Consider the following 470,973-nt stretch of genomic DNA (forward strand, 5'->3'; position numbering starts at 1 on the left):
ATAAAATAGCATAATAGTCTCTATTTTTGAGGGCTCAAAATGTGCTAACCCCTTCCCAAGTATCATTACCATAATCCTCATAAACCCTCACAAGTGGAAAGGAGCTGCCACATTTTGGATGAGAAAAGTAATACTTAGGGGTGCCTGAGCATCTGCCTTTGGCTCAGGGTGTGATCCCAGGGTCCTGGGATCGAGTCCCACATCGGGATCTCTGCCTATGTCTCTGCTTCTCTCTGTGTCTCTCATGAATAATTAAATAAAATCTTGAAAGAAGAAAGAAAGAAAGAAAGAAAGAAAGAAAGAAAGAAAGAAAGAAAGAAAGGAAAGAAAGAAAGAAAGAAAGAAAGAAAGAAAGAAAGAAAGAAAGAAAGAAAGAAAGAAAGAAAGAAAGAAAGAAAACTAATTCTCAGAGAGAGCAAGTGACTTGCTCAGCCCCCACGGTGGGGCCAGGGTTTGCGCCCAGGTGGGCCTGGCTCCAGGGTACAGGTGCCTCGGTGGGGGTCCGCCCGGGCCTGGGAGAGGAGCGGCCTGGTGGGGAGGCGGCCAAGGGCGCCAGAGCCACAGTGGAGGAAGGAACCCGCAGTAGGGATGGAAGGAAACAGCAGATGTGAGCAGGGCTGACTGTCGTCTGGTGGGAAGCAGGGTCTTCTGAGAGCCCTGCCCAGGTGGCTCTGAATCCACTTCTGGAGTGTAAAGTCCTGACACTATGGCAGGCGCATGTTGAGGTGACCCCCCAGCCAGCCAGGCACCCCTCCCCTGCCCTCCCCCGGCTCAGCGAGCAGCGGTGCTGTGCCATCCTTCTGTTCGGTGAAATGTCAGTGTGGGAGCAAAGCGAGAGCAAACGTCTTTCATTTGCCAATTAGTCATGTCCCACTTGTAACTGTTCTTGTGTGGTGTGTGTGTGTGTGTGTGTGTGTGTGTGTGTGTGTGTGTGCTGCACATTATTTAACTTTTCCTTTATCACAGTGGGTGTCCCCACTCAAGTTTTATTAAGTTCCACGTGGGCCAGGACTATCATATATTTAATCAGTTTCTCCAGAGCACAAGGGAGACATACTGAGGATTTAATAAGTAACTGTCCTAGAGAGAGAGAGAGAGAGAGAGAGAGCAGCCCAGCCCCTCCCAGGTCCTTGGAGACCGCAGGTGGCAAGGTTGGGGGGTGGCCAGGCCCGATTACTAGGTGGGCTGGCCCCCATGGGGGCCCTCACAGCCCCTTCCTCATGCAGTCGTGCCTCCCCATCCAGGGCCGAGGGAATCCCTGCCATGCCTCACCCTCTCCCTCTGCCTTCGTGAGAAATGGCAGCCCCACCACACGTGGGCGTGCAGTGTGAAGCCACTAGGTGACATTCGCATCTGGGCAACTGTTTTGCTGTTCTGTTTTCCTGCCCCTTCCTGGGGAGATAAGATCTGGACGGGCTTGTGGTTCTCTCCCCACCGACCCTCAAAAGCAACACCCAAGCCAAGTTCCCATTTCTCAGACGCCTCCCCCAAAATCACACCCCATTTCCATATCTGTCATGAGATCGGGGTCACTTGAAAGCAGCAGCAAAGAAAAACACAGAGCAAGATCAATGCTTCTGAGCTTCCCTTTCTTCTGAGAAGGTCTCCAGGCAAAAGTGATTTGCATGGGCTGCAGCTCAGTATCTCACAGAGGGACACTCATGCTGGAGGTTGCTAGAGGAGCCGCTTACCCCAGCCCTAAGGGGTGGGGTGAAGTGAAGGCTTAAAAGAGCTAGGTGCTAAGTGTGCAAGTCTTCCGGGGGCCTGGGGAGAGGGAGCAGGACAAGGGAAAGTCACACATCCCCAAAGAAATAGCTAAAAAGCATACACGGCTGTGCACACGAACCCGTGTGCCAGCTAGCTCCAAAATGCGATTCCGGTTGCAGGGTCCCCTAAGATAGGAACCAACTCTTCTCAAACTCCTCTGGAAGCAGAGGGAGTGACTACCTGCGTTTCCCAGAGCACAACACAGAACTAGCCCCACTCGGTAAAACCCTGTGGCTTGTTTGCTGACTACCAGCACGTTCCACCAGCCCGAGTGGAGAGAAGCCCCATCCTGATCACTCCTTCCCTCAAGGCTTCTCCTTTACCCTCATTCCTCTTCAGACTTCCTTTACTTTGTAAGCTGGCAGCTGGAAATACCAGTCCTCGGGCTGCTAAAGTTTGCTGCGAATTCAGAGAAAGTGAGCATAAAAGATAGCACTGCACCGACAGCTTGAAAGGACAGGGGTAAGAGGAATCAGAAATTTCTCCTTCATTTTAAGAAGAATCATACCCTTCTGACTTTAGGTCCCAGAGATCAGCCCAACAGGGGACAGAGAGATGAGGGGTGGAGGGAGGAAGAGAGAGCAAGAGAGAGGGAGGTCGTCAGGATTCTTCTGTATTTCCTGGTGTTCAAAATAGCAGGTGTTCAAAAAGGAGGCGAGTATGGCTTGAGGTCCCATGTGATTTAGAAATGGCCTCTCTGAGTGGCCAGCCCAACAGCCTCCCAAGACAGATCCACATTCAACAAGGAAGAAAATTGACCTCCAGGATGAAGTCCTCCTGGTCTCAGAGCTGGAAGGGGTGGATATGGCAGCCTTGGGGGTTGAGGGTAGGGGTCAGGGAGGAGGACATCAGGGGAGCCAGAGGCCAAAAGGTTAAAAATACAGTGGAATGTGTCAGCTCCTTTACTGTTAAGTTTCAGGATATTTTTCATTCTGGGCAACCTAGGACGTCCAGCTGTTAATAGAGACAGGCTTAGTGGGCATGGGGATGGATAGCTGGGCATTACTGATCGTGTAGCCTGACTGCAGGAATGGGGTTATAGAGTCTGAGTCTGCAGAGCCTTCATCAGTTCCTTTCCTGGATCCTCAATGTAAAGACCTGTGACCTCTTCTTGGCTATATTATCACATTTAATAACATGTGCCCCTCACTTGGGATCCCCATACACACATACCCCAGACCTCAGAGGACTCTGGCTCCCTGAGGTCGGGTCAGAAGAACAGATCTGAGAAGCCATCCACCATGTCAATGGGATGGAATAATTTGGGGTCCTTCATGTCCTCAGATAAATCCAGAGCATGCCATGGTTCTAATCCAATATTCATGCCTCTTTCCAAGTACTGGAATCCCCAGGCTGTACTTGGAGAGCATGGAAGATATTTGCCCAGGGCAGGTCAGGATGACCTCTAAGAGCACGGGCTTTGGGGTCAGAGCTCCTGGATTTGTATTCTGGTTCCACTGTGCACTTTGGGACCTTGAGAAAGCTGTTTGACTTCTCTGGGTCTCCTTTTTCTCAAATGTAGAAAGGAATTAATAATGATCCTTGACAGGACTACCTGAGACATTGTCTATGCCTAGCACAACATCTATTTGAGCAGATAAAATGCTCGATAAATAGAAGTCATCCTTATTATTTTTATTATCGTTACGATTGTTTTTCTGCAGATTAGTAGCCTCACTCGGCCTGCAGGTGAATTCCCTCAGGGTAGGCTTTGGGGGAAGCCAGTGCCCCAGCCCTTCCCAAGTTCCGGTGAGCTCTTGAGGGGGTCAAAGTGCACACAGTTTGCCATGTGTTAGTTTAATCTTGAGGGGACTCGGGCCCAGTGCAGCTCAAGGCTTGGGCCTACCTTTTGGACAGAGTTAGGTGACTCCAACACTTCTGCCTTATGTCCCTGGGTGTGAACCAGGTGTTTGTTTTTTTTTTTTTTTTTTTACATACTGACTGATTAACTACAAGGACTTGCCCTTGTCAGAGTTTTACCGACTCTGATTGAGGCTTAAAAATGATGTTAACCAGCCGTTCTGACTCGGTTTCTGCCAGTCACTGCTTCGCATGGCTGCCTCTGCTTCTCTTCCTCTTCCTCTTCCTGTCCTCTCTTTGCTGATCTGGACTCAGCTTGGTATTCTTGTCACAAGGTCATCTCCCAGGTGAGCTCAGCTCTGCGTGAAACAAAACAGCTCATCTGAAGGCACCACACTGTCTGCACAGGGAGGGGGACAGCTCTCCACACTCTCCTGTCCTCTGACCAGTGGGCTCTTTCGGTTCCATATTGCAAGGCAAGGCAGGAAGGGTTTTAATCTAAGCTCTTGGAACCCTCGGACAGGGAGCAGGAGCTGCCCCTCATTTGGGTGCCCGGTGGTCTGCACCGTCTAGGGGTCAACCACTCAGCTTTAAACGATGTCTGGGCACAATTTGTTTTCAAAAGGCGTGTATGTTTGTTATTTTCTAAACTTCGGTTTTAGATCCGTTTGGGTGTTCTCCGAAGGAGAGCCACGCTGATTTGGCACCCACCCGCTCCCTCTCCCACACTCTCCTGCACCCAAGCATCTTGAATCCCTGTTGCGCCAGCTGCCGCGCCATGCGTCTGAGGCATTTTAGTGTTCTTGGACCACGGCACGTATTTTATAAACACACTGTCAGTTTACACTGCCTGGGAACTTAGGGGCTTTCCTGTCTCCAGGAAACAGCTGTGAGGAGCTTGACCAACCTTTGCTTTGTGGAGAGTGAGACGTCAACTCTGATGATGCACGTGGGGCAGGTGCGCTGGCTGTGTTCCTGCTGCTACGCCTAAGGATGCGCCCAGAAACGCTAAGGAGGGAGGCTCATTATGCTCTCCTTCCCCCACTTCCAGTTTAATTGTTCATAAATTACTTTGCATACTGCAAAACCCCACGTCGGCTCATCTTCGTGCTGTCTGCTGGTAGCACCTTCCACTATCTGACGACCATGGGCTTCTGTGGTCACAGGATCATGGAATCATAAAGCCGGAAGGGACTTTGAGAGTGTCCTTCACCCAACAGATTAGATGAGCACTTACCACATGCAAAGCACTGTGCTGGATTCCATGAGTGAAGGAAGGTGAGCAAGACCAAGTCTCTGTCTTCCTAGACTTTCTGCTCTGCCATCACCTCCAGGAAGCCTTCTGCAACCTCCCAAGGCAACGTCAGGTTGTATTTCTTTGTGGTCCCATATCCCTCTGCTGACTACTATCATGGCACCTGCCACACTGCAGTTAAATTTCTTCCCCCCTAGAATGTGAGCTTCCAGAGGGCAGGACCAGCCATGCTGGGTGGCACTCAGATTCTGCAGTTTGCATTACAAGGAGAAATAACAGAAGAGAAATGCTTTATGTATTAGCCACCAATGATGGTAGTTATTTGGCTAACCACCAAAACAAGATGGGGTTGTTGGCTGCCTGAAGAAGAAAGAACTGGAGAAGACAGAGGGATACCAGCAATCTTGAGAGCCCAAGAAAAAAAGTGGTCAGAATGTGATCATCTAAACTTCTGTTCCCTTGGCCCTTCTGCAAACCAAGAAAAAATGGTCAGAATGTGACCATCTAATCTACTGCTCCCTTGGCCCTGCAGCAAACCTTCTGTTATTGCTGGAGGAGGTTGTATTAGTTTGCTAGGGCTGCTATAACAAAGTACCACAGGCTGGACGGTTTAAACAGAAGTTTATTTTCCCACAATACTAGAGGCTAGGAATCTAAGATCAGGATGTTGGTAAGGCTGGCTTCTTCTCAGAGCTTCCTTGGCTTGCAGATGACCACCTTCTCCTCTTTGTCCTCACGTGGTCTTTTCTCCATGCCTGTCTCTGTCCTAATCTCCTCTTCTTATTAGGACACCAGTCATAATGGATTAGGGCTCACCTATACGACCTCATTTTACCTTAATTACCTTTTTTTTTAAATTTTATTTATTTGTGATAGTCACAGAGAGAGAGAGAGAGGCAGAGACATAGGCAGAGGGAGAAGCAGGCTCCATGCACCAGGAGCCCGATGTGGGATTCGATCCTGGGTCTTCAGGATCGCGCCCTGGGCCAAAGGCAGGCGTCAAACTGCTGCGCCACCCAGGGATCCCCTTAATTACCTTTTTAAAGATAATTTCCAAATACAGGCATATTCTGAGGTACTGGAGATTAGGGCTTTACCATATGAATTTGTTGGGTGGTGGCGGGGGGCGGGAGGGAGGACAATTTAGCCCATAACAGACATCAACACCAGTGCTCACAGATGTGCCAGAGAGTTCCTGACAAAAGCCACAGCCAATTAGTACAGGGGCCAAGAAATAGGCTTGTGACTACTTCCCTCCTTGGAGGACTTACAACCCTGGACATTCAAGGCTTTGTCTGTCACTGAAGACCAAGCATAAAGCTCTTTTATATGTGCCCCCTCATCCCTTCCCCTTCCATGGGTGCAACCCAAGGTTTTTGTATTTGAGCCAAGGGCAAGAGTGGTGTCAACGTGGAGGAAATAAAGAGACAGATTCCCCTTGGGACTAGGATGGAAAATGACATCGACAGAGACAATTTGTAAGGAAACTTACTGGCTCACTTCCTGAGCTCATAAGCAGACCTAGAAAAAAGGTCCAAATGCCCTGGCTAGATGGAGGAGAGCCAAGCCACCAACAAACACCAGCAGTGGATTGCTGACCACCAGCCAGAGCCATGTGCTGCTAGACAGGAACCAAGATGGAGGAGAAAGTAAGTTCTGGCAAGAGGATGACCTTCCCTTCAACATGGCCCTTGCCGTTGGCTTGTGCAAGGTCCCAAGTCCTCAGCCACCTTGGTTCCCAGGGATGTTCTTTACTATCGGGTGCCAATTGGCCAAATGTCACATTGGAAGAGAGTACAGGATACAAGCCTCCAGATGAACCAACTCATTGTAACCAGACTTGGCTTAGCTGGGCTGCACAATGCCAAGATAGCGGTGGGAGGAGGGGGGTGTTGCTGATTCATCACAGGCAGGTGAGAGAGTGGCTGGGGGTGGAGCAGGCCCACTACACACAGCTAGAGTGGCCTCGAGGTTCTCAGAGCTCAGCTAGCAAGCTACAGTCCAGCTCTCTAGACAAAGGAAAGTACACAGGCAGGCTTCACAGCCCCCCAGAGCCAGGTCTCCAGAGTTCTGGAGGACTGGCAAAAACCAGATGTGGACTTTTTTCAGGAGGAATTAAAGCTTCTTCCAAAACCATCCCATTGGCCCAGATGACCTGCTCCTCAATCTCATCCTGAAATTGCATCTAGGGCAGGATATGCCAAGCTAAGAAGCTCTAGCTCTGGAGCTCTATCAGGAGAGAACAGCCAACAACCTTCTCATTTTTTCATGCAAAGACCAGAAGCTCAGAATCAGGAGAAAGATGGCAGTGGGCATGGTAGGAAGTGAACCCTAACTTAGCAGAGACTTTAGGGGAGATAAAACAGGAGGGGATGAGACTAGTGATCATCTCACAAGAACTAAGCCTCAGAACTCACAGGCTTGCACTTAGAACTACTTAGCCCACCTGCGATAGATAAGAACACAAAACAGCATCTACACAGTCTGAGACAGGAGTCTGTCTGCCAGGAAATGGGAGAGATTCCACTGGGGACCCTGTGACCCCATTTATTCATTCATTCGGCTCTTACTTGTTGAGTATCCAACTTCTGCCAGCCACTGTGATGGGTGGCAAACAAGATAAACTCACAGACAGTATCCTCACGAAGCTTACATTCTATAAGAGGGAAAAGAAAATAATCAATTACAGAATTCAAATATTTATAATTGTGGCAACTGCTACCAAGAGTTTTGAGCATGAAGAGAGAACCCAGGCTGGGCAGTCTGGGAAGGCCTACTTGGAAGTGACACCCGGCTGGGCTCTAAAGGATGCTTGAGAATTGCCTAGATAAAAGGATGGGATGGGGTTATGGGGGAATATGCCATGGGGGAAAAAAAAAAAAGAGAGAAACATGTAAAGGCCTTGAGGTTAGAAAGAGCACTCAGGCCTCCCCTCTCACCTAACAATTTGTGTTGGGTCCCTCAAAATCTGAAAACTCTAATCTGGACAATTCAAGAAGTTACTCTGCATCTAGTGAGTAGAGCTAGCCAGCTTATTTGCAAAGATAAGGCTTAGGTTTGCACTCGTGGGCGCGGAAAGGCAGGATGTCCCTATGGGCTCCCACATTAAATGGGTCCAGACCACTTGGTGTGCAGGAGAGACAAACTGAGGCTGGCTTCTCCAGCAGTGCCATACACTGAGGTCTACAAAAGGTGGAAGATGTGGCAGATTATGGTCACTTTTCTATTATGGTACCATTGAGGCCAAGTTCACAGGACTTACAGAGCACAGAAGCTGCTGGAGGTCAGCCTCTCTCCATCTCAGAAACTCATAAACAGGAAGATGGCCCCTTCTCCATTCACCCAAAGGGCATCTCTAATACTTCCATCTAATAGGATTCCCCCTAAACTACCCCATGCTCGTCTTGTCTTTGACCCCAAGGAGGAGGGATATAGGGAAGATCCTTCCAAGCCCAGAGACCTTCAGAAAAAAGTCCAGCAAATCCCTCCCCTACCTCTGAGTCAACTATCCTCCATGCAGCCCAATCTCCATCAATCTCCATCTTAATGTCCAAGGCTCAAAGACGTGTCTCAGAAGCCACCAATAAAGGAAGAGCATCTCTGGATGAATCCCGCCTCACTGCCTCACTTCTGCCAGGCTTCCTCCCCACTTGCCCATGAGAAATGGTTCCCGGGGGGAGGCCCCTCACACTTTCCAGGCCTCCTCTTGCTCAAAAGCCTGGACTCAAGCCACACAGTCTCATCTCACATGCATACAGGCCTGATGACAAACCCAACATTCCATCCTCGGGCTTCCCAGGACCTGATCTAGTGTGGAACAAAGATGGAGAAATGACAGCAGCCTCCTCCAAGAGGGAAAAGGCAAGTCCCATCTGAGCTTCAGACCTCCTGCAGGAGGGGGGGATATCCCAGCCGCTCACCTTACCACCTGGAGAGTCCCAAGTACACGCATATGTCCCCCTAAATGCTCATGGCCACCTTGGGAATGGGCAGCTGGCACTGGAAAGAAGGATGCCTACCTTATCTTCATTTCTTCCCAGTCCGAAGTGGAGTCAAGGGCTTGTTACCACTTGGAAGCATTCTCATTTAGAAACTTCCTGCCTTTGGGTGCAGCAGATCAGCAGGGTCAGGCTCACTTAGTGAGCACAGACATAGGCAACCACACAGAGCACAGTCAGGAGCCCCTGGGTGGGTACCCCCTGCAGCCAGTGCCCACAGCGGCCCTGTGCAAGGGAGCCAGGGCAACTCTAGGGGGCAGATGCCACTGCAGCTTCAGTCTTAGTGAAGCCACACCCCTCTGTCTCTTCCTCACTACCTAAGAAGCTCTAAGTTGGGATATTTGTGCCTTTTCTTTGTGTATTATCCCAAGTCCCCTTCCAACCCTGGGGCACAAGACACAGCGGATTTCCACTTGTTTCGCAGCTAAGGTTCCTGCAGCCCACAACTCTTGATCTAGCCACTCTTCAGCGCATGTCTAAGGGGAGAGCTCCCTTGGCCACTCCCAGAGCCCCTCCTGGGACCCCTAGACAGACCCTCACCCCAGTGGCAGCAGGAGGAGGCATCACAGTGACAGGGCTCCCCCTAGTGACAGCTCGCCAAATGGTAACCCATGCAGGAAGGCTGGTGGGAGTCTCTCCCCTGCTCACCGTTCTGTGAAATGAGGTCCCAGGAATATCTTCCAGCTCCTCCTCAACCAACCACTCCCAAATTAGGGCAGCTTTATCTGGGAGATCTGGAGAAGCAGAGCCCTTTGTATTACTGCCAAGGCTCCGCAGACAACACAAGACTTCAAACAAAACTCGAAATGACACCCAGGACAGGCCCTGAACCCAGTATGGGGCCAGACTGATGGGACGTGTTCCAGGGTCCTCACTGTGCCAAGCTCAAAGAGTCAGGTGCACAAGGTGGCTCCATTAAGTACCCACATTGACTGCCACCCAGAGAGCTGGTCAAAGCCTTCCCAAAGGAATTCTTAGACACTGCTCACCAGTGATAGTATAACACACTGAGTTCTCAGAGTGCCATGGCATTCATTATGTCATTTAATCCTCCGCAATGCCACTGCAACTCCCCGCCCCATAAAGCAGAGGCTGCCATCCAATGAGAACCCTGAGGCCTAGAGACATGAGATGACTAGCCAGGATAAAAGTTCAGCTCTTCCCCTATGATGTCATTCTCCGGAGGGGCTGTGAGCTGACAACCCTACAGAGGAGGGACACCACCGGGAACCAGCAAGCCTCTGAGGCAGGAGCCCCTCTCCCTCCCTGGCACAAAGGTCACCATAGCAACCCTCCCCAGATCCTCACAACCTAGAGCCATCAGCACTAGTGAGGCAAAGGCTTACTGGAGAAGCAGAGCAGGCAAAAAGAATTAGCACAGGCTCATGGACTTGATGGGTCTCTGCTGCCTGACCACCCCTCGGAAGTACATCTTTGATAGAATACAGGAGCATAGTCAGCCGAGGGAACACTGGAGGTCCTCATGGGTGCAACTTCAGAGCATCTCCCACCCACAGCCCCAGTTTCCATGATCCAATGCTTCACAACTTGGCATGGGATTCAGCTTCATGTAATTTTTGCTATAAAACAACAAATGTTAATTTGTTCACATTTATTAGAGTTAATCAACCCCCAGTGGTGGTAGCATAAATGAATGTTAATTGGCCTCAAAGTCATTCACCGTCATTAAAGCTGTAAGACTGTGTAGTTACTAATCAAACGGGCTTGCAGATAAGTAATGCCTATTCATTTAATTCAATACAGTTTACTTAGAACATCCAGAGGAAGACATCATACTAAGTGATTGAAAGATGAATAAAAAGGATCCTGGCCCTCAGGTAACTCAAATCTTAGTAAAGAAATACCTGAGAAGTCCTCAAATAAAAGCAAACTATGCCAAGTGCCTCAGGAGAGTAAGAACCACCACGGCATTTCAGAGAGGGGTTGAGCATGTCTCTCTGGGGAATCATAGAGGGCTTCATGGAGCTTGGAATGTGGGTAGGAGTAGAACAGAGATTGTGCGGCACTCACTCCAGGGAGTGTATGTACACTGGTAAATGTGGGGAAAATGAAGCGTACTCTTTGGAAGCAGTGAGGACTTCTAATAGGCAGCAGCCTTTGTGCATAGGGAAGAAGTTTACAAGCATTGCTGAGGCCTTGCTGCATGCCAGGGCCTATTTGCTGTATGTAGGCTCTGTGCAGAGCACAGGGATACACCAGCAGACAAAACACAAAATGTCCCAGATCTCACACCTTCAGTCCCTCCAAAGATAAGACTGCAAATAAGACTAGAGAAACCCCAGTGTTGCCCTTCTAAATAGTTTGAAGATTTTCAGGTTGGCATTGGAATAGGATAGCTTGTAATACTACAAGTTTATGATGAGAGCCTTTTGGAAGATAAATCTAGAGCCAGAGTATAAAGCAAATTTAAGAAGAATGAGGAAAAAACTTGAAAGTCCAGCTAGGTAGCTGTTGCACTAACCTAGATAAGAAGTAATGATCAAAACCAGGGCAACAGGTAGGAAGGCATGAGTGGAAAGTATACTACACAGGTAGACCATACTCAGTTTGGGAACTGACTGGATATAGAAAGTAGGGCAAGAAAAGCACCAAACTGACCTGGGCTATGTAGCCCAGGTGACTTGGAGAATGGTGGTATCATCGTCCAAAGCCAGGGAGTCAACAGGAGAATGTTGGTATGGGAAAGAAACGATGAGTGGATAGGAGTTATGCCTCCAGTTCCGCCCACCAATGAGGCAAGGGGTGTCCCATGAAAAGAGAAGTGAGAGTAGCCAAGAACCCATGAAGGACAGGCCAATGGGAAGGACAGGTCAATGAAAAATAGAAAGAAGAAGAAAGAAGAAATGAAAGAAAGAAGAAAGAAAGAAAGAAAGAAAGAAAGAAAGAAAGAAAGAAAGAAAGAAAGAAAGAAGAAAGGAAGGAAGGAAGGAAGGAAGGAAGGAAGGAAGGAAGGAAGGAAGGAAGAAAGAGCGGGTTTGCTCATGAGCAGTCATGTCTCCTCAAGATCTTAGCACCTCCTCTTCTCCCTTGAGGTCACCAAAGCTCCTTGGAAAAACACCTTCTCTTCTAAAAGCCATAGTCTCCTCTAGGAGACCACACTGTAGAGGATATATTAGAAATATGTGTGACATATGTGGTGGAGATGTCAAAGGGGATTTGAATCCTAGTGGTGATGGGTGTAAAAAGGGTCTCCATCTTCAATGTCCCTTGTGGCTCTAATACTTTATCATGGTTTCTCCTCTGACAGTGATTCTCCCTCCCTGCTCAGAGACCCCAGATCCTGCTGTAGAGATCCTGATTTGCTGGCTTTCCCATAACTCCAACAGCCCACACTGGCCTAAATTCCATATGATAACCACCAGTGGCATCAGAAGAACCAAATCAGCCAGCACCCAGCGCTTCTTACCTACCTCCCCTGTATCACACTCTATCAGAGGTGGACAGGCCCAGGCAGGTCTGGCACAGCGGCTCCCAGGTTGGGGTGAGAAAGTTGACATCTTCTCAGAGTTTACTCAAAGTGCTTGTGCCCTAGCAGAGCATGTCCTCTGGGACCTCACAAGGACTCTGAGTGGCACAGTCAGGACATTTCCTGGGCTTGCAGCAGCCAAATGCAAACATCTTCCATTTGCAATCCTACCACCAAAGTCTCAAAAGCAGATTGAAAATCAATTCCCCACAAAGGCGTTGATTCTTGACAACCAAGAATTCCCTCAGTTGGCAGAGTTTCTCCATCAGTGCCTGAGGAAAGTCACTGCTGCTTTCACTTTTCCATAGGAACATCTCTTCTCTCTCATGATGCCATTAACAAACCCCAGCAAGTCGAGCAATGACATTGCAAAATAATTACCAAATGGTCAGTTTCTACCCGTCTCTAGCCCTGGAGTTTAGAAGAAAAGTGAGATCCAGTCAGAAAAAGATGATCCTCTTTCTGGAGAAGGCCAGCCACAGCATGGATCTCTCTGAGCTGTGAAATTGAGCAGGATCCTCCAAAAGAGGCTGAGAGAGAGATGGTCCACAGCGGTCAAGGAGGATCATCACCACTCACCTTGGCATCACCAATACCCTAGATGTCGGACCTCTGCTCTCGCTCACAAAGGGCTGCTCTTATCTCACCCAGGCAATATATCACTAATTCCACAAAAAGGACAGAAGAATAAAAAGGATTTTTTCTCTAATAAATATTCTTTTGCAGCTAATCCACCCTTTGTAACTGTCAAGCTTCATGGGGCTGGCAGCAAGCCCATCAGATAACAAATGCAGCTGTGCCCTTAGAAATGTGAGAAGAGGAGATTAATAAAGATGAAAAACATGTTTGGGAGCTGTGTCTGAAGGGAGTCCTCACAGGGAGACCCTGACAGCTCAGGGACCCCAAAACCAGCACCACCCAGAAGCTATGGCTACCCCATGAGGATAGGGGTTAGATGAGTGAGCCTTGAGAACAGGGAGTTGAGCCTGCTTTCCTGACCCTTCCTGAGTCAACTCAATAGAAAATGGGAACAGAGTGATAGAGGTGTCACATCATGAGGCACGTGCTCTTGGTGTCGCCCACCCCGAGCATTAGGCTGAGGACACATGAGCTCTGCAAGGAGGCAGCCATGTCTACAGCATGACCCCTCATGCTCTGTGACAGTTCCATGGCAAGCAGCCCCATGTGAAGGTGACACTGTAGGAGGTGGGGTTTGACAGGACCTGTAGCCCAACAAGTACATAGGTAAGATGGGGATATCAGGACTGAAGACATCTGGGTTAGGCTGTCCTGAAAACCCTGGGTTTAGGTGAATGACATTGTGTAGAATGGAAACACCAGGGTTCCAGCCATCAGCAAGGACTATTGCACAGATAGAAGAGGAGGGAGGTGAAAGACACCTCCCTACCCATCTCCAGTTTCCCTGCAATGTCACCTCCGATGATATTCTAAAGAGAGATCTCCCCCCACGCAGCCCTCAGGATTTCTTCAAACCCTGCCACATGGTTCTTGCTGCTTTCCCTTGCATCCCTGCCTTGTGAGCCTGCACAGCCTCCGCTGATCTACAGAACTTTCCAGAGTCTCCAATCAGAGGAAGAGGAGCTGGGGACTATAAACTTGGGCCTGGGGATGGCAGACCAGAGAGGAGGCCTGGAGAGAACAGTCAGGCAAAATTAAACTTTGGCTCGGGGGCCCAGAGCCCTAGGACACAAAGTCTAATGTCATATCCTTTCTTCTGACTTCCTTCAGTGATCTGGCCATTCCGGCCTATGCAGCTACTCCCAGCCTCCGGCCATCAGCTGTCTGGAGAGATTTGGGAGAAGTGGGACTACAAGCATCCACTCTGCTCCCGGAGGAGCCAGAGTGACAACACCAGCCTGAGAGACAGAAACAGCTCCAGGGCAGCCAGGATCTGATAACCAGGAAGACAGTGCGAGAGCCTAATGAGAAGGAGGTCCAGTGACAGACCACTACGTAAGCAAAATTAGACTCACTGTATCAGCCCACTCACTATGTTCCAAGCACTGTTCTCACCTTTTCCCATTATAAATTTGTCCTGTCTTCACAGCAACCTACTTATTTTTATTGAGCTACAAGTCACATAACATAAAATTCACTTTAACCCTGTTGAGATGTACAATTATGTGACTTCCAGGACATTTACAATGTTGTGAAATCACAACCCTACTTAATCCAGAACATTTTTATCACCCAGAAAGAAACTCTGTACCCTTTAAGCCATTACTCACAAGAACATACTTTTGAGGTAGCCACCCTCCGTTGATGATGTCTAAAAGCATACTTTTTGGGAGGGAGACAGGCTTACAGTCCAGCCAGTGTTGCAGAGCAGGTACCAGAAGGCACACTGGTTGCTAAGAGGCACGTTACTGAAAGTTTTTACGGGAGGAAATAGAGTACAGAGGTTGAGTAACTTGCTCAGCAACTAGTGAAGTCCAGCTCTCTGACTCCAAAATGAGGCGGACACCTCTGTCTGGAAAATAAAGCCTGAGAAGAAAGATACTTCATAGCTTTTCAATGATAAATAGTACAGATAAGGTTCCCTTGAATTCGCTGACCAACTATGAAGAGATTAAGAAAAAGGGACATTTATGGGGCTTTGAACCAGGAGGTTTAATGGAAGCACTCAAGATGGCCGTAAGCCTACGAAGTGCGTTGGCGGTGAGAGACACAAGCCCCCCTACTTAGACCAAGGATCTCAGGAGCAAATAATAAGCATTTGCTGAACCAAATGCCATGAGAGACACAATAGAGTTTGCACAGAAGCGACAGGCCAGCTTCACGTGTCCTCCACCTGGTCCCACTCACTGTCTCAGATCTTCCCTGGTTTCTCTCTCTGTTCCCGTCCTGATGTAGAGCCCAAGGTGCTGAAACATCCCTTCATCTTTCCTGGCTCTGTGCTGTTGTTGTTTTGTGAGTTTTTGTTATTTGTTGTTGCTGTGTTTTGTTGTTTCTTTCCATTTCAGAGCATTCTCCCCTCTCCCAGTTGTCTAAATCTCTGTCCCTTCTAATTAGCATAGGTGTCAGGGCGGTCTCCGCCCACCCAACCCATCCCCGCCCCACTACCCCCCACCACTCCCCTCAACCCCCATCCCACCCCCATGCAGAAAGTACATAATAACAAGGGGGACACTTAGGGATCTCTGCTGTGTGGAGCTGAGCACTGGGCAGCGCATGCCTCCTCCATATGATCCTCTCCCCAAAACCCCAGAGAGGCCCCAGAACTGACTCCAAGTCCAGCAAGCACAAAGTAGCAGAACCTAGATTAGAGTCCTGGTCCTTGTGATTCCAGAACTTTACCTCTTAACTGCCGTATTAATGCTCTCTCCACCAAGTCCACCCATCACAAGGCAGCCCTTCCTCCTACCTACCGCACCCCAGCTGGCCTTTCCTTCCACCAGATTGCAAGTCCTCGAGGACAGGAGCCACAGAAGCAGCTCAGCACAGTGCCTTGCACATCCAGACCAGTTTCCTTCTCCCCGTGTGATCCCACAGTGTCCGTGTCAGCGATGACAGCAATCCACATCCAGAAGCCAAAATTAAGGGACTCCTCTGAAGGGAGAGCTGATCCTTATACCTTTGCCCAGGGGACAAAGGACTATAGGCTCAGTCTGTGTTCAGAGGTGATCAGGGATGGAGACATCTGGGCAAGAGCTCCACGCAAATTGCTTAGTAGCTGGCCTGGAGCCCCAAGATCAGGATTCATGTCAGCCTGCTAAGAATAACAAAAAATCCCATTTTACAGCTGCTGACATATGTCAGTGTTCTAAAAACTGAATTTACAGTATCTCAAGTCCACATACCAAGCCTACGAGGTAGGAGCTGCTATTATCACTGTTTCAAGGAGGGAATAGAGATTTGGAGAAGCAACTTTCAGGTTCATAGATGCTGAATGATACAGTTGGAATTTGAACCCATGGCTTTCTGATTCTAAAACCAGAGGAGAGGAGAGAACCTCCAAAACATATTTAGGGAAGAACACCTATCACCTAAGTTAAATATTCAAACTTTCCGTATTATCAGATATACACTATTTATAAACAAATGTTAATTGATTTGCATAAGATATGGCTCCTGCTGCCCAGAGGCTAACAATTTAGACAAGATGGCAGATGAAGGAATGGAGGACCACCACCAGGGCTGGCCAACAATGAAACAGGCTGCTTCTCAACAGGAGTAGAGAAGAATCATGAGGACTTAGGTGAGGGTGAGTGCCAAGTTTAGGTCAGCTAACTGCCAACTTTCCTCCCAGCACAAATACTCCATGATTCCATTCATTAGCCTACAGTCAGTTTGAGATGTAAGAGCCTGCATTCAACAAAGTTCAGAGCTGAGGACACATACTTGATGGCCATCAGTATAAAAGTCGTAGGTGCTGTCACAAAGAGTGGCTGGGACTCCCAGCAGAGGACACATTGAGGGGTCAGAGTAGAAGCCAGAGAACTAAGCAAAAAGGAACACAGAGCTAGAGCCAAGGAGACTCTGTCAAAGAGATAAGAAGGAAAAGTGTAACACCATATCAGTCAGAGGGTTGCAGCCAAGACGAAGGACGGCTCAGAGTAAACCAGTAAGCACTTATGAGCACCCAGTATTCACTCCTCTGGTATTTGATTCCTTCAACAAATATTCATTGAATACCATTGGTGCCAGGCACTGTCTTATAGGGAGAGAGGGCAGTGAACACACAGGCAAACCCTGGCTTTCCACGTGCTGACAGCCTTGGAGACATGTCATCGTGGCATGACATGAAAGAACGTAGATCATGGCTCCTCTGTCGAGATCACTCATAGCTGGCCTACAGATGCTAAACAAACACAGCAATCCACACTGCAATCCGATATTTAAGTCAGATGTAAAGAAAATAACAGACAGGGGAGAAACTAGCAAGTCACATACAGTTTTGTTCCACCAGGTAGAAGATATGTGAACGTGTTTAGAGGCAGGGAAATGTCTTAGCCAAATTTAATTTTACCCTGTTTCATGCTATCTAAAAACTTAAACTTTTGGGGCACCTGGATGGCTCAGTGGTTGATCCCGGGGTCCTGGGATCGAGTCCTACATCGTGCTCCCTGCAGGGAGTCTGCTTCCCCCTCTGCCTGTGTCTCTGCCTCTCTATGTCTCTCATGAATAAATAAATAAAATCTTTTAAAAATATAGAAAAAAAATAACTCAAACTTTCACATTCTTCAGAAAAGGAACCTGACCACCACTGCGTCTCAAGCCATATACTTGTCTCTCCTAGAAGTAGTTCTAGAAGCCCTCATCATCACAGCTGGGCCAAGCCAGGCAGACTGTGCCCAGGAGGGGAGACAGACAGGAAGAAGACAATGCCCAGAATTCATTCATAAACCAGCCTTTATTGCTTACAGTGGGCCACAGATAAAAAATGGTCGTAAAATGCACATCACACTATTCCAGAGAATTCCCTGGAAAGCATTCCATCAGGCATCCCAACCCTGAGGGCAAAATAAGAGGACCTCACCTAGCAGATCTCTGTAGTTAGGATCTCACCTGGTCCTGGGACTCTCCAGTGAGATGCAATTCAGAAAGTCTGGTGCAGGTTCCTCTAGGGCTGCCCGGTTCTGACCAGAACCCTGAATTATAGCAGCACAAGCCTGGGAGGATCTAAAACCCATCACGGGTTCTCAAAGCACAGACGAGGGTACCCAGCCACAGGCGATGGCATGTATCTTTGGTGGTTGTGTTTCCTGGAACATACCAGCAGCAACCGCACAGTGCTGGGACCCAGACCCCAGCCCCAGCCTTCACTCGGACAAGAAAAGCTCCAAGCCCTACTCTGCTCACAAGAGCTCAGACCTGGAATGAGAAAAACATTCGAGGGTCATGTTGGAGAATTCAGGGCATCCTCGGAGATGGAGAAGGCGCCCCCCACCACCACCCCCAGCACTAGTAGGAAGGGGAAGAGGAGCTCATATTTCCCTGGAGGCTGTACCCTGCCTTGGGGAGAGCGGCTCCCCAGAAATGACACTTGAGGACCTGGCTTGGGGCCACACAAGGGCAGACAACTCAGGGTTTATTTCCCCTTTATAATGGAGGCAGGCAAGGAAAGGAATTCTTTGACTAAGTAACATAATACTTCTGGGTCCGGCCCACCAGGCTCTGCCCTGGGAAGAGCAAACAAGCTGCCTGCCCTGTCCCAACAGGTTTGTGGACACTGGTCCCAGCTGCCAGTCACCGTGCTGAGGTGTGGATGCAGGGAAGGGGGGCGGCGCTGGGAAGCTGACGCCCAGGACAGTAAGGATGTTGGCGGAGATCTGTAATCCAGTCTCCAGCCCTGCCAAGGCCAGGCCCCACACTCAATGCCACCAAGTCATCAGATGTAATTCTGTACCCCTCCCCCCAGCTCATGCCGCCTCGATTCCCCACTTTCCTCACTGAGCCAGGCCCCTGAACCCCAGTGTAAGGCCAGGGCTTCCTCCCCGTAAGCTGAGGGACTTCCCAGATGCCACCTGCCCAGGCCGGAGGTCTCCCCCACCAATGTATACATGCTCTGTGTGTCACAAGCCAGGAGAAAGCAGCTGTGATCCAAAGGGTCGGCCACACAGGTAACGTGTTAAAGCAGTCAGACTGGGCAATATTCTGCAGTTTGCAAAGTTTCTTTTCACAGATATTATTCCTGTCCTCCGAACAACCTTCTAAGCTAGGCGCTATCATCTCCCCATTTTACAGATAGGAAAGCAAGAGGCTCAGAGAGGTATCCAGCAGAGCGGCAAAGCCAGGCCCCGAACCCGCCCGCTGCCCGTGGCTGCATCTCCTGCTGCAAACCCCAGGGCGGGACCAGGGCTCCTGGCGAGCACTAGAATGGGTTCTAGCTAAACCCCAGCTCTCCAAACCTGGCTGCTGAATGCAGGCGAGGCTCCGGCTCTCACCTGGCTCTCACCTGGCTCTCACCTGGCTGCCTGACCCCGCTCTGCCGGGCAGCAGGCCCAGGGCTCCGAGTGCGGCAGAGTCCCCGGGCCGCCGCGCCCAAGGCAGGTGCCCTCTCACCTCGCCCGCCCTGCCACACTCCAGGCCGGCACCCTCCTCACCCTGTTTGTTTTGCTGAGGGTTTCCGTTGGCTGGCATGTGGGTGTCTGTTGTATTCCTCCCGCAGATGGCAGACAGCGTGCCCTCCCCACCGCCACCCCACCCCAGGGGCTGTGTGGAGAGCACTCGCAGCAGAGCAGAACAAAAGCCTAGCAGGTGAACAGCCCTGTCTGCCGGTGTCTTTTATCCAACCTAAGTCCAGACAATATCTTTACAAAATTCTTTTCAACTCCCTCATCATCTGGGGGCTCTTCCTGCCTGGCTTCCTGCCTGGCTCCTGACTCGAGCCCCCCAATATCTCCTGCACCCTCATAGAAACATCTGCTGCCCTGATGGGGCAAAGGGCACACAGTTCCGCAGAGCAATTTGGTTTGAGTTTGGGTTTCTTTTTTGAGGATGAGGGAGGGATTCTTCGACAGTCCCACCCCCTCAGAACCCAGGGACCCCATGCTCACAGAAACTTCCAGCAAAAAGAAAGACTGGTACCTTGTGGATGGTAGACAGTAACTTGCATCCTCCAGCGCTCAGCTCTCCTCTCAGCAAGGGGGCCCAGTGACCCTCAACTTCTTACTGTCCCTGAGAGGCCCCTCAGCAGGCAGGTGCTCTGTTGCCGTCTGGAGTGGAGGGTGCTAGAAAGGAACGGGTATCTCTGTTTTCAAAGCTAATATTTCTCATTCCCAAATCTCAGTGCTCCCATCTGGCCCAGAGAGCTCCGCTCAACTGAGGACGGGTGCCTTTCCCCCTGGAAATACCATGTAGGGGGTAGCAAGCCTCTGAGTGTCCTCACTGCCCATGATGAGGTTCAAGTTCCAAAGGAGTGCGCCTGCAGCCATGCCTTGCACCCCTACCACCATTCAGCAACTCAGAAAAGCAGGCCAGGTGCCCCAGTTTTCACCCTGTGGTCTCCTACCTGCTTCTATCATGATGTCTAGGTTTTCCATTGATGGCTTGGCCACCCAGTCTTTCTGGGTTTTCTTTTCAGCCTTGATCATGTTCTTAGGGCGATGTCCACCAGCAATACATCTTATATGATAAGCCTAGGGCTTACCTCACTCTATTCCTATGCTCAGCTCACACCTGCAGGACCCCGGCCAGGCCCAGAGCCTCTAAGAGGAAGGAACTGATGTCTATCACCCCTGATCCTAGCTAGGCAGCATTTTATGCCCACCTGGAATAGGGGCTTGGAGACTTTCAACCTCACTGTCAATCGAGGACCTAAAAGCAGTGGAAGATGCTGCTCAGGGGAAAAGTCACAGGAGGATGCCAGGGCACCCTCGGAGCCATCAGTTGGTGGGACAAGGAAGTCTCTGCGGCCACCCCCTGGAAGTTCTGCATTTCCACAGATGCTGACATCGGGTCCTAACCCTGCATACGTTTGTGGGTTAGACAGTTGGCTCCAATTTGTGCAGGCCAAATTCTAGCCCAAAAAGAGACTGGGCCCAGTATGCAGAAGCTTCGGTGGCCAGTCCCTAGGGACACAATGTATCAATGTACTCCATGCATATCCCCAGTCTGCACCTATCCTATCCAACACAAATCCCTTGGCTTGTGTAGCCCCTGCCCCTGGCCTGCCCTGGCCTCTGGACCTTCCAGCGTGGCTCTTGGAAGACTTCCCTGATCCCTTCCTAACTGAAGCCAAGCACTCTCCCAGGGCACTTTTTCCAGCACTTACCAAATTCCCCCAGGTATTTCCGTTATCTGGGTACACATCTTATCTGTGAACTCCTGAACAACAGAGCTATCTTATTCATCTCTGTTCTCACCAACCACCCACCACTCCCCACTCCCTACACCTAGCACTGCAGCATGCACAGAGCCAACATTAAACATTTTCTGGATCAGTAAATCTGAGATAATCCTGAGTCTTTGGGATTGACCACTATGGACTCTGGCTACTGGTTGATGGAGAAAAAGAAAAGAAAACCAAAATATGTCCCCATCTTCTTGGCAACCAAATATATATTACTCCAAGTTTCAAAAGAGAGAATGCTAGAGAATGCCCCAGATATTCTGGTCAGAGGAACCCTGAATATAGGAATGTTCTCCATACTCCTTGGACATTACCTTGAATTTCCAGTGATACTTCCTCAGTAGCACTTCTGTCCCTAAGCACCTAACCATTTGAAACCTCTGTATGACTCGGTAAACACTTTTTCCAAACCCCAATTTCCTGAATTTGAGGGAAAACAGGCTTCGCCTGCCTGTGGTGCTGGGTGCAGTCTGGCCAGGGCACATGACTGCCACCTCTCCTGCCCACTTTTGCCCCTGGGAGGGCAGCTAAGCCTCTGTGGTCAGGACCCCAGCGAGGCCTCCCGGTGATTTGCATATAATCACACACAATGCCAGGCATAACAAAGCCACTCCACATGGCAGAGACCGCTCAGCTGAGTTTAAGGCTTAATCTCCTTAATACAAAAGTTTCTGCTTTGCTTCGGACGAGTTCTGGGACTCTTGCGAATGATGCTAAACAAATAATCACGCTTTATCCAGCTCTGGAGGCTTTGCCCATGCATTGTGGCAGCACGGGCCCCTGTTGTGGTTTACGGGCTAGGCCTGCACCTGCTCTGTTGGTGTGAGATCACCATGCACCCAGCAGAGCACTCTTTAAAGGGAGCCAAGCACAGCAGCAGGCAGAGTCAGGGAGAAGGTGCCAGCCCAAGGGCTGCTTGAACCCCTGGGCCAGATACCAGCTCAAGGCTTCCCATACTCCCGCAGCCTCCTGCTCTTCCCCTCGGAAAGCACTCTTCCCCACGCCCTCCTGCCAAAATCCTATTCCCTCTTTACTAGTCCTCCCAGTTGATTCTCTTCCTCTTCCAGACAGTATTTAGCCCCGTGGGGCTTCTCCCTCCCAGGCTTACCCAGCCTCTTCAGTTAGGCACCCTTTGCCCCCACCACCTGGTCATTCTAGGTCAGTTTCTCTATGTACTTCACACTTCACCTCTAGGACCCAAAGGGCTAGCCCAGCAAAGAGCCTCCAGGACACCATTTGAAGAGATGCTCAGTACCTTGCATCTCACTTTTAGGCCCTCTGCTATGCCATTTTGAGAATGAACCATGAACCCCTGTCTCATATCAATGCAGGATTTGGAAGTTGATAATCTGATAGGCGGCCTAGATGCAGGCACCCAGCTGTCTCAGTTATCTGTTGCTGTGTAACAAACAACCCCAAAACTGAGAAGCATAGAATAATCATCATTTTTTTTAAAGATTTTATTTATTTATTAATTCATGAAAGACACACACACAGAGAGAGAGAGAGAGAGAGAGAGAGAGAGGCAGAGACACAGGCAGAGGGAGAAGCAGGCTCCATGCAGGGAGCCCGACGTGGAACTTGATCCAGGGACTCCAGGATCATGCCCTGGGCTGAAGGCAGGCGCTAAACTGCTGAGCCACCCAGGCATCCCAGAACAACCATCATTTTTATTACATCTCACAATGTAGTGTAGAAATTTGTGTAGGGCTCAGCCAGGCAATTCTTCTGTTCTATGTGGTGTCAGGGGGTGGGAGGGTTTCCTCTGTGGTATTCAACTGACAGATAGGCTGATCTCGGAGCCTAATAAGGCTTCATTTTCAGGTCTTGAGCCATAGTAGGTATGGATGGAAGGTGGAAGGCTTGGTTTGGCTGGGACCATGGATCAAAGGGCCTACATATGGCCTCTCTAGCATGGCAGTCTTAGGATAGTGAGACTCTTTACATAGCAGATCAAGGCTCCCAGATAGAATGTTCTGAAAGAACTGCACAGAAACAGCAAGGCATTAAAGGGCCTAGGCTCAGAAATCCCAGAATCTCACTTCCGCCACATTTTGTTGGTCAAGCAAATTCAAGAGGAGGGAATTTTCAGACATCTTTAATGTCTCCCCATCAAGAGCCGGGCCGAAGGCTTCATGGCCCAGCCTTGCAAATAGAACATTACAGTTACCAGGCTGCATTCTCATTCTTTCCCTCAGGGACTCAGACAGTCATTCTAGTCCTGGCCCAGAGCAGCGTCCCCAACTGACCTTCTGCTTCATCTGCCTTCCACCTGTCTTGGCTGCTGGCAGGACCTTTGGTTTTTCTTGGCTGCTGCCATTTCAGGAGCTGCCCTTTTCAGGCTTTTGTTCACAGATGGCTTTAGATGAGAGATAAGGAAGTGTGAGTCCATTTTTATAGAGGCAAAGATGCTGCCCAAGATGGGAGGGGGGTAATTTTCCAGACCTCAAGTCCTATCTGGCCTTTGTAAGATGGCTCCAGCAGCACCCCTTGCTGTGGGAAAGGGTTGTCTCTATGTCACTGCTCTAAGGCTCTCTGGGAGTCAGAGGAGGGCCTCAGGAATGAGGGAGGTGACAAGGAGAATGGGTGGAAGGGGTAGTTCTCTATCTGCCACACCACCTAAGTATTGAGTCACATCAACACCAAGCAACACCTGATCAGACAGGCTCCAACAGACCCATCCGGCCCAAACCAGATGTTCTTTCCCTGGCTCTGGGCTGGGAGGGGCAGGTGTCTGGCAGGTCAATCTTGGCTCCAGGAGCAAGGGTACAGGGTCACATAGACTAAGGCCACACACATCTTTTCCATTTTCTCCATTAATACATTTCAGATGTGATTATGAAATGTTTTAGCCATACAAGAAGGAATGAGGAAAACAAAAACAAACCCCCACACAAGCACCCCCAAATTAAGAAATAAAATGTTACCAATACTGCTGAAGTTCTCTGTGCCACATATATTGTCAGGGCTCTGGAGAGTTGGCGAGAGAAGTTGCTTATTCTCCCTATGGGCTTTGGGAAACAGCCCTGGGGGTCCCTCCCACTCCTGACATAGACCATTAAGGCATCTGGATGGATTTTAAACAGAGTGAGTGTGTAACCACTGACAGACATACACTTCTTCTTTGTAAACTGGCATTAAATGAAAAAACAAAAATCACACCCCTCCCCCAAAAAACAGCAAGGTGAGAAGCATTGATGAAGAAGAGAGAAACCTAGCATTAGCAATTGATGTTCCATCCAGAGAAGGACCACTTATTGGGGCCCCCAGCAAAGTAGATTTGATGAGTCTGCAAATAGACTATAGAGACTGTAGATCCTTCCTTCAGCTCTGAGCTCAGAGACTTCCCAAATCCCATAGTCTGCACAGGTCACTAGGTCCTTAGGAATTGCTTCACATCTCTATGTGCATCTTCTCCTGCACTTGGCTGTAAACTCCACGGTTGCACATTATTCATTTTTGATCTCCCACAAAGTCCTTGTGCAAAGTGGGACTTTATTACTGACTTGAATGCATGATTAAGTCTTAGGAAAGCCCCGTGGTCAATGGGCGGGCAACAGGAGATGTAACACAAGGGGAAGGGAAAGGTAACTGAAAAATAAGAGACTGAGCATGCCTAGCTCACAGACCTGGATTCCTAATTCCTCTCTTCCCAAACAGGTACCACGGCTCCTGGGAGAAGTGGCTGATTCTGAGACCAGAGCAGGAGGTGTATAAGATGAGCCAGGGCGTGTACTTGTGCCAGAAAGTAAGGAAATGCTTTAAAAAAACAAAACCCACAATGATGGGTTATGTCAAAGGACTCACAAGCCAACTGAAAGAATTCCCCGTGACTAACACTGAGTCATTGAGGTGGGGGGGGAAGGGTTTCAATATCCATGAGTCTGATATAAGTAGATAATTGAATAAATAAATAAGGGAGAAAAGACAAATCTCCCAAGCAGAATTCCATATACTTTATGTAGATGCTCCACCATCATGTGGATGGAGCATAGGTCTCCCCTTCCCCACCCCCAAGGAGCACACAATGGAAAGAAGAAAAATAAAAAGAACTTTTAGTGGAGAGAAACCTGACAAACAGGACCTCAGCCAGGTGGCTAAAGTCAACACCAACAGTGATGCATCATGGCGATAGTATGTTCTCTTGAGGTAAAGTGGTATACACAACACTCTCTCTCTGTGGCCTTCCTCCCCCAAACCCACAATCCAGTCTAATTATTAGGAAAAACATCAGACAAATCCCAATGGAGGGGCAACCTACAATACACCTGACAAGTACTCTTCAAAACTGCCAAGATTGTCAAAAAAGCAAGGGAAGTCTGAGAAACTGTCATAATTGAGAGGAGCCTAAGGAGACATGACAATTAAATATAATATGGGATGGAACAGAAAAGGGTATTTGGTAAAAACTAAAGAAATCAAAACAAAGTACAGACTTTAGTTAATAATAATATATTAATTCTTACAAATATATCAACTTAATGCAAGATGTTAATAATAGAGGAAACTGGGTGTGAGGTATTTGAGAACTCTCTGTACTGTCTTTGCAATTTTTTCATAAGTCTAAAACTGTTCTTAAAAAAGTGAAAGGGGGCAGCCCGGGTGGCTCAGCAGTTCAGCACCGCCTTCGGCCCAGGGCGGGATCCTGGAGACCCGGGATCGAGTCCCGCATCGGGCTCCCTGCATGGGGCCTGCTTCTCCCTCTGCCTGTGTCTCTGCCTGTGTCTCTGCCTCTCTCTCTCTCTCTCTCTCTGTGTGTGTGTGTGTGTGTGTGTGTGTCTCATGAATAAATAAAATTTTTAAAATCTTTTAAAAAAGTGAAAGGGATTATAAGAGAAAGGAGGGGAACTGAGTGGGAAAAATTAGAGAGGGAGACAAACTGTGAGAGACTCCTAACTCTGGGAAACGAACAAAGGGTTGTGGAAGGAGAAGTGGGCAGGGGTTTGGGGTAACTGGGTGATAGGCATTGAGGAGGACATTTGATGGGATGAGCACTGGGTGTTATACTATATGTTGGCAAATCGAATTTCAATAAAAACAAATGAAAAAAAAGTTATCAAGAAAAATCAACCATGTTCCAGGGGGGAAAAAACTTAAATAACCTGGAAAAACAGAGGAAAAAAATATGAAACAGGACTTCAGAATCATGGAAGTTAAGAAGTCCCCAACCTGTCAGAAGCAGTGAAGAATCAGGTAAAGTCAGAAGTAAAATCTAGAAAGATCTAGACTAGCTGCCCTTGGAGAGGGAAGTTTTAGAGGACAGTGACTATGAAGTCAGAGTTCAGGGACACAGTACAAGAACCTGGAAGCAACAAATGTAGACCAACTATCAGAGAGTGTGGGCTTTAGGGAGACTCAAAAACCACAAGATTTGTTGTGAGTGTCAAGAAGGATGGTGCACATCAAAACTCGTCACAAATCTTTGCTATTTAAAGTGTGGTGATCACAGCCTTACCTTAGCTTGTTAGAAATGCAGAATCCTGGGGCTGCACCCCAGGTCACCTGTAGTACTGAATCACAATCTCCCTTTCAGGAGCTCAAACATTCAATACCAAGAAAACAAACCACCCAAATTAAAAATAGGCAAAGAACCTGAATGAACATTTCTCAGAAAGAAGTCAGATACATGAAAAGACACTCAACATCATTGATCATCAAGGAAATGCAAATCAAAACCACAATGAGCTATCCCCTCACACCTGTTACAATGGCCATCATCAAACAGACAAAAGATAAGGGTTATGGAAGATGTGGAGAAAAGAGAACCCTTGTGCACTGTTAGTGGGAATGTAAATTGATACAGGCATTATGGAAAATAGTATGGCATTTCCTCAAAAAACTAAAAATAGAATTACTGTAGGATCCAGCAATCCTACTTCTGGGTATTTATTATCCAAAAAAAAAATGAAGTCAGTATGTTGAGGAGACACTCCTGTGGTCACTGTAGCATTGTTCAAAATAGCCAAGACATGGAAACAACCCAACTGTCCATGGGTGGATGAGTGGATAAAAAGAGGGTAAGTACATATAATGGAAGATTATTTAGTCATGAGAAAGCAGGAAATCCTGATGTTTGTGACAACATGGGTGAATCTGGAGGACATTTAGCTAAGTGAAAGGAACTAGACAGAGAAAGACAAGATACTGTATTATCTCACTTCTATGTGGAATCTGAAAAGCAAAATTGAACTCATGGAAGGAGAGGGCAGAAGTGTGGTTAGGGGGCCAGGAATGTAGGGGAAATGGGGAGGTTTGGGCAAAAGGGTACAAAGTTGCAATTACATAAAATAAAGAAGACTAGAGATTTAACTTACAGCATTATTACTACAGTCAATAATACTGTATTAAATACTGGAAACATACTAACATAGTTGGTTTCAGGTGCTCTTATCACACAAAAAATAATAACGTGAGGAAATGATATGTAAATTAGCTTGATGGTAATAATCACGTCACAAGTCATGTATATCAAATCGTCGTGTTGTACACTTTAATACATACAATTTTTATTTTTAAATACATATGTAAAAGAGAAAAAATAAATTAAAATTAAAAGATCCCTGAGCAATTGGCAGAGATAGTAAAGTGTTTGGAGAATTATAACATGACATAGATGTTAATCTTCATTTCCACCAAAATAATTAAGGTACTGATACTAATTTGCACACACACGTACACATGTACATCCTCCCTTACAACTGCATTTCATTGTCTTCACCCTCCATTCAACACCACCACCCTCACCACCACCACCATTTCCTGCAAGATCACAGTGCCACCTTCTGGAAAGATGAAAGCAGGATGCCTGAGCCACTCAGAACAAAGCAGATGACAGAGGTGATGTGTAGGGGTGGGGGTGGCATGCCAGCCTAGAGGACCTTGTAGAGAAGTGGCTTTGCCAGAAGATGGCACCCTGTGCTGTCCAATACAGTGCTCACTAGCCATGTCGTTGAGCACTTGAAAGGTGGCTAGTCCTACCTGAGATATGCTGTGAGTATAAAATGGATTTCAAAGACTTTGTAATAAAAAAGAATGTAAATATCATATTATTAATTTTTATGCCAACTAGGTGTCAAGGTAATATTTTAAAACATTGGGTTAGGGGATCCCTGGGTAGCTCAGCGGTTTAGCGCCTGCCTTCGGCCCAGGGCATGATCCTGGAGTCCTGGGATCGAGTCCTACACCAGGCTCCCTGCATGGAGCCTGCTTCTCCCTCTGCCTGTGCCTCCGACTCTCTCTCTCTCTCTCTCTCTCTCTCTCTCGTGTCTCTCATGAATAAATAAATAAAATCTTAAAAATATAAAAAAATAAAACATTGGGTTAAATAAAAACATGTTATTGAAACTAATTTCACTTGTTTCTTTTTAGTTTTGTAATGCAGCTACTAAAAAATTTGAAATTACGTATGGGACTCACATGGTGTTTTTATTGGACAGCACCGATGTAAGCTGTGTTTTACAGAATATAGATTCCCTGGGATGTTAACGTCTCCCCCTTCAAGTATGTCTTTTCAAGGAGTCTCTAATTCTGCAGCTCGGTAATTCCCCTTCTGACCTCGGCCCCACAAACAGCATCTAGTTCTTGTCAGCATGATGCAGAAGAGAGCCTGGTATGTAAGTGCACAATGAATACTTGTAGGATGAGGGAATAAATGGATGAGCAACTGAAGTGCCATCAAGCAGAGGGACACCTTGTCCTGAATGGGTGGATCCCTTTTTAGAAGCAAGCCAGCCGCAAATCATTCAGGGGCAGATTTGGTGAATTCAATGCAACAAATCCAATCAGAGACATATTTATTATTCTCAAACCAAAGCCTGATTACAAAGTCATAAAACAGATTTTATTAAGACTCTCCCAGCCCGGTACTATTCAAACTTGGAATCAGAGGTCTTATTTACAAGTTGTAAGTGGGTAGACTTGAAAGTCCTAGAGTCCCAGTTCCCTTTCTCCTGCAGCCACACCTCATCCATGAGACCTCTCTTCTGTTAGCACTTTATGGCTCTCCAAGCACTTCCTCACCTGTTAGCTTGATTGATTTTCACAACTGCTCTTGAAGAAAGCCAAGCAGTATTATTTATTATCACTTTTTTATAAGTGATTAGTAAACTGATTACCTAATATCCAAAGGTAATTAACAACGAGGCCAGGTCTATACCCTGGCTCTCCACCACCTGCTGCGTGCTTGATGCATTGCATCACGTGGGTTTTCCAAGCGCTCCCTGGCTATTCCAGTTTCCGGGCATTTCAAGTGTACGTATTCTTTAAGAGCATTTACTGGTTGTGAGACTCTGTTAAAATTTTCCATCTTATTAGCCTCAGTCTTCTCATCTGAGGAGAGAATAAATCATCTCTAGGGTCCTCCCTAATGTTAAATTTATGTGAATCTCTGAAACTTGGCTGAATGTGCACCAAGGTCAGAAGCCTGTGTCTCATTCCCATCATGTCCCTCCAGCAGGATTTTGCACACGGAAATTGGCTTGGCCTTGCACAAGGAGGAAGCTAGAATGTTCTCTACTCTCACTGAGCCCAGGTCTACACACACACACACACACACAAACACACACACACCCCACACACCACACCGGCTGCTCTAGGAAGGAAATGGCACATGGCACTTTCTGAGCTGTCTGGGCCAAAGCCTGCCCACAGGATCCATATCTCAGATTTCATCTTCATGAAGTATTCAGTGAGTGCTCCCTAGAGCTTCTGTGAGTGGCAGAGGCTGTCCTTCCTGGCGTTCCTCTCTGCCTGCAGATCCCTGTGCCCACATCTCTCTCTACCTCTCCCATCCCCATCTCGTCCTCTCTGGGGGCTGCTGTCACTGTCTTTGCCTTTTGCTCCTCCTTCCCCATTTGCATGCCCAGAGGTCCTTCTCGGTGGCCATCCTCTTCCAACCTGCATGTGGGCCTCCCTCACTGCCGCTGTCACCCCTGCCCGGGAGGTGAGGGTTCTATCCTTCAGAGGCATCCCAGGGCCATGGGCCTGTCTAGCTCTCTTCTGCTTTGCCTTGCAGAGCGCCGTGTGCCTGGGCAGGGAGAGTCCTCGGGACTGTGGGAACCAGACGTCCTGTGCAGAAGAGCCGCACCCACCAGGGTGCCCAGAGGGTAGGGCCTGGGGCTGAATGTGCACCGGGGGAGTTGGGGGGTAAAGCTAAGGAATGGGGCAAGAGAAACAGCTCTGAAGGGAGATGCTTGGGCTGGGGATCAGAAGCCCCTGAGTGGGAAAAGAGAACAGTCTGGGGTCCACCTGGGCCCTCTAGGGGGAATCACCTGGGGACAGGAAGCTCCTGAAAGCTAAATCTTACCTCTAATGGCTGTGCATCTGTCACTCTGCAGGTGGACTCTGCCCTGGCTCACCACCAGCTCCCTGTCCCCCTGGGACTTTCCTCTTCGGAGCAGGGCCCCATGACACCCCCCTCTGTCACCCCTGCCCTCGAGGATTCTTCAACCACTGGCCTGGTCAGGATGCCTGTTTTCCCTGTGGTTCAGAGGCCACCCAGCCAGAGGATGGCAAGGACACATGTGTGTGCCTGAGGCCTGGCCGAGTGTTCCAGGTATGTCCTCTGGCGGTGGGACCCAAGGACAAGCTGCATTTCCAGGACTGTTTGGTGAGGTTCAGCTCAGGTGTAACCTGACCAGGGTGAGCTCAGGTTTCCAAGTGACGTGAGGGTAGGTTGCCAGATAAAATAGAGGGTGCCCAGTTAAACCTGAATTTCAGATAAATTACGGATAATTGTTTAGCATAAGGGTATCTCAAATATCGAATGAGACATACGCTAAAACATATTGCTTGTTTATCTAAAATTTAAATTTAACGGGGTGCACTACATTTTTACTTGCTAAATCTGACAACCCGACTCAGAAGAAAGGGCAGTCTGTTGCTCTCTACCATGACCACTCCCAAAATGTACCCTGGCCCAAACCCTTCCAATTCCAACTTTCCCTATAAACCAACAAATATGCATGTGAATCCTTCCCTTCCTGAAATTCCCAAGTCTTTCTGACTAACATGCCAGCACCAGCAGAACCTTGGCTTCCCCTCCCCTCCTCCTTTCTCTCCTGGCCCATCTCAGGCAGTGTCACAGTCAAAGGTATGGTTCATCACAACTGGTATCAACCAGCCAATCTTAAGCCACATTTCCTCCCTCCCCAACCCACAGCCCAGCGATGGGCAGTGCCCCTGCCTCCCAGGCCACCAAGATGTTGGAGAGCCAAGGGGCTGTGTCCAGCGGGAACATGAGAGCTGCAAGGATGGGGCCACCTTGAACCAAGAGGGGCTATGTTTGACCAAGGATCAGTGGAGTAACCACTGTGCCCAGGAGGTAGGAGGTATCTCTGTAGTGTAGCCCTTGCACTCCTGGCCCTTCACATGCCCAATCTCTTAGCTGCTGGACTCACTCTACTAGCCCTCTCTGGAAACATGGAGACCTGTGCTCTATACTCTGAGGCTGGAGAGAGTTGGGGACAGCCTCCCCGCAGCGAGGTGTCCCTATGAAGTGTGAGTCTTTGTGCAGGTGTGTGCCACACCAGGAGATGCCCATGGCTATGACCCAGGCCTGGGGCTCTGTCTGTGCTGGGGACAACACTCAAGTGGAATGTGTGGTCTCCTGTGCCCAGAGGGACAGAGACACGTCCTGCAGCTCAGCTGCTCTGAGGGCATCCCACAGATTTCCATCACTGAAGGCACGGGGAGCCAGGTACAGTGCCCAAGTTTCAACCCCATGCTGAGCTGAGGCCCACTGCAGACAGCCAAGGACCCAGCACATGTCTGACATGCCTGTGCACGGGGTCTGGGCCCCTACTTGCTGACCCACGTCATGGGCACAACCTCTAGAACCAGAGAAGAGGCCCCACTGTTGATTTTATTTTATCCTATAGAACTCCTTGAAAAAGTGATTTGTTCATTAAAGAGGGGGAAACTGTCTTGTAAATCTTCCCACATGAGCAAAAGACAGTACCCAGAGTTATGACTCCCGGTTACCCTCCCTGTGAAGTTCTTAGACTACTAGCACCAGCACCTCCCTCCATCCTCATCAGGACACTCAGACAGGACTTGAGGAAGGCCCTGTGCTTTCTCCACCTCCCTGGGGGGCTGATGTGTCACTTGCATGTCTTCAGGGAGGACATGACACTGGAACTCCTCATTCCCAGGAACTCTACCTTCTGGACAGGCCTTCCTCACCACGTGCTGTAGGCCACCCCTGCAACTTAGACCAAAGGCAGAAGCCAGTCCCTCTGTATGTGGTCAGGATGGATGGTAAGACAGCTGGACAGAGGGAGGCATGGGCAGGCCCACAGCTCAGGACCACACACGGACAAACCCTCTCCTTTCCATGTCATCAGCATTGCCCCTTCAGGCAAAGCTAGACAGTGATGGGCAACACCCCCTGAGGTGACCCCTCAATTTCTAGAAAATTGAATCCTGCCATGTGCAAATCAGAAATGAACAGCTTCTGTTGTATCCATGCACTAGGGAAAACTCTCCCTAGACCCTGCAGGTTGAGGAGATCCCTGTCTTGTTCCAGGGATTGGGTTCCTGGGCCTAATCAGACCAGGTCATGAGCTACTGCACTCCCTTGGCTTGTTCCTCAGGGATCCCGGGCCCCCAGGCCACGATGCAGGTGAGCATCACAGTTGATACCTGTTACCTCTCCTCTCCCACCTCCACCGGCAAGAATCTGTCTAAAGATGAGCTGCTGTTCCTTATGTCCTATATCTTGCTTGCCCAGGAAAGTCAAGTGGAGGATATCGGAGTTCTTCTTGGTCAGCGAGCCTCAACACAAGCCATGGGGATCTGTTGCCCCCAGAGCCAGGCATCCGAAACCCCACAGTCTGCCTCCAAATCAATGATACACTTGCCTTCCTGGTGACCCATGAGCATTACCCTGAGTATGACCTGTGAGTGTCCAGAGGACATAGCCCCACCACCATCGAGGTGCTGGAGAAAAGATGCTCCTGTGTCTGTAGCCACTCCCAGGAGACAATATACTACCCCCTTTATCTATCCCCAGAGGCCACTTCTATAACACACTGGGGAAATTTGACTGGGGCCGCTTCCGGGCCATCCCTGAGGAGTTCCGGCTCCACAATCAAGAACCCTACCTCTTTCTGCAGCAGTTCCAGCAGCCTGGGGTCTATGTCTTTCGTCTGAGCAGCAACAGGCATCGGAAGATGGTTTGTCCATGATGGTTGGCCTCACTTAAGTCACTGGCCCATCATTTCCCCCTAGCCTTAAAAAATACTGCCTCATAACCATCTCAGATGATCCTCAAGGAAGGAGACACTCAGGGTGTCCATATCAAAGTTTCAGCCTCCTAGAGTCCTAACAGATAATTCTAGAGGCTCCTAGGGTTCACTCCAATATGCAAAGTATAGGGAAGGGAAGATCGTAAGGGTGAATATAACATTGTGTCCAAGGACCTCACAGTGTCTAGACATCTCTCACGGCTCCCTAATTCATTATCCCCTCTTTCCCTCCTCCCTCTTTCATCCTGAAGGGACACATTCCAAGCCCATCTACACAGGCTTGTATCCCTGTGACCTACATATATTGCCACCACTGATCCAGGAGCAGTGGTCCCACTGGTGACACACAGGATTTAGCAGATCACCCTATCTGCTCAGCCTCTAAGAGGCTGTGCTGACTCACCCCAGAACATGCATACAGTTGCTCAGTTACTTGATGCGAATTTGTTTCCTGGGGGAAAACCCAGATTCTGCTCCCCCAAGGTATGCACAAAGACCTGGACTCTTTGGTTCATGCTGATAGGCCTGGGGTCCCACTCTGTCCCCTTACCAGCCTCTGGCAGACAGTGGGAGAAAAGCTGAACAATCTCTCTCTATCTAGTACATCCGCACCCTCCCACCAGGGGGCCGGTGCTTCAGAGAAGGGCCCTTCGCCTCCACGACTCCCAGGTATCTCATCCAAACTGGCATCGCCAAGATTCCCAGACCCCTGAAGAGGTCTGACTGGCCACAAGTCCTGGGGGAGACTGTCCTGCTCCTGGGGTTCAGCCTGATGCTCTTGGTGAGTAATGCTGGACAAGTGACGTCTTACCTCCTATGCAAGACTGCTTCTCCAACTCCGTGTAAATGGGCTGTCCGGTGCCCATTTGCAGCAGGCATTATAATAGTTGTTAAGATGCAAAAGTGACAAAGGTACACCTTCAGGCCTCCAGTGGTCAAAGTTTAGTAGTCAGAATAGAGACAAGGAAACAAACAAATGTCAGGGAACATTAGGGGACTATGGTGAAAGCTTGTCCAGGGCGTCCGGCGGCAGAAAGGAAGGAGCTAGCTGACAGTCCTTCCTCAGTGGGTCAGGACAGACTTCTGCGAAGAGGTGATCCCTGGAAGGGGCTCAAGATATGAGCTGTGGGAGAACGTGTTCCCTGTACTCACAAAGGGGCTGGTGAGTAGGGGGCTGAGAGGGTAATGGGCTTGGGAGGAGAGTGGGGATGAGAAAGGGAGGACCGTGTGGGAGGGCACAGATGCATGAAGCAGCATTCACCTGCTCAGGGAACCAAACATGGGGGTGCAAACACAGAGACGAGAGGCTGGAGCTGAGAGACCCGACCACGATGGTCTCACGCATCCTATTTTCACTCTAGCAATAGGGCAGAAGACAAGATGGATTGGGGGGAAAGCCACAAAGAGATAGAGGGGTCCAAACAAGAGAAAATGAGGTGCTCCCTAACTGGAGCTTAGCAGGGATCTTCCTCCTCCCAGTTTTCAAAGAAGATGCTTCCCTGGCCTTCACATCACCACATTATGTATCATGTAGATTCAGTGTCACAGCCTGAGCTGGGCCCGGAAGGCCACTCCGAACCCCACCTTCAGGACGCATCAGCAAGGGTACAACCTGGATGCCTACACTTCCCAAAGAGCTGGGTTGACATCAGTGAGGAGAGGTCGACAACACCAAGACTCTGATACCCCCACAGTTGAGGGAGACCATGGTGAGTGTAGACTTGGACTAGAATCCCAGAGGTGTCCCCAAATCCAACGAGCCAGCTCCTGCTTCCTTCTTTCATGTTCCTAGATTACTCATGGCTCCCCCATTCATGTATTCATTTGCTCAGTAAATATTTATTGAATGGCCACTGTATGCTAGACACCACCTGGTTCTAGAAGTACATAGTATAGACGGGGGGTAAAGACATCTATATAAAAACTTTCAAAAAAAATTTTTTTAATAAAAAATAAATAAAAAATAAAAACTTTCAAAAAGAAAAAGAATATAACCATGTACCAAGTGCCCAAGTTAGAAATTGTCCAGTACTACCTAGAGGAGTGAATCCCAGAAAGCACCCCTGTACTACACTGAACTGTTTCACCTTCTATCTCTGCTACTCAGAGTATGTTCCTCAGCAGCCCTGGAATTAGTTGGTCTTAAATGGGAATATGAATTACCTGGGGACCTTCTGCTGCAATGGGTCTGAGGTGGAACCTAGAATTCTGTGTTTCTAACGAGGTCCTCAGCAGGGCTGATGTTGCTCATCTGAGAACCATACTCTTAGGAGCAAGACTGTGTCTAGAACATTGAGGATCCGCAGGAAGAAGATGCAGGGAAGATCTATAGAGGGTGCTCATCTTGGCATTTCAAAAGGATAATCCTGCTTCCCGTCCCCTGACAGGTGGGCCCTGGGAGGCCCAGGAACAGGTAGACCTGGAGTGGTTTGACCCAGAACGCTTCTTTTCAATCCTGCTCAGGCAGTCTCTGTCGGTGACAACGAAAATCAGCCAGATGAAGGAAGAGGTAAGTGGAGAAGCTGTAGAAGTGAGCGGGTTTGAAAATGGAGCCGTGGCAGAAGGGAGCTAGTTACAGGATATAGAACCTAAAGAAATCCTCCAGGTATCCATAAGGAAGCAAGGGAAAGGGAAAGTATACAGGAGGGGAGATAGAAGATTTTTTTTATTAAATTTAGGGCTGATTTTAGGAAAACTTTGGGCCTCAGATCAGTGATGGGGAATCTATTAAGTCCACCTGGAACGGTAGGGAAAATTAAGGCCATCTGGGCCTCTCGGATGCCTATTCCTGGTCCTCGGTAGCCCCGCTGGAATGCATGAACTCAGGCCGGTAAGTCGCAGGCGTTGGGAGCAAAAAAGAACACACTGGAAGTCCAAGTGTGGAAACGGGGCCGGGGCCGAGGGTGAGGGCCGCGGTGCCAGGAGGGGGGACCCCCTCCACCAACGGGCGGCAGAGGGCGCTGCGATCAAAGCAAAGAGAGAGGCCGCGCGGCTTCCGGAGCGCGGTGGCAGGTGGGCGCCTGGCAGGTGGGCGCTGGCAGGTGAGCGCCGCCCTCTCCCGCAGCTCAGGCTCCTCTGCCTCGGTCTCCTGCGCGAAGCCCGTTCTCTCCGGCAGCTGTGGGGTGCCGGGCGTCACACCCCAGCCTCTACTGGCCAGCTCCTGGGGAACCCCCCGAGGGAGCTGCAACAGGTCGAGCTGTGTTCACACCTCCCCATCTGGTCCTTGGGCCTACATGTGACTCTCGGGTCCCCCCCACCCCCGACCCCCGTGGCCCCTTTCCCACGCTCCCATCTCCCAGGCCCCCCGGGGCTCTTAGCCCCCACACACACACACTACCCCCACCCCTGGGGACTTCTCACCCCTTTGCCGCTGCAGCTGGCCTGCCCAGAATGTTCTGGAGCTCCCGGGCTCAGTGGGTGCCCAGCCCCGGGGCTGCTGCCCCCGGCGTCCGTGCCCCCCTCCCCCCGGGCACGCAGGCAGGGTTGTCTCTGCTCCCAGGCTGCAGAGGCAGGAGCCAGGGCCGCGGAGGAGGAGGCGGGGCGCAGGGGGCGTCTGGCGGCCGAGTACGCAGCAAGCCTTAGCCGGCAGCTGAGGCTCCTCCGCCAAGACCTCGGGGCCAGGCGGGAGCAGTGGGCCTCCTTCTGCTCGGCGCTCCTGGTGGCTCGGCGGCTGCTGAAGGCACAGGCGGGCTCCAGGCCGGCGACGTCCTCCCAGGCTGGGCCGAGCCCAGGCGGGTGTGTACCTGGTGCATCTGAGTCAGGCTGGGTGAGACCTGGCTTGGGGGGGGGGGGGGGCCTCCGCCAGGCCCAGAACTGGCCACAGCAGTGTCCTCTCTCCATCCCTAACTGCACTGACAGGGCCTCCCCCATGTCCCCGCTGCAGGGGAATCCCCCAGCTGGATGCCACGCTGGGCAGCTTGTCCCAGGCTGTGCTGCAGGAGGGCCACCGCCTGAGAGCCTGGGGCGCCCTGGGTGCCGCCACTGGGGCAGAGCTGCTGCGGCCAGGTGGGTCCTGCTCCGTGATACCAGAGCCCCCCAGGAAACCTGGCCCTGCAGAAACTTGGTCCCTCCGCTACGACACCCTGCAGGGAAGAGAAGGGCAAAGCAAAGTGGAATCCCCCAAAGTTGAGAGGGACTTCCTGTGCTGTGCCCTGGGCAAACAGCTGTGCTGCAGAAAAGGGAGCCTCAGAAATGGGAAGAACTGGGGAGGAGACAAGCAACACTGCTGCAAAGCATGGCTTTACACATAAGGGAGCATTTCCTGAGAGCAAATGCCTGACAAGAGTACAAATGAGTGCAAAAGGCCACATTTGGAGAATGCTGGACTTGCCTGGAAATGAAAATGGGGAGAAGGATCCCCTTGGGTTCTCTGTGGGAATTCTGAGATCTGGGAGTCTACACCCCCATCAGGTGACCCCTAGGCCATCGCCACCATTTCCCAAAGTCCCAGTCACTGCCAGCCTCCAACATGATGATATCACAATGCCATGTCTCGAATGGGGGATCATGCCCTGCACTCAGCAAATAAAGGAAGATGCTCTGTCCTTGGGGAGCACATGCTATTGGGGTTGGGGTGGGGTTCTTGTGAACTCCTTCCAGGCACCAGCCAAGGGAGCCCCTCACCTGCCTCCTCCACCTCACTGGCAGGGCTGAGCAGTTGCTTTCCTGCTTCCTCAGCAGGGCCTCAAGGGGGCACCCAGGACATCAGTGTGAATCCGGTCACCAAGCTGATGGTCCCGGGCCCCAACTGTGTGATGCTTCCAGCCAGTGGCCATGCAGGGTCCATACCCCCTGGCTACTTCATCCACCCTGACACTGGGAAGGTGCTGCCTGAGGCTGGCAATCTGGGGTACGATCTGCAGGGAACTAACCTGGTGCCCACCACTGACTTCAGTTCTGGTGAGACCCTGACCACGAAGTGGCTTCCACCCAGCCCAGGACTCCTGGGGCCCTCTGGAATGATCTTCACAGGAATCCAAGGCAGGGAGCAGGGCTCTGTCCTTGCACGGTGGGGTACAATGATAGGCAGAGGAGTAAACACGCTGTAACATTCTTGCTGCCAAGCGTGCAGGCTGAGGAAAGCTGCGTGGTGAAAGAAGGCTCTGCAGGGCTGGGGAGGGAGGGCTGACGTACCAAGAGTACCAATACCTTCCTGTCTCCCCATCCAGGCAGCATCCGAACATCAGAAGCGGCCATCCTCCCCTACGTGCCCTACCCAACCTGTCCTGCCACAGGCTGCCCTCCTGCCACCCGCTTGCCCATCCTGCAGCCGAGAAGGACATCACAGCTGGGGGCTCTCATGACAGACCCCGCAACCGGCATTGAGGTGCCTGTGCTGGCTGTGACTCTACATCCTCAAACAAGGCAGTGGCTCACTCTTGGGGGCACATACTGCAATCCTCTCACCAAGACTGTGGCCCCTCTAGAGTTGGGGGGCCCCATGGAGGATCCAGTCACAGGAAGCATCTCACCGATCCTGGGAGTCGGGTTGGATGAAAACACAGGTGTCTGGCAGCCCTCCGTGCCCGACCTGGCTTCCCAATTCCCCCAGCCCCCAGCAACCCCCAGGTTCTGGACCTGGCAGCAAACTACCCCAGACCCATCTTTCCATCCTGTATCCTCACTCTGCTCTCACCCCACCTTTGTTCTCAGTCTTAGCTTCCCTGTCCCCTTCCCCATCTCCAGCGCAGTGTCTCAGGGAGAAAAAAAGAGACCCGAGCTGGTTCTGCAGTAAAAGCAAAGGATGTTTCCAACTAAGAAGGGGCATTCCTCCTCCTGCCACCCTGGGCCCTGTCCCTCTTCCCATACACTCCCCCACCCCAACTTTTCATCCCCCAGCCCTGTCCCTCCCTTGGTCTGGAGGACCCAGTTCTCCCTCCCCCACTCTCTCTCCATCATCTGCTCGGTCCCCTTCCTACCTCACCCTCTTGGGTTCCCATCTCCAGGTCAGGTGCTTGCACTGGGCGGGCTGCGAGATGCCTTGGGGAACCTTATGCTTCCTGGTGACAGCTTTGAGGAGCCGCTGAGCCAGAAGACAGTCCGGCTGCAGGGAGCTTCTCAACAGGAGGGCCGGACAGTGCCCCACATGGGAGGATCACAGGCCCTTCTGGATGCCAACGTGCTGCTGGCCCAGAAGAGAGTGATCTCCATGCTCCGGAACTGCCAGGAGAGGCCGGGGTCAAGGACACAGGGGCTTCTGGAAGTTGCCATCAAGGACATGAGACAGGCACTGACCTTGAGTCTACACCATGTCCTTCAGCAGTCTCGGAGACTGGAGCGGCAGCTGGGGACGGCAGAGGGCATCGCGGCCAGCGGTGGGAGAATAGGTACCTGCTGACCGAGACCTAGGCTCTCAGGCCCTGAAATCCCAGGCCCAGAACCACCTGGTGCTCCAGCGCTCTCAGCTCGTAGGCTCAGGGCTACAGCCCCACAGGTTGCGTGCACATGAGACCAGGGGAAGAGACAAGAAATGTGGTGGCTTCATGCCCGACCCCCTGAACGCTTGGCTTGGACTCTGCCCTTCAATCTCTCACCAATCCCGCTGGGTCTTCCACTTTATGTTCGTAAAGTCTGTGTTCTCTTGTTATTTCAGAGGGCTCCCCACACCATAATGTGTTATGGAACCCATTTTACACCAGAGAGTCTGAGGGGCAGGAAGTTCAGTGATGCACCCAACCAGGGTCCTGCAGCTTGTGAGCTGCACAGCCAGGCCTGAAGCCCGGGCCCTCGCCTCCCTTTCTCCCTGATCCCAGCCACAGCCATCACCGGCCCATTCATAGACTCAGGAGACGAGTCCACCTGCCTCCTCCACCTCCCTTCTGCCTCTACTAGTACAGGGACGGGTAAGGAAAGGTAGTAGGAAGGGCATCTTCCTGGGCGCTTAGCTCAGTCATTCTTTCTAGAAGCTTCTGCCCATGATGTGACAAAAAAGAACCAGGGTTTGCGATCAGAACTGATTCAAATTTGAAGCCCTGCCCCACCATTTAACAACTCTTTGGCCTTGGGCAAGTTACTAAACGTCACTCTGCCTCTGTTTTAATATCTTAAAATGATAAAAATAGTAGTTCAAGTTCCATTACAGGACCAAGTAAAATGTAATTTATAAGGAGTTCTTAAATTCAGACTTCTGATACATGGTGGGTGCTCAAGAATATTTGTTCTCTTCTCTTTTACCATTTTAGGGTGGCCTGGAAATTGTTCTCGAGCCTCCCAAAAGTCCTGATGCCACTTCCTACTGAATTCAAAATGCTAAGCTAGGCCCCAAAGGAAACAAATGCAATCTTTAGAGAGAAGCTTCTCTGGTCAGGGATTAGCCTCTTGAGCCTGGCACTTAGCCCTCAAATCCCCCACCCTGTGCCCTCCTCCCTTCATGTTAGGAATGATGTGCTATCCTGGGACCGAGCTGTGGGTCCCAATCCTGTATGGGATGGAGATTCCAGACCCTGAGGGCTCAGGGCTCATGGTGCCCATCCTGGGCATGGAGACTGATGGGGATTCTGGTGATGCCACACCCCTGGCAGGTTCAATGGAGGATGCTGACGGCAAAGGTAGGTGGAACTGAGGGCCCATGAAAGCCCCAGGGGGATCAGAGATGTGACTTAGCCCTGGGTGAAAAAGCCCTGGAAAGCTCAGGAGGGGTACCCCCTGTCTACTTACTCATGAGCCATGGAATGGAGTCATTCTGACACCTCCACTAAGGCTGCTGAGACCCAAAATAAAATGCTCAGAAACCACTTTATTTTTTTCCAGAACCACAGGGCCACAGGTCATTTATCCCCCACTGAGAAAATTGAATCCTTTCAAAAACCAGCAGTCCCAAACCTCACCCTCAGGATCTGTGGTCTCCAAGAAGCCCTCCAATTCAGCTCAGAACCCCTCGAAGGGCAAAAGGGGTTCTAAGGGCTCCTTCGGCTCCCTTCCCACCATGTTTACCTCTTTCCATGACCACCCCTTCCTTCTTTCCCTGTCTCTCTCCCACAGGTCTTGTCCCAATCTCAATTGGGGCTCAAGCCATAGACCCCTTGACTGGGGAACCTGGTCCTGTCATCGGTGCCCGGACAGATCCCTGTGTTGGAGTGGTGGTGCCCATTGTCCAAGTACTGGAGGCCCTACCACGGGGAGTGAGAAACCCTGATCTGGTATGTAGGAGCAGTTTATTCAGTTTATTCTTTTTTCCATTCATCCAGCAGGTGTGTATTGAGTACCCTCTATGTTCCAGGCACTGTGTTAGGTGTTGAGATGCAAAAGAACTAGACAGGGCTCCTGTCCTCAGGAAACTGGTCAGCCATGGGTTCCAGTCATGATCACGGTTTATAAGTGTGTTAAGGGAGCCCAGAGGAGGGACATCCAAATCACATGGCAGAGGACTCAAGGAAGGCTTCCCTAAAAGTTTAAGACCTGGCCTGAGTCAGAAGAAGTCAGAAGAGGCCTCAGGGGCCAGCAAAAGGTGGCAAGCATGAGACCACAACTGTTGCAGAAGGGTGAGGGAAGACCAGCGAGGAAGGCAGGAAACAAATCACGTGGTAGATTTGTTCCTGGCTGAGCCCCGGAAATGTGGCTTACCATGGAAGCCATGCAGAGCCACTGAAGGATTCTAAGTAGACACGTGATATGATCAGATATGAATATTTTTAAGACTTTTTAAATTTGGAAAATTTGGCATAATACAAAAAGAAAATAAATTACTCATAATCCTACATTTTTTAACGTATGTAAACGAAGAAGCACAAGGTCCCTCCTCCCATTCCTCTCACCCCATCTGCCATCAGCAGCCCCCTGCCCAGACACTACTCACCTCGCCCCCAGTCTCCCACCAAATGCAGCCGCTATTAAGGGGTTGGCACACATCCTTCCAGACATTTTTATGTGTGTGTATATGTATATATAGTCAGCATTCTAGAAAGTTCCTTCTGGCAGCAGTACAGAGGAGAGATGGGAGCTGGGCCAGCCTAGAGCAGGAAGCCCCGTCAGGAGGTTATTGCAATAATTCAGCCCTTGGCAGGTCTCCAGGAAAATGGAAATGACTTAGGGTCCTCCCATACATTCTCAGCCCGGTTCATTTCAGGAACAAAGATGGATGTGTTGTAAAAGATTCTCATTAGGAGCCAAGACATTTTTAATTCTAGCCCCGACTCACAGTTTCACAGATGAGTATGAAGAGGTGATGTGGGGGAGGATGAGAACAATGTCCCACTGCCACATGCCCGCCTGCCCTGGCCTCCCGGGAGGAAGGTGGGAGCAGGGTGCCAGGTGACTCCAGAGCGAGGCCAGGCGTTAGGAGGGAGACAGGGGCTGAGAGCTAGAAGAAGGAGCGTGGTCATTAGTTCTCCACCTACAACCAAGTCAGCTGCCTCACCAAGCTCAGCCGTGGACACCCGAGGCTGAGTGAGGCCCATGTGTGGAGAAGCAGCGCTAGGGACATTCAGGCACATCCCAGGTGGTGAGGAGAAGTGTATGAGTCCCCAGCATGCTGGATGTTGCAGCTGGATACCCTAGAGCAGGAGCGGAGAGCCCGGGAGCAGTACTGGTGCCACCAGGAGCAGGAAGAGGGGCGTCTAGCAGAACAGCTGGGGCACCTGAGCTGGGAGCTCCTCTCCATTCCAGGCGGAGATGCCCGGCAGCAGGTGAGGCCCAGAGGCACCTCCTCACGCATCCACCCACCCCTTTACCCAGACTCCACAGCTTTTTCCTGCAGCGTGGGGCCTTTGTCTCCCCCGCTGGCTGCAAAAATGGAACCCTTCTCAGGGCAGACTGAGCCCCAGATTGTTCTGGCTCCAAGCCCTAGACTCGGGCCACCGCTGAGGGTCTCAGGGTAGAGGAGAAGGAGGCAGGGCCCCCGTGAGGCGGTGCAGCCCAGAGCTCCAGCCTCCCTCTCTGAGGCCTTTCTTTTGTGCTTCCTGCCCTGTGCAGCTGAGGGCCGCTGAGGAGGCCCGCACAGCCCTGGAGTCCTGCTGCCTGCGGGAGTCCCAGAGGAGAGCCAGAGCCCTGAGCATGCAGAGCAGCCCAGAGTGGGGCCTGCTCTCTCAAGGTGGGACAGCAGCCCCTGGGCCCAGGGCCCAGAGCAGAAATCTCCTGAGAGTGGGGACATGTCCAACAGCTGCCCCATGGGGAGTCCCTCCTTCCCTCCCAGGCTCCCCCAGCCAGGCCCTGGCTCTGATCTCACAGCTCCAATAAACTACCCTGTCTTTTCTTCTTCTCCCTGTCCCCAGAGGTGGCTGCTGTCATGTGATTCTTTTCTCTGCCCTTTGCAGCAGACAGAGAGGAGTGGGAGCAGGAGGCACAGATGATGCTAGCCATGCAGAATGTCCTGGAGAGTCTAGGACAGACAGTGGAAAAACTCAGGCAAGCAGTGGGCTGGCTGCGGGGCCAGGAGGAGGAGATGTGGCTACAGAAGAGCAGGAGTCAGAGCCCCCGGATCTGGAACCATTCTAGCAAGGTGAGGATCAGAGGTTGGTAAGGGGCCCCTTGTGAAATGAGCACATCCTCTTGTGTAAACACATGTGATTCTTCAGGACAATGTGATATTCAGGAATAGGGCGGCCCAAGGAGCAGTGGGTGGGCTGCAAAGGAAGCAGAAGGAGAGAAAGGAGCTTCATTTTCAACTGGGCATTTCATTTCCTGTGCTCTAGGACCACCTAGAGCATCTCACTGATGAGTTTCAGGAGGTGGTAAGGAAGAGACAGAGCTTTCTGGATCAGGCCCTTGGTCACTTGCAGTACCAACGGGAGCTGAGCCGCCTCCACCTCTTGCACATCCAGGTACCGTCCATGCACTTGGCCAAGGAGATCTGCATGTCTGATTTAGTGGGAGCTTCAGAGAGAAGCTCCCAAAGCAGCCGCGTGGGACAGCCTGGGAACCATGCATGGAACCAAGTTCTGATTATCTTATCCTAGATTGTTGCCTCAGGCTCCCCTGAATGTTTGGAAAATTACCCTGGAGACAGATTCTATGGAATGATCACCACTTCTCTCTGGGACCCAGCTGCTGCCTGCCCGCTGTTGATCCCCTTCCTGAAGAGCCTCACTACAGTGCTGATGGGAGCTCAGGGCCATGGCCCAGGCCTGGAGGCCCAGGGGCCGGGAACAGGTGAGGCTGGTCATTGGCCCAACAGCCCCTTCTGATGCTAATGCTGATGTTTTGATGAGTTCTAATACTACAGTTAGGGTTTCTGGCACTACAAGAGTGTGGCCATGGTAGGTTCTTTAGGAAGAACATAGAGAAACCAACATATTAGTTATATATCTCTGTGTAACTATGTGAAAATCCTGTGGCTTAAAACAACAAACATTTAGGGGTGTCTGGGTGGTTCAGTCGGTTAAGCATTGCCTTCAGCTCCGGTCATGATCCTGAAGTCCTGGGATCAAGCCCAGAGTTGGGCTCCCTGCTCAGTGGGGAGCCTACTTCTCCTTCTGCCTCCACTGCTCCCCCCACTTGTATGCTTGCACATGCGGTCTCTCTCAAGTAAATAAATAAAAGTAAAAGGTTTAAAACTACAACAAACATTTATTATTCCACAGTTTCTGTGAGTCAAGAATCAGGGTACAGCTTAGTTGGAGGCCTGTGGCTCAGGGACTCATACAGACTACATCAAGGTGTCGGGCCAGAGCTGCACTCACCTCAAGATTTCCTGGGGAATCAAAATTCTTTCCTGTGATTGTTGGCCAGAGGCATCAATTCCTTGCCACGTGGACTTCATGGGATAGCCCACAATATGGTAGCTGGCTTCCTTCAGAATAAGCGAGAAGGGGGCGGGGGGAAAGGAGGCCACAGCCTTTTTGTATCCTGATCTCATTACTGGTACCATATTCTGTTCATTAGAAATGAATTACTAGATCCAACCCACATTCAAGGGGAAGGGATAACACAAGGGTGTGGATAAACATGGTGGGATCAATATAAGAAACCATACATATTAGTTATATATTGCTGTGTAACTATGTGAAAATCCTATGGCTCAAAACAACAAACATTTAGGAGTGTCTGGGTGGTTTAGTCGGTTAAACCCCTGGGGGCCATCCTACAAGCCACCTGTCCCATCTGATACTATGTCTGGGTCCTTACTCCAACAACTATCTTCTTCCCCTCTGTTCAGATGCAGATAAAGTTGACACCATGTGGACCTCACTACTCTTTGCTACCCTGAGGAAAGTAGACATCTGGTCCCAAGCCCACAAGAAGGAAGCTGAATTGCAAGGACAGGTGCATCACCAGCTAGGTAACCTCCTGTCCTTGTAATCTCTGTCTGGACCTAGTATCATGGTACCCTGAAGGATTTTGGTGGTGTGACACCCCCCCACCCGGGGCTAGGGATGATAGAATCCTGACCTACCAATTATCCATTTCTCCCCACATCCAACTTAAGATCTCCAAGGGCCTTTTCCGTATAAAGAACAGCAAATAGGACTCAAAGTCTCACTATAATAATAACTTGACCAATTTCAAAGGGGAAATCCTAAAGACCCTCTGCTTTCCCACTAAACACTGAATCTAAACCTTGGGATTTTACCCCTTCTTGGCCATCCACATGTTACAAGGAATTAATGGAAAAGTGTGAGACACAAAGAGATAGGTAGATGAGACAAAGAATAGGAAGACCTTGACCCAAAAGGGGACTCCAGATCACTTAACTAATACTACCCCTTGACATTAGAAGTCAAAAGAGAAGGTAGCTGGCCTTGCCCTCAAGATTTAGATTTATTTCAATGCACTTACCTCCCAAATGGAAGAAGATTAAAAGGAAATAATGTATGCCTTTCAGTTGACCATGATGCAGGCCACTAGCCAGCACAATTCCATAAACATCCTTGAATTTGACCAGAGGTCAGCCAACTACGGCCCACAGGCCAACTCCAGTCAGCTCTTTTTGTCTTCATGTGGCCCACAAGCTAAGAATAGTTTTATGTTTGTAAATGATTGGGCGGGGGGGGGAGTCAAAAGAAGAGTAACATTTTTATGGAGTGCTTTGCGGCATGTCGGTGTGCTATTCTCAGTCTTTGGATGTGTTAGCTCATGTAATCTTTACAACAACCCAGGAAAGTAGATACTTTTACTCATTTTATAGGCAAGGAAACTAAAGCATCTAAATAGGTCAAGTAAGTAGTCAAAAATCATGTTGCTAACAAGGACTTCAGCTGGAATTCAACCCCAGAGCTTGTGCTCTTAACCCGCTGACCCTCATGAAAAATTATTCAGCATGATAAATGCAGCGCTGAGAGGGGGGTGCAGGCTACATATTGTGGTGAGTTGCCCAGAGGACAGATTGCTTTCTTGCAAAGAAACCAGGGAAGGTACTGCAGGATAGTGATACCCTGCATCTACCAAGATGATGGGAACACTGAATATGAACCCCAATTTTGCCTCTCGGCTAGCAAAGCCTAAGTTTTGCTGACCCCAGAACTTGACCAATCTTAGTATTAATTGGACCTCCCTTTGCAGGAAACTAAGAAGATTGTGGGCAGAAATATTGTGGGTTCTCACCACTTCAACTTCCATTGTCTCACAATGGTATTGACTGTATAATATGGAAAGCAATTTTATATGCAATGCCTTGTTTACACCTGGTCACCCAAACTCTAATTCTGTAAGATAGCAAAAGATTATTAACTTACTTTTTTATAGATAAGAGAACTGATGCTTGAAGAGGTTAAGTGTCTTTCCCAGGGTCTCCCAGAACCGGAACCAGAGCTCAGGTCTTCCAGCTGCTAGTTCAGCTTTGTTTCCTATACCGTGCTACCCAAGCTTTTTTTCATTGTCTTATCAAGAATAAAAAGATAATATGAAATATTTATTAAAGACCCAAGGCCTCCTTCTGTGAGAAAGTAAGATTATGATGTTAATCCCGCTAACATATACCAAGTACTCACTGTTTGCCAGACACAGTTCTGAACATATTACCTTTAGTATTCCAAGCAACCCCATAAAATAGAAGAAAATTGATTGCCATCTTTTCCAGACCCTCATTTTTTTTTTTTTGTTCTGGTACCTCTAATCCTATTGAATGAGGTTCACTTACTTTTCCATGAAAACAGGCGGGAGCATCTGAGGCACAATGTGTGTGTGTGTGTGTGTGTGTGTTTGTGCGCACGCACACGCGCATAGGGCATGGCTGGATGGATCAATCAAAACAAATAGGTTTTTCCTAAGCTGAATTGTGTTTTTGCTTTTATTAAAAATCATTACCGGACAGAAAAGTTAGTGAAATCGTTACTGTTTTCTCTTGATCTCAAAAGACCCAAAAAGCTCTTTGCAGGAAGACCCAAAACCTCAGATAATACAGAAGGAAGAGCTTATCACTGTACAACCCACAGACCTTTCTGCCAGGGAGTTTGTGGTTTACCAGTACGGCCTCTCCATCCTGCACCTCCTCACCCCCGAGCTTCATGTAAGTCTAATTTCTGACCTCTCCGTGGGGCGGTCATTGTGCAGCCAAGAAGGCCAGGGTGACCAGGAAGGAGTCTTTCAGGTGGTGGTTATATGTTAGGATTAAGCAGCTGGAATGGGAATTTACTAGTCTCTCTTTTTAGGGGACTGATAGAAATTATTTTACCAATCTACAGTCTAGTCTCTAAATGATAGTAAGTAGAATCCATTAAGTGCTTTATAAATGCCAGAAAATGTTCTAATAACTTGCATGAATTGACTCATTTAATCTTGACAAAACTCTATGACATAGATGCTATTAATTCTTCTCATTTTTTATTCAAGTATAATTAACATACAGTGTTATATTAGTTTCAAGTGCACAATATAATAATTCAACAATTCTATAAGTTATTCAGTGCTCATTATGATAAGTGTACTCTCAATCCCCTTTACCTGTTTCCTCCATTCCTCCTCCCCCTCTGGCAATTGCCAGTTTGTTCTCTGGATTTTTTGTTTATCTCTTTTTTTCTTTGTTTGATTTGTTTCTTAAATTCCACATATGAGTGAAATTATATGGTATTTTTCTTTCTTTGCCTGACTTATTTCACTTAACATAATACTCTCTAGGTCTTTCCATGTTGTCTCAGATGGCAAGATTTCATTCTTTTTTGTGACTAATATTCCATTATATATCTATATATATGCATACCACATCTCTTCTATCCAGTCATCTGTTGATGGACACTTGGGTTACTTCATTATCTTGGCTATTTTCAACAATGCTACAGTAAACATAAGGGTGCATATGTTTTCTCAAATTATTTTCTTTGGATAAGTATCCAGTAGTAGAATTACAGGACCTGTGATAATTCTATTTTTATTTTCTTGAGGAACCTCCATATTGCTTTCCACGATTACTCATTTGTTTGCATTCCCACCAGTGGTACACAAATATTCCTTTTTCTCCACATCCTTGTCAGCACTTGTTACTTCTTATGTTTTTTCATTTTAGCCATTCTGATAGATGTGGTTTTGATTTGTATTTCCCTGATTAGTGATGTCAAGTATCTTTTCATGTGTTTGCTGGCCATCTGGATGTCTTATTTGGAGAAACATCTATTCATGTCCTCTGTCCATTTTTAATCAGATTATTTGGGGGGTTTTTTGGTGTTGAGTTGTAATGAATTTTTTAATATATTTTGAATATTAATCTCTTATCAAATATGTCATCTGCAAATATCTTATCCCATTCAGTAGGTTGCCTTTTGTTTGCTGATGACTCCTTCACTCACTGTGCAAAAGTGCACAGTTACTCTGTATAGTCCCAATAGTTTGATTTTACTTTTATTTCCCTTGCCCTAGGAGACATACAAGAAAAATGTCTCTGTAGTCAACATCAAAAAAATTACTGCCTATGTTTTCTACTAGGAGTTTTATGGTTTCAGGTTTCACATTTAGATCTTTAGCCCATTTTGAGTTTATTTTTATGTATGGTACAAGAAAGTGGTCTAGTTTCATTCATATACATGTAGTTGTCCAGTTTTCCCAACACCATTCGTTGAAGAGACCATATTTTTTTCCATTGTATATTCTTACCTCTTTTGTCATAGATTACTTGACCATAAAAGCATTGGTTTATTTCTGGGCTCTCTATTCTGTTCCATTTATGTATGTGTCTCTTTTTGTGTCAGTACCATACTATTTTGATTATTATAGCTTTATAGTATATCTTGAAATCTGGAGAGGGGAGGAGCAAGATGGCGGAGGAGTAGGGTCTCCAAATCACCTGTCTCCACCAAACTACCTAGAAAACCTTCAAATTATCCTGAAAATCTATGAATTCGGCCTGAGATTTAAAGAGAGACCAGCTGGAATGCTACAGTGAGAAGAGTTCGCGCATCTATCAAGGTAGGAAGACGGGGAAAAAGAAATAAAGAAACAAAGGCCTCCAAGGGGGAGGGGCCCGCGAGGAGCCGGGCTGAGGCCGGGGCGAGTGTCCCCAGGACAGGAGAGCCCCGTCCCGGAGGAGCAGGAGCTGCACCGACCTTCCCGGGCGGAAAGGGGCTCGTGGGGAGGTGGAGCAGGACCCAGGAGGGGGGGGATGCCCTCGGGCTCCCCGGGACACTAACAGACACCTGCGCCCCGGGAGAGTGCGCCGAGCTCCCTAAGGGCTGCAGCGCGCACGGCGGGACCCGGCGGGACCCGGAGCAGCTGGAGGGGCTCGGGCGGCGGCTCCGCGGAGGGGGTTGCGCGGCCCGGGAGCGCGAATCCACCAGCGCAGGCTCCGGAGCACAGGGCGCCGGGACACAGCCCAGGATCCGGCCTCCCCCGGGACAGGCAGAGGCCGGGAGGGCCCAGGACAGCAAGGACGCTCCTGCCCCAGCTGAGCACATCAGCGGCCCCGCCCCGGAGCCTCCAGGCCCTGCAGACGGAGTTCCTGCCGCAGCTGACTCCAGGTTTCCAGAGCTGCCCCGCCACTGGGGCTGTTCCTCCTGCGGCCTCACGGGGTAAACAACCCCCACCGAGCCCTGCACCAGGCAGGGGCACAGCAGCTCCCCCAACTGCTAACACCTGAAAATCAGCACAACAGGCCCCTCCCCCAGAACACCAGCTAGACTGACAACTTCCAGGAGAAGCCAAGGGACTTAAAGAACACAGAATCAGAAGATACTCCCCGGTGGTTCTTTTTTTGTTTGTTTGTTTTTGTTTTTGTTTTTGTTTTGTTTTGCTTTTTGATTTGTTTCCTTCCCCCACCCCCTTTTTTTCTCCTTTCTTTTTCTTTCTCTTTTTCTTCTTTTTTTTTTTTTCGTTTTTTTTTCTTTTTCTTCCCTTTTTTTTTCTCTTTCTCTTTTCTTTCCTTCTTTCTCTCCTCTCTTTTTCTCTTTTTCCCAATACAACTTGCTTTTGGCCACTCTGCACTGAGCAAAATGACTAGAAGGAAAACCTCACCTCAAAAGAAAGAATCAGAAACAGTCCTCTCTCCCACAGAGTTACAAAATCTGGATTACAATTCAATGTCAGAAAGCCAATTCAGAAGCACTATTATACAGCTACTGGTGGCTCTAGAAAAAAGTATAAAGGACTCAAGAGACTTCATGACTGCAGAATTTAGAGCTAATCAGGCAGAAATTAAAAACCAATTGAATGAGATGCAATCCAAACTAGAAGTCCTAATGACGAGGGTTAACGAGGTGGAAGAACGAGTGAGTGCCATAGAAGACAAGTTGACAGCAAAGAGGGAAACTGAGGAAAAAAGAGACAAACAATTAAAAGACCATGAAGATAGATTAAGGGAAATAAACGACAGCCTGAGGAAGAAAAACCTACGTTTAATTGGGGTTCCCGAGGGCGCTGAAAGGGACAGAGGGCCAGAATATGTATTTGAACAAATTCTAGCTGAAAACTTTCCTAATCTGGGAAGGGAAACAGGCATTCAGATCCAGGAAATAGAGAGATCCCCCCCTAAAATCAATAAAAACCGTTCAACACCTCGACATTTAATTGTGAAGCTTGCAAATTCCAAAGATAAGGAGAAGATCCTTAAAGCAGCAAGAGACAAGAAATCCCTGACTTTTATGGGGAGGAGTATTAGGGTAACAGCAGACCTCTCCACAGAGACCTGGCAGGCCGAAAGGGCTGGCAGGATATATTCAGGGTCCTAAATGAAAAGAACATGCAACCAAGAATACTTTATCCAGCAAGGCTCTCATTCAAAATGGAAGGAGAGATAAAGAGCTTCCAAGACAGGCAGCAACTAAAAGAATATGTGACCTCCAAACCAGCTCTGCAAGAAATTTTAAGGGGGCCTCTTAAAATTCCCCTTTAAGAAGAAGTTCAGTGGAACAGTCCACAAAAACAAAGACTGAATAGATATCATGATGACACTAAACTCATATCTCTCAATAGTACTCATATCTCTCCCTCTTCGCCGAGGGACTCAATAGTAACTCTGAATGTGAACGGGCTTAATGACCCCATCAAAAGGCGCAGGGTTTCAGACTGGATAAAAAAGCAGGACCCATCTATTTGCTGTCTACAAGAGACTCATTTTAGACAGAAGGACACCTACAGCCTGAAAATAAAAGGTTGGAGAACCATTTACCATTCGAATGGTCCTCAAAAGAAAGCAGGGGTAGCCATCCTTATATCAGATAAACTAAAATTTACCCCAAAGACTGTAGTGAGAGATGAAGAGGGACACTATATCATACTTAAAGGATCTATTCAACAAGAGGACTTAACAATCCTCAATATATATGCTCCAAATGTGGGAGCTGCCAAATATATAAATCAATTATTAACCAAAGTGAAGAAATACTTAGATAATAATACACTTATACTTGGTGACTTCAATCTAGCTCTTTCTATACTCGATAGGTCTTCTAAGCAAAACATCTCCAAAGAAACGAGAGCTTTAAATGATACACTGGACCAGATGGATTTCACAGATATCTACAGAACTTTACATCCAAACTCAACTGAATACACATTCTTCTCAAGCGCACATGGAACTTTCTCCAGAATAGACCACATATTGGGTCACAAATCGGGTCTGAACCAATACCAAAAGATTGGGATTGTCCCCTGCATATTCTCGGACCATAATGCCTTGAAATTAGAACTAAATCACAACAAGAAGTTTGGAAGGACCTCAAACACATGGAGGTTAAGGACCATCCTGCTAAAAGATAAAAGGGTCAACCAGGAAATTAAGGAAGAATTAAAAAGATTCATGGAAACTAATGAGAATGAAGATACAACCGTTCAAAATCTTTGGGATGCAGCAAAAGCAGTCCTAAGGGGGAAATACATCGCAATACAAGCATCCATTCAAAAACTGGAAAGAACTCAAATACAAAAGCTAACCTTACACATAAAGGAGCTAGAGAAAAAACAGCAAATAGATCCTACACCCAAGAGAAGAAGGGAGCTAATAAAGATTCGAGCAGAACTCAACGAAATCGAGACCAGAAGAACTGTGGAACAGATCAACAGAACCAGGAGTTGGTTCTTTGAAAGAATTAATAAGATAGATAAACCATTAGCCAGCCTTATTAAAAAGAAGAGAGAGAAGACTCAAATTAATAAAATCATGAATGAGAAAGGAGAGATCACTACCAACACCAAGGAAATACAAACGATTTTAAAAACCTATTATGAACAGCTATACGCCAATAAATTAGGCAATCTAGAAGAAATGGACGCATTCCTGGAAAGCCACAAACTACCAAAACTGGAACAGGAAGAAATAGAAAACCTGAACAGGCCAATAACCAGGGAGGAAATTGAAGCAGTCATCAAAAACCTCCCAAGACACAAGAGTCCAGGGCCAGATGGCTTCCCAGGAGAATTTTATCAAACGTTTAAAGAAGAAATCATACCTATTCTCCTAAAGCTGTTTGGAAAGATAGAAAGAGATGGAGTACTTCCAAATTCGTTCTATGAAGCCAGCATCACCTTAATTCCAAAGCCAGACAAAGACCCCGCCAAAAAGGAGAATTACAGACCAATATCCCTGATGAACATGGATGCAAAAATTCTCAACAAGATACTGGCCAATAGGATCCAACAGTACATTAAGAAAATTATTCACCATGACCAAGTAGGATTTATCCCTGGGACACAAGGCTGGTTCAACACCCGTAAAACAATCAATGTGATTCATCATATCAGCAAGAGAAAAACCAAGAACCATATGATCCTCTCATTGGATGCAGAGAAAGCATTTGACAAAATACAGCATCCATTCCTGATCAAAACTCTTCAGAGTGTAGGGATAGAGGGAACATTCCTCGACATCTTAAAAGCCATCTATGAAAAGCCCACAGCAAATATCATTCTCAATGGGGAAGCACTGGGAGCCTTTCCCCTAAGATCAGGAACAAGACAGGGATGTCCACTCTCACCACTGCTATTCAACATAGTACTGGAAGTCCTAGCCTCAGCAATCAGACAACAAAAAGACATTAAAGGCATTCAAATTGGCAAAGAAGAAGTCAAACTCTCCCTCTTCGCCGATGACATGATACTCTACATAGAAAACCCAAAAGTCTCCACCCCAAGATTGCTAGAACTCATACAGCAATTCAGTAGCGTGGCAGGATACAAAATCAATGCCCAGAAGTCAGTGGCATTTCTATACACTAACAATGAGACTGAAGAAAGAGAAATTAAGGAGTCAATCCCATTTACAATTGCACCCAAAAGCATAAGATACCTAGGAATAAACCTCACCAAAGATGTAAAGGATCTATACCCTCAAAACTATAGAACACTTCTGAAAGAAATTGAGGAAGACACAAAGAGATGGAAAAATATTCCATGCTCATGGATTGGCAGAATTAATATTGTGAAAATGTCAATGTTACCCAGGGCAATATACACGTTTAATGCAATCCCTATCAAAATACCATGGACTTTCTTCAGAGAGTTAGAACAAATTATTTTAAGATTTGTGTGGAATCAGAAAAGACCCCGAATAGCCAGGGGAATTTTAAAAAAGAAAACCATATCTGGGGGCATCACAATGCCAGATTTCAGGTTGTACTACAAAGCTGTGGTCATCAAGACAGTGTGGTACTGGCACAAAAACAGACACATAGATCAGTGGAACAGAATAGAGAATCCAGAAGTGGACCCTGAACTTTATGGGCAACTAATATTCGATAAAGGAGGAAAGACTATCCATTGGAAGAAAGACAGTCTCTTCAATAAATGGTGCTGGGAAAATTGGACATCCACATGCAGAAGAATGAAACTAGACCACTCTCTTTCACCATACACAAAGATAAACTCAAAATGGATGAAAGATCTAAATGTGAGACAAGATTCCATCAAAATCCTAGAGAAGAACACAGGCAACACCCTTTTTGAACTCGGCCATAGTAACTTCTTGCAAGATACATCCACGAAGGCAAAAGAAACAAAAGCAAAAATGAACTATTGGGACTTCATCAAGATAAGAAGCTTTTGCACAGCAAAGGATACAGTCAACAAAACTCAAAGACAACCTACAGAATGGGAGAAGATATTTGCAAATGACATATCAGATAAAGGGCTAGTTTCCAAGATCTATAAAGAACTTATTAAACTCAACACCAAAGAAACAAACAATCCAATCATGAAATGGGCAAAAGACATGAACAGAAATCTCACAGAAGAAGACATAGACATGGCCAACATGCACATGAGAAAATGCTCTGCATCACTTGCCATCAGGGAAATACAAATCAAAACCACAATGAGATACCACCTCACACCAGTGAGAATGGGAAAAATTAACAAGGCAGGAAACAACAAATGTTGGAGAGGATGTGGAGAAAAGGGAACCCTCTTACACTGTTGGTGGGAATGTGAACTGGTGCAGCCACTGTGGAAAACTGTGTGGAGGTTCCTCAAACAGTTAAAAATAGACCTGCCCTACGACCCAGCAATTGCACTGTTGGGGATTTACCCCAAAGATACAAATGCAATGAAACGCTGGGACACCTGCACCCCGATGTTTCTAGCAGCAATGGCCACGATAGCCAAACTGTGGAAGGAGCCTCGGTGTCCAACGAAAGATGAATGGATAAAGAAGATGTGGTTTATGTATACAATGGAATATTACTCAGCTATTAGAAATGACAAATACCCACCATTTGCTTCAACGTGGATGGAACTGGAGGGTATTATGCTGAGTGAAGTAAGTCAGTCGGAGAAGGACAAACATTATATGTTCTCATTCATTTGGGGAATATAAATAATAGTGAAAGGGAAAATAAGGGAAGGGAGAAGAAATGTGTGGGAAATATCAGAAAGGGAGACAGAACATAAAGACTGCTAACTCTGGGAAACGAACTAGGGGTGGTAGAAGGGGAGGAGGGCGGGGGGTGGGAGTGAATGGGTGACGGGCACTGGGTGTTATTCTGTATGTTAGTAAATTGAACACCAATAAAAAAAATAATAATAAAAAAATAATAATAATAATAATAATAAAAAAAAAAAGAAATCTGGAATTGTGGTACTTCTAGCATTGTTTTTCTTTCTCAAGATTGCTTTGGCTATTTGAAGTTTCTTATGGTCCCATTGACATTTTAGAATTATTTGTGTTCGCTCTGTGAAAAATACTATTGGTATTTTGACAAGAATTGCATTAAATTTGTAGATTGCTTTGGGTGGTATGGACATTTTAAAAATAATCGTTCTAATCCATGAGCATGGACTATCTTTCCATTTGTTTGTGTCATCTTCAATTTTCCTTCATCAGTGTTTTTTAGTTTTCAGAGTACAAGTCTTTCACCTTGTTGGTTAAGTTTATCCTAAGTATTTTACTATTTTTGGTACAATTGTAAATGGGACTGTTTTCTTAATTTCTCTTTCTGTTACTTAATTATTAGAGATGCAACACATTTCTGTACATTAATTTTGTATTCTGTGACTTTACTGAATTCATTTATCAGTTCTAGTAGTTTTTTGGTGGTGTCTTTAGGGTTTTCCATATATAGAAACATGACACCTGTAAATAGTTTTACTTCTTCCTTACCAATTGGGATGCCTTTTACTTCTTTTGTCTGGTTGCTGTGGCTAGGATTTCCAGTGCTATGTTGAATAAAAGTGGTGAGAGAAGACATACTTGTCTAGTTCCTGATCTTACAGGAAAAGTTCCCAGTTTTAACACCATTTGATGATGTTAGCTGTGGGTTTTTCCTATATGGCCTTTATTATATTCCCTCTAGCCTACTTTGTTGAGGATTTATCATGAATGAATGTTGTACTTTGCCAAATGCTTTTTCTGCAACTATTGAGATGATCATATAGTTTTTATTCTTTCTTTTGTTAATATGATCTATCATGTTCATAGATTTGTGAATATTGAACCACAGTTGCATCCCTGGAATAAATCCCACTTGATCATGGTGAGTGATTTTTTTTAATGTATCATTGGATTCAGTTTGCGAATATTTTGTTGAGAATTTTTGCATCTATGTTCATCAGAGTATTGGCATATAGTTTTGTAGGGAGGTTTTGTAGTGTCTTTATCTGATATTGGTATCAGGATAATGCTGGCCTCATAGACTGAATTTGGAAGCTTTCCTTTCTCATCTACCTTTTGGAATAGTCTGAGAATAGATATTAACTCTTATTTAAATGTTCGGTAGAATTCACCTGTGAAGCCGTCTGGTCTTGGACCTTTGTTGGGAGTTTGTTTTTGTTTTGTTTTTTTTAATTACTGATTCAATTTTATTGCTAGTAATCAGTCTGTCAAAATTTTCTATTTCTTCCTGATTCAGTTTTGGAAAGTTATATGTCTCTAGGAATCTATCCATTTCTTCTGATTGTCCAATTTGTGGGCATATATTTTTTCATAATATTCTTTTATAATCCTTTGTATTTCTGTGATATTGGTGGTTATTTCTCCTTCATTTCTGATTTTATATATTTGAGTCCACTCTCTCTGTCTCTTTCTTCTCTCTCAGTCTGGCTAAAGGTTTATCAATTTTGTTTATCTTTTCAAAGAACCAGCTCCTGGTTTCATTGCTCTGTTCTAATTGATCTTGTTTAGTCCCTATTTCATTATTTCTATCCTAATATTTATTATTTCCTTATTTCTCCCAGCTTCGAGCTTTGTTTGCTCTTCTTTTACATGTTCCTTTAGTTATAAAGTTAGGTTGTTTACTTGAGATTCTTCTTGCTTCTTGTGGTAGGCCTGTATTTTTTTTAAAGATTATTTACTTATTTATTTATTTATTCATGATAGACACAGAGAGAGAGAGAGAGAGAGGCAGAGACACAGGCAGAGGAAGCAGGCTCCATGTAGGGAGTCTGACCTGGGACTCGATCCCAGGACTCCAGGATGGCGCCCTAGGCCAAAGGCAGGTGCCAAACCACCGGGCCACCCAGAGATCCCCAGGCCTGTATTATTATAATCTTCCCTCTTACAACAGCTTTTGCTGCATCCCAAAGATTTGGGACCATTGTGCTTTCATTTTTATTTGTCTCTATATATTTTTTATTTCTTCTTTGATGTGTTGGTTGACCCATTTATTGTTTAGCAACATGTTATTTAGCTTTTATGATTTAAATTCTAAAATTAAAAAATAACAAAAAACATTCTATACCATTTTATAAGTGATTAATCTACTTTTATTATGTTTCTATTTACATATGAAATTTTTTCCTTTCCTAATTTTATTACACCTGATTACAGTGTAATAAAGAATTCTTTCCACCTTTTCTTTCCACTTAAAGAATTACCTTTAATGTTTCTCATAAGGCTGGTTTAGTAGTAATGAACTCCTTTTACGTTTGTTTTTCTGGGAAACTCTTTATCTTTCCTTCTATTCTGAATTATAGTCTTACTGGATAGAGTATTCTTCGTTGCAAGTTTTTTCCTTTCAGGGCTTTGAATATATCCCACCACTGCCTTCTGGCCAGCAAAGTTCTGCTGCAAAATCAGTTTATGGCCTTATGAGGCTTCTCTTGTATGTAATTGTTTTCTTTTCTCTCGCTGCTTTTAAAGTTCTGTTTATTACTACTTCTTGCCACTTTAATTATTATATGTCTTCGTGTGAACTTTCCTGGATTGATTTTGTTGGGGGCTCTCTGTGCCTCCTGGATCTGGGTATCTGTTTCCTTCCACAGATTAGGAAAGTTTTCAGCTGTCATTTCTTCTAAGTTTTCTGCCTCCTGTTCATTCTCTTCTCCTTCTGGGATCCATGTAGTGGGAATGTTATTACACGTGATGGTGTCACTGAGATCCTTTAACGTATTCTCATTGTTTATTATTCCTTTAAAAAAAATTCTTGTTCAGCTTGGTTGCTTTCATTACTCTGTCTTCCAGCTCACTGACTATTCTTTTGTATCCTCTAATCTGCTGTTAATTCCCTCCAGTGTATTTTTAATTTCAGCTATTGAGTTCTTCATCTCTGATTAGTTCTTTTTTATACTTTCTATCTCTTTGTTGAAGATCTCACTGAGATCCACTCCTCCTTTCTCAAGTCCAGTAAGTATCTTTATGGACTTTGAATTCTCTATCAGACATGTTGCTTTTCTTCATTTCATTGAGCTCTTTGCTGTGATTTTGTCCTATTCTTTCATTTGGGACATATTCCTCTGTCTCCTCATTTTGTCTAAATCTGTGTTTCTTTCTATGTATTAGGAAGGTCAGCTAAGTCTCCTGCTCTGGAGAGTAGTGGGTGGGTATTAATTAATGCAATCCCTATCAAAATATCACCAGCATTTTTCACAAAGCTAGAACATCTAATCCTAAAATTTTTATGGGCCACAAAAGTCCCCAAATAGCCAGAGAAATCCTGAAAAAGAAAAGCAAAGCTAGAGGCATCATAATTCCAAACTACAAGTTAAATTACAAAGCTGTAGTGATCAAAATAAGTTGGTACTGGCACAAAAATAGGTGCATAGATCAATGGAACAGAAGGGAAATCCCAGAAATAAACCCACAACCATGTGGTCAATTAATCTTTGACAGAGCAGGAAAGAATGTCCAGTGGAAAAAGGACAGCTTCTTCAACAAATGATGTTCAGAAAGCCAGACAACAGCAATGCAAAAGAATGAAACTGAACCACTTCCTTACACCATTCACAAATATAAATTCAAAATGGATGAAATATCCAAATATGAGGTGGGAAACCATCAAAATCCTTGAGGAGAACACAGGCAGCAACCTCTTTGACATCAGCCATACTAACTGAGGCAAGGGAAACAAAAGCAAAAATAAACTATTGGGACTTCATCAAAATAAAAATCTTCTGCACAGTGAAGGAAACAATCAACAAAACTAAAACACAAACTATGGAATAGAAGATATTTGCAAATGACATATCTGATAAAGGATTAGTATCAAAAATATATAAAGAACTTATAAAATTCAACACCCAACAACCAAATAATCCAATTAAATAACAGGCTGAAGACATGAACAGTCATTTCTCCAAAGATGACATCCAGATGGCCAACAGACACATGAAAAATGCTCAACATCACTCATCATAAGGGAAATGCAAATCAAAACCACAATGAGATATCATCTCACACCTGTAAGAATGGCTAAAATTAACAACACAAACAACAGGTGTTGGTGAAGATTTGGAGAAAGGGGAACCCTCATGCTCTGTTGGTGTGAATATAAACTGGTGCAGCCATTCTAGAAAACAGTATGGAGGTTCCTCAATAAGTTAAAGATAGAACTACCTAGGATCTAGCAATTGCACTACTAGGTATTTACCCAAAGGATACCAGAATACTAACTTAAAGAGATACATGCATGCCAATGTTTATACAGCACTACCTACAATAGCCAAATAATGGAAAGAGCCCAAATGTCCATTGACTAATGAATTGATAAAGAAGATGTGGTGTACACACACACACACACACACACACAATAGGATATTACTCAGCCATTAAAAAGGTTGAAATCTTGCCATTAGCAGTGATGTGAATGGAGCTAGAGAGTATTATGCTAAGCAAATTAAGTTAGAGAAAAATAAATACCATATGATTTCACTTATATGTGGAATTGGGCAAGCCAAATTGGCAGCCCAAACAAATTGGGCAGCCTGGGTGGCTCAGCATTTCAGTGCCACCTTCAGCCCTGGGCATGATGCTGGAGACCTTGGATCGAGTCCCACGTCAGGCTTCCTGCATTGAGCCTGCTTCTCCCTCTGCCTGTGTCTCTGCCTCTTTCTCTCTCTGTGTCTCTCATGAATAAATAAATAAAATCTTTTTTTTTTTAAGAAACAAAACAAATGAATATAGGGGAAAAAAGAAAGGCAAATCAAGAAACAGACTCTTAACAATGGAGAACAAACTGATGGTTACTGGAGGGGAGGTGGCTGGAGGATGGTGAAATAGGTGATGAGCATTAAGGAAGAGGGCATTTGTGATGAGTACCGGGTGTTTATGTAAGTGATGAATTACTAAATTCTACACCTAAAACTAATACTATACTGTATGTTAACTAACTGAAATTTAAATAAACACTTGGGGAAAAAGGAAGAAAAGAAATTATATCTTACGGAAATATTACTGGGGAAAAAAAGAAAAAGAAAGTAGCAGCCATATGAAGAAGAGTTCCAGTAATGCCCTACAGTACAATGTCCACTGTTCACCAGACCAGGTGCTTCAAGGATGTCTCCTGTGTGTATTGTGTACCCTATATTGTGGCTGAGACATGTTTGCCTTCACTCCAGGCAGCTGTAATGGCCCACTTTTTGTGGGCAGGGTTTGGTCCCTGAGCTGTTAAGAGGCCAGTCTAGGACCGCCTTGGGCAGTTATTTTCCCTGTGTTGTCTCCTGAGAGGCTTTCTTTTGTTGGTGGGGCCTATACCGAGACCAGATGTTTGTCCCCAGTCCCTCTCTTAGGGTTGCAGTGACCTGAACTATGGGCCTGTCTCCTTATACTACCCCTTGTGAGGTTTTTGTTGGTAGGCGGGATCAGCAGTCAGATCAGATGTCTGCTCCAGCCCTTTGCTGGGGCTGCAATCAAACAGATATGTATGGTTAACTCCCCCTCAGGGGTTTGGTTCCTGACCATTTCTCCAGCCCTCCTACCCTTTCCAATGTGACCTCCTCTCTATGATTAACTGTGAAGAATCTGTCCTGCCAGTCTTTGGGTCATTTGGGGGGTTAGTTACTTATGTGGCTATGTATATCAATGGGACGAGATGAGCTTAGGATCCTTTTCCTACTCTGCCATCTTCCCAGGCTCATATATCTATTTTCTTCTCATTTTAAAAGCGATATTGGGGATGCCTGGGCTGCTCAGCAGTTGAGCATTGCCTTCCACTCAGGGCGTGATCCTGTGATCCCAGGATCTGAGTCCTGAGTCCTGCATCAGGCTCCCCACAGGGAGCCAACTTCTCCCTCTGCCTCTGTCTCTGCCTCTCTCTCTGTGTCTCTCATGAATAAATAAATAAAATCTTTAAAAAAAAAAAAAAGTTTCCCTCAAATCACTCCTTTAAAAAAATAAAAATAAATAAAAGCAAGATGGAGTTAACTTACCCAAAATTCCACTACCAAAAGGGTAGAGCGAGGCGAGGACCCAGGCATCGTGCTCGAGAGCCCCCTTGCCTGACTGCCACATTCTATTTAGAAAAGCAATAAATTACTTCTTGTAATTAGCATAAATCTCAACCACATAAATCCTCTTTCCACTTCCCTATAGTGTGTGCTGAATCTCCATATCCTGTTACAATTTAAACTGATGTTCCAATGCATTTACTTGCCATTAATTTGGTTGGTGCTATGTAGCTGAGCCACATGAGAATTTTTTTTAGCAAGACGATGGGTTTTGGTTTTGGTTTTATTTGTTTCTTATTCTTTTCAGGCTCCTGAAATCACCCTGCAGATTGCTTCTTGTCTTCCTGCCATGGAAGCCTCAGACAATGCCTTCCAAGGCTCCTTCTTCTATCAGGTGCTGCAAATTCAGCCCCAGATGAGAGTTTATAAAATTCTAGGATCCAAAGAGATAGAAGCAAAAAGAACAAATGTTATAAAACATCTTTGTCTCTCAAGTCCTGACATACTTTATCTCCCTTGGTAATAAGTCATTTAGTAAGGAATAATAAATGTCACCATGTAAAAGCTTTCTCTAATTAGTGAAATGAATATGTCCCTGCTTGTGCCCAGAGAATCATAATGGCTTTGTGCCCATTAATGAATCTCTGTCATCAAAGTCGATGGTTCCAGACTGGTGTTTCCCATAAGAATCATGGTTCCAGCTTCGGCAAATCCTGTAGTCAGCATCTTTCTACAGAAAGGGATTGGCATTGTTCCTGTTCCTCCAGTCCCTCAAATGTGTAGGACTGACAGTGCCTTGGTGGTAGCCTGAAGCCAGTGTATACAGACCTTAAATGCTGTCAGCAGTTCATTGGTAAACAGTGATTTGAGACGGGCACTGCCAACCAATGCTAGAGGACTAAGAAATGGTTCACACTTGACTAGTTGGTTGTTAGGGGTTAATAAGACCAAGAATTACTCGTACATTGTACCCTCCAGGTTTTCTTTCACTTAATCATCAAAGCAATCTATTAAGTAGATTTAAATTCATTAAGTCTATTAATTTCATCCCATTTTAATGTTGGGAAAGCTAACTCAGGACACATTGAGTACTGTGTGTCAGGCACTTGGCCATGCGCCTTACACACATTATGTCATTTATAGCTTATAACAACCCAACCCTAGAGGGTGGGTGCTCTTGCACCCATTTTACGAATTAGGAGATGGAGGCCTATTGAAGCCAACTGACTTTCCCAAGATCACAGTATTAGCAAGAGCTTAAACTCAAGTTCAGGTGTATTTAAACACCAAACTCATTTTCTAGTCACCATTCTGTGCTGCCACCCAGAGCTCATTCCAGGGACAGATCTCAGAGTCTGTGACTCCAAATCCTTAATGCTTTTCCATACCAACCTATGCCTGAACAAGGGAGTTATTTCAAATCAATTAGACAAGATAGGATGGGGACACCTGAGTGGTTCAGTGGTTCAGTATCTGCCTTCGGCTCAGGGCATGATCCCGGGGTCTGAGAGGGTGTTCCACATTGCACTCCTTGCGGGAGCCTGTTTTTCCCTCTGCTTATGTCTCTGCCTCTCTTTCTGTGTGTCTGTCATGAATAAAGGCGTGAAAGATAAAGTCAGAGAGCCTTATAAGGCACCAATTCTCAAACTGTGGTTCATGGACCTCGTGGGTCAACCACCTGGGGAGCGTGATAGGAAGTTTTACCAGGGTTTTCCCTAAAACAAGGATAAAATCACTCCCTTGTGATTCTTATCCACAGATAGAGTTTGAGAACCACTGCTGAAGGAAACAGTGATTGGAGGACATTGATTTAAAAAACAGAGATGCCGGAGAAACCTCACTCTGAATTTCTAATAGTTTATTTTCTGTACCATGGGGTTAACAAAAAATGGGGAACGTGATTTATTCAGGGAGCTGAACTGAAGCGATAGTTTTCCCCTCTACCTCTGAATCTTTCCTTCAGTAAATTTCCATTAACCCCAGGGAGACTCTGACTTTATGATTCCAAAAGTTATTTTAGACCATATAAAGTGAGGAAAAGAAAGAGGTAGTGGAAACATTCCCTGAGGTTGACATTTCTGTGTTTGGGTATCTCCTTTACTCAGAGAGCTGAAAACACACTGTTTGTTGGGAGAGAGTCTTTGGCATCTGTGGGAAGTTTCATTCTGCTGCTGATCCACTGCCTGGCCCACGTGGCCACCAAGGACTTCCACCAGGACTCAAACCCTGCCTTTCTGAGGTCATTTTACAAGGTACTTATAAAATGCACAGGGCCTTTTGCTTCTCCCCCAGAATAATAAATTCTTTAAGCTGTGCAACATTTCAAAGCTACTTAGGTCCCATTGTTGGCCTCTGGTTCCTACTACCTGGCCAGGAAGAAGTTTTCCTGATCAAATTTCCCGTGGCAGCATATAACAAAATGCATGCAGCACTCTGTAGGAATTCAGAGAGAAGTGGTCTTCCTACGAGAATGGCCTCATGGCTTTCTGTGGTTACTTCCTTGACGCTACATGAGCCTCACCAGAATGGTGAGTGACAGTCCTCACCCATGGTCAGGGCAAGTGAAGATGATCAGCATCAAGCCCCATTTTTCTTTGAGGTACTATTTTGAAGTTGTACTAGCAGTTGTGTAGGATGGAACTGACGCGGCGCGGCCCCCTTGCCTTTTCCTTGACCAGGCCTTGCAGGCTTATATCAGGGAAGCATTTGCTACCACACTGCGAATGTCAGCAATTTCCTGGGATGGTAAGCTTGACCAAAGCATAAGCGCTGCTTTGCTGGGAGAGCAGCCCATCTCTGAAGGAGGAAGGGATCTTCTCTCTAAACTCCTTGAGAGGAAGTGTGAGTCTCACTTGGAACCAGAGTCATCAGAAGAGGTAACTAACTTTAACTGGTACGGCACATGTCAGTTCAAAATTGACTTCTTCCTAGAGTAAATGTCTGGGTCTGCCCTATTCAGATATTTCTGGCCTCCCCAGGTGACCCACTGCCTTGACACTCAGCCTGCTTCTCAAACCACCTCTGATGAGATATTTTTTTAATCCTGTATTCTACAAGGCAGACCGAGTGTATTGGTTCTTTGAGTTACAAGGATTGCAAACGTGGTTCCGTGGTTTGTTAACTCGTGACCTGCTAACATATTATCAATTTACAGAATTCCATCTATAAAACTCACGGTGACTCAGTGACTAAATTTAGATGCCAAGTTGGTAGCCTATTTACTGAGCTGCAGTGTGCTGTTTTCTGTGCAGGTCTGACAATGATATTCTTAATATTATGCTATTTAACGCACTTTTTAAAAAATATTTTTATTTATTTATTCATGAGAGACACAGAGAGAGGCAGAGACACCAGCAGAGGGAAAAGCAGGCTCCCTACGGGGGAGCCCCATGCGGGACTTGATCCCATGACCTCAGGGTCATGACCTGACCCGAAGGCATGCTGAGCCACTGAGCCACCCAGGTGCCCCCGATTTAAAGCACTTTTACAAGAATACTATCATCCAGCTTTTTAACTATTAAAAATATCTGTGATCTTAAAATTGTCATCCTCCATTAAAGAGCAAGTCATTCTTGAGTTATAAACAAGAGCATCTTTTCTCTAAACATTTATATAACTATAAATTTCAAAGCACTTTTATGTATATATTGTCTCATTTGATCCAGCCAGCAATCCTGCAGTAGAGAGCATACTTTTTTTTTTTTTTTGGTAGCATACATATTTTTAGTCACATTTTGTATTTAAAAAAAGAATAAGCTATTGCCCCCAAATTATGAAGCTATTTGTAGTGGCAGATCTGAGATCAGATTCTAGATCTCCTAACTCCTCAGTGTATTTCCATAAACACCTGTCTCTGATCAGATCTCCATTAGTTACCAAGTCAGAGATTTATTGTGTGGTCATTGGGGGTGAACATCCAGACACCAGATTCAGTCACACTTCAGCCCTCACAGACCCCAGAAAATGCTCAGGTCTCTCTCCTGATCTGACAGCAGCATCGGACATATCTGCTCACTTTCTCCTCCTCAGTACAGTCTGTATTTGGGCCCCAGGATACCAGAGTCCTCTGGCTTTCCCCCACCTGTGTGGCTGTTCCTTCTCAGTCTCCCTTGCTGATCCTGCTTTTTCTCCCTGGCCTCTTCATGTTGGAGGGCCAGGGTCCAGTCTTGTCTTCTTCTCTTCTCTGTCTATATTCGCTCCCCTTGGGGATTTCATCCCATCTTCTAGCTAAAATCCTATCTGTTGGTCAAGGACTCTCAAATTTTATCTCCAGCCCCACCCAACTCTCTAACTGAACTCATGTACTCAACTGCTTAACTAGCCACCTCCACCTGCAGGTCTAAGAAGCATCTCAAACTCAACATACCCACACCCATCTTCTGTCCAAACCTCTTCTATGTGAAACCTTCCCTATCTCAGTTAATGGCAACTATATTCTTCTGGTTTCTCAAGCCAAAGTTTTCCTTGAAACCTCTCTGTTGCAAACACCTCATAACCAATCCATCAGGAAATCCTGTTGCTCTACTTTCAGAGTATATCCATAATGTGACCACGTCTCATTGCCTACAGTGCTACCAGCCTGGTGTGAGCGCATGTCATCTCACCTGGGTTACTGTAATACTTACTAACTGGCCCCCCTATTCCAACCTCACCTCTCCTCAGTCTATTCTTCCTTCCTGGTCTATTCTAGGCGCATTGGTCAGAGTGATCCTTTTCAAGTGAAAATGGATCTGTTCAAAATCCTGCTGGGGCTCCTCATTTCACTTAGAGTCAAAGCTAAGGAAGTCAAGTCCCCTTGTCTCCCTCACCTGCCACTCTTCCCCTTGGTCACTCATCTCCAACCATGCTTTCCTCTTTGCTGTTCTTCAGACACACCAAGTGTGCACTCCCCTCTGCCTGCAATGGCAGGGGTTCTCAACCAGGAGTCATTTTACCCCCCACAGGACATTTTCCATGGTCCTGCTCCAAGTAAGGGGCTATTACTGTCAACTAGTGATAGAAGCCAGGGATGCCACTAAACAGCCCACATGCATAGGACAAAAATCTTAGCCACCCCAGAATGTCAGTAGTGCTGAGGTTGAGAAACCTGGTCTAAGGAGTTAGAGCATGTCTAACTCCCCTACCTCCTCCATGTTCCTGTTCTAGTGCCACCTCCTCCCTGAGGCCTGCTTCCACTAGCCCATCTCCATTTGCAACCCTCTACTCTCCTGCGTTTCAGCTTTTCCTTACCCTGCTCTGCTTTTCTCTCTCCTGTATCACTTCCTAATGTACTACACAATTTTCCTACTTAGGCTTATTTATTACTTCTCTTCCATGAGGGCAGAGATGTTTGTCTGTTTTGTTTCCTGATATAGCCCCCCTGCCAGGCTCATAAGTAGGCTTTCAAGTGTATTTACCATATAAACGAATGGGTTTGTATGGACCCTTGATGCCATATACTGAAATATTCCAGTCTACCAGAGGTAAACACAAGGCAGGTCATGGCAGATATTATTACGTACTTGCCATGTGCCAGCTGCTCTGCTGAGAGTTTTATGTGCATCATCTTGTTTAATCTTCCCCATGCCCTTATAAGGTAGTTACTACTTTTATTCCTAACTTACAGATGAGAAAACCAAGGCTTACAAGTGTTAAAAACTTGCCCAAGACAGAGGTAGTTGTGGAGTTTGGATGCTAGTCCTCTATCAGCCACCATCTATGCAGAGGTCTCACTTTTATTTTAAAGGCAGAATTGTATGTACTATGCTCTGGTCTAGTCTGGCTAAGAAGATTCAGGAATACTTAAAAGAAATGGGAGCAAAGGTATTAACTCTATCCTCCACGCTCTCCACAGTATATTAAGAGAAACATGGATCTTCTCCTCTTCACCAATATGGAACATTTTCTAAAAACCCTCCTCACTGCAGAACAACAGATCCCAAGAAAACCAAGAGATAAGCATGAGGACCAAGAGAAGGTGAGATGCCCTTACAATCTATACGGCATTAAGATTTTACTTTGCTCTGCACCTTGAAACATTTTATTGTGTGTTTGTAGCCACATTTGTAATTGAACATGTCAGCAGAACAAAGGACTGGAAATTAATGGTGGTAAGAAAAGCACATCATCAGTCACTGTATTTAAGAGTTCTCCCAGTACAGGAGACGGTAGATCTTAGATCTCAGAGTTACCTTCGGGGTAGGTAAAGCATTAACCCCAGAAAGCAGGAACTGAGACTCAGACTTGCTCCCATTCACCCAGCTGGAAGAGGGCAAGAAGAAGTAACTAGAACTGGGTCCCCTTGCCTTCTCATCCAGGGTTTCTTTTGTTATGGTACCTGCTGCTATTGTATAAAAGGTTGTTCGTTTTTTATCATTAGCATGTAAAATGTTATATCTTTAGCAGTGCCTGGCTGGTTCAGTTGGTAGAGCATGTGACTCTTGATCTCAGGGTTAGGATTTAAGCCTCACTTTAAGCATGGAGCCTATTTAAAAAAAAAAAAAAAAGTATCTTTAAAAACCAACAAATATTTTGGTTCCAAATGACCAACACTAATATTTTGTAAGGTATATGGGTAAATTAGCAAAGAGAAAACCCCCAAATACCTTCATTTTTCTCTTGCAGAGTGGTGACCTTACATGTCAAGATCAAGATCAAAAACTAGCAACCTGGAGAAATAACAACATTGACTTCAGCCCTGGACCCCAGTCCACTTTATGAAAAGTTATCATCCATGTGAAAATCACCTTTAAAACTTCATTAAAATATAACACATCTTTTAAAAGTGCACATATCATAAAATGCACTCCTCATGAGTTGTCCAAAGTGAACATTTCCATGTAACCAACATCAAGAAAGACAACCTCACCAGCTTCCCAGAAGCCCCTTATGTCCCCTCCATCCAGGCATCTGTCCCCCAAGAATAACTACTATCTTGACTTCAGACATCATAAACTGTTTTTGTTCGTGAATTTCACATACATAGAAATCATAAATTATGTATTACTTGTTTATTTATTTTGCTCAGAATCATGTTTGTGAGGTGCATCCATATTGTTGCATGTGGTTATAGTTTGTGGATTCCCTTTGCTATAAAACATTCCGTTGTATGGATATATCAACATTTATTCTTTCCACCACTAATGTGCCTGTGGGTATTTTCCAGTTTGGGGTTACTACAAATAGCCTTATGCACCTTTCTGTGGCTGTACCAAATCAGGTATTACTTAGAACTGGAAATCTTGGGTCCTAAGGGGTAAATATTTCCCACTTTAACAGATACTACCAACCAGAATTCCCAAGTGATTGTCTGAGTATATACAAGTGGGTAAGTGTTCTGGTGGCTCTCCATTTTTATCATAACTTAGTATGTTCCATCTTTTTTATTTTATGTACTCTTCTGGGTACATGGTTTTAACTTGCACTCTCCTAATGGCCCTTGAAGGTACCCAGCCTTCCTATGTGTATACACCATATGAATGCCTTCTCTTGAGAAGTGCCAGTCAAGTATTTTGCTCATTTTTCATTGGCTTCTCTATATAATTGATTTGTAGGAATTCTTTTTTCTGCAACTATTTTTCCTCATTCTGTGGATTGTCTTTTTATGAAAAGAACAACATATAATGTTTCTTTTTCTGCTTTATTTTTAGGTCTAGGAAGAAAATGGTGATTTCATTTCAGTCTGCATGTTTAAAAGATGTTAAATTTGGAAATACGATATCTAATAAAGTTGATAAGAGAATTTTGTAGTACCTATAATATTGATGTATAAATCACATAAATGTATACTATATTCTTGGGGGTGGATATATAACGTAACAGGGGTTAATATTTGGTACAGAGGATAACATGATTTAAGGTGACTAAAAAATCATTAGACCACATATTTTATTAAAATATTCATTATTTAGAGATACTGACAACCTCTTTCTAGAAATGTAAATTTGTATATATTGTCATTTATCAGGCTGATTAACTTTTTTTTTTTTTTTAAGATTTTATTTATTTATGCATGATAGTCACACAGAGAGAGAGAGAGGCAGAGACACAGGCAGAGGGAGAAGCAGGCTCCATGCAGGGAGCCAGACATGGGACTCGATCCAGGGTCTCCAGGATCACGCCCCGGGCCAAAGGCAGGCACCAAACCACTGCGCCACCGGGATCCCTCAGGCTGATTAACTTATCTGAAATTGTCTGTTACTGAGTTACACAAAGTAGATATATTTGCACAATATTTGGTGATCTAGAATGAGAATTTAGAGATCTGGCAACAAGATACAAGCCATGTGGCCTACACAGAATTCACTGCAGAAGTTCTGGTTGGAACACCTCAGAGAGATGAGGTGACTTTCAGTCATCTGAAACAAGTTTGAGTGTTTGATCAGGAGAGAGACACCTATCCTATGAATTCAGTGGAAGCCAAAATATTATTATTATTATTATTTTTTTTTTTTTTTATGATAGGCACACAGTGAGAGAGAAAGAGAGAGGCAGAGACACAGGCAGAGGGAGAAGCAGGCTCCATGCACCGGGAGCCCGACATGGGACTCGATCCCGGATATCCAGGACCGCGCCCTGGGCCAAAGGCAGGCGCCAAACCGCTGCGCCACCCAGGGATCCCCAAAATATTATTTTCAAATACAAACTTCAAATCAAAAGCCAACTCAAAAGACAAATCCAATGCCAGCAATTCAAGCTACTTCTCACATGGATAATTCTCTTCATTATACTCCAAGATGAGTAGCAGAAGGGATTCTTTTTACATAACAATTGTTTTTGAGTCTTTCAAGCAAAGCAACAAAGACAGGCTAGTCAAGAGAACTTGACAAACATTATGTGTGTGGATGATGAATGATAACTAATTAGCAAATTCAGCATCCACCTCATATTCAAAAGTTTTGGCACTATACATCTTTTGTTGTAATGATGAAATGTCCATACATGCCTGAGGATTTCACTCTAAATCCATCCAAAATACTAATTTTCAATTACTTTAGGGAAAATAAATTACAACTAAAAACATTAGACAACTGTGAGACAAAAAGATTGATGATTCAGGCTTAACAAAGAGTTTTAAATCCAGCCATGAGGAGATCTCAGTTATAATTCACTACACCACCATCTTACACAAACACTGCATCCTCATTTCTTTGCTGCTAAAGGTTGGTCACTCAGTCATCTTAAATAATGGCTCAGTTTTACAAACAAACTAACAAAAAGACTCAGTTTAAAACACCAGCCATCAGACAAAGTAAGTACCAAATTTGTCAACCTTAAAACTGTTTCACTAGTTACTAGCTCGATTAAAATTCTCTGCTGCCTTCCTAGCACAGATGCTAATAAAATGCAGTCCCCCTAAGGATGGACTGTGATACACCTGTTCTCCGGTCTCTTCATAAACAAAACACATCCCCCAAATCAGAGTAACTTCATAAGATTAAAGACTTCACCAGTACTTTGAGAAGAAAGTAATACTTAGCTATGATAAAAACTGAATATGTCTCCTCGAGAACTTTAGCTATCCACATAAATTATGAGATGCATTTCCCAAAAAAGCAGAGGGAAGATTAACTAAGCCATATACACAAGACTGTTTAGAGTCATTAGGCCAAGAGTCCAGGGCCTCAGAGAGTGGCAAAGAAAAAATCATGCAGAACTTAAAGATCTTTCTTCTGTATTCCTCATTCTTGGCTGAGGGAGGCACCTGCCAAAACATGATCCTATTAGCTCCTTGGCTGACTTCTTGAGCCTTCCTTCTGATTCCATTATTAATATACCAACAGTGCAGGCTTTGGGTAAGCACATGCTTTTTAATGGAAATGCCACAGATTACAAGGCAGGGATCATGATCTCTTTCAGGCTGTATTTTGTGCAATTATTGCTGTTTCTGTTTAGAAGTGTTCAGCTTCTAGTTATCTTCAAGGAATTAACTTATGTATACACACACACACATACACAGCCCACTTGTCAGAAAAAGGATAAGGAAACTTCAGTAGATATAAAAGCCATATTTTACCAACTATTCACAAAAAGAGCCCTTTCCAAAAAAACATAATACTTAAGTGTTTTAAGAATTATTTTTTTTTAATTTCAAAAGTGCTACACAGTTTTTTCTTCCAGGCAAATGGAGTAGACATACCTTTCCCTACTCCTTCCACCAAGTAGAAATAAAATTCTTGGACATTATGTGTAAAAATAAGAAGACTCTGAAAGGCATAACTAAGAAAATAGACCAGCCAAGAACCTCAAAACCTGAGGCAGGAAGTGATGATAAACTCCACAGATTCTCTTATTCCCTCACGTATTCCTGACGTGGAAACGAAAAAAACAGCAATCCATAAACACCGATGGGCACAGAACCAAAAAGCTCCCCCAAAGCATGATCTCTCTAGCCAAAGGACTAAGAAAAAGGAACAGCATAGGGGGAGCTGGGTGGTTCCGTCAGTTAAGCAACCAACTTTTGATTTTGACTCAGATCATGATCTCAGGGTTGTGAGATTGAGCGCCGCATAGGGCTCCATGCCCAGCAGGAAATCTGCTTCAGATTCTTTCCCTCTGCCCTTCCCCTTTCCATCTCTCAAATCAATAAGTCTTAAAAAAAAAAAAAAAAAAGGCAGCCCAGCAAGACAAAACACATTTAGACATCAACTGCTTTACTATAGCCAAACATCACAGGAAAAACAACAACAACAACAACAACAAAATGGCCCTACCCACATCAGCAAAAGTTGAGTGAGAAGTCTAAACTTCCACCTTGCCAGGCACCCCAACCTCCTCCTGGGATGTTATGAGAGAAGACCATGCACAGAGCTGGGAATCTTCATCTTTTCATCCCCACAGGGCAGTAACAAACCCCACTCCTCTCTGCAGTGTCAGGGAAAACCCCATGGGGAATCTGGACATTATCAACATAGCATAGTACTGAGTTCCCTCACCACCACCTCCCCGCTCCAGTGGTATCAGCAAAGACCCAGGGCAGAGTCAGGACTTTTACTACAGCCTTTCAGTAATAAGGCCACCCTAAGTAAAGTGTTCCTGTAAGCCACATGAGGAGCTTGAACTCCCCTACCTGCCCAGCAGGTGTGAGGAACCCCTTCTTTAGGTAGCAGGGAGCCTGGCAGAAACAAAGCAGCACCTGTACTCCCCACCACCCTCACCACTGTAATGGTGGTTCAAAGGAAATCAGCTAGAACAAAGTTTAAATAAGATCCCAAGTCTTCTAATGTCACAAAATGTACAAGTTTCAGGCAAAAAAACCATTTATCATAATAAGAACCAGAAAGATTTTTTAAAAACAGTGAAAAAAGACAATAAACAGATCCCAACACACCAATATGACAAAGATGTTAGAATTACAGGGAAAAAAATTTAAAGAAGCCATCACAAAAATGCTTTAACAAACAATTATGAACATGTTTGAAACAAATTTTGAAAATGGAAAATCTCAGCAAAAAAAAAAAAACAACAACTATAAAGTCACAGAAGAAAGAAGACAAAGGATCAAATAAAGATTTTAGAACTGAAAAAATACAAAAGTAAAATAAAAAGCTCACTAGATAAGCTCAATAGAAAAATGGAAGGGACAGAGATGGGGAAAGTCACTGGATTTGTAGATAGAATGATAGAAATTACCACATCTGAATAGCAGAGTATAAAAAGGACAAATGGATGTATAGAGCCATAGGCACCTATGATACTATAGCAAATGATCTAGCATTTAAGTCTTCACTCTCAGAAGGAGAAGACAAAAAGGGGCATGCTGTAAAAGTAGTCAAAGAAATAATGGCTGAAAACTCCCCACGTTTGGAAAGAAGTAAACCTACAGATTCAAGGAACTAAATGAGTCCCAAACAGGATAAATAAATTTTTTAAAAATCCACACCAAAACATATAATTAAACTTCCAAGAACTAAAAGCCAAGAAAAAGGTCTTGAAAGCAGCCAGAAAAAAAAAAAATGATAACTTAGATATAGAGTTAAAAATGTGAATCACAGCAGATTTCTCATTAGAAGCCACAAAACCAGGAAGAAGAAGCACAACATTTTTCCAGTGCTGAAAGAAAAACAAAACAAACAAACAAACAAAAAACTAGGACTCAAGAACCTGAAAGTCTGGCACACACATGGAGAAAGGAGATCATTCATGCATTGCTTGTGGCAATATAAAATGGTACAGCCACTCCATAAAACCGTTTGGCAGTTTCATAAAAACCTAAACATGAATCTACCATACAACCTAGCAATTACTCTTTTAGGCATTTATCCCAGAGAAATAAAACTTTATACTCACACATTATGTATATGCATGTTTATAGCAGTTTTATTTATAATCCTTAAAACTAGAAACAACCCAGTTGTCTTTCTTCAATACGTAAATGGTTAAATGAATTGTGACATATCCATACCATGGAATACTACTTAATGGTAATAAGGAACAAAGTACTGCTTCATGTAAAAATCTAGATGAATCTCCAGAGAACTACGCTCAGTGAAAAAAAAGCCAATCCCAAAAGGTGGCCTACAATAGGATTCCATTTACAACATTCTTGAGATGGCAAAATTACAGAAGTGGGGAACAACAGTTTAGTGGTTGCCAGGGGGTTGAGGAAGGGTTTGGGGGAAGGGTATGGCCATAGAGAGGAACATGGAAATGTTCTGTATCCCAACTGCATCATGTCAATATCCGTTTGTAATATTATATTGTATATTATAGTATCGTCTTGCAAACGGTTACCATTGGTGAAAACTAGGTAAAGGTACACAGAGTCTCTCCACTTAATAGCATGTGAATCTATAGCTCTCTCAAGAAGGTTAATTTTAAACAAAAATAGTACATACTCCTAGAAAATTTCAAAATGCAGATTAGGAAGATCTAATTTGGTTATTATACACTAATAGATACAGTACTAATATATTTGGAGGCTTTTTTTTTTTAATTTGTATTTATTCATGATAGGCACACAGTGAGAGAGAGAGGCAGAGACACAGGCAGAGGGAGAAGCAGGCTCCATGCACCGGGAGCCCGACGTGGGATTCGATCCCGGGTCTCCAGGATCGCGCCCTGGGCCAAAGGCAGGCGCCAAACCGCTGCGCCACCCAGGGATCCCTATTTGGAGGCTTTTTAATTGTATTGATCACTTTTAATCACAGCAAAAAAATATATAGCTCATTAAACCCCCCTCCTCCTTTTCAAGGCCACATGGGAAGCTTTAAAGAATTACAAGGGCTCTAAAGCTCATGGATGGCTCCCTTTGGGCCAATCCTCAATTGTGGTGGAATTGATTTATTTTTGAGTACCAACTTGGAACTATTCTAATGGCTATCTCTGGTACTGTGTGCACAGAACTTTGAGGTCATCTGCAAATCCAAATAAGAATATTGTGATTCATTAGCGATGTCCATCATGGCATGGGTTGCAGGAGTGGTAATATACATGCCACAGATTTATCATCTCCATTGGCTGGAAGAAGTTTAAAAACAAAAAACAAAAACAAGAACAAAATAGCCTCACATACTTCAAGAGACAATTAAGAAAATCCTCTGGGCAAAAGTTCTTAGAAACCCATTCTTCTGTCACAAGTATTATGATGTAGTACATATAGTAACTATTTTATACAGTCCTTTCATTTTTTAGTCAAACTGCATATGGGAATAATTCCTACAGAAAATAGCTAATTGAAATCCAAATATCATTATGGAACTAAGAAATGGGTAAGAAACAAAAACTAGACAGGACTAAGAATCAAACTGGCAGAGGGAAGACTTAAGATCATCGTGGTTTTAAAAAAATGAAATAAAGATAAAGCAATCAGATAAATCATTATGACAGAAAAAAGAAATGATCCCACATCGAGAGAGCCGGTATCCCTAAAAATGGGTGGGTGGAAGTATTAGAATATTGTCAACGATTGCTCTAGAAAAATTAAATCTGCAGATCAGAAAGGAACACAGTATTTTGGGGAAAACTGATGTGGAATGACCAACACACGGCTATAGACTTCCAGGACAGAGGGAAAGGTTTTCAGTCTGGCGGGCAAAGGAAGTCACCCAAGAAAGTAAAAGTGTGTGTTTGTGTGAATGAAGGGGTTTTGCGGGGCGGGGAATCAAACTAGTTTCCGATTATCTCCACAGTATCATGCCAAAAACATCGATTTCGTGTGAGGTCTGTGAAATTGAAAGAGAAAGAAAGCGTGACCTAAGACTTTAAGACTCATTCAACTTGTCCTCAGGGGGAAAAAAAAAAAAAAAATTAAGAGTGCTTATTTCTACAGCCTGCATAGCAACAAATACTACTGTATAAAGTTGAAAAAAAAAACAAAAAACAAAAAACAAAAAAAAAAAAAAACACACAAAGTTTTAAAGATAAAAAGTTTTTAGCTTCCTGGTGTTGAACTCCAGAGAAATCTTTCAGCGAATAAAATATTCTGTGGCAGAAAGTTGACGAATATTTCACTTTAGGTATCTTTGTTTCGCTAAGATACTTGAATTCAATTTTTAATTTTAGTTACTTGTTAAGTAGCTCCTATAGTATGGTTTTTCTTATTGAGTTGTATATCACTTCTTACATCTATATACATGTATAGGATGACTGGAAAGACGATCACTATTTAATGTTAATAATGGTGGTTTCTGGCTGGATGGCAGGAGGGATTTTTTTTTTCTTGGTGCTTTTTTTTTCTGCTTAGCTGGAATTTTTAATCAAATTTTTAATTTTAATTCCATTAGCTTCAATCTTATAATGAGCAGTTGTCACTGTTATAAGTCATAAGAGGTTTACAAATAGAAATAGATCAAAATATTTAGAAGACACAAACAAGGGAATTTTGTATCTTAAAGAGTAATTTTAAAACAAGCTCCCAGTGGTCTTGCGAAATTAAGTAGTGATGATGGGTAACAAAGGAGATAACAGGATACCTGTTTTAAATGGGGCTAATGAAGAAACACAAACTTTTTTCTTGCAAAAAACTGAACTAGAAAAGTATTAAAAACATAGTGCGTTTATTTAAACTGTTGCTTTTCATAATTCATTGAATCTTATCCCAGGTCAATATCTTCATTCTATTACCTTACTGAATACATTCGTTAGTGTTACATAAAACTTCACATAAAATTACATACAAATTAAAAGTACAGTTAAGAACATAGTCATGATCTGTGTGAAAGGATTCACTGTTATGGCACCCTAGTCCCTGATGGGAGTACTTTTTCTGTTTTGTGGGCTTCACAACCTTAGACTCTCTTCTGTTTTAGAGAACATAAAGCAGCTCCTCTGAGCTCTATGCCACGAGGTGCCCAGCCACTGCATTATCGGTTTGTGTTCACCCAGTGGTACCTGTCCACCCGGTGGTTAGCACCAGACCTCTGACCTTTAGGATGTTTATGCGATGCATGAGAAGTGTTCCCTAGGAGGCCCATACGGCCATCTGCCATATTCTTTTTGCGGGAGACATGGAACCAAGATTGAAAGGGCGGTTTTAAGTTTTCAACCTGGGGGGAAAAAAGTGAAAAAGAAAATATGAAGGTCATCTGTAAAGTAATAAGCTAGACCTAAGTACTAAACATAAACCCATAACTCAGAAGCTAAGCCTTCAGAAAGCATAGAGAGTACAAATGAATAAAAATCAAAGCAGATAATGCTCCTTGGAAAATTGGCTTGCATAGGGGGCAGGAAGGTAATAAAGTCATGTCATACCTTTTAACAAAATTAAATCTTTAGTCCAACTAAAATACTTGAAAACACATCTTCAAATTTATGTATATTCTTGGGTTCTCTTCTACCCCACCATTCCCCTCATTGGCTTAACCCAAAGCTGTCTAATCATGACCTCTAGGGCTGAGGTCTCGAAATATCCATTTTCAACATCCCAAATGACCAATACAGATGTTTTGCAGAGCACACTGAAAAAAAATTGTTCCATGAGGATATAGCTGACTATAGATCTGATCCCCAGATGGAAGGAAACCTTTCTAAGAATAGAGTTATCCATCAAAAGATGAATGGATAAAGAAGACGTGGTCTATGTATACAATGGAATATTCCTCAGCCATTAGAAACGACAAATACCCACCATTTGCTTCCACGTGGATGGAACTGGAGGGTATTATACTGAGTGAAATAAGTCAATCGGAGAAGGACAAACATTATATGGTCTAATTCATTTGGGGAATATAAAAAATAGTGAAAGGGAATAAAGGGGAAAGGAGAAAAAAATGAGTGGGAAATCTCAGAGAGGGAGACGACATGAGAGACTCCTAACTCTGGGAAACGAACAAGGGGTGGCGGAAAGGGAGGTGGGCGGGGGGTGGGTGTGACTGGGTGACAGGCACTGAGGGCGGCACTTGATGGGATGAGCACTGGGTGTTATGCTATATGTTGGCAAATTGAACTCCAATTAAAAAATATATATATATGTAAATTAAAAAAATAATAGAAGAATTAAGGGCATATATGTCATTACATGATTTTAAACATTTATACATGCAGAATTATATAATAAACTGTAGAGTTTAGAAACAAACTACAGAAAAAATATTTGCCAGTAATATGAAAAGGGATTAAAATATTTCTAACCTTTGAAGAGAATGTAATAATAATATATTAAGACCTCAAGTGGTAAATTGGTGAAGAAAAAATTCATAAAACAAGTACCCAAAACACTTGGGCACCTAGAGATTTGTTTTTAATGTTTACTTAAATTAAGTAGTCTATAACAGCATCTTCAGCAATGTATTTTTAAATGAGAATAACCAATTTTAGGAAAAATGATAAAATACAAACTTTCACCTAGATCTGGTTAGACTACAAATAAACAAAACTTCCTACATGGTACTTTGGCCATACATTCAGAACAGTAAAATGTCCCTATCCTATCAGCCAGTAATTCCATAGACATGGAATCAAATATCCAGAAATAACTTAAAATTCAGTCATCTTTACAAATTATCAGCTTTTATATCACAACAATGTGGAAATAATCTAGATGACTGCCAGTAATAGATTAGTTAAGTAAATTACAAGGGAAAAAATATTAAAATGTTAAGTATTTAAATTATTTTAACATAAGGGATAAATTTCAGAAAACATACAAACCAGTATATACATACAATGTCAACAGACAGTCTGTCTAGATCCATGTTTTTCAAATTGAGGGTTGCCACTATTTCTGAGTCATGAAATCAATTTAGGTGACTGAAATCACTTTAATAGAAAATATGGGGAGCACTATGTAAAATAAGGATGAATATTGTTTAATGAAACCTACTTCCAACATACAAATATACCTGTCTTTCTAAGAATTGTGGTTAAAATATATTTTGCTTTATCATTTATTTTTTTTAGAAAACTTTTCTTGTGGTGGGATTATAGACCTTTAACCATTTCTTAATATTCCAAATTTTCTATAAATGGTATATTATTTTCTACTGGCAAAAAGCCCACTAATTTTAATGTTTAATCATGAAGGAATTTGGATTAAAGGAGACTTGTGTTCAAATACTACAGAGAGAGGGGAGCTCAGTGGTTGAGCATCTGCCTTTGGCTCAGGTCATGATCCTGGGGTCGTGGGATTGAATCCTGCATCAGGCTTCCCACAGGGAGTCTGCTTCTCCCTCTATGTTTCTGCCTCTCTCATGAATAAATAAACTCTTAAAAAAAAAAATGCTACATGGAGAAACAGGACTATAAGAAGACTATGCAGCTCCTGAGCACTCAGCCAAGTAGAGAAACTGCATATAGAAGAAAAAATGTTTCCATAATATTAATATTGTGATTTAAATGTTTATAGTTTTTCCATTTTCCACTTTGACAGTGAACAATTTTTTTTTTTTTAGAATTAGAATAGGAAAAAAAAAAAAGCATATAGAAGAACTGGAACACACATTACCTGATATATACTCTTAGGATTACTGACTTTAGGAATGATCTGAGGTTCTTTGTTAGAACTTTCTTCATCCGAGGAAATGCCTGAGGTGGAGTCTAAAGTGGCTCTATTAACAGCAAAGCTGATCTGCTGGGTAAGCTCCCATTCCTCCCACCTGCCTTTAAAAGAAGCAATTGTAAATGGATGATTTTTCTCACCATACCTAAGTAGGAGAAGAAAATAAAGTATTCATCAGGGATCCAAAATTTCACAAGATTTTTTTTATCTCTAATTTTTTTTCTACAGACCACTTTACTCATTTGCAAAAAGTTATTTTACTCATTTTTTTTAAAGATTTTATTTAGTTATTCATAAGAATACACAGAGAGGAGAGAGAGGCAGAGACACAGGCAGAGGGAGAAGCAGGCTCCATGCAGGGAGCCTGACATGGGACTCGATCCCGGGTCTCCAGGATCACACCCTGGACTGCAGGCAGCGCTAAACCGCTGAGCCACCAGGGCTGCCCTTTACTCACATTTTTAAAAACATATTGAAATGGTTTGACAGTTAAGCAAATTAAGAGACATTGTGACCTTCAGCTAGCACAGGGTTGTAATTAACGGCGGTCTTTGTAAGGGCTCTCAGTGAATTTTTCAGAAAAAGACAAAAACTAGTTTCTTTCAATTCAGCTAATGGATCGCATTGCAACTTCTCTGCCGCCTAGATACTGCTTATAATACTTAGGCATTATAATCTACAGTGGGCAATAACGTGTAGTGATCAAAGGCAAATTTGAAATACTACGTGAAGTCTTTGTGCTTCTAGGCCATCCACTCCTACCGGAAGTTTGTGCAAATAAAGTTTGCATCTGAAACCTTAACCAGCCAGTGCCCTCCTTGCCACTAACATAGGTGTACAGAACTATGCAACCCACAGTTTCAGGGAGGGTCACACCACCTCCCATGAGATTACTCACCTACAGCACACTTCAAAGGGATCTACCCACAGGGTCATCTCCTTTGGAAGTCCCAGGTGAGAAAAATCCACGTTACTTTCAGCACAAGCCCTTTCTAGAATGGGATCTTTATTCTGATTATTATTTATCCTGATACACCTTTCAAAAGCAAGGAAAGGGAAACAAAGACGTGGGGACAGGAGCCTTCGTAGAACAATCATGTGATGAACAAACAGCTCCACCCTCACCCGCAACCCTACCCAGTCCCCACCCTCCACAGTTTTAGGGATAGAACCATCAACTTGTAACAGCTACTCATAATGTGAGTTGCATCACTAAGTCACACAATTAGTGTGACAAATGTTCTCTGCATATCTTTTGTGGTAAGCACAAGATAGAGACAGCTTAACCCACCTTACATAAGGGGTTTGCCCTATAGTCTTCAACTATATTTAAACTATATAGTTTTCAACTATGCACTGCCACCTGCTCCGTGTCTTTCTCTCAAGCCCACATTTCAATCAATTTAAGACCATAAAACTTTTGTTCCTCAGACACTGGCAAAAGAATCATTGCCAATGGTTATCACTTGCTACTTCCTTCCCTTTGCCATCATATACACCAGCTCTCACCTGAAGGCTTGCCCTTTGGAAGGGCAGTCAGAGTGCCAGTGACTTCTGTAGGTTTCAAACAAGATCGTCATCAGCTTTTCTGCAAAGTCTTCTATTTGCTGTTTACTCAATTTATCATGTTTTTTTACCAATCTTGTGACAAAGAAAACTGCAGTTGCAATTTCATCCCTCATGATTCAAGGGAAAGGAGGTCTGTAATCATTAAAAGGAAGTGAGAATAAAATAGAAACAGGTCACACTGATTATCAACGTGTATTTGCCATTAGGAAGTTTTAGGGACCTTAAATTTAAAACAGAAATCACTTGTTTATCCTTTATGAACTAAAGAAGCACATCGATAACTATCAATTAACAAAACACCAACGAATACCAATTCCTCAACCAGTTTTCAGTATTTTCAAAGAAAAAAGACTCTCTTTTTAAAACTTTAATACACTTAAGAAACAAATGAAACACGATTATGCAACTTAAATTTTTAAAAAAAGTCAGGATCCCTGGATGGCTCACCAGTTTAGTGTCTGCCTTCCACCCAGAGCATGGCCCTGGAGTCCTGGGATCGAGTCCTGCATCAGGCTTCCTGCTTGGAGCCTGCTTCTCTCTCTGCCTCTCTCTCTCTCTCTCTCTGTGCCTCTCATGAATATAAATAAATAAATAAATAAATAAATAAAACCCTGATATGGGACAATAAATTATACCCAAGCACTGCTTTTAAAAAACATTTACAGAGAGCAAAACATTTCAGGATATAGTAGTTCTAAAACGTGGCTCTCAGGTTGCATGCATCAAGTGAAAGTTAAGGTTAATCAAACATACATGATACTTGCCAGAAAAAGTGCTTTGGCCCCAACAGAGAGTGGGCCAGAGTTAGAAGATACCCTCCCCCACACCTGTTCTGTTGGTTTTAGGCTGAAGTTTATATAATCCCGGGTCCCAGGGCAGGACAGGTGTGTTTAACCTTACACAGGTGCTGTCCATTAGGGTAATTAGATAGCTCCTTCCAGGTCCCCATCAGATTGCTATAGGTAGAGTAAGTTCTTTAAAATGGTCAAAGATCTTCCATTTGGATTTGTCTCTTCTATTTTGCTGATTATAACATTAAAGTCTTATCTCTTATGACATAGATTGAGAATCAAGCCTTCACCTTCCATATCTAACATCCTACATTCCAGTCATTTTGTCTCTAATTGTAATGTCAACATATTAAAATATTTTGTCTTAGATCTCATATAAAATTTAAGACAACTTTCTTTGAACAATCGTTATGTTGACTACACACGTCTTTTGCTAAGATGTTTATTTGTAAAACAAGTAGAAGAGATCTTGGAGTTTATCTAGTCTCACTGATTCTCAAAGTGTGGGTCACTGACCACCCCGTTTGGACCCACCCAGCCTCTTGTTAAAAATGTGGATTCGTGGACCTTATCCCAGATCTGTTGAATCAATACTTCAAAAGGTGAAGCTTGAGAACCAGTAGTTCACAAGTTCTTCCAGATGATTCTTTCACTCAAATGTAAGAACCACCACACCTGACATATAATCTTTAATCCCACAGTAAGTGGTCATTCAGGTTCTTCATCAGTGAAAAGGAATTCATTCCCTTTAAAGAAAGCCCATTTCATTTCAAAAAGCTCCAAATACCAAGCAGTGCTTCCTCCCTTGGAGGCACTATTTCCTCCTAACAGAAGCCTTGGTTCTTCCCTCTGGAACCATAGACTGTATCTAATACTCCACCACAAGAAGACACTTCAAATACCAGCCTCTCCTGGGTCTTCTCTTTCAGAGGGCTAACCTCAACTTTTTAACAGTTCTTCCTATAGACACATTACTCAGACACTTCACCAGGCTCAGGGCTCTCCTGTGGAGGAGTTTCAGCTATGTTGATCATGCTTGTTTAAATTGCAGAGCCCAGAAAGATACTAAATGCTCCAGGTATGCTCTACCATTACAGATTAGAGTGGGACTGTCTCCTCCTTTGCTGCAAATACTGTATTTCTAGAATGTAGCCTCAGGTGCCATTCGTTTTGCTGGCAGTAGCATCCCACCACTGCCTCACAATGAACTTGCAAGTAGTCTTTTTCACTAATGCTATTGGTTTTTTACATCTTTCCCTTCCTGTACAGCATAATGTTTAAGAATATGGGCTTTGGAGTTAGACTTGGATGTGAGTTGCAACTTTACATCTCACCGTGTAATCTGGAGCAACTTCCTTATCTCCTGAACTTTCAGTTTCTGATCTGTAAAATGGGAGGGACAAGAGTGATGCCCCCCACCCAGATTGTTAACAAGATTACAATGAATGACATATTAACGTACCCAGTCCAAAGCCTGCCTAGCAATTGTAACAGGAGGGCAGTATTGCAGAGCGGTTAGGAAACCAGCTCTCATGAATAAATAAATGAAATCATTAAAAAAGAAAAAAAGAAACCAGCTATGAAATAAAGCATCATGGATTGAATCCCAGTCCTTCATTTGCCAGAAATTTAGAGAAGTTTCTCAGTCTCTCTCATCTTCAAAATCTCATCTTTAAAAAAGGGGTGAAGTATAGTACCTATATCCTTGGAACCAGACTTCTAGATCTGGAACTCTTTCTGGGTTGTTATGAGAATTAAGTATAAAATGCCTAGAGCACCAAGTACTCAATAAATGCTCTGTAGATGATAGATTACTACTACTATCATAAGGCTCTTATCCAGATTAGATTATAAAATTATATGAAGTATTTAGCAGAGTGCCTAGCATATAATAAGTGCTCAAAAAGTGGTAGCCTTTCTTATTGATAAATAGTAAATTTATCATTTTATTGTCAGTCTTTACTAATGCTTTATGGATTAAAAGGAGGTATAAACAATGGAATATTACTCAGCCATTAGAAATGACAAATACCCACCATTTGCTTCCACCTGGATAGACCTGGAGGGTTTTATGCTGAGTGAAATAAGTCAATCGGAAAAGGACAAACATTATATGATCTCATTCACTTGGGGAATATAAAAATTAGTGAAAGGAAATAAAGGGAAAGGAGAGAAAATGAGTGAAAATATCAGTGAGGGTGACAAAACATGAGAGACACCTAACTCTGGGAAATGAACAAGGGGTAGTGGAAGGGGAGGTAGGCGGGGGGTGGGGGTGACTGGGTGATGGGCACTGAGGGGGGTACTTGGTGGGATGAGCACTGGGTGTTATGCTATATGTTGGCAAACTGAACTCCAATAAAAATTTTTTTAATAAATTAATTAAATAATAACTTTTAAAATTAATTAATTAATTAAAGGGGGTATAGAACAACTGCATTTTGCAGTTATACCTATCATATTTCATTGTGTTGAATTTAGACCATCACTATAAGGAAACAGGATTCTGACCCAATTTTGTCATTCAATAAATTCTCTTATCGTTTTGTCTACCTGTTATCTGTAAATTTGCCAAGAATGTATCCTGTTACAAGTGAAAACAAATGAGTACAATAAAGATCAAGCAGGGGCCCCTGGGTGGCTCAGTCAATTAAGTGTTTGCCTTTGGCTCAGGTCAGGATCAAGTTTGGCTCCCTGCTCAGTGAGGAGTCTGCTTCTCTCTCTCCCTTTGCCCCTCTCCCTGCTCATGCTCTCTCTCTCTCTCTCTGAAATAAACAAAAATCTTTTTAAAAAAAGAATAAAGATCAAACAAAGTACTTTGACAAAATCCAAGTGGAAAGATTTAAATGTCATTCTGTAGCCTGTTTACCATAATATTAGTATTACTCTTTCGAAATTATATATATATATATATAGAGAGAGAGAGAGAGAATATACTAGAATAGAGAAATACAAATATTTACTTTAGTGTTGCTATGAACTAAGATTTTCAATGTAAGGAAAAGGGTAAAAGTGTAAAAATCAAGGAAATTAAGTAAAAAATTATATCATGTTAAATTTGAAATGGTAGTATTAATATGAACCTGAGGTTTTTTTCCAAAAAATTTGTATTTTGGTTCTGTCCACTGAAAGGCCTAGAATCAATGAGCAATCCTTATACTCATTTTGTGGTCTCTAAATACAATTTCTTACTTAAAAAAGTCCTTGGAGAAATGACTGGTTTCAGTTCTGGTTCAGGTCATATATTACATGAGCCTGAAATATATTTTATCAGAAAGCAAGAAAACTATACAAAACCAGTGGGTCATGTCAAAAGACATAAAAACCTACATGAAGAGCTCCCATTGGCCAAAGATAGGTCATTTTGAACACTAATAAATACTGAGGTTCTTCAACCAGTTCTCCTCTTCAGGGTCAACACAATCATCCCCCAACTGCTGGAACTATCAGATGCTGATGGCTTATAGCTGCATCTCTCATTGGAACTTACTCTTGGAAACTACCTCACAGTAAAGATATCCTCCCATCCCCTGCAAGGCGTGGCCTGCTGTGCAGCCACTGACTGGCTAATGTGGGGATACAAAATCCTGGCTTCCTTGCTATTCTAAAGGGCTATCCCATCTCCAGAACTCCCCATAAAATAGACTGAGTGCTCAATTGCAACTGCACCATTGGTCTACCTGTCTCTCCACCCAGTCCTATCTTTGTCACCCTCTCATGTGTATCCTTCAAGAGGACTCCCTAATAAACTTGCATGCAGTTTCCCATCTTAGAGGCTGTTTCTAAGGAACTCAATCTACAACAGTTTGTACCAGGGATGTTTTAAGAAAACAGACTCTAAAATGGAATTCTGGAAATGGATTACTCCCTCCTGGCTGGAATAAAAACTTCATTGCTAGTAGTAGTAAAATATGGATATGGATGGCTCCTGACATGCTGGAGAGTATAACTTAAAGCTTTCACCAGTGATGAACTGAAATTAATTATAGATATTATTACTGGAAATACGGATAGGATTGCACTATCTTTGATGCTTTAGGAGATATGAGAAAGGATCATCTAAAGACTGTGAAAATGGTGGCTGAACACCTGGATATCTAGTAATGATATGATTTAACAAGGTTGGTTCAATTCAATTTATTAAGTATTTAAGTATGTACTATATACCCAAAACATATAAAAATAAAATTATGACTAGGACCTTAATGACCTTCCATTTTTATAGTAACTTGCTGATTTCAGCTTTCCATTATATATTTCTTGTTCCTCTTACTCAGTTACAGGGGTTTCCAAACTACTGTACTTTGGAATCACCTGAATATCTTTTAAAAATACTGATGCCTGCCATCAGTCTACCCCCCAGCCATTCTGATTTCAGGGGAATGGAGTGCAACCAGGGAATCAGGACTTTTAAAAGCTTCCCCAAGTGATTATAATGGGCAGCAAAGATAGAAGAGCATTAAGAGAGATAGCTCCCTAGCCATTAAGGGAATTTCACATTTATTTTATACTCTTGATTGCTTCGTAATGCCTTGAGCTCAACAAAGATTATTATCACAAATTTGCATCATTTGTCCTCATCTTTTCTAGCCTTTGCTGGGATAACTTTTGCAAAGTTTTTTTTTTTTTTAATTTATGTTAGAAGTAAAAAAAAAAAATTGGAAATCAGGACAACTACTCATATATTGCTGATATAAAATTTGCTTTGGAACTAAGGCAGCATATGCATTAGCATATCCTCAAATTTCTCCTTTTCAAATGGTTAGTGTTTGCATTTATAATACTGCAGGGGTGCCAGGCGTTTAATAATTCTTTCATTAGTTCACCTTCCCAGATGACATACTGTTACAGTGCATTTTGAGTTGGTGCAACCCATTAGCTGATGAGGCTTTGAACCCTCCCTAGTGATATTTTCTGCAACAGGCCCAGGCAGGCCTGGATGTTATGAATAGAACAGTAGAATAACAATGTACTTAGAGTTCAGGAAAGAACAAATAGAAACTAAACATCATGCAAGACTTCCTTCAGTTACTTGTTTATGATGATTTTAAACACCTTACTTAAATCACCTCCTAGACATAATGAGAACTAGAACTTCTACTATAATTGACATTCATGCCATGACTATTTACTGACCATCTACTGCACGTGAGATGCTGCTAAGTGCCGCGGGGTTAAAAAAATTTTGTTTCACCTGTCCTTTCAAGAGGTTTATAATCTAGAGTAGGAAATCAGGTATGTACACAGGGACTATTTGGATGCAGAGTTTTGAGAAGTGGGATACTCAAAAATCCCTCCAAGTTTCCAGCATGAATAGCCAAGACAATAATGTTATCATTGAAATAGCTGAGTTAAAAAAAAAAAAGAAAGAAAGAAATAACGGAGTTCAACAGAAGAGCTGGTAGAAAAAGAACAGTGGCCAGTTCAGATTGAGATGTACTGAGTTTTCTTTTTTTAAGATTTTATTTATTTATCCATGAGAGACAGAGAGAGAGAGAGAGAGAGAGAGAGAGAGAGAGAGAGGCAGAGACACAGGCAGAGGGAGAAGCAGGCTCCATGCTGGGAGTCCGACGTGGGACTCGATCCCGCATCCCCAGGATCACACCCCGGGCTGAAGGTGGCGCTAAACCCCTGAGTGACTGGGGCTGCCCCGTACAGAGTTTTCTATGGCAATTAAACACCCAGGTACTTCTGCGATTGACTTATTTCACTCAGCATAATACCCTCCAGTTCCATCCACATTGAAGCAAATGGTGGGTATTTGTTGTGACGAACATTATATGGTCTCATTCATTTGGGGAATATAAAAACTAGTGAAAGGGAATAAAGGGAAAGGAGAGAAAATGGGAAATATCAGAGAGGGAGACAGAACATGAGAGACACCTAACTCTGGGAAACGAACAAGGGGTAGTGGAAAGAGAGGTTGGGGGGGGTGGTTGAGATGACTGGGTGATAGGCACTGAGGGGGGCACTTGGTGGGATGAGCATGGATGTTATGCTATATGTTGGCAAACTGAGCTCCAATAAAAAAAAAGAAAAGAGAAAAGAAAAGAAAAAGAAAAGAAAAGAAAAGAAAAGAAAAGAAAAGAAAAGAAAAGAAAAGAAAAGAAAAAGAAATAAACACCCAGGTAGTAATCAGCATTGACAGGATATTAGAATTTAGCAGAAGATCTAGCCTGGGCCAGCCTAAACCAACCTCATATTTAAGTAGAATAGAAAATAGATGCTAAAATTTAAAGACAAACAAACAAAAAACAAACGCCCCAAAAACAGCTCTTCCACTTTTTTTTAAAGATTTTATTTATTTATTCATGAGACAGAGAGAGAGAGAGAGAGAGAGAGGCAGAGACATAGGCAGAGGGAGAAGCAGGCTTCCTGTGGGGAGCTTGATGCAGGCTGGATCCCAGGACCCTGGGATCATGCTCTGAGCCAAAGGTGGATGCTCAACCACTGAGCCATCCAGATGCCCCTCTCCCACGGTTTCTACATAATGTCTAAAATTTCCATTATTCAGGCATTTAGTTCCTTGATTAGATGTCTTTTCAGGATTTCCCTCTGAAAATGTCAAATGGGTTATCCCTAGTAGAACAAAAGAATCCTGTTCTGTCCAGAGATGTTTGGAAAAGGGAAGGAAGCCTGGGGGAAATGAGGTTTCTGGCCATTCGGAATGAGGATGAAGAATGAAGGGGAAGCACATCAGAGACATATTTCACCATCTTATTAAGCCTATAACAGAATCGGATGGTAGAAAACTCGAAAATGATCAAAATGACTTTGCACAAGGTAAGACCTTCCTGAATTGCATTCCTCATTTCAGCATGAGAGACTTCAACCCACCACTAAGGTATCTACAAGCCCTGAGGTTCATCAATTAACAGTAAACCTCGAAAATTTGCTTCTACATTTGTCTTCTTGATCTTAACTAAACTTCAATATTTAATGATGTAAAAAGAGGTGAAATAATTTTAAAATACCATCTACTTTGAACATTATGTTCACTGGACTTTTTACATGATAGCCAGTCTTAACAGCAGACCTATTTGATTTCCCTAGTGTGCCTTCCTTAAGTTGGGAATTCCAGCCATTTGCAAGTGCCCATCATTGCTAATGAGGAAAAAAATACAGATGGTTGAGCAAAAAATCCCACTTCTGACAGAAGAGTATTTTTTTTATAACCTCAAATAAGTAGTACCATCTTACGAAGCCATGAACTCTTCCATCCCATTATGTTCAAACCACATATTAAGGAAGTTACACTAATTGTTGAAACAAAATTTGTATGGCAAAATGTTACCTGATTAAACTCTACAGTTATGTGATGTTAATTTAAACCCAAAAGATATTAAATTTAGAGCCACCTAATCTATTAAGTGAAACATTTACTGATAAACTAAATGAATCAAACTATCTGATGCTTCTTTTTCATAAAGTTACCATGCAAGTGTATTTACAACAAGCCTTTTTCCTACTTTATTTGTATTTTCTATGTGCATTAATAAGTAATCATAATGGAAGTGGTATTGTGCTAGAAGGCCCATATATATATATATATATATATATATATATATATATGGCCCTCCCAGAGGACCAGAAGAGTCCTCTCTTCTGCTTCTCCTTGTAGGCTCAAAATTTACTTCTTCCTGCCAGCCCTTACAGAGGACATGGATACTCTCAAAGTTAAGTCCCTAGCCTTTTGCTTACCTCGCTCTGTTTTCTCTTCACTGACATGTCAGTGAAGTCACATATATATGAAATGCATCAAGTTGGAAACCAAGATATTCCACTGCAAACCATTCAGGATGCAAGAAACTGTATACATAGTGCTCTGTACTAATATAGTAAATGTGTGTTATATACACCAGCACCACTCTCTGCTATTATGAAATGCTAATTTCAAAAATGCAATAGAGTACTGGAAAATAATATTTTCTTACTAATGGAAGATACTACTCCCAGGCTCCAAGATTTTACCCGGAAAGTAGGAATGGAGCTTGCAATTTAAACAAGTTATAGATGAGCTAAAAGGGGAAAGACCATATACACTTGACTGAATGTTTGAACTTAATGACATCCTTGAGATATATTCTATGGAGATAGAGGAAATAAAGATAATAAATCAGAATTATGTGACTTTTTTTCAGAGTTATAAAAATTTTTTAAACTGAGGAATACAAACCCCGCCTAGAAAAAAGGATTAAGGGCCAAATGGGAGAATAGAAATAAAAACAAAAATAAGTAGACCTCCAGTGGCGCTTAAAAGAATGGCATAAAGTATTTTCATGCTGACGAATTTATTAACAAGATAATCAGTCAATTTCCTGCTTTTGGCTTCATAAAGTTACAGAACACATTCTAGAGCTTTTAAGAATAGACTTTCAACTGTGCATTCAGATCATCTGTTGTCTGTACTGAAACTCTAAAATTACTTCTAAAATCCTTAAATATCTACCTGAGACTTTTTGGGGAGGCGACAGAGGCTAACCAGTATGGGGGAAGCAGCCAGAAAAGTTAATATGTTTCCTAATAGTCTAGAGAAGTCCATGGACCCCTCACTGACTCAATAAATAAAGCCCTGAGACAACAGTCTGGAAAAGCCAGTACAGTCATCTACTGCCCACTGACCAAGCCTTATGACCTGATGGTTCCCAGACAACTATTTCCCTTGAATTCATATATTCCCTTGAATTCATATAGGTATATGACCCTGTTTACAATAGCTTGGCTTTTGTGGGAGTCCTCTCTTCTGCTTCTCCTTGTAGGCTCAAGATTTACTTCTTACTGCCAGCCCTTACAAGAGGACACGGATACTCTCAAAGTTAAGTCCCAAGCCTTCTGCTTACCTCACTCTGTTTTCTCTTCAAGAAAAACACCTTGCTCTGTCCTGGGTGGACCAGAGCAAATGTTGGAGGGTCAGTAAAATATAAGACAGCATACCTCTCCTGGAGATCTCATTCATCCTTAGGACTTCAACTGTTGCACCTTTAGGAAACATCTAAATCCCTCCTTTCAAGAGTTGCAGCCCCAAATATCCAACTCTATGAAAGTCCTTTCATCACCTAAACTAAACATGCCTGAGCATAAATGCATCATAATTAGCATCTTACTAGATTTGCCTCCCAGCATCTTTGAAACTAGAACGTGGAGGTTCATCTTGTTCTCCCTCCACTTTAACCAGTCACTAGGTCTTATGCCCTTTCCTTCCCCGAATCTTTCCCATTCATACCAAGTGATTCCTATATCATTTCATACCTAGGTCATTAAAATAATTACCTAAATGGATGCTGAGTCTCCCCAGTCTCCCCCTCCTCTAATCCATGCCACTCTATTAATTACCACAGAACAACATGTGGTATAAGTCATAGACCCCTGCAGGCAGGAGAATGAGATTAAAACTCCCGGTAGCCTGACACCTATAGTCCCCCATGATCTATCTCCAACTTACCCACATCTCTAATCTTATTTCCCCAAGTGGGGACACACTCATTGCTCTCCCAACTGACCACATATGTTACGGTCTCCATGAACTGGCTTGTATTTTTCCCTCACAAATTGCTCGTCTTACCAAAAATACCAACCTCTATCTTCTCCCTTTATCTATGTCCTACTTTTCCTTCTAGATCCAGCTCTATCCCATAGTTTCTGTACAACCTTCTCTGTGTGCCAACCTTCGGTGATTTGCCTTTTCTTTTTTGCTAAATACTGGCAATAATGAAGCTTACGTAAGTTGTGCAGCCACTATAAAAAAAAAAAAAAACAGTATGAAGATTCCTCCAAAAAAATAAAAATAAAAAATACCATATAATTCAGTCATTCCAATTCTGGGTATTTATGCAAAGAAAACAAAAACACAAATTTGAAGAGATTATGCACCCCAATATTTATTGCAGCATTATGTACAATAGCCAAGATATGAAAGTGTTCATCCATAGACAATTAAACAAAAGAGAAGTAGTGGATAGATAGATAGATAGATAGATAGATAGATATAGATGTATAATGGAATATTACTCAGCCATAAAAAGGATGGAATCTTGCCATTTGTAACAATATGGATGGACCTAGAGGGCATTATGCTAAGTGAAATAAGTCTGACATAGAAAGGCAAATACCATATGATTTCAGTTATGTAGAGGATCTAAAAAATGAAACAAACAAAAAACAGAAAGAGATTCATAAATACAGAGAACAAACTGGTGGTTACCAGAGGAAAGAGGATTCAGGAAATAGGCAAAATAGGTAAAGGGGATTAAGAGGTACAAACTTCCAGTTATGAAATAAATAAGTCAAAGGGATGAAAAGTACAACATAGGGAATACAGTCAATAATATTGTAATAACTTTGTATGGTGATACATGGTAGCTACACTTAGCAAACTATTTCATAATGTATATAATTGTCAAATCACGATGTTATATACCTGAAAGTAATTTATCAAATATTTAATTAAAAATTTAAAAATTAAAAATTAATTTTAAAATAATAATGAATCTTACATTATTCAGAAGACTTAAAGCATGTATAAATCTAACAATCTTGGTATATAATGTAAATATATATAATATAAATAATATATAGATATTAATTATATATTTATATTGATATAATTACTAAACCATCGCTATCTTAATTATGTACACAAATCATCTCTCCAACTAGACCACAAATCCTGTGTTCTCTCAAGATGGCAAATATGCAACGTGTTTGCTCCTACTGCTGAATCCTTAACAAAAAGCTCAAGCAACTTCAGTAATAAAGTCTCTTTTTTAGATCGTTTCTGATTTACTTTAACATTTTCATACTGAAAGCAACAGTATTGATTAATCAATAAATATAAATAAGCTAATGAAGAATCTGGTGCACTCTTACTAATAAGAACACAATGAAATGAAATCAGAAGTATGAAATTATAAAAATTCCTGGCAGTTCATTTTAGCTAGAAAAAAGTCTCCTCTCATAATTGAACAGATTCATTGATGTTTAGCTCTTCAAAGGCACTATGTTGACTTCTATCTAGTCTTGCATCAACATGTAAACTAGTTCCTAAATAGAGTGTCATAAATGTTAATAAGCTAGTCTGATGTTTATTGATCAATATAAAAATCAAAACATGGTTCTCTATTTCCTAAGAGAAAATATACATTTAGAAAATAGGTTTAAAAGAAGCTGCTAAACTCCAACAATTTCTCATCAGTCTGATTCTTCATTTCTTCCTCCAAACAACATCCTCCAAAAGCTATGAAGGCTAAAAAATGTTCAGATGGTGTGTCTGTGTTATATTAAAGAAGAGAGCAAGTTTGTCTCCGTTTTAATTCCCAATTCCCATCACTCTAGTCTTTTATCGAGGAGTGGTAAATTTAACCAATATAAATTTTCCAAAGCTGAACCAGAAGGTATGTGTTTTCTATACTCTTCTGGGTTTGTTCCTAATCACCAACCTCATCTCCTCTCCTTAGCACTCCTTCCTCATCACTCGAATCACCAAAAGCCCAGAAATTCAATAAAACAATAAACAATTGCTCTGAAAGGTACCTTCCTGGTTTTGTCTAAAATAAATGCAATCTTCTGTTTGGTCATTTAAAACACCACAGGCATTCTTACTTAGATTAAATCATGGGTCTCCCTGGTCTCCAGGCATGCCTAGACATGAACCATAAAGGGAATGAGATCCTTGGAGTTTCTCTAGTAACTACAGGCCAAATCAACAGCAACCCTAAGAAGAAGCATTCTTTGAAAAAAAAAAAAAAAAAAAGAAAGAAGAAAAAGAAAGAAAGAAAGAAAGAAAGAAAGAAAGAAAGAAAGAAAGAAAGAAAGAAAGAAAGAAAGAAAGAAAGAAAGAACCAGGACAAGGCCACATTTTTTTCCTCGTTTTTACTTTTTTTAGTTGCACTACCTGCAAAATAAACTGCGTTTAAAAAAAGTGATTTTTGGAAGCAATGCATCTTGATGACTTTTACATATGTTTTCTTTATTTTTAAAATTATCTTTGAAGAAAAGCTTTAAGAATCTAAAATTTCAAGGCATCTACTGCAACCACTACCTTGGAGGGCAGCAATCTAGCTCAGGTAAGAAATGTAAGATGCGACTAATCACAAAACATCAATCAGGAAGAGGTATTTAATATTGTATCGGGTGAAGTAAATAGCAGTTTGGAAAAACAGAATTGTTTTTATAAGGATATCCTAACCAAAACTTGTGAGTCTGCATATTGTTAATGGAATGGAAGCTATTTCATTCCTGCATTTATATATGTATGTATATTTAACTATCAAATACAAAACTGATTCTACAGTTACCTCTAGAGAGCTCACAGGCTAATTAGCTCTGATTCCAGCATTTTGTCTGGTATGGCTTGGGACACTGTACATGTTAAAGAAGCGTGTGGGATTTATGTGGTGTATTCTACAACACTGTGCCTCTCCCAAAGATAAGATGAATGATCTTATCTGATGAAGTGATCTGTCTTTTGCAATTTAACTTTACAAGTTAATCTTGAGAATCAATGTTTTCTGCACTATACATTTTATACTTTAATTTCTTACTTCTCACTTTGGTGTTCTCAGAATACAGGATGCATCTGGCCAAAAAATGTGCTGTCTTTTATTGAAAGATAATGCTGTAACATTCAGGCTCATCCTTGGGAAGTTCTTCTGGCGGTTTAATAGTGTGAGTTTAGGATCTAGATTACCTGCCCCTAATTCATGCTACCAGTGGCATCTATGAAACCATTTCCTAGGTTTAGGGAATCAATCTCCAGCTGGGAAATTTTCCTCTGGGGAAAATAATTTAGATCTAAGCTTTTGGAATCAACAATGAGTGTGCTATACCAGATGCATGGAGCCGGTACTGGAGGGCCAACCAACTCCACTCCACAAAGTGTGGGATTAGAATGTTCTTTATCCTTTCCTGACTCATTCACTGAAGGAAAAGAGGGGAAGGAGTAACTAAAGGAAAGAAGTATTAGTAGAGGTCTCCCAGAAACTCTCTGTAACTGTCTTCTTTTTGTTCAATCTACTCCAAATACACACATAATACATCTACGTTATCAGATGTGGAATTGTGAGAATGAGAAAATGTAACTGGTTCGCAAGACATCGTTTTTCTGGCCACCCAGCCCTCACCCTGAATAGCCAAATTTAGTCTTGCTTGCAGGACCTACTGAAGCCTGCCTCCTCAGAGAACCTTCCCTGACAATTACAGTTCTCACTGATGCCCCGTCCTACCCTCTTCTATTTGTCCCCAGCTTACCAATTTATCATATATTGTCTTGGGTTGGTCAATAATGCGTGTTCACATCTTGTCACCACCTGGATTATACATATGGAGGGTAGAATGCGTGACCTTAGGTGCTGAACACACAGCAGGCATTTGAATCAACATGTGCGGACTGAGCTTTGCTCTAACTACTGGATGAGAAGAGCCGAGCCGACCCTCCCCGTCACCGCAGGGCCCTCCGAGGGTGTGAGAAGCCCCAGGGGAAGACAAGGGTGCGGAGGGGCCCCTGGAAGGCAGTGCTCCCACAAGCCAGAGGCCGCGCAGGCCTATCTCCCTTTGGAAAATCGGAGCCTGCAGTCTGATACCGGGCCAAGCTGTTTTCCCCGTCGAGGACGGGCGGGAGGGCAGAAGGAGCTCTTGGTCACCACTGCCCTAGCAGGAAGAGAAACTCGGGAATCCGCGCCGCGGCCTCCAGGGCCTCCCCCGCAGGGACTCGCCCCCGGCGGGGCCCGCAGCTCCCTCCCCGCCCGCCCCTCCCCCACCCCCACCCCCGCGCGCCCCGCCCCCTCCGCCGCGGGGTTCCAAGGGCGGTTGGCCCGCCACGGCCACGGGCACTCGGCCACTCGGCGCTGCGGGGCTCTCGGGGCTGAGAGCGCCGGCTCTAGGGTTCGGGCTGGGGCCTGAAGACAAGTTTTCTGGGACGGAGCGGCCCGGGGAGTGAGGAGGTGGGAGCCCGACCCGAGAGGAGCCTCGAGGGAAGGACCCGGGAAGGGAACCGGGGGCGGGGGCCGGGGGAAGGGGACCCGGGAGGCCCGGGAGGCCCGGGAGGCCCGGGAGGCGGGCGCGGGGACTCGGCGGCCTTGGGAGGAAGACGGGGACACTTGGCGCTGGCCCGGGGGGCGCGGCCGGGGGCGCAGGTGTCCGGCAGGGGCCGGGCGGGGGCGCCGGGGGGTCCGGGGCGTCGTCCCGGCGCCCGCGCGGGTGGCACCGCCGAGGCCGGGGGACCCGCACCCCGCGGCCCGCTGGCTCGGGGCCTGGAGCGGCGCCGCCGACCGTCCGGGAGCTGCAGCCCGCGGGCGCCCGGTGCTCGGTTTGTAGGCAGTGTAATTAGCTGATTGTCCTCTGCTGCTTACAATCACTAACTCCACTGCCATCAAAACAAGGCACAGCATCACCCGCCGGCCCGCGGGCAGGAGGACGCCACCCCGGGCGGCAAACGGCCAACCCCGAGCGTTGGCACCAAGCGACGCCTCGAGAGACCTGATGCGTCAGCGATTGCGGGGCGCAGGGCTGCGCGCCCAGCACGTTGTCAGCCTGCGAGGACACTCCTGCTAGGTGGCCGACGGCTGCTGCTCCAGGCAGCTCAAGTCCCAGCTACCCCGGGAGTAAAAGCAAGATTGGGCAAGCCGCCTGCGGGAGAGCGAGCGACAGGTGTAAAATGTAATGGCTTCAACTGTGAGCTAGAGTGACATTGAGATTTGGGGGAGGAGCCCTATGTAACGTCTAATGCTGGACATGCTGCCCTTGATCGCCAGTATGTAGTAAGGGATTCGCCAGCCCACCTGCTGAAGTGAGCTACGGTTGAACCAGGGAAAACCAGTGTGATTTGTCTGTCACAACGTATGGGGCACCGACTTGAGACTGCAGTGTGTGATGGAAGCAAACCTTGTTTTTCTGTGAGTCTAGTTACTAGGCAGTGTAGTTAGCTGATTGCTAATAGTACCAATCACTAACCACACGGCCAGGTAAAAAGATTTGGGAATCATCCAAATGAGCTGCCCATGCACATCAGCGTGTTAGGGGGAGGGAGGGGATTGGAACGCTCGAATATTACCCATTGCCTATTAATAGCTTAACCGAGAGAGAAATCAGTATTTTAGCAGCTAAATACACAATGTATAGTTTATATGTCTTTATAATTTGTTTCCTTCACGCTCTTAACCCAAAAAAAATTTTTTTTAGCTAATTGGGAAATAGGATATTTTCCTTCACTGATCCATGTCATTGTATAGACTTGTGATAATCAACTTTTGAACTGTGAGACTGTATTATTTTGAAAGAATAAAGTGCCCTAAGGTCCTAAGTTGTGATTATTACCTTTCCTGAATTGGCTTTACAATGTCCATCTCAATTCCTGCCACAGTAATTGCAACTTTGCTATGGCTGAAGTGGTTTCATTGTTCCTAGATTAACGAAATCTCCCAGGAAAGTTATTCACTCACACTTATTAATATTTTTATAAGGATACATTCATATTTTTCATGATTTTTTTTTTCAGGAAGGGACTGAGTTCACACATCAGATATAGTCCTTTTTTTTTAATTTTTATTTATTTATGATAGTCACACAGAGAGAGAGGCAGAGAGAGAAGCAGGCTCCATGCACCGGGAGCCCGACGTGGGATTCGATCCCGGGTCTCCAGGACCGCGCCCTGGGCCAAAGACAGGCGCCAAACCACTGCGCCACCCAGGGATCCCCAGATATAGTCCTTTTAAGTGATCATTTACAACTGTTGCAGTGCAGGCAGCATTCGGTGAGACTGATTAGTAAATGCATTTACAATCTAAATCCAGCTTCTTCCGTAAGATTTCTCTTAAGAGGATGGGGCAGAGGGGAATATACAACAAAAACCTTACACAGGTACTTCCTGGCCCAGTTCAGAGCTCTGGCTCCCATAGACTAGGATGTTAGCTGCTCTATTGAATTCTCCAACCAATATCCACATAGGGTGTGCTGAGCTGTGGCAATCTGTTGTGGGAGGAGAGGTGGGTTGGGGTGGAAGAGCTAAGAATTTAAAAGCTTTATATATTTAGATATATTTGGGGTGGAGGAGGAAGCTGGGTAGGGTGTGGGTTGAAGGCTGGCTGAGGTTGTAAGAGAGCTAAGTGCTGCCCTACCGAGGCCAACGGGGACAAGAACCACCCCAACCTTGATGTTTTGACTCTTCCTACCCGGGCCGCCAAGGCTTGGACTGGTCCGGAAGCCTGTGATAGTGCAGAAGTGGGCTTCAGAGAGCCCACAGGCACGCGCTGGACCCCAGCATCTACCCAGGAGAGGAAGGAGGGCTTGGGGCGGTGGTGGCCGCCAACTTGACGGTTCTCTGCAGGGCGGGGCTGGCAGAAGAGGAGGAAACTCGGAGCGGCGTCCTGAGTTGCCATGGAAACGAGGGCCGGCGGAGGCCTCCCCAGCCACCAGAAATCCGTTGAAATTTGTCCCCAGGGATTACTGGTGTTCGCAGGATCTTCCGAACAGGATTCCAACTTGGCCAAGCAGTTCTGGATCGCTGCGTCACTGTATCCTACTACTGAATCCCAGTTGGTGCTGCCCCGAGGTAGCAGCCAGCGCCTGCGGGTGGCCCGGCCCTCTAGGCCCCCTGGGCATGGTGAGTAGCTGCCTCCCGCCTCTGGTTTCTGCCTCCACCCTAAGTAACCAACCTGGAAGAAACCAGAGCAGCTCCCAGGAGAAACCGACAAACCTAATTCTAAAATAATCTTTCATTTCATTGGGTGTGTGTGTATACATATATATGTGTGTATATGCACATATATATATATGCCACATCTTCATCTTATATACAATGGAATATTACTCAGCCATTAGAAACGACAGATACCCACCATTTGCTTCAACGTGGATAGAACTGGAGGATATTATGCTGAGTGAAGTCAATCGGAGAAGAACAATCATTATATGGTTTCACTCATGGGGAACATAAAAAATAGTGAAAGGGAATAAAGGGGAAAGGAGAGAAAATGAGTGGGAAATATCAGAGAGGGTGACAAAACATGAGAGATTCCTAACTAGGAAATGAACAAGGGGTAGTGGAAGGGCAGGTGGGCAAGGGGGTTGGAGGTACTGGGTGGCAGGCACTGAGGGGGTCACTTGACGGGATGAGCACTGGGTGTTATATGTTGGCAAATCGAACTCCAATAAAAAATATACAAAAAGAATCATTAGAAAAAATTATTTCAAATGTCTAAAAACCCAATACAAACAGGTTTTTTTTTTTAACTTCTCAGCAATCCTTCCACCCAGAAAGCATCAGTGGTATATTTGTTACATCTAAAACCACATCTGAAAGTATCCCTTAGGTGATGGCATCTATTTGGCCAAACAGTATAGAATAATCTGGAGAAATGCTATATGTTGACTGAGAGGATGTTAAGGGTGGTTGTTTACATAATCAAGTTTAAACATGAAAGCCTCAGAGAAAGTTGAAAGCAGAATCAATATTAGGAACCAAGTTCCCAGACCTGTAAAAACCTTAGGAAGCCTAAGATATAGAAACTTGTCATGCAAAAAAAAAAAAAAAAAACCTTTTGTTATGCAACTTTTATAGGTATAGAAAGCTTAAATACCCCCTTTTTGTAGAAAGCTTAAATACCTTTAATGCTGTAGTCTTCCCAATAATTTCTTTACTTCCCTTTGTGTTTTTTAGAGAAAGTTTACCTCCAGCCTTTCTCCCTTGAGAAAAACAGTAAGTACCAAGTTTCATGTATTTCAACATCCTGATTCCTAGATTCTTCAGAAGATAGGTAATAAGTATAAGGAGATATCTTTACACTTTGGCATAACTTCCTGAATTGCATACCAAAACCCTGTCTCAGAGACTACCCTATTTATCCAAAGGAGAATGTCTAAATTCCCCTAACATCTTGAATAGTAATGTAGAAATTGGAAACTCTGATACTGCAAATACATTCTCTTCAGAAACCTTGTCTCTGGACTCAGGCTTACTCATCTTCTAAAGAGATTAGAGGTTCCCTTTGCCATAGCTCATTAATTCAGTCTCCAATTATTTATGAATCTAGTTTGTGAAGTTTCAAGACAGTACATATTTGTCTTTACCTTCCTACTCTGTTACCTTTTAACATTTATCCAAGTTTATATCAGCATTTTTATAAAATCATGATAAAATTATTTCAGATTGAATTTGACTTTATTTCCTTTAGAGAATACAGATGTCACTGCTGAAACCATAAAGATTCAGGAATCTGAGGAGAAAGAAAAGTATCTTCAAAAGGTAGGCCAATATTTCAGAAAGTCATCTGATTTTCATTAGAAATTCATTATTATTTTCTAAATAATCCCAGTTATTCTTTTTAAATACATATATGTAAAAAATTTCTACTTCTGGTACATCAGCTTGAGCAATTAAAGAAACTTTATTAGAATTTTAATCGAAAATTTAAAAATTCCATTAAATTTTGGCTACTGTCAGCATCAGCCAAAGCCTAAGGATATACAGGAACAAGAGAGTCAGAGGGAAATGGGGGGAAATGGATTCACACACTTTCCACCCAATAAAGCCCCAAACCATATTCAACATTCTAAGAACATTGTAACAATTGGAAAAAAATCAAATAGACTATCTTAATAGGTCAAAATTAAGTGATTAAGTGACAGACTCAGAGGAATGAGCCTGTCATCTAGAACCATTTTGACTAAAAGCTGAAATTGAACACATTAATACAGTCAAATCAACTGAACACGTCTCCTTTTGGCAACATCTCTTATTTGCTTTCCCTAACACAGGCACAGACTTTAACTCTGCAATTAATACAGTGATTTATAGGAACATTTTTTTTTTTTTTTGGTTAATGGATAAGTTCCATTCCTGTAACTGTTCCTGGGCTATAAAAGCAAAGATAGAAGATTCATTTGGGCTTAATGTCTTTAATCATTGGATATACTGGCAAACTCTGAAAGACTTATCGGGAATTCTACATAGATTATAGAATAATGCATTTGTGTTTGCCGACTGCATTAATTCACTTTATAGACTACTGGGGATTCCTCCAAACAAATGAGGTGATTATAAATAGTCAGCATTTTCTTTTTTCTTGAGGATATTAGGCACTCTGTGTTTATACCGGGACTTAATGGGTGGGATGGAGTCTAACTTTTAGTGAGGTAAAAATCATTAAATTCAACTACCTCAACACTTTCTAATTTCATTTTTGGAGGAGATTAAAAATAAAAGATTAAAGAACAAACTTTTTGGGCAGCCCTGGTGGCTCAGCAGTTTAGTGCTGCCATCAGCCCAGGGCGTGATCTTAGAGACCCGGGATCGAGTCCCATGTCGGGCTCCCTGCATGGAGCCTGCTTCCCTCCGCCTCTCTCTCTGTCTGTGTGTGTCTCTCATGAGTAAATAAAATATTAAAAAAAATAAAGAACAAACTTTTGTCAGTTCTTATCACGTTTTGCAAACAGTTAAGACAGTGTGAGTTACAGTTGGATGTTCTGCTGATGGTCTATCATATCAGTACGTCTTAGAACTGGTTTCCTTACCTCAGGTTCTTCTATATTAATTAAGAAATTAATTACAAATATTGATTGAGAAGTACTAAGTGCCAAGTACCATACTAGATGCTGGGAATCCACAGATAACATGTGGTCCCTGATCTCAAGGAGTTTACAGTCTGGTGGGAGAGACAAAGTCAAAAGTTATGATACAGTCTTATGATAGATGGCTATGCACATAATACTATGGGAACATGAAGAACATCAAAGTGAAATTTAGGGAATCAAGAAATCTTCCCAAAGGAGCTGAGTCTTAAGGAATATATAGAGTGGACCAAAGACTATGCAGAGCAGTCCTCGACAATGTGCTAGTTAAATTCCTAAAACCCAAGTCCAGTTATGCTTGTCTCCTTCTATATTGGTGTGCTAGGGCTGTGGTTACAAAATACCACAGACTGAGTATTTTATCTTCTCACAGTTCTGAAAGCTGAGAGAGATCAAGATACCATCATAGTTGGCTTCTGATGAAACCTCTCTTTCTGGCCTGTGGATGGCCAACTTCTCACTGGGTCCTCACATCGCACAGGGAGAGAACTCTGGTGTCTCTTCCTCCTCTTATAAGGACATCAGTCCTATCATATTAGGGCCCCAGCTTAATTACCTCATTTAACCCTCATTACCCCCCTACAGGCCCTATCTCAGAATACAGCTACCCATACAGGTACGGCTTCCACATCGGAATGGCAGGGGGCACAATTCCGTCTGTTCATCTACTTTTGTTTTATCCTTGGCTCTCCATTTCTGCAGGACCAAGACCAAATCCTTCACCATGGTAGTGAAGGTCCTTTCCAATCTGACCATAACCTGACTGACTGCTCCTACTACACTTCCCCTTCCCCTGTACCCTTCCTGACCCCAGTGTAGCCCACTCTGTACCATTGGTTCGCAACCACTAAGCTAGGGCACACTCTATATCCTCCCCATATGTGCTATCAAAGTGGTGGAATAGGTAAAGTAATTTTTGCTGAACCTAAATATACACATTATTCTGTGATATCTGCCAAATTGTACATTAAGTCAAGTGGGTCCTGCAATGCAGTAAAGAAGAAGATTCTATTTGTTGAGAGTAGAAGAAGCCCAAGGAAACAGCAAGCCAGCAGGAAAAAAAAAAGTTACTGAATGTATGTCTCATATAAGTACCTAGGAGAGCTTAGTACAGCATAGTAGAGTGCTGTTTCAGACAAGGCCGTGGTACAAAAGGCAAGAGAATCCTGCAATAACTGGATGCTATAATAGATATCCTCAGATATTATTATGATATATTTGTAACAGCCAATTTAGTGAGTGTATACCATGTGCTATAAACTAAGCTAAGCAGTTTACATATATCAACTCACATTCTCCTTAAAATAGCCTCATGAGGATTATCCCCATTTAATCAAACAAGGCTTAAATGGTTTTCCAGTTCCCACAAGTGGCGAGTGGCAAAGCCGAGAATCAAAGTCTATATCCTAACTCCAGAGCCCATGAGACTCATTGTATTATAATGATTGCTGGCTGTGGCACTGTCTGAGGCTGCTGCCAAATAACCTAAAATTCAAAACTCTAGTATGAATAAAACAAGTGTGAGAAACACTGCTTCCAACCCTGTGAGACTATAAGCTGTTTATCCAACCTGCAGTGCACTTTCGTGTCTATACCAAAGCGCTCTTCCCCATGTACCTTCAAGGCCTACCTCAAGTGCCAACTTCTCTGTGCCAGGAGAGGTGACCTAGAGACAAGCAGAACGAAGAGCTTCCTGCCACATGCTCCTACAGCAAGTTGCCTCTCTCTCTCTCACACAGTCTTCATCACGGTGATCTGTGTTATGGACCATTGTGTGTGTTTTTGTCTTTCCTGCCAAATTAGGCACCATGGTGTAGTGGACTTCAGAGACAGAGCAAGTTTGGAAATCTAACTCTGCCACTCACTGTTTGCATGACCTCAAACAACCTATTTAACTCTGTGAGGCTCAGCTTCCTCAGATATAAAAGGAGGAATGATAAAAAATAAACAAAACTTCATCGAGTTGATATAACTTATGTGAAGAGCCTGGCCACTACAACAACAAATCAACAGATGCAAATTCTCTTCTCCCCTCTGAGGATGGAGATCCTTTCTTATTGCTTAAGTCCAGTGCCTTTCTGTTTATTGGAACCCACTACATATTTGTTTCTTTAATAAATAAATGCATAAATGAATGAATTAATGGTGAACATATGCTCTATACAATGATATTTCCATTTCCGTTTTGCCTTCCCCACATATATCCATCTGGCAAATTTTTCTAGGCTGATAACTTTTGCAAGCATACTCCCCCAAGCTAATCTATGTGCAAGTCTGCTTTAGGAGCATGTTAGCACATCACTTCTATTCTCAGTTTTGCTTTTATCTCATGGGTCTCTGTGTGGTGGGAGGAAATGTGACTCCCTGTAATTATGAAAACATAGAGTCAATTTTTGGATACTGCCATTTTTCTAAGTCTGTAGCACTTCATCTGCACTGCTGCCATCGCAATTCTAGAACTTTTAGTCGGGTGGCAGAAAATAAGTGGCAATGAGAGGTTCTTGTTAGCTAATAAAAAATGTACAATGATCTATTCAATTTCAGAGAATCTACACATTTTGAACATGTACATTGACAAGTAAATACTCAGTATGATTTTCATTTTATTTTTTTTTTGATTTTCATTTTAAAATGGGAAAAAATATTTTGCATTAATTCTCCTAAGGTTTTTCTTTTACTTTTTCTTAAAACTAATGAAAAATCTAAAAATTTCTTTTCTGTATGTCTTAAAAGTACTTTCATAAAAGCTTTTTCTCCCAACTCATATTGATTTTTTTGGTTGCTGAACTTTTTTTAAACTGTAATGTTACCCTCCATATTGGAATATATTCCAGGTATACATTATAAATGCTTTTGGTTAGTGGACAAAATGCTATTAATCACAACTACTATTTCTTTGATGGATGTCCATGGCAGAAAATCAAAAACAGTTGAGTCTGTCAAGATTAAATGGCTTACTCTGTCCATAAAGGAAACCTTATAGCACTGTACTAGACCATTATTCTTCCTTTGAGAATTCTAAAGTAGTCTGAAAACATTATAATAAATGAATAGTCAGCTAATTTTTTTGAAATCTTAAAACTAATTTGCTTTTTAGTTTTGCCACCTTTAAGAAAGCTCTTTAGCTGATTATCTCTTTATAAAAAGAATTTTAAATAATTCATTTGCTGGGAGAAGGAAGACGAGATCAGAGCAGTATTTTAAGGCATATGTAGAGATGGCGTATTGGAAATAGCCATCTGGAATGAAAGGTCTGACATGAGTGCATACAAACTAAAGATTTTTACAAGAAATTTTTGCAATCTACAGAACAACATCCTCAATACATTCTTTTTGGGGAATGAGGTTTTAATCCATTCTATCACACAATATGTGCAACTAGATTGACCATAGTTTAAGTCATCCTCAAAAGTGAGCTTGCTATATGGCACTTCCATGAACCAGAAGCAAATTATGCTATGAGAACATTCTTAGAAGAATCTTAGAAGCTTCACAATACTTTTATTTACTGAATTATGAAACAGCATGAAAGTGGAAAACTTTACTGTTATCCTCCATCATCCTACACTTTCAAAGTAATTAAGAGGGATACTCATACTCATTATAAATCAGTTTCATAGAGCCAAACCAAACATGTAAGAAATTTCCTCAGTGTCATTGCCATGATGCTCAGATAAAAGAAAATCCTCTTTGGTGCCAAACTGATCAGAATTGGCTTCCTAGACAACCCTAAATTTTCTCAGTAACAGTGTTATCTAGCGTTTTTTCTTTTTAGTTTTACCATCCTTCTCTAATGCAATATTAGCAAAGTTCCTTTTCTCCCATAAAATACATACCATTAGGAAACAGTAGGTTTCTCCTTTACCAACAAAATATACTTAGTCATTTAAATTCCTGTTGTTCCTAATTTGTCAAAGAACTCAAGTAGAAGAATCATAAAAATAGAGCGTGCATTCACAGTAAGAAGCAAATATTTTGGTAGCAAATGATAAGACTACATAAATATGAGTTACTCTTTAATGTTATCTATAGTACCACTTTGTTTTCAAACATTATTCAAACTTGGGAAACATTTTCAGTTGAGAGGTTCCTTCCTCTCTTAATCTTCTTTGTAACTTCTACAATCCATGAAAATATAGTTGGGGAAAGGGATCAAATAGATGAGATCTGGGATCATATAAATGAATTCATTGCCCAAGACAGACCCAGCTGCAGTTGGACAGGGCCAGGTCCCAAAAGCATATTTTCCTCCCCCCCCCCCCAGAGATCTATGTACTTTATCTTTTATATACATCCACCTTAGGAGCAGAATAAAACATTTTAAACCCTAAGATACAACTGGTCAAGAACCCATACTAATGATCTGCTCGTAAAACATGATTAAATGAAGCTATTGAATGCAGAATGAAGCCCAAAAAGATTATGTATGTTTAAAATAAATGACAAGACAATAGTGGAATAGAGTCTGCAGGTCACAGAACAAAGACATAGTTGATGAGCATTGTATGTTCTCCAAAGGAAGTGATACCAGGAAAAGGCAACAGAGAGAAATGGAAAGTCATGGTGCCAAGGTTCAAAGCCTATAAGAGAAACCTTGCCATGGGAATTAGCATACAGGGTCAGGGGTGGAAAATAAGACAGGACCACTGTCCCAGAATACCTGGGATACTAGACAAGGAAACAAGAAAGAAATTGGACACAGGGCACAAGACAGTATTCCACATGCTGGAACTTTGGTACGAGGGAGAGGCTTTGCTATAAAAAAGAAAACAAAGTCCTAGAAGTATAAATCCTTCCCCTCAACAATCACATTGCTCAACAGTTGTGTTATTCCCCTACTGCCATACCAAGAAAACTATTTTAAAGCCATTAATATAGAAGAAAAAATTGACCAAGCCAAAAGATGCTTAAAAATCAATTTGGCTCAGTTGGTTGAGCGTTCAACTCTTGATTTCAGCTCTGGATCATGAAATCAAGCCCCGCATCAGGATCCGTGCCGAGCATGGAGCCTGCTTGGGATTCTCTCTCTCCCTTTCCATCTACCCCTTCCACTCACATGCTCTCTTTCTCAAAAAAAAAAAAAAAAATCAATTTACAAACAATTGATTCTGTTAGGTAAAAGTATATTTTCATTGTTACAGTAATTTAGTCATTTATTAGAAAAATTTACCTTTTATTAAGGATAGTATATCTAAACCTTGAAACTTTTATTATAAAGGTTACATTTTTAGAGCACAGAATAACTAAAAACAAAGAAAAAAACCATCATTTTTAATGATGGTTATAATGTTTTATATATTATCTTTACATTCTCTGGAGTTAATGACTATAAATGCTGCCAGTAGACATAATGTAAACCTTGATGCAGGTAAAGACACTAGCCTATAATGTGAGGTTGGATTGGACTTTGTGTAGGTCTTACTTCATAGAGATAAGACTCCACACTGAAACATAGGGTCATGTGGCGCCAGGCTGAATTTTACTCAATGTTTGCCCAAAGCAGCTGAAAACTCTGTAGCCTTAAAAAGAGATGTAGACAAGTTAAGGATCTAAGTTGAAGAGGAAATGCTAAGCCCAGGCAAGAAGGGCCAAGCAAAGCCATATAGGAAAAATAAATCATGAAGACAAAAGTTAGGAGAATCTGATTTGGAAGAATTGGGCAAGATTCATTCAACAAATATTTATTGAATACCTCTATGTACCTAGCACTGTGCTGGGCACTAGAGTCAGATGATGGAGTCCAACATGTTTTAAATACACAAACTCTATCCTTATATGAAACTTGCTGTCTACTCAGGGAGAGAGATTAGTGAAAGAATTATATATGATGTTAAGACAACATTTAATAGGGCAGTATTTTTTTAATAAATTTATTTTTTATTGGTGTTCAATTTGCCAATTGTTATTGTTATAGAATAACACCCAGTGCTCATCCCATCAAGTGCCCCCCTCAGTGCCCGTCACCCAGTCACCCCCACCCCCTACCCACCTCCCCTTCCACCACCCCTAGTTCGTTTCCCAGAGTTAGGAGTCTCTCATGTTCTGTCTCCCTTTCTGATATTTCCCACTCATTTTTTCTCCTTTCCCCTTTATTCCCTTTCACTATTTTTTATATTCCCCAAATGAATGAGACCGTATAATGTTTGTCCTTCTCCAATTGACTTATTTCACTCAGCATAATACCCTCCAGTTCCATCCACGTTGAAGCAAATGGTGGGTATTTGTCATTTCTAACGGCTGAGGAATATTCCATTGTATACATAGACCACATCTTCTTTATCCATTCATCTTTCGATGGACACCGAGGCTCCTTCCACAGTTTGGCTATTGTGGACATTGCTGCTAGAAACATCGGGGTGCAGGTGTCCCGGCGTTTCATTGCATCTGTATCTTTGGGGTAAATCCCCAGCAGTGCAATTGCTGGGTCGTAGGGCAGATCTATTTTTAACTCTTTGAGGAACCTCCACACAGTTTTCCAGAGTGGCTGCACCAATTCACATTCCCAACAGTGCAAGAGGGTTCCCCTTTCTCCACATCCTCTCCAACATTTGTGGTTTCCTGCCTTGTTAATTTTCCCCATTCTCACTGGTGTGAGGTGGTATCTCATTATGGTTTTGATTTGTATTTCCCTGATGGCAAGTGATGCAGAGCATTTTCTCATGTGCTTGTTGGCCATGTCTATGTCTTCCTCTGTGAGATTTCTGTTCATGTCTTTTGCCCAATCCATGATTGGATTGTTTGTTTCTTTGCTGCTGAGTTTAATAAGTTCTTTATAGATCTTGGAAACTAGCCCTTTATCTGATATGTCATTTGCAAATATCTTCTCCCATTCTGTAGGTTGTCTTTTAGTTTTGTTAACGGTATCTTTTGCTGTGCAAAAGCTTCTTATCTTGATGAAGTCCTAGCCTCAGCAATCAGACAACAAAAAGAAATAAAAGGCATTCAAATTGGGAAAGAAGAAGTCAAACTCTCCCTCTTCACTGATGACATGATACTCTACAGAGAAAACCCAAAAGGCTCCAACCCAAGATTGCTAGAACTCATACAGCAATTTGGCAGTGTGGCAGGATACAAAATCAATGCCCAGAAGTCAGTGGCATTTCTATACACTAACAATGAGACTGAAGAAAGAGAAATTAAAGAGTCAATCCCATTTACAATTGCACCCAAAAGCATAAGATACCTAGGAATAAACCTAACCAAAGAGATAAAGGATCTATACCCTAAAAACTACAGAACCCTTCTGAAAGAAATTGAGGAAGACACAAAGAGATGGAAAAATATTCCATGCTCGTGAATTGGAAGAATTAATATTGTGAAAATGTCAATGTTATCCAGGGCAATTTACACGTTTAATGCAATCCCTACCAAAATAGCATGGACTTTCTTCAGAGAGTTGGAACAAATTATTTTAAGATTTGTGTGGAATCAGAAAAGACCCTGAATAGCCAGGGGGAAAAAGAAAACCATAGCTAGGGTCATCACAGTGCCAGATTTTAGGTTGTACTACAAAGCTGTGGTCATCAAGACAGTGTGGGACTGGCACAAAAACAGACACATAGATCAATGGAACAGAATAGAGAATCCCAGAAGTGGACCCTCAACTTTATGGTCAACTAATATTAGACAAAGGAGGAAAGACTATCCACTGGAAAAAAGACAGTCTCTTCAATAAATGGTGCTGGGAAAATTGGACATCCACATGCAGAAGAATGAAACTAGACCACTCTCTTTCACCATACACAAAGATAAACTCAAAATGGATGAAAGATCTAAAAGTGAGACAAGATTCCATCAAAATCCTAGAGGAGAACACAGGCAACACCCTTTTTGAACTTGGCCACAGTAACTTCTTGCAAGATACAACCACGAAGGCAAGAGAAACAAAAGCAAAAATGAACTATTGGGATTTCATCAAGATAATAGGGCAGTATTGATCCAATCAAGGGAACAGGAAGGATTTCTGCAAAGACAAGCTGAGATTTGAAGGAGAAATGGGCATAGGCCAGAAGAAGGGGTGGAGGGAGCAATGGGAGAGCATTCCAGACAGCAGAGGCAGCTCTGCAAAGATCCTATGCTTCAAAATCCAAATCCAAAATCCATTTCAGAAGCTGAATGATCAGTGAGGTAATGCAAAGTTTAGGCCATGGTAAGAACAATGAGAAGCCACTGAAGGGTCTGACACTGGGGATTGATAATACCAGATTTGTTTGCAAAAGTCAGGATACTAAAATATAGAGAATAGTTTCCACTGAAATATGTATGATGGAGCAAAGAATGGATCAAAAGTGGCCAGAGCAGAAGAGGGCAAACCAGAGTGGAGGACATTGCAATCACCCCGCTGGGAGGTGATGGTAAGATTGATTAATTAGAAAAGAGGAGGTGAGTGAGTATTAGGAAGTACAATAGCTAAGTCTTCAATTATACATTGGATATGAAAAGTAAGGCCAAGCAAGCTATCAAAGGTAACTCATAGTACTCTGGATTATACAACAGGTGCCATTCTCTGACACAAGGGATAGACAGAGGTCAGGTGTTACACTGGTATTTTGTTTTGTTGGAGAGGGGCGGGGTTAAAAATTCAGTTGAGACTTAACCAGTTTGAGACTTTAACCAATTCAGTGCCTTTGAGATGAGCAGGTGGAGTTGTTGGATAGGCCTGAAACTCAGGGAAGGACCAGGGATGAGATTTGGGAGTTAACCCCTACACCTTCCTTCCTATAGCCTAATGGGCAGGACAGGAAAGACACACTGGAAATAGGAGGTCAGTGCTATTAATCCATTCATCTTATCTAAATATATATCAATATGATGGAAACCCTGAAGACTCAGTAATTTGTTTGTGGAGGACAAGCCTTGGTAATTATCTCAGAGTGAATCATCAATAATATATCATTCAATCACATATACTCTATTGAATTTTGAAATGCAATGTTCTTTCAGGCTCCTGTTTTTCTCAACATTAAAATTCAAATCTCACGGCCTTTTAAAAAATAAGTGCCTTAATCAATTTTTAAAAATCACTTCTTTTACTTTCATGCATTTATTTTGTGTGAAGATTTTAAAATAAGGGCTACACTTTTCTGGTAATTATTATTGGTTTCCATTAAAATATGTGTAGCAGAACTAAGAAAAAATATGTAGCAGAACCAAGAAAAAAATCTATTTTTTTATTCTTCACAATGGATAAGTTAATATTTTATTGAAACCTACATTTAAGAAAAATTGTATTGACTCTCTCTTATGTAATGACTGATATGTTTTCCTCATTTTAGCAAGCTGTCATTTTTAAATGAAAATTATATATGTCAGGGCTATGGGACTTAAGCCAGGATCAAGCAATTTCCAGGAGGTATGAAAGGTGCTGAGATACGCATCTTTGCCCTTCTAGTCAGCATTCTCCTCCAGCTAATAACCCTCTGACATCTTCCATCCACTCTCATAGATTACTGCTCTTAGGTTTATCTTCTGAAATTCCTCTGGAGAAAGCCTTTTCACTGATTATTCGGGCTGTCTTTCAAGGTATATAGTAGATCATTCGAGATCCAGGAGTTCTGTATCTTACTATATGGTAGGTATAATTTACTATATGGAAATTGTAGCATCTACAAATCAGATTTCAACTAACAGGCACAGGGAATGATAGTAAAGCTATAGAGTAAATTCAAAGTGGAGGCATTATCAAAATCAGCAAGCTAGCAGGTAGATACCGCCTTTTGGAATCAAGCCCAGATGTGAGACTTTTTACTGCCAATGCATTGTTTTACCTAAAGTCAATGAGAATTCTTACTTTCCTCAAGTTAGCACTTGTAACGTGGAAAAGAAAGAGAACCTACTGAGGATGACATTTGTAGACTAAGAGCTGAAATTCCCTACTGCTCATATTGGACTCCTAATCATGGGTCTAGAATTAAAACTTAAATTTAGGAGCCTCAAGGAAAAAAGTCAGATAATGTTCTTAACCTCTGTTAAACCACAGAGCCTTGGCTCTGCCTAAATGATATTCTAAATTTGGAATGTAATTCCCATTGAATAGTTAACTTTTAATCAAAAAATCCTATCATAAATATTTATATTAAATAAGATCTTAGAAAGCTCATCAGTTTAAAAGTACTACTATTGGGATGCCTGCATGGCTCAGTCAGTTAAGTGTCCAACTCTTGGTCTCTGCTTACATCTTGATTTTAGAGTCTTGAGTTCAAGCCCTGTGTTGGGCTCCAGGCTGGGCATGGAGCCTACCTAAAAAAATAAAAGGTACTACTGTGATTCAACTATTCTTTATCCTTTAATATACTTTTTGCAAAGTGCTACATGATACCATTAAATAAACTTTGATCAAAGCTGACCTCAAGCTAGATTAGAACCCTACTCTCTATTGCCATAGCACTCATTTTCTACTTAGAATATAAATTTTTCTGAGAGTAGACACTATTCTTGTCTTAGTCACCATGGTTAATCCTAATTATTCTTCATTTTCAAAATGAAGACTGAATGAAGTAACCATTTATCACTCTGTGTGTGTGTGTGTGTGTATGCATGCATGTGCACATGCACGAGTGTGTGTTTATTCCAAAATCTCTAGGATGTGTTCAAAGGGATCTAGCAGAAGAACATAGGATATGGAGTACAGAGGCAGAGACACAGGCAGAGGGAGAGACAGGCTCCCTGCAGGAAGCCCGATGCAGAACTTGATCCCAGGACCCTGGGATCATTACCTAAGCCAAAGGCAGAGGCTCAATGGCTGAGCCACCCAGGTGCCCCCACATATGCTATTTCTGATGAATGTTTCACTCAACAAATTTCAGTCATAATCCAAAGAAGAAATGTATTTTTCACATGAGAACCAGGTCTTGAGAAGAAAGGACCTTTCTTTTAAAGTCTAGTGTTTATTAAGAGTTTCTTTTATATAACTGAAGATTAACTAAGGAGAAAGCTTATAATACACTGGAGAATTTGTGGGCAGAGGAATTTGCACTACATACTCAAGGCAAATAATCTCTTGGGTATCCCTCCTCATTTCACCCTTTCTTCCACCCAACTCTATCCACCAGCTCGTCCATAGGCCAGAAGTGGAGGCATCAGTACCCTCCACAGCTGTGCACAGAGGGTACGCAATCTATCCTTCTCCTCTTTTTCCTACTCTTCCACATTTTGAAAACATTAGAAGGAAAGTTTTCTCTAATAATAATAATAGCTACCATTTATTAAATATCTACCAAATACCATGCAGAATGTTTTTTTTTAATATTTTTTTTTAATTTTTATTTATTTGTGATAGTCACAGAGAGAGAGAGAGAGAGAATGAGGCAGAGACACAGGCAGAGGGAGAAGCAGGCTCCATGCACCGGGAGCCTGACGTGGGATTCGATCCCGGGTCTCCAGGATCGCGCCCTGGGCCAAAGGCAGGCGCCAAACCGCTGCGCCACCCAGGGATCCCACCATGCAGAATGTTAAGAAGTGTTTGCATGATCTTTAATTTTCACAACAACTTTCCTTAGAAATGAGATATCCAAGGCTCAGAAAGTAGTTCTTGGATTTACTTGGATCATAAACCTCTAACCTGTGGATTAGTGATTACAATTGGAGGGAAGAAAGGAGAAACCAGGAGGGATAGTGAAGGTATTAATTTGCCATTAATCGTACAGCAGAATTGAGATTCAAACCCAAATGTTTGGCTCCATAATCTGTGTGGCCACCCAAGTCATTTGGCCCTAAAAAAACAAAAAGAACTAAGAATCCTTGATGTGACACTAAAATTCATTAACCATCTACGCTATATTAAATTTTTATATTATCATAGCCTAATTTCCTGGAATCAATTTTTATTCCATAATTGATTTTTTTCAAGAATAGTATATAAATAATATAAATTTTTAAAAAGATTTTATTTATTCATGCGAGACACAGTGAGAGAGAGAGAGAGAGAAGCAGAGACACAGGCAGAGGGAGAAGCAGGCTCCATGCAGGGAGCCCAACGTAGGACTCAATCCCCAGTCTCCAGGATCATGCCCTGGGCTGAAGGTGGCACTAAACCACTGAGCCACCTGGGCTGCCCTAAATAATATAAATTAAATGTATAAATATATAAGAAAATATTATGTTAAAATATTAAAATTCTGATCTCCCTATATTATTATTTTAAGAATTAATAAATTTTATTACTAAAACCCCTTGTAAATATAATATTCCATTAATGGCCATAATCAAAACACTGTGATTAGAAATGGTTATTCTTTTGTTGTTATAAAAATTTTTTAAAGATTTTATTTATTTATTTATTTATTCATGAGAGACACAGAGAAAGAGAGGCAGAGACACAGGCAGAGGCTCCATGCAGGGAGCCTGATATGGGACTCAATTCCAGGACCCCAGGATCATGCCCTAAGTTGAAGGCAGACATTCAACTGCTGAGCCACCCAGGTATCCCTGTTGTTATAAAATTAACAAGTAAATCATTTATCCCTACTAACAAGGTAAATTGTAAGGATTTTTTCTTATCACTGAATTTATTTAGTTATCAAAGCAGAGATTTATTAGAATAGTTGGCAGTGTTTTTGTTCTGGTGACAGAACAAAACTGCCTACAGAAGTTTTCTTATTCATTCCCAGGAAACATGTCCAGGAAGCAGAAATCAAATCATATTTGAAAGCTTTGTTTCTGGTGCATTATAAAACTGGTTTGGTACTAAAAGCCATTATAATAAAAAAGGACCTAAAGTCAAAAGAAAAAAATGCATTTTTTTAACATAAAATCTGTTTATTTTTTACCAAGAAAAAAAGGGCCAGAGGACAAGGTGAGCAGGGGTCGGGGATGATGCTAGGAGCCACAGACTGAGTCAGGTTCTAGAGGTTCCCCAGCCATCTGCTCTTTACCCCACTCTAAAATAAAAAAAAAAGTCTATAATTGGAGCCCTTGGTCAGGTTACACATGCCAGGAGAACTCACTCTACACCATGATGCTGGTGCCTCAGTGCTGGCTAAACTCCAGAGTCAGTGACTGTTCTGACTCTCCTACCGTGAATAAGCGTTTGGTCTGCACCAATCATAGAATAGATGCATCTCTCTCTTCAAGACAAATGAATTTTTAATTTTAATAGTATTTTAGATCTTGTAACTAAATATGTGTCTATTTGTATATTAGAAGTGTTACAACAATATAATTTGCCTATGGCTACCCAGGCCTAGGTGTGCTTTACACACAAAATAATCACATAGTTTTGGGGGTTTTTTTAGGATTTTTTTAGGGTTTTAAGATATATCCATTGTTTAATTTCACTACCTAAAACATTTTTCTTTTTTCTTTTTTTTTTATTTTTTAGGCTAATAATTGTGTGTATTAGTGCAATGATATCATTCAGACATTATGCCACAATCAGTTCAACAAAAATTCATTGACTATCATCTGCAAGGCTCTGCTAAGCCCTAAGGAAGGATAAAATGATGAATAGACTCTGAAAGAGTCATGGTAGCAATTATGAGATAAAACAAGGAAAGTAAGAGCAATACCTAAAAGGTATAAAGTGCTATGGAATCACAGTATGGGAGCAGTTAATTCCCACTAAGTACATGTGTAATGGAAAAGCTAGAAAGGACACCAACTCTGAATCCCTATGTTGAAAACATCCGAAGTCCTTATCCACAGACATTATTTTATTCAGTCCCTGGCAAGTAAACAAGTATGAAATTTAGCTTGGTATTTACAAGTACCCTGGATTATTTCTCTTTCAATAGCAGTGGTATACAAGACCTAAAATTCAAGTAAAAGGTAGAAATCCTGTCCCAAAATAAAAACTTCATAGACTTATAAAAGGCAAGATTCATAGGACATGAACAAAATGAGACAAAGCCAAGGCATAGGTGCACCTGCCCCAGCTGCTGATTGCTCCTGCCCTGTATGGGCTCCCCCTCTCAAGTGTCTCTGTGGAGCACACCCAAGATCAGTAGCTTCTCCTGCAGGCATCCGGGCGGAGGACTCCTCCTGAGAAACCACTTAGCGATGCAGCTGCCTCCAAGGCTCTGTACACGCTCTTTCTGCTGCCTCAAAGTCTTGTATCACCATCCTGTCTCTATTGCTCCTCTGGTGATTACCATTTGTAGGAACAAGCTTGTCTTCTCTGGGACATCTTTCTCCCCGTAGATACATACTCACCCTGGTCTGAATTAAGGGTCTCTCTTCAGGTCTTGGATTACATCCTATACCATCTGCATTGTAGCACATTTGAAACCATTCTCTGTAATGACCTTGCAGGCAGGAATTGTGTTGTACAGCCCCTAGCACAGAAATGTTACATCAGAAGTACTCCTTATGGTTTGGAATGTGTCTCCCCTTTAAAACAATACCTTAAAGTCCTCATCCCCAAGACCTCAGAATGTCTCCTTATTTGGAAATAGAGTCGCTATAGATGGAACTAGTTAAGGTAAGTTATTGCTGGAGGAGGGTGGGGTGTCCTTCTAAGACAGCTACGAAAAGACAGAGACACACAGAGAGAAAGGAATGTGCCTATGCAGGCAGAGTTTGGAGTTACACAGCTGCCAGCAAGGGATGCCACAGATTGCCAGCAACCACCAGAGGCAAAGGAGGGCTCCCCTACACATCTACACATCTCAGTGGGGACCATGGCCCTGCCAACACCTTGATTTTGGTCTTCAAGCATCCAGAACTGTGAGACAATACATACCTGTTGTCTTAAGTCAGCCAGTTTATGGTACTTTGTTAGGGCAGCCCCAGGAAAATAGCGTAGTACTTAGTAAACCTGAATGGACGGATGACTTCGAATTTTTACCTGGCTACAACAAATCTGTATCTATGCTCAGTTATCTCTTTCTTCTAGCCTGAGTCTAAACAGAGCTCCTTTCATTTTATTTGGCCACTTGAAGGTACATATTTTATTTGTCTGATTCTCAGGTTTTTCTTTTGTCCTCAAATACTGCAGATGCAATTTTCCTTTTTTTTTAAGGTTTTATTTATTTATTCATGAGAGACACAGAGAGAGAGAGGCAGAGACAGAAGCAGGCTCCATGCAGGGAGCCTGATGCGGGACTCGATCCCAGGACTCCGGGATCACACCCTGGGCAGACGGCAGACGCTCAACTGCTGAGCCATCCAGGCGTCCCCAGATGTGATTTTCTGCCTGGCTTTCCAAAACTGAAAATAACCAGATTTTATGAAAGAATTTTTGGACCTATTTTTGTCTCTTTTTTTTATAGTCTATATCTTGAGATACAGATTTATCAATCTTCATGCCTGCAGTAAATTAGTTTTTTACACTTAGGAAAACTTAACTGAGAGTGTCCATGTCTCAATATCGAAGGCAAGAGAGATGAGAGAATGAGAGTCCATGCGTAAGCTATTCAGAGTCGTCCCGTCACGGGTTTGGGTTGTGGCATGCTGTTTGAGTTTGCTGATCTTACCATTTAATGGCAATTTAGTGGGGTGGACAATAGCTGGGGCTTTGTTGTCAAACAGAGCTCGGATCAACGCCAGTTCTGTCATTTCATGGCTTAGGTAAGTTACTTAACCTAGTTACCTCCTTTGTAAAGTGGGGTAATAGTGGTATAATAACTTCTGAGTTATTAAAAGAAAATAATGGCATAATGTACATTAAGTTCTTAGCATGGTTCATGTAGTAATAAAGTCTTAATAAAAGTTTTTATTAGATTTTGGATGGGCACAAGAAAACACCCTTCCACTGAGTATCAAAACCACATTATTTTGTAAACCAGGATTCTCTGGAATACACTGGAAAAGTATGAATCTATCATGGAAAACAAATATTTTTAAATTCTACCAAAGAATACCAGAAGGAAATGCAAAAAAAAAAAAAAATCTACTCTTTACAGACAAAGTCTTTATTACTGAGTCAAGAAACTCACCCACTTTTTTCCCCCTTTAAACAGGCTAAAAGGAGAGATGAAATTCTACAACTCTTAAGAAAACAAAGAGAAGAAAGGATCTTGGTAAGACTGAGGAGGCATCCAAATAAATCTATCATTGAGGAGGGAGGGAACTATGGCAAATCCTCAGAGGTTTTATGGATTGTCCCCATAAATCTAAATACTCATGGTCCAGAGCCATCTATCCACTGGTGTGGGGGTAGACATCAGGCACTTTGGTCATCCCTGAGAAATCAAATCTCCAGAGTATGCAGCTCTGCTAGGATAGAAACGAGGTGATGCCAGCAGGTTTGGTGTCCTGTTTGATAAAAACTGTCAGATACTCACATGGGCCACTGCAGTGCTAATCTTTGTTTTACAATGATTGATCTTGTTTACACCATACAAAAACAAATGCTGAATGAAGAGAAACATAATAAAATAGTAAAACAAGAATAGCACCCTATAAACATACAGGTGTACAAACACCTGTTCCCCTGAATGAACCCCAAATATCTTAATCTGGAATATTTCTAATCCCAGGGTTTCCAGATTTAAGAAGATAGTTTGTGTAAACACTGTGATAATTATACCTCAGTTTTTTTTTTAAGTAAGAAATGTCAGTCCATGCAAGTAAAAATTTTCCTCTTTTGAGTTTTGTTTTATTTTGTTTTTAGAAAGAACTGGTTTCCCTTCCTTATAAGCCAAAAGCCAAAGTACACAAAGCAAAGTAAGTTTATTTTTGTCAAAAATATTCTTACCTTTCAAGATCCCCCCATAGAGAAGCACTTTTTCTCCTATTCCCTTTGCCCCCTCCCCTCAAATCTTCTAAAAACCCACCCACTGTATTTACAGATTTCTTGCCTTGAATAAAACTCCTCATCCACATTAAAGCTTTTGTGCCCACTTGCATAACTGTGCAATAGGCCAGCATAAAATGGTCAAACAGGACAGCAGATCAAGCCTAAATATTTTTTTAAGATTTTATTTATTTATTCATGAGAGACACAGAGAGAAAGGCAGAGACATAGGCAGAGGGAGAAGCAGACTCCCTTCTAAGAGGCTGATGCAGGACTCTACCCCAGGACCTCAGGATCACGACCTGAGCCAAAGGCAGACGCTCAACCTCTGAGCCACCCAGGTGCTCCAAGCCTGAATCTTTGTACACATTCCCTTCCCCTTCTTTCCCATTCTGGGCTACACATTCACCTGCCAGCGTGGTCTCTCAGCCTCCACTCTCCCCACACTCAGTCCCTCACCTGTTGCAATTTAGCAGGCCTTTTAGATTACCAGCTCCAATACCACTAAAGGCATCCCTAAGGTCACTAAATCTAGGTTCATGTAGCAAGAACTTTAGCATCACAGTGAGGGGTTAATTGCCTTATCCCTGGAATAGCACTGGAGCTGGAGGAGGCACTTGGTCCAGAAGAGTTTAAAGGAAACCCGCTATCACAACTTCATCATTAAAGAAGCCCTAATAAAAATCTCTCCATTTTTATTTTTTTAATCTCTCCATTTTTGTATTATGACTGAAAACCAATGTAGCTAACAACCTTAATTTGACAAATAAATATGTGCATGCTGTATTCAGGGAAAAACAGAGAGTAATAGAATTTTTATTCCTATCTCACTGGGTATTGAGGCTGACTCCAGTTAATGTTATCAAAGTAATACTCTTAAAAAACAAATGTGTCCACACAAATTTTAAAAAGTTTTGTAAAGAGCACCTATGTGGCTCAGTCAGTTAAGCTTCCTTCCTTTTATTTAGCTCAGGTCATGATCCCATGATCCCAGGGTCCCAGGAGCCCACGTCAGGCTCCTTGCTCTGAGGGGAGTTTTCTTCTCCCTCTCCCTCTGCCTGCCACTCCTGCTGCTTGTGCTGTCTCTCTCTTTCTCAATCTGTCGAATAAATAAATAAAATCTTTTTAAAAAATAAAAAATAAGTTTTGGAGGAAGTGAAAAGATCATTTAATCACCTGGCTGTGTTGTCTATGTAATTCTCAGCAGTTTAATTTCTTGCTTTTCAGCCAGATGATTTGAATAAGCTTCTAAGGGTAGAGCAAAACTAGTCAATGGAAAGATGCACTTATCTGATTCAAATAATGGGTCAAGATTGGAACTTACATAGCATCAGCGATAAGTCTGGGCACCTTAGGTTTCTGGGCATATTTTTACAGGAATGCTCAGAACATTCCTGCTACCACCCCTGTTGATTCACCTAAGAGTAAAACATTATTTCACAGCTTGACGGATAATTCTTTACATGCTTGTCTTTTGTAATTCCTTTTGTATATTAACTTGCCCATTTTCCCTCCTTTGCCAGGAAGCCTTAGATTTCATTCCATTTCACTGGGACATCTTTCTCCCTTGAGCTTCTTATACCATCTGTACCATTTCTTCAACAAATAATGACACCGGACTTTGCAGCCATATTCTATAATTACCTACTCATTAACTCTTACATTATATTTTTTTGAGAAAGAGAGAGTGGGGGGCCGGCAGAGAGAGAGAGAGCGAGAGAGAAGAGAAGGAGAGAGAATATTAAGGAGGCTCCATGTTTAGCACAGAGCCTCACCACCCTGAGATCACAACCTGAGCCAAAATCAAGATGAGACACTTAGCCAACTGAGCCACTGAGGCACCCCCCATATATTTTTGACTTGTCTCTCAACTATTTTGCAAGCTCAATGAGAAATTGGGTCACCCAAAGTGCCTAGCACACTGACTACATGCAGGAATTCAAAAAATATTGGTAACAAAAAATTTTCATTCAAAAATATCATGTAATTCAGTATTAGCTAATTTAGAAGGTGATGCTTTTATACTGTACATTATAAACATTTTTAAATTTTTGAAATATTTTAGACACAATTATAAAATAATTCAATTTTCCCTCTTTTTCCTCCCTCCATCCTTTGTTCACCCAACACCCCCTATACACAGAGATACACCTTTACCATCCTCCTCTAACAGATCTTCTTAGGATAATCCAGGTCTCCTTTTGTCAGAACTAGAAATAGAAAGTATGTTCATAGTAAGGTTTTAGTATCAATATGTTTAGTGCCCACCACAGGAATACTTGCATTTTAAAGGCAGTGTAACTAGAAGGAACAATGGGTATCCAAAGAAATCAATTATCAGTGATAATCAGAAGTGTGAGCAAAATATATTTAGGGTCCCAAACCCTCAAAACACACTTCCCATCATAATGGCCATTCCTCCCACCTGTAAGTTCATACTTGGTGGCAAAATATAATGCATAGTCAGAATCCAAGACAGTAAATCTTTGCTGGGGAGACTTTCCAAAGTTGTTTCCATGCTATATTGTGTTCACAACTACCAAGTTCCGTGTAGTAAAACTGATTCATGTTACTGCCAACAGGAAAGTGATATTAAAGTCAGATAAGGAAGACCAAGAGGAGGTCAAAGCCTTGGACTAACACGCTTGGCACATGGCAGAGGATGGCTCATGTACATCTTTACTTTTGAAACAACCTTCTCTTATGTCAGGATCACTGGGATCACTTTGTTAAAACTGACAAATAAAGTTCAATATGCAGACTTCTAGGAATCTTACCAATTATTGAACATGCATCTATTTTACTTGATGGATATACTGTATTTGATACCACACAATCATCTCTCACATCTTAAACTCTCAAACTCCTGTTTATCTTTTTTTTTCCAAGATTTTATTTATTTATTCATGAGAGACAGAGAGAGGCAGAGACATAGGCATAGAGAGAAGCAGGCTCTCTGAGGGGCCCGATGTGGGAGTCAATCCTGGACCCTGGGATCACACCCTGAGTCAAAGGCAGACACTCAACCACTGAGCCACCCAGGTGTCCCAACTCCTGTTTATCTTGTTTTCATCAGAAGGAGGTGTCCAGAACTGCTAAGTTGGATCTCTGTTATAAATATCAGATAAACAGGAAACAGGGGCTATTATGGAACTTAACTTTACAAAGTCCTGAAAACTTTAAAGCCTTCTTGCTGTGAAAAAATTTATATATATATAATTATATATATATACTTATTTATATATTTTTATAAATTTTACTATAAATATTTATACTATATTATATATATTTAATATTTCTATATATAGAAATGGATCCATTTTAAAATCCATTATATATATATATAATGGATATATATATATATATATATATATATGAAATCCACTTTCCAAAATTTGGTTTATTCCATTTCTGGATCATGTCTCTGAAGCCATAAATTATTTCTAGTTCTGTTAATAGCTGGCTTAACATTCCTATATCTTACACACATATGCATAATCTCATTGCCAGCCTACCTCATTTTCAACAGTCATTCCCTTTGGAAAGAGAAGGTGAAGTATTTGTGCCTTCTGTGCTGTGTAACTGGCAGTCTTCCTCAGGGTTGTGCTCTGTTCCAGTGCTCTGCTGAGGCTCCCAGCTCTCTGGAGGACCACCATTCACTTCGCTCTCAGCCCCCATCTGCCACTTCTGGACATAACCCCCATCTGATGCAGCTCCCACCCCACAGCACCCACAGAGGAGTGGGTGAGCCACTGGTCAGAACTTAATCACAGGGACAAACCAAACTGCAAGGGAGGCTGGCAAATAGTCTTTAAATGGAAGATCATCTGCTAGTTAACATTCAGGACTCTTACTAAAAGAAGTGGACAGGGACGCCTGGGTGGCTCAGCAGTTGAGCATTTGCCTTTGGCTCAGGGTGTGATCTCAGATTCCCAGGTTAAAGTCCCACATTGGGCTCCTTGCATGGAGCCTGCCTCTGTGTGTGTGTGTGTGTGTCATGAATAAAATCTTTAAAAAATAACACAATTTGTTAGAGTCCTTTTTACTTAGCCCCTTTAGAAGAATTGCAAAGTTACACAGGTAAAGGGTGTGCATACAGGACCTGCTCAGAACTGGAGTTGGTATTATAATCTAGCACAATTAAGTTGACCACATACCTTAACAAAGGCACTGTGGGCCAGAGTATCAAAGGGAGAACTCAGGGCACAATTTAATTATTTGGGCCAAGGCAACAGCTTCCCTAAGCTGTAATATGTATTGTGATACTGGAAATACATCATTTTCAAGTGACACTAGGTTACCAGCTATCTGCACACTTACATGTGTATTTGCCCCATCAAACCAGCGCAAAACTCTTCAGGTAACATCAAGAGTTAATTGAAACTCAGACTCAGGAATTGCCAAAGGCTACATAGACTTTAAGTGAAGAAAAGCAGAATATCAGATGCCAACTCAAGTGCTTCCCTTACCATGGCAGTCCTCTCTTTGTTTTGAGAACCAGGAATTTCTAGAAAGAATGCATGTTGGATATGAGATACTCCAACTCAGACATAAGGACGAACTGTAAATCAGCTTGCCATAAAGGTCAGGCCTCATCCTGCTGATGCTGCTTTATTTCGTGGTTTCAGTAGCAGGACTTGTCTATATTATCAGCTGATACTGAAATCGACTCTCCACCCCCCCCCCCACCCCCCACCCCCGCCCCAGCCCTCTTCCTCTAGAAGTGCAGTGGCTCCAGCTGAGACCAAAGCCCAGGAGTCAGAGGCCCCGACCAGGCTTCGGCAGTGCTTCACGGAAGCATGGTGGGGGGAAGAGGCAAGGAAATCAGACCCACCTTCTTCCACTTAATGCTTTAGTTTTGGGGCGGGAGGCTCACTTTATTATTTGAGTGTATTTTAAAACATTGTGTTTACCGCAAGAAGCAAATAGCGGTGACCGTCTAGAAGAGGGAACACACCTTGAGGGCTGAGTTGGTGAGGAAGGGATCATTCTTCCCTCGGGAGGCTCCCCTCCCTGCTGCCCGCGGGTCCAGGGCTGGACAATCACCCCCACCTCCCAACAGGTCCCCTGAGAAGAGCAGGATTCTTCCCTTGCCGAGTTCAGAGATGCCCTGTGGCTTCGGCTGGAGCTACTCTCTTGTCAGCCCGAACTCCAACTTAGCCACCTCTCTGGACGCTCGCCACACTGTCCCGTACCCGTCCGGCCAGTGGCACACCGCTCGCTTGAGCATCTCTTCTCGGCATCCACCACTGCCCTCTCAGGGGTGGCCCTGAGCACCTGGCCTGCAGCCTGCCGAGCCCCACGGAGTGTCGGCGCCCGCCACCCCCACGGACCCTGCAGAGCCTAGGGTCCCGGGTGAATTTGGCCATTTCGGCGAGGAGTGGGGTGGAGATGTGGCCCCGGGTTTAGCTGCAGTGCTCTCTTCATCAGATTTCAGAGAAGTCAGACCGGGATGTTCCTACTCGGCCCCGCGCCCTGGACAAACCTCAGGATCCCTGTGGAAAGCGCGTGGAGGGGGTGGGGCAGGCCGGGGCGCGCCGGGAACCGGCTCCCCTCCCCGGCTCGCTGCCCGGGCTGGCCGGGTCGGTCGCGCCGGGCGCGCTGGAGGAGGCGGTCGCTGGCGGGCCAGGGCCGGGGCTGCCCTGCCCTCCGTGACGTCCCAGGGGGCGGGGGGCGGTGCGCTGGCTCCGCGCCCTCCCCGCCTCCTCCGGACGCCGGGTCCGGGGCTTCTCGGGAGATGCTGCCGCCGCCTTTGCAGTCGCCGCGCACGCCGCCCCGGGTCGGTCCGCTCCAGCGCCGTGGCGCCGCGCTGTCCGCGGTGTTCGAGGGCGCACCCGAGCCGGGCCATGCAGCCGGGAGCCGCGCTGCAGGCCGTGCTGCTGGCCGCGCTGCTGGCGGGGCCCCGGGGCGCCACCGGCCGCCTGCTGAGCGGTGAGTGAGCGCGCAGGGGCGAGGGCTGGGGCGGGGCCGGTCCCCGGAGGGCTCCGCAGACGCGCCCGCCGCTCCCCAGCCGCTGCGGGCCGCCTTCGAGCCCGCAGCACCGCTTCTCCGGCCCCCTGCAGAGGCGAGGGGCGTCCCCGGCTCCGCTAGTGGACCCAGCCCCCACTCCCCTCCCGCGCGCCTGCTGGTGGGGGAGCGGTCGCCCCGCGGCTGGCTGAGACCGGCGCGGATCCTTGCGGATCCTGGAACCCTCAAAGTCCGCTCCCCGTCCGGAGTTCCGGGCGTTAGGGCACATAGGCCAGGTGCGGCAGTGGGCACACTGTCCCAGGAGGCGTCCCCCGGGCCCGCCCCACCGCGCGTGGCGCAACAGTTGCCGGCACCCCCGCGCGGGGACAGGCTCACCGACCCTCCTCCCGCCCACCCGGGAGGTCTCCTGTTCCGGGAGGAGGCGGGGACGGTGGGGATTCTGGATCGGCTGTGCGGTGGGAGCCCAGCCTGTTGCTCCTGGTCTCTTCTGTGGGGGGAGGATGGCGGGATCCAGCTCTGGAGCAGAGCGCTTAGAGATCCAGAAAGAAGCCGGGTTAGCGCGGGACAAGCCCCGCCTGACTCAGGGGAATGACTCTCTTGCTTCCTTCCTCCTGTCGTGTCAATGCAGCCTCGGACTTGGACCTCAGAGGAGGTACAGTGCTTTGGCTTCTTGCCTCTTCTATTTGTTCTGCATGTCGGGGGGAGGATGTCCGTGCCTCTTTCTCAGGTCTTCGGGGCGAGGACAGACCGCCCACAGAGGATGGAGAATGACAGCCTCCACTCCGTTATCCGTGCTTGCAGAGCTGATAGAAAGGATCTAAAGTGTGTTTCGGAATGGGGGTGGGCTGCGAGGCGGCAGAAGGGGGGGTGCGTCTGAACTAAGCTGCCTAGGTTAGGGCTGCATGGGCTTTGTCCTAGGTCGTGGGGAACAGAAGCCCCCGCCCTTCCCCTTCCTGCAAATGAGAAGAGAAAGACACTTCCTGAAGGCAGGGGAACCAGATGCGCCTCAGGCATCCTTCCAGCTCTGGCTCTCTCTGGCACTCACCGGCTGACTTGCAGAGTGTGGTCAGGCTGGACCATACAGGAAACCCGTTTAAGGTGTTATGTTTTCCCTTGATAAACCAAAGGTAGAAAACTGGGGACTGCCAGTAAATTCAGCTCCACCTTATGTTATGCCCGTGTACCAGGTTGGAGGTACCTGAGGTTCATTTTCACTGGCTGCCCCATTTGGAGCCACCTTGAGGGAATCACAATAGCTGGGCTGGCTGGGTCTTCTCCCTAGGCAGTGTGCCAGCCACAGCCTCTCTGGCCAGGGGCACCCATTCTCTCTGGAACACCCTCTTAGTGAAAATGTCGCACTTTTGAGGCCTCTTCATTTGCTGATGAGCCAGTCCTGTTAGAGTTCTAGCAAGAGCAGATGAATAATAGAGAGAAGATGCAAAACTCTTATAACTTGTTGCTTATTGAGAATTTCCTTACAAAAGTGATAAAAGAAGCAGTAGAAACAAGACTTCTTGGGAGTTTCCTGGATTATCTACATGTGCTGTTCCCCTTCAGCACTGAAAATGCAGTCAACTGTCTGCAGCCTTTGCCCCATATACTGGTCAGTATAGGGATGAATGCTATCTGATTCCCCACAAGGCTGCAAAACAAATTAGGAAAATGAGAACATTCCTTGAGGGCTGGGAAGAGATTCCCAAACCAAAACCCTTCATCCCTTTCTCACACCCACAGCCCACAATCTGGCTCTTACATTGCAAGGGACTTCCTTTGTTGAAATTTAGTTTTCACTTGTACATTTGGGTCCAGGGGCATGTGTTTCTGCAGGCTAGGAACTGGCCTTTGTTTCTTTTATATATATATATATATATATATATATATATATATATATATATATATGATTTAATTTATTCATTCATCAGAGACACAGAGGGAAAGGCCGAGACACAGGCAGAGGGAGAAGTAGGCTCCCTGTGGGGAGCCTGATACAGGACTGAATCCTGGGATCCCTGGATCATGCCCTGAGCTGAAGGCAGACACTCAATCACTGAGCCACCCAGGTGTCCCTGGCCTTTGTTTCTATAGTCCCAGCATCTAGCACCGTGCCAGCCACAGAGCCTACACTCAATACACATTGATGGAACGAAGTTTGCTCACAGCAAGGTTTTGCCCAGATGCAAGCTAGGGGCGCATGTACCGGTGAACAATTTGCTCCTCCTCAGTAGAATCCCATCCGTCGGAGATGGTTTTCAGCCTTCCAGGTATCAGTTGGATAAGGCACATTACATAGGCTCCCAATGCAGCCTGAAACTGCAGCGGAGTGGCAACTGGGCAGCACGGTTCAACAGTTACAGGTTTGACTTTGTAATCAGAACCTCGTTCTGACTCTGATGATGCTACCAATAGCTATGTGACCTTAGCCAAATTACTTAATTTCTCTGAGCCTCAGTTTTCTCCTCTGTAAAATGGGGCATAAGCAATATCTACATCAGGGGATTACTATGAGGTTCAATGAGATAAAGTATAGATGTAAATGTAAAAGCCCTTAGCATAGTTCATGCCATGTGGTAAGAGTTCAGTAAACCTTAACTATGTCTTTCGGTGAGATCATTCAGAGCAGAAAACCCCATCGACTGGATGCTCTTAGCTTCTGCTTACAGGACAGCATGGGCGAAATCTTGGTCCTACTACACAGGCAGAGGGTTCCAGGATAGAGGAATCCACAGCCAACTTCAGAATACCTCTCTTACCTAAGGAAGCACCAGAGATAACTCACTCTAAACAATACTGTCCCCTGAGACTTCCTGATGACGTGAAAGTGCTATATGTGTGTGACCTTAAGTGAAACCATAAGTCTTCAGCTACCTCTCTTTTATTTTTTTTTATTTTTATTTTTTTTAGCTACCTCTCTTTTAAAGCATAGTCAAAAATGTCTGCTCTTGAAGAATCTGTAATGGAGCAAACAAAACATGGAGTCCCTACACAATACAGGCATCAGAGTTGAAATTACTGCATCTCGATGCAGGGAGGGATATTAATTTGCTCTCAGGCACTAAATGACATTATACAGTCCACAGATGAGTAATCAGAATTCCTGCCCAGGGGTAGCTTCATTCACTTGCCCCCGAGCATCCCTGCCCTGGTATACTTTTGGGAGTACTGAAATAGCTTGGCTTCTTTTTTCTCTAGGACAGCCAGTCTGCCGGGAAGGGACACAAAGGCCTTGTTATAAAGTCATTTACTTCCATGATGCTTCTCGAAGACTGAACTTTGAGGAAGCCAATGCAGCCTGCAGGACAGATGGGGGCCAGCTCCTTAGCATCGAGTCTCAGGATGAACAGAGATTGATAGAAAAGTTCATTGAAAACCTCCTGGCGTCTGATGGTGATTTCTGGATTGGGCTCCGGAGGCGGGAGGAGAGACAAAGCAACAGCACAGGCTGCCAGGACCTTTATGCTTGGACAGATGGCAGCACGTCAGCATTCAGGTAAGTGTGTAGAAACCCAAAGAGCTAACTCACTTGACATAACTCAAAAAGGAGGCAGGCTGAATCCACAATGCCTGGTCAGTGGGGAAGAGGTGAAGGTCCAGCCAGGCAGAGCCCTTAGAGGATGGCACTGGCCAAAGCAGTGTGGTGAGGGTGGTGAATCAGCCCGGATCTGTGCCCAACTCATGTCCCAAGAGCTCTGTCCAGGGAGATGTGGCCCAGAAGCATTGTTTTAATAGCACATGATGCTTGAAGTCAGTGGTTCTGGCTGTCCAGCCTTTTGGATTAGAACCCCAATGAGAGATTGAAGATCTGTGGGGCTAAGACTTACTGTAGGGCTCCATACCACAGGGGTGGGCCTGGTTGGGCCAAAAGGGAACTCAAGGAAGCCTGCGTTTTGGAGGATCCTCCTAAACCCACAGCATCAGGACCCACTCATTTCACACCCCACCCTGATACCATGGCCTTGCCATTGTTCCTCCCTAAGAAATGCAGTGACATGGACAAACATCAAAAGGTATCAGAGTGAAAAGGCAGACATAAGACTGGATAAATGAAAAAAGAAAAAAAAAAAGACTGGATAAATGTAACAAATTACAGAGTAAATATCTTTTTTACGATAAAGCGTTTATGTAAGTCATTAAGACACTAAAAATTTATGTAAGTCAATAAACCCCAAAAGATAAAGAGGCAAAAAACCTAAGCAATTGAAAAATAGAAAATCTAACTGGTCAATGATCACATGGGAAAAAAAAGTTTGAATCATTGTCAATCAAAAGAATGCAGATTAAAATATATGTTTTTTACCTGTTATCTTGAAGACAACAGGTCAGCGTCTATCAGAGTCCATCCATTATGCTAATCAGATCCACATGTTCCATCTAGGTGCCACAGGTAGCCCCTCCAGGTTCTCACAGGCCTCTCTTCCTGGAAGAAACTTTAAAAAGGGAAATTTGTGGGGCGCCTGAGGGGCTCAGTTGGCTAAGTATCCCATTCTTAATTTCTCAGGATTGTGAGATCGAGCCCTGTGTCAGGCTCCATGCTGGCCATGGAGCCTGCTTAGGATTCTCTCCCTCTCCCTCTCCCTCCCCTCTCCCTCTCCTTCTGCACCCCCCTCTCTAATTAAAACAAAGGGGGAAAAAAGGAAAGTTAGTATGACGAACTACACTCCTCACCACAGGAGCTAGTCCCAGGGCCACAGCTGATACTCATTGACCTCCCTCCTCTACCATCCAGTCTAGATTCCCCTCACTCTCTGCTCAGGGAGCCTCAGTGGCTTACCTTGTGGCAGGACCCAGACCCTCAGCCCTGAGGAACGTTAGGCCCCAGTCATCTTGCACTTCTCAGGCTGGAGTCATTTAACACTTCCATTTACCATCGAAATTAGGTATGTGAGTACCCACAGGAATTCAGGTAGATAACCTGGATACCAAATATATTTCTCCCTCCCCAGAATGGGTGACAGGATGGCTACCTCCTCCTGGGATTAGGACCAGTTACCTCCTGCAAAGATAATCATTGTTCTTCTTGGCCTGCTGGTCTCAAGACATAAGGATCCCAGAGCACCCAAGTGGCAGCCATCACTCATAGTTTAATAAGACTTTTCCTGTATCTTCTGGTGGAAGTATTTCACCTTTGGGTACTGGGCCATCTAAAACCTATAGAGCCCAGCACTGCAGAGACAGGAAGCACAAATTCCCCAAGTGGGTCACTACTAGTGGTAGTAAGCAAGGCTACTCCTGTTTCTGCCCACTGGTTCTCACACCCATGAAGTCTTACTCTTGGGGACATGGGATGATATACAGAGGACATTTATTTAAAGTGTGCACTGAGTCTTGGGAGATAATGCTCCCTCCTTGCAAAGTGTTCCCTCTAAGCCAGTGCTTCATCTGTGTTGTCAACAAATTCCTCCACCATTCTGTCCAGCTAGCAACTTCCAGATGGTGCAGGATATGATGTGACCGGTAAATCCCCAGGCGACAAGCCTACTCCCACACCTCCTTTGCTATAAAATAGGTCCCTTGGTCTGATGAGGTGTTATTTGGAATCTCATGTTGGTTGATCAAATATTGCATACTGGTGCTGATTGAGGCCCTGAGGCAGGAAAGGCAAACTCATACCCAGACTGTACATCTATTCCCAACAAAATGAATCATTGCCCCTCTCAGGATGGAAAGAGTCCAACATAGTCAACTTGCTACCAGATGCCAGGTTGGTGTCCTAGGGTTGGTCTTCCTTTAGGGATTTAGCTTTGGCCTCTGCTGCTGGAAGGTTAGATGTTTACAGTAGCTAGATCAGCCTTGGTGAGTGGAAATGGACATGTTGATCCCATGCATGGCCTTCATCCCTGCCACATGGCTAGTAGAGTATGTATCTATTGTGCCAGCAATGGGGTGGCTGATTATAAGCTAGCTGCCATCAACTAACTGAGTCATTTTGTCTCCCTGGCTGTTTAGTGCCTCTTCTATGCTAAGTGCTTTCTGATGGGTTTTAACATGTGATAGATCCTTATACTTTATGCCTATTCCCCTATGTATATTCATATCATTCTATCTAAGAGTTCCTCATCTCCAATCTTCTCTTCCTCCTTTTCGACTCCTGATCATCTGGCCAAGCTCTTGCCTTACTCCTGAGTCCTTATATATTCTAACCTCCAGTAATGTCTCTGCCCATGCAAGGTAGTTAACTAAGTGCTCCATCTAAGCTGAAGACATTGGGAGGATGTCCCCTTACCACTTGACCTTTCAAGGCCAACTCTGAGTGGTGTCATAGTACAGCTGCTGTCCAGTGGAATCATACTCCCGTATTTGGCTGACCTATCCATGAACCAAACTCAGGCAGCCTCTGAAGCAAGTCATAAAGGATTCCTTTATGCAGGTATAGGTGTAAGCTGAGAGGGGCTTTGGAATGACAGTGGTAGATGCCATGGCAGGTTGCTCTGCCTGCTTATACAGTGAGTGCTCTTTGGTTCTGGATATACCTCTTCCATCTTAGAATGGATTGCTTCTTGGCCTGCCCAGCCCAGGACTAGTTGTGTCTGACAGCACCTCATTCATCATGGGCAGGTTGGACTGCACAGTCTCTTGGTGCTCCTTGCCCAGTAGCCAAGCCAGGAGTTGTTTTCCAAAAGGTGATTGTTTCTCAGCTACAGATAACATGCCCTTGCTATCAAATCTTAGCGATCTACACTGTTATTCTCTCATTGGAGCTTTTCACAAATTCTATACAGCATTATATTTCCCATCACTGATACCTCTACTAATAGAATCTCCTAGATTATATGGCCCAATGGGAAAATATGCTTGCACCACAGCCTAGACCTGCTTCAGGGTCCTTTTTGGCTTCAGACCTCACTCAAAGCTGGCTGTCCTTCATGTTGGCTGGTACATGGGCCAGAGCAATATTCCCAAATGTGGAATATGTTACCTCTAGAACCCAGAGAGGCCAACTAGGTGCTATGCTTCCTCCTTTACATTATTGAAAGATGCTTCAAGATGCAATATTTGTCCTTTAATATGAAAGGGATGTTCAGGCATTCCCTAGATCACTAGAAACCTACACATTTTCATGAAGTGGCAGGCTCTTAAATCTTCATAGAGTTTATCTCTAACCTTCTAGACATATGAGTGTCTTACTAAGTTTATCTGGTTCAGTAGCATGATGTCAGAGATATAGTAGACTACTGTGATTTTCTGCAAAGTCTCCTTATACCAAAGTCTCCTATGGCAGAGGGTGAGAAAATTAACATAGGCCTGAAGTAAGACCATAAATATATGCTGTTGTCTATTCCAAATGAATGCAAACTGTTTCTGATTCTCTTTCTGATTCTATTTCTGAAAATATTGTGTTCACCGGATCTGCATGCTAAGTACCCTGCATGCATGTTAACCTGCTCTAGCAAAGATACCACATATGGCACAGCAGCTGTAATTGAGACTTCTACTTAGTTGTGTTTATGCTACTCTGGTATCATCCTTTGGGATCTGACTGGTTTTTGCAGGGTCCAGACTAGTGAACTAACTAGAGATATGATGGAGACTACCCTCCACTCCCACCCCCCACCCCACTGCATTCTCTAGATCTTCAAGGGAAGTATTACTTTCTGTCATCTTCTCCTGGATAAAATATTGATTTTTTTAATTTACTGCTTTGGAGAGGGTGTGGAAGAGTGCAATTTCAGAAGCTTCTGCTTGACCTAGTCCACTATTATAGCTCTTATTTTGTAGGCTAAAGAACCAATGTAGAACTATACCAACTACCAAATACGGCTGTTCAAGTCATATGGGAAATGCCCACTTTATGGGTCCCCCCATGAGCTGGTCCTAGGCCAGAACTCCATTTCATACCTGACCTCAATATGTTCCTGGTAGCCTTGATGACATTTCAAGTCTTCAAATATCAATGTCACTTGCATCCTGTGCCCAACAGTTCTTACAACGTTTGGATATTCCCCTTCCCCAATGCATGGATAACTCTACGAAATAGCCATAGTCCCTTTGGGAGAACAAGAAAAATGATTACCATGTATGCCAACTGTGGCATTGCAGGGTCCCTCCTCCTGAAGAACCTGGCCTCCTCTTCTATCAGTGAGTTCCCAGCCTGAGAGCTGGCTTGAGTCCACAACCTAGGCGCCTGGCATAATATTCCATCTATTCCATCAGCTGTGAAATGAAATAACATAAAGCCATAATGCCAGTGGGAAAAAGAACAGGGTAAGTCAAGGTAAAAGATCTACCAAGTGGGTTAGAATATGGTCTGGTCATTATAACTACTGGGTCAGAGCCCAGCCCAAGTCAGGGCCCCCAGCTGTCCAGATGCAGCATCCAAGCAGTGCTTCAAGTTCAGTTATTATCCAGGCAAATCAACCCAGTGGGTGCAGCAGAGGATCTTCCCTTTGGTGGATAGTAACATAGCACTCAAACAGAGGCATACCTAGGTGCTACAAGGAGACCTATCTCTCAGCTGCCTCCAAGGAGAGGCTCTCAAGATCTATGCAGAGCAGCAGGACTCAGCTAAATAATCTGAGCATCAGGGCAAGACCTGGGCCTTGGAAGGAGGCAACACAGGTGGATGACCATGCAGACTACAAAGCCCAGCCCTGAGTCAATGCATACAGCGGGTGCTCACAGCATTTAGATTCTCTGTAGAATCCAAGGCCTTAACCTGGCACCCAATATCCAACTGGGTGGCAGTACCATTTAATTCCAAGTAACACTGGGTAGTGAAGCGCAGGCTGCTAATGCACCCCATTCAAGAGGTAGGAAGACAAAGACAAGAAATCTGGCAGCAGAGGCAGAGGGAGGGGCTCGTCTGCCTGATGACGTGGAAACAACTTAAAAACTGAAAAAGACTATGTGGGCCGTCTCCTCTTACCGCCACCCCCTCACCTGCTTTGACAGCCTCTACATTTTGGAAAGTCTTGCTCAGATGCTTGAATTTTCCATTTACATCCCAGGGCTAGAAAGGCAGTTATGACTGTCTATGACTGTCAAAAAGCAGAGAGATGTGAGCAGGTCAAGCTCTGGCTGAGATAAACCATGCCTCTTCTCGATGCATCTGATTTCTAAAACAAGGAGAAACAAAAGCCAGTTAGCAAAGAGCAAGAAAGAAACAAGATCATCCAGATTGGCCCTGCTAACTGCTTTTGCTCATAATTACTTTGCAGATATCATATGGTAATATATTCCTCCCTACAAAGAGGTTGTGGTAAATGTCAGAGGATTGATGGTGATGTCTGTATTAGAAAGCACGTGGTTCTGCTCATTGGCAGCACTTCAATTCCTGCCTCTCTCTCTATTGTCTTCCGAAGTAGAATCCTAAATTCGTGTCTCAACGGCACTTGATGGCAAAACAAAGGTTTTTAAAGTCTTGGAGTTTCCTTCTCCAATGGTGTCCATCGTTGACCTCTTTCCTACAGGAACTGGTATGTGGATGAGCCTTCATGCGGCAGTGAGGTCTGCGTGGTCATGTACCATCAACCATCGGCTCCTGCTGGTGTCGGGGGCCTCTACATGTTCCAGTGGAATGATGACCGATGCAACATGAAGAACAATTTCATTTGCAAATATTCCGATGGTAATGAATCTTTTCCCAAGTTACATGGCTGAATTCTCAGTGTCCTCTCTTAACTTTGTAAGCAGCTGCTATCTCAGAATTGTTACATGGTCTCTGAGACAGCTTGTTGCAAATGCCAGGGGAGTGGAGTGACAATTCCTCATTGAGGGCTATTCTCAGCAGAGGAGAAGAGTAGCTGATGCTAAGGGAAGGGATGAAGGAAAGAAAGGGTTTTGTTTATGTACGACAAATCGAGAATGGTGAGAAGTTCAGGAAGCAAAAAGCCCTCCAAGTGGACAATCACAAATTCTCATTCTTTCCACACGTGAGCTTGGCTGTAGAGAATTTGGGAAAAAGAAAAAATGTGAAAGGAAGCTGGCCACTGTTCCTGCAAGTCTTCTAAGAGCCACATGGCATTATTTTCTGGGGCTTTAAGGAAACAGAATAATGACCAGAGCAAGTAGATGATGGAGTACACTAATTTCACTGGCATTGGACAGATGGCAGTCTCCGTGAGGAGCAGGCTTAAACCACCCTCTCTGCATGCCTTTGCAAATCCAACTGGCCTTTGCCTCTGGATCTGTTGAGTGTTTTGAATTGGCTACAAGCCTGCAGTCTCACTCTGCTGGGGTTTCCCAGACTCCTCCCTCATAACCCACTTAGATCTAGACTTCAAGTGATTTTGATCTGTCCTGAAGTTTCTCAGCTCCCTGAAGCCAACTACCCAGTGACCATCCTGCACCATTTCCTGCCTCGCCAGAACAGAATGGCTTGTTAGTTGCATCTAGTTGAAGACTAAGTAATCCTAAAATTGTTTGAATTTAGGCTTTTGCTGTGATTTTTGCTGCTAAAAGGTGTTTTTTTCTCCCTCCTTCCCCATCCTTCCCCTGTGAGCTCTGTGAGGTGCATCCCACTCTCCTATGCACTCTGTGAGGTGCCCCCCACTTCCCCATGTGCTCTGTGAGGTGCCCCTCACTCCCCTCTGAGCTCTGTGAAGTTGCCCCAGAGCTCTTAACTGCTGTTCCCGGTACTTGGAACACTCTTACCCTTTCCCAGCAACTCTTTCTCACTTGGGTTCACATTCAACATCATTTTCTCTCATAACAATTAAGTGTAACAGGTGATTGTGGATTGGAACCTGGGTGATGATGATGGTTTTCTATAAAAGGCAGGATTAGGACAATTGGCAGAATTTGAGTAAGGTCTATTAGGCAATAGACTATCAATGTTGATTTCTTGGTTCTGATCACGTTACTGTGGTTACATAAGAGCCTGCCCCCCCCCCATCTTTTTAAATACATATTGAATTAATTAGAATAAAGAGTAACCATGTCTGCAACTTATTCTCAGTAAAAAAGTTACACATGTATGTCTGTATATGTTTTTCATACATATGTGGATGTATCTAGAGACATAAATAAAAATATAGACAAATATAACAGAATAAATAAACAAAATGTGATAAAATCGTAACATTTGGGTAAAGGATATATGGGCATTCTTTGTACTATTTTAGCAAATTTTCATAAATCCAAAATTTTTCAAAATAAGAAATTGAAAAAATTTCCTTTAGGAAACCTTCCAAGGGCCCCTCAAAACCAAGTTTGGTTTTCCTCCTAGGAGGATTTTGGCATCTCACACATACAATGCTTTGCCTATTTATAAGTTTGTCCCCTGCACTACATGGTTGGCATGAGGTCTAGAAATATACCTATTTAACAAGTTAATCCCTGCATTTGATGGGCTAGGGGAAGGTCATCCAGTGCAGTTCCAAGGGATGCACATGATCTATATGCCATGATCTATATGCCAGAGTGGCAAGGGAAGGGCTGAATAATATCTAAAACTGAACTTGACAACATGACCATGTAGAGTAGGGGCACACTAGCCAGATCTGAACCCTCACTTACTTCTGGGGTCTGCTAATACACCTATGTGTATTCAGTGAAAATCAGAGACAAATCAGCTGAGGCAGCACATTGCAGATGCATCGTAAGGATTAATGGAAATGCTGCATTAATCTGCCATGTTTAATACACTTTTGCACACTGGATTGAACCATGGAGGGACAAACAAAATGAATAGGTCATGTAATGTTATTGAATATACTATGTATTATAATGTAATATCACAAAATTAATATTTGTTAATATTATCCTGTGTTTCCATATGTTATGGCCATCCTATAGAGCGTACGAGCCAGAGAAGGTTGGAACTATTCTCATTTGCTATTTTATCTCCACTACCTACCACAGTTTGTCTCCTTGCAATTTTAATTTTTACTTGAATTTATTTGGTTCAAATTCCAGTTCAGCTACTCACTCACTGTGAGATTTAGACAAGTTATTCCTGTACCTTGGATACATGGCGTACAAAATCACCAAAATAATAGCAACTACGTCAATGAAGCTATTACCAGGGTAAATTGTGTTTGTTTTCATAAAACACTTAGAACATGATGATGTTTTTATATGTAGAAGGCACTATATAGGTTGGATGTTTGGAAATAAATGAACAATTTGTATCACCTTTACACGCTTTCACGTGTGTGTATGCATGTGCCTATGCGCGCGCACACATACACACACACACACTTATGGGAAAGATGATTAAAAGTTTCCTTCAGAAACTTCAGAATAGATTTGCTATCCTGGCCTTAGGATTGTGAATTCCAAAATCATGCCCTTAAGGACCCTATCCCTATGAATCCCGGAGCATCTGATTAGCATAAGAGATTTCCTACCAGTACCACAGGGGGACATACTCCTAGCCAAAGGTAAAAACATGTAGATGTAGATTCTCTGTGCAGCTTGGTTGTCCTGAGGCTCTTTGAGATATTTAAACTGATTTATGGTCTAGATCACCAGTGTCTGCCTAGGGGCTGGCAGTGGTCTGCTTACCGACCTCCCACCACCGCCACTTCCACTGCTTGGAGGTCAGTGTTTGTTACTCTCTAAAACAACCCCAGTGGAAAATGTTAAGATGTCTTTGGTTGCTTTAAAATAATCCAGGCCTGAGCATAGCTGGGAAGGGGTAGGGGTTACTTTTAAAACAAGATTAGCCATGTTATAAGGGTTGAAGCTAAGTGAGGGTACATAGAGTTTTATTCTACCAGTCTATTTTTTGTGTATATTTGGAAATTCTCATATTTGAAATTTTTAAAATACTTTTTAAAAAAATACTCAAGCAAAGCTGGGGGAAGGCTAGTCTTGCTGCAAAAGTGATTCTTTTGACTTACTAACCCAGATCTTGGCATCTAGTAACACTAAATAAAGTATATCAGGTGATTGAATGTGTAAATAAGTGGATGCCATGATTCGGCCAATTTCATCCAGATGTCATGGAAATTTAGTTACTATTTTCATATTTGTTTCTTTCTGCCACAGAGAAACCAACAGCTCCTTCTATAAAGCCTGGAGGTAAGCCTTTCATTTGAGATTTGGGTTAATTTGGGCTGTTTCCCAGGCTCCCTGTAAGGATTTAGAACCATATGTTCTTTAGACCAGATTTTCCAACAGGAAGGGGGCTGATGTGAAGTCAGACCATTTGGAGAAGTGTATGCCATACCCAGCCATGTCAAGTAGTTCATTAATCTCTCTTCTGGTATTGCCTATTTCTCCCAAAGCTGAAAAGCAACAACCCACAAATTCAATTCGGGATGTGACTTGTCATTATTTACAATATGAAAGGAATAATTCAATCTAATGAGAAAAGAAGTGAGCCACACAGATAATTTATAATCCTAGAAGTGAGTCATTGGCCCTGCCCTTTGGCACCTCTGTATTTTCTGTGCCTTGACACCAGCCGCCTGCTGTCTACTTCAGTACATGATTCTTGGCAGCAAAAATCTTACCAGGAAGATGAAAACAATTAAATCTGTTGGCCAGCAAATTCAACCCTTTTACTTTTCTATATGTGCACCATAGCCTCGGTCAAATTGCTACCTCTTGTTGGCATCCCACCTACAACCTGGTGGGACCTCAGAGACCACCTGGATTGTGAGGCCTTCCTCCTCAAGTCCATGTGTCTGTTTTCAGGTGAAGGAACAGAGCCAGCAACACCCATACTTCCGGGAGACGCAGGGAAAGAAGATGCCAGAGAGACATTTAAAGGAAACAACGGTATGGACAGAACTCTCCAGGGGAAAATAGGTGATGGAACTCTCAATCACAAATTACCCATGGTTACTTTCTCTACTTTGTTCCCGTAACTACTAAAAAAAAAAGTGAACTAGACAGGGCATCTGAGACGTTGCAGAAAGTGTGTACAGTGTTGGGTTTCATCAGTAAAACACCCCGGGAGAGTAGACTGGCCAGGATGTGAAGTGCCTGTGTGATGATGGGAGTGGGGGACCACCCAGCAGTCATAGGGTAGGGGTTGGGGTACTGCAAGAGCAGTAGAGGAATAAGAGCAGAAATCCCACGCGGGATGCAGGATGCATGATGTCTGTGCTTGATACTCCCTTGTGAAACAGATAGAGGAAATGGGCAAAAATATTTTACAACTCAAATCATAAAGGATCAAAGAAAATGGGGTGATAAATTGGAGTCCTAATGGAATTTCAACTTCGCCTCTCACCTTGAGTTTTAAGAGGGAGATCTGCGCTTATGTCACTGGGCAACATTTAAACCACTTCATTTCTCTGTGCTATGGTGTCATCTTTTGCATAATGGAAGTAATGCTGTGTTTCTCACCTGAGAGCATTACTGTGCCCCTAAAATGAAATAGGATATTTTAATACTGCAGTTCAGTTCTGACCAGCCACCTCAATTTAGGGCAGACCCCACAGATTAAGGACTCCGTCCTCAACAAGACTGCCCTCACTTCAGACACAAGTTTAGGGGTGTAGGCCACTCTCACTTCTGATCAGCTGGCTACAAATCCAGAGGATGCCCACGACCCCCTCAGTTTTGATAACTCACTAGCACAACTCATAGAACTCAGGGAAACAGTATATTTATGACTGCATTTTATTGTAAAGAATCCAAATCAGGAGCAGCCAGCAAAGAAACAGATAGGGTAAGGTCTGGAGAGGTCCCATATGGGGAGTTTCTGTATCCTCTCCCGATGGAATCAGATTGCATAATTACCCTCCTGGCACATCAACGTGTTCACCACTTTATTGAGGTTGGCCATGTAATTGAACTCAATCTCTAGCACCACCCCCAACCATCCTCAGTCCCCCTTCTGAGACACCTCATCAGCATAAACTCTGTTTGGTCTGAGGGGCTCCTGAATAACAAAGTTATTCCTATTACCTGAGAAATTCCAAAGATTTAGAGCCTCTCTTCCAGGAACCAAGGACAAAGGTAGTCAAATTTTCTATTGTATAACAAATAACATGTGTTGAAAATGCTTTGAAAAAAGTACAAAGTTCTAAACAGACGTGGGTGGAGTTCTCATTGCTCATTGTTATCATAGTGGCATGTAAAGTGGGTTTTATTTGGGTCTCTCTGTGTGTGTATGGTGGCCAGGTTTGCAGCCTCACAGGAAAACAAAGCAACAGCTTCTAGAAGGTTAGGAACCTTGGACCAGTAAGAAAGGAGTCAGTCCCCCAGTCCCTGATTCTTCCTAAAATCCCCATGACAGAAAATTTAGACTTTGTTCCAAGTCTTAAAGGACAGGAAAGGTCAGGATAGCAGGCCTCTGAATGCCCTCCACAGTCACTGCTCTTGGCCCCAAATGGATCCAATAGTCTTAGTCAGATTTGTTGGGAAGGTTACAGTCTGATTCATGTGCTTCATGTGATCTTCCCTTTCCTGGTAATAGCCCTGAGATTTGCTTCTCTCTCCCTCCCTCCCTCCCTCCCTCTTCCCCACCCCACCTTGGGAACTGCCATTTCTGTCCAAAGACATCACCACTGCCCAAGCAGACTCTACTTTGTTAAGGAAGAGCAAAGACAATAAAAGAGAGAATCTCTTTCCTCTGGAAAAAAAATATATATAATTCTAACAGTGTGGTTCTGATATTTTGCAAGAAACTCCAACATGTAAACTTCTTTTCTCTATTACTTCGGGTAATACGTAGAAAATGCTCACTTACTGAAACTAGAAGACTTTGCTAACTGGGTAACTGTATATATATTTCCTTCCAGGAATATGCTCTTTGGAATATTCTGTGTTGATTATGCATTTTTAAGCTCATTTTGAAGCTTGTAACAATATCACTAACACTGATAATATATGATTTTCTTTTCAGAAGCTGCCTTGAATCTTGCTTACATTCTAATCCCCAGCATCATCCTTCTCCTTGTGGTCATCACAGTTGTGTGTTGGGTTTGGATCTATAGAAAGAGGCAAGTAAAATCTTCACTGTGTAGACCTTTGTATCTTCTAGACTCTTTGAGATTTGGACATTGCTCTGTTTGCTTCAATTACCATGGCAGATTTGACAGTAAATTCTCTGATGGGCTCAGGGCATTCAGAAGTACTAAGAATTTGTGCTTGGTTGTAATTAAGAAAGTGATCTTGGGCAGCCCTGGTGGCACAGTGGTTTAGTGCCACCTGCAGCCTGGGGTGTGATCCTGGAGATCTGGGATCGAGTCTCACGTCAGGCTTCCGGCATGGAGCCTGCTTCTCCCTCTGCCTGTGTCTCTGCCTCTCTCTTGCTCTCTCTGAATAAATAAATAAATAAATCTTTAAAAAAAGAAAAAAAGAAAGTGATCTTATATTCTTTAATTTTTGTGTGTGTGGAAGATTCCAAATGACTCGAGGAGTGAAACTGTTACTCCCCTCCTTTGTTTCCACACATCGCTCAGCAAAGTGCTTTCATGAATGTATGCCCTCACTCCAAAAATGTTGGTTCATTGGGTAAAGGAATAAAGAGTGAGCCATTGAAAAATGACTATTCCAAAGCCTTCTGGCAAACATCTGAAACTGAATCACTCTATTTGAAATGAAATAGTTAAAGCCTTTTAATTGACTTTGCTTTTCATTAGATATATAATTATAGATTGCTACAAAATAGCCGCACTAACTGTCCTAGAGCATCTCTATTTATGGATCGTGTGCCACCATTTTGGAAGGTCCTACAGCTCTTCTCAGTTGCCTTTTTATTCCCCAGCATCACACCATATATAGAAGAAGAAGGCTGGTATGCCCATTTTACAACAGGAAAACTAAAGTCCAGTTTAAGATTCAACTCCCTTTGATAACCATTGGAAGATGAATTAGTAAGATTTTAATGCACAGTTGACCCTGGAATAACAGAGGTTTGAACTGTGTGGGTCCACTTATACATGTTTTGAGTATTTTTCAATAAATACTGTACTGTAAATATTTTTACAGTAAATATTTTCTCTTCTTTATGACTTTCTTGATAACATTTTCAAGAAAGATAAATATATTTTCTTTATACATATATATGTATATATATATAATATATATATAATATTATTTCTTTATACATATAAAGAAAATATATGTAAATATTTTCTCTTCTTTATGACTTTCTTGATTAACATTTTCTTTAACTTTTTATTTATAAGGATACAGTATATAAGGCATATAACATGCAAAATATGTATTAGGCTTCTGGTCAGCAGTATGCTATTAATGGCTCAGTCTGGGGTAGGTCAAAAGTTACATGCAGATTTTAAACTGCGTTGGGGGTTGACACCCATAACCCCCTCATTGTTCAAGGGTCAATGGTAGAACCTGCTTCATTTTACAATATCTTCCTTATAGGATTACTAGATTTAAAACAGTTAATGCATGCAGAATGGGCATATAATAAACACTGAAAATAGTTGGCTCTTACTATGATCATTTTTATTAGTTAATTCCTTTTGATCTAAAAATAGAATTCAATTAAAATATTACAAATATATTTTCCAACTGCTTACTCTGCAGTTGGTTTTTTGTTGTTGTTAAGTTTCTCTTCCTTAGTCTATTTAGCACCTCAACAGGATTTAGGAATTGTGACTCTGAAGCTAGAGCCTATCTCAGAGGTTTTTAACCTTTTTTTTTTTTTTTTTAATATTTAATTTAATCATGAGAGACCCACAGAGGGAGGCAGAGACATAGGCAGAGGGAGAATCAGGCTCCCTGCGAGGAACCTGATGCGGGACTGATCCCAGGACTCCAGTATCATGAGCTGAGTCAAAGGCAGACACTCAACCACTGAGTCACCCAGGCATCCCAGTTTTTAATCTTTTTGGGCCAGAGACCTCTGTAGCAGTTGGGTAAAGCCTCTGGACCCCTTCCCAGAACAAGATCTTTAAATGTATAAAATAAAATGTATTGGATTGCAAAGAAAGCAATTGTACTGATAAAAACAATTTAGCAAAATATTTCCAAAGACTGAATGTGGTTTGGCAATAGGTGTGTTTCTTTTTTTTGTTTGTTTGTTTGTTTTTTGTTTTTTTTGGTTTTGTTTGTTTGTTTTTTGGTGTGTTTCTTTATTAATGTGTGGGTGGGTGTTATTTATTTAGTGGTGAGTATAATTAGCATAATTTTGAAGTAGAGAGGAGTGTAAAATATTTTAAGGTATCTATGATAACTGTGATGTGATATGAAAACATCTGTGACTCTGTTGGTATCAAGTCAAAGATATTACTAATTCTACTCTGATTTGTTGCCTACATTCAGAATTGAAGGACAGCTTGGAGAAGAGTTTTTTAAAATGTGATATTTTTCCCATCCAGTTCTATCCATGGATGCTGCAGGAGCTCTGGGGTTCCCCAGATAATCACCTCTGTTCTATGCTTTGGCAGCAGTGAATATAGATACACAAGCACTTTGAATATAACACTACCTTCCTATTTTCATACCCCACCCCACCCCGAAGCCTTGACCTGTGTCTGTGGGTGAGAAATGCCGTGTAGTGATTGCCTGGGATGACTTCCTCCTACTGGAGCAGAAGCCACAGGGCTATTCTCAATCCCCTTGTCTAAAGTACTCAGCTCCAGTTTTCTTTCCTCCTAGGAAACGGGAGCAGCCAGGCCCCAGCACAAAGGAGCAGCACACCATCTGGCCCTCTCCTCGCCAAGGGAACAGCCCAGACCTAGAGGTTTACAACATCATCCGAAAACAAAGTGAAGCCGACTTAGCTGAGACCCGGCCAGACCTGAAGAACATTTCATTCCGAGTGTGCTCTGGAGAAGCCACTCCCGATGACATGTCTTGTGACTATGACAACATGGCTGTGAACCCATCTGAAAGTGGATTCATGACTCTGGCAAGCGTGGAGAGTGGTTTTGTGACCAATGACATTTACGAGTTCTCCCCGGACCGAATGGGGAGGAGCAAGGAGTCTGGATGGGTGGAAAATGAAATATATGGTTATTAGGATACATGAAAAACACTTGAATGAACAGGAGTGGGAAAGAAAGGAGGAGCAAAATTCTCCTGTTTTCTATGAGGAAAAGACTCAGAATGTGTATGAAAATGCTCAGATCAGGTCATGGGGGAGAACATGTGATCTCCATTGAGTTTGGCCATATCCCCTTTCCCAATTTCTTTTCCAGACCAACCTTCTGAGAAATTGCCCTGCCCACCATCAGGCACGTAGTAGAAAATAACTACCAATGGATGGGTTATTTATGACTTTCAAGGGACAACACTTTCCTTGCCAGGGTAAGGTTGTGGCTGCAGGACCTGGGAAACCCACCACTAGGTTCTGTTTTTCCTACTCTATACAGCAGCACATGTAATCACAAAGAGACAGAAATTACAGAATCTTTTCAAACCCCATGTACTCTGGCATTGGGCTGGCCTGTGCATTGGCAATTCTCAGATCGTTTTTTTTCAAAGAATCAAATCAAATCCAATCAAAAGCAGGAAGCAGAATGTTGGTCTGTCTGTGTCTAGAGACTTTCCTCAGCATGTGGCCTCAGGGGACCTCTTTTTCTTTCTCCTCACATCCAAACTTGGAAATATCCAACTTGGAAGTACTTTACAAACTAGAACTGAAATCTGAGTCTTGGCTTCTAGGCTTGTGTGCCCCACCCTGATCGTGTTTGTCGTCCTGCCTTGTGTGTTTGTTTTACAGAAGCATCAACATGATATTGCTGACAATGGTAATTATTCTTCCCTTTTGTTTTAGGGACCTGTGTCAAATACTTTTGGACTTGAATCCACAGAAAATTTTCTTATAAACTTACTTGATGTCAGTTGTTTACACTTGGGAGGTCTGAGAGTTCTTTCTATCACCTGAAAACTCCTTCCATCTTGTTATTTTAAGTTTTCATCATGTATTTTTTCATAGTTTGTCATTTTGCCTCCTGAATGGCGCCCCAAAGTAGACAGAGTTAGCTGGTCTGGGTCAGAGCAGTATCACAGTCAGCAGATGGTAATCACCACCCAATTACCCACCACACTAGGACAGAGAACAGAGTGTAAAACACACGTCACTTATGCCTGTTTCCAGGAAGTGATTTTGTGGATTTAAAGCAACAAGAGTAATGCCGTGGTGAGGACCAATTCATCGCCCCAAAACATCAGAGTTCCCATTTTGCTTTAGATATCCTGGCTCTGTAACCTGTCCTTTTAACCCTCCCCTGTGCTGCCCTCTTCAGGCCCCTGTTAGGCTGTGCCTTCATCATCTGCCCTAGTAATCCTACCTCCTACACCCGAGACAGCACCTGGCACTGAGTAGATGATCAATAATTGTTGAATGGATGAACAATTTATTTTTCGGGTCGTTGTAGAAAAGCCTATGTAGGGCAGCTTAAAAATTTATAGGACCTGTTGGTCACACTCCCCGGAGTGGGGGAGGTAAGTGAGTTGTTTTAGTTTTAAAAGCTTTCCTTTTGCCTAGGAAGAAAGGAAGCTGGTGAGTTGCCTAGGAAGCTGGTGAGTTGCGTTAACAACTTACTTTATGTCACTGAAGCTGGTGACCAAAATGTTAATGGGACTAATAAGCACAGCTGCAACTTTTTACCCAGGCCCTTTTAATTTGGGTTTAAATTTCTCTGACTCTCCTTTGGGGAGGTAGAGTTGAGGCTTGCACCGCTGGGTTCCTGGTCTGGTTGCTTCTCAGATCAGCCCTTTCCTTGCGGCCTGCTCAACATCACAGTGATTATCTTAGCTGTGCATCAGGTGGACAGAATTGGGTTTGGTTACAGATTTGGAAAGGCAGCCAGGAGCTTCTTTCTCAGGGTTCATCAACCCCCAGCCATTAAAGTAAGTCAGTGACCAGCCCAGTGGCTGCCTAGGCTCTGGTCCTAGAGGCAATCACAGGGGACTCACCTCACCTGGATACTGCCAACCTTCTGCACCAAATTTACCTATAATAGCAAGGAACTAGTTTTGGGGCTTGGTTTGAACGGACATCTCTTGGTGAGTACTTCGTGTACAATGACATGTGACCTTGTTTCTTCTGTTTGGTTCATTTGGGTGAAGCTCTGACTTTTGGGGAGGAGCTCATGCTCACAGAGGTACCCTCAGCTTCATTTGGTTTGTTCATTGTTGTAACTTTTTGGTATCTTTGAATAAAACTAGCCGTGTTCTCACTGGGATATGGGAAATGACAATTTCATCCCCACATGCAGTCCTTTAGGCTGTATTCTCTAAAATGACAATCTTTTTTTTTTTTTCTGCAACACCATTTGGCCACAATATTCGTTAGACTCCTAAGAAAAATGACCAAATAATGGATCTATAAATTATAATCCCATCTTGCAATGGATTTGTTTTATAAAAAGATACTTGGAAACTGGGCCTTTAAGATTTTGTTTGCATCTTGTTTGTGTATTTGTATATGTGTCCCTGTATATTGTAAATGTAAGATGTTTCCTAAAATGAATTTTTTAAAGTACTCCATTTAGTTGGCTTAAAGGCAAACGCTTGTAATAATCAGGCATTCTAAAACTCAGAAAATGGAAACTCAAACATTTTTCAAAGTTATGTGATCTGGGAAAATGTTTGATATTAAAGCTAATTTCAAGTTGTTGGTATTATTACATTGGACCTGTCTTCAGAGTTATCAACATTAGAGGTAGAATTTCTGTTCTACCTGTTTGCTGAAAGGCAGGTTCGTGTTATCTCTATTGCAAAATTTGTCAGAAGAGAAAAACCGCATGGTGTTGGTCTTTCTACCACAGTTCTATGTATTTGAGTTTGTTTCTATTTTGTTTGTTCATTTGTTTTTGTTTCAGAGAGAAACTTTATTACTTTGACTAGTGCAGTTTTGTGGGTAATCTAAGAACAAATAAATGTAAATAATGTTAATAAATGTAATTAAGACTACTGGAAATAATAAGAACGACTCTTTGCAAGGTAAGTGGGACTGGTTGTTCAAAGAGGGAACACTTAGAACAAAGTCTGATGTAAAAAGGAAAGTTATAGAAGGCTTGTAAGAGGGGATCTTTGGAAAGAAATTTTGTGCACAGTCGGACTGATGAAGATGTTGGAGACTAGTATGTATGTCAAAAAGTGTATTTGGGAGTGATCAACACTTGGGGAAGAGAAGGGAAAGTAAGAGAGCAGATCAAGCAGATGTCAAGCAGTGATAGAGTATCAACAGAAGCTTTCACTGATTCCCTGAGGAGTTCCAAAGTAGGATTAGTCTTCAGAACCATCCAAAATTAGGGCAAAAGGCCTGGACTTTTATAACAGTCACTGAATGTGACCAGCTGGGAAGAGGGCATGACCTTAGCAAGGCACCTGTCTTCCGTCAAGGCCATGCCTAATGGCCTCTGAGAGTTGAAGGACTGGTGGCACATTCCCACAGCTGAGAGCCCTTCATTCCTGATGGGAGATTCTGGTCAGAACATTGTATATCAACACGGGAGATGACAGGGAGGGAAAGAGACTGCATATACCTTTTAAATTCATCTTGTTGGAATCATGAGTTTTAATATCAGAAGTACACTGACAAAAGATTGGAGTTTGAGTTTTCTTCCTGTTAAAGTGACAGTTTTAGATTATTGGTCCAAGTTGTAAACAAAGGATTTTCTTTATCTTTAATCTGCCTAGAAAAATGAAGTTTCTATTAAAGTTGACTCTTCCCTATTTAAAGAGCTAGCTAGATTTTGTTAACTAACCGTATACATTTGCCTTTAGAATCTTATTGCCACCTTGGCTAAGTAGATAACTGAGTTTTGTAATGATCTATAATCTTATTTGGGCATGTATTTTAAAACCTTCCAATATTTCAGAAATACTTCCCAAAATTCAACCTCAGGACTCCTGAGGACAACCTTCACTCCTTCACTCCTCTTCCAAGTGAAGATCACGGCTGGAGGAATGGAACATTCCTGCCTCCATTCAGATATATTCCTTAGTTCCAGGTTGGAACTCAATACTACACAGTATCAAGATGTGTGAGTTCTTGTGTTCTGTTTTATCTAGGGCCTTTAGGGGAGGTTGGTTGTAACCAAGTAGTTTGTTGACCTTATCAATTTCTTCAGACAAATTCTCCCCTGAAAAGCAGTTTCAGCTGTATCAAGCTTACTGGTCTAAGCAGCATTCTCTTCAATGTTCTCCTTACTAACAGCGTGTAGGCAAGCTGTGGATTCTGATGTGATCTCAGCATCTCACCCATAATGGATGCAGTGGTGAATATGGAGAATCATTTCTTCCATAAGAGGTTCTGGGATAAGGATTCATTATATTTCCAGTTGGCTTTAGGAGCAGTGCAGTGTCCAAATCTCCAATCCTTAGCTCTCCTGAGGTCCTCCCATCCTTCCAGGAATATTGGGGTTGATATTTAGTTAGCAGGTTTTGTCGTCTTTATATGGGCTGCCAACTTGGTGGCTTGATCTGCCCAACTGTTCCCTTGGACAATCAACCAGCAGCAGATAATAGCTAAGGGGTCACCACTACATCTAGCTCTTCTTGTCCTTGATCCTTAAAAAACTCCCATTAGTGAACATCTCATTTATTACTTCTAGTGGCTGTAACTTCCCTTTCATTTTTAATTTTATTTATTTGGGTCTTTTTTTTTTTTTCCTCTTGAGTCTGGGTAAGGGTGTCAGTTCTGTTTGTCTTTTCCAAGAACCAGCTCTTGGTTTCATCAATTTTTCCCCCATTACTTTTTTAGTGTCTATTTCACTTATTACTGCTCTGATCTGAATTACCTTTCCTCTACTCACCTTGGGTTTTGTTTGTTCTTCTTTTCCTAGTTCTTTTAGGTATGAGATTGGATTTGTTTGTTTGTTTTTTAATGTTTCTTGAGATACGCCTGTATTGCTATATACTTCACTCTTAAAACTGCTTTCTCTGTGTCCCAGATTGTGGACCATTGTGTTTTCATCTTCATTTGTCCCCATGTATTTTGATTACATCATTGGCCCATTGGTTGTTTAGTCTTCACATGTTTGTGAGCTTTCCAGGTTTTATTTTTCCTGTGATTAATTTCTAGTTTCATACTGGTAGGAAAAGATGTAGAATTACAACCTTAAATTTATTAAGACTTGTTTTATGGCCTAATATGTGATCTATTCTGGAGAATGTTCCATTTGCACTTGCAAAGAATATGTATTCTGTTGTTTTTGGATGGAATGTTCTATATATCAGTGAAGTACATCTGGTACAATGTATCATTCAAAAGCATCATTTCCTTATTAATTGTCTGGATGACCTATCCATTGATGTAAGTGGAGTGTTAAAATCTGCTGCTATTGTATTACCGTCAATTTCTCCTTTTATGTCTGTTACCATTTGCTTTGCGTGTTTAGGTGCACTAGTGGTAGATGTATAGGTATTTATAATCATTATATCTTGGTTTGGGATTTATCCCTTTATCATTATGTAATGTTCTTCTGTCTCCTGTGACGGTCTTTGTTTTAAAGTCTATTTTGTCTCATAAAAGTATTGCTACATGGTAAATGTTTTACCATCTGATCACCTGCAGTCTGTTATGTTTTTAGGTCTGAAGTGCATCTCACATAAGTAGTATATAGATGGGTCTGCCTTTTTTATCCATTCTGCCACTCTGTGTCTTTTTGATCAGAGCATTTAGGCCACTTACATGTAATTATTGATAATATTGTACTTATTGCCATTTAAAAAATTTGTTTTCTGGTTGTTTTTGTGGTTTTCTCTGTTTCTTCTCTTCTTCTCTTTCTTTGTGCTTTCTTTATTTTTTGTGTATCCTAAGTTTTGGGTTTGTGGTTACAATGAGGCTCATACATAACATTGTAAGTAAATAGAAGTCTATATTAATTTGGTCATTTATTTTAAAACACATTCTAAATAAATAAAAAATTCTTTTTTCCCCTTCTCTTCCCTTTTTACTCCCTTCTCTACATTTTATGTATATGATTTCATATTTTACATCTTTTTATTCATAGTTTTCTTATGTCTAATTATGGCCTTTTACCACCTGAAATCCCCTTAATATTTCTTGTAAGGCTGATTTAGTGGTGATAAACTCCTTTATCTTTGAGTGTGTGTCTGGGAAACTCATTATCTCTCAAATATCAATGATAGGGGTACTTGGATGGCTCCATCATTTAAGCATTTGACTCTTGATTTTTGGCTCAGGTCATGATCTCAGGGTCTTGAGGTCAAGCCCCACTGAGCATGGAGCCTGCTTGAAATTCTTTCTCCCCTCTCTCCCTCTGCTCCTTCCCCTGCTCTCTCAAAGTAATAAAATCTTTAAAAATTAAATAAATACTTTATTTTAAAAAATCTGAATGATAACCTTGCCAAGTAGAGTGTTCTTATAGGTTTTTTTTTTTTCCTTTCAGCATTTTGACTATATCATGCCACTCCCTCCCAAAAGTCAGCTGATAGCCTATAGGTTTTCTCCTGCAGTAACTTTCTTTCTCTCTTGCTGCTTTTAAGACTTCTTTATCTTTAACTTTTGACATTTTTATTATTATGTTCCATCATATGGACCTCCTTGGGCTTATCTTGGTAGGAACTCTGTGCTTCTTAGATTTGGATGTCTATTTCCCTTCCTAGGTTAGACAAGTTTTCAGTTTATATTTCCTTTAGATGAGTTTTCTATACCTTTCTCTCTTCTTCTGGGACTTCTATAATGCAAATGTTTGCTTGATGTTGTCCAAGAGATCTTTTAATCTATCCTTATTTTTTTTTAATTCTTTTTTTTTCTTTCCGTTCAGCTGTGTGCTTTCCATTACCCTCTTTTCCAGATGACTAAGTTCTTCTGTATCCACTTGTCTACTGTTGACCTCTTCTAGTGTGTTTTTAGTTTGGTTACTGTATTCAATTTTTAACATTTTCTATTTCTTTATCGAAGCTTTCATTGAGTTCTTCCACTCTTTTCTCCAGCCCAGTGAGTATCTTTAGGATCATTACTTGAAATTTTTTATCAGGCATATTGCTTATCTCTGTTCTACTTCTTTTTCTGAGATTTTTTTTCTTATTCTTTCTTTTGGAGCACATTCCTCTATCTCCCCATTTTGCTTGACTTTCTCTTTGTTTCTATGGATGAGACAAACTGGCTACTTTTTCAAAACTTGAAGTAGTGCTGTGCATGGTATCCCCTACTGCACTATTTGTGTTTAGGAGCCTGGTACACTTTTAGTCTAATTGTACTGAGGCAAAGAGACTGTTTCTACTGTAAATTAAAGTGCATTTTCCAGCCATCATATATTTACATCTCCCACTTCCCAAATTCTGGGAAGCAACAGAGCAAACCTCCCAACAGAGGAAGAGGGATTTCATTGAAACCCAGGAAGATACCTGCTAACTGTGAGAATTATAAAGTCTTCATTCCCTCGAGGCTCACACACAGGCTGTGTAATTCCCTGGAGGGGATAGGATTTGGAGCCCCCAGACGTAGTTTTCAGTCACTTGACCACGGTGTTAGTTCTTATCATCAGAGGCAGTCTCCTACTGGTTGGAAGGTTGGATTTAATAACCTGTAACTTCCTTCTTCATCTCAGTGCATGAATTACAGACATTTCCTTTGACCCTAAAGAAGCCACAAAAGGAAAGGGGCCAAAGAAGCTTGGTGGTAATTTGTTTTTTGGTTGTTTTTTTTTTTCTAGAATCTCTAACAGCTGATTTTATTTTTATTTTTTTAATTCTCATTTAATTTCTTTTTTTTTTTAATTTCTATTCTTGATTGTAACTACAGATGGCCACATAGCCCTAACAGCTGATTTTATAAGAGACTAAGATCAGAAGGTAGGATTACAGCTGAGGAACTTTACCTAAACCTATGCCACAGCATCCTCATCATTTCATCCCCAGCCCTACCTGTACTACAATAAACAAGAGTCTTAAATAAATGGAGTTGGACTAGACATCACAGCACATTATTCTATTTGGCAGATAACTCCTCTCAAACCACCTCTTCCCTAGCCTCAATACTACACTGCATTGGGTAGGCTGGAAAGCTAACAACAATTTGGGGGATCTGGAGCTGCCTCTTTTGTGTGGATGGTCAAGAAAACACAGGAGGGACTATTACCCATGAGGGTGGCCCCCAAATGCCCCATATCAGGTCCTCACAACAACTTGCCTCCAGGGCAGACACCAGTCTCAGGTTGGATTAGAATTCAAAGAAATTACAGATGTGGGGACCTTGTTCCATTACTGATATGGACAAACTAATCAGAAAAGACATCTTGAGACAATTGGAAAAATTTGAACATAGAACATTAGATAAAATTAAAGATTTACCTTTAGGGCAGTCCCAGTGGCGCAGCAGTTTAGCGCTGCCTGCAGCCCAGAGCGTGATCCTGGAGACCCGGGATGGAGTCCCACCTCAGGCTCTCTGCATGGAGCCTGCTTCTCCCTCTGCCTGTGTCTCTGCCTCTCTCTCTCTCTCTCTCTCTCTCTCTCTCTGCATCTCTATGAATAAAAAAAAAAATTTACCTTTGCTTTATCCGAAGTGAAGACAGCCAATGGTTTAGTAAAACATAAAAGGCTTTATTGGCTAAAGAGGTTTATACCAAAATGATCTGATTGGTTTTAAAATGTGCTAGGGAGAAAAAAGGTAGAGAGGATGAATGAAAACAAGATAAGCAAGCTGTTGATTACTTTCTTAGAGTGAATGAGAGACCTATGGATGTTTATTGTATTCTATTTTTCGGTGTGCTTGAAAGTTTCCATTAAAATTTTTAGAAAATAAAAAGCATGGGAAAGAGAAGAATCACAGGTCTCTAGTCCTGATGAGGAAGGGAATTCTTTTGGGGTCATAAAGGAGAGAGGTATAGAAACCACTAAACTTCATTTTACAGGAAATAATAAAACGGCATGAAAAGAAACATTAAAACTGGTTTACCAAACATTTAGCTAGCATCTACTCTCTTCCAGGGGCTGGATTATGATAAAAAAGAAAGGCTGTGAACTCACTGAGCACCCACTCTGTGACAAGTACTTTCACCAACATCCCCTTTAGTCCTCCTAATAACACTGTTAAGCAAGCTAGATATTATGAATCCCCATGCTGATTATCCATCATTTGCCATATCTCACCCTCACCCCTGCTCAACTCCATATTCTATCCTATTATGCCCTGCTCTGTGCCACACCCAACCGACCACCACAGACTGCATCACCTGACTCCCTTGTCAGCTGATTTCCCTTACAATTTGGACAATGGGAAGCTCCAGTGGATCCTCTCCAGGCAAGGTCATTGTATCTCTTCCCCACTCCCTTCCCACTTTGATGTCTTATCAATAGAACTGGTTGTGCCCTCTGGCCCTTCCTCCAGCACTCATTGTGAGCCAACAAATCCATTCCTTCTCCATCAACCCTAGGGTAGTAACAGCTTCCCCCTGTGGCTATCTCTTAGTAGCTTCCATTCCATGTTTGCTTTCTTAACCCTATCTATTTATCTGCAAGTAGCACATTTTTTTTGTATTTTTTTATTAGAGTTCGATTTGCCAACATATAGTATAGCATCCAGTGCTCATCCCGTTAAGTACCCACCTCAGTGCCCATCACCCAGTCACTTACTCAAGTAGCACTCTCATTTAAGTTTTCTCCACTAACCAATCTGAGGTAAATTCTGTTTCTCATCAAGATCCTTACGGATATAATCACATTCACATTGCTTAATCACATAATCATAATCACATTGCTTATCTCTGTTCTACTTCTTTTTCTGAGATTTTTTTTCTTATTCTTTCTTTTGGAGCACATTCCTCTATCTCCCCATTTTGCTTGACTTTCTCTTTGTTTCTATGGATGAGACAAACTGGCTACTTTTTCAAAACTTGAAGTAGTGCTGTGTATGGTATCCCCTACTGCACTATTTGTGTTTAGGAGCCACACACTGTGTGAGACAGTCAAGGGTTTTAACAGTGGCATCACATGATCAGATGTGTACTTCAGAAAGCTCATCATAGCCAGAGTGTGAAAAAGAAACTAGAAGAGGACAAAACTGGGGAGTGGGGGTGGGGTGGGCGGGGATATGACCACTTAGAAGGTTATGTCAATAAGAATAAAGACAAGAGATTATGAAGACAGTGGTGATCAAAAGAAGTATATAAATTCAAGAGACATTAAGGAAGCCAAATTAATACGATTTGGCAATTGGACATGTAAAATTAAGAAATGACAATTAAAACCTAGATGGTCAATGCAGATAAACAAAAAAGAAATGGTCACAGAAAAAATATGATGATCAGGGCACCTGGCTGGCTCAATCAGTAGAGCATGCAACTCTTGATCTCGGGGTTGTGAGTTCAGGGGCTGGGTGTAGAGATTGCTTAAAAATAAAATCTTTAAAAACAAAAGAAAAAAAACTATGGTGATCAATTTGTAACATCTAGTACTACTTAAAGAGACAAGGCCCTCAAATTTCGTCAATCTAGGGGTGCCTTGGTAGCTCAATTAGTTAAAAGCCAGACTCTTGATTTCAGCTCAGGTCATGATCTCAGGTTGTGAAATCAAGCCTGGCACCGGGCTCTGCACTAGGCATGGAGCCTGATTAAGATTCTCTCTTTCCCTCTCCCCTTTAACCTGTACCCACCTCTGACATGCATATGAGCTCACTCTCTGTCTCTTAAAAAAAAAAAAAAATTCATCAGATCTATTCCATTTTGCAGAGATGCATATATTAGTATAGACTAGAACCAGAGATGCATGTAACAGACTAAACCCCAATTCTGATGCCAGGATTACAAAGCAATCTTAATAATCATAAATAAGCTTCTCACATAGATCTATTGGAGAAAGAGAAATATTCAGGTCATGGGCATTCTGGTCTGCATGATATATTTCCTTAAGATTATCAAGATACTAGTCTGGTTTACATATAAAACCACCATGATTTCATTCCTGTGGCTCTATCTCCAGACTGATTCCAGTCTACTCTGAGACCTAAAGGATCAGGTTTTTAGATCTGCAAATATAGGACATAGTTGTTTTCTTGTGTTTATTTTTTGGTCTATCCCAACACTTTTTTTTTTTTAACTTATTAGTTTAAGGGTAGAATTTAGTGATTCATCGGTTATATATAACACCCAGTGCTCATTACATCAAGTCACCCTCACACTTCTCTGTATTCAGTGTGCCATCTCCTTAAAGGACACCTTCTACCCCACTCCACTTTTTCTGGCTAACTCAAATTTGTCCTTTATGACTATACTTTCCAGATTATTCTCTCCACAAAGCCTTCTCTAATTTCTGTATTTATTAGCACCTAGTTCAATGCCTGGCCCATCACTTGTCTTCATTATTGGGCTGAAAGTATTTTGAGATCACAATATTTATCAGATTCATTTTTACATCTTTCCAGAGTGCCAAGAACAACGGCTTGGACACAGATCAATAAATACTTGTTAAATGCATTAATGACAAAATGTAACAAGTGTATTCTTTCTTTCTGTATTGCAAGGAAAAATATAATAAATAATCATGATACCAAAGCCAAACAAATCCAAAGGAACCTCCAGGAAACAAAAATGTGCTAATGTGCCAAGAGGTTTTACAAAGTAAGTCCATATGGGATTTTTAAAAAACAACACAAGTGTTGTAGGACTTTATTGTGAATTGGATCTGCCAATACCAGTGCTGAAGAAGCCAACCCTGAAGCTAAATACCAGCTTTTGTTTCCCAAACACTGATTAAAACAAATAGTTTTCAGTTGCCATAGCTTTTGGATCAACAGATCTTCCTTGACTTACGATGGGATTACATCCCGATAAGTTTATCATAAATGGGAAATATTTTAAGTGGAAAATGAATTTAATACACCTCATCTACTGAACATCCTACCTTAGCCTAGCCTATCTTGGATGTGCTCAGAACATGCACATCAGCCTACAGTTGAGCAAAATCCTCTTAACTCAAAGCCAGACTTATATAATAAGATATTGACTGTCTTATGTAATTGAATACTGAAAATGACAAAGAGAATGGTTATTGGGTGCAGAATGGTTGTTAGTATATCAATTGTTTACCCTTATGATTGTATGGCTGACTGGGAACTACACAACATCACAAAAGAGGATTGTATGACATGAGGCTAGCCTGGGAAAAAAAATCACAATTCAAAATCTGAAATACACTTTCTACTGAACTTGTATCACTTTTGCTCATTTTCACAACATCGTAAAGTGGAAAAATTGTAAGCTGAGCCATCATAAGTCAAAGGCCATATATATGTTTTACATGCACACTGAATATAGCAAATAATGTGTAAGTTCTGGCTCCCTTCATTGTCGTTTGACATTAAGGAACGTACCATCACTAGTGAGGCCAGAAAACCAAGCTTTACAACCATAAAAGATAACTTTCCTTGGTTCTATGTAGCCAACTCCAGTACCATCTTTGTGATGGTTTATCATCTTCAGTAGCATATGCTTTAAAATTGAACACAGCCTCAGAGTAGCCTTCAAGTATGGAAACTAGTTAAAATTGGATTAAACTCTGTGTTGTTGCATGAAAGCACTAACAGTAGCTTTGACACTGTGTGTACCCCCAATGTATCATATTTTCTTAAGCAAATTTGGGAGTATATACAAAAGTAGATGCATTAAAAAAGACCTAAAGGACCTTTCATCTAGCTTCAACAGTTATCAGTTGTGAAAGGAGAACTGAGACCCGAAACCCTTAAGAATGTTTAACTATTTTGCAAGGGGACCATACTTCAGAACAATTGAGTTGTCCAAAGAACACAGCAAGCCTTTAGAGCAAAAAGGAGAACCTGCCAAGATTACAATCAGTTTGTTCTTTAGATGATAATCATATTGTAAGGGTTGTCATTTACAACAAATTATCCAGTCCAAAATATCAATAGCACTGAGATTGAGAAATCATGTTTTAGGGAAATGCCCAGATAGTGACTCAGCTAAGAGCCAACAGCCGCCAATGTCCTCAGCTTGGGGGGGAATAAGGCCTTTCTCCTGAAAAGGGGTCTGGTTGGCATGCACAGCATCCTTGATTACTTTTAAAGAAAACATACATAGAGACCTTAGTCTGGGTGCTAGGAGTGCTCACTGCTCCTAGTTGGGGCTCTGTTTCTAGGCCTTTTCAGGGTACAAAGCTAGGAAATACTTTTTTAATGGACATCATTCTTTTCTCCTGATACTTCCAATTCAAAATCCAAAACTATGGGTATAACCGTTACATTTTGAGAAGCTTAGAAACTCATTGATCCTAACAGAGTTTGTAAAAGCTATCTGGTTAAGCCTTTTTTGAATCTCATTAAATTTACACTTTGGTGGGGGGGGGGGTGAAGTTTTACAAAAGTGAAGGACAACTTTGCTGGTAGATGTTCAAAAATAATCCAGAACATTAGAATTAGAGGGAACTTTAGAGATTATATGGTAACTAAAGCTCTCCTTTGCAAATGAGGAAAACGGGGCCTAGCAAAGTTGAGTGAACTTTTTTCTTTTTAAGATTTTATTTATTCACAAGAGACACAGATAGAGGAAGAGGCATAGGCAGAAGGAGGAGAAGCAGGCTCCATTCAGGGAGCCTGATGTGGGATTCCAGGATCACGCCCTGAGCCAAAGGCAGACGCTCAACCACTGAGCCACTGAGGCATCCCAAGTTGAGTGAACTTGATCCAAATTTCATAACTACTTTAGTGCTCAAGGCAGAACTAGGACCAAGCCACCTTTCCCCTGACATTGTTTCTTGTTTTCTGACTCTCCTCCCTACTATCACCACACTCATGTTGCAGACCTGATAAAATAGAGCAGAGGGGAACAGAAGGATGGCACTCACTTGGGATTTCACAGTGCCTCAGTGGAACTGAGAACTCAGAGTACAGATCTGCATGAAGAGAGCACTGCTTACCCACCTAAGACATTAGTTGAGTTGTTTTTCCAAAGCACTATTGGCTTGTGCTGTGCCTTCCACATTCTCTCCTTCGCTTTTGCCAGTGACCAAGCAGTGACACATTAGGTCAGCCAAGGTTCGGTCATCTCAGTAAAACTGAAGAGTTCAATTAACCAGTCTGCTCAGGAACAGAATTAATGAATGAGTCTCATTAGTGCCACATACAAAAATAACCAAGTGCCACATGGTATAATGTTTCACTCCTCTTCAAACGAAGGATTTTTAAAGGGTTCTGTCAAGCCCTCCCTGGGCCTATTAAAAACTTGTCTAAGTCAGATGTTTATTATTTCTCTTAGTGCCTCTTAAACTTTTCCAGTGAAGTCCTGAGAGAAAAGAGTGCCAGCTACACTCACACACAGGCACCCAAATGTGTAAATGCACAGCCCTGGGAAAGTGGTCCAACATTCTCCTTAGGAAATAAACACTTCTCTAAAGTCTTGTTTATCTTAAATATTTGTTTAAATCTCATACCTACTCTGTTTTTTATAAATAAAGCTTAAAGGAGAAAATTTGTATTCCAGAAGATGTAATATGTTTAACAAAGACTTTGAGAAGTTCACTCCCCAACCCCTGCCCCATCATGGCACATCTTCTATCCCCCCTTAAGAAACCCCACTTGAGAAACTACTTCTACAATAGATTTTTCTGTTCTGGAGTAAGATTCATACTCTTCAAGATAGCTTAATATTTATTAAATTTGAGCAGCCTGGGTGGCTCAGCGGTTTAGCGCCGCCTTCAGCCCAGGGTATGATCCTGGACACCCAGAATCAAGTCCCACGTTGGGCTCCCTGCATGGAGCCTGCTTCTCCCTCTGCCTGTGTCTCTGCCTCTCTCTCTCTCTCTCTCTCTCTCTCTCTCTCTGTGTGTCTCTCATGAATAAATAAATAAAATCTTTAAAATTTTTTTATTAAATTTGCATTTTATCTTTAATATTTATAGAGTATCTACTATATTTGCTGTTATTTTAACAAAATCACTAAGTAGTGAAAATGAAGATTTTCATACAATTTTTATTTTACCAACAATGAAATAAATACGTATTCAAACTGTGTAAAATGTTACCATATTTTTATCAAAAATGAAAACTAAATGTAAAACTTTAAAATGTAGATTTTTCATATATTGTCAAACAACTTATGTCTCTTCTAAAGTATTCACAAAGCATCCATTGAAATTAAAAGGAAAGAATATAGATACTAAAATAGCAGATAATAAGAAAGATAATGTCAACAGTTTAAACTTTTTAAATTTAATTTTTGAAAATTTAATGTTATTAAATGACTTATAAAAAGAAGACCATTCCTCATTAAAATATATTGTCCTTGTAGTTGCCAATGTGAAAAATTAGTGAATTGGTATCATGCTTCATTAATGTTTTAATTAGACCTTGATATACACACAGTTTAAGAGGGGTATGAATTACTTAACATTGCAAAACATTGCTCAGCCCCCATGTGCAACAGTTGTAAAACCACCCTGAATTTGTGAGCATGAAAGAAGTAAAACAAATGTATTATCAGTGCTATCAGAGGACAATAATTGGATACAGAAAAGTCTCTTCATTCTTGTTTAAAGGGAAGATTTTAAGACTTGATTAACTTGTCTTTACGCTTAAAGTACTACAAGTACTTCCATCATTCAAATGTCTGCCCAAACAGTAGTTCTTAGCCAAGTGGGTGTCTAGGCTTATGGCCATGCTATGTCAATGCAGGATGCCCACGTGGGAGAGGGGTCCTATGCTCTTTAGTAATTTGTGAGTGTGAGGTCAGTCAGAAATGCCCAGTGTCTGGATGCATGATGGAGTAAGAAAGAGTGCATGTGACATGTCCCTCTCTACTCTGCTCCAGAGAGAATGCAGAGTGAGAAGAGGACCTACAAACAAAAAAATTATTGACAAAGTGCTTTCCCATACCTAACCTACCTACCCAGTGAAGTTAGCATATAGAGAAGTTAGGATTATTACTACTTTACAAGTGAGGAAACTGAGGCACAAAGTAAATGGAAGTAACTCTCCAGTGACTACTTAGCTACAGTTGGTGGGCCAAGACCAGAACCCAGGACTCCTAGCTTCCTGCTCACGAAAGCTTGCTGCCTCATGTGCAGCTTCTTGATACTCAGAGTTGCTTCTATATTTGTATCAGGATTTTGTGATAAAATGGTACATTAGTTGAAAAGAATAAAAGAGCCATATTGTTTTGCCCTCTTAAGTGTCTAAGGATTTAGACACTTTTGAACAAATACCATACTATGTTTATACTGTAGCTTCAAAGTAAATCCTGTTACCTAGTAAAGAAAATCTTTCCTCCCTATTCTTGTTCTTTAGAAATGTTTGGACTTCTTGGGCCTTGACTCTTCCATATAAATTTTAGAATAAGAGATCAAGGATTTGAAGGTTCAGGGGTAGAGAAAAAGGAAGTTTTTTTAATAGATGTTTTTTGAACTTGACTACTGAACTTCAGCATCTTGGGAAAAACATACCTGAAATGTTTCTGATTAAACAGTGATTATGGGCACAACAGTAAAATCACTGTATTTAGTCTTCTGAGGAGTGGACAGCCTCTTCTTTCATCCTTTTGATTTGGATTTCCTTGGGGTACTGAATGGGATTTTTTCTGCTGTTACGTGGCAATTTGAGACCGGGTAGCTAAGTAGCATAATTGTTATTTACCATGTGGTATGCACTATTTAGGAGTTGGAGGCTGCATCTGACAGAAAATTAAATGTGATTCCTGCCCTCAGAGGCCTTCATTTTACTCTGACAAATCAATTTGACCTATAAACACAGGAAAGAGGAGAGAACACCAACTTCAGGGGATATGGGGTAGAGATACACCCAAAAGGACAGACATCTATTATAGGAACTAATAGATTTAATTTGATGAGTTGAAGAAAACTAATAGATTCTTTTAGCTGTAAAGCAAAGTCTGCAGAGCCTGCCTCTCAAGCTGATCCCCACACCTCCGATATTCTTCCCCAAAAGTATCTGTACAAGTTACGTGGCACCTGCCCACAAACAGGTTCTTGGTGACATTCTGTCTTTTTAAATAAAAATAAAATAAAATAAAATTATATATATATATAAATTTTTTAAATGTATATAATGTGTGTATATATATTTATATAATATTTCTCACTATCAACTCTGCCCTCAAAAGCAAAAAAAAAAAAAATTCAGGAAAGTAGAAAAATTATCTAATCTTTTGATAGTCGGATGGAGGTCTACTTAGGAAGATACTTACAACAAAATGTGACTGACCAGTAGAGGGGGCATGAGCATCACATTTGGTATTCTTGAAGGAAATAAACCAGAAGAATGAGGTCACAAAGTAGCATAAATTAGACATAAAGCAAACTTAGAGCCACTAAAAACGTTTTGTAAACACTTCTTATCTTTGCATTCTTGAATGGCATATGAAGAAGTAATGTTATAGATACCAGAGGAATGAATCCAACAGTGCATTTCTTACTTGAGCTCTTCCGCATTCCAATTCGTTTTACTTAATGACATGGTATGTGACTTCATTTTAACACCGTTTTTCCATCATGACACAGATGTGCAAAATCTTCAACTTGATGTGGCAAAATACTTGTTGGGTGACCTTTTACCCTCACATATTTAGAGATTGTTCTCTTCAAGCAGAACAACTCCTCTTGGTTGATATCGTAGTGAGTAAACCGGTTTTGGTGACAGGGAGCCTAATACCATCAGCAGTTGGGGACGAGGCCCTAGAGTCAAACAGATGACTCTTCAAAATCTGAATCCACCACTTGCTCGCTTGGTGGCCTTGAGCAGATTGTGTTAACTCGCTAAGATTTGGTCCATTTGTAAAAGGAAGATTGTAGTAGAAACCAAAACTAGAATTGGTGTGTGGGTTAATTATAACCTAATAATAAAACATAGCAGAGGAGTTGGTATCATATTTTCCTTTCCATTCAAGTGCAGAGAATTGAATTATCTTTGATTCATGACACTCTGATTATTGGCCTCAGCATGGCCCTCTTTTGTTTAGATGTGCTATGTAGTTTTTTGTGTATTTGTTTGTTATTAATGATATAAATGTAAACCAGCCACCCAATATAAGAATTAGAACATTAACAATCATTTACACCCACCTCTGGGTTTCTCCCCAATCTATTCTTCTACTGCCCCTTCCTTGAATTTTGAGGTTATTATTATAACTTATTTTTTAAATTACAGCTCTATCACACATTTGTATTTCTAAAGATCATTCCATTTTCTTTAGTTTTAACATGATTAAAAGGGAATTAAACTCTAAGATCTTTGGGAACTTCCTTTTTTAAAAAACTGTATCACTCAGACTATTCATGTTTTTGTTTATAGCTATTTGTTTGGTTACATAATATGACATTGTGTGAAGTTGCCACGTTTATTTATCCATTTCCTATCAATAAATATTTGGGTTGTTTCAAGTATTTATCTCACTAAATGTTTCCAGTGCTCCTGGGAATGTTTTTGTTAACATCACCTATGGTACATGGAGTTTCTCTTATGTGTATACTTAGAAGAAGAATTGCTGAGTTACGGCATATAGAAACATTCAATCTTTAGATAATAACAGACTTCCCAAAGTGGCCATACTCATTTACACTTTCAAGAGTTTATATAAGATACCCTGTCAATTCATATTTGCTGTAATAATTGGCACTGTCATACTCCTTAATTTTGCCCACTGAATGGGTCTAAATTGGTATCTCATTGTGGTTTTAATTTGCCTTTCCCAATCAGTGAAGTTGACCATCTCATAATGATTTTATTGGTCATATGTGTTTTTACTCCGAAATGTCTGTATTTCTTGCCCATATTCTATGGGCTAGTCTTTTCCTTATTAATTTTAAGAAATCTTTATTCTTCCTATTAATCTTTTGTTGGCCTATTAGGTTGTAAAAGCTTTCTTCCTATTGGTACCCTCTCTTTCTGTAAGATTCTTTTTGATGTTCAAATCTTAATTTTAATATAGCCAGATTTATTGATCTTTTTTTAAATTTTTATTTATTTATGATAGTCACACACAGAAAGAGAGAGAGAGAGAGAGAGAGAGAGGCAGAGACACAGGCAGAGGGAGAAGCAGGCTCCATGCACTGGGAGCCCGACGTGGGATTTGATCCCGGGACTCTAGGATCGCGCCCTGGGCCAAAGGCAGGCACTAAACCGCTGCGCCACCCAGGGATCCCCAGATTTATTGATCTTTTAAAATGTATCTTTAATAAATGCTTCTCACTCCAAAACCAGAAAGATATTTACCTATATCTTCTAATAGAATTTGTAAAATTTTACTTTTAATATTCAAGTCTTTAATTTATCTAGAGTTCTTTTTTCACAAATGGTATGAAGTAGGGATCAGTATCTGTTTTATATAGATAACCATTTTTTACAAATCCATTTATAAGATAGTCCTTCTATTCCCTATTGATCTGCCACAATACATCTATCATATATTAAAGTTCCATAAATGTATGGCTCTGAGTTTTTCATCTGCCCAAAGGTTTATTTTTCTACTTTTGAACAAATACCATACTATGTTTATACTGTAGCTTCAAAGTAAATCCTGTTACCTAGTAAAGAAAATCTTTCCTCCCTATTCTTGTTCTTTAGAAATGTTTGGACTTCTTGGGCCTTGACTCTTCCAAGAATAAGAGATCAAGTTCCATTAAAATCCTATTGAAATTTTTGCTGGGATTGTAGTAAGCCTATAAACCAATATGAGAATTGAAATATTTACAATCCTAAAGATTTTTCCCTTAAAGAAATAAATACCCTAGAATTTCACTTCATTTATTTAGAACTTCTTTGTCTAGTAAATCTCAATAGTTTTACACTTTCTTCATAGAAATCCTGCACATCTTTTTAAAACTTTTATCTGACATTTAAAAATATGTCAGAGGTGGTGTCTTTTGTTAAATTTTGTGATTATTTTGGCACGCAGGAATTAGCTAACTTTGCTAAATTCTCCTGTTATTTCTACTTGCCCCAGGAGTCCTTGATTTTCTCTGAAGCAATCATGCCACCAGCAAATAATGACTGTTCTATTTCCTCCTTCCAATTCTTATTCCTCTACCTTCTTTTTCTTGCCTTACCATACCAACAAAAACTGTCGATACAAGATCAAACAGAAGTGATGATACAGGGCACCCTTGTCTCATTCCTGATTTTAAATTGAATGCTACTGTTGTTCACCATTAAGTATGTTTGCCATGGTGTAATTCTCTTTCATCAGATTAAGCAAATTCTTGACTTGGTAAGAATTTTTATCATGAATTTATACTAAATTTCTTTTTAAAAAAAGTTGCATGGTGACATTTTATTTCCTGCTTTAGGGAGGGTATACTTTTTCAGTTATTTTTTTATAAATTTATTTTTTATTGGTGTTCAATTTGCCAACATATAGAATAACACCCAGTGCTCATCCCAAGTGCCCACCTCAGTGCCCGTCATACTAAATTTCTATGAAATATTTATCCGTATCTTTTTTTTAAAAGATTTTATTCATTTGAGAGAGAGCATGAGAAGAGGGAGGGACAGAGAGAGGGGAAGAAGCAGACTCCCCACTGAGCATAGCGCCTGATGCGGAGCTTGATCCCAGGACCCTGAGATCATGATCTGAGCCAAAGGTAGACACAACCAAGACACCCAGGTGCCTCTCTCTATATCTTTTTAAATGACTGTGTTATTTTTGCCCTCAAAGCTGTTAATGTTATGAATTACACTTACAGATTTTCTGTAAATCTATTTGCATACTTCAGACAACTCTACATGGCGTATCTTACTTTGTATACTCTGTAGGACTAACTTTGCAAATATTTTTATTTAGGATTTCTACACTGAGATCCCAAAGAAATAATCTGTAATTTTTCTTTCTCAGACTATCCTTGTCTTACCTGGGGATTGGGGATCAAGATTGCATGGCCTCATGTGATGAGATAAGCATTGGGTGTTATATGCAACTGATGAATTAATGAACTCTACATCTGAAACTAGTGATGTGCCATATGTTGGTTAATTGAATTTAAATTTTTTTAAAAATTATGGCCTTATGGCCACTTACTTATGGCCTCATAAGTGAGTTAGGGAATACCCCTCTTTTTCTATTCTCTATTACACTTTGTAATAAGTTTGGTATGTTTTGTAAAAGTTTAGTAGAACTTGCCTACAAAACCACTGGTCTCAGATGATTTTTATATTGCTTTAATGTCTTTAACAGATAGTGTAGCACTACTAAGGACTTCTATTTCTTCTTAATTCTATCAGTAGATTACATTTTTCTATGAATCTGTCCATCTACTTCAAATGTGTTTATGTAGTGTGGAGATATTATGAACAACAAAATGGACACTTTTGCTCTCAGTTTCATTTATGCTTCAGATTCTTGAAATTTTAAAGTTGTGACTAAAAGAAGGAGAATACTAGTTTTTTAATTACTTTTTTTTCCTTGATCATCCTTGCCACAGGATTGTCTTATTTTATTAGTTTCTTCAAAAAACCAACTTTTGATTCTGTTGATCTTCTGTATTATATTTTTGTTTTCTATTTCATTGATTTTGGCTATTTTTCTCATCTCCTCCTTTCTCCTCCCTTCTACTTCCTATAAATTTATCATTTTATTTATTTTATATTTAAAATGTTTAACTTAAAGATAGCACCTCTTATTGTGTAGAATTTAAGTCTAGGTTATTACAAATTTTCTCATTTTATTTTCCTTGGTCTTTGCTAATTTTTGAAAGAAACACCAAATTTTATTCAAGTATTTGATTATCTTTACTTCCTACACCTCTAGCTACATCTCTTAAATTTGCTTCCTTCTGAGTCTCTTTTCTGATAGTGTTTTCAATATGGGTCCTTGTTTAACCGTTTGAGGCTTTATATGCCTGAAAATATTTTTATTATGCCAAAACAAATGATAATTTGACTGGATATAAATTTAGACTCAAAGCTCTTTTATCTTTTCAATACTTTAAAAATATTATCATTGTCAGAGTGCTCAGTCACTGTCAGGATGGCTCAGTCAGTTAAGAGTCTGCCTTCGGCTCAAGTCATGATCCCAGAGTCATGATCCCAGATTGAGCCCTGGGTAGGGCTCCCTGCTCAGCTGGGAATCTGCTTCTCCCTCTCCCCTTGGCCCTCCTTGCCACCGGTGCTGTCTCTCAAATAAATAAATAAAATCTTTAAAATAAAAACTAAAAATAAAAATATTACCATCGTCTTTCTGTTGCTCATATAAAGCCTAAGATCCTTTTCCATTAGAACTGACCTGTTTTCTCTCTCTAGAAACTCTTAGAATTTTATCTTTGCCTGTAAGATTTTTTATTTTACTATAATTTTACTAAAGGTTTCTCCTTATCACTCTTGTTTGGTGCTGCATATGAGGTTCTACAACTTGAATTCTGGGAAATTTGTTCTCATTACTTCAAATATTTCTTCTCCACTTTTATTTTTCTCTTCTTAAAAGAAGACTTCAGCTACCTCCATTTTGACCTCAAACTTTCCGACTCAGTAAATTCTTTCCCACTTAACTCTTAATTTAGGCAAAAGACACTACAGGCAGAGCATACCCCATAGAAACTGAAACTGCTCCTCAAGCAGTAAGGACTGCCCTGAGCTAGCAAGACCCCATCCATGACTGACCCCAAGACAATGATCCACCTGATTCTTGCTCCCTACCTGCATATACCCACCAACCTTTGTCCCACATTTTCCTTGTGTAAACTTAGAAGTATTTTCAGCACTTTCATTCTTTGTGACACTAGTCCACTGTCTTCCCAGTGTTGGCCTCACTGAAATAAATTCCTTTCTTGTTTTACCACCATTGGGTTTTGTCAGTGGAGAATGACCAAATTTGGTCTTTTTGGTACCCCCAGAGCCCAGTGCTCTTGCACCCCTGCACCCGACAATGTCTTGACACTCTACTTATCTATAAATTGAAGTTTTCATTGCAAATCAGTCTTTATCTGAAATTCAGTCTTTAACTTTTGTTTTATGTATTCTTTTTCTTCTTCCCTGCTTCCTTCTGGAAGAGCTCCTTAATCTGATCTTCCAGCTTGCTCATTTGTTTTTCAGCCATGTCCATTCTATCTCAACTGTTACATGATTTTTGCTCTTACATATTTTTCATGCCTGGTAATTCCTCTTGACTTCAGTGCTTTTCTTCCCAACTATTTATTATGGATATTTTATATTTGTTAAACCTTGGATTTAATATATTTACTTCTAGTGTCATCTTTGATTCAGGCTGTTGTTTTCTTTTGAAGTAGTTGTGCTCCTAATGTGTCATTACTTTGGCCTGTGAGCATATATTTCTCTGATGGTATCAGCTATTCTGAGCATTTGGTGTGGGAAAAGACCAAAGGGTAAATCCCAGTCTATGTCAACCTCCAGTGAGTTTAAGGAGGGGAGAAGGGATAACCCTAGGGTGAGAGCACCAGAGTACCATCATTAATTGCTCTGGCTGGGTATCATGTCATCAAGCAACTCTTGAAGTCAGGGCCCTATTTTCAGACCCACTCCACCCTCCACCCCTGAAGGAGAAGCAGTCTTAAGAGGAGGTACTCTTCGATTATAATTCACCAGCCCTCGGGGCTAGAGGGAGTTGTGGTGGCTTGTTCCATAAATGCTCAAGGGCAGTCATCCCCACCAGCTTTTCACACTCTGGCTTCTGGTTATGAGGCCACTGAAACCAGTAGTCTGAGCCTCTGTTGCTAATTCCACAAAGCCTTGCAGCATTTCTTTTCCTTCAGTGCCTGTGTTTCTTGGTCACATCACTTCAAAGAATGAAGAGAGAGACCAGGCAAAGAGTGGTAGGCAGCAAAGCAAAGTTAATTGGGTGATAGTACAAAGCTCCCCAAGCCAGAGTGCACTCCAGAGGGTTGTCCTGGGAGTTTCTAAATCTAGGGGTTTTTTATGAGATTGTTGTAGGGCTGTTTTAATCTTATTAACCCTCCATGTCCTGTCACCCAATCAGGTTTTTGTACACATGCTCATCTACCTATCAGGTAGTTGTTTATGTGGCAAAGGGTGGAGCGCTCCTTTCAGGGTGGTGTAGTATAACAAGATGGGGTCTTTTTCCTTTTAAGGGTAATTTCCTCTTAGGACAGGAAGGGGTAGGGTTGGAGGAAGGGGAGGGTTGGTAGGGAAGGCTAGCCCCTGCCTGCCTTTCTTCCAACTATCCACCATTAAAAGTGTCCTGCCCCAGGTTTCAGTTATACACACAGATATGTGTGTGCACGCACACACACACCCCATGCTTCCCTGTTCCTGGACATTTTTCCTGTCCCCCCACCCCCATCATTTCCTAGTTTCATGATGATTTTCCTCTACAATTCTTCCAAGATTGATCTTGGGGCCAGCATCCATCCCCTGGTAATTTCTATCTTGGCTAATTTAGAGCTTTACATAGATTTATACTAGGCAAATTATGAAACGAGTATCCTTTGGGAGCTTGGCTGCATTCAAAATCTCCATTACAATGCTTACCTAACTGAACGTCTTATCCCTATCATCAAGGTCTCTATGCTATTCCTTGCCTTCTTCACATTCCACTAATTGATGCTTATCTTTGCCCTATGGAGATACCTTATTAACCCCATCATGAAACTAATGGGGAAAATTAGAATAGCAGAGAGGAAGGCCTAGAGACTTTTTCTCCATGTAAGCAAAGTGCATTTAAATTGTGATTTTTCTGAAGGCTATTGCATTTGCTTTGTTTAATCCAAAGGAATAAGGCTTTACAGAAGGGAAGTAGCAGGCTGCTGGAGGAGACATTTTAGGCAAATGTGATTTTTTTAGCTTTCAAATTTCAACTGTGTAGAATCACATATCCATATAATAATTCCAATTAATGCTTATAAGCTAACAACAATTATTGTATAAGTCAACTTGTATCTTCTCAAGTCTAATGGATCAAAATCTACTTCATGATTTGATATATAGAATATCATGTAATGTGGTCCTAACCTACACCATCAGCCTATCCTTCTAATATCCTTTGTAACTCTTCAGTCGTGATATTTTCAGCTTCTTCCCACCTCAAGATACAAATCTTTTCACTTTCGCTGGTAAAGTTCTCCCTACATCTCATGCCCTGGCTTACTCCTAAATGCCATTTCCCTAGGGAAACTTCTTGACCTCTACACCCCCAGACCAGATCAGGACCTCATGTTACACAATCTTATAGCAGGCAGTACTTTTCTTTTAGAGCATTTACTGTAATTGAAATTAACCAGTGAAATATATGGAGAAGAGGGAAATTGGTATAACTACTGAGAAGCAGGAAAGAAAGCATTTGAATTTTTTTTTTTTGAGCAAATAAATATCCAACGCTTATTATGTTCCAGGCATTGTATCAAGTAACTTGGAATATAGTGGGGATAGAGGTAGACCACTCCTCTTCACTTTAATCACCCATTCTTGAGGATCTTCCCTGGATCTTACCACCACCTAAAATAATATCTAACTCAAATATACCAGCACAGACATGACTCTTTCTCAGGATCTTCCCTGCCCTCACTCTCATCTAATTTATACTTCACAAATTCTTAAGTCCTCCACTTTCTCATCCATCTCCCTGTCCCTTCTTATCCTCCTGTATTTCTCTCTCCAGACTGCATGGTGCTTGTTTTCAGTGGATTTTTCTTGCCTAATTCTCAACTCCCTTCCCCCTTTAACACTCAGCAAACTCCAGCCCTGTATCCATCTGACATCCAGGATACCAGACATTGCCGGAAAAGTCCCATGAGCATGTGGATTGGTATTCCTACCAATTCATGGTTTTCCCCCCTCACTTGAACTATCTTGGAACTTCCTGTTGCCCAGCAAGTTTGCTATGTGTCCTAGGCAACTTCCTCCCTCATTCTCATTGCAGATTTTTCACACCTCCACAACTCATCTAAAGCTTCCATTCCTCTACTCTCACACTCTGTGGATGGTCTGCTTCCTACTGCACAAAGGGTACTGATGCCAATGGTAAAGATTCTGCATTGTAAAATACCCACTTACCTGCAGACAAAGCAGCCTTGCTTCCTTTCCAACCTACAGTTGAGTAAAGGAAGCATCTCACCTCCTCACCAAAGAGTCCTTTGTGTTCTAGATTTCTTTGTCCTTTGCTCTCATCACCTCTACTTCAATCTCTCCTCTGACTCTTTCCAAAAAATTAAGTCTCTACCAATTTAAAAAAAAAAAACAGCTTCTCTTGACTCTATGTCCCATCTACCTTCATTCTTTCACAGACAAATTTCTTGAAAAAAAATAAAACTGTCTATACTCCTTTTTTGTCACACTTCCCATTCGATGAATTCTTTCCATCTTTACCTTGCTTGAAATCTTTTTCATGATTGAGAGTATTACTTCCTTTTTGAAATTCTTCTGCCTCTCCTTGGTAGGGAGGGGATGCTTCTCTTATTTTCCCATTCCTGTGAGTGCTGATTCTGTTTTTTCCTTCACTCTTTTATTTGGAAGGAAGGGGTTTAAGGGGAGAGGTAGGTGGGTGACTTGTTTTTGTATTTTATATTAAAAAAATTTTTTTTAAGATTTTATTTATTTGAAAGAATGTGTGAGAGGAAGAGCGAGACAGCACAAGCTGAGGGGAGGGCCAGAGGGACAGGGAGAAGCAGACTCCCCACTAAGCAGAGATCCTAAAGCAGGACCAGATCCCAGGACTCTGGGATCATGACCTGAACAGAAGACAGATGCTTAACTGACTGAGTCACCCAGGTGCCTCTGTATTTTTATCTTTAGACTAGTGAACTAAGCAAATAAATTTTAATCCCCAGTCTTGGAGACTAAAAATATATGTAAATTTAAAAATAATTTTTGTAGTTACAAACAAGAAATTTAAGTTCAAACATTTAAACCATCTAAATGAATCTGGTAAAATTAGGTCAAAATTAATAGTCACCAAAATTGGATAATTATATTAAAAAACAAGTGTACACAGTTGTGGCTCCCAAAATACACCTACAAAACCAGAAAGAACAAGTCTACTGGTAAATTAGCTAATAAGGTTCCAGTTTTTACAATATAACATATTTTCTAAGACTTCAGATGAGAAAAGAATGACTACTTACTTGTAATGTTTATTCCCTTAAGAGATGAGTCATAATGGTGAAAACTCAAAACCAGGCCCCTCATGAATCTGTGGGTGTATCCCCTGAGCTGTGAGTAACAGGTGGCTGCAATGTCTTCTCCTCAATGCTTGGTATTCCCATTGCATGATACCCTCTGCATCCTTGACTTCACCTAACGGTATAATCAATCTCTAAATTTTCTACCTAGTTCTCTCCACTGAGCTCCAGAATTATGTATCCAGAGCTTATAAACAGCAATAAGAACACATAGCTCCTAGCACAACTCACTCTGTGCCAGCACCCAGTCATAATATATGTTGATATTGGCAAATTATTTGTCTTCACAATATCTTCATATATATTAGAGAAATAAGAACTAAGTGTCTGAATGAAATAGATTGTATGTTCTTTGAGGACTGGGTTCAGATTTTCATCCACCTTTGTATGTTTAGTGTCCAGCAGAGTAAATGGTACATGGTAAGCTCTCAGTAATTGGTTGCACCTGTTACTCCTGTCAAAAGCCTGGTAGCAATCTTCAACATCTCTGTCTTCCTCATCCCTTACATTTCATCACTGCCACAGTTGGAATCCATTGCTCCAGCAGCTTCCTACCAGTTGCAGCTTCAGAATTTCTTTGAAGGGGTTGAAGAGCAGCAGTCTGGCTAAAAGGAGAAGAGAGAGCCCTCCGTGACTGGGTCTCCTATCTTTCCATTTTGTCTGTGAACTCTTTCATCACTGAGTCTCAAAGTCCATAATTGATGGCAGTTATCTGAGCGCATCATGCCTCTTCATACCTTTAGGACCATCATTCATGATGCTTCTTCTTCAGATGCTCATCCAAGCTTTTCCCACCTGGGCAAGTCTTACTACGCCTTCACAATTCAAGTTTCATCTTTTGGAAGCCTTCCTGCAAACCCTTAAATTAAGCTAAATGCTTCTCCTTTAAGCTCCCTGTGCAAACCTCTTCTCTTGGCTCTCACCACATTAAATTACAAGTATTTGTTTATGTGTCTACCCTCCTCACAATAATCTTCTGAAGTAGGCCCTGCTCTTAGCACTATTTAACAGATAACAAACTTAAGCAGAGAAAGGCTACGCAATTTTCCCAAGGTCACCAGCTAAGAAGTAGTAGATCCACGATTCACATTCAAGAACTCAGATTTTAGAGCTCCCACTCAAAAGCATAAGATCCCCAAGAGCAGAGACTAGCTTTTTCACGTTTGCATCCTCAGTGTCATCTATGGTGCCTAGCACATGAATGCAATAAATGTCAAAGTAAACTGCATTTGTGGAGTTCTGCTTAAAAGTTCAAGAATTTCAAAAATGACTAAGATACGATTCTTATCTCAAAGAAGTTCACAAACACCCTATTGAGATTAGGGGAGATTAGTAAAATACTCCAATAATAGGAAATAATGAGCTAAATGGAAAGGAACTGAGAATTGAGTAGCTTGTACTTTGAAATGTTGATATTAGAATACTGAGGACCCTCTTTAGAATCTTATCCCAGTGGTGCCTGGGTGGCTCAGTTGGTTGGGTGTCTGCTTTTGACTCAGGTCATGATCCCAGGGTCCTGCTCCATGGGAGCTGGCTTCTCTCTCTCCTCTCTGCCCATGATCTCTGTTGCTATCTCTCTCTCAAACAAATGAATAAAATCTTTAAAAAACAAACAAAATCTAATTATAAAACAAAACAAAGCAAAACAAGAATCTTATCCCAATAGTACAGACATAGAATCTTCCTGGGGGCACCTAGGTGGCTCAGGCAGTTGAGTGTCCAACTCTTGATTTCAGCTCGGGTCATGATCTCAAGGTTGTGGAATTGAGCCCTGTGTCAGTCTCCACACTCAGTTGAAGTCTGCCTGAGATTGTTTCCCCTCTCCTTGCCCTTCCCCCTGCTGGCATTATCTCTTGTCTCTAAAATAAATAAATAAATCTTAAAAAAAATATCTTCCTGGAACTCATGGTTGTATGAAAACCCAACTCCAATGGTTGTTGACCAATAAATTGTTGGACATCAAACTGGAAGACATCAAGTGACAAGCTCTAAAACTCTGGCCCAGGATTTGCCCTGTTTACCAGTTAACCCTACCCGTCATAAGCCATACACTGTGGTAATTATTCTTTATATCACTGTTCTGGTACAATAAAGATATAGAAGGCATGCTGATAGAACTAGCCTATGGCTCCAAGAACAAAGATTAGGTAATTTGATACATGGCCGAGTAAAGAATCAAAATGGTTCTATTACCTCGAACAATGAGCAAAATCAGTAAGATGACATTTTAACTATCAGAATTTCCATTTATATTTATAAAAAATCAACTGCCCAGGAAAATGGTAATAATAATTGTTATTTCTAAAGACCCAGAAATTTTAGTTGGCCTTAATCTTAACCCTGGGCTATAGCTGCCAAAACCAGCACAATCTTTGGCTGACAGAGTATGAGTAGAGGTCTAGATCAAAGGACAGATGGGCCAGTGTTCTGCATTGCTTAGACTACACCTGGGCTACTGTGTTCAGTTTGGGGAACAATATTTGAAGAGACATTGAAAAACCAGAGTCCAGAGAAGCACAAGAAGAAAGGGGAGAGAGCTAGAAACATAATTAGCTAGACTGTGAAGTTGAGAATGTTTTGCCTTGACAATAGAAAAAAAATTACAATAGGTATGTGTCTGTTTATAAGGTCTTGCACCAGAGAAAAAGAACTAAAACTGGACAGAAGTCTGAAAAAGCAGCTTTGAATACAATATGAGTGTGTATTTTTTACTGAAATGAACTGTTTCACATAGATTACATGTGAGACGTGTAATGAAGCATGAAGCATGAAGCAGGAAACCACGGCTTGATGCCATCTGTCAAGTGTCTAGAGATTTCTGTATCAGATGGGAAGATGGACTCCTATGATACTCTCTGAGATCCCTTTCAAATTTAGGATCCTAAGAAAATCTGTCATCTGGGAGAAGATACAAAAATTTTGAAATTAATTTCAAAGTTTAGAGAGACTCACATGTTCTTCACTAGAGAAGATCCATTGCAGCTAAAACTACACTTGAAACATTGAAACCTGGGGCATGGTTATCCATCCTTTAAAGGAGCCAAAGAAAGTTTTGCTTAAATAATGTCAATCCTCTAGTTTTATTTCCATAATAGTATCTTCAATATAGTGGCACTCACATTTTCATTAACCTGACAGATTGATGCATATTTTGGGAATACTTCTATTTTATACCCATGAAAAGCTCTTGTAATTGGCACAGGTCAGTGATTTGGATTTTCTGATGTACTTTCTGTCTTGTGAAATATAAAAAGCAAAGTATTCATTTTAGCTTTTTAATCTCTTTTTTCTAAGCAAGGTCCTGCAATAAAGATTCCACCAGTTTTCTGTTTTGAACTAAATCTAAATTCAGTCCTAAGCCTACTGGTAGGTTGACTTTTATTCAGTCCTAAAAGGATAATACAGCAAAAAATGCAGATGTTGTTCATGATCAAGGAAACATGGTACTTGTCTTTTTTTCAAGTTCATGGGCTATCAGCTTCAGCAAAATATGTACAGCACTATGTGAACCATGAAGGTTCTTCCCCCTCATATTTCAAATCACTCTTTCATTAACTCTTTGCTAACTCTTCTCCTCATTCTACATTTTTTTCTAAGTTCAGTATGTTATAGAATTCTTATCTCAGCTTCTCACCAACATTAATTATTTATATATGTATACCCTTTTGGCTTTTGACATGTTATCATTTTTTAATCAACTGAATGGCAAATATAGTGAACTCACATTAGCTGGGCATATTGCATATTAAAGGTCAAGGAGATAGGAAATCTGGTATCCAGAGTACTCTACCTCATTGATACTAAAACTAGAGATGAAGAAGATGGGAATTAAATGAAGCCTCTCTTACCTTCTCTTTCTTCCTTTTATATTCTTTCTCCTGATGTGTGGTGGTGGTATGTGTTTGGTGGGGGAGGAAAGGAGAGGAGAAGAGACACACAAGATTAAAATTGCAGAGGGAAAAGTAAATCTCTTGGACTGAGGAAACAGAGCTGAATCACAGAGTCCAAGCTTGCAATACTTAGAACCCTGGAGAAATGTATGCGGACTATTTACAGCCTACTAGTAATTTTCAGTGGTGCACCTGCTGCATTTCCAAAGGGGCAAGGCTTATTTTTGGCACAACCCTCCTACTTACTTCTCCTCTATCTCTGGCTTCTCTTTCTCTGACCTCCAGACACTCAGCATCCTCATACTGATCTCTGGTTTGCCAAAAACCTGTTGGTACTCCCTGCCATCTCTTTCTCCTCTTTCCAGCTCCAAATCAAGTCTTATTCCCAGACTGTGCAAGGAGGTAGTTGGCCTGGTTATCTGATTAAAATAATCAGATAGAAAAGAGTCTGATTTCTGTTTGAAATATGTACTTTAAAGGAGGAGGTGTTAGTTTTAGTTGGGTCTTTATTTGCATTTTCTTGTTTTTTTTTTTTAATATATTTTTTTATTGAAGTTCAATTTGCCAACATATAGTATGACACCCAGTGCTCATCCCGTCAAGTGCCCCCCCCTCAGTGCCAGTCACCCCATCCCCCAACCTGCCTTCCCTTCCACTACTCCTTGTTCATTTTCCAGAGTTAGGAGTCTCTCATGTTTTGCCACCCTCTCTAATTTTTCCCATTCATTTTCCCTTATAATCCCTTTCACTATTTCTTATATTCCCCGTATGAGTGAAACCATATAATGTTTGTCCTTCTCCGATTGACTTACTTCACTCAGCATAATACCCTCCAGTTCCATCCACATTGAAGCAAATGGTGAGTGAGTATTTGTCGTTTCTAATGCCTGAGTAATATTCCATTGTATATATAGAACACATCTTCTTTATCCATTCATCTTTTGATGGACCCCAAGGCTCCCTCCACAGTTTGGCTATTGTGGACATTGCCGCTATAAACATTTGGGGTGCAGGTCCTGCCATTTCACTGCATCTGTATCTTTGGGGTAAATACCCAGTAGTGCAATTGCTGGGTCGTAAGGTAGCCCTATTTTTAACTCTTTGAGAAACCTCCACACAGTTTTCCAGAGTGGCTGTATCAGTTCACATTCCCACCAAAAGTGCAACAGGGTTCCCCTTTCTCCACATCCTCTCCAACAGCATTTTCTGGTTCTTGAGTAAGTAGCTTTTCATCAAATTACCAAATTTCCACTCTCAGAGCACTTAAACACATTCATCTAACTGGCAAAATGTATATGAAAACTCTTTGAGTTCAGGTATATATATGTGGGCTCCTGGTCTTGTTTGACAAATCCTCATCCTACTCTCCTCAATCCAGAAATCTCCCCCTCTTCACTTTTGCAAACAACGTAATTCACAGCAGAATAAGATATTGCTTGGGGAGAGTGCAAGACAAGCACAGTGAGCAGGTGGGCAGCCCAAGAACCAGCTGATTTTACACAAAGAATATTAAATTAATGAATACATATACACAGATATTTTCATTTAAAAAATTAAAACAGAGGTTGCAAGATCAATGCAATATCTACCATATACTCTTTATCTAGATTTACCAGTGTAACATTTTTCCACATTATCTATCTTTGCTAAACCATCTGAGAGTAAGTTACCTATATCAAAAGCTTTTATCCCTAAATATTTCAGTGTGTCTCTTAATAAGGGTACACTTTTTCATAATAATTACAAAATTCAAGAAGCTAAACATTTAAATAAAACTATTATCTAATATAGAACCTATATTAAAATTTCAACAATTGTCCTGAAAACATTCCTTCATAGCACTTTTCTCCGAATTCGGGATTACATGTTGCCTTTAGTGACAGTCTCTTTAATCCCTTAAATCTATAAGAGATTTCAGCCTTTTCTTTGTCATTCATGACAATGACCTTTCTTTTAAGAGTATAGGCCAGTGGATGAGTAGAACATTTCTCAATCTGAATTTTTCTGATTGTGATTAGATTCAGAATATGGATTCAGAATATATACGGGATCTTGTATCCTATCCTTGTATCTCACATCATACGGGCACATCATGTCATTTTTTCCCATAACTGGCTACATGATTATTTGGTTAGGGTGGTGCCTGTCCGATTTCTCAACTGCTACTACTTTGTCATGAATAAGAAATCTGAGGATACTTTGGGAGTATGTAAATATCTTGTCTCGGTGATTTTAATAACTATTTTAGGATTTTAAAATCTATTGACTATTCCATATCAGAATCAATTATTACCACAATGGTTGCAAAATGGTGACTTCCTAATTTCATCATTTCCTCCAGTGTAATAGTTGTCAAGAATTATTTCTCCCCTCCTGCCTTTATAGTCAACGTTTTAAGAATAAATATGCCTTTGTGTATTCTTTTTGGAAATTCATTGTGTTATAACCCATTTTGATCCTTACTCACTGGTGATGCTCAAATTGTCCCGGTTTTGGTAAGTGGAGGGGTAGCTTTCAAGCTGGCTCTCGTTTCCTTTTGACATGTGCTCCATTACTCTGAAAATCTTGTCTCCTGGCACAAGAGCTTCGTGGATATTTCATACTTTCCCTCTTTCTGCCCTCAAATCAACCATTTCTCAAGTCTGGTTCCTTTCAGCAGAGCTTGGCATTTAGAAAGCAAGATCTGAAGGCATGTGTAGTCTATCTCAAAATATGAAAATCACTGTGTTCCTGTTTCCTTGGGCCACTGCATGGAAGACTGGTGTGTAGTGGTCTGCAATCCTAGCTCCACCGTCACCTGCACGCCCCTGGCGATGGCCTTCCTTCCTTGGGGTTTGACTTATCATCTGAAAAGAAACTGGATTAGGTGCCTTTGCAGGGTCACCGACACGTTTGTGCATCTGGCAAAAGCTACACTCCCATCTCCCCAGAGACCGTCTCAAAAGAAGCAAAAAATTCGCATACATTTTAGGAGGAGCTGAGGCTCTGACGTCCGTCCCTGGCTCTGGCTCGGGAGCTCTGTGTGTCTTCAGACGCTGACATTCCGTGAGGACGTCCGTGAGCGACCGTGCTGCTGTCAGAATGATTCCTCCTCAGACATCAACGTGTGGAGGGATTTATGTAGAAACAGGATCTCTATGGATCCGAAGAAAGGCCCGCGAGCAACGCGCTGCCTCAGGCGGTCCTCCGCCGCGGCCGCAGCTGCGGGCGCTGGGCAGGCACAGGTGAGAGGTTTTGGCGGGAAGGCCCCCAGGTGGACGGAGAGGGCGGGGGCGGGGGAAGGAAGAGCGCCGAGCCGGGGCGGGCCGCTGCACCCCTCCGTTCCGCCCACCAGGGCCCGCTCTTGCCCTTCGGCTGGGCGGCCGCCCCGCCCCTGGCAGCCGCGAGGCGGCGGAGAAGCCCGGGCGCCCGAGTCCGGAAGGAACGCGCCGTCCAGGCCCCGCCCGTCTCCCCCCGCGCCCGCCCTCCCGGCCGCCGACGTCTGCGGGGCTCCGGTCGCCATGGCGACCAATCGAGGCCCGGGCCCGCCCCCGCCTCCCGGCCCCGGCCCCCTGACGTCGGCGCACGTCAGCGGCGGCGCGCGCCTGGCTGGGCCCAGCCGAGCGGGAGGGAGCGAGCGAGGGAGCGAGCGGAGCGGCGTCGCCGGAGCCCAGCCGCGCCGCCGGCCCGCCAGCCCGCCCGCCCGCCGGCCCGCCCGCCCGCGCTCCAGTCCGCCGTGTCTAGCAGCGGGGCCCAGCATGGTCATGGCGGATGGCCCGAAGCACTTGCAGCGCGGGCCGGTCCGGGTGGGGTTCTACGACATCGAGGGCACGCTGGGCAAGGGTAACTTCGCTGTGGTGAAGCTGGGGCGGCACCGGATCACCAAGACGGAGGTGCGGCCCGGGGCTCGGCGGGAGTGCGAGGCGGGCGTCCGGGGGAGAGGGGCGGCCGCGGCGGGCGGGTGCGGGCGGACGGCTGGGTCTCTAGCGGCGGCGGGGGGCCTGGGAGGCGCGGGGCCCGGCACCGCACCCGCACCGCACCCGCACCCGGGGTCGTCCGCTTGGGAACCCGGCCACCCGGCCGCCCGGCCGGGGCTTCGCCTTGTCTGCGCCGCCCGCGGTGGCCGCACGGAATTTCTCCCCGAGCCTCCCACCCGGGCCGTGACCCGGTCTGTGGCCTCCGCTCCGGAGCCCAAGTTCCGCGTCTTCCCTGCTCTCGGCGGGGGGTGGGGTGGGAGGGGAGTGCGGGCGCGGGTGCTCCCGGGCCGCGCGGCGAGGGGCCGGCTGCGCCCGGGCTCCGGGGCTCCCGGGACGGGGCACTGCGGCGCCCCCGTGAGCGCGGCGCCTCTCCCGGGCCCCGCGGGGAAGGGGCCCCGGTGGCCGGGAATGCCCGGACGGCCATTGTCCATCTCCTCTCCTTCCTTTTGCCCGACAGCGTCTCGGAGTGGGTGTCAGGCGGGCTTGATCCCGCGCCTGAGGCTTTTCCATCTAATACTCCAGACAATAGAACGGGTTAGGATGGTCATCTCTGCGTTGGCACAGCGGGCGGCTGGGTCTCGCTCCGCCCGGGTCGCCCCTACCAGGTGCGCGTCCTGGCGGCGCACACGCGTTCCCTAAGCCACCTCGATCCTGCGTCTCTACTCCTAGAGCCCTCAAGCTGCTTCCTGGCGCTGAATCCGGCAGCCCCCACTCCGCGGCACATTCTGATGCACCGTACAGATTTCCTCCCCAGTCTCCCTTCTTACCTAACCCGCCCCCCTTCCTTTCACTGCCTCAAGCTGCTCTCCTCAGGGTCTCTATTTTAAGACGTGCAAATTAAATACTTCAGGAAAACAGTAGAAACAAAACCATTCTTTAGAATAAAACCTTGTGTTTTTGATGTACTCTACCCTGCCTTAGTGTAGTTGTTCTGGAGTTTCGTCCCTTTTCGGGTTGTTGTTTTCTCTCTCTCTCTCTCTCTCTCCTCTTTCTTCCCTTTCCCCCAGTTTTCATCCTACTCAGTTTTTCCCCTTATTCGTGCGAATGTGCTACAGTTTGAATATGCACTAACCTACGAAATGGATTTTCAGAATGGCTGTGGGAGGTGAAGGACATTTGGAAACTTCAGTGATTTTTGCTGCTGTGGTTCTTGAAAGTTTTGCTTAATGTGAAGGAATCCATTTCCAAAAAGCAGGGGCGTAGGTTACTGTGTCATCTTCACTTTTTGCCCGCCCCCCCCCACCCCCCACGGTGAGGTATTTCAAATCCGACTTCTTTTATATACCATCAGGACCAAGGTCACAAATTTTCTCTCACGAATTTTACCATTCTTACTAATTATACTAAGTTCGTGATGATAAATAATGTGACTGTAGTGAGATCACTGAATCTTGATCCCAGCATTTCTAAAAATGAAGGAATTGATTCCATCTCTCTAAAGAACCATGGCCTAATGCCATGCTATTTCCCCATAAATTACATTCAAAGAAGGCATTTTTAATGTGTATTTTTATGAGTCCTTGCTTAATGATTCTAAAAATCAAGCAAATTGTGCACTAAAGAAAGCTTCTACAGAACTTTGGAACATTTTTATGTGGGTGAATTCCAAACCCATTAGTTCATAATTTTTTTTCCTCATCGGCTTTTATCTGTATTGGTCGCGAGATTTAATTAACTCGGCTGTTCCTTATTAGGTCAAATATAGATAATAAGTTATCTATTTAAAGCTGTTTAGGTGGAGCTGGAAATGAGTGACACTTTCTCTTGAGGTTGACAGTTCAAACCCAGTCCCTTTTAAACTGATATATCTGGTGGAGCTAGGGGGCGCTGCGGAGTAGTGCCGTGGTTTGGCTATCAGATCCTGAGATCAATGCATTTGTAATATTGAAGGCACGGGTCAGATCGTGAAAGATGGCTCAGATCCCGGTATATATGTGTAAAATGATTTACTTTAAAAGCTAAATTTCTAGTCCATAGAACCTGTCTCCCTTTGCTTTTCAAAAGAAAACATGTGAAAGAAATAATGTGAATTTGAGATGGGTGAATGTTTCTGGTAATTTGGTTGTGAATGGAAATTTTAAAGTTTAGATTTTAAAGAGAGGGAATGAGGGAAATAGGGAAACTAATGAAGAGAAAAGTTCTCGTAGATCTCAAGTTTTGCAAAGTTGCCCTGTAAACTTTTGTGGTAATTTGCATTAAGAATTGTTTAGCAATGGCACCGATACATTCGTTTCTTACACTATTAATGAGGATTTTTAAAGCAGTGTTATCTTCACTCATTGACTGGTTAAATATTTCTGTCTTCAATAAATACAACTGCCTCAAATACTATATAATTAAGATGGCTAATGGAAACCTTAAAGTTTTATTTACCATTATTTTAGGTTCTCATTGCTGAACGTACTACAGTAATTAGAGTGAAAACAATTCAAGTGGCATAAAGAGCAGTATCAGCCAAATACCATGATTATACTTTTTATAGAAATTTCTTCAATATACTATAGTATGGTTTAAGATCAATATAAGTTTGTGTTTTAAAACTTAGAGGGCTTTTTTTCCCCCTATGTTTGAACCCAACGCAAATTTTAGGGCTTAGTATAAATGTCTGTGTGGTAAACAATTGGACCTTGTTATTTTTACTTGGCTCTCTCTGTCTCTTCTTCCCAATCCCTGAAGAATGATGTATTTTCTACAGAGCTTGGGAGATCCAAGACTGTTTGCCTTTTAGGAAAAGAAAAATCAGTACACAAAAAGAGATCTTCATTTTGGTCTAATCTATCAAATAGCTTACCATTGATTGTTTAAGAAGTATAATTACATCATCATCTGAAGCTGTATTCTCATGTTGGATCTCTATGTAAATTTTGCACACAAAAGGGAAGGCAGGTGGTGGAAGAATCCAGCTTCCTAATATAATACTTCAGAAAAGCTTTGTAGTGTTGGTTTCTGGTTTATGAATTAGAGTAGCTAATTTTATAAAATTAGCATAATGGGAAAAGAATAATAGCATTTAGACTGTTAAACTATTTTAGGCAATAGTGGTTGCTATTTTGCTATGCTGTGAGTGTCCTTGAGTAGTGTTTTATTAAAACAGTGCTAGCAAAGAATTTTTTCCTTCTAATTGTATGGCTAGTTTTTTGTTGGATTTGTCAAATAAAATTCCAAAAAAGCCATTTGTGCCCTTGAGTTGCTTTTGTTTTCTATTAAAGAAATAGTCTTACTGTAGAAAACATAAAGAAGAATATACAGTGCACAAAAAGTACATGTGCAATTCCTCCACCAGAGTAAATCATTCTCATGGCATATTTCCCTCTAGTCTTTTTTTAAAAAATATTTTTTTCCATAGATGAGATCACATACCACATACGCTTATATAAATTGCATGCTTTTTTCCACTTTATAGCATATTTTACATGCTGTATAAAGCAGTTGTATTACATACAACTTTATAAACTTTTTAATAGCTGCATAGTGTTCTACCTTGTAGATGAATTCTGTCTTATTGAACAGTTTTCATATTATTGAACATTTCCAGTTTTCACTTATGGTAAATAATTTGGGTGAATAACATTTGCATATGTAACTCTATGTCTGCAGTTTTTTCTGGGGGAGGGGTCAGAAAGGAGGAGTGGAATTCAGAGGCAAATTCCTAGAAAGGAAATTACCTGGATGCAAAAACTGGTAGCAAGAACATTCTGAAAACTGCTTTTGTTCACTGAAAAGCTTTCTGTGTGTATTTTGGGGCTTTTAATTTTAGGCATAATTCTTTGCTACCTTAAAATGTAAGTATTTTTAAAGCTTTCCAAATAAAGTATCAAAATTGCATTTTAGAGCAAGTGTAGAAACAACAAAAAAAGAATTTATACCCTGATTACAGTGTTTCTTGAAGAAGAGAACTTATTTTTTAATACATTTGAATTTTATATCTTCCTTTAAAATTTTAGGACTCCTCACTAGTCTTGGTATTAATCTTATGCTCTGAAATATTCCATATTTTAAGAAGCAGCTATACTATGTACAACAGAAGGACTGGTTACCAGATAACTTAAGCGCTATTATTTGTATCTGGGTCTGTGTATGGTCTTTATAGTGTGTTGAAATGAAAATTGTATTTGTCCTGAAATATATGTGCTGTATGAGAAACTGTTGTCTAGTTTCTTGGCACTCCAGACAAGTAATGTTTGTCATATTATTCTGCTAAATATTGCTCAAAAGGATCTGTTCTTTTTGGGGAGTGGTTGGGGACAAACATCCAAAATAAGAGTTGTGTAAATCTTTATATTCTGTAGAAATTTTTAACTTTAACAGAGTTTAATGCGTTCTGATTTTAATTCCACTGGGAAATTCTGAATATCTGGCAATTAAGAAAAACATTTATTTGGAAATAACTGAAACTGGCTTCCATTCCTGGATTCGTATGCTGACATTTGACTTATGGGCCAGTGCTGATGATAGAGTCAACTTCTTAGAGCCAAATGGATTCCACAAATTCATGAATATGCCATTCTTTTCTATATAGTATACCTAGGACCTCTTCTTCTACCTCTGTATTTTTGAAAAAAAATGTTTTTAATGTATTAATATGCCTTTATACAGAACACTTATGGGGAATGGTTTCTCAACCTTCAAGGAGAAACAGTCCCTATATCCAGTTTGAGATTATTAGAAGAACGAGAGGCAGCTATATTTGGGGATTTCATCAGAAACTCTTCATTTCAAATATATTTTTAAAATACTTTAAACAGTTAAAGTGATAAATGATGGAGGAATTAGACTGAAAAATGATGCTAAAATTTAAGTCTTCTCTAAGATAAACATAGTATTTATGAGTCGCCCCCCCAGTTAAAAAAAATATTCATGTTCATTGTAGATATTGTTGAAAAACTCAAGAAAATAAATATCCTTAATGCTACCATTCAGACCAAGATATCACCACTATTTAACATTTGGTTCATAGCCTCTTAGTTATTCACATTTATTGTATGTGTCAGTAATGAATTTGATGTCATCTATACTTAATTTTTTTTACTTAATGTGTTAACACTTCCCCGGGTTAAAACAAACAAACAAACAAAAAAAGTCTAGAGCATTGTTAAATAGCATTCTTACATATCATATGATTGTATTTTATTTCATCAGTTTCCTACTATGGAACATTTAGATCGTTTCTCTATTTTGCTGTTTCTCTTTCTAAGGCACTGTTTCAGAGGGTGTTCTTGTGTGTGTGTGTGTGTGTGTGTGTGTGTGTGTGTCTTTGTGCACTTATCTGTAATTCCCTCAGGGTAATCCCCTGGCGATAGAATTCCTGGGTCAAGCAATAAATATGTCCCTACATCTACATCATACTGTCTGAGATGCCAAATTATCCTCTAGAAATGTTGTATCTGTTAATTTTCACCAGGAAGAAATAATTTACCAGGAATATTATTTTTAAAATCTTTCCCAGTTGATAGGGGAAAATAATTTTTATTTTAATTAACATTTCTGATTTAACATTTTTCTTTATTTTGATTGCATGGTTTTATAAGACGACTATTTCTTTTGTGAATTGCTTTTTTTGTCCTTTGGCTCATTTTTTAAATTGGGTTGTCATTAATGATATGCTTAAATAATTTTAAAGATAGAGTTTTTTAAATCATTTCTTTTATAGTCTTAATCCTTGGTTCAATTTCTATGGATCTAAAAATGTAATGACATTAACCTTTTCTTCAGTCTGTTTTCCTTACCCACCATTGGAAAAGTCAGATTAAGTATATAATTTGAGAATTTATTGCATTATATAGATTCTTATATTCAATTTTGAGGTGCCTGGGGAACTCGGTTAAGTGTCTGCCTCTTTAAGATCAGTTCAGGTCATGATCTCAGGGTTCTGAGATTGAGCCCCAAATTAAACTCTATCCTCAGCAGGGAGTCTGTTTAAGATTCTCTCTCTCCCTCACCTCTGCCTCCTCCCTCCCTTGCTCATGCTCTCTGTCTCTCACTCAAATAAATTATTTTTTAATAAATAATAACAATCCATTTTAAATTGGATTCTAACTTATTTATACTTAGAAGATAACTAGAGAACTCCATGTTAGTTTTACTATTTACTTTCCCTGCTTTCAGAAACCCTTTCTTTGAAGAACCACTCAGTCACATTGACTTGTCAATAAAATGTACGTGCTTTGATGTATAAGCTTGTAAAGTACATTTAGTGTTTAATCTTGAAGATCTAATTGTATGATAAGAATAATGCTCTTTGGTACTCTAGAAAGACTGTGTACAATTAGTATATTACTGGTAAATAGCACTGAAACAACTGTTACCTGAGATGGCAAACATATGTTAATCCCTTCTGATTTTTTTTACTAGAAATATTGTTCTTATTGTGTAACTTCCTTATAAAGTCCCCCAAAGCTACTTTTGTATGTGTGGTTTCTCTAAATGCATAAGATGAATATTTCTTTAATGAGAAGTAAAAAACAACTTTTGTTAAATTATCAAAAAGACAGGATAACATTACCATTAAATTGCATTTTGAAAAGAGAAAAAGTATCTTTTGTCTGTCATCATAAGCTTTCACTTCTGCTCATACAGTTAAACCCTTGTCTTCGGTACAAATTTGCATTTTATATGTTGTTACTTTTACATGTATTGTGTTTTACTTTGTTGGAAACCTTTATAGTAGTCTTCATTAATATTTAAATTTTAGAAAATATAGCCATTTTATAGAAAGTTTAGAAAATAAAATGAAAATGACTAATATTTCACAAATAGAGAAGTTAGCATATTTGATAAATATAATAACTTCATTTTTTGTTTTTCCTTTTAGAAAAGTAATTCATGCTTGTTGAAGAAAAATTACACAGAAACCTATAAAGCAGAAAAGTAAAATAATCTACAGTTTTTTTCACCCACAGATTACATTTTTGTCATAGTTGTATCTAGTTTTTCCTGGTCTTCTTATATACCTACCTCGTGTTGAGACTGCACTTAAGCACTGATTTTTTTAATTTAATATTTTCGTTTAAGCAATCCTCTGTATTATTAAGAAAAACTATTCTAGGGACACCTGGGCGACTCAGTGGTTAAGCGTCTGTCTGCCTTCAGCTCAGGGCATGATCCTGGAGTCCCAGGATTGAGTCCCATATTGGGCTCCCTGCATGGAGCTGCTTCTCTCTCTCCTATGTCTTTGCCCCCCCACCTCATGAATATATAAATAAATAATTTTTTTAAAAAAGGAAAAAACTATTTTTTTGAAAAAACTATTTTAATAGCTGTGTAACAGTCATAACATAAGCTTACTGTAATTCATGTAATTACCACTTGTTTCTATTTTTATATTATAAATAATATTCATTGAATATATTTACAAATAAGTCTTAACCCTCATTTCAGATTTCCTTTAAATAATTTCTCAGGGGAGCCCCTGGGTGGTTCAGTTGGTTAAGTGACTGCCTTCAGCTCGGGTGGTAACACCGGGGTCCTGGGATCGAGCCTCACGGTTGGGCTCCCTGCTCAGCGGAGTCTGCTTCTCCCTCTCCTTCTGCCCCTCCCCCACTCATGGGCTCACTCTCTTGGGTAAATAAATAAAATCTAAAAAATAAAATCTTTGTTTAAAAAAATATTTTAAATGAGTTGGAAAAATTAGGGTGACAAAACATGAGAGACTCCTAACTCTGGGAAACAAACAAAGGGTAGTGGAAGGGGAGGTGGGTGGGAAGATGAGGTAACTGGGTGATGGGCACGGAGAAGGGCACTTGATGGGATGAGTACTGGGTGTTATATGTGTTGGCAAATCAAACTTCAATTAAAAAAAAATTCTCAGAAATAGATTCCTCAGGCTAAGTGAGATGAGTGATGACAGCGTTATATTACTTTAAGTTCTACAATGATTCAACAATTCTATACATTACTCGGTGCTCATCACAGTGTGCTCTATTTTTGTTTTTAATTTTTTTAATTTGAGTATCATTGATACACAATTCTACGTTATTTTCAAGTGTACAACTTAGTGATTTGCAAAAATTATATATACATTATACGGTGTTTACCACAAGTGTAACCATTATCAGTCCTGTTACATTGTCCCGTGATGTTGCTTTTACTGCATTATTGACTATATTTGTTAAACTGTGCCCTTTATTCTGTGACTTACTCATTCCAGAAATGGATGCCTGTATCTCCTTCTCTACTTCACCCAGTGCCCCACCTCCTTCTCTTCTGGCAACTATCAATTTGTTCTCTGTATTTATAGGTCTGATTCTGTTTTTTGTTTATTCATTTGTGTGTGTGTGTTTTAGATTCCACTTAGGAATGGAGTCATATGGTATTTGTCTTCTCAATTTGATTTATTTCACTTAACATAGTATCTTCTAGGTCCAGCCACGATGTCTGAAATGGCATGATCTCACCCCCTTTTTCCCTTAATCTCACCCTTTTTAATGGCTGCATAATACTCCAGCGTGTGTGTGTGTGTGTGTGCATGTACATGCATGTGTGTCACACACATATACACAGTATTGATGGACACTTAGGCTGCTTCCATATCTCGGCTATTGTAAATAATGCTGCAATAAACATGACTCCATACATATTTTTTTGAATTAGTGTTTTTGTTTTCTTTCAATGAATGCTCATTAGTGGAATTAATGGATCATATGGTATTTCTATTTTTAATTTTTGAGGAACCTTTATACTATTTTCCACAAGTGGTCTTGCCAGTTTATATTCCCAACAACAGTGCAAGAAGGTTCCTTCTTCTCCAGATCCTCACCAATACTTGTTACTTGTCTTTTTTTTTTTTAATTATTGATTTATGATAGTCACACACACACACAGAGAGAGAGAGAGAGAGGCAGAGAAAGAAGCAGGCTCCATGCACCGGGAGCCCGACGTGGGACTCGATCTCGATCTCGGGTCTCCAGGATTGCGCCCTGGGCCAAAGGCAGGTGCCAAACCGCTGCGCCACCTAGGGATCCCTGTTACATGTCTTTTTGATCTTAGTTGTTAAGACTGGTTTAAGTTGATAACTCATTGTGATTTTGGTTTGCATTTCAGTAATGATGAGTAATGTTGAGCATCTTTTCATGGATCTCTTGGCCATCTGGGTGTCATCTTTAGAACAAGGTCAATTCAGATCCTCTGCCCATTTTTCATTTGATTTGTTTTTTTGTTGTATGAGTTTTTTGTATATTTTGGATATTAACCTCTTCATAGATATATCATGTGCAAATATCTTCTTCTATTCAGTAGATTGCCTTTTTGGTTTTTTGTTGGTTTCCTTTGCTGTGCAAAAAGCTTTTTATTTGGTGTAGTCCTAATAGTTTATTTTTGCTTTTGTTTCCCTTGCTAAAGGAGACTTATCTAGAAAAATGTTGGTATGGCCAGTGTCAGAGAAATTAAATTACTGCCTGTGCTCTGTTCTGATTTTTTTATGGTTTCAGGTCTCACATTTAGGTCTTATATCCATTTTGAGGGTTTTTTTGTTGTATGGTGTTAGAAAGTGATCCAGTTTCATTCCTTTACATATAGCTGTCCAGTTTTCCCAGCACCATTTGTTGAAAGGACCACCTTTTCACTATTGTACATTCTTGCCTCCTTTGTTGTAGGGTAGTTGACCATACAAGAGTATGATAATTACTCTAAGATCACACTGTTTTGATTACTACAGCTTTTGTAGTATATCTTGAAGTCTGGGATTGTGATATCTCCCACTTTGTTTTTGTTTGTTTCTTTTTTAAGATTGCTTTGACTATTCAGGGTCTTTTATAGTTCCATACAAATTTTAGTATTTTTTGTTCTAGTTCTGTGGAAAAATATTAGTGGTATTTTGATAGGGATTGCATTAAATCTGTAGATTGCTTTGGGTAGTATAGACATTTTAACAATATTGATTCTTCTAATCTGTGAACATGGAATATCTTCTCATTTGTTTATGTTGTCTTCAGTTTTTCTTTTGTCAGTGTTTTGTAGTTTTTGGAGTATAGATCTTTCACCTCCATGGTTAAATTTATTCCTAGGTACCCTGTTTTTGATATGGTTGTGAATGGGTTTGTTTTCCCAATTTCTCTTTCTGCTATTTTTTTATTAGTGTATAGAAATGCAATTGATTTCTGTATATTAATTTCATATCCTGTAACTTTACTGAACTCATGTATCAGTTCTAATATATATATATTTTTTTTGTGAAGTCTTTGTAGTTTTCTTTATAACGTATATCATCTGCAAATAGTAAAGTTTGACTTCTTCCTTACCAATTTGATGCCTTTTATTTCTGTGGCTAGAATTTCTAGTACTATGTTGAATAAAAGTAGTAAGAGTGGACATGCTTGTCCTGTTACTGATCTTGGAAGAAGAGCTCCTAGTTTTTCACCATTGGGTATGGTATTAGTGGTGGGTTTGTCATATACGGCCTTTATTATGTTGAAGTAGTTCCCTCTAAATCTATTTTGTTGAGATTATTTTTTTTTATCACGAATGGATGTTGTACTTCACCAATGCTTTTTCTACATTAGTGAGATGATCATATGGTTTTACCTATTTTTTTTTGTTAATATATCATGTTGATTGGTGAATGTTGAACCACCTTTACATCCCTAGAATAAATCCCACTTGATCATGGTGAATGATTTTTTTAATGTATTGTTTGATTTGGTTTGCTCATATATCGAGTATTTTATATCTATGCTTAGCAGAGATATTGGTAGTTTTTGTAGGGTGTTTTGCTTGTTTTGTTTTGTCTTGTAGTGTCCTTATCTGATATTGGTATCGGGGTAATGCTGGTCTCTGTGAATGAATTTGGAAGTTTTCCTTCCTATTCTATTTTTTGGAATAGTTTGAGAAAGAATAGGTATTAACTCTCTACATGTTTGATAGAATTGGCCTGTGAAACCATCTGGTCCTGGACTTTTGTTTGTTGGGAGGCTTTTGTTTTTGTTTTGTTACTGATTGAATTGCATTAGTAGTAATCACTCTGTTAAATATTCTACTTTTTCTTGATTCAGCTTTGGAAGATTATATGTTTCTAGGAATTTAACCATTTCTTCTAGGTTATTTAATTTGTTGGCATAAAACTTTTTATAGTTATTTCTCCTCCTTCAATTCTGATTTTATTTGAGTCATCTCTTTTTTTTTTTTTTTAAGCCTGGCTAAATGTTTATCAGTTTTGTTGATATTTTCAAAGAAGCAGCTCCTAGTTTCATTTATCTATTCTGTTGTTTTTATAGTTTTTATTTCATTTACTTATGTTGTAATCTTTACTACTACTATTATTATTATTATTATTACTACTACTACTATTTTGCTTGTGGCCTCTGCCTTTATTTGTTCTTTTTCTGGCTCCTTTAGGTATAAGGTCAGGTTGTTTGAGATTTTTCATGCTTCTTGTTGTAGGCCTGTATTGCTATAATTTTTCCTTTTAAAATAGTTTTTCCTGCATCTGAAAGATTTTGGACCGTTGTTTTATTTTCATTTGTCTCTATTTTTTTTTAATTTCCTCTTTGATGTATTGTTGGACCCACTTATTGTTCAGTAGCATGTTATTTAGCTTCTATGTATTTGTGTTCTTTCCAGATTTTTTTCTTGCATATGATTTCTAGTTTCATACTGCTGTGGTCAGAAAGGATGCATGGTATGATTTCAGTCTTTCTTAATTTGTTGAGACTTGTTTTGTGGCTTAACACGTGATCTCTTCTGTAGAGTGTTCCATATGGAATTGAAAAGAATGTGTATTCCACTGTTTTGGGATTAAATGTTCTGAATGTATCTGTTAGATCCATATGGTCCAAAGTGTCATTTAAACCCACTGTTCCTTGTTGATTTTGTTTGGATGATCTATCCATTGATGTGTGTGTGAAAATCTCTTACTATTGTATTACTATTGATTTCTTCCTTTGTGTTTGTTAATGGTTGCTTTATGTATTTGGCTGCTATCATGCTGGGTGCATAAATATTTACTGTTGTATCTTATTGTTGGATTGTTCTCTTTATGTAGTGACCTTCTTTGTCTCTTGTTAATCTGTATTGTAAAGTCTGTTTTGTCCAATATAAGTATTGCTACCCTATCTTTTTGCTTCCATTTGCATATTAAATGTTTTTTCCATCACTCCATTTTCAATCTGATGTGTTTCTAAGTCTGAAGGGAGTCTCTTGTAAGCAGCATATAGATGGGTCTTGCTTTTTTATCCTTTTCAGTCACTCTGTGTCTTTTGATTGGAGTAAGTCTGTTTACATTTAAAGTAATTATCAATAGGTAGGTACTTACTGCCCTTTGTTACTTGTTTTACGATTGTTTTTATTCTTTTTTCCTTTCTTCTTGTCTTCCCTATAGTTTTTTTTAATATTATGCTTGGATTCCTTTCTACTTATTCCTTGTGTACCCATTATAGGTTTTTGATTTATGGTTACCATTAGATTCATATATAACATCTCCTGCATATAGCAGTCTATAGTAAGTTGATGGTTACTTAAGTTTGAACCCATTCTAGAAGCACTAAATTTTTACCCCTTACCCTCCATGCACACAAAATTTATGTATGTCATGGTCTTCTTTACATCGTTTTATTTTGTGAATTTGATTGATTTTTCTGCTGGTCTTTGGGTTGTTTTCAGAGTTAGTTGCACTAATGTGGCTGTTATCTTGGTATATAAATGGGACAAGGTAAGCTCAGGATCCTTCTACTCTACCATCTTCCCAAACTCCCTCAGGATGGATAACTTTTTGTTTTAACCTAATTTTTTTGGAGATTTTTATTTTTAAGTAATCTCTGCACCCAGTGTGGAGTTCAAACTCACAACCCCGAGATCAAGAGTCACATGTTCTACTGACTAAGCCAGCCAGGCATCCCAGGATGGATGATTTTTAAGGTTCTTGGTAGAAATTGCCAAATTACATTTCAGAAAAATTATAACCTGTTTTATTGTCATACCAGCAGTGTATAAAAGTGGCCATCTTGTTGAACCTTACCTCACAAGGATGTTTACCTTTTAATCTTTGTGAATATCAGTGGAAATGATATTTCTTAATATAACTTAAATGACATTATTAGGTATTTTATTGTTTTTAATTCAACATATTTTTGAATTTTTGAGGTTGAATACTCAATTTTGAGGTGCCTGGGGAACTCGGTTAAGTGTCTGCCTCTTTAAGATCAGTTCAGGTCATGATCTCAGGGTTCTGAGATTGAGATTCCCACCAGCAGTGTCAGAGGGTTCCTCTTTGTCCACATCTTTGCTTCTGACTGGTGCGAGGGTGGTATCTCGTTGTTTTGATTTGTATTTCCCTAATGCCAAGTGATGTGGAGCATTTTTTCATGTGTCTGTTGGCCATTTGTCATCTTTGGATAAATGTCTCTTCGTATCTTCTGCCCATTTCTTGACTGAATTTTTTGTTCTTTAGGTGTTGAGTTTAATAGGTTCTTTATAGATCTTGGATACTAGCCCTCTATCTTTCAAGACATTTGCAAATATCTTCTCCCATTCTGTAGGTTGCCTGTTAGTTTTGTTGAATGTTTCCTTTGCTGTGCAGAAGCTTTTAATCTTGATGAAGTCTCAGTAGTTCATTTTTGCTTTTGTTTCTCTTGCATTTGGAGATGTGTTTAGCAAGGAGTTGCTGTGGCTGAGGTCGAAGAGGTTGCTGCCTGAGTTCTTTAGATTTTGATGGATTCCTGTCTCACATTTAGGTCTTTCATCCATTTTGAATTTATTTTTGTGTATGGTGTAAGAAGGTGGTCCAGTTTAATTCTTCTGTATGTGGCTGTCCAGTTTTCCCAACACCATTTGTTGAAGAGACCGTCTTTTTCCCGTTGGATATTCTTTCCTGCTTTGTCAAAGATTAGTTGACTGTAGAGGCAAGGGTCCATTGCTAGATTCTCTGTTCTGCTCCATTGATCTGTGTGTCTGTTTTTTTGTGCCAGTACCATACTGTCTTAATGACTACAGCTTTGTAATACAGCTTAAAATATGAAATTGCGATGCCTCCAGCTTTGGTTTTCTTTTTCAACATTACTTTGGCTGTTTGGGTTCTCTTACGGTTCATAAAAATTTTAAGATTTTTGGTTCCAGCTCTGTGAAAAATGTTGATGGCATTTTGAATGAACATGGATGCAAAAATTCTTACCAAGACACTAGCTAATAGAACCCAACAGAACATTATAAGGATTATTCACCACAACCAAGTGGGATTTATTCCTGGGCTGCCAGGATGGTTCAGCATCTGCAAATCAGTCAGTGTGATACACCACAGTAATAAAAGTCCTACTAAAAAGAACATATTAGGGATCCCTGGGTGGTGCAGCGGTTTAGCGCCTGCCTTTGGCCCAGGGCGCAATCCTGGAGACCCGGGATCAAATCCCACGTCGGGCTCCCGGTGCATGGAGCCTGCTTCTCCCTCTGCCTATGTCTCTGCCTCTCTCTCTCTCTCTCTGTGTGTGACTATCATAAATAAATAAAAATTTAAAAAAGGAACACATTAACACATGCTCTGCTTTTTCTTTAGTGTGCTTTACTCTTTCATAATCCTTATAAGCAAGGGATAGCAGGGTAAAGAGACAAGTATATGAACTTGTGGTCTGTACATTTAGAAGATAAAATAGAAGAATTAGATTTTGTCATTTCAGATTTTTTTGGTTGAGAAAATTTAAATAATGAGATTTATGGCTTATTATTAAGGCTTATTTAGATAATTTATGTATTTTTCAGTTTTTTATTGTTTGAGGCCAAGGTTTCAAAAGAGTATGGAGTTTTGGTATACCTTGCTTTAATTGGAATTGAGGGGGTGGCTTAGAGGTTTAGTGCCCGCCTTCATGCCAGGGCGTGATCCTGGAGACCTGGGATCGAGTCCCACATCAAGCTCCCTGCGTGGAACCTGCTTCTTCCTCTGCCTGTGGCTCTGCCTCTCTCTCTCTCTCAATCAGTCTCTGATGAATAAATAAATAAAATCTTTAAAAAAATAATTGGAATCGAGGGTCTAAGTTTTTTCTTTGTAACATTATAATGTTAAAGATATGATAACCAAGATACTCTTTTTCTATTTATTAGCTGGTTCTGACCCATTTCATTATAAAAGTTTTTTTGTTAGTGATGAGATATCTAGACATGCTCCAGCAATTGGAGGGCAAGATATTTTCTTCAAAATAAGCATGTTTGTGAAATTCCATATTACCTTCCTATGGAATATTGGGGAAGTTAAAATATACACGTATCTTTTGTCTGGCAGCTTTTACCTAAAGTAATTGATAATATTGTATCATAAAATTGGGGGGGGGTGCTTTAAATCTATTTAAATTTAAATAAATGCTGAGGTAGTCCAGTAATGTCCTTAATATCAAGTACAATATTGATCAGTCTCCTTATCTAGCAAAGTTTAGCACCTTTTACTTTCTAGAATATTTTGATTATGGAATTAAATACCATCAAATGTAATGAAAATATCACAAAACCTATGTATTTTACTGTCTAGAGAAGGACTTACCCCCTTTCTTCTTAGACAATAATTTCATGCATTGTGTTTAGTAATCTTATTTCTCCTGGGAATCTTGAGTTCTTGTCTGGGTTACAGTTAATTCAAATAAGAAAATAAGCTGAAATAGAGATTGGTAAGAAATAAACCTTACAGTAGAGCTTTAAGAGGTAACAACAAAGGACAAAGCAGCCATAGGAAAGAAGAAAAAAACTAAATGTATAAACAGGAGTCTGAAGGAATTAAGTGAATTGATAAGCTGAGTCCTGTAGCCTTGGATACCTTTTAGGAGTATTGAACTATTATAGCATATGCAATAATTGATAACTCATTTTTTGTGTCGAGATAATTTTTATGTTTGTAATCCTTTTTGGTAGAATGTGAAGTACATTTTAGAGTTTCTTCAGAAATTGTTATAATCAAGTTTGAGTGGTTCCCAATGATCTGAAAATTTTACTTAAATCAGAATGGCTTATTTCCTAACCAAATAGCTACAATTTCTAAAAAATTATTTCTTTTTTGATTGCATAGAAAAAGGTACATGATTCTTGACCCCTGACTACCTGGTTATTCACCTTCAAATGCAGTCCCTTCAAGTTATTAATCTTGGAGTGGTTTGGGTTCCTATCTAGTTACTATAGGAAGAGGCCACATTTTTAAATCAGATTCTTTTATGGAAGTCAGAAGCTAGAGTAATTACTAAATTTTATACATATATATTTTTAAATTTTTTTTATTGGAGTTCAATTTGCCAACATATAGCATAACACCCAGTGCTCATCCCGCCAAGTGCCCCCCTCAGTGCCCGTCACCCAGTCACAAATTACCAAATTATTAACAGATGAGTTTTTGCACTTTGATTTTTAAAACAAAGTTTAGGGGCACCTGCGTGGCTCAGGTTATGATGGGGGGGCCCTGGGTTTGAGCCCCACTTTGGGTTCCTGCTTTTCCCTCTCCCTTTGCCCCTCCCCACCCCCATTCGTGTGCATGCACTCTCTCACTCTCTCTCAAATAAAAACTTAAATTTAATCCACTTGCTATTTTTCTTTTTGTTGTTTTTTTTTAATTTTTTTTATTTATTTATGATAGTCACAGAGAGAGAGAGAGGCAGAGACACAGGCAGAGGGTGAAGCAGGCTCCATGCACCGGGAGCCCGACGTGGGATTCGATCCCGGGTCTCCAGGATCGCGCCCCGGGCCAAAGGCAGGCGCCAAACCGCTGCGCCACCCAGGGATCCCCTATTTTTCATATAAATTGATTTTAATACTTTATATTTAACTCTCCCCCCGTCCCCTCACCCCCTGCCAAAAGCTATGTCTAGATTCTTTGGAATCTATCACTTGCTTTTCTAGAAAAGCTATATTTCAGTACAGCAGAAACTGCTTTCTACTTGACTGATCATTTGTTTACAGGTACTTTGCAGCAGGAAGATAACTGGTTGGCACTGCTGAGCTTTTATTCATTTTACAAGTGGGGTAAAACATTACAGTTATACTAAAAGAGAAATATGTTTTATTAAAGTAACTCTGCAGGGTTATTCTCTATAGCACACTGAAGATACTCCTAAACAAAATCACCACAGTGCCTCACATGTGATAGATGTTTAAGAAGTACTTGTTGAATGAATGAGCATTGAATTAAAAGTATTGGGATCCCTGGGTGGCGCAGCGGTTTGGCGCCTGCCTTTGGCCCAGGGCGCGATCCTGGAGACCCGGGATCGAATCCCACATCGGGCTCCCAGTGCATGAAGCCTGCTTCTCCCTCTGCCTATGTCTCTGCCCCTCTCTCTCTCTCTCTCTCTCTCTCTCTGTGACTATCATAAATAAAAAATTTTTTTTAAAAAGTATTTTGGGGGGCAGCCCGGTTGGCTCAGCGGTTTAGCGCCGCCTTCAGCTCAGGGCCTGATCCTAGAGACCAGGGATCGAGTCCCACGTCAGGCTCCCTGCATGGAGCCTGCTTCTCCCTCTGCCTACACCTCTGCCTCTCTCTCTCTCTCTCTCTCTCTCTCTCTCTCTCTGTCTCTCTCATGAATGAATAAATAATAAAAATTAAAAAAATAGAAGTATTTTTGTTGTCTTAGGAACTTACAGGCAAAGTATCAGGTGCCCTATATACAAAAGATTCTTAACTGGAAAATGTCAACCATCATAATAATTATATTTATTTGTGTCTGGGACACAGGTGGCGATAAAAATAATTGATAAATCTCAGCTGGATGCAGTGAACCTTGAGAAAATCTACCGAGAAGTACAAATAATGAAAATGTTAGACCACCCACACATCATCAAACTTTATCAGGTAAGATGTAACCTTATTCCACTCCATGCTTCTCACTACCTGTTTCCTCATTTGCTTTATTTTTCTCTTTTGTGTTAGTTTTCTTAGTCAATAAAAAAAGAATAATTAATGGTTTTTATTAAGCTGAGCACACACATTTTCTATAAGTAAAAAATTAGGAAATAAAAAACTAGTAGCTTAATTTTAAGTTGTCTCAGACTAAGTTATTTAATTTAAAAAGTTTGTAATTGGGGATCCCTGGGTGGCTCAGCGGTTTAGCGCCTGCCTTTGGCCCAGGGCGCGATCCTGGAGTCCAGTGATCAATTCCCGCGTCGGGCTCCCGGCATTGAGCCTGTTTCTGTCTCTGCCTCTCTCTGTCTATCATGAATAAATAAATAAATCTTAAAAAAATAAAAATAAAAAAGTTTGTAATTGTGCATTGATGATGCTCAACCCTGTTGGCTTTTGGTGGTGATGCCATTAATGCGGATATGGCAGTTTTGCTTATTTAAAAAAATACACTGTTTATGTTTTATGAAATACAAAGGTTAAAATAGTATATTACTTAGTGGCATATTTTATAATACTTAGAGCCAAATCTTATCTTGTTTGGATTATTTTGTCAGATAAAGTAAAGGAGTCATTTTTTAAAAAATCATTTTTTAATAAATTATTGAGATATAATTTTTGTAAAATAAATTGTACCCATCTCAAGTGTGAGCTGTGTTTTTTTTTTTTTTTTTTTAAAGGAAGATCTTCTCTGGGGTTCCTGGGTGTCACAGTTGGCTAAGTGTCTGACTCTTGGTTTCATCTCTGGTCTTGGTATTGAGGGTTGTGGGATCCAGCCTCATGGCTGGCTCCATGCTCAGCACAGAGTCTGCTTGGGATTCATTCTCTTTCTCTCTCCCCCACCTGCACATGCTCTCTCTCTTTCCCTAAAATAAATTAATAAACCTTAAAAAAAAAAAAAAGGAACATCTCTGATTCTTAAAGAGTAATTCATGTTGAGGAATGATATGTAATACAAAACATTTTTTAAACACTTCTATTCATTAATTAGAATTTTTATACTGGAAAACTATTTTTTTTAGGGGGGGGAAGGCAAGAGAGAGAAAGAGAAGGGGAAGAGAGAGAATCTTAAGCAGGCTCCATGCTCAGCACCAAGCCTATAACCGGCTTCTTGATCTCACAACCCTGAGGTCATGACCAGAGCCAAAATCAAGAGTCCAGTGCTTAACCAACTGAGCCATCCAGATGTCCCTATTGGAAAACTATTTTTAAACTAAAATGTTATAGTATGCTAGCCCAGGACTTGGATCTCCATAGCGTGAGGCATGCACCCAGTGGTATGCTGGACTCAGCCTGTGCTAGCTTGTAAGAACTAATTGGTAGATTTGTAGATGTTCTTCGATTCAGCTCAAAATCAGCCTTGGTGGGAGTATTTACACCATAGAGAGCTACTTACAGGTCAGGGCTTTTTTTTTCCCCACACAGAGCTAATACTGGCACGCCATTCTGTGCACTCACGTGGGTTAGCACAAGTGTCCCTTGGGCATAAGAAGCAAATATTAGAACCCTACGCTTATTTTTTGTATTTATCTTCTTGTGTGCATTCTATAATGTACATAATGTGTTTATACAGTGGCACAAGTATGTAATTTGTGTCTCTGCTCATATTCATATAAACATATGCATATGTGTTTGTATATACACATACATGTATATGTGATACATGTTTAGCTAAACAACTTGTTACTAATAGAGACTTGCAATTAAAAAGGTGTAGAGGGATCCCTGGGTGGCGCAGCGGTTTGGCGCCTGCCTTTGGCCCAGGGCACGATCCTGGAGACCCGGGATCAAATCCCACATCGGGCTCCCGGTGCATGGAGCCTGCTTCTCCTTCTGCCTGTGTCTCTGCCTCTCTCTCTCTCTGTGACTATCATAAAAAAAAAAAAAAAAAAAAAAAAAAAGGTGTAGAAACCAGGGAATCCCTGGGTGGCTTGGCGGTTTGGTGCCTGCCTTTGGCTCAGAGCACGATTCTGGAGTCCCGGGATCAAGTCCCATGTCGGGCTCCCGGAGTGGAGCTGCTTCTCCCTCCTCCTGTGTCTCTGCCTCTCTCTCTATGTCTATCATAAATAAATAAATCTTAAAAAAAAAAAAAGGTGTAGAAACCATTGGAGACCATTAATATTACCATTAGAATAAGAGACCATGGTGTGCCACTCAAAACAGTTCCTGAGTTCTAAAACTACAGACTTCTTTGGTCATATTTATATCAGAGTATTTCTCCTTTTAAGCTTTTTTTTTTTTTTAATTCCTAAAGAGGATAGTTATAAGGAACTAATCCAAATCCTTAGAAGTCTGATGAACTATAAGCCAAACTGAGGTTAAAACTACGGTAATTCATATAATTCCATCTTTATTAGAGCTAAATAAGCAGTTAAATTGACTATTTAGCTTATTCAGACTCCAGTTGTTGGTAGCTCTTAGTTTTCTGGCCTGATTGGGAATAGTCTTAAACCTTCATGTTAAAGCAAAATTAATTTCCACCTTTTCAGTAGACAGCAGTTAAATTTTCATTCTTAGCATGTGCCAGTACATAAAAAGATAATGTTACAAAGAATCTAAAATTCACTCATTTTGAGCTTATAAATTAATTTCCTTTTGATTCAGTATAGTTTGAAATACGAAGTTTGTGACACTGACATGCTTCCTTTCTAAACATAGAAAAACTAATTTGAATAAAACTGTACAGCAGTGGAGTTAGGAAGAAGCTTTTGAACAATGTTTTTAAAATAACAGTACTTTGTAATAATATTACAACAGAATAGGAGGAATATACTATTGTGCCAGATTATCTAGACTACAGGCTAGATAAATTGAGCTCTATTTTATTATTCTTAATCAGTCTACCATATAGCAAAGGGCTAGAAAAGTCCATAAGAAGGTGGTAAAAAGTTGATCTTCCATTTGTTAAAATGGAAATTTTGTGTCAATAGGTCTGGGGAGGGGCCTGAGATTCTCCATTTCTAACAGATGCCAGAGCAGTGCTGCTGTTGTTGCTGGTCCATGGACCATACTTGGAAAAGTGAGGATCTAGATTTCTCACAAAAGTGTTAGCAGAAGGTTATTGTCTTGTAAACTTTGCCACCTTATGAATTATTCATAAATTTGATACTTTTATTAGTTTTATGTAATAACTCCATAGAATGTTGAGCTGCAATATAATAGAACTGCAATCCTTTCCTGTCAGACTAATGTGGAATTATTTATCAATAGGTAATGGAGACCAAAAATATGTTGTACCTTGTGACAGAATATGCCAAAAATGGAGAAATTTTTGGTAAGTATTTACTATTCTTTAAATTTGTTTTTAATTTGAAAATGTCACTAATCTTCATGAATGGAATATTTCCTATTGACTTTCCTGCTTGTTTAAGAGTTGGCAACATGAACTAGAAATTTTTAAGCATTACAATATAATAAAATATTCAGTAAAACAAAGCTGTGGAATATAATTTATTCTCTTGTGTTCATGATGTTTATGGTATTAAAGCTATTGCTTAATTCTGTCATCTGCTATTGCAAGGGGGACTTTCTTTCCTTTTATCCTCATTTTTTACCTTTCCTTCCAGGGGAAAAATCAGTTGACAAATACTGAGTTCCAGCTATGTCCCAGGCATTGTTGTAGGTTTAGGGGACGTAATGGTGACTGAAATAATCCAGTCCCTTCTGTTTTGGCTCATACATTTTAGTAAGCTACTGATTATACTGACTATAGCTGTGAGCCCTGGGCAAGTCATTATACCTTTCTGGGACTTGATTCCTTCATCCCTAATAAGGAAGGGTTTTGATTAATTGGTTTCTATGATCCATTCTAACCCTTAAAAAAATTACAAATATTTTGTTCTAGTTTTCACATATTTTTATTCTTACAGAGCCAGAACACTTAGGTAGTCTAACCACTTTTGGTTTTTAACCTGCACATTTAAATCCAAAATGGTTTTTAAATAGCCTTAGTGAGTAATTATTCATATATAATAAATTTCTTTTATTTAATGTGTACAACTTAATTCACTTTCGCATGCACACACACATGAAAGAAACCATCACCACGGTCAAGATATCCATAATTCCCAAAATATCCTTTGTCTATCTTGCCCCACCTCACCTCCAAGCAACTACTGCTCTGATTTCTGTTGCTATAGATGAGTTTGTGTCTTGTAGAGTTTTATAAATGTGGTCATACAGCATATACTCTTTTTTTTTGCATGGCATTTTTCAGTATAATTGTTTTAAGATTTATCCATTTTGTTGTGTGTATCAATATACCATTTCTTTTCATTGCTAAGTAGTTTTATTGTAAATAGCTTTCTACTGTATGAATATACCCCAGGTTATCCATTCATTTGTTCCTATGAATATTTGGGTTGGTTTTGGATTTTGGCCATTACACATGAATTGCTCTGAACATTCATGTCCAAGTCTTGACTTACAGTCTACCTTCAGGTAATTATTCATCACTTTACATATAGCATGAGTCTTAATATGCCATTATTTTGCAGCTCCTGGCTTTTATGTTCTTGTCAGACATTTTACTTATGCTTATTTTATAAAATACAAAATACAGTGTTGTTGCTTTTGTTTAAAAAGTCAATTATGGGATCCCTGGGTGGCGCAGCGGTTTGGCGCCTGCCTTTGGCCCAGGGCATGATCCTGGAGACCCGGGATCGAATCCCACGTCGGGCTCCCGGTGCATGGAGCCTGCTTCTCCCTCTGCCTGTGTCTCTGCCTCTCTCTCTCTCTCTGTATGACTATCATAAATAAATAAAAAATATTTTTTATTAAAAAGTCAATTATGTTTTAAAGATATTGCAGTATTTTTTAAAATCTTACATATTTATTAGTGAAATTATTGCTGTATCCCTATATATAGATGCACATTTTCATTTTCGTTTCTTTGTATAGATACATACCTTCATCTGGTGTCATTTTCCTTCTGTCTGAAGGATTTTCTTTGGCATTTCTTGTAATGCAGGTCTGTTGGTGATGAAATCTTTCAGCTTTTGTGTGTCTAAAATCTTTGTTTTTGAAAGATATTTATACTGGGTATATAATTCTAATTTGGGGTTTTTTTTTCCTCTTTCAGTACTTTAAAGATGTTGCTTCCTGTATTCCCATTTGCATTGTTTCTGAAAAAAAATCTGCTGTCCTCTTTTTCTTTATTCCTCTGTATGTAATGTGGCTTGATATCGTGGCTGCTTTTATAGTTTTTTGTTTACTACTGGTTTCAATGATTTCGCTATGATATGTATGGTTTTCTTCATGATTCTGTTCTTTGAGCTTCCTGGACCTGTGAATATATAGCTTCCATCAATTCCAGAAAACTCTCAGCCATTAGTTTCTCAACCAGTTTTTCTGGCCCACCCATTTCTCATCTTTAGAGACTCTGATTACACATATATTAGGCTGATTGAAATTGTTCTACAGCTCACTAATGTCTTTTACCATTTAAAAATACTCCTTTGTCTTCCTGTATTTCCTTTTGGATAGTTGATGTTTGTAGGTCTTCAAGTCCTAGCATCTTTTCTTCTGCAATGTCTAGTTTGCCATTAATCTCAATCCATTTGCCATTAATTCCTCGTCTCAGATGTTGCAATTTTCTGCTCTGTAAACTTGATTAGGGCCTTTTTCTTTCTTTTTTTATAACTACTATGTCTTTTTTTTTAAGAATTTATTTATTCATGAGAGATAGAGGCAAAGGCAGAGGGAGAAGCAGGCTCCTCGAGGGGAGCCCAATGCGGAACTCCATCCCGGGACCCCAGGATAATGCCCTGAACCAAGGGCAGATGCTCAACCACTGAGCCACCCAGGTGTCCCTATCTACTATGTCTTTAGTTAGCTTTTTAAACATCTGGAATACAGTTTTAATAACTTGTAATGTCCACATCCCCTAATTCTGGTATCTCTATCAGTGCTGAATCAGTTTTAAACCATTCATATTTTTCCCCAGTTTTGGTCAGATTTTCCTGCTTATTCACATGCCTGGTAGTCTTTGAGTGGATGTCAGACATTGTCAGTTTTACCTTACTGGTTGCCACATATTTTTGTATTCCTATACCTTCTCCTGACCTTTGATGTGGGACACAGTTGAGTTACTTGGAAGCAGTTTATATCTTTTGAGTCTTCCTTTTATGATTGGAGTAGTGCTCAGTCTAGGTATTATTATTTCCCACTTTGGAGTACTCTACCCAATGCCCTGTGATTTTGGAGCTTTTTTAGCCTGGTCAGTAGAAACAGACAGTGTTCCTGGTACCAGGCACTATTTTTTTTTTTTTTTAATCCTCATAGATGATTCTTTTTCTAGCCTTGAGTGGTTTTCTCACATATGTGCCAGTACTCTCCTGGATGCTCAAGGGGGACCTTCACATATCAGAGCTTTGCAGTTCTCACCTCTCTCCTTTGGTACGCTCTGTTTTGTTATCTTTATTCAGCTTGTTCTCCTTAGACTCTCAGTTCTGTCTCCTTAACCCGGGGACTCTGCTGGGCTCTGCCTGTGTCTCCTTTTCCTATCCTATGGCCTACATCCTCTCTCTCAAGGCATTAGTTGAGGGTATTCATGAGTCTTACTTCATTTCTTTCCTGCCTGTCAGGGATGACTCTTCTTTGCCTCATGTTCAGTGTGCTATAAACCAGTGTCATATATTTTTGTCTTTTATTTGTTGTGGGGGTTGTTTTGGGCAGGTAAGTCCACTCGCTGTTACTGTATCTTGGTTGAAAGAAGTTTCCAATCCTATCAAAATTATCTTTAATTTTAGCTATTTTTTTTAAAGATTTTATTCATGAGAGAGAGAGAGAGAGGCAGAGACACAGGCAGAAGGAGAAGCAGGCTCCATGCAGGGAGCCCGATGTGGGATTTGATCCCGGGTCTCCAGGATCACGCCCTGGACTGAAGGTGGCACTAAACCGCTGAGCCACCTGGGCTGCCCAAGTTTAGCTATTATAAAAGAAAGAATTATGTATACTTCTGTAGTTTTGAGAAATGTATTATTTAAAGTTGAATTCTAAATAGTTTTTTTTTTTTTAAGATTTTATTTATTCAGTATCAGAAAGGGAGACAAAACATAAAGACTCCTAACTGGGAAACGAACTAGGGGTGGTGGAAGGGGAGGAGGGCGGGGGTTGGGAGTGAATGGGTGACAGGCACTGAGGGGGGCACTTGATGTGATGAGCACTGGGTGTTATTCTGTATGTTGGCAAATTGAACACCAATAAAAAATAAATTTATTATAAAAAAAAGAACTGTTCATACCTTCAGATAAAGGGCAAATAGATATGTAAAAAAAAAAAAAAAGATTTTATTTATTCATGAGAGACAGAGAGAGAGAGGCAGAGACACAGGCAGAGGGAGAAGCAGGCTCCATGCAGGGAGCCTGACCTGGGACTCGATCCCGGGACTCCAGGATCATGCCCTGGGCAGAAGGCGGCGCTAAACTACTGAGTCACCAGGGCTGCCCTAAATAGTTCTATTTAATCATTTTCTAATTGTGTTTCAGGAAAGGTATCTTGCCTTTTTTACTTACAATTTTTCTTTTTCATGCTACTGCTTATTAAACTTATTTAAATTCTTAAGATATTTATTTAGAAGCTTTTTAACTGATGCTACAATCAGAACCGTATGGGCTTTGAAGCCAAACAAATCTAGCTTACCATGTTACTTGTTGCATCACTTGTGACAGGTATCTCTCCTTTTCTTCTTTCTTTTCCTTCATCCTTTTTTCTGTCTTCTGTTCTTACCCTTTTTCTCTCTTTCCTGTTCTTTCTTATATTTGCTTATTCATTCAGTTTAATCAGTTTTTCAAGAAATCTTTATTGAAAACCAGTTATGTGTTACATACTGTTTATATGGTTAGGACTACCACAATGAAGAAAACAGACAAAAATCCCTGTTACAAACCTTACATTCTGGTGTGGGGATAGACACCATAAAAAATAAGTAAATTATATAGTATATTAGATGGTGATAAGTGTTATGGACATAGTAGAACAAGAAAGGGGGTGATTGGGGAGTAGGGAAGTAATTGCAATGTTAAATAGAGCAGTCAGGGAAGGCCGGACTGACATTTGAGCAAAGACTGGAAAGCACAGTCAGATAGTTATGGAAGAAAGGATCATCCAGGAGAGGGAAGAGTAAATCCAGAGGTTCTGAAGGAGTACTGTGCTTGGTATGTTCAAGGAAGAGCAGGGAAGCCAGTATAGCTGGAAAGAGGCAGCAAGAGTAAGGAGGGAGGAAGAAGAGTAGGAGATGAGGTCAGAAAGGCAAATGGCAAGCAGAAGCGGGGCAGATTTGGGAGCTTTGTAGGCCATTGTAAGGACTTTAGCTCTTACTTTGAATAAAATAAGAACTATAAGAGGGGTTTGAGCAAAGAAGAATGTCACATCTAAATCTAATTTGACATTTTAAAACCACCACTCTGGCTACTGTGTTGAAAATAGATTGTAGTGAGGGAGGGTAGAAACAGAGAAATCAGGTAGGAGGCTGTTGCAATAGTCCTAGTAAGAGATGATGATGGCTCAGCAGAGTAGTAGCAGTGCACATAGTGCTATGCGATCAGACTGACAATATGCCTTGAAAGAAGAATGGAGGGTAGCCCAGGTGGGTCAGCGGTTTAGCCCAGGGCCTGATCCTGGAGACCCTGGATCAAGTCCCACATCAGGCTCCCTGCATGGAGCCTACTTCTCCCTCTGCCTGTGTCTCTGCCTCTCTCTCTCTCTCTCTGTCTCTCTCTGTATGTGTCTCTCATGAGTAAATAAATAACATCTTAAAAAAAAGAAGAAGAAGAAGGAATGAATGAATAGAGGGTGCCTTGGCTCAGTTGGTTAAGCATCAGACTCTTGATTTTGGCTCAGGTGATCTCAGGATCATGTGATTGAGCAAAAGTTTGTGACATTAAAAGTTTGGGAAAATAGGAGCCAACAAAGGAGACCACAGAATGCAATGTCCTGGTAACCAAGTGAGGCACATGTTCTTAGGAGGATGGTATTGGGCACCTGGGTGGCTCAGTGGTTGGGTGTCTGCCTTTGGCTCGGGTCGTGATCTCAGGGTCCTGGGATCGGGTCCCACATGGGGCTCCCCGCAGGGAGCCTGTTTCTCCCTCTGCCTGTGTCTCTGCCTCTCTATCTCTGTTTCTCTCATGAATAAATAAATAAAATCTTAAAAAAAAAAAAAAAGTTCTTAAGAGGGTGGTGTGAATGAACATCTGTATCAAATGGATAGATCAAGAAAGATGAAGAATGAAGGTTTACCATTGTATTTGGCAGTTGGTAAGAACAGTTTTGGTGGAGTGAGTGGGTCAAAAGCTACAGAGAAGGGTTTTAACAGCAAATAAGAGAAGAAAAACGGAGAGCGCAGAATATACCACTCTTACAAGGATTTCTACTGCAAAAAGGGAGACTAGAAATGGGGAAGTAGTTGAGAAGAACAGTGGGGTCAAGAGGTTAAGTCTTTACCCACTGGAATATTTTTAAGGCTTGAAGCTATAGTTTGTTTTTTTTTTAAATTTCATTTATTTATTTGAGAGAGATGGCTATTACTTGTGAGATGTCATTTCTGTGAAAATGGAATATTCTAAATTTTCTTTCTTGCCAAGACTTTTGATATTAAGAGTTTGGATCACATTGCGTTATAGAAATTGAAATATAATTTTGGGATTTTTAAATGTATGTAGTTTATTTTTTTAATATAAAATAGGGTGAATACGGAATACAGAGTAAACTGTAGATTCAGATAGGTACAAGCAAGAACAGTCTACTAGCCAGCCAGTTTATGACATGAAGCCCATGAGGAAATAAAACAGAAGTGAAAAAATGCCATCCGTAACATTAATCGAGTAGTGAAAAATATGTATAAGATTTTAAGTGAATTGAGTCAAAAATCTTTTAAGTCAATTGGAGGCTTAGATGAAAAAAAATCACATAAACAGTATTAAACTATGTGTTAAGAACTATGCATTAAAATTTACCTTTTATGTTTCTAACTTTGGAATTCTTCTTTATCACACTTTACAAATACTCCTTTAGTGCCTACTTTGTTTTGGAGGGTGTTGTATTCCTTTTTTTTTTTAATACCTTAGTTTCATATTTAGTTGGCCAGCAAAGCATACTCTGTGTTCTTGAAAAAGTGACTTGAAATTAAATCCTTCTGTTTCCACAGTCATCACCCTGATCTAGGCTTTCATCACCTTATGTCTCAATTATGAAGATCGCATGTTTTACCACTCCCTGTTTCTTTTCCAATCAAATACATTTCTGAAATAATTCCTGTTTAATCTTACCCAGATATTATTTTTATTACATTACTACTGTGTTCAGTAACCTTCATCTCTCATTGTTTTTTGGATAAAATCCAAATTCTTCCATCTGCAAATAGGGTAGCTCCACTAAATAAATGCATGTGCCCAACTATTCCTTCCATACGTCTATGGATTATCCTTAGGTATGGACAGCCAAACTGCACATTATGCTATCCACTTAGTAATCAAGTTTGCTTCTTTCTTTGTTCCTTGTTTTGTTTGTTTGTTTGTTTGTTCTTTTGGTCTGTATTTTTCTCTTCCAAGTTTTTATTTTTAAGAAAGTTAAAAATGTACCAATGTAAGAAATCAAATAATTCTGCAAGGTTTGTTAGAAACAAGATCAATTTCCCATCCTCCCCAACCCCATTTCCCTTCCTTAGAGGCAACCACTTTCACTTCTCTTAACTGATTAGATTTACCTCCTTTTCGCTAAGTAAAATGGTAAAATGCTGCTGCTCGCTTTTCCATTTTAGGCATAATCTTTTGAATACTCTTGAATTCTTTCCCTAGTCTCATATGTAAGAGATGTCTAACAGAGCTGTATAAAGACCAGTTGTGAGAGACCAAGAGTGTTTGGATGAAGGGTTCAGATTATTTCTTAGAATAAGCATCTGAGAACCAAAACGTGGTAATGTGCGTAAGGACTTTTTTAGGAAGATAAATCCAGCAGGGATATGTAGTCTGAATTAGAGAAGAAAAGAGGCCATTTAATAGACTGTTTTAATTGTCCAAAGGTAAGAGGATAAATGCCTAGATTAAGATGTCATTTGTTGGAGTCGAAAAGATTTTAAGCAAAAGTCATTTCTAGTTCTAAAAATAACAAGTAATATTTATTGAGCACTCCCTTTTTGTTGGGTACTACTCAAAGTACTTTATATGATTTATTAAACTTTTTAGGGATCCCTGGGTGGCGCAGCGGTTTGGCGCCTGCCTTTGGCCCAGGGCGCGATCCGGGAGACCCTAGATCGAATCCCACATCGGGCTCCCGGTGCATGGAGCCTGCTTCTCCCTCTGCCTGTGTCTCTGCCTCTCTCTCTCTCTCTGTGTGACTATCATAAATAAATAAAAAAATTAAAAAAAAAAATAAAAAAATAAACTTTTCAGAAACCTTAGAAATTAGGCACTGAAAGATTCAGTAATTTGTCCAAAGTCACACAACCAATAAGTGACAGAGCCTGAATTTGAACCCTGCAATTCTAGAGCCTGTTTGTTAATAATTTACTCTACTACCTCTCAAAAGGTCTTATTGACTGTCAAGAGGAAAACCACCAGAGTTAGAATTTAAAGCAAACATGATTAAAGACTATTTGTGATGTGGTTGACAGCTATAGAGGGTCTGGTTCTCAACTAGAAAAGTACAAATTAGATTTTAAATGTGGTATTGGAGATAACAGCAGGACATTTAGTTTGATATGACCTGTTGGCAGTTGAAGATATGAATGCAGACACCATTCAAAAAAGAATTTAAATTCAGCAACTAAAAAAAAAAAAAAAAAAAAAAAACCTACCACTCAGTTTAACAATGGGCAAAAGACAGGAATTAGGCACTTCACAAAAGAAGAAACATATGTGGCCAAATAAACACATGAAAATTGTTCAACATTATTAGTCATCAGAGAAATGTAAATTAAAAACTACAATGAGATAACATTACATTATTAACTAGAATGGTTGAGATTTAAGAGGCTGATAATACTAAATGCTAATGAGGATATGAGCTAGTATTCTTACACATTGCTGGTAGGAGTGTAATATGGTGTATAGCCATTTGAGAGAACTGTTTCTCAGTTTCTTACCAAGTTAAATGGACATCTGCCTATTACCCAGAAATTCAGTGTCTAGGTATTTACACAAGGAAAGAAAACAAATGTCCATGAAACAACTTGTACATTGAATGTTCACAGCAACTTTTTCACAATCGGGAACAACCCAAAGGTCCATCAATAGGAGAATGTATCCCAAACAAACTGTGGTATAGCAATAGATGGGAAGACAACAGCAGTAGAAAGGAATGAAGTACTTAGACATGCAAAAATGTGAACAAATCTTACACACATTATGCCCAGTGAAAGAGGCTAGACACAAAAGAGTATATACTCTGTGATTCTGTTTACAGGAAGTTCTAGAAGAGGCAACACAAATACATGGTAATAGAAGTTGGAAAGTCTCTTTTCAATCTTTCTGGGGAGGGAGAGAATTGACTGGTGGCAAGAGAGAACTATCTTGGGTGATGGGAAATATTTAGAATTATTTTGAGTGGTGGTTGTAAAGAGTATACAATTATCAGATCTCATCTAAGTAACCACCTAAGGATTTGCATTTTATTATAGCTAAATTAAACCTCAGTAAATTCTTTTCTGTAAAAGAAAAGTTTATTAGTAGAAGTATAGAATTTAGAATTATCCACATAGAAGTGATGAGTGAGGTTGTAATTAGTGATGAGATATCAGAGAAAAGAAGGCTTAAAAGTGAGTTTTGATTATGCTTGCTTTAGAAGTGGAGAAGTGGAATTGGTGGAATAGAATCTTGGGGAGTAAGGACAGTTGCTGTCCTGATTAGACAAAGGAGAGAGAGCTTGGAGTCATGGAGGTGTGTATTTGGTCATCAGTAGATCACCACTGACTTTGAAGAGAGTACTTTTCAAGTAAATGGAGAGATAAAGCCAGATTTCAAGAATAAACCTATGGATAGTTAGGACAGTAAGAAAGATATACGATAAAATTATTTTTGAGGAAAGAGAGAAGGAAAAAATTGAGGGATAATTAGGGTCTGTAGAATTCAGTATTGTGTCAAGGTTTTGTTTGTGGTGATGTTTTTGGTGTTTGAGGAAGCTGCAAAGAAAAGGAGGATGATTGGTGAAACAAGGTCCCTGGTTAGATGAGATAACGGGATCAAAAGCACAGAGGGAATGGTTAACTTAGAAGAGAGGAATTCCTCCTTCTCTGAGAACATGATGCGTAAGTGTGGTCCCAGTGAGAATTAGAGCTGGTGCTGAGGACATGGCTGAGGATAGAGCTTTGGGGTAAAATAGAAGCAGGATGAGTTTGTTAATGTAGATTTAATTCATTATGTAATGTAGCAGATGAGACATCAGGGAAAGAGCAGTACATTAGACACTGTAGTGCGGGGAAAGGTTTAGAGCAGCTGGTGGTGCTCATATGATAGTCAAGGGATGAATAAAAGCATCAGTAATTAGCAGTGAGGGAGTTCATGGTAGACTCACAGTCATCAGTGCTTTCTGTCTCAGGAGGAGAGAAAGTAGGACAATAAGAATGACTCAGGTTGAGTACTGGAAGGATAGAAGGTCAAGTGTGTGTAGTAGCTGCTATGGCCAGAGAGGTCAGAGTTGAAATGGCTCCAGGAGATCCAAGTTCAGGAGGGAGATAAGTGAAGCAACAAAGAGGCCGTGTGAGCTGAGAAAATAAGACAGTGGAGCAACTGCAGGTTATAAAGACTGTGATGTTCTTTCGGGGGAAAAAAATGTTCATATACAAAAACCAAACCTCTAACCTTGAGCCAGTACATAACTTCCCAGCAGCTTGCCACTTTCCAGTTCTCTTCTGCTCCTGGCACTGGTTGCCCTAACTGTGCCCTGCTAATTCAGGAAAGGCCTTAGGTCTTTGCACTCTCCTCATCTGCTGTTGCTTTGCATAGAGAGAGGTTTCCTGTGCCATCTGGTTTTCTTGCTCCATCTGACGAGGTTTACACCAAAGAATGATAGAGGTAGCATGCTGGGACTGCATTTACAGTGCATGATTCATGCATGATGAGGTTATGGCATTTATGCCCTTTATTTTTATTTGGTTAATTAGATTGTACCTCATTCAATGAACAGTTGAAATAGCTTTAAAGGAGAATAATACAAAAACATTAATTCTAAAATGTAAGTAAGAATAAAGAGCTGAATCAAAATGTATGCAAGAGTAGAAAATACTCATAGGAGGTGAGAGAAGGAAACAGTATGCAGGCAGTAGGGCCTAAGAACTTCAGATTTGGCTGTAAGCATTCTGGCTCTCAGGGTGAAAAAGAGAGAGTCATTTACAGAGTTTTGTCTAAGAGAAGGGTATCTATTCCTCAAAGCAAAACTTTTCTTGGTAGTAAATTCTACAGTAAATTTTTCCTTTAGGGTTTCTTATAAAAGATACGATGTCACCCATCTATTTACAACAAAAATTCAATTGAAACTGTTAAAACTTTCAGGGGCTTCCATTGTTTTTGGATTAAAGTCCAGGATTCTTATCAAGGCCAACAAGCATGATTACACTTCACATACCCGGGCTTTAAAAACAATAAAGATGATCATTTCTTAAACACTTAGATGTGCTAGACATTGTGCTAAGTTCTGTACACATACTATAGTCATTTTGTCCTCTGAAAAGCCTTATAAGATAGGGACTTACTAATATCTCCATTTTACAGTAGAGGAAACGGAGTTAAGCAGTTTCCCTAAGTCACAGAGCAAGTGAGTGAGTGGCATAACCAAAGCTTGAAGCTGAAATCTGACTTCCGAGCCTGAGCTTTTAACAACTCCACTGTGCTTATGTGTCTTCTTGACATTCTTGAACTTCAGCCTCTTCTCTCCTACTGACTTTACACATTACTGTTTTCTTCTGCTTGAAGGATTCTCTGCCCTCCCTTTATCCCCTTAAGCATGTCTCAGTTAATTGAATTGAACTATGATACATACCATCAAATTTAGTAGTCATTAAAACTCAAAAACCAGGCAAAACATGTAATGCTTTTGTCTACTTTAGTGAAAATGACTATTCTCTTTTATCTTTCATGAAAATTGGAAGCATTTGAGTCGGTCTTCAGTAATTTGGAAACTGGCCAGTGGACGTCTTACCAAATCTAATAACCATAAACCCATAACTAGGCTGATTTCCATATTGGTTCTCCAAATAGAAATGTGTAAATTTCCAGATCTGTGCTCCTGTTGATCTAGAGCCCTGGAAAGCGCTTTGGTCTTTACATATTCAAGTCTTGCTTTTTATTCAAGGCCTAGCTGATGCTCCATTTCTTCAGTGAAGCCTTTCTCGATTACTCTCGTCTACATTGATTTTCTTTTATGATACCATTATAGTTCTTTTTCCTGTACAACTCATCTTAGAATTTATCTACATACCGTGTTTCATTATGGTTTAAAGTCTTCCTGTGTATCTTTTTATCTCTACTAGTTTATAAGCTGCTGAGAATTTAACACCACATACAGCATTTTATAAACACTCATTGAATGAATGTTGAATGTAATAGTCTACTTTGGCCATATATACCTGGTTTACTCGGTGAAGCCAACACAAAAATACTGCTAGGTTAAGCATTCAGGGGGACTTCTTTGTTCAGTTTTTGAAAGGAGTTTTCTGTTGGCTTACTCTTCAGGAGATAAACTTGAATGAGGAAATACTAACTGAATCAAGGGAGAAAATTGGCTTCCTCTAGTGTACTGAGCAATTTTTGAGTACTTACTGATAGTTACCACCCTGTAGTTACATTCTTTCTTCCAACTCCCACACCTCTCTAAAATAACTTTTTCAGAGTGTAATGGTAAATAAGGGCATATAAATTTAATCTGAGTAATTTTGTTATCCAATTCATATGTAGCAGTTGGTGCTCATCTCTGAAGGACGCTGTTTTCTTCACCTGACAGCATGGCGTATATAATGGTCATTGAATTTGCCAAAAAGAGCCATGGATTATTTATAAAAAGATTTTGACCCTTTAAAAATTGTCCTTTGGAATCACAGGTGTAATTAAGGAAGGTTATTCAAGATTCCTACAGTCTTTAGGAGTATTTCGCATATTTGTGTGGTCACATGCAGTAAATGGTGCAAAAATCCTAGGGTGGTCACCTCGTCAGACATTTGGGCACTGTTCAAACAATTAAACCGGTAGTCAGCAGATTCCGGTCTGGTAATTAAATTACCCAGGGCCTTTGTTTTCAGATTTCTGCTCCTTGATATGCTTGCTGTGTCTTTCCAGGCCAAGCATGTGCCTGAGGTTTATTGATTCATTTCCTGTCTTTCCCTTTCAGTGGTAACCTATTAGGATGCTGGCCGGGGGAATTGAAAAGGGGCTTTGTTTTAGGCAGAATACCTTTAGACACTTGGCTACTCAGAGAACCTGAGGGACAATTTTTGCAGCCTTTGATGACTATCTTGACAGCACGAAGGTCATGTTAGAAAAGTTATTCATTTGCCTTTCTTTAGGAGTTTAAATAAGCTTTGAAGGTTTTACCCACTTGATAACACCAGCATCACTCTTAAGTTTTACAATTATTAGCCCACATCCCAGTGGCAGTGCTCCTTCACTCGGCCATCACTTCTGCCATCCTATCATGGCTTTAGTTGGATAATTTCTCATTATTTCTCATCATTTCAGCAGCCTCATATCTTTGTCTCAAGATTTGTCTTTCTCTTAACCCATCTTCCATGTGGCTGTCAGAATGATCTCTCTAAATTGCAGATTTAATCCTTGTAGTTTTCTGCTTGAAATATTTCTGTGGCTCCCCAGTGTCTTAATATAAACTCAAAAGTGAGTACAGAATCAGGATGGTGATACGGCCCCACTTGCCTTTCCAGCCATATCCTGGTCACCTGTTTTAGGAGCTTCACTAGGTGAACACAATCTACTGTGTGGGTGTACAGGTGAATGTTGTTTTCACATTGTGAGGATGGTAGATGTCAACGTAGAAAGATTAAATTGGTGTGTTCTTCAGAGGCGGTATGCAAAAATTGAATCATGCAGTAAAAATGAGACTGTTCTTGGATATAAAATTTAGGATCTGTCCTTTTGAATATTTATTAGACATATGTAATGTAGTTACCTTTAAAGAGGTCAGATCTAATTGATTATTTGTAAATCTTTCTAGCTGACATTTAAGGGAAACCAGTAACTATGTGAAAGAGCCAGCATGATTCATGATTCAGAAAGTTGTCATTCCTCTCCCCTTCCTCTCTGTTTAAATTGGGTCAGACATTAAAATTCCAGAATAAGGTCTGTTTGTTAGTCCTAGATCTAACTTCTAGTATAAATATCCTAAGCGAGCCATATAGCATTTCTGAACCTCATTGTCTTCTGAAAATGAGAGGGTTTATGGGTATATTGAGTACTGTGTGCTTGATGCTGTGAATGATGCTGGGAATTTATAAGAAAAAATGGAGTGACTCGGCCACTGCACTAGAAAAGTTCACAGCTGATTGTCCAGGTCTACAAAGCTGATATTTGTAAATCTTAGCAAACGAAGTTTAGTTTCTGAACATTTGATGAATGAAATGAATTTGTCAGAGATGATTAAATAAATTGTTTTTAGGCTTCTTATGTTTGGAAATAGAAGCATAACAGGCCTTAATTGAATAGACAAGTTTCTGAAAAGCGGTCCAGTTTTCCTGTTAACTTCTATTTTAATTTCAGCTATCTCCTGCTGATTACTGGCAGCCTGCCTTTAGTTATGGTTCAAAGCTGCCATTCTGTGCTGTGAGCAGCGAGCTTCTCCCATGTCTGGCAGCTGCAGCTAGGCTACAGAGATGGGAGAGAGAGAAGCATCAGCTATTCTGATCCTGGCCATAACCATACCCAGCTGAATTCTATTAATGTGAGGCTTTTGGCAGTCTGTGTTTTCTGTTTCTTTTAGGATGAATTTCTATTAAGTGAGTCATTCTATTAAGGAATTTCAATAAGATCAAATTAATTCAGAGAAAGCTACTTCTTTGTTTGTGAAAGGAGAGAACCAACCAGAGGTAGATCTTATCTGCTAATTAAGGTGGTAAGAGAGATTCCCTACTTAGAATAAAATGGTAAAACCATAGTCCACATCGGGAATGGCTTTGTCTTTCGCTTTTGGGGAATATTCTCTGTTTTCAGAAAGAGGTCCTTGAGTGAGACCTCTGAGACCTTGTAATTCTGAAAATGCCTGCATTTTATCCTCATAAACAAATAGCCTCAATACGCTATGGCTCCATTGTCTATTTTTGTTTTAAAAAAAGTTTTTTTCTATCAAAGCAATGTATTGTTTATTGAGGATCATTTTATATCAGATACAGTTCTAGGTGCTCAGACCACGTCAGTAAACATATAGTCTTTGCCCTTTGGGAATTTATATTTAGTGAGAGTATTTCAGATCGGGAGATTAAAACAAATGTACTGTCTGTGTTTTTGAGGACATGAGGAAGATAGGGAAGCCAGGATAGGGTGAAGAGGAGTTCCTTTTCCAAAGACAATTAAAGAAAGCCTCCTTGATACATATTTGAGCAGAAACTTGGGGGAAAAAAAAAGGATATATTGGAGTAAATTTTCGAGACCTTCTATGTCTTAAGATCTAGCATGCTACCATAATACTTAATAGTTTGTCTTGGAATAGAATTTTAAGTTGGAAATAATTTCCCTTCAGAATAATGAGGACATTGTTCCATTGTTTTATAGCTTCCAGGATTGCTTTTGAAAGGCTTAAAGTGATCAGAATCCTGATCCTTTGTTGTGAATTATTGTTTTCTTTCTGTGAGCTTGTAAGACCTTCTCTTTGTCCCCAGTGTTCTGACTTCATGGTGTTGGGCTATTATTGGTGGGCCCTTTTAATCTAAAAACTCATATCCTTTGGTTCTAGGAAATTGCTTTGAATTACTTAGCTGATAGTTTCCTTCCCTAATTTTCTCTATCTTCTCTTTCATGTGCCTGTTATTCAGATATTAACTACCCTGGTCTTTACCCCTGATTTTCTTTTTCTCTCCCTTCCTTTCTCTCTCTCTGTTTGTTTCTTTATTCCTCCTCTTCTTTTCCAAGTCTTTTATTTTGCTCTGCTTTCTGGGAGATTTCATGAACTTTTTATTCCAACTTTTCTTTTGCTATCATATTTTTAATACCTGTGAGTTTATTTTGTCCCTTCATTGTTGTTTTTAAATAACACCATTTTTTATTTGATGATTCTACAATGTCTTAGCTCTCTGAGAACAACAATAATTTCATTATATTTCTTTATATAGTCTCTTTTAAAAATGATTTTATTTGAGGGAGAGAGCATGAGAGAAGGGGCAGAGGGAGAGGGAGAAGCAGACTCCTGGCTGAGCAGGGAGCCTGACTTGGGGCTCGATCCCAGGCCCTGAGCCAAAGGCAGATGCCCAACTGACTGAACCACCAGGGGCCCCATATAGTCTCTTTTTTTCCTCCAAGTTGATTTTTTTTTTCTGTTCATGTATGTTTTGATGTTATATGTTTCATGTTACTTTCTTTAGATGCTTAACAGACATACTTGTTTGTGAATTCCTAGTTAGCAATGAGGAACTAAGAGGCTGACCAAACTAAGCCAATGGGATTTGTTGGCTATATGTTTTACTGTAGGAGTGATCTGATTTTGTTCTTTTGTTGGACAGTCCCAATTTTTGTATCTTTATTCTTTTTTAAAATTTTTTTTAAATTTTTATTTATTTATGATAGTCACAGAGAGAGAGAGAGAGGCAGAGACATAGGCAGAGGGAGAAGCAGGCTCCATGCAGCGGAAGCCCAATGTGGGATTCGATCCCGGGTCTCCAGGATCGCGCCCTGGGCCAAAGGCAGGCGCCAAACTGCTGCGCCACCCAGGGATCCCCTGTATCTTTATTCTTGAATGGATAGAGTCCCAAGAGAATATTCTTCCAATCTTCTACTCAAAAGTTAAAGGCCTGAGTGCCATAGTTTTGGCTTCAGAGGTAAGGAAGACTGAGGCATGTCAGTATCAGGTATACATATGCTTACCTAATCCCGTTTTCAGTGTGGTATCCCTTCCTCAACAGTGCCTTACGTCTAAAAAAACCCTGTATTTCTAGAGAGAGAAACAGAGACTCAAGCCTCCTCAAGAGATTAAGCCTCTAGATTTCTCCTGGAGTAAAAGACAGGGCACTAATCCAGTTACATAGAAGGAGAAGGGAGATATAAGGATTGAATTGCTTCTTAAAACATCTTCAGCTGGGGCTCCTGGGTGGCTCAGTCAGTTAAGCATCCAACTTTTGGTTTGGCTCAGGTTTTGATCTCAAGGTCGTAGAATTGAGCCTGGAATTGGGCTCTGTACTCACTCTGGAATCTGCTTCAGATTCTCTCTCCTTCTCCCTCCCACTTGCTTTCATGCCCTCTCAAATAAATAAAATCTTAAAACAAAAACAAAAACCTTCATCTGGTCACCCTTATTTTATCTTCACTAACACCAGCTTTCAGAATTCCTGTACCATCAGTGCCAAAATCCTTGATGGGTTCTGGGTAAATCATATTAATTCAAAGTGTTTTCCATTGCTGAGGCATCAGGTTTCTCAAGTTAGTTGAGGTTTGTATTTCAACAGTTACATTTTTTTGGTTTCCAGGTTCTCCAACTGATTCTTTTTCACATTTCCTATTTTAAATGTGCTATATTCCCTTATCTCTGGGAAGATATCAAACATATATATTCCTCTCTAGATACTTTTTTCTCATCACCATATTTTTCTTTAAATATTGGAACATAATTATAATACATTTTATGTTACTGTCTAGTAATTCCATCATTTCTGAATCTGTTTCTATTGTCTTTTTCTCTCCTGGTTTATGGGTTACATTTTCCTGCTTCTTGGTATGTCTAATACTTTTTTATTTTATTGGATGCTGGACATTGAACTTTTAGACCTACAAGTCTGGATTTTGTTTTCATTTCACGAGTGTTGAGCTTTGGTAGACAGTTAAGTTACTTACAGTTGTTTGATCCTTTCAAGTTTTGTTACAGTTGGTGTGAGAATATAACCTTTATACTAGAGATAGGTTAGCCTCACTGCTAAGGTGTGATCCTTCTAAGATCTCTACTGAATACTTTGAATGATCAGTGAGAACTGTACACTTTGGCAGGTGGAAATTTGGATAAATTTCCCATTCTGAGCTCTGGAAGCCTTTCAGCTACAGCACCCCATCATTCTTTGTCCAGCCTTGTAGGACTGTATCCTGTGCCTATGTCTTAATATTTACAAAAGACTTGATGACATCCTACACCAGATCTGTAAGCTTTTCATACTGAATAGTTCCCTTCTCTCCAGAATTTTGCCCCACATCTTCCCGAAATCTCAGTCTTTTAATTCCTTCTCCTTTACTCAACAAAACAGCCAGACTCTGCATGGGATCTCTGTCCCTGCTGTGAAGTCCAGAATGTGTCTCCAGACAGAAGGCCAGATCATAGACCTAACCTCATTAGTTTCCCCTCACTCAGGGATCACAGTCCTATGTGTCTATTGTCCAGTGTCTGAACTATTTTGGCCAGTTTTCTAGTTGTTTTAAGCGAAGGGTACATCTGGTTCCTGTTTCTACATTATGGCTAGAAGCGGAAGTCAACATAGTTGCTTTAAAATCCTATTCTGATTATATTTTAACTCTTTATTTGAGTGTGTTCTTCATTTGTTGAGCCTGTATTATCTTAAATGAGATTTACATTCCTGGAGAGTTTGCTCATTCTGTGATTGGATAAGCATTTTTATCATTGAAATTCCTTGTTAGACTTTCTCCTGCTTCTGTTAATGCTCCCCACTTGAGAAGAAGACTAAAACACCATGGGAGTTTTCACTTGATTTTCAGTGAAAGTAAAGGAGCAAGTAGGAAATATTTCTGAACTAGGTATCCTGGTGGCTAATCTGGGAATGAATGCTTCCCTTTTTTCAGGTGTCACCAGCCACCGAGAACACTGCCCATCCCTTTAAGATCTTGTACACATTACTCCCTCCTGGGGTCATCCGCCCTCTGTCGCTGCCAGAGGTGTTATGTAGAAGATGAACATTGGTTGATTTGATTTGGCTGTACCCACAGTGGTATTCTATCTAATAACACTGTTGATTTTCCCGTGGCCCTTTTCTGTTCCTGTATTCAGCCTTTGGGCATAGAACACTGGTAGCTCTGTTGTCCTTTGTGTTTCTATTACCCCATAAGATCCATGTTGGTCTTAGCCTGGGATTTTCCCCTTTAATTTATTTAGTCTGTTGTACGTCACAGAATTATTCCCAGTGTTTAGCTCTTCAATTCCTTTTGTCTTGTGTGACTGCTAATTAACTTTGTCTTTTCCAGGATTTGATGTAGGGAGGGAAAACCAGCCAGTTCTCAGTCTGCCATCTTGAAATAGGCAGAATAATCTTTGTGACCCTATATTCAGCCATTTTTTCTCTTTTTTTTTCAACCATTTTGTAATAAGTTTGCTTTTTACTAATTTTTTTTTAGTAAGTATCTGGCTTTACTGATGGTAAACATTAAATAGTATATAACATTTACTCTTTGCTTCTTTATCCTGTTTTGGGTCATTCATTTGATTTTTTATTCAAGAAGTAATTTGGGGTTTCTTCACTAGGTATTTGAGAATTAGAGTACTCCTTCAAGGGAGAATTAAAGATACAACTATGGTATAATATAGTATGTGGTAAGTGCTGTTAGAAAGTACAAGAAGAGTTCTGTAGAAACTCAAAAAAAAAACAAGAGGCAATCATTAACAGAGATAATATTTGCAGAGCGTAGAGTTACAAACTCACTGGCAATATAGCATCTGGTAAAGGTCACCAGTGTTCTAATGGCCAGATCTACTTCTTTTTAGTCCTCACTCATTGTCTTGACTGCAGCAACTTGACACTTAGCAAGCACTCTATTTTTCTTGGAAATTTTCTTCTGTGACACGTTTCTGTTCCTGCTTTTAGGACTTGCCTGTCTCTCTTGTTTTCCTGTCCCCTAAAAGAGAGTCCTGTGTATTCTCCCACTATGAGCATCCGTAATCCAAAAGTTTGTTGCCTTTAGGAAGATGATTCTCAAATCTTTGACCTGAGCCTTTACATTAGCCTGAATTCCAGATTCTTACTTTCTGCCTTAATATCTTGGAAGTAAATTACAAAGCTGAGCATATTACCTTCTCCTCCTCTAAATAAGCTCTTCTTGTGTTCAGAGTAATGTCACCAGTGTTTGACCATGGGTATCACCACTGAATATCTTGGTTCATCCTTCTCTGTATTTACATCTAGTTAGTTGCCTAGTCTTCAACTTTTTTTCTTTGAAATATTTATTTCTGTTCTTTATATTTTTTAGTTCCTCATTAATTCACTTCTAGCTCATGATTAGTATTCCAAGTGCTTTCTTGCTCCAGTATTCCCCTTAACAGTCTATCCTGTGCACCACTGCCAATTTAATCTAAAGCTAATTCATTCACATTCTCATGATTTTGTCTGTTGTAAAGTACCATTATCAGCTTATGTATCTTTCTCTACTCCACTATTATTTTCTTGAGGGCAGGATTTGTATCTCATTCATTTTCTCTGTCCTCATTACCTACTAAAGTGCCTGGCACAGAAGAGTCCCACTTAGTAGTTGAGCAGCTAAAACTTGCTTTTTTTTTTTTTTTTTTAAGGTATATTTTATTTTATTTTATTTATTTTTTGGTATATTATATTTTAAAATGTAGAGTAGTCAAGCAGTCATTACAAATGTATGAATAGATTTTATTTTTCAGTAACAACTTTTTGATAGTGGACTAGTAATTTTGAATACTGATTTTATCAATTGACAAAAAGTAGACAAGTTCCTTGTGAACCAAAAAAAAAACCCTACCAGCATTATAGTGAGGCATGTATCTAAGACATATATGTCTGCCACAGTGTCAAACAGATATAGAAAATAACTATTTTTCCAAAAGGCACTGAGAAAAAGGGAAACATTTTTCCTAACATATTGGCCACATGGCATGTTTCTCATTTTCTAAGTGACTGCTGTCAGCATTTGTCTTGCTGAGAGCAGTATTATTATCACTGATTTCAGAAAATTCAAATTTGTTTGGAATGAAAAAAGCTCTGCTACACATTCACCTCTTAGTTTATTTCCAAACTTCTATCCTAAGTGTACAATATGTCTCATGCTGAAAAATGTGAAGGAATTTGAAGAAGAGGACAGCAAAAGACTCAAAGTGTCACAAGAAGATTTTGCTTTTTCTATGTAGTATGAGGAATTTGGCTTACAAATCTAACACTGCTTTATTGATTCACACACTTAAAAGCTTTCTGAACCTCTAGTGTTTATTTTAATTGGAATATAGATAGCATGGTTACAGAAAATTAGAAATTCATAAAACCCATTTTCATTTTTTCTTTTCTTTTTTTTTAATTGAAATGTAATATATGTACAAAGAGTGTATAATCTTAAGTTTATAGCTTGATGAACTTGATGAATTTTCTGCATATGTGTCCTCTTAAGTAGCTGTCTCCTAAAAATAAAGAATATTTCCATCACTCTAGATAGTTTCCTCCCAGTCAGAATCCCCACAAGGGTTACTATTTGTCTTTTCTCTGTCACCATAGATTTAGTTTTTGCCTTTTTTTTTTTTGAATTTCAGACAAATAGAATAAAATATTCTTTTATTCAACCTTATGTCTGTGAGATTCATCCATGTTATTGTATACATCAGTAGTTCCTTTTTCATTGATATTATATATTCTTAAGTTTCTTTTTTGTTTTACAAAATTCATATATTTATTGGAGAAATTTTGGAAAATGCATAAAAGGCAGGGGGTAGGGTAGGTGGGGAGAAGGGAGAAAAAGACCCTTTGGTATCCCAAGACAAGTATTCCTAAGTTTTGATTTCTTTCCACATTTATTCTTTGTATCTACACATAGTTTTCTGTTAGACTTATATTCATAATTAAGCAATTGTATATCATTTTTTAGTACATAATATATAAGTATTTTTGGAGTCATTGAGCAATACATCCTTCTGCTTAGCCCTGGCTGAAACTAATTGGCTGGAATTTTCATTTATTCATTAGATAGTTCAACAACTACTAGTTCAACCCCAGTTGTGTGTCAGGCACTGTTCCAGTCACTGTTGTATGTGCTAGGACTAGAGCAGTGAATAAGAAAGGCAAAGTCTCTGCTCTAATGGAAGTGTCTACAGTGGGGGAAGATAGACATTAAAAAAGTAAAAGTAAACAAATGTTCAGGTAGGATTAAGTGCTATAAAGAGAATGCATGGATACGGAGTTATAGGAACTCTCATATACTGTTGGTAGTATGTAAATTATTAAATAAGTGCAAAAATAAGTATCCCCTGTGACCTAGAAATTTCACTCTATTTCATGTACAATACATAGGGATCCACCTAAAAGAATGTTGACAGCAGTATTATTTTTAATGGTCCCAAACTAGAAACACTAAAATGTCTACCAGCAGCAGAATGGATAAATACATTGTGGTATATTCATACAATAGAATACTATTCAGCAATAAAAAAGACTCTGAATGATTCTTTTTTTAAGACTTCATTTATTGGGGGGAGAGAGAGAGAGTGAGAGAGAGCACAAGTGGGGGGAGGGGCAGAGGGTGAAACAGACTCCCTGCTGTGCAAGGAGCCCCACGTAGGACTTGATCCCAAGACCTTGGGATCATGACCTGAGCCAAAGGCAGACACTTTACTGACTGAGCCACCCTGGTGCCCTGTGAATAACTCTTAAAAACATGTTACTGAAGGAAAGAAAATACACAGAAAAACACATTGTATTTATATAAAACCCCCAAATATGTAAAAACTAAGCTATGTTGTTGGGCAGTACATACTTAGATAGTACGGTTATTCTCTAAAAAAAGAAAAAGAAGAAATGATTATCATAACAGGATAACGTTATCTCTGAGAAGAGGGAGGAAGTTGTGATTTTGCAGGGAAAAGTGGGAGAGGTGCATCTGGGATGCTGAAAATGTTCTAATGTTGTTTCTTGATCTTAGTGGTAGGTATAGGGGTGATTATAATAATTCATTATAATAATTCATGTTTATGTTTTAGGGACTTCTGCATTTGTGTTTTATATTTCAAACAAAGAGAGGGGTGATAACATATGTATAGTTCTTGTGTGTGTTATCTGACAGCTTTATTGAGGTACAGTTGACACACAGTAAGCTTCCTCAGATCCCTTTATAATCCTTCCCTCTCACATGTCCCTCCTCATCCCCTCACCCCCAGGCACCACTGATTCATTCTCTGTCACTATAGATTAACCTCTAGAATTCTAGAATTCTATGTAAATGGAATTAGATATATAGTCTGTGCTTTCATTTCTGTCTGGTTTCAGTCAGCATAATTATTTTGAGATTCATCTGTAGTGTTGCATATGTCAGTATGCAATGTTGAGTTGTATTCCCTTATTTGGATAAACCACAATTTGTTTACCCATTTACCTGTTGATGGATGTTTGGTTTGTTTCCAATTTCTAGCTATTACAAATAAAATTGCTATAAACATTAATGTACAAATCTGTGTTCAGATATATACTTACTTTTTCTTGGTTGAATACTTAGGAACGAAATGGCTGGCTCATATGATACGGGTATATTTAACTTTCTAAAAATATACTTTTTTACACACTCCAAACCACTCCCCCCCATATCTCAAGAAAATATTTTAGGCCAATAAATGTATTTCTGTAATATTAAGTTACTATGTAGTAATTTATCAATTAAATGTAATGTGTTTAACCAGTTCTTTGTAAATGGGCATTTAGATCTTTTCTACTATAATAAAAATTACCATGAATGTCCTTGAAACTAAATCTATGTGTTAATTGTTTCTTTAAGATAAATGACTAGAAATGAAATTTTTTGGCCAAATATTCAAGCTTTTGTTACACATTGCCTTCTAGACGTATGACAAATTAAATCTTCATCAGATATTTTTTCACTGGAATACTAAATTTATGTAAGATACAATTAGTCAAAACTATATATTAGATAGCCAAATATTCCTTTTGTGTAATGAAGCATTTTTATTTTACTTTCTTTGGGATTATAGGTGAAAATAAATCTAGAATCTTAAAAATGGTTTTTTCTATTTGTTTCGTATAGTAAATGAAATTTCTCTTCTGGAGCACGTGGGTGGCTCAGTCAGTTAAGTGTGTGCTTCCTGCTCAGGTCATGATCCCAGAGTCCTGGGATCAAGCCCTGCATCGGAGTCTGCTTTTCCTTCCCCATCTATCCTCCCTGCCCCCCCCCCCCCCCGTTTGTGCTGTCTTGCACTCGCTCACGCCATGCGCGCGCTCTCTGTCAGATAAATAAAATCTTTAAAAAAAGTTTCTCTTTCTGAATCAAATGTAGCTTTGAAAGAATTGCCCTTGGAATTAGAGAATCAATAAAGTTAAGAAATAAACCATTAAGATATGAGAAAAATAAATTGCAAAATATTATGTATGGTATGATTACATTTAGGTTTTCAAATAATTACTATTTAACAGCATTTCTTATTTAAAGCAATTTATATATAATACATGGTTTATATTATATGACATTTATATGACAAATATACAGTGTTTATATTTCATTATAAATGCATATTTTCATAGGGAAAAGTTTAGAAAATCTGAACTGAGCTGTCCATTTGTGTGTTTGAGGGGGTGGGATTATAGGGGGTTTTCATCTGTACTTTGTGTGTTACTGTGTTTGAAGTTTTTCCACAATAAGTATGCACAGCTTTTACTATTGGAGAAAATAAGTATATTTTCATTCGGAAAAATATGAGAAGCTCTGCAGTTTAAGTTCAGAAGACATTTTAGAGTGTAGATCTTTTGGAGAAAGTCCAACTAGACGGAAGGCTGTGACAAGTATATCCTATTGCTGGAATATATGTCTTGTTTACCAATTATAATCTTCCTGTCAGTGTTTGTGTTCTTGAATTGGGAGTCAGCAAAATGAATACTTCTTACTCTTCCCTAAATTCTGTCAGGCTACACATACTGTATAATTGATATGTTATGTAGCTTGTCAGTTCCAGTGTTCTAGCGCCTATTATATTTCAGCATACTGCAACTGGTTAGGGTAGTGTCACATAGTTCCATTCTTTTTTCTGCGCATTTGTCTCTCCATCTGTGAGTACAGCATTTTGTTGATCCTTGCACATATTCCATGTATCTGTCTATACTGACTTTGAATCTGCTAATCATATACTGTACACTTTAGCTGGTGACCACTGTGTTCTAAAATAACATACTATTATTACAAATACGTAGCAAATCATTTTTTCCCAGATCAGTTAACATCTACCAAGATAACCACAGGTAACCAAGTGAATGTATTCAAATACTTGAGGTTTATAATATTATAGTGGAAAAGTCGCTTAACTAGATACCAGGAGATCCATGTAATTATCCTAGCTCCATTTGTACTTAAGAAGTTGTATCATCTGCTGTATCATCCATCTACTAATAATACTTGCTTGCTGAGGTGACTTGATAGGGAATGAATGTACACATTCATTCATGAGGATTAATGTATGTGAGTGTATCTTATATAATGTCCTTTATAATGATAAAGGACAATGCGGGTGTAGTTCTGACATCTACATCTACTTTTGTTGTGCCAATTGGGAGTCCTTTGATGACACAGGTGGTAGGAGTGGCATCATAGTAGTGCTGAGAACACAGAAGACCACTATTTCTAGTACTTTTTTAATACCACTTTTTCATAACTAACAAGATCTCTTCTCCAGAATTGGTCTTTCATTTAAAAAAAATTAGCTGTTCTAGGAACACTCATAAATCTTTGCACATCCAGAGGGAATGAACTAGGGAATGAATAGAGGCAGAAAAATATAATTTAGTGCTTTACTAATAAACACTAATTCAAGGCATATGCAAGTATAGTATTTTCTCAACATTAACTATAAACAGTTCATTAGTCTTGAAAGCTTTATTAGTTGATTGTAGATCCTTTCCTCACAAAACATTGGATTAGATTTACATACCTTGTATCAATATGCTAATCAGCTATCACTTTTAATATCTTTAATTTAGATATATTTTAAATCTTAGCTTTAGCAATGAATTGCTTCCTTTGGCTTTTCTGAACAACCAAATTTCAACTCATCATTTGGTTAAACTATCTCTCTTATGAACTTTCTGAGCAAGTAGAAGAAAATCTCTGATCTTATAGAAACACATGACTATCTGTAGTTACATATCCTACTTGCTATTCTTTTAAGACCTTGAGAGAATTTTGACCTCTGTATTGAATTCAGTCAGAAAAGCTCTTATGAAATAGCATTCCCCTAAAAAGGAAGAAAGGTTCTTGCTTATCATTTGGAAAATATTTGTTGTATACTTGTTATAAAAATTATAATAATACAACGCTCTAGTAGAGTTCTGACATCTTTGGCATAATTATTTGGGGAAAGTCAAAATTAGGCATTAATATATAAAAATACTATGACCATTTTATTGATCTTCTTTAATCCTTTTTAACTTCTTCCACTTTTTTCTATTCAGACCTCCAGTGACTCAAACATCAAAATACAAATTATTATTGTAATTGGTCATATTGCTTGTTTTTTCCCTAGGTTACTTTATGTTTACAATAGGAAAATTCTTTTCATAAAATTATAGAAGTTAAATGAAAGTAAAAAAAATAAGCTGAAAGTTAGGTTGTATTCCATAGAGCTAAAACCAAAATGAGCTCTGCTTTTGTTTACCTAATAATGTAACTGGTCTATAGTAGGTGTCAATCTTCTGGAAATGGTACTGTCCCATTATGAGTTTCAACAAAGAGGAATAGTTCTGTTTTCTTTCTTTGATATGTAAAAATTGATTTAGCTTTTTAGTGGACCTCTTTTTGTTTTTTGTTTTTTTGGGGGTTGTTTTTAACATACAGTGTATTATTAGTTTCAGAGGTAGAGTTTGGTAATTCATCAGTCTTATGTAATACCTCGGGCTCATCACATCATGTGCCCTCCTTAATGCCCATCACCCAGTTACCCCATCCCCCCCCCGCCTCCACTCCAGCAACCCTCAGTTTGTTTCCTATGGTTAAGAGTCTCCTATGGTTTGTCTCCTTCTCTGATTCTGTCTTGTTTTATTTTTCCCTCCCTTCCCCTATGATCCTCTGTTTTGTTTTTTAAATACCACATATGAGTGAGATCATGTGATAATTGCCTTTATCTGATAGACTTATTTTGCTTAGCATAATACCTTCTACGTTTTTGCAGATGGCAAGATTTCATTTTTTGATGACTGAGTAGTATTCCATTGTATATATAGACCACATCTTCTTTATCCATTTATCTGTCAGTGGACATCTGGGCTTTTTCCACAGTTTGTCTATTGTGGACATTGCTGCTATAGACATTGGGGTGCAGGTGCCCCTTCAGATCACTACATTTGTATCTTTGATGAACTTGAGTTCAGGCTAGAGTTACAATATTGCTAAGTTGCCTAAAGCTACGTATTCTTTACTGAAACATTTAATATTTCACATACTGTATGCAAGGAAGATTGGTCTCTATTCACTGAAGTAAAATTAAATGTAATTTGAATTATACACGTAGATCTCTATAAGAATCAGACGGGCTTTAACTGAGTTCTAAGGGAAAAGTTGGTTGTTTTTTAGTTTTAGATTTAAAAAATGCATTTGGGGCACCTGAGTGACTCAGAAGGTTAAGCGTCTGCCTTTGGCTGGGGTCATGATCCCTGGGTTCTGGGATTGAGCCCTGCATTGGGCTCTCTGTTCAGGGGGGAGTCTGCTTCTCCCTCTCCTGATGCCCCTCCCCCCCCATTCATGTTCTCTCTCACACTGCTCTCAAATAAATATAATATTTTAGAAAGTAAAAATAAAAATGCATTTTAAAATAATAAATATAAATAGATTTAAAAAGCACTACTTTTGAGTCTAGTTGATGTATATAAAGCTAACCACTCATTGTATATTCATTCAGTCATTCAAAAGATAAGCATTGAACACCTAAAATATGACACAGACACTTTAGTTTGATTAATTTGCCTCAGTATAATAAGTTGTGATTTTGGCTTTGTCAATGGCAAATATGTTACTCTGGCTGAGATGACTTTGCAGGCTCTGTAGCTTTCTTTTCATGGACTGATTAATTTAGAGTATAGTTGATGCACAATGTTAAATCAGTTTCAGGTGTAAGTGATTCGACACACTGCTCACCACAAGTATAGCTACCATCCATCACTATGCAGCACTATTACAATATCATGGACTATATTTCTTATGCTGTGCCTTTTATTACCATGATTTATTCATTCCATAACTAGAAGCATGCATCTCCCACTCCCCTTCCCCTGTTTTGCCCATCTCCCTCCTTCCTCCCCTCTGGTACCCATCAGTTTGTTCTCTGTATTTATAGATCTGATTATGTTTTGGGTTTGTTTATTCATTTAGGATTTTTTTACACTCCACATATGAATGAAATCATATGTGTATTTGTCTTTTTCAGTCTGACTTATTTCACTTAGCATAATACCCTCTGGGTCCATCTATGTTGTTGCAAATGGCACAGTCTCATCCTTTTTGATGGCTGCATAATATTGAAGTATATGTGTCTTATGTGTATGTATCACATCTTTATCCATTCATCTAGTTGGACACTTAGGTTGCTTCCATGTATATTGTAATTAATGGTACAATAAACACGGGTATATAGATATTTTCAAATTAATATTTATGTTTTCTTTGGGTAGACACCCAATAGTGGAAATACTAGATCACATGGTAATTCTATTTTTAATTTTTTGAGGAAAGTCCATACTATTTTCCACAGTGGCTATACCAATTTGCATTTCTGATGGTGCACAAGAGTTTCTTGTTCTACACTTGCTTGCCAATATTGTTGTTCATTGTGTTTCTTATTTTAGCCATTCTGGATGTAAGATGATATCTTATTGTGATCTTGATTAGAATTTCCCTGATGATGAGTGATGTTGAGCAACTTGTTATGTATCTGTTGGCCATCTCTATGTCTTCCTTGGAAGAGCATCTATTCAAGTTCTTTGTCTACTTTTTAATTGGATTATTTGGTTTTCTGGTGTTGAATTGTATGACTGCTTTTTTCAATGTACTTTGGATATTAACTCCTTATCAGATATATAATTTGCAAATATCTTCTCCTATTCAGTAGGTTGCTTTTTGTTTTGTTGATGGTTTCATTCACTGTGTAAAAGCTTTTTATTTGGTGTAGTCCCAATAGTTTATTTTTGCTTTTGTTTCCCTTGCCAAAGGAGGCATATCTAGAAAAATATTGCTATTGCCAGTGTCAGAGAAATTACTGCCTGGGCTCTCTTTTAGGATTTTTATGGTTTCAGGTCTCACATACAGGTCTTTAATTCATTTTGAATTTATTTTTGTGTATGATGTTAGAAAGTGGTCCAGTTTCAGTCTTTTGCATGTAGCTGTCCAGTTTTCCCAGAACCATTTGTTGAAGAGACTGTCTTTCCCTCATTGTGTGTTCTTGCCTTTGTCATATGTTAAGTGACCACTTAAGCATGGGTATATTTCTGGGCTCTCTTTTCTAGAGAGAAAATCTGTGTCATTGATCTGTGTCTGTTTTTGTGCCAGCACCATACTATTTTGATTACTATGGCTTTGTAGTATATCTCGAAATCTGGAATTGTGATACCTCCAGCTTTGTTCTTCTTTCTCAAGCTTGCGTTAGCTATTCAGAGTCTTTTGAAGTGCCATACAAATTTTGGGACTGTTTGATCTAGTTCTGTGAAAAATCCTGTTGGCACTTCAATAGGGATTGTATTGAATCTGTAGATTATTTTGGGTGATATGGACATTTTAACAATATTCTTCCAATCCATGAACATGGAATATCTTTCTATTTGTGTCATCTTCAATTTCTTTCATCATTGCCTTATAGTTTTCAGAGTACAGATCTTTCATCTCTTCTGTTAAGTTTATTCCTGGGTATTTTATTCTTTTTGGTGCAGTTGTAAATGGTGGTGTTTTCTTAATTTCTCTTTCTGCTACTTCATTATTAGTGTAAAGAAACACTATCAATTTCTGGGTATTAATTTTATATCCTGCAGCTTTACTGACTTCATTTATTCTAGTAGTTTTTTGGTGGAATATTTAGGATTTTCTATTTGGTACCATTTTATCTGCAAATAGTGACAGCTTAACTTCTTCTTTACCAATATAGGTACCTCTAATTATTTTTCTCATTTGATTGCTGTTGCTAGGACTTCCAGAACTATGTTGAAAAAAGTGGTGAGAGTGGATATGCTTGTTGTTTTCCTGCTTTTTAGAGGAAATGCTCTGTTTTTCACCATGGAATATGATGTTAGCTCTGGGTTTTTCATATATGGCCTTTATTATGTTGAGGTATGTGGACTGATAATTTTAATGGAAATAATTTGCTACTCCAAAAGCATTACATAAATCCTACATAATAGTACCAAGGAGCCAGTATTAACTTCTTATACAAATATGTATCCCATATAACTTTATGATTGAAGGTAATTCATAGGTGCTTCTGAGATCTCATCTAGACACTTTCTTTAAAAAATCTGTCAAATGTATTGCATATAGGATGCCTGGGTGGCTCGGTGGTTGAGTGTCTGCCTTTGGCTCAGGGTGTGATCCCGCCGTCCTGGGAATGAGTCCCACATCAGGCTCCCTGCATGGAGCCTGCTTCTCCCTCTGCCTATGTCTCTGCCTGCCCCTCTCTCTCTCTCTCTCTCTCTCTCTCTCTCTCGAATAAGTAAATAAAATCTTTATAAATAAATAAATAAATAAACAAACAAACAAACAAACAAACTTCAGACTTAAATTTGAATCTTGTGATTTCTGGAATCATTCTAGGAACCATAGCCTGAGAAAAGCAGCCTCTAAATTTTTCTCCTCAGCTCAGAAATGCTCAGTAACTTGACCCTCAGCCCTGGTACCATCCTTCTGCTGCCCTAGAAGAATTGTTCCAACAGCAGGAAAGAAAAAAGAAAATCTAACAAAAAGGGTATTGGGAAAGAGAATTGGCATTTTCAGAGAAGAGGTTCCTAACACTGGTTTAATGGAGTCTTATCCTCCTCACAGGATGGAGATCAGATTGGACACAGACATGAATGTGCATATTGCCTTGCACAGAAGCTTTATAAAAACTTAAAACAGCGAGAAATGGTCAGTTGTAGCAACAGGATACAGATTTATGCCAAAGAATCATATCAAAAAATAGATTTGATCCATTTTCAACACTGGTACCAGAATGTTCTACTAGTAATTTTAGGATCACTGTGGAGCAAACTGGGAGGTTTCTTTGATGTGTGTTGTCTTTTTTCCTTCTCAGATCTGTCTTTTCTTCAAAGTTATCACAATGGGTAAATCATCTATATAAATGCCTTTCTAATTTCACTTTGCTTTATTCCATTTTTTTTGGTTAGCCATCCTTTGGCACCTGCATGTGTGTTTTAGAATTCTAAAGTTAATTATAAGTTGGGATACATAGTTAAAAATCTGAAACAAAAAAACTGTTGGGGAAAGCAAATACAGAAATTATTTAGGTAAAACATGATTGTGATAAAGCGTATGTCGGTAAATATCTGCCCCGTAACAATGATTTTATTATTCCTTCTTAAAGGAATTTCTGCTTTGTTATTTATTTCATTGTTTTCCAGTACAAAATAAACATATTTAAAGAGGAGAAAATACTCTTCGAAGCTCTAATGATAGGATGAATTTTTATGGAAAAACAGAAGAAAAGAAACTTAGATGTTAGGGTTGAAATAGTTCCTTTTCTTTGATAAACATTTCATTCGCTTGTGAAATATCTGATTGATATATGACCTCCTGTGCTGCAGGTTTTTGTCTACAATGGAAGATGCTCCCAAATTTGAGTCATAATTATTCAAACAATATTTGGCCATTGTCAGTTTGTTTAGCCAAAATAGGTACTAACTACATGCCTCTTTTTCTTTGCTTATTTCTTGACTGATTTTTGTCATTTAGTACCCTGTTCATAGTTTTATTTGCATGAAAACCCAGTTACAAGTTACTTCAAATAAAAGGTAAATTCTTTAATATTATGCTGTGTTTAATTAGCATAAAGAAACTTCTTTATGCATTGTTTTACAGTTCTAAGACAGGCATCTCCAGTAGCTTTTAAATCAATTCCCCACACCTAAATGCAAGTGAGAACTGTACATTTTTCTGCTTGTCATCAACTGCCTCTTCTCCTCAGTCTTAAACCGTGTTTCACTAACCATGTCCATCTGTAGTGTCTTATTAAGAATCTGTACACCCATCAGCTTTTCATTTTTAGAGTAGAGAACAAGAACTTCATGGAGACTATAACTTTGTTTTACATGAGGTGAAATGTATTTCCCCCGTAAGGACTTCTTTTTTCACTTATAGATCCAGACCCTTTAGAAGATAATTATGAGTATGAAATCTGATTCCAGAATACATATTCCTTTGAGAGAAAATTTAAGTAATATTTAAAACATTCTGCAGTGCAGCAAACTGTTAAGTTTATCAGTAGATCCTTCATATATGTATAAGTGTACACACATACACTTTCACATACAATGAATGATACATGAGGCGCTGAAGATCTTTAAAGATTTTTGTACTTAAATATTTACATTAAAAGTTTTTGGGATGCCTGGGTGGCTCAGCGATTAAGTGTCTGCCTTCCAGTTCAGGGCATGATCCTGGAGTCCCGGGATCAAGTCCCACATTGGGCTTCCTGCATGGAGCCTCCCTCTGCCTGTGTCTCTGCCTCTCTCTGTGTCTCTCATGAATAAATAAATAAAATCTTTTTTTAAAAAATTAATTAAATTTTTCTTGTTTTGGTCACCTTCTCTGCTAGTAGCATCTGACATTTTTATATAAGTCAGACGGTATCAGCAATTTCTTCATTTCTATTTTTTATATTAACTATTGCTTAAAGTCCACGGGTGGAATCTGCTGCTATTTCGGCTAAGTATACAGAGGCTTTTGAGGACAATGATGATTGTGATAGTGGTGATAGGCATTACTGAAAGAACAGTGGACTGAAAATCCTCTGACTCCCTTGTGCTAGGTCAGGCAGAGGTCACTTCTCTGTGGTCCCGTAATGACCTCTGCATATCTCTCAATACTGTACTTGCCATTTTATAATTACATGCTTCTAGGTCTGTCTCTTCTACTAGATTAAACTCCTTGGGAGCAACAAATGTTTCTTATTTATGCTTGTATTTCTAGTACCTGGCAGAGTCCTGAGCCCGCAGCATATTTTAAACACTCTGTAAATGTTTATTAAGGAATTGAGAGAATTGACTCTCTAACATTGCTGATTACTGTTTTGAACTAAGATTGTGCTTTTATGGACTGAGACAACCTAAAACATATTTATATTGCTTTTAACCATTTCTCTGTTATTAATCATTTTAGTTATTCATTTATTAGAGAATGTGTTATTTTCCACTTTACCAAGAATTATCAACCTGAATGTATCCATACAGTCCATATATACTGCGGACAGTGTTGTTCAGTATATCCAGTGCCAATAGGTGTTAATATAAGGACACTGTGTCCTGGCCATCATGGGACTCCAGGCTAGTTTGTTGCATATTCTCTACATGTAGAACTCACTGATTTCTAGTGTGCCACCCCATGAAGGCAATTGGCATGGTACTTGACTTCATCCCTTATCTCTTCTTAGAGAAACTCATTAATGGAAAGAGACAAGGACAGGTTGTTCATAAGCAAAGTAACTCATTCAGTTTGTTTCTGAAATGCATTTGTTAACATTTGGAATCTCTAATCTGAAATTTTGTTTTACATTATGCCTCACACTAGTATATGATCTTTACTGTTAGTGATTCCGGCATTCCAAATAAAATACAATAATCATGCTGTGAAACTGACGTGAGTTGCTGGTAAGCGACTGGCCCAGTTCAGTTCCCATTCAGTTTTCTTGCTTAACTTTTCCCAGAAACTTCTATTCCTCCCTCAGTGTAATAGCACACATTTTGATTGAGTTAGCTAACCATCTAGTTACATCTAGAGTCTAAAAACAAATTCCCATTGAGAGAAGTAGAAACCCTTTAAGTAAAACCCTTTCCTATTATTTTCCTATTTTAACCTGAAGATAAAAAAGGAAACTTCTGTGCCCATTTTGTGCTCTAACAGCCTAAGAATCAATTTATATAAATATTTATTGAACATCTATTACTTATAAGTAAGTCACTGTTCTTAGTGCTGAGGACTACAAATTGAATAAGATGTGATTTTCTGCTTTCAATTCTGTTAGAATAAATGAGACCTATTCCTGTAACCATGACAGACCTTAAACAGCAAGGCAGGATTTTTGAAGGAGATGGCATTTGAGTTGGAACCTCAGAGACTATTGAAAGAATCTCTAGTTGACTAGCACCTTTGGATCGCATTTGGATTGCTGCTGCCTTTGCTGATAAACTCTCATTTTGGCTGCATTCAGTCTTTGTTTTGAAAAAGTATTGCTGACTTGTTAGCCCTTAAAGTGATTTTGCATGTATCTGCTCTGGTCCATTTATGTGCTGATTTTAGTAATTAGAATATGCTGTTATTTCTAAAAATCTGTTAGTCCTTTGTGCTGCCTACTATGTTGGAAGAGAATTTATGAGTGGGGGGAGCTGAGCTTCAGGTGAAGGTAACAGCATGGGCTAAAGTGCAGAATTAGAGAATTATGAGGTTTATGTGGAGAACAAAGCATTTCAGGTTGACTGAAGCAAATGAGGGGGAGGGTAGAGTGTAAGGAGATGGTAATACGAAGAGATAGTAAAGGTGTAAAAGACAAGTGTATCATGGAACTTCTGTATATTAACTAGGCTAAGGAGTAATATGGGCTAAATTAATGCTATCATCATGGAAGAGCTATTGAAAAATTTTAAATAAAGGAATGAAGTAGAGTTCTGCTTTAGCAAGGTTAATTTGTATTGGAATTGGGAGATCCCACAACCATAGTATTTCCTTGACAAGTATTGCGAAATCCCAGGTGAAATGTAATTGGGGCTAATACAGGGTAATATCAGCAAAATTCAATGGGGGGTGGTGAGTGGAGGAAAAGAGGCACCAGATGGGAGAGGTTGCAGAGCAAAAATATCAGGTGTTTCTGTTCTTTTCCAAAAGTTTAAGAATAAACAAAAGGTAAAAATATGTCATGAAAGGATTTGAAAATCTTTTTTTTATTTTACTTTTATTTTTTATTTATGATAGTTACAGAGAGAGAGAGAGAGAGAGAGAGAGAGGCAGAGACACAGGCAGAGGGAGAAGCAGGCACCATGCACCGGGAGCCCAATGTGGGATTCGATCCAGGGTCTCCAGGATCGCGCCCTGGGCCAAAGGCAGGTGCTAAACCGCTGCACCACCCAGGGATTCCCGGATTTGAAAATCTAATACTGGACCCGGACACCTTTTTGCCATGTATAGAATATCTTTTTTTTTCCTTTAATTTAAATTCAATTAACTAATATATAGTGTATTATTAGTTTCAAAGGTAGAATTTAGTGATTCATCAGTTTCCTATAATACCCAGTGCTTATTCCATCACACAGTTACCCCATCCCCCATCCCCGTCCTTCCAGTGACCCTGTTTGTTTCCTAGAGTTATGAATCTCTTATGGTTTGTCTTCCTCTCTGATTTCATCTTACTTTATTTTCCCCTCTCTTCCCCTATGACCCTCTGTTTTGTTTCTTAAATTCCACATGAGTGAAGTCATATGATGATTGTCTTTCTCTGATTGACTTATTTCGCTTAGCATAATATCCTCTAGTTCCATCCACGTAGTTGCAAAAAAATTTTTTTTTGAGTAGTGTTCCGTTGTATATGTGGTGTGTGTGCTGTGTGTGTATCTTCTTTGTCCATCCTGTATAGACCTCTTTGATGCATGACTTACTCTGTCTTAGGGGCCAGTTTGTTTGATACTGGTGACGTGATTGTATTGTTCACCTGCTATCTACTTGTATGATCTTGTTGTCTTACAATCATCGAAGCCATCCTTTCATCCTTCATCTGTTGTCTTTGGTCCCTTCTACTCTGCAGTTTTAGTCTATTTTGATTTTTTCCCTTTCCATCTACCCTCACGTATCCTAAGACAGGGCTTGTTAAGTAGCAGAGAACACACTCAAACCTAACTTTAGCGAAGGGAAATGTAGTATAGGCTACAGAGCTGTCTCATAGTAACGCATGGGTAAGGAAAGCTTAACTAAGCAGCATAGGAACTAGAAATCTAAAAGAATCTTTTCCTTAAAGGAGCTGTCTTGCTCTTTCCCTTTGCTTCTTGCTACACGTCTGTATTTCTTTTTTCTCTATCCTAGCTGGCTTCCTCTGTTTTGTTTTTGTTTTTGTTTTGTTTTGTTTATAATGGCTCCTATGAGTTCCCTGTTTTTATAGACTCTCTCAGTTCAGTTCCTTTCGACTAACTGGCAGCTTCCCTCTTTATTTCTCAGGCCTAGTATCCCAAGAGAGGGAAGCTGATTCATTCAGCTCACTCAGCCCATTGCAGTCTCCTTCCTGATCCAGCAATCTTTCAGCTACAGATAGTAAAACCTTGACCCAAATTGGCTAAAAATGAAGAAATATATTATCACCAACAATAGGAAATCCAGAGGAAGGGCAGCTTTAAGAGTTGGTAGGTTGGACACTCAACAATGTCATAAAGAACCTTTCACCACTCTTCCATCCTCAGGATGAGCTTTATCCTTCGTAAAATGGCTACACCCATTCCAGGCACCACATCCAGAAAAGAGAGTGGGGGGCATTTCTTCCTGTGGCTTTTTCTTAGGAGTGAGAAAATTTTTTCTAAAAATTCTGGAAATGAGTAGGTATTTCTTCATATTTATTTTTTTTAAGATTTTATTTATTCATGAGAGACACACAGAGAGGCAGAGACACAGGCAGAGGAAGAAACAGGCTCCATGCAGGGAGCCTGATGTGGGACTCGATCCGGCATTCCGGGATTATGCCCTGAGCCAAAGGCAGATGCTCAACCGCTGAGCCACCCAGGCGTACCTCAAATTTAATTGGCCAGATTTGTTTGCATTAATAATCTCTGTTCGTGAGAAAGGGAAGCCACCAGAATATACCATTCCTAAACCGATCACTAGCAAGGGAGAGTGCGATTATCCAGACACTAAGCAGGCCCATTTCTGGACTTGGGGCAGAAGTCCTTTTTCCGCATCTCTGGAATTGAAATGGCAGTCTTTTAATAAGAACAAGAGAAGTCCTTCTGTTCAGAGGTATGTGTCTGTTTACATTGGTGTATAAACTCTTCCTTTAAAATGAAAATTATTGTGGGAATTCATCTGAAGAAAATTAGAGATGTGTCAGGATGAAAGTTTACTACAATTATCTTTAGGTCAGATATATACCCCTTTCCCACTTAAGTTAGGGCCTAGAAAGGGAGATATAGTACAAAGTGGCTTTGCCTAAAACTATGTCTATCAGTGAAGACTATTCCAGAAAGGCATGGCTGGCAGATACTCTGAAATATGTCTGGTGTATACCTCTTCTGGATCCATTTTCTGAATTCTTATAGACATAGTACTTCTGCAGAGCTTTTCAGTAAGAAATACATTGATTTCAGTGAAACAGTGCTTCTTACTACTATCAGAAAAAATATTGAGTCACAAAATTTTTTGCTAAGTTTGGCATATAATTTAGAGAAGGGCCCTTGTTCACAGTAAGCATACCATATAAGATTATAGTGCCAGTAAAGACATTCTTCCAAAACCTAAGCCTGAAAGATTTAATATCCACACTGTATTATTTAATATGATTTTCAGGATTAATTTTTTGTAGGAATGTCACATTTTGCATGGCCTGTATCTTGCTGAATTTGTGCATACTAATTATTAAAATGAAACTAAAAATAGAGTATCTACTATGAGACTCTCTTTGCTTGATACAGTATTCAAGCAAAAGATTCAAACTATAACATATGTTCATTGAAGAACAAGATTATTTATGGATCTAAAGGAAAACTAAAGTAGGTTAAAAACCCAGAAAGGCCCTTCTTTTCAGACATATGCCAGTATACATATCTACAGTGTGAGAGTTCTTTTCCCCCCACTTAGTAAGCTCTGTTGGTAAGAAAGAGAACCCACAAAATGTGGGAGAAGATGGAATAAGACAGCAGGAAGGGTAGCAAAGATGACTGTATTCTTTTTGTTTTTACCTACAGCCCTGATGGCCACTTTTGAAAATGGTGTTAGATAGTTCTACAGGCCAATATTTCCTACAGTGTGATTGACAAAAGTGTGTTTCCTTGACCTGCTTCTTGAAAAAGGATTCATTCTATAGTCGCAAAGTGGGAAATACTAAATCCTTCTTCAGGAGATTTATACTGTACATTAGTAAATAAAAGACTCTTTGAATTCTGTAGTAAAATTACACAAACTTCTCTAATCATGTGTATTCCGAACTTTCTTACCACTAAGTCTCTCTTTTCATATAACGTCTGTTAACACCTTGCGGATCATACTGAGGAATTGCTGAGGTGAGAGAGGAATGTTCTTAAGCAGAGGAATAACATTATGAAAGCAGAGTTCTCATAGCAATAATGGAGTGGTATATAAGATAAATTGGAGGCAGAAGAGACTGGAAGCTTAAAGTCCTGTTTGAAAGTTGTTGAATAATTTGTTATTGAAGATGTCACAGATGGGATAATAATAATGAGTATTTATTCGTGCATTAACTCAAGTATTTTCTGAGCCATAACTATATACTAAGCCTTGTTTTAGATCTAGAGGTTATGGGGGAGGGGGAGATAGCTCAAAATCCTTGTCCTTATGAAGCCTATTTACATTCTAAGAGAAGAAGTACAGTAAACAAAATATACAAATGGCAAATAGTGAAGACATTTGGTAAAATAAAACAGTATAAAGGTAAAATTGCTGGGCAGTGGTTAGATGCAGACCACTCTGTCCTTTGGATATTTAAGCAGAGAGCTGAATTAGGTTAGGTAGAAAGCATGGTGGATACCTAGCTGAGAAGAGAGCAGTGCAGAGACTTTGAAGTAGGAAACCAGTATGGCTAGAACAGAGTGAGATGGAGGATTATAGGAGATGGGAAGGCTTGGGAAAGGACAGGGAATGGGTGACCTCACGTAAGGTCTAATGATAGGCCATGGTAAGGACTTTGGATTTTAGACTTAATGAGGCTGGAAGCCATTGGAGAATTTTGGGCAGAGGAGTGACCTGGTGTAATTTTGTTTTGAATTGGTCACTCTGACTAATGTTTGAAGAACAGACTGGAGTAGAATTGGAGTGGACACAAGGAGACTGGTTAAGACTATTGCCAAGGTCCAGACAAGAGATGATGGTGGCTTGGACTCAGGAGGGAGTAGTGCAGATAAGCATCAGCTTCAGGATAAATTTTGAAGATAAACGTTGACAAAAATTTCTGCTGACGATCCCACGTACCAGGTTTTATTTAAACATTAAACCCTTATTATTTAATCTTCATTAAAAACTTCTGAGGTATATATAGTTATCTCTGTTTTGCAGTTGAAGAGACGAAGGGCACAGAAAAATAGCTTGTTCAAGGTTATACAGCTAATGGTGGCTCTGACCGTTATGCCAATCTACCCCCATACCATTTATACTCCCTTCTGCCTTCTAGGATCCATTCAATATGTGCAAAATGTATAGGAAATAAAATTAGGGGTGCCTGGGTGTTCCAATCAGTTGGGTGTCTAATTCTTGATTTCGACTCTGATCATGATCTCAGGGGCCTGGGATCAGGCTCTGCAACGAGCTCCCTGCTGAGCAGAGAGTCTGCTTGAGATTATCTCTCTTCCTTTCCCACTGCCCTTCCCCTCACTCTTCAAGTGCACAGAAAAATAAAAAATCTTTTTAAAAAATAAAATCAGTTTTTCTTCTTTAATCTATTTGTAGTATTTGAGCTAGTTCTGCATAATCTTGTCCTTTTCATTGTTTTTCTGTGAAACTGTTTTTGAAAGACTGTAAAAGTTTCTCGGGGAAATAATGCCTTTTTACTATTTTTCACCTCAGGGAAAATGTTGAGAGTGGTAAACTGGTACTGGGCAGGCTAGCATTGGAGAGAGGTGAGGTGAGATCACAGATGTTCTTTTGGGGTTACTTCTGACAGTCGGGAAATGGGAATAGCAATCAGGATATTATGAACTGCCTTTTGTTTCCATGCTAGTGATGGTCTGACTGCTTTGAGTGATTCTGATGAGCACAGTTGGAATAGGAGAACTCTTATTACTTACTCATTATCTTATCTTACTCTTATCTTTTCTTTTTTCCTCCTTGGCTTGGAGTTTCAGAGTGCTTTCTAGGAGGGAATTTCTTAGGAATTTACACATTTGAAATATTCTTCCAGTTTCTGGTCTGGCATGTAAGGAGCTTGGAAGTCATCACACCACCCTAACAAGTAAAAGGCTGAACAAGCTTAAAAAAATCAACAGTGCTTCTTTGATTCACAAAAGAAGTAAAGTCACAGGGCAAACCACTGCCCTCAAAATTGGAGAGAGAGATAGGCAAATACAGAGAATCGTATCACATCACATCTTACCAGAGCAGAAGCCCACAAGCAGAAAGCTCCACAGGAACCAGCCAGGGGTAAGAACAACTGAATGATAAATTGCTAGAAACTCAGCATGAACAAGTCTGAGAGTTTTTGGCGAGGGGGTTGAGGGAGTACATTTCCGGGAGCTCTATCAGGTTCTTATAATGAATATGAGAAAAAGGTATCCTGCTCCTGGTGGAAGAGGGGAAAAGTAACCTTTTTTTTTTTTTTTTTTAAAGATTTCATTTATTCATTCATGAGAGAGGCAGAGACAATAGGCAGAGGGAGAAGCAGGGTCTATGCAGGGAACCCAATGAGGGACTCAATCCCAGGATCACGCCCTGAGCCAAAGGCAGACGCTCAACCACTGGGCCACCCAGGCGTCCTGAAAAGTAACCACTTTGTAATATGTCAGAATATTCTGTTCTTAACAAGGCCTGCCCTCAAGAGAAAAACTATTTCACAAAGTGTAACCTATTTGCATTTTATAGAACCTAACCAATCCAGAAGAGAAACGCCCAACTCTAGCCCACTCTAGTCATTCTGTCCCACCTAAGGTTGGGGGTTGGGAGTTGGGGGCAGACGAAGAAGCACTTAGGAAAAGACTGAGATCTGATCTTACAACTATAGAATGCTTCTCTTTCCTCTCATGCCTCACCAACACACCACTAATGGCTGTTTTCTCCAGTTCTTTACTGTGTAATGGAGTTCACCACTATTTACCCACTACATCAAGTCTAGCTTTCAACAAAAAAATGATAAGGCATACTTAAAGACAGAACATCAACATAGCGAGTGTCAGAACCAGACTCAAATATGGCAGAGATGTTGGGATTATCATCCTGGGAATTTACAAGTACTGTGATATACTGAGGACTGTAATGGAAAAGTAGACGAGAGTCAAGAAGAGATGAGTAATACAAACAGAAAGATGGAAGTTCTGAGAATAAAAAAGAAATACTAGGAGAGGAAAAAAAGGTTAGAGATCAAAAACAGAAATCAAGAAGGTTTTGGAACTCATTAGACTGCATACAGCTAAGGAAAGAACCTCTGAGCTTGAGAATGTATCAATAGAAATTTCCAAAACTGAAAAGCAGAGAGAAGCAATAATAACTGAGAATTTCCCCCCTAGACACCAAACCACAGATCCAGGAAACTCCTAATACACCAAGCAGAATAAATATCAAAACAGCAATACCTGAACTGTATTCAAACTGCAGAAAGTCAGAGATAAAGAAAAAGTCTTGAAGGAAGCCAGAGGAAAAAAACATACCTTAACTATAGAGGAGCAAAGATAAGAATTATAGCCAGCCTCTTCTCAGAAACCAAGCAAGTAAGAAGGGAGTAGACTGAAATATATAAAGTGTTGAGAGAAATACATTTTTTCAGTTGCATTGCCTCTAATCTAACCAAACAGATCACAGTTAACTTAAATCTGACCCTTCCCCCACAATCCACTGAATCACGTTTTAAAATAGTGGACTTGGGGGCAGCCCGGGTGGCTCAGCGGTTTAGTGCCGCCCTCAGCCCAGGGCATGATCCTGGACACCCGGGATCGAGTCCCACGTCAGGCTCCCTGCATGGAGCCTGCTTCTCCCTCTGCCTGTGCCTCTGTCTCTCTCTCCTCTCTGTTTCTCATGACTAAATAAATAAAATCTTAAAAATAAAATAGAATAAAATAAAATAAAATAAAATAAAATAAAATAAAATAAAATAAAATAAAATAGTGGACTTGGGAGAATGGTTGAAACACGGAAGAAAAGACTAGATCCAGATACTGTAGGAATGTGATAGGATTTGGAATATACTACCAGTGATGCTCTGAGGCAAGCATGCAGCAGGGATAGGATGAGCCATAGGATGGGATGGAATGATTAGAGTAAGGCCAAAGTGAGTATGAGACTTAGAATAAATATTTAGAAATGGCAGAGGACCACTACACCTGTGGTTCTGTTTCTCCTGATTTTGGTTTTCCAAGTGCTGTGTGCTACTACCCTCTAAGTTATTAGACCACCATGGGGGTCAGAACCTTGGAGAGTTCCAAACAGAGCAGGACCGAAGCTTTACAATGTCACTGTAACTACCACATGGGCATCAAGTAGACAGGATGAAGGTTCCTGACAATCCATGAAGCAACCTTCTTGTTTGCTTTCTATTAAAATCTCCAAGATTTAAAGACTGGTCTCTACCTCCCTACAATCGCATTTAAGGAGTCTTGGTGGGGCTAGGGATTCCAGTCCACCTGGTGGAACAAAGGCAAAGCCAACATAGTTGCAGTGGGATTTTTGTTAAATTCTGATGTTAGAGTGACATTGAGGTTTCTTTCAGGCACTTATGCTTTCTCCTAAAGGTATGGTGTTGATTCTCCATGTTATTTCCTAACCTAATATAAAGTTAATCGAACTCTTCGGTGGGGTTGGAAGGATGGATTTACTCAAAAGTTGTAGATTCTGGTAGGTACTTCTGTTTGTAAGTGAAAGATAAAAAAGATACTCTTATGTATTAGAAGTGGTATTTATTTATTTATTTATTTATTTATTTATTTATTTATTTATTTATTTAGTGGTATTTAAAAGCCGAAGTAGTTTCAGGCTATTGCCTGCCACAAAACACTTTGGCAATATGAATTCAATCTGATCAGCCCCCTCTAATTTCAGTAATCTGGTTTATTCTGTGTATTGTTTGTTTTTAGGACCCTAAAAACATCCAACACATATTTGCATTGCTATTCTCTTTCTCTTCAATTTTAGGGCATGTTCATGATTTTGACATCAGATTAATACCCTTTTTAAAAAAAAAAAAAAAAGAAAGAAAGTAGGCTCCACTTGCAATGTGGGGCTTGAACCCACAACCCCAAGATCAGGAATTACATGGTCTACTGACTGAGCCAGCCAGGTGCCCCAAGACTAAAACATTTGTAATGTTTCAAAAGCTTCACCTGTTTAAAACCTTTTTTAATTTTAATCAATCCACATTTATGATGCCATATTAGGCTAAAAGTGGAACTTGAATATGAGTTTCAGGAAACACAGAATTCCTAAATCCTGTAATAATAGCAAAGGACAGAAAGTGATATGAAAATCGAACTTACTGCAGAGAAGAGTTATGACATATTTACACTCACTACAGTTCCAAGACATGTTCATTATCTTTCTCTACTACCTGAGAAGGGAGCACAAAATTCCTAAATAGCTAACTGATTTGCAGTGCCAGATTCGAGTAAAGTCTCTAAAGGTGTGTGATGACAGAGGATGTCAGGATTGTGTGAGCATTTGAATCAGATTTTGGGAATAAGAAAAGTTAGATTTAATATGGTAACAATAGTAAGTATTAGAAAGATACAGGATTCGTACCAAGAGGTTTGTGCCTCGTTTAGAAGGCATCCCTTAAAACACTTATTAATGGTTGGCTATGTTAATAAAAGAGTTTTATCTTTTTTAATGACAAGCTCAACCCAGTTTGTTGTTGACAGAATGGACTGAAACTTAGAGTTCACACCACATGAATTAAAACACTAATTTCAAGAAAGCCTCCAAATGGAGACTAGACATTATGGCTAGAGACTATGACAGAATGGAGGAGAGCCAGATGTCAAAGATGACCATGAGAGAGGGACACCTGGGTGGCTCAGGTGGTTAAGCATCCAACTCTTGATTTCGGCTCAGGTCATGATCTCAGGGTCATGATCGAGCCTGGTATCAGGCTCTGCATTGGGTGTGAAGCCTGCTTAGGATTCTCTCTCTCCCTTTCCCTTTCTTTCTGCCCCTCTGCCCTCTCTTAAAAACAAAACAAAACAAAAAAAATGACTGAGGAAAATATTGGTGCCATGAATAGGAATGAGGAAGTTAACATAGGAAAACAGTAAGTAATGAGCTCCATTTGGAGCATTTCGAATATAAAAGATTGGAGTGATACACAGTTGAAAATAGTTACTAGCTGGTTGGAAATTTTGTTTATTCAATATGTATTTATCAAACCCTGAGATGTCTTTTTTTTTTCTAAAACATTTGATGAGATTGAGAGTAGTACAGGTTTCTCTCCTGCTCCCCTAAGCCCAATAATATGCATATAGCCCCACATGGATTTTCTTAAGGAAATGTTTTAAGCCAGTTAGATAAGTTGTAATAATTGGCATTTTTTTAAGCCACCTCTTTGTTAAATCTTATAGTAATCACAAATTGATGGTTTCCAAATTTAGAGACTGTTTTTAGTGTTGTTTAAAAAAATAATAATTCTCCTGTGCTCGTACTAGAGAACACTGAATTGTGTGATTTGAATGGGTAAATTACATGTTGTGCTAGTGATATCTCAATAAAGCTGTTTAAAAAATTATTCTTCACCGCACACATTTCCAAGTAGATGTTAAGATTACTAGTGAAAGACCATACTTCTTTATCACTGGTAGAACTTGTGACATGCAAGTAAATAACATTGGATCTAAGGAAAAGAGAGAATATATACCACTTAATTTTTAGAAAGAAGTTTCAAGCTGGTTTTTAGAATATAGAAAGTACAGAGGGTTTTTTTTTTCCCCTTTAATTTAATCAGCAAACATTGAGCTCTTGTCCTACCCAGCCAGAATAGCCAGGAATTGCTTAAGGAATTGCTTAATACTCTGAGCTTAGTCTTGAGGGATGAGTAGGACATCGTATAGTGAGGAGGGTGGAGATATCCAGAGGAAACAGCCTGTGCCGCCTACGTGGGGAACTGCCCTCAGATTGGAATTAAGAGACAAGGAGTTGGGGGGAGGTATGAGAGAGAAAAACATTCTTCCATGTAAATACATAAAGGTTCATCATATTTTTAACAGCTTTTTAGTATTCTATATTATAATTTTTATGCCATAAATTATTTAACCATTCTTTTATTAATAGACATTTTGATTATTACTTTGGTTTTGTTTATTTCAAATAGTGTTGCATTGAATATACTTGTATCTGTGTCCTTGTAAACTTGTGAATGTAATTCTGTGTCAGAGATTGGGCCATGATATTAATAGTCAGAATTAACAAATTTGAGTATCCTAGGACTGAGTTATGACTAGTCACATTTCATTATATTGTATAATTTTTGAGTCAACTGCTTAGATTAAATTAAAGACGCTTTCAGTTTCAGTTCTTTTAGAGCCTTCTTTGGCCATAGTAAGGAGTTTGAATTATCTGGGAAGCCGCTGATGGATTCTGGGCAGAGGACTGACATGATATAAAAAAAATGTTTCTAATTATTCTGGCTGCTGTATTAAGAATAGATGATAAAGAGGCAAGGATAGAAGTAGGAGAAGCTATTGTATAGTTTAGGCAGGGGATAATGGTCACTTCAACTAGAGGGGAAATGATGGAGGTGAAGACAAATGGTGGGATTCTAGGTATGTCTCAGGATTAACTCTAAGATTAGAGTAGCCTTTTCCTGGGTTGAGAAGATTGGGAGGGTACAGGCTTAGGAAAGATGATCAAGAGTTCTGTTTGGGCATGTTATGTTTGAAATGCATATTAGAGGTCCATGTGGAGTTGGTGAATATGCAGATGAGGACAGGGATCAGGGTGCCCAGTATTTTCTTAATGAATGAATGAGTGAAAGATAAATCAGGAAGGAAATGTAGAAAACAAAAGTTTGAAAGAGAACAAGAATTATAGTTGACTTCTTTTTTATGATCCATAATATATGGTCCTTTACTCTCACATCCCAGTAGGTCTCATTTTGATTGGAATAGAACTGAACTGGTAAGAGTTTGGAGAGATGGGGGTGGAAGTATATTTGTGTATGTATATTTATTTCTCTCAGAATCTACTTGTATCTATGACATGACACACCTTAGAAAATTATTTGATATTAAAGATTATGCATAGAAATATTCTAGCTTTATGGAATTGCTTTGTTCCATCAAAATGATTATAAAGAAAACCTTTTCATTTTGACTTCCATGTAAAATTAGAAGTTTTCCTATGCAAAAAAAAAAAAAATTCGTAGACCACAGACTACATTTCCAAATCTTTCTTCACAATGTCAGTTCCCTAAGTATCTTTTCTACCTTTTATCTGTACATACTGGGGATACCCATATTTGATAAAGCCTCATTTCATTCATGGCACAAACTGCAGCCTAATTATAGTAGTTTAAAATTCTGTGAATTAAGTCTGTCATTTGTCCTCATGATGAAATTTTCTTTAGGAAACATAAAGCCAGAAACTTACTGCATGTGAGTGATAAATCCATGCTGGCACTTATTACTTAATTCTGTCAATTTCAAAGGATCAAATCCAAAGGCATTGACAAATCTCACTGGCTTTTTCCAACTTGTTTGGTTAACAGACATCCTTATTTATAGAAAAGCTTAATAGTCCACAAATATTTGAATAGTACAGAAGGTATTCTATTTGAACTGTTGGTTAATACTGGAGTATGATGGACTTTAAATTAAAAATGAAGTAAGCTCAGAATTTCCCCAAGACTTTACCTTTAGCTCCTCTTGGAGTTACACAGCTCTAAAAGACCCTAATATTATAAGATATGTTAAACTCCAATAGAATTATTCTTTGACTATGCCTAGGATGTTCAATAAATCTTAGAGTAGCAGTTTTTTAAGTGCACAAATTTATAAAGGAATCAATTTATTTTTTATTGTTAACATTCTGGTAATGGCTAAAAGTGATCAGATTTCACATTTATTAACAGATTCCTAGAAAGCAAAATTAGTTTTCCATTAAATTCTTTTTTCCTTATACTCAAAGAGGAAGGAAATATATAGACAACAAACAACGCCTATGAGAGATGCAAGGACTTTTAATGTCTTTCAAGTTAATTGAGCTATATTCTACCATTGATGGATATGGAGCTTTGAGATAAGGTTGCAGATACTTTCTCGGTAGATTAGACCACTGGTATTTTAAACTCTGGATTTAACAAAATTTAGAGATTAGTGAGAAATGAACCAAATTGTATCTTAGAGTGTTTTATTTTAAACGTGTGTGTGTCAGCAGTACATGGTAATAATGTGTTTGGTATTCCTAAGAGTAATGATTAGAAAAACCCATTCTAATTGTTTACCTGGTTAACCACACCTGTAACACAAGACTAGCCACTTAAACCACCTAGAGACATCATTAAACATAAGAGTTGAATTTGCAAACCCAGCTCTATGATGTCATGTCCTTTGTCGAATACTAATTTTTCAGAGACCACAAGAAGAATACTTAGCTCAAGGCTATACCTGTTCTGTTATTCAGGTTCATCACCGCTATGTTCTTAGAACCAGCAGGTTCCATAAGCATGTCGTTTCTTTTTCTGTTGTTAAAAAGGTGTTGTTAGTTTATTAATTTGGCTACATAGTTAGAGATCTTTCATTTATATTTCTGTCGTTTTGAGTACTCTTGTTTTGGCATGATACTACTAACTTTATGAAATGTCAGATATTGTTTTCTGAAACTACCAGAGGTAGAGTTCCAGGCTCTCCTCTCTGTGTCCGGTCCTTGAATACTACCCAAACTAGAACCATTTACCTTTAATCTTTCCTATAGGCTTCTTGCATTTGTTGCTTTTCTTCTGGCTTCTAGCATTTTCCCCTTAGGATTCTGTCCTTTCTACCTTGCTGATGAATGAGTAGTAGTTTCAGAGCCACTACTCCCATACATCTAACATCTCTCCCATCCTAAAATAAGTGCCCTAGGGAATTCTGTGCCAGAAATCACAGAGGAAGAAATGAGTTAAAAATAAACCAAGGGGCAACTGTACACTTAAAAATGGTTAAGATGGTAAATTTCATGTTATGTGTATTTTACTCAATAAATTTTTTAAATAAAGGGGCAATTTGAAGTGAGATCCAATGATAGCCCCTTAAGTATTAATACTGAATTTAAAAGCCACCTTAGAAGTTATATTAAGTATGTTAAGTTATATTAGGTATATTTAGAAACCGAAGCCTAGAAAGATTAAGTGATTTGCGTAAGAGCTGAGAATAGAGCCTAGTGTTTTCAACATTTGTCTATGTCTTTTTGGAGTTATCTTCTTTAATTACTCCCTTGACTTAGGATTTAGCCATAATTAACCCCTGTGTCAATTTTATCTTCCTTGGAACTGAATTGTCGTTTGTTCTTCAGAAGCATGCCTAACCAGTTTTATCCCCCTTTCACAGTAGAGAGCCTTGCGTTGGAGGCAGTGGGTAAGCCTAGTGCTAATAATAGGTAAACTGGCTTAGAAAAAGCGATCGAGCAGACCTCTGAGAGGAAACCAGACTGGTCTTTTTACATCATCTACATAAGAGAGGCAATAATTAATACAATTTATATGACCACTTCCCAACCAGTTGTTCTTTAGTACCAATCAGGTTCATTTTGATACTTAAAGATGTCATCCTGATATATAAAAAAATTAATACAAGTGTATTTTTAATAAAGAACACAAAATATCACATAAATGGGCCAAAAATGTTCAAAAGATTTCTTTATGCAAGTGTACTTCATTTTCTAACTAGGTGAACCTCTCTTTTTTAGTATTGGAAATTTTATCAGTCATATTTCTGGTATGATGATGTAACACAGCAACTCCACAATTTAGTGATCTGTGTCAAACAAGTAGTTTTATTTTTTTTTTTAATTTTTATTTATGATAGTCACACAGAGAGAGAGAGAGAGGCAGAGACACAGGCAGAGGGAGAAGCAGGCTCCATGCACCGGGAGCCCGACGTGGGATTCGATCCTGGGTCTCCAGGATCGCGCCCTGGGCCAAAGGCAGGCGCCAAACTGCTGCGCCACCCAGGGATCCCAGTAGTTTTATTTTTAAAATAAACTCCACACCATTCATGGGACTCAAAAGTCATATGCTCTACCATCTAGGCCAGCCAGGCACCCCAACAAATATTTTATCTGTGGAACAACTGGGGTGGCTCTGTTTCAGGCTGTAGGTTGTGTTCAGATCTGCTCCACATATGTGTCCCATTCTAGGGCATGCTCTTGTCGTGGGAGATGGTAGAAAACACAAGAGATCAAGTCAAACCATACACATTCCCCATGATCAAGACTGAAAGCACTGGGGCAGGGATATACATCAGCTGTTCTACTGGGAGGCATTGCAGAGTCACACAACAGAGAGTATGGATATATAATTCTGTTGCAGGCAGAGAGTGAAGAAATAGGAACAAGGATCTACCACAGAAACATTTCAACCTCATAATGTCAGTTTGTTACTGAACTATCCTCTGATTTCTATGTAGTTGAACAGATAGCTGGGGTCTGGTTTTTTTCCAACTTGCCCTTCCCTTTCACTGTTAATCTTTCTCTCCAATAACAAGTGACTTAACATGTCATTATTACTTAACTGGGTGGGAGGGACCCCAAGAAACATAAGTCATAGTCAAGCCATTGGCTAATAACTAATAAACTAAGAGTCTTGACTTTTTCTGAATATACCTGGGAAACTTGATTTGCTCTTTATCTATATTGTAAGAGCTTCATTGACAAAGTTACTCTTACTTGGTACAGCTTAGTCTACACTCTGTGACCATGTCTTTTTCTTTTTTTTTCTAATTTCTTGCCTCCTTTTTTTTTTTTTTTTTTTTTTGGTAATTGGTTGTTTGAGTACAGGTGACACACAATGTTACATTAGTTTCAGGTGTGCAGCATAATGATTCAACATCTCTATACATTATGCTAGACTCACCACAACTGTAGCTACCATCTGTTACAGTGCAATGCTGTTACAGTACTATTGCCTATATTCCTTATGCTGTATCTTTTATTCCTTTGACTTATTCATTGCACAACTAGAAGCCTATACCTCCTACTCCCCTTCACCCATTTTACCCACCCCCCTCCATCTGTGCCCATTTCTGAATGAACCAATTCATCCTGTCTTGTTTTCCACTGTCATTTACCTGAAGAACTTATTGAAAAAAGAAACATGTCTGCCCTTTGATTTATGAGTGAATGATGGCAACATCTTAGATCTTACATAGTTGCTTAAAATGTATCTTTAGAGTACATATATAGAAAACCAAAATATTAAAATTAACAGATTTTCTTCCTTCATCTTCAACCGCTTATTCTGCAAGTTTGGCATTTGAATACTAATTCCTAAAAATTAAATGGTTTGGTAAGTGATGATCTGTTCTTTGGACTGTATTTCTTTCCTTCTTAAGAAATAATTACATATCAAAATAGCTATCTGGATGTATTTATCTGTGTAAAGAATGTGTTAGAAGTGTGACCAGATTGCATTTATAAATATTATTGTAACACTACCATAAATTGAGTAAATAGCACACAACATCAGTAGTTCAGCTTAGAGTGACTCATTTATCAGTCCAGTCATATTCATTACTCAGAAATATTCACAACAGACTTTGAGGTCCTGTAGAGATGATAAAAATAGGTGGGATGAAAATATCTATTTAGGGAATTCGTCTGGAATGTTAAATGCCATCAGATGACATCATCATCTGGTAGTATTAAATATGACTTCTGGGCATTTTTCTGGGCTATTCAGTTGACATAATTTTTTTAATTACTGCCTAAAAAAGAGTTCTGGACAGTTAATGAAATGTTACTGCATATATTGAAATCAATAAGAGAACCTAGCTGTTGTTCTGAAATGATATTAAGAGTTTATTAAGTTTTAGACAGTATCTCATTTTATGTCTGTAAGCCAGCATTGCCTCATGACATCTTTCTATTCTTGTCTTAAAGGGCTGATTGAACTTTTTTATTATTTAACCTTATTTTCTTATATATATTATGAATTTGCACTACAGACTGAATTTTATTTCCTTGTGGTTTGCCCATCAGCTTTTTATCAGGGCCATTCCCATAGTGGTGCTTAAATTTTTTGTTTGAATTTTTGTTTAATGGAATTTACAATTTATTAACACAGAGCTCACAGTTTCAGATTATTTTTAAGTGTTTTAAAATGTAAATTAGATCAGGTCTCACCTAATGAAAACCGTTCATGGTTTCCCAGTATTTTAAACTACAGACTCCCTCCTAAGGTTTCTGGATTCTTGCTGAGTTTGTCTTCACTTCTGTTTCATCACAGGCGCTCCCTTCTTTATTCTTTCTGCTTTAGCTTCACTGGTGTCCTATTGGCTTCATGGATGTTTACAGCTATTTCTTAAATGCTTTTCTCCACATTTGAAATAATACCTTCTGATGGAGGCCTCTCCAGATCACCCTGTCTAGAGCAACCTCCCCCAGATACTTTCCAGCTGATCACCCTATTTCCCTGGCATTTATTATACTCTGAAATTATACTTTTTATTTATCTACTTATTTACTGTTGTCTCCTCCATCCAAATAGAAGTTTCATGAGGGCAAAAACAAAAAAAAAGTTTCATGAGGGCAAACGGTTGAACATAGCGGCTGACACAAAAAAAGTCAAGTATTTGTTGAATGAATAAAAGGATGTCTCTTACACGTTAAACTTAAAGCAAATTTTTAATATTCTTAATTTGATTCCATGAGGGAGAAAGCTTTGTGCTTTGATATTGACCTGAAGAGAATCAGTACAACTGAGAGTCCAGGTAGCTGTGTGCTACTGTGCTCATTAGTCTTTTCTAATTAATTATATTCTGACTTATAGCTGAGGGGTGTATGTGTGTGTTTAAAGATCTATATACATATATACAGAAAGTGAACCAAAAACCGTGTTCTTTGTACATGTTTATTTTTACAAGGCTTCTTGCTTGATTTGCCTAATAAATATTTCAAAATTGGAAATGCAAGTTTTTTTCTAATGCATATTTTGTGTTATAACTACTAGGCTCTTATTAGACATTGCAGACAGCATATTTTCATGCAACAAGTTAAAGAAATTGCTGTGTGTGGACAGAAGCCAATAGGATAGGTGTGGAAATAAAATGTTTTTAAAAGGTTCTTTGCCATTAAGTTAGAATTCGTGGGGCAGGGCAGCCCCGGTGGCTCAGCGGTTTGGCACTGCCTTCGGCCCAGGGCGTGATCCTGGACACCCGTGATTGGGTCCCGCATCGGGCTCCCTGCATGGAGCCTGCTTCTCTCTCTGCCTGTGTCTCTGCCTCTCTCTCGTTCTGTGTGTCTCTCATGAATAAATAAATAAAATCTTAAAAAAAAAAAAAAAAAAGAATTCATGGGGCAGCCCGGTGGCTCAGTGGTTTAGCATCGCCTTTAGCCCAGGGCCTGATCCTGGAGACCCAGGATCAAGTCCCACATCAGGCTCCCTGCATGGAGGCTGCTTCTCCCTCTGCCTGTGTGTCTGCCTCTCTCTCTCTGTGTCTCTCATGAATAAATAAATAAAATCTTTAAAAAAAAAAAAAGTTAGAATTCACGTGTGGAATAGTTTAGAGTCTTTTCACAAAGAACAAAACTTGGAGTTTATTACTAAGAAATCAAAGTAGCCCAAGGCTTAAATAATTTGTCCAAGGTCATACAGCAATGAGAAGTAAACAACATTCAAAATGAGGCTTCTCTGACTCCAGAACTTATTCCTACTCTATTTTGAAATCCTGTAGGTCCAAAGAAATCAGAAATTTATTTTATTTATGTCTTATTAAAGATATCAAAAATTCTTAAATCTTCTGTTTGATAGCCATTTTGTATCACTGGTATTGCAACCTATTGACTTTCATGTGGGAGTTATAAATAATTTTAGAAAAGTGTGACATATTTGCTTTTAATTGTTGCTAAAAAAACTTTAAAATGTCATGTAACTAAAAACTCATCTGGGATGCCTGGGTGGCTCAGTGGTTGAGCATCTGCCTTCAGCTCAGGGCATGATCCTAGAGTCCCAGGATTAAGTCCCACATCAGGCTCTGAGTGGAGCCTGCTTCTCCGACTGCCTATGTCTTTGCCACTCCCCCCCCCCCCCCGCCCAAGTCTCTAATGAATAAATAAATAAAATCTTTAAAAAAAAAAAACTAAAAACTCATCTTCTCAGAAGACTGTAGTTTGCTTCAGTAGTTCTACTAGGCTTGAAGAACTGATTCAGAGTCAGTTCTAACAGATGCAAACAGTCTAATGTAGGGAAATTGCTGAAAGCACAATTAAATTGCCAGAGTACATACCACAAACAACAATTTCCTTTTTGTCAAACACACAATTTGAATTGATTATATATTTACAAAAACAGAAAAAAGCAAAATGTTTAAAAATCTATAGTTTTATGTTCCATTCATAAGTTGTCTCCAGGTTAAAAGTTTAATGTAATTTAATAATATAAGTAATATTGTAATCTAATATTTAAAATTAGGGTAGCCTGTGTCATTCTAATTCAAAACAGATCACATAACTAATCTATTTTCTATTAGTGTTTACAGTATAAGGTGGAACACATAATAATGTGCTAAAACTTTTTCAGGTTTTTATTTTATGTGCCTTCCTTTCTTAGTTATATTTTATCTAAGAATTATCAGTTAGAACCAGCACAGCCCAAGTTGACAAAGATCAGAGTCCTGATCCCCAGTGAGATAGTTTTATTTTACAGTGACATTTTGTACTAATTAGAAGAAAGAAACATTAAAGAAAAAGTTGAGTAAAAATTTGAATATGGGGATTGAAAATAATGGGTCTTCAAAATATTTTGAATAAAACAAATGAACCAATTCCTGTTGCCTTATTGGAGCCTCAAGGTTCATAGTGGTCATATTCCTGAAAACACAATTTCTCTTCGAATCTGCTAATTAGAAATGCGAATTCTTCACAGATTTATGGATTAGAGACCTCTGACCAGGATTTAATTGTCTGAAGTGGATTGTTTCCTTTAAGGCTAGCTAAGCAAAAAAATATTAAACTGGTGTCAGCTTATAAATTACAAATTAAGTCCTTTTAATATAACAATAAATATTTAATTACATTTATTTTTCATATTTTAGACTATTATTCAACTCTAGTTTGAAGAGATACTAATAATTTCTGACTGAAGAATTTTAAGTTTCAAGGTAGTGATTGAAAGATTCTGATTGAAAGATTCTGACATCCCCGAAACTTAAGGAACCTCAACTGGCTACGTTTCTTCACTTTGATAAGATCCTGGGAAAGCTGCCCCTTAGCCCTGGGGGAAGAAATGGGGTGCCTCTCTGGGAGGGGGGTGGGTGGGAGGATGGTGATAGTTCCAGTGACTTAGAAGGTGGTGATGAAGTTCATAAAAAGAAAGATGAGTCTTGATTAACACTGCAGTAGCAGAAAGAAAGTCTGTGTAGGTACACAATTGAGTAATTATTGAAAGGTCAAATGTGCCTGGCTGATCTGGAGGTTATTTTTATAAAAATTCTAATTGATGAATGAAATCCAAGGCAGAGTTCTTAACCTTGATTAAATCTAAGATTTGTAGGCCTCCCCCTTTAAAATTGCATACAAAATTTTATATGTGTGTTTATATAGAAGTATAATTTTCATTAGCTTCTTGATAGAATCTGTGACCAAAAGGTCCCAGGCCAGAGTCTGAAAACATATCTTTGCTGGAGTGACTAAAGAGGCACCCTGACACTGGTTCTAAGTGAGAAGAGTATGAAACAGAATTAACATCATCCAGCTAAGAATAAAGCAGATCAAAGGTTATCCACAAGAAGGTGATGGTTTAGATTAATTCTGTGAGGAAAAGTGTATAGAAAAAGAAAGGCAAGGGGCCAGAATTAGACTGTGGTAGTTTTATGTGGTTCAAAGAGAAAGGTCAGTTAGTGAAAGAAATGGAGAAAAACTATAAACAGAGAATCAACAGAGATAGATGTTTATTTTGGTTTTTTTTGTTTTTGTTTTTGTTTTTGTTTTTTTTTATTTATGATAGTCACAGAGAGAGAGAGAGAGAGGCAGAGACACAGGCAGAGGGAGAAGCAGGCTCCATGCACCAGGAGCCCGATGTGGGATTCGATCCTAAGTCTCCAGGATCGCGCCCTAGGCCAAAGGCAGGCGCCAAACCGCTGCGCCACCCAGGGATCCCAGATGTTTATTTTGGAAGCCAGTTAAGTGTAAAATATAATTGAAAGGTCATAAAAGATGAGAACTGAGGAAAGGTAATTGGCTTCAGCCTAGAGAAGTTGCTGGTGACTTTAAAGCAATGTCAGTGGAATGTGAAACATAGAAACCACATCATAAGGGGCAGCTGAGTGGCTCAGTCAGTGGGCTCTGGCTCCATGCTCAATGGGGAGCCTGCTTCTTCCTCTCCCCTGCTCATGCTCTGTCTCTCTCGTTCTCTCTCTCTCTCTCTCTCTCTCTCTCTCTCTCTCAAATAAAATCTTTAAAAAGTGGCGGGAGGGGGAGAGAGAGGGCTTTCAGGTAGTCAGTAGTTGGAAAAGGAAAGTAGCTTAAGTCAACCCCTGATAATATAATAACAACAGTAGCAATCATAGTTGAAATAACAGCAGCTAACATTATTGAGCATTTGTATGTGTCAGGTACCACAAAGAGGGTTTTTTCTTTTTTTTTTTCTGTTTTAAATTGTTTTTCCCATTTAACCTTCACATAACCTTGCGAGGTATTCTATTATATTATTATCCTCATTTTTGGATTAACAAATGGAGGTTGGGATGGGAGGGGGAGTTAAGTAATTTGCTCAGGGTCACATGGACAGCACAGACAAAATTTGTGTGAAGACAAAATTTGAACCCAGGCAGCCCGACTTCTGAGCCTTCATTCTCAACCCTGTGCTATTACATACCAGAAGTATCTGCAATGATGTAAAAGGAATATGGAAGATTTCTGTGTACTGCTATGAAATGAAAAAGAAAAAAGATGAACGTTTTTGTGTAAGAAGTGGGGAGATGGGACGCCTGGATGGCTCAGAGGTTGAGCATCTGCCTTTGGCTCAGGTCCTGAACCCCGGAATCAGGGATTGAGTCCCACATCAGGCTCCTTGTGGGGAGTCTGCTTCTCCCTCTGCCTGTGTCTCTGACTCTCTCTCTCTCTCTCTCTCATGAATAAATAAATAAAATCTTTAAAAAGAAAAAAAAGTGGGCAGAATACAGTTATATATATATATATATATAATTTCACATATCCAATGAAACAAAGGGTAAACAAAAATTAATAAAAATACCTGTAGGCAGAGGAAGGGTACAAGGGTGGAAGCAAGACTTCTTAGACTTTATCTTGTTGCATAGTTTTAATTTTGGCATCATTTTAATTAGGTAAGTGTTTTACATATTCAAAAATAAACTCACACAGAAATATACCACAAAGAGATAACTTTTTCAGATAACTTTAAAACAATAGTATTTGGACCGTGGATTTTTTATTTATTTTTTTTGCACTGTGCATTCTTAGGATGGTATAATCTTAAGATAAAAAGAACTACAAAAAAAAAGAACTACAAAGAAATTTTCACTTTTAAACTTCATCCAGTAATTTTATTGTTAGTAGTAATATTAGTATAGCTATCTGGACATTATTTCATGTATATTGTAGGATAAAACAAGTAATTTATGTTAATGTTGAGAACCAGGATCTTTTATGTAAGAGAAAAAGAAATACATATGTACAAATCAAAGAAAAGTAATTCCTATAATGGTAAATTTGAAATGGAGTGAAGTCATTTTTTTTTTTCTATTTAAAAGGACTTATTTCCTAGTTCTGTCCCTGTAAAGTCTTAAAAGTAATACCAACCTTGCCCATTAAAAGCACCCTGAGCACCCAGATGCAATTCCCCAGTAAAGAGAACCAAAGCTTCTTGGAAAAATGACTGATTCCAGGTTTGGGCCAGGAAATATTCAAGTTATGCATGAAATATTTTTATTATGCCAGAAAGCAACAAAGGAATTGAATATTTCTGTATTTTATAAACAGAAACGAAACTGTAAAGGAATTCTCACAGGTCAAAGATAGAAACATTTGCACATCAAAAAGAATAATGACTAATTAATTGAAATAAATTGAGGATATAAGAATCCATGATCTTAAGAAAATCATAAAATAGGAAGAAAACTAAAAAAATAAACAAACATACAAATCTTAATAGTTATCATAGGAGGTAGCCAGCGTGTCAGCCCCTTACTCTGAAAATTGGTTTAACTTAAGGAAGAATTAAGCCTTCATCTTTCCTGACCTATTTTAGTTATATATTTCAGGATAGCCAAATAGCCCTAATTGACAATACAAGAATTTCATCCTATAGATGTGGCAGGAATAAAATAATTAGAAAGTCACAGTTTTGTAACCCCTAATGAAGTAACAGTTCAGGTTCAACCGACCGTGAACACTAAAATTTGTGCTGTGGTTATCCAAGTGCAGCCCCTGTTCCAGTATCTTAAGCATCACCTGGATACTTGTGAAAACTACATAAATTCTTGGGCCCTTTCCAGCACCTGCTGTGTCAGAGACTCTAGAGATAGACTCCAGCAATCTGTTTGAACAAGACTTCTGAGGGTTCTTATGTACCCTGGAGCTTAAGAACCATATTAGGAAAAAGAGATGAGAATCTTTAATCAAAGGATCAAGCTATCACCCCCCAGAACTCAATGACAATCTTAGCACTCCTAGAAGTAAGAGAATCAGATGTTGTATTCCTCCAAGCTGATGCACCTATGACATATTCTTGCCGCTCTCCAAAAAAATTAAACTTGAGTCTATTCTCTTTATAATTGAACTCTAAATTATTGGAAATATAGGAGATAGAATAAGTTAAGCAATATCATGAGGAAGCGAAAAACAAATCAGGAATGTAGGACGACTAACCTAGTTTCTTCAGCAAGTCAGTGGCCTAGGTAAAGGAGAGGGAGGGAGGAGGACTGTGCTAGAGAAAAAAGAATTCCAAAGACAAAATAAGCAAATACAGAATCACATCTAGGGCACCTGGGTGGCTCAGTCGGTTTAAATGTCCCAACTCTTGGTTTCAGCTCAGGTCCTGATCTCAGGGTTGTAAGATTGAGCCTCAAGTCAGACTCTGTGCTGGGCATGGAGCCTGCTTAAGATTCTTTCTCCCTGGGATCCCTGGGTGGCGCAGCGGTTTGGCGCCTGCCTTTGGCCCAGGGCGCGATCCTGGAGACCCGGGATCAAATCCCACGTCGGGCTCCCGGTGCATGGAGCCTGCTTCTCCCTCTGCCTGTGTCTCTGCCTCTCTCTCTCTCTCTCTCTCTCTCTGTGACTATCATAAATAAAAATAAATAAAATAAAAAATAAAATTTAAAAAAAAAAAAGATTCTTTCTCCCTCTCCCTCTCTTAAAAAAAAGAAAAGAAAAGAAAAGAAAGAAAAATGTACATCTTGTTTGGATCCTGATTCCAGTAAGCCAACTAAGGAGACTTGAATTCAGACTGTGAATTAGATATTAAGAAATTGAAATTGTTAGTTAGGTGTGGTGGTATTATAATGTAAGAAAATGTTTTGGTTTTTTTTACATGCAAAAGTATTTAGGGTGAAACAAACAAAATGATGATAAAATGATGCCAACATCTGCTTTAGGTTACAAAACAAAGATAAAAGAAGCAAGTATGGCAAAATGTTGATAACTCCTAAATCTGGGGCTTCATTATACTGTTTTCTCTACTTTCATGTATGTTTGAAATTTTCATAATAAAAAATAGAAAATTTAAAAAGAACAAAAGTTTTTATTAGGATATATTTATTTATTCCTATGCTAGCCTTTATCATAGTTGTTGTAATTGTAATTGCCTATTTACTTGTATTTACCAGTATTTCTCAAATTATCAGTATCGAAAGACCAATTTTTTTAATCGTCCAATTTGTCACAGACCCTGATTTTTGTAAAATACAATAAAAGTCAATTACCATCAAAGCAAAATGGGAGGAAAAGACATACAAAATACAACCTTAAAAATTTTTGTTATTAAAGTCAACAAGATTACATTTCACTTATTAGAGCAAATGTAAACATAGGAAGAAAGCAATTTTTTAAACCGTATACATCAAAAATACACAGGCAATTAGTGTGGAGAACTGCTGTTACACTCGTTTGTTCTGTTACCATAATTATTAAATTTTTCATGTGAAACATGAGTGTGCTTCTTGCATGCTACCTTGAGGACCTGTGTATTAACTGTAGCATGGATTGAGAACATACCCCTCTCAGAGAATGATGAAGTATACCTACACAGATGTTATTTCAGCCACATGTTATTACCTCAGTTACTTCTGTTACTGATTTCTTAGCAGATGGTGTAGTTTTCAGGAATGCCCACACTGCAGAAATCATACAAAATGAGGAAGGTTCACTTAAGGAGTGAACATACCAACTTCTTTAAATAGGCAATCTCTTAATCTCTGGAATGTGGATGCTATCATTTTTCTTTTCTTTTTTCTTTTTTTTAAAGATTTTATTTATGTATATCAGAGAGAGAAAGAGAGGCAGAGACACAGGCAGAGGGAGAAGCAAGCTCCATGCTGGGAGCCTGATGTGGGACTCGATCCCAGGACTTCAGGATCACGCCCTGGGCCAAAGGCAGGTGCCAAACCGCTGAGCCACCCAAGGATCCCCTCATTTTTCTCATAGTGTATTATATATTTATTGTCATGTGATTCTGGCTTTATATGGTAATTTTAGGTTCAGGCATACCATGCTTTTTTCATCGTCGTCGTTGTCGTTTTCTTCCCAGACAGTACCTTTTCTGCCAGGCTTCAAAGCTTTTTTCCTCCCCCCCTTGGCTAGGGTAGTATTAATTTGGACTGATCACTTCCAAAAACAGTCTATACTCCACAGATTCTCTTGTGCTTCCCAGGACTCATTTTGTAGGCAACAGTTTGTTGTTGTTTCCCCCCATATACTTATATTTGTTCACATTGGGTTTCTCTGTGTTGCCAAAAATCACAAAAATTTTTCCCATTAACTCACATTGACTCAGCATTTTCAACAGAAAGAAATTTTGTCTCTCTGGAGAAGTCATTTGTCTATGAAAAAGTTGTCTCTTTAGAGATGGAGCTTAAGTAGTACTTGGTGTGGAATTTCAGCAGAGATAACACTAACTAGCCAAGAGATAATCCCATACAGAAAACACATTGCATTTCCCTTGGTAAATTGTAATTGCCCAGGGGGCTAACCCTTTTGTTATGGATTTCCCCATTCACTCAGTATAGAAATGAGACTGGTTTACTCTTATGAACGGAAAGTATATTGTCACTCTGAGTCTGAATATTTTAACTGAAGTCTATGTATCTGTTCTTAAGTGAAAACTTTTTTCCCTGTAGAATTTTGAATGGCTGTTATGTGTGCTCTGTCAAGGTGAAAGGAAGATGTGGCCAGCTGATCATCTCAATTTGTGATCATAGCAGATGAAGAAGCATATACAAAATGTCTGCTCACATTTTTTTTTAGAGTACAGTTGACACACATTATTACATTAGTTTCAGGTGTACAACTTAGTGATTTGGCAAGTTTATACATTATGCTGTGTTCTCCAAGAGTGTAGCTACTGTCTCCCATTACATCACTATTATAGTATCATTGACTAAATTCCTTATCCTCTGCTTATTCCTGTGACTTACTCATTTTAGCCTGTATCTCCCCTTCCCCTTGAACCATCCTGCCCACCCTACACCCCCGTCTCCCGTGGCAACCATCAGTTTGTTCTCTGTATTTATGGGTCTAGGCCTAATTCTGGTTTGGGGTTGTTTTGTTTTGGCTATAGCTGATGTCAGAGAAATTACAGACTCACTTATAGGATTTTATGGTCCTAGACACATTTAGGTCTGTCTGCTTACATTTAAAGCCTTTAACATGTAGAGCATAGTACTAACTAACATTCCTTATTATATAATGGTTGATGATACTATGACCGAACCTTAATCAGCTAAATATTTAATAAAATCTGTGCCTCTGATGTTTTGTGCATGGTACTAAAGCAGTGTGGGGAGCACAGAAGAGAATGATACTGCCCCTGTTGTCAGAAAGCTTAAGTGAAGGTATCTTATTTTCTAACACACAGTGTGTTAGAATTAGGACTGTGTGTGTGTGTGTGTGTGTGTGTGTGTGTGTGTGTCTGTCCACCCAAACACATACATACTTGGAGATATTTATAAGATATATTCAGGTAACTGCAGTGTGAACCAATGTGTTGTCAGTGATAAGGAGCTCAGAGTAATGATTACTTCTACTTGAAGTGATGAACTGTTTAAGGGCAAGGTGGCATTTGAGCAGGGTTTGAAGGATAGTTTGGATTTCAGCAGGAGTCTAGTAAAGAAGCTTAATACAGTTTTTTAAAACTCAAAGATTCCAGATTAGCCATTCACTTACCAGTTGTATGAATTCAGCCAAGATATGTAATCCCTCTGATCTTCAGTTTCCTCATCTATAAAATGAAAATTAGAATAATAGTTATCATAGAGGGCTTTTAGGAAGATGAAGAGAGATTCAGTGATACAAACATGCCTTATAAACTGTAAAGTGCTATACAAATGTTGATCTTATAATAAATATTGAGGATGTCATGAGTCAAAGCCATGGAATCTAAATATCAATAAACTACATAGCCTAGAGCAGAAAACATATGAAAATGACTGAATATTGATTCACCCATATAGTTCCTAAGTTGGGAAAATAATCTTAAATTTTAGAAAAGCCTTTCAAGATTTATGCTGACCCTCTCTCTCCCTCAAAAGATCATTTCAGAGGCCTTTTAGATCTTCAGTGGAAACTTGAATGAGCTATAATGTTTCATTTTATTGAGTTCATGTAAACATATGCAGAATTAACTTTCAGGTAAACTGCTTTAGTAGAGATTATAACATTGTACAAAGATAGCTAATGTATCTGGCAAAGTATATTTGCTTAGAGAACATGGCTATCATGTTTGATTTAGAGAACAAGTCTTAGGTAAATCAGAAGTGCTCCACCAGACAAAACAGGGTGTGAATTATTTAAACTACTTCCAGAGACCACTATATCTTATGTAACAGGAGGCTTCTGTAATAACTCCATGAAATGACTATTTAAAAGAAAGATATCCAAAAAAATAAAAATAAAAACATAAAAAAAGGTATCCTTTGATGGGATGTCTGAAAATAGATTCATGGGGTGTTTTTTGTACATTAATTTTATTTTTTAAATATGGTTAGGAAAAATATTTGATAAACTTGTATACAGAAGAATAGAGATAGTGCTTAGGCATAAAAAAAAAAGCATTGTGAATTTTAAGGTGAATATGCTACTTGCTATCATCTGGTCTTGGACTCTCTCCATGTATCTGACTCCAGTAAAATATGATTGGAATTAGTTTTCTCAAAGCAAGGAACTTGGAAAACAGTATGTTACTTGAACATTCACTCTTATTTATTTATAAAAAGCACTTGAATAGATGAAGAAGATTAAGAGTACACTTACCTTGATGAGCACTAAGTAATACATGGAATTGTTGAATTACTGTATTGTACACCTGCAACTAATACAGTAAAATAAATAAAAAGATAGCTTTTGGAGGAGAAAAAATTCTGCCTACTGATAGTGGGGATTTTTTGTTGGTTGGTTGGTTTTGGTGAATAATCCTAAATTCTCTTTTTTTTATAGACTACCTTGCTAACCATGGCCGGTTAAATGAGTCTGAGGCCAGGCGCAAATTCTGGCAAATCCTGTCTGCTGTTGATTATTGTCATGGTCGGAAGATTGTGCACCGTGATCTCAAGGCTGAAAATCTCCTGCTGGATAGCAACATGAACATCAAGCTAGCAGGTAGGTGGGACACACTCGGCTCTGATGTTACCAGACGCAAACCAGTGTATTGGATGTGTGTGTGGGCAGAGGTTCAGGAACATATCTACCAGTGACATCAGGCTTTCTCAAAGTGTGTTTTACTGATAGTTCTGTGTGTAATGAAAAGTAAGAGAAATATGTTCATCATTAGTGTACACAGTGGCTGGACTGGGGTATGGTGGCCAGGTCCGTTGGTGTGCTCTGCTGGAGGAGGTCCGTTTATCTGAGTGTGTGCGTAAGCTAGAAGACTGACAGCCTGACCAGAGGAGCAGCCCAGGTTGCTGGTGCCTTGCCCTGCTCTCCTGGTCATGGCTGATTGCTGCAGAGAGGTCACAGCCAGATAAAAGACAGTCATAAAAGTCACATGCTTTGTTTTCATACAATAAGGTTTTGAGCTCTGACATGGAGGTTAAAGGTAGAGATTATTTTACTAGTTTTTCTCCTACAGCTTTCACAATTGTAAAAAGTTTTATAGCTTATAATCCAAGTTTCTTTATCTAGATGGTCAAAAATTCAATAAATATTTATGTGTGTATTAATAAACACTGTGCTATGCTAGGTATACTGGGGATACAAATCCTCTAATTGTAAAAGTCTAGTGGGGAGATAAAATAATTAAAATACAATATGTTACCCAAAAATGTATGTATAAACTGCTATAGAAATCTAGGCAAAGGAACAACAGTCAGCCTGAGAAGTCAGGGAGGCTTCACAGAGAAGTAACTATTTGAACTTAGGCCCAAGAGAGGCATTAGAAGCTTGCCAGGAAGATAAACAGAAGTAGGATACTACACACAGGCAAACTGTGTAAATACCACAGGTATAGGGGAAAGAGATTGAGATTGGTGTGGGACTGTAGCTCAATATTGGGGAAATGTAAAATCTGTAGGCACAAGGAATCAACCAGGAGGAACAGGTAGGCGAAGAGCAGAATGTGAAGGATCTTGAACTCCATGAAGGAGATTTCAGAGTTGATTCTGTTGGTAACAGGGAACGCAGCCTATTGAAAATTGTAGGGTGGGATGGGAGTGAAGGTGGGACTGGGTCCTGTGATGAGATTTGTATGTGGGATGTGAAGGTCTCTTTCTGGCAGCAGAGTGAAGATGGGTAGGAGGTGTGCATAAGATTGAAGACAGGAAGATTAATAAGAAACCTAAGGCAGTAGTCCAGTTAGGAAAATGTGGCTCTGGGTTAGACAAGCAGCAACAGAGGGTGTAGGTATGGGAGGGAGACTGATTTCAGTTCAGGTATTGAAGAAGATAAGAGACTTGAAGCAAAAGCTTAGCAAGGTTGCCAGTGGTGGTCTTTTATTCTAGGATTGTTAAAGAGGAACAGAGGAATATCCAGATAAGAGGAGCTGACCAAGAAATTATTTGCTGACTAGCTAGGTTGGATACTCGTTGGACTCTTAAGCTTGGAGACAAAACAGTGGCCTTGGTCTGCTGCATGGTGTCATAAAATGGAAGTTAAAAGCCTCTGATATATGCATGTAACTGGTTTATTTCTGTGCCATTTCCAATTAGTTTTTGCCCTGGGCATTTGAGGGAAAGCAAATAATTAATTTTTACTTACTTTAACTTTTACTTTAATTTTAATAATTAATTTTAAATGCCAATGTTACATATGGTTCAGGGAAGTAATGGATTTTCCATTCTGCAGGCTATGACTTTTTTTTCTAATGGGATTGCCTGAACAAGACAGTGTTTTTAAGTTAATCTGTTAAATTCTCATTATATACATAAACATTTGTGTTGATTTGTGTTTTTTTTTTTTGAAAATAACAATCCACAGTATTGGTGTTTCCATAGTTTCTTATGTGTGTTCACTTCTCCCCTTTGTGTTTTTTTTCCCTTCTTTTTGATCCTTCTGTTGGTCTCCTTCATCTCACTCCTGTTTGCCATTCTTCAGGAGTGCACTTTACTGGGATTTTTGGTTTACTTCTTAAAAGCATCTGCTGCCCTCAAGTTGTCCTCTTCAGTGAAGGCTCTTGTTGTTTTGAAGTCCTTAACTCTGTAGAAAGAAAGAGGAAACCCTGCTTCACTTTCATATTCTTTTATCACTAGAACAAAAAATTCACAAAAACAATATTTCCAAAGAGTTCTCAGAGTCCTTTTAGGCATAGAAAGGTTAGCAGTGTGAGTCATATGCTATAGAAATTAGAGTGCTCTGTCACTAACATCTCAAAAGAAAATGTCAAAGTAGAACACCAGAGAAACTTGAAAACAAAATATACAGAATACTCCTTTAAGGTTATAACCAAGTTTTGCCTGGCTATAATATATTTCCTACAACTTTGGCATATAATATAGATAGGTATATAACTCAGTATTTCTAATGTCATTATATGGTATTCACAGTTTAGTCTCTTTGACCCCAGGAAGCACAGATTCTGAGTTTCCAAGCATTATTGGTCACTTTTTCCTCAAGGGTTATTCACTTCAGTAACTGAATTTGGGGTTTTATCATTTAGTATTTATGCATTTAGTGTCATTCATTCCATACCTCACAAATGAATACACACATGGGTGTGCATTTGCACACATGCATGTGCACGCATGCACACACAGTATACCTAGCACTCAAATATCCCCTTTCTACATTTTTTTTCTGTCATTCTCACCACCATTGATCCCAAATTTTAGTGACTGTTTATTGCTTACTCTCCTAGGCCCCTAGGATAAGTCCTGGAGATTGAAATATTTCAAGACAAAAATCACAACAGTACAAAAAAGTTCAACTTTGCTCTCACCTCAAGGAGTTAATCCAGAACCAGAGCTTTAACTAAATATAACACAAGAAGATAATTGTCATAAAGGCCATGAGGCTGGGAGAAAAACCAACTCTTCCTGGAAGAACCAGGGAAATGATTGAGACTTGGTTAAGAAGGCATTTGTTGTGGGATGGGGCAGGGGAAGCAAAGGGGATGTAAGGTAGGGATGGCAGCTCCAAGCAGGTAGATCAGCATGGGCAAAGGTGAGCAGGCCAGAGAACTCATTTAAAAAAAAAAAAAAAAGTTTTTTTTATTTAAATTCATTTTGGCAACACATAGTATAACACCCAGTGCTCATCCCAATAAGAGAACTCGTATTGTATAGGGAAGCTGTGGGCCAGAGCCAGTGAGACATAAGGGCCAGTGACAAATGATAGGGAAAGAGCCTGGACAGGTAGGCAGAGCCACAGCATGAAGAATTTCACATGCCATCAGAAGTTCATTATATATGTTTCTGTGCACTTAAAGAATCTCTCCAGGCTGTTTATTTTTATCCATAGATTTTATAACTTTTTTATAGTCCTGCTTTCCTTTAAAAACATCATCTTGTGATTTCTGAGGATTCTTCTTGAATTTTAAAGAATTCCAACACATGTAGGAAAGATGGAACTCCATGAAAAACTTGCAAGAACTCAGAATAAAATGCAAAATTATTCTCTCAAATTATACTTTGCTTATTCTTCTTATGAAGATCTCTTTAATTGCTAAATGGGTTGAATAAATGAACTGTTTTAGCCATCTTATATGTTGAAATGGAAGAGAAAGTGCAAACCAAAACTAGGTGTAAATTACAATATTTGTCTTGGTTCTTAAGACAGAAAATTGAGGGGATCCCTGGGTGGCTCAGCGGTTTGGCGCCTGCGTTTGGCCCGGGGCGCGACCCTGGAGTCCCGGGATCGAGTCCTGCATCGGGCTCCCAGGATGAGCCTGCTTCTCCCATTTGCCTGTGTCTCTGCCTCTCTCTCTCTCTATCATGAATAAATAAATAAAATCTTAAAAAAAAAAAGACAAAATTGGGTAGAAGTATCAAATGTGGTTTATTTTAATAAATACAGAAACATAGCTTTGAACTCAGTTTCTAATTTATGCTTCTCCAGTGGGTAGAGACTTCAGACACGATGAGCCATAGATCCATCCATACCCATGTGTGTCCATTGCCTCAATGATGAGACCTCCGGCCTTTGCAAAATATGAGGCAGAATGCAAAGAAATATTGGCGCGCTTAGTAGTTGTAGTAGTTGTGGTACTGTTTCGTCCTAGCTGTTGTGGCTATGACTATTCAGACATCAAGTTGAGAATAAAGAAATGCAGGACATTTAATTTTATTCTTCACCTTTCCTAATCTGAAATGTTTATAATAAACATTTAAAGATAAAAATGTATGCGCTACTTGGAAGTTTTCGAAAAATATCACAATTCAAACAAGGCTTCTACATAAAGAATGTGGAGTATGATATGAGACAGTGTTGGTGGAAGCTCTGGCTGTGCCACTTAATGGTTGTATGACCTTGGGCTGATTATTTAAGCTCACTGAGCCTATGTTTCCATATATATATTAAGCTGAGATTAATCTGTTTCTCCAGAATACTGCAGGGATTAATGATGATGTTAGAGATGGGGCTAGTAGGTAAGAGTATGGTCTCTAGAACCAGACTACCTGGCTCTGAATTATGATTCTGCCACTTACTAGATGGGTGACCTTGGACACATTACCTAGTGTCTCCATCCTCAGTTTCCTTATCTGTGAAGAGGGAATGATAGAAGTTCGTATCTCACTGTGGTTGCTAGTTAATATTTGCAAAGTACTTAGAACAGTGCCCAGTACACAGTTAATGCTATTTAAGTGTCTGTTAAATAAATTGTTAATTAAAGTTCCTGGCACCATGTAAACAGTCAGTAAAAGGTAGCTATTATTTGTATTCAATGTATAACTGATTCCATGTAAAAACAAGTCCTGAAAATTTTGATAGCCATCTAACTCCTACTACCATGTTTTTTTAATTACCAAGGCCTTAAAGCCTTATTAATAAAAATCTCAGAGGAACCAGACAAGTTTATCATTTGTATTCTAAATTGTCTCTACTTGATATGAATTAATTCTTTTTTTTTTCTGAGAGGGACCTTAAATGTAATTAGTGCTGTATAATAGCCTCATGGATCTGATCTGTACATCATGAGCTACTTGTCTCTAGCCCCAGAGGGATACCTCCTTTCTGAATTGACCCATGACCTTGGAGTAACCCATCATCTCTCATTATTGCTTCTAACGACCTTCCTGTTCCCCAAGAAGACCTTGAGGCAGGGTTTCTGTATATATAATTATATAATTACAGTTTTGGGCCCTGGGATCAAAAAAGACTGGGGAAAAAAAAAAAAAGACTGGGGAGGCTAAGGTAGGTTTTATTAGTAAAATATTGAATAAAAGTCTTCTATTTGCTATCCTCTTGCCACTGGTATTATGCAGAAAGAGCTCTGCATCATCAAGCACAGTGGGACCTCCTCTTTATCCGCCAAGCCCACCCAGCATGAGCAGCACAGTAAGCCTGGACTGTGGAAAATGGCTCAGAGGGTTTTGTTGAGTTTTGTTTTGTTTTGTTTGTTTTTCCTCTCTTCTTCTCCCTCTCTGCTCTCCACTCCATTTGGGGCTAAGGAAGACCATTTATTTGCTTCTTAGCTCATTGAACTCCCTCATTGAACAAATTGATGTCTCACACTGGTCATTGGGTTCACATTTCATCCCAACTGTGGTGACCATTCTTGTTGCCCTCCTGTCAGGTGCAGAGGGAGTAACTGACATTTGGAAAGAAGCTGTGCAGCTGGCCTTTTCTTGCTGGTGGGCAGCAAAGCATGCGGTGACATCGGTGCTGGCCGACCTGTGTGCCGTTCACCTCATGTGTCAACTTAGTCTCTACTGCTGTCCTGCCTTCATTTGTCAGCTTTCATTTCCTCATAATTGTCTTCTCTGCTCCTATTATAATAATTACAGAAGAGGTGTATCTCTCCAGCGAGACTGGATATCTGAATTCTACTGGTAATTTTAGAAACAAGGATAAAATTAACCCTAAAGCCATCTGCTGCTCTGTAGGAGAATTTTTTTAATTATAAATTAGACATTATAACACACTGCTGGAGATTTAAAATTGGCTTGGTGGTGTTGATTCCTAGAAGTCATTTACTTTTTCTTAGCTCAAAGACTGGTTTTCAGTGGTTTTTTTTTTTTACTTTTCGGAAAAAGTTAGTTTACTTAATGATTTCTTCTGTTTAGTCTTTATGTCATTTAAATGAAAATCCTAAAAGCATTTAATAATTAGTAAACATTTTATAACAGTAGACAGTGACAGACTGTTTAACATCTTCTATATACATTTCACAACCTTTGTTTTGTTCTGTTTCCTGGCTACTTGAAGAGTGATCTGGGAACCAACAGCATGAGCATCACTTTGCCACTTGTTAGAAGTGCAAAATATCAAGCCTAACCTTAGACCTGCTGAATCAGAATCTGCATTTTAGCAGGTTGTCCAGGTGGTCTGTATGACTGCTAATGTTTGATCTATTTCATTCCAGCAGGCACAACAGAATTCTTTTGTGCTTGGTTCCCATCAGACAATAATCATCAGGATCAGCTTTTTTATTCTGTGCAAGGTCCTGCTATTCCGAAAACATTGGCCCTTCACTAATGATATTTGGGCACAGGTAACTTATGTAAGTTAGTGATGACAGTAATAATAATTGGCATTTGTTGTCAGTAAGATACAGGTCAATCAGTTGCTCTCAAAATACAAAACACATAACAATAGCAGTTCTCGTACTGTTTTCAAATATATCCATAGTCTGTTACCAGTTAGTTAGGTAAGACATAATTAGAGGACTCAGCTTTTGAAGGCCAAATTCGTTTCCAGAGAGTTGGTTAGCAGTAATTGAATCAATTCTGTGGTTAAACAATCTACTCCAAACCCTCTCTTCTGTAGACATTTTAAACCACACAGAAACCAGGTGAGAAAATATGGATATATTAGGAAATCTCAAAACCATAGTTAAGAGTAAAACTCTTGGAGAACGTGCCTTAGTGTTGTAGGGCTGTGGGCATGTATCATCTCACATGAAAGTACAAGATTTTTTGCCCTATTCAACACATTGTGCATTCTTAAAAAGAATATGGATTCTTAATGTGAATGTAGGCATATCTTTCTGACATTTACTTTGTAAACAATTATTTCCATTCATTTATGAGGGAGGCTGTTGACATAGCATCTGATAGTGCAGAGAAGAGAAAGTCTTCATTTGTCAAGTTCTGCTGGCAGAGAGATAAATTAGAAAATCTCTCTACTAATGCAAAAGATTTTTCCTAGGTTTATGGCAGCCTTACCTCCAACTTTGAGTTGAATTAAACTTCTCTGGCTAGTGACATTCTTGGAACATCTGTGATACAGTAGAAAACGAAACAGAAAAAACACCTAGCTTGTAGTTTTAATAATCTGTATTTGAATATTGGCTAAGCCACTCATAGCTATTGATATTTGGGCAAGTCATTTAACCATTTTGAGCTTCAATTACCTTGTTTGAAGACAAGGACAGTCACATCTCATGGACCTGTCATTACAATTAAATGAAATAATATATTTTAAAAATACCAACTAGTTAACACCTGATCCTGTGTAAGCATGACAAATGTTTTTGGATTTGGTTTTAACTCTTAGACCATGGTGAAGGACTACTTGTCATTTATTTCTAAAACTTCTTAGGATTTCACATTGAACTTTCTTAAAATTAAGAGATTCTTTGAGAAAGGTGTGTTTTTTTCCTACTATGTTTAAGGATGTTGAAAATCATGATTGATCTGACAAACTCAAGGTGTGTTATGAGGGCGAATTCAGTTACTCCCCACACAAATGACAAATTACTGTAGAGGTAAGAAGCTTTTTATATCTTCAAAATTTTGTCAGAGTTGCTCAATCATGTATGAATAAAAATAGTATCAAAATAACTCTAAACTGAACCCTGGATTGGAGTGAAAAGTATCAGTATAAATTCATGGGGTTTTTAAAATACATATACATATAGAAAGGTCCAAGACTAAATATGGGAAGGGGTATATACATATATTTTAGTGTTCATACATGTATTTCCTAACTCTCTATGCTGACAGGGCCGAGAAACAGTGACATCCCAGCTGCAATGAGTACATCTAGGTCCTAGTTTTGGTTTCTAAAATACCATTCCTATGAAAATGAACCAGGAATCCTTGGAAAAGTGGTTGATTCCAGAGCTGGGAAAGGGAAAATAGAAAATGAGCCTGGAACTTCTTCTGGTGCCAGAGATAAGGAAATACTTAAAATGAAATTTTAGAAAGAGGAGAGGGCATGTTGAAAGGATACTGAAGCCAGCCTGATTTAGCTTCTTAATAAGTGTAGACAAATGGGGAGAATGAAAATTCACTGTTAGAACATTACAATAATCGTTGCTGTAATCAAGATCTACCAATGAATGCTAAATTGATGGGTGGAAAGTTTGATAAACAGGATCTGTAGAGTCCCGCTGTATCTTCTCTAATATATTTTTAATTATAAGGGGGAAAATCATAACTTTATAATGGGGAAACCCAGCAGAAAGCACCTTAATCAAGAGATCAGGGTTAACCCCCCACTCCATAATTAGACAAACTACCATGCATCTCCTGATAACACTGCAGTGAGAAGAGCACCTCACCTCTTGATGTTCTCCCCAAAATCCATCATCTTAATCCAGTCATGAGAAAACACCAGGCAAAACCAGACTGAGGGACAAAATATGTGACCTCTGCAGTTCGTGGTAAGGGAAGACCCAAAGGACAGTTATAAATTGGAGAAGCCTAAGGAGGCCCAACCACTAAATGCATTGTGGAATCCAGAACTGAGAGGGCACACTTGTGCAAAACTGGTGCTGTCTGAATAAGGTACACGGTTTAGTTAATAGTACTGAGTCAGTGTTACTTTCTTAGGTTTGATAATTTTACTAATATAGTTATAAGAAATGTTAGCATTAGGGGAAATTGGGTGAAGGGCAAAGGGAATTGTCCTTCCTGTATTGTTGCAGCTCTTCTGGAAATCTAAAATTATCCCATAATTGAAAGTTAAGTAATACTGAAGTGAGTCCAACATTATATGGTGTAAGTTTTATGGCGGAAAACAGGTCACAAAATGTCTGAGGGATATAGCAGCCGTCATTTTATGTATTAACTTGCACGTCAGAGGTAGAGAATGCATGAAGCTGAATGGTGTTTCCTTCTCAGCAAGGTCAGGCCAGATCTAAGAAGACTGCCCAAGTTACTATTTCTCCAAAAGTCAGATGATGACATGGGGTCTTACCCTCTGTTGTTAGGAGGTTCTCTTGTGTGTTTGCACAGTGGTTGACACATGTACACACTCCAGTGTTGAATGAAGGAATGAATGAATTTGGTTGGTGATGAAACACCCATTACATTTGAATAAAAAGCGCTAAGTCCTGCCCAGCTATGACATTTCCGAATTGCATCCCTCTTGCTCACCCCTCACCGCACTCTTAAATGCTTAAATGCCGTTAAGCAGAAAGCTGCAGATTGTGAATGAAGCAAATTAGCTAGGTTCCTGTGAAGAAATAAAAGAGCTTTTATTTTTAAGTGCCTTTCCATTACCACTTCTTAAACTTGGCAATTATTAACTTGCTCAAAAATAGCTGCATATCACAGTGCTGGGGAAGGACATAAAGGTGGTGGCTAACAGGGAGGGCTCAGTAGTTACACTTGGTTTCTATTCCAGTTCTTTAGTCTTTACCAAGATACTTAACTTTCTACTCTCATTTTCTCCTAAAGTAAGGATACCTCATAGGGTTATTAAGGAGAAATCCTCTTTGTAGAACTTAGTTCAGGTTCTGGCACAAAGTAAGCACTTATGAAAGAGAAGATGACCACATAGTCATTGAGCAAGCCTTTATTGAATAGCTGCTGTCTACAACTGCATGCTAAGTGCTGGGAGTACAGATATGTATTATTTCTCCCTTCCCTGCTCTACTCAGAAGAAATTTAATCTGATGGGGAAAATAGATAAGTAAAACAATAAGAATTACTCTTCTCCTATTGAGTAGCTTACTCAATACGTTTCAGTAGCATGCCTAAAGCATTATATAGTATCTACTTATAAGTGTATTGTCTACATGTATCCATTCATTATAACTTACACACACTCAGAATAACTTGATGAAGTTTAGATATTGTCTCCACTTTGCAAATGAAGAAACCAAAACTTTAAGAAGTAATTTGCCCAAGATCACACAGCTAAATGGACAACACAGGATCTGATCCTAATCTACCTGACTACAAAGTCTCCTTAGTCCATACCTCATATGATTACAAGTGCAATGTTTAAATGCTTTAACAAGATTATAGAAGATATTTGGGGTGCCTGGGTGGCTCAGTCAGTAACCATCTGACTCTTGATCTCCACTCAGGTCTTGATCTCATGGTCGTGAGTTCAAGCCCCATGTCAGACTCCACACTAGGTATAGAACCTACTTTAAAATAATAATAATAATAATTATAATAATAATAATAATACATCTGCATATATGCTACTATAATAGCTTGAGTGAACCTAATTGTCTTTTGGTATTTCTTTTAATGTTGCTACTGGCTCAAGTTTTATTTTCTTCAGTTCCCTACAGGAAACAGAAATAAACATCTGCTTAGTACCACTCTCCTTATAAGTTAACAGATGCTTTCTTTGTCCTAGATATATAAGGCCACAGTTGAGACTGGGCTACCATAGGCACAGCTGTGCTTTCCTAGCTCTTGCTCTCTTCTTGCCTACGAGATGTACCAGTAAGAGAGCCTCAGTAGTAAGGAGGCCAGGCCACCAGGCCCCATCACTCCTCTGAGATGACACTTTCCACCAGAGTCCAGGGAAGGCCAAATTGAAGTAGTTCTATAATGGCTCTTGAGATAGTAAAACTTTACAATGCTATTTGAAGGTATCCTCAACTTACATGAGCTAAAACTCATCCTGTGATTATGGTTAAAGTACAGCAATTATTGGACCTATTTCAGGATCTCCAAATACACATCCTAGAGCTTCTGGTGTTTCTTTATGTAAGTGAAATTAACATTTTCCTCTTCAAATGTTATTTGAACATATAGTCCTTGACTCATTTGAGGGTATAGTTTTTCCAGAAAATTAGGAACGTGCATCAATAAGGACATATGGGCTATGATGTCATATGAGTGGTTAGTCATAGAGGTGCACTTGAAAAGACAAGACCTCTCTGACGGTCCTTTTGGAAAGCAGAGTGTAGGACTGAACTGTGGTCCCATTATGGAGGGAGAGGTCCCCATTATCTCCTATTCCTGAGTGCCAGGGTCAGAGCACACTGTTGTTCCCCAGGTCTAGATGGTACCAAGGCTCTTCCCCACATACACCTTCATTTGTCTTCTGAGGCCTCAGGGTACTCTGCACTTTTCTGCCCTTCTTGTATACTTTCTCAGAACCTTTCTCTCTGAAAGGTGGTAGTTGATAGTAACAGCTTCACAGAGGGAGAAGGGAGCTGACACTTGACATCTACTATGCTCCAGGCACTTTACATGTTTTAATCTCATTTAATCCTCATAGTAGCCTGTTTGGGTAGGTGGACTATCACTACATTTATGATATAGAAATTTAGGTTTGGGGAGTTAAATAATCTACTTGAAGCTAGAAAAGTGGGAAAACTGGAAATCTGCTCTAATTCACCCTACCTTAAGGGATTTTACTCTGCCATGAGGCTGTGGTATTGGAGATTGTGACTGTTTTTACTGTCACTACTGCTTGCCAGTTTGTATGTCAGTGAGCGAAGAGAACGCTCCACGTATCATATACTATGTGCTGCATCTCAGATAAACAGAGTATGGGTTTATGTTAACTTACCGATCCTCACAACAACTTGCTGACTACAGATTTATTATTTCAACTTTATAGAGTGCGGAAACCACAGCTTACGGTGACTGATACAAAGTCATACAGCCAGTGAGTCTGGCACTTGCGATTCAATCCAGTCCTCTTAGGACACTTTTTTTTTATTTTTTAAAGACTTATTTATTCTAAAGAGATACCACACAAGTGGATGGGAGGAAGAGGGAGAGAGAGAGAGGGAAGAGAGAAGGAGAGAGAATCTCAGGCAGACCCCTCGCTGAGCCCTGAGCCCTGCTCGGGGCCTGATCCCAGGACTCTGAGATCATGACCTGAGCCAAAACCAAGAGTCAGGCGCTCAACCAACTGAACCACCCAGGTGCCCCTTAGGACACCTTTTAAAGCTCACTCTCCATGTAGCACCTTATACTAGCTGGGAGTAGAGCCAGTTTCCATCACTAAGTTCTGTCAGAAGTGTTACAACATAAGACAGTATTCCTATAACTTATAAAATGATAGGAATTTGTTTCCTCATAAGAATATGAGACTATGTGAAGGCTTTGCAAAAGGACACAAACCAACATTTATACCAAACTCGCTGAAATTTGTCTTCTGTAATTTTCATGCATACTGAAGGTATCTGAGTGCAGTGTTTCCAGAGCGCCTACTATATATCAAAGCTGTAGATTCAGTATGTCATAAAAGGAAGACCATTATCTGTTTTGAGGTATAATGCCACTACACTCCATAAATGAGTGGAGTAATACTAGTGATGGGTGGCTTGTGGCTGGTGGGCCAGAGAGCCATGTTAATGAGCTATCCAAATGCAAGTCTGCCTAAATCAGAATATGTAGGCCAACACTTAGAGAATTATTACCTAAGAAAATACTGTACTCAGTTTCCTTAAAAGGTTATATATCTTGCTACTCCAGGTAATGACTGTAAAAACAGCTAGTCACTCAGTTGTGTTTAGGTAGATATCTTAAAATTGTACTCCTTTGTTTCTTTCCTTACAGTCTATAAAAGATAAAGAGCTCTTGGGACACCTGGCTGGCTTAGTTGGTAGAGGATGTGACTCTTGATCTTGGGGTCATGAGTTCAGACCCCATGTTGGGCAGAGAGCTTACTGGAAAAAATTTTTTTTAATTTAAAAAAAAGGATGAAGAGTCTTAATCATGGAGTAATTGAAATTCTAAGATTTTCAAATTCAAGTTGGTTCTCTATACCAATGGATTTTTCTTTCAGCCTTAAAAATACATGACCTAAAGTCTTTTTCCAATCTCTCACTCATTCTCTTTGAGAAGAAAACTTGATTTATTTATACATTCATTCAACAAATATTTACTGGATACTTGATATTTTCTAGTCCTTGTGCTCAGTGCTAAGGACACAGCACAAGATAGACACCATAGTAGTGCCATTATTGATCAGCATATTGTAAAATTTATTACAAAAAATTCAGTATAGTTGAGAGTATAGACAAAAGTAACATTTATTTCCATCCCAATAGATTTCGGTTTTGGAAATTTCTTTAAAAGTGGTGAACTGCTGGCAACATGGTGTGGCAGCCCCCCTTATGCAGCCCCAGAAGTCTTTGAAGGGCAGCAGTATGAAGGACCACAGCTGGATATTTGGGTATTTCTTTGCTTTGCTGTGTTAAATACATCTATAATGGTAATGATTGGTACTTTGGCCCATCTTTGAAGCACTTGGTACCTAATACATAGGTAGTAGTTCATACTTTCCCTGTTCACTGGACTGTAATTAGAGTATTTGGAATTAGGTTCTAGGAAAGAACTTCTAGGGACAGATGTTATTCCTTTAATATTGGCAATAATGTAAAGTTAAGTAGTAATCAAAATGATTAAATTCCGATCCTTGAGTATTTATTATAGGATATTTTATTGTACTATTTGGTTTTGGGGTTTTTTTTTTTTTTTTCAAATTCTGGGAAAATAGTAAATCCAAACAGGAATTTTTTAGCCACATGATTTTAAGGGCCATAGGGTTGTTTAGGAAAACAAAGAGTGTTTAAAGCCCTCAGTGGAAAAGTGACTGCATCGTTTTCTTCTCTAGAGCATGGGAGTTGTTCTTTACGTCCTTGTCTGTGGAGCTCTGCCTTTTGATGGACCGACTCTTCCAATTTTGAGGCAGAGAGTTTTAGAGGGAAGATTCCGGATTCCGTATTTCATGTCAGAAGGTAACAAGCCTGTTTGTCTTATCCTTGTGCTTTACAGAATTTGTGCTCCGAATGAAATGCCTCAGGAAAGGCTTCCCTTGTGCTAAGAGTTTGGATGCCAAACAAAGTGACTGAGTCACTTTAAAAGCTATAGAAATAAGCATCCCCCTCCATGTAGGTGAGAGAAGCTGTAGCCTTCCTACTTGTAACTGAAAACGGAAAGTTTTCCAGGTTAAGAACGCCAAGTCTTCACATGTACTCTGGGTCTCTAAATGTCCCCAGATTATTTTAGACTTAGAGAAGCATTTTGTAGATAGATTCACAACCATTTTACTCTAAGTATGAAATAGATTTTCCCCTATCCTTTGGCGAGAAGTTGCAAAAGTAAATTTTTTAATTGAATTAACGACTGGTGAAGCTGTGGATTAAGATGCATTGCCCTGACCCCTGCCCATATTGGGTTAGCTTGTCACGTACAACCAGCTGGCTTGTTGCTCAGCTACATTTACTCCTTGGGTTTTTCCTTAACTCTTTCATTCCTAGTGATGGTAGAAATAAAGCTCTAGTAGTTAGGAGCATAGACCTTGGAGCGAGGCTGCCTGGTTTAACCCTGAGTCCACCACCTCCTGGTGGTCTGACCTGGACGAGTTCTGTCACCTCTCTGTGTGTCCATGCCTTGGTCTACAAAATGGAATTAACAGTGGTTCCTGGAAAGAGCGCTGTGAAGATTGATGGATGTCATCTGTGTAAGGCACCATGCATGGTGCCCAGCACATAGCAGAGGTTTCTGAGGCTAGACTGTGCGAGGTGGTAGAGAGCATGGAGCAGCTCCAAGAGTAAGTGGGTGCCCAAGTCACAGCAGCGCAGTTTTTGTAACATAACCAGAAGTAACTAGTGCTTCCTGTGTGTGTTTCCAGCTGCACTGATGAGGGAAGAGCAGCCATCCACTGGAGAGCTCTTGCCTCACTCATGCAGCCTTCATTATATCAGCCTCAGAAGTGACTGAGGATCCAGTTATGTGCTCGTTCTAGGGAGAAGGCTTGCTTTTGTCTTCACCAGAATCTAAGTCTTTGTCTAGATCTTTTCATTGAGAAATTCAATAGAAGTTTCATTTAGCACAAAATTGGGCAGATCTGCACCCTCCTGATTTTCTTAAGTATTCATTCACAATGATGGTTACTTTTGTGTCAACATTCACCATGTGAATCTGACAAATACAACTGGCTTTCTTGTGTTCATTTATTCATCTGACCTTCTGCTTTCCAGTGGGCACTGTGGAGGATACAAAGATCAGTGTCATTGTGCAAAGTCACATGAGTCAAGCCAGTACCCTGAAGTGCAAGGTGATTTACATGACTTTTGTAACATTGTGTTTTCCGTAGATTGTGAGCACCTTATTCGAAGGATGTTGGTCCTAGATCCGTCCAAACGGCTAACTATAGCTCAAATCAAGGAGCATAAATGGATGCTCATAGAAGTTCCTGTACAGAGACCTGTTCTCTATCCACAAGGGCAAGAAAACGAGCCATCCATTGGGGAATTTAATGAACAGGTTCTGCGATTGATGCACAGCCTTGGAATAGATCAGCAAAAAACCATTGAGGTAAGGTGATCAGAGATTTGACTGAAGATATTTTAGGATTCTTTTGTGCTTAGTAACTTGAAAGTTTGTGCTCATACCCATCATCCTGGGTCTTTCAGCATGGCCACCCCCCAGCACCCACTGTTCAGTTTTCCCTGGGGATTATAGTCACATCTATTCCATGTTTGCTTTTTTTATTCAGTATATAAATTCCCCCCTTTGCCCCATCTGCCAAAAAATTTAAGAGGTGGAGTTTATATAGGATTGGGAAAAGACAAAGATGGAAACTTAAATACAAAGTAGAAAATTTCTTCTAGGATGAGGCATGAAGTTTTATGCAGGTCATAAGCTAGTTGGTATGGAATATAAATGTACAGCTAGAGAATGAGGCCAAGGGCTGAACAGGAAACAAGAAGAGCAGGCACCGGGTTTAGGAAAGCCATTGCAGTTTAGGCTCTGAGCTGGGGAAGCTGAGAAGGCAGAAACAGGTGGATTCCAGATTTGGCAGTACTCTGGGTCATAGACCTGAGGGGGCCATAAGCCTGGAAAATTCCTCCTCAGTTTTCTCTCTCTCCCTTAGTAGTTAGCATATTCATAGGAGAAACACATTTTCATTACCTCCACCACAGTAAAAGCATACAGTGCTCTTATAGAGGAAGTATATCAAAAAAGAATACAAAATGACTCTTGTGAACTTAAAAGTGCTCCAGACCATGCTGCCAAGAGTGAATCCAGCTCTCTTGCTCTGCTCGTCACGCACTCAGTGGTGTGTTTCTGTTCTCAGCCACGAAGCAGATCTAGAACGGCAGCTGTGAGGGCAGCCCAACAGGCCTGTGATTTCTGCCACCAGGGTTCTGCATCTAAGCTGCCCTGCACAGCACCATGCAGATGGTCAGGTGGAATTAGAAGCCGAGAGCAGTTGTTTCCCCATTTTGCTAGAGTCCTGGAAAAGCTGGCCAGTGAGGGATGTGAAAAATTGGGAAGCAACTTTATTTTCAAGGCTTCACGAGGGTGGGACTGCAAAAACAAGAGGAAAAAATTACCTAAGAACGGAGACTCAGTGTCTCTCGATCCAGCCTCCAAATGTTACTCTCCAGCCCAAAATAATCACCAGAAATTTCCCCAAAGACTTTAATCATTCATTTCAGAGTTTGCAGTAGTTTGGACTTGTGTTGAAGTTATGGAATTCAAGCCCCTGGGCCAGGTTGTAACCGACCTGACACTGCAGTCACAGCAAGGAGATGGGACCATGTGACAGCACTGGGGACTTGCTACATGAGACAACGGTGGCATTTTCTCTGAATGCAGAAAAACAAGTGGGGCCTGTTCATGTGAAAGGGCCAGTCGCTTACAGGCATCGCCCTTTATGTAATCAGTACTGGAGACTCGGAACTGTCTTTCATTCGGAATTCTGGAACAGCTTTCATTTTAGATGCACTTTGTTCGTTGCTCTACCTTTAAGAACACAGGATTTCTTCCCTACTTTTCCAGAAAGATGTAGATCATTGGACTGGTTTTTATGCTTCTCTGCCCTTAGCACTTGTTTTCTCTTTCAGTCTTTGCAGAACAAGAGCTATAACCACTTTGCTGCCATTTATTACTTGTTGGTGGAGCGCCTGAAATCACATCGGAGCAGTTTTCCTGTGGAGCAGAGACTCGATGCCCGCCAGCGGCGGCCTAGCACCGTGGCTGAACAAACAGTTGCCAAGGTAACGCCACATTAGCCAGTGGTCTTATCTTGCAGGTGCCTGTTCACATGTTTGACACATTTTTCACCTTGTAGTGTAACAAAGGGTTGTACTCATCCTTGGTTGATCTCATCCTTGACATTCAGCTCTTCTATAAAGTTTCTGCCCCTCACTTCCTATATTCTATGATGTATCTTAGCATCTTCCTATTTCTAAGGATTAATTTTATTTCAAGCAGGTTTTTTTCTTTAAGAGGCTTCTCATTTTTTAATCATTGACTTATGGTGAGAATGTCACTAGACTATACATTCAATTCCATTTAACAACTTCTTATTGCAGATTTACCATGTGCAAGCTTCTATTATTTGGCACGATAGAGCATAGGATATATAAAACCTGGGCATGGCCCTCAGAGACATGACAGTATAAAAGCAAAGTAAGACATCATCATAAATAACCATCACTCAAAAGAAAGAGAAATCCAGGAAAAGAACCAAGGGCACAGGCAGAGGGACACATCTGCCTGGGAAAGGCTTAATGGAAGAGTGGGCATTTGTGATAGATCTCAGACCTGTAAGGATGTGTAGGCCTTTGCCAGGGAGAGGCAGTAGTTGAAGGTACTGCATGTAGATAGCAGAGGCGCTCACATATGCCAGTGTAGGGAACTGAACAGAAGCACAGAGGGAAGTGAAAAAGTTGGGGTGGTAAGTTGAAACCATGATGGAAGGGCTTCGAATGCCAAGGGAAAGAATTTACTTAAAAATCAGGGAATAATGAGGAATGACTGGAGGTATAAGCAGAAGAGTGATAAAATCATATTAGCTTTCAGCTAATTCATCTGAGACATAAGGAAGGGTAGATTGACCAGGGAAGAGAACTTTGGGGAGAGCAGGGAGGAGTTGAAAAATACTGAACACTTGAACTAAAACAGTGCTGGTAGGAGCAGAATGGAGGGGATGAGTACAGGACCATCTTAGGTGGACTCTGGATGGACTCAGCAGTGGTTAAAGCAGGCACTCTGAAGCAAACCCCAGATTCTGCCCTTTTCCTGCTACCTTGCCTTCAAAAAGTTACTTAAGGTCTTTCTGTGCCTCAGTTTCCCAAACTACAGAATGGGGAATATTATAGAATTTTCTGATGTTTGAATTAGTTGATAATTGTGCAGCACTTAGAACATGCTTTATAAATGTTGATTATATAAAGTAATAAGTAAATCTTGGGGAGGAAGGGACAGCAGTGACTTGGAGATGACTCTGTTCTCTAGCTTGAGGCTGGGAGAATAAGTATGGCACTGACTTGGTTGCTTGAAACGAAGAATAGATCTGGATCCCAGCACAGAGGCTAAGGCTAAAGAGAGTTGAGAAATCATCTGTATAGAGGTTGCGAAGAAGCTTGGTTCATTCATACCATCTATTAGGATTTCCATCTTCTTCGGTGAGTGCTTACTTTGTTCAAAGGGCAAGTAAGAGCAGAAGAGTTCTAACTTTGTATTTCTTATTCGGCAGTTTTACAGAATTTATAGGATTTAACAGAATTTTGCATTGGCTTCTACAAAATATGTGGAGGCGGGGACCAAAAAAATTAACATCTTCTTGATTTTAGTAGGCAAATGGTATACACTGTTAGACACATTTTAATATATAAAATATTGTGACTATTGATACTAATGTGAGTAATAATGGATAAATTTCCAGATATTTGGATTAGAGTAACTCTGAGCAGTTGGAATCCTTCAAAGTTTCCAAGTTGAATGATACTGCTTTCAAGAGAGGAAGGGGATAAAATGAGAATTCCTAAATTGGGGTAGTAAAAATGAGATATAGTGGTGTATCCTTCCCTCCCAAGTCTCTTTATTCTTCTTCACAGTACATAAACGAAGGCATGGGGTTACGTAAATGATCGACACTGGAAACATGCGAATTATTATTGCACATGATTGCTTTTCTTATCTAAGCTTGAAGCAGATTCCCTAAGAGAACTCAAATTATGTTTAATTTGGCTGAGAGTTCAGATGTATAACATGGCTTCTTATGTTTGATAATGTTTTTTATTACCAAGCACCACATGAATTCATTTTACACATTGGCCCAAGTTGTCATAGAAAGCTACAGACCAGGACTGAAAAATGTATCTAATTCAAGTAGAAGTCTTCAGTGTTCCCTCACAGACTTGGGCGTTCTGGATGCTAAGCAACAGGCACCAGAGCTGAAGAAGATGCTCCCTTGCCTATGAGATTTCACATTCTCATGTTTTGTTGAACTTGTTAAAAAATAGATTTCTCTGCACTTAAGGTTTTAGTAGAGCTTTAATCCTTTGTTCTACTCTTGGTTTAAAGAAGTGGCAAATCACTTCTTAGTTGGTATAGCAATAGGAAATTGGGGAAGCAACATGATCCCATGCAAAGATCACACGAGCTATGGAATGAATCACACAGACCTTAGGTTCCATACCAAGCTGAGTGACCCGGCAAGTCAGCCTCTCTGAGCTTCAGTGTCCTTAAATATAAAACAGGAATAGCAATACATACTTCATGAGTTTGCTACAAAGATAAAACTATAAAACTTATACCAGCAGCTCAGTTCAGCAGATAGAGCACTTCTGTGCCAGGCCCGGTCCCTGCCCTGTGGCTTTAGAGGTACGAAATAGTCCCTGCCCCTAAAGAACTTCTGGTATAGTTATAAAGTATCCATTTAGAAAACAATAAGAGTCCTATCTCAGAATGATTTAGAGTATTTATATTTGCTATATACTATGCAAGAAATGTTACATCTAGTTGACTACAGACAACTGTTTAGAAGAAATACGTGTCATGCCTTCTCTCGTGAATCCTACTAGTCCTTCCATTCCAAGTTTCTATCAACTGTAAGTAGACAGGAGTGAAACACTCATCCAGTTTCTTCTTTAATCACTGATTAAAGTTGCCCTCCACAGCTGTAAGGAAAAGCATCATACAGTTGGCCCCAGGGTAGCACAGACTGCAGAGGCTTAAACCACAAAAGGTTATTTTCTCACAGTTCTAGAGGCTGGAAGGCCAAGGTGCCAGCAGGATTGACTTCTGGTGAGAACTCTCAGCTGCCTGCTCAGTGTCCCCTCACACAGCTTTTCCTCTGCATGTACAGAGAGAGAGAGATCTCTGGTGTCCTACCCACATCTTAGAGGGACACTAGTCCTGTCAGATTGGGAGCCCACACCCTTAGGACCTCATCTAGCCTTAATTACCTCCTTAAAGGCTCTCTATCCAGATACAGTTGTACTGGGGGTTAGGGCTTTAACATACAGAGAGGCGGCAAGGGGACATACAATTCTGTTCATAACCAGCATATTCCTGTTGGAGCAGTAAAGATTTTCCCATAGGAGAAAACACTATTTTTGTTTTAATGGTTATTCTGAAAAGCACAAATTCAGAAGAAGAGATTTGAGATAATAAATATATGATCTAAAAAGTCATTACAAGCTGGCTCAGTCAGTTAAGCGTCTGCCATTGGCTCAGGTTATGATCTCAGGGTCCTGGGACCAAGTCCTGAATTAGGCTCCCAGCTCAGCAGGGAGTCTGCTTCTCCCCTCCTACACACACACTCCTCTGGTGCCCTCTCACTCTCTCCCTCTCTCTCTCTCTCTCAAATAAATAAAATATTTTTAAAAAATAAAAAGTCATTACAATTAATTGGATATGAGCATCGTCTTTTGCCACTCTTGAAGAAACTGGGTAATGTCCACTTCCTTGGGATAGTAATCATCCATCTGCGTATTATAATAACATATTCTTTAGGCATGCCATTTGAATATTTTCACCCTACCTGAAAGACTTCTTTAATCCCTTCAGTGATTGTAAGAATCCTAAGAAGCAGACCCTTAAACCTACTATCCTATTTCCTATGAACTGGTTGTCACAATAAAATGTGACCACCTCCTCTCTCCATACCGAGTTCACAGTGAGTTGTTGCTGTAGTCCAGGTTGGACGTGAAATTTGTCAGGGAAAATGTGTTACGCTTGGTCTGGCATAGCATGATCCTGCCATTTAAGAAGTCACAGCTAATAAGAGGCAGAGACTGAAAAGAAACAGCACACCCTAGTTATCATGTTAGTATCTCATTTCCAGTGCAGTATCTTTATTTTTTTAATAATAAATTTATTTTTTATTGGTGTTCAATTTGCCAACATACAGAATAACACCCAGTGCTCATCCCATCAAGTGCCCCCCCTCAGTGCCCGTCACCCAGTCACCCCCACCCCCCGCCCTCCTCCCCTTCCACCACCCCTAGTTCGTTTCCCAGAGTTAGGAGTCTTTATGTTCTGTCTCCCTTTCTGATATTTCCTACCCATTTCTTCTCCCTTCCCTTCTATTCCCTTTCACTATTATTTATATTCCCCAAATGAATGAGAACATATAATGTTTGTTCTTCTCCACTTGACTTATTTCACTCAGCATAATACCCTCCAGTTCCATCCACGTCGAAGCAAATGGTGGGTATTTGTCATTTCTAATGGCTGAGTAGTATTCCATTGTATACATCAACCACATCTTCTTTATCCATTCATCTTTCGATGGACACCGAGGCTCCTGCCACAGTTTGGCTATTGTGGACATTGCTGCTAGAAACATCGGGGTGCAGGTGGCGTTTCATTGCATCTGTATCTTTGGGGTAAATCCCCAACAGTGCAATTGCTGGGTCGTAGGGCAGGTCTATTTTTAACTCTTTGAGGAACCTCCACACAGTTTTCCAGAGTGGCTGCACCATTTCACATTCCCACCAACAGTGCAAGAGGGTTCCCCTTTCTCCACATCCTCTCCAACATTTGTGGTTTCCTGCCTTATTAATTTGCCCCATTCTCACTGGTGTGAGGTGGTATCTCATTGTGGTTTTGATTTGTATTTCCCTGATGGCAAGTGATACAGAGCATTTTCTCGTGTGTGTGTTGGTCATGTCTATGTCTTCCTCTGTGAGATTTCTCTTCATGTCTTTTGCCCATTTCATGATGAGATTGTTTGTTTCTTTGGTGTTGAGTTTAATAAGTTCTTTATAGATCTTGGAAACAAGCCCTTTATCTGATACGTCATTAGTGCAATATCTTTAAATAATGCTTTGCCCTAATAAATTATTTCCTACATAAGGAGCAGCCTTATAAATTTAGGAACCAGAAATTAAAGTTCAGCTTTATCCTTTGATTGAAAAGTTGATGATAAGGGTAAGAAGAATGCATGAAATATATTTTATTAGGAAGTTTACATTTTACATTATGACATGAGGACTTAAAAATTAATTTAAATGACTAACGCTTGAAAGAAAGAAAAAGTTGTTTAGCTTCAAAAGTATAAGCATGAGGAATGATAAGCTATTTGTTGAATAAGCTATTTGTAAGAAAAGCTGTTGGGCAGCCCCAGTGGCTTAGCGGTTTAGCGCCGCCTTCAGCTCAGGTTGTGATCCTGGAGACCCGGGATCGAGTCCCACGTCTAGCTCCCTGCATGGAGCCTGCTTCTCCCTCTGCCTGTGTTTCTGCCTCTCTCTCTCTCTCTCTGTCTCTCATGAATAATTTTTTTTAAAAAAATCTAAAAAAAAAAGAAAAGAAAAGGAAAACTTTATCTTGCTCAGGATCATTCACAATGTACTTATTTTTCTTTTGTTTTTGCCATCCACATAATGCCAACACTTGGCTATTGCTACTTTATTCATTATCTCACGCAGCATATCTAATGATGTTAATGTTGGAACGTACCAAACATAAAGTATATTTCTAAATATGTTCAAAGTATATTCAAATATACCCATCGTTGAAAACCATCAACCTAAAATTTTAATGAAGAACCATTAGATAATATCTGAGAACAGAACTATACATTTGCAGACTGATCCCTGTATTGAATCCGTGTGATCTTTTCATGACTTCAGAAGGAAGAAGGGCAGAATTAACGTTAGTGAGTGAAGGACCTTACATGTTACCTTTTACAGTCATGACTTCACTGTGAAATAGACATTGTAACCTTCTCTAGGTAAAGAAAAGAGGATTCAGAGAAGGTAGATGCCCTGATTAAGTTCACACCGTCTGTGAGGGAGGGAGCCAGGAATCACACCTAGGTCTCTAAAGGAGAGAAGCTAAAAATCATACCAATATTGTTCCTTTTTGTTTGTTTGAATTTAAAACTCACCACCATTCTCTGTCCCTTCAAGTGAGTATAACAGAGAAAAAATAAGCCATTCCTTGCCTTTTAGACATTAGTATGTTCCCTCAGATGTTTGGCAGCATCTGTTATGTTCAAAAGGCATCTAATAAATTATACTGCCAGTTTTGAAGAGATGGAAGGAGGGAAGGATTATTCAGTAGTTTCATCTTTAAGGTTAATCCTTGCCCCCCCAAAAGTGTCAAGTCCTTGTCAGTTGTCCTAAAGAAAGACTCTCTGTTATATGATTTTTTTATTATATTTTTAAAAATTTACTTATTTGAGAGAGAGAGAACAGGAGTGGAAGGAGGGGCAGAGGCAGAGGGGACGCAGACTCTCCACTGACTGCACAGCCTGACTTGGGGCTCGATCCCAGGACCCGGAGATCATGACCTGAGCCGAAACCGAGTCAGATGCTCAACCAACTGAGCCACCAAGGTGCCCCTATATGATCTTTTAAAAGAAGAGTTTGTAATGCTTATTTACTTAGCATTCTTAAAAACGAGACATGAAAATGGGCTAAAAACCATCTGGAGCTTTCTACAGTAGGTTGACTTAAGAAACACAAGTTGCTCAGCAGTAAGCATCTCTCTTTCTGCTGGGCCAACAGGCTGGGTTCAGGCTCGACACCTCTTTGGAAGGAAGACACCCCGTCACCTCCAAGTAGCTACTGCTTCTCTTGTCTTCCTCTGCACACATACCCTTGTCAAGAAGTACACACCATCTCACCCCACCAGAAGAACAAAGTGCAGTGCACTTTGTGTTCTGGGTAGGAGTGTGTGTGTCTCTGTGTGTGTGTGTGTGTGTGTGTGTGTGTGTGTGTGTGTGTGTCTATGTCTGTGTACCCCCTGGTTCAGTTCTGACCTCCTAGATACAGGAACTTTTCTATTCCTTGTATCTTTCCATGGTGACCTATTTAAGGATATAGACAATATATGTTGAATTAAAAACCAAAGCATTGAGTGAAATAAGTCAATCGGAAAAGGGGACAAACATGGTCTCATTCATTTGGGGAATATAAAAATTAGTGAAAGGGAATAAAGGGAAAGGAGAGAAAATTAGTGAAAATATCAGTGAGGGTGACAAAACATGAGAGACACCTAACTGGGAAATGAACAAGGGGTAGTGGAAGGGGAGGTGGGCGGGGGGTTGGGGTGACTGGGTGATGGGCACTGAGGGGGCATTGGCGGGATGAGCACTGGGTGTTATGCTAAATGTTGGCAAATTGAACTCCAATAGAAAAATTAAAAATAAAATTTAAAAAAACCAGAGCATTCTTACAAAGAGAGACCAGCTTTCTTGTCTGTGACAGGCACCTCACTGTGGAATAGGAATGAGACAGACACTGCTTCACATCAGTACCTATACCATATACATATTTTGTCACATTTTTTCTGGGTTCCAACAACTATTTATTCTTTAATTGTACCAGAACAAGTTATTTTATTCCAACAATTTTGAGTATTTGCATAGAAAGTATTAATGTTCTCAAATTGTTCTTGCCGTATTTTCAGGCTCAAACTGTGGGGCTCCCCGTGACCATGCATTCACCGAACGTGCGGCTGATGCGATCTGCCCTCCTCCCACAGGCGTCCAATATGGAGGCCTTTTCATTCCCGGCATCCGGCTGCCAGGCAGAAGCAGCATTTATGGAAGAAGAGTGTGTCGACACACCAAAGGTACGGACATGTTTGAAAGACTGTGAGCTGCAGGTTGGCTGGGCCTTCACTTTGGTCCACATGTGTTGTACTTCGGCTTTGCTGACCTTTGTCATTTCCTCAAGTCACTCAGAAGTGTTGTTTTTGTGCAGAAGACTTGAAAAAAAATATCCGGGCTACATTTGGCTCTCATCGTCATCTTATCATAATGGCTGTCGTGTGACTTGTCAGACCTTATACATACTTTACAGAATTTTTCTTTCCCCTCCCTTAACCAGTTCCTTCCCTCTTCATGTTTCTAGATCCCTCATAGGTGTGGGATTACAAAAAAATTGTAATTCTGAAAACAGAAATCTAATTTTTGTCCTGAGTCGGGCTTTGTTATTATTGCCTCTTTTCTGCACATGTGCTGCAGATAAAAAGTGACAGGCCATCTTTTTTTGTTCAGTGGGGTTCTTTGTCCAGTTTGAGTATACATAAAGGAGATTATTTTTGTGTACTGCATGAAGTTGGCTTTTAATACATAGAAGATGACAGCTTCTCATTTAAGGGATACTTATTAACTTCTAATCCATGTTTTATATACTTAGCATCAAGTGGTGTCCAGAAGCTTGTATTAATGGGCAGACTTTAGAATGTGTTCAGGATAGATTCCATTCTTCACTAGCTGTGTGAACTTGGGCAAGGTGACTGCTTTGAACCGCCGTGTTCTGTAAAATAATAACACCCAATTCTGTGATACTCTTGGGAGGATTAATTGAGATAATGTGTGTGAGGTTCTGGACATACTGTAAACACTCATTATTGGTTTCCTGTCTTTTTAGCTGCTTTGGGTAATAAAAGTATAACTCAGACATGAATTCTGCCTCCAGATTTATAGTTTACCAGAGGAGACATGATGAGTAACTAAAGACAATGTGCCAGGTGTTGGATAAACTGATAAGATATAATCAGTCCCTTAAAGAGATATAAATCAAAGTGCTACAAGTCTGGATAGAGGCAGGGGAAGTTGCTTTTAGCTGATTTCATCAGGAAAGTCTAGGTTACCTGTCAGAGCTGGGGATTGAGAGGTGGGCAAAATAGGGGTGGATAACATCTTGGTGGAGGGGAAAGCCTGAGCAAGCAAACACCAGGGAAGCTTAGGTCCACCTTCCTAAGAACAATAACTCAGTGTGTGTATGCGGGAAAGGGCAGATGAAGGGAAGTCGTATGAAGTAAAGATGAGAAGCTTGGCTTTGAATGGCAAGTCCAAGAATACAGGCTTTTTCTCTGGGCTCTGGTCCTCAACAAAAGAGTGTATTCCAGTATCATCAAAAGAGGGTTTCACAGGAACTTCAGTGAAGAAATAAGTGAAGGAAGTGAAAGGTTTTGATCAAGGAAGCCCTCAAATCCACATTGTGCTTCAGAAATTATCCGGGAAGGTGGGGATAGGGATGGTGTAAGCTTAGAGCATGTGGAGAGCTGATTCAGAGGTTAGGTAATGTGTTTGGCTAAACTGTAGTCAAGGCAGCTTGAGGCCAGGCTGCACAAGCAGGTGTTGGGCTGAGTTGCTGACGGCGAAGAGTTAATGTCCATGTCCCTGAGGACATGGCCACTTCCTGTGGACAGTCTGTTTTTCCCTGCCTGTGGTTGCCTATAGGATGTTTAGTAACCTCATATACTTCAACATTCTCACCTAGAAATTTAGCTATAAATTGGAACAACATAATTCATTTATTTTTAAGATCTGATTCCCTTGAAACAATTAAAATGCATTCTGCTAAAAGCTTATCTGTGAGGGCATCAGGCCTGAAACACAGATTGGGCACTGTCTGCTGTATTATATAGGGCAAACTATTTTTAAAGCTTGTGATTGTTACCGTAACTAGGAAACAGACAGGAAATGAATGATTTTATGAAAGATAAAGACAGTGGCTAGATGGTGTATTTGCATTTGTAGGAAGAGCAGTGCCATGCTGGAACTGCCCACCCACAATGGTTGTGCCATCCTGGCACTCAGCCAGGCCATAGACCTCCACTCATCCTACTTGTGGACCATTGCATTTATGTCAGGAAGAATGCTTGTCCCTCTTCCCTCCCTAGTACCTCCTTTTGGAGATCAGTCAGTAAATGCACATGCACAGAGCTATCAGAGCTCCCGCCCTGTTGTTCATACTGCTTCACACGCATTTACTAGGATACCTACTTTTTGTCTTCTAAAAGATGCTTCATAAATGAATGTGTTGTTTGTCCATTTCTACTCCCAGTTGTTGGCAGGTATTGTCCATCACAGAAATTTTACCTCTCCTTTTCTACCAGAAGTCTCAAAACTATCAGTAAAATCCCTTAGGGAGTCTGCATTGAAACACTGGTTTGGGGTTCCTCTAAAAACTACCTTCTTTCTGAGACAGTCACCCAACTCTGAGCAGTAACTGAGACCACCAGGTGACAGAGAGACCATGTGGAGGGGAAGGTGTACAAACCCTAAAGGGGCAATCTTTCTCTTTTAAGCGTTTCTTTGAGAATAATCAGTTTCTTTCCAGTTTTATTGAGAAATAACTGACATCACTGTATATAAGTTTAAGGTGTACAGTATGATGATTTGATTTACATATATCATGAATTTACCACAGTAAGTTCAGCTAACATCCATCTTCTCATATAGATCCAATAAAAAGAAGAGAGAAAAAAAAGTAAAAAAAAAAATACCCTTCTAAAAAAAATTATCCTTCTGATGAGAACTCTTAGGATATATTCTCTCAAAACTTCTCTTAAAGTAGCAGTATTGGCTGTAGTCATCGTTGTACATCCCATCTCTGGTAGTTATTTATCACTGGAAGTTTGTGCCTTTTGATTACCTTCCTCCAATTTCCCTTCCCCCTGCCCTCTGCCTGTGGTGACCACAAGTCTGGTCTCTGTTTCTATGAGCATGGTTTTGTTCTTCTGGTTTTTCCAATTCCACATCTAAGTGAGATCACACAGTCTTGGCTGCTGTGACTTATTTCATTTACCATAATGCCTTCAAGATCCTTCTATGTGTTGGAAATGGTAGGAAGTCCTTGGTTTTTCGTGGCTGAATAATATTCCATTATGTACATATAGCACAACTTCTTTATCCATTCATCTATTTGGACACTTGGCTTGTTTCCACATCTTGGCTGTGATGAATAATGCTGTTAACATAGCAGTGCAGATACCTTTCTGAGCTAGTGTTTTCATTTCCTTTGGATGTAGGAATAATGAGTTTTGTGTACACACACACACACACACACATACGTTTAGTCACTTTTAACATTGTATTAGAAATTATAATGAAAGGATTTTCCAGGCTCCTTCATAGCTGGATAGCTAACCTGGGCAAATGCAAGTGTGCCAGGTATGTTTCCTCTTAAATAAGAGTAGGTCTGAGAAGAATATACTTCTGAGGCTTTATAAATGAGAGACAATTAACACTTTTGAATTTGAATTTTTAATTTATAATTGAAAAAATAAAACCAATCAGAATCATACATGGAAAATTCAGAGAATTTCCATAATTCCATAATCCCACTACCCAAAGATAGGTATATTTTGGCATGTTTCCTAAGAGTAGAGTATAGGTGAGTCGGTAAGTAAGTATCGGGTGGCTCAGTCAGTAGGTAGACTTATTAAAACAAAATTGTATTTTATTATATGTAATTTTGTTTTGACTAAATATAACATCAGGAGTATTTTTCCCCACCATGAAATCTGAAAGCTTAAGTTAACAACAGTCTAATAATATACTGTGTTTATTTAATGGCTATTTTTGGACATCAGGTACTTTAATTTTTTTTGCATCCTTAAATGTGCTTCAAGTGAATGTCCTTGTGTCTAAATCTTTGACTAATACCTCTGATTAATTCCTTAGGATAAATTTCTAGAACTGGGATTATCCAGTTCTTTTTCACCTGGTTATTTGTTTAATTCTCAGTGATAAAAAAAAAAAAAGTTTTAGAAGAAAATGGTATAGTTTTATTCTCCCACCTTTAAAATTTTTAGTTATAAAACATCATCTTTGGTCAGGAAATAATAAGAGATATGGTATTTTAGTTAATCCTTCCTAAAAACCACTTTACACATGAGAGAAATTGAGCTTTATGGAAGTTGAACAACTTGCTGCTGAGTGGTGGAACTAAGGTTTGAGCCAGCACCTCCTCTGCACATGCCCAACTTGCCAGGCAGTGAGGATACAAATGAAATAAGACATATTGTCCGAGTTCACTGGCTAATACTGCACATTGATATGTTGCCCATCTGCACTGTTGCCATAACAAAACACCCAGGCTGGAGGTTAAGCAACAGAAGTGTATTTTCTCACAGTTCTGGAGGCTAGAAGTTGAAGATGAAGGTTCTGACCACTTTTATTTCTGGTGAGGACACTCTTCCTGGCTTTAGAGGACCATTGTCTCTCTCTGTCCTCCTATGGCCTTGCCTCTGTGCTCCCTTGGGAAGGGAGAGCGTGTGAGCAGGAGCACACACGTACGAGCTTTCTGGTATCTTTTCTTATAAGGATGCTAGTGCTCCCAGGTCAGGACCCCATCCTTGTGATCCAAGTTTAACTATTCCTCCTTAGAGGCTGCATTTCCAGATACAGTCACCCTGGGGATTAGGGTTTTCATACATGAAGCAGGGGGTGGACATGGGAGTCGAGACACATATTCAGTCCTAACAGTCTATCAATCTTTTGTGCTAGAATCTTGTATTTTGTGGTAGACCCAAGGGTGATAATCAACTAATGGCAGAGTTTTTCAGAGTTTGACTTTACATGTGTACTACCTATTGCAATGAGGTCTCTTACTAGATAGAAGTGATTGATTGAGGGGTGCCCAGGTGGCTCAGTCAGTTGTGTGGCTGACTCCTGATTTCCGCTCAGGTCCTCATCTCAGGGTCGTGAGATGGAGTCCCGTATTGGGCTTCATGCTCACTGGGGAGTCTGCTTGGGGTTCTCTCTCTTCCTCTCCCCACCTCCCCACCATGCTTACATTCTCTCTTTAAAAAAAAGTGATCAAAAAATAAATAAATAAATAAATAAAAAATAAAAAAAATTAAAAAAAGTGATCAGTTCAGCTTTAAGGAAAGACAAAAACAGTGTATTAAAAAATGTCCATTTCACCTATGTATCTTGAAGTCCTGTAATTTACAGTCAGGCTAGATTATTTCCTAGAGCAAAAGATCTTATTTCTAGTAGCTTAGGTCACATAGGTAGATCAGCCCAATATTTGAGTCACAAAATCCTAGGGCTGAATTCGTTCTGTCCAGACCCCGGGTAAATCAGCAGGCAAGGGTGGCGTGACTGTCACCTGTTTCTGGAAATGAACTTAGAGCTGAAGGTGTTCACATCTATTAATGATATATGAGTGCCCTCCCCCCCACCAATGCTGCTTTCTGATTTAATCATCATTAAACAGCATCTGAAAAACCAAAACCAGATCATTGTTTCCCATGATGAAATTGAATTCAGCAAACGTTTTTAAATGAAAAACATCATTCCTGTTGTAGTCTAGATACGGAGATAATTTGTAAACCGAGAATTTAAGAAAAGAATGTAAATTTAGGGGAACTGCAAGGTCTTTTAAGTGCTCCAGAAAAGATGACGGTTCTCTATTAAGGAAAAAAAATAACCTGGTTATAAGGCTAAACTGTAAGAAATAACTGATAAAAGTTTAACAGGTTATAGAAAGTATGAAGATGTTTAGTAGATATTTACTCAATGCCAGTCTTTTCTCAGTTACTTTATTCATTTCTAAATCATCCTTGGCTATTCTTAGACAACTGTATTAGTAGATTGTTAAGGAACTTACATGTATAAATAGAAGTTCCCCAAGAGCCACTGTTTCCTACAGCTACTGAGTGTCCAAACAGGGAACACCTACTGAGGGAAGGGCCGAGGGGAGAATGAGAGTCACTGGCCGGATTCAGAGTTTTTGTTTCTGGTGCCATGTGGAGAAGATTGGTCTTAGTGTAGGAAGAAAGCATTTCCGTCTGTTTCTTTTAAATGGGCACTTGTCACTTTAAAACCCTGTCATGCGTTAGCCACCTTATCCAAGTAGTGGCTACAGCCCCAGAACAGTTTTTATGGAATAGCTGTCCCCTCCCCCAAGCAAACAAAGCTCTGAGTCACCCACAGAGTCTCCCTCTCCAAATAAAGGGCCTTGCAGTGCCTTCAGAGTGGTTGCCATAAGAGGAAAGTTTTTCCTGTGTCTGGCACTGGGGTGTCCCACGTCACCTCTCACATACATGAGCGTCTCGTGCTTCCAAAGGAAACAGTGGCTCCAGGCAGTGTATCCCAGGTGAAAGCAGCACTTAGAACGCCATGTCTTATGACTGGCTGGTCCTGAGCAGCGATTCCCAGGAGAAAATGGTTGGATTTCCACGGGGGAATAGTTACGGTAATGAAGTAAATAATTGCCTCCTCGCTGGGGCTCTTACCAGCCAGGAAAACTCACAACCACAACTCCCCTTTGTCTGCTGGTTCTGCTTGCCATTAGGTGGTTTGTTTGGCAGCTGCAGAGGAGGGCAGAGTTCTCACTCGCTTGGGAGTTATGCTGAGTTCACCCTGTGGGATGGGAGCTGTAGGTATTGTGTGTATTGCTGGAGGAGAGAGAATTCAGTGCACTGGTGCTCATTAACCTCTGCTGGAATTTTGGGGCTGTGAGTCATTTGTTATTCTATAATGGAAGACTTTGGCTGTTTGCCATTTCAAATTTTTTTCACTCCTTTTTGCGGTATCAGTCTGTCTTTAAAGAATTCTTTTTTCCATTCCCCAGGCACTGAGAACCAATTAAAGACTAAATCAAATGGGCAGGTACTTAAATTATGAACATAAAAGTACGTCTAGAACCCTCCAGAATGTTTTGTGGTTGAGAATTAGAAGAATGCTAGTGGCTACTCTTTTTTCTTAGCCATGCAGGTTTTTGTTTTTTTGTTTTTTATCTCATCCTCCCCCTCATCGTTTCCCTTATTTAAAAAAATAATAATAATAACTGGCAGGCCTCAAGCTAATATATCCCTATTCATCTGGAAACCACTAAAAAAATTGTTTATTGTAATAATGGTGACTCAGAGCAACATGGGAGGCAATGCCAGTTTGGGTCATAAAGGGCTTCTGTCTCTGAGAGCTGCAGTTGACTTGCCTTAACTTCTAATCTGCATGTTGTCATTAGTAACAAATATGTACATTTTTATTATTTTACTTAATTTCTAGTTTGCCACAAGTCTTGACATTTTTTCCTCTGTGGGTTTTCTTAATGTCTCAGCAGAGCAGCAACTGATAATTTCCTCTCACACTGACATTTAGGTAAATGGCTGTCTGCTGGACCCCGTGCCTCCTGTCCTAGTGAGGAAGGGGTGCCAGTCGTTGCCCAGCAACATGATGGAGACCTCCATCGATGAGGGGCTGGAGACAGAGGGAGAGGCCGAGGAAGACCCCAGCCAGGCCTTTGATGCGTTCCAGTCCACACGCAGTGGGCAGAGACGGCACACTCTGTCGGAAGTCACCAACCAGCTAGTCGTGGTGCCTGGTTCAGGTAGGATATCCAGTAAGCAGCGGATTGAGTCTTCACAACACACACTCCTGCTCCAGTCTCCAAGAAATAGTCATGACACCACTTTTTAGAGTGCCACCTGCGTCTTATTCCCTTATGGACCATGTTCAGCAGGCTGTAGGATTAGGTCTACTCAGCAGCTGCCAGAGATTAAAATGAAATATTTCTGAGCTAGCTCCCTCAACAGCCAAGATCCATCTGAGTACTGTGTGATCCATCAAGGACTCTGGCTTCTCTGGAGTGGCAGAGATCTTATGGGCAAAGGTTTTGGGGCATTCACCCCACTAATTCGAAGCTGATTAAATTGACATGTAAAAAGTCTCTGGAAAGGTATTTTGGTTGGAGATTGGAGATAAGGATGTCGTAGCTGTGCAACTCAAGCTGGTTATCCTCTGTATCCCATGTTCAGAGAAGCTGCTGTTTGCTACTGGTCATCTCTCTTTTTTGGTTTGTTTTTCTCTTAAAGGGAAAATTTTCTCCATGAGTGACAACCCCTCCCTTGACAGTGTGGACTCTGAGTATGATATGGGGTCTGTTCAGAGGGACCTGAACTTTCTGGAAGACAACCCTTCCCTGAAGGACATCATGTTAGCCAACCAGCCCTCCCCACGCATGACATCTCCCTTCATCAGTCTGAGACCTGCCAACCCGGCCATGCAGGCTTTGAGCTCCCAGAAGCGAGAGGCCCACAACAGGTCACCAGTGAGCTTCAGAGAGGGCCGCAGGGCGTCAGATACCTCCCTCACCCAAGGTGACTGGCCACTCTGTATCATAGCTTGTAAAACTCTTGTGTTGCGGGACTTGAGGGCATTTGTGGCCATGTTGGTTTCACACCTCTGATCACCAAAAGGCCTTGTGCTTTAAACTATTCAGTCATTGTTCTCTGTTTCAGGAATTGTGGCATTTAGACAACATCTTCAGAATCTGGCTAGAACCAAAGGAATCCTAGAGTTGAACAAAGTGCAGCTGCTCTACGAACAAATAGGACCAGAGGCAGACCCTGACTTGGCCCCAGCCACTCCTCAACTCCAGGACCTTGGTGGCAGTTGCCCTCAGGTGGGTGCCCCAGGCCCTTCCCACAGGGGCTCTGCAAGTACAAATACTTTGTCCTGGAGGAGTGCCATATCACTTACAGGATTTACTGCAGTCCCGGAGCAAACAGGTCGTTTTGGAGAGCTCACAGCCTGAAAGCTTTCCTTGTTGCTGCCTCCTGCCACTGACGGGTTACACCCATCCACACTGGTCCCAGATGATTAGTACCATAAGGAGGTATAGACACACTGAAGCGATGTGTGGTTCCAGGGGCAAATGTTATATGAATGGCCTCTTACGGCATCATGGACCACCCTCCCCCCACGTATACAACGTTCAAAACAGTCACCCACAGAATGCGAACTTACAGCCTTTACTCTTGATGTGAGATGTGAGATCACTTCATTAATTATTAAGTGGATTAGTTGTGCTAAAAATGACCCAAAAATATTGCTGTTTATCCAACACATTTTATTTTGAGCCTATTTTCAGTGCATCAAGGATATTCTAGCATTTGATGCCCACACGAAGGTCATGGCCTCCCGGTGACATCAAGAGCCTTTGCTGCAGTACTGACTAGGTAATCGTTCACTGCAAAGTGATTAACCCTCAGCCTACTAGTTCTGCGAAGAGCTTTGAGCATATCTTACAGAGCTGGAGTTCCTCTTGGACATTTGCCAAGGTGCTTAAACAAAGAAATGAAACTTTCCCCCACATGGAGAACTGAAAATGTTTTCACACCCCTTGCCCCTCAGGAGGAAGTTCAGCAGCAGAAAACGGTCCCCGCTGTGCCCAACAGTGTGCGTCCTCAGCTTTCGCCACGGCAGAGCCTAGAGGCCCAGTATCTCCAGCACAGACTCCAGGTGGGACCCTTCCCGGGTACTCCAGCTCAGTATGTTCACCCAGAATCTGCTTTTCTGCACACAGAAACCTGTTTTGCTTGGTAGTTTTTAGGGTAGCTGCTTTTTTCCCTCTAAGCAGGTAGCTTTGACTCTGGATTTGTAGTTTCTAGAAACATGTTCAGACTTAGCCTCATGCTTATATTGGCAGCGGAGAAGGATTTGCCCTCAGGCCCAGGAAAGGAGAGTGCCACCAGTAGGAATGAGAAACCCAGTTTCTCTGCTTCTAATGTTATGCCTCTTAATGAATAATAAATAAGATGGAAATCTCAAGCCAACAAAATTTTACTATTAGCTTTCTACATTTAATGCCTGAAAACCTTTACAAATGATATAGATCCCAGTTCCTTCAGCAGGCCTTGTGGCCTTTGCTGTCAAGATATAACTCCACACTGGAAAAATTAGAGAGGAAGACAACCATGAGCCACTCTTAACTCTGGGAAACAAAGGGTTGCGGAAGGGGAGGGAGGGAGGTGGATGGGGTGACTGGGTAACGGGCACTGAGGAGGACATGTGATGGGATGAGCACTGGGTGTTATACTATATGTTGGCAAATTGAATTTAAATTAAAAAAAAAAAAAAAGCTTTAACTCCACTCTGCTCATTGTTTTTCATCACTATAAGCCTTGTAATCCTCAAGGACTATGAGAAAAGGAAAAACTGGTTCTGGTCCAGACTGGGACAGCGCAGGCCTGCTGACCCAGTGCCATTGGGCCTCAGAGAACGAGCATCTACGCCCTCCCCCTGCACAGATGCTGGAGGACACAGTTGGTCTCATCCTCAGGCAGACAGATGGTCCAGTGGCTGCATCCTAGATGACATCATATTGTGCTTATACTCTTTTTCTACTCTTCCAGAAGCCCAGCCTTCTGTCAAAAGCCCAGAACACCTGTCAGCTTTATTGTAAAGAACCACCACGGAGCCTTGAGCAGCAACTGCAGGAACACAGGTGAGAGGGTCCCTCTCTTGGTTGAAGACTTCAGGATGCTGGCTGCGTTGTCCTCCCTCCAGCCCCTGGTGTTTGCCTCTCCTGGGAAACAGTTTTCAAGATGTGACTGCTGACATAGGTATTCCAGTGTCCGTGACAGGTGGGCCCAGCAGGAGGTGGCAGGCCGGAGTTTGCTTTCTTTTCTTTCCCTTCTAGTATTTCCTATCGAGTTCTGAATAGACAGACCTAAGCTTTCAGAACCCATGGCCTACAGCAGTGTACATGGCCATCCTGCAGAGAGGGCCTCCGTTGTCCCTTGTGGTAGTTCGTGTCCCCACACCACACCAGCAGAAGCAGCTGGGCCAATGTAGACTTCCCCTAATCCATTAGCCTATGGCCACCCCCAGAGGCCAGGCGTCACCCTGCTTGCACACACTCCAGATGGGAAACCAGCCTCTCGCTTCATAGGGAGAAAAACTCAGTCTTAGGGAAAATTACTTAGGGTTCAGCGTAACACTGAGGGACCAGCAGAATCGGGGAGACAATATACCAGGTGTAGGAACCCAGACACAGGTGATTCCTACCCTCCCCCCCTTTTTTTCTGCTGCGGAAAAGAGAAGTGAGAGGACTGATCCCGGATGGATATAAGATTGCCATCACTAAGGAAGATGTGAAATTATGTCTTTTGCTGTTGCCCATCTAGACTCCAACAGAAGCGCCTCTTCCTGCAGAAGCAGTCTCAGCTGCAGGCGTACTTCAATCAGATGCAGATCGCCGAGAGCTCATACCCGCCGGGCCAGCAGCTGGCCCTGCCCCGCCAGGAGCCGCCCGCACCATCTTCGCCACCACCCCCCCCTTTCAGCCTGGCCCCGTCCCTGAGCCCTGTCCTGGAGCCTACCACCGCCGAGCAGATGCAGTACAGCCCCTTCCTTGGCCCCTTCCGAGAGCTGCAGCTGCAGCCCCTGCCTCCGGCCCCTGGCCCCCGAGCCCCTCCACTGCCGCCACCGCCCCCACCACCGTCCCCTCCCCAGCAGGCAGGGGCCACCCCGGCACCCCTCCCGTTCTCCTACCAGACTTGCGAGCTGTCCGGGGCAGCATCCCCTGAGCCAGACTACCCACCTCCCTGCCAGTACCCAATGGACGGAACCCAACAGGGCAGCCTGGCCACACAGGACTGTCCACAGCGGAGCTCAGGACTGCAGGAGGCCACCTCCAGCTATGACCCACTCACCCTCTCTGAGTTCCCTGGACTCTTTGATTGTGAGATGCTGGAGGCTGTGGACCCACAGCATGGCGGCTACGTCCTGGTGAATTAGCGTCGGCACTGGAGTAAGGCAGGTCAAGTGAAGGAAGAATGGGGATTTCTATTTTTATTCCAGCCTTTTAAATTTAAAGCTTATCTTCCTGCCCTCTCCTAAATGGAGAAAAATTAAGTTGCCCGACTGGAATCCAAGGGCCTGGCCAGGCACATATCCCTTTCTCCCGGCTCTGTCCACCAGTCTTCTGGGGCAAGTGCTGGAGCATCGTGGTCGCCGAGGCTCCCGCCCAAACGTCAAGTGGAGCAGGCTCTCACGGGAGGTGGACAGAGCTTTCCACAAGGAGACACCCAGACATAGGTTTTCTGTAGAACTACACCAATTCATTATTGAGGGAAGCCTCGATGGAAGCAAAAGAACCATGTGCCGTTAGAGATGGGCAAAACACAGAAACACACTATATTTTTCACTGAGGCCAAGCAACAGCACGTTCTGTTAGGCAAGTCAAGAATATGTAATGGAATCTGATGCACAGGAAATAAAGGAAAATTGTGCTTGGTCACTGAATCCTAAGTTTGAAGCTGCTGCTGCAGGTCGTCCCCAAGACCACTGCAGAGAAGTGGAACGTGAGCTGTTTCAGGGGCCACTGAGTGACAGCTGGCACTGACCCCTGAGACTGGCAGACGTCTCCACCTGGGAGCAGTGACCCCCCCCTCTTCTGCAGGGTCCCTTAGGACTTCAGCATCGTCCCCTTTAGAACCACGAGGAGCCCCCAGGAGGGCAGCCCTGGGCCAGGGAAGACGGGCTCTTCCTGCGGAGTCTCCTGCACAGACTGCTGGTCTGGGGTCACCAGGCTGTAGAGGACCTCGAGTCTCTTTTAAAATGTAGTAACTACTTTGACTTTACACTCTGTGTTGCTAGTAGTTCATTGAGCTTTGTATATTTGGACAGTTTCGTATAGGGCTTAGAAATTTCAAGGACAAGAACATGAACTTCGATCTCCCATGTGAAGTGGTAGTGCTGTGCCTTTTCCCCCAGATCATGCTTTAATTCTTTCTTTTCTGTAGAACCAACAGTTTTCATTTATGTCAATGCTAAATCCAAAGTCACTTCGGAGTTTGTTTTCCACCATGTGGGAATCGCATTCTTAATTTCCTTAAAAGTTTTGACTTGCAACGAAACGTTCAAGTATTACAGCAATATTTAAAACCACAAATGTGTTAACCATCTAGCAGATCATCTGCCAAACACGTTCAGTGACTAGTGAAACGTAACCTTAACCCTTACAGATTTCTCATGGGACTAAGTGAGAGCTAGATGCAACAGCTCATCAATCATATACCTAGAAGTAACAAGGAACCCGTCGCTTGGACGGCAGCACCCCAGTGTTAGAAACCCAGTGTTACTGACCCAAGATGGTCATTTCTGTCCTGTAGAATGGCCTGTCCTATCAGCAGGTGAACGCGTAAGCACAAAGCATCACAAAGCACAAAGGAGAGAGACACTACGTTGATGCTGCATCTAGACACACCTTTAAGTCGCCTTTCCTGGTTGTAGCAGGTGTCCAGGCAAGTGGGGAGACATGCGCACAGCCCTCCAGTGTGGGTGACTGGAGCAGCCCCCCAGCGCTGGGGTGAGCGTCCGGGCATTAGTGAGAGGGGATGCTGTGGAGGACTGTCGTTTCTGTGACTTTACAACTCCTGAAAATCCAGTAGGAATGAATTCTGTTCCCTCCTTGAATTGTTTATTCCTCCTCATGCTTAGGATTGATGACTTCGTGAAATAGAGAACATCATTTCATTCACGCGATCCTTTCATTAAGATCTCTAATCTGTTTTCAGTCTTTGCAAAATAAGCCAGTTATGAAATAGGGCTTGATTTGTTTAGACTAAAGGATATTTTTCCAAAATATACTACAGAAGCGCTGTAATGTTTATGAAATTAAAATGCCTTCCAGCCTGAAAATGGGACGGCAGGAGTGGCACTGGCAGGTTGACACAGATGCCTGCTTCCCTCCCTCCTCCCAGGCCCCGAGCCCCCCCAGCCCAAGAACCCTGGGAGTGGTGACAGAGACTGGTAAGGCGGGGGGCAGTGGGGAATGGGGGTGCAGAGAAGAGGCTGGTGAAGGTCAGAGGGCCCAGAGCCAGCTGCAGGGACACTCCCCAGCAGTGACCAGGTCTGGGAGGCCCTCCCCGGGGGAAGAGCACGAGCCGCCCTGCCGGACCCCATGTCGTAAGCTATTTGCTTTTCTCATTATTTCAAGCAGAAATCAGTAAATTCCGTAACGATCCGTCTTTACTGAAATGTAAGCTACTGAGAGGCAACTGGTGACAGTCGATCAAGTGTTTTCCCAGCCCTGTGGGATCGCCTCCAGCCTCTGTCCCCTAACCAGTGACCTCGGGACGCTTCCAAGTGGCTTCCACACACACTCAAACACTAAGAAGGCTTCGTACCACTCTTTTTATGAGAGGCTACTTTGAAATAAGGACTTTCTTTCCAGTTTGTTTCACGTTAGCAGTGTGTACACTACTGTATATTAATCATTAGCTTTATTATCTTGTAAACCAGGCTCCTCTGAAGAGACTTTGGTGAGATGAACGTGAGGTAAAAATTTCATTCGGCAAAAAGTGCAATATGTGTGGTACTTTATTTTTTATGGTCTTTTTTTAATCCAGGGGTATTAGTCTCTGCTTTGGGAAAAATGCACTAGTTCTGCAATTTCCAGTTGGGCAAGTGTGTCTCAGTATGTACATGCAACTGATAGGCTGGTCCCTGTAAGGCAAGTAGAATGTGTTAACAGCAGAAAGGTGTGTGTTCTGTTTTCAAGCCCCTGGGGAGCTACCTGACCCTGCACCGCCCTCCCAGTACCTCAGGAACAGAGAAGGGGGCAGAAGGTTCTCTACAGCTTCCCCTCTCCACTACCGTCTTAAAGACAAACGACTGGGGCCCACGGGAGAGGACGAGGGCATGGCGCTGAGGTCTGCTGCTTCCATAGGAACAAAACCCTTTCCCTCCTGTATCAGAGTTTGCCTCCTCGGAAAGAGAAAGCCGCCTCGGAAATAAAGACCTGCTGGGCGCGTAAGCTGTTCAAGAGTCCCTCGGGTGCGGCTGGCCTGCCCCACCCTCTGAGGAGGAGGGCCTGGGTTGGGTCCTTCTGGGGAGGGGGCAGGCCACCCTCCCTCCTGCCAACTCCAGGCTCCTCCAGCTTCGCCCCTGCCCTGCCCCCACACTGTCCTTAGCACTAAGAGGGGGGATGCCCCACTAGGAAGGGCTGGGGACATCAAAGGAGCGGGGCTCCCCATTCTCCGGGATACGTTCAAAAGCCTCTGTCCTTAGTTACACCTAAGCACCCTTTTGGTTGAAAGGAAATTCCTACTCCAGACCTCTTGCCACACCCCCCTTTCTCTAGAGCCCTCACAGCGCGCTGCTGGCACCACCGGGAGCAGCGATGGAATCCCTGCGCAGGGGGCTTACCTTGGCCACATCTGTACCCCTGAACCGGGCCGCCCCTACTGCCTCCTCGGGAGCCACCCGAGCCGCTCGCTCTCTGTGTGCCTAGACATCAAAGGGACAAACTGGAGAACAGGTAGTGAGTTGGAGTCATTGCATAGGCAGGGGTCTGGGGTTGCTGTGCTGCTTCAGGACATTTTTACAGAACTTCTCTTCAGAGTGGTGTGTGTGGAAGACGAGCAGTAGCCTCTGCCTCTGTTTCAACACTGGACAGACTCTTTAAACGTATGTGTCCCACCTGCCCAGGGGCCCCAGGGGGGGGTCACTGATCACAGAGCGCCCCCCGCTCGGCCTGTGGTCCCAGGAGGCGGCAGGGTAAGCTCAGACGGGTGTCCTGCCCGCGTCCCCTCTGGGACAGCAGCTTCAGGGTCACAGCCCCCCGCAGGGGAGGGGGGCAGCTGACAGCTCTGCCCCAAGTCAGCCTGCCCATCTGCAAGGAGCAACAACTCCTAGCTGGACCTTAATTCACCAAACATTTCCCAGGGAATCTCTTCTAAGCCTCACGACAATTCTGTGAAATTAGCAGGACGCATACAGTCCTCACTTCACAGTTGAGGACACCAGAGCTCGGAAAGTTCTGGTGAACTGCCAGGCCTGTGGGGGAGCCAGGACCAGCTCTGGGGCTTCCTGGCTTCTCCCTGGGCACTCCCTCCCCTCCTCAGTAGCACCTGACTCTTCACAGCCAACAGCTGTGTCATCTTAGTTAAGCACGGGGGTGGCAGTGGCTGTGACCCTGTCCCCACAAGCGTCTTCTCCCCTGGGCAGCTACCCCCAGGCGGCCGTGCGGGAGCAGCCTTAAGAGACACAGGCCCCATACACCGCCCTCCTTCCAGGGTCCAGTTAACTACAGAAGATTAGGCTCACATCAAAGACATCTAGTTTCTCCTAGTCACACAACCTACCAATTTCCTAGAGCATATGGTGGAAGGGCACACACACCCTTCCCTGATTGCAAGGGGGCCGAAATGCAGGGCTCTGGCTCAGCACTGCAGCCCCACAGACCCAGCCCCATGGAAGGAGGCCCTCGGAGAAGAATCGGGAAAGCGGCCTGGTCTGCAGGAGGGGTGTGCCGTCAAGGTCCATCAAATAGATTAGACACTTTTAGGGATGAAACAATACGCTTTGAATACTTTGTCTTCTCAGAAGCACAGTGGGTGGGTAGAAGGGCGCTGTAAAAATTGAAGTGCTAAAGAGCATCCTGGGAAAAGAAGGGCGCAGACTGGAATTCTGTCCCAAGCGAGGAGAGCGAACTCAGACCCGCCGCTGGCTGTGCGGGGCCTATCTGGTGCAAGATCTGCTCAGTCCAGGAAATCCAAGGAGGTGCCTTCCCACTACTCGTGGTGAAAGAAACCTGCCTCCACCAAAATCTCTGGAGGGAAAAGCAGCAGAAAAGGTTTGCTTCTCTTGGGGGACTGCGATTTAAGAAATAAAAGTGATCAAGATATTTGCACTTTGTAGAAAGGGCAAGATTCTTTGCTTATTTCTGAAAGGGGGAGGGTGGTCTTTGCTGGATGTTTGGTTTGTGAAAAGAGTTACTTTTGATAAAAATCTGTAGTTATTTTTTTCTGTGTTTTTTAAATTACTAAGAGAAATTGGTGAGTTCAATAGCTTTGGTATTTTGAGTGCAAATCATAATAGTTCCAATGTGGAAAAAAATCAAAATGGACCCTGTCTCTCAATGTTAGGAAATTGCCTAAAATGCAGTTTAATAAATGATCTTTGTTATCAAATGGTAATTTACATGGGGTAATGTTCTGCGAGGAAAATGTACTGTTTTTATGTTTCCAACCTAAAATTGAATTAAAATAAAAACAACTTGTTTTCTAAGAGCCTGGGTGAGATGAATGTCAGATGGAGGTAGGGCCTTTACCTCATCAGGCCATGAGTGGAATTTGTAGAGTCTGGAAGGTGGCTGTGTTCCCTGAGCTCTGGTGCTCATTTCAGGCTACAGAAGGACAGTGGATAATATGTTCTCATTGACGTCAGCAGGGTAAATAATACCTTGCTCTGAAATCGCCCGAGTCCACGTTAGCCGCGACTGAACGCTGACGGAGCACAGCTAACCACAGCCTGTCCACGGGCACGCGGGCCACCGCTCCCGGGTTCGCGGATGTGCTCCACCCCAGAACGGCCTCGGTAGCAGGAGGAGGGGAGGCAGCGTACCGGGCTCCCCAAGTTCAAGCAACTCCAGAGCAAGGGGTGGAACCCGGGCCAGCGAGACACGGCTACCACTTCACCACGTCACGTCCCGGGGGCCGTGGGAGGCCCCCCTCCCTGCCGCGTGAACACACGGCCGCCCCTCCCAGGGCCACCTGCTCAGTGCACTCAGGCTGGACAATCCGTGAGGCATCAGAGGCCACTCTCGTACGTTCGCACGGTCCTTGTGCCAGACCCCTAGGGAAAGGGCAGTATTAGATCCTACTTTCTGGCAGCGAGTTCAACTGAGATCTGGTTTCGCTCAAACCATTTTGGTGGAGCCCATGCTATAGAACAGAGACGGCTCCCACACAGGGATCACCCACCTGCAGGTGCAGGGGTGCAGGTGGCTGTCAAGGGCAGGAAGAGAACAGAGCCCTCTGCACCGACTTGCCCTGCCCAGCACCCAGCACAGGTGCTCAGCCCTGCCCCCAAAAGACTTACTGGCTCTCAATTGCCTCTTTTTTTTTTTTAAGGAAAGCACTCAATTTCAGTAACGATGTTTTGCAGACTTTTCCCTTTCCCACCAAATTTCTCCATTTTTGTGTTGCCAAAATCCACCCCAGGGTATAGGCCAAAATAAAAGACCTGCCAGCAGAGACTGGCCAACACTAGCCAGTCAGGCCCCTGACCTACACATTCTCCAGAACATCCTTCCCTTCTGTGACCTCTGAGCCAGAGGCTTGGCCCAGGTATAGGAAGATGGGGCCAGGGAGAGCTGAGCCCCAGGCCCCGGGCCTCTGCTGGGCCAAGTGGGGCCCAGGACTTGGCAACAGTGCCCACGCTTCCAGAGGGATACGGTGTCTGCAGCCAACTCACCAGCCCGCCTTCCTCACTGCCAGCGCCCCAGACCTCTGCTTCTCAAAGGGAGAACGCAGTCACCCTCCCCATCAAGGAGGCTTTGAGCATTTTACTTGATCTCACCTTGCTCCCCAAAGATGAGGGAATAATGGGGCCTGAGATGCCGAGAAGGGGTCAGAGAGCACTGACCCTCAGGAGCAAGCCCATTACCACTCCAGGGCCACCTGCTAACTAGGAGTGGGGTCCAGCTGAACGGAGAAGAGCCTCAAGGCCTTTCCCAGAAGCCCATCACGCAGAGGACCCTGCACTCACAGCCTCCGCTGACTCTTCAGTGTGAGACCCAAGAACTGCCCTCTAGTCACCAGAGAAACCCAAATGTTGAACAGGGTCCCTGTGCCAGCAGAGTGAGCCAGCGGGCAAGCAGGCCGCTGGAGGAGGCCCCGGGGATGCAGGGCCTGGCCAGGAAAGCAGCGCCTAGCTTCCCCCAGCCCACCCCCTGGGGCAGCCACCCTGGCTCCAAGGCCCTCTGGACAGACTGGTGCCTACCTATTTCTTGCCAGGGACGGTGTGGGGGGCAGCAGCAAGCACCCCTCACAGTCCTGGGCCCTGGCACCGCTCCGAGCCCTGCCACTGGCCAAGCGCATCACCGCCAAGGCCCACTGTCCCCGGTGCTAATATGGGAACGCACGCCAGCTGATGTACCACATAGGTTTGCTGAGGTTCCGGGCAGCCTGGCCAGCCCAGCCTGCGGAGCAGAAAGCCCCGCGGAGACTGGCAGCTGCCCCGACGGCTTGTCACACCATCTCCCCTCTGCCTGCCTTGCTTCCACTGAACTCCACCCTGACACTGGACTCGGATAGTGGTCGTGTGGCACCTATGAGATCTCTGCATGGGGTTAAGGCCGGCTGCCCATTCTGCACACCCGCTCCAGGTTAGGAGCCCAGAACCTTGCCTTGGACTCCGTTCTCGGTTATGAGTTCGGGCAGCGCCGGCCACGGGTAACACCGACAGAAAAGCATTCACGAGAAGCCACATCCCACCCAAAAATGGGCTTTCGTCATCCACCTCCAACTTTCAGGTCAAGCTCCTGGGCATAGGGTCCAAGGGCCTGAGGGTCCTTCTCAGTCCCCAAAGTCCCACAGGGAGACGGTGCCGAGAAGGCCAGAGCTCGAGGGCGCTGCTCCAGCTGGCCTCCCTCGGCTCCGATCTGTCCTCAGCAAAGGCCTCTCCCCTCCCAGCATCCAGAGCCAAACTCCGTAGATGGCCCCAGAAGCACCCCGACTTCTCTCAGTGGCGGGGGGCAGGGGGGGGACACAAGGACAAGCAGCCCCTCCTCACCCAGGAGCTGAGACTCCTGAGCCACACAATGTCCCCCATCCCCCCCACTGCGGGCTAGTGGGAGCACAGGGGACAGAGGCCAGACATCCTCGGGGCCCGTATGGCTTGGAGTTTGGGGAAAATAAGTAAAACTGAAAAAAAAAAAAAAAAAAAAAAAAAAACCCAAGGGCGGAAAGAAGCAAGGGGTGCAGGAGGAGAGGAGACTCCTCGGCCGGTGTCTGCAGGACAGGCGGCTGGACAGGCGGCTGGATGGACGGGAGCGGAGGAAGGGGGTTCGGCCCCACGGCGCCCACAACCGCTATTTACGGATGCTTCGCCTGATGCGAGTCCCCAGACCTGCGCTCGCGGGGAGACTGAACGTCCCTCACAGCTGCTCCTTCCTGCAATAACAGGACTGACATCACTGTTGTCAGGGAAATGGTGTTTTGATTAAAATCATGTGACAGCTACTTCGTGATTCAATAAACAAATCCCCTGTTAACCCTCGCCTGACAGGCCAGTGGCAGCTCCCTCGTCAGAGGCCAGGAGGGTGGCCACGGGGGGTGGGGGGATGGGGGGGTGAGAAGGGGGGGCCCAGCCGCGCCAACACCACCAATGGGCAGCTGAGTTGCCCTGGGCCTGCGGGGGCTCAGCAGGGCTGCTCCCTGGCAGGCCCCGCGGGAGCTGGCAGCTCTGCAGGCCCCGGCAGGCCCCGGCAGGCCCCGGCAGCGCCCCCGCCCTAACTCTCCCTTGGGGCTGCCGGCCCTGACTTCCCGCGGCTCCCAGGGCCCCGACGAGCCACGAGCAGCGGCTGAGGCGGGTCCAGGGTCGCGACAGGGACAGTGAGCGAGGGGTTAAGAAGGATTCCTGGTTCGCTCTGGATGACTTCCTGGATCACTCACTTGGCGCCGGCCCCTGACACGCAGGGCCCTGCTGGCAGCACTCTGTCCCCTCCCTCTCACCCGGGCCACTTTCCTAGGGTCACACAAAGGCGGGGAAGGCAGCCTGAGGGTCAGGCCAGGGGGTTCTGGGTTAAATCGTCCACAGCCTCAGGGGCCTCCCGCGGGCCGGGAAGCCCCAGAAGGCAGAACAGGACTGGGGGGAGGTTGGCGCCCCAGGAAAACCAGCGCCTCCCACCCAGGGCTGTGAGGACCGACTCGGCCACCAGGGCCGGTCCCCAGCTACTCCAGGCCCAGGTCAGGGGCGACAGGCACCTCATGGCCCGGCCAGGCGGCCCTGAACTTGTAGAAAGCCCCTCACACCTTTCTTCCCAAGCAGGGCTGCGGGTCGGGCCTAAAAATATGCGACTATCATTCCTGCTCCTTCAGTGAAGGGCTCCTCCCAGGCCGCGCTCCGTGACACCCAAGGGCTGAGGGCTCAGGCGCGGGGCCCCCCAGACCAGCCCCGCGGCACCTCGGCCTGCACAACAGGAAACCGTTCTCATGGCCTCAGTTTACATGAAATGAAGGGAAAGCCACGGGGCCTTAGAACAAGCGTTTCGATGTCAGAGCCTTCACCAAGCAGCCCCACCCCTGCAGGGCGAGTGCCGGCGTCGGTGCAGCGGGGCTTCCCTGGCCCAGCGGACGCTCACACAACACGGGCTGAGCCACGCGGGGGCCACGGACGGGGTCGCCCCACAAACACAGTCCTGCCGGTGTATTTCTCCTAGGATTTTCTTAACACGTGCTCTTCTCTCTAGCTGACTGGATCGTAAGGGCGCAGTATGGAACACACACACCATACAGTGTGCGCTCACGGGCTGTTGGTGGTGTCAGTAGGCCTCTGGTCAACAGGCTATCAGTAGCAATGTTGGGGGGGGGTCAGAAGTTATATGCAGATTTTTGACTGCACCAGAAAGGGGGGCAGTGCCCCTAATCCACGCTGTTCAAGCGTCAACTATATCTGTGAGCCCCAGGCACCCTCCTAACAGCCCCAGGGCTGTGACCCATACCAGCTCCAATTAACAAACAATGACGCTCAAATTCAAAACGTTTGCACATCTTCTCTAGAGTGGCATCAAATGGGGCTTTGGACCATTACCCAGTAAAAGTGACAGGAATGGTTTTGTCCTTGAGCGGACAGGACCACCTGAGCGGAGTTGTAGCAAATATGGAGGGTCTATAGTCTCTGAGCTTAGTGGAAATAACCCATTTCTGTAAGAGCTCTTCCCCAAGCACCCTTGTCCGGTGTGTGAGCCTCGCTGTCTCTGAGCGGGGCAGCGGGGGGGGGGGGGGGGGGACCCCGAGCCACAGGAGTGACAGAGCTCCGAAATGCCCACCCCTCAGAAATACTCTCAGGACGAAGGACAAGAGAGAGGACAACAGGCTTTAAAAATATACTCTTGGCCCTAAAAGCCGGCCTGTCTCCGCAGGGAGTTAGGGCGCTGCTTCAGTGGCTACCTGCCGGAATGCCAGGCCACGGCGACCATGTCCACCTCAGCCCCCAGAGGAAGGGACCCAGGTGTCAACAGCACTTACCTTCCCGGTGTCCTCTCCAGGCCCTCTGGGTCTCAGGAAGTGGTTCTTGTCAGCCCCAGGGCCGCTGGGCTCCTCACTGTCCTTCACAGGGAAATCTAGCTTCCTCAGTCTCTGGGCCACCGCTAGAGATACAGACAGCAGTCCAGTAACGCCCCTGACCCTGACCCCCTGACCAGGGCACGGCCCTCCTCAGCCCACCTGCGCCTCCCAGCCAGGACGCCCCCAGGTGGGCAGAGTACAGGAACCTACAAGCGTGTGGTCCCCTGGGCAGAGAAAGCTGGTTCGCCCTAGAACCTTCCTGAAAGTGCCTTTCCCTCGAGCGCCATGGAAAGTGTCAGCTCGGGGCTCCCCCGCATCTTGGTCACTGCCTGCCTGCACACCCCCAACCAGGCAGAAAAGACCTGGATCCTTCCAGAACTGGTAATATCAGCCTCAGAGAACTCTGGAGAAATAAACTACTTGGCTTTTCTACCCAATGAGTAATTAAACTCATCTTCCAGATTTCCATCTCAACTGAACATTATGTAATTTCCTGGAAACAGCAGGTTCACGGAGACAAACGGGCAACAGTGAAACCACCGCGGGTACGAGGACGGGAGACATGTGAGTGACCAGGAAGAAGGGGCAAGGAATGGAGGCAGGACACACAACAGAGGGAGACTGTCACAGAAGCACAGAGTACCCATCACTTCAGCCTTAAAGTGAGGGTACAGCTCCGTCTCCCCTCAGGTTTCCAAGCAGAGATGACAGAGGAGACTCCAAGAGAAGAGTGCCAGGAGGAAAATCAAGTGTTAGAGGAATTTAAGTAAAGACAAGAAGGAAGAATTAGCATGCAGTGCGTTTGGCCACCCTGCCCACCATCCCTGGGTGGGACACAGCCACTGTGACTTCTGCAGGAAAGCACCAGATTGTCAACTCTGTGGCAACACAGTGACTAATACATAAGATTGCACCAAGAAAGCATTGCTGGAGCTCCACCACTGGCTCAGGAATGACAGGTCTGTCTCCCCAGAAGGCCTATGCAAGGATCGCAGATGCTTGGATGAGACGGCTCACAGGTCAGGCTGCCGGGCTGAGTCAGAACAAGCCATCCAGCAAAGACCCCTGAGGCCTTGGCTCCCAGTGGCCAAGCTGTGGCATTTCTGGGAGCTGAGGACTCTGACTTCAACAAGCCCTCATTGAAAACCAGACATTAACCAGTGCGTCCTTATGAAACAGGACGTACCTTCAGGTTCCTGTCTTCTTGGCAGCACAGAGGAAAAAGATCTAGTCTCTCAAACCTGTGACAGGTCAAACCCACGCAACATAGGAAGAAACACTAAGGTGGATTCCAGGGTTGAGGAGCCCTCTTTATTGGCATCAGCTTGCTATGTAGGTCTCCACTTCACTTTCCTCATCAAGCAAACAGATGCCAACGTACATCTCAGGCAGCCATGTAAATCCCCACAGAACCGTGGCCGGAGCAGGGAACATGAAGAAGGATGACCCAAAGCTTAAGGGCTGCAGAATCTTTCTGCTGTGCTGAGGGAGAATGGGATGTAGTGTGGTACCTTCGATAACTTGTTCCCGCATGTAACACATCAGAGGGACAGATTTTAGAGATTTGTTAAACACATTTTTATTGAGCACCTACTATGTACACCAGACACTGGTCTAGGTGCTGGAAATACAGCAGAAGACAGAAGAGACAAAAATCCCTGCCCTTACAGAGTTCCTGGAGCCGCCACTCTAGTGATAACAAGTTAGGAAAACTGATCCGTGGTTAATATGACAAGAATAGTTCCCCCTGAATAATACAACAGATTCCCTATTGCTTGAGATACGAAGAGCAAATGAAATCCCTAAAGGGTCACCCAAAAAGAGCCTCCTTAGCTCCCAGACCCATGTCTGAGAAAGCCAGGGCTCCTGTCTCCCCTTCACCAAAGTCTTAGAAGGAGAGGCCAACACTTAAGGGCTTCCCAATGGGTATATCTGAAGTCTAAAGGACATTTAAAAGTCCATCCCAAAACCAATGGTATTTCCAACCAAAGAATAAAGCAACAGTTGTCCAAGTTTGTTTCAAGAATCAAGACAATAGTCTCTCAAATATGCAATTCACTGAAGTGGAACATAACCTAGAGATAGTAAAAAACAGAAGAACCCCAACACTAAAATTAAATGTTTATAGCATAATATTAAAATGAAAATGTAGGAATACATTTAATCCTTGGCCCAAAAAGTAAGAAAATAGATACTTCCTATAAGGTTGGCTGGCAGTTTCAAATGGAGGCAGATGATGTGTGATTTAAAAGGTTAGGTTTCTCTAAGGTAAGACAAACCTGGAAGCATCTGGTCAAACTTGGTTTCATGTAACAATTTCATGTACAAAGTTAAACAGAACAGGACTCCCTGGCTCACTGAATGAAAGAATTAAAAAAACAAAATGGAAACAAAGAAACCACAAAGCAACATACAAGGAGCAAAAAATAAGCTACAATAAAACCTCATTAATTAGACTTCATTAGGACAAGGCCAGTTTGAGTAGGTGAAAAATATAATTAAATCTAAAAGAAAAAATATGTATATTTTCCATGAAATACATATGTATATATTTCAGAGATAGAGTAAAATACATCTTAAAAAAGGTGTGGCCTGTAGCAATCCCCAGGAAGGTATTTTAATACAACTAAAGAGTGCTCAGTAACTGGCGTAACAACTGGTAAAAGGGTGCTGTTTAAAATGGCTTCAGTAGTTCAGATACAACAGGTTGCCTTACATACTGTTAATTTGCTCCAGCAAACCCTTCAGCTTAACTCATTATCTTAAATTCCAGGAGGAATTAATGAGGTTTTACCGTGGACATAGCACAAACACTGCAAATGGTGGGTGGCCAGCATCACCGATTCTGGAACACTGGTACTGAAGCTACAGCACCAGGGACCAGATGTCAACACGCCGGACACAGAGCCAGGCAGAGAGCAGGAAATCCTCAGGATACTCTACCAGCACTTTCTCTACTCATCAGAAACATCAAACAGCAATCTTACAATGAAGCCATGAAACTACTGCATGTTAGGAGGCACTACATTTTATGTTTCTCAGCAGAGAGCAGGAGGGAGCGAAGTGTTTCGGACGCACTCACGGTGCTGCGCCACTGGCGCCCGGGTCAGTTTCAACAACACGTGAGCACCAAGATGCATCCGTACTCCAGGTTTCTGAATGACATGATTACAGTAAAAAGCAAATAAAAACCAAAACATCCAATACATGAACCCTGAGCTTCCACACCCCGCTTCCATGTGAGATGCTAATGCAGACCATCATGATCCAGGAAAATGTGGCTTTCCCTACATGCATCTCCATGTGTCTCCCAAATAGAGTGTTTATAAAATAAGTTATTCTGAACCATGTACACTGACTTTGGAATGATGGAGAGACACACAAATATATGTAAACGTCAAGAGAATCACTCCACTCCCTGTCTGGGTCCAAACCCACCCGAGTTGGTGGGAATAATAAGTGGCCAGGGCCTAATGAAGCAGTGAGATGCAGGAGCCCACACGGTGCCAGGGGAATCAGGAGGAAGACAATCAAGAAATGACTGTACCAAGTATCAGGAACTGGTCACAAACAGTAAAATGCTTCAAAAATAATTATTCCAAAAAAGATGACGAGTAAAAATCCCAGTTCATCTTTAGAAAGAATCAAGTCACTGAAATTTGATCTCTTGTAAGCTGCTGCCATCTGCTTGGATGAGGTCTTGAAGGTTCTCCACTTTTTCTCCACCCAGTTTAAGAACAGAGGGACTAGAACTCTGTGATAAGAATTTAGTAAAAGTCCTTTCCCTCCTGTTCCTCATTATGCCAACGCAAGCACTGGAAAATTCCAAACAAAATCAAGTTAGTGGTACAGAAAGTTTATGAACCGTCTACGTGAATATTAGTATGACAATAATGATGCAAGAGCATCACTGAACTCTGAACTTCTCGCTGCGGTCAGTTTCTTTACTCTGCCAAGTTCATCGAGTTAAAAACTTTAAACACGGGGGAAAAAAAAAAAAAAAAAAAACTTTAAACACGGATTGAAATCCAAACAACAAACTGTTCTTCCACCAGCAAGAGCCCTACTTCTACCCAGCCCTCTACTGCGACTCAGAAAGTGGCCTGCTTCATGGCGGGCCAGGATCTACCCCGAGGGGCATGGCATCCTAGCAGCCCCCCGCCCCTGCTCCGAAACATGCATCACCTGCCCACCTCACTCGCTCACACCCCACTAACCAGAGCACGACAGAACACAGAAAGACTTACCACTTATGGCTTCCTGTGCAAAGTATTTGACATCCATGTCCTCATCTTGACCTAACTTCTGTAGCACTGGCTTCACTTCCTCCTGCAGAGCACTAAAATCCAACAATATTGTCTGTGAGAGGCATCCTCTGGGCCAGATAAATACTATAGGGTATATATAGTCTCTGGTCATTTATGAAGTTTAAAATTAAAAAAAAAAATGTAAATGTTTATAATATATACCTGACAAGTACTAAGTATTCTAAACCCTGAAGAGACTTAGCTCCAGACAATGATCTACACATAGAGCTTCGACACAAATGACAGTCACACCCTCAGAAATGCTTGTCCAATTACTTCCTTTTACACAAACCCCTACCTTAGGTCAAGTGAAAAATCACTAAACTTAGGCTCCGCTATTACTCCCCACTTAAAAGGTAAACACTTAAATCTACTTCTTAAATAAGACTAATATTGAAATCTTACTCAGTATCTAGAATTGGTCCAATTTTCTGAAGAGATTTGGCCACATTGAAACGGACATTCGCTACTTGGTCTCCTGCCATTTTCAACACGATAGGCAACATCTGCTTAGTGGTGATTTCCTGCCCACAGGCTTCAGACAGCGCCTTGGAAAAGAATTAAGATAGCACATTTAAAACACTTTCAGGTTTTGTTTTTTGTTAAAGATTTATTTATTTGAAAGAGAGACAGAGTGCGAGCATGCATGGGAAGAGGGAAAGGGGGAGAAGCAAAGAGGATCTCAAGCAGACTCCTGGCTGAGTACAGAGCCCAACTCAAGGCTCGATCCCCCGGTCCCAAGATCATGACCTGAGCTGAAACTGAAAGTTAGACACTTAACCAACAGAGCCACCCAGATGCCCCTAAAACACTTTCATGTTTTTAAATATCTCCAAACCCAAAAAGCCAAATGAGTAACTTAAAAAGAAAGTAAGTGACCAACAGGAAAATGTTTCTAGTCTGAGCATCTGAATGAGGGATACAAGGTAACATTTAAAGAATTAAACCAGAATTCACCACTGATTTGAGTACTGCTTTTTTCCCTCTTTTTTTAAAGATTTTATTTATTTATTCACGAGACACACAGAGAAAAAGGCATAGACATAGGCAGAGGGAGAAGCAGGCTCCATGCAGGGAGCCCAATGTAGGACAAGATCCCAGGACTCCAGGATCATAACCTGAGCCAAAGGCAGATGCTCAACCACTGAGCCACCCAGGCACCCTTAACTACTGCTAGCTAGCTAGCTAGCTAGTTAGTTAGTTAGTTAGTTAGTTAGTTATGGAATTTTTTTAACTACTGCTTTTAACATGAATTTAAAAACTGACATTTTCTCCCATCAACTAACTGAATTAATCATTATAAGAAACAGGTTTCAAACAGAACACAACAGATTCAGATTTCAGAAATACAGCCCCAAATAACTCCTGTAGCAGTAGAGCTTAGCAGTAAAAGATGTGTAATACTTACATTAATGCAGAATAAAGTGGTCATTCTGTGCAAGTAATTAGGATCATTTGCCATTACTAGCACTTTGGGAACGATGGTATTCTGGGCCCACTCTGTACCAAACTTCTGAACAAGTTTCATGAGGTTGTTGGTGGCAGCTTCCCGGATGGCGTACACTGGCAGAAGAGGTGATAAGAGCACATGGTCATGCTGCTCACATCATAAGCATAACCTACTTTACTGACATCATCATCGAAGGGGGCCCCAAAAAAGCTCTCCACAAACACCCCAAATTTACTCCTACTATAATGGCAAACGTGCTCAGATAGAACTCCTAATATACTGATTTGGTCTTTTATAGTTGAAAAATGTCTATAGTCAGGGTGCCTGGGTGGTTCAGTAGTTGACCTTTGGCTCAGGTTGTGATCAGGGTCCTGGGATCGAGTTCCGCATCAGGCTCCCCACAGGGAACCTGCTTCTCCCTCTGCCTCTCTTCTCTGTGTCTCTCATGAATAAATAAAATCTTAAAAAAAAAAAGAAAGAAAGAAAAAGAAAAATGTCTATGTCCAAGAAAAAGGAGCTCAGGAGCTCATTAGAGGCAACACTAGTTAACAAATACTGAGTGTCTACAAGGTGCCAGGCATTACAGGAAGAATACAGAAGATACCCCCGCACACTATCAGAGGAGAGAAAGCTAATGCCTTCCGAGGAGTCACATGGGTCAGAGTGATCAGCATGAAGCATATGTACAAAGATCGTGAGGGCTGGAGGAGTTCAGAGAAGAGAGAACAGAGGGGTCCAGGAAGCTTCAGGAAAGAGAGGCCTTGCTCTGAGCCTCGGACATTAAGGAGAATCTGTATAAGTGGAGGAAAGAGGGGAGGTATTCCTGGAGAGGACAGACACACATGGAGCAGGGCACGAGGGAAAGCTGTAGTAAGCAAGGCTGCAAGGCTGGACAGTCAGGGGACTCGGAACAGAGCACTGTGGAAGCTAAATTTAGAGTTTGTAAGAAAAACAATGAGTTTTTAAAGCAGAATTGTGACCCGATGACCAATGTGGTATTTAAGCAAGATTATTCCAGCAGCAGCAAGAACATCAGAGGAGAGAAAGCCAGCAGGGAGGTCACACAGAGGTCACTGTGGTCACCTGCACGTCAGCAAATAAAAACCTCAGAACCATTCGCCTCTTTTCCCTTAAAAGGTTTATGTGGAAACATGTCAAGTATCATCTGTGAATAAATGTGTGCGCTTTAACATCTAGCAACTCCCTGTAAGATTTATCAAGGATATCATAAATCTAGATAATGAAAGCCCGAGCTACTATTTTCTCAACAACTCACTGGGGTACACAGCAGCAACAGTCAGGCCCGCTGCAGCTTCCTTTCCCAGGTCCTGTAAGACTCAAACCTTGGGCTTGGATAACAAATCCGGGGCAGTGGGTGCTGATTCCTGTTTCTACTTCCCTCTCCAGGTAGGCCACCCTCCCAGGTAATAGGATGGACAAGGAGAGCTATCCAAGCTGCAGCCCTCATCCTGGACAATTTATAGACGGCTTCCAGGCAGGAAATATCTACTCTCCCCAGTCCACAGATCCTTTTGGGCAATGCCACTGCTAAGAATAAGAAAGGCAGCGTAGCCGAGGAACTACATAATTTATTACTGACATGAAACCTGACCAACGTCTGTGGGAGAAGCAACCTGTCAGTGATAGCAGAAGCGCTCCCCACAGAACAGACGAGAGTCAACTGCTTTACCCACCACACTAATCCCCTCCCTTTACCTTCAGGGTCTCAGTCTTTGGCACAGCCTCCTCCCAGCTCCTCCCGTAGGGTGAGGCTTCCTAAAGCATCTGTGTCTTGTCTAATTCTGGTTTTTAATTTGCTAGAGATTTTTCTCACCTCAATGCCATGACCATAGGAAGGGATCTCAATGCCAGAGTAACCAGAGACCACACATGTGCTCTGCCTTGGCCCAGACCTCAGCTGTACTCAACTGTACTTGGCCAGATGCCTACTATGTTCTTGCCTCCTCTCAATTTTGTGCCAAAAGAATGCCAACCATTCCAGAGCTTGGCCTATTTTCTCCTCTTGTTTTGTCTCTCTCCCTATCCTCTCAAGGTCTGATGGACTCGCAAGGTTCCTCTGAATGCCTAACACACTCCATATGCTCACTTTGATTCTTTATCCTTTCTCCTAGAAGAGATAAGTTCCCCTTCTAAATTCCTAAATACTGTCCACTCAACCTCAGAAAAAGAGGTGGCACTTTCTTCCTTATACTACTCCAGATTTTTCACAATATTCTGTATTTTTTATTTTTAAAGATTTTATTTATTTATTCATGAGAGATACAGAGAAAGGCAGAGACACAGGCAGAGGGAGGAGCAGGCTCCATGTAGGGAGGCTGATACGGGACTCGATCCTGGGACTCCGAGATCACGCCCTGAGCTGAAAGCAGACGCTCAACCGCTGAGCCACCTAGGTGTCCCCATGATATTCTTTTAGTAGTTTAGTAACCAGGAAAAAAAGTTTCAAAAATGTTAACTGATCAGTGATCACTACAAAGTAGTTATCTACAATGCAAAACAAAGCCAACAACAAAAAACCCATATGATTAATTAAATACAGAATAATTTCACAGCTGGAAATTCACTGATTCAAAGAATGTGGCAACACCAATTAAGTTATGCTAGCGTGCTGCTGCAGGAAAAAGAACAAGGGTCTCTTACTCCCAAATTGGAGGGAAAATATCTACAAAGTGAGGAAGGAGTAATTGACTCCTACAGACAGAGCAATCTTATATAGAAAGGGTGTCAGGGATCCCTGGGTGGCGCAGCGGTTTAGCACCTGCCTTTGGCCCGGGGCACGATCCTGGAGACCCGGGATCGAATCCCAGGCTCCCGGTGCATGGAGCCTGCTTCTCCCTCTGCCTATGTCTCTGCCTCTCTCTCTCTCTCTCTCTCTCTGTGTGACTATCATAAAAAAAAAAAGAAAAAAGAAAAAAAGAAAGGGTGTCAGGAACTCAATTCTTTGTGGAACATTAGGACTTTAAAAGTTCCTCAGAATTTATCCAGAATGCAAGATTTCAAAATAATAATAATAATAATAATAATACATAGAATGACCCACTGGGATGTATCCTTCCCACTAATGTTAAATACGTATCAGAAATAACATAAACATTATTTTCCCTAAAGAAAAGGAATTTCTTTCCTGTGATTTACCAAACCTTTCATTTAAAAGAAAAAAAAAAATTGGCCATAAAAAGGTAACTTCTTTAGAGGACAAGAAAAAAGTCCTCACACCTTTTTTGAAAACACTGAAATTACCTGCATATATATGCTTTTACAAGATTTGCACATTTCTCTTTCACACTTTCCTCCTCACTGTCTTAACCTCATGATCTTCCACATGACCCAAATATGCCCTTAATGAAACCACCTCGGTGTACAAGCAGACACAAGTATCCCACTCCTCCCAAATATCCAGGTGTAAGCATAGCCAGTGAACAGAGATACTTTCAACACATCAAGTCTATATAAGGTGTTGTGGAACCGAAACAGGATGCCCAGCAGATGCACCAAAATATGGAACCAAAGCTCACCCAGAACACTGTAAGCCCCCAGGGCCTCATGTGAACAGCTGTCAGACCACACTGAAGTTGCCAGGCCTGGACAAAGGGCCTGGCAGTGAATCTCGCTGGTACAGAGGGCACCCCACCCTCCCACCCATCACTGCCTGGCAGACAGGAGGAGATACGCAAACCTGAGACCTTGGCAAAAAGTCAACTGCTAACAAGTTAACATGTAAGGTGGTTTTACAGAAAACATCCACTGCCTCGTCTATCTTAATAAGCAGCTTTCACTAAGTTTGTGGCACTAGAAGAAAAGGATTCTGTGATTGTTGATTTATGTCATAAATATAAAAAGAAGAGAAATTACTTTAAAACATATTTTCTAAAACAGGTGTTGCACCTGACCCTGCCTGAGCCTGAGGCCTCAGCAGCAGCCAGGGTACAATTAAGCCTGCCTTTCACCAAAACCAGAAATCTGGGCCCCCTTTGTCCTCAGCAATAGCTGGCATCTCCTACCCCTAGACTCCTTTATTGCACCACTGTATACCTCCCTTCTCTAAGTCACCTCAAAGAGGCCAAATAGAGACTTCACCCCACCTCTGACCAGATGCCAATCCCTATCTAGCCCAGTCTATGATGACTAAAAAACTCCAGTGCCATGGTCGAGCAGAAGACTGTGGAATAAGGCAGGAGTGTATATATAAAAAAAAGTCTGAAAATAACATAATAGAATGGCTAAGAAACAGGGCAGAGATTGTTTAATGAAGAAAATAAAATTTAAGATTAAAAAAATTGGGGATCCCTGGGTGGCTCAGCGGTTTAGTGCCTGCCTTTGGCCCAGGGTGCGATCCTGGAGTCCCGGGACCGAGTCCCACGTTGGGCTCCCAGCATGGAGCCTGCTTCTCCCTCCTCCTGTGTCTCTGCCTCTCTCTCTCTCTCTCTCTCTATCATAAATAAATAAATCTTTAAAAAAAAAAAAAAGATTAAAAAAATTGGTAGAAAATAGCAATGTCAAACTTGTGTTCAAAGGAAGCTAAGTAGACTTTCATCAAAGCCTTTCTTCATCCCTACACTGGTAAGGCAAAACGTCTGGTCAGATTGGGATTCCATTTTAAAAAGGAAATATATGAACAAAATGGATGTATGCAAAAACATGGGCCTTCTATATTAATCTGTTTAACTTACTCACCATGGTCCACAAGCCAGGCCATACATAAAGAATTCAGCTTTTCGTCAAAGAACTCCACACCCTATAGACACAGAAGATCCCATTAATACATATCTCCAAAGTTCAGAAATCAAGAAGGTCTATTTACATTACATCAAAATGACCTGAAAGCTAAAAAAACATGTTTCCAAATAAGCTGAATGCACAAACTAGCCAGAAAAGGAACAGCACTGAATCTGATATACAAACTGTTAAGTCTATTTTATTAGTGATCATAAACAAAGAAAAGCCTAAGCGAGATGGCCCAAGCCCTGCTAAGTGGGAGAGAAGAGGAGGACCAGGTGCCAGATACAACAGCGCAGATGAGCTGGAAGTAACACACTATGGACAGTTTCCCAAGCAGTATCTAGATTATTTGTAAAAATGAGTTAACCCAGGAAAGTATCTGTCAATAATAATAGTTCTCAATTTTTTCCCTTTGTGGTGAATATCATAATAAACCCTTACGGATGAAGGAAGTAAGAAGAAGAAACAGAGAGACTCACAATTAAAGAGAACGTCTGGAATGATGGGAGGAAACAGAGGACAGAGAATAAAGCAGGCACAAGACTCCAGGGAAAGTGGCCTCAGGTCACAGGTGGAACCATCCTGACCTTCCCAGTTCTGCTCCTCCTGGCAACAGGCAGCCACCCCAGTACAGGCGGTTTTACACACACCTGCCCCTGGGAGGGCTTCTACTGCAGGTGGGAACAGTGCTGGGGTATCTATTGCCTCCTCTGTGGGATCTACCTGTCCTGACAGTGGTTTTATTTCTTTGGAGGCTAAGGAGTTACTAACCAGTATTTTAAAAGAAGACATGTTATACCAAGTGTCTTTGAAAATAGTGACCTAAGGAAACAGCTTTATGGTAACAGATTATGAATAGGTTTTAGCATACACAGGATTACCACATCAGCCTTCAAAAACTTCCTTTTCATTTCAGGTTATGGATTTTTCTGAAGTCTTAATTCACTTTTATCTCCCAATTCATGTGGCTCAACTTTATATTTACTCATCATGGTCCACCAGCCAGGCCATACATAAGTTCTTGAAAGAATTTTATAAACTAACTACCTGATACAAAAATTTTTACAGATAAGGAGAAAAATAAGGATAAAATATACTTCAACCAGGAAGTTAAAGATACTGAACAAAACGCTCACGATTAATGTGTGCCACCCCCTGCCAGACAGGTAGGAGCCAGCTAAATGCAATCACCACCTGCCTTGCTTCCATACTCCCTCCACCACAGAGCTGACCTTTGCCAACGGCCCAGGTCTAAGGGGAGCAGAGGTTAAAAGAAATGATACTAAAACTGCCCCTCCCTTGTAGACAGCTGTTTCAGTTTTTAGCAAACCAGTCAGGCGCTCCTGCTTTCCACTCTGGAGAGGAGATGCAGATCAGTCACCAGGGAAGAAGAGAAGATGATCGTCAGCACTTGGGAGTGACAGAGGACAAACCCATGACAAGGTGACTTCACCTGACCCTGTTAGCTATTCACTGATACTCTGGCATCTGCTTTGAATTTTACAAAACATAATGCCACAGACACGCAAGGGCATACTTCATAAATTAAATATGCCCAAATAAGCAATACAGATTCAGTGGTCCAAGAAGAAAAAATTAGTCCCACGTGCTGTGATCCGAAAGTCATGGAAGGGGGAATCCCTGGGTGGCTCAGCAGTTTAGCGCCTGCCTTCGGCCCAGGGCGTGATCCTGGAGTCCCGCATAGGGCTCCTTGTATGGAGCCTGCTTCTCCCTCTGCCTGTGTCTCTGCCTCTCTCTGTGTCTGTCATGAATAAATAAATAAAATCTTAAAAAAAAAAAATGAAAGTCATGGAAGGAGGGTGAGAATGGACACAAATCACAGAAGGTTAGCTATAAACTAATGAAGTGTAGGAGCTTTCTCAAAAAATATTCACGTATTTATTCATTCGACACTGAACAAATGTTACGTGCCTAATTCCTGCCAGGTTCTGGCAAGCACTGCAAGTGAAACACTCAACACGGCCACTGCCTGAGAAGAGATCACTTGTCATCTCCCCAGCTAGATTTTCACAGACCGTTCCAATACACTGTAGCATGTGCTACCAGCAGAGGAAAGGCATATCACACCTAACACTATCTAGGGCACTTAATAAAAGAGAAAGGAAAGGATGTGGCTGTAAAACCCAGCACTGAAATTCTAATTAATCTGATGATCAGTTCGAGTAAAACTAACCATGAAACTTAAAATAGTAACGCATGGTGTGTTACTGTGCTCTCTGGCCTCCGGACTTCATACTCCTTTCCTATGTGATGAGGTCTCAACTCCCTTTAACCAGAATGTAGGAAAAGGGGTCTTCAGGGACATTTTGCTCAGAATATAGGTAAACAACTGCCCTGTGCAAAAATCAAAGTTTTAGAGACACTAAATATCATACTATGTTATTTTTTTTTATCAAGAAACTGATTATAGGGATGCCTGGGTGGCTCAGCGGTTGAACATCTGCCTTTGGCTGAGGGTGTAATCCCGGAATCCGGGATCGAGTCCCACATCGGGCTCCCTACGAGAAGCCTGCTTCTCCCTCTGCCTGTGTCTCTGCCTCTCTCTTTTTGTGTCTCTCAGGAGTAAATAAATAAATCTTTTTTAAAAAAAGAAAGAAACTGATTATATTCTACTATGGCTTTGCTTTTAGGTGGTGATAAGGCGAAATGTGTTTCTATAATATATTTTTGTTAGAAGTTAATGCACTAATGAAAATAAAAACCATTCTACCGCCAACTAGATCAGACCACATTTTCATGCATCTAAGTGAACATAATCCTATGAGCTCTGTGTGCCTCCGTGCCTCCTATGTACGACGGTCAATCCGCTCCACTATCTGAGGCTACCGTTCACTTTATGGAGCACACATACTTACCAGCTGGCCCGCCAGCAGTGGCATATACTCAATGATGGCCAGCCTGACCCTCCACTTGGCATCTTCAGCCAGCTCCACTATGGCAGGAAGAAGAGACTGAGAAAGTTGACGGATCCCAATCACTTCATTTACACAATCCAAATTAGAGATGATATTCAAACGAACTTCTGGACACTGCAAATACACGAGCCCCAAAAGAACACATGTAAGAATCAAGTTCTCTGCCTAATATTCTCCTACTGAGGACGTAAAAACTGCCTTGAGGATTACATGTAATAATACAGGTAAAGCCTTTATGATCATGCCTAACAGACAGGATTACTCAATAAATGTTAGCCACCATTACAATTTTGATGCTACCTTTAAACTTAAATTAAAAACATTTAAAACAAAGATACATTAGCTTTAAAGAGAAGACACCAGTGCATATTATGCAGAGAGGATACAAAGACATTTTCAGGTCTGCATCAATGGCTCCCTGTGCTCATTTTCTGCAAAACTTGTAACTCCAAACCCAAACACAGGAATTGTCACTGGTTTAAAATAAGCTACCTTTTTTTATCCTTTCATCCCTGCTTCGGGTTCTATTTTAGTGAAACCCCAAACCAAAACCAAACCAAATCACTGACTATCAAAGGCAATGGAATTTTTAGCCAGACTCACCTCATCCTTTAACTGAGCTAAAAAGAGAGGTAGAAGATGTTCAATGGTGTTCTCTTTGCCCAAAATGGTAGACAATCCCATAATTACAGAAGCTAGAGCTGATTTGACGTGTTGATTTGTATCAGATACTAATTCCTAAAATAAAATCAAAATTAAAAGCCTTTCTTTTTTGGCAAGACAACAGAAACTTCCATACCCTCTCCAAAAGAATTTAAAGAGACAGCACTATTTCAATATTGATTAGTTGATCAATTTCCTAAGGCCATCAGTTAGACAATGGAAACCTACCACCAGAAAGCATTTTGCAATCACAAACACAAGTAACAAGGAACAGTGTCACATGAACGTAACTGTCCCAATCATTCCTTATCCACCTTCAAACTCAAAGAACTTTAAGGTAAAACAAAGAAACAAAAAACTGAGGTAAAGTTTACCTTGTAACATACAGGGCCGGGTGAAACAAAAAAATAACCTAGTTAGGTTTACCTTTACATAGGGCAGAATTTGATTCATAATTATGGTCTCTCTACCTTCAGTGGGCAAGTTCTCACAAAGTTCTGCAAGAGAGAAATAGAAAAAAACTGATGCTTACATACAGTCATTTACGAGGAGCCAGGTTTATCAACAGTTTCAACTTAAATCATGTTTAAGCAAATAAGCTCCAAGAAGGGAAAACAGCTCTTATTATAAATGTACTTTTCATCAGTCTTGCCATATACACCAATCCAATCTGCAAAGGCATCTTTTTTACAAAAACAAGATAAAATGGTTATCTGGTTTTAAAATACAGAGAGTAGAAGCCTTGTTGACAATGTAACATCCCCACACATTGAAGCTTTCTCTTATTTAAAAACACATCCCACAACAAAAAGCACACACAATTCACTGACATTTAATAAATGCCAAATGAATGATACATCCTGCAACATAAATTGAACTCCTTTACCTTTTACTTTGTGGGCAGCAGCTGCTCGGACTTCAGCTTCACAGTCTTTAAGTAGGTTCTGAAAGGCAGGGATGAGGTCGTGTAGGGTGATTTTAGGGCCCACAGCTTTCTGGAGCTAGAAGACAATTTGTACAGGTTTTAATGTAAACTAACAAGTTAACTAACATGAATGAAACAAAACAGTGTAACCTTCAAGTACGTTCTTGCTACAAGCACTTCCAATTCAGAAGAATTAATTCAGAAACTTTTGGTATACAGCAAATCTGTGGGTTTCAAGATTTTTTTCTCTTAGTACTTAAAAAACGTCAGGACAGTAATTTTACCTCTGAAAACTTATCAGCTACCATGTAGCGGACCCTCCAAGATTTATCTTCTGCTGCTTGCCGAAGCGTAGGCATCACCAAAGACTCGAGGTCCTCCTGAGACAGTAACTGAGCAATGCTGACACAGGCTTCCACAGCTAGGAGACGCACTGAATCCTACAGGAAGAAAATTTCTTTCTGTTGGGACACCTGGGTGGCTCAGTGGTTGAGCGTCTGCCTTTGGCTCAAGGCGTGATCCCGGGATCGAATCAAGTCCCCCATCGGGCTTCCTGTGAAAAGTCTGCTTCTCCCTCTACCTAGGTCTCTGCTTCTCTCTGTGTCTCTCATGAATAAATAAAATCTCTTACAAAAGAAATTTCTTTCTGTTAATCAGACAAGACTGAGGCAGAGCCACAGGGCAGTAGAGCATGCGTGGCACAGGGCAGTGCTATGGGTGTCCTTCAAAAGAAACGAAACAAAACACTCTACACAGCTTCATGTCTTTATGTCTTGAAACAGACTTTGCATAACAAATCCATAGACGTAGAAACAACCTTGTTCTAGTGTGAAAGTAAGGTGATTCCCTTGGTTAGAGTGCAAAATTTTTATTAAGGAAAATGAAATAAAAATGTAAAAATTAAATTTAAAAAAAAGAACATTTTAATGATATCTTCAAGGCCTTCCTATAATAAACTGTTGAGGGATTAAAAAAAAAATGACAACTATACTTGAGCAAACTATTCAACACCTCACAAGAAAAACAAGAGAATAAGGGTAAGGGACAGGAAGCTAAGTTGTCAAAATTCTCCATTTGCACTGGCAGTGATAGTAGGCATGACATGATGACTTGGAAAGAAATACACAGAAAAACAAAATAGTAATTTAAAAAAAAAACAAAAAACCCACCATCCACTGGATTTCAATGTTAAGAATCAGGGACAGAATAACTGAGGTAGCCAAGCCTAGAAAAATTCAGCAAAACAAATTTAGAAATGTATAAGATGAATGAACTCAATGTCCTAAATATAAACTGCCAAGTTTCAATGTGATGCCTATGTGTCCCTGAGCAAGTAGAAATACTCAATTAGACAAATCAATGAAGAATTATGAATTGAGATTAAAGCTTTAGGAATCATAAATATGTAAGTAGAAGCTAAAAATACGTCAAGATAAGCACCCAAGAGAGACAGACCAAAACCTTGAACAGCATGTGTCCATATATGATTATGTATTTTTTATGTACAATATACACATACATCTACACAAGAGAGATAGTGACTCAACTTTCCAAAATATTACAAATTTTTTAAATTGCTGGTCAACAATAATTTACTATATGCCCAGAACACTCACTCCTCTATCCAAATGAATAAGCCAAAAAAGGCTAGAACTTGGTTCTTGGTAGTAACTATACAAATATTTTTGGAATCCAAAAACAATGTTAAATCAAGGGACTACTATGATCTATGGAAATATATACTAATAAATATTTGTTAATCCCTTTTCCCCTCTATACCTGCTCCTCCTCCCAAAATCTTCTCCATCTCAGCACCACCATCCAGACAGTATGGGCTCAAGCCAAAAATCAAGGTCTCCTTGATTGCTCTTCCCCTCATCCCACGCAATCCCACTGTAATCCTAATGATGCTACCTCTAAATCTGCCTCTAGATTCTCTGCGCCTTCACTGTACCACCCTTGTTCATCATGGCATCTTGTCTGAATTATTGCAGAAGTCTCCTAACTGGTCTTTCTATTTGTAATCTCACCCTTACCCCTTACAATTCGGCTTTCACTCAGAAGCCAGAATATTATTTTTAAAATGTAAACTAGGACCCCTGTGATATGTCCCCTATCTTACCCAACCTCATAGCCTACCAGAGTCTCTATCACCCACTATGTTCCAAGGCTAGATGTCCTCTCCTGGAATTCTCTTTTCCTGGAGCTCTGGCTTTCTAGGAAAGGGCATGGCTGGCATTTTCTTCTGTGTCTCAGTTTATATTACCTTCTCAGAGTCCTTCTCTAACCAGTCTAGCTAGATGAATGCCCTATAATCATTCCATATTACATCATCCTACTTTATTTTCATCATAGCCTTTATCGTTGTTAATGCTTTTTTTTTTTTACCTGTTTACTATCTGTTTTCCTTCATCAAAATGTACACTCCATGACAGAAGGGCCTTTGTATCCCGGCACCACAACAGTGCCTAATATGTAGCAGATACTCAATAAATATTTTTTCAATGAATGAATAAGCCAGGAACAGCAATTCTATCAGTGTCAGATGGAATATACATACACATAATTTGACAACTAGGCACTTAGTATTTTTTCTAATATATCACAACTAGAAATTATATGTCTCTTAACAAAAAATACAATCCCACATATGAAGTGGTCTTAACACCCAAAAATATCAAATCTAAATCTTATTAAGCCTCTAGATCAGAGATGGGACAAACACTGCCTAAATCCAGGACTGTAGCTACCTTATGTAAATAAAGTGTTATGGGAACATGATGCCCATTAGTTTACACATTATAGTGCTTTTGTGTTACAAGAGCAGAGTTGAGTAGTTACAACAGAAACTGGTCCACAAAGCTGAAAATATTTACTACCTGGCTTTTTATAGAAAAAGTTTGCAAACCCTCCTCCCCCATACTAGATGCAACTATCAATTTGCAGGAAATACAGAGGACAAAGGAAATATTAAATTATACCATGAGAAGCATAATCAACAAATTCCTAAACGAAGATTCTAAACCTATGCTGTCCAATGTGGTAACCACAACCCCACATGTGGCTTCTGAGTAAATGAAGTATGGTTAGTGTCACATGTTCAAGTGAGGATTATTTTGGAAATATTGGGTTAAGTAAAATGAATTATTAAAATTAATTTCCCACTGTTTACTTTTTAAAATGTGACTACTAGAAAACTTAAAATGAAGTTTAACTTAAAATTAACCTACAATGTTTAAGTAAAAACATTACAAAGAGAAGCAGGAGGTGGTTACCAGGAAAGTCAAGATAAAGTATTATCCGAAGCAGGCAGAGTGTGACTATGTTTGGGAGGGAGCTTGTGGTGGGCTTCTAGGGTAGTGGCTCTCCAAGTTCCGTTTGCTAATAAGATGACTTTATCTTATTCATTGAATTGTATATTTTGTACTCTTTTCTGTTATTTTAATAACATTTTTAAATTATTTTGAAAGCAAAATTTACCATCTCTCAATCTTGAATCTGAAAATGACACTCATCAGTACGTATCTGGTGCTCCTGGTCCTATACATGTGAAGTGATTCTAGGGTACACACTAGGCAAATTAAGACTCTAAAAGGATTCTTCTAGAGTCCAGAAACTCTGGGGGCTGATTCCTCTGAACCACAAAGGGAAACAGTACAGCCTGGCTGTGAAGACTGTAAACTCTGGAACCAACTGTACAACTGTGTCTGCTAACTATGCAACCCTGAAAAGTTACTTTAATTTTCTGTGTTCGTTTCCTACTATATCACACAGGGTTTCTACCTCATGAGGGTATTGTGAAGACCAAAGCACTTCTTACATGTAAACCTCTTAAAACAGGCTGAGAAAAATTACATACTTAATGTAGGTGCTCCTTATTGTTCTTATTTCTACTCCCAAAAAGATACAGACCCTTGGATTTAAAATTGCTATTATGCAAAGTCAGCCTATATACTCATCCAGAGGATAGAGAGGGTCAAACAGCCTTCTTAACAGACACTATACTTGAAAGTCAAAAATTCCAGGCAACTCCTCCTCCCATGACTGGCTGCTATGAGCAAAAAAGGTATGTTACCCCTTAACGTAGATTTGGTTTTCCCTTCTAATGTGGCTCCCATTTCCTTTTTTCTTTTAAAAAAAGAATTTATTTGACAGAGAGAAAGAGAACACAAGCGCACAAGCAGGGGGAAGGGCAGAGAGAGAGGGAGAAGCAGGCTCCACGCTGAGCAGGAACCCTGTGATCATGATCTGAGCCGAAGGCAGATGCTTAACCGACTGAGCCACCCAGGCACCCTCCCATGTCTTCTTTGACTCTTCTTTTAACCGCTGCTAATATAACAGAAAATCATGGTCTGGTTAAGAAAGAAACATAAGGACACTGAGATGGGTCATATTAAACTTTATCTAGCCCAGAATTAAGCATCAATTTGGCAAAAAGGATCTTAACAAGAGAATCAACACTCCCCAAAGAAATCCTTAAAATGTCAGAAGAGAGGACTATATCGATGTACTTTAAATAGTAAAGGCTAACTTACCTGTTCATCTGAAGCTAGATTTGTGAACAGTGGAACAATTTCACTTTTCACACTGTCTAATTCCAAAACTTTTGCAAATTCGCCCAGTTTGGAAGCGGCAGCACGTCGTACCATTGGAGTGTCATCTGAGCACAAGGAACGGAAGTGCCTGGGGCAAACAAAATAATGAAGGTATTTCCTCTCAAATACCATGGATTAAACACCCCCCAACACGCACACACACACACATACCTAAATACACACACACACACACACACACAGGGCCATTTTAGAGGTTTTCTCTTACAAACATCAGTGCTTAGGCTTTGACTCACAGAAGTAACAAGTATAAACAAAACCACTAGTATATTCAACTTAATGATAAAAAGTCATGTTACCACATCTGCTATCCTATCAGCCACTCACTGGTAACAGGGTATTATTGTGTAAATTGTCAGCTATGAGTTCCCAGTAATCCCAAATAACAGAGAAAACATCATATCTTACTGTCTAATCTCTGCCTTGACAGCATTTGAAGCCCTGGGATAGCAAACGCTGAACAAACCACATGCAGATGTGCGAGAAGTGAACCAATCACCACTCGCCAGGCGTTTCACCAGAGGTACAAAATGTGCTTCCAAAGCAACAGGAGTATGCTCCTGGGAGATCTGCCTCAGGGACTCCACAGCCTTGTCTCGAACCACAGTCTCTTCCACAGTTGCCAAACTTTCCAAAGGAGGCTGAATAGATCAAAAAGGAAAATCAGAGAAGAAAACTTACTGAATCAGGTTAGCTACACATTATCACCTTTTAAAGTGACTGAAGGGAGGTGGTACATGTAACCAGAATGTTAGCTACATCACACCAAATGGTTACTTTCAGTTCACACAGTGATAACATATGGTGCGTCCAACCTGAAGACACGACTTCTGTAGGACAGCCAAGATCTCATGTCCCAGATGGCAATTCCCAGATGGTGTCTACAAATGACACAGTAGAGACTTGACACAATATTAATATTACCACGAGCTGAATGACTAGGTTTAAAAGATATGTAGCCAAATTCAGATAAGATCATGTTTATTTCCTCAAGAGTGAGTGCAGAAACATGAGCAACACTGAGCACCACAATTACATGATGACATCCCAGCAGGCCACTGACCTACAGTCTCTGGAGTATTATTTGACCATTCCTGGAAATGCAGGCAACCCTTGTGCACTAGAGCCACACCATCAACTTATCTAACATATGAAAGAATACATACAGAATCTTGTGAGGAAGATACAAAGCAGGAGTTGGAGAACAATGGAGAGTATAGACCTGGTAGGAACCCTTGTCTACAGCTGCAGAGACCAGGAGGGTCGGTCTGGACTAGGATGAGTAAGTGAATATGACACAGCCCCATGAAAAGAGCAAGAGGGCTGGTCCTCTGAACCTCGACCTGGGTTTGCATCTGAGCTAGGTATATTCAGCATATGCCATGAGCTGCAAATATTCAACACAAAATCCACATACAGAACTGACCAAGAGATGAAACAGAATTATGAATCAAAGGAAAGTGTGTCTACCTAATAATACATTTCAAAAATCATTTGATACACAGAAGTAGAAAGTACTGAGCTTTCCTAAAAGGTATTTCACAAGCCATTTGAGAAGATACTGTGTTCTTACTCACTTGTGACTGCCTCACGATCTACCATTGCCTTCCCCAAGCTCCTCTCGTATAGCATCACTGGATAGTCTCTGTCACCACTATACAGTAAGGCCAACCTCCTGACAATCAACGAGGAGTTTTCTCTGAATCTGAACTCTGCCTGTTTCTCCCGGCTCTCTCCCTGTGGCCTCCCCTACCATCCTTCGTATGCCGGCTCAACATCCAGCAAGGCAACCTGTTTCACACTTTGAAACCCCTGAATCAATGAATAATTACTGCTATACTGTAGCACTGAGGACAGAGAAAAAACAAGGCAGACAGGATCCTTGCTCTAGGGGGCTCTACAGTCTAGTGGAGGAAGATAACCGATCAAGAAAACAATCATATGGTGAGGAGTATTCTGTGAAGAAACAGAATAGGATGATGTGGTAAGGGGATGACTGGGAGGCAATTTCAGGTTAGGCATTCACGGAAGGCCTCTCTGAGAAGATGCACTGAAGTTGGTTCTGAATGACAAGGAACTAGCCACCAGAAGCTCAAAGAACAGCAGAAGGAATACCTAGGCCAATAATAAGGCAATAATAAGCTTGGTTTCTTCAAAGAACAAAAACACCACCACTATAAATAGAATGAAGTTCTCAAGAGGAACATGACATGAGATAAATTCACAGAGATAGTTTGTCCCTTAATTTACAGAACCTAAGGCAGGAATTTGGATTTTCAAAGAGCTGAGACGGGAAGTATCCACTTGCTGGGTGAAGAGCGAACCAGAAGGATAGGGTAGAAGGCAACTGTCAAGATGTTACTGGAGTAATCTAGAGGAAAGATTTTGAGATCTGGGGAGAGGAAAGGAAAGAAGAGCTAGGTAATAGTGGGAAGAAGGAAAGTGAACTGATTTGGAATATGTACAGAAGCCATAGGAATTACTAATGGATTGAATGTGGGAAATGAGGGAAAGAGGATGCAAGAACGTCTTCTAGGTTTTGGGTTGTCCAAGGGGGTAGACAGTGATGCCATTTACTGAGATGGGCCCACTAAATGAGAGCCATACTGTAGGGAGAAAATTGAGTTCTGTTTTAGGCATGTTAAATTTGAAATGCCTGTTTGACATACAAGTGAGAAAATCAATCACTGCTAGGAAGATATAAGCAGTATTTATATCCATGGAAAGGTCAGAGGCAGAAATAGAAATCAGAAATCAGCATCATATAGACCGTATTTAAGCCATGAAGCAAACACCACTATTTGGTCCAACTGCTGAATTCCTAGTCATCCTTCAAAACCTAGTTCAGACATCATCTCCCAAGAGGTTTTCTCCTTTCTACTATTTAGGTACCTTCTATGTGCTTCTATCTTTCCATCTAACACTGTACAGTAATTACTTGTTGACACAGAAGGGCAGAGACCTCATTCCATTCACACTGGTGAACACTCTAACATCAGTGCCTGATACAGTAGGCTCTCAGTAAATGTCAGCCACTGTGAACCGAACTCCTCAAATTCAGTCAGTCAGAAGCAAGCCGTAGACTTACAATCAAAGATAAAAAGCTAATGGACATTTCCAGGGAAGCTGACTAGTTCAGTCTGTAGAGCATGTGGTTCTTAATCTTAGGGTTGTGAGTTCAAGCCCCCAGGCTGGGTGTATAAATTACTTAAATAAATAAAAACTTTAAAAAAAAAAAAAAAAGAGAGAGAAGCTAACATTTCCAGAATCATGACACTATGAGATAAGAATTAAGATCTCCAAATTTAGAGTGGTGAGGGGGAGAACTCCTAAAAACAATCAAACCCTTTTTTCTCCCAAACACTAACAAGTCCACAGAGGCAGAAAAGGAAAAAAAAAAGAAATCTTATGCTCACAGTCAGAAAGAGAAAGGGTTAATTGAGTCCAAAGTGCCTACATTATTGTTTTCTCAATAACCAATACTGTGACAATCCATTAAAAAAAAAAAAAAGTCTGCATTGAAAATGCTGTAGTGGGGTATCCCTGGGTGGCTCAGCAGTTTAGCTCTGCCTTCAGCCCAGGGTGTGATCCTGGAGTCCCGGGATGGAGTCCCACCCACATCAGGCTCCCTGCATGGAGCCTGCTTCTCCCTCTGCCTGTGTCTCTGCCCTTCTCTCTCTCTCTCTGTGTCTATCATTAATAAATAAAATCTTTTTTTTTTTAATAAAATCTTTTTTTTTTTTTAAGATTTTTATTTATTCATTCATGAGAGACACACAGAGAGAGGCAGAGACACAGGCAGAGGAGAAGCAGGCTCCACGCAGGGAGCCAGACGTGGGACTCGATCCCGGGACTCCAGGATCATGCCCTGGGCCGCAGGTGGCGCTAAACCGCTGAGCCACCTGGGCTGCCCTTTTTTTAATAAAATCTTAAAAAAAAAAAAATGCTGTAGTGTTCCCATCACCACACAATGTATTGTTTATACTGGAGAAGCTCTAGAAGAATGGCAGGCAGAACGTACTTACCAGCAAACAGTGGGCAAAGTCAGGACCTCCCACCAGGCCAGTGAAATTTCCCAGTTGCTCAGCAAGAGCTAACAGTACCTCATCTTCATCATAAATTGTATCTGGAAATGACAACAACCCAATGCTCATCAACAAGGATAGCTGGCCCAAAGCGGGATACTCACACAAAACTATAAACCCTCCATGTCTAACTAGATGGTCCTGTCGATCCTAACAGCATTCTGGATCCACTTTACACAATGAGTTAGAAATGGACAATCTTGTATCAATTACCTTCCCCTTAGCTAAACAGTCACTGTCTTAATATATCTGGCCACAAGTTTAGTACGTTAGAGCATGTGTAACAGATTCTAAAAAAGAGTCCAAGGACTGAAAGCCATTGGAAAATGGAAACGGCCATGCCTTTTCTTCAAACAAAACATTCCCATACCCGTAAGGAATGGCAGCAGTTCTGTTCGCGTCCTTTCGACTCCAAGCGCTAGAGCAATTGTTGATAACTTCTTAATACTGTTGAGACGGAGCTGTGAGAAGAAGACAGCGGAAAGCATGAAGCGCACAGCTGTGATTTGGACCAAAGGATGAAAAAGTGACAAACAAGTGAGATAACGACATGCTCAGTGACAACGAGGAAAACCCTCCACTGAGATCTTATTCTATGAGGAACCTCGGGAGCAGCGCAACACAGCTTCACTTTAGCCAGAGGAAGGTTTCTCAAGAGCAACCCTCAAAGGGCCCCTCAGAAAAAGGAAAAAGAGCGCTACATCCAGGAAGTGAGACAACTTCCACACACCCTGCGGCGCGGCGGGGAAGCAGGTGAAACGGCTGGATACAACCCTTGCCTTCCCAGAAAGAGCGAACACACCGACTCCCCTCGGTTAACAAGCCGCCTCACTCTTTCCGCCCAGCAAGCCAGGCCGGTTTCCAGGCCGAGGGGAAGGGAAGGCTCCATCCACCCGCAGCTCGGCCGCGCCGCCCTCCGCCCGCCCGGCCGCGACGCGCGTTCCCCTCGCACCGCCCGGAAGGGGCGCCCGGCGGGAAGCCGGGGCTCGCACAACCGCCGGGATCGCGGGGACGCCTCAGGCGCCGAGAGGAGGGGGGCTGGCGACGTCCAGAGGAACGCCGGGCCGAGTCAGCGCAGCTCCTCGGGGCTCTTTACCTTCCTCCCCATCAAATTTCTGCTCCGAGTCGGGCTCTCCCAGTCCCCCGGCCTCCCCCACCGCGGAGCCGACCTTCCTCCTTCCCCACCACACGCCCGGCCGGGCCCGCCTCCACTCCCCGGCCCCATTCCAGTACCTGCACGTCCTCATTGCGGAGCTCGTCGATTAAAACCGCGATCGGGTATAGCGAATCGTCTCCATCTCCTCCCGCTGCCCCCGGGCCGGTCCCGGGCCCCGCCGCGCCCGCCATGTTCTTTCTCCTCAGGCTGGTCGCCGCCGCCCGCCCCGCGCCCAGGCCCCGCCCCCGCCCCCGCCCCGCGCCCAGGCCCCGCCCCGCGCCCAGGCCCCGCCCCGCGCCCAGGCCCCGCCCCCGCCCCGCGCCCAGGCCCCGCCCCCGCCCCGCGCCCAGGCCCCGCCCCCGCCCCGCGCCCAGGCCCCGCCCCGCGCCCAGGCCCGCGCTGCAGAGGCCGGCGCTCCCACCCGGCGGAGGCGGGGCGGCTGAGCCTCTACCCCGCTGGCGGAGGTCCCCGCGCGGACCCGGCTGCGGGAGCTGCACGTTTGAACTCCAGAACAAGGGTGGGCTGAGAAAGCGAATGGAGCCCCCGCATCCCTAACGCACCCGAAAGAAACAGGGGCAGGAATTCATTCTGCTCATGATGGGCCGAGGGGGTCAGGGACCTACCTGAGTGATGCGAACTGTGCTCCTGGGACTCTGGCGGACCAAAGAGGATGCCCAAGGCCAGGAGGAAAACAAATTTAGCGCCTCCCCTGACTTCATCCTGGCCCTGAGCCACCGGGTTTCCAGGCCAATTTCCCCCGCTAGCCTCAAGCTTCCCCAGAACCCCCACCCCCACCCCCCACCTCTTCCTCTGGCCTGGGAGCCAGAATTGTATCTGGCTTCTGCTCCGTAAGACAAATAACGCGGGCGGTGAGAGAAAATGAACACTGCTGTCCAAACTCCCCAGTCAATATTTTTTCCGCTTTTTCCATGCAAGCTGTTAAAAACATGCTGCTCTCTTGTTTTTGTGTTTCTTTTCAGTTTGGTACTGGAATGGTGCCTTCTGTTGTTTTTTCTTCCTCCCTCTTTTAGGTCTTTAGCATGCTACAAGCACAACAATCAAGCAAAACTAGGACAAGCTTTAATCCTTCCAAATTGGGTGGAGTGGCTACTTTGCTTGTACGAGAAAGGCTAAACTGGCCTCCCTAGAACTCTAGAGTCCTCAAAGGCACCAGGAGGAGGAGGTGAGGGGCCTGGAGTTGTTTCTTTCAAAACTTAATGGAAAGTTTTCCTTTACCCTTCTGAGGCAGCACAGAACAACTAGAATGGCCCCTCTTTTTTTGTTTTGGGACTATAATTTAAGCAGTTTATACTGATAAACTACATAGTGATCACAAGCTCCAAAAGTAATTGTAGACCTAATTAATAAACATTATTAATAAACGCAATTCAGGAGACATTTTAAACATGGCATTCATAGGAAAAAAAAAAAAAACAATAGATAGAACCTTTGGTAGGTGTGAAAGTTTGGGAACCACTGGACCTGAACAGTAGCTCTCAAATTAAGTCTGTGGATGTTTTCTGTATGGCTTCAGTTTGGTTTTCATTTTGGTAATAATTTTTAGATTTATATAAGCATATTCTGGACTATATGGATGATCACTTTATAACCAGTATTGCCATACTATTTCAAGACTCAGGTTTGCATGTGTGTGCTTTTACCCTTTTAGGATAAAGAAAAAAGAACAGAAGTGGATTTAAAATGAAAATGGTGTTTTCATGCACAAAATGAAAGCCACATGACATCATGGAAATGCACTGTCGCAGCATTTCCAAGAGTGAGAAAACAGGTATTACAGGTCACTTGGTGGCAGAGGCACGTTCACCTCAAAAGAAGCTGAGCATTCACAGTCAACACCTGGGTCACAATACAGGGAATAATTCAGTATCTTGTCTTTGATTTGTAGCTCTATTTTGTTTTGTTTTGTTTTTTAGTGTATAAGAACTATAAATAAAAGAACATTATATTCCTCCTTTATATTTGCCAGTTTAAATAACATTGTAATAAAAATAATTTAAGTTGCCTGAGAGTTTTCACAATTTTTTTTTCCTTTAGAAATGGATCCAAATAACACTCAAGGTTGGATTTTGTACTTTACCAGTTAGAAGATCAGAGGGGGTTCCTATTGGCATAGGAAGGAGAAATCTGTTCCCTTAGACTTGATGTAAAAAGTCTTCAGAAATGGTGGAGGAAGCAAGCAGAGAGAAGCACATTAAGTCAGTTCCACGCATATCATCATCTACATGTTAGCTCAAGCTCAGATGAGCCTCACTTTGAACAAAAATAAGCACACTGATTAATGCTAAGCTATTTTGTTTAAAACTCGGATATGCTTTCCTTACCCAAGCACAATGAACTGGATACCTAAGAAATAACTATGATTAAATATGAAGTCACAAGCTGAAAAAAGTAGGTGCCAAAAAATTGCCTGGTTTGAGAGTCATCAATTCTAGACTTCAATTCTGACCTCTCTGACTCACTGTGATCTACCTCTCTCCCTATATACCTCAATCCCACCTCCCACCCCCTCACTCCTAATAAAACAGAGTTAACCACTTCTGGGTCCCTCTCTAGTTACTGTGATGATTGTGAAAATGAAACAGGTAGTAAACATGGAGATGCTAATAAATCCTTCAATAAAGAAACTAATTAAAACAGACTACAGCAGAAAGAGGCTATTTCATAAACTGGGCCAAATGGAAACTGGAACAAAATCTAAGTCTTTTGGGGAGTGTGACCCACAGATTGTCTGAATGACCTAAGATGCGTGTTGAAAAATGCAGATTCCTGGCCTGCACCCTAGATCCAATTAATCCAAACCCAGAGAGCAGGGCAGGGCATGTTACTGGGTACGCCTGTGATTCTAATGTACATTGATATTTCAAAGTCATTGATTTAAAAGCATCTGGAAAATAATTTCCATGTCAATAAGCAGCTGTTCAGGAAGAGTCTGAAGAGTCTCTGGAGGCCACCTCTTGAAGAGAAGAAGTAAATGACAGCTAAAACTGCTTATCAATAAGTATTTCTGTCTCTACTGGCTATGGTTTTTGCCAAATTAAACTGATCCCTCTTTTGCCGGACTTCTGGAATTCAGCTAAGTACTTACAAATACAGCACTGTCATTCTGAGCTGCTGCTACACACTCTTCCTCTGTATTGCGCTCCTCTGGTCTCTTTCCCACACCCACACCCCCACCCCACCCCTACACACACATGCACACAAGAAACTAATGACCAAGGAGCACCAGAAGCAACAGCTGAGATTAGGCTGGGAGTTTAAAGCAACACTTGGGAAACAGTGTAACAGTCTCAGCACAAAAGCCCTGAGTTCTGACACCCACATCCAGTCCACTCATCTAGTGAATCAAGGAAGATAGGGTCAAACTTGTCCTATTCCTGTCACACAAAGCTTCAAGAATATGGAGAAGCACAAGCAGATGGGATCAATAGACATCAAGTCCTGTGCTTATAACGGCTCCCAGTGTCACAGCAGAAAAAAACGGGTCAGCCCAAGGAAGTCTAAAGGACATCACTGTCATGCTCTCTGGCCTCTTGCCTCATATTTATTCACTTTGCCTCTTCCTCACCATCCACAGGGCTTTACAAAACAAATGCTCGTTCAAGCTGATCTGCTCTAGAGCCACCCCCCTCCCCCCCGAAAGAGAAGGCCAAGTGCAAGACACCTGTATGCAGGTGGTTCTTTCTTTTTTTTTTTTTTTTTAAGATTTTTTTTTAATTTTTATTTATTTATGATAGTCACAGAGAGAGAGAGAGAGAGGCAGAGACACAGGCAGAGGGAGAAGCAGGCTCCATGCACCGGGAGCCCGACGTGGGATTCAATCCCGAGTCTCCAGGATCGCACCCTGGGCCAAAGGCAGGCGCCAAACCGCTGCGCCACCCAGGGATCCCATGCAGGTGGTTCTTTCAAGGCAGACCCAGAAGCATCCCACTGAAAAGGCAACCAAGAAATAATACATGAAAACAATTTTAATTAAGAAAAAAAAAAGTGGTCGGGATCCCTGGGTGGTTCAGTGGTTTAGCACCTAACTTTGGCCCAGGGTGTGATCCTGGGGTCCTGGGATCGAGTCCCACATCGGGCTCCTGCATGGAGCCTGCTTCTCCCTCTGCCTGCATCTCCGCCTCTCTCTCTATCTCTAATGAATAAATAAAATCTAAAAAAAAATTAAAATTAAAATTAAAAAAAAAAAAGTGGTAGATTGTCCAGTTCACACACAGAAAACCTGAGGTACAGGCAGGCATTTTCCAACTATCTTCATTTAGCAAGATGACCCTGGTAAATGGATTCCCAGGTCTGTACCTAATTCATTGCAAAGCAGTAATTATCACCATTGCATTAATGATATTTTGAATTTATATTTATACAAAGACTGTCTTAAATCCTGTGGAACTCAAATATTTTCACCTCAAAATTTTAATTGCATTTTACAACTGAATTGCATAAAGAAGAAGAGGCCTTGCCTAGAGTCACACAATGAATTAAAATGAATGAAGAAGCTGTGAAACTCATAGTCATGGGTTTTTTTTTTAAGATTTTATTTATTCATTCATGAGAGACACAGAGAGAGAGAGAGGCAGAGACACAGGCAGAGGGAGAAGCAGGCTCCACGCAAGAAGCCTGGTGTGGGACTCAATCCCAGGACTCTAGGATCATACCCTGAGCCGAATGCAGACACTCAACCACTGAGCCACCCAGGTGTCCCCATAGTCATGGATTATTACTACTCCTTGCTTCATCCTCTACCTCCATGCCACAGTTTATCACTAGATATAAAAAAGGTGTTGGATTTCCAAAGCAAAACTTCTCTTGAATTCTTGAGAAGCACAAATCAAAGAAATGAAACAGCCAGTTCCGATTCAGGGCAGTACACAGAGAAGTTAAAATAGGGGCAACTGGAAATAGTGAAAGGGAATAAAGGGGAAAGGAGAGAAAATGAGTGAAAATATCAGCAAGGGTGACAAAACATGAGAGACACCTAACTCTGGGAAGCAAACAAGGGGTAGTGGAAAGGGAGGTGGGTGGGGGGTTGGGGTGACTGGGTGACAGGCACTGATGGGGGCACTTGGCGGGATGAGCACTGGGTGTTATGCTATATGTTGGCAAATTGAACTCCAATAAAAAATATATATAAAAAATAAAATAAAATAAAAAAAATAGGGTCAACTGGGTGGCTTCGTCAGTTAGGTATCTGAGTCTTGATCTTAGCTCAGGTCTTGAGATCATGAGTTCGAACTCAGAGTCATGAGTTTGTGCCCCACATTGTGCTCCACGCTAGGCATGGAGACTTAAAAACAAAAAACGGGTATACACTGGAGTCAAGATGATCTAGATTGACATCCCTGTTCTGCCAATTACGAGTTATGTGACTTTGGACAAGTAACCTACCCTAAATCTTGGTTTCTACATCTATAGAATAGAGCTATAAAGCTTACCTCATGTGGTTGTTAAGATTAAATAATGCATATGTAGCGCTTTGATTAGTACCTAACAAGAGTAAACCCTCAAATATTAGTCATTAATAGTTATCTACTGAGGAAGTAGAAGCAGGAAAGAAAACAGTCCGATCAACAGAGCTTTGGCAACAGACTGCCAGAATGAAAAGATGAAAGGAGTACATGACGTATAGAAGACATAACTCAAGGTCTTCCAGAAGGTTTCTCTCATTGGCAAAATAGGGGCAAATCGCAGCTGAGGTCTCATGAGGTTCTTGTGAGGAATACTATCCACAATGGAAAGTACTTTGTAAAGGAAAAGTGTGGCACAAATGTTAGAGGTTATTGATCATCAAGCACTCACTGAGCTGGAGCCCATAGCAAACAAAAGAAAAGAACATTTAGAGACCTGTGCTCTGGGTGTGCAGGCCCCCACATCCCCCAGAACAGCAGCCAGATCGAGTACTTCCTCCAACCTCAAGGGCGGGTTTAAGTACAACAGACCCCGAGGTCAAACCATCATGGCGGCTTTTCTCCAAAGTCTGAGGCGTTCGGGTTCTTTTTTTTTTTTTTTTTTTTTTAATTTTTCTTTTTTTTTTTTTTTAATTTTATTTATTACAGTCACACAGAGAGAGAGAGAAAGGCAGAGACACAGGCAGAGGGAGAAGCAGGCTCCATGCACCGGGAGCCCGACGTGGGATTCGATCCCGGGTCTCCAGGATCACGCCCTGGGCCAAAGGCAGGCGCTAAACCGCTGCGCCACCCAGGGATCCCAGGTGTTCGGGTTCTATTATGGGCTCCGACATTCTCAGGACAGACCCCTGGTTATCTTGTCAGATGCTCTACACAGCTCAACAAAAACTCTTGGTTACAAAACAAACAAACAAATAAAAACAAACTTCTTGTTACAGCGTTAAATGCAAAAGCAAGGTACACAGTGTTATTGAAGTTGTGGCCACTTAAACAGAAAATGCTTGGAAATAATAGATTGCTCCTAAACAGGCAGTATTAAAATATCTTAAGATTGAAAAAAAAAAAAAAAAAAAGCAAGTGCCAGAACAGTGTACACAGTATCTTATCAAAGTAGAATACACACACGTGCTTTTATAAGCATTAAAAATAATTTTTTAAAGGTTCTAGAACATATATGAATCACATTGGTTGGTTATGGGAAGATAACAGGGTACTGGGGAACAGGATAGAAGGGAGATTTTTCAGTGTTCAATATACCCATTTGACCTTTTGTTTTTTTTAACATATACTATATTCCAGATTTTACATGAATTTCACCCATTTTTCTGTCTTTTATCTGTTTCAGGACCCAACCTGGGATACCAATATCCAAGATATTTACACTTTTTGAATTCTGAACCATGAAAATTCTTACATATTCAAACAAACCAGCCTTTTGGCTCTTGGTTAGTTACCACACTATAGACTAGACTCTGCCTCTCCCTGGTTGGTTTTCCCCATGGTATCCATAGATATGTATAAAAGCCCTCTCCTGCCAGATATTCCTTGTCTAGCCTGGCTATGTCCACAGAGTCCAGATTCTGTCTTTATTTTTATAAGCCTTTACAACCTGTCTCACACCAGACCCAACCAATGTAAGTAGTTTTCAGCATGGAAGTACACTGTTCCCAGGTTCCAGCTAGACAGAGGTTTGATTTAGCAAAAACAGACTACTTAAAATATTCCTTGTTCCCTAGAAGCTTTTTCCTGTAGTGTCCCCTGGAAATAGTATTTTCCCCACTTCCTTTCCTGATCTGCCCAGCAGAACTATCAGGAAAAAGGTCAGAAGAATAAGAAAGAACCAGTGCCAAGACCCCCTGGCCATGCCACTCACATCTCAGCAGAAATTCAGCTGGGACTGTAATCAGAAACCGGAATTTCCACTAACTTCTAGGACTTCAGGAAACCAGCTCCCTTTCTGATCTAGCCGTGTGATTAAAATTAGCTGGGCCACACAGTGTTCTAAAAAGCCCCTAGAAAGACTCACTCTTACTAGGACAGCCTCCAGGCTGTGGTTCCTGGAGGCAGATTTAGAAGGTGGTAAAATGACTGAACCGACTTTGACCAAGTCACGTTCTTATCTCTGCCTGTCTAATCATTCCAGACACTTCAACATAATATCCAAAAAGGAGCTAGAGGGCTCTGGACTCCAAAGAGGTCTTGAAATAGGGAGTATGAAGTCATGGTTAAGAGGACTTGAATCCCAGGCTTGCAATTTCCTACCTAGGTGATCTTGGGCAAGATGTATAACATCTCTTGACATCAGATTAAGAAGAAGATAATAATAGTTATCAAACTCGTGAGGTTGTTGTAAGGATTATGTGAAAGAAAAGCAACTTGAAACATTCCTGATATATAGTAAATGCCTAAAAGATGTTAGCTATTATTCGTATTATTTCTTTGCAGAGCAAATCTCACCACCTAGAGGGTGTAAGAAAGAAAAAAGTGAAAAAAAGAAAAAAAATACCAAAAAACCCCCATGCTCTGTTCGATAGCACCTATACTAAAATTGGAACAATACAGAGAAGATTAGCATGGCCTCTCACAAGGATGACGTGCAAAATTGTGAAGAATTCTATAATTTAAAAACAACAAAAGGGGGCACTTGTGTGGCTTAGTCTGTTAAGTGTATGCCTTCAGCTTAGATCACAGTCCTGGGATCCTGAGCTCCAACTCCACATTGGGCTCCCTGCTGAGCAGGGAGTCTGCTTCTCCCTTTCCCTCTCCATGTACCCCTCCACCCCCTGCTCATACTCTCACCTTCTAGCTCTACCTCTCTCAAGTAAATAAGAAATCTTAAAAATAACAATGCACTTCCCATATAGTTCTAAGATTGAGTTCAAAAGAGGTTATCAGGCGTCAACAGATAAAGAAGGAAATCTCCTATATCAAAGAGCTAAAACTTGTCTGGTCCTCAAAGCCTGTCTGCCTAGGTGGGTACCCTATAAATGTAAATCATCTACAAATATTATCTTTTCATTCCGTGATCTGCACAGGAGGAGCAATCAGAGGTATTCTAAAGCTGTTACTTTACAGGGACACAGCTCCTGCTAAGTGCTAGTACTTTTCTTCAGCTACTGTGCTGGGGATAATGTGTGGGCATTTGATGGAGGGGAATGCCCTGCCCATTCACATATCCTTTGGGTTGCCTTTGACAATATCAGTAAGTGAGCAGATGCAAAGTCAAGATTGTGTGTAGGATGCAGTTTGCTCCTGTTCGGAAACCTTAACAATGGGCAATCGGCAGGTAATTAAACCTGAAAGTAGCTGCTTCCCCCCTCTCAACCAAATACATGCCTTTTGTTACCTCTGAATAACATGGAGGTCATGTTAAAGAGAACTGAAATTAACTGAGAACTGACCTGAGGATCCTTTCCCAACCAGGGAATCACTGTTGCAATGGATGACGCCTTCTCCCATAAATCATGAGCATGGTTTTCTCCTGGAAATTTTCACAATTTCAACAACGTAACAGTGCAATGTAGGGATGATACAGATTCTAAAGAAATGTAGCTGAGATATTTCCATTTACACTGGAATTTATACACCAAGAATACAGCAAATACTGAAACAGATTAGTTTCCTGGAAGCAAAGGAGCTGTGAAATTTTCAGTGAGAATGGGCTGCCCTCTGCTGGGCATTTAGGGAAGTTTCTAGGAGGGCACTGGGCAGGGCTGCCTCCACAAGTTTTCAGAAAACAGTGATAGTTGGAAGTAAAACAAAAAACAAAACCAAAAATTAAAAAACAAAAAAACCATGACAACAATTTTAAACTTTGGTGTTATTTTTTAGAATATCTCCCGTAATCACAGACTGTGAAAACACAATTATAGAAAAGGCCCACGGGGAAGGGGATGAGTTTTTAAAAACACTTGAGATTCTTTCATAAATGTAGCACCATGGGGATCCCTGGGTGGCGCAGCGGTTTGGTGCCTGCCTTTGGCCCAGGGCGCGATCCTGGAGACCCAGGATCGAATCCCACGTTGGGCTCCCAGTGCATGGAGCCTGCTTCTGCCTATGTCTCTGCCTCTCTCTCTCTCTGTGTGACTATCATAAAAAAATAAAAAATAAAAAAATAAAGTAGCACTGTAAAACCAGCCTCTTTGCTACACAGCTCCACAAATATTTTACTGGCAAGAAAAAAAAAAATGAAAATGTATTCTCAGAAATACCAGGGAGACTTAGAGACATTTTCTTAATAGAGGCAAGAAAGAAGCAAGTCTAACTGCTGAATGATACATGGCATTTTCTTGTTGGTTGAGTGGGCACATTTCAGGTCATTTCTCTCAAAATGAGATTAACCTTTGCTCTCGTGTCTGTGTGTGCATATGGGGGGAGGCGGGTAGGGAAGCACAGCTCCAGAGAAGCTCTGCAGCATACCATAGCAGAGCAACAAAGGGGAAGTCCTTAGTGCACATGTCCCAGAGTGACGCATATGAGATCTACAAAGTAGGCTCACCCAGCAAGTCCTGCACAGGGCTCATGAAAGCCACAGGTTCTTACCTGAGCAGGCCAAGCAGTGCTGATCATTATGGTCTGATCTTAAAGACCAGGCAGCTTTCCTCAAGGCTGGATCTGCCTACTCAAACATCCTTCTCAATCAACCAATAAAATGGCACTTAGATGGGTCTGAAATTGTCAGAATAAAGTCATTTCTCTTTTCCAGATGTGTTACCATTCAAATGTGCTGAATCAATGGGAAGAGAACTACAGTAAATTATTAACATCCATTAGTGTACATCAGTACCATATTAGTTAATTGTTTCCCAGAAAGTCGGACCCAGAGAGAGAATGGATAATAAGGGCAGGTAAGTGTGATAGTCAGTAAAAAAACACAAAACAAAACAAGACAAAAAAAAAAAAAAAACCAGAAAATGCCGGCAGGTGGTGGTGTGGCAAGAGGTGTGGATGGAAGCCTGCATAGCCAGGGATTGTAACCGGAAAAGACCACCAAACATTTTGCCTACTTAATTATCTGGGATCTCTGGCATGATTGTTTGCCTTTCAGTCTCTTAATATCGATGGCAGTGGATATAAAATCACATAGAAAGTTGTTTTTTGGGCAGCCTGGGTGGCTAGGCAGTTTAGCGCCGCCTTCGGCCCAGGGTCTGATCCTGGAGACCCGGGATCGAGTCCCATGTTGGGCTCCCTGCATGGAGCCTGCTTCTCCCTCTGTCTTTGTCTCTGCCTCTCTCCCTCTCTCTCTCTCTCTCCGCCCCCCCCATCTCTCATGAATAAATAAATAGAATCTTTAAATAAATTAAATTTTAAAAAAAGTTTTTTTGTTTTTTTTTTAAATGATGTCAGGGCCCACCTGCAGCCACTAACTCAGAATTCTTTAAGGGGTTTGGAGGGTTCAAGCAGATAGTGACAGTTTTGTAAAGGGTCCCCAGTTGAGTCACTTGTGCAGCTCTGGTTGAGAATCACTACTCTATAGGTCATGTTTTCTCCAGCACTGAGTGTGATGCTGCTGGGGGCAGCTAGCAAACAGACCAGAAAACATACCCTTCTCACTTGGCAATTTGAGATTCAAGAGCTAAAATGGCAAATACAGGACAATGGCACCAGTTGCCAAACACTAGCTCTGCAGGCCAATGAAGGTCAAAGAGAACCCTCCTAAGGTGGGGAACAGCTAGAACTTGTGGTTGTAGGTCTGTGAAAAACCCTTGACGGAATTCATTTTAACTTGATTCATTTAACATTGGAACCATCAAGAGTCAACTGTTTATACTTTTATCTCCAGGCATATAATGACAATAAGCAGCCCAGAAACTAGAAACTAAAAACAAGAACAAAAAATGCTAGCACTCCTAAATATTTCATGAAGATACCTATAGTTCACTTAAAACAATTTTTTTTGAATGCTCCTACTCAGGTAAAATGCTATTTAATCTGACTCTCAATTACATTATGAGCCATTTATGCTAAAAAGGTCCAATAGGAATTCCCAGTCTATGTCACTACAATTCCATAACTTCATACCTTTATTTAAATTTGCCTCATTTTGTTTATCAAATCAGTTATAATTTATATCGATGTCAGATCTATGTTGAACTCCACAGCTGAAGAGAGCCAACACAACCTTCAGTTCTAAAACATTACCTGCTAACTCGGTATTACTGAATTTGAATGTATCACTACAAAGCCATCCTGCAGTTAGACTTCCTTTTCCTAGCAGGGCTGATAGGAATGGAGCACTTCTTCACACCTGGAAGGGAGGCCATCTGCCCCAAACTCATTCAAGAAGGTCTCCTAAGTCTGACCCTCCAAAATCAAATAATAGAAATATTCAATAAAAATATCAAATCTCTTTGTAGAAGGTACTCTGAGGAATCTGCTTTAATGTGAAAGCCTCTCTACTTCAGGAGAAGTCCTAAAGCATGCACAATATGGAGCCTCCTTCAAGCCTTCCAAATTGCCCTTGGGGTAGCAGAGGAATTACTATGTTTTCCGTGGTCTAAAAATCTGCCAACTTGAAAGCAAAGGCTGTGTATTAGTTGTAGGTTTTTTTTTTACTTTTCTTCTCCATTGTCAAACAAACGTGTATACTACCAAAATGTTCAGGGAACTGTGCTGAGCACTGAGAGGGTGACATGGGCTTTGCCACTAGATGTGTCATTGATGTTCTTGAGAGACCAGGAAGGATGACATTCTAGACAGAGAAAAGTAAATTAAGGCTGTGGGCTTCTCCCTCCTGGAATTCTATTAATAAAATCCCCTTCTCTGAAATGACTTGAAAGAAAGCAAACCCAAGTTTCATGGGCATTTTGGGTCCTAAGGAAAGAAAACTGATAACCAATCATACAAAACCAGATAACTACTAAAAGTTATTGGCTATAGGTACAAGGTATGGGAATGATGTCAAATTCATTCACAAAAAAACTTTTATTGTTCCTGACAACCTCCAACAAAGGAGGAAATTGCTTAAATGTTAAATATTACCAGATCCACATTTCTATGAATGTTAAGACTGTCGTGGTCCAGAGATTTTTTCATCCAAAAACATACAGTGCATCCGGAAACTATCACTTTTTAGGCACAACACTGACATGTTGAGTAATCTTCATAGTGCTTCGTTTTTCCAAAAGTACAATAAAACTAACCTTCGCAGGCTTTCACAAATAAAGGCTTCTTCCTAGAGTTTTCAGAATAAACATTCCAGACTATTTGGCCTGTGGAAGGCAGGTCTATACACTGAAGAATGAGAGTGGGGACAGATGGGAGGAGTTGAGTTTCAATCTCTGAAGATTTAAAAAAGACTCCATGTAGCAAAAGAGAAAATATCACACTAAACAGGAAAGTCAAATTGCCAAGATTTAATTCTTTCTTTTACAGAAAATACATGTATGTAATATAAACACTGACAAGTAAGATAAAGTACGGGAATCAGGAAGATAAATGAATTGGACAAGACTTGCTTCAACACTGCACTGCTTCCTGATTTCATCTGCAGCACAAATTACATGGTCATATATATTGGAAAAATTAAAGGCAACATTCATCTAGATTTACCAAAACACCAGAGGGCTCTGAAATCCAACAATGCCATACGGAAATCTGATCTTTCTGTTGCCCAAGAACAAAGCTGAGCACATTTCCATCTATCCATTTACTCAAGGCATTGAACGTAGTAACATCAGAATGAATTAACACATGAGATTTAATAGGTCATGGAGGCAAGGATGAAATTGTTCCTCTTTTCCCTCTTAAGAGAAAATAACTAAATTAAAAGCAGAGCTGCCTGACACCAGATAGAAGACAGCATAATCACAGTGAATTATTCCAATAAATCCCATGAAATGTAACACACAATAAAGGACTGCCATTGGTGCTTTGCCCCAACAGTCACTCCAGATCTAATGCTATAAAACCACATGAGTTTTTAAGGCTCTTTCCCAAAACTCCAAACTAGGAAAAGTGACCCAAATAAATGGTTGAGATCAAGAGCCACCTTGATTTAAAACAATGTTTCTAAACTCACATTCAGTAATAAAGAGTATGGGCTCCCATTTTCTAGGATTATCCCAGGAGATTAAAGTGACTGGTCTTTTATCAAAGTGTACCGGGTGATAGGTACACTTTGGTAATAGATGCCTACTATACTGCCAGGTTCAATAATGGGGCTCAGTGTCTTAAGATCTAGGGTTCAGATAAGGCTGCTTAAGATCTAGAGATCAGTGGAGTCCCTGACTGGCTCAGTCAGAAGAACATGTGACTCCTGATCTCAGGGTTAAGTGTTTGAGCCCCATATAGAAATTACTAAAAAATAAATAAACTTGATAGAGATTAGAAAACCCTGAAACTGCCAAGTATACCCACCCCCTCACTCAGCTCTGTAATCAAGGTTCTTACAAATAACCTGTAGTCCTTCATTCTTCAATATTCAACAATCTGTGGAGAAAGAAGTGCCTCAGATACTGCATCCTTATGGAAGGCAGAGCTTACAGGAGGCTCATGCTAAACAATGATTCTCTAGAAGAGAAATGCTTGTATGACCAGGTGTTTTGAAACTCTTTTTTTCTCTAGGCAAAGCTGGGGAAGCAATACAGGGAGGCTATCCCTGTATTGCTGAGACAGAGATTTTTTTTTTCCTAATGTGTTTATATAACATCACATGAGAAATACTCATTTTCACCACAAAAAACATTCATTTTTATATCCCTTACCCCTAGCATTTGGCACAGTGTTTCACAATCTATTGTGCTCTCACTAAAGATGGACCTATAACAGAGAAAACCAAAACCAGGTTTGAAAAGGGATAGGAACGGATATTCCCAAGAAATCCCTGGATCAATTGTGACCTTTTTTGTGCTCTTTACAGTAAGTTCTTACTCAGAAGGCTTTTTTTTTTTTTTTTTAACATGCAAGATGATAAAATAGACCAGCCATTGTATCTCTTGGATTAAGAAAAAAAGCTACTCACGGTGGACCTCTGTTATGGGACTCATTTACCTCTGCAAAAAGTAGAGCGCTTTAGCCATTGCAAAAGACAGTACATTGTTCCTGCAGGTAGAACAAGATCAAGATCTTTCGCTGAAAATTCTCTACCCTGTAGTCAGACCACAGGTGACAATATTTGCCTCAGAAAGCAGGAACCAAGTACTGGGGATTAAATGCCAGAAATCTTTAAAGCAGCAAGTGGGACCCTGGCTGAGCTTGACTCTCCCATCACTGTTCTAAACTGTCTAGACCAAGTTCCTCTCCAGCGCTTCAACCCTAGAAATTCCATTAGAGGGATCCCAAAAAGGAGACTTGTCATGTGGGAACCAGCCATTTTCTTCCTCCCTTATTACTTCTTTTCTCCTCTCTTGGGATCAGTTTCTGTTGAAAAGACCTTCTCTTTAAAGGATGGAAGATGGAAAATAGCTTCTATCCTCTGGAAAATAGCTTTATCCTATTTGCAGATACTAGACACAGTTACCCTTAGGAAAATAAGGCACCTATAATAGGCCCTCAGATAGCCTATGTGGAAATGCAACTAATAGGGGATCCTGTGTGGTTGCAGAAGAACAGAGCTTCCAAACACGAGCACTACTTTCTTGACACAGGCTGGGCTGCATCATCGGGTGCTGCTGTGATGGTCTGACAGGCACAATGGAGGCTCCGAGGAACTCAAAGAAATACAGATAAAAGTCTTCTTTAAAATAGAAAGTTACATTATCAAGCAGGTCTCTGGCCAACACCATCATTCTTCCAAGTAATGTCTTCAGAGTCAAGAGAGGAAGGATGGAAGCACACTAGGGTAGAAGTTAGGGAACCAGGTGCTAGTCCTAGCTCTATTACTGACTGGCCTTGTGACCCTGGGCAAGCCATTTGACGTTCCCCACCCCCCATGCCAAAGTCTGTTTCATCATCTGTAAAATGGGGATAAAACCACTTGCCTTGTCTATCCCATGTCATGACTGTGAGGACCAAACGAGATAATGTGAAAGTGCTTTGTAAACTATGGAATATTGTAAGTAAAGTAACAGTAATACTTACTACATTTTAATTAGGTCCTTATCATTACCTATTTGACTAGACATGCCCCATGCAGAATGTACTTCGCAATAGATAGAATCAAAAATAGGTGCTATAAATACATACTTGGCCCTTTATCCACCAGGGTTGTTAAAAAAAGGGGGAGGGGGAATTCTTAATTTCCTCAGAAATGGCCTCAGAAAACATTACTTCAAAATATGAGGTCATCCAAACCTACCAAGTGATAGAATTAACTTTCTCCAAATATGTCCCGTACAGTTATGGTCTGGTCTGTTGATACCTTAATACAGAGAAGTCTTGAATTCAAACAACAGCATGCTTAGACCTAAAGAAAACATATTACAGTTTGTTGTAAAGGAAATAAAATGAAAATAAGAGGCATTCTACATAATGAAATTAGGTCACAGTTCCTCAAATAGTTGCCTTTTTCCTGAGTATCTCCAGGACAGGGTTCTAGTCCTGTGAAGTGCTTTAGAGAAGCTTAGTCTTGCATGAGGTGAAAAGGACATGTAGGTTGGCAATTAGGCTGTGCTCATTTTCAGCACTAGAGTTTGAACAAGGTCTGCTAGGAGCTGCCAAACAGCTTTGGTGGAGAAGCCCATATGGCCCAAAAGAGGCTTGCTACTTCTCAGATGCCAGGCCAGAGTATGGAGAACAGTTTAACGCAGCCATCCAGTTCAGGGATTTTCAATTCTTCCTGTAAGGTAGTTCTGCTCTCCTCCGGTCTAGTAAATAATTGAACAGAAGAAAAACAGTAAGATGTAGAGCAACATATCTACCACACTTTAGGGCCTTTTCCTGCCTAGCTGCAATAAGTTTACATGCAGAACAGAGACATAGGCAAGACGAGAACGTGAAGGACTCTGACCAGCCCAAAGCACCCAGATTCCAGTCTCTGTGTCAGACAGCTTTTATTACAAATGTTACAAATGATGACTTGGAGGGAGTCCCATCAGTGCAATCACTAGTTAACAGGATGACCGTCCTTTGGGGCCACAGGCGTGTTGCTAACCTCCGCTTTTCTTCCTGATTTGCTTTGCTTTCCGGGGTTTGAGGATGGTGTAGTTCGCATACACTGTATATTGATCTGACAGGAAGGGGACATAGAATGCCCGCAGTAACTTTGAAGATCTGAGAAACAAGAAAGAAAGAAAAAAAGAAAAAAGACGAGTCAGAAGTTTGTCATTTGAGAGAATTTTCAACAATGTTGAAAATGATAAAATGAAGTTACCTTAGTGCAGTGGTGAGGATCTTACTCTAAACATTTAGCACAGAAAAATCTCTCATTTAACTACTAAATCATGAAGACAGATTTAATCGAGACCAAGTACCTTGCTACCAACACTGAAAAGATGGCATCCCTAATAAGCCACAGTGTTTCCTTCAGAATAGCTACAGGCCTTCACTTTGCACAGAATATGCCATAGATAAGTTCCAGGTCAATCAAAGGACTGCTATTACTGGAATAAACTCTTAACACCCAAGTGGTTTCTGCATCTAAGAGACTGTAGAGATGCCAAACGCTCCAATGATCCTGATTCCAGTTCTTAGTTTCCTAGGAGAGGTAAAGAAAACTATGTCCTGGGCTTTCTGTGCACATGCTCACTCCAGCAGTGCCTAATCAGAGAGAGAGAGAGAGAGAGAGAGAGAGAGTATACACACAAGCTCATGGGTCCGTGGCAGGTGGTAATATACCAACTTGTTACTAAAATATACAAAGAGCAGAAAGCAGAACTTCTCATGAGTTTCTCAATGTGAAAAATCCCTCACATTTATTGAGTACTCAGTATTAGACAAGCACTAGAAAAAGTGCTTGCACTTCTAAAGATATTATTTAATTCACTCAATAACCCCATGAGGAAAGTGCTATTATCTCTACTTTAGAGATGGGCAACTGAGGCCTACACAAAGTAACCTGGTCAGGGTCACACAGTAAGTGATAGATGATAGAGCCCTCATTCAAATCCAGATTTCATTCCAGATTCTGCACTTGATAACCTGCATTATGGTTTATCCTACATTCCAGAAACAGGCTAACCAAATTCATCACTTCCTAGAAAATGTGGCAGTGATAGTTTGGAATTCTATATGAAGTATTACTTCTTGACTATGCGTTCTGAGTCTAAAAATCAGAAGTTGGCCCAGTTACTGCCACCCTAAATGAGGTAGCTGGAGAGTGTTCTGCTGCCAGTCCTCTTCCAGACTCTAAACTTGTAAATGTCATGTCAACGTGGCATTTGTACTGGCAGCCTACCCCTGGGTTTGGCAGACTCCCGCAATGCCTGCACACAATGATATCGTGCTTGGCATACACACCTCTTAGATTCTCCCCAAATGGGACGCTGGCAGTGCTCTGTGCTCAACAGAGATGCACTTTCCTTCAACAGCTAACAGCTCAAGGGCTTTGATAGAAAAGAGGCTTAGAAGAGAGACAAATGAGATAAAGCAGGCCTGCTAACAAAATGAACATGAGGAGGAAGCACCTACCTCAGTAAAAAAGAAGTTAGTTTATCCTTTCTGTCCATGCCACAAAGATAAGGGGAAGGTCAGAACAGAAAACTGTAAGCCAGAGCAAACTCCTGCAAGCTTCAGTGTAGTAAAGAGAGGCTAAGACTAATTAAGAGTCATTTCCATTGCAGCAGGCTCTGCCATCAAAACTCTGTTAGCATGGTCAGTACATATTTCTGGTCAGCTCAATTCTTCAGACAGCTCCAATAGAACATTTTAGGCCTGCTGGGCCCAATGTGAGTTTTTCCACTCTCTCTTTTTTGAACAATTCCTTACTATTTGGGAAGGCTGTTATTTCATAATTTTTTTTAGAGTCTTCTAAGAACAAAGAAAAATTGTACTTATTTTTTAGAATAAAGCTCATCTGGGATCCCTGGGTGGCTCAGCGGTTTGGCGCCTGCCTTTGGGCCAGGGCGCGATCCTGGGGTCCTGGGATCGAGTCTCGTGTCGGGCTCTTGGCATGGAGCCTGCTTCTCCCTCCTCCTGTGTTTCTGCCTCTCTCTCTCTCTCTCTCTCATGAATGAATGAATGAATGAATGAATGAATGAATAAATAAATAAATAAATAAATAAATAAATAAATAAATAAATAAATACTAAAAAAAAAAACCTCATCCTATCTTTACCATGTGGGTCCACTGCAACCTTTTTATAGTTTTTTTTTTTTTAATTTTTATTTATTTATGATAGTAACAGAGGGAGAGAGAGAGGCAGAGACACAGGCAGAGGGAGAAGCAGGCTCCATGCACCGAGAGCCCGACATGGGATTCGATCCGGGGTCTCCAGGATCGCGCCCTGGGCCAAAGGCAGGCGCCAAACCGCGGCGCCACCCAAGGATCCCACTGCAACCTTTTATAAATTTAAGTTATATTACAGAATTTTAGTGGTTTTATTTTTTTCTTCTGTATCTTGGATTATTTACAACTATGTTTTTTTTTTTTTTAATTTTATTTATTTATTTACGATAGTCACAGAGAGAGAGAGAGGCAGAGACACAGGCAGAGAGAGAAGCAGGCTCCATGCACCGGGAGCCCGACGTGGGATTCGATCCCGGGTCTCCAGGATCGCGCCCTGAGCCAAAGGCAGGCGCCAAACCGCTACGCCACCCAGGGATCCCCAACTATGTTTTTTTTAAAAACTAAAATAAGACAAAGGAAAAGAGAAGTCACCAAAAAGGATGATGCAAAAGTAATCACCATTATCCTGCAATTTTCTAATTGCGCTCCCCAAATTATTGTATCATCTTTCAATAAGGTTTAAAAGACCTGAGACACTATCTTCGCTGTCTGCTTTTAGCTTTCATTGAACACAGTTGAGAATCCTGGATTTTTTAATTTTCAGTCCATAATGGCAATGAGAAGAAAATGGATGGAAGGAGACATTTCACAATTATTAGATCAGAAGATGAGTGCAGGGCACCTGGGCGGCTCGGTTGATTGAGCGTCTGCCTTTGACTCAGGTCATGATCCTGGGGTCCTGGGATCAAGGCCTGCATCAAGCTCCCTGCTCAGCGGGGAGTCTGCAGTCCTCCCTCTGCCCTTCCCTCCACTTGTGCTCACTCTCTCTCTCTCTGAAATAAATAAATAAAATCTTATTAAAAAAAAAAAAAGAAGAGGATGATGAGTGCAGAAAGATACAGAGCAGAACCTCCAGTAAGAATGGTAACCCCAATCCTAAGTATAAGTTCAGTCTAAGCATCTTCAGATGACAGTATATTATACAGTATATACAGATGAATCCTCTCAAAAATTGATGAATGAGCAAGGTATTTCTCAGAACAAAAAGAATATAAGGTATTTTCACTGAGTCAGTCATCCCACAGGGAAGACTTCATCATTCAATGTTTTGCAACAAGAACCTGGACCATCCTTTACACTGAAAGGACATATGATCATATTCTTTCATCTTTTATGAGAGCTGTGGGCCAAATTTTATTTGATACAGTTCACAGTGGGCAAATGCTGAAGGCAGGTTAGTATTCAAGGATGACTAGGAGCAGTATATATGGGAAAGAAATTTAAAAATTCATGGATCTATCATCTTGGTTTATAAATCTAAGAATGAAAATGTCTGAATTATGGAGCTAAGAAGACAGTTATACTCTCTTCAACAAAATTATGAGCCATCAAAGGTTTCAAAAAATTTCTGGTTTTGCATTTTGATGATGCTAGTGGTAGAACAACTAGAAGTGATAAGCTAGAACCTCCTGGAGATATATTTAAAGTTTGGAACCAGTATTTTCAAGATGGGCCTATTCCAGGTCCATGCATGACAAGTGCATTCAGAGGTGTCCATTTCACTTGTCTATATATCTATGTATTTATTCTGAAGCAGAAGAATATGGAACAAAGATTTGAGGTCACTACATTTAAATTGTTAAGCTTTCAAATGAAGGTTTTGTTTCTGTTTTACTATCCTCTTACTCATATTTTTTAAGTTACTTATAAAATAACTAAAAAGAAAACTGTAAAAAATAAAAAGTGTCTATTGGGAAAGACAGCAAATGGCGGACTATTTTTCTTGGTATGCTGACAGATCATGCCCAGAAACTCTAGAAGAGATTCTGGGCCATACAGGGGACATCACGAAAAATACGGACTGCCCTGAGGTGGAAGAAGGGCTACTATGCCTTACTGTGGAAAGCAAAAGGCAGGCTGAGACAAAGATAAAAAATAAGGGAGACCAGGACAAAATACATGCAATACATAGGAGATTAGCAGTGAGAACATATGAAATATTCCTGCAATCAAGATGACAAATGACTCAGTAGGGAAAAATGACAAAGAATATGAATGGAGAAAAGAAACATAAATGGTCAATTAAACACAGGAAGCAATGTTCAATCTTACCAGTAAATCAGGGAAATGGAAATACAGATGTAATTTTTCAATAATCAGGTTTGCACAAGTTAAAAAGTCTGACAGTATCAAATAACCAAACACTGGCGAGGAATTAGGAAACAGATATTGCCAAAGTGGAAATCTGCACAGCCATTTAGAAAAGCAATTTTAACGGTGTTTGTTTGTTTAAGATTTATTTATTCATGAGAGACAGAGAGAGAGAGAGAGAGAGGCAGAGACACAGGCAGGGGAGAACCAGGCTCCATGCAGGGAGCCCAATGCGGGACTCGATCCTGGGACTCCAGGATCACGTCCTGGGCCGAAGACAGGCGCCAAACTGCTGAGCCACCCAGGGATCCCCATCTTTAACAGTGTTAAAGCAAAAACTATGCAGCCCCTATTATAAAGAATTTTTATTTTATACTCTACACCATACTGTTTTAACAAGCTACTCCGTTTTCCATTTGTACAATAGAAAATTTCAAACATATACAAAAGTAGGCAAACATACTACTTATAATAGTTTTTAAAAACCAGTAGATAAATTTTTAAATAAATGTCAAATCCTTAAATGAATAAAACCCTTATATGTTTACTATGTGTGGGGCTTTGTGTGCTGGCCCTGAGGCACAAAAATTTCTGTTCTCAAAGAGCTAATGATCTAGTTGGGAGAAACAATATAAATGATACATAACCACAACATAGCATTTACTAAATACTAAAAGCTGATACCAAAGTTCAAAGTGATACTATACACATTGAAAAGACAGGACAAACACTGAGGGTTGCACAGGTGTGGAAAAAGCATTTACTGTATCTTATTTCATTTTCTCCATCCAACATTCCAAGATAGACTCAACAGAGGCGACTTGCTCATTCATATAACCAGATCTACAGGATCTTAGGTTAAATGCTCTGTCCACAGCCTGAAAATGGCTTAAATAAAATCCAAACTCTTTCGCATGGGCTACAAAGCCCTAGGAGATCTAGCCCTTCCTTGCCTGGCCAACCTCACCTCGCACACTTGCCCACTACGCCAGCATCCTCTCAATCCCTCCCTACCCTACAGCCTTCGCATGCTTTCCTTCCTCTGCCTAAAACACTCTTCAAAGCCCAACTCATTTTTCATTCTTCATCTTAGAGGCAACCTTTGAGAGGTCTTGCAACATCCTAGGAAACCCTAAGCTTCCAGTTCTATCAGTTAATCTGAGTGTACCTTGTGTGTTGGTACACTCTTCACAATGTGTAACTTGTTGGTTACTTTGTTTATTGTCTGTTTTCACCCCTATTCCCAGTACCAGATTTCTGGGACCAAGTCTGTTTTGTTTACCAACAGCACGGTGTCTGGCACCCAATATGTGCTGAAAAGCAAAGGTTAGATGGAGGTTGAATGGAAGAATGGAAGGCAGGGAGGGAGCGAAGGAGAAGGAAAGACCACTGAAGAGAGTGAGGGACGGATTTTATACAAATGAGATCTGAGTTTAACTCAATCCAGTTCTTCCACCAGTGACTGAGCATCATGTCAAGCAATGATTTAAGTGCCAGAAAAATAATGGGGACAGAAGAGTCCCACTCTCAATGGGGAATTTAAAGTCCCATTGCAGGTGTAGCTTGTAACAGGCATCTTGCTAAGGACAAGCACAGGTCCAACTTGAATACATCAAGAGATCCAGGAAGCATCTTGATTCTGCCATGCTTCCTCCATGTACAGTCCCAAGAAATTCAGCATCAAATTCTATTATGTGTTCAGGAAACACGAGTCATTTCTAGTTAAGCCTGAATACAAAACTATATAAAAGGTGGGGACTCTACATAAGAGAAGCCTTATATAATCCATTTATCATCCGAGCTTGGTATTGGAACAATCTTATTAGAAAGTAAATCTTTTTCCTCTGCTCGTGGTCTTTAAGAGCATTATCTACCATTAACATCTAAAGCCACTAGGAATGCAAGCTGGTACAGCCACTCTGAAAAACAATGTGGAAGTTCCTCAAAGAGTTAAAAATAGAGCTACCCTATGACCCAGTAATTGCACTGCTGGGGATTCACCCCAAAGATACAGATGCAGTGAAACAGCAGGACACCTGCACCCCAGTGTTCATAGCAGCAATGTCCACAATAGCCAAACTGTGGAAGGAGCCTCGGTTTCCATCGACAGATGAATGGATAAAGAAGATGTGGTTTATGTATACAATGGAATATTACTCAGCCATTAGAAATGACAAATACCCACCATTTGCTTCAACATGGATGGAACTGGAGGGTATTATGCTGAGTGAAATAAGTCAATCGTAGAAGAACAAACATTATATGGTCTCATTCATTTGGGGAATATAAATAATAGTGAAAGGGAATAGAAGGGAAGGGAGAAGAAATGGGTAGGAAATATCAGAAAGGGAGACAGAACATGAAGACTCCTAATTCTGGGAAACGAACTAGGGGTGGTGGAAGGGAAGGAGGGCGGGGTGGGGGTGAATGGGTGATGGGCACTGAGCGGGGCAGTTGATGGGATGAACACTGGGTGTTATTTTGTATGTTGGCAAATTGAACACCAATAAAAGATAAATTTATTATTTAAAAAAAAAAGAAGCTGTGGTCCATGTATACAATGGAATATTACTCAGCCATTAGAAACAACAAATACCCATCATTTGCTTCAACGTGGATAGAACTGGAGGGTATTATGCTGAGTGAAGTAGAGAAGGACAATCATATGGTTTAACTCATACAGGGAATATAAGAAATAGTGAAAGCGTTTATAAGGGAAAGGAGGGAAAATGAGTGGGAAAAATTAGAGAGGGTGACAAAACATGAGAGACTCCTAACTCTGGGAAATGAACAAAGGGTAGTGGAAGGGGAGGTGGGCAGGGCAACTGGGTGATGGGCACTAAGGAGGGCACTTGATGGGATGAACACTGGTGTTATAGTATATGTTGGTGGAAGGAGGAAGGAAGGAAGGAAGGAAGGAAGGAAGGAAGGAAGGAAGGAAGGAAGGAAGGGAGGGAGGGAGGGAAGGAGGAAGGAAGGTCTAAAGCCAGTAATATCTTCTAGAAGATAGAAGGAAGGAAGGAAGGGAGGGAGGGAGGGAGGAAGGAAGGTCTAAAGCCAGTAATATCTTCTAGAAGATGAAGTGAGCAGTCAATATACACATACATGTACATCACTTATGAGTATATGGACTATTTTTTTTAACCCAAAAAAAAACAAGTTGGCTTGAATTCTTCACTTCTAACACAATAGCTGATGTTCTAAATTAATTTCTTTACCTTCAACAACTTTAACATGTTAAGCACGACTAGGGCTTTTTAAATTGCTCTGTTACTGGATAGAGTGACATCAAATTGGTTATTTGGCTTTGTGAAAGAAAAGAGCAGTGGAGCACTGGAGTAGCATAGACCTGGAAACACAGACCTAGAAACACAGAGCAGACTGAAATACAAATTGGAACCTAACTAATATCTATCAAAACTCACACAACAATGTCTGTAATAACGTGAAATGCCATAGCATTGCCCTAGGGAAGCACAGGAAGCATAATTTAGGGAGCCACATCACTCAGCATAATACCCCCCAGTTCTATCCACGTTGAAGCAAATGGTGGGTTCAACGTGGATAGAACTGGAGGGTATTATGCTGAGTGAAGTAAGTCAATCAGAGAAGGACAAACATTATATGGTTTCATTCATTCGAGGAATACAAAAAATAGTGAAAGGGATTAAAGGGAAAAGGAGAGAAAATGAGTGGGAAATATCAGAGAGGGAGACAGAACATGAAAGATTCCTAAATCTGGGAAATGAACAAGGGGTAGTGGAAGGGGAGGTGGGCAGGGTGGGGGGGTAGGTTGGGGTGACTGGGTGATGGGCACTGAGGGGGGGGCACTTGATGGGATGAGCACTGGGTGTTATGCTATATGTTGGCAAATCGAACCCCAATAAAAATATACAATAAAGTAAAATAAAAACTTGAAAAGGAAAAAAAAATTTAGGGAGCCACAAAATAAGTACCTCAATCATAGAAGTTGACTTTCCCTCCCAGTGAGAAAGTCACTTAAGCAATTCGAGGATGAAATCCACGTTGACAAAGCAATTGCCTGAATAGCATAATTAGCCACAGCTCAGAATGTTTTCTAATTCAATTAGCAGCCCTATTGATCAGGGCCGGGGGAGCATTCTGCTGTGATTTAAATCTGCCCTTGCTGGCGGTCACGGAAGACTGCCTGCCAGACCCCGAGGTCACCAGCTCAACAGGCACAAATGAAATGCTGGGTCAATTTTTCATGTTACAAAGAAAACATCCTAGTCCTCAGGTTTTCTATTTTTAGCTATCTATCCATCCATCCAAACATTAATAGCCCTGTGAACCTCTAGTCTAAACCCACTGCCAGTTCTTTCTTTTTAAAGCTGGTTTCCTCTCTCTCTCTCTCATGTAGTTCATAAACCAGCGAGATTGTCCACGGTCCGCCGCACAGAAATCTTCAGTTCCAAAGAGAATTTCAGAATCCTCTCAAGACTTAATCTTAGCCATCCTCAACCTACAGTCCCATATCAAGCAATTTAAGAACTGCTCAAAAAGCCGGGGCACATCAAAAATGTGACTGTGCTTTAATAATTTTTAACAGGAAATGGGGTGATAAATACTAATCTTCTGTAAGTAGTGCAGAGGGGACATTTCTCTCTTTTTCAAAGAAGAGAGGGGGACACAGGAGTTACATGCTGTATGTTATACCCCATGAGAGTGCCGGTCTCATGAAAGAACTTTGTCTAACTGCCATTATCTCCAGTTTTTAGGACAGTACCACATAAAGTGCCCAATAAATATCCTTCTGTGAAAGAATAAATCAGAACATCTAGTTTTACCTCCCTTGCTCCTAACAATATTCATCTTCTACAAGGAAAAGGAATTAGCAAAAATACTACAAAGCTCTTTTTTCTCTTCACTTACCGAACAGATCAGTCCTAAGGACATCAGATGGGTCCAAGCAAAGTTAAGAGTCTACAGCGTGTGATGGTGGCAGGGGGGAGTGTCCCACGGGATGTCACAGCACAAGTGACATGTGGAGAGCACCCAATATTGGTCAAGAAAATATTAATGCAGAAAGCCAAGTAACCTCTCCAGGTTTCAGTTTACATAAAATGTGCTGAAGCCTGATTACCTACGTGACCAGAATGACACTACTTCCAGCAGGGATGTCCAATAGACCCTTGACATTCATGAATACATTCCCAGTTTTGACTATTTGGTAGCCACCTCCAAAGATCCGTGTAATGGTCTGGAAGTTCGCTGAGGCACAAACTGTAATCACAGCACTACAAGACTGTGTACAGAGTGAATCATTTAACTGATCCATGGCCCTGGTCAATCACCTGACATAACACCATAACCTCTTGCCAGTAATCTTTAGCCAAAATTCAGAATGAGGGAATTGAGAAAGAACTGGTAGTAGGCCATCTTGTGACCTTCAGTCCCACCAGTGCTTGGCAAATGCACTTCACTAGTCTCTTTTCCACCTGATGGCTACTTAAATATGAAGGTATTACATGATCTAGCCACCATTCCTGCAGAGAAGACACTATAAACCGTGTTCAACCGTGTCTGTCTCTGCTTTTTGGACCTTTATTTGGACTATTTCTATGTGACAAATAGAAACACTGAAAACCACATCAGGTAGATGATTCTTGCAAGATTTACAGAGAAGAAATAAACAATGAGCATACTTTAAAATAACTCAAATCTTTTTTCTTTTTAGCTAAAAAAAACAATTTGTGATTTCTCTCAAATGTGTGGTTCACTGATGGTTTTGTTTCACCTGCTGTTGGTTAGAAACCTCATAACAGCCACACTCCTGTGGCTGGCTATAGGCTCAGAGTTCAGCTAGTGAAAAGGGACCTTCAGGCCACCTCCATGTGGGCCTCCTTTCTCCACATGGGCTTTGGATCTCCTTAAAGCCCAGTGCCTGCACCTAAGAAGGAGCATTCCAAGAGACACCACATTGAAGCCCATTGGCCACTCAACCATCTTTATCTTACTGAATAAGGGCATCAGAGACTTCCAAAGAAATCCTTATTTCACTTTTTTTTTTCTTTTTACTCTGGCATAAATCCAGCTTTAGGAATTTGAAATAATCACAAAACAAAACTACATGCCAATGTGACTAACAAACACAGATGCAAAACTCTCAACAAAATATTAGCAAATAGCATACACCCACCACGATCACATGGGACTTATTCCAGAGATGCAAAGATGTTTCAATATTCACAAATCAATCAACGTGGTATATCACATCACCGAAATGAAAAAAAATCACATGATTGTCTCTATAGATGCTTAAAAAGCATTTGACAAAAGTCACTATCCATTCATGATGAAAACTCCCAACAGGGATCCCTGGGTGGTGCAGCGGTTTGGCGCCTGCCTTTGGCCCAGGGCGCGATCCTGGAGACCCTGGATCGAATCCCACGTCAAGCTCCTGGTGCATGGAGCCTGCTGTGCCTGTGCCTCTGCCTCTCTCTCTCTCTATCTCTCTCTCTGAGCGTGACTATCATAAATAAATTTTAAAAAAATTTTTTTTAAAAAAAGAAAACTCCCAACAAAGTGGGTTTACCAGAACATACTTTGACACAATAAAGGCCATATATGAAAACCTCACAGTGAGGCAGAGGCCCATGTGGGGCTATTGCTCAGCAGGCCCAGGCCCAGGGCCTCAGAGCCGGGAATCTGCACCTGCACCAACCTAGCTACTGCCAGCTCTCCCGGTCCACCATGGTCCCCACTGCAGGGTCATTTGGGTGGCCAGGCAGTCCACATGCAGAAGTGAGGGCCACGATGACAGAGTATGGCAGGGAATAGCACAAGCTGGAAGCTCTGGAATCCATTTACCCTGACTCCTTCACAGGCAGATGTCTCTTAGCTACCCCTGTATAGCACCAGTGCAGTTCATAGTCTCTCTCACCAACAGTACAGATGTGTTGTGAGGATGTGAAGGGGACACCTGAAGAGGGGTTTGAGATGTTATTAACTGGTATTATCAGAAAATCCACCCAGTTTCACCATTACTCTGACATCTAAGGCTGGAGAAAAAGATGAAACTGTCCAGGCTACCCTCAAGTTTATATACAGTGAAAAATACATAGATGAAGCCCCTCTTTATGAATATTCTCCCAGGAAAATCGACAAGAGAATGAGGACTCAGATATATATATTTTTAAGATTTTATTTATTCATTCATGAGAGACACAGAGAGAGAGAGGCAGAGACACAGGCAGAGGGAGAAGCAAGCTCCATGCAGGGAGCCCGACGTGGGACTCCATCCCAAGTCTCCAGGATTACACCCTGGGCTGGAGGCAGCGCTAAACTGCTGAGCCACCCAGGCTGCCCAGACTCCGATATCTTTAAACTATTAGCATTATAGGCAGAAGAAAAATCTTGGCAATGGTAAGGATCTTCAGTGACAGTTGCGCAAGAAAAATGAAATGAGATAGATCAAATATAAACTAGAAGAGAAGAAAAGAAACAAAAAGAGAAAGAAGCAGAGGAAGCTAAAGAGCAATTATTTCCTGGCATTCCTGTTACAAACGAGAATTTAAGTTGGAAGGCCAAATTTGATGCAGAACTCTTGGAAATTAAAAAGAAATCAATGAAAGAAGAAGATTGAGTAAGAAAAAAAATTAAGTGGGAAACTACTATTTGAAATGGATCAAAATCTTGACACACTGGATATTCAGAGGATGCTGGAAACAATGTGGAGGTGGATGAATCTATGTTCCAGGAAATGGAGTACATGGAGCTAGAGGATGAGGAGGATGATCCAGACTATAATTCTGCTGACCCAGAGATTGACCTAAAGAACTATCCCCATTCGCAGGGAGGTGTGACTGCCATAGCATCTGTGGCTGTGCTGAGGTGTTGATATTTCTTTTCTCTGAGAAAAAATAATTTTCTGGAGAATATTCTTCTGATAGCTTTTTTTTTTAAGATTTATTTATTTATTCATGCAGAGAGAGCGAGAGAGAGGCAGAGACACAGGCAGAGGGAGAAGCAGGCTCCATGCTGGAAGCCCGATGTGGGACTTCATCCCGGGTCTCCAGGATCACACCCCGGGCTGCAGGCGGCGCTAACTGCTGCGCCACCAGGGCTACCCCTCTGATAGCTTTTGTCATTGAACTTTAATAAACTGATCTTAAGATTTTATTTATTCATGAGAGACAGACAGAGAGAGAGAGAGAGAGAGAGAGGCAGAGACACAGGCAGAGGGAGAAGCAGGCTCCATGCAGGGAGCCCAATGCGGGACTCAATCCCGGGACTCCAGGATCACACCTGGGCCAAAGGCAGGCACTAAACCACTGAGACACCCAGGGATCCCCTACTGATCTTAAAATTTCAAAAACAGAAAACTCTACAGCTAACATCACACTCCATGGTGAAAAACTGAGAGCTTTCCCTCTAAGATCAGAAGCAAGACAAGGATGTGCACTCTCATCATTTTTATTCAACATAGAACTGGAAGTCCTGGCCACAGCAATTAGACAAGAAAAAGGAATAATAAGCATCCAAATTGGTAAAGAAAAAGTAAAACTTTCATTATTTGTAGATGACATGATACTATATACAGGAAATCCTCAAGACTCCACCAAAAAACTTCTAGAGTAATTAACAAATCAGTACAGTGACAGGATACAAAATTAATACCCAGAAATTGACAGTATTTCTATGCACTACTAACGAAGTAGCAGAAAGAGAAACTGAGAAAACAGCATTTACATTTGCATCAAAAATAATAAAATAGGGGATCCCTGGGTGGCTTAGTGGTTTGGCGCCTGCCTTAGGCCCATGGAGTGATCCTGGGGTCCTGGGATCGAGTCCCATGTCAGGCTCCCTGCATGGAGCCTGCTTCTCCCTCTGCCTGTGTCTCTGCTTCTCTCTCTCTCTATGTCTCATGAATAAATAAATAAAATCTTAAAAAAAAAAAAGTAATGAAATACCTAGGAATAAACTTAATCAAGGAGATGAAAGACTTGTACTCTGAAAACTATAAAACAGTGATCAAAGAAACTGAAGATGACACAAACAAATGGAAAGATAGTATTAATTCTGGCATAGACTATCAGAATTTCCATATTACCCAAAGCAATTTACATATTTAATGCAATCCCTATTAAAATACCAACAGTATTTTTCACAGAATTATTGCAAATAATCCTAAAATTTGAATGGAACCACAAAAGACCCAAAGTAGTCAAAGCAATCTTGAGAAAGAAAAACAAAGGTGGAGGTATCACAGTTCCAGATTTCAAGATATACTACAAGGCTGTAGTAATCAAAACAGTATTGCACTGGCACAAAAACAGACCCGGAGATCAAGAGAACAGAGAGCCTAGAAATAAACCCACACCTATATGGTCTATTAATCTTCAACAAAGGATGCAAGAATATACAATGGGAAAATGACAGTCTCTTCAACAAATGGTCATGAGAAAACTGGACAGCTACACGCAAAAAGAGGAAGTGAGATCACTTTCTTACACCATGCACAAAAATAAAACTCAAAATGGATTAAAGACTTAAATCTGAGGGGCGCCTGGGTGGCTCAGTCGGTTAAGCATTTGACTTTTGATTTTGGCTCAGATCATGATTTCAGGGTCCTAAGATGGAGCCCTGCATTGGGCTCCCCACTGAGCAGGGAGTCTATAGGAAATTCTCTACCTCTGCCCCTTCCCCTGGCTCATGCTCTCTCTCCCCTTCTCTCCCTCAGATAATAAATACATAAATCTTTAAAAAAAAATCTAAATCTGAGACCTGAAACCATAAAAATCCTAGAAGAGAACACAGGCAGTAATTTCTCTGACATCGCTATAGCAACATTTTTCTAGATATGTCTCCTCAGGCAAGGGAAACAAAAACAAAAATAAACTACTGGGAATACATTAAAATAAAAAGCTTTTGCAAGGTAAGGAAGTCATCAATAAAACGAAAAGGCAACCTACTGAATGGGAGAAGATAGTTGCAAATGATATATTTGATAAGGAGTTAATATCCAAAATACATTTTTAAAAACTCATACAACTCTACATCATAAAACCAATTAAAAAATGGGCACAGGATCTGAGTAGACATTTTCCAAAGATGACACACAGATGGCCAACAGACACATGAAAAGATCCTTAACATCACTCATCATCAGGGAAATGAAAATCAAAACCACAAAAGGTATCACCTCACACCTGTCAGAATGGCTAAAGTCAACAACACAAGGAATAACAAGTGTTGGCGAGGATGTGGAGAAAAAAGAGCCTTTGTGCACCACTAGTGGGATTGTAAACTAGTACAACCACAGTGTGGAAGTTCCTCAAAAAATAAAAATATCATATGATCCAGTCATTCCACTACTGGGTATTTACTAAAAGAAAAAGAAAACACTGGGTAGCCCGGGTGGCTCAGCGGTTTAGTGCTGCCTTCGGTCTGGGGCGTGGTCCTGGAGACCCAGGATTGAGTCCCACATCCAGCTCCCTGCATGGAGCCAGCTTCTCCCTCTGCCTGTGTCTCTGCTTCTCTCTCTCTCTCTCTCTCTCTCTCTCATGAATAAATAAATAAAATCTTTAAAAAAATGAAAACACTAATTTGAAAAGATAAATGCACTCCTATGTTTACTGCAGCATTATTTACAATAGCCAAGATATGGAAGCAGCCCAAGTGTCTATTGATAGATGACTGGGTAAAGAAGATGTGGTGTATATATACAATGGAATATTAGCCATAAAAATGAATCTTGCCATTTTCAACAACATGGATGGAACTAGAGAGTATAATGCTAAGTGAAATAATCAGAGAAAGACAAATACCTTATGATTTCATTCATATGTGGAATTTAAGAAACAAATGAACAAAGGAAAAGAGAGAGAGAACCCAAAATACAGACTCTCAACTATAGAGAACAAATCGATGGTTACCAGAGGGAAAGGGGGAGGGGGATGAGTGAAACAGATGAAAGGGGATTAAGAGTGCACTTACGATGAGCACTCAATAATGTATAGAATTATTATTAGTTTTAATAAAACTAAACTAAAAAAAAAGACATGGTATACATACATAATGGAATACATTACAGAGCCACAAAAAGGGATGAGACTATGCAATTTGAGACAACATGGATAGATCAAGAGGGTATTATGCTAACTAATAAGTCAGAGTGAGAAAAACAACATATGGTTTCATTCATATGTGGAATCTAAAAAATAAAACAAATGTTTAAACAAAAAGTAGAATCAGACCTATAAAGAACAAACTGATGAATGCCAGAGGGGAGATGGGCAAAATGAATGAAAGGGTGGGAGATACAGGATTCTAGTTATGGGATAAATAAGTCACAGGAATAAAAGGCAGGGCATAAGGAATATTGTCAATGATATTGTATCAGTGATGTATGGTGACAGATGGTAGATATACTTGTGGTCAAAGTAGCATGTATAAACTTGTGGAAACACTATGTTTTATACCTGAAACTAATGTAACATTGTGTGTCAACTATACTCAAATTTAAAAAAAGAACATGAAATACATCCAATAATTGTTGAATATTTTCTGAGACCTTAGTATGTGCTAGGTATTGTAGGGGTTTCTAACTCTCAAGGAACTTAGAATCAAGACTTTTGATGATGCCTGCTGCTTGGTCTAAGCTAGCTAAAAGCAGTGGCAGTCCTAAAAGACTGTATACACTTTTCAAACCTGAGAATCTCTATAACACAGACTCCGAGCATAGACAGTCTGTACACAGTCTTCTTCTATAGAACTAATTTCTAGGGCAGCTCAGGTGGCTGGCTCTGCACCGTCTTCAGCCCAGGGCCTGATCCTGGAGACCCAGGATCGAGTCCTGTGTCGGGCTCCTTGCATGGAGCCTGCTTCTCCCTCTGCCTATGTCTCTGCCTCTCTCTCTCTCTCTCTCTCTCTCTCTGTGTGTGTCTCTCATGAATAAATACATAAAAATCTTTAAAAAAAAAAACTAATTTCTAAACAACGGGAAACACTATCTGAACTTCAGAAAAACAAAACAAAAGGTTTGTTGTTCTTAAAATATCAGCAGATCTCAATGATTAAGCAGTTGAAGACTGCAATGAGCAAAATGCCAATGTGTTTTGAAATGAAATCTAGCCTGAGTTAGCTCTTCCAGATGAAAGGTCTCAGCAAAGTATCTGTGAGATTTAAAAAAAAAGAAAGAAAGAAAGAAAGACCAAGAACTGATAAAGAAACAGAAAGTAGTGAGAATGATGAGCTGTAAAGAATTACAATCTCTTGTAATTCTCTTCTTCCTCCCAATTTCTCAGTATTCTTGGCACAGATGAAGGAGCTGGACATACCACCATGATTGACGTGTAGGGAAAAGACAAGAGCACTTCAATTACTGATTAGGAATGAGAACTAATTCTACTCAAAGGACATGAACCCCACCTGAAACATGTCAAACTGTTGGCCTGCAACCAAATACTGCCATAAGGTATAGTCTCCCTTTTCCACCTGGGTAGCAAAAAGCTGCAGATGAACAGCCTGCTGGACTATTTTGTGCACCATATGTCTCTTCTACAAGAAATCTCCTTTAAAAAGTAAAATTTCAAAAATTATCCAATTTGGATGAAGAATGGCATCAAAAGAACTGTGATGGTTTTAAAACACGTCCATAATTCTTCAGTAGTCTTCCCATCAACAGGGAAAGTCTAATTCCTCCCCCTTGAACATGGGTTGAGTGGCTTGCTTTCAATGAACAGAAGGAGACAAGAGTGAGAAACTGCATGAATCCCAAGGCTCGGTCATAAAAAATCTTTGTAGCTCTTGAGATACTAGCTTTTGGAAGCCAGCCACCAAGCTGTGAGGAAGTACAGGCCATGTGTTGAAGCCATGTATAGGTGTTCTGGCCAACAGCCAGCATCAACTGCTAGACACGTGAGAAAGCCTTTGCAATGCCTCCAGTCCCAACCACTATCCAATGGCCAATGAATGAAGAACTCGAGTAGCTGAAGAACTGTCTGGCTGAGCCTAGTCAACCTCCAGAACCAGGAGAGGAAACAATAATAAATAACTGCTATTCTTTTATATTGCTAAGTTTGGGACGATTTGTTAACACCACAATATAAAACAAGAGATTCCAACTAATTTTCCCTTTACAGTGATTCTCTATAATCATCTTCTTTTCTTCCAGAAATAAACAACTCTGCTTTTGCTGGCATTAGGGGCTGGGAACACAATGGCTGCCATCAACCAAACTACCCCAGAAGACCAAAATGGATACAGGTGCCACAGACTCTAGGCCTCACAGCTGCTGGATTCACTTCTTCTTGGAGGCCAAAACAAGAGTCATGGTCCCAGTAAGAAAATCTCCACAGCAGGTAAAGCTCAGTGGCCACCAAGAATCCTGTGTTGGGCACTGAAAGAATACACGGGACAGGTGCTAAAAGCACAGTTCCCATCTTGCTGCTGTAGAAGCCCTCTGACTTGAGAAGGTCCCTCTCCTACTGTGCCAGCCCAAGGTGTTAACTTTTAACTCCTCACTTGCATCCACTCTTTGCCTGTAACTATAACTTGCAGGGCTCTGAAATCCTGCCCCATTTAAGGCTGCCCAAATTATCTCATGTCCCTCATCAGGCAAGCCTAAAATTCAGTTAGATGAGGCTAATATGTGCAAAATAAGGAAGAAGGAAAACTCACAATCCCAAAACCAAAGGTGAAAGCAAAGCAAGCCATACAAAAGGGACCTATAAGGAGAGAGGAAAGCGTGGGCGGAAAGTGGCTATGTAAAGCAGTGGCAGGGCCTCCCAACCTGTTTTTTTTGTGTGTGTGTCTTTTTTTTTTTTTATTTATGATAGTCACAGAGAGAGAGAGAGAGAGAGAGGCAGAGACATAGGCAGAGGGAGAAGCAGGCTCCATGCACCGGGAGCCCGATGTGGGATTCGATCCCAGGTCTCCAGGATCGCGCCCTGGGCCAAAGGCAGGCGCTAAACTGCTGCATCACCCAGGGATCCCCCCAACCTGTTTCTAAAGCTACAAACAGGCCCTGGTGCTCAGGAGGCCAACTCCAACATCCTGGAGAGGCATTTCCCACCAGACTCCTACAGCCAAACATTCTCACCACACTTAGGAAGGAACCCACCATTGAGCTGGCAACTGATTGCAACACTCTCCTTCACTCCTCTCTGGGGAATCTCAGAGTAGGTATTACATCCACCCACGTGTCGAGCTATTTTATACAAGCAGCAATTATATCATGCTTCAAAGAAAAGGAAAAAAATCCTCTCTTATTTTAGAAAGTATGTAATATGAGACGGCCATAGAGTAACAAACGTGTCTGGTTTAAAAAGTGATATTGCTAACTAGCTTAGAACCCATATCCTAGGAGTCAGAGAAAGCTTTATAAAATTAGCCAGACACAGACATGGCAACATCAGGGAGAGGAAGGCATGGCTTTGGTGCCAGCTGTGTGCACAGGGAGACCAGAAGATGGGGTAAGCTCTTATGCCTGGGTTCTGTCTCAGGCTAACAGGTTCTGGGGTCTCCAGGCCTCTCATAATGCAGAGAAGCAGCCTATAAGACAAGAATGAATGGACATATGGGTTGCCATTCACCTAAATGGGCTAACAACATTTAGCCCCATTTACGGAGTCATCCTCCACTAGCCTAACAGGAAAGGCCTTGCTTGTCTTCTAAAAACTTCAACAGAAAACAAGGCTTCTTCCTGTATTCAGATATTCAGAATTCCTAAGTTTGTACCAGTCACAATCACTAACTAATAAAGATTATTATTGTTCTAATTATCTTTAGGCTGTTTTCCCCTGGAGCTGAGTCTCCAGTGAGTAGGATATTTTTATGTGCCAATACGGTCTTTATCCAGGTTGCTGAGACACAACCTAGGAATGTCAGCAAATTAAATCAATAAGCCATGGGCAAACCCACACATAGACATGAACTATTGGGAAAGGAACCATATATGCTCCATTCCACCATTCTGTTTTTTGGGGCAAGCCCCTGTATTCTGGTCACATTACAGCAGAATGACCATACATCTTCATTTGCCCAGGACAGGGCCCCTTTTATTTTAAAAATCACTCTGATTTGGTGATTTTTTTTAAAGATTTTATTTATTTATTCATAGAGACACACACAGAGAGAGAGAGGCAGAGACACAGTCAGAGGGAGAAGCAGGCACCATAGAGAGAGCCTGACATGGGACTTGATCCTGGGCCTCCAAGATCACACCCTGGGCTGCAGGTGGTGCTAAACCACTGCACCACCAGGGCTGCCCCTGATTTGGTGATCTCTTAAAGATCACTTTACCTAAGAGCCAAATTTAAGCCAGTGAAAGAGGTAAATTAAATTTTTCTTGACTAACCCTGAGGCGCCCCATCCAAAAGGCTCCTTTTTCTGTTTCCGCTTGTGCTCGTGATTTCTTCTCCTTGAATCATCTAGGCAATTCTGCCCTCTTGACCACTGGTACAAATCCTCCTTTTTCTCTATGCCTCAGCTCAGGAGCCATGTCCTTCAGGAAGCTTCTCAGTATACCCTGACCTCCACAGAGGTCTCCTTTCTTGGATGTTCTAGCACACAGCCTGGCACCTCTTATGGTCTTAATACTATTTTTAAGTTGTTTTTTGCATGTGTAACTACACAAGCTATAAGTCATTTAAGGGCAAAATCTGTGTCTAATTACTTCTTTTACATCCCTTTAAAAAATCCAGCTCTGTGACAAGGACATAATATCTCCTGATTTTCAAACCTGCCTAACCAGCTGGCTCTGAGATCTAAGACTCCAGGTGCCTTCTACTGCTGACTCCCTTCTCTCACAGTACCCTGTACTTCTTGAAAGCACCTACACAGGTTTCAATTATATATTGATTTGTATGGTTAGTTGTTTAATGCCAAGGTTCAAGAGGACAAAGAATTTGTGTCTACTGTTCATCATTATGTACCTAAAAGCCACCACAGTGCCTGACAGTGTTCAAAAAAATATCTGCAGACAGACAGACAGATGGATAATGGAATTAAAAAAAAATCATCTCAAAGTGAACTATTAAGGAAGCAGATTTAATAAAAAAAAAAAAGGAAGCAGATTTAAGTTTTAGGGCCTGAAACATTTGAGAAAGTAATCAGCTTTCATTTCTAAAAGATCATGTGGTGGTATGTCACAGGCTTATTAAAACCTCCTTTCCTCAGAAAGAGCTAGAGTGTAATTAGGCCTGCAGCCTCACCCAGCCTAGGGTCTAAGACATGAATGACCATCTCATGCAGAGGGTACCATCTCTCTCCTTGTTACATAAATTGCTAAAGTACAAAAACCACAGTCTCAAGAAGACAAAGGAAATGCAGCCACCCAAGTGAACAGGTTGGAAGGCATCCCAGGATCAAGCTCCCAAGAGCATTTCAAGCATAAGCTCAGAGTGCTCTGGGGTACACAGCCTCGGACAGTATAGTCCAAATTAATTGTCCCAAGTCCACAACATGAGATGTCATGGTGCTGACAGCTATGAACTGCCGTGGCAAAGCTGGGCTGTAGGATCTCAGTGTTTTTCCAGTTATATCAATATCTACTAGGAAATGCTGAGGAAGAGAAAGAAACAGCATAATTTCGGAAACCTAGGCTGCCTGCTAATGCCTGACACACATATAATGCTTTAGAATTTAAGAACACCTTCATAGTTTTCCATGCTCACTTAATCCTTACAACATTCCCATGAAGTAGGTAAGATATTATTACCTGTGTTCTAATGTGGAAATCTAGGAATCAGAGAGGAACAATGAGCAAGAAGCCAGGACTCAATGCACAGGTCTTCTGACCCCTTGCTCTTTTCTCTGTACCCTGCACTCTTTCAAGTCAACTATACCTTTTCAGTTCTTAAACCAGATTTTTTTCTTAGCATATGGTCATGAAAAGAATGCCAAATTATGGGAAATGAGTAAAATTTATGGGAAGTGAAAAACCTCTGAAGGCACTCTCCAATAACCTCCCTCCCTCCCCCAGCCCTAGAGGTTTGTGGAGTTGGCAGAGGAGAAATGAAGCAGCAGCAGGGATCAAGAGAACAAACAATGAGGTAAATTTAGGGTCCCTTGCTCCAGTAAGTTCTGCTCAAACTTGCAAAAGCTTCTGCTCAAGGACCAGCCCAGCTAGAGAAAGCAATCCACAACACTTCTGATACAGCAAAGGACAATGTTAAAAGCTTGATACAGGCCACTAGGAAAGTTGTGGGATTCTGGGGAAATTCTAGCCTAATCTTCCTGACACCCAGCATCTCCAGAGTCAATCCCTCCTCTGCAGTTGAATTCACGCTCTCACTTGCCTCTTAACTAGCCAACCAGAATCATCTTCTAATTTGTTGCTAGGCCTCCAACTTTCCCTCCTTCCAATCCACCTCCCACAAAATCACCAAAGCAATCCTCAATTGTCACCACTTCTCGGATTCTTCCTTGGCCCCTCTCACCCTAGCCTTTTGGGAACCCATCCCTCCCGTGCTTCAGTAGCACTTTCCTGGTGTGGTGCTTCTCCCCAGGTATACCATAAACTCCCCAAGACAGCAGTCTTGTCCGCACACAGTCTAAAATCTTAGATGTAGAAGATGTTCAATAGATGTTGATCAAATTGAGCCCATTATGCTTTCTTTCTGGCCTCAAAATCGAGCATGTTAGGGAAGCACGATGCACAGTGGGGAACAGCAAGCAGCATCTCTGGACAGGATGGCTGAGGAGAGTGAACACAGAGGAGCTACAGCACTTGTGTGACTGCACAGGTATCTCCTCCAGTCACTCTCTGCTTACCGCAAGGCAGGTGGGAAGGTGACCAACATTTTCTGCTCTTCCCTCCAGAGATTTCAAATGCTCTAATGAAAACTGTACAAGCAGGTTTCTGGGCCTTGTCCCGAAGGCTTTCAGTTAATATGCTCCAGCGGTGGTTCAAGGGTGCCACCAAAAGGGGAAATGGGTAGATGGGCAGCCCTTCTCATTTTCATCCCTCAAAACCAAAAGTGGGGGGGAAGTCACCTTAAAATGACTCCCTTACCCCATTTGCTATTAACAGAGTTTATTCTGTGACCAATGTACTGCTGATCACTATTTGTGAACCATTTGGTTTCCCTTTGCTAACAGCAAGGTTGCTTAGGATCTGCTTTGCCCTCAGAGCTGGAGATCCTCCCAGGGCCAGATCTCATGTTGTCACAGTTTTCTCAACTCAAAATAGAAGGCACAAAGCGACTTGCCCCAGGTACTATATCAAATAACAATAACTAAGAACACATGTGATGCAGAAAGTTTCACACCATCACTGCTGCTTCTCCTTCCAGTTCTCTCCTCCTACTGCTCCAATCTGACAATGTGTGACTATCAATGATCCCACCACCTCTCATGGCCTTCCACCCCCACTGTACCCCCCACCCTTCCTCACCCAACTTAAGGCCATGACACCTCCATAAACTCAACTCCCTTGCCCCTTAATGCTTTGTTGAACTGTCTTGGCCTAAACCCAACCCTGCACACAAAAATGTGCACATAAATGTTCATAGCAGCATTATTCAAAATAGCCAAAAAATACAAATAACTCAAGTATCCACCAACTGGGGAAGAGGCAAACAAAATTATTATATCCATATAATGGAATAGTATTCATCAACAAAATAGGACACCAATTAATACATGCTATAATATGAATGAACTTCCCAAACATGCAAAGTGAAAGAAGCCAGATACAGAACCCCAATATTATATATTTCCATTTATATACAGACAACTTGGTAAATTTACTAATAATTACTAAATTGCACACTTTAAATGGGTGGCTTTTATGGTAAGTAAATTATACTTCTATGAATTTGTTTTAAAAATTAAAAATTAAAAAAAAAAAAAAAAGGGAATCCCTGGGTGGCTCAGCAGTTGGCGCCTGCCTTTGGCCCAGGGCACAATCCTGGAGTCCTGGGATTGAGTCCTGCGTTGGGCTCCCGGCATGGAGCCTGCTTCTCCCTCTGCCTGTGTCTGTGTCTCTGCCTCTCTCTCTCTCTCTCTCTCTCTGTCTATCATAAATTAAAAAAAAAAAATCTAAAAAATTAAAAAAGAAAACCAACTCTTGTTAAATTCACCTGTTCTGTGATTCAGCACTGGACTATCTCTATAGCTGGAGAAGGAAAAAGCAACCACACTGGCCCCACTTAAAACTCAGGGGGGTTCTTGATCCTGTCTTCCAATCACACTGTATTTCTCGAGCTCCTTTTGTCTCCTACTCTCCTCAATTATTTCCCTCTCCTCAAATCTCCAACACCACATCCCCATATAGTCCCTTCTCATCTGATAATTCTGCTTCCTGCTTCACTGAGAAAACAGAGGCTATTAGAGAACTTCCAGACTCCCATTATCACACCTACCTGTAGCCAGTTTCTATTCTGCTCTATCTAGCATGTATGTGTGCTATTTAAATTAAGATTAAATAAAATTTAAAATTCAGTTCCTCATTGACAGCAGCCACATTTCAAGTGCTAAATATAAATAGCCTCATGCAGCTCGTGGCTCCTATAGTAGACAGAGCAGATATGGAACATCTCCATCACTGCAGAGAGATGATCTATCTACTTCCTAACTAACTGAAACATCTCCTCTACTTACAAGTACCTCTTCTCTCATCTACCTTAAGGGTACTGCTCCATCAATCCCTCCTTCCTCCTCCATGATCAGTTTTCAGCTAAGACATCATCTCCATCAGCATACAAACATGACTGTTAGTGAAACAGATAACAGATAATGGCATTCTCAACAGAAGTAACAAGCATGTGACATGTTAAAGGTTTTAGCTGATGCTACTGTCATAATCATATGGCAATACAGAAATGTATCAAACCAACAAGTGTACACCTTAAACTCACAAAATGTGTTTAAAAAAAAAAATCTACTACCATCAGTTGATGTCTTTTTTTTTTTAATATTTATTTATTTATGATAGTCACACACAGAGAGAGAGAGAGAGAGAGGCAGAGACACAGGCAGAGGGAGAAGCAGGCTTCATGCACCGGGAGCCCAACGTGGGATTCGATCCTGGGTCTCCAGGATCGTGCCCTGGGCCAAAGGCAGGTGCTAGACCGCTGCGCCACCCAGGGATCCCCAAAATGTGTTTTTTTAAAAAGAAAATGTAATGGTTGTACAACACTGTAAACGTAATTAACACCACTAAACTGTACACTTAAAATAGTTAAAATGGCAAATTTTATGTTTTTTGTATATATACATATATATGTATATGTATATACACACACAACACCACCACAATTACAAAAAGATTCAAAGGACAAAATCTCTCATCGTCATTTCCCTATAGTACTCACCACCAGCTATGGCCCTGTTTCTCTGCTACCCTTCAGAGCACAACTCTTCAGAAGACTTCTCTATGTTCACCATCTTCCTCTCATCCCCCTCATCTCTCAAGTCACCATGCCCCTACCACTCTACCAAAATGGTTTTTATCAGCTGCCTAACCCAAAGGACAGTTGTTCTTACTCATCTTTATTCATCAGCAGCTTCTGAGCACTCCCTCCTCATAGAAACATTATCTTCCCTATTTCTGAGTCCAAGACCTGCCTCTCAGGACCTGGTCCTCTACCTTTTGACTTCTGCCTAGATTCTGCCCACCAGGCCTCCCTGGACCTCCACTCACAAACAACCTGACTCCTCCACTCAACTCCATTACTCCTTCACCTAAATATCCTGACTCCTCTCTTGTCATTAGTTCTCAGGCTCTTCTGAAGAGCCAGACAAGCCCTGGTCTATTTGCCCTACTTGACTGAGCCTTGATCCCAAAAATAATGGACATGAACTTTTAGCTCCTTAAAGGACACAGTCAATCTTCCTAACAGTGTCACAATACTCTGAGTAAGACCACTGAAATTGATTGCCAAAAGTAATCTGTGTCAGGTAGCTCCAATGGCCCAGCGGTTTGGCGCTGCCTTCAGCCCGGGGTATGATCCTGAAGACCTAGGATCAAGTCCCACATCAGGCTCCCTACATGGAGCCTGCTTCTCCCTCTGCCTGTGTCTCTGCCTCTCTCTCTCTCTCTCTCTCTCTCTCTGTGTTTGTCATGAATAAATAAATAAATTCTTTAAAAAACAAACAAAAAAAGTAATCCATGTCAAATACTTATTTGCATTGTCTTCAGTGGATCTGTTTTATTTAGATTCTTTTACTTGGATGATACCTGAATAAACTTTGCACTTGGTGCCTAGAAAAAGTACTCTTTAAGATTTCTCAGGAAACTGGACAAGAATAGAAGATGTGCTTGGACCCAAATAAAAATAAAATGAAATGATGGCTATTACAGTCAGCCCAGGACTGGAAGTTATTCAATCAAGATTCTAATTCTCACCCTTACTAGTCTTAGTACGTACTATCTCTAGCCACATACCTAGAGGCATCAAGGAATGGTCTGTAGGCCAAACTGATCCATTCTTCTCTATTTGATGAGTATTTCGGCTCCCGGGGTGTTTCTCCCATGGTGTCCAAATCCACTAGATAATGGCATTTACTGATGTCAATCTGCAAATGGAGAAAGGGCAACACTGCATCAGTAACTGCAAAGGTCCTTTCAGGATAAGGAACATCAATTACCATCCTAAAAATTCCCACAGGGTTTCAGAAGTACAAACATCCAAGTCTTTAGACAATATTATCTGTGCTCTCTCCCTTCAGATAAGAGTGTTGGGTGCTGGGGTAATATTTAGGCTCCTGGGGGCAGAAGAAGACATGCACCCACCTAGCCAAATATGTATGTAAGCTTTGGGAGTTCTGACTCTAGTTTGGTTATTAAGTTCCTCTGGCCTCAGAGACACTTCTGAAGCCAGCATAAGTTCACAATCTACTCAAAAAACTCTCTTCTGCTATCATTCCCTTCCAATCTATCACCTCTTATCTCAGAGATTGAAAGGGCATCACCTAACCACACATGCTAATGTGTGAGGAAGCCCTGTCTCTGCTGATAAAGTGGTTACTCTACACCTCGTAAGTGGTACAGAAAGATCATGCATCACCATCTCCTTCAAAAATTCAACAGAACTGACAGAGACATGGGAACTGCTGCTGCAGCAAGAGATCAGTAAAAGTGAGATATCAGAACTGTAAGAATGGAGACTACAAAAAATAAAAAGCTATATAGTAACTATTAGCAAAATTGTAGTCATCCAGTTGCTTACAACATGGATACACCAGACCATCATAGGTAATCTTAAATACATTTCATTTAAAACCATATCAGGGGCAGCCTGGGTGGCTCAGCCGTTTAGCGCCGTCTTCGCCCAGGATGTGATCCTGGAGACCCGGGATCGAGTCCCACATCGGGCTCCCTGCATGGAGCCTACTTCTCCCTCTGCCTGTGTCTCTGCCCCCCTCTCTCTCTCCTCTCTGTGTTTCTCATGAATAAATAAAACCTTAAAAAATAATAAAAAAATAAAACCATATCGGGATCCCTGGGTGGTGCAGCGGTTTGGCGCCTGCCTTTGGCCCAGGGCGCGATCCTGGAGACCCAGGATCGAATCCCACATCGGGCTCCCAGTGCATGGAGCCTGCTTCTCCCTCTGCCTGTGTCTCTGCCTCTCTCTCTCTCTCTCTGTGACTATCATAAATAAATAAATAAATTTAAAAAAAAAAGAAAAAAAAAACGTATCAGTACTGTGCTTCTCACAAAACTCATTAATTCAATGGAACATACTATAAAAATCTGGATACTTCTGCTGTTAAATAGCTTCCTTCCAACTAAAAAAATGTCTAGTCTAACCAAAATCACAAGTATGTGGCAGAGTCATATCTGGACCCAAGTCAGTGTGACTTCAAAAGTCATATCAAGACCACCCCAAAACAGAGGGAAAGTGTTCTCAGGAGCTCATCTAAATGTTTCCTACAAATTAAAACCAATAAAGAGTCCTTCTAGAATGCCAGGTATCAGCTAAGATAAAGGCAATTAGAAACATGAATAGATCTACAGCAAATCTCACATTTAATAGTAAAGGGCTAAAAGCTTTTCCCTTGGGATCAAGAACCAGTCAAGGCTTTTTAACTATGCTATTCAACAATGTATCACAGGTTTCAATCAGATGGGTAAGGTAAGAGAAAGAAATAAATGACAGAAGAAATGGAAACAGATAACAAAATTCATTCATCACAATGATATGACTGGTATATATAAAATCTAGTTGCCCAATAAATTTTGGAATTCAGAGTTTATCAAACTTTAGACTTACATGATGTAAAAATCAAAGTCATATATTCACATAGAACAGCAGTGGACAATATAGAAAATGATTTTATTTTTAAAAATTATGTTCTTTCAAATTATGTTATGAAAATATAATTTACAAGAATTTGAAAATGTATGCCTTTGAACAGAACTCACAAAAATATGGGAAAGTCCTCTATAAAAAATTATGGAATTTTATTGACAAATGTCTGTCAATGATCAATTTATAATGTGGTATATTCATATAATTAAAATGTGGCAAATACGTTAATGAAATATTATTCAATCTTAAGGATACGTTGTATAGCACAGAGGAACCTTGAAAACATGATGCTAAAGTGAAAGAAGCCAGCCACAAAAGTCACATATGGTGTGACTCCATTTACATGAAATGTCCAGAACAGACAAATCCATTGAGCCTGAAAGCAGATTAGTAGTTGCTAAGGCCTAGGGAAGTGACTGCTTAATGGGTATGGGATTTTTCTGGGGTGAGAGGGTTGGGGAGGATGAAAATGTTCTGAAATTAGATAGTGGTTATGGCCTCACAACAGTATGAATGTACTAACCACCACTGAATAGTGCACTTAAAATCATTGCTTACCCAAAGATCCAGCAACTCCATTTCTAGGTATATACCCAAAAGAACTGAAAGTAGTGACTCAAAACAGATATTTATATCCCAATGTTCATAGCAGCATTGTCACAACAGACCAAAGGTGGAAACAACCCAAAAGTCCATCATGGAAGAATGGATTAAAAAACTAATGAGTGCCAACTTTCAGTCTGACGTGATTAAAAAGGTCTAGAGGTGGAGAATGCAGATGGTCATACAACAGTGTGAATATACTTAAGACCACTGAATTATATCCCCAAAATGGCTAAAGTAGTAAATTTTATCACAAAATAAATCTGTTGAAATGATGAATTTTACTTTTTAAATATTGTATTTATTTATTCATGAGAGACACAGAGAGAGAGAGGCAGAGACACAGCAGAAGGAGAAACAGGCTCCATGCAGGGAGCTCAATGTGGGACTCGATCCTGGGACTCCAGGGCAACACCCTGAGGCAGAAGCTCAACCCCTGAGCCACCCAGGTGTCCTGAAATGATGAATTTTAATCTCAAAAAAATTTTTGATAATATAGTATTAAATGGAGAAACCTTATTCCTATAGAATCAATGTTATAAAGATGCAAAGTCTAAATAAATTGATCAATATAGTAAAGGCAATCTCAAAAATCCCATCAGACTTTTTTGGTGAAATTTGACAAGCTAATTCCAAAATTTATATGGAAATGTACAAGGACAAGGAGAGCCAAGGCACTGTCAGGAAAGAAAAGCAAGGTGACAGGCTTACTTGCTATAAATTTAGAGTAAATAAGACAAGATCTGTTTAGTGCAGGAATAGATTGAGAGACTAATGAAGAGAACAGGATTTAGAATGGATGCAGGCAACATGGACCCTGATTTATGACAGAGTGACACCTCAGAGCAGTGGAGAGAGGATGAGCTCTTCACTGACTGGTGCTGGGACAACTGGATATCCATTGGGGGAAAAATAAAATTGGACCTCAACTTCACTCCACTCACAAAAACCAACTTCAGATGGACTAAAGAACTAAATGAGAAAGGCAAAATTATAAAGCTCTTGAGAGATCATATTGGAGAGTATCTTCAAGAACTGCAGTAAAAGGCTTTTTAGACAAGACACAGAAAGCATTAACTACCAAAAAAATGGATCAATTTGACATTATCTATTCATCAAAAACACCCTATAAGAGTGAAAAGATGAGCTAAAGAATGGCAGAAGAAATATGTAACACATTTAACCATCAAGAATTCATATCTAGAATATATAAAGAATACCTGCTAGTCAACAAGACAAAGAGAGATCATCCAATAGAAAAATGGGCAAATGACTTTAACTGGTACTTCATAAGAAGAAATCTAAATGGCCAAAAACAAGTGAACAAATGCTCAATCTCATTAGCAATCAAGGATATTGCAAACCAAAAAAAAAAAAAAAAAAAGGATATTACAAACCAAAATCACAATGAAAACTTACAACACTAAGTGTTGGCCAGAATGTGGAACAGCTCTATTCATTGTTGACAGGAGATTAGATTGGTACAAGATTTTTAGAAAACTGTATCACAGAATCTACAAAAACTGAACATGTACATTTGCTATGATCCAACATATGTACCCCAGGTATCACATAGATCCATATGAAATAATAAATATTTCATTGTTTATTTCACAAAATTGGTAATTTCACCATGGTACAAGCTAATATATATCCAACAGAAATACATGCACCAAAAGACATTCCAAGAATGTTCAATGTGGCTTTTTTTTTTTTAAAGACTTTATTTATTTGAGATAGAAAGAGTGAGACAAAGAGCAAGCGCAGGGAGTAGAGGGAGAAGCAGACTCCCCACTGATCATGGAACCTGATGCGGGGCCCAATCCCAGGACCCCAAGACCATTACCTGAGCTAAAGGCAGACACTTAACTGACTGAGCCACCCAGGCACCTCTCAATGTGGCTTTTTTTTTTTTTTTTAAGATTCTATTTATTCATGAGACACATAGAGGAACAGAGGCAGAGACACAGGCAGAGAGAAAAGCAGGTTTCATGCAGGGAGCCCTATGTGGGACTTGATCCCAGGACTCCAGGATCACGTTCTGGGCCGAAGGCAGTCACTCAACCGCTGAGCCACCCAGGTGTCCCTCAATGTGGCTTTATTTGTAATTGGCCCAAGACTGGAAACAAGAAAACATCCATCAACAGTAAAACAATAAATTGTGGTTTGGTCACACAATGAGATACTATACAGTAACAAAAGAGAACATGTGCGATTATTATTAACCAAGTGTTGAGGAAAAAAATCAATATGCAAAAAAAAAAAAGTGCAGTATGATTCCATGTATACGAAGTTCAAAAACAGTCAAAACTAATTTAAATTGTGTAGGAATGAATATTAAAGTGGTAAATCAATAGAAAAGCAAGGAAATTATTACCATAAAAAAAGTCAGGAGAGTCCCTCTAAAAGGGGGAGTGGGTCACAATCAAAAGGAGTTGGTGATGGAGTTCTAGGTGGGGACAATGCTCTAGTATTTGACCTGGTGATGCTTACACAGGTACCTGGCTCTATTATTATATTATTGATTACTGCACACTTGTGTTTTGTGCACATTTAGGTATATGGGTAATACAACTGAAGGTTTAAAAAAAGTGCTTATAAGAACAACTTGTTCATTTCTTGCCTGCAGTAAACTCTGTCCTTCCCCCCACCTCTAACTCACAGTACTGTTCCCATTCTCTCCTAGCATTATTTATATGTAAAAGTCTTGAGTCTCACATCTGTCTCTACATATGGGCTATTCCTCCAGGGGAGAGAAGGCACACTGGGAATTGACGTCAGACCCAATTCCATTCCACATAACTCTAAAAATGATTCTCTGTATAAACACTTCAGGAAGCAGACTTTCTGGTCTCAACACCCACTCTGTAGCTCCCAAGGATTTTAAAAACATGAAACAAGTTTTTAAAAGCTTTGCAAGCGCCATGCCACTGTAGTCAAATAGAAGCAGCCAGGGGCAGAGACTCCCACGGTCTCATGCCAAGACCTCCTTCAGTTAGGGGGCCTCAGTATGACATTTCAATACTGGACCTCAGCCTGGCCTTTTCTGGCCGGGCATACTACAGGTCTAATTATCTAGGTTTGGTTCCAGATACATGGTCTCCCAAAATGGGTAATAACTAATTAATATCTAACTATACCAGTTAGCTTTTGGCTCCATTCATCACACCACCCATATGCAAATTCCACTTAAAATTTTTAGAAAGATACCATGGCAAAAATCATTAACTGAAGTAAGAGTACATTTCAAAATATGTAACCTCTTTATCCTTTTGGGGAAGCAGCTGCTGAATTTTTTTTTTTTTTTCCGGGAAGCAGTTAATGAACAACTAAAACACGCAAGAACAAAGACTCCCAGCAGAAAATGGTTAGGTATGATCAAGGACAGGTTTCTTTTCTTTTTTCTTTTTTTTAAGATTTTATTTATCTATTTGAGAGAAAGAGAGAAAAAGCACACAAGCCACAGGGAGGGGCAGAAGGAGAGGGAGAAGCAGACTTCCACCTGAGCAGGGAGCCCAAAGACTAAGTAGGGCTCAATCCCAGGACCCTAGATCATGACATGGAACTGAAGGCAGACGCTTAATTGACTCAGCCACCCAGGTGCCCCTAGGGTAGGTTCTTTATTAGAGAAGAAATAAAATATTTAGAGAAAAGGAGCCCCCAAAACAACAAAATAAAAAGGCAACCTATGGAATGAAAAAAAAAAAAAAACTTGGAAACCATGTAACTGATAAGGAGTTAACACCCAAAACATATAAGGAATTCATACAACTCAACAGCAAAAAAAAAAAAAAAAAAAAAAAATTATCTGATTTTAAATGGGCAAAAAACCTGAATAGACATCTTTTCCAAAGAAGATATACAAATGGCCAACGGGTACATAAAAAGGTGCTCAATGTCACCAATCATTAGGGAGATGCAAATCAAAACCATACTGAGATACGGCTATTATCAATAACACAAGTGATAACAAATATTGGCTAGGATATGAAGAAAAAAAAGAGCCCTTGAGTACTGTTAGTGGGAATGTAAATTGGTACAGCCATTATGGAAAACAGTAAGAAGGTTCTTCAAAAACTTAAAAATAGAATTACTGTGCAATCTCACTTTTGGGTATATATATCTGAAGGAAGTGAAGTCACTATCTTGAAGAGACATCTATACTCCCATATTTAGTACACAGCATTATTCACAGTAGCTAAAACATGGAAACAACTGAAGTGTCCATCAATTGATGAAATGTGGTATGTATGTAACACACACAGGGATATTATTCAGCCATAAAAAAGGAAACCCTGCTATGTGTGACAACAAACAGATTCATCTTGAGGGCATCATGCTTATTAGTGAAGTAAGCTCGACAAAGACAGACAAATAGTGTATGATCACTCTTATATGTGGAATCTACAAAGTTGAACTCACACAAACAAGTATAATAGTAGTTAGCGCAGGGCCTGGGGGAAGGGGAGAGAGGTTAGTCAAAGAGTACAAATTTCAGTTACAGGATGACTAAATTCGGAGGATCTCAAGAACAGCATAATGATCATCAGTAACAATACAGTGCTGTGGGGGTGCTTGGGTGGCTCAGTCGGTTAAGTATCTGACTCTTGATTTCAGCTCAGGTCATGATCTCAGAGTTGTAAGACTTGAGCCCTCCATTAGGTTCTGCACTCAGTGGGGAGATTCTCTCCCTCTTCCCCACTCCCAACTCCCACTCACTCACTCTCTAAATAAAAGGGGGGAGGGAAAGCCAATATAATGTGTACATTTGAAATCTAAGAAAGTACGTCTTAAATGTTCTCAACATTAAGACAAAAAAGATAACTATGTGAGGTGATGGATATCTAACTAACCCATGGTAATCACTGTACAATATACAAATATATCAAACCATCACATTGTATACCTTAAACCTACACAATGTTATGTGTCAATTTTATCACAGTAAAGCTAGAGAAAATAATTTATTTAAACAATTAGAAGAGGAACTCTCTGTCAGAGGCCTAGATTCAGGTATGGGCGCCACCATAATCTAAATGGGTGACCCATATTCAAGTTTTTTAAATCTCATTTTTTTCTGTAAAATAAGGACACCAACATTTATCTCAGAGAGTTACAATGAGGACTAAATGAGAGGGTTCATTTGAATAGAACTTATAAAGGACTACACAAATCACTGTAACATTAGAAGGAATCATTGACTAAAACTCCATGAAATGTGAGAAGCTGATGGACAAGAAAGAACCCTGGGGTATTAGTACCCGTTAAAGTTAATTATTCTGGTTTTCAATTGAAATCAGTGTTTACTGTCAATTCAAGCCATGCCCAACATGTAGGACAAGAGGATTACAATATTAACTACTCACAGTCCTCCATCAGCAATGAATTAGCAGCATCCACTAAACAATACTAAAATGAATCTTGAGGGCATCATCACCATCACTAAGTACCTATGTGGTGAATCCTAAACTAGGGTATACAAAATTCTTGCGGACATGTCTCCACTATTAAACTTATAATTGAGTTCAGGAAATGGTATTAGCACCTATAAAATACAGAAAGTAACTAGTATTAGAACAATCAGAGTTCAGAGAGGAAGAAATCACTGGGGGCTACAGTGGTTGAAAAGATTTCCTGGAGGTGGCAGTAAAAGAGAGAACAGAGGGGAAAAAAGGCAGAAATGAGGATGGTTTACAGGGGCAATAGAAGAAATATCTGCTTGTCCTAAGAGGTGTGTGTTAAAAAAAAGAGAGAATCTGAGGGCTGATAATGGAGAACACAAATTAAGAGATTTGGATTTTGTGCATCAGGAATCTACTCCAGGCTTTTCAGCCAAAAAAAGTGAAATGATTAAAAGATGGGTTTCAGAAAGAGAGAGACCCATACTGGCTATGCAGGTGGAGCGGGGCACATGGCAATTCTGGAGGGAAAGGCTGGAAGCAAGCACTCCCATCACTAAGGCAGTGCCCAACTGTGAGTGATGCACTCTCAAGTTCTATGCAGGGGGAAAGAAGAAAGAAAGGGTAAGTCTTAGGCCTATTTCAGAGGAAATCAGGGATACCAAGACTTCTAACCCAGTGAATGAGAGAAGAGGGGGCTGCAGTGAAGAATCAGTTTGGGTGAAATTGGGAAAAGATGCTAACTTGCACTTTACACCAGGAACTAAAAGAAGATCTCATGACTGGGACACCAGGATTTAGCAGCTGTCTTCTGTTCCTATTGCCTATAGCACTCCCTACTCCCACCTCATAAATCCCCCATAAGCTTTCAGATCCCAGCCAAAAATTATTTCTTTAGGACAGGTCTCCAAATTATATGCTCTCATAGCAACCACTACCTCTCCACATTTTGGGGCGCCTGGATGCCTCAGTCAGTTGGGCGACTGACTCCTGATTACGGCTCAGCTCATGATCTCAGGGTCATGGGATTCAGCCCCATGTTTGGCTCTGTGCTCAGCGAGGAGTCTGCTAGAGATCCTGTCCCTCTCCCTCTGCTCCTCCCTCACTTGTTTACGCTCTCTAAAATAAATAAAGAAAATCTTAAACAAACACACACACACACACTCCACCACTGTAATCTGTGGATTAATTGGGAAGTTAGTAAATTCTATGGAAGACGGAGCTGTGTCTATCGCATTCACTCATACATTCTAAAACCAAGCCTAGTATAAAGCACACAGCAGGGGTCCAGGAAAGCCATAGTGAACAAATGTGCACAAGAGTGAAAAAAAGGTGAAAATAAGAGGAGGGAGGAAAAGGTGAAGGGGTAGAAAACAGGACAGAAGAGAGGCGCGGAAGAGCACATATCAAGTGCAGGAGGATGTGGAAGCAGCAAGAGACAGAAGAAGTCATTGGAGAGGCTGCAGAAGAAGAATCCAAGGAGTACAGTTCTGAAACTCAGGAGGAGAGTGGATTTCAAAGGCCACAGAAAGGCTATGAGGAGACTTTAAGATGGAGAAAAGTTAACAATAGGAGTGGGTTCCCCAGTTGTTCCCAAGAACACACTTAATACAGCATAGAATGCCTGTGCGAGACAAGGAAAGAACTCACAGCCCAGCCTCCTTTTCTCAGTGACCTTCGCTGCTGTCTATCCAGCTGCCTGAGCCAAGCCCTACAAGTCCTAAGACAGGAAGGATGTGAACTTGCAGTCAGGCATCTATCGGCTGGAAATGACAATGACGCACATAGCTTTAAAAATAGAGATCTCTGACAAGGGCCAAAGTGCAGTTCAGGAACATCACAGAGAAACCATCTCCATGTTTAAGAGATCTCATTTCTCAAATGTCACTGAAAATTCTCCAGTAAACAAATGCAGTAAAGAATCCTCTAAGACTTTAAGGGGACAGTATGAAAGATCAATCAAAATCAATTTGTCCTGTAACCTCCAGGTCAAGTGGGAGGACTGAAGTTCAGAAAACTGCTCACTTTGCCCACAGCTAAGTAAGACTGCTCATAAACTGAGGCTATCAAACAGCAACAATGGCTGATATAGGTTATGAATTTAATGCTTCTAAGCAGTATTCAGGATGTCTTTCTTTCCAAAACTTGTAATAAGTTTTGATTTATTTCCTCATATACCCTGTAACCAACACTAGTGAGGCCCAGGACTTCTTATAGCTGAGCATTCTAAGCTCTAGGGGGAGCAGAAAGTTAGTCAATCTTGATAGCACCGTATCCCTGGTACATGCCTGGCACTCAGTAGGCAGTCCAAAAACGTTTGCTGAAGCAAAGAATGGTCCCAGCTGCACCAGGATGCTGGACAACTTCAAACACCAAGTGTTAATAAAAACTAAGACTAGCTGTCTTTAAGTGCCAAGAATTTTTTTCCTAGCTTCTGGTCCCAGGAGGGCAATCTATTTCCTCTAAAATGTCATACAATGAAGATTAAATCACATTGTAATAAATCCACTAAAAAATCTCTAATTAGCAAAATGAGTTCATGCTCCAGTAAACCATTAATTTTGAGTGAGGCTAGACAATTCACCATAACAAGATTTGACTTATTTGGATATTTCATAGAAAGAAAAATTAAATTATGGAAGTTATCTAGAGAAACCAATTTCAACAATTATTCCTGGATCTCACTTACTGTGATGAGAATACACAACTCCCTTCAGGTCTATGAGTGTACTCCTGCTACTGGGAATGGATTAGGGCACCTCACAAGTACAGAAAACGAAAAGAATCACATTTAAAAGTAAACCAAAATTCTAAATGGATATTCCTTGCTTCTTCTCAACTTACAGAAAAGATGCTAGAGACAATTAAGTTCAGTTCTGGAAGCTTGCATATAAAGCATTTCTATCTATCTTTTTAACTCCATTTTAGCCACAACTTTTTATTATAAAAAATAAAATTATAAACAGAAATCCTATTGACTGTATATATATGTCCTACTATATTTGAATGTACATTATATCAGGAAACAGCCATAAAACAAGTGTTTGAAACAGCTAACTCTCCTAAATGACACCAGCAGAAAAGTAGAATAATGCTCTGAGCCCCCTACCCCCAACCAAGCATTCTTCTTACTTACATCGATCTAATACTACCTTTTATAGCAAAAAATAGGACCTAAATACCTAAATACTCTGCCTCTACCTCTGTCTCTAGCTCTGTAACTTAGGGAAGTCACTTAAATCAACCTCAGAAGTTTTACCAGGTCTCCAAAGAATCTGGACTGAAACCACTAAAATCCCTCTCAACTCTAAAGGAAAGATCATTGTAGAGGAAATAATTTTTTTTGTTTTTTAAAATCAACAATTTTTTAATTTTTTAAAAGATTTTATTTATTTATTAATGAGAGACAGAGAGAGAGAGAGAGGCAGAGACATAGGCAGAGGGAGATGCAGGCTCCCGGCAGGGAACCTGATGTGGGACTGGATCCCAGGACCCAGCATCACACCTGAGCCGAAGGCAGACTCTTCACCACTGAGCAACCCAGGCGTCCCTAGAGGAAATCTGATTACGTGTGTCAATACACTACACAATGTTGATTCTACTCTTCTCACAACTAATGCTGCTCATCACTAGAAACATTTTCATATCGGAAGACATCACTGCACTGGAGGTAACACATGTAAAGGATCTATTTTTATACGGTCACGATTTAGGAATCAGAAAGTCTTACACTGAGCAAAGCTATGTATTTGTCAGAAATTGCAAAGGCAAAGTAAGATCATTTAGTTCTCTGAATTTGCTGATGTCAAGGAGTTATTTAAAGCCTAGATATTATCATTGTTATTCTGACATTGTTAAATATGGAAAGGGTTAGGGAAATTTTGTGGGCTTGCATATTTGAAAAATGTTCAATTTTTACATGGCTTCTCTAAGTGCTCTGTTAGGAGAAAACATATGATTTGGGAATAGGTCACATGTCTTACCTAGAGTGCTTAGGATTACCACACAGATCCTTCCTGAAGTTGAGTGATGGCACATCCAGAAAACTAAAGACAGTAGATTTCCTTCACACAGCTCACATTAGACATCACTAACCAACTGTGGCACTCTTTCACAGAGACTAGATACAATCTCATTATGCTTTTGGACCTGGGCTCCAGTAAGCCACTACCAACTGATCAGAAGAGCCAAATGAACAAAAATCATTTGCCTTCCTTGTTAAATCAATACATGGGGGTGAACACCCAGGATGGTGGTAATGCCAGTCAGTGACTGCCAATTTACCTAACACATAGCTCTCAACAATGGATCTCAGTAGAAACAAATCTGTTCTTTTATACAAAATCCATTATTTAGAAAACTAAATCATGGGAAATTGCTTTTCTTTTTACAACAATAAATTCAAGGTTTCTTTCTTTTTTTAAAAGATTTTATTTATTTATTCATGAGAGACAGAGAGAGAGAGAGGCAGAGACATAGGCAGAGGGAGAAGCAGGCTCTATGCACGGAGCCCAAGGTAGGACTTGATCCCGGGACTCTGGGATCACGCCCTGAGCTGAAGGCAGACGCTCAACCGCTGAGCCACCCAGGCATCCCAAATTCGAGGTTTCTTTTATAAATCTGACTTTTAAATACCAGCTTATATAAAATATTTTAAGAATACGTTTATAATAAAGGATGAAATCATAACACTGTATGTTAACTATACTGGAATTAAAATGAAAGTAATGAAATCATTAGTGTTTATGACTAAAGTCACTATCACTACCATCATTAAGAGGAGTCTATTAATACATTATAAGGAATATAGTCTATGATATTGTAATAGCATTGTATGGTGACAGATGGCAGTTTGTGGTAAGCACAGCATAATGTATAATGAACTTCTCAATTCACTATGTTGTACATCTGAAACTAATATAACATTGTGTGCCAACTATACTAAAAACTTTTTAAATTAGAATGCACTGGAAGAGAATAGAAAGCATAAGAATGCATTTCACTTAGTAAAAATAAGTATTATTTGTGGAGCTTTACCCCCTCACACACACTTCTGTGTGTGTGTGTGTGTGTGTGTGTGTGTGCACGTGCTCATGCATACATGCTGAGTCATGATAGAGAAGGTATTTCTCATTCTGTATTGGAGATAAAGAAATTTGAAAGCCACTCTAAAAAAAAAAAAGCCTATTAAATACCAAGTTAGGAAACAAAAGAAAGATATGGTACACAACTTTCAGAGAATTTCTACTTTAGAGTTAGGTTAAGTCATGTACACAAAAAGCCATATACCACTTTTTTGTATTTCCGGTTTTTTGTTAAAGTTTATATTGTCATCATTATAATTTTTAGAACGACCAGAGGAAGACAAACATACATACTTGCCCTTTAGGAGCTTACTACTTGAGATGGACAATACCAGATAAATAAACTTTAAATGGCAGTCAGCCAACAGAATAAAGCAATTACACCAAAGTATAAATAAAAAGGGACAGGAAATTAATTTTAATCATCCGGAGTTGGCAAAACATGCTCACAAAATCTTCTGCTATTATAATTCACTGTTTAATCAGCCAATTGATATTATTTTCAGTTCCTGGAATGTATTTCATGACCCAAGAAAAGGGAATGATTTTATGAACTCAAATCTTCCACAGTCATTTTCATCACCCTTCAAAAGAGTGTTAGTTCAATAAATGAAACTCTATGCAAGCTATTATTTGCATTAACTATGAAATTACAGGACTAGTTCCCTACTTGAAATGTTGGGAACAGTTAGGTAGGGGAAATAAACTAGGGCCCATGTCCAATTTTCTGGAGATTTTTATGTAGGGTTTTAATGGGTGACTTTGCTGGTTTATTTGAAATTTTGTGAATCCCCCAAATATTCTAATATTGAAATGTTAAAAGCAAATATATTCAGCAAAAGCTATATATGTAGTATTTCTTCTACTAACATATATAATCGAGTTGATTGTAGGTGTTAAGATTAAATGGATTTTGGAGCACCTGGGTGGCTCAGTCATTTGAGTGTCTGCCTTTGGCTCAGGTCATGATCTCCTGGTCCTGGGATTAAGCCCCAGGTCAGGCTCAACAGGGAGTCTGCATCTCCCTCTCCCTCTGCTCCTCCCCCGTGCCTATGCTCTCTCTCTCTTAAACAATAAAATATTTTTTAAAGAGTAAATGGATTTTTTAAAAGATAAATCAATATTTTCAAAGTAAATAGTTTTAAAAGTAACTACTGAGGGGATCCCTGGCATGGCTCAGTGGGTTTAGTGCCTGCCTTCGGCCCAGGGCATGATCCTGGAGTCTCAGGATCGAGTCTCACATTGGGCTCCTGCATAAAGCCTGCTTCTCCCTATGCCTGTGTCTCTGCCGCCTTCTCTCTCTCTCTCTCTCTCTCTCTGCTCACATGAATAAATAAAATCTTTTAAAAAATTAAAAATTAAAAAAAAATAAAAGTAACTATTGAGTGATTAGGCAAGGTAAACAACGATGGGAAAACTGGGTCACAACGACAAAAAGACGTTAACAGTCGCTCTCCCTTGCTCAAAATCTGCAAGGAACTCCCACTGGAAACAGGATCTGTAGCCTACAAAGTGGCTTGGTAGACTAGTTGGAAGAAAAGTAGTAGAAAAGAACAGTACAGGAGCAGCAAACTACCTTTGTGAAACTCAGAGGTGTAAGTGAACCAGGCACACAGGGTAGGTGGAAGAGGCTACGAGACAGGAGGTAGGGTGTGGCTCCCAGGCTTTGAACTCGTCATTCTGTAAATGATCCTGACTAGGGAGTTCAAAAGCATCCACATGAAAACAGACCTAACACAGGTAAAAGGAAAGAATTCCATCCTCCTGCAATGTATCAAATTGATAGAGAACCAGTTATGACCTGAGTCTGCCAAGCAGTAAGCCCTGCCAGTTCACATTAGAAACAAAGGACAGAAGAAGGCAAGGCTGTATGTCAAGTGACTGAGCTCACAGGTGGGATCCTCAGTCTTTGAAGCAAAGAGGTATTTTCCATTTCTTGTCAAGTTAAAAGTTGCCCTTGAGAAGCAAAAGATAAAGGGAAGCACACAGTAGAACATAAGCAATGGAGTCAAATCGTAAGACTATTTTTCTGGATTATAGCTTATAGACTAATGAGTTCCTGGCAAGGGTCAGAACGCAGCTTACAAAGATGAGAGTGAATGTGCTTAGAGAAACTTCCAGCTAGATGAAGAGATCTTTAAACTAAAATCTGAAAGGGGAAGAAAAAAAATCCAGATAAAAATCATAAAATCAGACACTCTAGTCCAAAATATTTTATGTTTTAAAAAACACACAGAAGGAAGAACTAAATAATTTTAAGGAAAAATACAAAGAGGCTTAGAAATAAAAACCTATGGCCTCAAATATCAATAAAGCATTTGATCCACTATGTTAAAAGAAGATGTCAAATAAAAAGCAAGAGCAAGCACTTTTCCATTTTCCTTCTGCTAAGTCCAGCTAAAAACCCTAGACCTATGTATGAAACAAATATAAAACAACTCCAAAGGGCAGAAAAAAGAAAGCAAAAAAAAAAAAAAAAAAAAAAAGAAAGCAGACCAGCTAGCAACCTCAGGACCCCAGGAACAATACTTTTATACAATAAACAGTCTACTCTAGCAGTGTCAACTTAGCTAGGCCACAGTATCCAGATATTTGGTCTAACATAAGACTAGATGTTGCTGTGAAGACATTTTTTAGATTAAATTAACACTTCAATCAGCAGACTTTGAGTAAAGCAATTACCCTTCATAATGTGGGTAGGCCTTGTCCAATCAGTTGAAGAGCTTAAGAAAAAAAGAGTGAGGTTCCCTCAGGGAAGAGAGAATTCTGCCTCCAGACTGCCTTCAGACTCAAGCTACATTGATTCTTCCCTGGGTTCTCAGCCTGACAACCTACCTTAGAGATTTTAAGCTTAACGGTTCCCACAATTGTGTCAGTCAATTTCTTAAATTACTCTAATACACACACACACACACACACACACACACACACACACTATTGCTCTGTTTCTCTGGATGACCCTAAAACACTAGTCAAACAGCACTCAAGAGTGTCATTCCACCAACACTTCTGATAATGTTCAGTGGAGAATCCAGACTTCCACCTTTACCAGGCTGCAATGAAGGACCCCTCCTCCTGGCCTGGATGGTATTAGAAAAGACTGAGTAGCAGGGAGCCAGGACTTACAACCCTGGTGGGCAGTAATCAGTCTCCTCTCTCCATCACCTACTCCATAGCATCAGAGGAAAACACACAGGGAGCCTGGACTCCCACTCTACCTAACAGTAATAAGGCACCCCACCACCTACATGCTGAGGTGGTGTCAGAGAAGGCCTAGTAGAGTCAGGACTCCATTACTGTCCAACAGTCACACCCCCATGGAATCAGTGGAGGCCACCTGGGGAGTAGTAACAGGTACCCCTACCCTCAGTCAAGGTGATATCAGTAGAGGCCTACTAGGGACACTAAACTTCCCACCACCACATAGCAGTAACATCCAACCATACCTACTCCCAGGTATCTATGGAGACCAAGAAGAGAACCTGGACTTCTAATTCTGACTGGCAGTGACAAGACAACCCCCCTTTCCTCCACCATTGTTGGGTCAGAGGAGGTCAGCTAAAACAAAAGACTTAAAGAAGACCCAGAGTCTCATAATACCCAAAATGTCCTGGTTTAAATGAAAACTTATTCATTTCAGTAACAACCAAGAAGATCTCAATTCTCATGACAAATGACAACAGATGTCAACACAGAGATGATTAAGATATCAGAATTATCTAACAAAGATTTGAAAGCAGTCATGATAAAAATGCTTCCATCAGCAATTATGAACATGCTTGAAAAAAAAATAGAAAGTCTCAGCAAAGAAATAGAAGAAGAACCAAACGGGTATCAGAGATGAAATGAAAAGGACAAAAGCTTAAATAAACAGCTCAGTGGATATGCTCCACAGCAGAATGGAGGAATCAAAGGGGAAAAAAAAATCAGTGAACCAGAAAAAAGAGTAATACAATTACACAATCTGAGTAACAGAAAGGAAAAGGACAAAAAAAATAAAGAGTTCCAGGGACCTGTAGAACTCTCACCAAAGCTTTAACCTTCATGTTGCCAAGTCCCAGAAGGAGAGGAGAAAGAGGGCAGGGCCGAAAGAGGCCAAGAAGCAGAAATGGCTGAAACTCCCCAAATCTAGCAAGACAGTTAAACTTAGGGAATCAAGAAGCTGAACAAATCCCAATCAGGATAAATTCAAAGAAATGCATTCTAGGATACTTCATAATTTAACTTGTGAAAACTAAAGACAAAGAAAAAAATCTTGAAAGCAGCCAAAGAAAAACAACATCTTGCCTATAGAGGAAAAACAAGTAGGATGACAGCAGATCTCTTATCAGAAACCAAGGAGGCCAGAGAGATGGTACAATGTTGTTCAAGCAGTGAAAGAACAGAACTGCCAACCCATAATGCCATATCCAGAGAAGAAGCATTCTTTACCCTGAAAGAATGGCACAAGTTCTAAAAATAGAAGCTAATAATAAAAGAAGGAACTGTGGAACATTACAAAGGAAGAAAGAACAGAACAATAAGTACATGGATAAATACAATAAATTTTCCTTCTCAAGTTTTCTAAGTTATCGTTTAAAGGTTGAAGCAAAAATTTTGACACTTTTTTTTAAAGATTTTATTTATTTATGAGAGAGAGAGAGAGAGAGAGAGAGGTACAGACACAGGCAGAGGGAGAAGCAGGCTCCATGCAGGGAGCGCGATGTGGGACTCCATCCGGGTCTCCAGGATCACACCCTGGGCTGAAGGTGGGCGCTAAACCGCTGAGCCACCTGGGCTGCCCAAATTTTGACTTTCTGATGTGGTTCTCAATCTACATACGAGAAATATTTTAGACAATTATATACAGGAGGATAAAGGGATTTAAAGAGAGGTAAGACTTCTAATACTTCACTTGCACGGGTATAGCCAATCTAGAAAATCACTTGGCAGTTTCTTAAAAACTGAAACCTATACCTACCGTATGATCCAGCAGTCATATTCCTGAGCATTTATCCCAGAAAAATGAAAAAGTGCATCCCACACAAAAACCTGTACACAAATATTCACAACAGCTTTATTTGTCCAAAAACTGGCAACAACCAAAATGCCTTTCAACAGGTAAATGACTCAACAAACTGTACGACCTTATACCATGGAACACAACTCAGAAACTAAAAGGAACAAACTGATACATACAACTTGGATGGATCTCAAGGGTATCACATGCCGAGGGAGAAAGGCAGTCTAAAGGTTACATATTGTATGATTCCATTTATTTAAAATTCTCAAAATAGCAAAATTAGAGATGGAGGATAAAGTAACTGTTGCCAGGGGTCAGGGATGGTGAAGATGGCATGAAACTATACAGGAGTGGTAGAAAGAAGACTTCTGTGCAGGTGGAATAGTTCTGTACTTTGGATCCTTTCAGTGGATACCTGAATCTATTTACATGTGACAAAATGGCACAGAATCATACTAACATCAACTTCCTGGTTTAGGAACTCTACTCCAGTTACAGTGGGGAAATTGAAGAGTACATGTACCCTTCTCTGTATGAGCTTTGTAATTCCTGGGAATCAAATTCTTTCATGAAAAAAAGTTTTTTAAATGAAAAAAAAAAAAAGCAATAAGGAGCCTCGAGATTTGACAGGATGGTATATGTGACTGGAACTGGTTAACCTGTGTCCCTAATAGAAGGGTATATCTTTCTCAAGAGAAACTCAAATAACATAAACTAAAAGGCAAAAAATAAGCAAAACTTTCCTGAAAACCCTTCACCATGAGAGGAGAAATGGAAAGGACTGAACACAGCAATGATGAGACTTGAAGAAAAGACAGAATACTAATCAAAAAAAGGTATCAAGGCAGTTGCAAACATGGCTCAGAGCAGAGACGGCGAAAACCCCTTCATCAGGCCCGGCAAGCTTGACAACCCCTTTCAGGACCCAGCCGTGATCCAGCACCAACCCAGCCCGCAGTATGCCACTCTTGACGTCTACAACCCTTTTGAGACCCGGGAGCTCCCACTGGCCTATGAGCCTCCTGCCCCTGCCCCGTTGCCTTCACCCTCGGCACCCTCCTTGCAGTCATCAAGAAAGCTCAGCCCCACAGAACCCAAGAACTATGGCTCCTACAGCACCCAGGCTTCAGCTGCTGCAGCCACTGCTGAGCTGCTGAAGAAGCCGGAGGAACTCAACCGGAAGGCCGAGGAGTTGGACTGGAGGGAGCGGGAACTGCAGCATGCTGCCCTGGGGGGCACAGCTGCTCGACAGAACAATTGGCCCCCCCTACCTTCTTTTTGCCCAGTCCAGCCCTGCTTTTTCCAGGACATCTCCATGGAGATCCCCCAAGAATTTCAGAAGACCGTATCTACCATGTACTACCTCTGGATGTGCAGCACACTGGCCCTTCTCCTGAATTTTCTTGCCTGCCTGGCCAGTTTCTGTGTGGAGACCAGCAATGGCTCAGGCTTTGGGCTCTCTATCCTCTGGGTCCTCCTTTTCACTCCCTGCTCCTTTGTGTGCTGGTACCGCCCCATGTATAAGGCCTTCCGGAGTAACAGTTCATTCAATTTCTTCGTTTTCTTCTTCATTTTCTTCGTCCAGGATGTGCTTTTTGTCCTCCAGGCCATTGGCATCCCAGGTTGGGGGTTCAGTGGCTGGATCTCTGCTCTGGTGGTGCTGAAGACCAACACAGCTGTAGCTGTGCTCATGCTCCCGGTTGCCCTGCTCTTCACTGGCATAGCTGTGCTGGGAATTGTGATGCTAAAGCGGATCCACTCCTTGTACCGCCGCACAAGTGTCAGCTTTCAGAAAGCCCAGCAAGAATTTGCTGCTGGTGTCTCTCCTCAACCCCGCGGTGCGAACTGCTGCCGCCAACGCAGCCGCTGGCGCTGCCGAAAATGCCTTCCGAGCCCCATCAGCCCTGGCAGGGATGCCCTGGCCCTGCCACTGGAGGGAGCACAGTTAGCCCCCATCCCTGAGGGCTCTGGGGCTTGGTGAGACATCCGTCACTACTTGGGGTCTCCTCTTATGCCCCCAGGTTCGCAGCCATAACTGCTGACCCTGACTTAAGGGTGTGGGGAGCCCACTGTGACCCAGTCCCGCTACCCCTGCCACTCCCCCGAATAGGCCACACTACTGCCACCTCTCACACACCCCAACCCAGCTTCCCTCTGCTGTGCCAAGGCTGTTGCTTCGGTTATTTAAATAAAAAGAAAGTGGAACTAGAAAAAAAAAAAAAAAAGGTATCAATCTTGTTTTCTAAAAAACTGCTAACCAGTCTTACAGCAAATGCTATCATATTAAGGCAAGAAAATGAACCTTTTTCATTGGCTGACATCTTGATAGGTAACATAAACCTATTTGTTCTGTTCTTATTAAAGGCAGACAGAGATAGCTATAGAAATCAGGGGTTTGGAAATTTTAAGAATTTCCTTAAAACAAGAGGAAGTAGGAGAGTTAAGTATTTCTCTGGGTCTGGGATCTGTTAATGAAGGCTGACAAGGCTCATCAGCTAACATCTGTGCAGTGGGGGGCCCTGCCAGCAATACAACGATGGGAAGGACACGATCCCTGTCTTTCCAGAGCTTGTAACCTAGCACCCTAAGAGGAGTATACCTAGACCTTGAAGGATGATAGCGCTTGAGTCCTAATTAGTCTAAATATCTATTATTATTAGGATTTTTGGGGAGGTCTCTCTTGAATTCAAGATGGCCAAATGAAGGGCTATATAAGTATTTTAGTTAAAAATTGTTAAATCAATAAAAAAATAAATAAAAAAATTTAAATCATCTGCTATGTATATATCCTATGTTCAGTATGGTGGAGATTTCAAAAAGTAAGGACAAAGACATGAACCATTGTCCTTAAATAAATAAATAATTTAGCAGAGAACACCGTCACATAAATATAGGAGAATGAAACAGGAAAGAAATGAAAAATGTCCTGCCCAATTAACGAAAATCTAGAAATCTCAAACCATTTAACCTTCCCCCAAACACTCAATGTTCTTTCATACTTCAACCTTTGCATATGTGGTTCCCTTTGGCTGGAAAGTTAATTTCCCCTTCCTCTGCCAGAGAATGCCCTGTCATTTTCTGAGACCCAGCTCCCATGCCACCTCTTATATGAAGCAGGAAGTCCTTCCTTCTTTCTCTGTGCTCCTACAGCATATTCTGGCACTCATGACATTGCTGAAAAATGTCTGAGAAGACTCCAAATTCACCTTTAGGTTTATCAAAATAATTTATGTGCATAGTTCAAAACTTACGTAGCACCGAAGTTTATGAAAAACAGTGGTACCCTCTGTATTTCCAGGTCCCACTTCCCAGAGGCAGCTACTTACAAGTCCATCAGCTTTTTCTCCTGGTACCTTTTGATTTTTTCAATTGTCAAATAATAATACACAGTAACTTCTTTTGGTACTTGATGCACCTTGGTATCAACCATTTCTCATCTATCATCTCAGGTATACTCTGGGGCCTTCATCACTGTGAAAAGCAGGGTCCTTCAGTTCTGGGTGATTTTCCCAGAGTTTTTGATAATTTCCACTCTTCCATTTCATTTGTTCTCTCTGGACCTCCTATTAGCTAGCTGGATGCTGGCTCATCTTTCTCCCTTTTCCTATTGTCCATTTCTTTGGGTTTTGTTCTGTTTTTGTACTATTGTGGAATGGAAGATTGCTCCAACTTGATCCTTTCATTGTTCTAATTTTGTCAATCGCCATTATCTTATTCTTAGTTTCTAGGAGCTCTTACTTTCTGATGGTTCTTTTTTCAAAGCAAATGCTTTTGTTTCACGGTCCCCAACCTTCCCTTTAACCTATCAGGGAACATTGATTATAGAAATTTAAAATCTTTTTCTGCTTCCTATACATTGTTTTTCCCAATTCCTTCCCTGACCCCAGACACTTTTTTTCTTGGTGGAGACTTGTCTTAAATGATAGGACATTTTGCTTTCTGTCACCTTTGTATTTTCAATACACAGTCAGTGACAATAAAAATTTATATAAGTGGGTAGATGAATGAGCCAATGAAGGAACAGAAGGAGAAGCATTTAAAATTTATGAAAAAAGATGCCAAAAAGGTTAGACACTCATGCTATTGTACTGGAAAGACTGACAGATCAGGGTCTTTTTGGGCCAGGGGACCCAGGACAGTGGGAAAGGCCCCTGCCAACAGGTAGTCTCTGGTACATGTACTGGATAGACATGGCCCTTTGTGGGAACCTCAACAACAGGCAAATTATTTCATTTTACTTAAAATTTCATGTAATTCTTTAACTCTCCTCCTGCCTGGAAGAGTTTAACATACAACTTCATGGTCTATTTGCCACAGCAACATCCTGTCTTAGTTGAGTATTTAAAAAAGTTATTCATGTTGCTCTTCTCCTCATAGCTTATAATAGGTAAACCACATTTATCTCTTTGAGGCAATCTAGTAAGCAGAAAGAGGAGCAAAAGTAGTCTTAGATCTAATGACTGAAATAACTAAGAGGCCAGAAGGCTAAGAGGCAAAAATTACTTAATAGAAAATCTTTCTCAATTTTGAGTTGAAGGTTCTTCTTGGGCTCAGAAACAAGAAACCAGAGGTCAGCTGACAGCATACTGAGTGTGGTCTGTAAGCACACAAGAGAGCTTCCTGGTCGTTTCAAAAAACTGGTGTCTATAGCCCCTATTATTGGGGTTCTTTTTTAAAAATGATGAAAGTACAGCATGGCTTACTATAAAAATATTTTAAATGCATTTTTTAAAAATTCCCTATAATCCCACCACCCAAAATAAATCACCATCAACCTGTTAGTTTATATCCCAGACCCTCTTTTCTACAGACATAGATTTTTCCTTATAAGATCTGGATCATATTATATATATATAGACTGTTTTACTGTGACTATTTTTAGTTTGAGTTTTCTCAGTTGAAATCCCTGGTAACACCAAGGGACTACTGCCCCTTAGGTCTAAGAGCTAGAATCAGAAAGAATAGTTTCTTCTCTCGGTTTTATCAGTATCTCAAAATGCAAAATCTGAGCCCATCCTCCATAACATCGTCTACAAATCAAAAACCAAGAGACTGGATTTAAATCTGCCTTAAAGTGTAACCAAAAAGCTCATTTTTTTGTTTCTTCAGATTTAATCATTCTTTCTTGCATCAAAAATAACAAAATTGTAGGGTGACATTAACACATGATCGTGAAACAAAAATGTGTTTCATTTCATTAGTCACAGGCTACATATCAACCAGCTGTTGAAGCTAAAAATATGCCTTGGTTTAAAATTTTGTAAAATACAAGCATTTAAGACTCATTTTGAAAGAAATGTGACTTCTTTCAGTTTCTAAGAACCCACTAGAAGCTTTGGAGAAGAACAAATCAGCACCTCTAAAGCAGAAGAAGAAAAAAAGGTATGGAGGGGAATTCAAACTAATTTATTGATAATCAATAGCACTTTGTTTACATCTTACCAATAAATGTATGTTAAGGATGAAAATTTAATAGCACCTTCAGACAAAGAAAAATATGTATTCTCAAAGAACAGGCATGGGATAGACGTCAAATCATCATTAATAAAAAGTGTGCATTTTCATGATGTGAGCACTAGGTGTTATACTATATGTTGGCAAATTGAATTTAAATAAAATTGTTTTAAAAACAAAAAAGAGAAATAACTACAGACTTCAAAAAAAAGAACGTGTACTTTTTGTTGGGAATAGGAATGAGCTAAGGGGAGTTGGGCAGGAATAAATACTCGCCACTCTGCCTCATGAGCTGAACAGAGATTCCAGGGAAGGGGACTGTCTCTCTCCAACTCTCAAGCATCAGCATCACACTCAGGTAGAACTACCCAGCACAGTGTGCCGCTAACATATACTCCTCTCCTCTGGGACAGAAGCAGTAAGCAGACTTCCATCTCTGGTCATTAAGTCCCATGGTCCAGGAATCATGTTGCAAGATAAGATTTACCACCATTAAATAAATATTTGATTAGAAAACAGGCAATGAGATATCCTGAAATTACAACTGGATTTCAGATGCAGTCACAGCAAATTGGAAACAGATCAAAACTATTTCAAGGGCCTTAGAAACTCACAAAGTCATTTAAGAAAAAAACACATATCATTCAGTTCCTGAAAAGGAATTACAGCTGCTTCTAACGCCCAGCCCAGTGCTACACCATTTTGCCAGGCATTAATATTCTCCAGTAATATATTTTTTTTAAAAGGAAGCACAGAGGCCTATGTTTGATAGGGAAAGACTTCAAGTATCTTTCTGGCTTTTCTTTTCTTTTCTTTTTTTAAGATTTTATGTATTTATTCATGAGAGACAAAGACAAAGAGAGTCAGAGGGATAGAGGGAGAAAGCAGGCTCCCCCACATGGAGCCCGATGCGGGACTCGATCCCCAGACTGGGATCATGCCCTAAGCTGAAGGCAGATGGTCAACCACTGAGCCACCCAGGTGTCCCTCCTTCTGGCTTTTCATTTCTTCTTTTATATAAACTCCACTTAAATTTAAGTAGTTGTAACCCAGAGGCACAAACTGTTTTATAGTTTTGTCATCTCCCATATTTACTAGATATGTATTCATCAATTGAAACTTTACATTCCTGAGTAAAAATGTACTGCACTGTAAAAATGTGAACTCACAGGTCAAAATTTTTGGTCATTAATCACTAAAGATCACAGAAAGTTCATTTTTCTAAATGTCAACATAGTGGATACCAGAGAATTAATCTTAAGGAAGCATTTTGAAGAGGTTTCACTTAAATTCCTAGCAATTCCAATCTTATTCCACCACACATACTCTAGCATTTTGAACTTGCTTGCTTCATTCCTCAGGCTGGTAACAAAGAGCAAGGATATCTATAGAACAATTTATTTTCTCCTGCTCTAATAAGAGCAGGAGGAAGGATAAGATAAAGACTATAGGGGAAAAAAAAGCAACTGGGGACCCTGATTATTTCTATAGACAAACACAACAACTGCTACTTAAAATACCTGGCATATATATAACAGAGCTCTAGAAACGTAAAAGTAACTTCTTTAAAAAATTAATGCTCAGCTATTTACTTCCTTTCAACCTTGTTACATCAAAAAATGATTAACCATTACACACATACATACACACTCAAGTGATAGGCCATATGGTATAAACCGTGAGTAGCTTTTGGAACTAAGAGGAGGTGTGAAAAGAATATTGGGGAAATCCTGAAATCAAGCTTCTTATCCCAGGACTAACCTTTGTCAGATTACAACCCCTCTGAGCCTAAGTTTCTTCACCCATAAAATGAAGATCATGGACTCTGTGGTATCTTTAATTCCCTTTCATATCTGTAAATTCTTCCCACTGGGAAAAACAAGGACTTAAAAACAAAATAAAGCAAGTTTTGACTGAATATACAGTCAACTGTGTTGTAACACTTGTTTTGAAAGTGCAAATTTGTTCTAACACAACAGATATTATCAGGGAACAGTTTGAGTATAATTCAGTTTCTGCTTTTGCTCATGTGTCATTTAATCCACAAGAAACACAAGGTGAAGCCAGCAAACCACACTCAGCTGACCTCCCCAGAATGGGAACCCACGGAGTGCACACGCACAGTCCACAGTCCTCCAGCTTCTGCAATGCACTGCAGGCCTCTAGCAGCACCCTCCTGTCAATCTTTGGCAGGAGGAATTTCTGTCCCGTTGCAGAATAACCCTTCCAGCACCACTTCCACAAGCAAACTTCAGGTCTTTTTCAAGATAAACTCCCATATTACTATAGTACATGTGTACTTTTAGCTGCTTAACTAAATATGTGAAACTGTGCTACCATGTTTATATGTTCATCTTTTTTTTTATGTATCACTGAGAATGTCGTTGTTGAGTATTATGTCTCTAATCCCATTTTTCCCATTAGCCTTGTGGTTTTTTACCACACAATGACGTTTTGCAACTTTATATCACATTACAGCAGACCTGACTATATCACTGTTTGGGGAAAAGTCATAAATGAACACTTCCGTTTTTCAAAGACAACAGATAGACAAGCTTCCTTCAAGTCTGCTGATGCATTAAGTTAGAATCAAAGGAAAGTCTGTTCCCTCCTGACCAGGTGTTTTTTACTCCTCTGGCTCCCACATCAGGCATCAGATTTGGAGTCAGAAGGGTATCCTTCACCTTGAAAGAACCAACAAGAAACTGGATTTGTCCATTGATAAAGAAGAGACACTGAATTTTGGCAGAAAATCTGGCATGTCCCACTGTAAAAATGTCACTCATTCAATAATGAGATGCTCAAAAGTTACTCAATATCAACTATGAAAGAATGCGGAGCAAAAAAAATATTTCTGCAATATAGTTCCATCAGTACGTTAGAAACCGCAGAGGCCTTACAAACACTCTTAATTCTTGATAAACTCAGACATAAAGGAGGAGAGTGAACTAAAGGAAGCCCTGCATGTTTCCTAGTTTCCATGTGCCAGAAAGAGGAGACAGACCAAATCACTTAGCATTGAAACCAAAGGTTGTCTAAAACCTGTCACTCAGAGCCAATGGGCAGATAAAAAACAACGCTGCCATCTAGCATGTTCAGGAAAGACAGGAAACATCATTAATTTGCGTTCTTGAAAGAACCTGGACTTAAAGCCACGACTGACACCAGAAGTAACGAACATCGATACAGTATATAGCATGTGTTCCTATACACCAGGCCAAGTTATTTGGCCACTACAGTCATAATCCTGGCACTGTTTCTTTCTTCTTCTTCTTCTTTTTTTTTTTAAGATTTTTTTTAAGATTATTTATTTATTTATTCATAGAGATGCAGAGAGAGAGAGAGAGAGAGAGAGGCAGAGACACAGGCAGAGGGAGAAGCAGGCTCCATGCAGAGAGCCTGACGTGGGACTCGATCCCAGGTCTCCAGGATCATGCCCTGGGCTGCAGGCGGCGCTAAACCACTGCGCCACGGGGGCTGCCCTTTTTAAAAGATTTTATTCATTTATTCATGAGAGACATAGAGAGAGAAGCAGGCTCCCTCTCAGGAGCCTGATGCGGCACTTGATCCCAGAACTCTGGGATCCCGACCTGAGCTGAAGATGCTCAACCACTGAGCCACCCAGGTACTCTCTAGCACTGTTTCTTAAAGAACTACAACACAGGGGAGCCTAATGGTTCAGTCAATGGGAGTCTGCTTCTCTCTCTCCCTCTGTTGCCCACCCCCCCCTGCTTGTACACTCTGTCAAATAAATAAAATCTTTAAAAAAAGAAAAAAACTACAACATTAAAAATTTTTTAAATAGTTGGTATTTAAAAAAAAATAGCTGGTATTTTTGTTTACATACATATGTACATGTATATGCAAAGAAAATAAATAAAAGACAAAAAACACCAAAATGGTAACATAGGTTAATATTTGGGTAATAAGATTATAGATTACTTTTTTACTGATAGCTTTCATTATTTTATATAATGGATATATATTGTTCATTTTATCAGAAGAAAAACAACTGACTGAAAGAAATGAATCCCTGTTCATCATTCACATAGAATTCGCAGTAAGCCGTCAAGTATCTCTTCTAAAATCCAAAGGGTGAAAGGTGAGCAGCCTGGATTTGGAGGGCACTTGTCCTACTAGGCAGGAAATGTCAGAAAGAACCTTACAGGAACACTCGCAAACACAAGAAGGTGTACAAGCACAATGGCAGACACTAAACATTCAGTAGATATATCCGACTTGTTTTGAATCAGACAGCATTTTGGTGACTCCTATAGGTATACCAAACAATCTTTGCTTTTGTGTAAAGCTAACATAGAGCCACTTAACTAAATTTAATGCTATCTGGTAGCAGAGAATATGGAAATACAATCTAACCAAAAACAACCAGTCACCAAAGCCTACGAAATGTGTAAAAGGCCACTGCATATTTTACAGCCAGCTTTCTCTCAAGATCACTGTTCCAATGATAAGGAATGTTCATTTCTCCACTCAGAAACCATGCGCAGGCCAATGACTAGACAAACAGCACTATCCCAGATGCTATGGTGAGTACCGAAGAAACCGGGTGCAGGCACTCTTGCACAGCACGCATAGGCTGGTGGGGAGAGACAGGACATTTGTATCAGAAATACAGAAATAAAGTAAGATAAAAATAAATGGCTACATGAACAGTAAAGAGTATTAAAGGCACTTAAAAGAGCACAGTTCACTGTGGGCTTAAGTAGGTGGGAAAGGCTACAGAGAGGAAAAAAGCTTTGAGGGCATAAGGAGGGAGACAAAGGTAGTCCAGGCACGGTCACCAAGATAAGCAAAGTCATTTAGGTGGAAAAGGCAATGATGAGTTCGGGTAGACAAAAATCAGGTTGGAGAACAAGGAAAGTAAAAAAGGAAAGAAAGATTCAGGCACATCATAAATCCTCTTAAGGGTTCCTTTACCTCTAATCCATCTGATGGATCACTATCAGATTAAGGACATTTGTGGGAAAATCCAATGTATCAGACACGATGCTAAATATGACAAATATCTAAGTTCATTATTATCTTCCAAAGTGGGTATCATTATTCCCATTTTACAGACAGAAACTGAAATTAAAGAAGAAGTTAATTTGTCCAAGGTCACCAAGGTAAGCAACAGAACTAGGATTTGAACTCAGACCTACCTGGCTGAAAAGTCCATGCTCCTTTTTAGTACTCCATGCTACTTTTTCCCATGACATAACTATGATAACGTCATTCTGAATTTATGCCTTCCCCCATCCCAGTGTACACACCTACCCTTCTGACTACCCACTGTCCTCATGGTGAACCCCATCAAGCCTGCTGTCAGGAGATATCTGCAGCTAAAATAAAAATGGCTGAAAAAAGTTTTCCCCATCCTGGAAAGGAATCAGATGTTTAAGAAAAAATCTCTAATATAAACTGCTTTGTGGAATACAGATCTTACCTTCTTAGGGGGCCCGGGCAAGCATATATCTTACAATGGCCATTTTCATAGCTTATAGCTTGAACTCCCACAGTAAGAACCTCACTCATAAGCCCTGAGGGTCTCCATCTGGGAGACAAAAGGCCATGTTTAGCTGCAAGAGTGCTTCATAATACCACGAGTCCCAATCATTTTACATATTTATGGAAAAACCTACACAAAATGTGTTTGACATCTAAACCATAAATCTTTCTTTAAAAGACAGGTTGCCAAAAAAAGTGCTTTCTAATAATTCTGTAAAATACTCTTCTGTCTCTAAGAACCAGAAACATTATCTTTATTGCTCTTACCTTTTCTACAATCAAAGATCTTACAAGTATCAAATGGCATAAGTGTCATCTTTCAAAGGAACTAAAATAAAACCACATGGGATCCAAGAGTACATAAAGATGAATGGGTAAAAAAGCATGACCCTGACAGAGATTGCACCATGCGCTCACCATGAAATTAGCCTTCATTCACTGACGTCCATTTGCTAAAACCAGAATACACTAATAATTATCAGGTCAAAAGTCTACTGGGAACTTGAAAGTCCCCCACTAAATATTTTAATGAGCCAGGGAATTATAAGAGTTTCAGAATGTGTTTTGAAATGATTCTAATCAATGTAAAAAAATTTCCAAACCAGCTTAGAAAATACATTGAACTACGTGTTTCACATAGAAAATACAAGGAAATTTTTAAATGAAAGTGATACTATTCTTTCTCAACAAAAGCGGTTACATCCCTGACCCTGAAGAAATCACTTCCTAAGAAATTCCCATTTCATCAAAGCTCCAGTTTGTATGCCAAAAGATTTTAGGGATAGAACTTTCTTTAAAGTCGTGAAAGGAAATTATTGCCCTTACGTATCTGGATGGCTCCTCCAGGTTCTGGTCATTCATGTCAGTAGGAACAATTCGGGTAGCCAGTGGTCCCTCTGCAAAAGGCTTTGGTAACTGGCCCCTGAACTCTGATGTAATGAACTGAAGCTGCCAACTGTCAGAAACACAAATAAGGGAGAGTAAGAAAAACACAGGGGCCCCATATTGCTAAATGTACTTGAAATAAACAAGCCAAAAAAGAAAATCATGTGAAAAACATTTCTCTTGGAGAAAAAAATATTTCTTCTAAAACCTCCACCAGGGAGAGAGAGACAAAGGTCATGATTCAGTCCAACATCGTTGAGAAATTTTCAATGAGAGGTCTCTCAACCCATTCCACCAATTCTTAGGAGTGAAACTTGCAACGAAATGGTCCTACTGCCAAACAACCAGAGAAGGATCCCAGTTTATCACCAAGGATCAGAGGGACTTAGAAAATTAAAGCAAATTCACCAGGTACAAAGAGTGAAATGTAAGAACACACTGTGGGAGAAGTACTTCGTTTCTGAGTAATGCTCAAAAGTATCTTTAGTTAGGAAACTATGGTAAATGTAAAAGGCAAAAGCTAAAGTTAATCCTTAAAAAAAAAAAAAAAAAACACATTTTAATCTAATCATTAATGACTGATACAGGATCTTCATTAAACACAAGATACCCCCAACCAACTAAGCTGAAGCCAATTCCCAAATGGAACAAGATGACTCATCTTAATCCGACTTCTCTTCCCTAAATAGGACCCTCTCCATCCCAGTTAAGCAAACACAAGGAATGCCAGAGCCTATGCTATCATCCAACAACAGAGCACAAAGGCAAGTGGTCCGGATATCTTAACCATAGCTTTCCCCAGTGTCCATATGCTGGTAAAGAGTTTTCACTATTGTTGGATGACAAACATTTCTTCTCTAAAAATACTCTCCTAGCTAGAGTTTCTAGACCACTTTTGGAAATAGATTAATAACAGATGACTATAGAAATTTAAATATGAATCCTCAGGAAGAGCCCCTAGCAGGAGCCTAGGGCTCGCAGTGTTTTTTAGAAGTCCCCAAACCTCTGTGGTTACAGATAGTACAGGATGCATGGCCAGACACAGTACTCAGTCTACTCAACACAGGTCACAGTGGTCTAAAGTGGTCAATTTTTCAAAAACTTTTTGTGAAAATCCCAAAATGAAAGAAAAATTAAGGAGACCCTGCCATAGAATTCCTATTTTTACTCTTTGATTTAAAACTGAGAATTAAAGGAAAACTTACTTATCAGGCAGAAGGAAGCTACTAGGAAAGCGATACCACTCCTTTCCTACACAGACATTTACAGGCCTGCCTTCTGGGACAGTGTGGATGGTCGGGTCTGTGGCAATTCGGTAAAATTCTGGATACAAGTCAAGGGGCCCATGATACCCTGGAAGGGAGAAAGGTTTATGAAAGCCAAAGATGAGTAAGATGAGAGTCTGACATTTAATCATAATGCATGTGAATGTCCCCTCAAAACCCATGTGTAATTTAAGGGTGCGAAGGTCCCCAACAAGCGCAGCAGGAAGCCTGCTCCATTGGCACATGGCATCTCTACAGTTAGGAAGATGATGACAGCAGAGACCCTATTTTACCAAATACCATTTGCTTTCTTGCCCCTTCTCTACACCTTTTCACTTTTTTTTTTTTTTAAGAGTTTATTTATTTGACAGAGAGCCCACAAGCAAGGGGAACTGAGTAGGGGGAGTGGCAGGTGAAGAGGGAGAGGGAGAAGCAGGCTCCCCACTCAGGGCTCGATCCCAGGACCCTGAGATCATGACCTCAGCTGAAGGCAGATGCTTAACTGACTGAGCTACCCAGGCACCCTACCCTTCTGCCTTTTTAACTTCTGTTCTTTGAACACATTTTAAACTTCTAGATCCAAATAATGATTATAGGAAGAATATAATATGGGAATTGAGCCCCAAATTTGCTTCCTATGTTTCAGGCTTCCTTAATTCATCCTTCAAAATGAAAAAGCATCCTTTAAAAAACAAACAACAAAAACCAAAAGTAGAAAAAATATTTTATAGTTAGTCATATTCCTTTTAGAATTCTCAGTCTTCTCTTTAATCTTAGAGAAGTCACATCCTTGTCACACTATTAAGTCTGCAGGTTCTCCTTATAGTAAAGTCCTCTGCCCAGCTAAAGCTGAACTGTATTAATCACATAACCATCAAAACCCAAGATGAGGTGCCTTGTGAGCATGGGTTAAGACGTTCTCTGTACATCTACCTTTGAACAGCGCCACAGAGCGAGAAAAAGATAAGAGCCCAAACAGGAAGAGCATTCCCGATGCCAGCCAGTTCGATGTCACAGTGTAATGCTCCAGGCGGTATCGCTGAAACACGAAGTGGTAACATTTCTAGAAGGAAAGAAAACTGTATTGAAAAAAAAAAAAAAAAAGAACTTGCAGAATATACATAATATAATCGAAAAACATCATAACAACACCAAGAAGGAGGAAGCAGCAAAAGAGATTTTAGCAAGGGTCTGAGCATTTGCAAACAGTGAGGTACCCGCTTCAAATTCTAAGATGAAAACAAACTCCGATAAGACTATCTACAGGTCAGGCCAGCCAGAGGAATTCTCACCAGCTTCAGAGGAAACTTATTTGGAAACCTCTCTAGTGCTTAAAGTCCTAATAATTTCTTTCTTAAAAATATTTAAACAAAAGTGCTGGTGCGCCTGGCTAGCTCAGTCAGTGGAGCTTGCAACTCTGATCCCAGAGTTCTAAGTACAAGCCCCACATTGGGCGTGGAGCCTACTTAAAAGAAAAAATTGCTTTAAATAAACAAATAAACAAAAGTGCTTTTTGGCAGTTTGCTTTGATACATGAAGTATTTCTATATTGGTGTAATTAGTATTGATTTTTACCTTTATCAATGAGAAGTTTTCATCAGTTTTTAGTATCAACAAAATGTCTCAGACCAAACAAGAAAAAAGAATTCCTTTCATAGAACATCAGGAAAATGCTGTTAATTATCTGCTAAACTACTTTATAAACTAGAGAAATATTATTACAATATATACATATACAGACATGAATTCCACAATCTTTGAGAACCTTTCCAATAGATTTATTTCCTTCTTTCTCTCCTAGACTAGAACTAAACTTTGGGGAAGTAAAATTTTGCAAATATTTACTTGTTAGTGCCATAAATATTTTCATACTTGGGGGAATAATCTGTCCTAGGGAAACAATCCAAATACCCAAAGAAAGATATTCATCCTAGCATTGTTTAGAATACTGAAATAACTAAGCAACCTCAACTAAATTATATATCTAATCATTACAACAAATTCAGTATATTACATATATTACATAATAATGTTTTTATACCAAATTTAGAACATACTCCTATTCAAAAGATGGGTACAGATATGGCAATCCTGAAAATTATATGATGTAGTTCTATTAAAAGGGATATAAAAAAGAGGGCACTGTGTGCATTTGCATCTTTTTTTGTTTGTTTGTTTGTTTGTTTGTTTGAAATAAAAGAACTTGATTGAAAGAAAGAAAAAAACAAAAAGGGATATAAAGTTATATGTACATTTAGATTACAACCATAATAAAGTTTGGTATGTGACAGATAAAAATGCTGGAAGGAAAGTGGTTTGTTAAGATAGCAGGGCTGGGGGTGCCTGGGTGGCTCAGTGGTTGAGTGTCTGCCTTCGGCTCAGGTTGTGATCCCAGAGTCCTGGGATCAAGTCCCCATAGGGAGCCTGCTTCTCCCTCTGCCTACGTGTGTGTGTGTGTGTGTGTGTGTATCTCACTCTCACAGTGTATCTCACTGTGTCTCTCATGAATAAATCTAAAAAAAAAAAAAAATCTTTTAAAAGGATAGCAGGGCTGATTCTAAAAGGAGTAAAAAGTGGGGCACCTGGGTAGCTTAGGTGGTTAAGCTTCCAAATCAGTTTTGGCTCAGGTTGTGATCTCGGGGTTGTAGGATCAAGGCCCACACTGGGCTCCATGCTCAGCAAGGAGTCTCCTTGGGTTTCTCTCTCCCTTTCCTTCTGCTCCCCACCCCCTGCACGCTCTTGCTCTTTCTCAAATAAATCTTTAAAAAAAAAAAAAGTAATAAAAGAAAAATTATGTGCAATAAAGTCCAATTACTTTTATAATATAAATTATATTATAATACAAATTAAAACTACCATCCTAACATGGATGAGTCTTAAAAACGTTATGCTGAATGAAAGAAGCCAGTCACAGAAGCCATTCCGTTTACATGGAATGCCCAGAATGGGCAAATCTAGAGATGCAGAAAGATTAGTAGTTGCTTATGGCTGGGGAGATATGAGAAGGTGTGTGTGTGTGTGGGGGGGAGGGGGTGACAGCTAATGGGTACAGGGTTTTTGAGGTGATAAAAATGTTCTAAAATTTACTGTAGTGATGGTTATATACATCTGTGAATATACTAAAAACCATTTAACTTATCACACCTTTTGGGTGAATTGTATGGTTTGTGTGAATTATACCTTCATATATTTGTTAGGGAAAAAAAACCTGTCCCCATAATTACTCTTTCCTGCCAGTTACAAATGGTAGCAGAGGTCAAAAAAGAGTCTGGAGGCTTCTGACAGCACAAATACAAAGATATTCAAGATCAGTTCTGACAAGGAATTGACCTGGACAGGTTTTAAGCCAGGATTACAAAGTGTCCCATATTGCTAACTGCCTGATGTTATCCCAAACTTGAGTAAGTTTTAATATGATCTCAGAGTTGAAGAGTAGACATTCCACTAGCTCTGCTGTGATGCCACCATCCTGTGGCAGGCCTATACTATGACTTAATAAAACTCTATCAGCAACTGGATTCCATGAGAAAGAAATTAACACACAAATCAACAATGCAAATACGTAACCAGCTTAAGAGGATGATCAACAGTCAAGCAATCAATGCATGAAGCTTTAACAATATAATCTATATCAGGTTTAATGCATGGATAAAATATCTTGGGAGAAGCATTCTGTAATTTGCCTTTAAGCTTTATGACCAATTTAAAAAGTGAAATGGAACAAAGCAGATAGACACTTCCTTGAAACTCACCTGAAGTGCAGAAAGGGCCACGGCACCACAGAGACATATAAGTGGATATACAGGGAAAAGAAATCTCTCCTCTTTGTGAGGCTGGATGAAGAAAATCAGAAACCAAATATACATTGGAGCCAAGGTAAGCCAATATGGGTGGCCTAAATTCTGAACTGTAAGACACAGAAAAATATCCACCTTTCACCATATTAGAATGAAACAACATATTTAGTTTCAATGTTCTCTTGATCTCAAACAGGAATACGCCCTAGGGCACCCCATAAAATGTTTCAGCTTTTGTCTTCACACTTTCTCTGATGCAGTAAAAGGGTTAGAAAGAGGTGTACACTCCTGAGCTCCCCCAAGAGTGTCAATATCTAATGGGAGGTATAATACTGGATTTGGCTAGAACACAAATGAAAGTCAAGCAAATGGGTAACAGAGCGTAATAATTTCCACACTGGATGAAGAAAAAAGGCTTCTTTCCCCAGTGAGTCCTGCCACTAAGATTAAAGGTTCCTGAGATTAACCAAAAATGTAACAAACTCCTTTCTTGGGTTTTAATTTCCATATTCTGTTTTTAACACATTAATCTCCTTATATACCAATCAGTCTGTTCAAATAGCTATAGATCAAAGGAAAGAAAAAGCTGGATTCTCAAACCCATCACTAGCTTTCGTCAAGCCACAAAGAGTTTGTTTCAAAGTAAATATAAAAACACACTTAAAGGAAGTTCAACTGATGACGTTTTCTCTCCTCTTTTGCAATACCCATACACTCTGAATCTCAAACTGGAACTCAAAAATACGTGAAGCATGTGAAAGATTTAAAGGAATTTAGTGAGCACTACACCTGCTGGAAAGTTCCTGTGGTTAGGTACATGAACAGTGAGTGATAAACCTATAAGCCACCAGGAAGGCATCCCCTACTGTGCTTCCATTAGTGATAATCAGCAATGCCTAGAAATCACTGGCAAAGGGTAGATAGACAGTGCCCTCTGGCGTTCATCTAATCTACAATGAGCAAGTATAGAGGAAAAGCTCAGGATTGTCACCAAGATCCATCTTCATGTTGCTGTTATCTGTATTTTTGTAAAAACTCTTCAGGGATGAAAATTCTTGAACTGAAATACCAAGCTTTTCCTTTAAACTTTCTACTCTTAAGATTTTATCATGAGATTTTAGATTTTATAAATCCTATAATTTAGGATTTACACCTTCCCGGGAAGTATTTTAGATTGGAATTTTCTTAATTATAAGAAAATGAAATCTTTTTCCTTTTTGTATCTTAAAGGCTAACAAATACATTTTTTTAACAAATACATTTTTTAAATATGGCCTGGGGCACGTGGCTGGCTCAGTTGGAAGAATATAGGATTCTTGATCTCAGGGTCATGAATTCAAGTCTCACATGAGGGTAGAGATTACTTAAATATTTTAGAGCAGCCCGGGTGGCTCAGCGGTTTAGTGCCCGCCTTCGGCCCAGGGCCTGATCCTGGAGATCCAGGATCGAGTCCCATGTCAGGCTCCCTGCATGGAGCCCGCTTCTCCCTCTGCCTGTATCTCTGCCTCTCTCTCTCTCTCTCTGTGTGTCACTCATTAATAAATAAATAAAATCTTTTAAATAAATAAATATATATTTTTAATTTAAGAAAATAAAATATGGACTAAAATTTTTGAATGTCCTCCATAAAATGTACAAAATCAGAACTATAGTTGTACTATTTGATGGAATAATAGGCAATTTCTTTGCCGCTTCTTTATGTTTTTTTTTCCTTTAAAAGAATTTTTTTTTTCTATTATAAAATACACAGAGGGATGCCTGCATGGCTCAGTGGTTGAGTGTTTGCCTTCAGCTCAGGGCGTGATCCCGGAGTTCCGGGATCGAGCCCCACATCAGGCTTCCTTTAGGGAGCCGCTTCTCCCTCTGCCTCTCTCTCTGTGTCTCTCATGAATAAATAAATAAAATCTTTGAAAACAAATAAAATACACAGAAAAAACAGTACTCATTTTCTTACTAGATGGACATGTGTATAAATTACACATTTTTAAACCAAAATTGGATTCATATTGTAGAGAACAGCTTAATATGCTGTTTTTATACTTACATCACAAGCATTTCCAAATTTTCCATAAGCATGAATTATTTTTACAGTTAAAGAAGTTACTTTTCAAAAAAAGATAAAGTGATCCTTAGGAAATACAAGGAATAGAGGAATAAGTTAACACCTCCAGGTGACAAACAGCTGAATCCAAATGTGGGACACTTCACAAGATGAATGACCTGATTTCTTTAGAAATCTTCAGGAGAAAAAAGAAGCGGGGGAACCTCGTAAAAAGCCTAAGAAACTTAACACCAAATTCAGTATATGACCCCTTTTAGATCCCCTTTAAGAACATTAACTATAAAAAACTGTTTTTCAGACAATGCAAGAAACCTGAATATCAACTGAATAGATTTTAAGGAATCACTGTTGATTTTGTGAGGAAAGCGGCATTATAATTATGTTAAAATAAAAGTAACTGAAGGCCGCTTTCATATTTGAATAGTGTTAACACAGTGAACTTTTTATAAAGCATTAATAGTAGAAAAGCAGAATGAGGGGTGGGATGGAGAGATCATATGGCATCCAAATCAGACAGAAAAGTCTGAAATCAAATCTCTTTCCAAAGCTCATATGAATTTCTGCTCAAATCTGTCTCCCATAAAAGAAACATGGGCACTAGATATCCAAATCCATGACAACTTGAGAAAACACTGGCTGTGCACTACAGAATCAGAGCAAGCAAAATAAATGACAAACCAAACCTTCCACGATAAGGCAAACACAGAAGCAAAACGGAACAAAGAGAAGCATAATGTTTCCTAGGAAGTCCAAAGCTTCTCTCACTTCAGTATCAAATTTGAGGGAAATCCCTGTATGGTTTAGTTCTCAAATTTTTGGTTGAAGTAATTCCCCAAAGAATGTTTACCTCCATCACTTATTATTGTAAGCCATCTTCCATGTTAACATGTATGCCTTTAAAAAAACACATAACTCAAATATGCTTATCTCCTGAGATTTTATAGCTGTTTTTGCCTCCCCAGGTGGTTCTGTATGATATGATTTCCTCACTTGAAGGGATATAAAGTTCCTCCCCTTTGTTAGTTTAATTTATAATTATTACCTAAATCTTCACAAAAATTTATAAATACAGATCAAAAATTCAACAAGCGAACTATTTCCATTGGAAGAAAACAGAGAACAGAATAAGTGGATTCATTTTCACCTCTTGGTATACATTGTTACCTGCTCTTTCTTCCCCCAAAACCTATCCTCCCTTACACCACTCACCATGGAATCTCTGCAGTAGGTATTCCATAAGAGAAGTCAGTGGTAAGACCAGGAGAGCCAAAGCAAAGGCTACATTAAAATTAAGAAATCCATTAATTAAATAGAAATACCAGGGTTCTGTACCTGGGGAAACAAACAGATAAGAAACCATTCATTAGTGGATGCCTTCAACACCTTTTACAATGCTTTACTCAAAATGTTCTTTGTTCAAGTAATGTTGGTAGTACAATGCCTCAAGTGAATGAGTCCACAACGGGAGTTCAGTTCCTCGGGCTCAGCCACACAGGGGAAGCACAAGAGCAGAAGATGGGAAGAGAATGGGACTGGTCACTTTTCCAGAACAACCAAATAATTTACATAGCTTAGTGGTGACACTGTGATTTATAATAAGCAATTTATATTTGGTCTCCATCCCCATTCCCAGCACAAAGCTCCTACAACCGTTGGAATTTCCTAATTGGTAAGAGTGATAAGGGTGTCTTCTGTTAATTAGGAAATTTGGGAAAAGCTTCCAGGTGACTTAAAGATGGGGACTGGTGGCCAGGGGAACCAATCATTCAACCATGTGATATAGGGGAATTAGAATTTTCAGTCCCACCCTGATGACCTCCGAGCAGGAGAGAGGGGCTGGCAAAAGAGCTCATGGCAATGATTTCACCAATGGTGCTTGTGTAATGAAGCCTCCATAAAAACCCAAAAAGACAGGGTTCAGAGGAACTTCAGATTGATGAACATATAGGAGCCCGTTGCTCCTCGAAAGAACAGGAGTTCTGAGCTCCATCCCACACACCTTACCCTATGCATTTTTTCCATCTGGTTATTCAGTGTATCCTTTATAATATTTTCCATAACAAGCTGAACAAGCCGGTAAATTTAAATAAACTTTTCTCTAAGTTCTGTGAGCCACTCTAAAAAATTAATTGAACCCAAAGATGGGGTTGTTGGAATTTCACATCTATAGCTGGTGGGTCTGAAGTGACAATCTGTGGACTTGTGATTGGTGTCTGGAGAGAGGGAGAGAGAGAGAGAGAGAAAGAGAGAGAAAGTGCGTGTGTGTGTGTGTGTGTCAGGGGGAGGTGGGGGCAGTCTTGCAGGACCACACTACTCAGGCCTTTCTCGTGTTATTCTCCCTGGTTTATCCCACTTACATTCTAGTATCTTCCTCCTTGATATGCTTAACCACTATTCTGTAGTTGTGTATACAGGGGACCCTGCATTCGGTAAAAAGCAATTAACTTGTTTTCCTTAGGAAAATAATGTTCACAGATCCAGATCCTACTTAGAAGTTTTGAAGACTAAGAATGAAACAAAATGACTGAAAACACAAGCCTTATTCACATGAGTTTTGATTCTTTAACTCGAAATCCTTAAACTCAAATGATGAGAACCACCACCCCCCTCCTGCACATTTAGCAGGTTTGTCATCTGCTCTTCCCCTCTGTGTGATTACTTCAATCAGGCAGTGAATGACACATGCGGGCTTTAATCACTGTGTGTTGTGACACCCGCCTTGCACCACAGCAATTTCCTGCAATCAGCATTGCTTAAAAGGGTAATCAGAAGGCAGAGGAATAGTCAGAAAAACCTGACATTTTTGCAGCTTGCACAGCAAAATAAGATTAGAAACCAAACCCGTAAAGCTAGAAACATTTAGGGGAGAGAGGGAGGGGGTACCCTCAGGAAAGACTCCACTTGAATTGTGTGTCACCTTTTGGAAAAGCTCACTCCTTCCTGTCTAAATACAATGATTGTGATTGTCCATAAATGAAGGTCCTGTCCCAGGCCAAGTTCATTAGAGACATTTATACTCAGTGTTCCTTTTTTTTTTTTTAAGATTTTATTTATTTATTCATGAGAGACAGAGAGAGAGAGAGAGAGAGAGAGAGGAAGAGACCCAGGCAGAGGGAGAGCCCGGCTCCATGCAGGGAGCCCAACGTGGGACTCGATCCTGGGTCTCCAGGATCACACCCTGGGCTGAAGGCAGCATTAAACTGCTGAGCCACCCAGGCTGCCCTATACTCATATTCTTTACAAATAACCTTTTTGGTTACAGAAAACCAATGATTTTCATATAAAAAAATAAATATTTTCTCTTGATTTTAATTAATACTTAACAACACATTTCCTAAATTGAGTCCTTTAGGAGTCCAGTTACCAAAAAGGTCATTTTTTGGTTTGTTGTTGTTGTTTTTAAGTATGCTCCACACCCTGCAAGGAACCAAACTCAGGGCTCAATCTCACAACCTTGAAATCAAGACCTGAGCCGAGATCAAGTGTTGGATACTTAACTAACTCAGCCATCCAGGCGCCCCCAGAAAGGTAGCTTTTTGTATCATCTCCTAACCAGCAATGTGGTAGCAGCACTATCAACTTTGACCTGTCTTTTCCCAAAACAAATTCTGGAAATCTGAGCCTGAGAAGAAAAACCAAAGTGACTAGGAGAAAGGATGTCACTTTTCACATCATCTTTTACAGATGCTAATAAGCATTAATAGAAAAAAAAAAAAAAAAAGCCTCTTTCTCTTTGATCCTTACAAATACATACTGTTTTTTCAGGGAAGCACTTTATTTCCAGCAAATATTTGTCTCTACCGCAACTTACAATATCCCCTGCTAGGGCAGACTATCTTTTTACCTAGGCATACTGTACCTCAGATTCTGAACCAAAAGTATTAAAGCTAGTAAACTTTAATGTTTATGTTTATATGTTAGGAACTCAAAGATCAAGTTCACAGCTAGGCTAGGACCATTTCATAATAGACTGTTACTTCTTGGAAGAACAGGGTAAAAATTGGGGGATAAGCCAAGAGCAGTGAAGGTTCAAGAGACAACAGTCTTAAAAACAAGGGCAAAGGGACGCCTGGGTGGCTCAGCAGTTGAGCCTCTGCCTTTGGCTCAGGGTGTGATCCCAGAGTCCTGGGATTGAGTCCCACATCAGGCTTCCTGCAGGGAGCCTGCTTCTTCCTCTGTCTGCGTCTCTGCCTCTGCCTCTCTCTCTCTCTTTCATGAATAAATAAAATCTTAAAAAAAAAAAAAAAAAAAACCAAAGGCAAAAAGGGACATAAATAGAGAACTCTGTCACCCAGCTTCCTCCTCTACTTGATGAGATGCCTGCCTTAAAAGAGAAAAGAGTAAAAACTTTTATCTCTTTCCAGGGAGATATTTGATGCTATTTCTCAGAAAGTATCAAAGCTGAACTATGCTTAAAAAATGCGTCAAAATGACAAGCTACGCATTTAACTGGTGCAAAGTGTGCAGTGAAAGCTGAAGCAGGGTCTCTGAAGGGAATGACTCACCCATCTCCCTCTTTAGGGAAAGTGCTTCAATTTCTGTCATTCAAATGAGCTAAAGGGAACCTTCACAGAGGCTAAAAGAAGAAGGGATAATGTTTACTGTTCCACAGATTGAATGAAAGGAAACCATTTTATAAGTCTATAATTTTACAGAACTGCAAGAACTAAATTATAGTAAATCATCTTATAAATGTCAAATTTGCAACACCAAGAGCGAAAAGACACCAAGGTTCATCAAAAACGATTAGCAAAGAGGGATCCCTGGGTGGCGCAGTGGTTTAGCGCCTGCCTTTGGACCAGGGCGCGATCCTGGAGACCCGGGATCAAATCCCACGTCAGGCTCCCGGCATGGAGCCTGCTTCTCCCTCTGCCTATGTCTCTGCCTCTCTCTCTCTCTCTCTCTCTCTGTGACTATCATAAATAAATAAAAAATAAAAAAACGATTAACAAAGAACGAAAGCTCTTGAACAGCTCTGCCTGACAGTCAACTCTCAAGAGACTCATTGGGGCTTCATCCTCTGCTACTGCAACAATGGAAAACTGAGCCTTTTAATAAAGGCCACTTGCCTTTGCCTTCCAAAATGTCCTGTCCAGTGAGTGATCTGACAGATGTTGATGAAAACACACAAACAGGCAGGGATCGTATCCTAAGCTACAAAGTGGCAACCTTGAGCGGACCCACTGTTATTCTTGAGGGAAGAACATTTCTCATACCTGTTCTCCCACGCCTTCCCCAGGCCTGTGTACTGTTCCTCTGAGAGCACCACTCTTCACTCACCACACAAAAATACTTATCAACCTCAACATCTATTATGAACGTGAATGTTACAAGGCTAAGAGCAAAATCAGTGCCACAACCAGTCACTTTCTTTCTTGTGACACTAAGTTTTATCTCTTGATCTTTGACACCAAAGAGATGTTTTGTCTATGACTTTGCAATTTTACGTCTACACCAAATTTCCTAAATGCCAAGTATTCTTTACCTCATCCAAATATTCCTTCTTTGACAAGAGTGGTGCAATGCTCCCATATGAGAGCCTGCCAGCATGCATGTCGTTGTGCCATCAAAGCTCTCCAAAGGCTCTTAATCATCCTCCCAGCCTAAGTGCACGGGACCTTCAAAGGTACAACTTCCTGCCCCTTCTTTAGATCAAATCTTATCTTCTACTACCTCCAACTCATGCTCTATTTCTGCAACCTTATTCTCCTGTAAAGTCTCAATTGCCAACTTCCAGGGTTTTGCTGAGGTTGTTTTCAGTGGAAATAACACAGGCCTTGGAGTCAGACAGCCCTGGGCTCTTGCCCCACTTCTGCCACTTATTAATTACATGCAAGTCTCTCACCATGCCTACCTGGATCTCCACAGCTGGGAATAAGATAAATAATGCCTATTTCACAGAGTTTTTGTGAGGGGAAGAAGACAGTTGTGTAAAATTTCTGGTATATAATAGGCATTTTTTTTTAAAACAGAAAATATTGTAATTAATATTGTGAAAAAGTACTCCCTTTCTTTCTCCTGGGTTCTAAATAGTCAGCTCAGGTCTGGACTATGTCATTAATAAATGTTCTCTGGCCAAGAGAGTATAGAAAGGTCCCTTTGAAAACCAGGAACAAGAGAATAAATATTTATATTATAATCACAACAGAGAGATTGGATTTATCTTGCTCATGCCTGTGTAGTTTCTACCTAAAATCAGCTAACACTGTAAAACTACTTTAACCTTTTTAGAAAAAGAAGCCAATATTCAATCTTTCTTTTTTTTTTTTTTTTTTTTGTCTCAGCAGTATCTACACTGAACGTTGTAGTTGTCTGAAATATATTCCTCTAGCATCTACTCACTACACTTTTACTCTTCCTTCCAGGATCAGCTCAAGGACCACCATCTATAAGAAGTCTTTTTGCTACCCCCACATGGACTTATTCCTATGACTCCTCATCTTTCTTCTGCAGCACATAATACACTAGAGTATAATTATCTACTTGTGTGACTGCAGCCTTATTGGACAGCAAATTCTATGAGGACACACATGCTCAAAGGTAACTTATTCAATGTTTCCTTAGCTGAAGTCCAGTCATTTATTTGTTCAAGAAGTATTACAGGCTTATACACAATTACAAATTAACAGCACTAAGACATGAATGCAGAAACTATCAACACTATGCGTTTGTAGTTTTCAGATAAGAAACCTGCCTACCATAGCTAATGAAGCACTTGGAGCAGGAAAATCCTACAAAATAGTAAAAATAATGCCAAATATTGCCAAACATGTAGGCAAGTGAAAGAGCTGGAGTTTCCATGACAAAAGATATGCTGTCTCAATGTCTGACAATTGCATAGCTTCAGAGCACTTATCAAAAAGTAAACAGCAAAGAATGGACTCACCCATTATAAGTTAGAAGACAATCATAAAGTAGTCTGTCGTTTAAAAAGGCACTTTTACCTCTATTATTTTTATTTGGTATTTTAAAAATCCCAATCTAATACACAACAGGTCTAACCAAAATAGTTATAAGGATGTAATAGTAATCAGGGCATAATATAATGTGATGGATACTCCCAAATTTGTTCATCCATTTATTCATCATGACAAATCTTTTTGAAGACCTAGAATATACAAAGAACACTTCTAAGATGGAAGGAGTATTTTCTCTGTAGGAGTTAGTTACTCTTTAAAAGAATGGAAATCAACCCCACCCCAAAATTGTCAAATTCAAAGATGAAGTAAAAGGACAAAAATTCTACCATCAAGAACAACACCCTCAAGTCTGACTTAGCACTGCTTCAGCCCTGTTGAAGCCCAGGATGATGATACCTTTTGTCCCAACACAGTTTTTTCTATCACTAGGAAAGTCATCAGTTCCTGTACATTCGAAATAGCAAAATCTGAACTGAAGCTATCCCAGGTTCATCTAAGCAGGCAGAACAGAGCTCCAGGCACTCTTCCCAGGCAATCACTAGCCAAAATGAACATCAGATGCCAACACCCAAGGAAAGACTGGCTACCTCTCTCCTGGATCCCACAAAGATCCCTGACCCAGCTGCCACAAAAACAGAAACCTAAATCAGAATTTATTCTGTTTTTTCCACTTTCCCAGCCAACCTGTATTGTGCTATACTTATAAACCTCACTTATCTAGGCAACTGCTTTCATATATTTCTCAAAATTTTATAAATAAGCAATTAAAATACCAACATGAAATAACCCATTGAAAAGGTAAAGCCAGTTTCCCAAAATTAAACTCAAATTAACAACTTATTCATCCATATATAATGGATATCATGCTTCCACTAGATTCCAGTAAATTAATTTCTAATGTGCAATCTGGGTCTAAGAGGGGAGTCTTCCTTCTATTGACTTGTAGAACCAAATACAATTTTAACAAGGCAGCTAAAACAAGGGAATATTAAAAACATACAAACTGACTAAAGGAAGACATCTAGAGGCAAAAGCTTAAAATTGCAGCTTGTTCTCACGTCCTTGGAGATCTTGGAGTTCTAAAGGAACCTTTTAAGATTCCTTCACTTAGGGAGCTCTTGGCTGACTCAGAGGAGTGTGTGACTCCTGATGCCAGGGCTGTGAGTTCTAACCCCATATTGAGTATAAAGATTACTTAAACTTTTAAAAAAATTAAAATTAAAAAAAATTAAAATTCCTTCACTTAGCAATTATTCTCTAAACAAGGCAGTTTGTAAATTCTCACTGAATAAAACATGGTTTATTTTGACCTATTACCCACTACCATCTAAAATGACAATATTCCACAAATCCCAAAAGGCCCTATTAAATCTCACACATATGCTTACTTTAAATCTCCTCATCCAAATAAATAAATAAATAAATAAATAAATAAATAAATAAATAAATCTCCTCATCCAATCTGTTGGTTCTGCTAGCAAAGTGGCACAGAAAAGTGATGGGCATGGCGTAACTGATAAGACACAGAGGTAATATTAATCTGCTGCACAGCAGAACCCCAAGATGATCAAATACACAAAATACTTCAAGACCTTCAGAAAATTAAGGCAAAAGAAACTACACTTATTATAATGAAAAAACAGTCTCATAAAATGGCAGATCTGACCAGGAAAATCTCTAGGTCACCCTTCTATAGCTGTCACTAACTCAAATGCCCTAAGGGGCCAAACAGAACAGGCTCAGGGCTGGCTGAGATAAGGCATGGGTGGGGCGGGGGAGTGGAGGTAAAATGTAGACTGCATTCCCCAGGCTAAGGCATCTCATTTTTTTCCTCTTAATCCTAAACTGGCCAAACTACTCATCTCTCATGCCGACTTTACCATTTGCTCTGCTTTGTCTACACATTTTCCAAACTTTCTCTCCTAATGCCTGATACTGAATGCAAATTTAAAAAAGAAAAGTAAACCAAATGTGTCTATGTCCAGAAAACCTCTGGAGGAATATACTCCAAGGTGTTAACAACAGCTATCTGGAAATGATGTGATTATGAATATTTTTATTTTCCTATTTTTTTATTTTTTTTATTATAATATTGGTTTTCTTTTTTTTTTTTTTTTTGATTTCTTTTATTTGACAGAGAGAGAGAGGGCACATGTGCACAAGTTGGGGGGAGGAGCAGAGGGAGAGATAAGACTCCCCACTGAGCAGGGAACCCAACACAGGGGTCCATCCCAGAAACCTGAGATCATGACCTGAGCTAAAAGCAGACGCTTAACCAATTGGGCTACTCAGGCACCCCTCATATTGGTTTTCTAATGCGAACAAAAAAAAGTAAATTTTAACTTTAAAAAAGTAGCATCAAGAGTCAAGGCATGGGGCACCTGGGTGGCTCAGTCGGTTAAGCATCCAACTCTTGGTTTCTGCTTAGATCGTGGTATCAAGTCTTGAGATCTAGCCCCAACTTGGGCTCTGCGCTCAGCTCAGCAAGGAGTCTGCTGAAGTTTCTCTTTCCCTTTCCCTCTGCCCCTCCCCACACTTACTTACCCACATGCACACACTCTTTCTAAAATAAATAACTCTTAAAAAAATAGCATTAATCAAGAAAAAATGTACTTATCATTGTACTCTAGCCAAATGCCATTTAAATAAGAAGTTACCAGCAAAGAAATGCCATATTTGATTAAATGAAACAACTGAACTGAAATTTCAAAGCTCAGGCAAATGAAGCTATCTCCTACTCTTCCCCAGATTCTCTAAGGCCTTACCATAAAGATCAGGTCCATGAGGAGTAAAGACATTGTATAAGACAATGTTCAGTGGTGCAACCACCAGCTTCCCATAGTAGTAGCTGTCAATGACCACCACAGGCACCTAAGGCAGAGCAGAAAACATATACCAATTGCAGGGTTTTGTTCTGGAAACATTCTCCCAATGTTAACAGGATAAACTTCAAAATGAAAAGCAGAATGAAACAATTTCTCAGGTTCTCTTTCCTACATCAGAACATGCTTTTCATTACAACTTTGAAAAAAATATATATATATCTATATATAAAACTCACCAGAAAGAGTATTAGGGCCACCAGAGACCAATGAAAGAAACTCTTCCACCTGTGTTTCATGACCAGCAAATCAAAGGCAATGGGTAAACTATTTAAGAGAAAAAAAAAAAAAAAAAAACCCAGGGAATTAAATAAAATATTTAAAATATGGACTCAAACAAGTCAGATTCACAGATACCTCATGCTGAATGGGGGGGGGAATGTCTCCAGCAGTTATAGTGAGGAAAGAAAACTGGAATAGGAGAAGATGTCTTCTCAACAATATAGTTTTCTCTTCAGAGAGCCCATGAGAGTACTCTGCACCCCACAATGCAAAAGGAATATTAATACTGAGCTCCTGGAAAGAGCTCCATGTTATACATATTTATGTGTAATAGACATTCAAAATATTAAGTTGAATGTGCTCTGTGCTCCTACACTAACCCAGCCAAATGAGTATTCGTCTCTTCCATAATTTATAAAGATTTTAATAATGTTACAAACTTTAATATGTCAGTTCTGATATATCCAACACCATTTGCCCTTTTCACTTACACTTAAATCCTTCAAGCAAGTGGCATATGTATGTTGCCTTCATTATTTTTTTTTAAAGATTTTATTTATTTATTCATGAGAGGCATAGAGAGACAGAGACTTGGCAGAGACGTAGGTAGAGGGAGAAGCAGGCTCCCCAAGGAGAGCCCAACACAGGACTCGATCCCAGGATCCCGGGATCACAAGCCGAGCCAAAGGCAGACACTCAACCACTGAGCCACCCAGGAGCCATCTTCACTACTTCTTCCTGAAGTCTTTGCTTCAAGCTTGTGAGACAGACATAAGGTCAACAGGAACCTCCTCTCAGCCAGACCCAGTAAACACTTCAAAGCTTCACCTCCCTTGGTCGCACAAAGCATCTGTCCCTTCCTCTTTAGGCTTCCTGGCTCCTGTTTTGTTCTGGCCCCTTTCCAAAAGCTCCTTTCTAAACATCTTTTTTGTGCCCTACTATGGTCCTAAGTCCCAGAAGCAAACTTTTGCTCTTCTTTCTCTACACACATTTCCTCAATAGGTACTCCCACTCTTGCATGAACAAACACCTTCATATCCATGATCTCTAAATCTAGAACACTAGTCAGAATCTGTACCCATGCTCCAGTCAAAAGGAATTACCTCCCCACTCCAATCCGTTCCTACAGAACTTACCCAAATGTCAACTCTGCTCCCAACATCTCTTCAGAACCAATTTCCCCTGTCTCTGAATTCACATGGCATTACCATCTCTATTGTTTATTTAGCAATGCCATGTGCCATCACAAGGTATCTCTTCTGTAACATGAACTTCCCCATTCTGTTATCTAAATTTTGAATTAACATTTGTGTTTTTCTTTTTTTCTGCCCAACTAGTTATATTTCCATGGCATCTCTACTTCTCCTTTGGTAAATCACCACACTTAAGTTACTTGTTCAATGTCTGTCTTTCCTACTAAGAGGTAAGCTCCAAAAGAGCAGGTACCATAACTATCTTCTTTAGCATCAGCAGTGCCTAGCACAAAGTATTCAATGAATGATGGTAAACTGCGAACTGATAGTGATCCTGAAATCCCTTATCTGGGCTAAAGGCAGACCCTTCAAAACACGCCACTCAGAGGCATTTGAAGAACTCAACAAAGTTCAATGTCAATGGTGCTAGAATAAAAGGAATGAAGGGACTGACAAAGGTTAGAGAGGCAAAAAGGAGAGAACATCAGGACTTTGTGAATCATGTTAGAATCTGGACACCATAAAGCAGGGAGTGGCAAGCTTTTTATTTAAAGGACCTAACTATGTATTTTAGGTTTTACAAGCCACATATGGTCTCTGTTGCACATTCTGCATCTGTGGTAGTTTGTATAGGTGTGTGTTAACAATTCTTTAAAATGTAACAACTTCTCAGTTCTTGGGCTGTACAAAACAAGCTAGACTAGGCCCCAGGCCCCAGGTTGCCAAACTCTGTGACACAGAGGAATGGGGAAGCTATTATAGCTTAAAACATGGAGTGATACAATCATATTTGCATTTTAGGAAGATAACTCTAGTTTGATTGCAGAAAGCAGATTTACAGAGATCAAGCCTAGAGATGGGAAGATCATTTAGGAGGCTGTGTGGTAATCCAGGAGCAGAGGTAAAGAACAGTCAGATTCAAGATATTCAGGAGGGGGATCCCTGGGTGGCGCAGCGGTTTAGCGCCAGCCTTTGGCCCAGGGCGCGATCCTGGAGACCCAAGATCGAATCCCACATCGGGCTCCCTGCATGGATCCTGCTTCTCTCTCTGCCTGTGTCTCTGCCTCTCTCTCTCTCTCTCTCTCTCTCTGTGACTATCATGAATAAATAAATAAAATCTTAAAAAAAAAAAAAAAACAAGATATTCAGGAGGTATAATAAATAGGACATAGGAAAGAGAAAAGAGTCACAGATAATTTTCAGGCTCCTGGTTCAGCACTGAGTAGATGGTGGTACATTTATTGGGATAGAAACACAGGTAAAAGAACAGATACAGAGAGATCATAAAGAGCTCAGTTTTAAAAAAAAAAAAAAGAGAGCTCAGTTTTGTGAATGGGCAACCATTCAAACCATGAATATATGGGAACGACTAGACCAGATTTAAGATATGGGAATCATCAAGATGGTTGAGATATAGGAGAAAAGATAGGAGAGGGCCTCACACAAAATTTTGAAGATGATATGCCAAGCAGAAGAAAAGATTGGAGGTGGAGAAACCAGGCTTTAAAAGACAATTAAGAAAATTTGAAATACCTATTCCTCTTAGTAGCTCCTCTTCTAAAAATTTATCCCATAAATAAGTTTCCATAAATGTATAGATCTATGTACAAAAATGTTCACTGAAGCATTACACATCATAGCAAAAAACGAATCCTACATGTCTACCAATAAGACAATGGCTAAATTATGGTTAGGTAATGGAATACTACACAATGCACAGAAAAAATTATCTAAGTCTACATACAATAGAAAATATATAGTTATAGGATAATTCTATTTAAGAATTTATGTTATGTATGCACATATTTGTGTGTGTGTGCAATTACACACATGCGGACAATTTCTGGAAAGATATATACAAAAGTAGGGGCACCTAGGTGACTCAGTTAAGGATCTGCCTTCGGTTCAGGTCATGATCTCAGGGTCCTGGGATAGAGCCCCATGTCAAGCTCCCTGCTCAGCAAGGAGTCTGCTTCTCCCTATCCCTCTCATCCCTTCCACTCATGCTTTATCTCTCAAATAAAAAATAAAATCTTGGGCAGCCCGGGTGGCTCAGCAGTTTAGTGCCACCTTCGGCCCAGGGCGTGATCCTGGAGACCCGAGATCGAGTCCCGCATTGGGCTCTCTGCATGGAGCTTGCTTCTCCCTCTGCCTATGTCTCTGCCTCTCTCTCTCTGTCTCTCACAAATAAATAAATAAAATTTTAAAAATAAATAAATAAAATCTTAAAAAAATATATGTATATAGAAAAGTATTAGTGACTATCTTTGAAGATTAATCTAGGGGAAAAGAGGATTAAGACTTCTTTTCACCTCATACAAGCTTCTTATAATAAAAATATACTACTACAGGGACACCTGGGTGGCTCAGTGGTTGAGCAGCTGCCTTTGGCCCAGGGTGTGATCCTAGGGTCCTGGGATCGAGTCCCACATCGGGTTCCCCATGGGGAGCCTACTTCTCCCTCTGCGTGTGTCTCTGCCTCTCTCTGTGTCTCTCATGAATAAATAAAATCTTTAAAATATATATACACATATATATATATTTATACTACAGCTGACTTTTGAACAACATTGGTTTAAATTGTGTGGGTACACACACATGAAGTTCTTTATAAATACAGTTCAGTACTGTAAATATAGTTTTTCTTTATTTTCATAGTAACATTTTCTTCTCTTGCTTACTTTATTATAACAATGTATATACATACAACATACAAAACACATATTAATTAACTAAGTTATCAGTAAGGCTTCTGTCAATAATAGGCTATTATTCTGGGCAGTCCAAAGTGACATGCAGGTTTTCAACAGTGCAGAGGCCAGCGCCTCTAACCTCCTTATTGTTCAAAGGTCACCGGTACTATAATAACCTTCATATCAAAGTATAGAATTTTTCTAAATTACTAGCGGTGCAGGTAAGAAGGGAAGGCAGCACAGACTAAAGCAGAGTAGTGGGACCAAGAACCACAAGAGGAATGAGAAAGACTATGGGCCCTGGGAAAAAAGCTGCTGAGATATGAACATAAGACTGCAGGGAAGCTCCAGTTTCAGGGCTGGTGAGTGGGGAAATACACAGCACAGAGTGGTATGTGTGGAAAACATCAGTGGCAGGGTCAGGGAGGCCTGGGTTGAAAAGCAAACATAATCCTAAAGGTAAATTACTTTCTTGCATTCTGTTTTCTCATTTATAAAGTACTAATGATTGAGCGCCTGGTTGGCTCAGTCAGTTAAGTGCCGACTCTTGATTTCAGCACAGGTGGTGATCTCAGGGTCATGGGATGGAGTCCCAAGTCCGGCTCTGTGCTCAGCACGGAGTCTGCTTCTTCCTCTCTCTTTGCTCCTCCCGCCTACTTGTCCACATGAGCTCTCTCTCACTCGCTCTCAAATAAAATATTTTTAAAAATTAAAAAAAAATAAAGCACTAATGATTGTAGTTCTGCAAAGTTGTTGTAAGGTTTAGGAATAAAGTTTATAAGGGGTTTAGCAGCAGCTAACATACAGCAGAGGCCTAATCATAACTATTATTAGAATTAATCACAACAACATGCACCAGGAGAAATATTCTTCCATTTCCCATAATCTCTTTAAGTCCAATTCATTCCTATAACTTTAGGTTGTAACCAGAGAACATGGAGATAATGTGGAGATTTACCATGTGCCCAGTGACACCAGGAGGTGAACCACGTTAGTCCCTTACCCAAGTGCAGCACTGAACGGCCAGCCTAAGATAGCCCCAGCGGCGACTCCCAGCACAGCAACAGAAGTCTTGTCCATATACCAGCCAGTCATGGCTACCAACGTAGTGTACATGCAGAAACTGCTAGGAAGGAATGCTGCAAAAGTGAAGAAACGGGGAACAGAAAGGAGGGGAGGGACAGGAGTTTGAGGTTTATTAGGTATTATTAAAAATTTACTCACATTGCAGGAAGTCAATAACCAGGAACATATCTAAAGGAACAGTATATTAGAAATATGCAATAAAATGATAATGCTTTAAAAAAAACGAAGGTCAATTATTTTTCTTATTTTCTCATTCTTGTTTTTTTTGGGTTTTGTTGCTGTGTTTTGTTTTTTGTTTTTAGGTACCAACACATGCCTAGTTATACAATGCCAAGCATGCCATTCCTCTGCTAGCCTGTATCCCAAATCCAAAACGTAGAGAATTCCAGGTTGTATTTCCAGGCAGGGAATATGCTTCAAAAAACTTGGGAGTCATTGCCGACTATTTCTGAAGTAGTTTATCTTCTGACAGTCTTCTGAGATTGTCCTGGCACTAACCTTTACCCCTAGGAATTCTGGGAAGCTTCTCAAGAGCCAAATATTGGCTGGCATCCTGCCTCACATCCTGCATCGATGGACGTAAATAGTTCAGCCTATAGATGTGCCCTAGTTACTTCCATCTAGCATTACTTTGTTGTAGTAAACAGCAATGGACTGAATACTTTCAGGGTTTCTGCAACAGTAACAATTGATCAGTGTTTCCAGCCCTTCCACACAAAAATGCAGACCTGTCTCTCCAGGCTGTACAGATATGCTTCACCTAGCACTAGGGAAGAAACATCAGCACTAGGCAAGGACCACAAGGAGGCCATAGGATCTCTCAAACTCAGTGAAGGGGTTAAGAGGCTGTGTATCAAAGGATGCCCTGAATGTCTCCGCAACTTCACATTCTCAACTGAGATGACAAAACTCTCTTATCTCCCTCTCATCAGAATCAACGTTAGGAATAGCAAAGTAACCAAAATACCATGAGGTACAACCTTTACAGATAAATGTTAAATAATATTGATACTCTCTGAAGTTGTCAGTGACAGCTGCCAATATAGAAGACAAAGGGAGCAGGGTAATCGGGGGTCCCTGCCAGCCTGGAGCGGAGGAGAGCACAGTCTCACGGAGGGCAGGGACTCTCAAAGTTACTCAGGTCTCTGCACAACAACATACATTTTCATATTGTCGACAAAGTCAAATACATACTTTTGTGCTGGATGATATTTCTGTGTATATTTAGTGTATATACTAATAGCTTTTTCCACAGAATCGGAAATATCCTATCCTTTGACAGCAGGCCACCATGGCTCAGAGAACAGAAATGTTCAATGATAGCACAGCTAGCAAGCCACCACTCTAAGGTTATACTCTAATTCTCTTTAAGTGTACTGTCAAAAAAAAAAAAAAAAAAAAGGCCCAACAGAGGATGCATAGCTTTATAAAATACATTGCAAATAATGGACAGAAAGGAGAACTATAAAGAACAGGGTTTTTAGACACAAACGAGAACAATAAAGTTGTTTTTCTTTCCCTAACAGCAAGGAAAGGCAGAGGGTGCTGGTGTTTTTCAGCCTCGTGATGATAAAAATACAATACTGTAATAGAAAGCGACATGATGAAAATAACAGCTCTACCACTTAGGAGTTCTTTGAATCCCAGTAAGTCATTAGACTTTGACCTTCTTAAATTTCTGTGTTATCATCTGTAAAAATGAGAAAATATTTCTTACCCCTAACACAAAATTGCTGCAAGTGTTGATGAAGATCAGGTAGGAAATAGTGCTCTGCAAATTACTGATATGCTACCCAAACAGAACCCAGACCTAGACAAGTTCTTGCTTTCAATGCAACTGGGAAAGATCAGTGTACCTGCCATGACCCCCCACCTGTCCTTTTACTTACCTGATGATGAGCAAAACATGCCAGTGCTAAGAACCAAGAAGGCTAGCATCATTCGACTCACATGCAGCCCAAACTTCTTACACACGGCCCTAAGAGAAAGGCAGACTATCAGCATAGCAAATCTTAAGGACAGATATTTCAAATCAAAGTAAAAAAACATGCCTGCATCGAAAGACAACACTGATGATCTAAAATCAAACACAGAACTGCCTGGACAGGTTTGTGTGCAACATTCTTACTCTTTAAGCAGAAGAGAAGCTCTCTACCTAAGAGGAAATGTATCCTTTCTGTACTAAGATTATGTATCCTATTAACAAGAAAACAGCATGATATACTGGACAAATAACAGGCCTTAGACTGAGATGGGCACAAGTTCAAATCTGGGCTCTGCCACTTAGCAGCAGCTACCCTGCTCTAGTGACAAAAATCACTCTGTCAGATTCTTCATCTGTCAAGTGAGGATAATGAGAATGCCTACTTTGTCAGAATTCTGTGAGGACAATGCATGGAAAAGTGCTCAGAAGAATGCCTAGAACAGAGCTGCTCAATAAATGGTAGTTATCAAACAAAATGATGAGAAGACACACAAAGTGTTAATACACAGTTGTCTAAGTGCACGTCTCTCAAACCCAAGTAATTACACACTTCCTTTATTTCCTTGGAGGTTTTTAACCCCATAAACATTCTTAGGCATGATTACTGCTTCATTTAGTCCACATTTGTATAAACCTACCCCTGTGTTACCTGTCTTACTGGCTCAGGTTCCTTAGTGCATCTCAGAGCTGGTTTCTGAGATAATTTTGCTTCTTCCTAAGTCCTTTCTAAAAGCTCCTTTACTGAGAATCTATTAATGGCAAATTCACCCTTTTTTGTCTGAAAAGCCTTACTAAACTCTTGGTCTTAAAAGGCAGTTTAGCTGAGTACACAATTTTAGGATGATAATCGTTTTCTCTGAGCACTTTGAAGATTTTTATCTTCTGGCTCTTGAGAAAGCTTCTGTCAATATAACTGACATTCCTTTGTAGTGTTCCATAAGTTCTGTCAACTTTTAAGATCTCTTTCTTCGCGCTTGGTATTCTACGTGGTTTCACTAATTCCTTCTTATTTATCCAGCTCAGGATATGTCAGGCTCCCTGATTCTATGAATTAGCATCTTTTATTTTTTCCAATCAATTATGGAAATTCTTAGCTATTAACCTCCCTAAATACTACCCCTCCCCATTCTATCACCTCCTAAAATCTGACTGGGTCTGTCAATTCCACAATACATGTCTAACATCTTTTTATTTCCCTTACATTTCCCCGTTGTCACTATGTACTTCAAGCTTACTGATTTCTTCAGATCAATCTTCTACTTTCCTTGTTCGTGTCTAGCTGTTCAAATCAGCCACTGAATTTTAAATATTATGCTACTTTCATTACTAAAAGTTCTATTTGGTTCTTTTTCTGCTGGGTTATCTTTTTTTTTTTTTTTAATTTTATTTTATTTATTCATGAGAGACACAGACTGAGAGAGAGAGAGGCAGAGACACAGGCAGAGGGAGAAGCAGGCTCCATGCAGGGAGCCTGATGTGGGACTCGATCCCGGGACTCCAGGATCACACCTTGGGTCAAAGGCAGGCGCTAAACCGCTGAGCCACCCAGGGATCCCTCTGCTGGGTTATCTTTGTAGTCTTGTTCCTTTTTCCTTTTATCTTTAGTGTATCGTGGTAAGAACATATAATAGGAGACCGACTTGCCTAACAGATTTTTAAGTGTACAATACAGCACTATTAACTATCCACACAACTTTATGCAGTAGCTCTCTAGAACTTACTTTACCTAACACACTGAAATTTTATTTATTTTTTTACAACTGAAATTTTATATCCATTGATTAGCAACTTCTCATTTCCCCCTCCACCCAGCCCCTCGCAACCAAGAACCCATAGTTTGCTTTCATGAGTCTATTTTAGAATCCTACAAGTAGAATCATGTAGTGTTTGTCCACCTGTAACCAGTTAGCTCACTTAGCACAACATTCCAAGGTTCTTGTAGATTGTCACACATTGCAGGATTTCCTTCTTTTACAAGACTTGAATATTCCGTATATACATACACACACACACACATACACGTTTCCCCCCATTTATTGGTCAATGGACACTTAAGTTTTTTCTGGGCTACTGTGAATACTACTACAAAGAATATCGAATGCAGATACCTATTCAAGACCCTGTTTCAATTCTTTTAGATAAATACCTAGAAGTTGGATTACTGGATCATTTAGTTCTATTTTTAGTTTTTTGAGGAACCTCCATACAGTCTTGCACGGCATCTATACCATTTTGCATTCCCACCAACAGAACACAAAGGTTCCAATTTTACATCCTTGCCAACGCTTATTTTTGGTTTTGTGTGTGTGTGTGTGTTTTTCTGACAATAGGCACTCTAACAAGTACAAAGTTATAGTTCATTGTGGTTTTGATTTGCATTCCCCTTATGATTAGAGACATTGTATATCTTTTCATATACCTGCTGCCTAAGTGTAAACCTTCTTTAAAAAATTGTCTATTGGGCAGCCCCAGTGGCTCAGTGGTTTAGCGCCACCTTTGGCTTAGGGTGTGATCCTGGGGACCCAGGATCGAGTCCCGCGTCAGGCTCCCTGCCTGGAGCCTGCTTTTCCCTCTGCCTGTCTCTGCCTCTCTCTCTCTGTGTGTGTGTGTCTGTCTGTCTGTCATGAATGAATAAATTAAAATCTTTTTTAAAAATTGTCTATTGAAGTTCTTAGTCCATTTTTATTCAGATTAATAGAAACTCCTACATCTCAATAGCAAAAAAAATAAATAAATAAAACTATATATTTTGGAATTGAACCTCTTCTCAGATTATGGTTTGCACATATTTCTACCCATCCTCTAACTAACTTCCTTTTCACCTGTGGATTATTTAGGTTCTTGTTTCTTATTCATGTTTTCAATTCCTTCTTTTATTTCTTTAGAAATATCAAATATATTCGTTTTATGTTCTAATTTTAGTAATTCCTAATAAGTGAAGTTTTGCAGGTCAGCTTTCTGTTGTTACTTCTGCTGGGTCTCATGTACAATATCTTCTGTGCTTTGTGATTTATTTTTATTATAATTTCTTGTTCACTAGAACTTTATTTGTAGTAATTGACACTTGAGTTAAAGATCCATTTCTCTGGAGAAACTTTGTTTTTGCAAGATGCCTAGGGATACTACCAACCCAGAACAACTTAAAATAAATTCTCAACTTGGGATTTGAGGGATCATGTAGGTGATGTGACTTCAGTCCTGAACCCATATGAAAACCAATGTATGGTTACAATCCTCAAACGCAGCACTGGCTGGCTTTCTTTCCCTCGGAGTCAAGGCCAAAGAATTTCTTTATGACATTTTTAGCTATTTTCCAGTGGGGAAATTTTAAATAATGATTATTAAGTCTAAATACCTCTTAAAGCATTATTAAAATGATGGGGTTGCATGTAAAAAAAGTGGGTATTTTTATTAATGTAACACTTACGTGTTTAACACTTCCATTAATCTTCAGTCAACCAATAGGTACTTGGTGAAAGACCATGTACTGGGTGCAAGTATGAGCATGAGTCCCACAATGGGAATAATTTTCTATCATCTAAGCTCAAGGAAGAGGTAAATCATGATTCTGTATTTTGTGACCAAAAATAAGGCTCTACTGGGGCAGCCCCAGGTGGCTCAGCGGTTTAGCACTGCCTTCGGCCCAGGGCATAATCCTGGAGTCCCGGGATCAAGTCCCATGTCGGGCTCCCTGCATGGAGCCTGCTTCTCCCTCTGCCTGTGGCTCTGCCTCTCTCTCTCTCTCTCTCTCTCTCTCCCCCTAATGAATATATAAATAAAATCTTAAAAAAAATAAGGCTCTACTAAATCTGACCAAATAAAACACCAGTTATACATATATTAACATAATCTAACTTTATATGAAGATACGGAATTTATGAGCCTCAGGAAGAAAAGTGATAATTAGAAGTATTCCCCTCCAACGGTCTGTTTCAAAACAAGAAGTCCCACTTCTTTCTTCAAAAAATTAAAAATAGAATTACCATATGATCCAGCAATCCCACTGCAGGGTATATATCCAAAGGACATGAAATCAGTATGTCAAAGGGATATCTGTACCCCCTATGCTTACTGTGGTACTATTCACAACAGCCAAGACACAGAAACAACCTAAATGTCCATCTATGAATGAACAGATAAAGAAAATGTGGCAATACATACACAATGGAATATTATTCAGTCATAAATTTAAAAAGGACATCCTGCCACTTGCAACATGTGGATGCACGTTGAGGGCATTATGCTGAGTGAAATGTCAGACAGTGAAAGACAAATACTGTATGAACACACATGTGGAATCTAAAAAAAGCCAACCTCGTGGAAACAGAACAGAATGGTGTCTACAAGGGGCTGGGGAAGCAGGGGTACAGGGAATAGGGAAGATTAGGAGACGGTGGCCAAAGGATACAAACTTCCAGTTATAAGAGGAGTAAGTTCTGGGGAATCCAGTATACAGCATGGTGACTATAGTTAACAATATATTATTTGCATACTTGGAGGTTGCTAAGAGTCAATCTTAAATGTTCTGGCCACACACAAAGTGAAAAGTGATGGATGTGTTAACTAACCTTACTATGGTTATTTCATAATATATACATTTATCAAATAATATTGTACACCTTAAATTGACACAATGTTATATTTCAATTATATGTCAAAGCAAGAAAAAAATTTTAAAGTCATACTTCAAATATAGTATTAGGACCTAGAAGAAAGTGTTTTCTATCATAAACATTGCTTAGGCTATCAAAAAAAAAAATCTTATGCTATATCGGGATTCCTCATAGCCCTTTTAGAAGCAAAGCTTTTATACTCACTTATAAAAGTAAAGTTCACAGATACAGCTCACAAAAGCCAGGAGACATCGTAAAAAGTAGAAGACAAGAATCTGAAAGAAACCCAGAACAGGAAAACAGAAGTTAAAGAGAAACAAGAAAACTATTAAAGATAAAACTACTCTCATTTGTCATTAATAACATTGTGAATTGGCATAATCTTTTTGAAAAGCAGTATGTATAGAAGATTATACCTATTTTCCTACCCCTGGACCCAGCACACCTATTTTTATGAGTCCAGACCACAGGAGTAACTCAAACTATGCAGGGAAGGTTAGTTTTATTCATAAACATGGTGAATGAATGTGGCACTATTACTTTTGGAAAAAAACTGCTTTAAAAAAAACCACACAACATCTCTCTGTCTCTCTCATGAATAAATAAATAAAATCTTAAAAAAAAAAAAACTCTACATTCAACAAACATTTCCTAAATAACCATAATATATTGATAACTACAGATAATTACTCAACACCATGTAAAAATATACAATATTATTTATATATTGGAATTACAGCTTTGGAAATCAGAAGCATATGAAATGATTGAAAAGAAATGTAATAAAATGGTAAAGGTGGCTATATCAAGCTGCTGGGACTTATCCTCCATATACCTGTAATATGATTTTATTAATTTCATAATTAAGTACATTAATTTTTAAAAGACATAATAGGGGTTATATTTAATAGGTTTTATACTATAGTACACTGGTGTATTTAAGAGCATTAAATACTTCAGAATGTAAGTACTACTTAAATATATATCATGATTAATATTACTGCATGTAACTTAGAAATACTTCCCATTTTTATCACTATAACCCAAAAATTCCAAAGAGTTCAATAAAGTGACCGATCCAATAAATGCCAGATTAATTCAATAAAAACATACTAAAAACCTAGTATATACTAAGCACTATTCTAGATGCTAAGAATTCAGATAATTTTAGTACAAAATTATCTACACATGTGAGGACCCCTCATCTAATTGGAGAGAGTATAAAACATGTTTAGAAAGTTAAAAAGAGGGATCCCTGGGTGGCGCAGCGGTTTAGCGCCTGCCTTTGGCCCAGGGCGCGATCCTGGAGACCTGGGATCAAGTCCCACGTCGGGCTCCTGGTCGGTACATGGAGCCTGCTTCTCCCTCCGCCTGTCTGTCTCTGTCTCTGTCTCTCTCTCTCCTCTGTGTGACTATCATAAAAAAGAAAAGAAAGTTAAAAAGAGGGCAGCCTCGGTGGCGCAGCGGTTTAGCGCCGGCTACAGCCCACGGCGTGATCCTGGACACCTGGGATCAAGTCCCTCGGATGGAGTCCCATGTCGGGCTCCCTGCATGGAGCCTGCTTCTCCCTCTGCCTGTGTGTCTGCCTCTCTCTCTCTCTCTCCTCTCGCTCTCATAAGTAAATTAAAAAAAAAAAAAGTTCAAAAGACTGGCTGGCTCAGTCAGAAGAGCATGTACCTCCTGAGCTTGAGGTTTTAAGTTCAAGCCCCATTTTGGGTATAGATATTACTTAAAAATAAAATCTTTAAAAAAATAAAAGAAAGTTAAAAATTAACCTGAGTTAATATAAGAATTGTATTTGGAAGCAGGACACAATGCCCCCACAACAACTAACATCCAACATATTACTGGAAATCCTGGTCAATGAAAAAGGACAAGAAAAAAATGAGGTATAAGGAATGGAATAGAAGAAACTAAACCCTATATACACAGATGGAAGAGAATCCAAGAGATTCACATGATAAACCCATAACACTAATATGGAAATTCAGCAAGATTAAGATAAAGAAAACAAAAATCAGTTGTTTTCTTCTATATCAGCAAAGAGCACCAAAAAACAAAAACAAAAACAAAACAAAACAAAAAAAACCCCACAGGATTCCTTTCCTAACAGCAAAAAAAAAAATATGAAGAATGTAGGCATTAACCTACCTAATACTGATAAGACTGACATGGGTACATTTAAAATTTTTATTGAAAGGATACAGAAAACCTGACTAATCTGATAAATCTTAAGGATGGAATGACAAACCTATGAAAATACTGATTCTCATATTAATATGTGATTCAATGCACTGTCAATCAAAACCCAACAGAATTAGGGGGGCAAATATTGTGAAATGATTTTTAAAATACAAACTTTATAAAGGACAAAGTAAGAAACTGATCAACCAGATATTAACACACACTACAAAGCCATAATAATAAAAACAGTGTGTTTTATTAACAATTTGACCAATGACCTAGGAAAAGGGTGACAGAAACAGAGCCATACATGTGGGAATAAGGTGTAGGATATATACGGTATTACCAATCAGAAGAGAAAGGATGATTATTTAGCAGATGGTACTGAAAAATCCAGTTCAACATATCACAAAAAATAAAGCTGGATCTTTCTACAGTTTATAAGAAATAATATTCAAACTGGAGCGCCTGGCTGGTTTGGTGGAGCATATGACTCTTGATCTCAGGGTTGTGAGTTCAAGCCCCGCAACCAGTATAGAGATTACATTAAGATAAAAATCTTTAAAAAAAAATTATAAGGATTAAAGCCCTATATGTGACAGGTAAAATTATAAAGCTAGGAAAATACATAAGAACATCTTTGTGACTGTGGTGAAAGACAGTCTTTTCTTTTAGAAAGACCCAAAACCCACCCAACCATTAAGTGAAAAACTAACTGGCTTAACTATATCAAAATTAAAGATTTCTGTTCAACAAAGGTCCACAGGCAAAATTAATAGAACATTAACAGCCTAAAAGATTTTCAATATCTAAAATCTTCAAGGGGTTGCTATTGAGAACTTCTACAAATCAGAAGAGAAAACCAGAAAACCCAACTAAAAACCAGACAAAGGATGTGAACAGATAAAGCACAGAAAAGGAAATATTAAAGACAAATTAAATTCTGCACCTCAAGAGTAATCAAAGAAATGCAATTAAAAGAAGAAGCATTTCACATACACGAGAAGGATGAAAATTAGCAAATCAGAAATACCAAGTGCTCAGGAGATGTGAGGTGGCTGAAATATAGAACACTGTTGAGAAGCGTAAAGTTAGACAGCCATTCTGGGGGGCAATCTAGCAATACTCCATGAAATTAGCTGATAGATACATACATACACACATAGATATGGGACTCTACCACTGAGTATATAGTTCATAGAAACTGACATCCAGATCCATAGGGAGGTAAAGGTACCCTTGCTTAGGATGGCAAGAAGTTGGAAAGGTAACCATCACTGGGGTGCCAATTATTACCAGATTGTCTCCCAGCAACAATCCACCCTCTCTCGATGGTTTCCACTGATAGAACCTAAGAGAAAGGAGATTATAAGGAAGAACAAGGGAAATCATTCCTGTTCCGTTTCCTGCTTATGTTTTTGATATAAGAGGAAAAGTGACTTAAGATGAAGGATTCTATTGAACCTGTCAAATTGGAAGCGACCGTGGTACCCAAGAGGACACAAAAGCCTTCAGCATTGCATATTTTTATTTCTCTACTGAGACCTCATCTTGTACACCTCTCCTCTGCTAAGTTCAAAAAACCAGAAATGAATTACTAGATAGGGAAGGGAAAGACAGTGCTCTATCACCTTCTACAGATACTATCTTTCTGATCAGTCTAAAATGCAAATATAATCATGTCTCTCCTCTAAAACATCTGGATGGCTTCAGAATGCCCTTGGTGGGTATGTGTAACTACTTACTAGAGCCTATCAGCTTATATAAATCTGGCCTCCTTCTACCTTTCAGTATCATGAAACCTACTCTACTGCTCACTGTCTCTTCCAAGCATCAAGCCTATTTCTACAAGAATGCCATGCTGGCCCTCTTCCCAGCCTCATGGCTTTCTTCCATCATTCCCTTTTTTCCTTTACCTAGATAAATCCTACTTACCTTCTAGTTCTCTCATCAGGGACTCCTACTTCATGGAAGATAGATTAGCCATACTTTTCCCTATTCCTCCTGGTACATAAAACCAAAAACTCTGGATATTATAGGTAAAGTAAACCTAATAAGATTCAAGTAGAGAGAAGGTGGCAGACTGCCTGGGGACTTTAAGACCACAGGAAAAACATAATGGTAAGTTCTCTGGGTTTTCTTTTGCTTCTATATTCCAGACTTAGAACTAAAGAAGTTGGCAGCTAGAAATGTCAAGGAGTATAAGCAGCAACCAAAGCCTGGCCAATCTAGCCACAGGCCAAGAAAGGGGTAGCCTAACAAGACAGAAAATCTTTAGACAATAGCTATTGTACTCCAGAAAAGCACTCCAGAAAAAAAAAAAAAAAATGTAGCCCAACTCCCACCCATGCCATCAAAGGTCCAGTAGGAAGTCAGGACTTTGATCCATGCTGGTGGTAACAAGCCCCTTCTCTGGCCACGGTGTCAGTGGAGACCATGTGGATTAGTCTGGACTTCCATCTCCCCATCCTACTCTAAACAGTAATGAAGTACCCCGACCCTGCCCACCAGAGTGAAGGCCTAGAAAAACCTCAACTTCTACCCCCACCTGGCTGTAACAAAGGTGAAGAACACCCTCCTTCCTCCTGCTATAGAAGTATCAAGAGCAGCCAGACAGAAGGCTTCAGTAAGACCCAGAGGAAGCATGCTGGGCTCATGAATAAGATCTAGATTCTCATAATACCCCAAATGTCCACATGGCAACTAAAAATTACTTGGAAAATCTCAAACTGAATGAAAATCAACAAATACTAACAAGATGAGAAAAAAGTTAGAATTATCTGACAAACTTTTAAAGGAGCCATTGTAAAAATGCTTCAGCGAGCAATTAAGAACACATTGGAAACATGAAAAAACAGAAAGTTGCAGTAAGGCAGCAGAATATATAAAGAAAAACTAAATGGAAATTTTAGAACTGAAAAAATACAATAATCAAAATTAAAACTCAACAGATAGGCTCAACAGCAGAATGAAGGGGACAGAGGAAATGATCAGTGAACTGGAAGATTAGAAATTGCTCAATCAACAGAGAAAACAGACTAGAAAAAAAAATGAGTAGGGCCTCAGGAACCTGTGGGACTTAATTAAACATCCAACACTGATCTCATTGGAATCTCAGGAGAGGATTAACAGGGCAGGGCTGAAAAAGTACTCAAAAACTAAAATCTTCCCAAATTTGGCAAAAGACATAAACCTAAAGATTCAAGGTTAGTAAATTCCAAGTAGGACAAACCCAAAGAAATCCATGCCAAGACGTATCATAGTTAAATTTCTGAAAAGTAATCAGGTTAGGTCTTCATTAACTCCTAATTAACCTTCAGCACTCTGTTTAAATTAGGCCCTCCTAACACGCTATCTCATTGCTCACTGTATTTTTCCTCCATGAGATCTACTACATTTATAATTACTTGTTCAACATTCATCTTCCCCGCTAACCTATAAATTCCATGAGGGCAGGGATTTGGCCACTTTTACATCCACAGCACTTAACAAAGTGCCCACCAGACAAAATCTGGCCATTAGTTAGTATCTAAAGTATATAAAGAACTTACACAGCTCAACACAAAGGAAAAAAATAATCCAATTTTAAAAACTGGGCAAGGTCAGGGTACCTGAGTGGCTCAGCTGGTTAAGCAGCCAACTCTTTTTCTTTTTTTTTTTTCTGAAGATTTTATTTATTTATTCATGATAGACATAGAGAGAGGCAGAGACACAGGCAGAGAGAGAAGCAGGCTCCACGCCGGGAGCCCGACATGGGACTCGATCCCTGGACTCCAGGATCGCGCCCTGGGCCAAAGGCAGGCACTAAACCACTGAGCCACCCAGGGATTCCCCCAGCAGCCAACTCTTCATCTAGGCTCAGGTCATGATGTCTAAGTCCTGGGATCAAGCCCTGCATCAGGCACCCAACTCAGTGGGGAGTCTGCTTCAGGATTCTCTCCCTCTCCCTCTGCCCTTCCCGCCATGCTCTAAAATAAATCTTTAAAAACTAAATGGAAAGACATGAATAGACATTTCTCCATGAGGATGCAGAAAAAGAACTTATGTGCACTTGCTGGTGGGAATGCCAACTGCTGCAGCCACTCTGAAAAACAGTATGGAGGTTCCTCAGAAAATTGGTTAGGATCCAGTAACTGCACTACCAGGTATTTAGCCAAAGAAAACAAAAATACTAAATCAAAAGGATATATGCACCTCTGTGTTTACTGCAGCATTATTTACAATAGCCAAATTATGGAAGCAGCCAAATTATGGAAGCAGCCCAAGTGACCACAAATAGATGAACATATAAAGAGGCAGTATATACATACAATGGAATATTATTTGGCCATAAAAAAGAATAAAATCTTAATATTTGCAACGAATATGTAAATATCATACAGCAAACTAATATAACACTGTATGCTAACTATCCTGGACTTAAAATAAATTTTTACAAAGTTGCTACATTAATGTTTGTTGAATGAATGAACAATTATCTTTTCCAAAAAGAGTCCTCTCCTACTCACCAATCTATTTTGTCCTTTTCTGAAAACTGTTCCAGAGACTCACCTCTTGATCAGCTGTAATTGCTCTCAGGTTGGCCTGAACTTACCTTATTAGTTTGTAGAATTCTTGCATGAAATGCAGCTGGCCAGGCATGAAGCAACAGATAAGCATAGGACCGAATTGCATAAACTGGGGAATATTCCCAAGTCTGAAACCCCTTCCCATATATGAGGTAGTGTGTCTGAAAGGAAAGAACAGGCAGATTCAGGGTTAAGTTGACCAAAAAATCCCTGCTAAGAGGATATAGGTGAAGTTCTCAAGTAAAAATGTTAGTAAGACAAAGGTACACAGAAATGCTGAAATTCTCAATAAGATTTGCAACTATTAGATAAAAATCAAAATGACCCAATACTGAAAAATATTAGGGCATTATAATTTCTACAAGATTATTGCTTAGTCAATGTCAAAAGCTTGATCTTTACCCTCCATTTTTTAAAAAATACTCATTAACCAAAGGGTGCCTAGGTGTTAGTTAAGTGTCTGCCGTTGGCTCAGATCACGATCTCCAGGTCTTGGGATGGAGCCCTGCATCAGCAATGAGCATCTCATCGAGCTTCCTGCTCAAAATGGAGTCTGCTTCTCTCTCTCTCTGTCCCTCTCCACCTGTCACTCTCTCAAAAGAATAAAATACTCATGAGATAAAACAAAAACTCTAAACCTGCATTTTCCTTTAACTACCTACACTAAGCATCTTTTAATGTGAAATGGGATCAGAAAATTTCACCTCTAAATTTTCTGCAATAGGAAGTCAGCAGACTTATAAATGGATAAATCATGAAATAAGCAGTTATAAGCATACTAGTTAGTAAAAATTTTTTTATTTTAGCAAACATCAGAAAAAAAAACAACCAAAAAAGTTGAAAGAAAGCAGTCACCTCTAGGAACTGGGATTTGGCTATAAGAAGTGCAACAGAGCTACTGTTTTCCCTTTCAGCTCTGTAGTAGTTCACTTTTTTTTTTTAGATAGATTTATTTATTTATTTATTTATTTATTCATTCATTCATTCATTCATTCGAGACACACACAGAGAGAGAGGCAGAAACACAGGCAGAGGCAGAAGCAGGCTCCGTGTAGGGAATCCAATGCAGGACTTGATTCCGCCGGCATTATGCCCTGAGCCAAAAGCAGATGTTCAACCGCTGAGCCACCCAGGCGTCCTAGTAGTTGTTAACTTTAAAAATTATCTCAAAGTATTATTTTGATTTAAAACAAATTTAAGAAAATTACAAATTACATCTTTCTGTGAAAGTCCCATTTTCCTATGACCTTCAACAATAGGTAAATGACCAGCTTAGAACACAAAAGCAAGGGGCACCTGGGTGGCTCAGCGGTTGAACATCCGCCTTTGGCTCAGGTTGTGATCCCGGGGTCCTGGGATCCAGTCCTGCATCCGGCTCCCCACAGGAAACCTGCTTCTCCCTCTGCCTATGTCTCTGCCTCTCTCTCTGTCTCTCATGAAAAAATAAATATTTGAAAATAAAAAGAATACAAAAGTGAAAATAAAGTTGCTTTACTATCAGTCACACTTGTACATTATTTGTATCCTGATTGGCAACAACTTCCCAAGTGGTGAAATCAAGAAAAGAAAGAAAAGAAAAAAAAGAAAAGAAAAGAAAAGAAAAGAAAAGAAAAGAAAAGAAAAGAAAAGAAGAAAAAAGAAAGAAAAGAAAAAGAAAGAAAGAAAGAAAGAAAGAAAGAAAGAAAGAAAGAAAGAAAAGAAAAGAAAAGAAAAGAAAACTAAAGAAATCACCTACGGGTTCCCAGTAGTTGAATGTTTCATCACAGTCAGAGATGTTGCTCAGGAGAGCAGCACACAACCGTGCTGAGAGCAGACACTTGAAAGCAGTAGATCCTTCAGGGGCCCAGACTTGTCCTGCTTTGTTCCCAGATAACCTGCTCAGAAGCAAAGAGAGACGTGTCAGGAAGACCTAGTACGGCCCAAACTAGACAGAAATGACAAGAATGGCAAGGACATCAAAGCACACTTAAGTCAACTAAAAAGTTAGCTGTAGAATACAGAAGCCAGGGACCAAGAACGGAATCGTATTCTTTTTAGTCCCTGTTTTTAATGAGTAGGCTTATTCGTACTTTTAATTCACTGCCTCAATGGCACTCCTGGGAGGCCACAAAGCTCTCGTTCTCCTGTTCTTTCTTCTCTTTAACAAGGTCACTACTTTCCACGGCCTTAACTCATTTCGCCACTTGTTCAAACGCACGGAGGCCTCATCCGGGCGAAGCAGAGAACCTCCTCCGGTTCCGAGGTCCGGCGCTCCTCCCCCGCGCCCCGGGAGCTGGACGGGAAGCGGCGGCAGGTGCCGGAGGGGGCGGGGGTCGTGGGCCGGCCCCGCAGAGGGAGGGGCTGGGCTCTGCGGGCGACGAGGGAAACCGAGAGAGGCCGCCGGGAAAGGTCTCCCTCGGGGGCTCGGCCAGCTGCGACCGCGACGCCAGCCCGCCCGGGGCCTGGCCAGCAGCCTCGGGGCCGCCCTCCGGGCTCCCTCCCCGGCGACACGGAGCCCGGGGCGGGGGGCGTCCGGGAAGAGCAGAGCACCCGGGGTAGGAGCCCGGCAGGCCTGCCCCCCGCCGCCCCGCCCCGCGGAGACCCCCGCGAGCCAGCCCCCGCCGCCTCGGCCGCCCCGCGCCAGCCCCGGCCGCCCCCCGCCGCCCCCCGCCGCCCCCCGCCGCCCCGCGCCGCCCCGCGCCGCCCCGGCCGCCACGCCCCCGCCGCGCCCGCCGCGCCCGCACACCTACTCGGTCCGCGGCTCCGCGCCGCTCGCCTCGCGGCTGCACAGCAGCTCCCGCAGCTTGTCCGCCGCGGACACCGTGTCCCCGCCGCTGCCCCCGACCCCCTTCGGGCGCTGACGAGCCCCTCGGCTCGCCATGGCACGCGTGGAGAAAGAGGTCCGGTTCCGAACCCTACGAAGGCGGCAAGCGCGGAGGCATAGATTTGGCTGGCAACGGTGTCCGCTGAGGGACAAAAGACCTTGACATGCGCAGAGAAGACTAAGTAATAGCGCGTTTGGGCCAATTGGGGCAAACCCCGAGGTAGAAACGAAATGGGACCGGAGACTTGACTTGCACCACCATAGCTACCCGCTTTCCACATGTTTGTAACTATGGGCATTCATCCCTCCGTCCGCTGCTCTCTTCCTCACTCTTCAATACCAATGGAAAGTAGCTAAGGTATTTATCCAGTTAAAAATCACAGCACAGCAGCAGATGAAAGGGGAGGTCCTTAAAAGGTCACTGACACCTTGCCCTCTCTGTATTTTGGGGAGCGTGACAGAGACAGCCTGTAGCTAATTAACTGTTTCAGTAATTACAGACAAAGCTGTAATGGCAGAACAGAGAAGAAGAAAAATGAAAGCCTGAAGAAATTCTGTGCAACCAATGCAACCTGGCACTGCTATTGCTACTACAACAATTCGGGAAGCATTTTACATACTTTATCCTTTTTAAGTGTAATATAACAACCTTGTTCTTATCAATAAGTAAACTGAAGTCCAAGGTTGCATAAGGAGGAAATGGTGGAGCCCTATTCCAACTCAGGTCTGTCTTATTACAAAACCCATGCTTTTCCCAGGAGGAGATTCGGAGGAAGAGCCTGATGTCTTATAGGTGATAGCATACCTCTGACCCTCAGGGGCTATTCATCTGTTCCTGATACCCTACCCACTGCCCCAGTCATAGAGTTCTGTCCCATACGTGGAGAGCTCTGTAGCAGTAGCTGAAATGTTTGTAAAGGCAGTGCTAAAACGGGCCTTATAAGACACGTTAAAGGGACTTCTGTATGTGGCCAGGGAGGGGATGGGGCATAAGCAGTAGACAATTATGGAACGAAGAAATCTCATGGGTAAAAAGCAAACCTGCAGTAAAGGTAGTTATAACTTATAAAGCTAGGATGAGGGGATCCCTGGGTGGCTCAGCAGTTTGGCACCTGCCTTCGGCCCAGGGCGTGATCCTGGAGTCCCAGGATCGAGTCCCGCATCAGGCTCCCTGCATGGAGTCTGCTTCTCCCCTGCCTGTGTCTCTGCCTCTCTCTCTCTCTCTCTCTCTCTGTGTGTGTGTGTGTGTGTGTCTCTCGTGAATAAATAAATACAATCTTTAAAAATAAAAAAATAAAGCTAGGATAACGGTTAAAAGACAAAAGTAGTAAAATCAATTATATCTAAAAAAGGGACTCATGAAATAAAAAGATGTAAAATAGGACAACATATACATAAAATGTGGGGGGGTAACAATGAAGTTCTTTTTGAAGGTGTTGAAACTTAAATGCCTCTCAACTTTAATAGACATTGCTACCTTAAGATGTTATATAGAGTGCCTCCTTAATCAAAAATCACCCGTTTTCTCATTGCCTGCCAAATGAAAGTACAAATTCCATATTCTAGCATTCAGTCTTTCATCACCTAAATCCAGCCCTATCCTATTTTTCTAATCTTATCTCCCACTACTTTCCTATGTACATTTACATTCCAACTAACTAGCCTGAAAAGTGCTCCAGCCACTCCCTTATCTATACCTCTGCCTGGAATGCACATCTTCCTTACCTGACAATCCTCCCATCACAACACTGCCGTTATTTTAAGATCCAGCTCAAATGCTACCTTGTCCATGTACTAGGCACCATTACGGATAGAAGATAGGTATAAATGAGGGACACCTGGGTGGCTCAGTCGGCTAAGCATCTGACTCTTGGTTTCTGCTCAGGATATGATCTCAGGGTCTGGAAATCTAGACCCATGTTGGGCTCAGCACTGGGCTTGGAGCCTGCTTCAGATTTCCTCCCTCTCCCTCTGCAACCCCCCTGCCCCGTGCATGTGTGTGCACTCTCTAATTAAAATTTTAAAAAGAACAAAGGTATAAGTCACATTACCTGCCCTCAATTAGTTTACAGTGAATGTAGAAAGCTGAGCAATAAATGTGTCCATAAGAGATCCCTCGATTCTTTACTCCACTCCCCAAAATGTAATGCCAGTGTTCCCATCCCCATTAATGATACTCCTGTTCTTGCAGATCAAAAACCATGCAGTCAGTACTGCTTGATTCCTGTTTAACCCCACACCCTTCCCCCATACACATATAGTTCTTCAGCATATCCTTTTAAATATTACCCAGCCCAACAACATCTTACCACCCTGATCCAGGTCACCATTATCTCTCATTGGCATTAATTACCTCCTAGTTTGTATCTTGGCTTCCATTCTTATCTTTCTACATGCTTTTCTCCAAATAAAAGAACAAATAAGACAGTTATTTCCCTCCCAGAGTTTACAATATAATTCCAATCTTCGGAGCCTAACTATTCATTAACAGGAACATACATTAATTAACATTAGAGGACTCTAGAGTCCTGGTCTGAGCCAATCTCCCAGTGTCTCTGAGAGATGTTTAAAATAGAAAGCTCCAAAATCCAGGAGGGCAAAGTTTAATCAATCACATGGAGTGGTTACTAGTGAAGACTAGGGAAAGAAAAACAACAATGGCAGAAGGAATATGAGCTTTATTTTTTTTAAGATTTATTTATTTATTCATGAGAGATACAGAGAGAGGCAGAGACAGAGGCAGAGGGAGAAGCAGGCTCCATGCAAGGAGCCAGATGTGGGACTCAATCCCGGGTCTCTAGGATCATGCCCTGGGCTGAAGGCGGCGCTAAACCGCTGAGCCACCCAGGCTGCCCCAAATATGAGCTTTTTTTTTTTTTTTTTAAGATTTATTTATTTATTCATGAGAGATACACAGAGAGAGCCAGAGACACAGGCAGAGGGAGAAGCAGGCTCCCTGCAGGGAGCCGGATGTGGGACTTGATTCTGGGACTCCAGGATCATGTCCTGAGCTGAAGGTAGGCACTAAACCCCTGAGCCACCCAGGGATCCCAAATATGAGCTTTAGAGTCAGACAAATCCAAGTGTGAAGTCTATATCTGACATAAATTCGTTCCATGACTTCAGCAATAGTCAACCATGGAATAAATATTATCATGATGATGCCAATACTAATTATGGTGCACTTTCAACTTACCCAAGCTAATAAATGTTGGTCTGACTCAAAAAACCACTCTTGTAAATTGATTTAGTGAGATAACACAAAAGGGTTAAAAGAAGAGGAATTGGCAGTGTGAAAAAATATGACACTGAAGTTCTATTGCATCTTCAGGGATAAAGTATCTAAAATACAAGATGCTGTTTTATTTGTTTTCCTAGTCATGACTCAGGATCAAAATACAGTACAACTCCATAGGTCACCAATCCCACCACAGTCTATGAGTTTAAGTGACAAAGCCCCAAGTTTCTTTGGAGTCAACTAACATTGGCTAGAGTACCAAGGTAAAAGACTTTACAAAAAACACAGTCTGGAAAGAATTACCAGTTACAAATTGGTCTTTTTCTTTTCTTTCTTTTTTTTTTTTTTTTACAAGATTTTATTTGAGAGAGAGAGCACACAAGCAGTGCGAAGGGGCAGAGGAAGAGGGAGCAGCAGACTCTCTGCTGAACATGGAACCAGACAACATGTTGGGCTCAATCCCAGGACCCCAGGATCATGACCTGAGCTGAAGGCAGATGCTTAACTGAGTGAGCCACTCAAGTGTCCCCAAATTGTCTTTTTCATATGCACCTGCACTCACACCCACAAAGATTACTCTGGAGAAGTAAATTTATTAAACTATCGAGGTATTACATGTAGTCTTTGCTGAATCTCTTTCCTAAACTGTAATTGCATTGATGCCACCTGCTGCCGAGTGAGGGCCTTGTCACAGGTCTGATATGTCAATCTATAGCAGAGACTGACCTGTTGAGTCTTAGGATGCTGGAAACGACTAAGGAATTGTATGGATATGACAGTGTCCTGGGACACTGCTCGGGCCACTGTGTGAAACTCTAGTTCATCAAATTCTTTCTTCTTATCTAACCAAAAACTAATATCATGCACATAGCACGGAGGATACAGGGAATAGCTTTTAAAGGGTTCTATTTTCCCAGGAACAAAATTCTTCAGGAAACGGGGATCAAAGGTCCACAACATCCTCCAGTCTGAGATACCCCAGACAAGCATTGTTAGTAGGTCCAAGTTCATAGACACAAACATAAAACTCTGGTCTTTGTGTATAATGCTTGTAGCAGATGTGACAGACCCAATAATCAGATCCTTGGCACAATCTGGGCCAAAATTATGAGACTTCACATAAATAAAATAATCTTTCCCATTTGGTTGAAAGACAAATTCCACTGAACTGCTCAGCTTAGAGCCCTCCAGCAATGTCTGGGTCAGAAGGCTATCAAGAGTGCCCTTCAGGTGATCCAGCAGTGACTGAAGATAATGATCCTTCAGATTTTTATTAAACCCAAGGATAAATAAAATCTCATGAAATGCTGGCATTGTGAAAGGCAAGATAAAGCACTTCCGAAAGACAGGTCCACTGAGGACGTGTAGGGAACCTGGGAAGAAGCCTGGTGCTTGGATGACAGCCTGAACATGAACTAGGAGAGAAGGTCTAAGGCACACCTTATTTTGGCCATAGATTTCTTCATGAGCTTCTTCCTTGCTGTCTAATCCAGGATCCTTGAGAAGATTAAGTTCTGAAAATAACACTAGAAAGTCCTTCATGTCTTGTGTTGTCCCACCAGTCAGGGACTCAGAATTTGAGTTATCTTCACAGAGACTAATCCAAAAGGCAGCCGACAGACTGTCACAGTTCCAGTAAGTGAGAACATTGGTGCTTCCCTCTGGCAGTAAAGGAAAGGAACAGTTCAGCCTCTTAAGAGGGAAAGCTTTGCCCAATTCAGCAATGAGCTTCTCATTAATGGTTTTGATGGGATGACAGGAAGGTGCTTCTAGGAAACCTCTGTTTAAACACACATAAAAATGACTTTTTAAACTTCAAACATAAATAATTATAATGGATCTAGAATTAAAAGCACAGGGATCCCTGGGTGGCGCAGCGGTTTGGTGCCTGCCTTTGGCCCAGGGCGTGATCCTGGGAGACCCTGGATCGAATCCCACGTCGGGCTCCCGGTGCATGGAGCCTGTTTCTCCCTCTGCCTGTGTATCTGCCTCTCTCTCTCCCTCTCTCTGTGTGACTATCATAAATAAATAAAAATTAAAAAAAAAAAGCACAAATAACTGTATAGAAAAGAATTATCTTTAAGGTGATTCCAAAAGCAAATTAAAAAATTCATCTACCAGAAACAGAGATCATGTGTTTCAGAACTCCGATAGCCACCATTCTTACAATATACCAGAAAATATGACAAAGTTTACTTTTTTAAAGGTTTATTTATTTATTCATGAAAGACACAGAGAGAAAGATGCAGAGACATAGGCAGGAGAAACAGGCTCCCCACAGGGAGCCCGATGCAGGACTGTATCCCAGGACCCCAGGATCATACCCTGAGCCAAAGGCAAACGTTCAACTGCTAAGCCACTCAGGTGTCCCAATATGACAAAGTTTAATTCTAAAAAGGCTTGTGGGGCAGCCCGGGTGGCTCAGCGGTTTAGCACCACCCAGTGCGTGATCCTGGAGATCTGGTATGGAGTCCCACATCAGGCTCCCTGCATGGAGCCTGCTTCTCCCTCTGCCTGTGTCTCTGTCTCTGTCTCTCTCTCTCTGTGTGTCTCTCATAAATAAGTAAAATCTTAAAAAATAAAAATAAAAAAATAAAAAGGCTTGTGTAAGGTCAGACTGACAACTATTCATAGCATGAACATCATGAACAATTTATCCATGAAATTAACATTTTTTTTTGAAATTAATTAACAATTTATCCATTTAATATATGGTTGCCATCAAGTCAATCAGGATACAACTAGAGATAGAAGTAATTTCTGGTAAAACAGCAGGTTACCTGTTCAACTTTCCTACAAGTGCTTCTGGTTCTGGAAAGGAAAACCACCGGTCACCCAGTTTGATCCTGAAGGTTCTGGGTTGTGAACACCCAAAGGGTAAGCTCCGGGTGAAGATATGGTTCAAAGCACCTTCTACATGAAAGGACTTATCTTGACTCCTGCCAAAATAGTCACCAAGTATGGAGTCTGTCATTTATTTAATTAATTAACTAATTCATTGTCATTTTTTTTAAAAGCAAGTATTTCTAGAGACTAAAGCAGGAAGTTGGTAGAGGAAAGTTTGACTAAGAGATTTTTTTTCATTATTAGTATAAGAGATGAAAAAAGGCTAGGCTTCTGTTATTACTTACCTATATCCAGTGCACTTGTACCCTGGCACAGACTCACAGCTGAAGGGATGCACCTCACTTAAAATGAATCCTCCCAGAGCAGCCATGGCAACCACCTGCCAGCTGTTGTGCCATTCTCTCCTTGGCTTATCAGCAGAAGTCCCACCTTGTCCTCTACACAATGCCACATGGACTTCTCCTTCCTCTGCAAGAACATCTTTACAGCTAATAGGGGGAAGAGAGCACCAGCAATTTATCAGAAACAAGTTGAAATTATCATAGGAAGTAACCTATACATACCTGGCTTGGCTGTAAAATAATTAAAATACAATCATATCTATTTACAAAGGTCTATAAGACTTCACACATGCAAAGGAAGTAGCTGGAAGTAAAACCGTAAATTCAATGTTCAACTCATAACTGATACTAGTGGCTGACCAGGGTATTATCTGGCTTTGTATCTGCATTGTTCATCTAATGTCATAGAAAGGTCAATGTCTGCAGAATTCCTATACATGATTCACTGATTGGGCTGTTTTTCCCAGTTCAGTTGGTCATTTCACTCCCTTCCTATTAAAATTTCATATTTAAAATACTAACTTATGGGGATCCCTGGGTGGCTCAGCGGTTTCGCGCCTGCCTTTGGCCCCGGGTGCGATCCTAGAGTCCCAGGATCGAGTCCCGCGACGGGCTCCTGGTGCATGGAGCCTGCTTCTCCCTCTGCCTGTGTCTCTGCCTCTCTCTCTCTATCATGAATAAATAAATTTTTTAAAATCTTTAAAAAAAAACAATCCTGGCTGTGTGGGGCACCTGGATGGTTAAGCTTCTGCCTTCAGTTCGGGTCATGATCCCGGGGTCCTGGGGTCGAGCCCGGAATCAGGCTCCCTGCTTACTGGAGAACCTGCTTCTCCCTCTGACCCTCCCCCAGCTCGTGCACTCTCTTTCAAATTAATTTTTAAAACCGTAAAAAAAAAAAAAAAAAAAAAAAAAAAAAATCCTGGCTATGTGAAGTTTCTTGACAACTATGACCCCTAGAGACCTCCCATACAGTACCATGTTTTGGTAAAGTAGTGTAAAGCACTATTTTAAGTTCACATTAATCTGAGGTAGTTCCCATCAATATCCTCATTTTATGGATGAAGAAGCAAAAGCAAGTAAGGATCAAGTAAGCTTACCCCAAATCACATAACTATTAAGTGGTGGGTGGGGATTTTGAATCCATGTTTTTGGCCATCAGATTATACTGGCTACCATTATTTTGCATTATCCAAAATAGGTGTTCCTCCCTTTACACGCCCAAGAGCACACTATTTGTACTTTTATTTAACATTTAGGGTGACACGTCTGCCTTTCCAACTAGACTGTGGGTTCCTCTGGAGCTTTACATTAGCTCTAAAACCTATCATAGTAACTTGCACACATATGCCCTATTTCCCAAACTAAAATATAGGAGGGCAGTAACTGTGTAACGTACATCTTAAACATTTTACTTTTGAGTGGTCTCATTTCCTCACCTCTGGAAAAACTTGGCAAGCAGTTCCCTGTTCTTAGCTACTCCAGCTTTGCGTCCACAGTGGGGAAAATTAAAATAAATTCGATCAAACTCCCTGGGGTGCAGTTCCAAGGCATCTGCCAGACGGGTGCAGTCCACACAAAAAAGTATCTCAGTACCTGGCATGATATACAGACAGGAGGGTGTCTCAACACCTGAATCCCTCCCTAACCTGTACCTTGCAAGACAACCCAGGTGCAAGCCCACAGCTGGCTTTCAGGGAACCGGATGCTCAGGAGCAACCCCCGCGCGCCCTGGGGCCGCCCGCACGCCCCCTCCTTTCACTTCCGGCCGTGCCAGCAGCGGGGCGGGGCGGGGCTTCGCGGAGGGGCTGGCCTAGCTACCTCGCTCGCGCAGGCGCCGCAGATTCTCCCGGGCCACGGGATCCCGGGCCACGTCGGCCGCGCGCTGCAGGCAGGTGGCGGTTACACGGGTGCTCCCGTCCAGGGTCTCGCTCAGCGCAGCGGCGAAGGAAAAATTCCCCTCCCCAACCAACAGGAGGCGCCGAGGGGCCATGGCCGGCACTTGCTCCCCGCTCACGTCCTCGGAGGCGCCAGTTGTTACGTCACTTCCTCCGTTGGGGGGGTGGTCTCTACTGGCCTCTCCCTCGGTCGCCGGTTGATGATGCGTCGTCAGCGTCCTGTCGTCCTGAGAGACGGGTGCCGCCAGTTCGGGAGGAGGGCAGGGGGTAAAGAGCTATGAGTGCAAAAGGGGACTCCGACCATCCCGTCCCCTCCCTTCCTCGCACCCTCAGGAGGGCCAAGATCAATTCCTTTTAGCCCGAGCGCTGCCCTGAGGGACTTCGTCACACCTGCATGAGATCACAAGCAGGCACCAGCGCACAGGTGCGGGCCCAGGGAGAGGCGAGGTCTGAGTGAAGGGAGTGGGGCGGGGCTGAGGTCCAGGGGCGCCCTGTAGGGTACTGTCGCAGAGGGTCTAAGAACAACCTTCCGTAACGGCTGCCTCCCTTTGTCTCTGCTGCTCGAGATTTCTCCAGGTGCTTCTCTCTCCTACCTTTTATTCATTTAGGAAATACCAAGTGCCTATTATGTGCCAGGCCTCCGTGCGGGCGGCGAAATACATGGGTGACCAAGATGTGGCCTGTGAATTCACTGAGCTTACAGTCTCGTGGAGACCGCACAGCGAAGGAGGCAGCCCTGGTACAGTGGGATGCGGCGCTACGAGGAGTCGTTCAGGGTGCAATAGGGGCACAGAAGGACCTAGAACCTCACCAAGTTCCGGGATGAAGTGGAAACATTCCCTGAGTGAAGTGAACCTGAACTGAAACCCAAGAGGAGTAGGGAGCACCTGAGGGGCTCAGTCGGTTAATCGTCTGCCCTTCAGCTCAGGTCATGTTCCCAGACCTGAGATCCTGAGGGATCTGAGATCCAGGGGACCTCGGGCTCCCTGCTCGAGGAGGAGTCTGCGTCTCCCTGTCCCTCTGCCTGCCGCTCCCCCTGCTTGTGCGCGCGCTCTCTCTCTCTCCCTAGCTCGCTCTCTCAAGTAAATAAATATTTTTAAAAGGAAAAGAGGGACGCTTGGGTGGGTCAGTGGTTAAGCGTCTGCCTTTGGCCCAGGGCATGATGCTGGAGTTCTGGGATCAAGTCCCGATATCGAGTCCCATATCAGGCTCCCTGCATGGAGCCTGCTTCTCCCTCTGCCTGTGTCTCTGCCTCTGTGTGTGTGTGTGTGTGTGTGTGTGTGTGTGTGTGTCTCATGAGTAAATAAAATCGTTAAGAGGCAGGAGGAACAATATATGCAAAAGCATGATGGAGAAACAGAATAGTTGAATTTGGCTGAAATGTAGTTGGAGAGTGGGTAACAGAGGAGATTGAAGAGGTAAGCAGGGGCCAGGTCATACAGAACACCCTAAGCCATTTTCACAACTTGAGTCTTACTCGGAAAACAGTGGCCATCTTTTAAATAAGAAGATGACACAATTAGATTTTCATTTTCACACCATTCTTTACTATGGAGAAAGGATTGGAGAAGACCAAGGCTGATGGCAAGATCTGATAGGTGACTACAGCAATAATGGTGGCAAAAGCTGGTAGTGATCTAAAATGGAACTTGGCAGTAAGGATGGAGGGTAGTGGTCTGATTAAAAAATCAATAAGACCTAGAAATTGGATGGATGTAAGAGGTAGAAAGAGAAGTCAGAGTCAAAGATAAGCCCAAGTGGACAACTGAGTGGATGTTGATGTCTGTCCTTACAGCTCCAAGGACAGTGTCACTTTGGTCTACAGTGTGGGTACCAGGCTTGTCAGATTTTGTGGGACCAATTACTCTGTAGTCATCATGCTATTTGTTGACATCAGTGCATGCATCTCTCTTCACAAAGGTACATGATATGAGGGCAGTTACCTTTAAAGCTGCAGTATTGGCTTTGTCCCTACCTGTGGAAAGGTGGCTTGGTGGGTGGTGTCTCCCAGATCATGACCTCCTGGCCATGGTGATCCGGGTGACCTACATTCTTTCTTTGCCTGGAGAACGGGACGGCCAGGTTTGGTGATATCTCTTCCCTTAAAGAAAATGGAACAGCTGGATAAGATTTGCTATCACTTATCTACAAATTCTTCAAACAATACAAGCCACTCAGCATCAAAATACTGTTCATCAGTGAAGGTATTGTCTTACCCCCCAGCCAAGGGACCACAGTCATCTTTTGGCCCAAAATTAAAATGACTAGGCTTTTGATTCCTTACAAAAAATTGAAATTCAGACATTGGTCATCTGATATGTGCAAAGCACCATTGACTGGGATAGCAGGCAGAATGAGAGGTATGATAATAAGATACAGGTCCTGTCCTCAAGGTATGTACACAGTTCAGTATAGGAGATTCAACACATACTTGAAGAACTTCAGCGTATGGTAGAAAGCTAACGATATGAAGATACCATTCTGTGTGAGACAAAGGAGAGAAAAGTTAACTTGGGAGACATCATGAAAGAAGTGGCATTTGAGCTGAGTCCAAAAGGAAGGAAACTATCATTTATTGAACTTTTGTTGTGTTAAATAGTTATCCAACTTTCACTTTTCCCTATTCTCTTGGACTATAGCAATATTCTTAGACCTTAAACTCTTACATCTCTAAATTTCTTGAACATTTAGCTAGTTTTCCATATAGTATTGGGGATACTGAAGGTTTTCCTGCCTCTTTAGGGGGTGGCATTTAATGTCTGCCATCTGCTACTTTTGATTGAGAGGATAGTTCAAAGGATTCAGGGACCAGGAGAGAAAGAAACAGAACCACAATTAAACTGGGAGAAGAGCCTAGATTCTTAGGAAGGTGTACTTATGTTATACTTGGCCAAGGATAAAGAAGGGATGAATGCCTTCTCTATTCCCTAGTTTATGCAACTTGCCTTTCTGTTCTCACTTTTTCCCAGAGACAGTCCCTCGCCTATTTCCTTGCAAACCCACACTATGGCAGCCTCATTAATGCAGATGGACATGCTGAAATATGGACAGATTGGAATGATATGTCCAAGTTTTTCCAATATGGATGGAGATGTACCACTAATGAGAATTCCTATTCAAATCATACCCTGATGGGAAACTGGAACCAGGAAAGATATGACCTGAGGAATATCGTGCAGCCCAAACCCTTGCCTTCCCAGGTAATCTAACTTTCTCTTCTGTTTCCTTCCATTAGCAAAAGAAATGCCAATGGCCATTTAAGAGGTAGAAATCTGAGAACTTCCATGCCGAGATCTCTCAGGCTTCTCTACTCAGTGAGGTGGTTGGGGGTGGACAGCAGTCTTTAACTGGAATGTCTGTCCTACTATACTATCAAGTTGAATAGTAAAGTATTCAAAGTATGGGTAGTACTCTTTCTCTTGCTTCTCTTTAGACTTTATTCATCTACATAAGTATATGTCTTCTCACTCAGGCTGCCTACCTAGATTTGTCATTTATCTGCATTTTGCCCGTAAATGTTTCCTTAACAAACAAACAAGCAAACTTACAAAGGATATGAAAGTTAGTAGACATAGACCTCTAGTTAATCTAAAATATGACAGCATGTTAGAATTCATGTAATTGTGTCCTTTATTTCCCAATATTAGGTGTATACTCCTATATTTTTAACTAATTGGTTTTTCTTTCCAGTTTGGACACTATTTTGAAACAACGTATGACATGAGCTATAACAACAAAAGGCCACTTTCAACTCATAGTAGGTGGACTGTTCTTTTCAATCTTTATATACTCAGGACTTAACTCTGTGCCTGGAACATAGAAGGAACTCAAATAAAAGTAAATTGAAAAAAAAAGTAAATTGAATGAGTAAATAAGTGCATGAATGAGTAAATGATTTTTCTCTTTTCTCAATTTTGGTAGGACTCACTAAACTCAGAAATGTTCCCTCAGAAATAAGAGCGAGACCAGTTCCTTGTTGTTGACTGATTCTACTTGTCTTTCCTTCCCTTTTCTCTTCCCCCAGGGTTTAAGAGAGAGCCTCACTGGTTTCCAGGACATCAGCCTGAGCTGGATCCTCCTCGATACAAATGCACAGAAAAGTCAACTTATATGGCTAGCTACTCAGAGCCTCCACTTGGGCAATACTCTGCCTGTGTGTGGAATCCTAGTAACTGCCAAGAGGTCCAGGATTCTAAGAAAGAATAAGAAGCTTCATTTTTCCAGAGTAAATTGTAGGAGGGAACACATTCTAAGCACAAGTAAGAATTTAGCTGACTATAATACAGTTTCACTCTCTGAATAAAGCACAGTAAATATTCCCTAACCCCTTTTTTGTTTGTTTTAATCAAGATTTAAATGTCAAATTTAAGTTAATTATGTCTGCTCTTAGTTCTCTGTTGCGAAGTTGTAGTAGGAGAGGATTTAAAAAGGATTATTTTAAATCTGCAACTACTTTGCTCTTCCCTACCTTCCATATGGCAGTACTGCAAGATCCAGCATGACTTGGGTTATGTTTGATGAGGCGCTTCCTGGATATAAGCCAGGTGGTCACCATCAGATATTGTAACTTTATCATGACCTTAATGAATATCCCCTCTTAAAGACTACAAAAAGGGGAAAAAGACTTTTTAAAATTATTATAATGAATTTAAAACATACAAAATTAGACAGAGTAGTATAATGAACTCCCATATACATTACCCAGCTTCAATAATTTATTTTTCATTTTTTCATTTTTCTAAAGATTTCATTTATTCATGAAAGACACAGAGAGAGGCAAAGACATAGGCAGAGGGAGAAGCAGGTTCCCTGTGGGGAGCCTGATGCGGGACTGGATCCCAGGACCCTGGGATCATGACCTGAGCCAAAGGCAGACACTCAACCACTGAATCAACCAGGTGCCCCAATAATTTATTTTTTAAAAGATTTTATTTATTTGGGGGAGAGAGAGATTATGAGTGAGAGCGAGAAAGAATCTGAAGCGACTCCACAATGAGCACAGAGCCCAAAATGGGGCTCCATCCTACAACCACAAGATCATGACCTGAGCTGAAACCAAGAGTTGGGCACTTAACCAACTGACACCCAGGCACCTAGCTTCAACAATTTATGACTGATCTTAACTATCCTTATATACTTTCTCTATTTATAAAATTAATTTTAGAGCAGATCTCAGAAATTATATCTTTTCACCTCCAAAGATTTCAGTATATATCTCAAAAAGATAAAAATCATCAATTTTTTATTCCCCCACAAAGACCATCAAGGCAACCTTTCATCAAACAAAGCTGAGGTATTAAACCTCTAGCAGGGAAGCACATCAACTTGACGCAATCTTTGTGAGAATTCAAAAGGGGGATGTTCGGGGAGGGTATCTTGAGAGATTTCGGGTAAGGACTAAACCAACAGTGGTTTAAGACAAATCTTTCAGAGCACCTGGGTGGCTGGGCAGTTGAGTGTCTGTCTTCCACTCAAGGTGGATCCCAGAGTCCTGGGATCAAGTCCCATATCAGGCTCCCCACAGGGAGACTGCTTGTCCTTCTGCCTGTGTCTCTGACTCTCTCTCTGTCTCTCATGAATAAATAAATAAAATCTTTAAAAAAAAAAAAAAAGATGGGTCTTTCAAAGTGGGGAACTGGTAGGGATTGAGACAGGATCGTGAATAGTTTGAGCTTAGTGAGCACAGGGAGGCAACAGTCTAAATTTTAACACATTTGAACTTATCAATATTTTCCTTTTTTATTTTGTCTCCTGTTTATTATGATAATATAATGGATGAAAGATGTCTCCCATGTATTTCCTCCCAAACGTTCATTATTTTATATTACAAACACAGATATGGAATTTATGTTGTATAGGATGTGAGATAATAACTGAGTTTTATTTTTTTCCATATGACTATCCAGTTTTCCCATTAATTATTAATAATTATTGAAAAGACCATACTTTCTCCACTGCTCTTGAACACCATTTTTATTGTAAATCAACTATCTGTGTATACTTGGGCCTTTTTCTGGGCCCTCTATTACATGCCATTGGCCTAACTGTCATTACATATGCTATCTTATCCACAATGCCTTAATTACTTTGCTATTGTAATTACGATAATTTTGTAAATCTTAATATAAAATAAATGAGATACTTTCACATTGTTTTTCTTCAAGAATGCCTTAACTATTTCTAACCCATTGAAGTTCTATATAAATTTTAGGATCAACTTGCCAAATTTTACAGAAAGATACCATTAGGGTATTGGTGGAAACCGCATTGCATTGTTAGATCAACTTAAGAATTTGAGTTATAGGGGCGCCTGAGTGGCTCCACGGTTAAGCATCCAACTCTTGATTTCCGCTCAGGTCATAATTTCAGGGTCATGAGACTGAGCTCTGCATTGGGCTCCCTACCCAGCTGGGAGTCAGCTCAAGATTCTTTCTCCCTCTGCCCCTCCCATTTGTTCCATCTCTTTCTCTCTCTCTAAAATAAACAAATACATCTTTTTAAAAATTTTAAGGGGCAGCCCGGGTTGCTCAGCGGTTTAGCGCCGCCTTCCGCCCCGGGCGTGATCCTGGGGACCCAGGATAGAGTCCCGCATCGGACTCCCTTCCCTACACGGAGCCTGCTTCTCCTTCTGCCTGTGTCTCTGCCTCTCACTCCCTCTCTGTGTCTCTTATGAATAAATAAGTAAAATCTTTAAAAAAAAAAACTTAAGATTTGAATTATTGCCTCTTACTAATTCTAGTACTTCATTAAAATATGTTCTTGAAATACGAATATTTTATAGGCACTTATTTTAAGTTTATGTTATATATCCTATTTCCTGTGTATCCAGCATATTTTTTAGGTAGTAGTAGTAGTAGTAGTAGTAAAATATATATGGCATAAACTTACCATTTTAATGATTTTTTAAAGTTATTTATTTTTATGATTTTATTTATTTATTTGAGAGTGCGGAGGGGAGGGGCAGAGGGAGAGGGACAAGCAGACTCCATGCTGAGCGTGGACTGAGCCCAATGTGGGGCTCCATCTCAGAACCCTGAGATCACAACCTGAGGCAAAATCAAGAGTCAGTCGCCCAATGTGGGGCTCAAGCTTACAACCCCAAGCTCAAGAGTCATACACTCTTACTGACTGAGCCAGCCAGGTTCCCTATTTTAACTATTTTTAAATGTACAATTTAGTGGCATTAAGTATATTCACAGTGTTGTGTGACTATTAGCACTGTTTCCGGAACTTTGTCATTATCCCAAACTGAAGCTCTGTACCAATTAAACACTGACTTCTCATTCCCCTCTCCTCCTAGCCCCTGACAACCACTGTTCTCCTTTCTGTCTCTATGAATTGGCCTATTCTAGAAACCTCATATAAGGGGAATCATGTCATATTTGTCCTTTTGTGTCTGGTTTATTTTATTTAGCTTGTTTTCAAGGTTCATCCACATATATTCCTTTTAAGACTGAATAATATTCCATTATGTATTTACTACATTTTTCTATTCCATTCATCTGTTAATGGATACTTGGGTTGTTTTTGCTATTTGTCTATTGTGAGTAATTCTGCTATGAACATTGGTGTACAAGTATCTGCTTGACTCCCCATTTTCAATTATTTTAGAGGTATACCTAGAAGTGGAATTGCTAATCATATGGTCATTCTGTATTTAACAGTTTGGAAATGCCCAACAACTGTTTTCCACCACATTTTTTTTTATATTCTCGCTCACAATGCACAAGGATTCTAACTTTTCCACATCCTTACTGACACTTATTTTGTTTTTTAGTTTTTGTTTTTATAATAACCATCCTAGTGGGTATAGAATGGTATCTGTTGTGGTTTAGATTGACACTTCCCTAATGGCTAGTGATCTTGAGCATCTTTTCATGTGCTGTTTAGCTATTTGTATATCTTTGGAGGAAAGTTTATTCAACTCCTTTGCCCATTCTTGAATAGAGTTGTTTGCCCTTTTGTTGTAGGAGTTCTTTATATATTCTGGATATTGATTTCTAGTCAGATACAGGATTCACAAATATTTTCTCCCATTCTGTGGATTGTACTTTCTTTCACTCCTTTACCAATGCCCTTTGATGCACAGAAGTTTTCAATTTTGATGAAGTTCTGTTTATCTATTTTTTCTTTTGTTGCCTGAACTTTTGGTGTCATATCCAAGAAATTCTTGCCAAAGTCAACATTATGGATATTTTCCCATAGGTTTTCTTCTAAGATTCTACCGTTTTCACCTTATAACTAAGTCTTTGAAAAAAGAAAAAAATGATTAAGTCTTTGATCCTTTTTGAATTAACTTTTTAGATGGTATAATGTAAGGGTCCAGCTTCATTCTTTTGCATGTGGAATGTCCAGTTTTTTCAGCATCATTTGTTGAAAAGACTATACTTTCCTCCATTAAATGGACTTGGTATCTTTGTCAAAAAAAACATTTAACCATATGCATAATGGTTTATTTCTGGCCTCTGTATTCTATTCCACTGGTCTATATATCTGTTTTTGTGCTAACACCCCACTGTTTTTTATTACTGTAGTTTGAAATAAGTTTTGAAATTAGGAAATATGAGTCTTCCAACTATGTTCTTATTTTTATTTTTATTTTTTTAATATTTTATTTATTTATAGAGACACAGAGGGAGAATGAGAGGCAGAGACACAGGCAGAGGGAGAAGCAGGCTCCATGCAGAGAGCCTGACATGGGACTCAATCCAGAGTCTCCAGGATCACACCCTGGGCTGCAGGCGGCGCTAAACCGCTGCGCCACTGGGGCTGCCCTTTTTAGATATTATTTTGGCTATTCAGGGTCCCTTGAGATTTCATATGAATTTTAGGGTAAATTTTTCTATTTATGGAAAAAGAGGTGTTAAAATTTTTAATAGGGATTCAAATAAATCTATAGATTGCTTTAGCTAGGTTGATATCTTGACAGTATTAAGTATTCTAGTCCATGAACATGTGATGTCTTTCCATTTATTTGTCTTTAATTTATTTCAGCCATTTTTTATTGTCTTCAGTATATAAGCCTTTTGCCTCCTTAGTTAAGTTTATTCATAGTATTTTTGATGCTGTTATAAATAGATTAGTTTTCTTTTTTTTTAAGATTTTATTTTATTTATTTATTCATGAGTGACACACAGAGAGAGGCAGAGAAGTAGACAGAGGGAGAAGCAGACTCCCTGTGGGGAGTCCAGTGCAGGACTCGATCACAGGACCCAGGATCACGATCTGAACCAAAGGCAGACGCTCAACCACTGAGCCACTCAGGTACCCTTTGATTTGTTTTCTTAATTTCCTTTTGGGATTATTCTCTGTTAGCATATAAAAATGTAGATGACTTTTGTATGTTGGCTTTGTATCCTGCAACTTTGGTGTATTTGTTTATTAGCTCTAGAGAGTTTTTGGTGAAATCTTTAGGCTTTCTACATGTAAGATCATGTCATCTATAAACAGATAATTTAATCCCTTCCTTTCCAATTTGGAAGCTTTTCTTTTTCTTACCTAATTACTCTGGCTAGAGCTGCCAATAATAGTGGCAGAAGCTGCCACCTCTATTGAATAAAAGTGGTAAAAGTGAAAATTCTTGTTTTGTTCCTGATCTTAAAGGAAAACCTTTCGATTTTCACCACTGGGTATGATGTTACCTGTGAGTTTTTCATATACGGTCTTTATTTTGTTGAGGTAATTTCCTGCTATTCCTAATTGAGTGTTTTTATTATGAATAGATATTGAATTCTAATATTCTTTCTGCATCATTTGAGATTAGCATTTTTCCCGCTTCATTCTGTTAATGTGGTGTAGTACATTGATTTTTATATGTTTAATCAACTTTGCATTTCAGGAATAAATCTCATTTGGTTGCAAGGTATCCTCTTAATATGCTGCTAAATTCGGTTTTCTAGTATTTTATTGATTTTTGCATCAATATTCATAAGGAGCATTGGTCTATAGTTTTCTTGCAATATCTTTGTCTGGTTTCAGTATTGGGGGAATACTGGCATCATAGAATGAGTTAAAAACTGGGTGATGGGGTGCCTGGGTGGCTCAGTTAGGGAAGTATCTGCCTTCAACTCAGGTCATAGTCCCAGGGTCTTGGGATCGAGGCCCATCTGGCTCCCTGCTCAGCGGGGAGTCTGCTTCTCCCTCTCTCTCTGCCACTCCCCCTTGCTTGTACTCTCTGGCTCTCTCCCTGTCAAACAAGTAAATAAAATATTAAAAAAAAAAATGGGTGATGGACATTAGGAGGGCACATGATATGATGAGCATTTGGTATTATATAAGACTGATAAATCACTGACCTCTACCTCTGAAACTAATAATACATTATATGTCAATTAATTGAATTTTTTAAATTTTTAAAGATTTTACTTATTTATTTGACACGGAGAGAGGCAGCAGGCAGAGGGAGAAGAAGAAGCAGGCTCCCTGCGTGCTGAGCAGGGAGCACAATGTGGGCCTCAATCCCAGGACCCTGGGATCATGACCAGAGAGAGGCAGGCACTTAACCAACTGAGCCACCCAGGAGCACCCCTAATTGAATTTAAATTTAAAAAAATAAGAAAAAAAAATGAGTTAAGAAATATTTACTCCTGGGGCACCTGGCTCAGTCAAAAGAACATGTGACTCTTGATCTTGGGGTTGTGAGTTTGAGCTCCACGTAGGGTACAGAGATTACTAAAAAAAAAAAAAAAAAGATTAAAAAGTAGAACTTAAAAGAAAAAAAGAAAGAAATGCTTCCTCCTCTTCAATTTTTTGGAAGAGTTTGACAAGGATTGGATTTAATTATTTAAATGTTTGGCAGAATTCTGACCCAGGGCTTTTCTTTGTTGGGATGTTATTACTGATTCTATCTCCTTGTTAGCTACAGGATTATTCATATTTTCTACTTCTTCATGATTCCATTTTAGTAGATAATGTGTTTCTAGAAATGTATCATGCTCTTTCTCTCTCAAATAAATAAATAGATAAATAAATAAAATCTTTAAAAGAAAAATAATCTCATATCAATAGTCTAAATTTATTTTGTAAGGAACCAGAAAAAAAGAACAAACTTCACCCAAAGCTAGCAGGAAGAAGGAAATAAAAAAGATCAGAGCAGAGATAAATAAAATAGATAATAGAAGAACAATACAGAAAATCAACGAAACCAAAAGTTTGATTCTGGTGAAAATATCAACAAAATTGACAAACCTTTAGCTAGACTGGCTAAGAAAACAGAAAACAGAAAAATCAAATTACTAAAATCAGAAAAAAGTACAGACATTGCTACAGATTTTAAAGAAATAAAAAGGATTATGAGAATACTATGAACAATTGTATGCCAGCAAATTGGAAAACATAGGCGCCCTCATTTTTCTTTCTCAATGTATGTGTTTATAGCTGTAAATGTCCCTTTTAGTACCACTTTCATTGCATTCCTTGAGTTTTGATATGTTGATTTTTCTTTTCCATTTATCTCAAGGTATTTTAAATTTTCTTTTATAATTTATTCTTAATCCAATGATTGTTTAAGAATGTGTTGAGGGCGCCTGGGTGGCTCATTTGGTTAAATGTCTGCGTTGGGCTCAAATCATGATTTCAGGGTCCAGAGATGGAGCCCCACATCCGGCCCCCTGCTCAGCGGGGAGTCTGCTTCTCTGCTTCTCCCTCTGCTTCTCCCCTGCTCATGGGTGCTCTCCAGTGAGTACACATATATGTGCTTTCTCTCTCTCTTTCTCTCTCTCTCTCTCTAGATATATATATATCTTCCAAATAAGTAAATGAACAATTTTTTTAAGATTTTATTTATTTATGAGAGAGAGAGAGAGAGAGAGGCAGAGACACAGGCAGAGGGAGAAGCAGGCTCCATGCAGGGAGCCTGACATGGGACTCGATTCCAGGACTCTAGGATCATGCCCTGGGCTCAAGGCAGGCGCTTAAACCACTGAGTCACCCAGGCTTCCCCTAAATGAACAATCTTTAAAAAAAAAAAATCTGGATGGCTTAGTAGTGGAGCATCTGCCTTTGGCTCAGGTTATGATCCCAGGGTCTGGGATTGAGTCCCACATCAGGCTCCCCACAGGAAGCCTGCTTCTCTCCCTGCCTATGTGTCTGCTTCTCTCTGTGTGTGTCTCTTAAATAAATAGATAAAATCTTGAAAAAAAAAAAAAAGAATGTGTTGTTCAATTTGTGAATTTTCCATTTTTCCTTCTGTTATTAATTTCTGGTTTCATTACATTACGATCAGAAAAAATACTTGATATGATTTTAATCTTTTAAAATTTATTAAGACTTAGGGCATCTGGGTGGCACAGTTGGTTAAGCATTTGATTCTTGGTTTTGGCTCAGGTCGTGACCTCCAAGTTGTGAGGTCAAGCCCCACATAGGGCTCTGTACTCAGTGAAGAGTGTGTTTGAGATTCTCTCTCCCTCTCCCTCTGCCCCTCCCACTTATGCTCTTACTCTCTCTCTCTGTAAATAAATAAATAAATCTTTAAAGTAAAATTTATTAAGACATATGTGTGGCCTAATCTATGATTTTTCTTGCAGAATATTCCTTTTGCACTAAGAAAAAGGTATACCCCTTTGTTGTTAGCTGGAGTGTTCTGCTACTACTTTGTAAATTGTCTCTAACTCCCCTCTGCCAAACAAAGCTGCAGAGAACATCCTCATATATAGCTCTGAATTGCTGGGTGATGAAGTAATTGTGTATTTAATTTGGCTGTTGTTCTCAAGAATGGCTGTGCTGTCTACACACACCAGCAGTGGCTAAGGTTCCTATGTTGCCATATCTCTGCCAATACTTAGCATTAACCGACTTTCTAATTTTTGCCAAGCTGATAGGTGTGTAAAGCAGTGGCTCTCAACCAGAAGCAATTTTGTCCTTCAGGAGACAATTGGCAATGTCTAGAGACATTTTTGATTCTTACAACCTTGTATGTCTACTACATCTGGTGGGTAAGGACCAAGGGTCCTGTTCAACATCCTACAATGCACAAAATAGCCCCCACAACAAAGAATTATCTGGTCCAAAATATCACTAATACAATATGGAGAAAGCCTATTGTAAAATTATAGCTTGTTTATACTTTGATTTTCATTTCACTGACTACCAGTGATTTTCAGCATTATTTGTATGCATATTGGCTTTTTGGTTCCCACTTCTATAAATTTCATATGTACAGTCATTGTTCATGTTTTTTTTTCCATTGGAGCAGCTGTCATTTTCAGTTTGCAGGGGTTCTTTGTATATTCCAGCTACCAATGCTATTCATCTCTTATAAATTTTAGAGATTACATGTATATTCTCCCTTCTGTCAACTTCTGTGGACGGTTAAAGATGGCCACAAATTCTTTGATACTCTCTCACCAAAAGGTGGAAATCTATACCCCTTCCTTTCAAATATAGACACTCTGTAATTGCTTTGACCAAAAGATATGGGAAAAGTAATATTGCACAGGTTCCTAGGCCCAGGCAGCGTTCACCTCCTGTCTTGTGCAATACTCCTTACTGGAGCCCTGAAGTCCAACTACCTGATGGAAATACCCTATAAAGAGGCCCTGTTACTACAAAGAGAGGGAGAGGGGCCCAGCTGAGCCCAGCCTTCCAACCATCTTCACTAAATCATCAAGAGTGAGAGTTAAGGCATCTTGAAGCCTGAAAGCCAACAACTGATCCTAGTCAATGTCATGAGGAGCTCAAGAATTGCCCAGCTGAGCTCTGTGCTATAAATAGTAAAGTCTAATAAAATGATTGTTAAGCTACTACATTTTGGGATAGTTTGATTGCAGGAACCACCAGAACAATATTCTATAAGATTGTATCCTGTAAACTTGTGAACTCTTTTATTGGTTCTAATAGTTTGTCTACTGATTCTAATGGGGTTGTTTGGGTAGATGATTATATCATTTACAAATATTAGCCAATATGCCCATTCTCCTGAATTTTATTTTTATTCATTTAAATATTTTCATATTTATTTGTCCATATTGTTATTTTCCTTTTCTGCTTAAAAGCAACTCTATGATTGCTATGTGTTAGTAATAAAAAAATGGCATCACATATGAATTTACTGTTCTCTTATTAAGAAGTCTGTCGTGTATTTACTCTTTAACCTACCATTTTCCTGAAACTGTACTTATGAAAGTGAAAGTTTAGGGACACCGAGGTGGCTCACTAGTTGAGTGTCTGCCTTCAGCTCGGATCGTGATCCCGGAGTCCTGGGATCAAGTCTCGCATCAGGCTCTCTGCATGGAGCCTGCTTCTACCTCTGCCTGTGTCTCTGCCTCTCTCTGTGTGTGTCTCTCATGAATAAATAAATAAAATCTTAAAAAAGAAAAAAAAAGAAAGTAAAAGTTTGCTCAATCTACTGGATGCTTCAGCTTATAGGTTATTTGACTTTCATATTCTGCATTTGATAATCCACCTGACTACTCACTTCTTTCTTCCCTTGGTTTCTGTGATGACATGCCAAATAGGTTTTCCTCCCATCTCTCCGAGACACTATGTCTCTTTTATGAGCTTATCTTTCTCTGCCAATCCCTAAAGTTTGCCTTTCCAATGATTCTGTTGTTGACCATCCCCTCAACTTCTTTTGGCTAACCCTTGGTGGTGTTAATCACTCCCGGAACTGCAGCTCTCACTTATGTGCTTCCATATTCTAAATCTCTATTTCCATACTAGATGTGTCATCAGAGCTCTGAATATATATACATAACCAACTACTTATTGAGTATCTCCATTTGAATTCTTCAAGAGCCACAAACTCAATGTACCTACAACTGTATTCATAATCTTCTGTCTCAAACTTTTTCTCTCCTAAGGTATTCATATCTAAGTGAATTCCATAGCTCTCTTTTATGTATCTTAACCACTCTTTCTTATTTTTAAAAGATTTTATTTATTCATGAGAGAGAGAGAGAGAGAGAGAGAGAGAGAGAGGCAGAGACATAGGCAGAGGGAGAAGCAGGTCCCATGCTGGGAACCCGAGGAGGGACTCGATCCTGGGTCTTCAGGATCACGCCCTTGGCCAAAGGTGGTGTTAAACCGCTGAGCCACCCAGGCTGCCCTATTTTTAATATTTTATCATAAGTTTACACAGTTGTCAAAAACAGAAACCAAGGAATTATTTTGGCTCTTCCTTTTTCATCCCCATTCAAGCACTCAGGCCTTATAAATTCTACCTCCATATTATGTCTTGTTTGAGTCCCCCATTCGTACATCTCTAGTGACTTTTTTTAAAAAGACGTTATTAATTCAAGAAGAAAGCACACAGAGTGTGGTGGGGGACAGGAGCAGAGGGAGAGGGAGAAGCAGGCTCCCCACTGAGCAGGGGGTCCGATGATACCAGGGCTCAATCCCAGGACTCTGGGATCATGACCTGAGCCAAAGGCAGACACAACCAACTGAGCTACTCAGGCACCCCTATTGTTTTTTCCTTGTTCCAGTTTTACATTATTTCTCACCCAGTCTGCTGCAAGAGAGCCCTTTTGTTTTGTATCTCTCTTTTCCATTCTGGTCCCCACATACCAATCACTATATTGCTCCCAGAGTAACCCCTAAAAGGACAAAGTTGATTATGACACTCCCTTGGTTAAAATCCTTTATTGGCGTCTATTTCCCTCAAAATAAATTCCAAAGTCCTTAGCAGAATCCCTTCCTAACTCCCTTGCCTTATCTCTCACACTGTCTTCCCCATGCATCTAGTGCCCCCAACCAAACCTAAATACATCAGGACTTCATACTGTTCATTCTTCCTAGATGCATTCCCCTTCTTCTTCACCTTGCTAAGTTGTATAAATCAATGATATCATCAACTTGCTAAGTCTCATAAACCAATAAGAATTCACTTTAGACACCCACTAGGATGGCTATAATCAATAAGATAGATGACAAAATAAGTGTTGGTAAGAATATAGGAAAATCAGAACCCTCATATACTACTAGTGGAAATGTGAAATGATGTAGCTCCTTTAGAAACACTCTATTTCCAGACTGGGTTTTTTGTTTGTTAGTTTGTATGTTATGTGTCTGTTAGCCATTTGTATATCTTCTTTGGAGAAATGTCTGTTCGTGTCTTCTGCCCATTTCTTGACTGGATTTTTTGGATTTTGGGTGTTGAGTTTGATAGGATCTTTAGAGATTTTGGATACTAGCCGTTTATCTGATAAGACATTTGCAAGTATCTTCTCCCGTTCCTTAGGTTGCCTTTTAGTTTTGTCAACTGTTTCCTTTGCTGTACAAAAGCTTTTTATCTTGATGAAGTTCCAATAGTTCATTTTTGCTTTTGTTTCTCTTGGCTTTGGAGATGTATTTAGCAAGAAGTTGCTGTGGCTGAGGCTGAAGAGGTTGCCGCCTATGTTCTCTAGGATTTTGATGGATTCCTGCCTCATAGTTAGGTCTTTCATCCATTTTGAATGAATTTTTGTGTATGGTATAAGAAAATGGTCCAGTTTTCATTCTTCTCCACGTGGCTTTCCAATTTTCCCAACACCACTTTTTGAAGAGATTGTCTTTTTCCAATGGATATTCTTTCCTGCTTTGTCCAAGATTAGTTGACCGTAGGGTAAGGGTCCATTTCTGGGTTTTCTATTCTGTTCCACTGATCTATGTGTCTGTTTTTGTGCCAGTACTATACTGTCTTGATGATTATAGCTTTGTAATACAGCTTGAAGTCCAGAATTGTGATGTCTCCTGCTTTGGTTTTCTTCTTCAACATTCCTTTGGCTATTTGGAGGTCTTTTTTGATTCCATATAAATTCTAGGATTGTTTTTTCTAGCTCTGTGAAAACTGCTGGTAGTAGTTTGATAGAGATTGCATTAAATGTGGGTACCATAGACATTTTAACAATATTTATTCTTCCAATCTGTGTGTGTGGAATGTTTTTCCATTTCTTTGTGTCTTCCTCAATTCCTTTCATAAGTATTCTAAAGTTTTCAGACTACATATTTTTTATCTATTTGTTTAGGTTTATTCATAGGTATCTTATGGTTTTTGGTTCAATTGTAAATGGGACTGATTCCTTGATTTCTCTTTCTACTGCTTCATTGTTAATATATAGAAATACAATAGACTTCTGTGCATTGATTTTATAATCTGTGACTTTGCTGAATGCCTGTATCAGTTCTAGCAATATTTTGGTGGAGTCTTTGAGTTTTCTACATAGAGTATCATGTCATCTATGAAGAGTGAAAGTTTGACTTCTTCCTTGCCAGTTTGGATGCCTTTTATTTCTTTTTTGTTGTCTGATTGCTGAGCCTGGGATTTTCAGTACTATGTTGAACAACAGTAGTGAGAGTGGATATCCCTGACATGTTCCTGACCTTAGAGAAAAAGCTCTCTGTTTTTCCCCATTGAGGATGATATTCACTATGGGCCTTTCTTAGAATTATTCTATTAAAAAAATGATAGTTTAAAAAAATTAAAGCACTTAGCACAGTGTCTACCACACAGTAATATTAGCTCAATAAATGTTAGCTAATATTAAAAAAACAAAATAAGTGATAGTTAGAATTGCCAACCAACTCGTGGCATAATTCAGATATAGAATTATGGATGAGCTAACTATAAAGCTGAAAAAAGTCCTTAAATATACTGGACTAGAAAAGTTCTACACTAATGACAATGAACAGCCATAGCAAAAAATGTGACCTGGAAATGAATAACAGTAAAGATGTAGTCTAACTTGAGTTCAGTAAAAATACACCAAAAAGTGAGCCTGCATATTCAAACAAATTATGTCAAAAACATAAATATCAAAATCTAATAGTCAAAGTATGATTTAAGACCAACTCATTAGGATTATGTCTGCTTGAGAAATCTGGTAATTCACTAAAATGATTAAAGTTGACATATGATTTCCAGGACATTCTTCAGATTTTTACACTATTTAATTCAGCTTCTGTCAGTTAAGATTTTTTTGTATTCCGATAACATAAAGCCATTGTCAAAATAGATTTAAACAAAAACAAGACATGAGACATTCTGAAGTAAGGAAGGCCTAGAGTTGGCCAATTTAGCAATTCAGTGATCCATCAAGGACCTAGAGTCCTACCATCCTTCTTGCTCAGCCATCCTTGGCATATCATGGATGGTCCCTCAAAGTTTCAAGATGGCTATAGCAATCTGAGTGTCACATCCTCATGCTCCAACATTAGGAGGAAGAAAAAAAGCTCTCCAACCTTTCTCCTCTCTCTCTCTCTCTCTCTCTCTCTCTCTCGATGGATCTTATTTATTTATTTATTCATGAAAGACACACACACACACAGAGAGGCAGAGACACAGGCAGAGGGAGAAGCAGGCTCCATGCAGGGAGCCCGACGTGGGTCTCAATCCTGGGACTCCAGGATCACGCCCTGGGCCAAAGGCAGGTGCTAAACTGCTGAACCACCCAGGGATCCCCTTTTGATGGATCTTTTTTTTTTTAATTTTTTTTTTATTATTTATGATAGGCACACAGTGAGAGAGAGAGGCAGAGACACAGGCAGAGAGAGAAGCAGGCTCCATGCACCGGGAGCCCTGCGTGGGATTCGATCCCGGGTCTCCAGAATCACACCCTGGGCCAAAGGCAGGCGCTAAACCGCTGCGCCACCCAGGGATCCCGATGGATCTTTTTTAAAAACTAAAACCCAGGGTGCCTAGGTGGCTCAGTCAATTAAGCATCCAACTCTTGATTTTGGCTCAAGTCATTACTTCAGGGTCATGATCTCAGAGTTGTGAGATAGAGCCCTGCATCGGGGCTCCACTCTCAGCAGGGAGTCTGCTTGAGATTTTCTTTCTCCATCTGTCTGTCCCTCCCCCCAC

General features: G+C 41.1%; 11 protein-coding genes, 5 long non-coding RNA genes, 1 other non-coding gene and 2 pseudogenes across 65 annotated transcripts in view; 12 read left to right on the forward strand and 7 right to left on the reverse strand.

Moving 5' to 3' along the window:
* The window catches only part of LOC144311230 (uncharacterized), a 17,632-nt gene extending 7,551 nt beyond the window's left edge, over window positions 1-10,081 (reverse strand). For 3 of the 10 annotated variants that reach the window (XM_077893429.1, XM_077893428.1, XM_077893427.1), the window contains exons 1-3: window positions 9,810-10,081; window positions 9,469-9,554; window positions 7,393-7,478 (exon numbers count right to left, since the gene is read on the reverse strand). In XM_077893429.1, coding sequence (XP_077749555.1) covers window positions 7,393-7,478; window positions 9,469-9,554; window positions 9,810-9,852 — 215 coding nt within the window. In that variant the 5' untranslated portion in view covers window positions 9,853-10,081. Of the gene's footprint in view, window positions 1-7,392; window positions 7,479-8,841; window positions 8,924-9,468 lie in introns of all 10 variants that reach the window. The other 7 variants (XR_013376808.1, XR_013376803.1, XR_013376806.1 and 4 more) reach the window with 6 other exon arrangements.
* A 78-nt stretch (window positions 10,082-10,159) lies between these two features.
* LOC144305565 (uncharacterized) lies at window positions 10,160-13,133 on the forward strand. The gene is made up of 3 exons (XR_013372563.1): window positions 10,160-10,390; window positions 10,585-10,658; window positions 12,089-13,133. It is a non-coding gene; the product is annotated as an uncharacterized LOC144305565 (long non-coding RNA).
* A 24,813-nt stretch (window positions 13,134-37,946) lies between these two features.
* LOC144304661 (uncharacterized) lies at window positions 37,947-41,597 on the forward strand. Its single transcript, XM_077883162.1, has 6 exons — window positions 37,947-38,266; window positions 38,536-38,871; window positions 39,313-39,693; window positions 40,744-40,914; window positions 41,348-41,505; window positions 41,586-41,597. Exons 1-6 carry the CDS (start codon window positions 38,098-38,100, stop codon window positions 41,595-41,597), a joined length of 1,227 nt encoding a protein of 408 aa, XP_077739288.1. The 5' UTR covers window positions 37,947-38,097.
* Window positions 41,598-42,112: 515 nt separating this feature from the next.
* LOC144311233 (uncharacterized) lies at window positions 42,113-61,921 on the reverse strand. Its single transcript, XR_013376811.1, has 4 exons — window positions 61,733-61,921; window positions 46,975-47,118; window positions 44,983-45,092; window positions 42,113-43,926 (listed from the first exon to the last, which is right to left on the reverse strand). It is a non-coding gene; the product is annotated as an uncharacterized LOC144311233 (long non-coding RNA).
* Window positions 43,519-69,479, forward strand: LOC144311231 (uncharacterized). 3 transcript variants are annotated; one of them, XR_013376810.1, is made up of 11 exons: window positions 43,604-43,802; window positions 43,996-44,124; window positions 44,260-44,452; window positions 45,459-45,581; window positions 47,596-47,747; window positions 62,058-62,144; window positions 63,856-64,002; window positions 64,429-64,626; window positions 67,584-67,706; window positions 68,354-69,056; window positions 69,379-69,479. XR_013376810.1 is itself a non-coding variant. In XM_077893430.1 (10 exons), the coding sequence occupies exons 1-10, from the start codon at window positions 43,650-43,652 to the stop codon at window positions 68,447-68,449; spliced, it is 1,401 nt and encodes a 466-aa protein (XP_077749556.1). In that variant the 5' UTR covers window positions 43,604-43,649; the 3' UTR covers window positions 68,450-69,462. The 3 variants fall into 3 exon arrangements, 2 of the variants coding, with proteins under 2 accessions (XP_077749558.1, XP_077749556.1); XM_077893430.1 differs by having other exon boundaries at window positions 68,354-69,462; XM_077893432.1 differs by lacking the exons at window positions 63,856-64,002; window positions 64,429-64,626 and having other exon boundaries at window positions 43,519-43,802; window positions 68,354-69,464.
* On the reverse strand, window positions 61,964-95,764 carry BTG4 (BTG anti-proliferation factor 4). Of its 2 annotated transcripts, XM_077893434.1 has the most exons (6): window positions 95,270-95,764; window positions 81,174-81,365; window positions 80,563-80,700; window positions 79,611-79,809; window positions 77,060-77,214; window positions 61,964-62,183 (listed from the first exon to the last, which is right to left on the reverse strand). In XM_077893434.1, exons 2-6 carry the CDS (start codon window positions 81,344-81,346, stop codon window positions 62,174-62,176), a joined length of 675 nt encoding a protein of 224 aa, XP_077749560.1. In that variant the 5' UTR covers window positions 81,347-81,365; window positions 95,270-95,764; the 3' UTR covers window positions 61,964-62,173. The 2 variants fall into 2 exon arrangements, with proteins under 2 accessions (XP_077749560.1, XP_077749559.1); XM_077893433.1 differs by lacking the exon at window positions 61,964-62,183 and having other exon boundaries at window positions 76,709-77,214.
* A 59-nt stretch (window positions 95,765-95,823) lies between these two features.
* Window positions 95,824-121,023, forward strand: HOATZ (HOATZ cilia and flagella associated protein). 5 transcript variants are annotated; one of them, XM_077893444.1, is made up of 9 exons: window positions 95,848-95,961; window positions 97,515-97,533; window positions 97,717-97,769; window positions 98,343-98,618; window positions 99,675-99,713; window positions 100,189-100,259; window positions 117,481-117,540; window positions 118,134-118,186; window positions 120,839-121,023. In XM_077893444.1, the coding sequence occupies exons 4-9, from the start codon at window positions 98,393-98,395 to the stop codon at window positions 120,894-120,896; spliced, it is 507 nt and encodes a 168-aa protein (XP_077749570.1). In that variant the 5' UTR covers window positions 95,848-95,961; window positions 97,515-97,533; window positions 97,717-97,769; window positions 98,343-98,392; the 3' UTR covers window positions 120,897-121,023. The 5 variants fall into 5 exon arrangements, with proteins under 5 accessions (XP_077749571.1, XP_077749570.1, XP_077749572.1 ...); XM_077893445.1 differs by lacking the exons at window positions 97,515-97,533; window positions 97,717-97,769 and having other exon boundaries at window positions 95,824-95,961; XM_077893446.1 differs by lacking the exons at window positions 95,848-95,961; window positions 97,515-97,533; window positions 97,717-97,769 and adding an exon at window positions 96,738-96,912 and having other exon boundaries at window positions 98,456-98,618.
* On the reverse strand, window positions 98,343-177,378 carry LOC144311236 (uncharacterized). Of its 6 annotated transcripts, XR_013376816.1 has the most exons (9): window positions 176,906-177,378; window positions 156,883-157,038; window positions 151,305-151,475; window positions 150,360-150,591; window positions 133,098-133,273; window positions 132,232-132,371; window positions 128,518-128,647; window positions 120,408-120,466; window positions 113,741-115,854 (listed from the first exon to the last, which is right to left on the reverse strand). It is a non-coding gene; the product is annotated as an uncharacterized LOC144311236 (long non-coding RNA). The 6 variants fall into 6 exon arrangements; XR_013376817.1 differs by lacking the exon at window positions 120,408-120,466; XR_013376815.1 differs by lacking the exon at window positions 113,741-115,854 and having other exon boundaries at window positions 120,368-120,466.
* LAYN (layilin) lies at window positions 124,045-145,943 on the forward strand. 6 transcript variants are annotated; one of them, XM_077893435.1, is made up of 7 exons: window positions 124,046-124,187; window positions 127,413-127,710; window positions 133,628-133,785; window positions 137,151-137,183; window positions 137,802-137,915; window positions 139,963-140,059; window positions 142,689-145,943. In XM_077893435.1, exons 1-7 carry the CDS (start codon window positions 124,103-124,105, stop codon window positions 143,050-143,052), a joined length of 1,149 nt encoding a protein of 382 aa, XP_077749561.1. In that variant the 5' UTR covers window positions 124,046-124,102; the 3' UTR covers window positions 143,053-145,943. The 6 variants fall into 6 exon arrangements, with proteins under 6 accessions (XP_077749564.1, XP_077749561.1, XP_077749566.1 ...); XM_077893437.1 differs by having other exon boundaries at window positions 124,047-124,187; window positions 137,802-137,885; XM_077893436.1 differs by lacking the exon at window positions 124,046-124,187 and adding an exon at window positions 124,587-124,875.
* Window positions 177,379-177,625: 247 nt separating the features above from the next.
* On the forward strand, window positions 177,626-303,729 carry SIK2 (salt inducible kinase 2). Its single transcript, XM_077893447.1, has 15 exons — window positions 177,626-177,813; window positions 195,518-195,634; window positions 198,893-198,956; window positions 261,625-261,786; window positions 274,979-275,103; window positions 275,545-275,668; window positions 277,030-277,250; window positions 278,786-278,938; window positions 286,590-286,754; window positions 294,031-294,259; window positions 294,744-295,028; window positions 295,170-295,333; window positions 296,065-296,172; window positions 297,066-297,157; window positions 297,840-303,729. Exons 1-15 carry the CDS (start codon window positions 177,679-177,681, stop codon window positions 298,450-298,452), a joined length of 2,757 nt encoding a protein of 918 aa, XP_077749573.1. The 5' UTR covers window positions 177,626-177,678; the 3' UTR covers window positions 298,453-303,729.
* PPP2R1B (protein phosphatase 2 scaffold subunit Abeta) lies at window positions 301,021-333,844 on the reverse strand. Of its 6 annotated transcripts, none has more exons than XM_077893449.1 (17): window positions 333,685-333,844; window positions 332,822-332,912; window positions 332,392-332,492; window positions 328,775-329,007; window positions 328,289-328,436; window positions 324,038-324,193; window positions 323,715-323,829; window positions 323,255-323,325; window positions 322,769-322,903; window positions 322,106-322,279; window positions 319,185-319,245; window positions 314,448-314,602; window positions 313,445-313,587; window positions 312,980-313,071; window positions 308,694-308,815; window positions 301,867-301,947; window positions 301,021-301,164 (listed from the first exon to the last, which is right to left on the reverse strand). In XM_077893449.1, the coding sequence occupies exons 1-17, from the start codon at window positions 333,796-333,798 to the stop codon at window positions 301,099-301,101; spliced, it is 2,058 nt and encodes a 685-aa protein (XP_077749575.1). In that variant the 5' UTR covers window positions 333,799-333,844; the 3' UTR covers window positions 301,021-301,098. The 6 variants fall into 6 exon arrangements, with proteins under 6 accessions (XP_077749575.1, XP_077749578.1, XP_077749574.1 ...); XM_077893452.1 differs by having other exon boundaries at window positions 301,867-301,967; XM_077893448.1 differs by lacking the exon at window positions 333,685-333,844 and adding an exon at window positions 333,182-333,355.
* Window positions 333,845-333,996: 152 nt separating this feature from the next.
* LOC144311245 (uncharacterized) lies at window positions 333,997-335,584 on the forward strand. Its single transcript, XR_013376820.1, has 3 exons — window positions 333,997-334,124; window positions 334,639-334,790; window positions 335,277-335,584. It is a non-coding gene; the product is annotated as an uncharacterized LOC144311245 (long non-coding RNA).
* ALG9 (ALG9 alpha-1,2-mannosyltransferase) lies at window positions 334,034-446,246 on the reverse strand. 15 transcript variants are annotated; one of them, XM_077893456.1, is made up of 16 exons: window positions 443,797-444,020; window positions 442,807-442,945; window positions 441,098-441,232; window positions 434,524-434,594; window positions 429,612-429,700; window positions 427,640-427,775; window positions 422,708-422,795; window positions 422,412-422,517; window positions 413,936-414,058; window positions 410,620-410,774; window positions 407,801-407,930; window positions 406,808-406,955; window positions 405,543-405,672; window positions 375,801-375,931; window positions 335,706-335,780; window positions 334,034-334,260 (listed from the first exon to the last, which is right to left on the reverse strand). In XM_077893456.1, exons 5-15 carry the CDS (start codon window positions 429,661-429,663, stop codon window positions 335,717-335,719), a joined length of 1,263 nt encoding a protein of 420 aa, XP_077749582.1. In that variant the 5' UTR covers window positions 429,664-429,700; window positions 434,524-434,594; window positions 441,098-441,232; window positions 442,807-442,945; window positions 443,797-444,020; the 3' UTR covers window positions 334,034-334,260; window positions 335,706-335,716. The 15 variants fall into 15 exon arrangements, with proteins under 15 accessions (XP_077749582.1, XP_077749586.1, XP_077749585.1 ...); XM_077893460.1 differs by lacking the exons at window positions 334,034-334,260; window positions 335,706-335,780; window positions 443,797-444,020 and adding exons at window positions 346,371-349,775; window positions 350,063-350,181; window positions 446,228-446,246; XM_077893459.1 differs by lacking the exons at window positions 334,034-334,260; window positions 335,706-335,780 and adding exons at window positions 346,371-349,775; window positions 350,063-350,181 and having other exon boundaries at window positions 443,801-444,016.
* On the forward strand, window positions 341,549-341,654 carry LOC144311673 (U6 spliceosomal RNA). The gene has a single exon (XR_013377255.1). It is a non-coding gene; the product is annotated as a U6 spliceosomal RNA (small nuclear RNA).
* Window positions 361,223-362,306, forward strand: LOC144311593 (RWD domain-containing protein 1-like; annotated as a pseudogene).
* Window positions 394,377-395,977, forward strand: LOC144311242 (secretory carrier-associated membrane protein 3 pseudogene; annotated as a pseudogene).
* LOC144311244 (uncharacterized) lies at window positions 410,376-447,726 on the forward strand. Of its 2 annotated transcripts, none has more exons than XR_013376819.1 (3): window positions 410,376-410,743; window positions 419,092-419,266; window positions 447,468-447,726. It is a non-coding gene; the product is annotated as an uncharacterized LOC144311244 (long non-coding RNA). The 2 variants fall into 2 exon arrangements; XR_013376818.1 differs by lacking the exon at window positions 447,468-447,726 and adding an exon at window positions 429,249-429,363.
* FDXACB1 (ferredoxin-fold anticodon binding domain containing 1) lies at window positions 447,432-452,595 on the reverse strand. The gene is made up of 5 exons (XM_077893472.1): window positions 452,119-452,595; window positions 451,737-451,893; window positions 450,244-450,447; window positions 449,893-450,051; window positions 447,432-448,892 (listed from the first exon to the last, which is right to left on the reverse strand). The coding sequence occupies exons 1-5, from the start codon at window positions 452,288-452,290 to the stop codon at window positions 447,713-447,715; spliced, it is 1,872 nt and encodes a 623-aa protein (XP_077749598.1). The 5' UTR covers window positions 452,291-452,595; the 3' UTR covers window positions 447,432-447,712.
* Window positions 452,343-458,342, forward strand: CFAP68 (cilia and flagella associated protein 68). Of its 3 annotated transcripts, XM_077893474.1 has the most exons (5): window positions 452,349-452,619; window positions 452,804-452,934; window positions 455,165-455,395; window positions 455,886-455,952; window positions 456,220-458,342. In XM_077893474.1, the coding sequence occupies exons 2-5, from the start codon at window positions 452,869-452,871 to the stop codon at window positions 456,399-456,401; spliced, it is 546 nt and encodes a 181-aa protein (XP_077749600.1). In that variant the 5' UTR covers window positions 452,349-452,619; window positions 452,804-452,868; the 3' UTR covers window positions 456,402-458,342. The 3 variants fall into 3 exon arrangements, with proteins under 3 accessions (XP_077749601.1, XP_077749600.1, XP_077749599.1); XM_077893475.1 differs by lacking the exon at window positions 452,804-452,934 and having other exon boundaries at window positions 452,343-452,619; XM_077893473.1 differs by lacking the exons at window positions 452,349-452,619; window positions 452,804-452,934 and adding an exon at window positions 454,012-454,399.
* The last annotated feature ends 12,631 nt before the right edge of the window (window positions 458,343-470,973 follow it).

The sequence above is a fragment of the Canis aureus genome, chromosome 3, assembly GCF_053574225.1.
Source record: "Canis aureus isolate CA01 chromosome 3, VMU_Caureus_v.1.0, whole genome shotgun sequence".
NCBI lineage: Eukaryota > Metazoa > Chordata > Mammalia > Carnivora > Canidae > Canis > Canis aureus.

Coding starts and splice junctions, on each gene's coding strand:
- BTG4 (XM_077893433.1), bottom strand. CDS start 81,346: ATGAGGGATGAAATTGCAACTGCAGTTTTCTTTGTCACAAGATTGGTA. Junction 79,810..80,562: donor CCCTTTGAAGTGTGCTGTAG/GTGAGTAATCTC, acceptor TCTCCTACTTAG/GTATGGTGAGAAAAATCATC. Junction 77,215..79,610: donor ATCCTAAGAGTATATATCAG/GTAATGTGTGTT, acceptor TTTTCCCCCCAG/GTTGAAAACTTAAAACCGCC.
- SIK2 (XM_077893447.1), top strand. CDS start 177,679: ATGGTCATGGCGGATGGCCCGAAGCACTTGCAGCGCGGGCCGGTCCGG. Junction 296,173..297,065: donor ATCTCCAGCACAGACTCCAG/GTGGGACCCTTC, acceptor CTACTCTTCCAG/AAGCCCAGCCTTCTGTCAAA. Junction 297,158..297,839: donor CAGCAACTGCAGGAACACAG/GTGAGAGGGTCC, acceptor TTGCCCATCTAG/ACTCCAACAGAAGCGCCTCT.
- FDXACB1 (XM_077893472.1), bottom strand. CDS start 452,290: ATGGCCCCTCGGCGCCTCCTGTTGGTTGGGGAGGGGAATTTTTCCTTC. Junction 450,448..451,736: donor CTTGCCAAGTTTTTCCAGAG/GTGAGGAAATGA, acceptor TCCCCCTATTAG/CTGTAAAGATGTTCTTGCAG. Junction 450,052..450,243: donor TACAAGTGCACTGGATATAG/GTAAGTAATAAC, acceptor CTATTTTGGCAG/GAGTCAAGATAAGTCCTTTC.
- CFAP68 (XM_077893473.1), top strand. CDS start 454,307: ATGGAACAGCTGGATAAGATTTGCTATCACTTATCTACAAATTCTTCA. Junction 454,400..455,164: donor AATACTGTTCATCAGTGAAG/GTATTGTCTTAC, acceptor ACTTTTTCCCAG/AGACAGTCCCTCGCCTATTT. Junction 455,953..456,219: donor AAGGCCACTTTCAACTCATA/GTAGGTGGACTG, acceptor CTCTTCCCCCAG/GGTTTAAGAGAGAGCCTCAC.
- LOC144311231 (XM_077893430.1), top strand. CDS start 43,650: ATGATGCTAGCCATGCAGAATGTCCTGGAGAGTCTAGGACAGACAGTG. Junction 44,125..44,259: donor TCCACCTCTTGCACATCCAG/GTACCGTCCATG, acceptor ATCTTATCCTAG/ATTGTTGCCTCAGGCTCCCC. Junction 64,003..64,428: donor TTCTGAGGTCATTTTACAAG/GTACTTATAAAA, acceptor TTCCTTGACCAG/GCCTTGCAGGCTTATATCAG.
- HOATZ (XM_077893442.1), top strand. CDS start 97,572: ATGATAGTCACACAGAGAGAGAGGCAGAGAGAGAAGCAGGCTCCATGC. Junction 99,714..100,188: donor TTTCTCCCTTGAGAAAAACA/GTAAGTACCAAG, acceptor TATTTCCTTTAG/AGAATACAGATGTCACTGCT. Junction 118,187..120,838: donor GCCAAAGTACACAAAGCAAA/GTAAGTTTATTT, acceptor TACTGCCAACAG/GAAAGTGATATTAAAGTCAG.
- ALG9 (XM_077893459.1), bottom strand. CDS start 443,931: ATGGCGAGCCGAGGGGCTCGTCAGCGCCCGAAGGGGGTCGGGGGCAGC. Junction 441,233..442,806: donor CATTCAACTACTGGGAACCC/GTAGGTGATTTC, acceptor CTTTCCTTTCAG/ACACACTACCTCATATATGG. Junction 407,931..410,619: donor TGGCCCTTTCTGCACTTCAG/GTGAGTTTCAAG, acceptor CTTTCCTTCTAG/AAATGTTACCACTTCGTGTT.
- LAYN (XM_077893435.1), top strand. CDS start 124,103: ATGCAGCCGGGAGCCGCGCTGCAGGCCGTGCTGCTGGCCGCGCTGCTG. Junction 127,711..133,627: donor GGCAGCACGTCAGCATTCAG/GTAAGTGTGTAG, acceptor TCTTTCCTACAG/GAACTGGTATGTGGATGAGC. Junction 137,184..137,801: donor TCCTTCTATAAAGCCTGGAG/GTAAGCCTTTCA, acceptor GTCTGTTTTCAG/GTGAAGGAACAGAGCCAGCA.
- PPP2R1B (XM_077893448.1), bottom strand. CDS start 333,340: ATGGAGCCTTCCCTTCCCCTCGGCCTGGAAACCGGCCTGGCTTGCTGG. Junction 332,493..332,821: donor ACTGCTGCCATTCCTTACGG/GTATGGGAATGT, acceptor TGTCATTTCCAG/ATACAATTTATGATGAAGAT. Junction 308,816..312,979: donor TGCACAGGAAGCCATAAGTG/GTAAGTCTTTCT, acceptor CTGTATCTCTAG/CGGTGGCCCAGAGACTGAGG.
- LOC144304661 (XM_077883162.1), top strand. CDS start 38,098: ATGGTCCCGGGCCCCAACTGTGTGATGCTTCCAGCCAGTGGCCATGCA. Junction 38,267..38,535: donor CACCACTGACTTCAGTTCTG/GTGAGACCCTGA, acceptor CTCCCCATCCAG/GCAGCATCCGAACATCAGAA. Junction 39,694..40,743: donor GGCCAGCGGTGGGAGAATAG/GTACCTGCTGAC, acceptor CCTTCATGTTAG/GAATGATGTGCTATCCTGGG.